General features: G+C 33.6%; 34 protein-coding genes and 1 long non-coding RNA gene across 50 annotated transcripts; 17 read left to right on the forward strand and 18 right to left on the reverse strand.

The window, feature by feature from the left end:
* Window positions 1-14,396: 14,396 nt before the first annotated feature.
* On the forward strand, window positions 14,397-41,342 carry LOC149902327 (bestrophin-4-like). Of its 2 annotated transcripts, none has more exons than XM_090109950.1 (13): window positions 14,397-14,742; window positions 24,164-24,274; window positions 24,524-24,695; window positions 26,099-26,301; window positions 26,516-26,684; window positions 27,168-27,416; window positions 27,541-27,801; window positions 30,829-31,051; window positions 31,734-31,881; window positions 38,536-38,624; window positions 39,859-40,041; window positions 40,546-40,667; window positions 41,075-41,342. In XM_090109950.1, the coding sequence occupies exons 1-13, from the start codon at window positions 14,672-14,674 to the stop codon at window positions 41,192-41,194; spliced, it is 2,121 nt and encodes a 706-aa protein (XP_089966076.1). In that variant the 5' UTR covers window positions 14,397-14,671; the 3' UTR covers window positions 41,195-41,342. The 2 variants fall into 2 exon arrangements, with proteins under 2 accessions (XP_089966076.1, XP_089966078.1); XM_090109952.1 differs by having other exon boundaries at window positions 27,541-27,774.
* An 848-nt stretch (window positions 41,343-42,190) lies between these two features.
* On the reverse strand, window positions 42,191-43,822 carry RpL39 (ribosomal protein L39). Its single transcript, XM_090110112.1, has 3 exons — window positions 43,713-43,822; window positions 43,504-43,607; window positions 42,191-42,286 (listed from the first exon to the last, which is right to left on the reverse strand). The coding sequence occupies exons 1-3, from the start codon at window positions 43,713-43,715 to the stop codon at window positions 42,238-42,240; spliced, it is 156 nt and encodes a 51-aa protein (XP_089966238.1). The 5' UTR covers window positions 43,716-43,822; the 3' UTR covers window positions 42,191-42,237.
* Window positions 43,823-45,350: 1,528 nt separating this feature from the next.
* mIF3 (mitochondrial translation initiation factor 3) lies at window positions 45,351-48,812 on the forward strand. Its single transcript, XM_090109788.1, has 3 exons — window positions 45,351-45,703; window positions 46,387-46,615; window positions 47,016-48,812. Exons 1-3 carry the CDS (start codon window positions 45,453-45,455, stop codon window positions 47,184-47,186), a joined length of 651 nt encoding a protein of 216 aa, XP_089965914.1. The 5' UTR covers window positions 45,351-45,452; the 3' UTR covers window positions 47,187-48,812.
* Window positions 48,813-48,816: 4 nt separating this feature from the next.
* On the reverse strand, window positions 48,817-61,284 carry LOC149902330 (uncharacterized). Of its 3 annotated transcripts, none has more exons than XM_090109785.1 (5): window positions 61,071-61,284; window positions 54,391-54,567; window positions 52,124-52,238; window positions 51,406-51,637; window positions 48,817-49,817 (listed from the first exon to the last, which is right to left on the reverse strand). In XM_090109785.1, exons 2-5 carry the CDS (start codon window positions 54,557-54,559, stop codon window positions 49,680-49,682), a joined length of 654 nt encoding a protein of 217 aa, XP_089965911.1. In that variant the 5' UTR covers window positions 54,560-54,567; window positions 61,071-61,284; the 3' UTR covers window positions 48,817-49,679. The 3 variants fall into 3 exon arrangements, with proteins under 3 accessions (XP_089965911.1, XP_089965912.1, XP_089965913.1); XM_090109786.1 differs by having other exon boundaries at window positions 51,414-51,637; window positions 61,071-61,278; XM_090109787.1 differs by having other exon boundaries at window positions 51,517-51,637; window positions 61,071-61,271.
* A 17,012-nt stretch (window positions 61,285-78,296) lies between these two features.
* LOC149902331 (ras-related and estrogen-regulated growth inhibitor) lies at window positions 78,297-90,282 on the reverse strand. Of its 2 annotated transcripts, none has more exons than XM_090110109.1 (7): window positions 90,123-90,267; window positions 87,576-87,714; window positions 87,357-87,493; window positions 86,931-87,089; window positions 85,137-85,289; window positions 80,286-80,445; window positions 78,297-78,907 (listed from the first exon to the last, which is right to left on the reverse strand). In XM_090110109.1, the coding sequence occupies exons 1-7, from the start codon at window positions 90,135-90,137 to the stop codon at window positions 78,672-78,674; spliced, it is 999 nt and encodes a 332-aa protein (XP_089966235.1). In that variant the 5' UTR covers window positions 90,138-90,267; the 3' UTR covers window positions 78,297-78,671. The 2 variants fall into 2 exon arrangements, with proteins under 2 accessions (XP_089966235.1, XP_089966236.1); XM_090110110.1 differs by having other exon boundaries at window positions 78,299-78,907; window positions 87,576-87,718; window positions 90,123-90,282.
* A 6,701-nt stretch (window positions 90,283-96,983) lies between these two features.
* Window positions 96,984-105,018, forward strand: GlnRS (Glutaminyl-tRNA synthetase). Its single transcript, XM_090110072.1, has 12 exons — window positions 96,984-97,211; window positions 97,296-97,694; window positions 97,797-97,914; window positions 98,016-98,381; window positions 98,764-98,951; window positions 99,191-99,417; window positions 99,682-99,818; window positions 100,483-100,654; window positions 101,528-101,765; window positions 102,424-102,569; window positions 103,588-103,777; window positions 104,893-105,018. Exons 1-12 carry the CDS (start codon window positions 97,095-97,097, stop codon window positions 104,938-104,940), a joined length of 2,346 nt encoding a protein of 781 aa, XP_089966198.1. The 5' UTR covers window positions 96,984-97,094; the 3' UTR covers window positions 104,941-105,018.
* Window positions 105,019-106,434: 1,416 nt separating this feature from the next.
* On the forward strand, window positions 106,435-137,400 carry Rab3-GEF (Rab3 GDP-GTP exchange factor). The gene is made up of 38 exons (XM_090110531.1): window positions 106,435-106,748; window positions 109,743-109,945; window positions 110,679-110,859; window positions 111,036-111,177; window positions 112,419-112,551; window positions 113,074-113,231; window positions 113,928-114,178; window positions 114,404-114,656; window positions 114,915-115,041; window positions 116,578-116,669; window positions 117,018-117,237; window positions 117,356-117,514; window positions 117,798-118,008; window positions 118,431-118,532; window positions 118,648-118,733; window positions 118,820-119,005; window positions 119,465-119,584; window positions 119,752-119,886; window positions 120,638-120,838; window positions 121,041-121,212; window positions 122,057-122,244; window positions 123,121-123,279; window positions 123,355-123,619; window positions 123,713-123,840; window positions 124,459-124,524; window positions 125,108-125,267; window positions 125,473-125,810; window positions 126,298-126,439; window positions 127,427-127,554; window positions 127,750-127,875; window positions 128,257-128,298; window positions 130,260-130,332; window positions 130,548-130,598; window positions 131,114-131,283; window positions 131,625-131,885; window positions 132,227-132,511; window positions 133,318-133,424; window positions 134,694-137,400. The coding sequence occupies exons 2-38, from the start codon at window positions 109,844-109,846 to the stop codon at window positions 134,824-134,826; spliced, it is 5,853 nt and encodes a 1,950-aa protein (XP_089966657.1). The 5' UTR covers window positions 106,435-106,748; window positions 109,743-109,843; the 3' UTR covers window positions 134,827-137,400.
* Window positions 137,401-138,679: 1,279 nt separating this feature from the next.
* ocm (over compensating males) lies at window positions 138,680-149,514 on the reverse strand. 3 transcript variants are annotated; one of them, XM_090109886.1, is made up of 7 exons: window positions 148,476-148,741; window positions 146,689-146,988; window positions 146,077-146,287; window positions 141,580-145,498; window positions 141,387-141,507; window positions 141,161-141,262; window positions 138,680-140,784 (listed from the first exon to the last, which is right to left on the reverse strand). In XM_090109886.1, exons 2-7 carry the CDS (start codon window positions 146,875-146,877, stop codon window positions 140,593-140,595), a joined length of 4,734 nt encoding a protein of 1,577 aa, XP_089966012.1. In that variant the 5' UTR covers window positions 146,878-146,988; window positions 148,476-148,741; the 3' UTR covers window positions 138,680-140,592. The 3 variants fall into 3 exon arrangements, with proteins under 3 accessions (XP_089966012.1, XP_089966015.1, XP_089966014.1); XM_090109889.1 differs by lacking the exons at window positions 146,077-146,287; window positions 146,689-146,988; window positions 148,476-148,741 and adding an exon at window positions 149,218-149,514; XM_090109888.1 differs by lacking the exons at window positions 146,077-146,287; window positions 146,689-146,988 and having other exon boundaries at window positions 141,580-145,494; window positions 148,472-148,741.
* A 2,334-nt stretch (window positions 149,515-151,848) lies between these two features.
* On the reverse strand, window positions 151,849-169,964 carry tho2 (THO complex subunit 2-like protein). Of its 3 annotated transcripts, XM_090110512.1 has the most exons (30): window positions 169,824-169,964; window positions 169,447-169,612; window positions 169,125-169,366; window positions 168,784-168,917; window positions 168,448-168,704; window positions 168,223-168,372; window positions 167,349-167,518; window positions 166,721-166,886; window positions 166,470-166,639; window positions 165,929-166,127; window positions 165,393-165,640; window positions 164,529-164,646; window positions 164,301-164,433; window positions 163,981-164,138; window positions 163,538-163,794; window positions 163,233-163,392; window positions 162,294-162,542; window positions 161,269-161,489; window positions 159,550-159,718; window positions 159,045-159,158; window positions 158,783-158,888; window positions 158,533-158,617; window positions 158,269-158,338; window positions 158,063-158,132; window positions 157,600-157,640; window positions 156,006-156,104; window positions 155,738-155,795; window positions 155,569-155,639; window positions 155,295-155,344; window positions 151,849-152,017 (listed from the first exon to the last, which is right to left on the reverse strand). In XM_090110512.1, the coding sequence occupies exons 1-30, from the start codon at window positions 169,889-169,891 to the stop codon at window positions 151,984-151,986; spliced, it is 4,233 nt and encodes a 1,410-aa protein (XP_089966638.1). In that variant the 5' UTR covers window positions 169,892-169,964; the 3' UTR covers window positions 151,849-151,983. The 3 variants fall into 3 exon arrangements, 1 of the variants encoding a protein (XP_089966638.1); XR_016457567.1 differs by lacking the exons at window positions 151,849-152,017; window positions 155,295-155,344; window positions 155,569-155,639; window positions 155,738-155,795 and having other exon boundaries at window positions 156,014-156,104; window positions 157,131-157,640; XR_016457566.1 differs by lacking the exons at window positions 151,849-152,017; window positions 155,295-155,344; window positions 155,569-155,639; window positions 155,738-155,795 and having other exon boundaries at window positions 156,014-156,104; window positions 157,102-157,640.
* Window positions 169,965-173,037: 3,073 nt separating this feature from the next.
* On the forward strand, window positions 173,038-173,703 carry mRpS6 (mitochondrial ribosomal protein S6). Its single transcript, XM_090110291.1, has one exon. The coding sequence runs from the start codon at window positions 173,159-173,161 to the stop codon at window positions 173,609-173,611; it is 453 nt and encodes a 150-aa protein (XP_089966417.1). The 5' UTR covers window positions 173,038-173,158; the 3' UTR covers window positions 173,612-173,703.
* A 163-nt stretch (window positions 173,704-173,866) lies between these two features.
* Window positions 173,867-178,053, reverse strand: LOC149902337 (BBSome complex member BBS7-like). Of its 4 annotated transcripts, none has more exons than XM_090110014.1 (15): window positions 177,945-178,053; window positions 177,316-177,439; window positions 177,110-177,224; window positions 176,894-177,023; window positions 176,622-176,815; window positions 176,348-176,528; window positions 176,081-176,262; window positions 175,811-175,928; window positions 175,568-175,708; window positions 175,254-175,483; window positions 174,952-175,110; window positions 174,767-174,876; window positions 174,442-174,544; window positions 174,230-174,351; window positions 173,867-174,058 (listed from the first exon to the last, which is right to left on the reverse strand). In XM_090110014.1, coding segments are annotated over exons 3-15 (1,824 nt in total). In that variant the 5' UTR covers window positions 177,112-177,224; window positions 177,316-177,439; window positions 177,945-178,053; the 3' UTR covers window positions 173,867-173,906. The 4 variants fall into 4 exon arrangements, 3 of the variants coding, with proteins under 3 accessions (XP_089966140.1, XP_089966139.1, XP_089966138.1); XM_090110013.1 differs by having other exon boundaries at window positions 177,860-178,021; XM_090110012.1 differs by lacking the exon at window positions 177,945-178,053 and adding an exon at window positions 177,531-177,777.
* A 297-nt stretch (window positions 178,054-178,350) lies between these two features.
* On the forward strand, window positions 178,351-182,477 carry eIF2Bepsilon (eukaryotic translation initiation factor 2B subunit epsilon). Its single transcript, XM_090110126.1, has 10 exons — window positions 178,351-178,563; window positions 178,639-178,763; window positions 178,847-179,038; window positions 179,235-179,418; window positions 179,511-179,755; window positions 180,476-180,595; window positions 180,690-181,000; window positions 181,081-181,263; window positions 181,625-181,905; window positions 182,154-182,477. Exons 1-10 carry the CDS (start codon window positions 178,465-178,467, stop codon window positions 182,361-182,363), a joined length of 1,950 nt encoding a protein of 649 aa, XP_089966252.1. The 5' UTR covers window positions 178,351-178,464; the 3' UTR covers window positions 182,364-182,477.
* Window positions 182,478-182,480: 3 nt separating this feature from the next.
* On the reverse strand, window positions 182,481-183,616 carry APC10 (anaphase-promoting complex subunit 10). Its single transcript, XM_090110127.1, has 3 exons — window positions 183,379-183,616; window positions 183,054-183,290; window positions 182,481-182,882 (listed from the first exon to the last, which is right to left on the reverse strand). The coding sequence occupies exons 1-3, from the start codon at window positions 183,473-183,475 to the stop codon at window positions 182,671-182,673; spliced, it is 546 nt and encodes a 181-aa protein (XP_089966253.1). The 5' UTR covers window positions 183,476-183,616; the 3' UTR covers window positions 182,481-182,670.
* Window positions 183,617-187,097: 3,481 nt separating this feature from the next.
* Window positions 187,098-197,977, forward strand: LOC149902340 (G1/S-specific cyclin-D2-like). The gene is made up of 4 exons (XM_090110177.1): window positions 187,098-187,484; window positions 188,914-189,129; window positions 191,070-191,226; window positions 195,917-197,977. Exons 1-4 carry the CDS (start codon window positions 187,185-187,187, stop codon window positions 196,198-196,200), a joined length of 957 nt encoding a protein of 318 aa, XP_089966303.1. The 5' UTR covers window positions 187,098-187,184; the 3' UTR covers window positions 196,201-197,977.
* Window positions 197,978-207,104: 9,127 nt separating this feature from the next.
* On the forward strand, window positions 207,105-242,904 carry LOC149902341 (uncharacterized). The gene is made up of 4 exons (XM_090110269.1): window positions 207,105-207,333; window positions 215,194-215,390; window positions 238,851-239,058; window positions 242,008-242,904. Exons 1-4 carry the CDS (start codon window positions 207,105-207,107, stop codon window positions 242,208-242,210), a joined length of 837 nt encoding a protein of 278 aa, XP_089966395.1. The 3' UTR covers window positions 242,211-242,904.
* Window positions 242,905-246,268: 3,364 nt separating this feature from the next.
* Window positions 246,269-248,328, forward strand: Mp20 (muscle-specific protein 20 transgelin). The gene is made up of 4 exons (XM_090110297.1): window positions 246,269-246,380; window positions 246,672-246,883; window positions 247,192-247,312; window positions 247,840-248,328. The coding sequence occupies exons 1-4, from the start codon at window positions 246,351-246,353 to the stop codon at window positions 248,029-248,031; spliced, it is 555 nt and encodes a 184-aa protein (XP_089966423.1). The 5' UTR covers window positions 246,269-246,350; the 3' UTR covers window positions 248,032-248,328.
* A 10,274-nt stretch (window positions 248,329-258,602) lies between these two features.
* Window positions 258,603-267,712, forward strand: LOC149902343 (muscle LIM protein 1-like). Of its 3 annotated transcripts, none has more exons than XM_090110397.1 (11): window positions 258,603-258,718; window positions 259,309-259,442; window positions 260,625-260,790; window positions 261,830-261,956; window positions 263,411-263,507; window positions 263,717-263,801; window positions 264,544-264,840; window positions 264,940-265,072; window positions 265,291-265,478; window positions 265,642-265,798; window positions 266,825-267,712. In XM_090110397.1, exons 2-11 carry the CDS (start codon window positions 259,328-259,330, stop codon window positions 266,945-266,947), a joined length of 1,488 nt encoding a protein of 495 aa, XP_089966523.1. In that variant the 5' UTR covers window positions 258,603-258,718; window positions 259,309-259,327; the 3' UTR covers window positions 266,948-267,712. The 3 variants fall into 3 exon arrangements, with proteins under 3 accessions (XP_089966523.1, XP_089966526.1, XP_089966524.1); XM_090110398.1 differs by lacking the exon at window positions 258,603-258,718 and adding an exon at window positions 258,854-258,969; XM_090110400.1 differs by lacking the exons at window positions 261,830-261,956; window positions 263,411-263,507; window positions 263,717-263,801; ... (3 more) ...; window positions 265,642-265,798; window positions 266,825-267,712 and having other exon boundaries at window positions 260,625-260,794.
* LOC149902344 (selenoprotein F) lies at window positions 265,983-266,626 on the reverse strand. Its single transcript, XM_090110401.1, has one exon. It carries the CDS (start codon window positions 266,519-266,521, stop codon window positions 266,012-266,014), a length of 510 nt encoding a protein of 169 aa, XP_089966527.1. The 5' UTR covers window positions 266,522-266,626; the 3' UTR covers window positions 265,983-266,011.
* Window positions 267,713-269,195: 1,483 nt separating the features above from the next.
* Window positions 269,196-277,617, reverse strand: Xpc (DNA repair protein complementing XP-C cells homolog). Its single transcript, XM_090110402.1, has 10 exons — window positions 277,037-277,617; window positions 276,424-276,542; window positions 275,224-275,491; window positions 273,596-275,125; window positions 273,060-273,334; window positions 272,543-272,784; window positions 271,156-271,381; window positions 270,609-270,777; window positions 270,146-270,300; window positions 269,196-269,791 (listed from the first exon to the last, which is right to left on the reverse strand). Exons 1-10 carry the CDS (start codon window positions 277,431-277,433, stop codon window positions 269,600-269,602), a joined length of 3,573 nt encoding a protein of 1,190 aa, XP_089966528.1. The 5' UTR covers window positions 277,434-277,617; the 3' UTR covers window positions 269,196-269,599.
* A 19,516-nt stretch (window positions 277,618-297,133) lies between these two features.
* Window positions 297,134-327,009, forward strand: LOC149902346 (LIM domain only protein 3-like). Its single transcript, XM_090110381.1, has 7 exons — window positions 297,134-297,467; window positions 318,327-318,413; window positions 324,051-324,288; window positions 324,564-324,689; window positions 324,789-324,930; window positions 326,383-326,562; window positions 326,791-327,009. Exons 2-6 carry the CDS (start codon window positions 318,368-318,370, stop codon window positions 326,530-326,532), a joined length of 702 nt encoding a protein of 233 aa, XP_089966507.1. The 5' UTR covers window positions 297,134-297,467; window positions 318,327-318,367; the 3' UTR covers window positions 326,533-326,562; window positions 326,791-327,009.
* Window positions 327,010-344,980: 17,971 nt separating this feature from the next.
* Gasz (ankyrin repeat, SAM and basic leucine zipper domain-containing protein 1) lies at window positions 344,981-367,813 on the forward strand. Of its 2 annotated transcripts, none has more exons than XM_090110189.1 (8): window positions 344,981-345,047; window positions 362,382-362,499; window positions 362,583-362,711; window positions 363,011-363,237; window positions 363,670-363,926; window positions 364,447-364,698; window positions 365,125-365,353; window positions 367,585-367,813. In XM_090110189.1, exons 3-8 carry the CDS (start codon window positions 362,633-362,635, stop codon window positions 367,738-367,740), a joined length of 1,200 nt encoding a protein of 399 aa, XP_089966315.1. In that variant the 5' UTR covers window positions 344,981-345,047; window positions 362,382-362,499; window positions 362,583-362,632; the 3' UTR covers window positions 367,741-367,813. The 2 variants fall into 2 exon arrangements, with proteins under 2 accessions (XP_089966315.1, XP_089966314.1); XM_090110188.1 differs by lacking the exon at window positions 344,981-345,047 and adding an exon at window positions 360,736-360,963.
* A 2,445-nt stretch (window positions 367,814-370,258) lies between these two features.
* LOC149902348 (heat shock protein beta-1) lies at window positions 370,259-377,739 on the reverse strand. Its single transcript, XM_090109797.1, has 3 exons — window positions 377,350-377,739; window positions 371,595-371,775; window positions 370,259-371,151 (listed from the first exon to the last, which is right to left on the reverse strand). The coding sequence occupies exons 1-3, from the start codon at window positions 377,535-377,537 to the stop codon at window positions 370,957-370,959; spliced, it is 564 nt and encodes a 187-aa protein (XP_089965923.1). The 5' UTR covers window positions 377,538-377,739; the 3' UTR covers window positions 370,259-370,956.
* A 7,900-nt stretch (window positions 377,740-385,639) lies between these two features.
* On the reverse strand, window positions 385,640-387,201 carry LOC149902349 (synaptobrevin-1-like). Its single transcript, XM_090109784.1, has one exon. The coding sequence runs from the start codon at window positions 387,007-387,009 to the stop codon at window positions 386,641-386,643; it is 369 nt and encodes a 122-aa protein (XP_089965910.1). The 5' UTR covers window positions 387,010-387,201; the 3' UTR covers window positions 385,640-386,640.
* A 533-nt stretch (window positions 387,202-387,734) lies between these two features.
* On the forward strand, window positions 387,735-399,587 carry CCT2 (chaperonin containing TCP1 subunit 2). The gene is made up of 10 exons (XM_090109783.1): window positions 387,735-387,874; window positions 388,019-388,192; window positions 388,277-388,412; window positions 388,553-388,772; window positions 388,922-389,060; window positions 389,144-389,352; window positions 390,002-390,176; window positions 391,308-391,485; window positions 397,796-397,999; window positions 399,015-399,587. The coding sequence occupies exons 1-10, from the start codon at window positions 387,872-387,874 to the stop codon at window positions 399,185-399,187; spliced, it is 1,611 nt and encodes a 536-aa protein (XP_089965909.1). The 5' UTR covers window positions 387,735-387,871; the 3' UTR covers window positions 399,188-399,587.
* A 55,964-nt stretch (window positions 399,588-455,551) lies between these two features.
* LOC149902351 (semaphorin-2A-like) lies at window positions 455,552-500,166 on the reverse strand. Of its 2 annotated transcripts, XM_090110380.1 has the most exons (15): window positions 499,943-500,166; window positions 499,652-499,830; window positions 464,521-464,608; window positions 464,226-464,277; window positions 463,714-463,884; window positions 463,083-463,353; window positions 462,639-462,869; window positions 462,145-462,290; window positions 461,333-461,448; window positions 460,240-460,394; window positions 459,639-459,819; window positions 459,167-459,442; window positions 458,774-458,908; window positions 458,326-458,434; window positions 455,552-457,880 (listed from the first exon to the last, which is right to left on the reverse strand). In XM_090110380.1, exons 2-15 carry the CDS (start codon window positions 499,788-499,790, stop codon window positions 457,806-457,808), a joined length of 2,145 nt encoding a protein of 714 aa, XP_089966506.1. In that variant the 5' UTR covers window positions 499,791-499,830; window positions 499,943-500,166; the 3' UTR covers window positions 455,552-457,805. The 2 variants fall into 2 exon arrangements, with proteins under 2 accessions (XP_089966506.1, XP_089966505.1); XM_090110379.1 differs by having other exon boundaries at window positions 499,652-500,166.
* Window positions 500,167-510,341: 10,175 nt separating this feature from the next.
* Window positions 510,342-513,128, forward strand: LOC149902352 (uncharacterized). The gene is made up of 10 exons (XM_090110201.1): window positions 510,342-510,436; window positions 510,537-510,630; window positions 510,716-510,775; window positions 510,865-510,996; window positions 511,118-511,262; window positions 511,333-511,482; window positions 511,562-511,790; window positions 512,037-512,225; window positions 512,304-512,393; window positions 512,981-513,128. The coding sequence occupies exons 1-10, from the start codon at window positions 510,342-510,344 to the stop codon at window positions 513,126-513,128; spliced, it is 1,332 nt and encodes a 443-aa protein (XP_089966327.1).
* Window positions 513,129-515,479: 2,351 nt separating this feature from the next.
* On the reverse strand, window positions 515,480-520,650 carry LOC149902353 (protein phosphatase 1 regulatory subunit 36-like). The gene is made up of 10 exons (XM_090110526.1): window positions 520,556-520,650; window positions 519,930-520,026; window positions 519,664-519,729; window positions 519,392-519,523; window positions 518,462-518,606; window positions 518,172-518,324; window positions 517,494-517,722; window positions 516,891-517,058; window positions 516,051-516,155; window positions 515,480-515,790 (listed from the first exon to the last, which is right to left on the reverse strand). The coding sequence occupies exons 1-10, from the start codon at window positions 520,648-520,650 to the stop codon at window positions 515,673-515,675; spliced, it is 1,308 nt and encodes a 435-aa protein (XP_089966652.1). The 3' UTR covers window positions 515,480-515,672.
* A 3,226-nt stretch (window positions 520,651-523,876) lies between these two features.
* Window positions 523,877-526,677, reverse strand: xit (ALG6/ALG8 family glucosyltransferase xit). The gene is made up of 8 exons (XM_090110038.1): window positions 526,457-526,677; window positions 526,109-526,381; window positions 525,883-526,030; window positions 525,562-525,804; window positions 525,385-525,490; window positions 524,963-525,161; window positions 524,626-524,712; window positions 523,877-524,467 (listed from the first exon to the last, which is right to left on the reverse strand). The coding sequence occupies exons 1-8, from the start codon at window positions 526,513-526,515 to the stop codon at window positions 523,993-523,995; spliced, it is 1,590 nt and encodes a 529-aa protein (XP_089966164.1). The 5' UTR covers window positions 526,516-526,677; the 3' UTR covers window positions 523,877-523,992.
* Window positions 526,678-527,386: 709 nt separating this feature from the next.
* Window positions 527,387-527,988, forward strand: LOC149902355 (transmembrane protein 60). Its single transcript, XM_090109980.1, has one exon. The coding sequence runs from the start codon at window positions 527,584-527,586 to the stop codon at window positions 527,986-527,988; it is 405 nt and encodes a 134-aa protein (XP_089966106.1). The 5' UTR covers window positions 527,387-527,583.
* Window positions 527,989-528,161: 173 nt separating this feature from the next.
* On the forward strand, window positions 528,162-529,811 carry LOC149902356 (uncharacterized). Its single transcript, XM_090109979.1, has 3 exons — window positions 528,162-528,377; window positions 528,669-528,903; window positions 529,241-529,811. Exons 1-3 carry the CDS (start codon window positions 528,162-528,164, stop codon window positions 529,435-529,437), a joined length of 648 nt encoding a protein of 215 aa, XP_089966105.1. The 3' UTR covers window positions 529,438-529,811.
* A 117-nt stretch (window positions 529,812-529,928) lies between these two features.
* APC4 (anaphase-promoting complex subunit 4) lies at window positions 529,929-533,738 on the reverse strand. The gene is made up of 6 exons (XM_090109978.1): window positions 533,327-533,738; window positions 533,020-533,123; window positions 532,314-532,502; window positions 531,687-532,233; window positions 531,344-531,543; window positions 529,929-531,211 (listed from the first exon to the last, which is right to left on the reverse strand). Exons 1-6 carry the CDS (start codon window positions 533,433-533,435, stop codon window positions 529,994-529,996), a joined length of 2,367 nt encoding a protein of 788 aa, XP_089966104.1. The 5' UTR covers window positions 533,436-533,738; the 3' UTR covers window positions 529,929-529,993.
* A 1,670-nt stretch (window positions 533,739-535,408) lies between these two features.
* On the reverse strand, window positions 535,409-536,114 carry LOC149902358 (uncharacterized). Its single transcript, XR_016457533.1, has 2 exons — window positions 535,887-536,114; window positions 535,409-535,593 (listed from the first exon to the last, which is right to left on the reverse strand). It is a non-coding gene; the product is annotated as an uncharacterized LOC149902358 (long non-coding RNA).
* A 7,690-nt stretch (window positions 536,115-543,804) lies between these two features.
* Window positions 543,805-545,151, reverse strand: LOC149902359 (RWD domain-containing protein 2B). Its single transcript, XM_090110090.1, has one exon. The coding sequence runs from the start codon at window positions 544,995-544,997 to the stop codon at window positions 544,125-544,127; it is 873 nt and encodes a 290-aa protein (XP_089966216.1). The 5' UTR covers window positions 544,998-545,151; the 3' UTR covers window positions 543,805-544,124.
* A 6,370-nt stretch (window positions 545,152-551,521) lies between these two features.
* Window positions 551,522-554,799, forward strand: CSN3 (COP9 signalosome subunit 3). The gene is made up of 9 exons (XM_090110104.1): window positions 551,522-551,784; window positions 551,872-552,026; window positions 552,121-552,217; window positions 552,300-552,517; window positions 552,657-552,854; window positions 553,179-553,331; window positions 553,856-553,987; window positions 554,240-554,422; window positions 554,664-554,799. The coding sequence occupies exons 1-9, from the start codon at window positions 551,667-551,669 to the stop codon at window positions 554,742-554,744; spliced, it is 1,335 nt and encodes a 444-aa protein (XP_089966230.1). The 5' UTR covers window positions 551,522-551,666; the 3' UTR covers window positions 554,745-554,799.
* Urod (uroporphyrinogen decarboxylase) lies at window positions 554,735-558,248 on the reverse strand. The gene is made up of 7 exons (XM_090110106.1): window positions 558,081-558,248; window positions 557,714-558,001; window positions 557,225-557,383; window positions 556,847-556,990; window positions 556,100-556,255; window positions 555,780-555,947; window positions 554,735-555,118 (listed from the first exon to the last, which is right to left on the reverse strand). Exons 1-7 carry the CDS (start codon window positions 558,096-558,098, stop codon window positions 554,975-554,977), a joined length of 1,077 nt encoding a protein of 358 aa, XP_089966232.1. The 5' UTR covers window positions 558,099-558,248; the 3' UTR covers window positions 554,735-554,974.
* Window positions 558,249-576,716: the final 18,468 nt, after the last annotated feature.

Raw genomic sequence — 576,716 nt, forward strand, 5'->3', positions numbered from 1 at the left:
TTCGCGAAAACAAGATGGCCGCCGTACTTTGCAAAAATCGCCGTTTATGAATCCTTACGTCTCAAATTTGGCACACGTGCTCTGTTCGAGCCGGCGAATCGATCGGTACCCCGTTCGAGTGGCTCCGGGCCCCCGTTTCCGACTTCCATACAACGTAAAATCCAACGGCCCGCGGAAACGGTGCGAGTTGGGGGGGGGGTCCGGGAGCTAAAAATGATCACCACCCTGGGACGCTACCAGGGAGCCATAGTGGGTCGCTCGATTTTGGAATTTTTCCATTTTTGGCGCAAACATAAAAAGGTGCCTATAGCCGAGGTGGTGCAATGGAGAAACACACCAATGACGCATTCATACTCGCCCAACTCCCAGGATATCCAGAAAAATATGAAACCCTGAACTTTCTCACAGCCCGCGAAGACGGTCAACGGCCCGCGCAAACGGTAGCAGCTACATCTGGGGTGCTCAAACTAAAGTTGGAGTAGACCTCGAGCAATTACCACAGATAGTGAAAAAAATTCAAAATGGCGGAAAAAATGGCCGCCGCCATACAAATGCTAAAACGGCCATCGCTGGTCCGATCGCGCTGAAACTTGGCACAGGGGCTTTAATCGAGCCGCACATTAAGTTGGCATACTCATCATCGAGTTTCCATCGCTGGTTTCCGAGTTTCATACAACGCGAAATTCGACGGCTCTCCGAAACGGCGCCAGATAGGTGGGGGGTGTAGAACTAAAAAATGATCAGGAAGATGGGGTGCTACCAGGGCAATTGAGAAATTTCAAATTGGACGGAATTTTTTTTTCAAAAATGGCCGATTTTTCGAGGCAAGATGGTGGCGCCGGTTACTTTACGATCGGTCTGAAAATTGACTTTTGTGCTCTGATCGGCCAGATTTACAAAACTGCATACTCAGAATTTCTCTCCGACCCCCGGTTTCCATTTTCCATACATCACATAATTCAACGGCTCTCTGAACCGGTGGCAGGTAGGTCGGGGTCACCAAAGTAAAAAATGCTTCAAAACCTGGTCCGCTTCCAGGCATATAAAAATTTTTGTTAAAAAGCGAAATTTTTTTTTCGAAAATTTTGTATGGAAATTTCCATAGTAGGAAGGGTAATAGGAATATAGCAACGGAAAAAGATGGCACCGCGGGCTGCTTGCTGCCCGCGCATCGCGCAACCTCAAAGGTCGACAGCCTCCCGGAGCAGAAAATATTTATTAACTTTTGAACTACCGCACGAGCCAAGCGAGCGAAGCGAGCGAATCACGGCAGCGGCCGGCGTAAATATTCAAAGAAGTAGCGAGGAGCGAAGCGACGAGCGAGTTAGGTTAACTTTTGAACTACTGCACTAGCCAAGCGAGCGAAGCGAGCAAGTCACGTCAGCGGCCGGCGTAAATATTCAAAGAAGTAGCGAGGAGCGAAGCGACGAGCGAGTTAGGTTAACTTTTGAACTACCGCACTAGACAAGCGAGCGAAGCGAGCAAGTCACGTCAGCGGCCTGTGTAAATATTCAAAGAAGTAGCGAGGAGCGAAGCGACGAGCGAGTTAGGTTACTTTTGAACTACCGCACTAGCCAAGCGAGCGAAGCGAGCAAGTCACGTCAGCGGCCGGCATAAATATTCAAAGAAGTAGCGAGGAGCGAAGCGACGAGCCAGTTAGGTTAACTTTTGAACTACTGCACTAGCCAAGCGAGCGAAGTGAGCAAGTTACGTCAGCGGCCGGCGTAAATACTCAAAGAAGTAGCGAGGAGCGAAGCGACGAGCCAGTTAGGTTACTTTTGAACTACCGCACTGGCCAAGCGAGCGAAGCGAGCAAGTCACGTCAGCGGCCGGCGTAAATATTCAAATAGGTAGCGAGGAGCGAAGCGACGAGCGTGTTAAGTAAACTCTTTAACAGTTTATTATGAAAAGTCACTGCCCGCTATCGATTAGACACCTCAAAATGATGAAATTCGGGGATCACGTTTCAAGAATTTAACAAATATTTGAATAAGTAATTTATAAACAGTTTCGACTGACTGTAGAATCGCTGTTAGCAGATGTAACAAATGGACAGGAAATTCAAATGCATTTTCAAATGACTGAAGATTTCTGCCCTGGGATGAGCCGCGAGCTGCTTGCAGCTCGCGCACCACGCACCCTCGAAGGTAGACAGCCCCCCGGAGTAGAAAATATTTGAATGGGAAATTTATAAGCACTTCCGATTGACTGTGGAATCGCTGTTAGCAGATATTAACAAATTGACGGGGAATTTTTATGCATATTCAACTGACTGAAGATTTCTGCCCTGGGATGCTTCGCGGGCTGCTTGCAGCCCGCGCACCACGTACCCTCGAAGGTGGGCAGCCTCCCGAAGTGGAAAATACTTGAATGGGGAATTTATACCTAAGCATTACTGACTGACTGTAGAATCGCTGTTAGCAGATGTAACAAATGGACAGGAAATTCGAATGCATTTTCAAATGACTGCCCTATTGCTTCAACCCAGAGGCAAAAGAGGCTCGCGGGCTGCTTGCAGCCCGCGCACCACGCACCCTCGAAGGTCGACAGCATTTCAAAATAGAAAATATTTGAATTGGGAATTTATAAGCACTTCCGATCGACTGTGGAATCGCTGTTGGCAAATAATAACAAATTGACGGGGCATTTTGATGCATTTTCAAATGACTGCCCTATTGCTTCAACCCAGGGGCAAAAGGGGCTCGCGGGCTGCTTGCAGCCCGCGCACAACGCACCAGCTAGTTATAATATATAAAGCTACACTACCACTGACTGACTGATTGACATCGGGTTTCTCGGAAACTACGGGGAAAGTTGGGGGGATTTCGACGTGGACGTGTAGAGGTGCTCCCAGTGACCACCGGAAAAATATTGACATCTCCAACACCCTGGACAAGAGAGTGGACCCCTGGAGGTGCGCGAAAACGGTGGTACCTGGAGGGGGGGTGTCTGAACAAAAAATGCTCGGAACTGGTGGCGATTACCAGGGGAGGTGGAAAAATGGGGATTTTCGCGAAAACAAGATGGCCGCCGTACTTTGCCAAAATCGCCGTTTATGAATCCTTACGTCTCAAATTTGGCACACGTGCTCTGTTCGAGCCGGCGAATCGATCGGTGCCCCATTCGAGTGGCTCCGGGCCCCAGTTTCCGACTTCCATACAACGTAAAATCCAACGGCCCGCGGAAACGGTGCGAGTTGGGTGGAGGGTCCCGGAACTAAAAATGATCACCACCCTGGGACGCTACCAGGGAGCTATAGTGGGTCGCTCGATTTTGGAATTTTTCCATTTTTGGCGCAAACATAAAAACGTAAATTTAGACGAGGTGGCGCAACGGAGAAATACACCAATGATGCATTCGTACTCGCCCAGCTCCCAGGATATCCAGAAAAATACGAAATCTTAAACTTTCCCTCATCTCTCGAAGACGGTCAACGGCCCGCGCAAACGGTAGCAGCTACATCTGGGGTGCTCGAACTAAACTTGTAGTAGACCTCGAGCAATTACCACAGATAGTGAAAAAAATTCAAAATGGCGGAAAAAATGGCCGCCGCCATACAAATGCTAAAACGGCCATCGCTGGTCCGATCACGCTGAAACTTGGCACAGGGGCTTTAATCGAGCCTCACATTATGTTGGCATACTCATCATCGAGTTTCCATCGCTGGTTTCCGAGTTTCATACAACGCGAAATTCGACGGCTCTCCGAAACGGCGCCAGATAGGTGGGGGGTGTAGAACTAAAAAATGATCAGGAAGATGGGGCGCTACCAGGGCAATGGAGAAATTTCAAATTGGACGCAATTTTTTTTTCAAAAATGGCCAATTTTTCAAAGCAAGATGGTGGCGCCGGTTACTTTACGATCGGTCTGAAAATTGACCTCTATGCTCTAATCGGCCAGATTTACAAAACTACATACTCAGAATTTCTTTCCGACCCCCGGTTTCCATTTTCCATACATCACGAAATTCAATGGTTCTCTGAATCGGCGACAGGTAGGTCGGGGTCGCCGAAGTAAAAAATACTTCAAAACTTGGTCCGCTTCCAGGCATATAAAATTTTTTGTTAAAAAGCGAAATTTTTTTTTTCGAAAATTTTGTATGGAAATTTTCATAGTAGGAAGGGTAATTGAATAGCAACGGCAAAAGACGGCGCCGCGGGCTGCTTGCTGCCCGCGCACCGCGCAACCTCGAAGGTTGACAGCCTCCCGGAGTAGAAAATATTTATTAACTTTTGAACTACCGCACGAGCCAAGCGAGCGAAGCGAGCGAATCACGGCAGCGGCTGGCGTAAATATTCAAATTGGTAGCGAGGAGCGAAGCGACGAGCGAGTTAGGTTAACTTTTGAACTACCGCACTAGCCAAGCGAGCGAAGCGAGCCAGTCACGTCAGCGGCTGGCGTAAATATTCAAAGAAGTAGCGAGGAGCGAAGCGACGAGCGAGTTAGGTTAACTTTTAAACTACTGCACTAGCCAAGCGAGCAAGTCACGTCCGCGGCCGGCGTAAATATTCAAAGAAGTAGCGAGGAGCGAAGCGACGAGCGAGTTAGGTTAACTTTTGAACTACCGCACTAGCCAAGCGAGCGAAGCGAGCCAGTCACGTCAGCGGCCGGCGTAAATATTCAAAGAAGTAGCGAGGAGCGAAGCGACGAGCGAGTTAGGTTACTTTTGAACTACCGCACTAGCCAAGCGAGCGAAGCGAGCAAGTCACGTCAGCGGCCGGCGTAAATATTCAAATAGGTAGCGAGGAGCGAAGCGACGAGCGTGTTAAGTAAACTCTTTAACAGTTTATTATGAAAAGTCACTGCCCGCTATCGATTAGACACCTCAAAATGATGAAATTCGGGGATCACGTTTCAAGAATTTTACCAATATTTGAATAAGTAAAATAAGTAATTTATAAACAGTTTCGACTGACTGTAGAATCGCTGTTAGCAGATGTAACAAATGGACAGGAAATTCAAATGCATTTTCAAATGACTGAAGATTTCTGCCCTGGGATGAGCCGCGAGCTGCTTGCAGCTCGCGCACCACGCACCCTCGAAGGTAGACAGCCCCCCGGAATAGAAAATATTTGAATGGGAAATTTATAAGCACTTCCGATTGACTGTGGAATCGCTGTTAGCAGATAATAACAAATTGACGGGGAATTTTTATGCATTTTCAACTGACTGAAGATTTCTGCCCTGGGATGCTTCGCGGGCTGCTTGCAGCCCGCGCACCACGCACCCTCGAAGGTGGGCAGCCTCTCGAAGTGGAAAATACTTGAATGGAGAATTTATAAGCATTACCGACTGACTGTAGAATCGCTGTTAGCAGATGTAACAAAAGGACAGGAAATTCGAATGCATTTTCAAATGACTGCCCTATTGCTTCAACCCAGAGGCAAAAGAGGCTCGCGGGCTGCTTGCAGCCCGCGCACCACGCACCCTCGAAGGTCGACAGCATTTCAAAATAGAAAATATTTGAATTGGGAATTTATAAGCACTTCCGATTGACTGTGGAATCGCTGTTGGCAAATAATAACAAATTGACAGGGGATTTTGATGCATTTTCAAATGACTGCCCTATTGCTTCAACCCAGGGGCAAAAGGGGCTCGCGGGCTGCTTGCAGCCCGCGCACAACGCACCAGCTAGTTATAATATATAAAGCTACACTACCACTCACTCACTGACATCGCTTTTCTCGGAAACTACGTGGAAAGTTGGGGGGATTTCGACGTGATCGTGTAGAGGTGCGCCGATCGACCAGAGGAAAAATATAGCGATCTCGATCACCTTCGAAAACCGAGTGGACCCCTGGAGGTGCGCAAAAACGGTGATACCTGGAGGGGGGGTGTCTGAACAAAAAATGCTCAGAACTGGTGGCGATTACCAGGGGTGGTGGAAAAATGGGGATTTTCGCGAAAACAAGATGGCCGCCGTACTTTGCCAAAATCGCCGTTTATGAATCCTTACGTCTCAAATTTGGCACACGTGCTCTGTTCGAGCCGGCGAATCGATCGGTGCCCGGTTCGAGTGGCTCCGGGCCCCCGTTTCCGACTTCCATACAACGTAAAATCCAACGGCCCGCGGAAACGGTGTGAGTTGGGTTGGGGGTGTCGGAACTAAAAATGATCACCACCCTGGGACGCTACCAGGGAGCCGTAGTGGGACGCTCGATTTTGGATTTTTTCCATTTTTGGCGCAATCATAAAAACGTAAATTTAGACGAGGTGGTGCATCGCGGAAACACAACAATAACGCATTCATACTTGCCCAGCTCCCAGGATATCCAGAAAAATCCGAAATCCTGAACTTTTTCACAGCCCGCGGAGACGGTCAACGGCCCGCGCAAACGGTAACAGCTACATCTGGGGTGCTCGAACTAAACTTGGAGTAGACCTCGAGCAATTACCACAGATAGTGAAAAAAATTCAAAATGGCGGAAAAAATGGCCGCCGCCATACAAATGCTAAAACGGCCATCGCTGGTCCGATCGCGCTGAAACTTGGCACAGGGGCTTTAATCGAGCCTCACATTACGTTAGAATACTCATCATCGAGTTTCCATCGCTGGTTTCCGAGTTTCATACAACGCGAAATTCGACGGCTCTCCGAAACGGCGCCAGATAGGTGGGGGGTGTAGAACTAAAAAATGATCAGGAAGATGGGGCGCTACCAGGGCAATGGAGAAATTTCAAATTGGACGCAATTTTTTTTTCAAAAATGGCCAATTTTTCAAAGCAAGATGGTGGCGCCGGTTACTTTACGATCGGTCTGAAAATTGACTTCTATGCTCTAATCGGCCAGATTTACAAAACTGCATACTCAGAATTTCTCTCCGGCCCTCGGTTTTCATTTTCCATACATCACGAAATTCAACGGCTCTCTGAACCGGTGGCAGGTAGGTCGGGGTCGCCGAAGCAAAAAATGCTTCAAAACCTGGTCCGCTTCCAGGCATATAAAAATTTTTGGTAAAAAGCGAAATTTTTTTTTTCGAAAATTTTGTATGGAAATTTCCATAGTAGGAAGGGTAATTGAATAGCAACGCCAAAAGACGGCGCCGCGGGCTGCTTGCTGCCCGCGCACCGCGCAACCTCGAAGGTCGACAGCCTCCCGGAGTAGAAAATATTTATTAACTTTTGAACTACCGCACGAGCCAAGCGAGCGAAGCGAGCGAATCACGGCAGCGGCTGGCGTAAATATTCAAAGAAGTAGCGAGGAGCGAAGCGACGAGCGAGTTAGGTTAACTTTTGAACTACCGCACTAGCCAAGCGAGCGAAGCGAGCAAGTCACGTCAGCGGCCGGCGTAAATATTCAAAGAAGTAGCGAGGAGCGAAGCGACGAGCCAGTTAGGTTAACTTTTGAACTACCGCACTAGCCAAGCGAGCGAAGCGAGCAAGTCACGTCAGCGGCCGGCGTAAATATTCAAAGAAGTAGCGAGGAGCGAAGCGACGAGCCAGTTAGGTTAACTTTTGAACTACCGCACTAGCCAAGCGAGCGAAGCGAGCAAGTCACGTCAGCGGCCGGCGTAAATACTCAAAGAAGTAGCGAGGAGCGAAGCGACGAGCGAGTTAGGTTACTTTTGAACTACCGCACTAGCCAAGCGAGCGAAGCGAGCAAGTCACGTCAGCGGCCGGCGTAAATATTCAAATAGGTAGCGAGGAGCGAAGCGACGAGCGTGTTAAGTAAACTCTTTAACAGTTTATTATGAAAAGTCACTGCCCACTATCGATTAGACACCTCAAAATGATAAAATTCGGGGATCACGTTTCAAGAATTTAACCAATATTTGAATAAGTAATTTATAAACAGTTTCGACTGACTGTAGAATCGCTGTTAGCAGATGTAAGTATCAAATGGACAGGAAATTCAAATGCATTTTCAAATGACTGAAGATTTCTGCCCTGGGATGAGCCGCGAGCTGCTTGCAGCTCGCGCACCACGCACCCTCGAAGGTAGACAGCCCCCCGGAGTAGAAAATATTTGAATGGGAAATTTATAAGCACTTCCGATTGACTGTGGAATCGCTGTTAGCAGATATTAACAAATTGACGGGGAATTTTTATGCATTTTCAACTGACTGAAGATTTCTGCCCTGGGATGAGCCGCGAGCTGCTTGCAGCTCGCGCACCACGCACCCTCGAAGGTGGGCAGCCTCTCGAAGTGGAAAATACTTGAATGGAGATTTTATAAGCATTACCGACTGACTGTAGAATCGCTGTTAGCAGATGTAACAAATTGACAGGAAATTCGAATGCATTTTCAAATGACTGCCCTATTGCTTCAACCCAGGGGCAAAAGAGGCTCGCGGGCTGCTTGCAGCCCGCGCTGCACGCACCCTCGAAGGTCGACAGCATTTCAGAATAGAAAATATTTGAATTGGGAATTTATAAGCACTTCCGATTGACTGTGGAATCGCTGTTGGCAAATAATAACAAATTGACGGGGGATTTTGATGCATTTTCAAATGACTGCCCTATTGCTTCAACCCAGGGGCAAAAGGGGCTCGCGGGCTGCTTGCAGCCCGCGCACAACGCACCAGCTAGTTATATATATATAAAGCTACACTACCACTGACTCACTGACATCGCTTTTCTCGGAAACTATGCGGAAAGTTGGGGGGATTTAGACGTGATCGTGTAGAGGTGCGCCGATCGACCAGAGGAAAAATATAGCGATCTCGGTCACCTTCGAAAACCAAGTGGACCCCTGGAGGTGCGCAAAAACGGTGGTACCTGGAGGGGGGGTGTCTGAACAAAAAATGCTCGGAACTGGTGGCGATTACCAGGGGTGGTGGAAAAATGGGGATTTTCTCGAAAACAAGATGGCCGCCGTACTTTGCCAAAATCGCCGTTTATGAATCCTTACGTCTCAAATTTGGCACACGTGCTCTGTTCGAGCCGGCGAATCGATCGGTGCCCCGTTCGAGTGGCTCCGGGCCCCGGTTTCCAACTTTCATACATTGGAAAATCCAACGGCCCGCGGAAACGGTGCGAGTTGGGTGGGGGGTGTCGGAACTAAAAATGATCACCACCCTGGGACGCTACCAGGGAGCCATAGTGGGTCGCTCGATTTTGGAATTTTTCCATTTTTGGCGCAAACATAAAAACGTAAATTTAGACGAGGTGGCGCAACGGAGAAACACACCAATGATGCATTCATACTCGCCCAGCTCCCAGGATATCCAGAAAAATCCGAAATTTTGAACTTTCTCACAGCCCGCGGAGACGGTCAACGGCCCGCGCAAACGGTAGCAGCTACATCTGGGGTGCTCAAACTAAATGTGTAGTAGACCTCGAGCAATTACCACAGATAGTGAAAAAAATTCAAAATGGCGGAAAAAATGGCCGCCGCCATACAAATGCTAAAACGGCCATCGCTGGTCCGATCGCGCTGAAACTTGGCACAGGGGCTTTAATCGAGCCGCACATTAAGTTGGCATACTCATCATCGAGTTTCCATCGCTGGTTTCCGAGTTTCATACAACGCGAAATTCGACGGCTCTCCGAAACGGCGCCAGATAGGTGGGGGGTGTAGAACTAAAAAATGATCAGGAAGATGGGGCGCTACCAGGGCAATGGAGAAATTTCAAATTGGACGCAATTTTTTTTTCAAAAATGGCCAATTTTTCAAAGCAAGATGGTGGCGCCGATTACTTTACGATCGGTCTGAAAATTGAATTATGTGCTCTAATCGGCCAGATTTACAAAACTGCATACTCAGAATCTCACTCCGACCCTCGGTTTCCATTTTCCATACATCACGAAATTCAACGGCTCTCTGAACCGGTGGCAGGTAGGTCGGGGTCGCCGAAGTAAAAAATGCTTCAAAACCTGGTCCGCTTCCAGGCATATAATTGTTTTTGTTAAAAAGCGAAATTTTTTTTTTCGAAAATTTTGTATGGAAATTTCCATAGTAGGAAGGGTAATTGAATAGCAACGGCAAAAGACGGCACCGCGGGCTGCTTGCTGCCCGCGCACCGCGCAACCTCGAAGGTCGACAGCCTCCCGGAGTAGAAAATATTTATTAACTTTTGAACTACCGCACGAGCCAAGCGAGCGAAGCGAGCGAATCACGGTAGCGGCTGGCGTAAATATTCAAATAGGTAGCGAGGAGCGAAGCGACGAGCGAGTTAGGTTAACTTTTGAACTACCACACTAGCCAAGCGAGCGAAGCGAGCCAGTCACGTCAGCGGCCGGCGTAAATATTCAAAGAAGTAGCGAGGAGCGAAGCGACGAGCGATTTAGGTTAACTTTTGAACTACCGCACTAGCCAAGCGAGCGAAGCGAGCAAGTCACGTCAGCGGCCGGCATAAATATCCAAATAGGTAGCGAGGAGCGAAGCGACGAGCGCGTTAAGTAAACTCTTGAACAAAAGCGACTTTAGGGCGATTCCCACTCAAACAAAAAAACTACGTAGGTTAGGTTAGGTTAGGTTAGGTTAGAAAAAAAACGACTTCAAAAACAGAAAAGTAAGTTCTTATTTTTAGTGCCGAAAGCATAATGAATTTGATTTTAAACGAAGCTACTAAAAAGACTGAAGTTTTCAATATGTAATAATATACACATCTTCACACATTTATTGAGTGAATGAGCCAATCCTTCACGCTTTATAATCGTAGGACTTACACCAAGAGTAGTGTAGATTTTGTATCGAAAATAGCCAATTTTTTGTATCGCGAATAATGTAATTGAATTGCAAGTAGGTAGTTCTTGTATCGAAATAATCTTAGTTCTTGTATCAAAAAATAGCGTAGTTTAATAAGTGTTTAGTGTTTGGCACCGACTTCAAACCTATACAGTGAATAATAACACAACTAAATAATATTTAGTAATTAATTATTTTTTACTTTTCCGTTTTTGAAGTCGGTTTTTTTTAAAGTAGTTATTTTAATAGTGTAACGATATCTTATTCGATACACCCTTTGACTGTATAGTCCTATGGCTTTCAGTTAGATATTTTTAGTGCCGAAAGCATAATGAATTGGATTTTAAACGAAGCTACTAAAAAGACTTGAAGTTTTCAATATGTTTTATACATCTTCACACATATTTTATTGTCTTGAACAGTTTATTATGAAAAGTCACCGCTATTGATTAGATACCTCAAATAAATAAAATTCGGGATCACGTTTCAAAAATTTAACCAATATTTGAATAAGTAATTTATAAGCAGTTTCGACTGACTGTAGAATCGCTGTTAGCAGATGTAACAAATGGACAGGAAATTCGAATGCATTTTCAAATGACTGAAGATTTCTGCCCTGGGATGAGCCGCGAGCTGCTTGCAGCTCGCGCACCACGCACCTTCGAAGGTGGACAGCCCCCCGGAATAGAAAATATTTGAATGGGAAATTTATAAGCACTTCCGATTGACTGTAGAATCACTGTTAGCAGATATTAACAAATTGACGGGGAATTTTAATGCATTTTCAAATGACTGAAGATTTCTGCCCTGGGATGCTTCCGCACCACGCTCCCTCGAAGGTCGACAGCATTCCAGAATAGAAAATTTATGAATTGGGAATTTATAAGCACTTCCGATTGACTGTGGAATCGCAGTTAGCAGAAAATTATAAATGGACTTGGAATTCTAACACATTTCCTAATGACTGCCCTATTGCTTCAACCCAGGGGCAAAAGGGGCTCGCGGGCTGCTTGCAGCCCGCGCACAACGCACCAGCTAGTAATTTATATAAAAGTTTATTGCACAGACAATATGCCAATGTAAACCATTATACATAGATATATTAGATTATATTAGATAATAATATGTTTGTGGTATATTAGTATAATTCTGTTAGGAACACACCGAACAGTAAAATAAACACGACCGATGTGTTACATATTTGTAAAAGATTAATAATTAAAGAAGATTATACATGTAAAGAAAAAGTTTACTGTAAAAGTCTACAAAAAATAAACAAAAATGTGAGGCCAAGAAAAGGGGGTTTATCTTACATACTTAATAGTATAGTATAGTAATCTATAGAAAGGCTCTACTACTCCATATTTTGCAAAATTTGGTTAATATGAAATAAACTATTTCTATTTATATTGAAGTGAAACTTCTTTATCGGGGTTGGAAAAAAATTTAGTGTAACATTTTTCCGTTACGCGCCATCTTGTTCTTATCGATCTATTCGACGTATTTCTGTAAAGTTGCATATATGGTAAATTATTTTTTGAAAATTAAGGTCATAAAGAAGTTTCACTTCTTACAACTATACGTGTATTCTATACGTGTGTACAATAGTACACGCACACATATTTTTATTAAATAGTTTTAATGGGCGGTTGCGACTGCTTAACACCCTGGCACATCTTTGCTCACTCTGCCATATTAATTAATAAATATCTAAGTAGGTAGTAATAGGAATGAACTTAGGTAATGATTATGAGACCATCATTCTATTGAGGAGTACAATCCTTTCTTTCTTGCGAAGATATTCCTTTCAAGAGGCAGCTTAATTCTATTGAGTGTTTAGTAGATATATTACGTTTAAAATAAGCGAGACTGAGAATATTTTCTTTAAATCTCAGTTTTATCAATTTGTTATCGATTTAAAAACTTCACTATTACCTCTCTGAAGGTGACCCGTGACAGTTGACATTGGAAAAAAATGTGTTTGTCCCTTGGTTTGTCCCTCACAAGAAGCTTATGTCTAATACACTGGAGATCCCTTTCACACCTAGGTAGTTAGTTAGGTGTGAAAGGGATAAAAAAAAAATACAGGCGTCATTCAAGGTCATATTTTCTTGTTACAAATTAATGTTCATACTGAAATCTCCAGTATATCACTACATAGTATAAAACAAAGTCGCTTTCTCTGTTCCTATGTCCCTTTGTATGCTTAAATCTTTAAAACTACGCAATGGATTTTGATGCGGTTTTTTTTAATAGATAGAGTGATTCAAGAGGAAGGTTTTAGTATATAATTTATTAGGTTTTAGACAAAGCGGGCGGAGCCGCGGGCGGTAAGCTAGTTAGATATAAGCTTCTTGGTCTCTCATTAGCGGTTTCTAATTGGTACGCTGCACAGACATGTATCAAGATAGACTAAGCGAGTGTATGTACTTCCCGTGTCCAAACTAAGTTTATGAAACTTACTTGACGCTGGCCTACACTCAGTCCGCGCTTGCAGTTCGCCAAGGAAAGACGTGAAGCTGAATATAGTAAAATGCCGAATTGCGCCGTTATAAACTGTAGAAACTCCACAGCTGTGATTGGCCGAGTTAGCAGAGATGTTTCCTTCCACCGGTAAGTAATTTTCTAATCAGAATATGCACTATTTATTTTAAAATCAAATAAAGAATATCTGTGGAAAACGATCGTGACAAACACGGATACCAAATCATACGAAATGATTCGGAATACCTTGCGGCTTTTACTTGGCACGGTAAAGATCGCGTCGTATGATAACAAGCAATGAATAGCGTCTTCTCATTTTTCAGTTCTCATTTTTCTGTCCAATTTTGTGGTTAGTGATGTTCATTTGATGCAACAGTTCTCGATTCTAATCGATTTTATAATCGAACAGAAAAATGATAATTTGAAGGAGCAATTTTTCAGAAAAAAAGGCATAGATTTTTTTTGTCATTTAATACGACTTGACCTAGAACTTTTAAGTATTTTAATACAAAGGTACTAAAAATAAATATTATGACATTAGTTAAAGTTAGTTAAAGTGTCATCTTGGGAGTTTTTTAAGAAAACTCCTTATTGCTTAGACTATGTTTGTTTTTTCAGTTTTCCAAGTAACCCGAACATAAAAGGAAAATGGATCAATGCAACGGGACATAAAGATTGATTGATTGACAGTTTCATTACTTTCTTTCGATGGCCTCTCTAGTACGTAGTACATGGTAACTCAATGGGCATATGTAAGAAAAAGCTAAAACACATTAGTTTACTTGTTAGAATATTAAAAGGTTTATAACTTTATTTTATCATCCCTCTGTCTATGGTAATTATCATTTTTCTGTCTTGAATCGATTTAGTAATCGATTACGATTCATTTATTTGACTACCTCTTAGACATAGATCTAGTTTGATCTGATTTCTTTCGATTTACTTCGATGGGATAGGACGATACTAGAATCGCCGCGCGAGTGGCGGCCTAATCGATTTAGCGTAAAATGAAATTAACATCACTAAAAAGCGCTCGTGACGTCATAACGCGTCAAGGTCAGTACAAAAAATATGACACGCTTGGTTTTCATACAGATCGCGGTACTTGCGTTGTCTACTTAAATATACATGTCTGTGGTACGCTGACTGACTGCCTACGCTGACTGCTCTTTCGCTTCACTCATTCCAGACCTCAGTTCCAGACTCATTCACACAATACGTCAGTTTGATTGTCATTGACAATTTGTCAACTTGTCAGTTTAGGTATTCAGTAAATACTTTGTATAGTTGTGTGTGCCTGTGTTGTTTATAGCTGCATTGCAGTATTTTTATAGTTGCGAATTTACTTAATTTTATATTATAAATAAAATAATAATTAATAATTTACTCAGTGGTCAATTTTTTAAATTTAATATTTAATTGTTTATATTTTCTTCAACGACGACAAAATGTGTTTGAAAGATTTTCCCCGTTGTGCTTGTGTAAATTAATGTTTAATAAAGATTTGTCTGTGATATTTATTTATACAGTGAAATAAATACGGCGAAAATATTTTAAAATGACTGTTACATATACGGGCGAAGTGGCAACATGTCGCGGATTTGGAACTTTTTTAAAAGTTTTATACAGGTAAGAATCGATTTAGGTACTTAGGTATATTTTTTTACAAAGAAAAAAAAAAATTACTTTAACCATTTTATTATTAATGTATCCTAGAAAAAATCCACGGGCAGAGGTTTATTTTTATTGTATGCCTTATGAATTTTGTGTTACATTTTTGATAAATTAGCTACCTATTTGATTGCAAACTTTATAAAAACTTTCGAGTTTCGTTATAGGCCAGTAGAAATCGACACTAAAAAACCCTAAATTCGCAAAGCACGATGTAGTTCTGAATTTTTGGTACGTTGTTTGGATCAGTTAGGGTGATGAAAATCCGAATTTGCAACTTCGAAAAAGTTGTGCTCGCTGCGCACCACGTGATAAACTGCGAAAATTTTGGACTTTTTTCACTTTTTGCTCTAAAATACATAAACTATGCGTTTCCGACAAGTATCATTCAGTACATAAATTAAGGTTATTAAATTTGCAACAATTTAAGCCTAATTAAAGCTCTCTAAACCTTATAACATGGACGTATAAAAAAAGACGGACGCCGTATTACGAACAAACAACGTGAAGCCACCATAGTAAGCTAGCGATCGTGTAAAGACAATAAACACGCACACACTCTCACCATAGTAAGCTAGTCGGCCACCATTACGTCGTGAACTACCGACTGATTAACTGCGTCACTGTTTCACAAAAAATATTTAAAATTCCGTCTTGCGTGGTTAAATGGTGTCGCAACAGTACAATTTTAAATAACAAAACACAAGGGATTACATTCCATAGGGAAGCAAGTTATTTCTTTTATGTTTTAATGACAAAATTATTACGGCAAAATTTATAGAAAAAAATACAGCCGCCATTGTCATCAGGACAGCTGTTGTCATGGCAACAGCTGTCAACACACATCATTGTGTGTGCCAACAACATCCATGTGTGTGTTGGCACACACACATGGATGTTTCGCCGCCATAACTAGACTTCACTCAATGTTTAGGCGATATACCGTCCGTCTTTTTTTATACGTCCATGCCTTATAACGACTAACTGTGGCCATTCGAAGATGGTTCATTTTTCCCGAAATATTGAAATTTTTAGTTTTGCTCCCGTTTGAAGCAAAATATTGGCAAAAACCGCTCGTTCTATGAGAAGTTCGTATAATAAAGTTGTAGTGCATTTAATTTTCTTTCATTAGAGCATAGAACAAAGTCTGTGAGACAAATAGTTCACTCACAATATCTGAAAAACAAAAAGAAGGTAGAAATAGATTTTTAAAGAATTGAAACTGAGGGCATATAAAATCATAAAAAGGATAATACTTTTTCATTTGCAGGATAGATAATTAACAAAATTACAAAGCTAATTAAATTTGCAACAATTTAAGCCTAACCGCAGCTCTTATCTAAAACTTTATTATACGAACTTCTCATAGAACGAGCGGTTTTTGCCAGTATTTTGCTTCAAACGAGACCAAAACTAAAAATTTCAATATTTCGGGAAAAATGAACCATCTTCGAATGGCCACAGTTTAGTCGTTATAAGGTTTAGAGAGCTGTAATTAGGCTAATAACCTTAATTTATGTACTGAATGATACTTGTCGGAAACGCATAGTTTATGACTTTTAGAGCAAAAAGTGAAAAAAGTCCAAAAATTTCGCAGTTTATCACGTGGTGCGCAGCGAGCACAACTTTTTCGAAGTTGCAAATTGGGATTTACATCACCCTAACTGATCCAAACAACATACCAAAAATTCAGAACTACATCGTGCTTTGCGAATTTAATGAATTTCCACTGGCCTATTAGTACTACCTAGTAAAACACTTTGCAGAGATATACAGTTACCTATACCTAGGTAAGTATGTTCGTATATTTAGTTATTAGGAATTATTATTATTCTAAACAAAAAAATAATCTGCCTTCGAAAAGTACCAAATAAAAACAGACGGGTTGCACTCCGGGAGTGCCGACTGCCGGCAGAAGTGAAAACTTGATTATTAACGTTGAGCATGTTTCATATTTTGGAATGGTATGCGTCTTACGCTTTTTCGATCAGGTCACGTGTCCTGACGCGAGTTTAAGATTTTATACCCATTACAGAAAAAGTGCTCAACGCCGCTAAAGAAGTTTTCACTCCAAAATTAAGTCGGAAGTCTGTGTCCTTTCTGTGTCCAATATACCTAGTTGGTACCTACCTAATAATTTAAACCACTAAATTACATTTTTTAAAGAATAATGATAACGTTTTTTATTTTAAGCTTAGTAATTAAGTACCTAGGTAGGTAACTACTCTACTACTTTACCTATTTCAGAGCGTTGCGTGGTTTTCTTAACAATGTCTCCTGTCCAACAAAAAAGAATTATCAAAATTCTGCTTAATCAAATTAAACGACGAAATTATTCGCGATTAGGTACCTAGTTACCTACCTACACGTAAAAAATATATGGTATATTTAGAAAGCTCTGCCTTTTTTTTAATTAAAAAGCATTAAAAAGCCAATGACGAATTAAAATTTTTTGACAACGTAGCAAATAGGTACCTACTTTGAAAATTTTAATTCGTCCAAAAGTCGCGTCAGCGCGAGCGTGAGCTTACCTCATGTAAAGCACTGTAAAGCGACAGAAGTACCTATTAAGTATTAGTAGACCGGGAGATACTGACACAAAATTTCGAGTCATTTGTAACAGGATGGCGGTTCTACAGGGGTCTTAGTACGCAATGACAAAAAGAAAAACGATGGCGTGAACGCTGGTACCGGCGGCTTAGTCGCATGGGCGTTAGTCGAACTCGTCGGAAAATAGCGAAAGTCAAACTATTTGTAACAGTATGGCACTTATTTTTCCTGTAAGTTTGAGGATCAACAAATATAAATACAAAATTTCAAAGATCTATGTGTTGGAAATCTTCACTTATATAAATTAATAATAAATTAAGTTTTCAAGTATGACAGCACTTTTTCCCCCTACTAGAAGTATGGCAAATATAATAATGGTCACATTTTATCAAATACTCTCCAAAAATCCAAATGCAATACTGGTACAAAAAGTTTGGCGAAATAAAAATTTTTTGCAGATTTTCGGCGGTATGGCGACCATTTGGAATCGTCCGAAAAGTATGGCATGGCGATTTTCGTAAATGGCTGCACGACGATAGTTACCTGTGCAAAAGTTAGCCTAGTACAAATGGTTGAATGATTGTTTTATTTAAATCAACACATTCGCATCGGTATGGCGGGCTGTAAGTCACACCGGAAAAGTATGGCATGACACTACCGCCTACTACTTTTTTATGGGCTATCGGTAAATTCTAAAATTTTTGTGTTACAAATCGTTTGACTTTCGCTATTTTTCCGACGAGTTCGACTAACGCCCACGCGACTAAGCCACCGGTGCCAGCGTTCACACCATCATTTTTCTTTTTGTCATTGCGTACTAAGACCCCTGTAGAACCGCCATCCTTGTTACAAATGACTCGAAATTTTGTGTCAGTATCTCCCGGTCTATAGGACACATAGGTATTACCTATTATTCATTATATTGATCATTTGATGAATGTTTAAGATTTTTAAATAAAAATTCAGCACCAAAACACAATCTCTGTAATTGTTTACAGTTTTCCGTAGGTACACGGTACACATAATCTACCATCTTACTTTTAAGTTTTAATTGTTATAATTATTATTTGTTTTATATGACTGATACTTTAATATACCTATTATGTTCTAAAATGACCAATTTATTTAAACGAATTTTAATTTTAATTTTGCTTTTCCTATACTTGTTCTGATGAGTTAAATACCCATAAAAAATTACTTATAAGCCATATGGACCAAGCATGGACCTAAATAAGCACAGTAAATAGATACAAATTCGATGTTTTACTGTGGTATTATTTAAATTGCTTTCAGTCAAAAGTGTACCTACGTCTCTCGCATTATTTTTTACTAGCTTTCCACCCGCCGGCTTCGCCCGCTTTCAATCAATCTCTATTATAAAAAACCGCAACAAAATTGGTTGCGTAGTTTTCAAGATTTAAGCATACATAGGGAGTAGGGACATAGGGACAGAGAAAGCGACTTTGTTTTATACTAGGTACATGTAGGTGATATTGAATATCTCGCTCGTTGTAGTTCAGCTAGTAAGTATTGTATTATCTGTGGTTCAGCACTAAAATTCTAGAGGACATCAACCCCACTTTCCTCCTGAATTTACTGAGTCGGCCACTGCTCGCAAAATGTAAAAATCGCACAATAAGTCAAAGTCAATAACATAAAATATGTATAAATATAAAGTGTTCGCATGGTCGCTATTTAACCCATTGACCACCGTAAGGCCCGATCGGGGCGCGACACAATAGATTTTCTATTGTGTCTGTGATTCCGAGGACTGATGGATTAAAGAACTAACAAATCAAAATAACTATTAGATCTAAGTAAATTTTTTTAATGGCAAAGTAAATTAATAAACAGAGACAACCAAAATTATTCACCCTCATATAACCGAAGTTGAACCGCAAAGTCCAAACAAAGCATTTCTATAATCATGTCTTCACTTCACTTTTTTTCAAATAAAATATTGCAAACAATGCAAAGGTATTTTAAATTTTTAATTAATAGCTTGTTACTAAACATATTATACCTACTTGATCTGTGTGTGCCATCATGCCATGGATATTGAAACAACCCTTGAGAGTAGTACCTACACCACTTTCAAGTTTTATTTTGAAGAAATATGGCCTATATTCTTCGCAGCCTTATTCGCAGCAGCCTATAGGTACCTACTAACCATCTACTAACCTATACCTATGTCGATACTTATTTTTTTTACAATTGCTTATTGAAAACCCAATAGCGGCTGTATTTTTATAATCATTATGTCAAGCCATGAAAATTTCCCATATTGCATTATTTTTAACACATTGATTTCTTTGTCTCCTTTAATTCAAGAAACAGTTAGTGTTCGAACGTTCTAAGTAGCCGACATGTCTACGTTACAAGCCGGGAAAAGCTTTGAAACTGCCAGGCAAGGGATATTTATTATTCAGATCACTGTCGTTAAAGTAGGGGATGAGACCTACTTAGAGTTCACCGCTTCATAAAACTTGTTGTTGTAGAATTACGGATATTGGACGTATTTTAACACGACTTCCACGAATACGTGGCGCAATTTATTTGTGAAAATATGAATTATCCTTCCGCATTTGTAGTACCTATATTGTTGAAATATTTCGTTTTATCTTCTTAAATTAGTTGTCTTCAAATTGAACTCAAATTATTCGACTCGATAGATAACAATTATTACAACAAACAGACTTTCCCCAGACAACTGTGAAATACCAATATCTAACTCATCATATTATTATATCTAACTCATACTAAATAGGTACCTATAAATTTAATTTTAAAGTCCGCACAATATTACTTAAAATCTATTTTTCCATTATCATATAAATAACCGGTTTATATATTATACATATTACATAAAACATAATTATTATTAAACTCGCTTTTAATAATATTTAAATGGAGGGATTCAAGAATCCGGGCTCTAAATTTTTATTTGACCGGTTTATGTATCTTGAATCGTAAATACAATGCAATTTATATCATAACATCTAATCATAAAATGATACCTCATAAATTATCTCAAAAACACAGTTACACGAATGCTTTACGACTGCTATATTAATTTGGGTTGTAGGTATGTGCACAGTTGTAATTTGTCCTGCATTTGTTATTTACACAATTTTTGTCATATAATATAATTAGAAAACGCACGAGCGATTAGTCACTCAAATAATCTAGTATGATGTATGTTTACTATTTGAATAACAATGCTGAAAATCGCATATTTATCTAAATCCAAGGCTGTTTAAAGAAGTATTGACATCTGAAACGGATTTTTTCCTATTAATAAAAAGAAATTCCTATTAAAGATAGTAAAAAACATCATTGGATTAACAGCTTTAGTAGAAAAAGTATTCTGAATTATAAGAACTTAATTAACATGTATTAATCACCAGAACCGCGCCTCGACGAGCGTGTTTCTAGATGACGTCACTTTCCGGCCGTGATTCCCATATTGGCGTTCAATTCATAGTCATGTCTGTAAAATCTATTACGTAAAATGTTAACGTGAAATTTCTGGTAAGAGAATGAAACAAGGCAAATACGCGACACATTACAATTATTTACAAATTACACCTCTTCCTGTCAAAAATACTAAATATAAGAGAACAAATAGTGGGTAGATGTTCGTACGTTAGGTAAATTAGGTATAAGAATTTTGATCATAATACCCAAGTACATATAGGTACATAAATTGCGTTAGCCTATGTACTATGGTTAACGCAATTTACTTAAATTATAATCAAATTCGGCGTAATGGAAATTAATGGTGCTTGTTTTATGAGATACTAGCGACCCGCCCCGGCTTCGCACGGGTGCAATGCTGATACTAAATACACTACAGAAAAATTGTGAACGTTGTATAGGTATAAAAATATAGCGGCCCGCTCCGGCCTCCGGCATCGCACGGGTATAAAATACATAGCCGGGCGGCCGCAAACGCTACGTCCTGCAATTTTTAAATCTGTAATATCTTCGAAAATATTCACTTAAATCATACGGTGTAAAGGGCCATATAGATCTATATTAAATGAACAATGTATCCGTGGTATTTAATTGGTTAAGGATTTATGCTGTATTGGTTAAAATCGCTTCGAAAATTAGCCATTATTTGTCGTAAAAAGTAAATGACAAAAAAAAGTTATTGTGGGTTATCCATAAGAGATAGACATATACCATCGCGGACTTTTCTGTAGACCTTTTCAATGTGTATAATACTTAGTACATTATTTTGATAAAACTCGTAGGGTTCAGCCTGCGTTTGCAATGTAAGCGGAATAAATGTAATTTTTTACGACATCACATTAGAAACCTCAAAAATAACAGTACTTCTCCACTACTTAATGGATCTTATTATACATATAAACCTTCCTCTTGAATCACTCTATCTATTAAAAAAAACCGCATCAAAATCCGTTGCGTAGTTTCAAAGATTTAAGCGTACAAAGGGACATAGGGACAGGGAAAGCGACTTTGTCTTATACTATGTAGTGAAGATTAAATTGTCATTTGACAATTTTATCAAAAACTTTTAGAAGACATCTAGGTATAGTACTCCAAAATTAATAATGCGCATGCAAACCTTATTTTTTATATAATATAAATTTTGTGTTATTTTAACCTTCTTTTCTTCCATCATTACACCAGCTTCATTTCCAAGTAAATCAATCCAACAAAGATATATTCGCAATCGTGGGGTTATCCTCGCTATTTATATACTTGCAACAAAATCGTTACTTACAAATAAATATTAATCTCTTTTAGCACAAAACACATAAGTACTTTGACTAAATTATGCATGAAGAAAGTGCATTTAACCACTCTATATACCTACATATCATCTTCGGACGCTCCGGGAATATGATATAAATACGATAATTCGAAATCGGCTGTCTAATTTTTATTAATAAAAGCGGAACCATTACAGAGAGCTGCACGTTTTTAAATTATGTAGTTATGTCAAATTAGTTTGTTTAAATTAATAAAAGTCCATTAAAAAAATGTAAAATACCAAATAAATAATTACAAGTAATACAGTAGGTACATATTAGACTATGGTGCTAATTTAATGTACCTACTTACATACATTCATTCGTGTTGTAAGCGTGAATCATTAACAGTACAAAAAGATTCGCAGAAAAGATATCATTCATAAGATAACCGATATGATGTAGTCATACGTCTGCCAATCGCTAACTAAATAATAAGATTGAAGGATGAGTTACATAATACATTGGCCAAAACTTGGTGATTTTATATGTTCAAATTCCTACAACTAGTGATTCTCATTGGAAAAATATTCGCCATTTGATCATCCGGTTCAATGATAATATGATGATATACCTACCTCTTGAATTTAAAATAGATAACATATAAGAAAACAAGAAATTAAACATTTAGTATCTAGGTTATAGTAGTATTTAATTCAAACAGGTAAAGTTCTTGACATCATTATTTGAAGTACATTAAGTATTGAACTGTTTCTAACAGGCAATTTAATGTCTGCTTTATAACTTACACGCGATTTCTTTATTCTTATGTGTTTAAAATCGACAATACAATATACATGTGCTTCGTGTATAAACAGTAAACTTTTTAGTCTTGTAAATACATATAAGTTTGACATGACCAATGGCATGTTAGAATTATTGAAGTCTAATTAAATATTTCATACAATGTTTATTTATAGCATTTATTTATACGTATCTTTTGACAATTAATTCAACCAGTTATTTAAAAATAATCTTGAACCGTAAAGTTTGCCTTCGCGGTCGCGGTAAATGCCGGGTGTGCCGTGTGAGTGAGACTATAGTGCCTAAGTTATTACGTAAGAATTAGATAATTACGGGCTTCAGAGTAAAAATAAAACATCGAAACAGGTGCAATGTTATTTGTTTTCAAGGTTACTTAAGATCTGTGTTGAATCTTCCCAACACATCTTAATTGTATATTCAAAAGAAAAATCTCTAAAGGAAACTCTCCGACTCCCTGTCTAACGATTTATAATATGTGTAATTGTTTATTGTTTAGGTAGGTAACTATATGTAATCTGTATACATATTATACAACGAGCCTTTTGCCAGATTGGTTATTGCAGTAATACATGAAATCAATTACTTAATTATCTTCTTCTTCTTTCTAATATATAAAATTCTCGTGTCCCAATGTTGTAAGTTACAAATTAATAAAATTAAAATTATTTATTACGGTTACAACTTGTAACCGTACTCCTCCAAAACGGCTGGACCGATTCTCATGAAATTTTCTGTGCATATTTGGTAGCTCTGAGAAACGGCCAACATCTATTTTTCATACCCCTAAGTGATAAGAGTAAGGCAGAACAACGTTTGCCGGGACAGCTAGTAATAATACAATATGTACATCCAAATTCTATTCATAATTCGATATTTCGATGGCGACTTCCGATGTGTTAGAAAAGTCCTTTTTTGCGAGACAAGTTCGGAGATTTAGACATACTTTTGCAATGTTCATACACAGCCAAAGATGTAGGTGTTATCAACATCAAAAGTATATGTAGGTGTAATGACATAATCTCGCAGAATCGACTGTCAAGATAAAATCTTTTTACTATCAAAACACATGTGAGTTGCACAAAGTGTATTTGAGGCTCTAGAGATTTATATTGCTCGTAGTTTACTTTATAAATAGATTTATAATGACCACATGGAGATATATCTATACAAGGTAGTAAGGCTAAATCCATAATCCACATTAACTCTACGTTGTCGTAGGTTTGCAGCATAACAAATGGTTGATAGCCATATTTTAATAATTTATATGTTTATTTTTGTTTTAGATGGCGAGGCAGCATTTACAAACTAATATGGCTGGATCTTATAGTTTTTTTACTTCTATATTATATATTAAATTTGACATATAGATTACTTTTGGGTGAAGATTCAAAACGGTAAGATAAAATTTAGTATCAAATATGTACTTCTTTTTCTTCTTCTCTTTGATAATGGCACCAGCTAATAATTATTAATGGTCTATCTACTACTACATTTCCTCAGACAAGGAGAGTATTGACTCAAATTTTAAATAGCAAGTCTTGTGTTATTCTTATTTTTGTTAAACATAATAATTATAGGTATTTAATTTGAGTTTGTGATTATAGTCATATGGTCATTACAAATTAATAGGTTTTTATTTTCAGAACGTTTGAAGGCGTCGTGAATTATTGCAGTTTTCATGGAAACGTCATTCCATTGTCTTTCGTGCTTGGTTTCTATGTTACTGTAGTAATGAATCGATGGTGGAATCAATACACTACCATACCGTGGCCTGACTCAATTGCCGTATTTGTATCTGCTTCCATTCACGGTCAGGTAAGCGATAAAACGTTAAATGTTAGTAACTCATTAGTTTATACTTCACATTATTGACTTCCTTTGCGTGTTTATGTAGGTAATTAAGTAGGTAAATGACTGTATTGTTATTTGTTTTCATCCGAACTATTGCTATAGTCACTCCTAAAGACGTACATTAATATTATGTACTAGTATTCCGTCCATGACTTTGCTTGCGTGCTTCATTGCATTGCATTCACATTCCATAAAACTGATCCTCCAATGTAAATCGAGAATTATTATCTTCTAAAAATTTCGTGCTTTTTTTTGGTATGAAAACGTAATAGACAGACAGGTTTACTTTCGTGTCATGTCGTGTTTTGTGTGAGATTTTTTAACAAGGCCTCAAGGCTGATGTCCAATGATAACGAAGTTTGATAGAATGCAAGTATACTATTTCCGTTAATCTTATCTTTACGCTAAGAGAGATAAGAATCATTCGCGCATTTTGACTGGATAAGTATGACGATGTTTTTATCTCTCACAATACAATCACCAGATGTTAATGGCTAAGATGTTAGATGATGACGTTATAAAGGTAGGACTAAACAATGGCACGATTTATAGTGGATAAACAGAAGCAAATTAAAATGATAACGTGTGACAAAAAGGTTATCTTATAAATGGAAATTTTTAAAAGGCCTTAAATATTACCTACTTGTTTAGGGAAAATCTAAGTGTTCAATTCAATTTCGAGATAATCATGATTATCAAGAAAATAATAAACATGTTTTATTAATTTATAGTTTTAAGCTACGTATAAGTGAAGATTGATCTTATCAATTATATTTCTGCAGATATCATTGATTAAAAATGTGTAACCTTGTGCATTGTAGGTATAGTTCTTATGAGTAATGATTTCGTCGCTTATATTTAAAATTTGCTTGCCCCGTGGTTTTACCCGCATTGATCCGCTCCTATTGGTATTAGCGTAACTAATAATGTATAGCCAGTACAGTGAAATAATTTTTCATATCGAATCCGTGGTTCCTGAGATTACCGCGTTCTAACAAACAAACAAACCTTTCAGCTATAATATTATATTCGAATAGATAAGCGGAATCCCCTGACTTTGTACGCATAATTATTTTAACTAAGCTATAACCTCTAACTTTTAATAGTAAATGTAATCGGTTCAAAGGAAACGTATAGAATAAAAGACATTCATGCTTATTTCACTTCATAGTGTCATTATCACTATAGATAATATGATATACGTATGTGTAATTGGTTTTAGAACTAACTTAGCATCTGTCTAATAACTGAACCAAAAAAATAATTGTTATTGATTTTATTCGGCAACCATTTGACCGTATATTGTTTAGTTCAAAATTAGGTTTCTGTTTACACTTGGAGTCTATTTATATTTATCGTTTTTCCAGGATGAACGGGGGCGCCTCATGCGTCGTACAATACTTCGATATGTGTGCCTTTGCCTCACAATGGTGCTAACTATGATCTCTCCAAGAGTTAAAAAGCGCTTCCCAACACTCGACAATCTGGTTGAAGCCGGTTTATTGTTAGACAATGAAAAATCTATTTTAGAAAACCTTAATCAAAAGTTTCCTAAACCATCTAAACATTGGTATGAAATGTTTTTAGTACCGTAAGTTATCATAAATGCTGAATATAGCCAAGTGTAAGTGTCAACGTCACTAACGAGTAAATGTGACCATGATGCTTGCGGCACCACGGTGGATAACAATACATTAACATTCAAAGTACGCACTAGCTTATTGCTTTGTCGTTGTGGGCTCCTGAATTCTCTACATTTAATCACTATAATTACAATATTAAAGGTTACCGATAGTTTGGGCAACGAGTATAGTGACAAGAGCCCGGAAAGAGGGCAGGATACGAGACGATTTCGCCGTGAAGACAATTATAGACGAATTGAACAAATTCAGGGGACAAGCCGGGTTGCTTTTGAGTTACGATACCATTAGTGTACCGCTTGTGTATACGCAGGTTAGAAAACATAGTGTGCTAAACTTCTAACTGCATATTTCAATAATATTCAGAGTATTAATTTTAAGAGGAGGAAATCATCATAATTCATACGATGAATAAACTCAATTTGCTGAATCACTGTTTCATTACTAATTTAAGCATTTTATTGTGCAGAGATATTCAGCTATAATTCAATACAATGACTTGGCTGAAAATATTGAATTATAATGGTCAATGGTCATGTTAAAATCACATTGTGTTATGAATTCTTCTCACGAATTAGTCCCATTATTGAGGGTAAAGCCCTAAAACCCAAAGAGATTTATTTCCTCATTATCGTTAATGAATGCACGCAATATTCAAAGGAAATAAGCGTGAGGCAAAATAAATAGTTAATTTTCTTGAAAGCGTTCATTTGTAAACATAACATTATAGATGCTATTGTTACATAATTGCCTTGTGGTTCACCGAGTTAATTAGATATGGGCTTGTTCTTTTCAGGTAGTTACTATTGCTGTTTACTCATATTTCATAACTTCCGCTTTGGGTAGTCAATGGGTTGACCACAAACTCCAATCTCATAGCGAATCAGTCTATATCAGTAATATAGACCTTTATTTTCCCATATTCACGACGTTAGAATTCTTCTTCTACATGGGATGGCTCAAAGTCGCCGAGTCTCTCATAAACCCCTTTGGTGAAGATGACGATGACTTTGAAGTAAACTGGCTTATTGACAGAAATTTACAGGTATATAATTATTTCAGTTAATGATGTACATACTTACATAATTTTTATGGCTCCATAAATGAATCTTTTCATAATAATTATGAATCATGAACCAAGTACCTATTAATAAAATCATTTATTTTAGGTATCATACATGATAGTAGACGAAATGCATCACGAGCACCCAGAATTGATAAGAGATCAATATTGGGACGAGGTGTTCCCATCAGAGTTACCATACACGATCGCCACAGAGAACCAACGCGAAGAGCATCCAGAACCTTCCACGGCTAGAGTGGCGGTGCCGGTGCGGCAACGCAGCATGGTCACTGTTAATCCCTCTAGCGTCAAGATAGATGAGATGATCCCCTCTAACACCGTGAGTTACAAGTTCGCCCCGCCAGAGGTTAGATTCGAAAAGTTTTTTGCATGCTGCACGCTCAAACTGTGGAGCTTAGCAGTGTGTCGGTGTGAAGGGTTGCCATTTATCTGATATTATTATGTTACTTTTCCGCAATGTTGGTGGAAGGATTTATGAGGTTGCGGCTACTTTAACAACCGGTACGGTAATATATACAGGGTGTAATCGTTAAGTGTGCACAAGCGATTATTCCGTAACTATTGCAGATATCAAAAAACTTTAAACTGATATCGAAAGTACTTAACCTAATGAGTAAAATGGCCATAATAAATTTTTAAAAATAAAACGAGAAATAACCAAAAATGTTACATTAAACGCTCCCATACAATTTATTTCCCATACATTTTGTATTCATAGTAGATTTTCGAAGTGACGTCCTTATTGTGCAATACAATGAGGAGGTCTATTTACAGTTTCTAAATGAACTTCCCTCCAAATTTGCGAAGTAATTAAAGCAGAAAACCAAAAAAAACAAAAAAAAAAAAGCTAAAATCTTTCATATTAAATGTATAGGTTGATCCAAAAGTAATGATAATTGGGTATTTCCTGTGCACATAAAAATATAAAATAAATGTTTTATGCTTGCTCATGTAATCACTACGTTATCACAAAAAGAATTATATCTACAGGCCACGTTTCCAAGTATTAACATTAATTTTAATGTGAACAGTGCGAGCCAGAATGTTTCCCGACGAAAAGAAGAAACAACGATTCGACATTTAGAGGGTGAATTTCTAAATTTTTAATGAGATCAGGATAATTTTTTGTCACGATTTGTGACCATGGGCGTTACCTGGGTTCACCATGTTTATGCTGAAACCAAGAAACAATCAATGGCCTGGATGCGAGCTTCCAAAGTGACGGTGAAGATTTTCAAAGTGAAAATTAGTGGGATAGATTAAAGCCGTAGTTTTTTGGGACGCTGAAGAAATGTGGAATATTTTAAGAAGGTAGCCACTACTACACAGGGCTCTTACTACACAGACCAAATTAAAAGATTGCGGGTAGGTTAGTAAGAAAAAGAGACATGGCAAACTTCGGTCTTGAATGTTGGTTCACCAAGACAACGCACCAGATCACAAAGCGTCAGTTGCGATGGCTGCCAATCAAAAATCGGCATTGAAAATGCTTGAACACCCACCCTGTTTGTAAGATCTAGCTCCTAGTTAATTCTATCTCTTACCTCGGCACAAGAAACACCGTCGATACAAGAAATTTTAAGACGACTGCGAAGTGATGGCCAATTTTGAGGGGTTTTTGTAGATGAAGTCAAAGTTTTTTTTTCTAAGTTAAGGAAAAAAAATATCGAAGTATATTATCTAGTTAGAAGACTATCTAGAGAAATACATAACTATTTTAACTGTAATGACCTTGTTTAATATTGATTATCATTACTTTTGGATCAACCCATGTACATGGGATATTCATATCTCATACTAAATGTATGGGAGGGTTTAAAGTTAATTTTTTAGATATTTCTCGTATTATTTTTAAAAAATTATTATGGCCATTTTACTCATTAGGCTTTCGATATCAGTTTAAAGTTTTTTGACATCTGTAATAGTTACGGAATAATCGCCTGTGCACACTTAACGATTACACCCTGTATACGGTACGGTAATAGCTGTTATTATCAAAATTTACAGGATCAGGTAACCACAATCAAGCCGGAATCAATGAGTATCGTAATTCCTATCATAAATATATATTATAGAAATATGATACGCATTCATATTATCAAAATTATTGGAAAATGACCAGTTAGTGTATTTGTACGAAGATTTTTAGAAACAGTTTTATAATCTTAATACTTATATGGTTAAACCACCTGATTACATTTTATACTCAGTAATTTAATACTAATTACCATTTATTGGCAGCCCTTATGATTAATGCATAATATAGTAAATACTAACAATAGGTAATGTAGTTATTTTACGTTAGTATTTTATATTTATAACTTTATAATGTTTATTAACAACTATAATATTAGTGGTTCAGATACCTAACAACATTAACGTATTTGTTTTTAGGGTTCCGTAGCCAAAATGGCAAAAACGGAACCCTTATAGTTTCGTCATGTCCGTCTGTCCGTCTGTCCGTCTGTCCGTCTGTCACAGCCGATTTACTCGGAAACTATAAGTACTACAGTGATGAAATTTGATGGGAATATGTGTTGTATGAACCGCTACAAAAATATGACACTAAATAGTAAAAAAAAGAATTGGGGGTGGGGCCCCCCATACATGTAACTGAGGGATGAAATTTTTTTTTTCGATGTACATACCCGTGTGGGGTATCAATGGAAAGGTCTTTTAAAATGATATAAAGTTTTCTAAAAAACATTTTTCTTAAAGTGAACGGTTTTTGAGATATCAGCTCTCAAAGTCGTAAAAAGTATGTCCCCCCCCCTCTATTTTTATAACTACGGGGTATAAAATTCTAAAAAAAATAGAGGTGATGCATGCTAATTAACTCTTTCAACGATTTTTGGTTTGATCAAAGTATCTCTTATAGTTTTTGAGATAGGTTGATTTAACTGTAATTTATTATATTTGCTGCTACGGAACCCTTTGTGCGCGAGCCCGACTCGCACTTGGCCGGTTTTATATATTCTATAAAGTAACACCGTGTTGGATATTTTCTTAAATGTTCCTTAGTGTGTTATCGTATTGTTTTCTTAATCTGTGATATACGTATATTTGTTGTAACCGCCTTTTACTATTCCTAATATGTATAACTATAACTAACCTTTGATATGTGTCGATATCTTGATTATTAACGTTTCCTTATTTTGATGTGACGCTAACGCATATATGTTGTTTTGATTTACTTTTTTTTGAGCTGTACAAATGCTCCGTTAATTAATTTAATTTTTATTATCTTTTCATTCGTTTCGATGTTATTTAAGTTCTCGTATTTGTAATTTGTAATGTTTTATAAATGTACTTATAACATTCAACTCGCAACACAATTTACGCTCAATTAACGTTGTTTTAAACATTCATTCAGCAATTGCAAATGAATGATGACGCACAATCTGGGATACATTTCATCGTGTCACGCGGGAGCAGGCGCGGGAAGAAAGAGGACAGGAACTCTATGGGGTCCAGTAATTCTATGGCGTCATTGCAACAGACGCCAATGACTAGAACCAATTCGGTGACGTCGATGTTGAAACGATTATTCTCGAAGGAAGATCAGCGGTCTAATGTGCCGTCGCAGACGGATGGCGGTAGGTTGATAAATTATTTGGTAAAAAAAAACTTCTAAAAATTTATATAATGAAGAGTGAAGACTATAATGTTATAAAAGTCTGAATGAAAAATTGAGTATGATGCAATAGTTTTCATTTCATCTTTTTATCACGCTTTTATGTGTATAAGGTAGTTAGGTAAATAATAAATATTAAATATGAAATCATGCTTTAGTTGATAAAGCAGTCATGATAAATGATATATAAATCTTAATAAATTCTTTCATAAATATAAAATAACTAGCAACCATTGAAATAATTAAATCATTAGTGTCCACAGCTGAATTAGTATGTCATGCAATCCGTATTTATAAATGTATCAAAGCGATCGAGTATGCAGTTGTTGCGTGCTACCTTCGTGCTACATAGAAAAATGTTTGTATTATTTCAATTAAGGAAGAAATTTCGCAGAATCACAATTTATCATGACTATTCGCAACTTATAATGTTCAATGGTAGAAAGTTTTATTTTTATCTAGCTATGATTTCATACGGAATAACTTTTGATTGAGGAAGATCACAAACCCCATCATGAAAACTTCTAGATCGTTAATTTTGATTTACACAGGAATTGCAATACACACACTTTCATGAGATCATATTTACTTCAATTACGTTTATTAGTACGGTTATATGTATTACTTAAAGACAATTTTTTTAGGTACCAGATTCATGGTATCGGCTAGCAATCCGACTCTGAACAAGCCAGCAGCAACCATGGGCGGCAGTATGAAGATCGCTAACGAAGTTATTGAAGAGGTAGACGAACAAGCTACGATCACTAGCATGGGAAAACGGCCAGAAAGCAGGTATATTAGAATTAAATAAAATTGCAATTTTAATTAGCTTATCATTGTCAGGAAAGTAAATAGATCCGAAAAAAATTTTTAATTTATAAATAGGAATAAGTACATACTTACAAATAATTATTTTTATTAAGTTATACTATACCTACATATATTATCATATAAATTACCTGAAAAATATGTCCGATAATGTGTTGTCTACATAAAACGTGAAGGAGTTTGGTACACAAGTATTGTAGAGGTTGATGCACAGGGCAACGTTCTTTAAAACGTTGGAATTGCAAAATATTGAGCGTGAGAATTTGAGAAATACGATTGTTTAAAAATATAGCAGTATTCTTATGGGTGTTGTACCCACCATGTATGGGTCTATAAGAAATTAAAAGTTAAACCATTATAATATTAGCTCAATGCAAATCTTTAACACCACTATAACTATATTGATTGTTTAATAATAGGTAATTAATAATTATTAAAACCAAAGATGTTATATACCTAAATACTAAATAGGAATAGGAAGAACACCGTTTTACGATTTCTGTACGTGTTTACGAAGTACAAAATCAAACATCAGTTGATTTTATCAGCAATCAAATATAATGTTCACATGACCACGATGATCTCACATGTAGCGGTCGCGTTTACAATTTCTGTAAATTACTTTCTGTATAAAATCTTACGTCTTCATGTACATACGTATATCATTAAGTATTGCATAAATGTATATCACGTAATGGAAAACAACGATACGAAGTTTATGTCTTTCTTCGTTAGGGTTGTCAACTTATAGTCACCACTCATTTAGGTTTTACTACAAATTATTTATTTTGGTGAGGGTCGTTCCTGAAAAATACTTGGACAAATGAAGTTTGTTATGAATGAAAGTTTCTCAATTTTTCATGTAGATCATATTATTTATCATTCTTGAGCATGCAGACCAACTGCAAGCTGCCAGTAAATACTTCAACGTACCTATACAAAGAAAAAATGTTGTGTGGTTTTATGAAACCACGGTAAAAATGAAACTGTTCGAACGGTTCCGAACACTGCTTTGTGTAGCGCATGTCGCGTGACGGTTGGCTGCCGAGTAGGTACTCGGCAGCCGCGATACACGCGACATGCGCTACAAAGACCAAAAAAAGTTTAAGACGATGTAATAAAAGTTTCACTTTAAAAATTATTGTCTCTTTCGTCTTAATAGCACAATGGTTATCGGGTGACGGTAATAAAAGAGACTTGGTTCGATTTGGCGATTTTTCTGTATAAAACAGATAGGTACTTAAATATTAATAATACATAAATAGATTTAGAGATTTAAGACCTATAAAGAAACTTGATCACCGTAACAAGTAACAACATTAACCAGTGAAACAGATGTTAAACGACTGGCCTAACCAAACAAGGGATTTTTTGTATTATTTTTTTGGCATATCAATACCAAAGCAAAGATTTAAAAATATAGTAGGTTTAATGAAAGTATTCGCATAAACTTATATATTATTATTATTAAGTGTAGTTTGCAACCCTATTACGGCATAGCATAGCGCGAGCGTTACAAATGGATTTTCGCGTTTTAATGAACATTTTTATGACCATCTTTATCGATTGGATTCTCAAATACTAATTCAAATAACGCGACAGTCATTATCATATAACAAATAAACAGTTATTGTTGATTAAATCACTATCACTACATAGTATAAAACAAAGTCGCTTTCCCTGTCCCTATGTCCCTATGTCCCTTTGTACGTACGCTTAAATCTTTGAAACTACGCAACGGATTTTGATGCGGTTTTTTTTAATAGATAGAGTGATTCAAGAGGAAGGTTTATATGTATGATAACATCCATTAAATAGTGGAGAAATACTGTTATTTTTGAGGTTTCTAATGTGATGTCGTAAAAAATTACATTTTTTCCGCTTAAATTGCAAACGCAGGCTGAACCCTACGAGTTTTATCAAAATAATGTACTAAGTATTATACACATTAAAAAGGTCTACAGAAAAGTCCGCGATGGTATATGTCTATCTTGGATAACCCACAATAACTTTTTTTTGTCATTTACTTTTTACGACAAATAATGGCTAATTTTCGATGCGATTTTAACCAATACAGCATTAATCCTTAACCAATTAAATACCTTGAATACATTGTTCATTTAATATCTAGATCTATGTGGCTCTACACCGTATGATTTAAGGCGCTACCCGGCAATTTCGACTATGTTCAACCTCTATAAAGTCTGGTACAACATAAAGCACAATACCGAAAAAAATATATAAGATAGGATGGTCTTTGATCTTTAATTGCTCGCGAGGATTTTTTTCCAAAGTTAATAGATTTATAGAAAAAAAATGTGCCGTGGTCATCGATTTTTCCGCAAATACTCTATAAACTTCGTAACCTGCTGACTTAGAGCTCTGAAAATTTTATGTTTAATAAATTATCAGTTACACAACATTCCCTGACGAGGATTTTTTTTTCACTGATTAGTATCTTTTTAAATACAAAATGCGAGGAAAAAAGAAGGTGCAGCGGGAGAGATTTGAGATCCGTTTAGTATGGTCAAGGTTATTAGCGCATGTATAAGCCTTAAGTGAATATTTTCGAAGATATTACAGATTTAAAAATTGCGGGACGTAGCGTTTGCAGCGCTACAGGCCGGCCGCCCGGCTATCTATTTTATACCCGTGCGAAGCCGGAGCGGGCGACGCGGCTATGTTTTTATATACAACGTTCACAGTTTTTCTGTAGTGTATTTAGTATCAGCATTGCACCCGTGCGAAGCCGGGGCGGGTCGCTAGTATGATATAAGCGTGAATATGTAATTTTGAAAATTTATTATTAAGTATCTACTTATTTTAGAACGCAACCCCGGGGTACAATTTCTTTCAAGTAGTTTCTATCAATCAACATTTTTACATTTTAGTTGGCCTTATGCTTTACACACGATATTTATACGCTTTAAACAGATTATTTCTCCGTAGTATACTTTATAGGGCGTAGTATTCTATATATCGATGGCGTTAAATAAAATGAAACATTTGTGAATACCTACTGAATATGTAAAGCTTAACAAATTCATACAAAATTAAAAAAAAATTGTTGCTATAAGTAGTTATATTTTATTAAGATAATACTTCAGAAAAATTAATATGTTTAATTACTTGAGTTACTTATACATTCAACAATTATCTTTTGGCATTTTTATGACTACCTTCCCGCAAATAACCTTGTAAGATATAGAGCTTATCTTTATATTATAGATGTTTCGTTACCGAGTTTCTCTTTTTTACATTTGTTTATAAAAATAAACCAATATACAGTTTGGTGTCTTAAGTATATTGGTCCATGATATAACTAACTAGTTACTTGTACAAAAAAAAAATTATAAACAAGTAAAATTTAATTGTTGTATTGGCACCAATCCTTGGTAAGTGCATACCTAGTATAAAGCAGTGTGCAAAGTTTGAATGAAATTGAAATATTAAATAAATAAATTTATTCTCTGCGTTTAGAGTGGGTCATATATCTATACAAATATTATAAAGAGGAAAGGTTTGATTTTTTGTTTGTTTGTTTGTATGAATTGAATAGGCTCCGAAACTACTTGGCAGATTTGAAAAATTCTTTCACTGTTGGAAAGCTACATCATTTCTGAGTGACATAGGCTAGGTTTTATCCCGGAAATCCCACGGGAACGGGAACTATGCGGGTTTTTTTTTTGAAAACGCGGGCGAAGCCGCAGGCGGAAAGCTAGTCTCATATAAACTCATAATCAAGTTTTAGGTTGGTTACATACTACGCTAATACATAATATTATAAGTGTGGTAATTAAACTATTTCTCTACCTCTATATTTTTAACAATACTTTTTATTCTGAATTTTGTTATATGAATATTTTGCTGTGTTAGTAGCTCTTTAATTTATTGTGCTAGTATTCGTAATACAAATAGTAAATTTGAGATAAAATCGAAGAGATAAATTTTATCTGGGAAAAGCCGAACAAACACAAATAATTTTGTTTATATTGTTATCCTTATGTACTTAATCATTAGTCATAATAATATTATATTAATAAACTAGCGGTCCGCCCCGGCTTCGCCCGTGGGCCGTGGTACATGTTTACGTTTTCTCTACATAAGAACCATCCTCGTACTTCAAGGAATATAATAAAAAAAGAATTATCGAAATCGGTTCTGCCGTTCTCGAGTTATGCGCTTACCAACACATTTTGCGATTCATTTTTATATATAAGAGAAGAAGATTCTTCCACGTCGCAACGATACGTCGAACTACTAGAGAGTATTTTTTTTGTGTGGTATCTCTCAATGTTAAGGGGGCGCATAAAGTAAAATAACCAATCTTCTATTAGATGATACGTGTAATATGCAAGACCAAATCTAAAAAATAAAATATATATCAAACTAGATGATATGTTAAACGATTCTGTTTAAGGGGGGTTAGGCGGTGAGCGAAAAATCAGCTATTCGGGCCTGAGGTAAGAGGTGAGGGGGTCCGCATTTAGTATGGAATCAACGTGCTCGAAACTAAAAATCGTAAGCGCCATTCACATTTTTATCAAAAAGTGAATGAAAATATCTAGTATTTTCTAAATCTAAAACAGTCACGAAATCGAGAAGGTAAATACCTATATATTTGTGATTTTATACGAATTATTATCGTAAAATACAGTTGTAATGAGCATTTATATGATACTTTAGAGGTAACTTCAGGATTTTTTTTTATCGAGCAAAATTTTTCCAATCGTGTTTTGGAAACAGTCATCCCATCACACATACGTTCTGTAATACATATTAGAAATTTCAGTGCGATAAAACTTCAATATTTTCAGTAATAGCTCATAGAAAACAGTCCATTTTTCCGTTTTCACCTACTAAGGGCCCTTAATCAAAAACATAAAATATTAAAATTTACTCGATAAAAAAAAATCACCAAGTTAGCTCTAATTTTCACACTTTTACGTTTTCTACTTGACATTACTAAACGCGACAAAAACGGCGGGCGGATACCGTACGTACTTACAAGATAAATTTTATAAAATTATGTGTTGAAATGTTATTGTTGATAAGTGGAACCAGCTTATTTTCGATTTGCCATCAATAAAACATAACGTGTGTTATCATTAATGTCACTATAGAGGTTTATAACGTAATTATTGTTCTATTTCTATATTGAATAATACATACTATATAGCATAGTATATTTACAAGGTTAAGGTCGTATTGTATTGTAACATACATAAATACGTAATAATGCAAGCGGAGGCGGAAATTATTTCATTAAGTATTTGCCATCATTAACGAGAAACAAGTTTTCCTTTAGTTTACAGAAAACCCCAAATGATGTTCGTTTATTAAAATTTTCTGTCATTATGTTGTACAATATAATATTAACTATGTATATCATTTCCTGGTGATAAAATATTATGTCCTCAATTTTTGCCTACTAGTTACGTGATTGCTCCCTATTCACAAAATTTTGATCCATTTATAAATAGGCGACAACGAGCAAACGACCGGGCTCAGTGGCGTGCCATGACTGAGGCCTATGTCCAGCAGTGGACAAGTGTAGGCTGAAAATGATGATGATGATAAATAGGCAAAGAAAGAAGGATATTCAGTATTCACCGAAGTGAGCTATAGTGCCTGTTTGTATAATTGTGTTCCTATTGTTATGATGCACGACACGATACTATTACCACAGACTAATAATAATATACTACGTATACAACTATTACACATTTAGAAATTCCACATAAATTAGATTTGTTTGAAGTGCTTTTAAATTATGAAATTTAAGTCTATATCCAAAGGTTGCCTGGCAGAGATCGCTTGAAAGCGATAAGGCCGCCTATTTAACATGTGTACCTATCTTATATGTTTTTCTCTTTTCTTTTTCTTATCTTCTGTACCTATGTGTGTGTTAAATAAAGTATTTTGTATTGTATTGTATTGTATAAATATACTTATTATACTGTTAGCACTTAGCAGTGAGACACACACAAATTATAAAGATTTGAACGACAAGGCGCTTTTAAACATCTACTTATGGTACCTATCTTTATTCACACAATAATTCCATTGGAAGTTATATCATATTATGTATAGTCAATAAAGTATATCTAACATAATATACAAACGTACTTTACCATACATAACTTGTTCCTTCTAATGAAACTAATTTTCAAGCGTGTGACAATTTTTAGCAGTGACTGACCTCGCGATTTTTTTTGATGCTTGTATAAAATTTAAACAAATCTTAGTAGTTATGCATTGTTAATTGTATAAATAGTTGTACTCGTAATACGATGCAATTCTGCAATATATATTTCTATCCAGAGCTCAATCCCATTAGAAAGTTGGCAGAATGACCACAACTCATTATAGTCGATGCTAATGAAGAACATCTACCTCACGGCTCACCCGGGTCAATCACTTTCGTGCAAACATTCGTATAATGTTTGAATGTTTCTGGAAAGCACATTAGCAAAAGCCGTACCACACTTGTGGTTTTGCGTATTCGTGCAAATGTGAGTGACAGTATCACACATAGACAAATTTTAACGATATACATTCAAAGTATGAGTATACATATACATGAAAATAACGACATAATAATGTTTCTTTTTTCAGGCCGACAGCAATGAGCTTGTTTGCACAAGGTCCACCAATACCTAGCGACCCCGTGAGCGTGCCGTCACGAAACTCGAACCACACCTCAAGTAAGTTTATTAGCTTTCTGCGAAATGTGTTAATTGAGCTGGTTCTGTGAATCTATGAAAAACTATATGTTGCAGTCGTTTTTCAAAGGGAGACAACACTTTGTAATTTGATATTGTAGGTACTATCTTTTCCGTGGCCCCTTGTGTAACTGCTAAATGAATTTTAATTACCCGCATTTGTTGCAAATATAAAAATTGGTACTTCCGAACCAATTTTTTTGGAATCTTGGTCCCAATTTTTCACTTTGTCCGAAGTGAAAAATTGGGACCAAAATTGAAATCGAAATTGTATGTCATAATTACCTAATTATACAACTGTAATTTTCAAATCATAGTAGGTAATTAGGATATAAGTAATTGTTGTTTAGGCACTTTATGTAGGTATGACTTATGACGCATTGTGTGCTTCCAAAACAAGACTTGAATTACCAGGACATGAAATTCTCACTTGATCCAGTACGTCGACCTCTGCGACATGTCTATTTTTATCGGCTATTATTTAAGCCAAAGTACTGCGTTTGAATGTAAATATTGCTACAGTGAAAGGTTTCTTTGTCTTGAAAATGCATTTCAATATCTTACAAAAATTTGGTGCATGACTCCAGACAGTGATTAATACATTTGTAATTGGATGAGGCGTGTCGAGTCGCAGCGCATCATATGCCAACTTTTTCGTATTCATTGTTGCCTAAATATACCATACCTACCTACCTGTATATTATTATTATATGTACATATTGTAAAAAAAAAACGTAGTTAACAGAACTTATTTTATATGAAGATTTTAACCATTAAAAATTCTGTCCATAAATAAATAGACTACTTTTTCTACTTGTACATTTTAATTTCGGCTAGTTATCTAATTTCTTACCGCTAGTTTTTTTTTTATGAATCTCACACGTCTTATTTACGAGATTGCTTCTAACGATAGCAGTATGAAACTAGCTAGTGTAGTAATAGCATAGAATAGGTACTCTAACAATAGGTATCTAAGTAATAGTATTCGTGTTGTCCTGATGTTAGAATCTTCATGTTACGACCATAATATCTAAAAATAAAAGTAGGTACGATCTTATGTCAAATTTTATGATTTGTTAGTGATACATGTGGAGAAAGGCAAGAAGGTACAATGAAACTCCAAGGATGATGATCAAATGCTCCTAGATGAAATCAAATTGAAGTTTGTATTTGCGTTTAAAAAAAAAATAAACCAATGCTTGTTTATTTATTCCAGAAGACACACGGCTCTCATCATCAGCGCCGTCCCAATGGGCGCGCGTGGAGCCCACAGAGCCTCCCAAGAGCCCGTCCGCCAAGAGCCTCACGATACGCGACTCGTTCCCTAACCTGACGGAGAGGCCAAGGCTGGATAGTGACGTGGGACCCTCACTCAGTGCAGCGGGGAGTCAGACTTTATGTAAGTTGATGTAGTCTTTCGTGTTTGTTTACGTAAGTTCTCTGTTTGAGCAGCGGGAAAACTTTGTAAGATTTACTGAAATAGTTTGTCCTGGTTATTGAAGTGAAACTTCTTTATTCGGGTTGGAAAAAAATTTAGTGTAACATTTTTTCGTTACGCGTGACATTTTTCCGTTACGCGCCATCTTATTTTTATCCCTACCACGCGTGATTGACGTATATCTGTAAAGTTGCATATATGTATGTAGTAAATTATTTTTTTGAAAAATAACGTCATAAAGAAGTTTCACTTCTTATGTGTGTACACTAGTACACGCACACATTTTTTTAATATATGTATGTGTATTATATCAGGTTATCATCATTGGTAGTTTATGGTGTCTAGCATATTGCATGCGTTTGGATTGTCGATATAGCTTTGCAAGATTAGCGTCGTTTACATGTATTGAGAACTGAATACCCTGTAATAAAAATAAATATTTTTATAGTCTTAATGTAATTACAGTGGATGAAGTAGACGGTGTAGAGGACGACGAAGACTTCAACAAATTGCGCAATGTGCGGGAACAACACCGCAGGGACAAGTACTTGCAGCGGCTCATGGCGAGATCCATTAGCGCGCAACAGGTAAATAAATTTATTTTAGTTGAACATTAATAATTTATTTTTCCAGTAGAAAGCTTTTCTGGTCTTGAGAGACAATTTAGATACATTCCATTTCTGTTTAGATGGTACATTTATAATATTTGAAAACATTTGTGACTTTAATTCTTAGTAATAAAACCTTGGGTTTGAATTTTGCCGCTATTTGTTTGGCAAGGTCATAAAATAGGCCTCGACTAGACTATCAACTGCCCTTCATCTAACATTTTGTATCTACTGTGTTATTAACGTACGTCCACGTCACTGATTAAATTGCAATAAATAGTTATACCTAGATAAAATTACATAACATCGTAAAAATTTTTTTTAAATATAATTTGTTTTTTCCAAAGAAGTATAGTAATTAATTATGAAATATTTTCCGATTACAGCAAACGGGAAGCGGCGAACTCTTAGATACAGATGTTTTATTAGAAGAACTTATGAAAATGCAAGCAAAGCTCACCCAAGAAGAAAACACTAGCAAGGAAAAGATATCTAGTGACACTTGACACAGTTTTATATTCTCTTGGGATTAACGCGTCTCTCGAGATCATTCCAGTATTAACGATTGTGATAATTTACACTATTTATTAAGTACAGCTTTTGAAATCATGTTATTGTCTATAATATGAATAAGAATAAAGTGCAAATAGACAATTTGTTGTTTCTTTATCGTCGTATAAATAATATTTCCATTCATCTACCCCGTCTTTATACGCTGAAATACCTAATCATAGTCCAGGATCCTTCGCCCATTTTTGCAAGTGATTACTATCAAGCTAATTTTCCGTGAGCAGCTTTATTTTGATGAGACTCCCAATAATTTCCCGTACGAAACTCTCGATTGTGGTAGCTAACAGAGGTAACAAGGATAAAACCTTAGATTACAAAATAAAAGGCAGATGGAGCATGTCAATCGTCCATCGCCCTTGTCAAAGAAAATACATACGTCTCATCAAAATAAAGCTACTCACGGAAAATTAGCTTGATAGTAATCACTTGCAAAAATGGGCGAAGGATCCTGAACTATCAACACAATATTATGTATCTGAAGTTGAAAGCAATCTGCCTGTTAGGTCTGTACTCTGTCAACAAACCAATACTAGTTTATTTCTTATCTTCATCAAAAACTAGCTTTCCGTCCGCGGTTTGAAAGAAAAACTCAACAAAGGAAAAACCTATCCTATATTACTCGTCGTTGATAATGTAGCTTTCGAATGGTGAAAGAATTTTTAAAATCGGTCCAGTATGTAGTTTATGAGCCTATGCATTACAATCAAACAAAGTTTTCCTCTTTATAATATAAGTGTAGATAAATTTGGGAGTCACATCTAAAGTTGGAAGAAGTCGGTTGTTTTTAACATAGGCAGTTATTTTTATTTTACTTGTAATAATTTCAGACTTATTGCACGACTCATGATGCGAAGCATCAGAGAGTGCTTTACGATCGAAAAATTTTTTTCGCCTCATTTTTTTAAGTATGGTAGGATGTAAAATAAAAGAAATTTTATATTTTTACAACTTTATTAACTTAACAGCTACAAGACACAGCTTACAGCTTGAGCTTTGTCCTCCTCCAGTGACGCCTCTTAGCGTTGTAACTGTAAAAAAAGGAGAAATACATTAATACTTTCTCAAATGATGATGCAAAATATTAGGTTTATTTAATATTGTTAAATTGTAAGAATCATCATAAAAAGTTGACCAATTAGCATTCTTTGTACACACTTTTCAGTTAAAGGGATATTATATTAACAGAAATACCTACAAATTTTCTAAAATTATTTTGTAATTTATCATACACCTAGGTTAGTTTTAGTGTGTGCCTATTTAACACCTTTGATGGGTATTTTCACATATTATTATATTTCATATTTACTGATAAATAAAAGAAATAAATTAATCAGGAAACTGAGAATCACTATAAGGCAGCCAACTTTCTAGACATTAGATGCAGGATTTTTTTGTATAAAGTCAGGGTTGTTGACTGACCATTCATAAAATAACTATTTCTGTAGGTGTATTTGTCATATTATAGCATAAAGTATGGTGTACTTATTGCTCAATGGCCAAGAAGTTTTTGTTTCCCACAAAATGTGGGCAGGCAAACATTTTGTGGGACTTGGACTTTTCTTACAAAGTGGGATTACACAATATGGGTTAGATAGCCACCTTATGTTATAATAATTAACAAAATAAAGAGTTGACACTGTACATAATATTATTATGTGGTAATTGGTAACATCTTAAGCTATCCAACATAATGTGTATTAAGTATAACAAATGCACAGAATTTGTATTAAATGTTATATTCAATACATTTTTTGATAATTCAATATACCCTATCATTAGTTAAAGATTTATACAAATAGTTCACAGAACATAAAAAAACAGATTGCAAAACATGATTTATTTTTTGGGCAATAAATGAACTCAAGAACTACTGACGTTATATTCATATTTATTTCATTACACTGGAAACAAGCAAGACTATTTATTTATTACTTATTAGTTATCATAAAAGGCAATGTTTTGTGTTATCCAGTGGAGAGATTGATGCCTTGTTGTACAAATTACTCCAAACATCAAATTACTATAGGACATAGTTAACATACTGTTGAGATTTGAAACATTTAAGTTTTAAAAAACAATGTTACCTAGCATTGCTACAGTACACAGCAAGATCGTCTTGTCAAACAATAAGTTTGCAAACATACAAATGAATTTTCATGGCAGCTTGTCACTTTGTAGCTTTAGAAAACGGAATAAGGCCAATTATTTTAACTCAGAAGATAATATTCAATATATAATTACTTACCGAATGGTGTTTCCAGTACGCATTCTTACCCATTGGGGAATGGGACGGTTTTGTTTAAGCTTTTTAGCGAGCTTCCGCTTAATAATAAATGTCTTGTGGGCCGACTGAAAAGATAAGAATTGGTTTTACAATATTACAGTTACAAAAGCTGAAAAGATTATTTAAATATATTAAGATAATTATATAAAAATCTTAAGACAAGAACCAACCATTTTGCCTCCACCGCTGTCAAAACAAGAAGAGTGAAACTGACATATGTCAATGGATTATTGATTTTTTTCTTCCAACAGATAAAAAATATCTATGGTCGTTATAATCTTTGTATTACCACAGATAATTTAATACTATACTAGTCGTATGAATTAACCTGTGGGTATATTACGATCACAGAACACAGATTGATTTAGGGTGCATTGGGGTAATTCCGGCCACGAGGTAAATACGTATAAGTTCAATTAATACGTAACTAGTGATAGATTAAGCAAATATTATGTATGCTAAGAATATCAAACCTATATAATATCTTTATGCCCTTCCTTCATGATACTTATGATAAAGCGATGGGGTAATTTCAGAAAATTGAGACCACTTCTGAAGTGGTCTCAATTTTCTGAAATTACCCCTCATCCGAAATTGTAACGTAAAATTTTATCTATTTTCTCTTTTCTACTAATTCTTTGTTATGAATTTAGTTTTAAAAATGTTTCTTTGCTAAAGTCCGGTCGCAGAGCAGGAAGAATTTCGTACATTAACCTGTTATTACCTGTCACTGTCACTTCCTTGTAAAAATAATGTGTCTTGCTCGCACAGGTGCAATGACCGCCGTCCTTAGGGATTGTAAACCTTTAACCTGAGAGCGTAAGGTTTGTGTTTGCTTGATTGGTGTCAGGTGTTCAATTATGATTTTGTGAATTCAAAATTTATAAGAATAAACCTCAAACTCTTTATGTCCAATCAAAATCCGCCTAAGTCGAAATCGCTTGTTAGACTTACATATTTCTGTAATATTGTACATAGTAAATTATTTTTTTAAAAATAAGGTCATAAAGAAGTTTCACTTCTTATGTGTGTACCACGCACACTTTTTTTTATATAATTTATCGTGGTTATTGAAAAAGTTAAAATGTAACTAACTAATACCTAAGTATTGTAAATGAATAAAGGACATTTATTTAATAAATTAGTAAAAAATATTTTCTCCTCCAAATATTTCATGTAAACTGCACTTCATCCAAAAATGTTTGTGACCACTGTCAGTAGGTAAAGAGGTCATTGTACGAAATTCTTTCTGCTCCGCGACCGGACTTTATCATAGATTTTTAAAATGGCTATTATAGGTAAACCCAAGGTAAACCAGAATCTGATGGCAATTAGGGAAATCAAAATTTTGAGTGTGCAACCCTAGGGAAAATGGACTGAACGATCTTGATACTTCTTATTTTTTATTTTGTCCTCAATATCATAAGTCACATTAGGCGCGGGACATATACAAGCGGCGCGGGCGATTTTTCTATTTTTAACGTGATAACGTTTTCTAATCGTTTTAGTCGGGTGACCTCACGAGCGCGATCGCAGGTATAACGAGAGAGAGACGGACCAATCTCCCGTCTCATCTCGAGCGCAGCCACTGCATTATGTTATCATGTAAACATCTCGATCGTAAACCTAATTTACAAACAACCAATTTTTTTTATTATTTTCAAGAGTCAAACACATGGTCAAACAAGCATGCACTTATACCGTAACTTCATAGCTGTTCAGAAAAAGTGAGATGTCTTTGGCAAATGTCTATTGTCAAATGTCATTTGTCAAATGTCATTTGTCAAATGTCAATTGTCATTTTTTATTTAATACCTACAATTCAAAAACATTAATACAAATTGAATTTGTAAATACATTTTCAAAGTGAAATTATATAACCTTATGTTAATAACTTTAAACGAAACAAAATGAATAAATTGTTTACATTAAGCCGTTTTAAACAAATCTTAGAATGTCGTTCTATCACCATGAAAATATCAGCTGATGGCAAGGACGTTCCTAAGAAGAAGTTTATTGAGAGCCGAATTACTTTAATTGGCTCAGATAATTCTATTTCAATCACTGATCTCAAAAGTGCACAAAGTTTATCAATGAGACGGGACTTAAAATTGGTAAAAATTCAGGATGAAGATTCAAAGACGCGACGACCGGTATACAAGTAGGTATCACCATCATCGTAATCATAATCATCATAAAGGTCTTCTATTAGGGTCTTTGCTTTAGTCCATCACATATTTAGCAAAGTGGACATTGATGTACATGCGTAGAAATTTTGATTCTGGCGACATGATCTGTCCAATTGCTTCAGAGATATGCATAATGTGAGGTTAATTGAAAAATTAAATTACGCATGGAGCAGTGAGCACATACGAAATAATTATTATATACCAAAGTAGTCATGAAGAAAAAAACCTTTATTACAAGTAGTTTATAGTGAGTTGGGGTAAGACCGGACGGATTTTAGACCTATTGAAATGGTCTAGCAAAAGCCCGATTTTCTCAGCACTAGTTCAAGATTTACTAAAATGATGTTTTGATGATTTTTTTTGAAATCCACTTAAAAGGCGCGCGGCTCGTTGGAGCGACGCGCAGGACCTGAAGGTCGATGCAAAACAAAATGATATTGCACAGAATTTTGCCACCGTAAATAAATACGTAATAATTTTCGATGTTTACGTTCTTACCCCATGTCCTGACTTACCCCAACTCACCTTTCTTAAAATTGTTAACTGTGTAATGCATATAAATAATCTGTGCAACCTAAATTGTTTTTCATAATTGTTTAATTGCGTACAGTTTCTTGGACACAATCAATTATTTGTATAATTATTTTAATTTTAGACTAATGACAAATGCAGAATATCACCAAGAAGAACTTTCTAGAAGGAAAGAAAAACAGGAAAAAAGAGAAAACAATTTTATAAAAGGACAAAAGCTCTTGACACTTTCCGCACGGATAGCTGAACATGATTTGATGACTAGAGTTAAGAAAATTGGCAAGTTACTTGAGAAACAGTATGAAGTGAAAGTTGTAGTATCTGGTGGTGAAAAAGAAGATGATGCTCATTATGTTAGTATTTATTTAACCTTATGTCTACACAGGGTAAAATACATGTTAAGGTGGAAATTCTTATATGTATACCTTTCCTGTTTGTTTTTTCTTCTTTCTTTCACATTGCAATGAAGCACTAATCATTTATGATTTTTGAGTCTGAATATAGGGGCTAGATACTACTTTATACCAAATAGATAGATAGCTACTTTTTACCAAAGTTAATCATCTCATTACCATGGGAATTTCTTTTGACTATGTGGACAAAGCAGCAAGCAGAATGCAAGTTTTATGTGTAATATCTAAAACATGTGGTTATTAGTAACAATGTAAATAGACTAATATAATTTCTCTAATTAAAATCCATAAATTTTTATAAGCAAGAAAATAAACATGAAAATTATATTACTTGTTACAGGAAAGGATTTATTCAATTATGGAGAAAAACCTGCAGTCCACCAGTAAGATTGTTCAAAAGAGAATTAAAGGCAACACCTTGAGGTTCCAGTTTCTGCCATTACGGCAAAGTTCTGATGAGGCAAATGACTCACAATCAAGTCAAAAGAATGAAAAAGATGGCCCCCTATGACTAGCCGTTATTATAGCATCTGTATTATTGACAAAGTATGTGATTCTAAGTAAATATATTTTTAAGTCGAAAAATACAGAAAAGAATATTGAAAAAATGAGTAATTCTAATGACTATGTTATAAAGAATTCAGAATTTGATAGTGAAGATTTAGTTTAAGTGCTTTATTATTTACTAATGTAGTGTTGTTTATTATTATTAAATAAAAAAATATTAAATTATTACATATAGTTTTTTACATTTTTTATTATGTACATAATATTTATATTTATGATTATTATGTAAGAAAAATAAATAATGTTAGTAAAGGGATGTGAATGCAAATATTAAAAACTAAAATTCACATCCATTTACATACTCAGCCTACAATGAACAAGCAACAAAATGTGAATAATATAATAGTGCAATAAATTATTCTATAGATATATCTACCTACTAAAAAGTAAAAATGTATAAACTTGCTATGAATAAAGTATGCAATTAATAAACATTAGTTTATTAAATTATTTTTGTCGTATAATAATTAACACAAATCAACTGACCAATACAATTCTTACTTTTAAAAAAATAAGTGCTTTGTGCCAAATGAAGACCACTTGAAGGAAGCAGTGAAAGATTGCTCAGCTAACCAGTAGAGGACACACCCAGTAATTTGGGGGGAGGAAGGGGTATCACTTAAAATAAAAATAAAAAGTATTGTACCATATATTTTGCACAATACACAATCGATCACATTATATTGCAAATCAAGGTTCCCATTGCAGGGCCGTCTATGAGAGTACAGGCCGTAATCCACCACCTAGTCCAAGTGCGGGTTGGCAAAGGTGCGGGTTCGCCATGCCAATTTCCTCGCGATGTTTTCCTTCACCGCTTCATATACTTAATATACACTCTATGCTCGTTTCGAGCGATGTAGTCTGAGATCGTAACCACTGAGCCACCAGTGCACGCTTAACGCTTTTATAAATTAGTATAGAATAAATATAAGGTTATAATTAGTTTTAAATATATAACTACGTACATATTTGATCAATTTCATTTTTTTATTATAATTTCATTTTATTCCCCATAGGTAATTGTAATAGTAACTTGACGTCATGCATTCATCGTTTCGAATGACCATAATTTATGCTCAAATATTACAGCTTTTGTATGATGTAATCTTGCTTTTTTCCTAGAAGACCGTAATTGAGACAGCTGAGCAGACGATAATACAAGAAATATTATAATTCTAATATCTATATAAGTATTACATTTGAATAGGCCATGGCCTACGGGCTACGGCTGTCAGGCTTCACCGTCACTCGTCAGGTAATAGAAGTAAAAAAAAGGTAAATACGCCCAATATTGTTAACCTATTAAAATCCTAACCGTATTTTTTAAAGTACATAATTACCTAATTAACAAGTATTTTTTCTGTAATTCAACCTTATTTTAACCAATCGAAAATGCTCTAGTTGATAGTAAATAATTTGCAATAGTGTACTTATTTTTTTTTTTAATTTCCGTGAAGGCCGCGCCCAATTGCCCATCGGGCTCTTAGACTATAACGCTTAGATATAAGAATTAATAAAATAATTATGTCAAAGTTTTAATTTTCAAGGATTATATTTAATAAGAAAACATATAATAAGTGTATATAGCATCCATTTAATCAGTCACTTCAGATAAACATACTTCTCAATTATAAATTCAATACAACCCAGACATGCTCAATACAAACACGACAAGGAAATACATTAATCTAAAAACATGATATTACTAAAAGTTCATAAGTTAATGAATTATTTTATCAATTGGATTATCACAGATGCTTAAGAGATCTTTAAATCTTATGTGGTAGATGTTAGTTACGTAGTTTTAGAGATTAAAATATATCTTTGTTCTAAGGCATTTACGTCGTATTTAGGGACTATTTATTATGAAACATTCGAAGATAACGTATTATTTACATTTAATATTAATGAATATTTATAAAATGGCTATGTATTTTAATGTATTGGTTCTTGAATAGACGAAGAGTAGGTACCTACACGAAAATTTATACTAGAACCATATTGGAATAGATTATAGCTAAGAACTTATCGAATTGCTTTTACACAATTTTTACAATTAGGTACTTATATGATTATTAATTACTATCGTCGTATATTATTATTAACACTAGGTAAAGGTTACAAAACTTTCGATGATTAATTAATACTTGAACACATTTCTAGGAAGGAACTTGTTTTCAAGCTATGATTATTTTTAAATCCTAGATAAATACGCGTCGTTTATACGTAACTAATCCTACATTTACTAATTCAATTTCTTCTAATTTAACCTAATTTGTTCTGTTTTTCTATTCAATTTACGTTGAAAGAATATAACAGCCAAAGTTGAATCGAAATTCCGTTGTTTACAAAATGTAGAAAAATGTCAATTCGTTCGGTCTACGGGAATTTTATTTGAAACAAGGCCGATGCACAACATTTTGCTACGAAAAAAGAATTACGAATATACAGCTACATATGCGTATCGATGCCGGTCTGCAGATGGTAAGTCAGTGTTGAGCGTCCGCCCCCACGTGAGCAGCGGGGACACGGTGCCTACCACGGGCGCAGCGCGCGCGGCATTTTTTACGAGATTCTGAAATAAACATACAAATTGTTTACTATATACGACATGCTTTTATCAAACCAGCAAAATGTTTTTAGAATTACACTCGGACCAGAGGTCGAGGTAAAATTTATCGGTGACCCGCTAAATTGATAATTTAAAAATAAATTTTTGTGCCACGACATCCATGACAATCACGAGTTTATTTATATTTGACTCGTGTAAATTTGAGAACGGATTTTATGAGGAAAATAATTTATATATTTTATTTGAATACAAAACATTTATAATTATTAACTTAATTGCACTATGCGATACCTACTGCGACTCGAACATTCGCCGTGAGTTATGAAAATAGTCTATAATCGAATTTAAAAAAATTGGGTTGCAGGAAATGTGCCCCATGCAAGATGATTCATTGTGTGAATGCAAAATATTTCTTACCTATATATCTATAATTTGTTAACATTCACATGCCCTCTATGAAACATGATAAAAGCATAGGTATTATTCCTTATTTCACACATGCAAATGATAAATATTTGTTAAGTGAATGTTAATATTCATGCTAAAGCGTTAGTATGAGTGTTAGTTCACCGCTTTCTTGTTCTCTTTTAATAATCTTATATATAAAAATGAATCGCAAAATATGTTGGTAAGCGCATAACTCGAGAACGGCTGAACCGATTTCGATAATTCTTTTTTTATTATATTCCTTGAAGTACGAGGATGGTTCTTATGTAGAGAAAACGTAAACATGTACCACGGGCGAAGCCGGGGCGGACCGCTAGTATTATATAAATCTATAAGACATCAATCGATACAAACAAAGTCGCTTTCTCTGTACCTATGTCCTTAATCTTTAAAACTACGCAACGGATTTTGATGTGGTTTTTTTTAATAGATAGAGTGATTCAAGAGGAAGGTTTTAGTATATATAATTTATTATTTTTTAGACAAAGCGGGCGAAGCCGCGGGCGGAAAGCTAGTGATTGATAAAAGCTACATTTGTATTTGTTTACACAATGTACAAAATTAATATTTTGCAATTAAGTATTATTTTGGTAAGATTAGGTACTTATCTAAGTTACAATCCCGCGTCCCCTGTTATTTAATAGGTAGGTATATATATCCCGTATATTACTTATATGAATTAACTTTATGTATTATCTTTATTTATATCTTAAATTTGTTTATTGTGATTTTTTTACATCGGTTGTTCCGCTACTTATATTAGGTACTCAGTTTCTTGCGTCAAAGGTTTATAAATTAAGTACTAGCTGTTTCGCCGAACCATTTTAGAGGAGTCAGGAGATTTGTAGTTATACAAACACCGCAACCAAAACACACTTTGGAAGATTAATTCACAAAATATAAGCTTAGTTGAGAATATCTGTTATAAAGTTATAAGTAAATATATTCATGCTAGTTATAGATTTGCGCTTAAATATTTTAATCAAATGTGTTCTTCACATATCCGATAACAAGGGTCTACGAATTACATACAACATAAAAAGATAAGAACAGTTACACAATTAGCTACAGACTACAGTTGACACGCCTAATGTTCGCAAATACAGACTAAAGAGAACAAGCGAGCGGCAAAGGTGAGACACACCATGTTACCCATGAGAGAGGTTCGCCGTCGGCCCGTGCGCCGCTTGCGCCGGCACCAACAACGGCGCCCTCGTGCCTTAGCCCCGTACCCGCGAAGTCGACCGCGTCCCACCTCGCGCCGAGCGCCCGTCGCGCGCTCCTCCGCCACCACGGCCGGCGACGACGCGGAGCTCGCCTCCGCCGACCGGTCCTCGATCATGTGCTCGTCCATCACTTCCAACGGTGACTCCAACCTAGTGCAACAGATACCTCTGTGAATACTCAGGCATACGGGCTTAGATGTTTATACGCGTTTGTAACTCGCTCTATCCCAAAAAAGAGAGCTAATCGCTCTCTTTTTTGAAATCAGTCAAGTCAGATACACTACAGCACGCGCAACACTCGTTTTGCCCGTTAGCTTATTTGGGTACCTACTTCTAGTTTCTATATAATATCATGGATGGGGATTGTGATTTGTGACAGATGGATTGTCCCAGACGGGGATCGTTTCTTGTGAGTGTTTCTTGTGTGAAAAGTTAGGCCCAGTATTTTTTTATTTTGTAAACGTAGCTTTCTACTGAATTCTTTGTCATTTGAAGAGTAGGTATTTTACACATAAAAAAACACTAACTTCAAATTTCATTTCAAATTAAAAGAAAAAGAAGCTAAAATGTAGGAAAATCTCAATGCACTTTTTATCAACAAATTTTAATACATTCTGATTTTAATTAAAAACTCACTTAATAACAGCGCAGTATTGTAGAAGTTCAGTCATATGGCAAGTTGAAATGCAACATTGATCGGCGATGCCCATTTGTCTTTTCCGCCTGACGATCCCTGCAGGCTGCTCAATAACTGTAACGCAAATTGCAGATCAAAAACACAACTTACTACGAAGTTACCTAAATTTAAGTTATCTAAATAACATTTTTTTTTATATATTCGACCAAGGCCCTGTAGAACCGCCATCCTGTTACAAATGACGCGAAATTTTGTGGGTCATTTGTAACAGGATGGCGGTTCTACAGGAGTCTTAGTACGCAATGACAAAAAGAAAAATGTTGGTCCGAACGCTGATACCGGATGCGTTAAGATGCTGTAATATAAAATATAACAGTATCTTAAGATAAAATATTATAGTATCTTCACCGTGTGTGACGCGCTTTAGAGTATTAGAGGCAGAGGTGTTTACATGTTTAGTGAGTAGAGGTCTTTATTGCAGTTTTAGGACTTCTGTTAGAATGTATGATTCTTTCAATGTACCTATAATGGAAATTACGTTGATTTTCCTTCACTGTTTTTAAGTTCTATTATCCATTGTAGTATATCTAATAAAAACACGTGTTGCAACTTTATTGATAGTGTTCTAGCGACTGCTTGATTTAGCATAGGATAATAACTTACAAAGTTACAATATAAGACACAATATGTTACCGTCTCGACAGACAAACTGGAAACGTTTAATGCATTTTTGTTGCATTTAGAGCATACAGAAAAGTTATCATATGTGAAACGTACGAAAACAATAAAATATTTAAATACAGTCTGTTTGTTGCGAATGGAAACTCCCACGAGATTGTGGTTCCGAGTCGTCCTTGGCCATATATAACACGAAATTGTTTCGTGACTGATTGACTGATAATAAATTAATAGAGTCGTTATAAAGCTGAATATGCCCGCTTGTTTTTCCTACGATTATTTCTTATTAGATGTAAACAATCAAGAGGTCGCACGGCAATGAGATAAAAACGAATATTAACCATTACATGATCGGTTACGCTCATAGTTTCGTAAGTATTACCCGCTGCTGTATTATTTTTTTAATTATAGATCCAACCTATTAGTCATTAAACATGAACGTATCTGACGGTAAATAAATAAATGCATTATTGTCTGTGACGGCTATTTATAGATTGTGTAAATTAATTATAAATGTGAACGTTATATTGAAGATATTAAGTTGATATTGCAGTTGACTGAGACTTGTTGTATGATTTACCTCATTACAGTCGTTTATTTTTAAAGGCCTTACAAATAAAACTTCTCACATTGTTTACAAACAAAAAAACTCAGATAACGAGACGTGTTCGAGACGCATGATTATATTTTATGCAAACTTGATACCTATTGTAAATAAAAGTAAGTAAATGTACTTAGAGAAACGGACCTTCCAGTATTGCATTCCTACAGATGTACAGGCAGACGAGACGAGTAGGTAATGGTTTGAAAATCGCATAATCAAATCATAATCGCAAAAGATTTGTAACTTTTCCCGTAGAAAGTAAAAACGGGTCGCTCATGTAGCCTTTATTCAAAAAACTTTTATGTTTCCTATCGATTTTGAAAAACAATGGTAAAATTTTTTTCGATATTTTTATCGTGTCAAGGATTCTCGCAACAATGGTAGGTAAAGCAGATACAAAAGAATAATACCTATACAATATTGTAAAGATATATTGTAGGTATAAAATGTGGGCTAATTGTTTATAAATTAAATTTTGATGATTGATTATTAAAATTATCATTTCCTTTATGTTTCTATCAAATATTTAATGTTATGTAGGTAGGTACCTACCTACTTATTCCGTAAAAAGAATTAAATAAAAGTTATTATTAGATATTGATGTGTTGACTGAAGCTTTTAAGGCCATTTTATATTTGTCCCATCAAAAAGATTTACTGAGATAAAGTTAAGATACGCATATCTTAACTTTATCTCAGTAAATCGAGTAGAAAGCTAGTACGCAATGAAATGATAACGACCTTCTCATTCGCGTATTGATAAGATTTGTTGCCAAGCGGATATTATTGTTACGGGTCATGAATAGGACTAAGTACATTTGACTTTATATATCTAAATCTGGATACATATATCATGCTCGTAAAAGAATTATCATGTATATAAATTGATGATTTAATGATAAGATGATTTTGTGTTAGTAAAGAAATTATCATCTTATGTTTTCATAATACAGATTATAATGAATAATTATATTATTGTACTAACCTGTAGGTACATCCCAGGGAGGACTATTGTACTCTTTGCACACTCTTTCCATGGCTTCCACGAGTTTTCTACCACATAATTTTAAGCTTGTAGTAGCGGCGTCTGTTCTTGAATCCCACATAAAAAACAATGTGATAACGGCGAAACAAACCGTATTTTTTACAAGCATATTGATATCTGTAACAAATATAATAATTTGTTTACAAACATTTGTTCAAGAGACATACCAATTTAATAGTTTTAGTTTTAGTCTTTATTGTAAAAAGCTCTAGAACTCTACTAAAATTAATTCACAAGAAATGGTACGATGAAAGGTAACTAGGTACTATTTTTTTCTTAATATTTTTTCTGCTTCTAAACAAAACCTTTTAAAAAACGTTGTAGGTATTCATTGCCAAGAAGAGTGTCTGTTTCTGTAACCCGAGCTCACAAGTGTGCGTAAAATGAGTAGTTTAAACGCTTTTATATAGAAGGGTAAGTGTAACGTGACACCGGCGCCACCCAGTATTCTAAAAGGGACATAATATAATATACGCATTTTTCATTTCCTTGATGCACCATTTTACTCTGTGATCATGGTTCTACATCAATGACGGTGATATTTTTTTATCAAATATTGACTTCCTGATTTGAACGTATTACTCGAGATTAGGAAGACCCCGTAATAGGACACCCTATAACTCTCCGATATTTTATTACGGGTTTATGATTGGAAGAGGATCAATGGCCCATACAAAGTGAGGGTTAAAAAGGGATTGTACATTGGACAAATTATAAGCATATTTGTAGGTATTGTAAATTATTCATATTGATAAATTAGTAGAAAAATGGTGTATATGCAAGTTACTGTATAATTTAAATGTTACTTTATGTTTTATGATTTGAAGCAATAATTCAAAATAACTAAGGTTTATTTTTTTTAATGGCATTACTTTTAAAACTAAAATAAAATAAGTATATATAATTAATAAGTTTGTTGCTAAAATTTAAGATAAAATGTTATGCTGAAATATATACTTATAAGTGATAACTATTATGAGTCATAATTTATGACAAAGCCAAATAAGGTAAGTTCTATATTAAGATCCCAAATAATGGTCGGATAATAAGGTAAAAGGTTGCTTCACCTTCATCATTCATAAAAATGCAAATCAGCCTCTTCCTTTCCTTAAGTGCCATTCTAAGAATAGGGTGCAGTGGGTGGGTACTGGGTGCAGCTTGGTATGATGTGTGCTCATAATGGTGCTTTACGATTATTGTTTTATTTAATGCTCTAGAAAGGTGAAATATCGATATTTCTTGTTATTGCTAAATTTTCCTTCTAGATAGGGCAATTGTTTGAAATGCAAAATAATTCTATAGCCGACGATGATGACGTTTGCACATACCCAATTCAAATTGCTAATAAAAGAACTTGACCAGAATTATTGGTATGGTCTTTTTTGTATTTTTTGGGGATATCTTACAAAACTATTAATTGTTTTTAGACAGATTACTCTATTATGTATTATTTTCCTGTAAATGCAAATAAGCTCTAGTAAAATGTACGTATAAGTTATAACGTACACTTATTCATTGCTAGAGGTACTGCAGTCATAACATGCCGACCCTTCGACATTGATTAGTCATTTAACGGTAAGGTTAGTATTATTTATAACCTTGTCAATAACGCTTATATGTAACATATCGTATTTTATCCTGCTCTTCAACCGAAAACTCTTTAAGGCAAATAAAGTTTAATATTATAATAAACCATAACTTCATTATTTTTATTAGGCACCTAATTAACTAAAGTTACAAGAAATCAACATAATCATTAAATATTTTAATTTATATTATTGATACCTTATAGAATTACTTTATTTATGTTGCTCTTGTTGCTTATCTGAGACGAGTTACCTAAGTAAAAACATTTTAATTAATAATTATATCAGCTGTCAGAGGTAGGCTACCTACTATAATTAATAAACAAAGGTAACCTCTTCGAGATACCGATGTTACATAGTTCAATTATAGTTGTTTACGGTAAATATGTGCTCTACCTACCTACAAACTTAATTTACCTACTTACTCCAATGGATGCGTCAAGTCTAATTGGGGTTGCATTTTTAAATTAAATCAAGCGTTCACTCAACTCTGTTTCAGTAGGGAACTGAAATAATAAATAATTTGTGTTGGCCACGAGGTAAACAAGGATAAATTTTACAGGAATACTTTGAAATTTATTTCATTACAAGGTTTTTGACATTAGGGGGAATCCGGGAGAGTTGAACCACTTTCAATAACTTTTTAAATTAGGTGCCAAATTACGCCAAGTGGCAAACAAATGAACGCGCGTTACCCGCCAATCACAAGCAACTCACAATTTTGAGTGATAACAGACGCGTTCGACCGTGAGTTCCGAAAAAGTGGTTTCATCGTCGCGGAGTGAATTTTTTTGGCTTTGTTGTTTTAATTGCTATGCACGCATTTATGAAGGTATATATCAAACACCTACGTTATTGCATTACTAGATTATCATATTTTGTCGTACGTTCAGTCTTGTTCTCCAGTTGATAGTGGATTTGTTGGAAAAAATCAAGATATGGCCTTGGGTCGGCTGCGGGAGAGTTGAATCAGTCTGCAGTCGGGAGACTTGAACAATGGTTTAACTCTCCCTTTGCAGTTTGTATACTAAATAAGTTAGCTTAAGTTTTGTTTTAGAAAGAAAATGCCATTTCAGAATAAGCCTGAGGAAGGTAGTCGTCGCAGGAAACCGTTTAGGTACTAAGTCTAAGATTGAAAGCGCAGTCAGAGAAATAAAGAGTGGCAAATCTATTCGTCAAATTTCAATCATGTATGGGATAGGCAAAACCACTTTACGGTATTACCTGTTAGGTGAACAAAAGTTAACACCTTTGCAAGACAAGGGGAGCCAATACAAATGCTCCCGGATTTTCAATGTAAATAAAGAGAAATTGCTCGTTCGTTACTTATTGACCTGCAGTAAAATGCACTATGGTTTAACCATAAAACAAGCAATGCATCTAGCATTCGACTACGCCAAATTCCTAAAAGTTAACATCCAAGAGGCAAATATTGAAGAAATAGGCAAATAGGCACATATTAATTAATACATAGTAAGAAATGTCTTTAAATTAGTTTTGTAGATTTATTTAGCAGTAGATACCTCAAAACGAGTATTTAATTAATAAAAAGAAGCGAATGTTATGTTTAGGAGTTGCTCTGAAAACATTTTTCACTAAATTGTTTAGAAGATGATTATGAATAATCTAGTTACCTAGGTACCTTACTCTAGGTATTGTTAAATGTGTCTAAATAATACATAACTAATGAATAATATGCTTTATTTGCGTCATTTCCCCTCTCTAAAAAGGTATGGGCAAGTGTCCCGCACCTGATGGGCAAGTGTCCCACCGGTTGGGGAGACTTGAATCAAAACTCATTTTTTATTACAACTTAGTTTACTATCTTCTCCTTGCAACTTTTATTTTCAGAATAGTATAAAATCTTAGCCAGATAATAAGGCTTCTATATGGTGTAGATCTTAAAGCTCTCCAGGTCACTGATCAGATTTTATAGAGTTTTTAGTAAAAAGCGGTTCAAGTCTCCCGGACTCCCCCTACATATTAAGGTACTTATCTCACATGGCTGCATCAATAATCTTTATATATTTGATAAGTACCTAACTCCGAAATTAAAATTGAATTTGTTGCTACAAATTTACAGTCGATTTTTTATTTGATTGAAAGCGATATTATTTTAACGCTTGGTAAGATTGTTTCATTTATATTAAACTAGCAGTCAGCCCCGGCTTCGCCCGTGGTACATGTTTACGTTTTCTCTACATAAGAACCATCCTCGTACTTCAAGGAATATAATAAAAAAGGAATTATCGAAATCGGTTCAGCCGTTCTCGAGTTATGCGCTTACCAACACATTTTGTGATTCATTTTTATATATAAGATGTATATCTATATATCTGTGTTGAAAGTTCAGCTGTTGTAGTTGTATCGTAGCTACTAACTATATGTAGAGTCATGTGTTACAAACAGTCAATCACTCCCATTCAAACGGCGAGTGCGTCTGCTCTTTAGTAGAGATCCTTTTGAACTAGCATAATCTTTAGTTATATAATTTATTTTATCTTTAGGTTCCATTAATGGTTAGAATACCTATGTTGTTGACGTTTAGAATTTGTAATCGTCCCTATAATTGAATTATGACTGGAGAAAAAATAAGAACGCGATTAAAAAGCACTTGTCTTTCTAAAGTCTTGGATAAATAGTCAAAGTCACACAAGATAAAAAATATACCTACATATGAGAGGGTTAGCAACAGGTACCTAACTACCATAATAAGTAACCAGTTGGTATAGTCATTGTTTCTTAATATTGGTTCTGATGGTTACAGAAATATTTAACATAATATTAGTTATGAAATTTAAAATGATTGTACCTACTCTGAGAACCCTAGTACACGTCACCTACCACAGCGCTCCGTGCTCGGTGCTCGTGCACTCGATTGGATAATTACATGAATCTTGGTCGGATCTGCAGACTTGCTATCAACTGGCTCGATACTTGTCGAGTTTCATATTGTAAGTAAGGAAATGAGTTCCAGTTACGACATCATACTATACAAGGAACAGAGATTAATGTTTGTTTACGTTTAGTTATCGGTTGCGGATCTTTTTAATTGGTAACTTAAAAGTGCAGGTAATTAAGAGAAAAATAATGCATTTCTATTCTTAGTACCCTTATTAATAAAGTAACCACATTTATGTTCGTAATGTTTACCACTTCGCTTAATCACCGGGTGGTATAAAATATGGGTGGTCGAACCATTCACAGCATTACAGTTATGGTTCACGTGAGACGAAGACTAGCAATCAACAAAGATTATGCGCTAGCTGCAGACAGCCGATAGCCGACTGCCGAGTACGGACATTGCAAACATTATTCTTCCTTATTCATTACACGTTGAACTAAGAAACTAAGAATATTATAATTTCAATAATTTGGAAACTACAAAGTAAAAATTATATTTTATAACGAGTGCGAGCGCGCTTTAAAATGGTATAATATCGAAACACAAGATTATTTATCTGCTATAATAACATTTCGCAAAGGAACGTAACACTAATTGTCGAACTGATTCGAACAGAGCATGGGAAATTTCATAGTAACAAAGGCTTAGTAATAACGAGACTAAACAGATTATAGCTCTCAAATTACGAAGCTAAGACGGAATCGGTAAACGGAGTGGGACTGCCATGTGCCATAGCAACGAGAGACGGTAACGCGAAAGGCAGACTATAGGTAACGACTCGGATCAATCAAGAGTTTGTGGGGGTCAAGTGTACTGTGTATCGTCGGCTATCCCAATTGACATTTTGCAGCATCGGTCAGTGGCTTCTGTAAATACTATTTGCAAATCTATTGCAAACGACGATCAAAACAGAGGGAACATATTTTGAGGATAACTATTTCCATTGTCTCACGGCTCTCGTGTTAGAATATTCTAAAACGTGATATTAGATTCTAGATGCGTTAGTTAACAATACAATCTTTATCAAATGATTTGCTTGAACAAAATTATTGAACGGTCTGGAGCATAATATAATTGTACCTACACATTCGTCTGGAAGGCAAGGTCACAGGTAGTCAAATATATGCCCGTTCGGCGAACGCTCCGACCCCAATTTAAGACTTGACCTCGCAAAGTTCATACATTTTATTTTTGCGGTTGTCTTGTTTATAAGTTAGCTTGATAGAGTTTGAACTACTATCAGCTGGCATTCATTAAATTTGTTTTTAGACCTCTCGTTTATCAATGTATTTTTTATGGATAATATAATATTTAAGCACATATTGTGTGTCCAATTTTAAGAATGAAACGTAGAATCGTGGCACACTTAGGTAGATATATTATTATTATTTTAAAGAAAATTTGTAAACAACAATTTTATAGAACACTGATTCCAATTTAGGTACAACTTAGCCTAAAAATACTTTCAAGCAATGATTTATTTGATTTTTTCTGCAAATTTGTTATTTTTGAACGTTTCGCAACTATTCCGACGTTTTTTAAAATATATACCTAGATACGTAAGTGAAGCTTACAAAGTAAGTAGAGCCGCTCTCCCATTGCATCAAAATCTCGTACCTATAAGTAGGTATTATTTAAAAGTAGAAGTGTTAGTGACCGAAGTAAATAGGAAATAGTGGTAAATAAATGGGTATATTTCGTCCTACATTTTGTAATGTATATGAATTTAGTTTATTTTAAAAGTAGTTTTTTAAATTAAATTTAACAGTTAATCGATAAAGTTAATTGTCTTAAGTTAACTGCAATTATAATAAAAAAGATTATTATTATTTTTGAACAAATAAATATTTTTGGGGGGAAAATATTTTATAAATATTATCTAATTAGTAATTAGGTAAGGGTAGTTACCTACTACAAAATTATTAAAATTTTTTAATAAGCAATGTTTTGTTCGTCATTCCACATTTAGTCTTGAAAATATTACTGTAAATAAAATGACATCCAGGATATTTTAATTTAAATTTATTTTCACAGCGAAACGGCATTTAATTCGATAAAACTGAAAACGGTTTGGCACTACATTTTTTGTTCTGCGAATGGATAAATCATGTAAAACAAGAGAAACTCACCCTGGGAACCAGTTGTAGGCGTTATTTGAGACACTTTCTTGTTTTGTCGCACGGGCGCTGGTTGGCGAGCGCAGTCGTCCTGTCGCAGTCGTGTCGCACCGTACACGCTCGAGCGTCGTTCAGTGGCGCTGCTCACGCTGTCAACGGCGCGGGCGCCGCACTCGCTTTTAAAAGACGATGGGCGGCGCGCGCACACCCGCCACGCCCCGCGCCGCGAACCGCCCGAATCACAACTAAAAATCCACCCGAAAGTTACAACTCTTTTTCTCACACTGGTACGTTATCACTCATACACCGTTTGGGAGTTGTGAATCGTAATATTTACCTTTGTTTATACTCTTATACGTTTTAATCGTTGAGCTATTGATCTCGATGCGATGTCGCGAATGACAGCGCATCTTGTATGTCGGGAAGATTATGACGCACGCTAGAATTACGCTATCGATATCATGTTGCACCTTCTATTTCTCACCTTTGATATAATCCTTTGACTTTCTTTATCTCACGGTCACCGCAACCGTTTTTCGTAGATGTATCTACTTAGTCACTAGATACATGCTATGGATAGATATGTAAATAAAGGTTTATCTATTTTTAATTTTAATAAATTAATTAGGTAACTAGCTATAGGTGGTGTTTATTTACAATGCAGAAAGGTATAATGTTTTAGCATTGCTAAAATCTAACCTCATATGTAGTTGAGTAGGTATACTGTTGTACCTAGGTACAATTATATATGTTTACAACAAGTTATATTTTAATATTTAATCATTCTTAACATTTTGGCACTCTGATAACAAAACAAGAATTCTTAACATGGATGACCTTTAAATGAGTCTTTTATTTGTCATTCTAATTAAACTGATAAACCATTGACCATAGCTTAACCAGTAACCACATTTAACTATCACTCAAGATTTAAATTAATGAATGAGATTTTAGTAAAAACAATAACATGACTAGAAAAAAAAAATGTGAGCCGTCATGGGACGCCTGGCAGATGTGAAACATCGTTCGGTTTACAAGTGAGCCTATAGATGTGTATAGCGTGGCGACCCGTCGCCATGGCAAGCGTCGCCACGTCAACAATTCGGTTTACAAGTGAGCCTATAGATGTTTCACATCAAAAATATGATTGACTCGATTGTTAATTATTATATCATTATTAGACTCATTGGCACATTTAATAGGCGGAATTTAATAGAGGGGTCCTGATTTCGATTCTGCAAGCAATTACTTACCCGAAAATTGCATACCATCTTCGTAACTATAATATAGTTAAAACTGTAAAGGCATGTTTTTGTTATTAAAGTTATAGTAAACTAGCATTCCGCCCGCGGCTTCGCCCGCGTTTTCAAAGAAAAACCCGTTCCCGTAGGATTTCCGGGATAAATCCTATCCTATGTCCTTTCTCGGGTATCAAAATATCTCTATACCAAATTTCATGCAAATTGGTTCAGTAGTTAAGGCGTGATTGAGTAACAGACAGACAGACAGAGTTACTTTCGTATTTATAATATTAGTATGGATGTAGGTACCTATTCACTATGCATAGGTATAGCATAAGTATTGAATCGAAGAGTGATTACAATTCGATCATTAATTTTATTAAATTAAATAAAATTACATTTAAATCCACCTTCAATTTATTATTTCAATATAAAAATTCATTTACCTAATTATTGTTATTGTAATCCATCATATTCTTAATTATAATCTACATCTTGATCTGAATTAATTTATTATAATTTATAATAAATAATAAATATTTCAAGACAATTTTCACACACGCACGATCTGATCCCATACTAAGCTTATAAAGAGTTATCTATAAATAAATACCTAAATAAATAAGCTTTCGCTTGTGTTATGGAAACCAGATGGCTGATAACATACATTATTTTTAAATAAATACTTATATAGATAATTAATACCTACCCAGACGCAGAGCAAACATCAGCTATGTTCATCACACAAATGTAATTGCCCCGGTGGGAATCGAACGGCGAACCCACGACCTCTGGCTTGGAAGGCAGGGCCACTACCAACCAAGCCAACCGGTCAGGCAATTCAAGTCAAAAGTCAAAAATTATTGATTTAAGCATGATTTAAGTAAGTAGATGAACATATAATATATAGGTATACCTCTGCGTACATAACATTTGAATATGTACGATAAGTTGGATCACCAAGACAGGCAATACTTAGTTGTTAACTTGTTAAAATTTTTTATCTTCTAAAGCTTTATTTGTACCTACTTACTTATCGTCTCTGAGGTTGAATGATAACAACAATATTTATATATTTTTACTTATCTTTTTATACTTCTTATTTTGTTTATACCTAATGTATGTAGACGCGTATACATGAAAACACTATTGGTCAAAGAGCTCTGTTTATGAATTTTATAGAAAGAATATAAACATATCTAATTATTTTAACACGTCTTCAAGATAGCTTATCTCTGATTGTAAAAACACTTAATTAAAAAATTAATAACATTTAATAATAGTGATAAAAGTCGAATGTATCATTGTTGTACGATTCTTATAACGAGGAAATGAGTGCAATCAATTAAGCATATTAGAGAAATTAGACTTTATTCCCACAGCCGACAAAGGTAGGTACGTATGCTTTTTATAATAAAAAATTATAATGATTTACTATCATTCTAAGAACACTAGCAAGATTGACGGTTAAGTTAAGTAATGATCAAATGATATGGGAAGACCAATAAAGTTTTTTGTCTCCTTTTTGCCTTTGCAGATCGATAGATACCTGTTCATTCTGTATTATGTGTTGCGTAAACAATGAGATGGAATATCCCGCTGCGAAAAAGCGAAGGTCAGTGACAGTCGCTGTCTACTAGACAGAGTACGAGTCACTGACTCCGGCTATAAATACCATATTCTTTGCAATCATTGTAGAGCTTAATATAGTTACGCTATTTACAAACACGGACCACGGTGACATTTTATTGACGGATGAAGTCCTTTACATGTTAATGAGAATTAATTGCTGTGTAAGTGTGTCGTCTGGCGCTGAACGTCAATTAAGTAGGTATGCAACAATTAATTCCCAACTAATTATTAGATCAATAATAATTAATGTAATCATTAACACTAGCGCCAATTGCGTTGAATTGTGCAAAAATTCCGGTATAATTCAAACATATTGCAAAGCTAAGTTGTGAGAGCGAGGTAATAAATTCTATGCAACTTTGTAATGTAATCGAACCAAGAAATCGTGTTCATGATCCACAGGATATAGGTAGGTAATATAATAATATGTAAACGAAAGTTTATCAGGTAGAATTTCCGTACTGATATTTTTAAATGCGTATTAGTTATTATCACAAAAAGAAGAAAATAATACAGAATACGTGTAAATTGTGCCAACTTGGCTATCTCGTCTGCGAACTCAACTCAATTCAATGATAAGCTCGTCACTGACAAGTTCTGGCGCCACCAGACGTATTTGGGAATTGCTTTAGAACATTTAGGTTATTACAAAATTAGCTTCCTATTATAAACGGTTGACATGACATGTTTTATCTGTTGTTTAAACTTGAACATATTTGTTCAACGATATCAATATGATAACTACAGAGGATGAGAAAATAGCAATGCTCCTTGCTATTTATAACAAAATCCTACTTGTAAGAAAAATTATTCAACACTAATTGCTACATCTTTTTTTAAAGTAACTGTCTGATAGGAACTTTTAAAACTACTTAAATATTTAGGCATATAGGTACATATATGTATTTCAATAGCAATTAAACCTCTCATAGGTATTCAGGTGGCTTTATTTTATATTTTAATACATTCATTATGTACCTATTTCAAAACCTTACATAATTCATAGAGTTACTTCTGTTATACCTTTAGAGGTTATTAAATCTTTGACTCTGTGTCATAGGACAAAAACCTTCACCTCTATATTATCCACTTTTTCATTTAGCTTCCTTCACCTTTTGATTACCTCTATAACGAGCGTAGTTTTATTTTCGGATTTCACTAGGTCAACGTAGAGTTATATTTAGTAACATGACCTTTTTAAAATTACAACTAGACATATCTTGTCTTATCTTAACGAACAATTGCCCTAATTTATTACCCCGAATAGAAACGTTAAGAATTTATTAACAGAAGTATATCTAAAATTGATTTGACTATGATAAAATGTTACGGGGTAGGTATGAGAAATACGAGGTTTTACATTTTTTGGTTACCTTACTCATTGTAATTAAAATAAAAACTATGAGAATAGCGTAACTTGGTGTTAACTAAGTATCTACTCTAGCCACCAGAAAAAGGTGAAACGTCAGATTTTACTGAGAGCAAAATTTCGAGTTAAATTAACCCCTTATGTAAGGATATGAATTAACTGGATATGAATAATTTTGGGGACCTGTAATTGTTGTTTGTGGTACAGGTAAATATTAAAACTATGCTTCAATAAATATGCATGATACTAGCAGTTCTATTTATTGAATTATTTTAGTATTCCACTGCAACAAAGTATATATTCTAGAATATGACAAGGCCAGATATCACATTTGTTTCGTGCATCAATTAATATCCAATAAACAAGGGCTTATTAAACGCTGCGTGAGTTATAGAAATAATTCTAATTAGCACGCTTTACAGAAGAGGCGTCAATATCAATGGGTAATTTCTCATCAAGCCATTGTAAAAGCTTTCGACAATTGATTTCAATAATGATTTTTATCATAGCAATTACTAAAATAGTTCTAGATTCTATAGTTTAGAAAATTCACATAGATCATAACATCTCGGATTTGACGTGCAATAAGATTTTTTTATTACCTACATTTAAAAGTAGATTTAATATTTTGAAAAAATAAAACATATGAAGTGAACATGCTTGTATGCTTGTAGCCTAGTTATTAAATTATGTCTGTAATCGATGAATTCAACGAAAGCTCTTACGAGCGAGCCTTTATAGCCAGTGCCGTCTTTAGGATCAACGAGGCTATGGGCCAAGGTACTGGCTGGGCCTATGTAAGGGATGGAAAATCCTTAAATTTTAACTTTATCATTTTTCAGTTTACAATAACGCAATAGGCTAAATCGTAACCCCGTCTCTTAACACCCCACATATGAGAGTTCAATAAATAAATCTTGTTTCTATTTTACCAAGTGTGTGATTTGATATTTTTCTTATTATGTTATAAAATTTTTTGTTGTATATCGAAAATTTTCAGAATTGTGGGGCCCCTGCCTACCTCGGGGCCTCGGGCCAGGGCCCTGCGGGCCCTGCCTTAAAGACGGCACTGTTTATAGCGTGCAACGTGCATCAGTCTAAACACCATTGTTTATGTTTTACATGAGAGAGAAATCTGTGAATAACTACAAACGATGAGTTCACCGTTTATGAGTTTCGTTCACGAACGTGTTTATTCCGAACCCTTTTAGGTCTAGGTATTAACGTGGAAATAAGTAGAAACGTCGAACTTCGAAGAGAAACGGTGGCTAAGAGTTGGGTTGTATCAAGTCATTTGAGTATTCTAGAGTGGACGTTGTATGTTTCCTTCGTTTATTTATGGGCGAGATGCATGTAGGTACATAAATTATTGAGTTTATAAGTTTCCTGACATAAGTCGCGATTCATTGCATGTCTTGCGTAGTTGCGATCTATTATGATATTACCATTCAGCGCATTTATATTTTTAGTTCATTGTTTTGTTTTTTATTATTGAGGTTACCTGATAATGATCCCCTTCATGTAAAAAATAAAATAGGTACCAAATTTATATGAAAGGATGTAGGAAGTAGGCGTACGTAGGTACTTACCTATAGCCTAGCGTAGAAATGCTGCCTGTAATAAAACAAGTTTTTATTAGATCCTATTTTTAACCCCGAGGTAAATGAGGGATGTTAATTTATATAATGACCTTTTGAATCGGGACCAGTTTCAAACGGATATGAGCCAATTTGAGTGTGACTTTAATCGAATGACTTATCCGTCGAGATAATTCCAATCTATGTTTGGTGTAAATTGAAGCTATCTCAATGGTAATCAGCTCTCGTTGGAATGAGCAGGTCCGGACGTTGGCGAAAAAAGAGGCTGATTTTAAAATTACGGAAGAAAGTGAGTTGTACAGAAAATGCTATTAAGGTTTTGGTATTACAATGAAATGTCGAAACTTTATTAATTTTATTAATAAATAAAATTCAAATCGACGATCATCTTTTCGACTTCACCCACGTCTTCAAAGGAAAACCCGTATAGTTTCCGCTCCCGCGGGATTTTCGTGATAAAAACTTTTCTATGTTCTTTCTCTGGTCTACTGTCTAGTTTTCATCCAAATCGTTTCAGTGGTTTTGGCGTGACGTAGAGACAGGCAGACGAAGTTACTTTCGTATTTAGTGCAAAAGACGGCTTGAATCCAATAAATCTATGCTTGAAAAACTAAACTAAGTAGTTAGATACTTAGATATTACCTACATGTTTTTTGTTTTTGCAAAATGATGAGGCTTTATTTGTGCAAGTCACTAAGGTTAACTACATATATAATTAAGTTTTTGTCTTCCTAAGGTCGAAAGAACAGCACTATATCTTGATCTTCAATATGCTTGCGATATTGTTTTATAAATTATAAAAGGTTTATGTAACTTGATTACATAAACAATCTTTAGTGGAAAGATTTTAAAAGTACCTAATTCATTATATATGTAATAGTTGTTTATTTATTTTAGACTCAGATCTGGGGAGAGTGGCACGAAGCCACTAGGCAAAATATCGTAAGAATCGCTAAAAGATATCGCCCCTTATTGTTTGATTGAACAATGCATTGAACCGTGCATTTTGTTCATAGAAAATCTTGTAAGTAAACAACAGAAAGTAATTGAAATCACTAAATACTAGGAATAAAGATTAAAAAAAGGTCTCGTTCAAATGGCGCCATTGAATTTCGGCTCTACCATCAAAGCGAGCTCTCCCTATTATAGTCCCTTACCTACCGCTCTTTTAATTTTGATATTTCTCTATATTTTATGAAATTGTTCTTCTTCTTGATTTTTCCCTACTTTTGTTTAAATCCCGAATACCAAGAGAAATTTTAAATAATAGGTATTTGGTTGTCTGTAAAGTCGGTTTACTGACGATAGTTGAACGTGACAATGTCCGATTATGCTTCTTTGTCGCTCGTTCCGCGCTCTCGCTTGCACTTCAGTCTTCAAGCCTTACATGGAACGCCTCAGAGCGAGGTAACGCGTGGTAACGCCGCATGAGTCATTTTTTTTCGTGCGTGCAGCCGGCTCTATCGAATTATAAGACGTTGTCACGTCAAAAATTGAGATTTTTGTCGTGTGGCAAACAATTTATGAGTAGGTACCAACTCATGGTAGGTAGTGAATGTAATGATGATTTGGAATAACAGTATTAATAAACAACTCGAAATAGCTTTATTTTTGCATGCTAAAGAATTATTATTTACAAATTTATATGGTAATAAAGAAATATAGGTGTCGACGACAAATATTCGAGCAGTTCAACTAAAATAGCTTCGTGTCAGTTATTGCGAGCGGGAGTGCAGCAAACTCGTGGGCTGCAGTCAGTACAAGTAGAGTACAAGTTTCAATAAAATATTCATTACTCATATGTCGTAGCGGCATCCTCTATAGTGGGAACGGTACGTTGTTCAAAACAATAAATGCATTGTTTTTGTGCCATTCTGTAACTATTGTTACATCACAGATTGGCGTCTATTCACAGTAAGGGAAAACCGCGCAAAAACAAATGTACATTGTTAACAAACTGCTAATTTATTTAAGACTTATTAATTGTTTGTAAGAGAAATAAGCATAGCTATATCCACACAATCATCATTGAGAAAAACATTTATGTTGGTAGCTAACACCTAATCCTATATATAAAATTCTCGTGTCACAATGTTAGTCTGCAATCTGCATACTCCTCCGACACGGGTGGACCGATTCTCATGAAATTTTCTGTGCATATCGGGTAAGTCTGAGAATCGGCCAACATCTATTTTTCATATGTACCACGGGCGAAGCCGGGGCGGACCGCTAGTAGTATATAAAATACTATTTTCTCAATATTTTCTGATAGTACCTACTACCTACCTAACATATTTCAACGAAGTATTCTAATACCTTTCCGCCACCTTTTTGCTGTCTTGCTCTACAAATGATCATACCAACAACTGTCATCCTTTTTCATCCTTTAGATTTTTTTTTCAGGATGTTATTATATACATTGTCTATTTCTTCTCCTAGATTTAATTCCAAAATTCAGGTAGATTATATTAAAAATAAATACTTAGATAAAAAAAATTTTTGTAAGAAATATCACGCGAGGTCGGGTTAAATATTAGTTTGAATGTAATAAGAATGTACTGCGATTCTACACAGTACACAGCTACCTAATTGATGTAGGTAGTTGATAACAAAACGCAGCTAGTCAACGACTATTAGTAAAGTGAGGGTAGTTGGGTCGAACGTCGTATAAACAGCGTCCGAGCCCCTAGGCACGATTCGTACGAATGCGCCACGAGACAAAGGAACGCGGCAATTTATAGTATTCGACAGCTAAACATGCTCGGACAGGAAACAGTGACAATTATTCATCCACAAAAATATTAAATCAAAAGTTACGTCTAACAATATATTGAACACCAAAATACAGCTATGAAAAAACATACTGTATAAAGTAGTACAATGCACATCGTACATGTGAAAGCATTATTGCTAGGACAGCGATCTCTTTTATATAGGGTGAGTCTTGTTAGTTTGGTTGCGTATTTCCAAACTATACATAGCCAGAACGCAACCATAGGAAACTGCTCGTGTATACTTTGTAATGCTGTTTTTAAGTTTGTTATTACAATATATACACGAATTTTGCACAGTATTACCATTATTTCCTACAGTAGTGCGACGAATGTACTTGTGCAGAGAAACGGAGGGGAACTGGCGGGGGTCGGGCGACGCGGGCCGCGTAAAGCAAACACGCTTAGTTCGCTTTACCTAGCGCGAAAGGATGACGCAGTCGTATTTTTTGTGTAATAATTTTATTATACATAGGTACTTACATATTCTATTATGGCGCGCACAAACTGTTCGGTTTACGGATGTAAATCTACATTGAAATCCCAGAAGGAAACAATATTTCAGAAAGATTGTATTAATTGTATCTGTTGAATTAAAATCAAAGCTATGTATATGTTGTCCTCATTATTTTCTAATCAGATTGTACATCCCAATGCGAATGCATTACTTAGTTAAATGTTATAATATACAATTAAGAACATCCAAAAATAAAGTGTCCACGTAAATAATATTTAGCAGTGCAATATCTGTAATTATATATTTATGAACAAATAATTACATCAGATTTAATAATCGCAATTATTTTGAATGTACATATGAATAAAGATTTCATCATAATATTAATAATCACAATTGTTTTATTTCCCATTTGTTGCAACCCTAGCGTATTTTCGTGTGGCAGCGTAAGTACCTACGCTGGCGGCGGCATCGCGCGACATCAAAGGCGATTCCTTACTGTAGGAAATAATGGTAATACTGTGAATTTTGCGTACTGATCGTGTATACTTTGTAACGCGGATGCTTACTTCTACGTTCCAAACTATACACGATCAGTACGCAAAATATGTATAACTAAATATAGCTACTACACCACTTACGCTTGAGCGAAATAATAAATATATAATTATATAGGCAATCAAAGACTTGTACAGCTATATCTATCTACTTTTATTCTTCTTGATTGATTCAATATGGAATAATATTAATATTATTAGGTAAAGCTTAGAAAAATAAATAGGTACTTAACAGATGTTACTTATGGGTTAGGTTAGGTTCGTGTTTTTTTTAACTACACAAAAATAGGAGCCCCGCGAAGCGGGGCTCCGTCGCCTCGCAACCGTCTTCTTCTGGACTTATTAGATCTTACATTTTAGCACTATTGTCAATTGTAAGTCGTGCAGTATCACAGTATTACAATATTTGCAGTATAATCGGGAACGAAGACACAAGCATCCTCGATACAAAAAATATACGATCAGTTGGCAACATTATATGTATACACAATACACATGCATTTTAATAATAGATTTCAAAACAGCAATACAATAATATAAACGCGAGCAATGGAAAGACGCCACGCTTACGTGCTGGTCACGGACAATTCGCTATAGCGAAAATTCGCGCGGCGCGACTGGCGGCGCGTCTTGCGAATGAATCAAATGTATGGAAATGTACTGGGCATGCCACGCGCAGCGGCGACCAGCGAGACGACCGGCGAATTTCCCCGAGCGAATCGCGCGGCACGACTAGCGATCGAAACAAATGTATGAGTTATTACGGCGCAGGCCACGGAGTCGAGCGGCAGACGCGGCGACTACTCCCGGAGCGAACTTAATTTAAAATAGTTTGTTTTTTTTTCGCGAAAATGGAGACGGAAGCTTTTATTGCAGAAATTCTAGCTAGACCAGCTATTTGGAAGTCTAGCCACCCGCAACATAATTTTTCATCATGCCTATATTTTTCATATTTTTGGTGGAATTCTCCGTCTGTAACACGATTTCTATTTAATTCGTGTACTCCACTATATCTTCCAAACATTAAATCTTGAGCAAAAAAGCTGCTACTCTCCAAACAACGTCGTGCTAACTTTGATAAAGCCATCTCGTCTCCTCGTCTACACTGGTCGCGGCGGCGAACGCAACTGCCCGTGGCATGCTTACCGCGCCGCGCGAATTGCCGCGCCGCCCGTCGCGCCGTCGGTCGCGCCGCCGGTGTCCGTGGCCAAGGTGTTACTCCGAAACATACACGATTAGTCCGCATGCGTACCTACTGGCGCTGTATATTTTGGAGCGCTATTCTTACTTACTTCACTACAAAGTATACGCGAGTATTTGCGTACTGCTGTTGTATAGATTGGAAGAACTTTGTAAAAAAGTTATTTCCAAACTATACGTGATTAGTTTCACACCGTTGCGTATTGGCCTTGTATAGTTTGGAAAGACGCAGTTTGGTTAGTGGTAAATGGTAATGGAGCAAAAATTATGCTAAAATACAAAATTGAACATAGTTTATTCTTAGTTATTATAGAATTTGTGAGGAAAAGAAAATTTTATGATGTGGTCAACTTAAAAATATATTTCTTTTAATTTTCAAAGAACGTACTTAAGTATATTTTATTGTTTATTTATTTTTTTTATTTATTTAATTTGTCACTGATTTTTTTCGTGTCGTGTTACTGTAAATGGAAGACACAGGCTCCTGAAAAACAGTTCTTACTATCTTAGGAGCCTGGGTCGCTCTAATTTGTTAAATGTTTTAAGTGAAATAAATGATTTATTATTTATTATTTATTTATTTATTGTTTAATTCAAGTCACTGCATATAATTTCGGGATTGATTGATTAAGCAGTTGAGTTGAAAAGAACCCCTGTTAAGATAAGGAAAATCTAATGGAAAAAGCCAAGGATGAGTAACGAATGTGACTCAGCGGATGTAAGTTATTTGTAGGTGAAAATTGTGCATCGGCGCACTTCCTTATGTTGCTAATGTTGTGAAATTTCGACCATAAACATGTCAATATAGAAAATTTGAACAAGATGAAAGAAGGAAATTAAACGTAAAGGTAAGAAAATATGGTGGCGCCTTTATTTGCATTGAGGCATTCCGAAGCATTGAAATTTGAAACTATTGAGGTTATTCTATTTATTTACAATGAAGGCGCTTTATAAACGCGATAAAACAATTGTAAATAGATATTAACTTAATTAGATATAAAACATATACAGGAAGGATAAATACAGGAAGAGACCATATGGTACCATACCTATCTTATAATATTATAAGATAGGTATTATGGTATATACGTATCTAATGGGATACTTTTATGGTGAACATAAATTAAGCTCAACATATTATAATATCTATAAATATCTACCTATTAATAGTAGGAATAAAGTTTTTATTAGGTATATCGATACAGTATTAAGTACTGTACGAGTTCCAGAAAATGATATAAACATTAGTAAGTTTGTATAATATCGAACATATAACATGTAGTAGCAGAAGGATTAGTATAGGAGTGTTCACAGGACAGTTCTTTGGCATATTACTATAATATATGATGTTACATATGTGATTTGTAAAATTGTAAAACTGACATGATTAAAAAGAGCAACTATGGAGTTTCTTGCCGATTCTTCTCCGTAGATACTGCTTTCCGAATCGGTGGTAAATGTTAAAAATATGTAGGTAGATACCTAATGACGTTTCAAAAGCGCTTCTAGAAGAAGTCTAATTGAATAAATAAATGTTTGAGTTTGAGTGCCATCCTTGTTCCATCAACTATTATACAACAGTACTGAAGTGTAGATAAACGCATTGCAAGAAATGAGTACATTGTGGTTGCGTATTATTGTCGACACTCGAATGCAATTGCACCAATGTACAAACGCGAAGTGCACCGTAACCGAATGCGATATAAATAGAATAGAGATGAACACGAGTAGCTGTCTGTGGGTTAGACGCTGCGACCCGGTTACGCTAATCCCCAGTAGTAACCAGCCTATAAATCCTCTGGTCATGCGCCAGTCACGTGGTCCTTGTAAACAAACAACATCAAGATGCAACACGGCCACAATGAGATGCATACGTAAGAAGACTATCTATTACAATCTACCATTTATCATACTTGAGACGGAATAAGCGCGTTGATCAAATTTTCAGTCCAGACGGATTAATACTTACATGAATAGGAGTTTGCTTACATTGCGTCTTTAAGCATTATCTAATTATTATTATTATTTATATAACATTAGATAAGTCACGATTAATAGGTTGGTTTTATATACAAGTCTACGATAAAGAATATTTAGATTTAATATGTAGTTCAACTTGCAATATTTTGCTAAAAATCATCCTTCTTTCTCTTCTGAGTGTATAATTAAAAATGAGAAAAAATATTTTAGAACGTTATCCTCTTATAAAATCTGTCTTATTACCATAAATAATAAGTATTCTATAAGAAGAGCAAAGAGTTTTTAAAAGCGATAGTAAAAAACTTTATGGCACTTTAATATCTACTACAAGGGTAATCATTTCATAAAGTTTACCAATAACTCTACATGTAAACATCAAAGTCTCGGTTAGCTTTCTCTATATATCCTACAATGTTGATCGCGAAGAGTGGACTTTGTATCTCAATGTAAGAAGATTGGGTGATTATTTATGACGGAGGGCGTTATGGGCTGCAGTCACTTAGGGCACAGTTGCAACAACTTTAAACACAAGGTTATACAATTTGATGAATATTGCCCTCGCTAACATTACAGACTTTGTTTCAGTTGTTACTTATTTATAAAGAATAATTGCCCTACCTTGCATGTTTGTAATACCTATGGTGAAATTTTTATTTTATTTAAATTTTAATAAATGTACGTACTTATGGTACCTATAACCTACAGATTACTAAATAGTTACTAGGTGCGTCTTATATTCAATAACTTTTTATACTAAGAAATTATCTATCACCTAATTACAATAAAGTCCTTTTTTGGATTTCGATGAGATAATTTTGTACTTTTACGAACGATAATATTTTACATAATTTTCTCTCTTTTGTTGCCTCGACCTTGAAATTTTCTAAATATAGTGTATCTAGGTTTATGATGTTCTACCATGTTTAATTTAGTTATCCAAGTGAAATTAAGTACTCGTGTCAGTCTGAACTGTGAGGTCAATTCAACATTATCTCAAAGTACCTAATCTTTTATATTAGGTTATGTTAACAATAGGGAGCTCTACACAATGGCTCTACATAATATATTCTGACAAATGACGTCAAAAAAGAATAGGTATATGATTAACCATGATAAAGCTGAACTTAAGTCATTTTAATAGCTGCTATTAGTAACCAGGGTCAAGAAGAATGAGCTTTCTTGTGAAAATAAATAAACAAAATACCACTAATAATTGTGATAACACTAATCTCTACACGTGGCGTCTCTGACCCTAGGATCTCCTAGTCAGTAGTTTTCCATCAGAATCACCAAGACTGTCGGTTGCCTACCTCCAGTGAAGCGGTTAAGTAACTATGTCAGGTCATATGTATATAAATAATATTACTGACCTCGGTATATACCACTCATATTTTGTAAGAACTACCTGTATTTCTGGGTATATTCTTGGCGTAGCGGTAAATATAATTATTTAAACACCCACAAAGAAATCGTGTATTTTACCAATTTATTTTTAACTAGATCTCCGCCCGCGGCTTCGCCCGCGTTTTCAAAGGAAAACCCGCATAGTTCCCGTTCCCGTGGGATTTCCGGGATAAAACTTATCCTATGTGTTATTCTGATGTATAAGCTATATTGTGGTAAAGTTTCATTCAAATCCATTCAGTAGTTTTTACGTGAAAGAGTAACAAACATCCATACATCCATACATTCATACTTACAAACTTTCGCTTTTATAATATTATGTATATTAAGATTATTGTTATTGAAGACCGTTGAATTAGTTGTGATTATACATATAGGTACTTTAAAAAATCTTTTGAAAAATAATCTATAGAAATATGATTCCCAAAAAATATGTTTACAACGCGGGCTCTTCTTAGCTAATCCGCTTACTCGTGAATTCGTGATCCTCAGAATTAGGAATATTTGAAGAATTAAGGTCGGATAAAGTACAAAGAAAACCTCTAGAATATAATATATGACCTTTGGATTCGCCTTAGGAAAGATTTGAGTACTTTCACTTTTACTACAACATTGTAGGTAGATTAATAATAATATATTTTCAATCCTCCTTATAATATAAGTACACCAACAAAATATTGTTATATATTTTGTTTTATCAACTTTGAGAATAATACGTAGATATCCATCGTAATAGTAGAGTCGAGGGGCTGGTTTGATTAAGCTGAAATTTTGTAATATCAAATCAGTCAAAAATTCAGTTATTTGAGAACCATCAAATCAAAACATTTTATCCTTGTTATCTCTATTAGCTACCACAATCGAGAGTTTCGTACAGGAAATTATTGGGCGTCTCATCAAAATAAAGCTACTCACGGAAAATTAGCTTGATTAGTAATTACGTGCAAAAATGGGCGAAGGATCCTGGACTATAAGATTTTTCCCCGATAATAATATATGAATTTTCGTCTTTATCGTGCATGGAATATAGCTAGTTCAATTATTCACATATAATTGTGTACTTCTTGTGCATTATAAATTATAATCTCTTTTTACTATTCGGTTTTGTCTATTCATATAATTCGATCAGAATAACGTTCATTTATTCAAAATAATTAGGTTATTGACTTCACAGGTAATTTGCTGTACCTATAAAATTCATAATATTTCTTATTAGATACTTGCCGGTTTTCTGTATTTTAGAAAACATGAAATTTTTGAAAAATGTATGTAATAGGGCTTAATTTTAATATCATTTTTATTGAATTCAAGTATTCCTATATTTAGTTGCAGTTTGTGAAGAATAGAAAAAAGGTATTTTTATTATTTCAATTCTATAAGAGTAATCTTTAGAAGTAGTACCGCAACAATAAACAACCTCCTTCATGGTACCTCAGAGACCTGCAATGTTCGCCCACGCTGTCCCTACCATAATAAATACAAAATTATGTATTTATTCCTACAGTGCTATTTATTTCCCGTATATTCTGTCTTAGCTCTATCATTTCGTAGCACGGTTAGTAAAAATAATTGATATCTACAAATCATTATGCAAATAAGTTTATTTTATGTGAGAATAATAGGAATCTCAAAACATTCTGGAATGTGATTTGGTAAATTATATTTTACTAGCTGTGCCGCGCGGTTTCACCCGCATTACTCCGCTCCTGTTGGTATTAGCATGATGATGTATAGCCTATATTACTCGTGGATAATGTAACTTTCGAATGGTGAAAGTATTTTTAAAATCGGTCCAGTAGTTTATGAGCCTATTCATTACAATCAAACAAACAAAGTTTTCCTCTTGATAATATTAGTGTAGATTTCATAAGTGCTCTCACTATGTGACGAATTTTGTATTGCAAAGTAATAAGAATTTCTGAGTAAATTTTTTTATACATAATGTTTCAATATTTAAAATATTTACAAAAATTTCACACAATAACCTCCTCCTTTTTTTTGAAGTCGGTTAAAAAGAGTAGTCGCTCCCTCAATGACAGTTTCGATATACTTCGATATACTTTCTATTATCTACATTGTATTTATTTCATATGTACAATGTACATATTACTGAATTTATCTTTAAAATAACCATTTAATCACATTATAATATTACAGAGTATTACGGTATTCACATACCTACTTACATGCCAATAAAATTGTTAGCATTAGTTGTTGAGTAATTATTACGTTCCTAGATTGTTGCTATGTTCGCTTTGATTTATAATTTATATCAAGATAATATTAATCAATTGAATTACGATGATATGTAACTCTCGCTATTTTTAAACCTATATCATAGTATCTGTGCCCCTAGGTTACCCGTGAACTAAACGACGGACAATAACTTTCGTTCCCTATTTCATCCCCTTCGAGTTCGATATTTGAAAAAATAAAACATAGGTAGTTACCTAGTCTTTGTTTGACCAGCAAATTTCATCAAAATCGGTGATTTTGTTTAGTCTTAAAAACAAGATAGACTTCCTCAATAACGAAAGTCGAAAGTTATCTTGAAACTAGTAGATTTTTTGAGAGACTTTATAAGAAGTAGCTTTCCGCCGGCAGGCTCCGCCGGCAGGCTCCGCCCGCGTAGTCAAAGGAAATTGCTATAGGAATAAAATGAAAACTAAAAACTATTTAGTTTTTTCATATTTTTAAACTAATAAACAAAGCCCCATAAAGCCAATACATACAAAACAAATACAAGACATGCATGCAATGTGGGGTATTATTTATGTTCACTGTTTTCTAGGAAAATGCAGGTTCATTTTAATTCTTCAGAGTTCACGTAAAAATGGGAGCTTTCTCGAAGATTAATCTGAACTGTTACCGCAGATTTCACAACAAAATAGAATTATTTTTGAAACAATGCTCGTTGTTTGCACAGAGTACCTAAATTAAATTAAATACAATGATTTGGTGTATAAAAACTCTACCTTAACATTGAACATAACTTTATTTTTTTAACGTCTTATTTAGTAATTTAAATGCATAATTTTTTGGGTTTTAACATAGTTTATCCTAGAAATAATACATATTCTTAAGACATAACGAGATGGCTCCAATCAAACGCTGTTTTTTTTGTTAGATGTAAATCATTACTATTGTATTTTATGTAAAAATATTTCACAACTATTTTGTAAAAAAATATTTCTGTGATTTATCGAGAATAAGATCATACATATAAATAGAGTACATATAAATAATTTCTCCCTTCATGGTAAATTACGAGTAAAAACTTTCTTTCAACATTTGAAAAAACATCAACAAGCCTGTTTGATCTTCTATTTTCTTTCCAAATTTTATCCAATTCGATGCTCTGGTTCAGACTTTTACTTTTATTATATTTGTAGGTATGAATATCTTCAGTATGTACTGGAACTGTTGCCCCTCATTGCTACGCTCATTCGTCTAACAGGAGTCGTTAGAGGTCTGGTGACTGGAGGATGTCGAGATCTAGTAGGTCGTGGTGGGAGTCTTGAATCCGTGCTAGCACGCGCGCGAAATTCGTCAATAGTCTCACTGGAGGAATTCGAATCGCTACGAATCACGCCCCGCTCTTTTTCTTCTTCCTCGAAATCAAATTCGGTCCAACGACGGCCTGAAACATATTAAAAATAATGCTACGATTACACAGTATTTATTTGTTTTTCGTTTTGCATTCGTTTTCTCATGTTTATATTCTGTGAAATTCTATTGTAGGTATTTTAATATTTCCAGTACTGAAGAAAATATATTAAGTATTTAAGTATGCATTCATTAATATTAGTCGAAACAGAAGTTTCAATGTTATCTAGTCTATATCGACTTATCGACGACATAATAATATCTATGTAAATAATATCTATATAATAATATAATAAATCTATCATATATAATAATATAATAATATCTATATATATATAGATATTATTATATTATTATATAATATATAATAATATAATAATATCTATGTAATTTCAATTTAGCCCTAAAAAACCCAGGTCTCAGTTATTTATTGGACCTTGTTCGTTATAATGAAATGACTTTGTTCTTATCGATAGGTTACCGTATGAGCTCTACTAACAATCTAAAGGTCGATTCTATTCATTTCAAGAAAATCCATCAGCGTTATAGACGTAGATACCATATTGTATTCCATTAGGTACATTGTTTTTCATTAGAGAGATATAATCTTTTTGTTTTCAATTTTATTAGCAATGCAGACTTATTAAATGTCATAGTAGATGATATTTAGATCTAGCGGTTGCTTTCTCTTCATAAAAACCATCATCGTACTTCACGGAATATTATAAAAATAATTTGGAAAATCCAAAAGTGCACGCCTCATAATTTTTTTTAAATAAATATTTATTAATTATTATTTTTGTTTATTTAATAACAATTAAACCACATCGAATCAGACCCTGAAAAATGAAAGGGTTCTATTCCTGAGCATACTCAAGCGTAAGAGAAAAAAAAAGACTCGATTAGTAAAGTATTTCGGTCGCTATCGTGTTAACAAGAAAAAGGATCCGCACATACAGACACACGGACGTCCAAGACAGAACTTTTTTAAACTGTTTTTTAACTAGTTTAAATAACATAAATGACATCAAAAATATCATGAACGTTAAAAATAGTGTTTTTTCTTAATATGTGTGTGTATGTATTATCTTACAAGTGCAATGTATGATACATAAAGACATTTTAAGTTTGAAAAATCAGATGTTTTGCGCGAAGTGACAGTAGTACCCACCTCAACGCTTCGCTTATGAGGCGTGCAAAATAATAATCAAAATCGGTCCACCAGTCACGCGTCTTTCAAGCGTGATGCCGCGGCCGTGACCAAGAGAAATAGGGATTCATTTTTATATATAGATAATAGAGATTGTTTTATCCTTCTGTATATTACTGAAGGTAAAAATTAGTGCCGTCTTTGGCTGTAATACAAGACAATGCAATTAGAATAAAATGAGATATAATATTAAACCACTCACAAAGAGACGTAGCCGAAACTGTTGTAGGCTCTGTAGTATCGGAGGCTGCTCTTGAGAGTGGTCTGCCCAATGAAGTCGGCAGGTCAGTATCGCTCCGGCCTCTGGACCATTTACTGCCAACCCTCCAGAAACGACGGGCATCTCTGAATACGCCATATACCTTTAATAATATATATGTATTCATTAGTAAATTTTATCAATATAAAGATTCTCGGAAACCCACATAATATTATTTGACTGAAAACAAAATTTCCTGAGCTATAAAGCATGAATTTCCTGAGAGGTCGAAAGGAATAAAAATTATGTATGTCAATTGAATCATAGATATATGTAATGAACCTTTTTCGAATAAATATAATTATTTGACAATAATATAGAAAATGCTCTACGCATGAAGCTACGCTCCTCTACGCTCTATATACCTAAAAGACAGTATACCGGAAAAAAACCCACTCTGTATCGGTTTGATTACGACCAAAATAATAAAACAAAGATTTCCTCGGAGCTCGATAGGACCCCAACAATTATGTGTGTTACACATCAATGGATATGTAAATAAGATACAAATAAATAAACAAAACATGTGAAGACGCTCTACCCTTGCTCTACGCGTAATAATTAAGATTTAAGAGCAAAATTTTCATAAATATTTTTAAAGCTAGTGCACACTTGAACAGCTTATGTGTACATATTACGGTATATGTTCTAATGTAGATAAACAACTTGAAATGCAGAATGTCCTTCCAAGACAAACGATCGAAATACAGAAGGATTAGGTAATTGTTATTCAACGTCGCAAACAAACTTTAACCCCTGTCAGGAATCGGACGTGTGAACGTGTCACGTGTTTCATCGGAAAGCAATTAGAATTTTTGTTGAATTTTGATGAGAAAACATCCCTGCCTTTAAATATACTTAGTTTATTTTGTGTGTGTTTTATGTACATTAGACTACAGATATAACTTAAAAGTTTTAAAACATGCTTACATATTCACTTTTCATGAAGCCCGTGTGTGGCGTGACAATATCAAAGCACAGTTAAAAGCTTTGGTCATAAGTTGTCATTTTATGTTCATCATGTTAATTGCTACAATTATGCCACAAAATATAGAGAGAGTAATCATAGGTTTAATAGTTGCTAGCGTAGCAAATAGCAATCATAATTATTCAGAATCTAAAACACTTCTGGCGTTAAAATATTTATAGATACCAGCAATTTTATTCCTTAATTATAGTAGGTAGATGATTTAATGGGTAATGTGTTTGTAGGAACTTTCTCTGTATTTAAATGAATGTCATTTTTCATTTTAAGCTACCACATAAATTAATTTGATATCTTTGAGTAAGGAATGGGATTAATTAATCAAAGGTATGACGAATTATGATTTATGAAAAATGGCACTATGTTGAATAAAACGCAACACGTAGGTATCTAAACTTTCAAGTGCGTAAGTAGCAAGAAGTCCAAGAACCTTATACATTTTTTGATTGACCACATAATATTGAAAAAACTTGGTAGAATGCACGTGTCGTTGCTTTGGTAAATACCCTTGTAATATAAACTAATTAATTTCCAACTTTTTAAAAGCCATTTTACGGTAAATTAATTATAATTACAATTTATGTCATCTTTACGTAGACCACGTTAACCTTTTAACCAAACTCTTTGATGTTGCTCGAAGTAATTATTTCTCTCTAAAACAAATTATGGTTACGCGGCAAGCTGCTAATTAAAATAAATAAAAGGGTATTTTTAACCAACTCTGTAAAGGAAACACAAAATAAGTACGAACATCATGAAAATAAGAGAAAGGACAAAGCTAGTCGTCCGCTAAACGGATGAATATAAAATAAATTAGTCGTCCGATTACCGGATGAATAAAATAATTTAATCGTCCGATAACATCTATTTATCTATATAGTTAGGTTATCGGGGTTTCTTTAGAGAACTGCCGCACGTATTATAGGTTTTTTGTGGGGGGAGGAGAGGGGAGGAGGGCACACGTAGGTATTTGATTTTTTTTTGCGCGTCGACGGAGCCCCGCTTCGCGTGGCTCCTATTTCTGTGTAGTTTTTTTTTTAAGAAACCTAACCTAACCTAACCTAACGGCTAACCTAACCTAAACTTGATTATTTTTTTGCGCGTCGACGGAGCCCCGCTTCGCGGGGCTCCTATTTCTGTGTAGTTTTTTTTTTAAGAAACCTAACCTAACCTAACCTAACGGCTAACCTAACCTAAACTTGATTTTTTTTTGCGCGTCGACGGAGCCCCGCTCCGCGGGGCTCCTATTTCTGTGTAGTTTTTTTTTAAGAAACCTAACCTAACCTAACCTAAACCTAACCTAACGAATTAAGGGCGAATATCTCGGCCATTTTTTATTTTAGAGAAAAGTTGTTCCTATAAAACATGCTTATATTAGCGTAATCTTTACGATAAAACAATAATAAATAGGTGTTATAATGACACCAACTCCATCAAAAATGTTCTGTCCTGCGCCCCCTTTGCTTTAGTCCAACCCAACTAGCTTTAGTGTTAAAAGGTTATCTATTAATCCGAATAATCGGACGATTAAATTATTTTATTCATCCGGTAATCGGACGATTAAATTATTTTATTCATCCGGTAATCGGACGACTAATTTATTTTATTCATCCGTTTAGCGGACGACTAGACACTTCGTAAGAGAAAATGAATTTTCTCTTTGAAATCACATAACGTACGGACGCTGTCACAAATCTGCGTTACTCAAATTTAGGTATCTAACGACGTAACTTTGTTCGCGGCAATATCACGCTCACGTAAACATAGCGCATTCCATTTTATAGACCATCTTCATACTTGATATTATATTTAATTTTTGATATTATGTATTTTTATTGAAATTGATTCCAGAAGATTACTAGGAACTTTAAAAATTCATTTTGTTACTTTTATTAGTAGGTACGATCCTAATAAGTATGTTAGTATATTCAAACAACTTAAAAAAGTGTGACTATTTTACATCATTATTTCATTGAATAATAATCTATGAATTGTATACAATATCAAAGCTTTTTAAGAAATGTAGAATTATTATCATACATATGATGTTACCGGCACTGTATTAAATCCGGCATTGTATACAATTCTTAGTATGTTACGTATACCCAAAAAACCCAGTGGTCGGCGATCCACTCTCTGTATACGTACGAATTATGTATGTTATTTATTTTGCTCTGCTACCATTATACACTAACAATAGTTGAATTCATCGTGAGTACATACCTGAAGTATCGTGCGCTGCGTAGAACATAAACTGCACATAATAGGTGGTGTGTCGGTCAGTCAATTAGTCAAAACATCTTTGTTATTTTATTTTAGTTTACTTCTTTATTATTAAGAAAATTACACCTATGACGAAAAGATGTCAAATTTTCGTCGGCGCCATCTTGGATTTTGGTTTTAACCTCATATTCGTTAATACTACCCCAAAAACCATGAAAATGACACCCATCACGAAAAAAGTCAAATTTTCGTCGGCGCCATCTTGGATTTTGGTTTTAACCTCATATTCGTTAATAGCTACCCCAAAAACCATGAAAATGACACCCATCACGAAAAAAGTCAAATTTTCGTCGGCGCCATCTTGGATTTTAGTTTTGACCTCATATTGGTTAATAGCTACCCCAATAACTATGAAAATGACACCCATGACGAAAAGATGTAAAATTTTCGTCGGCGCCATCTTGGATTTTAGTTTTGACCTCATATTAGTTAATAGCTACCCCAAAAACCATGAAAATGACACCCATGACGAAAAGATGTAAAATTTTCGTCGGCGCCATCTTGGATTTTTAGTTTTGACCTCATATTGGTTAATATCCACCCCAAAAACCATGAAAATGACACCCATCACGGAAAGATGTAAAATTTTCGTCGGCGCCATCTTGGATTTTATTTTTGACCTCATATTGGTTAATAGCTACCCCAAAAACCATGAAAATGACACCCATGACGAAAAGATGGCAAATTTTCGTCGGCGCCATTTTGGATTTAAGTTTTGTCAAATTGCTTTACCCCACCAATCCGTTCAACAACCCATAAAAAAAAGGATCTCAGTCAACATAATTTTTAAAACATAATTTTAAATTACAAATAATTGGAATATGAAACTTATACAGTTTACTCTTATAAAGTATCAAATATTTCAAATCACGAAAACGACAGTATACGCACAATAATCTTTTCCTAATTCGTTTTTATTTTTGGGACGAGGAGCGATACACCCGTCCTTCCAAGAGCGCTTCTGAGCGCGGTCTGACGACCCGCGAGAGCAAAATGTATGAAGAAATCGACAAGTATTTTTAATTTAGCTTATAATTGAAATAAAATTTTGATTTAGATACAAAAAAATTATCACAATCTATAAAGGACTATATATCCCTCAATAATTTATAGGTAAGAAGATAGATTAGGCTTTTAATTTTCTTAAAAGTGTACCGGTTTAGACCCCATTTTTTTGCATTTTATGCGATCATTGTGCTGGGAAAATCGTATTTCAGTGACAATTTTGTATGACGTCGTACAATTTTTATAAGATGATCGTAGAACTGAATATATTATCTTTAAATTAAGATATTACTTTGTTCTCACGTGTAAGTGATTTGAGTTAAAATTGTACCGTAAAATAGCGGTTTTTGTTAAAAATCTGTTATAGCACCCTTAATGTTTCATTTCAAAGTAAAGGCAATTATTCTATATAAATTATCACATCAATTATTTTACTAGAACAAGAGATGGTATTTACAACATTTTGTAACTACAATTATTGCTATTCTAAAATACAATTATCTCATATTCATAAAACGTACCTGATCAATACTTTCTCTGACAGATATTTCGTGGAAGCAAACGCAGCCTATTTCCTTACTTCGGCGTTGTCCTTCTTCTGTTGTCACCATACGATCGCCAACTTGATCTATCTTGTTGCCAACTAGGACTACCGGAGTTTCATGAATATTGTCCTAAAATTTTATATAGCTTTATTTAAATCCATACAAGTTACAACAGTGAACCAGTTGAGGCCACTGCTGTGAAAATGGACCAGTGGTGGAAAATTCAATAAAAAATTCGAGGGTTTGACAAACGTAAATAAATGATAATAAATTTCTAAATTTTATAAACATCCATCACCTTCTATGAAAACGACGCAAGTCGCGGCACCGAACATATGGTATACGGTCTATATAATATACTAGCAATGCCCTGCGGTTTCACCCGCATAGATAGCGATATCTTTACAGTGAAAAGTCTACTATAGGTCGGACATGAAAATCACCTTTACCCCGTCCCGCACTACGGCCTTTTTTTTTTTGTTTTAGTGGGGAAATCTTTCATAGATACCCACGGCCTCCAGGGGAGGGGCCGTGGGTTATGTCGGATTCCTACCGACCAAAACCCCACTGTGTTCCGTCAAGACGCATATTGGTAGAATTCCTCCGTGACCCCCGCACTACGGCCTGCTCGAACAGTATACCTACTATTTTCTGTAGATTGACACTTTTAAATTCGTTATATCTTTTGAATGGAATATCCAATTCTTTTCATTTAAAAAGTATTTTGCTGGTACCTATTGAAACAGTCTATAATAAAACATCATTTAATGGGATAAGGATTAATATATGTGTATGGATAACATGGTTTGATTACTGTCGGCACTTCTATTTACTTTGAAAACGTAAAAAAGTTGTTGTAGTAACATAACTACTGAAGATGGACATATGGTATCGCGGACTTTCTTGTAGATATTGATCCATTCTATAATACTGTAGAACATTTTTTTGTTCTATCTTCAATAGATTCCGCAGCGCACGCGATGACAGAAGTTTTATTGAGGATTTTTTTACACCTTGGGTTACATTATTGCATTTTTGGTAAGGATCTCTAATTTTTTTGAAAATGCAATATAGCCTATGTTGCTCAGTAAAGATGCAGCTTTCTAATGGTGAAAGAATTTTTGAAATCGGTCCAGTAGTTTTTGCGTGAAAACCATACATACATACATACATACTTACATACATACTTACAAACTTTTCCTCTTTATAATATTAGTATAGATGACAGAATATAATAATAGGTGGGTATCTGTGGTGGGTATTTTATAGCTCCTTCTTCCTTTCGGGTACAAAGTTACAACTTCATCAAAATATATAATTTAAACAGCTCAAATTTAAAATTCATTCATGCAAATTAATAATGCATTTGCCTTGTAAAATATAAATTTGAATGATTCACTCACACAGAAATGTAAAAACTTTTTAGTCCCATTGAATGTTCACGGGACGAAAAGTTTTCAATAATATCAGTATTCTGTTGTATTTATTCCTCACTTTCAAAATGTTTAGAATTGAGATATATCTTTAGGTTACGGTGAAGTTGAGAAACAATGGAAATACGAACCTTGTTATGAAAGTTCCACCAACAGTGAAGCAGATTTATTAATTCAAAGTAGATTTTTGCTAACGGATCAATTTGCATTTCAACTATAAAATTATGCGCTCAATGATATTTACAACTTTGGACACGTCCTTATGAAATAATTATAGATGGAATTAATAATAGAAATGAGGTCATACTAAGGGTAGTAAAATAGGGATTTTACTGACCTTTATAGACGAGGCGAGCCTACGTCGTCTCTTATTATAGTTAATTAAAAACTTCAACCGGTGGCATTCATCAAAAGAACATTTATCTGTTACAGAATATACTAAGATGAATGCCTCTGCCCATTTGATGTTACTCTCTATATTAGAGAATTCATTTTCCTGAAATAAATCACAATTGAAAAAAGGTTAGAATCTTGAATAATTATGACGCTACCTGTCGAATTGTATTGGATAGGTAGTTGATACTGTGGTTAATAGTAACGTTATCATTATATTACTTTCCTGTGCCAACTTTATGAGGTAAACTATTCAGATAACAATAGGTATGTACCTAATTAATCTAGCGGATAGATATCATAATCGACTTACAAATTTGTTTGATGCTTCTCATGAGATATAGGTATATTAGAACTCGAATCTACTCACGCGAGGTTCACCAGCTGAGTCGAGTATTTCAAAGTAAACCGCTTCGTTGTCAATTACTGTTTGGAATGCATATATCTTCTCTAAATTGGGATCGTATTCGCCGATAAAACGTCGAGTTATAAATCGTACGACCAACGCTATAAAAAGCATGTGGAAGAATTTATTTTAAAATATCCGTATTTAATAAAATGTTTTAATTGCAATGAACTTTATAATTACCAGACTTCCCAACACCCGATTGGCCCAACACCATAACTTTAAATGGTTTAGTTTTAGGAGACAGTACAAGCTTGGCGAGGGAAGACTTAGGGGATGCCATTGACGAACTGATTGTAACTAATGTAGCCATTTTTGAAAACTATCTGAAACAGAAATTACAATGAAAACGAATACAACGGATATCATTCATGTTGTTTTGGAAACATAAAAATAATATTTTGACTTAGCCACTTCTATGACTCAATATGTATTTATTCGGTACCCCCGTACCCACCAACATTCTACATCGGCGGTAGTTTAAAAAGTGACTACTTAGGATAATGTAAAAGCATAAGTTCAAGAAATTAATATTTGGTGTTATACAGTATAATATGTTATCAGATATTTTTTATAGAAGATTAAATAAAAATTTCTAAAAGTATATACATATATGTATTTAAAGTTAGTAAGTAGTTACGTAATATAATAAAAAATAGGTTTATTCGGCCAAGTGCGAGTAGGACTCGCACAATCGAGGGTGGTTGTACGAGTCCTACTCGCACTTGGCCGGTTTTTATTTTTAATATGAACAATTAAATACCAAATTGCTGCTTGTACTTCTATGCTTTACTTTGTTTCTTTACTTTAATTTCACATATAGCCTACTCACAATAATAAACATGAGGTCAATACATAGACAATAATGAATCTAATTTATATTTGAACAGTACAGAAAGTAATAAAGCCCATAATTTCAGGGCACCTGTAATTTAATACATTGATATAATCCATAGATAGGGTTTATTATATCAGTAATATATTATAATCTAATTGAAAATCATGAAAAAGAACTTATAAATGGGATACTTACTTTATATCCAGGAAAGCTTTAGAAATTCTCAACCCAACTTAAGTTTTAATTTACCGGTAACATCGGTATTACTTTGGCCCAAGGGGGTAACTTTGACCCATGACAATCAAAAAGTTTGAATCACGCGCCATTTTTTTTCCATAGCAAATGGCGCATTAACCTGCATTTTCTTGAAGCAGAGTTTTAAATATCTAATATCTATAGCAATCATTATTTGCAATTTTGTGTCCCAGACGACACAATATTTTTACGGTGTTGTTTATTTGTTTTAATGAGGGTTACCTATTATTATCGGAATGGGCCGTAGGAAAATTAATATTGAAATGGAAAACCGTGATGGGTTAAAAACTTTTCGCAGTTTATTTATGATTTTAATTTGCAATTGATTGTTGTGTTATGTTTTAAACATAACTTGTAATTTCTCAAATAGAAATGTAAATTCTCAAAAAGAATGTTTTGAATTGTGGGAATGAACGGCCGCGGCGCCCTGAATGGTACCTAGTTTTATTGAAAATCTGTGGTCTGTGTCTCAATAAAAATGCTCCGTACTATAAACGTATTCATATGTTTTATTATAAACATAAGACACTATCTGCTCTAGCATTCTTCCGTCATATCGGTATAAAAAATAATTTACTGCGTACAAAATACTCTCAGAACTACCGAATATGTAGAGGAAAAAATCATATTGTGGGTCAGCCCGTTTTAGAGTAGTTTACTTATATACAACAGCATTTTGTGATTTTCGGATAAAAGCAGGAAATTATATAAAAAAACATTTACCTATATTCTATATTTAATGAAAATCGAATAATATAGCTCTATCTAACACGTCATCATCTATTATTAGTATATTTAATAACGTTATTGTAAACATAAAACTTTCAGTGGTGTTTTCAAAACATTATTTTTATTATATACGATATGATAACTTGTAACATCTGCTGAATTATTCATGATACTACACTGGTTCTTAGTAATCAAACTATTTTTGACTGGACCACGCGACTGAAATCGTCGCGATCGTCTGATGCGTACAATTACCTTTCAAATACGCACATGTATGTAAATATTATATGTACATATATGGAAAACGATTATAAATAAAAAAATATGTAATAACGAACGTAATCAACGAGAATATAATATAAAATTACTAGATCTTTAAATTCCCGTTTAAACGTATAAAAGAAGATGCTAAGTATAACATTAAAATTTAAAATATACATTATAATTACCGACATATATCGTTTTGTATATTTTTTTGATGGATAGGAAATTAGGTTAAAACCGCGGGAATCTACAAGGTGGGAACGGTCATTTGTCCGTCCGGAGGATCAACAACAACAATTATACATATTTTTAAAAAATCTCTTTTGGGATAAAATGTAATCTAAAGAAAGTAAATAATACCTACATTATTCAAGTATGTATAGCAGTCCGTATTATATATCATACATGTTATACAACATGTAAATAAATAATTAATAACTTCCGATTATCGACATTTTATTCATTAATTATTCCTGAAACCAATGAGAGTGACTGAAAATTGAAATGGAAAAAAACAGGTAGGAATTTTTATTTTAAGATTTCATATGAATATTTCTATTGCATATGGAGTAGGTAAAGTAAAAACATAGGGTATTTTCAATGCTGAAAAGAATAAGTAGAAAAAAATATATTTATTCACTTACTAAAGTAGGGTCCATCGCTTCATTCACATTTTAAAGAAATCGAAGAGATAAATCTATGTTATATTCGATGGTAAATTTTCAAACAATATTTCAAGAGCAAACACACGAGTGAATCGCCGCAACCGCCGTAAGCTACTGCTTTTGGTTACTGCGGTGTACTGTGTAGTTTGGTCTTTATTACCTCTAGGCGCTAAGGGCTTCGTTCCTTTAGTAATAAATAAAATATTGACGTCACATAAATATATATGAGTTGATAGGGATAAGGGAACTATATGTATGCTAAAATCTGTTTACGATCTTACGTGATTTCCAATATTTTGAAAATCACATACCTACTTATTTAGAAGACAATATGGTTCAATATTTCAAGTAGGTACCTATGTATTTGGTTTCCTCATTAAAAAGTTAAGGATGAGATGACAATATAATATCTCAAACAATCTAAAATTAGAATTTATTCTGCGAAGCTTTTATAAGCTTGATAATATGGAGATATATTATTTTTGTAAAAAATATCTACGTATAACTCTTAGAACTTTTACTTTAAACTTTATTGTTGTATAATGTCATCATAGAGATCCCTATGTCCCTATATCCCTATGTCCCTTTGTACGCTTAAATCTTTGAAACTACGCAACGCATTTTGATGCGGTTTTTTTAATAGATAGAGTGATTCAAGAGGAAGGTTTATATGTATAATAACATCCATTAAATAGTTTAGAAGTACTGTTATTTTTGAGGTTTCTGATGTGATGTCGTAAATAATTACATTTTTTTCCGCTTATATTGCAAACGCAGGCTGAACCCTACGAGTTTTATCAAAATAATGTACTAAGTATTGTACACATTGAAAAGGTCTACAGAAAAGTCCGCGATGGTATATATGTCTATCTCTTATGGATAACCCACAATAACTTTTTTTTGTCATTTACTTTTTACGACAAATAATGGATAATTTTCGAAGCGATTTTTACCAATACAGCATTAATCCTTAACCAATTAAATACCTTGAATACATTGTTCATTTAATATAGATCTATATGGCCCTTTACACCGTATGATTTAAGTGAATATTTTCGAAGATATTACAGATTTAAAAATTGCGGAACGTAGCGTTTGTGGCGGTACCGGCCGGCCGCCATTGCACCCGTGCGAAGCCGGGGCGGGTCGCTAGTATATAATAAAATAAAAAAAAGATGTGTGGCACTCGGGGACTGCTGCGGTAAAGCTATTGCATGCTATGCCTTTAAGCCACACCTCCGAGCCCGTCGGAGTGGGGAGCGTGAGGTTTTTCGTTACGGAATTTCTCGATTCGGTCCCCGCGCTCAAGGCCCGCGATAGAAGCTATGCAATAGCTTAATAAATTATTAACTATAAACTAGTAGAATTTTTAAGGTGTATTGATAAGATGTGACTATGAAATAATCAACGATATTATTACTGTTATAAAAGTAATCTATACTAATAAGAATTTGTTCGAATGCGCTTATCTCAGGAACTACTGGTCCGATTTGAAAAATTCTTTCGGTGTTAGATAGCCCATTTATCGAGCTAGGAAATTATATAATATATAATAATTCATCACGCTAAAACAACAGGAGCGGACCAATGCGGGTAAATCAGGGTAATTCAAAATCGCATCTGTAGTAGGGTCTAGAAAGCATAACGGACAGAGTAATAATTTATTATCGCCTCCATAATTTAAGTAAGGACGAAGTATATCAAACAATGTAATATTGTTTCATATTGGACTGAAATATTTTTAAACATTTTCTACTTTTCGTATCGTGTGAACTAAATCTAAATTATCAGGTGTTTCAGTTCCACACCGCCACTCCTGATAACAATAAAACATGGTCGTACTTAATAATATTCTAATCAGGGCCGTAATAAAAGCTCAGTGAAAGCGTAAGGCTTCTACAATATGGAACTTTTTACAAACAAACAACAACAAATTATATTTATTCGAGCAAAATAAACATTTGATCGAAATAATAACTTACGTGGGTAGTACAAAGGTAGTACATACATTAAAGAAGCTCCATCCATGACAATGATGACAATTAGTTATTATATTTTTGTATATAAATGTTCCCACTTAAACTAACTATATTTAATAAAAAGCAACTTGTTCTTGAAATTTTTCACGGTTATTTATTTACTCTCTAGATTATCAACAATTCTGAAGATTGCGGTTCAAACTCTAGGTTTTTATTCTAAAAAAATCTCCTTGCTGTTAGATTTTTTTTAAACGAAAGCTCCTTTTATCGATCGTGATTATATGGATAATAGATATATCACCGGAATCCGTTAATTAGACATCCGTTACTTAATATAAAATTACCACTAGACGTCGCAAATTGATGTACCTATGCGAAAATGCGGTTTTTAAATTTCCTAGGAAATTAATAAATTTGCGGATCTTGTTATATTCCGGTGACAGATACATATCCATACTTAATACTTAATATACTTAATAATATTATAAATGCGAAAGTAACTCTGTCTGTCTGTCTGTTACTCAATCACGCCTAAACTACTCAACCAATTTGCATGGATATCCGAGAAAGGACATAGGCTACCTTTTATTGCGAAATATGTACCACGGGCGAAGCCGGAGCGGACCACTAGTTACATATATATATCCATACTAATATTATAAATGCGAAAGTAACTCTGTCTGTCTGTCTGTTACTCAATCACGCCTAAACTACTGAACCAATTTGCATGAAATTTGGTATGGAGATATTTTGATACCCGAGAAAGGACATAGGCTACCTTTTATTGCGAAATATGTACCACGGGCGAAGCCGGAGCGGACCACTAGTTACATATATATCCATACTAATATTATAAATGCGAAAGTAACTCTGTCTGTCTGTCTGTTACTCAATCACGCCTAAACCACTGAACCAATTTGCATGAAATTTGGTATGGAGATATTTTGATACCCGAGAAAGGACATAGGCTACCTTTTATTGCGAAATATGTACCACGGGCGAAGCCGGGGCGGACCTCTAGTTACTTATATATCGTATGAAAGTGATGATTAACTGGGCGCTATTTGATACATTGCTTATAAATAATTATAATATGGCGCCCACAACGAGAGGGAACTGGAAGGCGGTACTGCACCTAATCTATTGTAATTTTCAATGGTATTTATTTTCCTTTGAAATATACTGAAATGAAAAATAAACGAAATAACATTATCTTATAGCTATTTCTACCTACTTAGGTATACCTATTAAGTATTAACTTGCTTACATATTTCTATTTATACCTATCTTTAATCTTACGGATGAGTTTCTAAGATTTCTACATCGTTGAAGTGATCCGCTCTCAGAAAACTTTAGTAAGAAAATGTTACCTATACTGTACCTACACCGAATTCTTACGCTTCTTTTTAATTTTTTTATAACTTGTGTAACATAATATCAAAACTGAAAATGTAGTAGGTACCTACAGGGAAAAAGATTAAAGTAAAAAAAAGAGCGTGTGTGTAGAGCACACGTGTCAGAAGGGAAACTTCTTTGGCAATATTCAAAGATACCAATATATTCGCCTTACTCCATGACGTGACGGTATTACCATGACGCGACCTTGAAATTTTTTTCTCAAGTCTCAACGCGCCAAAGAAGTTTCAATTCAAAAATCTCGAGGACTGATCAACAGGTAGGTATATCATACTTTTTAGATTCTCTCGTATTAAAATATTATCATATCTATTTTTTAACTATTCCCTAATTATTTTACTCATAGTACGTTCGACGTAAGTTTCGATGATTATTTCAAATATCTCATAAACAAAGAAAGTTCTATAAATATGATGCGGACGGTATTAACTTATTTTTTTTTAATAACTGGACACTACGGAAATTGGTGCTTTAACTTGGCTTTAACCTTATTCGTAATGACATCCTAACGCAATTTGCATAATTTGCCGTCAACTCTCATCGCCTCTCGCTATATAGGTACCTAAATATTTAAATCAGTGTGACGATGGTATAGTAAAATTACGAAACACAATCTCTTCGCGGAAGGACTAGTTTACCTATCTTACTTTTGGCAATAGCTATCGTAACAAAATCACGTAAACTGGCCAAAAGGTGTCAGAACCGGCAAGCGGTTCTTAAGACTTGAAAGCTGCTTAAATGATAAAATGCTTTCAAATATACGGAAATAAGACATTTCATACCTAATTCTAATTTGACTGGTCAATCGCCGATTTAATAAAATTGTGTTTTGACGTTTGCGTGACCAGTTTGACGAAAATTGTTTAGTAAAAAGCCGAAAAATTACATTTACAAGCTTTGGCAAAGTCATTTTGTCAGACTGAGGATTGACCAGTCCAACCTACGAGTGCCCGAGATTCGGGGTTTGACTATAACAACGATACGCATACACGATACGGAATATCTTAAAAATGTGCCAGACCATTGTTGGTCTGGATTCTGGATTAATTGTTGGAGTATTACTATAATATAATCAGATTCAAAGGATAGGATAAGGATTTATATTATGAATTTATTATAGAAGTAGCATATCCATTGGTCCTCGAATTTCATTGTTCGTATCATCCTACTATCCTACAGCTACCATCTACATAATATTATTAACGCGAAAATATGTAAGAAAAATGTTGTGTGGTTTTATGAAACCACGGTAAAAGTGAAACTTAGGCACAAAATTATCGTATTTGTACGATAATTATCGTACGGTTCGACCGTCACGCGACATGCGCTACACAGACCAAAAAGTTTGAGACGATGTAATAAAAGTTTCACTGTAATAAATTTTTCTATGTATGTATGACAATTAAGGCATAATATGTAAAACATTTTCGTTTTCAAATGTCGTCGGCCTAAACTTGGGGGCTTTTTCGGACGGCGCGATGTTTGCTAAGGAATCTACCCACTTGTATGTGATATACTGATATGTACTTATAGACCGGGAGATACTGACACAAAATTTCGAGTCATTTGTAACAAGGATGGCGGTTCTACAGGGGTCTTAGTACGCAATGACAAAAAGAAAAATGATGGTGTGAACGCTGGTACCGGTGGCTTAGTCGCGTGGGCGTTTGTCGAACTCGTCGGAAAAATAGCGAAAGTCAAACGATTTGTAACACAAAAATTTTAGAATTTACCGATAGCCCATAAAAAAGTAGTAGGCGGTAGTGTCATGCCATACTTTTCCGGTGTGACTTACAGCCCGCCATACCGACGCGAATGTGTTGATTTAAATAAAACAATCATTCAACCATTTGTACCAGGCTAACTTTTGCACAGGTAACTATCGTCGTGCAGCCATTTACGAAAATCGCCATGCCATACTTTTCGGACGATTCCAAATGGTCGCCATACCGCCGAAAATCTGCAAAAAATTTTTATTTCGCCAAACTTTTTGTACCAGTATTGCATTTGGATTTTTGGAGAGTATTTGATAAAATGTGACCATTATTATATTTGCCATACTTCTAGTAGGGGGAAAAAGTGCTGTCATACTTGAAAACTTAATTTATTATTAATTTATATAAGTGAAGATTTCCAACACATAGATCTTTGAAATTTTGTATTTATATTTGTTGATCCTCAAACTTACAGGAAAAATAAGTGCCATACTGTTACAAATCGTTTGACTTTCGCTATTTTCCGACGAGTTCGACTAACGCCCACGCGACTAAGCCGCCGGTACCAGCGTTCACGCCATCGTTTTTCTTTTTGTCATTGCGTACTAAGACCCCTGTAGAACCGCCATCCTGTTACAAATGACTCGAAATTTTGTGTCAGTATCTCCCGGTCTATTACTTAAATAAAAAAAAACAGTAACATTACTGTTAAATAAAATAATTGCTATATTTTTTTCTGTATGGCTGTTTGTCGGTTTGTCTGTTTTTATGTGCGTCAATCACGTAAGAACTACTGGGCAGATTTTAACAAAATTTTTTTGGTGATAGACTAATATTAGGCCAACTAAATGGCTACATTTTATTTGAAAACAAAAAAATAGGCCTGGCCTGGCTTTTAATTCCTGTAACCGTGTAAATGTAAGAAAATTAATTTCATGAATAAATAATTTAATGAGTGCCATTAGAAAGGTACCAAGTACAATGTAGAGGTAACACTTCTGTAATCAGTAATGTGCAATATTTGAAAACTAATCAAACACTGGAATAAGTAGGTACTTTCTTGAAAGGAAATTAATGGATTTTTAGTATATTAAATAATCTATTTAATAGCTATAACTTTTCTCACAGCAAGAGCTTACATTACTTAACATAAATTACCATATTTTGTTAAATAGAGTCACGATACTGTCACGTCATAGAGTAAGGCGACGATTTTTGTATATTTGAATCTAGCCAAAGAAGATTCACTTCTGACACGTGTGCTCGGCACACACGCTCTTTTTTTCATGCTGTACAATAAATAATTAAGCCAATTATTTATCACAGTAAACGACTTTACCTAAAGGTCATTATTTGAGAGGTCTTTTATTTACCAGCGACAATGGGAGCACTGTTTTAAGTGGTACAAATAACAAAACTTTGTCATAATAATATATCAAGTGACATTAGTAGAGTACGTAAGTGATTCCTCCCGCCGCGCCGTCAGTTGTGTGATTTGTTAAAAAACAAAAAGTGTTATAGTGCGTTATACAAATATATAAAAAACACTGTTGGAACGATCTAAATAAAGGCAAAAGAAGGAAAAATAAAAAAATAAGACTTGGCTTAAAAGGCTTGCAGCCAGGCTATTATATCTTCAAAAAAAAAAATCAAGTGACATTGACAGTTTATCGTAGATTGTCAATTTAGACCTCTCACTCTGAATCTGTGATCTGTCTGTGGTTTGTCAATTGTCATTTGTCATTTGTTAATTCATCTCTGCAAAGTGCAAATCTTAACATATTGGGATTTTTATAAGTTTAATTAATGAAGTTAACATAAATAATTTATAATTATTTAAAATGACACCAGAGGAAACAATTGAAAACTTTAAAAAGATTGGTTTAAGTGAGCAGAAGGCAAAAGAAACATTAAAAAATGCAAACGTTACCAAGTTTTTACTACAGATTCTGAGTGAGGTTAGAAATGTACCGATATTTAAATTTAATACTATAATTGAGTGCAATTACCTTTGGTTTTAAACATCTGTTGTGTTTTTTAAGGTTCAACTAGACCAAATACCGTCTGGAGCAGGTTTACTCTTGTACCATCTGGCTACTAAAATTAAACCGCAAATTGCCAACAAGTTGTCTTTTATATGTAAGTACATAGCTGAGGGCAAATTAGATTCTACATTGCGAGTTGATGCCGCCTTAGACTATGCTCTCAGTCATGTAAGTGAAGAAAATATTAATAGTAAGGATTTCGAAAATGCGTGTGGTGTAGGAGTTGTAATAACACCTGAACAAGTAGAACAGGCTGTTGAGAAGCATATGGCAAAATATAAAGATGAATTACTTGAAAAAAGATACAGATTTAATTCTGGGATTGTAATGCAAGCTGTAAGAGCCGATTTAAAATGGGCTGATGGTAAAGCTATCAAGAATGAAGTTGATGTGCAGGTAAGGAATTTTTATTTTATTTTATAGAGTAATATCTAGAATTAGAAAGTAGTTAATTATTTTATATAATACTTCATTACTTCAGCAATTATTGTTTCACAGATACTAGATCTTTTGGGACCCAAAACCGAGGCAGATTTAGCTCCAATTCCTAAAGCTGATAAAAAAGCTAAATCTAGTAATGAAACCAATAAAAAACCTAAAAAAGAAGATGCTTCTGGTTAGTCAATTTTCTAAATTTTTAATATAAGTGATTAGTTAATATATTATGTAATAAAAAAAAGTATAAACATAACTCTCTCGTCTTGTGAAAAATTTCAGATGCAAAAGTTACTAAAACTGATGAAGCACAAGATGTGGGTGGAGCTGTCTCAATATCAGAATTGATGAAAAAGTTGCCATTCCATGTGCCCGGTGAAAATTTCAAAAGTGATGGCTATGTAGTTACCCCAAACACAAAGAAGTTACTGGAAGAACATCTCAAAATTACTGGTGGGAAGGTTCGCACAAGGTTTCCTCCTGAACCCAATGGTATTTTACATATTGGTCATGCTAAAGCAATCAATATTAACTTTGGATATGCTGCCGCTCATGATGGATTGTGTTTCTTAAGATATGATGACACTAATCCTGAAAAGGAGGAAGAGAAATTTTTTGTTGGCATCAAAGATATGGTAGAGTGGTTAGGTAAATAACAATTTTTATTAAATTGTTCATAAACATGTTGATTTTAATTAAAATGAAGTTAACATACGTTTGGATTGTGTAACCTGCATTTAATAATTGTAATTTAGATGGAGATATAACATTTAAATACTTACATAATATGTAAAAAATGTTGTGTGGTTTTATGAAACCACGGTAAAAGTGAAACTGTTCGAACGGTTCCGAACACTGCTTTGTGTAGCGCATGTCGCGTGACGGTCGGCTGCCGAGTAGGTATACCTACTCGGCAGCCGCGATACAAGCGACATGCGCCACACAGACCAAAAAGTTTGAGACGATGTAATAAAAATTTCACTTTAAAAATTGTAAATATAAATGATATTGTTCATATTTCCACTTTCAGGTTATACGCCATACAAAATCACTCATTCGTCTGATTACTTTGATCAGCTGTACGAATGGGCTGTGAAGTTAATAAAGAAAGACTTGGCATATGTGTGTCATCAAAAAGCTGAAGAAATTAAGGGCTTTAACCCTCCACCTTCACCTTGGCGTAACAGGCCCATTGAAGAAAGTTTGCAATTGTTTGAGGTAAGAATGGTTATAATTTAAATTTAATATGAACTTTTTAAACCACCACCTTGGTACAGTATGCTGTTTAATGTTTATAGTTTCTCTACATTGTAGGCATTTAATAGGTTTCCTTTAAAGCTTTTGCATGAACATTAATTTGAAATTTGCTTTTTGTATAGTAATTTTATTGAAATGTTTTGTCATATGTCAAACATCTTGTAATTTTGGGCTTAATTGAATGAAACATAATTTTTCAGGATATGAAAAATGGCAAAATAGATGAAGGAGAAGCTACTTTACGAATGAAAATTACTCTAGAAGAGGGTAAGCAAGACCCAGTAGCATACAGAATTAAGTTCAAACCCCATCATAGAACTGGCAATAAGTGGTGTATTTACCCTACTTATGATTACACACATTGCTTGTGTGATAGCATTGAACATATTACACATTCTTTGTGCACTAAGGAGTTTCAGTCTAGGAGGTTGGTTATAATTCTGATGTTTATATTTCTAAATGCCTGTTTTAAATATATTAGTGTGTAAATAATAAAAAGAATTATATTGAAATATAATGATAAAAAAATATAAATAACAGTTTATTTTACAGTTAATAAATGCATTACATACTTAATGTTAATTTTTAACACTGTGTCTGCATATCGTATTATTTTTATATTTAAAAATATATAAGTAAAGAATTTGTTTTTCTATAAATTTATAAAATAAGATTTTCAAAAAATATTTAGGTCATCATATTACTGGCTGTGTAATGCCTTAGATATCTACTGCCCTGTGCAGTGGGAGTATGGAAGACTCAATGTTAACTACACTGTTGTCTCCAAAAGGAAGATTGCAAAACTTATTGATGAAGGCATTGTAAATGGTATGTATATTCAATATGCATATTTAATAAAATGTGTCTCATTTAATCATTATCATCAGTTCTTTATTGTTGGCTTCTTCCTGTTTTCTAGGCTAGCATAATATATAATTTATCTTGTATATTAATGTGGATAGCCTCAATGCATTATTTTCTTTTCAAATGCGTTACAAACACTGTCTTTTGTCCTGTTACTTCGCTCGTGTATCTTCACTTTATTGTATAACGGCCCTTCGCATATATTGTCTTCTTTATTCATTTTGTGGCGAAACGCAAACAAAGCAATTTTCACATTATTAAATACAAAGTATGTCTAAGTATGATTAAAGTATTTTGGTTTAGTGGTTCAAACGTGAAAGCGTAATAGACAGAGTTCCTTTTATATATATTTACTAGCTTTCCGCCCGCAGCTTCGCCCGCGCATTCAAAAAAAAAACCCGCATAGTTCCCGTTCCCGTGGGATTTCCGGTATAAAACCTATCGTATTTCCCGGGGGCCGGGGTAAAAAGAAGCCTATGTCCTTTCTCGGGTATCAAAATATCTCTATACCAAATTTCATGCAAATTGGTTCAGTAGTTAAGGCGTGATTGAGTAACAGACAGACAGACAGAGTTACTTTCGCATTTATAATATTAGTATGGATTAATTGACTACTCCCTGTGTATAGACTGGGACGACCCGCGCCTGTTCACGCTGACGGCGCTGCGTCGCCGCGGCGTGCCGGCGGGCGCGGTGAACGCGTTCTGTGCGGCGCTCGGCGTGACCGGTGCGCTCGGGGCGGTCGATCCTGCGCTCTTGGATGCCGCTGTACGGGATCATCTCAATACTGCTGCACCTAGGTATTATACCTACACAAGTGGAAATAATTATGAAGAGACCATTTGATAAGTTTTTGAAACAACACATTGTATGAGTCGTTAAGTTTCTATATCTTATAGACTACAAGCCCGCATATGAAAAAAATATGGGTCAAATGAACCACCACGGGTCATATCTAGAACGAAAGAAGAGCAAAAAATAATAAGATTCATCACTATGCCGTCACTTGTAAGCTGTCCAACTGAGTGCAGATGAGAATTGAAAAGTACAGGTAGACTTGGTAAATTTTGGTCATATATTTTTGTACGGCATTCTTAACCATCGATAGATCCATTAAAAATAATAAGAAACCGCTCAGTGCCGTACAAAAATGTTGGTCCACCAAGTCGGAATTTTTATTTAATTTCCGAGAGTTACCGGTAAATTTGGTCATTTGACCATGCCGTACATGGTCTGTCTGTCATATGCGGGCTTGTAGTCTATTATACAAAGGGTATATTCGTGCTATTCTTATAAAAACAAGCAAAAATTATATATTGTTTTTTAAAGTGAAACTTTTATTACATCGTCTCAAACTTTTTGGTCTGTGTAGCGCATGTCGCGTGACGGTCGGCTGCCGAGTAGGTTTACCTACTCGGCAGCCGACCGTCACGCGACATGCGCTACACAAAGCAGTGTTCGGAACCGTTCGAACACTTTCACTTTTACCGTGGTTTCATAAAACCACACAACATTTTTTTATAAAATACAATTATTACTCAGTGTACTTAAGGTTTTTGAAGAATTCATGTTGTGTTCACATTTGAAAATGTTTTAGTTTTGGACATTTACACATTTTTATTTTGTTAAACCAGCCACACAGACAAATTTCTCATATCTCATATCTTTCACAGAGTAATGGTTGTCCTGGAGCCACTGAAGATCACAATCACCAATTTCCCAAGTGACAAGCCAATTTCGGTAACAGTGCCTGATTTCCCCAACGAACCTACCAAGAGCTCCCACCAAGTTGTATTGGATAGAACTTTGTATATTGAGGCCAGTGACTTCAAGGAACAACCGGAGAAGGGATACCGTAGACTCACGCCTAATCAAAGTGTGGGCTTGCGACATGCAGGATACATAATTAAGGTAAGGAGTTGATATTTTTAGTTAAAGATTATATAGCATACGCTTAACTTTAAGCACATATGTGAAATTGATAATTAAATTGTTTATTTATTTCCGCTTCATAAACGTTATAACTGCGATAATAGGTCTAGAGTATAAATGCGAAATTTCCTGCATATCTAAGAAATAAAAAGGTATTTGTGATTATGGCCCAGCGTAAAAAGTTTCTATTAAAAAATCAATATTTTTTTTTCTTTTTAAATCAATTTATAAAATGAAAATGCAAATAAGCCTTTTTTAAAAGCATTATCTTAACTTTGTTTTTATTCAATTTCATGCAAAATATTAGCTTAACATGCTGTAATCTACTTACTTTGTCATTAGTTTGAGTACTGTATTCCTTTTAAATTCACGCGATAATCTAGGCTTGACATACTTTTGAAGTATTCTGTGATGAAAACCATTGTGTGGCAATTTACAAAATACGCTTTGATGCTTCGAAATTAAGAGTTTACAACGATATGCTGTATATTTTTATTCTATATTTACTAAATAAAAACATACTTATTTCTGAAATAAGTACATACATAGTATCTGTAGATTTTAGAACAAGAAAAAGTATATTCAGAAAATGTTACAGAGTATTAAATTTAAACTTATCTTAATTTTTTTATCCCAGGTGTCGAAAATAATCAAAGACGACAGCGGCAAAGTAATCGAGGTTGAATGTACGGCGGAGTCGACTGAGTCAGCGGAGAAACCCAAAGCCTTTATACACTGGGTGTCTCAGCCAATCAGTGTTGAAGTGAGATTGTATGAACCTTTGTAAGTAAATCTATACTAATATTAGTATAAAGAAGAAAGGTTTGTAATTATGTATGTATGTATGTATGGTTTTCACGCATAAACTACTGGACCGATTTGGGCGAAGCCGGGGCGGACCGCTAGTTTAATATATATTTCTCTTTCAAAATGAATTTATGTAACTTCGTAAACTATTAAAAAGTATAAAGTCAACTTTATGCGTTACTTTTAGTTCCAATTTTACAGTATTGCACATGATAGTGTAAATGGCGGCTAACGTACTAGCCTCATTTAAAAATTAAAGACTTTTTTACGGATTTTAAACGCGATTTATTCATTAGTATATGACGGAAGAAGGGCCCCAAAGGCTATTTTTAAAAAGAGTGACGTCAGCAATTCTGACGTCACCATCATCAGAGCAGACGCTCATACTCGAAGTAGAACGCCTGTAGGTATTTTTACTGCCTTTTTAATCTACGTGGAAATTATAGAGAGAGCTCCGATCGCTCCGACGGCCGGCGAGTGAATGTGCTCTGTGCCGTCGGGCGATCGCATTTAAAGCAAACCATGACTCACAAGAGTGTTTCCACTCGAATTTTTACAATGAATTTTTATCATTTTTAACAAAGATTAATTATTTAGTTAATTTAATTATTTCATTAGTGGTTGATTAATGAATCAACCACTTATTTAAAAAGATCAAAGTAAACTTTAGCTAGTTATAATTATTTAGTAGATTGAGGGTAGTCGTTTATCGTCGTTGCGCCGACATATACAATCCGACATTTCGAACACTCCAGCCGATGTAATTAGGGGCCGGGAACTGAATTTTTATATAATCAAACACAAGAAAATTCTATTGATGTTTGTAAACATTGATTTGAAATATATGTTGTTTTTCCAACATTTATACTTCTACACAGACCACAAATTTTTTATGACATTTTAAATGGGTGACATATCTGTCGGTGTATATTGGTTCAGGACCAAATTTAAAAATGTTTTAAAGATAATTTGAATGTATGCTTTATTACCACAGATTCAAACACAAAAACCCCGAAGACCCCGCGGAAGTTCCGGGCGGTTTCCTCTCCGATTGCCGTAACGATACGTTGTCTGTGGTACGCGCGTTTTCTGACGCGTCACTCAAAGGTGCTAAAGTATACGATAAGTTCCAGTTTGAGAGGATTGGATACTTTTCCGTCGATCCCGATACTGATTCGTCTAATGTGAGTATTCTTTTGAAGTTGAAATGTTTTTTACATGTGATGTGGAGGTTATGGTCGCAATTGTCTATGATCATAGACATCTGTCAAATTTTTAAAGTTGTTGATGTTTTAATAAAGGTATTAAAAGATGAAATGAATGTCTTATATTTGCAAGTACTGTAAACTATAATTATTAATTTAAGATCTGAAAATAATGTTGAAATTTTTTTTAAATTGCTTTAGCTCCTCTAAAGTTACCTGCAATAAGTATAACAAAATCAAAAAATTCGCGATACTATAAACTCATATTTTACAAATATAGAAAGTTTTAATTTTAATTTCATGGACCTGAATAGATTTTGCGCTGCGTTAGCACTTAGCAGCTATTTCCCTCGCTTATATAACTATAATAAACGAAGCGTATTAAAACTGCAAAAGTGGTTATGTCATGCTTGGAAATAAACCTATTTCACCTTTGCCCTATTTATGTGAAAGTTAAATTCAGTGATTTAAGTTTGTGGAAGACATTTAGGGCGCGTTCCCACTATGTCGTAACGACTAATTTATCGTTCGACGACTGTCGTCTTTACCTGTTCCCATTATAACGATTGTTTGTCGTCAACATTTTTTATCGTTTAGCGACTGTCGTATCTAGCTGTTCCCATTGGATCGCGACGACATTTTATCGTTTCCTGGCAGTCGCTTTGTCGTTTACACATCATCAGCAAGCTACAAATCTAGTCGCCTCTGCGTTCGCTTGGTGATTACTAGTGCGTTTACTCTCCTGAGTTCAATGGACGTCATAGAGTTGCCGTCCACGATTTTTTATCGTTTTACGACTGTCGTGCTTGCCGTTCCCACTGTCACGACAAAGTGTCGTCACTGCAAAAACTGTCGTAGACGACAGTAAATTGTGTCGTTCTAAATGTGAACACCTCCATTTAAACATATAAGCCACGACACTTAAAACTACACGATTATCTGTCGTCACGACACGGTGGGAACGCGCCCTTAACTGAAAGAAATTAAGTCGTAGGTACAATATTTTATTTTTAACCTTCGGCTATCAAATAATTGTGTTCTTTTTTTATTAATTTTATAACTTTTAAATTATGATTTTTTTTTTGTATTTACAGATCGTTTTCAATAGGACGGTGTCACTGAAGGAAGACAGCGGGAAGTAATGTTTGTTGTTACTGTAATAATTGTCAATTTTATGTAACCGTTTTGTAATTTTTATGTGAAATAAATTATTTATAAAATTTTATGCATTTTATTTTACGTAATTTCATTCATGTGATTTGAAACATAAAATATTAATATGATTAGTATAGTATAACTCGTGGTATAACTAGTCTTTCTCCCGCAGAATAAATTCCTCTTTCATACGATTCTTAAATAAAAACGCCTGTCGTTGAATTATATTTTATTCAAGACACAGATAGCTGATGACCTAGATTTCCGTAAAAAATACGACAAAGTAAAAAAGAAAAACCATTTCACGTTTGTTTATTCCTTGAATATCTCCCGACACGAAATTGTATTCTATAAAGACAGATTTTTATTGTACTTATTATAAATATAATCATCACTGCATAGTTTATAATAAAGTCGTTTTATCAGTCCCTATTTATTCTTAAATATGTATTTAAAACTACGCAACGGATTTTGATGCGATTTTTTTAATAGATACGAGTGATTCAAGAGGTTTTAGTATATAATGAATCAGGTTTTAGACAAAGTGGGCGAAGAAAATAAGAGATATTTCATAAAATGATACGGCATATCGGCATATAATCAAAAGGATTAGCACTAAAAATTGTAATACTAACGACATCACTTGGGCTAAAATTTTCATAGATAATTGGGCCACAAGAACGGAATATACATACAAAAAAAAATCAATACGTTACATAAAGTGAAATATCGAATATCGTTCACGCCTATAGCAAGTTTATCCATGAACGCGACCTTGATCTAAAAATATAGCCTTTTGTTGCTCAAATATTTTTTGATTGTACATATAACCTACACTTTCAGCAGATATTACGGGATAAAAATATACATGGAAACTTTATTTACCCGTCTACATTAATATTATAAATACATTTTTTAAGTAGACATTTTTGACCGATTTTGTAAAATACAAATGCTTTCTTTATTTTCCCATCTGGAAAAGTTGTTGAACCGTATTGACGATGGTTGATAATGATGATCTTAAAATTTAGAACTAGGTAATATTAAGAGAAATTATGTTAATTATGTAATATTGTTAAACTTAATTGCGGTTTTGGCTTTCATTCAGTGTAACTACTTTACATACTATTAAAAACATGAACGGTTAATTAAATCTTCCATCTATTTATTGTAATTTCTTCTATATTATGTTAAGAAATATAGCTATTTAAATCTTAAGCAGATTACGTTGGAATGCCTTCACAATTGAAAAAATTAGGTTACCTAGAGCAAAAGCTCTATGATATTTTTTTTTAAGATTGGTTACGAGAGTAAGGCGTGTAGCATTGATTAAATTATATAAAGTGTTAAAAAAACTTATTTTTAAATAATTTCGCTTTCGTGTCCAAAAAATAAAAGCTTTCATTTTAATAATTTATTTTATGTTTTTGTCGGCGAAATATGTCGCTTTAATATAGTTAATAATACTATCTTTGCGTCTAATTATTTACGTAGACATCGTAACCGCAATCAATTATCGCCTGGGGTCGAGTGTAAAGTATGTGTGTATAGTCGTGAAGGGCGACTGTACGCAGGCCTCGGACTGATAGTGTTTGTGATACGTAGAGCGCAAGGGCGGGCGTTATCGAGCGTGGGCGGCCGCGCATGTCACTACACTCGCCTTCGAGCCGCGGCCTCGCGATATGCACTACGCGGCATATCCTACTAAAATACTAACCGCACGAATTACGCTCGCGTGCGACAAGCAAATAACGCGTAGAACAAACAATGCGAGCCGCTGCAATATAAGTTAGAGGTAAGTCCCACATGATTTGCACTCTACTATTCATAAATAGGGTTCAGAAATACTCTTTTAACTGCTTCTACGAAAAAGCTAAACGTTGAATGACGTAACTTTTTACATTATTCTGCTCTTAATCGTTTTAATTATATTTCACGTTCCTTTAAAAATATAAAGTGTAGTGCAGTAAAAGCCGAAGCTAGATACTTACCTAAACTTACCTACTCGATTTTTTTGCTTAAACCGGGGGATGGGTATTGGGTACGTAAATTTGTAACGCTAAATATATGTTAGTTTAGTAGTAAAAATATACTAATAGAACTAATTTTTATCCTTAAACATTATTACAAAATTAAACATATTCGCTGTTGATGTATGTATCTAGGATATATTATGCAGATGCTATACAAAACTTCTCTTACGTTCAGTTCAAGGTCAAGTGGTTCATTGTATGAGTATCCAAAGATCATATTTGGTTATAGAAATTAGAATAATCAATAACCGTCTGTAAACGACTATCCGAAAACGTCTGCTATTTATATTCGTATGACGAAGGCTTTTGGTATGAACTTAGTAATTATTTCTTTTTTTTCTATTGATCTTAAAGTGTGGTACTTACCTATAACTTATATTTACATAAAATATAGAGTATAACTTTTTACCTGCTTACAAATTTAACTTTACCAAAAAAGAACTGGAACGTTTGTTTTTACCTGAAATTAAAAAAAAAATCGTAATAAATTTTCCATAAAGTTGGATATCAATGATATCTAACGAATAAAACAGATTCAAATTCAGTATAATCCTACAAGGTAAAATTAAGCAATTTATGGACCCTGTTTCATGCTGAATAAGGGATCTTTTATGTCTTAAAATCCCAGCCCCTAAGGATTAGTAAATTGACGAATGAAATTACATTTTAATCTACGAATTAATGTCGAAGCATATCTGCGCAAAATCATGATAGCTGGTATATGGGATAAATCTAATTTTAATTTTTTTTCAACCAACTTAAAAAAAATACAACAGACAATAAAAATAAATACTAAAGACGAATTGAAAACCTCGTAGGCATTCAATTCGTCTGTATTTTTTTTTTGGTTATTTACCTCAGAACTTTCCTCTGGGTTAACAAAGGGTTAACCAAATCGGTTATGATTAAAAAAAACTGGTATCTTCCAGGTGATATAGTTATACCTAACTAGTAATTGTTTGGTGTAGTTCCGACCATTTGAAGGCAATTTACTTTTAAAGTGAAACTTTTATTACATCGTCTCAAACTTTTTGGTCTGTGTAGCGCATGTCGCGTGTATCGCGGCTGCCGAGTAGGTATACCTACTCGGCAGCCGACCGTCACGTGACATGCGCTACACAAAGCAGTGTTCGGAACCGTTCGAACAGTTTCACTTTTACCGTGGTTTCATAAAACCACACAACATTTTTTTTTTGTTAAAAATGATTATGTTATTATTTTTATTAAATAATATTAATTCATTATAAAAATTAAAAATCATGTCAACACTTAATTCAATGTATAGTTACATTTAAAAGGTCGTTGTGTTTATTAAAACTCCCTCCTGTTGTAAACTTTGATAACTTATATATATGCATTATCCGGTACATATTATCTGGTGTTATCAGCAACCATGGACTCAACGCCATAATGCTGGTGCGATTACTCAAGTGGGGCAAAATTTGCATATCGGCATTCGTAAATTGCGTATTTCCTTTTCTATTTATGTTAAAAAGTTTTCTATTTTTATTCACGAAATATTTTTAACGTTAAGTATTTAGTTTTTTTCAGTCTATTTTTACGTTGGCGTACACGTAGAGAGAAGTTGGTACTGGTCTTTTGGCCTAGATACATGGTGTTCCAGTGATCATTTAACAATACAATCTGCCAAAAAATGTAATAGTTTTTGCTTTGTAGGGAATCAAATCAAATATCTTTACATTTCACATTTATTTCATATTTTCGATATATTTCTCTATTAAAAGCTATAATGAAAAAAAACTATCTAGTATATATGACCTTTCCTGATTATTCTCCCAAGTATAGTTTTTTTTTGAAAAATACTAACTAATAATTAAAAATAATTTGAAAAATGTAAAGTTCACGACAACTATACCTACTATAACATATTATAATATGGCCTCTGAAAAGATCAATTGCTGGCTAATTCAAGCCTATTATAACCCTATAACCTCCACCTACGCCCGTCTAACATTACCATGGACGTCACCAATATGAAACAGCATGACTAATTGTATGGAAACAAAGCTTTCACTTATTATCTCTCTCACTTACAGAATGACGTATTTGAATATAGCGAAATGACGTCAATATATCAATAGGCAAAGGCGATTTCATCGCATTATTCTATTAATGAAATCAATAGAAACTTATTGCTATCACTTCTTTAAATCAGATCAGGATCTTTAGAGATGCATTCTTTTCATTGAGATTTAGTAAGTATCTTAGTATCTACCTCTCCATTTATATACAGCGAAGCCTTCATAATTTTTCTTTTAAAGTTATGAGATAGCGAAAACATAATATTAAAGGCGCCAAGATCAATATAACCTTACCCACGTTAAATATAAAAGGTATTGTTTATTGCATATTTTACTGCCCTTGATGAAACTTCTGATCGTAAAGCGGTGTTGAGAAAGGAAACCTATAAAACGAACTCAATTTAATACCCGCAACCTATAAACAGGACACAATAAAGAGGTATATTGAATTTACTGGTGATAGAACCTTCAGGTTGACATTAACTATTGCATTATTCAATTAATCCTCACTCTCGCCACACACCCTGCCACGGAAGTACTGAAGCGAAATTAGGTCAGGAAATACGGCCAAGGGCAGCGAGTTTCTGTAGTATTAAATATTGTATGTCCCATTTTAAATATTGATTTCTAAACCAAGTTTCTTAACTGCTATACTAATTATTCCACTCTTGACTCTTCAATGTCAGTGTGAAATTCGTCAATTCTTTGTTATAGATATTCAAGTGATAATGATGTCAAGCAATATTATAGTGAAGTATGAGTACAGTAGTTCTATTGTATAAATTCGGGCGACATAATACAAGCATATCACGAGCATGGATGTTCAAAAGCAGCAATTATGTCCGCGTCTGGTGGATTATCTAACTATAGTTGGGGCACGACCCTACACCACTGGAAAAGGATTAGCTCCTGTACAGGTAATTTTTGTTTTCTATAAAATGATTAATAGATGCAGATTATAAAAAATCTAGTCTATTAGTTCGTGATCTATGTGTGGGTAGAAAACTTCTTATTTCTGATAAGTTTCGTTCTAAATGTAGAATTAGAACTTATGCAAATTTATTCAAATTCAGCTCTGAAATATTTAAAGTAAATTGTGTTCTGCTATTCTTAGAATGTATTGATGTCTCTCCTGCACTATTATCTGTAACTGACGGGTTATTGTGCAAACCTGAAATATTTACATTCAATTTCAATGTTAAGTTTATTTTGATGTAATATTGTTTTCTCAGTGGGTGGCTTCTACGTAAATGAAGTAGGTACATATTATATCCTGAGGTTAACGTAATATTAAAATTTACATAAATGAAATAGAATAATCGATTTCATAGTACTTGAACGTCACTTTTATTAATTAATAACTATATAATAATAGAACTAACAAATAGGTTATAATAATTAGTTCTTCAACAACTTCGTCTGCTTTCATTTTTCGGGCTACCCGGATTTTCGCCTCGACGGAAAACTTTTTCCAAAATAAACATAGGCTTTCAGAAGCTAGTTACAGTAAAAGTATTGCTTTGTTATACATATAACATAATACTTACTTAAGTGCTATTATTTATGTTAAAATCACTTTAATATTATAGCCCAAATATGCCCACAAGCTTGGGAGTCTTAATGCATATTATTTGTTCTGGCTTATTTCAGGCACCAGAACTTCTCCGTCGGTATCCACTCACCAACCATGACGACTTTCCATTGCCACTCGACATGGTATATTTCTGTCAGCCTGAAGGATGTGTGTCGGTGGCACAAAGGCGACAGCTTGCGCATATTGCAGCTAGAGATACAACGTCTTTTGTTTTTACGCTCACGGATAAAGATTCGGGTAAGAAATTTACTACTTTACTTTTCTTTTAGTTAATCAAGTGTTCTTTCCTCATTAGGAAAATAATATGCTCTTAGGCTTGTTATATTCCTATGAAAATGGGTCAAATCCGATGTTATGTCATTCTTAGCTATCATTATTTAAAAAAAACTATAAGTTTAATTGCTATTTGTTAGGTAAAACCCGTTACGGGATTTGCGTGAACTTTTATCGTGCGGTGGAGCGCGCGCCGCCGCCGGGTCCCCGTGAGCGTGGAATATTGAGACGAGAGTCTTGGCGCAAATCTATGGAAAGAAGTTCTGACTCTGCATTCTCCAGGTGAACATTCTTTACGTCTACCTACAATACATTTAATAATATTCTCTTTTATTAATGTCCCTAATTGCCCTATTTTATTTAACTAATTCATTCTAATTTGTTTATTTCAATAATTGAAAGCATTAATAAGAAAAAACAGTTTTTGTTTTAAAGAAACGCCAATTTTCTGCAGCACTAAAAATAAGTGAGATTCTTCAAAATTTTCTGACCTTTAAAGCTGGCTTTCTTTTCATTCTATTATTACTCAAATTGGAATAAACACTATTTTGCACTATAACTTAATCATTGTATTTAACGATTATGTTTATTTCAATAGTAAAACATTTATAACAAATAGTTTTTACTTTAAATAAACATTCATTCGGCATCACTAAAATAAGTGAGATTGTTAAGCTGAGTATCGACTTCGCGCTCCAAGAGGTCGAACATTGGCGCGCGCTCCAGCCGCGTGAAATGGATACCAGTTTGGAACGCGCGCCAAAATGTTCGTTGGAGCGGTCGAACGCGGAGCGGTCCGTTCCGTCGGGTGTCGGTTTTTTACCGCGCATCAAACGTGGCGCGCGCGCCAATGGAGACGGGTTTGTCGTATTTTTTGTGTTTGTTGCGCTCCGAATAATAATTCTGGGACTATCCTTGATAATATAGACTGCTTTGAAACTCTGAACAGGTATTGCAAGCTTGTCTCTAGCCATTCAGTCACTGTAATAGCTTCGCGAAACTGGGTGTCCATTTTTTTCACCTTTGGCTCTATCAAGTTATGCAAGTAATAAAAATCTTCTGTAGACATTCTTTTGAAGTTTTTTATTGTGTCTTCTATCACTTCGAACAGCATGTCTCTTATAAGTGTCACTCCATACTGCATTTTTTTTCGGTACAGCTCTTTTATCCACCAACGCACTTGACGTTTCTGTTTTTTCTTTTTTATTATGCTGTGTATAATAATTACAATAGCTGCTGCTGCTCGTACACGACGCTTCCATGATGAACGGTCAAACACTGGAACAGTTGCCACGCGCGCCAGGCGCGCTTAGTTGATATACTTCAATTATTTGGAACGCGCTCCGCGGAGCGCACTCTCGGCGCGGTCATTCATGGCGCGCGCGCCAGGAGCGCGAAGTCGATACCCAGCTTTATAAATTTTTTTGGTATGCATTTAAAAGCTCGTTTCTCCCATTTCGAGGCAAAATTATAATCTATGTAGTAAAAATATAGTCAACAACTAAAGCGAGCATTCGTTCCAGTGACTATAGGAGCAGCAACTTAGCGCCGAGCGACTCGGAGCGCGAGTGCAGCGCGCCGCGGTTGGCGCCCGCACCTGATTCTGAAAGTGGCGGTGAACACTCGCCCAGTCCACGGGCGACTAGGAAACGCCAGGTTAGTTATTGAATGTAAATGAATGTTTTATTATTTGATTGCTTATCTGATAATCAGTTATCTGTAGATGTCATTTTACTGTTTTTCAATTAATATATTAATCTCTAGTCCTAATTTAGAATTTTTGGAATAGGTTAAAATATAATATTAAACATTTGAAACGGGTCATTTATCCAACGTGCATGTATGCTTGCTAAATTAAAAAAAAATATATTTTTTTTAACTTTAATCAGTTAATGCAAGTTCCACGGAAAGGAAAGAAGAATCAACGAATTTCTTCAATTTTTATAATTAACTATAATAGCATAAATTCGCAACCAAAGAGGTTAAATAAAATTCATATTCCATGAAAAAAAATATTAGTGGCCTGTCAGAAATTTGGCGCGCGAGCTTTAATAAAAAAAAACATAAGTATTTGAATTTATTCTATAGTTCGTTCTATAGTGAGTCTACGAAGTTAGTTAGTTAGTTCCTTTGTCTTCAAGGTTATATATTTGACAGCTATTTATTTTCTTGTTTCAGCGTATCCGTAATCATTCATTAACCTCCCTTTGTCTTTTATCTCATCATCCATTCTTCTCAACATTCCGAGAGTGCCTATTTATCCTTAAAAAGTTGATAGATGCCTGTAATGAGTCTTCCAGTCCGCGACGCGTTGGCGCGTCCAGACAAATATTTAGGTGAGTCACTTTTTCATGAGTTTCATATACAAATAATTCCTTAAAATTTTATCAAAGCTGAAAGTTTGTAAGAACGAATGAAATATTTTTTTGCCACCCCAGTCAACAAACAAAGAAACTCAATTAAAACCAGACAATATAATTAAAACAAAAGAATATAATTAAGACAGTTGTAACTAATACAATTAAAACAAAAATATTAAGAAAAAGAAAACATTTTAAACAAAAAGTGGAGTCAAATGAACCAAAGAAAAAAGAAACAAAAAATGTATGATTGAAACTGTTTCTTGCAAACCAACTGATTTGATTTATAAATATAAAATTGTTAGAAATATAGATTGTATACTGTGTATATATAGATAATAAAAAATGATATTTTTAATCTGTGTGCAGTAAACTAGTACGAATAAATTGAAAAATCAAGTTACTGTACTGACCTTTCCAAACTTATCTATACTAATATTATAAAGAAGAAAGGTCTGTATGTATGTGTGTATGTATGTATGTATGGTTTTCACGCATAAACTACTGGACCGATTTTGATGAAATTTGGCACAGATAATCTTTAGACCCTGAGAAAGAACATAGGCTACCTTTTATTGCGAAATATGTACCACGAGCGAAGCCGGGGCGGACCGCTAGTAAGTAATACTTTAAAAGTAACAAATATTAAGTATGTATTAATTTCGTTTACAGAGATACAGTATGGTCCGTATTAACCGGCCAAGCATACGACAATACTCCCACGATAGTGTTACACGACGTAAAGGAGATCGAGACATGGATACTGCGACTTCTTTCCGCGCCGGTCCCAGTGCCGGGGAAAACTCGCGTGGAGCTAGAAGTTCTGTCCAATACTGCACACGCGCCGCTTGTGTTTGCGCTGCCCGATCATACGCGGTTCACTCTTGTGGACTTCCCTTTGCACTTGCCTTTGGAATTGCTTGGTAAGTTAACGAAGATATAAGAATAGGAAATGCATGTTATATTAAAGTCACTGCCTGTAAAATAGAAATGAAATAAGAACTTACATTCTTGCTTAATAATATTGTGTTTTTCAGATCGTGTTTGGTGGAAGAGTTTCACATTGAACATGATAATTTTAAGTTATTGAAGCAAATATATCTACATACTCATTTATACTAAAAAAAATGTTGTTTTTTCCTTACCAGGTGTGGATACCTGCCTCAAAGTGCTCACTCTAATTCTCCTTGAGAACAAAGTAGTAGTACAATCGCGTGATTACAACGCCCTGTCGATGTCCGTAATGGCGCTGGTATCTATGCTGTACCCGTTAGAGTACATGTTCCCAGCGATACCATTGCTACCAAGTTGTATGAGCTGTGCAGAACAACTGCTATTGGCTCCTACACCATTCTTGATTGGAATCCCGGCTACTTTCCTTCAGTATAAGAAGAACTTTAAGTGAGTATTGGTTTTGATTGATGAATATAATACAGGTCTTCTATTAAACTTGTATAATTAATTATTTCTGAAACCTAATAATGACTTATGACATCGCCTCTAAATATCAAGAAGGTGAGTAAAGCTATCTCACTAATTGTTCATCTCAGAATCATTTCATTCTTAATGATAATATGCTATCCGTATCTTTTAAAATTTACTCTTATTTTAGTCTACATACATTTTACGTTATTAAATGATGTAACAATTTCCTTTTAGGTTACCAGATGACATATGGTTGGTGGATCTCGATGCAACCAAATTAACGTCTCCAACTGGAGCCGATCAAGATCTTCCGCCACTCCCGGAACCAGAAAGTTCAGTTTTAAAGAGTCATTTGAAACAGGTATGCGAATAATATGTGTAAAATGTATAATGTGTCTGTCTGTCACCTTATCTGTCCTGCACACGCTCAAGTGCAATATAAATGTGGCTGGGCCGTTTTCATTGAATGCATTTGTTTAATTAGAACATTTATTTATTTACAATAAACACTTTTATGTCGCACTTTCGATTGTTAAAAGAATATAAAGTACACATTGTTGTAATAAAAATATTTAAGTATTTTCTGAGTTGAAGTGAATTTAATGGTTGACTAACCTTTAACAATCGAATTTGGTCTATTAAAATACTTGTGTTTCTTTGACCTTAAACCTTAAATCTTTTCTCTGACCTTAAACCTAGAATCACTAACAAAACATTTCACTTTTCCCTGTCGCACTAGGCTATGCAACTCATGGGGGCAGCTGGAACTGGAGTAAATATCTGTACTCTTTTTACATGCACACTTTCACTTTATACTACTATACTACACTTTGCATTGGTTGAGTTTGTGCCAGACTCTTAGATAAAATACTTATAACAATATACCAATCCATATATAAACGCTGAATAAATTAAACGTCTGATTAAAGGTGCTTAGGTCTGAAATGTATTGTTTTGCCCTTATAGCTTGCTTGTCTCATTTCTATAGTATAACTTTTGGTTTCTATTGATGTAATCAAGCATATTAAGTTTGAAGATATCTCTGTTAGTAGATACCATTTATTGGCCTAATAAATAGATGTTGGATGATAAAATGGTTACCAAATACATATAATTTGCCAAAATTATACTATAAAAAGCAATTGTAATTTATAAAACGATTACCTTCGTTATATTTTGTTAAATAAAATAGCATGTTTAAAATAAACAAAGTATTTATCGTCTCCCACGTAAATATACACATTGGCATGACTGAAACTTTTATAAACATAGGTACATAAACATGATAAATTATGTATTGAGCTGAATTTCAACACATTCTATGGCGTGGGTGTCGGTATTTTTATTCTGTATGAATGTGTAGATAGATAAGTGCTCCTACTTGTATGACGTAGGTTATAAAGTAGTTTAAAGCATAGTAATAATTTATTCTACTTCTATTTCTAGATGGACTTACAAGCTATTTATTTACTCTTTTAATTTTATTGGATAAACATCAACCAATATTATTTGAAGTTAAATATTGTTATTTCTTTGGATTTTGTATTTATACTATACTGCTATTTGTTTTGCGTAGGACATTACAGATATTAAGATTTCGCTTGATTGATTTGATTGTAGTTTTTTAGCCAGGTGGGTATAGTTGGTATTCGAATTTTGATGGTCTTACGAATACCGAGTAGATAAATAATAGCAATCATCCATTAGATTGCATCGTAGGATTATTACATTTGCATCGGATGCCGTTTTTGGAAAAGGAAGGATATAATATAGACATAATATGAAGGTTCTACGACCTATGTATTTCCTCAGTTGAACGTGTATCTCAACCTTCTTCAATATGGGGTGATACAGAAATCTTATGACGTTGGGTCTATAATTTTGTTTGTTTTAATAGGCACTAAGCAGTCTCACAAACACGTCCGCTGAACAAGCAGCCGCGCCCCTTATGCCGTCTAGAAGAGATAGTGTCGGAGGAGCTACACTCAAGTAAGTTTCTTTTTCTCGTTTGACAATATGGAATAAGATTAGTCTAATGCCAAAAATTTTAATAAATTGAGCTTACTTCAACTATATTTGTTCGGGAATGGGTGCATAATTCAAACACGGTGAATTTTTTATGACCTGTCATAAAAAATTCACCAATGAGATTTATTTTTTTATTTTGTTAAATAAAAAAAAATGTTTGAGCTGTGCTACTAGTAATTATCAAGTGAAAAATACCTCTATAGTCAAATCGAGCACTTTTTAACCGACTTCAAAAAATAATTATGACTTAATTCGTTTGAATCAATTCAATCCAATTTTTGAGTACATTTACCATGCCTTGATTCACAGAGTCCAAAACCCAACGTTCAAAGACATCCAAGGCTCGCACAGTACGCCGGAAAGTCGGCGAGTATCTGTGGGTAGCGCAGTGCACTCGCAGCGGCACTCATTCGCGTCCGCGCACTCGCCGCAGTCGCACGCGTCGCCCCACTCCCCGCAGCAGCCCTTCAACCCGCTCATCTATGGGAACGATGTGGACTCCGTGGACGTGGCTACTAGAGTTGCAATGGTACAAAATAAATAAATAATTTTGCAATTATATGTTCAGTTAAATTCATTTGTAGTTAACTGACATAAGAAATTAGGCTCAAGATGTAGCAGTAACTAAATAATACCATTCTTTACAGGTCCGTTTCTTCAACTCTCAGAATGTGCTGGCTAACTTTATGGAGCACACTCGAACGTTGCGATTATATCCCAGACCAGTTGTTGCGTTTCAAATCAACAGCTTTCTTCGGTCACGTCCTAGAACATCTTCCTTTTTAAACAAATTTGCCAGGACACAGGTAAAAATCTCAAAGATAACATTGCAATTTTTATAAACCTAATCACATTTCTTTAAACGAGTAAAAAAATATCTCAAAGATAACAATGAAAAATCACAGAAAAGGACCAATAGCCACACCCTTTATCTCTAAACTTACACTCTTCAATTGTTAATAATATTTTAACAGTGAATGTGAACTTTAATTACAAACGACGCTCTCTTGGTAGACATGACAATACAGACATGTATTTTTACTTCATACTCTACAATATAACACTAACAATAAACCTATCCCGCCACAGGCAGTAGAGTTCCTAGCAGAATGGTCACTCACTCCCCATAACGTGGCATTCCTACGCGTGCAAACCGGCGTATTGGACCCTCGTCAGGTTGGCGATAAGCCCAAATGGTTCGCCGATACTTTACAGCCGGTTCGCTTCGCTGTATGGGATGACGGAAGTTCGCTTAATGGTGCCCTGAGACAACTGCAAAGACAGGAGAACCAGCCCACTGGTGAGCTTTTGATAGGCTTTGTTTCCCTTAACGCCATACAACGTGGCTTTCTTACGCGTACAAACGGGCGTATTAGACCCTCGGCAGGTTGGCGATAAGCCCAAATGGTTCGCCAATACTTTACGCTTCGTTGTATGGGATGACGGAAGTTCGCTTAATGGTGCCCTGAGACAGTTACAGAGGCAGGAGAATCAACCCACTGGTGAGAACTTACGAAATATAAAAAAGAGGAACATTAAAAGCCAATAAAAATTGTTTAGTGAGCTGATTTTATCGACTTAAATGGCGAAGCTATAACCCTATCTGACATTTGACCTAATAATTTTTAAAATAAAGGATTTAGTAAAGAGAAAATCATATTAACACAAATTTTAAAAATTTATGTAACTACGATTGTATTGATTCCATTTGATTACTTTCAGATGAAAGTGGTTCCGATTCAGATGGAGCAGAAAGCACGAGCTCTTCTTATTCATCTCTCAGTGATTTTGTTTCGGAAATGGCTTCTTCAGATCTATCTCCAGGTAAAAACTATATACATACTATGTTCTTAAATTTAATACCTTTAATTATTTATTAATTTTAATAACTCTACATTTCATATCTTTTTGGTTCTATTCAATATTTGAAAATTTTCAGGTGGTATGCAACACGTTGTCGGAGAAACTTATAACGCTGTTGTACAAGTTCCAATGACGCTTTCTTCGTCTCTCGATCCTAAAACAGTAAGCATAAAATTACCCATACATAATAAATTTTCTATAATTTGGTTATTGAATTTGATTGATTTTAAAAATACTCCTTGCACCAGGTGTATAGCCCACCATCGTCACTTATGTTTGGAGATGAAGAAGTCGAGGAACGCAAAGAACAAGGGCGGGAATCTACATCTCCTTCACCTTCCGGCTCTAGTTCTGAACACAGCGATTTGTCTGAGGATGAAGTTGTAGAAGGCAAAGATGATGCTGCTGATCATGCACCACCTGTTAAAAAGAGTGTAAGTTTTTATTCAATAAAAGCTTTCCGCTCTCGGCTTGTATAGGAAAGAAAAACCCGCATAGTTCCCGTGTCATTCTGTGTTCGTTCTTAGGTCTTTTTGTACCAAATTTCATCCAAATCGCTACATCGGTATGGACGTGAGGAAGAGAGATACAGTTGGACAGAGTTACTTTCACAGTTATAATATACTTAATCATCATCATCAGCCCATATATTATGTTCCCACTGCAGGAACACGAGCCTCCTATGAGGGTATTTATAAAAATAAGTAGGGATTAAAAAAGTACAGGTGACTAAAATTAACGGTGGAGTTCGATTGAATTTCAACATAATAGTATTATTGAAAAACTGCACCCCTGGTTGGTAACTTAAATGTACGGTTGATAATGATAAGAGCTGAAGCGAAATCGACTCGTTATTTTGAAAAGCATACATAACATATACATATATGTTATAGGACACGGACAGCGGTAGTTTCGGTCGGGAGTCTGACTCCAATTCTACCACCACACCGGCTACCGTTGTTAGAGCCGATCATACTCCCTCACATAGGACGCAATATGCTACAAGAACTAAGGTATTCTTGGCTTACTGATCCGTTTCGATGCATGACAAGTTAGACTATCCTTTTTCTATATTCGGATACCGTAGTGTCGTAGTCTTTTCTTTTAAAACACTTCTTTCCGATCTCAGAAAAAATAAAAAAACGCATTATTATTTTCTTAATTTTTCGTTTGTGTTTAGAGTTCTGGTAGTGGAGTATCACGACAAGCTTCGCAGACTTCGCTCTTGGAACAATTCGCAGCTCAGGCTAAAGAGTTAGTACGTGAAACCACTCGGCAGAGCAGTCAAGAAGGACTCCTGGCTCATATGGACAAGGTAATGTAGAACAATATTAATAATAATTAATGACATGAATTATTCATGTCTTGTACTAAGACAATTGCAAGATGGTTGATGTCGTAGATGTTTTATTTTACAAGACTTATTTTGATATAAAAAGCATTGTATGTATTTGTAACCGGCGGACAAAGGATTATGATGACAACAAATTTCGGTAACATATTTTTTTTTTTGGGAGGTTCATAAAAATATGTTGTTAAATTTGTAGAATACATATTTCTGTAAAAATGTATTTCTTAATTTTTGCTTTAACTTGAAGAAAGGACAAGTAGAGCAAGGAGAGGAAAAGAACATATTTGCTCCCTTCGATAAGGTATCCGTTAGGTGCTGCAGTTTTGTAGAATTTTGTAGAAAACATATAATGATGCGTAAATAATTCAACTACTTACATTACTCACATAGCTAACACATAATACTGTATAACATTTTCATTAACCATCTGATAGAATAGTGCAATGTAAAATATTTACTATTTTGGACTTGCATAAGGTATATTATATTATATTAGCACCGTTAAGGCTACATTAATTAATTATATATCTTCTGCTCATCTCATTGCTTAGAAGTATTGGAGTGGAATAATACATAGTAACATGCTAGAATATTCACCGAATATGCACTTTACTGAATGCGAATACACGTTTTCTTTATATTTTTAACATTTACAAACATTAAATTAAATAATATAAAACGTGTCGGTATATTACATGTTCAATATTGTTTTTAGCTAACATCTCACGCCAAAAAAGCAGCTGAAGAAGCATCTAAAAGTGTTCAAGAAGCCTCGAAGTCTGCTTTAGAAGCGAGCAAAACTGCAAGCGCAATGAGCAAGAATACTTTTGAAGATCTCACTTATGTTGGCAAGTCCACTTTGGGAGATCTCACTAAGAGTGCTAAAGAAGCCGCTACTAAAAAGGGATTGTTGAAGGTAAATATTTATTTTATTAAAGCCAGCTTCATAAAAACTAAGACTTTTAATGTGATAGTTTGTGGACATTTTAAAATAAAATGAAGTTGCTTTCCATTAAAAAAATTCTGTGACGTCAAAATTGTTGCCATTTATTTCTTATCTTATAGCATTCATTAATTTGTTTCTGTTTAATTTTAATTCTAACTTATATTTAATAAAGGGAGAGAGTCAAGAAGGTCCCGGACCAATGGGTCGCAGAGAGTCCGGCGCTCTACAAACGACAACGTTATTAGCCACAACGCATCGGGATTTCTTCTCTAACATCAGTTCTGATCTGAACGGTCTCGCTGCTTCCACTTCGAGCATGTTTAGCGATTTATTTGGTTCTAAAGGTGATTATTCTTTGATATGTTCAATTAGAATTCAGAATACATACTTACACGAAAGACTATAAGAGAACTTTTGGTGTTTCATTAGAGTAGTTAAAATTTGCTGCTTTGCATCGTTAGATGTGGTGAAATTTTGAAATTTTGTCGCTGCCGAAATATAGTTAGGATGCGTTTATCTAGAATTTTTTGCAGGTAAATGTTGTTTGATCCATTTCTTTAAATCTACGGATTGAGGTAACGAGTAGGCTTCTCGTACTTAATTAATATTTCCTCCTCGAAAAGTTTCGATATTATAAAACAGATTTAGCAAATTCATCTGAATAGGCAATACAATCGGTGGAACAGCTATCACGCCCAAAATTCCACCACCGAGCCGTCCCACTCTTATTTATCTATCAATTAAGCCAGCCAACTAATATACAGGGTGACTGGTAATTCCACGTGATCCTTCAAAGGGGTACTAGAGGTCATTTGCAACAAATTAAGTCCAGCTAACCAGGGGTCAAAAATGGATGGTTATTGAGCTATGACCCTTTTCTTTTTGAGGTGATGCAAGTTTTGGGCAAGTTTTTTTTTAAACTGATCGCTGATTCTTCGGCTTTCAAAAATCAATTTAATGTTAACAGTGTAATAGCTTTTTCATAATTAATTGTTTTTGGTAAAAAGGCAGAAAATTTTCATATCAAAATCCGTCATAGCTCAATAACCATCCATTTTTGACCCCTGGTTAACTGGACTTGCATATGACCTCTCGTATAACCCCTTTGAAGGATCACGTCGAATTACCAGTCACCTTGTATATCGATCTATTTATAGGCAAGGGAATCCAACTAACACTAACTTCCAGGCAAGCAGCCCAGACCAGCAGAGACCCCGACCTCCGCCCCGCTCTCCGCCACGTTCGGTCCGTTCTCGCAAGGCGCCCGCGGGCTGGTGCAGCGCTCGCCGCTCATCCGCCACGCCGCGCCCACGCCCACGCCCACACAGCAAGTACCGCGCTCGCCCAACACGGAGAACCAGGCGTTTCTTAATGATGTGAGTGTTATTATGGGGATAGGTCACCTTTAGTTACTGCCGGGGTCGTGGACGATTTCTAAGAGTACCCGCGGCCCCGGCTAACTGCGCGGCTCGACGGAACGCAGTGGGGTTTTAGTCGGTAAGAATCCGATCCCTTGGCTCCTTCCCCGGGGGCCCACATCTTTGGAAGATTTCCCCACTATAAAAAAAAAACCCTTAGTTCATTTCTTGAAACTATATAGAGCGTCAGCAAATGCCGCGCTCGCCGAATACTGAGAACCAGGCGTTTCTTAATGATGTGAGTGTTATTATGGGAATAGGTTACCTTTAGTTCATTTCTTGAAACGATATAGAGCGTCAGCAAATGCCGCGCTCGCCGAATACTGAGAACCAGGCGTTTCTTAATGATGTGAGTGTTATTATGGGAATAGGTTACCTTTAGTTCATTTCTTGAAACGATATAGAGCGGCAGCAAATGCCGCGCTCGCCGAATACGGAGAACCAGGCGTTTCTTAATGATGTCAGTATTTTTTAGACAATCTTTTCTTGTTTGTTACTTGGAGTTACAGGAGACCTACAACATTACACAAGCTGAGTACCCACATTCATCACCTCATAGTGTTAATATATACTTTTGATATATAATACACATGAAGTTGCACATTTCCCAGTCTACGCACGAGGGGCGGGAGGCGTGTCTGTGCGCATGCCACGTTAGATAGCAAAAAATGTCAAATACATTAAAATTAATTACTTTATAATGTTACTTTATGGACTGGTACTACATACATATAATTCTAAAATTTGAAACAATTGTGATTTCAATTAAATTTTCTTGAATAGAAATATACTACAAGTAAGTATTTTACAAAAATCGCTTTCATTATGTTGCAGCTCATTCAGCATGTTTTAGAAGGAGAAGGTGTGGGATGGCTGAAATTAAACCGTTTAAAGAAGTTAATGGAAGACGAGTCTTATAGAAATATGGTACTCAGTAAACTGAATAGAAATATAAACCGAAAAACTACACCGAATGATAAAGTAGAAGATGTGGTATGTGGATATTTCATAAATATCTATCAATAACGAAGAACATATTGTATGTATTTGATTCCCTTTTTCTTTCAGTTTGTAAGCAAACCTGTTTGGAAAGGGATGCTGAAAGTTCTTCAAGCAGTCGTCCATGGCTTAGAGCACACGTATTCCAATTTCGGTTTAGGAGGAATGGCATCAGTATTCCAACTAACTGAAATGGCGCACACTCACTATTGGAGTAAGGAAGTAGCTGGTTTGGAACAGGGAGGGATGGGAGGTTCCGCTTTATCGGAACAATATAGACAAGATATGGATACTCCTTCGTCTGCTCCGTCTTCGAGAAAAAGTTCACAGTCAGGTAAGTACACTGGAGGATATACTTTCTTAGAAATATTTAAAGCTCATATGTTCATTTAAATACCTTTATTTACTGAATTTTCTTGTTTTCTAGATATGCCAGTTTTAAACTACCCCGAAATGGAAGCCACCGAGGGTGCAACTACAACAGAAATATTCAAAGACATGTTGAACTCAAAACGTAACCTGTTATTCAGTAAACTAACTTCATTCGATTCTGACGTAAGTATCACACAAACGGCGAGGGGCCGCTCTTATCGCATGGGAATCTGTTAAATGTAGCCTTCTATGTATAAGAGTCTTAGCATGGCTTATGTCAATAACTCTCTAATAATACTTACATATCTATCCATACGAAACCCATATAATCTTTACGTCTAAATCATGATCCCAAATTAATTCCCAGAAATCCATAGGTATATTACGTATCCATAGGAAATTGTGGAATATAGTCCAAAATATATGTCCCCAAAAGAAATAATTATTGGTGTGAATAGTTAGCGGTAGTATAGCAATGTTAGGTTAGGTTTTTGGATCACAGACAGTCCGCTATGCAGAGCATGCATAGCGACCGAGGAAACGGCAGCCCACGTCATCATGGAATGTAAGGGGGTTGCGGAGTACAGGGCGAGACACCTGGGGTCTCCCGGGTCCCTCCCCGAAGCCTTTGGCCCTCACAAGCTGCTTGGCTTCATGGAGGAGCTCGGGGGGTTTCAGTTTTAGCTGGTTTCCCCCACCTCCCTCTCTCACGCAAAATAGGCGCTTGACGTCGAGTTGCGGAGAAATGCCCGTATTATTATTATTATTAGGAATGTTAGGTTGACGTGATGTGTTGCACAGGCGCGGGGTGCGGAGGGCGGCCCACCCAAGTCCCATACATCCGATACCGACGCAATGTTCCTCGATGTAAGTCGTAGACCTCGCTTCTTACCGCTCTCAGTGTTCGCACTTCTACGCCGGTGACTGACTTCACATCGAACTCATTTTTCGACACTGATACTTCGAAATCGTATCATTGTTTCATTCATGACTCTCGCTTATACTCGTAATGTGCTTGCTTCAGTATTTTGGCATACGCCCATATTTCCATTTTTCTATCTTCGATCTTTTTGTATTGATGTGTAATACTTTCGAATATGAACTTTGTTACAGCCTGGATTTTGTTTATGAATTGTGGAATGCAACGTAAAAAAATATAGATGTTTGATATCAATATATAAAATGTACAATAAAGCATGCATATTCGACTTATTTTGATGTTATCTCACTTTTAATTCTTTCTTATAAAATCTATGCTTATTTTTATCTCTACATTCTTTTCACTTTAATCAAAAAATGTTATGCAACTACTTCACTTCTAGCGTGTTGCTGAAAAAAAAAATTAAAAGAATTTTTAATAGATTTTAAATATCGCCTCACAACCTTTTTACAGTTCATTTTCTTATTAAATATTTTCCCAATATGATACGTGTCAATACAGAGAATAAAGTTTACCCAGGTTTGCCGCGGTAACCCAAACAAGCCTCGAACGGCGAGTGTATTCTCTTCCAAGTCTGCAACGAGCTACAAGCCGCAAGTTGGAATACCAACTACCTCACCTCTGACCTCTCCGGATACCGCTCGAACGTACTTGTACCAGGGACTGATAGGTAAATTAGTTATAAAATTATTTAAAAATATATTCTCCAAAATCTTCTTGGAAACGATAAATAAATAAATATAACTATTGAAATACTGAAATACACCTATATACGGGAAATGAGCTAAAAATCGAAGTCGTCTATTCGACATTATTTTACTAAATTTCCTACAGTTTTGTGACCATATAAAAACCAATTTCCATTTTCAAAATAGGTAAAGAAAGATCAAATTTATGGGATCAAATGCAGTTCTGGGAGGACGCGTTCCTCGATGCAGTCAGTCAAGAACGAGACATGATTGGAATGGATCAAGGAGCCAATGAAATGATGGAGCGGTATAAATGTCTCAGCGAAACTGAAAGGAAACGTCTAGAACACGAGGAAGATCGTTTATTATCAACATCTTTATACAACCTGACTGCAGCAATGGTTCTGTTTAACGTAGAAGCTGATATCGTTCGGAATAAAGTGAGACGATTGCTGGCTAAAAGTCATATTGGGCTAGTATACAGTCAGGAAGTGAATCACCTACTCGATGTTGTGCATTCTTTGGTAAGTTAGTTGATAACGTATATTTCGAATAATTTAAAGGATTAAGTATGTTTTGAAACATTGTAAGAAACCTTGCGAAACATCCGCGAAAATTTTAGATATTTCGGTATTAAAAATTATAAAACAAACTTCAATAATTGTGTAAATCACCTTACTAATTCTCCCAGATTGTAAAGAAATATGTTATTGAGAATGTAAAATTAGTTACTAATTATTATTTACTAGCTTACTGCCCGCGGCTTCGCCCGCTTTGTCTAAAACCTAATAAATTATATACTAAAACCTCTTGAATCACTCTATCTATTAAAAAAAACCGCATCAAAATCCGTTGCGTAGTTTTAAAGATTTAAGCATACAAAGGGATATAGGGACAGATAAAGCGAATTTGTTTTATACTATGTAGCGATTTAAGATTTTTGTTACTCTTGTCGAAGTTTTCGTTTGTTATTATTATTTCATTATCATCTTATTAACTGTCCAATTACAGCACGGCAACGACATAGAACTAAAAGCATTAGGATCTCGTCAAGCTCGTCGCGCGTCATTCACAGTGCACGAACGGGATGCGGGCGGTCCATTGCGCTTCATGGAAGTGCGTACTGATGGACTCGTGCTACGGTCTACGCAAGGTAAAAAGAGTACTTATTATATAACAATTGGAATATTTAACTCACAACAAGGGTAGTTACATAAATTTTGATCTTTGTGCTATAAGAATTGCAGGAAACTATGGGGAAGAAATTTATTGGTCTAGTGGACCAAGATTTCGCAGTTGTAAAGTAAATAAACATCATTCGTCTACTGATGTTTTTTATTCTATAAAAGCCTAAAAATTGTTGAATTTATATTTTTGGTTTTATGGCATTCAAATGCTTTATAAATATAAATTTATAAAGAATAGAAAAAATTCGATCACGAGGCGGGACTCGAACCCGCATCCTTCGCGCCATTCCGGGGCGGATGCCTCACCAACTCAGCCACTCGTGACCCGCCCGAGTGATCGAATTTATTCTATTCTTTCAGTTTTATGTGTCTGAAGGGACACACCGCGCGCCATCTATTGAGATGATTAACAACCATTTCAACCAATATGAAGCACTTTTCAGTGAATACAATATTGTAACGATGGAACACGACCTTTTTTTGTTGAATTTATATTTTTGGTTTTATGGCATTCAAATGCTTTATAAATATAAATTTATAAAGAATAGAAAAAATATAATAAAATATAAATTCAACAAAAAAAGGTCGTGTTCCATCGTTACAATATTGTATTCACTGAAAAGTGCTTCATATTGGTTGAAATGGTTGTTAATCATCTCAATAGATGGCGCGCGGTGTGTCCCTTCAGACACATAAAACTGAAAGAATAGAATAAATTCGATCACTCGGGCGGGTCACGAGTGGCTGAGTTGGTGAGGCATCCGCCCCGGAATGGCGCGAAGGATGCGGGTTCGAGTCCCGCCTCGTGATCGAATTTTTTCTATTCTTTATAAATTTATAGCCTAAAAATTGTCGTTCTCTTGGTTCCATTTGGAACCTCATCCTTGAAAAAACATTTTGATGATATACCTACAGAAGAGGTTATTTCTAAATAAAATCTATGTATGTTTCAGGAACAATCGTTGAAAGATGGTGGTACGAGAGACTAGTCAACATGACTTATAGCCCTAAAATACGAGTATTGTGCCTTTGGAGGAAGAACGGTGGTCAGACGCAATTACATAAATATTACACGAAGAAGGTATACACATGCTTGCTAATCATTCAAAGCTCGAAACTCCTTTTATTTACCTGGGTAAATTTTTACAAGTGTTTATGAATTATATTTTCTAAACTGATTACCACGACCTTCTGGTTGCTTCTACAGAAGAGAATCGGGAAAAAAGTAATTTCGACAAAATCAGATGAAATTAATAAAAACACCTATTTTTCATAGTGCAAGGCGTTATACTACAGCATCAAAGAAGCAATGGAGAAAAGCGGTCGACGTCAAGAAGCAGCGGAATTGGGAGGGGAATTCCCAGTACAAGATTGTGCTTCCGGTGAAGGAGGTCTTATACAGGTCTCGGTTTTTCAATTTTAATCTATGATTTAATAATTCTATTATTTTTCCTTTAAAAATGTATGATGATTATATAATGCTAGTAGCCATTTGATATTTAACCCATTGAGCCCCGAACGGCCCGATCGGTCCATGACACAATAGATTTTTTATTGTGTCTGTGATTCCGGGGCCTGAGTTATTAAAAGTTAAAAAAATATCACTACCAATTTAGAGCATTTAGGCTGTTAGAAATAGAAAACATTATCATGCACGTCGTATATTTCTATGTCGTTTATAGAAAGTGCTTAAATATAATTGATCAACTGCCTAGGCATTTTACAAAAAATTACTTATTAAATATTTTAGTGAGTGTCTAATCCTAAAATTGCTATATTAAAGGTTTGCATGGAAGGCGTCGGGCTCCTGTTCCACCACAGCAAGGTAGGTCACACAATTATCATATTATCAATCTTTCATTTATATCTGCTTTTGTATGTACGTAATTTTTTATATACCAAGGCAATGGCATAATTCAAATAATCGATTGTTTTGGTATAATGTTCATCTTTCGTAAGGTAAGGTATCGATCGGTGTTTTTGCTTAATATTGGGGATGTCTCAGTACTAATACGTTTTGTTTATAGAATGTCGTTCTAAGAAGAAACGATGTTCTATGCCAAGGGGCTTTGTCCCACGCTGGCCGCTTCATTGTTTCTATATTGTAATGGTGACGTTAGTGCATTGCAAATATATTGATAATATATTTCTATATCAATATCGCCAATAGGGAGGACAACTTTTCTATATAAATAATCTGTACAGCAATTAAAAGTATAAGTAGTACTTATTTAGTTGTTACCCCAGATAACTTCTGTATTAGAAAAATAGACCCATTGTTATCGATATTAAGACCATTCAAGGACCTCTCAAACTTTCCTATTTTTATTTCAGTTTAAATATTTATAGCATATCGTTTATTACCTCTTTGTTTATAATACAAAAAATATACTCAATACAGTATTCCTTTAAAATTATTTTAATCTATTTTAATTTCGTATATCTTATTAAGAAAAATGCAGCTTTTGCCGAAGAATTTTTATATTTTCTATTACTAATTCGATGTAATAGCTAGCCAATTTTTTTTTGTTATTTACATTTAAGGTTAAACGTTGTCCATCTGATTTACGTATCCATACTCGATATACAATGATTTGTGCATGTGCTATCTGTCTGCATCATCCGTCCCGCTGCGGCGCTCCGCTAGGAACTTTTGAGATGGTCCTTGACAAGCGCTCGGCCGCCTTCAACTAATATCATGTTTTTGTCTGTTCCCTCTCTCTCCGGACCCGCCGACCGCGCCGCTCCGCTGAAGGATTTCGAGGTATTCAGTGGTTCATAACCTAGTAATGGCTGGCCCTTACGATGATCGGCACCACCTTTGACCCCGTGGCCAACGTAGCGTGTGCATTAGCGATGATCGTTCGAGGTCGTAGGGCTTTACTTGTAGTTTGAGGCTTACCGATTGTTTTAGCCGTTATTAGCGTTGTTTTAGTTTTCCCGAGTGCGGCGAGCGCCCGGGCGCTGTCGTGCATGCACATAGACGCCCTTTGTTTATTATTTGTTCATAACCGCACCCGATATGGCTTGCATACGTTCACGGATCGTCCGGCGAGCGGCCTCAGATCCGTCGTCGGTTCGTTCGGCCGCGTTAGGTCCCTCCGGCCGGAGCTCAGCTGAGCGCACTAGCGACGAGGTCAGTCGTAGAGCATTCGCCATCTCACAAGTTCTGCCGGCCCTCCGCCCGCGCTCCCCGCACCCTCCCGCCTCCCGCCGCATCTGACCTCGCCTCCACCGCACGCCCACGCCCCCTACACACTCTATGTATCCAGTTTTTAGATGTTTGGCTGAACGCAGCAAATGTGTATCTAATCCTCCTGATTTTTTACAATCGATACACTAATGTCACTGATATTTTTTGTGATATTATGAATACTTTATGAATTGGAAAAACGTCATGTGAAATTAGTGAATCGAGTGCTGGTGTTTTGCTTTCTTATTGATTAGTGCCTGCATGTTTGCATGGGCTCTTTCAGACGCTATATTTATATGTACAAATGTTTAAAAAATATTCTTTTCATTTATAAATAATAATTACCGCATGTTTAAACTATTAGATGAAACGCAATTTAAAACGTATATCTGAAAAACATTGAAATAACATTATGATTTGCAGAGCCGTGTATTAAATTGTTTGTAATGAGAGTTTGTGTGTTAAAATGAAAAGATTTTGATTTGAAATGTGAAAAAAATACGCCAAGTGTGCACGCTAAAATTAAGCTATTCACGTAGAATCTTGTCACATTAATGAAAATCAAGTGTATCAGAATAACATTTATTTTTCAGTTCTTTGTGCGGCTCGATCATATTCGAAAGTGCTTCACGCAGAACGGCGGTATCTTCGTTTTAGAAGAATTCAGTAAGTATTGATTATTTATATAAAATATGATGATTCTAACTCTTATGACACTTCACTTGGTAGAATACGTAACACAACGTAACGTAGTCAAGTTCCTTGATATCTCATCCAGATCTATTTCTTCAAAATCAAATAGGCACAGAAATATTGTAGAGCCTATAAATGTTCACTCTGTTACCAAATTTTACGTAACACCTTCATTTCGATTTTTTCAGATCCCAAGACGAGACAAATTACTCAACGCAAGTACAAATCGGTCATGGCAAGTATTTTGAATGTATTTCTTGAATGCCTTATCCGTTTTGTGTTCGTTTCGCACTGACCGTGTCGTCTTATGTTGTAGGCAGAGAAAGTAGTGCTTGAACTCCATCGTTTCTTCTCCATATGGCTTTCTCGGTACTATCTATATGTTCAACTTGATGGAACCGATATGAGCTATGCACCTTATCTTTCATACCTCTGAAGTATGTACATGTGTTTTTTTCTTTTCTCTTCACGTATTTTCTCGCTTTCATCGCTTTAATTTTATTTTTACGTCTTCGCCTGTCCTTGTCCTTTTTCGACCATCATTTAATCATTCAGTTTCACTGTCTAATGCATATTCGCTTTACGTAACCGCTTTCATTCTTACGTCCTTGAGAATTTCATTTATTTTTATACCTACAGTAAAACCGTGTATCACCACTTTTATCTTAACAGCTTTGCGTTTCTTTTATCAAAATAATAGAAACCATGTAACCTAAGGTAAAGGTAAGTTTAATTTAATTCCGTTCTCAGGCAGATCAGATATGTTACGCGGTGCTGTGTGTGTTCTCGTACTTCGCGGCGGGTCAAGAGCAAAAGAAAGCTATACTGGAGCAAGCGGCTAGGATCCCACCGGTCATCCCGCAACCTAATGCTGACAATGCGAATGCCCAATCTCGTACGGCATCAGCTAGCCAAATACCTCAAGTATGTATTGACGAATGACCACTATTTTCATTATTGAATTATTAATCACAAATGAAAGAATTTGATACGCAAAATATTTGTTCTGTGTAGTAAGATTTTATTCAATTTGCAATTGCATCATGCAGTTTACGTATGTTAATTACGTATATTCTAATAAATACAAAAATATGTGAGGTATATGTTTTAAAACATTGCTTATTTTACCTATTGAAAATTAAAATGCGTCTTTGCATTGATATTCTAACACTGTTGTGAAGCATATATTATGTATAATTTATCCCTTTGGCTTTTGGTTCAGTGAGGGTATTTGTTAAAATATCTATCTTTCTTTCCAAAACAAGGAGAGAGCAGACGCCTCTCGCACAGAAGACGCATCAAGAATCGCGAAAGCACGTGTCCCGCCCGACCGGCAACCTCGCGCGCTGCCCGACCGCCCCGAGCGTGTGGAGCGTGTGGAGCGTTTGGAGCGTGTGGAGCGTGTGGAGCGTTTGGAGCGTGTGGAGCGTGTGGAGCGTGTGGAGCGTGTAGAGCGTGTCGAGCGTGTCGAGCGCCCCGACAGGCATCCGCCACGTTCTCTGCCTGAGCGGCCGGATGCGAGATCTGTTAGTACTTTATTGATATTTAGTTAAAAGAAAATTACAAGAATTATTATTACATAATTTCTTATATTTCATATACCAGTAAAGGGATGTGATGAAGAAACATGCTATGAATAAAGAAGTATTCATTTGGTTATACTTTTTTTAAAGTCTTGTGTAAAAAAATGTCACATAAAGATACTAGATGTCTGTTTTTGGTAACCTGTATTTTTCTTTTCGCCATGTACTCGTATTTTTAATTTTATGACTTTTTTTACACGAGAGAATATATTAGCAAGTCCTCTATATCAGTACTAAATGAAATTTCAAATTTTTGATAAATTATTTCAATCTCAACCTATCAGGATTACGTAAGTCAAGCGCAAAGGCGCGAAAGCATCGAAAGGCGGGACGAGAGCGGTGCAAGAGGGGATCGAGGCGAGAGAAGCGAGTTTGGGGATAGAGGGGAAAGAGGGGACCGGGGAGAAAGGGGAGAGAGCGGGGATCGGGATAGAGCAGAGAGAAGTGAGAGAGGTGTGAGTCGCACGGAGAGTCTGCCCCCGCGCAGACCGCCGCCGCCCGCGCCCGCGCTGCGTCTCGCTCGCACCATGTCGCACTGCTCGCCGCACAGGACTCCCGACCCGCCCACGGTTAGTTGGCAATTACTTTGGTTTTGTATGCGAATTACACAACACATGTTCTTTTATAGTCGAAAACAATTATATTGTTCGGATATTTTTTTTTGTGCGAATAAAACAAGTTATGTAATTATATTATATTTTTTGGGTTTTTTACATACATATTTTAATATCTATACACACATGGTATTTCTAGTACTTTAGTACCGTACCGTACTAAGGATATATTTATTTAAAGCAAAAGCGATGCTTAATCACACAACATCACTTTTTTGTGAAGTTAAGAAAAAATATCATTAAAAATAATTATACAGGATGTCCCACTATTGGTATATTAAGCGAAAGGACTGGTAGTTTTGTATATACTGATCACGTAAAAGAACAACAAAATTACATCAAAAATTTTTTGCTAAACTTTTTCTGAAAATCCATGTTTTCTTCTCTAACTTCACGCAGACGGCATATACCGCTTCGCTAATGTGAGCATTTTGTCTATGAAAACATAATCTTTAACGGTAGCTAACGTGCTGGTAGCAAAGCTGGGCGGGTTGCTTGTTATGGGTGTACACATAGAGTTTTAAGAATTCATCTATTTGAAAAATAGATGAATTCTGCGTCTGCGTCTGGAATTTTATTGTAAGTATTTTTATGTACTCAGCGCATGCAAAACTATAACCTCCTTTGAGCTTAGTATACCAACAGTGGGACACCCTGTATAACTAAGTATTTTTATATTTTTTTGACTTCAAATATATTCCAAAACGGTCACCACAAGTAACACCAATACCCGGATAGTCAAGTATCTCGGTGTTCACCAGATCCCCCCGCGTGTGGGCGCGGTCAGTGGCGAGAGTCCCCCACGTCCCGCCCCACCCGCCCTACCGCCGCGACAAATGTCCGCTGTCGAATTCAACACCTCGCCCAAGTAAAGCTATATAGCTCTGTGTTCGTAGCATGATTTTAGTGTAGTAGTATAAGGTGACGGTGAGCGAGGTGTATGTACCACCTAGAAAGATGCGAAGTTTTTGGTGTTGTGGCGTTTGCTTTATGGTAAATTTTTCAAAGGATAGCCAGACGAGTACGAGATGCTGTTATTTTATTCCAATGAATTTAGTAAAGTGCACTTTTATGCTTATGCGTTTTTAGTTGACACTTATGCGCTATTATAGGACTTATACGTATTTTTTAGTTTAATCCAAAGATGATATTTGATGTTATAATTTACGTACTGTATAAAACGAAGTTATAATTGATATAGATCTAATTTAGCGTTAAGGAATGTGATTTTGAATGCCATGACTAAAAAATATTGTGTAATGAACACCATATCTTTGGGGGCGTTCAAGAGGAGATCTCGTACAACCTTACGATGCGTAACTAGGGTACAACAAAAATGTTACAGTGCGTTACAAGGGGGTGGAGAGGTGGTCAAAAATCTTTAAAAAATCGTAACGTAATACTTGAACGCTCCCTTTTTAGTATCTGAATACTCATTTATAATATGTATGTATTATTATTTGTATTTTGTATTTTTGATTATGTTTCGTTTCAATGTATTAGTTGTTTCATTTATTGTACAAGCTTTGATGCATATCGTTTTGACTGTAATGTTGTAAATAAAAGTAGACGCATTTATCTAAATATGTACGCACATATTTGGACAAATGCGTATAGTGAAAAAAAAACTAATCAATTTTATATACCTTATAATATATTACCTACCTTTCTCGAGAACCACTCTTACTTGCATTTTATCTTCTTTCCATATTAAATACAATAACATGTTATATGGTAAATATATTATATTGTATTTCTTTATCTTTCTACATGTTATACATATATGCTACAGTCAAGACCCTGAACCAGTCGATATATATGATTTAAAGAGCAGACATTCAGTCAATATAGGTTTTAACCAACGAACTGAATAGATTTTAACACTTAAATCTTTCTGTAATGGGCAAGTAAATCAATAGCGAGTTTTACTTGCCTAAGGGTGTCGGTCAATAACCTTATTAACTGATTTTGTCAGATAAAATTAGTTAATAAGGATATTGACCGACGCCTTAATAACCGTCAATAAGGATATTGACTGGTTCAGGGTTTTGACTGTAACATATACAATAAATTAAATATAAATATTATAGGACATTATTATAGGAATTAAATGGTAATATGTTATATGACATACCAGATCGTCCCCCCAGCGCCGCGCCGCGCCCGCCCGGCAGACGTCAGCGGGCGCGGGGCTCGCGCACACCAACCCGTTCGTGAGCGCGCACCACGAGTTCGTCATACCGCGCCGACCTTCCACACAACGCGATTAGACTAACATTACATAGCCTAAAGTACATACGCCGACGATGTCAACTGCTGTATTGATTATGTACATAGTATAAAGAGAACAAGTAGGCCGACTCCCGGCGTTTAGGAACGCACGGTACCTAAACTCGCGAGGCGCAGGGTTGTCACTTGTCACGTTGATATTTTAAATAATTGTATAAACAAACACCGCTCTCAGTAAAGACACGGCCCTCATGAGAACGGTCTATGAGCATTGAGATATGTAATATTACTACGTATGGAGGAGACACCACGAACAAAATCTGTGCGCCATTTTTTTGCTCTAACTAAGTTTTAAAAATTATTATCTAGTTAGGTACTTACCGATGAAAAGTTATGTTAGTCACTTTTCCGTACTACCTATTTGTATTATTTGTGCAATATCATAACACACACGAAGGCATATTTGATGCGTTTCACTTTAAAACAAATAAAAAATGAGCGTGCAGTTAAGCCATATGGCTTATGTTGAGCGGAACATAAGTGATGTAGGCGGTGTCGTCTCCATATGTATATCTCAATGTCCATGAGAAGGAACCGAGCGGCGTTGTGTGCGTGCGTCAAGCTTGCGTACGTAGGTACATGAACGTGAAGCGAGGCCAAGCGCTCTGCGTACATACAAACTGCGCGATGTACCTTTGTTCGTAGATAACTTACTTGTTCTCTTTATACTATGTTATGTAAGCCATACACAATTTGTTGTTGTGATACGATTGTTTAGCTTCAATTTTGATAGTACGTCTATACCTATGCGATTCATAAAAAATACACAATAATGTTACGTAACAGAGCGTACTATAGAAATAGATTAAAATACTGAAATAATATAGCTCTCCTTCTGGCGCAGTCGGGTTAATACTGAAAAATAGTATTGTTTTGTAAATCAATATTGTTTATCGTTTTATAACCAATTGTTGAAGAATGCAGTGTATCTTTATTGTAACCAAGAATTATTTATCAGTTTAATTTGTAAAAAAAAACCAAGGGCAACATTAATTTCTTGTTTATTTATTATGATCATACCTGTTTCTTCATTTTTTAAACAGCGGAATAAATTATTAAAGTAAATTTCATGAAAAATGATCGTTACCAGAGATCTTTATTTCGTTGTTTTAAAAACAATCCTGAGCATTAATCTAAAATTTTTGTTTAAAGAATGTATAAAAAAAGATAAATCAACATTATCCGCAAAAGTACTTCTAGGTCTACATTTTTAATACCTTACACCTATGACTGACGTCAGCGTAAAAAAAATGCCTTATTTCTTTGAAGATCATTGTGTTCCATTTACATTGTCTTTTTATGAGATTGAAGATTTAAGACGTCATCTTCGAGCCCTACCTACTGATTATATTAAGTGTTTATGCTTAGAATAGTTAGATTATTTTAAATAACATCCGTTATGAACTTATGACCTTTGCCTTGTTTCCGCAAGATGTAATAAATATTATATTGTGTAACATTATTCTAGGAAATTCATGAAAACATTTTTGACAGGTCATACTCGAAATTAACTTTTATGTAAATTAACAATATAACTACTAAGTACTATTCGTTTGTATAAAATTTTCTCAGATTATTTCGTAATTGCAAATAGAGAATTTATGTACCTAAATATAAGTACTACACATTAAACGCATGTGCATAATGATATTGCAATTTTATCATGTGCACAAATAATAAATATGTTACCTATTTATGATATTTATGCATAGTCTAGTCACATATTATCAGTATCTAGGTACTGTATAAAATTTATTTTATGTTTATTTTAATCATATACTACAGCAGGAGTTGGCAATATGTAGTTCCTAACCGAGAGTATTTTTATAGAACAATTCAGATACATTATATTGTACACACTACACACGTCACACAAGCTTCGCGTTCACTTTACATTCATCACTTAAATATCCACATACATCATCATCGACAAAAAATAAAAAAAAATATGGTTTTATATTATCTGTGGTCAATACTGACGTATAAAATCTTATATTTATAATAAGTTAAGATAGATGATAATTTATAATCAATAATGGCAATGAAGTATATTTTCATAGTAAAAGAATGAAATGTGTGTACAAGCTAGCAAATTACTGTTACAGCCTTATAGAGAGTTATACTAGAAATGTGGGTACTTTGTGTATTTAGTAGTATGGTTAAATAAATGTTGCAATTCATATAGCAATACCTCGCTACAATTAATTTACTCGTTTTTAAAACGTCATTTTCGAATCTGTGAATAATAATTATATAATGTTATATTATATGTCCAAAACAAAGAAACGCCGAAACGTAAACGTTACTTTTTAACCTACTTCCAAAAAAACGAGGAGGTTATCAATTCGGCCGGTATAATTTTTTTTAACGTATTATAACTTTATTATAAACGTAAAATTCAATTCAAAATACTTATGTAGATATACATAAGAAGTTCATACCGATGTTCAAGTTTAAAGTTCAGCATTACGTCGAACTTTTGTTCAGGTTCAGGATAATAAAGAATTCAGGGTTTTATCATGTAGCGGTTTTTATTTAAATAAAATTTAAAAATATTCTGTGTCTTTTATTCATAACCCATTCTTTAGTGAAGTAAGCCAAAACAAGAACATCATACCACAAGAATAAATAAATGCTACAGAGACAAAGTTCCTATCAATGTGCAAAATTCATACCAATTTTGCTAGGGTTGTGAGTTTGTGACAAATGGAATATTAACTTACCCTATTGTAATCCTTTTTATAATTGAATTATGATACATGTAGGTACTTACTTTTTTTATAGTAGTATTCATGCACACAGTGCAATAAAGAACCGTTAAGAATAAAATACCACGTTTTATTTCTGTACGTGTACTATCTGCTCTAGCTTAGGTAGAATAATATTTATACTGGCATCACTCATACCTACTCAACATTTATAGGGCGGGGCGAAAGTAAAAAATGCTTTATATAAGGAAAAATGAATTGAAACTACTTAATTACCTCGAGCTTGCATCATATTCCTCAAAACAATGAATTTCTTGTCTGTTTGTTTGTGGTGGACGACACTCAGCTGAATAGTCAGATGAAAATTTTTAACAAACATGTTATTCTTGTAAATTACTAAGTATATTTGTTGCATCCCTGTATGTAGTTTTCTATCGGCTTGGAGGGAAAATACTAAGTACTAGAGAATTTCTGTTTATCTATATTCTATACGATCAATGACTAAGCAATAAAGAAGTAAGTTAGTCATTGTTTGAAAAATATTAATATTAGGTAGTTAATTAGGTAGGTATTATACAGCCAATAATTCTAAATTTAATAGATAATGACTTATTTTTAATCTCTTCCCCTTAAAATAGATATGGTAATGTATAGGCACCTACACAAAACTACGAAAATCAAACGTGGAAAGACTGAATTTCTTAAATATACTCCCTATATTTTATACGATCTTGCCAAATGTGGATGACAAAATCGTGAAACATTGACGATTTAACGATCTGGTCAAACTATGTTGGCCACATCATGAAATGCGAATCTATGCCACATATATAGGCCACGACATATAAGTAACTCGTATAATAATGTTTGTTAGTCGCTGTTCTTTTGATTTTTCATTACTCGTAGAAAATCGCTCACTTAAATAGTAGGTTAATTTTGAAACCCCAAATAGGTAAATATTTTTTGTCACCTAAAACTTTAAATAAATACTCGTTTAAATTAACCCCTTTTGAAATCTCAAGTATCATTAGGTTTAAATAACTTAGGTATATTAATTTAAAAAGTATTCTCAATAATATAACTAAGTAGTCTAACAGAGGTCCGTGAATAAAACAACCAATAATTTTAAAAACTTACTTTATTTATCACAGATGAGATTTGTTGGGCAGATAACAAAATTTAATAATTTGGAGATGTAACATTTATTCCTTGCACATTGTACACATAATTTCCTAACTTAAAATATGAATATATACATAATATAATGGCATAGTTAACAACATAAAGCTGGTATACGTTTAACTGGTGTTGACATGAATAGATACCCACTAATGATAAGGTAGGTACGAATAACATTACAAATGAAGGAAACTATTTATTATTTTATTAATTATAAATTGTGTTACACAAAGAAACATAAAAATGGTGCTACATAGTTATATTAAGTGTACACTGAACAAAATTTACAAAATAAACTTAAATGTCTCTCCTTTTATTAAATCATTAATTTAACTCAAGATACCTATAAAATAAACTTATTCTAACTTAAGTAAAGAATAACAACATAACGTTTACTTTTCAATACCATCTTCCAGGCTCCCTAAAAATGAAGACTTTTATACAAGGAATCACATCAGAAAAAGTTTCAAATCTTATAAAACTAGTAGGTATAATTGTACATATTGGAAGTTAGTCATATAAAAAAAATTGGTTGTTTGTAAAGTAGGTTTACGATCGAGATGTTTACGTGATAATGTCTAATTGGTGGCAGCGCTCGAGATGAGACGGGAGATCGGTCCGTCTCTCTCTCGTTATACCTGCGATCGCGCTCGTGAGGTTTTGGTGTGACACTAGTTTCTGAACATGTCACCCGACTAAAACGATTTTAAAAACGTTATCACGTTAAAAAAGGACTGTAACCTAAGTACGGTAGAGTTTATTATAGAGTCGAATAATCATAAAATCTTCTAGGTTATCAAAATTATACATGCTTTTTAGTTACTTCCTTACCTTGGTAAACCTTTATACCTCAAAACGTTTCAGAACAATTTATTGTATATACCACTAGGGTACACAATCATATCTTCAGGATACTGAAATATATTTTAAACTAACACAATATAAAAAAGCAATACCCACAAATTGCATTTTTAATTTTTTAGTTTAGTCATCGCGATACATAAAACTGATGATTAACATATTTGGTTTGAAATTGTTACAGGTTAAACTACATCAATAATGAAATCTACACACATGAATATGTATTGTATAACGCTCTACTACACACATGTTCATACTAGACTTACAAAGTATTCTAAAACCGAAACTTAGGTACATAGGTACATAATGCTTATTAGCACAGTTTATGTCATAAAGTATACAACTAAAAATTTAATAACTACATATTATAGAAAAATTCTACTACAAATAAACTAAACTTAATGTATTTTTATTACACGAGGAATTTTGATAGAAAGTCGAAAAAAAATCTAGTACCTAGGGTTTGAGGATCAATTATTATTATTACATAATACATATTACTAAATTCAAACTCACATTGAGATCATAGTGACATATTATACCTATTCGTTTAGTGTCAATTATTTTAAAAGGTTTGTACAACGATCCTTTTATTCCTATAAAAAATAATCTAATACTTTTGGAATTTACTTTTCAGAGTTTATGCTATTAGGGTTTCTTCTATAATACTATATTTGAGGCCTATTCAAACTACAGCTGTATCCGCTACCACCGTGGGTAGCGGTTTCCCGATGGCACGCGATTAAATCTCTTACGTAGTATATTATAGAGACTTATCCCGTACCGATGGTATACTATATATCGCAATAACACGGCGGTAGTGGATACCGCTCTAATCTGAATAGGCTGGCATTACGTTATTTGTACAAACGCAATGATTAAAAAATAAACAGTCTTAAAGAAAATCAGTCACAAGAAATTTACAGGTAGGTATTTGTATGAACATACATAGAAACAAATTTTACCACAGTTATATTGGCAATTATATCCCAGTAATGTTCAAGTTGAATCAGAATCAGATAAGAGCGAGTTAAGTTTCGCGGACATTTCCTCCCTCATGTGCTTGTTCGCATCTGATATAGTCTTAATCAAAACACCCTTATTGCTGATTGTTTTATTCAAAAGTTTCTTAGTATTATCTTCTAGCATTGCACTCGTAGCATCTTCTAGTTCCATCATTAATTTTCTCCTCTATATGAAAATAATTTTTATTTGTATTAACTACCATAAAGGTTGATAAATTATTAAGTAATAGGTAATAATTTATACAGAGCGCGCGTCAGTGTATTAAGCTCAAAGGTACTTGCATACGCTGAGTATATGAAATATTCATAAACAACTCTATAATTGTATAGTTACGAAGTCATTTTTTTTTTTACTGAATTTTTCTTATGATCTATCGGTATTTTACTATTGTCCACCAACTTAAAATCATAGAAAGAATATTTACAATATTTGTAAGTAACATTTAAGTAAATCCTTCAAACAAGTATAATTGTCTATTTTGATATTGAATTGTTAACTGTATTACATATTTGAATATTTTAAAGAAAAAATGCATACTCACTTTAATGAACTCTACCGCTTTGGGTTCCGTTTCTGATAACTTCTTATATTTAAGTATCTGCATCAACTCTTGTTTATGTCGTAAACCTCGTTTTGTCATTACCTATAAGAATTTAATTATGTACTCACTATAATATTTTATTAGTCTTAAGATCATCCAATTTAAAAGTTAAATTACTATAAAATCGTAGTCTGTAAAATAAAATAATAGTGTTAGAAAAACTTACAAGTTCTGGTCGCAAATCTTGTGATTGTAACTGTTTTTTAAATTTTAGATCTTTCTGATTTTCAACCACTTCCCACTGCAGTTGAAAATTTTTTGGTACATATACTTTTCTAGAAAATACCCTGAAATTTTTATTTTATTTTAGTTAACAGGTATAGTTAATAATACTTTGTGTTACAGATTATCTTACTTACAAATTCAACTTCCGAAATGCTTCCTCTTCCGGGTAGAAGTCGGTACACTTAAAGCCAGGAAATTCGAAGCATACATCATTGTTGATATTCCGTTTTGCAGAAATCCATCCTAGATTTTCAACATTTGTAGGCTGTATCCAAACATTTTTGATTGTATCATGTTGGTCGTCTTCGTCGTCAGAAATTATTAAAACATCAGAGTTCGAAATTTTGCAAACGCTGGAAGTTGCTAAAAAGTTTTCAATATCCATTTCCATAGACTCTTCAGTTTGTTCTGATTCACGAGTTTCAGCAGTTATTTGACCAAGCAGCGACCTCTTATTAATCTCTTCTGGCTTCAATATAAACATACTTGGTTCGAAAGTAGACGTTGATTCATTCCTAGGTTTTACAATCTTAACTTGAGGGGCAATTTCAGCAACTGGCTTATAATTTTTTTTAACTAAATCACTGTTTCCGACAGTATTATTTGAAATACTAGAGGCGGGTATTTTTTCTTGATTTGGACTTGTACCAGATTCAAGAAATTTAGGTTCTTGTGAGACAGATGGTTTTGAGCAAGTTTTTATAAAGTTAAATATGTTATTAGTTTTGTTTATTTTAATAGGCTTCACCAATTTAATGATCTTTTTGTCTTCTTTATTCTTATGGAGTAAATATTTTTCTGGTGTACTTGTAGTAGGTATGTGTTCTTTTTGCTTAGAGTTATTCTTTTCAGATACCATTTCGTTTTCTAATGAAATCATATCACTTTTGCCATACGTCGCTGGTAAAAAGGCTAGCGGTTGATCAATAATTCTTTCATTGTCCACTTTATTTACCATAATCCAAGTTCCTCTAGTTTGACTTTTATTATCTCTAGGTATATCAGTTTTTATGGTTTCTATACCAAGTGGTTCGTGTCGTTCGTATGGCCCAATGAACACATTAAGATCATTTTCATTGGGTATAGCATAAATTCCAAATTGTGGGCTTGTCTGAGGAGTGGCACATTTTTGTGAAGACAGTCTTACGGTTTTACATGACACACGAGACACATTTATAGCTTTGATTACACTATCATACTTGACAAAAAACCCTTTTTTGTAGAAATGTATTTCGTTAAAATCATTTTCAACTGTCATTACAAACCATTTTGATAAATCGGAGTCGTTTATGTTCTGTATTTCGTTTTGTTGTTCTTGTAAGCTTTTCGCATTTCCTGTTATACAATTTTCTTGAGAGTTTTCTTCCGCAAAACTAGAACTTAATGATTCCTTATCTGAATCATTAAGTTCTTCTTCACTATCACTATCACAATTGAATGTAGTTAATGCTTTCTCATTCTTCTTGGGTTCGCTTACTTTCGTTACGGACCCTATTAGTTCCCAGCATTGTGATAATCCACACAATATACAGAAATTGTCCTTCAAATCCGTTGCATTTGTTAGTAAATTTTTTACAGTTATTGGATATCTTTCTAGTTCCGTTAAAGCAATATCATTAATATTAATACAGCTTTCAAAAAATGTATTTTTTGTATTAACAGCCATAAGGATACGATACGGCTTTTGCTTTGTAATTAAAAACAAATTTTTTCGTTCGCGATATCGGCTTAGTATGAACTCCCAGGGATACAAGGCTACTTTCCCAATTTTAGGTGGATCTAGGGACGTTGTTACAATACCTTTGTCAGCGCGTTCTTTGTATTGTTTATAACTAGCTTCTAACCATGCAACTAACTTTGTTTTATTAGGCAAACGTTGCATAGCATTTTGTGACATTTGGAAAGAATCCGCAATTATCTCGGTGGATGTTGTTTCAATTTGATTCTGCACCACATTATTTAACAATTCTTTTAGACTGGATGGTGGCTGACCGACTTCTAGAGTATGCAAATTTTGAGAACATTCTTTTTCTTCGGTAGTGTAAATTGTAGTTAATAATTTTTTTAACAAACTTCGATCATTTTTCTCCATTTCCAAAATTTTTCTATTTGTTTCTGAATAATAACCATCAAGAAATTTCCTACCTTTGTAAGATTTTACTCTTGCGCACTTTTCAGTATTATAGGATATTTCAGGTACTTTCTCCTTCATAACTTCAACTTCTTCAGGTGGCTTTGATCGCACTCTTAATCTAGATTTTACATCAGATGAATCACTAGAACTAATGTTTGTTTTGTCAGGAATCAAATTTATTGGTTCGGCTTCTTTATTATCGGCATCCATTGTTTGGACCATAATTTCGGGTATAGCCTTTTCCGTAAATTTGCCTTTACAGAAACATTTATACAAATTGTGAACCATACACCAAGGCTCGATATTTTTGCAGTCAAGTTTTGGGGTTATAATGCGTAGCTCTTTCATAATCTTTCGTTCCACCTTTAAACACATTTTGCTATAGAAATCGGCATATTTTTTTGATGTTTTCCAATCTCTTTTTTGGGAATTAAAGACAATATTACCTTGTCCGGATAATACTACAGTTTGACGAAACTTTTGCTCTTCTTTTGCTAGTTTGGAATTACATATCTTACTATCCAAGTCGATTAATTCATGTAAAGATTGCAAATTATCACATGTTTTAGAAAAGGAACATACACACTTGAACATGCACTCTAAGCGACCACAGTGTGTTTTTAAGTTAAAAGGGAATTCTAAGGACTCACATATACAGCCTAACGTGCAATATAGTTTATTACATGTCTTCTGGCTATCATTATCAATTCCAGGTATTTTTATTATAGTTACATCAAGTCGGTCTAATTCACCATATTTTTTCTTACATTTATCTTTTAAAGAATTGTCGAGGCCCATTTTATCTCCGATATTGGATGAATTATTTGTAATCATATTTGTATCTGTTTTAACAAAATTGTCGTATTCTAAATTAAATTCTACATAATCTAGAATTTTGCTCATTACGTGTTTTACTTCTTTAGATACATCACTTTCTTCATTTAAAACTAAATCGACCGCATTCACTCTTTTATGAAATATTGAATTCCTCATCAGTATTCTATTTTGACAACATTGATATTGTAAATCAAAAGTTATATTGTTTTGATGGGTTTGTATCGGGCAACCATTTTTATTACTGCCCAATACGGAAACAGAAAAGTCAGCCCACTTTTCAGTAATTTCCCCATTCGAGTTTCTCATAAAAGTTTTATTTAGAAACGTGGTCATTTCTGGTCCTAATTGCCCTCCATAAGAAGGCTGGATGTCTAACGCTGGCTTTGGTAGGCTTACCAGGTTGACATTACCATATTGAAATTTTTGATAGGAAGAGTCCAGCAGTTTCTTTTTCGAAAGAGGGCCAGGTCTGAATTTAACAAATAGTGAGTTATGTAGAAGCTGTTTTCTATGAGAAATTACGTTTCGTTTAGTGGCGGATTTTTTTGCGTCTTGACTTTCTCCAAGATCATACTTATAAATAAATCTATTCCTTCCACCCTTACTGCCATTTAATTGAATATTTTTTCCATTCCATAGAATATATTGAGAAGAATGTGTGTGACCTTCAGGGTTTAGGTTAATCACCATATGCCAAATATCTTTAGATACCGGAACATCATTTGTTAATATAGTTTTAGCTATTTTTTTTGTGGCTTCTTCTCTAGCCGAACCAATTCTTATTTTTCGAAGTAATACATTTCGCTGTTTATCCAACTCAGCATTCAAATCACTATAGATATCGGTTTCAAACTGTACTCGTATATTACGAACAGTTTTAACTTTTTGGTTTATTTTTTTCTTTGATACATAGTATTTGTCACACTTTGGAATAAAATCACACGAAGGTGTTTTCGAAATATCAGCAGGTAGAGGCTTCGCTGGTACAATATGTATCAAGTCGTATAAATTGTTGTTTAACTTGTTATTAGCTCGCAAGATATCAGAGATGAAAACTTTTTTGTTGTCATCCATTATACTACCTGAAACAAATAACTAAAATAACGTAAAAGAAAAAAAAATAGTTTGGCGTTAATTTGTTTTGAATATATGGATGCAAAATTATAATTTATCCCTGAAGGCTTTTGAAGGCGAAGTGCCTTCAGATTCCATAGCGGTCACACCGTGATAGTGTTAAAGAAAATTGTAAAGCATCAATGATAGCGATAACGTTAAAATGTAATTTGGTCACATTTATTGGTCTCAACAATAGTCAAATTATATTAAGAAGTGTTGATATTGATATTTGAAACGCAATCACGCGAAATTGGGTTTTTGAAAAAAAAATATTTTTTTATGTATTTTATTATACAATAATATAAATATTTAAAACTTTATTATTAATAATATTGATATTTAATGCAAAAAACCTATTTTTTTTTTTTCAATTAATTATAACAATTGTAAATTAATTATAAAAAATTGTTGAAATTTAAATAAAGATCACGTGACTATAAACGCGCCATGATTGGTCCCCATAGTTGTTACGTCATAATGTTATAGCTATTAATTAATAACAGTACAGCGTTAACGGCATCAATGTTTGGTTCTGGAGGATTACCAATTTCCATATTTTCTGAAAATTCATTTAAAATTTCTTGTATGATTTGTTGTCTCCGTCGTTTTTCTGCAGCTGGTCTAAGAACCGTTTTTTTGCCTTGTCTTTTACAATTAGGTTGACAGTCAAACTTGTGTGGTATCACATCAAGTTTAATCTTTGCTTTACCTCCCATCATTGTATAATAAATATAATTTTCCATGTCATCTTTCAGCTGAAAAAAAAACAGAAATCTTATGAATTATTTATATGTTATTATAACAACAGAAAAACCACCATAAAATAAAATTTTAAGATAATAGTCAAATACATAACCACGAACGTTATAAAAATATAAATACATATATATATCAAATTGAATCCCATTCATTAGATTAAGATACATAATTTATTATTAATACATATATTTAAGCACTTTAAAATATCAATAAAAAAAATATGCTATGATTTTTAACTGGACTCCAAATCATAAATAAGGTTATGAATTGGAGTCCAGTAATATAAAAAAAATATATTTACTGAACTTTACATAAATATATATTAAGTATAATAATTATTTGATTTGTACACTTCGATAAAAAATAATTAATAATAATGGTATTAAGAAATACTTACATCGAAATGATCTTCACAACAAAAAAAATTCGATTTTGTTTGGGGATTATCACGGTGCACTGCTTGAAACCATTTATTTCGACGTTTGACATCTTGGGGAACATTTAAAAACATTTTTCCAGGAGTTGCCTTTGTAGTATTCGTACATAATGGTACAAAACAAGAACGATAACTTTTGAGGTTCGACATTTTTCAATCAAAACACTGTATTTTTTTTTTTCAACTGCCATGAGTGAAAACTAACATTTTGACGTCACACGCGTTCGGGTTTGTTCGGGAGTTGTCGGCGTGTCTTCGATACTGGATTCAAAAATTAATTTGTATTTAGAAATAGGTAACTGATATTGAAATTGAAATTTGAATTATAGCAAAAAAAGAGTTTTTTATAAAACTAACATAAGTATATATAATCTATCCATTTATCACAATTTTTTTTTCAAATACCCAAATGCACGTTATCAGACTCGCTATTAGCTAATAGACAGCTCGTATTGTAGATTTGTACCTGAATATAGACGCAAAAAAAGCGTGTGTACCAAGCACACGTGTCAGAACTCAGAAGTGAGACTTTTTTGGCAAGATTCAAAGATACCAAAATCGTCACCTTACTCCATGACGTCACACTATTGTCATGACTTGACCTTAAGATATTACTCTCAACGCGCCTTAAGAATTTTCAAGGCATTGAAGGTAGATAACAATAACTACCATTCGATAAATGGATAAGTGTATCCTTAGATTATAATAAAAAGGTACACGTGACGCGTTTGAGTAGGTATGTGGTACATCTTCCATTTTTTAGAATAAGAACTTTAAATATTTAAACGCACCAATGAAATTAACAAAAAAAAATCATATATTTACTATGCATTTATTGCAAGAAGCATGAAACATTATTAAAGTGCGTTTATCGCTTGATTATAATCAATTATCCATTTCTGATATAATGTAATATTGATATATGTATAATCAAGAAGTGTGTTGTATCTTTTAGACCCCACCTCTTCCCATAAATCTTCTGATAGGCCATTTTTAGCGTAAATTTACAATTCATCCCACATACACTCGCACCGCACTCACGCACACATAGGCACGCGCAGTAATATTTTCATGTCTTCACACACTGTCCGTGGACCAAAATGCCTGAGATAGGCGTGGTCATAGTCTAACATTACGTGGATAGAAGGATATTCAACCCCCTCTTAAGGTAAATATTTGAATTTGCTTATAATTTTTATTTTATTTTTACAACAAACACTTATTACATTGAGACATGATCAAGTGTGATCAAAATTAGGGTACCGTTTCGCATTAATAATGGCTTAAAAAATATAAACCATGTGACAAGATAGATCAGAAAATAATTAAAATAAATAAATGCTTTAAATTTAATAATTAAGCGAATCTATTTAAAAATATACTAATCATAATACGAGAAAAATTTTTTGTTAAGTACATCGACGACGAATGAAGTACGAATTTGCACGAAAATACGTAAATCATAATTTTCACAGAACTTCCTATTACATATACTTATTATTTATCTCACAAGCGTTAGTTGCTACGATAAATAAAAAAAGGTGGCAAGTGGCAACACTCATACAAAAATAATTAATTTATAACAAAAAAAAATCCGAAGGAAGAAGAAAATATAGAAGGTCGGTTTATGTTTTGGCATACTATTTACATAATATTACTAATAAATAATAAAACATAGTTTATAGAGAACTTAGACGTTCTTCCTATAATATACACATTACGCTTATAATTATATTTTATATACCTACCTCAGAGCTCAGAATACTAAAAAAATAAACTTATCCACGTCACAAACAGTAAACTTCAAACCACGTGACCAACAAAACAAAATGGCTGATAGCCATTTTCAAAATGTTGAATCACCACTAATATATCTCCATTAATCATAATTATTGCACAGTGAAATTCTAATTCTTTTAAGTTTCCACAAACTTATTGGTTATACACAATTAAATCAATATTTATTATTTTACTAGGCATTGAAATAATGAATATTGAGCGTTTGATAACAACACTGAATGACATACTGATTTATTGTCAATTCCACCGGGTACCATAGACAAACATTTTCTAGGGAATCCTGGGTGCGGAAAAGAAATTATTTTTTGTTTTATTGTTAATAGGAAGGGTAAATAATACACAAGGTTTCAGTTACTCTATCTAAAATACAAATTAAATTTTAATGAGAGTTCTTTAAATATCCAAAAAAATATAATTACAAGATTTACAAATTGAAACGTTTTTGGTGCAGGTGAACAATACACTGCACAAATTGTATCTATGGATTTCTTATTTGTTGTTATTTATTTGTTTATAAATATATTTTTGTATCGTGTATTGTGCAATTATTAAATGCTGTCATGTCTACGTACAGTTATTAAATTATCTGTTACTTACATCTAAATCTACTCTACTTGTGGCTTTGATGTGGATAATTAACAGCACCATGTTTTTAATTGTTTACTATAATTTTAAATAAAGAATGCGTACCTGTATGTATATCAAAAAATAAAACGGCTAACTCCACGTGGCGTTTGGTTATTTTTCGTTATAAACATTAGTGATCACGTGATAGTCTATACAAGATGGCAGAATGAACAGCTCGGAACTCGATGTGCCTAATGCGGTACCTAATCTATTTACATCATTTATTTAACATTATTAAAACGTTATTTGTATTCAAATAAATTTAATTTATAATCTGATTCACAATCTCAACTAGATATTTATTTGAAAATAAGGCGTTGGTTCCAATATAACCACTTCTTCACTTATATTTACGGACGCCTGGATGTGGATGACAGGCCAAATCATGTTCAGTTCAACGTCAAATTATTGACATCTGTCAGCATTATCACCTTATTAGAAGAAGCACAGATAAATTATTTTACGTAAAAAATATTAAATATCTTTAAATTGTTTTCTAAATTTCTAATTTCCTATGATTAAAGGCATAATGGAAAAATGTGATAACCTAAACCTATAAAATGCTCATTTGAATCTTCCTAATATTAGTTAGATTCTCACCTTTGTTTTAAAATTTCACGAAACAAAAGTAGGTACATATTCTTAAAATTCTTCGATAATGATAACAGCTGATTCATAATAATGAATCGATGACAAAATTGAAAGAACCCTTATTCATTATGGGTGCAGTAGCATACATCCAAGGCTTTAAAAAAGGGCAGTAGCATACATTACATCCAAGGCTTTAAAAAAAGGTTTGTACGTTATTTCAAAACTAGAATTTAATATATTTGAGTGTCTTTACGGTCTTTACAAAGGGTAAGGGATGAGTCACTTCAGACCTACGTACGAACCTACTGTATCTCTACATCTATAAATATTATTACTAGCTGCGCTCCGCGGTTTCACCCGCGTGGCTCCGCTCCAGTTGGTCTTAGCATGAATATATATTATAACCTATAGCCATCCTCGATAACTGGGCTATCTAACAATAAGAATTTTTCAGATTGGACCAGTAGTTCCTGAGATTAGCGCCTTCAAACAAACAAACTCTTCAGCTTTATAATACATATTTGTATGTGCTAGTTGCTACAGTCAAAACCCTGAATCAGTCAATATCCTTATTGACGGTTATTAAGGTTATTGACTAAGGGTGTCGGTTAATATCCTTATTGACTGATTTTATCTGAGAAAACCATGGAGGCGTTTAGGAAGAATTGAATTTTATTAGGGTAGTTACGATAATTGAACTTTTTATTTTATTTTTCTTCCAAAAAGCTCAAAAGTACAACTTGTGACCGGTACCGATAGATCATCATCATCATCATCATCATCATCATCATCATCGTCATTTCTTACAATCCACAACAAAAACGGAGAAAAAAACGGTCGTCTGCGGGCACCCTAAGTCGGTAAAATAAAGTTTTCGAATTTTTCACCTTTCATGGGATGTACCTAGCTCGAAAAGGGCTGCGAATAGAAAAATATGATTTAGTTCTGTACAACTTGTAGATAATTTTATGGCCTTTCAACGTTTCCTTGAAAGTTTTTCTCTAACATGTACCGTTTTTGAGATTTAAGCGAAAAATGAAAAAAATGGACCCTTTCCCCCTTCCCCCCACTCCGGGGCTCCTTCTAGTCTCCCGGGGTTTTAGTATATTTATTACCTAAGGACTCTTGACATGTTTCCGAAGAAACATCTTACGTTACTAATTCACGCACTCTTAGAGCTTTTAATTCAATGGACTAATATATTTTTAAAAATATATATATATGTTTAGCAGCCACTAGCTGTGCCCCGCGGTTTTACACGTATTGTTCGGTCTTCCTCGATAAATGGGGTATCTAACACTGGAAGAACTTTTCAAATCAGACCAGTATTTCCTGAGGTTAGCGCGTTCAAATAAGCAAACAAATTCTTCAGCTTTATAATAATAGAAGGTATAGATTTGATTTCCATAACACAAGTTGGGATCAGATCAGATCGTGCCGTGTGTAAAAAATGTCCTGAAATATTTATCAATAATTATTTATTTATTTATTTTATTTATAACACTTTATTGCACAAACAAAATTAGAATAAAAATAACATTAAAATACAAAAGGAAGGCATAGTTTGTACAAAAGGCGGCCTTATTGCTAAGCAGCAATCTCTACCAGGCAACCTGATGGGAAAGGAAATGTATGATGTTAATGGGATAGTGCAAAAAGAAGAAAAAAAATAATGATAATAATTATACCTAATAAATAAATAAAATTATTTAAGTATCAAATATACCTACTATATACATTAATGCCTTTTATGTGCCTTTATCATCGGAAGGTTTTCCAAACTGCGACGTCTCATTCATCTATAAGTACCAACTTTGAAATTTTTATGACTAGATTTTATTCGGTTATGGAAAAATGCATAATGTTTCCTTGCCTAATAAAAACAGTTTATAACCATACTACCTACATAATCTATTAATATACATGGACGTATAAAAATGTTAATATATTATACTTAAACTAGAATACAAGCTATATTTATTATGGCTTCTCAATTACGATACATGAATTTTATTCTTAGATTATTCAAAACCTTAATTTTTAAAAATGGTACTTAGAATGGTATAAATATAACTTTTACAAAAATTAAATAAAACTACTTAGTTTGTATTGTGGACATTTATTTTATTGCAGTATACTTCCATACTGTTTGTCAGTAGATTCTAGTACATTTTCTTATATCTAGTTCATATACTAGGTAAAGTCGTCACTGTCGTCATAAGATCTTGAAAACCAGCATTATCTTCTGATCTTCGACTCATTTGATCGTCTAGTGTTACTCAGTGAAGGAAATCAAGATACAATTACATACTTATATTTATCACATAAAATGACTAAAAAATAGCAATGAAATAGTAAGAAAAGGTAACTGACATAAAACTAAAAAAATGGGATATAGAGCAGGCTCCAAGGAGATGTTCGTTTGCAAAAATAGCGGACCTAAATCTGACTTCTGATATACAGGGTGTCCCACTATTGGTATACTAAGCGCGAAGGGACTTGTAGTTTTGCATACACTGATCACGTAAAAAATACTTAAACAACAAAATTACGTAAAAAAATTTTTGCTAAATTTTTCTTGAAAATCCATGTTTTCTTCTCTAGCATCGCGCAGCCGGCATATACCGCTTCTCTAATGTGAGCATTTTGTCTATGAAAACATAATCTTACACGATAGCTCACGTTCTGGTGGCAAAGTTGCGCGGGTTACTTGTTATGGGTGTACACATAGAGTTTTAAGAATTCATCTTATTTGAAAAAAAATATGCGTCTGGAATTTTATAAGTATTTTTTACGTACTCAGCGTGTGTAAAACTATAACCTCCTTTGAGCTTAGTATACCAACAGTGGGACACCCTGTATATTGTATAGATCCCAGACATCCTATAGACAGATGTTGCCAACCAGTTTTGTGGTCCCCCTCTCCCCACCCCGGTAATTAAATATGGCATACAAAGATAAAAATAAAAATTTCCAAAACATGCCGTGTGGGGTATCAAATGAAAGAGCTTATTGAGTAGATCACGAATATATAGTATACTATAACATTTCTAACACTTTCTCTAAGATTTTTTAGAAAATTTAGGAAAATGCTCCATTTTTGAGTTAACTTTAAACCACTTTAGATTGAAAACTCATGAATATATTTTTTAAATTATTATTTTAAATAATTAACAATAGTCCATTGTTTACGATTCGTAATATAATATAAGTGAGCTATATGTATGTGGTGGATTTGATGACCCCACAAAATGTTTTAAATTGCAAGGCGCAACTTTCACTGAATTCAAGCTGATTCAAGAATGTTCTGCCATATTTTTCATTCCGTCAAACACAACGACAGTGCAGGGATAATTATTCTAAGCCCTGACTTTATTTCTGACCTAAACCGGCCTAGACCGGCCTTTATTTCTGGCATAAACTTGAAAATATACTCGCCATATTTGAATGCTCCCCCATGCAACTATTTCACTGTACGAACTATTGAATCGTAAACAAGTGACTATTGTTAATTATTTAAAATAATAATTTAAAAAATATATTCATGAGTTTTCAATCTATAGTGGTTTAAAGTTAACTCAAAAATGGAGCATTTTCGTAAATTTTCTAAAAAATCTTAGAGAAAGTCTAAGAAATGTTATAGTATCCTATATATTCGTGATCTACTCAATAAGTTCTTTCATTTGATACCCCACACGGCATGTTTTGGAAATTTTTATTTTTATCTTTGTATGCCATATTTAATTACCGGGGTGGGGAGAGGGGGACCACAAAACTGGTTGGCAACATCTGTCTATAGGATGTCTGGGATCTATACAATATATATCAGAAGTCAGATTTAGGTCCGCTATTTTTGCAAACGAAACTCCACTGAGAGTCCGGTCTAATACGCTGTTGTCAACAAATAACGTAGAATAAAAGTTTTATTCAACAACTAATGGTAGGTCCCGGCTTTGTCTGTGGTTTGTGTGTTACGTTCTCTCTCCATAATAACCATCCTCGTACTTCAAGGAATATTATAAAAGAAGAATTAACGAAATCGATTCAGCCGTGGAGTTTTGCGCTTGGCAACACAATAATTGGGTATTCATTTTTATTATACAGGGTGTCCCACTATTGGTATACTAAGCGCGAAAGAACTTGTAGTTTTGCATACACTGATCACAAAAAAAATACTATAGAGGAGGCTCCCTAACATAATTTCTGGCACTGAGAGACCGGTTACGGTACTAGACGCTAACACAGCCGCAGTAATAAAGTTGAATATCGCGTGCGCTCTTTGATCGCGTTCGAGCTTGAAAAGTAAGTCTCAATTCTTATTTCGTTTATAACTAAAGTAATAATTGATCTAGAGAAAAATATCTTGGGATTCGATGGTAAACTCTATTTTCTTACTGTTAACATTTATTTTAGACATAAAGTCCAAGTAAATCTTTAAAAAAAATGTAATAATCCTTAAAAAAAGGCATAATTTTTGAATAAAAAATGAATCGAGCGAAAATGTTACAATTCCGTACCTTCTTGTACATCGAAAGAGAAAGACCCAATAAATCATATACTAAAGTTCCATTTTGATTGTATATGTGCCTGTTTCAGAATAATGCAAATTCACATAAAATTTAGGGAGTCTCCCTTTAAACAACAAAATTACGTCAAAATTTTTTTGCTACATTTTTCCTGAAAATCCATGTTTTCTTCTCTAGCTTCGCGCAGCCGACATATACCGCTTCCCTAATATGAGAATTTTGTCTATGAAAACATAATCTTAAACGTTTTAAGAATCCATCTATTAAAAAAAAATGCGTCTGGAATTTTATAAGTATTTTTTACGAACTCAGCGTATGCAAAGCTATAAACTCCTTTGAGCTTAGTATACCAACAGTGGGACACCCTGTATAGAAGAGAAGATTTCTTATTACAAACGATTGTTTGGTAGTTTACAAAAAATCATAAAGTCAGGGGAAAGGACCAGATAACACATAAAAAGCATTCTAGTTACCAAAATTGGACATTGGTAGTTACATAATACATATTAAGATTGGATATTATACAAGACTACAGCTACGGAATGGGAATTAGCTTGAGATTCCGTAGTATAGTTCTTTACATAAAAAAAAAACAGAAAAAAGGAACTGCCTGCAATACCTATGATTATTTTTCCGACCCAAATATCGAACAATAGAATTGCACCATTCGACGTCACGTGGTACAACCTACATGGTATTATACTGATAATTTTTTGAACATTTTCTCTGGTAGTTGACGTCAAACTGACGGGTTGAATTCAATTGTGAAATTATTGGCCGACATTTGAGACGGAAAAATTATTCCTCGAATACCACACGAGCTTCAAAATTATCTGACATTTCCCTCAAGGTTCCCTGCAAAAAAATAAAGTTTCCTGAAAAACTTGACTCCTTCATTTGTTTGCAACGAACCTATCGGAAAATACCCGATAATTTTGAAGCTCTTGTGGTATTATAAGTGACAATTGACAGACCTTAATAAAATTAAGTTTTAATATAAATTATTTTCTTTTAAAAGGATATTGTTTATCTCTGGGTTCTTCATGTGATCGATCCCGGAACGGTGATTTCTCCTGAAAATTAGGCAATAAATAACAATATACAAAACTGATGATGCTTTATTTTTATGGTTTTATCTTTAAAATAACTTAGACTTAACACTAGAGTTAATTGGGGAAAATTCTGTCTCTATCCTTAAATTTTATCCTTGAAAAAAGATCGTTAATTAAATTTAATTTATAATGGTTCTTTTATTCTTAATCTTAAAACTCAAATTGCTTCTTGGAATTTCACTCACCCTTTTATGATACTTCTCATAATGGTGATCTTCCTGCGATCCATTTTGGTGACTCGGCATTTTAATTACAACTGAAATACGGAACAGGTGTTTTTGTATCATTTCAAAATTATTTAAAACCATGTGGTGATACTTCACATAATATTTTGGTTACCATTATATTCCTTACCTTTTTGTTCATCGCGACGTCGTTTTTGTTCAAGAAGAGATGAGTCCTCGACCCTATCCTAATAATAAAAAAAGGAAAGTTAATAAAGTCAAAAACTTTAAGTTTCTTCAAGCAACTTATAACTTATTATGGAGGTCAAGTAAAAACGAATAGTATGGATCAGTGATGGAACTTGATACTTTGATACAGAATACTTATGAAGACGGAAAGCAATGTAAGTGAGCGGTCAATACAGACAGAAAGTGTAAGTTTAGTAAAGACTACTCACCCTTTTACGGCTTATCTTACGCTCTTTACGCTCATCGCCTCTAAGTTTAGTTTTCCGTTTCTCCTTTTCAGGTGATCGTTCCTCAATGTCTTTACTACCCTGCTTATAAAATAGTATATTAAAATGTATCTATAAAATAATTCATTGAAAAAATCATTCAAATTATAAGTTTTATACAAATATGAGTCAAAGGGATCAAAGAATTAAAATAAAGCTTCATAATTTTTTCTTTTCTTCTTCTATGTTTTCTATGTGTGAGTTTGCCGCCAAAACATATTAGAGAATTAAGAGCGGCAACTTGTTGTTTATGATGGTAATCAGGTACATCCGTTTTCTGCCGACTTCCTGAAGTTATCGTCTGACGATTATATATGGTAAATTTGAAGTAGACAAGGTTAAAGATTCGACTGGACGTAGTGTACTCTCCGCCTTCTTACTGGTTTTAGGTTTTATATATGCCTTATTTTATGATATAAATCATATTTGAAAATTTTCTTCGAATCATATAGATGTTTTCTCTTATGAAAATTTTTCAAGAATAGTTGAATGCAAGGAGGTCTCTTGGTTTACTTATTGCTTCTTTTCATTTGTTTTCATAATACCGCTGCTGGTCTTTTAATGTCTTCGCTTTCAACAGTTTTATGTTAGGTTAGTTGGTGGTGTTGTTCGATTTTTTTCAAGTTTATCGGATCGTATGATATTTGACAAAATTTTCATTTTATTTAGAAGTTGAGAAGTTTGTAGTTTTTACCGCTTGCGTTTCGGCGTTTCGTTTTGTTGGGCTTGTCCCTTTATTTTTGTCAGTTCTCACTCATCCATGATGATCTCCCTTAAATTTCCAAATATTTTCCATGATTTCTGATGCTCCATGTGATGATATATTTTATTACCCATTGATATATTAATACATTTCTTCCCAATTATTCACGTTAGTAGCAGAATGTTGACAACTTATATAGATTATGCGAAGTCCACCATTACACGTTATATTTTAAACATCTGAGTCGTATACGTTCTTCTATCTGTTTCTTGACACGTTTTCATTTTAATTCTATGAACCGTTTGACTCAATAACGTAATACACTAAAAACCTTACCACTGCTCGACTGGGCTGGGCTGACTTACGTATATCTTTGCGCCGTTGATATTTATACGAGTTGAATTTGAAAGATTGTTTTATTTTTATTTATGTTGCTTCTCGTTTTGAATTTTTTAATTAATTTTCAGGGGTTTTATTTTTTCGTTTCTGCACCTTGATCTCCATTTTCCATTTAACGAATATGTATCTTCTGTATCTTGATTTTTCATCGAAAATTCACATCTGCAACTCCATTTCATAATTTCCTTCCTTTTTCTTTATCCGCGCAGAGTTCTGCATTTCACTCCAACAGGAACAGTAGCAACATGGGGCGAATCTTCTTTAATATTTTTGGTTATATTTTACAATTTTTTGTTTTAATATATTTTACGTTTATCACTGATAGTCACTAAGTCTGATCACTGCACAGTTCGTAGCTTCCCCTGGTCCCGGTGACGTCGAGCCCAATCCTCAGTCCGGCGCGAGTCCGGGTCGGTTTATTACAACGATACTCACCTTGCCATTGCCGCTGCTCTCTACTTTACGACGTTTCACATCTGCGAATGTTAGAAACTGTATGTTAGAAAATGGGGCTAGATGTGCATTAATTAAATTCACATTAAGTATTATGGTAAAATATTCCAATCTGCAATTCTACCTGCCTTAGCCCAAATAAATTGAGGGAAATTGGGTCGAACATAGAATAAATAACTTCCTAAATAGTTTTAGGGCGCAATCGCAAATAATGTTAACGTTACAATAAACAAGGAATAAAAAAAAAATAGCTTTGACACTCGAGGACTGCCGCGGTAAAGCTATTGCATAGCATCGCATCGCTGTGCTTTTGGAGTGGGAGGTGTAAGGTTTTTTCAATAATATTTTTCTTGAACATAATATTCTATGTTATTATCAATCGTAGCTGAAACAATAAAACAATATAAATTTGTTTTACAAAAATAACGTAAACAGTAAGACTTACCACGATCTACGTCATCGGACGGATGACGGTGATCATGAGGTGGTGATATCGCTTCCAAATAGCGCTCCTCCTAAAAAATACAAAATTACCAATATTTTTGCTTTATCCCAATCCGAAAACAATATTTATGATCGCGTAAGGATCCGTGAATTGTTCACAAGTTCTCGCTACAATATTTTACTTTTATTTCAATGTATAATACTTACTCGATGTGATCGTTCTCTTGGAGATTTATCTTTACTTCTCAACTCTTCTTTGTTCCTTTCCTTCAATGACCTAGAAACAGGGATGAAATTCACTTATTTTAGAGAAACATTATTTTGTATTGAATAGGGCATTATTACTGGAAATCACTGTTAGCCAATATATTTTTTATACAGTGTTTTTTGGCATATATTAATAGAGTACACAATAAAATACAAAAATTACGACCTTTCATATGCTATTTAATATTGATTATTGATACTTACGATCTAGACTCGCGCTTAGTCTCCTTATCGCGATCTGATTCATCGCGTCGTCTATCACTGCTTTTCGATTCCTTTTTCTCTGAATCTACAACAATAAATAGTATCATACATCTACTATGATGTCGGAATAATTTTAAGTTAAATAATTTTAATTTATAAAATAGTCCGTCCAGTCGTTGTTTTAGTAAAAGAGTAACATACATAAAGTAATATGACCTCCTTTTTTAAGTTAGTTAAAAATATTTTTTACCTGTCGTTTGCACGGGCGAAACCACGGTTTCCTGTTGTTTGTTATTAGTTTCCTCTTTAACAGCCGTCACTTGAGCCACGCCGCTTGCTTTTTGCTGATCAACTACCTAGAACATTCAAACAATTGGACAAATGAAATTCGAAAGAAATTTAATTTATAGTGATGTATTGAATTAAATGCAATGCAATTCAGTAATAAACATAGACTTACCTTTTTTTTAGCCACAATAATAATTGATAATATTTTTAATAACATTACTCACTTGGTGGAAATCGCTTTCTTTCATCATGTTGGGAACTTTATTCCTCAACTGACCGCTGTACCCTGTCGCCAGAACGTACAAGTCTGGTCTTTGGTTCTTTTCCTCTTCTTTAACCTAAATTATGACAAAAAAAATATACTTGGTTAAGCATATTACAAATTACAATTTATTTTCCAAATAAAAATTTTACAATTTTATAGATATTTCTCAGATGTAGTTTTTGTAAAAGTTCTAAATCATGGTGCACAAGTTTTTGGCTTCAACATAATTATTTATTACTAGCGGTCCGCCCCGGCTTCGCCCGTGGTACATATTTCGCAATAAAAGGTAGCCTATGTTCTTTCTCAGGGTCTAAAGATTATCTGTGCCAAATTTCATCAAAATCGGTCCAGTAGTTTATGCTTGAAAACCATACATACATACATACAAACCTTTCTTCTTTATAATATTAGTATAGAATATAGATGTACCTAGTACCTACTACTATTTCTCCAATATTAATTACCTTCTCAATTTTCCTCTCGATAATTTGTGCCAATTTCGCGAGCACGGGGAAGTGCGGCAATATCTTGATGAGCACAATCAACGCGTTGCGGATCTGCACGTAGTCGCCAGAGTCCAGGCACACAACCATCGCTTTCGTGATCTTGTAGTGCCATTTGTGACACACGTGCCTGGCGAATAGATATTAATAATAGAAATATATTATAATATAATACAATATGTGTATAGATATATTGTGTATAGATATCGCCTAATTTATTATTAATTTCTGTGAATGTAGTGTTCATCTGTAATAGTTGTGCATAATAATGTGTAAAACCTATGTTACTGTTTTACGTGAATGATACATATGTAACAACTGGTGATGAACCTTTTTAATAAATAAAAATAAAATAAAATATTAATTTTATATTATTATAAGTAAAAACAAATATCAATATGCAAAATAATTGGATTTGTAATTTATATAATTAATGGGAACCGAATAAGTGAGTTTTATTCAGTTTTCCTATGACGGATTGAAGGATCCGGCTCGAAGGACCAATGCACGTGGTTTTAGTAATTTTATAGGGAACAAAGATAATGTTATTTGAACTCATATATTTAATATTTGGGATCTCGAAAAGGTAATAACGTAAAGTGATACAGATTATGTGCCAACAATAGTCAGAACATCATGGGATCTCCTTAATATTTTTTGTGCTTGAGTATACTTCTTGCTTGCTTCATATTGATTCTTAAATAAATAGACTAAACATGTAAATAAGGATTAAAAGCCTTTTGGTAAGATTGTTGTTTTATATGTTGTTTTTTTAGTAATAGAATATGCTATGTGGTCAATTTGATTTAAAACTTTTTTATATTTAAGGCACGCATGAGGCTGTTATGTTCTTTTATACAAAACCAGCTGTGCTCCGCGGTTTTATCCGCATTGTTCCGCTCGTGTTGGTCTTAGCGAGATGATAAATAGCCTATGCCTTCCTCGATGAATGGGCTATCTAACACTGAAATAATTTTTCAAATCGAACCAGTAGTACCCGAGATTAGCGCGTTCAAACAAGCTCTTCAGCTTTATTATATTAGCATAGACTATAGATAAAAAAAATTGGTTGTCTGTAAAGTCGGTTTACTGACGATAGTTGAACGTGACAACGTCCAATTGTGCTTCTCTGTCGCTCGTTCCGCGCTCTCGCTTGCACTTCAAGCCTTACATGGAACGCCTCAGAGCGAGGTAACGCCGCATGAGTCATGTTTTTTCGTGCGTGCAGCCGGCGCTATCGAATTATAAGACGTTGTCACGTCAAAAATTGGTTGTTTATTAAGTAGGATTACGATCGAGATGTTTACGTGATAACATTTGACAACAGTGGCAGCGCTCGAGATGAGACGGGAGATCGGTCCGTCTCTCTCTCGTTATACCTGCGGTCGCGCTCGTGAGGTTTTGGTGTGACACAAGTTTCTGAACATGACCGACTAAAACGATTTTAAAAACGTCATCACGTTAAAAAGACGGGTTGCACTCCGGGAGCGCCGGCAGAAGTGAAAACTTGATTATTAACGTTGAGCATGTTTGATATTTTGGAATGGTATCCGTCTTACGCTTTTTCGATCAGGTCACGTGTCCTGACGCGAGTTTAAGATTTTCTACCCATTACAGAAAAAGTGCTCAACGCCGCTAAATAAGTTTTCACTTCAAAAATATGGTCTCTTCTAATAATACCTGTAGTTCTCGTATCCGACGTGGTCGTTCGCCTCCGTGAACTGGTTGGACACGCGGTACTTGGTGACGAAGCCCGGGTAGTGCGCGCACTCCGCGTGGAAGGCCGCGCGGTCCGCGTGCCAGCGCATGGCCGTGCCCAGCACGCGGCACAGGAAGCGCCCGTAGCGCGCCGCCTCGCCCTCCGTGCACGACATCACCGAGTACGTTATGTCGCAGAACAGCTGCGATGGGCAAGTTGATTAAGGGTATGAAGGGAAAAGGATAACTATTTTGTCGTTTAAACAATATATCAGACTAGCTATACCCCGCGGTTTCATCCGCGTTGCTCTGCTCCTGTTGGTCTTAGGGTGATAATATATAGCCTATAACCTTCCTCGATAAATGGGCTATCTAACACCGAAAGAATTTTTCAAATCGATATTAGCACGTTCAAACAAACAAACTTCAACTTTATAATATTAGCATAGATAAAAAATACAAAAAAGCTAATTAACCGACTTCAAAAAAAAGGAGGAGGTTATCAATTCGGCCGGTATGTTTTTTTTTTTTATGTATGTACACCGATTACTCCGTGGTTTCTGAACCGATTTACGTGATTCTTTCTTTGTTCGATGCGGGATGGTGTCGAATTGGTCCCATAAAAATTTTATTCGGATAGGCCCAGTAGTTTTTATTTTATGAGCATTTTTGTCGGTATTTGGAAATGTTGCAAGTGCAAGTTTGAAGTCGGTTGTTTTTAACGCAGTTATTGACTTGTTTGAGTTTACAATCATTTTGAAACTAAAACATAAATAGAATTACATGGAATATTTGCTATAAAAAGCAAAAATCCAGAAGCAAGATTTCACCGCAGTAAAAAATATTTTTTTAGAAATTCTGTTACAGAACACGTGGCAGCGGAAAATTGATATAAGCCGATATTTTTGTGTAATAGTCAGAAAAATAATATTGAATAATAATATTTTTTAATTATTAGTATGTAAAGAACACACAACTACAAAACCAGCATAATTCAAAACACTCACCCGATCATAGCACAATAGCGTCGAAAAGTTGGGCGTCTTCAACGCGTGCACAGTATGCACGAACTGCGCGCAATACAACGCATCCGTTGCTGTGAACACACAACGCGGGAACAGGCAGAGCTGCATCAGGCGGGTGACCGTTTCGTTCTTGGCGGACTTGGCTGCGCGTGCGGGGAACCAGCCACTGCACTCGCGGGACAGGCGCCCGTGGACGCGAGACACGTGCTCCTCTTGACGGCGACGCTCCTCCTGATTGGTTTATTTAGGTTTATATTACTGACATGTTCTTTTGAAGTGAAAACTTCTTTAGCGGCGTTGAGCACTTTTTCTGTAATGGGTATAAAATCTTAAACTCGCGTCAGGACACGTGACCTGATCGAAAAAGCGTCAGACGGATACCATTCCAAAATATCAAACATGCTCAACGTTAATAATCAAGTTTTCACTTCTGCCGGTTTTTTTATTTGTAACAAAAATGTTTATATCCTATTAAAACCCTTATTGAAAAGCTTTATTTATATGCTTACGAAAGCTTTATTAGTTACTAGAGTATCACGCAAATTGCACGCAAGCAAGGCGTTTATGATTTGAAATAAATGAAAGTTTTTATCGACGTTTGAGATACATGAGAAACACCTATGTATGTCGATAAATCTATATCTGTTTCTGAGAAATAACGAAAAATGTTAAATTGATTCAGCTAAGGTTTCTTCACCATTTCATTTTACTATTATTTGTTAGTTTTTAATTATAATACGGAACCTGTAGTTTCTCAATTAGTGTATTAAATCTTTCTTGTTCTTTCTTCCCTATGTATGTCCATATATCTATCTCTGTTACTGAGAAATAATTATGAAAAATGTTAAATCGATTCAGCTAAGGTTTCTTCACCATTTCATTTTACTCAATTATTTGTTAGTTTTTAATTATAATACGAACCTGTAGTTTCTCAATTAGTGTATTAAATCTTTCTTGTTCTTTCTTCCCTTTTGTACCCTGTGAAGTATCTCTAGCGGCACTTGCAGCGGCCGTTTTTAATCTGTCTATTTCTCTTGCATAACTTTCTACTGGTACACGTAAGTCGTACATTGATAATGACCTGATAATGAGAAATAATTTTATTTTCTAACAACACAAAAAATACATAATCTGATTTTATATAAAAAAAAATCAAATAATGTTTATTATTACAGAGTAAAAATTATTTACGTTTTATATTTTATGTTTATTGAAAAGATGCTTACCAAAATGTCACATAAAATTCTGGTGAAATATCTTCCCAGACTCTGTTCGGTAACAATGGCGTGATAGATATTACAATAGGCTCTAGAGCGTCCTTAGACGCGACATTATAGCGTTCTATACTCTTCTCTTGAGAGTCCGATTTACTATCAGAGCTCTTTCGCAATGATTCAACTTTTGCAGCAATTTTTTGAGCCAATACTGGGCGGTGGAGAAAGAATGCCACATCGGCGTCCACGTGGTAATCACGAAGTAATTCCTATAAAATATTTTATTTATTAAAAGTTCCTTTTCAAATATTTACAAAATGCATTACAATTTAAAAAAAATGACGTACAATATACAACTCATAGTACGTCGCTGTTTAGTAATAACAAAAATAAACCAATAATTTTCATACAATCCATTCTTTCCGAAACGTGGCAACGTCGCTTTATAATCTTACCGGTAAAGGCGGCAACCTCGCAGCATACTCGTCGGGCGCGTGCGACGACGCGAGGAACGTTCCCAGTTGCACTAACGCATCTTGACACTGGTCCGCAAGTCGACCCACTACTTTCAACTGAGAACCACCCGCTTCGTTCGTATTTTCTTCACCTGAATCTAGAAAAACAAAATTATTTTGACAGTGGAAGAAAATATTATATTTTTTTCAAAAATATATTGCGTTTTTTTTTCATAAAAATTGAAGGTTATGAAACATTTCTGTCTATATTTTATTTTCAAAAGGTAAATTTTACATAATTTTGAATAAACACCACAAACCTTTCCACACACAGCAATGCCGTTGTTGTGCAGATAAAATACAAAGTGCTATATCTAGATTGTTGCCTACTACTGCATCTTTTAACCTCGCAGAGGAACGTCTTGTGTTTCGTACTTGTGAGAAGTATCCAGCCTAAAAATAAAAATAAAATTTGTATTCATTTTTCACAAAAAAAAAAAAAAAAAACAAGAACCATATTCTTCTATTTTAATTATTCTTAGACTTACTTCTCCTTTAAGTAATTCTCCTCCCGCCATAGCGTCTAATTGTTCTGGAGTCATTTCCTCAGCGGCTTCAATTCCAGCCATTTTTTGTACTATCTCTTTTAGAATCAGAAGATCTTGACTGCAAATTTTTATTATATTAATTTTTAACACCTTCAATAACTCATTGGCAAACAAATTGAAGCCACACCAATACGGAAAATATTTCTAATACACTATATTTTTTCCGCTTCTGTTTACAATTTTTGCAACTAAAGTCCGGTCGCGGAGCAGAAAGAATTTCGTACAATGACCTCTTTACCTACTGACAGTGGTCACAAACATTTTTGACTGAAGTGCAGTTTACATGAAATATTTGGAGGAGAAAATGTTTTTTACTAATTTATTAAATAAATGTCCTTTATTCATTTACAATACCTATTAGCTAGTTACATTTTAACTTTTTCAATAACAACGATATATTATATACAAAAAATTGTGCGTGTACACACATAAGAAGTGAAACTTCTTTATGACCTTATTTTTCAAAAAATAATTTACTATGTACAATATTACAGAAATACGTTAGTCTAACACACGATTTCGACTTAGGCGGATTTTGATTGGACATAAAGAGTTTGAGGTTTTCTCTTATAGGTTTTTAATTCACAAAATCATAATTGAACACCTGACACCAATCAAGCAAACAAAAACCTTACGCTCTCAGGTAAGGTTTACAATCCCTAAGGACGGCGGTCATTGCACCTGTGCGAGCAAGACACATTATTTTTACAAGGGAGTGACAGTGACAGGTAATAACAGGTTAATGTACGAAATTCTTCCTGCTCCGCGACCGGACTTTACCCTCAAATAATAATAAAAAATAACCTTTGCTGAGCCTTCAACCGATCCGCTACAAATTGCAACAAGCCAGTTAATTCAATATTATGCTTCTTATACGCAGCTCCGGCGAAAGCGGCTAACGCTTGTAACCATGGTGGGTGAGCTGCCCCAGTAGCTGACCCTTTACTTGATAATACTTCCACTAGACAGTACCCGAGAACATCTAGCGATAGTGATGTGAGGTATTTGAGCGATTCCACCACTGGTCCGATTAAATTGTCGTACGTTTGTATCTAGAAAATTATAAACATTGTAATTGCCAGTTAATCATTATCTGTTTTTTTTTTATATACTTTTATATTTTACAAAAGCGCGCACCGGGACGAAAGGATTTATTTAAAATTATCACTTAATTATACAAACCTTGTCTTGGCTTGGCTAGAAATAAAACAACCTTTCAATTTGGTGTAGTGGCTCGGAAGTTAGCCGCGAACACATATTACGGGATACGAAACACTTTTATTTATATAATATTTAAAAAATATACATTTTTTTAAGTTAAGAAAAAAATGTGAACTTACTTGTAAAAGCATATAATCAAAGAGAAAAGCAGGTGCAGCATGCGAAAGTTTTCCAATCAGGCGTCCTTGCGGTTTTATATTTTCCTTGGAGACTCTCTTCATGATATGTTTTATTCGCTGTAGTGAATTTCCGCGTACTCGCATCAGGGCTGGTATTTTTTCACCAGATTCATTTTTCCACCGAGCATACAAGCAATACCTAAATCATAATATAAATAGGATTGAAGCATGTCTGTTTATATTTAAAAAAGAAACAAAAACTTTTTTCAAGTAGTAATAGATACGTAAAAAGTTAAGTGACACAAACAAAATTCTACGAAACTTATCTGCCTACCTATTTTTTGTATCTTCGTATTTGTTTAGTTAACTGAATTACTGAAATACAGATGTTAAAAGCCAGTATATGGGTCTGGGATTACCGTTAGGCAATTATAAGGATTCACGCCGGAAAACCACATCTTATCGACTTCCACGCAATTTGCAGGCACAGACAAAAAAATGTACAAATAAAATAATAAATATATCTAGAATTGTATCTCACCTGCACTGATAGGAATACAATTTTAGTAAAGTGTACACTTCTTCGGCCATACAACAATTTCCTTCCATCAATGTGAGTGCAGGCAGAATTGCTGCATCCAATACTGTTAATGCTTCATGTTGTAGAGGATCTCCCTTCGCTGAACGCGACGTACGTAATATGCGTATTATCTACGAAATTAAAAATATATTTTTTTTAATTATGTATATTATAAAAAAATAGTATTCGAGATAAACCAGTTATATACTTACTTTATACATCAGAATAGGGTCATGATGAAGAGCTGGTCCTAACAAAATCAGGGCAGGAATAACCACTTCTTTCATATCTTCAAATGTCTTACAGTCTTTTGGAGCTAAATTTGACTTTAGTGGTGGTATTGGGGTGCCCATTATTTTTGGTGCTACTCGGCATTGTCTGTAAATATCATAATTTTTTTCTGGACTCAAAAAATAAAAATATATTTATTATAAGAAATAACACGCGAGGCCAGGTACAAATATTAGTTTGAATGTAATAAAAATGTACTGCGATTCTACACAGCTACCTAATTGATTAACAAATCGCAGCAAGTCAACGACTATTAGCAAAGTGAAGGTAATTGGGTCAAACGTCGTTTAAACAACGTCCGAGCCCCCAGGCACGATTCGTACGAATGTGCCACGAGACAAAGGAACGCGGCAATTTATAGTATGCGACAGCTAAGCATGTTCGGACAGGAAACGGTGACCAATATATTGACAACTACTCATCCACAAAAATATTAAATCAAAAGTTACGTCTAACATTATACTATATTATATACACAGTATCTCAAGGGTCTCACTTCAATAATTTAAAAAGAAGCATATAAATACACAAGAGAGAAAAAGTTCTTACGATCTATATAACGGTTCAACAACAGCATGTAGCATTTCACAAAGAGCTTTGGCTGGTCGAGCTGGCATGGCTGACACATGAAGGCGACTGAATAAAGCTGAGAACTCCCGCCATGCGCACACGCGGATAAGAGCTTCACTAAGCACCAATTTTTGATTAGCCCAGTATTCCTGTTTATCAAATGTAAAAAATATTTACTGAGTTAATTTTTATTATTGCACTTACTAAATAAAATCATGAATGCAACATTAAAAATTCATTTCCTATAATTTATAAATAATAGATTTTTCTCATAATTACTTTCATATTAGTCAGTTCAATAAAGAAACGAATCTTCAATGGCGGCCAAAGCTGACTTTGACAGATGGTAGGATCATCAAAAAAGAAAATAAAAATAACGTAAATTGATAATTATTTTATTAATTATTTCAAATTGTTTGTTGACAAACTTTTTTGTTATTGTATTTGTGTATTTATATGAATTATCATATTTACGTATACAGAATGTAATAAAATCCCCATAATACTTGTAATAAGCCCATAAAACTGAACAACTTTTCCCAAAGAACATATTTTGTCAAATTCCAATAAAACATTATTTACTTTCGCAAATGCATAATTGACATTGTAAATTTATGATAAAAACTATTATAGGGAAAATCAGATACATTTTAGTGATTTTATTTTTCCATTTTTTTTTTTGCATACCGTACGGCCGTGTGTGAGCGAGAGGGAATGATAAGCGCCGCCATTGAAGATTCGTTTCTTTAAAGAACTAATACAATAACTAATTATACATAGCTTAAAAACATCAACAATTCCTACTAAGATCAACAATTCTCAAATATATAATTCAAAAGAATTACGATTTTACCTGTGGATCTGCTTTGTCTTCAATAAAGTCATTGGCCCCATTAGCAGGTGGTCCTTTAGTAGAAACTATATTTAATTTACGAATATATTCTTGGACTAACTTCAATTCCTTATCTGCTTCTTTGGCCATTATTAAATCATCAGGACGTAGCTACAAATAAAGTAAATATTTTATGTAAAGTCAAATTTCATGTAAAATAAATAAACTTAATTAATGTTCACTTACCCATGGATAAATATCATCCAAAGCAATAACTTGATGTTGCAAAAGTAAAGCTATTATAGTTATTAAGTTCGGGGGCTCTTTATAAGTATCTAATACTTCCATGTTACTTAGTTTGAACCCTAACACCTCCGATATTACTTGAGGATCACACATGTAGTTCTTTATAAGAGTAATAAATAAGTTATCTAAATGTGGACGTGCTTCAAAGGATTCCAATATAATATCTAAAACCCTATTAGGATCCAAATTAAAACAACCTGAAAAATATTTAAGTATATAACCAAATACAAACAAATAAATAATAACAACAATAACTAATACTTTTTTATAAAATACCAATTAGTGATTGAATAATCTCCAAAATAGTTTTCCAGTCAGTATCTTCAGATATCTCTTGATTTAATTCTACGATGAGTTTTGCATATCCTTCACTCTCCTCACGGAACAAATTAAATTTACGTTGCTTATAGCTGAAAAATAATACATATAAAGATATAATTACATTTATATTCATTTGTCACCAAGGGATGCCAGTAGATTTTTTTTTATAATTTTGCGGCATACTAGACCACCCACAACTTCACTCTTATAGAAAGGAAATTCCCATGGTTTCAGATATTTCAGCACAGTCAAAAGTAGATTCCATATTTTTTATTGAACAATCATATTCTACTTACTATAGTTTAGTCTTAATCTTGATGAACTTAGTATAAAAAATTTTGTTCTTCAATGTTCCAACATCTTGAAGGGTTTCAATTTCTAATCTTTCTTTTAGCAATTTGTCAGACATGAAAGATTCCAATTCACGTACTAAATAGCAGAAAACAGATCTCTCTTCGCTCTGTACATTCAGAGATGTTTCTGCATCTATTACACATACAACATCCAGCAAAATTGAAGGCATATCAGCATGTAACATCTGTAATATTAAAATTTATTAGTATTTTGTAATGTATGTAATCATTTCAATTCATAAAAACAATGATCTTTATAACTTACAGCTATTTCACGAAGTACAGATATAACTGCATCTTTTTTGAGATACCCTTTCAAGGCACAAAGCAACAAATCGTATATACTCTGTGATAGACCCGAAAGTTTACCAGATTTCGTGAAAAGAGGACTTTTGCCTTCATCTTTAATGTATTGTGTAAGTAACTTAACACTGAAAAAAAAAACATCTCAGTAAAAAAATATTACATAGCTATACTAATACTCTCATATTATTTATATTATAATTTTGATTAGGGGCACTTCTTTTAAATAGTTCAATAAATGTATTGATTGCCCAAGGTATAATCAAAAGGTTATTCACTAAACAGATCAACATGTGGTTTTTATGATGAATTAGCTTAAACAAGTATAGTTTTTCTTACAAAGAGTCTCTGCCTGACTTTTCCCACGTCTTACAATAGTCCGATACAAATTTAGTTAGAGTAGTCATGATTAAATTTTAAGAAATAGCGGAATTTCACAACAAAGTCAAAAATACAACATACGCCGCAGCCATGACTGATTTAAATTATCCACTTCTATAGTCTATAGATTCTGTTATCTGTCATGGATTTATAGATAAAATAGAATTATACACATTATCACCGACCCTCATTCTAAAGCGTCTTATTTACGGTCCATCTTGACGTACGTCCCGCCAAGGTCATACACGATGCACGACGCAAAACGACAGTGAATAGCGTTGACGTACGTCAATAATTATTATTATTATCTTGCTGGATGTGCACGACCAACTTTTCATCCAGCAAGCACCCCCACCACCGCGAACGTCGTGCAGATGGACAGTGAATAGCGCGGACGTACAGCAGATTAGTGTTGCCAACAGAAATTAATGTAAATACTTGGAAACGTGGCCTATTGATATGATTTTTTTGTGATAACTTAGTGAGTACATGAGCAAGCAAGAAACGGTTATTTTTGATTTTTATGTACACAGGAAATCCCAATTATCATTACTTTTGGATCAACCTTGTACACATGGACAGTTTATATTCAGAAGTTATTATTTTAAAAGAACTCCAAGGCGAATTGTTGAATAACACAGATTTTATGCAAAAGTCCACTGCAGAAAAATGGCAATTTATTTAAAAAAAATATCTTGACGAATTTGTTTGTTTAAAAAAAATGATTAGCTATATACTCTCTGTTCCCGCCACTTTAGCATTTACTGAAAGAGTCTTTTCGGTCATGAATGTGAAGTGGCGGGAAGAGAGAAACCGAGCTTCATTAAAAACCGGCCAAGTGCGAGTCGGGCTCGCGCACAAAGGGTTCCGTAGCAGCAAATATAATAAATTACAGTTAAATCAACCTATCTCAAAAACTATAAGAGATACTTTGATCAAACCAAAAATCGTTGAAAGAGTTAATTAGCATGCATCACCTCTATTTTTTTTAGAATTTTATACCCCGTAGTTATAAAAATAGAGGGGGGGGGACATACTTTTTACGACTTTGAGAGCTGATATCTCAAAAACCGTTCACTTTAAGAAAAATGTTTTTTAGAAAACTTTATATCATTTTAAAAGACCTTTCCATTGATACCCCACACGGGTATGTACATCGAAAAAAAAAATTTCATCCCTCAGTTACATGTATGGGGGGCCCCACCCCCAATTCTTTTTTTTACTATTTAGTGTCATATTTTTGTAGCGGTTCATACAACACATATTCCCATCAAATTTCATCACTGTAGTACTTATAGTTTCCGAGTAAATCGGCTGTGACAGACGGACAGACGGACAGACGGACAGACGGACATGACGAAACTATAAGGGTTCCGTTTTTGCCATTTTGGCTACGGAACCCTAAAAATTAATTAAAAATGAGCTCTTGAAATATATAAATTTAGATTTGAAATGTTTGGATTCATATAATTCATTTAAAAATAATGAAAAATTCTTAGTTACTGCAAAAAGTACAAAAAAATACATTTTTTAAAATATTTATTTACTCTTTATTTACCTCCTTTAAAATCAGATATACTCTATTTCTTCAAATAAAAGTTGGCAACCCTAGCCATGCTTGATGCGCGCACGATCGTCAGTAGGATACATCCAGCACCGCGGCCTTGAGCCGACGTACGTCGGGGATTGACCGTGAATAAGACGCTTTAGTCCATAACATATAAATAAAATATTTACTCATCTATTCAAAAGATTATTTGGTAAAGTCCGGTCGCGGAGCAGGAAGAATTTCGTACATTAACCTGTTATTACCTGTCACTGTCACTCCCTTGTAAAAATAATGTGTCTTGCTCGCACAGGTGCAATGACCGCCGTCCTTAGGGATTGTAAACCTTTAACCTGAGAGCGTAAGGTTTGTGTTTGCTTAATTGGTGTCAGGTGTTCAATTATGATTTTGTGAATTCAAAATTTATAAGAATAAACCTCAAACTCTTTATGTCCAATCAAAATCCGCCTAAGTCGAAATCGCGTGTTAGACTAACGTATTTCTGTAATATTGTACATAGTAAATTATTTTTTGAAAAATAAGGTCATAAAGAAGTTTCACTTCTTATCACGTGTGTACACGCACACTTTTTTTATATATTATATCGTGGTTATTGAAAAAGTTTTAAATGTAACTAACTAATAAGTATTGTAAATATTCATTTACAATACATTATAGTTATTAGTTAGTTACAAAAAGTTAAAGGACATTTATTTAATAAATTAGTAAAAAACATTTTCTCCTCAAATATTTCATGTAAACTGCACTTCATTCAAAAATGTTTGTGACCACTGTCAGTAGGTAAAGAGGTCATTGTACGAAATTCTTTCTGCTCCGCGACCGGACTTTAGATTTAAGGCCTAATGCCTATTCAAACTAGAGCGGATACTGGCGGTACCGCCTGGCCGGTATCGCTATCATCGGTATCCCGATGGCATGCCCGATGTGGCCCGATGGGCACGATAAACTAAACAGTGCACCAAAAAATATTTTTCTTGATAAACAATGATCTATTGCCGTATGCTAAGAATAGCTTTTTCCGTATAAGCGGTAGCTTACCAAAAACGGTCCGAGTGAGAGGTTTACCATGTCCGAAAATTTTCTTACTATGTGATTTATACTTATACTAGCTGCTCCCCGCGGTTTCACCCCCGTGGCTCCGCTCCTGTTGGTCGTAGCGTGATGATATATAGCCTATAACCTTCCTCGATAAATGAGCTTTCTAACACTGAAAGAATTTTTTAAATCGGACCAATAGTTCCCGAGCTTAGCGCGTTCAAACAAACAAACAAACAAACTCATCAGCTTTATAATATTTGTATAGATAGCTGAAGAGTTTGTTTGTTTGTTTGAACGCGCTAATCTTAGGAACTTCTGGTCCGATTTGAAAAATTCTTTCGGTGTTCGATAGCCCATTTATCGAAGAAGGCTATAGGCTATAATATAAATCATCACGCTAAGACCAACAGGAGCGGAGTACTGTGGGTAAACCGGAGCACAGCGGGGCACAGCTATAATAGTTAATCTAACCAAATCGGAGCGTCTGTAGATACACTAATTTCCCATTTGTGACTTATGTCATAACCATAGGTTATACACATGTCACCTCACTTGACAGTTGACACTTCTGACTTATCACTTGACATATCAGTTGTATAGGTTTTTGTTTGTTAACCTCTAAAGTTAAATATCTACTTCAGTCTTCATTTCTTCAACTGTAATACTATTCTTAATTCTACCCTTTAAAATGCCAACTTACGAGTTAGCTATGGTGATTCGAGCGATGCCAAAAGTGGAGCTTAAAACTGCATTATTGAGAGTCTCCAATGCAATTTTTGATCGTGGCGGTATCATAAGAAATATCGAAAATTTGGGATTTCGCCCTATGCCATATAAATCTAGTGCTCATGGCATTGTACACAAGGAAGCGAACTATTTCGTATTCAAAATTGACACCGCTTCGAAAGTGGTGGCTGATTTAAAAGAAGAGTATAGAAGAGATGTAGACGTAATCAGACAACATGTATTTAAAGTAAATGAAGATTTAGACAACAAGTGCACTCTTGAAGAAGAATTACTGCCACCTGCTTATCGCAAAGAAGTTCAAAAAATGATTGAAATTGGAAAAACACAAGTTAATCGCTTTACACACAAATTCAAGTACAACTCCGGATTAGACTATTATCCTTTCCAAAAATAGTTATGTATTTTGTAAGTACTTACATTAATAATTTGGATGTAGTTTAATGTAGATATTATGGTTTAAGCAATAAATTAATTTAAAAACAACTACTTTTCATTGTTATAAATTACAATATTTTATGGCCATTTATAATTTCGGTTTATATTTTGACATAATTATAGATTTCCCTTTGTTGATGGTTTGCCGATGCAGTTGTAAGACACATTCATAATATTTACAGATTTAAATGATAAAGAAAACATCAAGGCATGTTCAACAATTTATTATTTCTATTTGTTTTTAGGATACAATTTTAAAGATCTTGATTTCTTATGGAAAATATTTCTTCAACAAAGTCTAACCTGCAGGTTTGCATAGCCTCTTCGAGTTGAATTAGGTCATGGTTGTTATATTTCTTTTGCATAGAAAGTTTACACCAGTCTTTGTACCAATCCTTAATGGCTGCTAAAAATAACAATAAATATTCTATTTTTTAATTTATTACAAACGTTCAAGTGTTTAATCATAACTTTATTTCATATTAAGCTGAAACTAATATTACTAAGTTGCAGCGAATTTTAGAAAATTTATAAAGGTATATACTTTGATATGTGTTATATATACATGTGTACCTACATGATATTTCTTCAAAACAACTTTCCGTTGAAGCTTCTGGTGATGTCAATATCCGTAGATAATCACTACAAAGTACTGATTTACCTTCAGTGCTGATTGTATTTGCATCTAGATCCAAAGAACTTAAACCACAAAAAAAATAGAGAATATTATTATTCAGAATATTTGGTACTGGACTTAGGTCAAAATAATACCTTATTTATACAATTTACCTCAAGGCTTCTTTTAATTTTAATTCTTGTGTTTTACCATGTTCAGCAATCAACAAATCTTTAATACTTCTAAACGCCATTATACAACAATACTCGGGTACATCTGAAAACCAGAAACTATTTTTTTTAATCATTAGGTATATTAGATTATAACTAGATGAATTATGTAACATGTCCGTTTTAAATGGGCATATATTTTAATGTTTTAATGAAGATGCAATAATGAAATAAGCAAATAATAAAGAAAACATAATTCATTTGATGCAAACAGGCATTTGATATTATTTCATATAATATTATAGATTTCTTAATGAAATATACATACCGCATGCAATATCCACTCGTAATCCCTTTTTCACAGTACAGTTTAAAATGATATCTCGTAATTGAACCAAAGTTGATACATTATCAGACCTAAAAGTTGCTGAGCTGCGCCTTAAAAATAAATCAGTGCAATTTTAATAACGTTAATAATTACGCCGTATGTCATTACGTAAGAAGTTTACTTACTGATATTGACAAATTAACAATGTTCCCAAAAGTGAATGAGCCCGAAAAAAAATTACATTATTAGCAGGTTTGGGCAGCGTATCTGGCAAAGCTTCGCTGAGCCACGACGTAACTTCAGCTACTGAGAAACTACCTCTCACTCGAATTTCGCTAAAACACCTGAAAGTTTAATTTAATTAAAATTTCAGGTTCATTGCAAGCTTTATGATTGGGTTTGTCGGATGATTTCGGTCGATAATATATATGTGAAGAAGTTGATATTATTGGATTGCACATTATTTGGTTAAGTTGCAAAGCTTTACCTTTTAGATTCTTCTAAATTTTCATCCGTATGCAGCGAATAGTGCGGCAATACGGGTAATTTTAATTTTACGAGTCTCGCAACTCGTGGTGCTCCCGCCGGCAAAACGTAAACGAAAACCGTTACACTTTCCGTAATTGAAATATCTTTAAAATATCGCATTTGTATCCATAAACGCCTCGTTCCAGCTTGGCATCTTATTGTTGCTAATAATTCCGAAGACCTTCGTTCCTAGAAGTTGTCGAAATCATTTTCATTTCTAAATTGTGGGTAGTTTTATTTCAAGAGAAATAAAATATTTAGATCGTTTATTACCTGAGATGGACAAATGCTAAGAACGGCTGCATTTTCTGTTTGTATTTCAAGTTTGTTATTGCAATATATGAATAACATATCAAGGGGTACTGCAGATATTATTCTAGCTTCTTGCCAACCGTTTTTGGAAGCTCCCGTTAACTAAAATATTAAGATGTGATTTTGTGCTGTGTAAATAATAAAGATTGATGAAGTCAATTAAAAGGATTTTCTAAGTGATCTAAATCTGAAGTTTTGTGTTACCTCATGTTGTATATCCAACAAGGGTGGCATAGATAGGCCGCTCTGTAGCGATCGTGTACTTTTCTGATACTTATCTCGTTCATTTCCAGTTTGCTTCTCCAAACGAGCCACTTCGTTTCTGTTTTATATAGACAGAATATTAATAAAGGCAGTATATATTTATGTACCTAGTTACGTACCTAAACGATACTACCTTTACATAAAGCAAGATGTTATAAAGATTTCTTATTGGTATATAAGTAAAGACTAATAGCAGTAAGAACATCTTACTCGAGTTTAAGTCTTCGTGATGCGAGAGCATCCGCGGGAATATTGTTAAGAACAGATGTAGATGAGAGAAGGCGACGAGGTCTAAGTCCAAAGACTCTACCAGAGAATGTAGCGGCCAATAATTCGGGTTCATCAGTACCAATGCATCCTCCAGAAATAGATGTAACTGGTTCTCCGCAAAACTATGGAGTTAAATTTTCAACTCTGATTTATTACAATAAATGTGTTATGGTTAACAGTAAATTACGTGCTATATTATTTACGTACATATGTAAACTTAAGTTGCAGTTTTTCGTCTAATTTCTCAGGATTTATTAGATAGAGTTGTATGGATCCATCGTGACGACCAACAGCGAGATGTGTTCCAACATGATTATAAAACCAACCAACACACATAACCGATCCCAGTCCTTGTCCTTCTTCCAAGCATTTACTTGTTAATTGTGACCTTTTTCGACAAATTAATGGCGTTAGTTTAATTAACCTTGCGATTTCTATACATACTTCTTATCACAATATAACAGACAAATTACCAACTTACTCGTTATATGAAATAATTCCAATAGATCCATCAGCGGCTCCATAAAGTGCACAAATATCAGTGGCACGTATTGACTGGGGTACTAAAAGGCGGGATGGCCCTGATTGAATGTAAATGCGAGTAATAACATGACCATTTTCTACAATCACTGCACCTTTATTGGCAATAAGCAGAAGTAATCGTATACGATTGCTCTGTAAGGTGGATAATACATTATTTTTCTAAATATGTCCAGTTTAAGAGTGACTATTAGGAGGTACTATATACTTTACATTTACAGCTTTGAATGCAGCAGCATCCAAAATTCTATCTTCACACATGAAAGTTGTAATTTCACGAAAATCTTTACAGAAAGTAATTGTACGTCCACTGCATAATATCAAATCGTTGCCGAGAACACACCTGTAAATACATATGCTTTTAACAAAAATTATGCGAATTTAATTAATAAGAAGACAAAGTTATAAAATATAAAACGGCACGTGTACATAGAGGTTATTGTTTCAGAAACTGGTGATTCAATAGTCAAAAACACTTTCCCTTTTCTTGTATAACCCTTCACCTCGTTCCCTGACGCTGCAAAAATTTTATCAACGTTTGAACCTGCAACAATAATTGTTTTTAAAACAACATTAGAAATATTTTTTTAATGGAGACTTGAGAATTTCATAAGTTGGTAGTCATTTTAAATCACCCGTAGAAATTGCTAATTGCACAGAAGTTATGGGTTTCCCCGGCAATGTCTTAAACTGAATGACTGGTTCTTCATCCTTTATCGCTAGACATTGAAGAACCCCGCTTTTATCACCAACTGCAAACTAAATACAAAGCAAAGATTTAATTGGAGATTACCAATACTATTATTAGTAGTTAATATGAGCATATATTGTAGAGAGGAAGAGTGCTAACTTTTTGTTGTAATTTATCACCTAAACTGGGTAGTATTTTTAAAGTTTCCGGATATGTAATTCCGCAGAGGATGTAATCAATCCGTGATAAATCGTACTCCATTATGGGTAGACTAAATTAAAAATGTTAAACAACAAGTTTCAAGAAAATATCAAAATCGATACTGTCTTGGTAACGCTGGAGTTTAAAGCAACAACATTGAAAACGATAAGTTTATGTTGTTATTAATCGCGTTGCCTACGTATGAATATTATATAGGTATACGGCAGAATATCAATATTATGTTAATAAAACAAGCATTATAGAGATATCTTAATAATAGAAAATACCTATCTATAATAAGTAGTTTCTGTAGTAGACCGGTATCTTATGGGCGAGAATATCTCATTTTGAATAGAGAAGAGAGAAAGTTACCCATTGTTATAAAAATAGAAATGTGCTTTTGCCTTTTACCGCTGGAATCGCAAAAGATAAATTATTAATTAACATGCATCATTTGAAAGAAAAAAAAATGATTTACGATAGGATAGGTCATAGGGTAATCTAAGGTCATAGGATAAGCATAGTTTAAAGATGTTTTACGTTGATGAATGTTATGATATTTTACGTTGCTACTTAAGGAAACTAATCGTCGAATATATAGATATAATTAAGAACAATTTAGTATTTTTTCGCCATATTTGGTAGATAAAGCATTGAGATCCACAGAAAGAGATCTATCCTATTAATTTTTGCCTGTTGGCAATTGCCAGGTGTCATTTTTTGACACATTAATATTGACATCACTGACAGTGACAAATGACAATTGAACAGAAATCAGAAGACAGAGTTTAGACATGGTCAAGACTCAAGACATAACCAAATAAAATAATAGCTAACATCATATCGTATTTTCTATTTATTTAGAGGATTGTTGAATAAAAAAGCATAAAAAATGGCTATGGAGGGCGACAAAGAAAATATTATTCAAGCCGTAGTAATTATGGATGAATTTAACAACAATTTCAATCCGATTACTAATGAAAAACCTTTGGTAAGTTGGCTACATCATTTACATTTTATAATAAATATGAGCTTGTTTTCCTTTGACCACTAAGTATTATTTCAGGGCTTGTTGCCTCTCGCCGGTGTGCCACTTGTAGATTATGTCTTGGAATCTCTTGCTGCTGGTGGAGTAGGTGAAGTCATATTATTTACTTGCCAAGAACCAGCCAAAATCAGAGACCATATAAAGTAGGTTTTTCTATATATATCGTAACTTTTTAAGGAAAATTTATATTGAAAGAAAAGTATTTCAATATTGTGCTTTTTTCTAGGAACTGTAAAAATGAAAAAGTCCCTTGGACATTTTCAATGGAAGTACAAATTTTATCATCTGAGACATGTCAAACAAGAGGTGATGTTATGCGAGAAATTGATGCTGCTGGCCTGATAAGAGGTTACTTCATCTTGTTAGGAGTCAACACTATCACAAATGTAAATTTTGCTGCTTTATTGGAGCAACATAAGTAAGTAATATTGGTAAATGAACTAAAAAATAATTTGCTATGATTTTTCTCATTGCTTAATATTTCAAAATATATTTCTTTTTGATAATGATGTTAACATTTTTGAAAGATTTGATGAAAGAAAATACATTTATTTGTACACATTAATACATATTACATACAAATAATAATAACATTTTAATTTTACATATTATAGACAAACATGTAAAAAGGACAAAGGGGCCGCAATGACCCTGGTTTATAAGGAGCTTGCATGGGACCATCCCCTTATTAGCAATGACAAGTCTATATTTGTAGCAGCTGATGGTAAATCTAAAAAGATCCTTTTGTATCAGAAGTACAAACCAAAATGCAAAGATTCAACAATTTCATTGCCATTGGTATGTATTGATTATTTTTTAATAAAATGTTTTTTTTTAGTCAAAATAATGTTATATTATAGAAAGAATAATTGAGGTTTTTAATGTTTCAGGATTGTGTTTTACAACATTCTGAGATAAAATTGCATCATAATTTACTTGATGCTAGTATTGCATTATGTTCACCATCTGTCCCCCCTCTATTCTCTGATAACTTTGATTTCCAAAATAGACATGATTTTATCAATGGTTTGCTCATCAATGAGGATATTTTGGCCAGCACTATGTATTACACTCTTTTAAAAGGCAATCAATATGCAGCTGCAGTGACTAATTGGAAAACATATCATATTATTTGGTAAGGATTTTCTTACATTATGTATACAGTTGGTACTGAAATTTATTATAAAGGTGAGTATCGACTTCGCGCTCCAAGAGAACGAACATTGGCGCGCGCTCCAGCCGCGTGAAATGGATACCAGTTTGGAACGCGCGCCAAAATGTTCGTTGGAGCGGTCGAACTCGGAGCGGTCCGTTCCGTCGGGTGTCGGTTTTTTACCGCGCATCAAACGTGGCGCGCGCGCCAATGGAGACGGGTTTGTCGTATTTTTTGTGTTTGTTGCGCTCCAAGTAATAATTATGGATAACCAAAGTTGCCGTAATTTAGATTTTTTATTTATTTAATTTTTTGCCGTCTATTCAGCTATATGGTACGAAAGAAGTTTTGTAGAACAGTAAAATTTCTTCGTATCATAATAAATCGCTTAGAGAAGATGCTTGGAGAGAAATCAGTAGTGAAATGGTAGTCCCTGTGCCGGAGTAAAAGAAAAAAATGCTGCTGCTGCTCGTACACGACTATCTTCCATGATGATCGGTCAAACACTGGAACAGTTGCCACGCGCGCCAGGTGCGCTTAGTTGATATACTTCAATTATTTGGAACGCGCTCCGCGGAACGCACTCTCGGCGCGGTCAATCATGGCGCGCGCGCCAGGAGCGCGAAGTCGATACCCAGCTTAACAATAACTGCATTATCTAACAGAAGATTAAAAATAATTCAATATTACATATTGTTTCAGTATGGATGTTATTCATCGTTGGGCACATCCTCTGTCAATTGAGACTGGATCTTTCTATCAAAACCAGTATGCCTTCATGGGCAAGCATAATTATATAAAGACTAATTGTGTCCTAAGCAGGTAATATACTTCCATTCACAATTTATTTAGACTGTATAGCAAACTTAATAATCTTATATCAATTTGATACTTATAATTTTTATATTCATTTCAGGTCTTGCACACTGGTAGAAGATGTGATAATTGGATCTGATACTCATACAAGTGACATGTCATCACTTTCCAAAACAGTAATTGGAGACAATAGTAACATAGGAAAGAATGTGACTATACACGGAAGTCACATTATGAATAATGTTGTTATTAAAGATAATTGTAAAATCATGAACAGTTTTATTGATGACAATTGTGTGATAGAAGAAAATAGCATCCTTGAAGGTGCTATCATTGCTTCAGGTGCAAAAGTTAATGCAGGCAGTAAATTGAAGGGTTCAATTATTGAGAAGTCGGATAAGGATAAGAATGGTATAATACAAATTACTTGCTAAAACAAAATGTGTAATGTAGAATATTCATATAATACAATTATTTTATGTACATTCCAGAAAAAATATTATCAAAATCAACCTCAGAAAGTGGTACAGAATGGGAGAATGAGTCTTCTGGTGATGGTGATGATGAACTAGTTGGGTTTGAGAAACAGTGGAGTGACAGTGAATCATGTTACTCGTCAGATTCTAGTGCACAATCATCATTGCCCAATTCACCTGTACCAGATGACACAAACAGTAAGTGTTGCCATGTGTTTTGATTAAAATCTATTTTTTCATGTGATTGTATATAAAACATGTATATAAAACTTATAAAAGACATAGTGATGCGATTTAATGTGTTCTATCACAAAAATAAATCTTATATATAAAAATGAATCGCAAAATGTGTTGGTAAGCGCATAACTCGAGAACGGCTGAACCGATTTCGATAATTCTTTTTTTATTATATTCCTTGAAGTACGAGGATGGTTTTTATGTAGAGAAAACGTAAATATGTACCACGGGCGAAGCCGGGGCGGATCGCTAGTAAAATATAAATCTGAATATTTTGTATCTTAACTTACTAACTAACTTAACTAATCTTGATTTTTTACAGTTTTCCTACAAGAAGTGGTTGACAGTCTTGCTAGAGGTTATGAAGAAAAACTTAAATGTGACTATCTAATTCTGGAGATCAATTCATCAAGATATGCTTATAATATCCAATTACATGAGGTCAACTTCTTTGTTGTAAGGGCATTACTGAGTTTGCCCATTTTAATAGAAAGCAAAAATGTCCTTGTAACAGTTAAGGATATACTGAAATTTTTCCATCCTGTGTTGGCCAATTATATCAAGACCAAGTCTGCTATTATGGATTGCTTGAAAGCTGTTGAGGTAAAAGCATTTTTATATATGTATTTTTACCTTTTAACCAGATAATTTGTTAATCAAATTAGCAGATTGTATATTTAATCGCATATTAGGAATTTCCGTGAAACAAATTTAGTAAAAATATGCATGAAAAATCAATAGACAGAAATTTTAATCTGTCTTTGAGTTTGATTTCTTCTATAAACTAATAATTTTATTTAATTATCCAATTTATAAATCAAAAAATTTCTAAATTAAACATTAATTTATAGGATAGCTGTATTAAAAATGAGTGGCTCAATGGTAAAGCAGGCCAGGTGTTACATCTACTGTATGATGCTGATGTAATTGATGAGGACTCTTTATTAGAGTGGTATGAAGATTTGAAGGAGGATGAAAGTGAAATTGTGAATCAGACGTCACTAATTAAGTTCTTTGAGTGGCTTCAAGAGGCCAGCGAGGAGAGTGATGAATCTGACTAAAATATATTCCAAGTACAATTTTTGTATGTAAATACAGTCAAAATGTAAATAAATACTTAAGCAATTAATATGTGTATTTTATTAAAGTGGAATTAAAATGACAGATTAATATAATCAAGTCTTTTATTGATTTTTTTAAGATCTCTTAAATAGTTAACATTATAATATGATAGGACTGTAAAACATATTTTATTATATAAAAGTAATCATTACAATCTAGAAACATATTTAATTACAATATTCACCTCAGATCATAGCATTTTAGTATTTCAATGCACATTTACATATGAATCAACTGTTTTTAAAATTATCTTATTGTAGCATATTGTTGAAATTGTACAGTTGAGAATTTCCTAAATTTATTAATATCAAAAGATGTTGGTTCACAAGGTGAATGAATTTTAATTTGTCTCATGTGTGTGTCTCTTCCATTTTGATGATTGCTGAGAACAGCTATTTGGATCATATAAGTTCTTATTGGTCTTTCATGGATGTCTTTAATAGGTATCATCTCCCAACCTGTAAAAATATGTGAAATAAGAATGAATAACCTTTAATATTGTTACTTAGCAAAGTATATTTTAGACACACCAAATCTAACAAATGTTGTTTGTATTAATATTTAATATATTTTATATTAAATTTCCTTCGTTTCATTAATTTAAATCAAAACATACAATTTCAACTTACCACTTGGTTCTATTAACTCAATGACTTCAATTTCTTGCAGATCATTAAAATGGGTTCCAGCCCTGATGGATATTCTACTGGGTGTGTAACTCTCGTCAAGTTTGTAGTCCGTGTAAATATAAATATGTGAAACCATCGTTTTTCTTTGGAACTGAATATTCACTAAGTGAGGTAATTGTCCATCTGACTGCCAGTATGTGTCCATACAATCATCTCTTAGTTGGTCTATACCAAATCCTAAAATTTAAACAAATGTTACAAAAATGTGGTTCAGATTACGCTTCATGAGTTTCAAAAGTTTTGTAAATATTTTGTTATTACCTACCTGGTTTACAAGATGATAGACTCCATATAGCATGGTTGCCTACCTCGCGTACTGTTCCTGATCTTTCACTCACCAATGGATCCTTTTCGGAAGTCATTACTCAAATAGATTTCACTTATTACTTTGCAAAACTGTCTAAAAATTATTTTCAAATAGGAGGTAAGAAGACAACAACCATTTTTTTAACATCAATACAAAGAGAATTTAAATCACTACCTACGTTTTACATCAATAGTCCACACTCCACACATGACACTTGATAGTTGACATTACTTGCTCTGTGATCAGTGTTGCCAACTTTTTTTTTTCGAACCCACATATTGGAGCATCTTGGCCCACCAGAAATCCACTAAAGTAATCGGTCTTTAAAACCACCAGAAAAAACACTAAAAAATATCCAGAGACATGTAAATATTGAGTGCCAGTTGGCGAATTTTTTGCGAGTTATTTGTAAATAACATCTATTTTGAACTAAGTAATTTTTATTTTTGTTACAATATATGTATTTAAAGATCATCTTCAGAAGAATCTGCTTCTTCTAGAGTTTCAGTATGTAAAGAATAAATTTCTGTGAAAGACATTTTTGTGTGGTTTGGGCATATTTAATGTAAAACCATATTACTTCACAAAATTAATTAAAATACGACAAGCTTGAAGCTACCGGCTGCGGCGTTACCAATACCGACTGACAATAATTATTATTGTTTTTGTACACAAATACAGAATAAACATAGTTATAACCTTTTGAATCAAATTATACTCTTTATATCAATAGTAATAAAGTCTTTAATCAAAAATATTCAAGCAATAGACAAACAACTTTCGGGGAATTCCCGAATGTTCGTTCTGTTACCAATATGCCACAAAATCATACCCTTGTTTCACATAGTTCAAGTCGTTCTTTTTGAGTATTTATGTAAATCTTTCTAGTGGTTGAATGTCGTACCTTACCACTAATTGAACTCATCTAAACCACTAGGAAAATCCACCAGCAACTAAAACCAATATTTGTCCGCTAAATGGGGGAGCTAAACCACCAGATGTAGTGGAAATTCCACTGAGTTGGCAATACTGTCTGTGATAGTTGACAGTGCATCTTGACAGATGACAGTTGACAAACGACAAACGGATTTGTTTACGACAGATGCGTCCTGTTGTACGCAAATATTGTAACCTAAGAAGAGATACTTTTTCATTGATTGGCACAACTTAAGGATAGGATAATAATTTTGTGATTATAATATTAAATAGCATATTATATCTATATTGAATATGCGCAGTAATTCCCTTCACATTTCGCTTAGTGCTACATTTACGTGCAACCACAGATCTGGTACTAGATCTGTGCGTGGAACCGAATTACAATACATTACACCACATTTAACACACTTTTGGAAGAAACTACTTAGTACATTTATAGTCTCTTTGAATACATTATTTAAATAGTTTAAATATGACCATTTTCATATTAAAATTTTTTGAGCTTTATTACAAAAAATAGGTACTCTCATTTTGTTCTAGTCTCTTAACTATTTGCTTCTTCCAAACATACACTGCATTTTTAGATAGTTATTGAGATTTATTGAATTACGAGTTACATACGTATTGTAGGTATATAAAAATAAAAAGTTTAAAAAGAAATGAAATCCAACTTGTACTCTAGCGCAGCGTTTAAAATTTTCCTACCACTTTTCTAGGGGGGCGGGTCGCTTTTGCGCCCGGTTTAGGTTCGAAATTTGAATTATATAACCTAAATCATTAGATAACAATAAAAAATAAAATAAAAATAATGTCCATAAGAACTTCTGAAATAGAATTTCTTTTTATTTTGTTTCTAAAATTTACTAGAATAAATTACATGAAAACGTACAAAATATTATCAGCTATTTACGGGTATATACGTAACCTAAATTCGTGTGGGAATGTCGGTCATCAGAATTTCACAATCGAGTTTATAGCTCTATTAAGAAAACTGTATGGGAAAGGGTTGACAAATTGATAACTTTATAATTAGTGGTTACAGTAAACAGTAATTGGTTGCGGGTTCTGATGATGCATGCGATCAAATAATTAGAACAGCAAATATATGAAACAAAATTGATACAGTGAAGATAAAGTGCAGGTATCGTACATATTACATATTTATTTATTTAAATACACATATTACACACTAACATTACAGTAACCCAATTCGATACTGCTTTATAAGTAGGTATATGTCGATTGTCGACTTATTTTAAATTTGGGTACCTACCTATCAAGTAAAATGAAGACGTAATCATCGATAAGGTCTCGCTTTTCCTCTGAAAAAGAAAAAAATGTACTTTTATATTGAGGTCCTTCATGTTTTCATATCTTTATAATTATATCTATGCAGTTATAGCAAAAAGGTAGAATTCAGTAATATGTAGGTGAGGTCTTTAATGTCACTAATAGAGAAAAAAGTTATGACAAGGACAGCGTAAATTCTTGTGAGATTACATGTTGTGTTACCTATTGAAATATTTTAAAGTAAACTTGGGCAAGGGATTGTACGCAAGTCATAATAGTATACTGTTTATATTTTTATTTTGGTTACTCACAAATGTTAGGAAAGAAGCAAATAGAACAACTTACCGCATTTGCTACGTCTCTAGCAACTTTCGGAGCAGCGGGTTTTATTGGAATGGTATTCCTGACCGATTGGAAGTGTATTTGTACCCACATACCTTTTTACAATGGAAAGTTTAAGAGCTAAATAATATGACATTAAAAGTTAAAACAATCTTTAGAAAAGTACAACTTTAATAAAAATAATAAGAATGCAGCTTACATGTTAATATTTATGATGTGGCACGTACATACATTTAAATACATTTTGGGAGGGCACGTGTACTACAACAAAGGAATTCTAAGAGTGAATGGAATTAAAATAATGACTACTTTCGAAGATCAGGTGTGTCAGGATTTGTTATAAAAATGTCAACCGGATCGCGAACACCCGGCGCACGCGCAGCTGTGCCCTCGGCCCTCCTCCGGCTGGCGCCCTCTGAATAAACAGGACCTCTGTTGTGTAATTGTTATGGGTTTTAATTTTTTTATAATAATATGTAGAAATAAATTTGACTGGTAATAAATTAATGTGAATTACTTGGACTTTTTATTGCTGATTTAAGATAATTACTTATTTTTATAAGTTTATAGATATACATTAACATATTATGTACCTACCATGTGGTTACCTGTATTTAATAATAATGATTTATTTATAAGTTCAACGTCTTCAATCATCTCGTTAATGGAAAACTGAATAAGTGAGAGTTTACTAGATATGTTCAGGAACCTTTACCGATTTATTTTCCTGACATTTTTTAACTATGCTTGAATGTCTAAATGGCTATTCCAAAAAAAGTATATTAATTTCATATTAACCATATAAGCACAAAAAAGCTAGCTAATGCAATACATATTATGTTATGTATGTCTACGTTTAAGTTGCAAATCATAGTAGTTATGGACTTTAAAAAATAATGTATCAACAATCAACATGAAACCTTAATTTTTGTCATACAAAGTGTAACTTTAAAAACCGTAAGTCTCGAGTATAATTAAGTGTATCTTGAATAGGGTCCGCAAGGGTCTTAGAACTTTTGAAAAGCACAAAGGAGGCATGGTGGGGTAGCGACTAGCGTAGCGTGCTCACTATTCACGCGCATTCCTTGACATTTCGAAACCGCACTCGTGTTTTTGGTCGCTCGGTGACCGGCTGTGCCGTTTGTGCCGGTGCCCTTACGAGTTACGTACTTTGCTACATTAATATCGTGCCTATGCCAACTACGAACTTCATCGTTAAACTTAAGGACATTGTGAAAAAAAGTGTTTTGGTGTGGAAAATGGATTTATCGTGCGGAGAGAATCTACAAAATTCTGGAAATAATAGCAACAGCAGTGGACGAGCAGATATGTGCATCGCAGGTCCAGATCGGGCCCTGGACCGGAATCCACACCTTCTCACCAACCTTCTGTCTCTGGAAAGATTTCACGCTTTGCACACGGACTACTTTCAAAATGTTCAAATAGATATACAACCATTTATGCGGAAGGTTGTGACTACATGGATGTTGGAGGTACGTGAGCTTTTTTATATTTTTATGTGAAGCATGCCTTTACAATGCTTATGTTAATCATGTCCCTTTGTAGAAACTTGAAACTATCGCCTACTGTTTCCGTCAACAGCTGATTAAGTTGACGTCAATGACCTTTAATTTGTAAGCGGCGTAAGGGCTTCCGAGCTTTCTAAGATAGAGCTTTCCAAACAAAAGTTTTACTATCATTATTTTTATAGATATTTAAGTAAGAAGAAAGCGTTGTTTCATAACTAATACATATTTGTCATGACAATAGTAGATTACTCATTAAAATTATGTAACTACCCTCATGTTTGTTATTTCTGAAAAGGTATTATTACATTTTTATTTAAAAAACTATACCTACATTTGCATATAGGCAATTGTTTTTATGTTAAATATTTAATATTTATGCCAAATTTTATATTAGTATTTTTTTAATAAGATTAATGTGAAGTATAATTATTTTATATCTAAAAATATATATAATTAAAATGTCGATAACAGATAATCGTATTCTAAATCAGTGATCTTATTAAAGCCTACGGATAATAATAATTAGTAAGTAATTCATATAAGAATAATATTTGAATATAAAAATTCTAATTATGTTTGATTTTAATTATAGCCTTGCCATATAACTAAAATATAAGTTTGGATGACTCATTTTTTTTCAATTGACTGTATTTTCAATACCTACACAACTAATCAATTAATTATGCAGGTGGTCATTAAGTGTGTGTGTGGAATTTATGTAACAATATTTACAACTAAATATACATACTTACATAATAAAATTTAGGGGGGATATCTATTGACAATTGACAAACAGATTATAGTGCTATGATAGTATTTTTTCCTAATAATGTTCCTCAACTAATAGTTTTTTTTTTACTTTTTACCTACGACTAGGTTAACGTATATACCTACAAGTAAAGTAAAGAATGGATTCTAGAACACGTGTGTATTTTATGAGGCTTTACAATTGCTGTTCGTTGAACGGAAGCTTTTTTACGTAATTTTTTTTAGTTAAATAAGTTCGGGTTGGATGAGCAAGGGAATCTTAATAGCTATAACCTAAGAAGGCTCTGGCATTAAATCCTAATATATTCTGTAACGTTCTTAACAGCCGTTCAGCGAGTGTAACCTATATAAACACTAGTTTCTTTTTATTTAGCTAAACATACTACGTGTGACACCATTCGATTCGAATTATCACGTAATATGTTATATATAGGGAAGAATGTTATACATATATAGCTTATAGGGAATACTTGTTATAAAATTAAGATAATGGAAAACATAAGAAATGTTTTTCAACCCAATCAAACACAAATTAAAAGTATCAGCCGCAATCGAATGACATTTTTAAGCAATTTTATGGATGATTACAGTTAAATCTATATTTAAAACAATTTTTGTGTCCCAGGTTTGCGAAGAGCAGCAATGTGAGGAGCAGGTGTTCCCGCTGGCCGTGAGCTACGTGGACAGGTTTTTGGCGCAGGTCGCCATCTCGCGCCAGCAGCTGCAGCTCCTCGCGGTCACTGCTCTGCTGGTAGCCTCCAAGTTCCGTCAATGCCATCCACTGTCCATCGACCTTCTATGTGCCTACACGGACAACTCGGTGTTCCCACATGAAGTTCGAGTAAGTTTCAGTTTCTATTTTATATTTAATTGCATAAGTATCATCTTTTGTATTGTCATCGGTTAATAATATGAGGCGAGCTTTTATTAGACATAAAGTTTTGTTAATCACGGCAAATGCAAATTGACGACCGTTTTAATATGTTTCAATTAGCAATTCAGTTTTATCCGGTATTTCTTGGGATTAAAAAGTAAATCCTGTGGTATATTGTAACTCTAAGCACAGAGCTTTTATAAATAAATATAGAAATATATTTCAGAACAAAATTGTATAGCCTTCTTATCTTGATAATTTATTTCCTAGCTCTAGCAAGTATTTAATTAGTTGGATCATTATCAAAAAAGGTCGATTTGAAAGTTAACGCGCCAAGACACAGGCACACACCTTACATCCTGCGACGACCGCAAGACGGTATACATTGTTTTGATTACACTGAGTGAACTCGATTAGCTGAGTCAAATGTCACTCTTTCACCCCTTGGGGGTCCGCCTTTATATTACCCGTTTCCTCAGTCTTCCTTATGAGTTTCCTGTTATTACTTCTTCCGCAATGCTTATTGTATGCGTTCTGGGGGACTACACTTATTATTTTCTTACGATCCTCCTGTAGCGTGTGACGAAAGCACTTAACAATTAGACACTGCTTCCGACGGAAATGTGGGAAGTGACATACCGATGTATCAACTGATAAGGATGTCTTTCTTCGGGTTTTATCAGTTTTACTCCTTCGTAGGTATGTTCATAATTTACTTCATGTAATCGCACAACAATGTAATCACAACCGCAAATTGCTATGTTGATAATTTGAATATGGTGTGCGGCAAAGCAGGTGTGATTCGACCAATTAGTTCGGTAACACCCGTGAGCTTTTGACTTGTCACATTATTCTCACGCTACTCGTACCCTCTGCAGTTTACCATTACGTGATAAATGCCTAAAAAATTGAATAAATATATTTTTCTCTGGGACTTTTTCAAGTCATTTTCGTTATAATTCTAGGGATAACAAAAAACAAGTTTTACGATACATTTTCATGTAAGTAATAAGTAAGTATCATATTATCATTAATCTAAGCATATCATAATATGAAAACGTCAAACTTGTATAAACACAAAGTAATCTAAAATATTCAAATTATGATATCTATTTATTGGCATTACTTAATTGGATGCCGTGAGAATGTGACCACTACTTGAAGGCATGTCGTGTACCGTATGGTATTGTGGGGGTACTCGTATTTCCTTGCAATTAATTCATACGATGATCCCATAGATAAGTTGTCGATATGCATGGTAATGAGATCGTTTAGTGGTATGTTCCCATGTCTTTGGCCACCTTTATGAACAGTTGGTGTTTCGATCCAAATTATAATAACTGCGTGGGAAGTTTTTAAAATGTATGGTCTTACAAGATGTTGTTGATAATAGTTTATGTATTTATTCATGCAACGAGAGTTTATCATCTAATATTATGTGCGATGTGGGTATTATTATTCTTTAAAATAGCTTACTGCTGAATTCTTTTAATTAGTCCTCGTTCATGCGAACATCCTTAAATGTGCAGATTTTATAAGGTTTCACACAGATTCTTACACACACAATTAGGCCACCCTTATTATTTTAAAGAGCTTCCCGACGAGAACCTCCCTATTCGATAGTTCTCTTGGTTTGCCCTATTCTTGTACTTTTGTTCGTGAATTCGCTATTTTTTGCGGTTTCCGCCTGTTCCATCGTGTATGACGGTGAAAATTCAACTGTGACGAAATTATATACATATCTTGTGTTTACTTTTATTAAGAATATTTTAAGGAGATTTAGTATTTTGATTCATACTAAATAAAAAGTCTTTTCTGTTATTTATGTTACGTAATGTAGAATTGAATTCAAATCGTATTATAAGTATACAAATTGAGCGGTATATAACACGGTATCTTTGTTACAGCAATGGGAAATGATGTTGGTGCAACGTATGAACTGGCAGCTATCAATCGCCACAGCATTTGACTTTGTAGAGCCAATGCTGGCCAGAGTGCCCTGGGGTCGAGGGAACCCTCTCATACGGACACACGCTCTTACACTCACTTCAGTATGTTATACAGGTAAGGCTCCAGAAATTATACTATTCTAATTAAGTTGTCGTTGTCATAAGATGCGGGTGGAAATTACGACGACTGCCCTTGAGCTCATGGTGATTATTGAAAATCGATAAACGCAATAGATGTGATAATACTCAACATTATAGGTTCGAAGGAATTTTATGGAGTATATTATGTAAGTAGTAATAAGAGGTCCTACTATAATCGCAATATATTTTCAAATACATACTTTGATGGTAGATATGCTAAAATCTTCATTTATACACAGAATTGAACTACTTTGTCTTCAAAAATTAATTCATATACCTACCTATCTAGTTACTAATTAATTATAAGGTATTCATATTTACCCCTTTTCAACATCAACGTATAAACTAAAGTCATTTTTACCTTCTTTTATATTATATAAATTTAATGTTAGAAAAAAAACTTCTAAAAAAGTACACCAAAAGAAAAAAATAGAGTCGAAATATTTTAGGATAGGCGTACAATTACATTGTTCGACATTTTTTACCGATTAACGGGGGTTGTGAATGATCGTACCTCCCTTTGTTGCGTAATGCGATTAAAGTGCGTGCAGTCGAGTGGTCATGTATGAGTATTTAGTGTTTAGGGCGGAGGGTCGGAGTATCGGAACGCACATGCCCGTGCCGTGATATCGCACACCTTGTGCCGACACCCCTCTGCCACTGACCCCTACGTTTGTCCACTTACATAGAAATTATTGCAATTTGTTTAAATTTACAGTTTGATTATATAGGCACACTGTATGATGATTATTCTGATAAATCAAGAGGTTAAATTTATATGTGGCAATACTTTCAATTTAATCACTTCATCATGACAGGATGATCGTGGTTATTTCGGAAGGAAAAACTTTACAACTACAACATATTGGAAAAAATATAATGCAGTAGAGTTCTTTACTCATGAGACTAGTTCACTAAAAATAGGCGCTTTTGAAACAAATAGTGAAATTTATATGATAAAAATATTAAAGGATATTTTGATAAACTGGTTAAACATAACCATAATGTTATCGAAGCAATCTGATTTATGACATACGAGTTACGATACCATGTGCCCGCCTGGGGATAAACACTCGTTCTCTCTTATTAGCTGTCGTTATTATTTTTAAATACACTGATCTGGTTTTGTTTACAGTGATAATTTAGTTTATTAACATATTATTCTGTAGACGAGCAAAGATAAATATGACTTTTGTGTATCTACTTTTAGCCATACAGCGTTAAATTCCACTTCACAAAATATTATGTTCCTTAAGAAGGCGTACAGTATTTAAATAGTCTCATAATAAGAAATAATAGATATTGATCCAAAAATGGATAGGAGGAATAAAATATCAAGGATCTTATGAACTGTTTTAAAAATAATGAAGATAACAATGGATAGGATATCTGACGACCGGTGCTTAACCCGAAGCGCCCCTATGGTCCGGAGAGTATTTAGATAATATTTTATTTATGGCTGGCATGTGTTGAGCTTCGGGTATTTTTTCAGCCTCTCTAATTTAAATGTCAACTATACTGATTAGTAGTAATTGAAACTCAACACTAATTTACACACTACATTTTTGTGGCATTCTTTGAAAGTAACTATATTAATTCTAGTATAAGTAAAATAACATTTTCATGTTATTTATTCAAATATGTATTGCAGTATAATACGTGATTATACTTGCATAATTTTTAATGAAATTCGAGTACAAAAAAAGGACATGTGCGTAACGTGCGCTATTGGTCAACGGAAGTAAAGTTGTATAAATAATTGCCGGTTGCTGTTTGGATAATATTGGAGGTGTGAACAGGTTAATAACATTTCTTAACCCTTAACCCCTATCCTAATGTAGGTTTTATAGCCCCCATAAATGTTAAATTTGAAACACGATCGCAAAGATAATAGAGCTACTATTATCTTAGCAGTTAGCACAATATCCATTTCATATTAATTCATTTTGTTTACAGCAACGCATAACTAATACAGCAAAGTTGATTATAGTGCATATCAAGTTTTAAATATTAACTAAGTAGTTTTATATTATTGATGCCGACAAACATATTATAGGTAGTGCTTAGTTATAGTGATATCATTTATAATTAACAAAATTGGACGATAGCGAGCGATATTAAACAAGTCGAATGCTTTTAAGTGGAAATAATTCAAGTAACCATGTCACGGTCGCTGTGACTTATGAGACTAGTTGTCGAGCGCAGGGGACCGCGCCAGCTGAGATGCCGACAATGCGCGAAGACGTCCCGCAGCCATTGTGTTTTTCAGTCGGCCTGTCCCGCTCTACGCGACAAAGGGCTCCCAAGTCCCAACAAAAACGTCGCCTGGCGCACCTGGCGTCCCAACCCTAAGCTATCTAACCCGAAATGAAGATAGTTTCTGATCTGAATACTTTAAGATTGTTGAACCAAATCTCTTTCCGTTTCTTCACTTCCGATCTATTCCATGACAAAAGCACAACCCGACGTTTTACGATACAAATTATAGTATCCTGAATATGTATGGGTAATTGCCTTCAATCGAACGAATGAAATAATTTAAACATGATTTCTAAGAACCCTCTTCGAGCAGTTAACGGCTTGCAAAAATAAGATATATGGTATTAGAACTAGTTTCACACAATTAGATAATGACATTTACTATTTGCAACCCCTGCACATTTGCTTTTGTTTGTAAAGGTGAAGAGTTGATGTTTCGCCCCATTCGATGTTAGGGCGAGACAGGTTTACGAAACGGAACTTAACGGTTCCTAAAGTCTGTTTGTGGAGGTTGATTACATTCGCTGGTGTAATTAGAAGGGTAAGACGGGGGTGTAGTCTTAGACGCGTGGCCCCTTAGCGCGTGCGTCACCAGATGGTGAGGCCAACTGACAGGCAACCTGTCGCGCAACGGATCGCCTCGGTCCGTTGACCGTGCTCGAGATCACGGCCTGATACGAGACTCGCTATCAGTTGGGATTTTATAATGCCCAAATCCGCTATTTCCCCACATAACATGCTTTTGATTTATTCACTGTAATTATAACCTTTGCAGCCTTTTTTGTTTTATGGCAACTGCTATTTGAATATGTTTGTTAAATTACCCGACCACGTGGTGAAGTTAAATCATAGCTTTATATAAGACGTACACAGTGTTTATATCATTCGACTTTAAGATGCAATGAAAATGCATCTTTCAGTTGAATGGGATATAAAATTAAACTTGATCAACGTAAAATTTTATCAGTTTTATTTTACAAATACATATGTGGTAACATTATCTAGTACAAGATACCAAACGAAAGTATTCAACTAAAAGCTAGATCAAATTTAATGTTCGTTATAATTATAAATAAGTATTGTAGGTATGTGATAAATTCATCTTTTTGTAAAGTCCGTTAAAATGTTACTTAATCAATAAATATATTAAAATCAGTTTCGTTAAGTTCAAACTGTTATTGACCCTAACGTATAACGAACTTGAGGTTACCATTTAATAGACACCTTTTTACGTTAAAATGGCGTGTTTTCATGTTTTTCTTTAACGAAAGTACCTATGCAGCGTAAAGAAGCGTATAAGGGCACGCTAGAGTAAAGAAGGGTGTAGGTGGGCAGTGACCCTGTAGCTACCTACTTGGAGGCAGCGAGCGGAAGGGTCGTGCCAGGTGCTATTACATCTGCCGTCTTGGCGTACCCTCAGTCCACAAGCTAACACCCAGTACTTCTTGTAAAATTGTACCACGTTGTTATGCTCCATCGCCCTGCCTTCACCGTTAGGAATATAGACGCATCTACCTTTATAGGTTCACTGACTTAATGTGGTTTAATCATGATGTGCCATGATAATGTGGTCAGTTTTGTATGATAAGATGGTTTTAAGATTTATAATGCTCAACGCTTAAGCCTATAATCTGCAGATTGACAGAAAAAGCTGAAACATGTAAAATCAACAAATTTTGTTATAGTTTAAATTGTTTATATTAAGGATACATTTAACATTACTGTTAACATTGACCCTAATAAATCGTTATTGATTATAAATATCGATCTCAAAACTCCTTTCATAACAATTGGTTCGTTTCTCCGTCCCTAGCAAAATTTGCAGCTGTGCCCTTGACTAGAAGACGTAAGATGTAAATTACTATTATATTCCCGCTATTGTGCCCAAAGCTACGCAACACAAAGATGCAGACGGGGACGCAATGCACAAATCTGGCAGCTGGCAGTTTTCCTTCCTTATTCTCAGACAACAATAGTAGCTAGTATTGTGCAAAATGTAACGCGATTTTTTGGGACCCCTTCGATATTGTACCGGCAAGATTGCGATTGACTCGGCCATTTTTGGTCATATCGGTCGATCGAAGCGAGATATTCACAGTACGATGAGTGTTTTACTGGACCTAAATAAAAACAAACGCAAGGACGCTAAGATGCAAGGTGCTCGTGCCACCTGTCTGTATCAAGTAATTATCTCACAACAGATGCGCTTTACCTGCGTCCGCGTACCTCGCTCGGCGTATCCTTGTATTAAAAGAATGCCATAAAAATAAAAATCGTAACTTTATGCATGTACCTTTATTAAGTGATTATTCCTGTGTTTTTAAATGTTATTACCCATTTAAAAAACATATTGAGTAGATTATACTAAATACTATTATACTAAATTCATTTTTCTTTGTTAACAGAAACTGAGCTTCTACTAGTACCACCGTCTCTGATTGCTGTGGCGTGCATCACAGCCGCTGCCCGAGGTCTTAGAGTACGTATGTCTGTGAGTGACCTGTGTTTACTCACGAGATCGCCGCCTGTTGCCGCAGAATTGGTGGCAAGACACGTGGAAAGAGTCCTTGCTAGGGAGACCCAAGCTCCAGAACCAAGGGCCAGACACGTTCAACCCGTGAAGCAAACGACATCAGACCAGACCCAACTCCCCGACACGCCTACAGATGTCCAAGATGTTCGTTTTTGACTTTATATTCAGGCTACAGTTTAATAAGTGTCTTTTTGCACCGTAATCATTGTCGTGAGGTAAAAAAGCTAATCAAATATGAATGAGGATTGATTATCGGATACGTATGCTTTAGTAAATTATTATTTTTGTTCTTATAATCTTGATTGATAATTGGCAATTACTCAAATCTCAAATTCAATATTTTCATTGCCTCTTCGGCATAGATATGAAACTATCACGCTTAGCTATCACGTATAAGTCAATTGATCTCATCGGCATTGATGAAATCAGTTTCTAAAGATTTCATTGTTACATTTTTTTCGTCTTGCACCTGGGCGTACAACAAAAGTTTTTGGTTGAAAAACAGTTTATTTATTTTGTTTTTCTCAATACTACGGACCTAACGTCGCAAAAACGTCCATTGATCTCAAATTATTATTTAAAAGCACTAGTGTAGATTTGTGTTATTTATTAATGGTATATTTGTTAATATTAGGTACATTATTTATTATAAATCAGTTTGACGGTGTTTCAAATAATGGAGTTGTAAGCTATATTAGGTATAAGGATGTTTTTTGTAAATTATGATCTCCGATTACTCCAAAAAATTATACATAGTAAGACTGTTTTCGTCTCAAGCATTTTCTAGCCAAATATTCGAAATGTACCTACGCGTCCATTTTTGGAGGACATATTATGACATTGTTATGTACGTAATATTTGTATAAATTTAATACATAAAAATAGTTTCAATGTATAAAAGACATTATTATGATGATTATTTTGTGTCATAGTAAATCATAATTTATTATTGAAATAGGATCTCAGTTAGCGAATTCCAAATAAACAATGAAATGTCTGTAAAGAATAACGTGTTTAGTTTTTAGTTTTACTGATTTGAGTGAAAATGTTAAAGTATGTAATGTTTATTTAGGTCGATGTTAAGTTTTAGTAAATTCTAGTCACATGTTTTACACATTCCTGTTATCGACCAAACTTATTCGTAGATTTAATTACTAATATAATACTTTATTTGTACTTAGATTTATAAGCCGCGACAATTTGCCTTTCACATTTAATTTGGACAGTAAAACCACTATTTTTTATTGCCTAAGAATATTTTTTTTCCCTTTAATAATGAAGTACACTTTGTACGTTGTATTGTTTCTAAAAATTAAACTAGGATGCAACCAAAATTGTACCCGCTCCCGTTTTAGTTGTTGAATGTTGATAAGTGTATGATATGTTATTTGTAATACTCATTATATATTATCTTCGAACCAGTGGAGGCAAATTGAAACCTTCATAAATAATTGATTTATATCATTCGTTAGTTTAATGTGTTGTGTAAAGTTTAACATTAAGTAGAGGGAATTGAAGCATCGAAGTGGCACGGCGTGTCTATTGTCTATCGTTACGCTGTCTTGATTAAGCTAATTAATACAACCGATGGTAAAGCTCTTGAAAATTTCCAAAAAAATATGAAAGTTCATGTTTAAAGGCTCTTCATTAACTCAAGATTCGTTCCTTGATTATTATATACGTGTTACCAAAACCCACTGAACTAGCAATGTTAGCGTATTTTACATTTACTAATATGTATATAATTATGAAACATTTAATTGAAGGGCTTTTTTAAAAAGGATTTTGTTTTTGGCACATAATATGTAAAAATAAAGCACAAATATTTTTTGTTTATATACGTTTATGTTAGTTGCTACAACTAAGTTAGGCTAACTTAAGGTGTACAGTTATGCTGAAAATGTTGTGAAGTTTCCTAAAAGAAATAAAATATAAAAACACGAATGAAGTATTTTTTTCATCCTATTTCAAGTCATCATATTTTATTTCGAAAACTTGATAAGGAGATATTGAATTTCCTCTATTATATCACTCAATAATTAGGTTTCTGATTCCATTTCATGGCCTAAATGGAGTAATCGTATAAACTGCCGTGCTTATTTACTTATTATATTTTTTCATTTCTTTTGTGACCAACTCCAATAATAAAACATTACAACTGTATTCTAATGGTAGCCCACATTTTACGAGGTTACTTTTTAAGTCGATATTTTAAACAAAAATGAAACAATAAAGAATCTTTTTTTTCTTATTTGAAAGTGATAGAGACAGTACTATAATTTCTATAACTCAAATTATATTTATCTAATTAAGGAGAATAATGTTCAGTTTTAAAAAACGTTTCAGTTATTACGATTTTATTTACCAACGATGTTATCGTTGGTAAATAAAATCAGCCGTTAAATTAAAACAAAGTTAATATAATAAAGACCTGAGAATAACTCTGTTTTGGAATAATTAGCGATTCACCACGTGGCAATGCGATGGACGAATTCACCTCGTGTTTATTTATTTTTTTCGAATAAGTACGTATTCATAAATTAAATTTAATTCTGTGAAAATAATAAAACAATAATTAATATTATTTCAAAATGAGCTGCGCCATGTCTGATCAGATCGTAAGCCATCAAAAAATATTATTTTCTAGATACCTATTACAAGCCTATTTAGACATTTAAAAATAGATGAAATAAAAAAAATATAAAAAATTGATATATGAACAGTGAAGTATGAATTACTAACGCAGTAGAAGATTAAACTTTCAAATCCCCGATCAAATTCTAACTACATACATACATACAGTATATAAGTACAACTTGTACATGTTTCATAAAGATTTTAGATAAATAAAACCGGAGTAACAGCTGGACCCTTTGTACCTATACGTGAATATATCAGTCTACGTATATTATAATATGTATTCGTATTTTGTTTTGTAAGACCCTAGAACCAGTCACCATTGGTAATAATAAGAAGGAAAAATAATAGCATAATGTATGTAGTTAATATTATTAAAGTATCTGTTAAGTTATTGGTTTAGTTACTTTATTGTGTCTTTAATTTTAATTTCAAAAATTGATTTAATTATGAAATTTATTATATGTAGTGAGTAAAAGTTCATTGGATGACGGATGATAGAGTTGAACCAAAAATATTTTTTTTTCTCTGTTTATGATAATATAAATGGAATTATTTGCAAAAAAAATCCAATCGATATCGATAGGCGACGTGATTACGCTCGCTGTAAAGTGCAGTGTTAAACGTCGGCTTACTAATATTATGAATAAATCGTGTTTTAAATCCGCTAAAGTCTTCAAGTTAAAATATTCAGGGTAGCTACCTGATAGATAGAGCCAGACGGAATTTTTTAAAAGTGATTTTATTTTGTTACGGGCCCTTGAAGTTGTGAACATACTGGGTAATTTTATCTTTCTTGGCATTAAATTATTTTTTATTCCATTCAAAAATCTAACGATAGACTAGACTAGATAACGACTAAATGTTACCATACTGAATTGGCTTATTTTTCAGCTTAGCACACAAAAAAAATCAAGCATTTTCTGTAAAAATCTCATAACGTTATAACTCCGAAAATACGAAAAATCGCATAACATACATGGGGGTTATTCGGATAGCCCTCTAGGTCTTCTACCTCCTAGCTTCAGTGTATCCATACTTTATGGGACACCCTGTATATTTTGCATTATTTATTTTATGAAATGTGTAAAGCGACATCTTGCAGAAATGAGTGTAAACTTTTTTAAAAGCTTCTGTAGATGTCGCTTTTTCGTTTATTGTAGGTAGTTATTTTTGGGGATGTAACCCTGTTTTCAGTACCATCGAGTTCCCTTCATATTGGACAGATGGCGCTATAATCATAGTATTTACACAGTAGGTACAGTGCAGTTACAATACTGTAGTCTGTATGGATCAGTATAGATATTAGCGGTATTCCAGTAATAGTGGCATACGTCCAAAATTGTCGTAAAGATAGATGAAATAAAAATAGATATAAATCACATTTAAATTCTTTATAAAAATGTGATTTATAACGATATCGGTCGTAAACACATTATTTTAAAGATATATTATAGTATTACAGAAAGCTTTAAATATATTAAATCTTTTTAAAATATTTATTTGGTATCTCAATCTCACTTTTTTGTTATGTACCTATACTTGAGCAGTCAACAGCAGCAGTTGTTTCTAAAATATTCAGCTTTCCTGAAAGTACTTTCAAAGTTCTATTGATAATGTAATATGTTCGGTGTTCAGTTTTATTTCCTATACTGGCTTATAGTGACTGAGTTTTTCCGGTAGGTATTTTATTATTAAAGTGAAACTTTTATTACATCGTCTCTAACTTTTTGGTCTGTGTAGCGCATGTCGCGTGACGGTCGGCTGCCGAGTAGGTATAAAGCAGTGTTCGGAGTCATTATCGTACAAATACGATAATTTTGTGCCTAAGTTTCACTTTTACCGTGGTTTCATAAAACCACTCATTTATTTTTGGAAATAATCATGTAACATGTTTATGTAAATATGTTGTTTGTATAGATCATTGTTTCAATTTGATCAGTGTAGATGGCGCTTTTATTCGTCCCTTATATTATGTATTTTGCTTTAGGTAACCTGCACCAGATTTATGCTTAATTGTTGAGAGCTTCGCAATTTTTTGTGTTTTACATGCTTTTTAACGTTTGAAAAATCAATCAGATTCATCAGAGAGAATCAGATGAGGTGCGAGCTTTCTGATTTATCTCAGCTCAAAATATTATACTTGTATACTTAGTATATTATTATTAGTCTGTGGTTATACTTATGTTGTTATACTTAAATCGTAAATTACGTTTTTAATGATAAAATTAAAATTAAAATAAGTAAGTAGGTGCATGACTATACAAATAGGTTTACGAAATGAAACGTGAATGCATTTAGCTATTACAATCGTGTGAAATAAAAAACGTTATCAATGTTTTTAATTTTTGTGGCTTTTCACGAAGGATATGGTATGAAATTTATTATTATCTACTGACATAATAAATCAATAAAATAAATTTTATCATGTCCATCTGGTTTAATTTGTCGCTAATTCCGAATGCACACTTATTTTGATCGGACTACAGCAAACAGATATCTTCAGGGGCTTCCAAAATTTCTGGCGATCGAAAAAGCTAAGCGAGGAACACTCGGGGCGTCGGGACAAACATACCGTCTCGGGGGAGCCGCTCATTAGTTGTTCAAACACGCCGTCGGCCACTTTGACAAGCAGCGTGTAGGACCTCGGTCCGCTGGAGGTGGAGACCCAGCTTCCCCTTCACTGATCTTAAGTTGGTTCTAGCTATCGAAATTCCACTTGGCAAATAGACGCGTTTGTTTGTTTACTGTTTGGCTACGGAAATTAATAGTGAAATTTTACGTTAGCATGTACAACTAACTATGTATTTGGTGTAGTATTTAGAAATTTCAAACATACCTACTTAATAGGATTTCCAGAAATAAAGACGATTAAAATTTTTAATTATAATGAGGTTTTATTCCTTCATAATGTGATTCAAATAAATCATGAAACCATTTCAGAATTATACAGAACAAAGCAATAGGCATAATATATTATATTTCCTAAAAAAATATTGTAAAACAAGTCGATATTTTGAGCTCTTTGCAGTGTAATAATTTTAATTAACTTTATTATTGTTGCGTAACATTCAAAAGCAGCTTAAAGCTTTGTAAGCTCGGTGCAGTAAATGACATAGAATGAATAGAAGAATTAAGATGAATATTGCAGTTTATATTATATGGTATGCTAGAAGGCAATGCCATCAAAAAATATTCAGTTACAAAATTATTTAGAAGTTCCATCTGTTTTGGTTTTCCTAAAACGCGTTAAACTAAAGTTTTCAGTGCGTACCCATTTTAGCTAATATTTTTTTATTGGTTTTTAGATAGTCATTGTGAGCACTTACTTCATAAAAGCACTTGAAACTGATTTATAAATAACAATCACTTAATGATCAACTATATTATAAACAAGATGTAAAACTGAATGATTAAGATGAAGCTGAAAACCAGCTAAGTTTTTCAGATTTTTTTTATTTACTAAGTATACTTGGACAAGAAATTGCATATTACTTTTTTATGTATTAATTTAATTAATTATTATATAAGTATTAGTTAAGTAGTTATCAATGGAACATTAAATTTGATATGACTTATCTCAGAACATTCACGAATGTTGTATGTACCTACTGAAAAATAAATAAATATATTACATATAAATTATGTCTTTTAATGTGTTTGTTCTGTAATAAATTAATTGATTTCTCTATACATTTTTACTGCACTCAACGATTGAAAATAAAGAACAGTGGTAGATATATTGATAAATATTTTCGTGTCTTTTTTTAAATTTTAAACGGGCACTGACGTTGACGCAGTTATTAGGTACATTTAATTTTTCATTATGTACTTTTTCCGACATTGACGAGAATACCATGTTGGCAGGGAGTTGGCAATCATGGCGATGGCGGAACTCATCAATCACTGGCTCAGGTGCTGTGCCATCGCACCCACATCGCGATTTTCCCCTCTACCCCCTCCTATTTTTCCACCATTACGCTTAGGCCATTTTGGAGCGGGGTCAGTTATTGATACTGGTAATCCTCTAAATATTATTTGAGTATTCATAATAATGGTTTAAAATTAATCGATCTTAATTGAAAATAATACAAAATAATCTGTGTTTTTTTCTTTATATTACCTACAAACGTTTTCGGAATTTATTTTGGATCCTAATGCAAGACACTTCTTAAATAGTCATCATATCATTGTTACAATTTTTAAGTTGGCATTTGAAAGCTCTAATAAGGATCGTGCCAACATAATCAAGTCACAATGTGCCAAGGAATTAAAATTTTTGTAGGTTTATTAATTAGTATTATAAATTATTAGTATTTTAGATGACATACTGAAAATTCTGTTCTTGACCTCAACAAAGCATTAATTTAATCAGAAATGACGGCGTTGTTTGCATCAATTTAATCACCATAAGAAATCATAAGTCGTTTACTCGTTCGTTAATTAAAAACAGTGAACGAGTATGGGGACACTTGCAACGCAGCATGTGGCTCAAGGGCGCAAATTGAATTAGGCGGGGAAGACGCACGCATCCCGGCCATAACCACCGCATTATCAGATTAGATCTCTGCTAGAAGATCACTGCAGGATCGGGTGCAGTCATTTTCACTATGATTTTTTATAAATACTATATTTTTTTTAAATGCTCGCTCCGGGTCTACATTATAAGACATTTTTTGTTTGTTTTTCATATATGTATCTATAAATACATTTCAGTTCATGAGTTATAAGTGGTATAACGAACAAGTAACACGAAGTTCTTATATTTCTAGAGATAAAGTAGGAACAAGCCCTCAATAGTGGTTATTGTCATTGTCGTAGATCAATACCTACTTGTATTAATTTGACGAATTAATTATGAAATGAGAGGACTATTTTCTTAGATATATTCGTATAAATATTTGTTTAAATAATATATTTGTTTAAAGCAATATTTTTTGAATAATTGTATTACAAAAAAAATAACGAGTCAAATTTCTCGCATGAAATATCTCTGAATGACTTTCTTCGTTTATTGACAATACCACATCCTAAGGGAACTATTGTGGATGCTGTTCTGTTTTCCAAAGAAGAAAGGTGAATGCCCTGAGCCTTTTCTCGATATCATAAACTTCACTTGTCAACAGCAGGAAGAATCTACAATCATTTTGTGTGTTATGAATTGAGGAGCTGGGGAACAAAAGCGGACTTGTCCACTGTACTCGAATTTTTTATTTTTATTTTTTTGCACTCTTTAAGCTCATATCTATCGAACCCCGGAGTATTGTGTATCAAAAGCGGTCCGATCTTAGAGAAAAAAATTGTTAAAAATGATGATTTCGTTCAAAAGCGGACTTGTCCTGTTAGAAATTTATTAAAATTCTAAGGGATTTTTTCTCCAATCAAAACCGGACAAAAACGTAAGGAGAATTGCCGTTAGTACGAAAAATGTCAAACAAAACCGGACAAGTCTAAAAAAAATCATTGTTTTTTTGTTATGATATCCCTAAATCAGTTGTGGCAACACTGCTAAATTAAAAAAAAGATAATCAGCTGTGTGACGGTCATTGCTTTCGTAATTTTGAGAAGAATTTTCCTAGAAAACCGACAAAATTATGGACGGAATCGAAGAAATAGTGGCCAATATAAATGACGGCTCACGTAAACGAAAAAAAACAGGACGGCAAGCGCAAAACAACAGGGAATCGAAGTGAGTGTAAAATTATACCTACCGGTGCGTGTTTGTTATTATTCTAACCTATGATGAATTTAAAATTGCTATTATTTTGTTTTAGGTACGCAGATAAAGACCCCCTTGCTTTGAATTTCGTGTCTGCGTGTGAACATAACAAGGGAAAATTTAAGTGCCAGACTTTGACATTAAACGAAATTGTTTACAACCGCAAACTACTATATGAAAAAATTGGCAAAAAATTACAGGATATTTACTTGTCACGGCTCATATCACCATGCCCCATAGAAAGAGCCTCCATACCTCACCAGTGGCAATTGCTGAAACAAGTCAAATAAATGACGAAGACGACGACCACAGTGACGATTGTGACTGTTGCGAACCAGATGTGGGAGAGTTCATATTATAATTTTTAAATAAAAAAATACAATAATAGAATCTAGTTTTCTTTCATAACCGGACATGTCCATAACTCTTTCAATCATAACCGGAGTTGTCCACCTTTTGTAATCAAAACCGGACTTGTCCATTACAAAAAAATAAAAAAAAAATAAAACGCATAGTTTTATGACCAACAAGCAGGCTATTAGTAATTATGTTGTATTAATACTAATTATACTGAAATGCACAAAATTACAGCCCATATGCATATACCTATTTCAGTTTTTTTGCTCTAGTGTAAAATTTGATTAATTGGACAAGTCCGCTTTTGTTCCCCAGCTCCTCAATTAAAATATGTAGGTATCTCCATACACAAAGAAAGACTAGTGTTTACTTTAGCCTATTTTATTCATTCAAATTTATTGTTCAAAATGTTACGTTAAAGTACGTATTATCCTTAACGGACCTAATAAAATTGCTAAATTTAATCGTATTTGAATAAATGAATTGAATAAAACATTTTTTAAAATTGATTTATACAAGTTTAAGTTATAATTAAAAAAAATGTTTTCAAAAGAGCACCTAACTAGTCAACAAAACATGAAAAAGTCGTCATCAAGGAAAGTGAAAAACTACACAGCAGTTGTTTGGATTGCAGGTCGCTAAGTGATCACATATTTTACCGAAGTCTTGTTTTCCGCTTTCTCAGGATTGCTGTATGTGTGCAATGTTTATATAAATGTCGCCGTACTTAACTAAAAAGATTTTCTTATTTGTTCAGAGTTTTATGTGATGAAAAGAATTTTTATACAATCTTTGAAGCTTATTTTTTTTAACTTTGAATTTTCCAACTAATTTAACAGTCTATTTGTGTGAAAATGTGTGTTTACGTGACGGCTATATTGGGATATTCGATTATGAAATAAAGCCTTGGTCTTAAATCAACCAAGAAATTTAATCTTAGATTTTTCACAGGTATACAAATATTGTGCCCGAGGTATAAATATTAAAGTAAAGCCAAACAAAAATAACGACAATATACAGACGATTCAAAAATGTTTAATATCACGAATCTGTCACTGCTTAACATTCTATCCAAAAGTGGCTCGTAAAAAAATTAAAAAAGAGAAATAAAACAAGGGAAGCGGCGTAGTAAAATTAATATAAATAATAAATAAAGTCGCGAACTCGCGGAGCGTGTGGCGAGGTCCCGGGAGGCCTCGTCACTCGCTCTAATATTGCGAATATTATACGCGTCATATTCTCACGCACCCTTTATCAGTGTTTAGTTGTTCAATCTGTTTACTCGTATACAAATCATTTTAGTTTCACTTTCTCAAAGGTTTTTTAATTTATATCTATGAAATAAGTTTATCATGATTAACTAACAGATTTATGATTAATTTTATAATACGAAATAAACTTTATAGTGGGTCAACAAATAAAACAAAAAAGGTTAGTACATAAAATAGTTTTAATGGTAAAGAAGTAAGGTTTGGTCATTATAGAGCTTAATTTAGTAGAACAAAAATACATATTAGATAATTAATAATCAAAGAAACAATACAAAACAGTAACAGCATAAAAGCTCTATTGTATATATAATCAATATGTAACGTGCATAATTAAATATGGATAAATTAAATCATAATTCTCAACTTTTTAATTAAAAGATCCTCGAAGATAGATTTATTTTTCGCACCACAATTTATTATATACCTAAACTTAAATTAAATTCTTGAAGTTTGCATGAACATTAAAAATACAATATTTGTTATTGATGGTCATCAACAAAGTTGAAGTTAATTCAAGTTCGTTTAAATAAAAAGTTATCGTTGCAAATCGAGTGCAAGAATAGATAATCTCAATTAAAGATCAACAGCCATTAATTAGCAACGTACCTGGATCGTTAATTACAACTTTTTTATTTTCCTCAATGACAAAGGAACTGTCGGCGAAAAGAAAAGTAGACAAGTGTCGTGACACGCACCCCCTGGCGGTGGGGTGGGGAGGGCCGGCGACCAATCGGGCGGCGGTGGCGAGCCGGCAGCCCCGGCCATTGGCCTGTCTAGGGGTGCGGCCCCGCCCCCTCCTCGAGGCTCGCCCTTATTGAATTAGGCTTATCATTCGATTTCGAGTGGGGCGAGCGCGCGGTCCTCCACGCTGGCAAAAACCTATCCTCGAGATCCGATACCATCTGTAATCGGCATAATTCGATATACTCGCTGCTCATCCAATTATGCGGTTGTGAGCCCTCGCGGCTTCCTACAAGAGTCGCACGCGCCCCGCGCGGCGCGCTGCATCTTCAGCGCTCAAATTCTTTTAATTGTCTCTTTTAATAGATGTTAGATAGTGTCTTATATCGCTGAAAATGGAGTACGGGTATCTGAGCGGTGCCGGCAGTGGATTCGAAGGTGGATGTCTCGGCTCGGGTGGCGGTGAACTGTCTTGGGGCGAGCTGGCTTCCTGCGGGCAGATGTCCCAGGCTGCTTACCGATACCAGGGTATGCGCTATCAGCCGCCGCCGCCACAATGTGCGCGACCACAAGACGCGGCTATGAGAAATCATCACATCTTCCCGCCAGCTATGAATTTACAACGTAAGTAGTTATACATTGAAATAAGTGTCAGTTTAAGATTTTATATTATAATTGTTATAAAGACAGTAAATTAGGCTAAATATTATCATTTTCATTGTGAAATCAGAAAGAAAGCTAGCTTAATTACATAATTCTTTTGCTACGACGTCTACGAGACTACTCGTAGCGCGTAGCAAGTTTGTTACGGCTTTGTAGCTTGTATTTTTTTTGTATTCATTTTAATTGTATTAAAAATAGTTAACAAACATTAAAACATAATATTTCGTTTGTGAAAATGGGTATTTAAGACAGATGCAAGAATTGATAGATTCGATGAAGTATTATTTTAAATATTTGAGTATTAATGCGATTCTCCTTGATATATATTTTGTTATAATGATCGTGTCTACGTTTTTATATGTTGAAAACATCGTTATCAATAGGTTAGGTAGGTAGGTTATACTTGGTTCTTGAATAGTAAATGAGTATTTCATTATCCATACTAATCCATACTTAATATTATAAATGTGAAAGTAACTCTGTCTGTCTGTCTGTTACTCAATCACGCCTAAACTACTGAACCAATTTGCATGTAATTTGGTATGGAGATATTTATTATTTTAATACCGGAGAAAGGACATAGGCTACCTTTTATTGCGAAATATGTACCACGGGCAAAGCCGGGGCGGACCTCTAGTATTATAAATGCGAAAGTAACTCTGTCTGTCTGTTACTCAATCACGCCTAAAGTACTGAACCAATTTGCATGAAATTTGGTATGGAGATATTTTGATACCCGAAAAAGGACATAGGCTACCTTTTATTGCGAAATATGTACCACGGGCGAAGCCGGGGCGGACCTCTAGTTTAAAATAATTCTGTTTTATGATCATTATTTAGGTATGTGTTTCAAATGATGATCATGAAACAGATAAAATATTTATTATTAGATTTGTAAAGAATGCAACTAATCAAATATTATAATTTATAAATCAGTGGTTATTTTTATTCAAATAGTATAATGTGGAATATTTATAATTTTTAACTCTTATAGCACTAAAAGTTATCTAGTAGGTATCTACAGTAATTAATTACTTCAATTAATGTAATCAACCTTTCTATAATAACTATGATTAACGTTTTTCTAATACAAGAATAATATAAATACTTTGTTATAAGATATTTTTATATTAAAAAAAAAAATATATGAACAGTAATCATTTTAGCATTGGGACTTTGTGAGAAAAGGACATAATGCTCTGAGATGAAAATATTTATTTTTATCCCTCCTCTGTTCTATTTTGGGTAAAAAAATCCTTAATAAATCCTTTTTATATCTGTTATTAAGTAGGTATAAATCCATACTAATATTATAAATGCGAAAGTAACTCTGTCTGTCTGTTACTCAATCACGCCTTAACTACTGAACTAATTTGCATGAAATTTGGTATAGAGATATTTTGATACCCGAGAAAGGACATAGGCTACTTTTTACCCCGGGACAAAGAATAGGTTTTATTCCGGAAATCCCACGGGAACGGGAACTATGCGGGTTTTTCTTTGACTGCGCGGGCGAAGCCGCGGGTGGAAAGCTAGTATAATATATTTCAGTTAAATCGATTAGAACTTTTTGTAAGAAAGTGTAACTAAATTATTCCAGTTCTAATTACAACTTTTTCTCATTTCTAATAAAAAAATAGATCTTTTTCCCAATCATTTCATAAGTAAAATCACGTATAAGTCATATTATACTTTCATACCTATTATTATTTTATAGGTACTTGTATTTTTTTTTCATCAGGCCCGGTTACTATACCTATGAAAAACCAACTTGAACTGAAGCAAAATTTAAGTAAAGGTTTTGTATTTATTTATAATTTAAGAATATTTATATGCTTTCACATCATTATTATTTAAAAACCGGCCAAATGCGAGTCGCGCACGAAGGGTTCCGTACTATGAGGACCCTTTATATTTACTTTTTTTTTTTAGTTTTGTTATAGCGGCAACGGAAGTACATAATTTGTGAAAATTTCAGCTTTTTCGCTATAACGGTTTATGAGATACAGCCTGGAGACAGACAGACAGCAGAGGCTTAGTAATTGGGTCCCGTTTTACCCCTTGGGTACGGAACTCTAAAAACTAAAAAGTATGCGTGTTTAGGTAAGTAAAAAATTTTAACAAAAAAAGTTTCGAAGGGCATTCATAAATAAATACATGTTTTGTTCATACATTGAATATTTATTATATTTATAGAATATGTATAGTTGTCGGTAAAGTGTTTTCTATATCTGCAGTTCCGACCAAAAAGTTCGACTGTTCTAAAGGTACTTTTATTTTTCAAATTAACTTAATAATTTTATCATGGAAGGGCCAAAGTAAATCAAATGGAATTTTTCTTTGTGTCGTATGAGTTAAATAAAATTTTATTAGAGTTTATAGAAAGGTAATAGATAGTTAAAATAACATTAACTGTGATTAAACATTTTTTATGGTGAATGATTGTAGTGGGACTTTAACTGGTCCTTTTCCAAAACCTTTTTTTATTGTCATCACATTTCACAAGAGATTTAGTCTGTACTGTCCGTACTAGTGTTAAAATTTTATTATAATCAGAATAGCAGACAAAACATGAAAGAAGAGGGTGCGGTTTGCCATATATATGTATTTAAATATTTATTGTAACGGTAAAAATGTTAAATGTTTGTAGGGAACTGATAAAATACGAACGATTTACCCTTTCAGCGCATAGATTCAAAATAATAAATTCCTTCTGCAGGAAGTACGGAGTATCATCTGTTTAGGTATAAACCGTATTATTATGTATAGCATAATATCTTAAATTAACAAATATAAAGTCAATATAACGACTAAATAACAATAAAATAAGGCTTCTGCAAATTATGATTGGATCAATGTTTTAATTTTAATCTATTAACACCTGATGATGTTTTCTTTTTACAATTCTATCATTACAGATATGTCTGATAAATGGAAAAACCTTTTGTTTTCTATTATCTGGATTATTTGGTTGTTAATTTAGAGATTATAATTATGTGGAAAACATATGACCGCTTTGTGGTAAACAGTCACCTACTAAATTGTATTAAAGTTATTTTAGATTACAAGGTAAACTATTGTATGTAGGTATATTTTAATTATATATAATTACAATTTTATAACCGAAAATAAAAATACTAATTAAGTTAGTTAGTAAGTATGTTTATAACACCGCGGATACAACGATATTCTATTAACTGTCACTTTAATATGTGTAGGTAGTGTTATATAATAATTTTTTATATGGCTTCAAAAATAAATATATATAAATAACTAGATTTCCGCCCGCGGCTACGCCCGCGTTTTCAAAGAAAACCCCGCATAGTTCCCGTTCCTGTGGGATTTCTGGGATAAAATATATATTGCCTATGTCCTATTCTGGGTCTTCAGCTACCTTCATACCAAATTTCATTGTAATCGGTTCAGTAATAATTGCGTGAAGGAGTAACAAATATCCATCCTCAAAAACTTTCGCATTTATTACATTAGTAGGATTGAACGGCGAGTTAGAGAAGTTTAAGTTCAATACTTAGAGAAACAATTTTTTTTTTCTAAATTAATAACAAGAGAAGATTGTATGAAGATTGTACTCTTAAAAGTGTGGCCCACTATTAATTTTAAAGAAGGTATCAGAATTTATTTCAATGCGATACTATCTATTGTAAAATGACGTAGGTATAATAATTTAGAGTAGTGTATGCATATTTAAATCATTCCTATAATAAAGAATCTTGTTATTACGAAAAATGTATTAAGTATGTGTTAATTATAATATTATAGATATGCACGCAGTGAACAATTTTAATTAGTCTTAATTCCATTAACAACAAAATCCAACTTTCCTGAAATGAATTTGTTGTAAAGTAAAATCGTTTTCATTCCGCGAACGAGTATGGAAGCGAAAGGTTGCGGCGACTGTAACAAAGAGTAGTTGCTTTGGGCGGGGCGGAGGGCAGCGGGGCGCCAAGTTCTTGCCGCGTGAGCGATTGCGCCCCTAATTGGCAGCGGCGTCCGCGAGAATCTTAAGGGGAGGACACCCAAGTATAAGAGAGCTTTCTCAAACAAAACCTTACATGGCAGTCAAAACTAAATGCTATTCGATGCATATAAAATCGAAAACATTATCACCAGTTTTTGTAAAGAACTTTGTCTCTTAAATTTCTCATATAATTCAGTTAAAGTTCATTGTTCGTTAATTTTCGCCGCTAGAAGGTCTCTCCTTAAGACCCAAACCCACGAAACACAATAATTCACCTCAGGCGTCCATGTAATCTTGAGTAAGCCAGGATTATTCCCGTTAATCATACAGAAATTAATTATAACTTGGCGTATTAATTGTCGTGCGTTAATAAGGTTTAGTGAGTATTTTGCTGTTAATTGTAATTTATTTAAGGAAAATAGAGAAATAAAAATAAAACTGTTAAAAAATGATTCAATTGGTAATTTTGAAATAAAAAATATGTTTTCATATAGGTAATTTTTAAGTTAGTGCTTTTTTTATATCTATAAATTATGAAACAAATTGCTCATAGTTTCAAATAAATAAACAAAAAATTACACATTTTGCATAATTCACTTAAATAGTGTTAATATCTACATAAAAGTGCCATTACACAATTCGGATTCAATGTTACATAGCCAGTAGATATTTATTCAATTTGATTTGATGTAAAGGGAAAACCGCGTATCCCGGCATCCATCCTAAACCAATATCGCAATTTCTATTCTCATGTCGCCTTCGCCTTTGCATGCAAGTGGACGGGTTAATTCGATTTGCTGCCAGGACCGAGAGCAATATTTTATCGCATCATGTGATCTATTCTGTCCCAGCAAAGTATACTATAGTTGAGTGGGCCATAAAAAAGGCAATATCTTACAGTTCAACTGCGTCGTACGTAAGCCGCGATCGTAACTTCTACAATGTTATGTTATTCTAGAGATTCTACACGGAAAGAAAACTTTTACAAATGTATTTGTGGCGCTCAAGTAAAAGCAAATGATCTCAACTTTTGCTTGTTCGTTTTGTATATTATATGATATGACATACAGTACCTATAAAATGATACATAATTATACATTTTATCTAATGCTAAAATTGTTATCAAATTATAAGATACATTTCAATACGAAAGCAGTTAAATATTATTCTTTATATTTATGAGCTCCGAACGCCACCACACTTCGTCTTCGAAAATATAAATTTTATAGCTACCATTACGTAAATTTACCCACATGTTTATTTGCAAATATAAAATAAATTGCTTTCGTGCATTACTTTTAGAAGTGTTTTATAGCCGTTTTACATCACAATATTTCAATTGATTATCTCGACAACATTAAAGTGATAGGATTAAAAAAATAAAGAAATATTGCTATACAGTAGTATAATTTTGGATATGTCTACGTTTGATGTCCATTAATCTGTAGTAACCCTTCCCGCGGCTTGAGCGCAATATGCCGCGATGACGCGTCGACGTAGGTTGCATTATGGATGTCTACAAACTTTCTGCGTGACGCGAGAAAAATGATGCCAAGCATTTCGGATAAATTGAGATAAAACAACTCCGATTCACTTAGAATATAGTGAACTATATTTTAATAAAACCCTTACTTTTTACTGTCAACAGAACATTGCACGAATTTTGATTATTCCTTCTTTAATATTCTAAAATATACATAATATTCGACTTTCTTCGTTTCTCCGCAGGCAGTTTCACCTCGCTGTAATTAGTTAAGGCTGTTGTTGGTTCGTGAGGAGGTGCTTAGGGGGTCGAATAAGTCACGGATCATATCACCTGGGAAGTAATCGCTCTCTGACGATTAATTAGTGCCACGTGCTCCCTTGTATCATCAGGAATGTTAGGAATACGTAACTGTTTGGATGTAAACATATAGGTAACATTAACACGATTATGTAATAGATCAAGTAAAAGACTTATCAGTGAAGATAGTTTAGAACAGAAATAGAAATCTAATAGATAAAGTGATCGTAGTATATATAATATTGAGTTATGTCGTTACGAATTATGTGCCTTCTTTTAATCTATTGTAAAAGAAATATACATAATAATCATTATGTAACATGCAAACGGATATTAGAAGTAGCAATAACAATGAGCGAGCCCTTCTGACCTACGAACTGGAAACTCAAATTAAAGATCATAAGAATGGAACATCTTGCGAAGATCCTCTTCATTAGGTTCCGCAAATTGCGAGCGGGCGGGGAGCAGAGACATAGCGCTGGTTCCCCTCCTTCCCCTGCACCCTCTATTAATAATGCAAATGAGACCGCAGCTCGGCCAAGAAGCGAGTCTCGATTAATTCCGGTTCATTTGAGGTAATTGTCGCTGTGCGCGTGCGGTCTGCGGTCTTCCGTTGCCCGCCGCATGTCCGCGTCTCTTATGTCTAATACGAGCCCATTATGCTTTGTACAACTCGCTAATTGAATATCAAAATGTTCAGAATTTTATACGTCATACATACATGGCACGGCCGTGACCAGTCAGGGCCGTGCCAGAATCCTCTTGGTTATGATAATATTGCTATTTTTTGTCAAAGCACAAAAGCATCTAAGAGAGTATTTACGACATGGACATCAAATAATTTACAATTAATTAGCATTATAAGAGTTTAAAGATTGCTACACGGATGGATTGTTAAATACAAATCGAGTCAACTAAATAACATAATAATTCAGAATTTCTTTCATTCCGTTAGATAATTATGTGCAGTTTTTCTTCAGTCGTAGCACCCTAGCGTAGCGTCGGCTACGAGTTACGATCAATACGGATGCCACGCGACATCCCTACCTTACAGTTTTTCTACTGAACTCAACATAATATAACCTTTGTAATCTAGAAATTCAGACAACCAATTTTTATGAACACTTAGTTCAATTTTAGATTGAAATTAGCCATCCCCGAAACTTTTTATAAATGTTATAGCATAATATTGAACCAAGACATAATACTAAAATCGGATGGTACTTAAACTGTAGTTATTCAATTTAATCAGACCGAAATCATAAAAATTTAAAAAATATGATAAAATTGCTGTAAATGTATAAAATAGAATATAATATGTAAATATACAATATTTATTTAAAAAAAGTTTTTTGTGCCATAAAATAACTAACCACGACTAATAAAAATGAGGCTATACTAATTTAAAATTTTGTATGCAAATTAAATAGCAAACCTTGTGTAACCTAAATGTAGGTATAAATACAAGGGTATATTGTTGAATTTGTAGGTACCTATACATTGGGTGAGGGCGCACTCTCGGAGGGGAGACAAAATGGCCGCTATAATACATCCTGCAGCTTTTCTTTCTTTTCATTTAGAATACTCACGCTATATTATATATAAATTTAGTATAATGAATCTAATTGAAGGTTAATTCATCATAATGTATTACATTAAGGGCCGATTTTTCAATGCTTGGATAAAACTTACCCGTCCAATAAAGTATTACACGATAATATTAAAATGCCACCTGTAAACTGTCAAATACGGGCAATTAGAATACGGTTTTAAAATGGTAGTTTTATACATTATTCGACGAATAAGTTTTATCCAAGCATTGAAAAATCGGCCCTAAACTAAATTACGTGTATTATCAATCGTATAATACACTAAACAGTTAGTACAAGTAGCTAAAGCAGGGTATAAATAGTTTTTCAATGGTAGAGTTAAAGTATTACAATATATTTCCTATTGTAATACTGTGGTAGTGCACTCTCTAATGCCTAGCATTATGAGTCGTGTAATACACCGATTTCTCAATGTTGGCTGTATGTCTAAATATGTTTTTTGTCAACAGCCGGCTTACCGTACAAAGTATATGGCGGCCACGAGGGATCCTTAACCGAAAAAAGGAAACAGCGTCGAATCAGGACAACGTTCACATCAGCACAACTAAAAGAACTAGAGAGAGCATTCCAAGAAACACACTATCCAGATATCTACACGAGAGAGGAGATTGCGATGAAAATAGACTTAACAGAAGCGAGAGTACAGGTAATAAAAAATATTTATATACATATATTAAGGAAGGGACTACTCTGTTTTTCTACAGTGATTGATTGGAGGAATGTATATTCAGGGGGTTCAATTTTTTTTAAGATTATATGACGATAATAGTTTAATATCTACGTTTTAAAAATGCATAAGTTGAAACATTCCACTTTAATAGTTTGTAACTGGAATTTATAAAAAAAAATGGCGCAAAGTATCCCAAAAATAGTAAAATAATATTATAAAAGCAACATAATATAATATAACGTCATAATATTTAACGTAAATCATCATTTGTTTTCTATTAATTGTATTATTGCGGGACAAGTCCCTTCATAGCTCTACAGTAGGCGTAAATGTGGCCATAATAATCAAACCACTTAGGATATATTCACGTTGAGCAATAAAAAAATATTGCTTTTCCGTCCGTCACTGCATTTCCACAGTCCAATTAGTGTCCGGTAATTCGGCCGCGGCTGACGGGAACGGTGGAAAAAAATGTAGCAGACATTCCGCGGCATTTGTTAATTTCATAATAGGCGCTCATTTTTATTTAAGGCGCTTCGACTGCGACGTGTTCTCCTTTTGAATATTTAAACGGATCCGGGTTACTTGCGCGCCTTCCTGTACAACTGATCACATAGATTTAGCTTGTGACTCGCCGATCCTAATCTTATATTTCTTTTGACGATGTCTACGGAAACTATTGCTGTACTGACGTAAATAAATAATTAGGATGGTATTTATTTTGCTTGCTAAACTGAAGAAATTATTTATACCTTTTGGTAATTTTCTTACAACTGAATTGTTAATGTTGCAATTAGAAGAACAAACGGCTATAATATCGCAGATGATAATATCTGTAACGAACTGCCGTATATTCAATATTCAGAAGCCCACGTAAAGCAAAGTAAACAAAAGTACCGCAAACACATAATACATAATGGAAAAACAATCGTAAAGCAATATACACGCGCCACCCGCACCCCCGTACAATGTTGCTAGCAACAAGCGCTCATTACGTTAAAAAGTGTATCGGAATGGTCGGGAGTTGCCATAAATATTGTGAGCGGTCGCGTAACTCAAGCGAGCGCGACTCCTGATAATTAAAACTCGCCTGCAAAATACGAATTCACATATTACAATTAAAATTGGGATGCGACCCGCGGTAAATACAGTATTCATTGTAGTGTACGATGGAAATATATTCGTAATAAAATAATTTTTATTTATTCGACAACCGTGAGCTGATTGTTGTTTGTGATTTTGTTTTTGGTTAAGTTTCAATGGAAATTATAATTTGTTTAATTTAAACAATTGGTCAATTTTATTTGGGTCTATGAATGCATGAGCAACTCTCGATGGAACATAAACTTAATTATAGTGGTTTTTCAATTGAACCATTAAAATACCTATATATTTAATATTTTTTGTGTACAGAATCGCATAGATTTCAATACTTAGTAAGTAGGAGCTCAAATATCCAACCTACCTATTTATCGTGATTTCATAAAATTCTGATATAAAAGTAGGTAGACAATAAAAGCAAGGCCACCTGTGAATGGAGAGCAAAAGGAATCACTTGAAAAATGACCAGATGGTATATAATACACGAGGTGTTTTTTCCGTGCCCACGTTGTCATAGGGACAGGGCAATTTAATCCATCACGATACGGTTCCGTCCGAGTCGATAAATATCTATGTGATTACAAATGTTTTGGTTTCATTGCTGCAGGTTAGATGGTTTTGTAGAACAGTAGTGACTATTATAATTTACTTTTGTAACGTAGTACTAAAACATTAACTTATTATGAACAATGTAATACAATGTTTTACTTTTAATTCATTCACTTCTACTGCTTTACACGTGTAATAATTTTCTCAGATACAAATTATTGTAATTGGGCAAAGATTTTAAATTAAAAGATTTGGTTATTGGAAACAATAAACTTTATATTATAGGTTCATACCCACTACTCGAAATATAAATTATAAATTCGCCTCAAAAACCAATTCGTGATTATTGCTCTATCCATATTCATTTTTACGATCGAGCAAAAATGTCTTGTTGTAATACGATTTCTCATCTTATAATCTCACTCGAGTTATAGGGGTTTGTCCCAATAGTCTGAGTGCTGGTCATCTACAATATGACACTTGACGGCGGCCTGTATGCCCCAGCTATGCAATAAAGATTGACACAGCCACCGGCGGGAATGCCAGCAAAATGTCAATCCAGCTCCATGTCTTAGATCTTACCTCAGGAACCCTGGGGACCGAAAGGCTGCTTGGAATAACGATGCACCTTTTGCAGTATTAGATTTGGTTGTTTCTTTGTTTTGTTTAGTAACATTGAATGTTATTTCATTAATATAAAATAATTAGATGAAACGCAATAAGTATTCTTCTTTCATGGAAGCTCAACTATGAAATTAAATGGCACAAAATTGCTTTCTTTTAATTGGATAATCTAGGAGATATCTAGATATATATTTTGATGACTCACTCTTTTAATAAAATTCTACTGGTTCTAAAATTCATTCTTATTTTTTGTATAAGTTGCAATTCAAAGAAATTATTACAATGAATTAGCTCTACATGGTGCCAACTCTTTTCAATAATATTTAATAAATTATATAAATTTTTAACATTATCTCCTCCGTGACATCAAACAGCATTTGATGTATTTGTAAATAGTCACATGACATGCGACAATGAATTCCCTCAGCCCTCAGCCGCGCAGGTGGCGCGCGCGCGTGCCTGCCACGCGGCCTCGAGAGCTTGCGCGTGCGATTCGACGCACTTGCCACAAATTATTTGTTATAACTTGCTTTAATGGGGTATGAAATTTTATTAATGCACTGCATTGTTTGTGATCTGATCGCACCGGATTAGTAGGATTACAAGCTTATATATGTTTTGTTAATACGTTTTGATTTTCTTATTTTATTGGTACAAACACAGGGTACAAACATCCATCTCTTTTATCTAGTTTTTACTTTTCACGATGTTTATAGTTTATTTTTATGTTTTTACATAAAAGTACAGCTCAAAATCTCATTACTTTCTCGTAAAAAGTGCAAAGCATAGTCGACTTTCAGAAACAATTAATTCCAAACTCACACATTATATTTCTTCATTTCGTATGTCATAAATGAGCACAATTTGCCCTAATTATTACACGAAGACTGTACCAAGTTCTACCAAAATGATTTGTGGTTTTATTTGAATGTTTGTCAAACGTAATGACCTCTAAATGAAACTAGGACCCGTAGTTAATAGCGTTGATTGCGGTTCGCGGCAGGCTTAGTAATCACTTAACGTTGGCTTGACGTTTTCATCCTATATGAGATATTATGTAGATTACATTTTGGGTGTTAGGGATTGAAATAAGTAGCAAAGAGACACTGTGAAATATATTCTTTACAATAAGCAGGCATATTCTAGGTTCCGTTGCTTGTTCAAAACGAAAAAAATATTGTTACTTACTTAAAATTCTAAAAAGCATTGCAGATATTATATTTCTTATCTATACTAATATTATAAAGCTGAAGAGTTTGTTTGTTTGTTTGTTTGAACGCGCTAATCTCGGGAACTACTGGTCCGATTTGAAAAATTCTTTCGGTGTTAGATAGCCCATTTATCGAGGAAGGTTATAGGCTATATATCATCACGCTACGACCAACAGGGGTGGAGCCACGGGGGTGAAACCGCGCGGAGCAGCTAGTAGGAGATATTATATAGAAGTCGATGACTAAAGTATGTAAAAATCCTAATTCTTTTATAAGCTTCGCTGTTGTCGGATAAAAATAGATCATATTGCCTATTGGTGAGAACTTAAGCACGTTTAATAATTTATCTCTTACCAATAATCAAATTTAACACAGTTCCTTATCTGCCCGGTACTATCGTGGAAAAAGCTTGTTGATAATGTAATGAGGATGTCAAAGCACGGCTCGGCACGGCACATGAAGGGCGTGACATTCGATACGGTAGCTCAGTATATCGTATCGTGGGAAGCTGCGATCGTACGCACGATTACGTCCTAGCCCGTGACCTGTGTCTCCCACGGGATGCGTGCGATCCTACATGACGTTTGTTGCAATATTATTCTGTTTATTCCGCTGTCACATTATTGACTTCGACGCTCCTTGTACTGGGAAGCTAAATAGTTAATGTCTGGTCAAGAATATGGAAGAAAATAATGAATTTATTTTAAGAATAAAGACAATATTTTTGCATGAATTAGTTAGTACCTATTATCACCGTACAAAGTATAGACCTCAATTGAAAGTTTTTTGAAGTGAAACTTCTTTATCGGGGGTGGACAAAAATTTTGTGAGACATTTTTTGCGTTACGCCGCGCGCGTTACATTTTTTGCGTTACGCCGCGCGCGTTACATTTTTGCGTTACGCCGTACTCGTGACATTTTTTTTCTTATCCCTACCACGCGTGATTCGACGTATACTTTCTCCAGCGGAGTAGGGATATCGTATCGTTTTAACGTACGTCCTACCACTTTACTTGACCGTTTTTCTATTGCACTCGTATTTATTTCCAACGCTCTATGGTGACGTGATAATATTATATTAAAGTGATCAGCACAATCAAAGTGTTTATTTTAATTATTCTAATTCCAGTGAATTTCTAAAAAAAGTAAATAAGTAATTATATCTATTTTTCTAATACTTAGGTGTAATAATGGTATTTATTTTTCTAAGTTATTTATGATTAACCTCACTTTTTGATTGTATTTTTCAATACACTAACACGTGGGTGGAATTATGGTATCAATTTTTTCTAATACTTGAATGTTGATTGTGGTATTTATTTTATTTTTCTAAAATTGTATTTAAAGTTAACCTCAGTTTTTGATTGAATTTTTTAAAACACCAACACGTGGGCGTGATCATGTTATTTATTTTTCAAGTTATTTAAGCTTAACCTCTGTCTTAATATGTATATATTATGTACTATGTGCGTCATTAATTTCTGACTGTTTCGAGATTTGGTGCAAAATAAAACAGTGTGTAAATAAAATTAAACAATTGAGTAAAAGTATAATTTCATAGATAACACGTTGAGAAGTTCCCTGTATAAATATATAATATACATATCTGGTATAAATACATACATAATATGCCTATAGATCTTTACTCAATTGTTTTATTTTATTGATTTTTTACAAATTTTATTTACACACTATTTTATTTTGCACCAAATTTCGAAACAGTCAGAAATTAATGACGCACATATTATATATACGTTTTAATATAGAATATTTTTTATTTTACAACCTTTACAACTTGATCATTAGGAATTTATTACCTCTATTGTTCGAACAAAAATAAGTTTTCGACTTTAAGAACGTGGCGACAATGTAAGTACACTATTGTTTCTTAGAAAACATTTTAGGAGTATACGATAATAAATCTATGACTCACGTAAACACGTGTTTGCTTGATTGGTGTCAGGTGTTCAATTATAATTTTATGAATTCAAAATTTATAAGAATAAACCTCAAACTCTCTGTCCAATCAAAATCCGCCTAAGTCGAAATCCTTTATAAGCTGAAAACGGCAGTGGCCGGCGTAAATATTCAAATAGGTAGCGAGGAGCGAAGCGACGAGCATCTTAGGTTAACTTTTGAACTACCGCACGAGCCGAGCGAGCGAAGCGAGCGAGTTGCAGCAGCGGCCGGTGTAAATATTTAAATAGGTAGCGAGGAGCGAAGCGACGAGCATCTTAGGTTAACTTTTGAACTACCGCACGAGCCGAGCGAGCGAAGCGAGCGAGTTGCAGCAGCGGCCGGTGTAAATATTTAAATAGGTAGCGAGGAGCGAAGCGACGAGCATCTTAGGTTAACTTTTGAACTACCGTACGAGCCAAGCGAGCGAAGCGAGCGAGTCGCGGCAGTGGCCGGCGTAAATATTCAAATAGGTAGCGAGGAGCGAAGCGACGAGCATCTTAGGTTAACTTTTGAACTACCGCACGAGCCGAGCGAGCGAAGCGAGCGAGTTGCAGCAGCAGCCGGTGTAAATATGTAAATAGGTAGCGAGGAGCGAAGCGACGAGCATCTTAGGTTAACTTTTGAACTACCGCACGAGCCGAGCGAGCGAAGCGAGCGAGTTGCAGCAGCGGTCGGTGTAAATATTTAAGTAGGTAGCGACGAGCGTGTGACTAACGTATTTCTTTAATATTGTATATAGTAAATTATTTTTTGAAAAATAAGGACATAAAGAAGTTTCACTTCTTACGTGTGTACTCTAGTACACGCACACATTTTTTATATAGTACTATCTCGTAGTAAAATGCCATAAATAATGTCAATAGCGGCCTTTACACGCAAACTCTATCGCGCGTTCTGTGGATCGTACAGGATTACGCGCGGGAAAGCCTGCACGTTCAATCGCTCGCGATTACCTTTGTATGTCTTAACTACGACACTTGTTCTTTCGCGCGCGATTATTCGTGTTTGCTTTCCTTAGCGGAATGAGCGGCCGTGTAAAGACTAATCGCCTGTGATAGACCGCGTGAAAGAGGCGCGTGTTGGAGTGTGTGCAATGCACACGGTTTTATCAAAAACCGCGCGTGATTGAAGTGAAAAATGGAGACAAGATATCGGGTGGCGCAAGTTATCATGGTTGCTGGTTTAATTGAACTCAAAAAACTTTGCATTTTTTTACAACTAAATCACGATTAGCGTCAATAAAACCTTTTTCTTTACAAAAGTCGATAAATTTTTTATATGCTTGGTCTTTTAAATTCTTGTTTTTGTACTCTTCCGATTTTCCAGAGACATGGGTAAGATCTGTATAAAGTAATAAGCTCCAATACTAATTCCTTGCTCCACGTGCGTATGTCCGCCATCTTATTCGTGCGCGAAAGAATTTATGTGTAAAGGCAACCTATGTACAATTGTGAGTGCGCGATTGCGCGCACGACTGATGAGCGCGGCATGTGGTCTATCCTTCCGTCCCCTGCACCCTTTATACGCACAATCTTTCACACACGATTGCTGTTTCATCCGCGATAGAGTTTGCGTGTAAAGGCCGCTAATGGCACATTTTTGTTTAAATCGTTAGAAAAGTATCCATAAATAAGCTCATTCGAATATAGAGCAGAGAGCACTTAAGGGCTTGGTCTAGTAGTGCAAACAAATGCATCCTGTCATCCTATATGTAAATAATACAAATGTACTAAGGGAAAGTTGCTCCACTTAATTTTTATAAATTAAATCATTCGTAAGCATAATTTAATATTCGTAATAAGTACCTAAAATGACAATTTGAAACAATTTTCGTGAAAATTACACCAGTTGATTCTTTTTATAAGTACACAAAATTTGCGAATACGTTCTATTGATATCTTCAACTTCATGTTTATATAACTGATCAAGTTTAACAAAGAAATTTGGACGAAATATAAAAAAAAAATAAGCTAATACAAAATGCATAACTCTCTACATTTTTTTAGACCTAATTTTCTTAGTGAAAGTTGTTCAGTTTCACTAATAAAACGGATAAACAAATTTTGTATATAATAAAAAAAATGTAATGTTTGTGTAAAAAATTATAAAATAGAAAAATGTGCAAATGAAAACAAAAGATATTTATTTCTGACTAGCTTCAGCCCGCGACTCCGTCCGCGCGGATGTCGGTCTTCGCGTGGATGGTTTATTTCTCCATTTTGAACTGGGAAGACGTTTCTCACTAAATTAATATTAGACGATCATGATTCACTCCAGTCCAAACAGCAAATAAGCAGACTTCTACTTCTGCAACGTTTAGTTGTCCCTGAATTTGGAAAAAATAGTCATGATTCTTATCTATGACAAAAGTGTTATTTTTTTGCATTGTATTTCAAATATAAATTTTTTTATTTTTAACCGCATCTTCCGCATTCATGTCTTTTGCCGGAATTAGACATTTAACTTCTACTAGTCCCATTTTCCCTTCTTGATATGGGAGTGTATAAAGTAAATTTTTTAGATATTTCTCGTTATACTTTTAAAAAGTTATTATTGTCATTTTGCTCATTAGGTAAAGTAATTTCGATATCAGTTTTAAGTTTTTTGATACCTGCAATAATAACGTCATAATCGCCTGCACATACTTATCGATTACACCCTGTATACAATCCACCATCCACATTCATAATGTTTTCCTGTCCTCCTCTCCTTTACGCTGTTCACGCATACATTTTAAATGAGTAAATCTGCTACCACTGAAGGATGTTTCATTGTGATCAGCAAATTTTCACCACTGTTGTCGATTATTTGTTTTTCATTTTTAATCAGCAATTGGGAATCATCAGTTTTGTTTTTTGCAGATTGGTGATGTACCCTAACAATACGTCGAAAAGGGAAAGCATTAACGAATTATCGTTTTCGTCCTCTTTTTTTATTCTGTGCGTCTCTGTTCTCTGAACTAAACAAACACAAGTAGTGTTTGTTTAGTTCTCAACACCCATTGAATTTTCTATGTTATTGTGATCTTCCATTACATCTGAGTTTTGATGATGTGATGATGATCCATTCATTTTAATATTGGTAAATAGAGTTGGTGGACCAAACTAGAAATGGTGGACTAAATTTGTCAGCGCGTCTGTAAGATCAGAATATAAAACCAACATCCTGTATTTAAGTTACAAAATTAATAATCAAACAACATGCCGCTACGTTTAAAATGACTAGAAGAAAAAATTGAAACACCTCGACATATTTGGAATTTTATTTATTTATTTACTTATTTCATTTATTTCAGATAAAGTATCCATATAATTGTTAGTAAAAGGGCCTTAAAAACTATGTTAGTATTACAATTCTATCTAATATTAAACAATTCTATCTAATTTTGGAGTAAACAAATCATTTTCCCCGTATGTCCCAAGTTCAAGTTCTCAATACAAGTTTATATTATATTTCGTATTTCTCAAACGAAAAATAAACATTTTTGGAACTTCAAAAAAAAATTATATTATTATAAGAAAATTTATGAGCTTACTTTAGTTTTAACTAGCGACCCGCCCATGCTTCGCATGGGTGCAATGGCGCGGCCGCGGCGGCCGGCCGGTACCGCCACAAACGCTACGTCCCGCAATTTTTAAATCTGTAATATTATCTTCGAAAATATTCACTTAAATCATACGGTGTAAAGGGCCATATAGATCTATATTAAATGAACAATGTATTCAAGGTATTTAATTGGTTAAGGATTAATGCTGTATTGGTTAAAATCGCTTCGAAAATTAGCCATTATTTGTCGTAAAAAGTAAATGACAAAAAAAGTTATTGTGGGTTATCCATAAAAGATAGACATATACCATCACGGACTTTTCTGTAGACCTTTTCAATGTGTACAATACTTAGTACATTATTTTGATAAAACTCGTAGGGTTCAGCCTGCGTTTGCAATGTAAGCGGAAAAAATGTAATTATTTACGACATCACATTAGAAACCTCAAAAATAACAGTACTTCTCCACTATTTAATGGATGTTATTATACATATAAACCTTCTTCTTGAATCACTCTATCTATTAAAAAAAACACATCAAAATCCGTTGCGTAGTTTCAAAGATTTAAGCGTACAAAGGGACATAGGGACAGAGAAAGCGACTTTGTTTTATACTATGTAGTGAAGAAACATACATCCCTTTACTGACACCCCGTAAAATAAAGAAATTGTTGCCAATCACCTTTGTAATCTATTTGGTTTCATTAACTTTATGTTCGAAGATAAATTTTTTTCTAGTAGTTACACGCATATTTTTTTCATTTATTTTCCATATCGAAATCAAATGTTTAAAAATATGAATATTTGCATAAAACTAAGATAAAAATAATCAATTAACAAAAATATTAAATTTAATGAAGTAGAACAACTTTCACTTCGGTATGAAGGAAAATCGAGCGTAGAGCACACGTCAGAACGCTCCGGCCCAAGGAGCGCGACTAAAGAAATTCGCTAGGATTTTTCCTAATTATTTTAAATATTTTTTTAATATTTAAAGAATTATCAAAATTCAAAAAAAAAACTTTTTAAAGGATTAATACTCATTGGTCTTCAACCAACTCGAATAAATTAATGGAAAAAATAACTTTTAGCAGTATTTATCAATAGATTTTGTAAGGCAAAAAATGGGAAATTTAATGAATTTATAACGTTCTAATTAAGAAAATCATAAGTTTTTCGGCAATTGTATTCAGCAGTTTTTAATAACGACTATATAAGGATAATAATGCGCTGATCAGATTGTGTAAATTGTAATCGGTTGCAACGTAGTGAGTGCACAAACTTAGCTCGAAATGTCTTTGGGGGAAAGAGACTTATCTTGAAGGCCTGATTAAGGTAACATAAAGTAACTTTATAAATGTGAAAAAATTCACGCGCATTGCGTATATAACACTAATTGATAAACAAGAAAAAAAAATTCAGTTTATCATTTCATTAGCCGGGAAAAAATTGTCAAATAACTTGTTGAAAACGCAATTTTGCTAGACTGCAGCCTTAAAATTATTAAAATGGAAATAGAGGGCTTGCTAATGCGGAGACGATACGAGGTGGCATTCCGCACTTCCCAATGCATTTATCATTAACTTATTATCTTAATACGATTCTACCCTCAAAAGTTATTACCCTCATCTTTTTACAGTTTGAATGAATATTCCGCGAAAGTAAAATAATCTATAATAGATGATAATCTATACATATAATAAAATCGTAGGAAAGTCAAAACTGTACATTGAATATTTTTTTAAAAGAATACATAATCCATGATCTATAATCGATATAGAAGCCAAAAACATAGTTTTTAGAATTTTTGTCTGTTTGTCTGTTTGTCGGTTTGTCTGTTTGTCTGTTTGTCTGTATGTTTGACCGGGCTAATCTAGAAAAGTACTGCATAGATTGACTTCAAATTTTGCATGAATATTACTAACAGGTCGGGTCAGGCTATAGGCTACATATTATCAAGCTATCACCTGCGGGGGAGGAGCTGTGAACCTTTATTCTTCTTACGTATTCTCTGTACTACGATAGCGTACAATCTAAAGACTCATGTTTAAATGTTGTTTTTGAATAAGCCATGCTATTGTCTACCTTTACACTATAAAAACTACGTCATTTAAGTAATTTTGGCAGAGAAACAGTATAATGAATCTTAGTAGTATAAAGACAAATTTAAAACAGCGCCATCTATGAGATTTCATTAAAATCAAATCAATTTACATAATATTAACGCTTCTTGGAAATTCATAATTTAAATATTATGATGTTGGTGAGGTTGTTTTTTTTTTAAAGTTAAATAAATAATTCATATCTTCCCAGAGTCCATTTCAGGTGCGCTTAAATTTCATGTGAATATTATATGTACCTACTAAATTTTTATAAGTGAGGGTAGATGTTTATTATTTGATGTCAAACAAGACACCATTACAGTTAATATAGGTAATAGTAGATAACAGTGATTGTGTTCATTCGTTACATTGTTATAAATCTTCGGCTTTTTTTTTAATTTTCGCCTTCTTGCGTTCCCACAAAAGGTAAGTTGTAGCTTTTGTATTTATTCTTTATAATTATAATTATATAGTTAGACTCATGTTTTGAATTAGTTAAAGTTAAGTATGACAAAATAAGAAAATGATGAAATTTTATTTTTATGTAGGTATAACTTTTACAAGACTATATTAAACGCCCAAAGAAGGTCACTTTAGTTCTTGATAAAACTTTATTTGTTAGTAGCTTTTTAATAAAATAAGGTACAGTTATCTTTTGATTTTTTTTTATTAACAGATTCAATGTTAATAAAAATTGACGATTTGCGTGAGGATGTAGTGGAAATTAGTAACCTTGCGCGTGGTCAATCATCAATCATCAATCATCAATACCTACATATAATAAAATGCTAGAAAAGTGATTTCTGTACAAAGAAAATATGTAAAAAAAATTAGCAGGGGTTAAATAATACATCGATCCCAAACCCAAAACTGTAGTTAAAAATTTAACTTAAGCTGAGGTAGTAGGGGGAGGGGTCAAATTAGAATTATGCTTACTTATAGGTAAATTTTCTACATAAAATGACCTTTAAATTATGTCGTATTATATTTTTAACCCCCGACGCAAAAAGATGGGTGATAAGTGTTTGACCGCTATGTGTGTGTGTGTGTTTGTGTGTGTAATCCGAATTAGATGCGGTTTTGATGTTAGGCAGCATATTTTCCGACGCTGGTTCTTAGATAAAGTGTATCAAAATCGGTTCATCCATTTATTATACCTTTATAGGGGTAGATATATCAATATACTCAAGCGGTAGATATATCAAAATATGAAAGAGCAACGTGTGAATTACAATTAATAATGTTTTATCGAAATCGGTTCATCCGTTTATTACATATAGGGCACTTTAGGGGTGACAGTGGTTAGATAAATAAACCAAATGGAGCATCAAACGACAGGATATCACGTGTACATATAGGTACAATTAGATAATATGGTTTACATCAAAATCGGTTATCCCATTTACTAGGGGTGGAAAGGGAATGGGTTGAAAGTCTATTAAAGAAGAGGGGGATATGGGAGCGAGAGGATAGCCACACACTGGAAATTTTGAACTCTACTCAAAGCCACATAGGCCTGGCCCTTGGCAATTTTTTTTCCTAAAGATACCACTTCTTTTGTCACTGTGGTCCATTACAATTTGTGCACGGTTACGGTGCCCGTAACCATGCACAAATTGAAAGATGTCAAGGAGCAACAAACTTATAGATATCAATATGATGTAGGAATGTAAAATGGAGGTAGGTCTCGCTTACTTGAAAATAAGAAACCGAACTTAAAACTTTAAAAATTAAAAAAAATGTTGTGTGGTTTTATGAAACCACGGTAAAAGTGAAACTGTTCGAACGGTTCCGAACACTGCTTTGTGTAGCGCATGTCGCGTGTCGGTCGGCTGCCGAGTAGGTATACCTACTCGGCAGCCGCGATACACGCGACATGCGCTACACAGACCAAAAAGTTTGAGACGATGTAATAAAAGTTTCACTTTAAAAAACCCAACGCAACGAATGTAAAGGAATAAATAATAATTTTACAAACTTCCCGACGGTCTTTAAAATTAAGTACCATTATAAAAAAAATATAATTATATGATGGTATGGCAGCTCCGACGACTTTGTTGTTTTATTTTTATAAATATTTAAAATGGTATTTATTAATTTTTATTGCACGGTCTAAACGGTTTAGTTACTACAGGCGTGAGACAGGAAAGATCTGCAGGCCGAGACGGCAGAGATTAGAATAAACGCTAAGGAATAGAAACTGCTATCGCTAATTATTATTGACATAAGCTCATCACATTTTAGTAATGGTTCGGTCACACTACCAAAATTACGACGACGACAACGACCAAAATTCTCATCCAGACCAAATTCGTTCAAAATAAAATATTAAAATTTCCCGTCATACTGGTACTCGGAAGAAAAAAATTTCGAGGTCAATTGATAAAAAATAGATTTTTTTCGATTTTCTAGGAGCTACCGTTTCTACGAAAAATCTATTTTTTCATTCATTGATCTCAAAAAAAAAAATTCCAAGCACCAGAACGACAGGAAATTTTAATATTTTATTCTAATTGTGTTTAGCACTATTTTGTTAAATTGCGACTGGATGAAAATTTTGTTCGTGGTCGTCGTCGTCGTTGGTAGGGTGAACAAATCCTTAGCAAAACATCATACGCTTATGTCAATTATTAGTATCGATAGCGGATTCTATTCCTTTGCGTTTTGACGTTTGTCTCGGCGCTCAGTTGCTTCACGATTTATTATCAAAAACATCCATACAAGGAAGGAAGAAAAATAAATTTGCTCCCTTCCCCTCTGGTGCCTAAAAATTTATTTTTACGTAGAAAATTAATTAGGTATTTATTTTTTTATTTTTTAGCTCAGTTTAGTAATAAATTTTACTAACAGTTCTTTGTATTATTTATGGTAGTACGTGTTTTTCCTTTCAATTCAATAAAAAAGACGGGTTGCACTCCGGGAGTGCCGGCAGAAGTGAATACTTGATTATTAACGTTGAGCATGTTTGATATTTTGGAATGGTATTCGTCTTACGCTTTTTCGATCAGGTCACGTGTCCTGACGCGAGTTTAAGATTTTATACCCATTACAGAAAAAGTGCTCAACGCCGCTAAAGAAGTTTTCACTTCAAAAATTAAGTAGTAACTACTATACAGTCACTATTCCACGCGGACGAAGTCGCGGGCACAGCTAGTACACAAATACGTAGCGAATTTAGTGCTTTTCATATTGCCGTTTAATTAGAATTAACACTCCTATTACTAAAAAAATAAAGACTTATAGGTACATAATATAAATATGCATATTTATAAAATAGAATTTAATAACATATTTCTATTTGGCTATCTATATTCTATACTATCAATTCAATACTAGGCAATACACAATACACGGTTAAATATAGGTAACATGATACATACTATTGTACAAAAAGCTTTACTTTATTCTACATTTCTTCATCGGTTTCATTATATTATAAAAACTGCAACATCAACAACAGTATTATTAGGGTAGATATCCTAGGTAGACATACTCTAGAGCATCTCATAGTCTCCTGTTGTAGCAGCATTAAAAATAAGCATATTTGTTATTTGTTAAAATTATCAAGATATAAAAAATGTAATTTATCTGATATTAAAAGTTTATTAAAATAAGTGTCAACCTTCTTCTAGGACTTATAGGTTATGTATATATTATTACGTTAAGTTACTAAATTATTATAAAGATAAAATGTATAAAATAAAAAAGGACTGTATCTGTTCGATCGATAATATCATTAATTTGTACTAGATTTCCGCACGCGACTTCACCCGCGTTTTAAATGAATAACTATAGTGGATAACAAGTAGCCTTAGATGTTTTATTTTGGGTCTTCAGATATCTACAAACCAAATTTTATTGTTATCGATTCAGTAGTTTTTACGTGACAGAATAATAATTCATCCCTCGATCCTCACAGACTTTCGCGTTTTCAATATTAGTAGGATATAAAACCACAGTATTATGTTTTGGTTTAACCCACAATAAAGTTATATTTATAGCCTTGTCATTAAACGTGAGAAAATCTTTTTATCAGTTATCATTATTTACAAGAGGGACATCAGACATGTTACATTCCCACAATTATTTTTCATTTAGCTCGCGATTTGCGCAGTCCCTGGAGACGCCATGGGATCAAGTGCATCCCTTATAAAATAAAACTACAATTTCAATGGAGAAAATTGTTATACGGCATGGAATTACTTTTGGAGTGTCAAGGGAGTTATAGTAATATTTATGCGTTACTTTCACACGTTATGAAAATTATTTATAGTTTGCGTTCATGGTAAAGTATTCAGTTATAGATAGAGGTGTTTTATATAGATATGATAATGATAAAAGGACCTTTAAATTAAAATGATATTATGTACTCTTGAATTTTGGAGTTAATTAAATTTATATTAATGTTAGTTGGTAACAAAGTGTACAATTAAGAAGTTTATAAAGATTTTATAGGTTTAAACTAATCAAATAGATATTCACTTGATTCCTTATTACTTCGGTCGGTATTATTACACGAAAACACTAAGATACACACAAATGTTTAAAAGATAAAATAGCAATGTCACATAACTTACCCAAATGGATAGGAGGGGAACATAGGCGAAATGTCAAAAACTATCGTACGATATGAATATATGGCTATTATGGCCGAATTGTTTTGCGGAAATCTTTAGGAGCTAGAAGGGTAAGGTACTGCGGTAGTTTCAACAGAAAATATTATCTAATACAAAGTATTCAAAACCACATGTACCTACATAAAAACAAATTTTACAATTGGCAACTGAGCTCTACAATTTTGCACTTTAATATATTATTGTAGTTAGTATACTATATCAAGAGTATTATAATATCACATTTATTAAAAAAATCGTAGTCGAATCGTTATTTAAAGTGATTCTGGCCCCTTTGTAACGATGACTTCGTTCACAAACCATTTAGTGCGAGGGACAAGTGCCGATATTGTCTGCGCATTAACAATACATTATTTCATTTTTCTTCCCCACGTAGTACATTAATCAACCAGTTCTCGAATCATTTAACGCTCACTCCGTTCATATAATAAACTGAGAGTCTATCAAAATATGAGATATCCATCTGTTGGTTGCTTAAGTACCTTCAAAAACATGAATTCAATTTTGAAAGCCGTGGATGATTGCATGGGTAATAAATACATGAGATTTTTTTATAATTTTTTTTTATATATAAACTACTTCAAGACTACAAATGAAACTCATTTATTAAAAAAAACAACAGTTTAAAATAGGTTCATGTATTTATGGTGAAATGTGTAAAGTGCTAAAAGCGTATGTTTTAAATTATTATATCATAAAAATAAAATACTATTTATATACAAAAAATTATATCTAGCCCTAAAAATGTAGAGCTACATTGTAACTCTGTACGAATTAAAAATCTATGAAGCCAGTTCATAATATCATCTAGTTAATAGAACAAATTTTGACCTTAATTTTAAGTGCGACGAGAAATTAGTACAAGGGTGAATTCAATGATTGTAGGTAACATCTGCCGATGTGTATCGCTTATTTGCCGTGTCACGTGCCGTTAGATCAACTGATTAGCGTATTGTCTCGGAAGCGTGCACGCATGATCACGGTGATCTGTCAATTTGATTCGAATCTGTACCATTTTTAATTTCAATGTCGAACATGGAAGTGCCGGGTTAATCAGCGAATGATTTATTGTTTTTGAAATTGGTGTAGGTTATAGATTTTTGTGGATAGAGCTTTATATGGATTATGGTTATCAGCTCTAGTTAGTTATCCCTTTAATTTCTAAAGAAGAGGCGTAGAAAAAATCTTTGCTTAGTTAGCTTAGTTTAAAATATCACATACATTTCACAAAATTGTACTATACAAATGCTAAGGACAAGTGAACAAGTAAACTTAATAAAGTTCAATCAATGCCCCAATGAAATGATGTTATTTCACATCAAGCGTAAAAAAATATTGGTGATAATAGAAGTGATAGTGCACATTTGAGTAACATAAATAAAAATGTTTATGAAAGGATCGGTCCACGGATACAGTTCTGTAGGTAATGGAGCGTGTTTCACGAGGGTCACATCTGTCGCGGGCTTACACTGGCCAACTATTTGCAACCAGGACATAGGAACATTAAAAATTCATTGACTTGTTACAAAAAAGGAGCTGCGTCACGTGATGTGATGAAATTAAATTTGAGAATGTTTTTTTAGGTGGAATTGTCTTTTGTAGCGACTCTACCTAACCAGTGTAGACTAACAGTCAGACTACTAGATAGTAATATATTTTCTGTGGTAGGTATGTGGTAAGACTAAAGCTTATCTTTATCAATTGATCAAATCTATAAATCAAATCTATAAGAGATCAAATTTGGTTTAAATATTTTTACACTTTTGATAAGAGCTTTTCGTACAGAAATTAATTTGAAATAATAATGTTTTTGATTATGATCATTTACCCTTGACGGAATATTGTCAGTTATTCTTTGTAAATATTAATTTGATGTTCTCTTCTCATTAGTGGCATTATTTTCAAACGAATGAGAATAGAGAAATTACTAGGTCCGTGATATCTAGAGTAAAGATGTAACTTTAGTTTTGATTTTTATTTATTTATTTAACACTGTATTTATTAATCGCACAGACCTGTTCACTAAATACTGTTGAATAGCATCGACATACGGACTAAGTAAACTACGTATTCATCTCTTTATTATGATGTGTTAATCTTGGATTATAAGCAAATGTTAACACATGTTACCGGTTAGTAAAAAAAACTTACGATCATAGAATGACTTAACAAGTTACATTTGCGCAAGCTAAAATGTAGGTTATAATGATGGTGATAGAGATTATTTTGGCAGTCAAAATTATGATGTTGGAGTTGGATGGATTATTGAGGGTAGCTAATATTATTCCGGGGCGTTCGATGTTGCCTTTTCATCCGCTAAGTATAAACAGGAGGGTGTGTTTGGTGTTTGATCGCTCGGCCGCTCTGCTGACGACTGATTAACTTTTTGCTATCTTTTATTGGATAAATAGTTTATTAAATTGTACTTTGTTACTGGTTTTTAATCTTTACCGACATTGCTTGTAAATTACTATATTTTTACTTCACATTCTTAGATCTTATTGATATATGCTACATTTTAGTTATTTATATGTTTCTGATTTTTCAACTAGGTAATAGTTAGTACCTAGTTGAAAAATCAATATATTCTTAAAGATGAATATATTGTGATGAAAAATCGTAACAATTAGTTAAAGTATAAATAGCAATAATTACTTAGAGAAAATTATAACGTTTCCAGACGAATAAATGAAAAAGTCAACGAGAAACGAACACGCTGTTCCTTAAACCGCACATAAAATAAAGATTTAAAAGCACCTTCCTAGAGTTTAATCTAGAGAGTTCTACAGATATAGATGAAAGGCGTTGGTTCAGGGCGGAGTGCGGAGAGCCCCAGGCGAGTCTATGCCGGCTTCAGCCAATATTTGCGCGCCCGGTCCCGGCTAATGAATACAATTAGATCATTCCGCGCGGCCTCTCGTTTTTCATACGCCTCGATGGTTACAACGTGTCAAATAAAGACGCTCGACCCGACCTCTATGTACAGATAGACTGTGCAAACGTTTTCACAGTTGCGGTTCTGTAACTTAACGTAACCTTGTTATGTGTTTAAAATTGTATTAAAGTATATTTTTAGTACTATAGTTAAATATTATTTTTTAAATTTATTCATGTCTTGCAACTAGAAAAACGGTGAGAGTATTCACTACTTTTACGGATTATTTTGTAATCGTGCCTATATTTTACTATTAAGCAAATACTTATCCCATTTTGTATTGAGCAAATGCTTCCTTAAATGATAAAGCTGTATTTCTTGGATAGAAATGGAGCTTATTGAATAGAAAATTACGTTTTTGGTACTTGTATTTCGGGTATGTCAGTAGCATTTGAAACATTTATGATATTCAGATAAAGCGGTACGTTCAACTGTTAACAGGCTTGAGTTTCGGCGAGGACTGGTGAAGTTTGGCAGCAAGGTTCCGTTGAATACATTAGCCGCTGTTTACAGTTCGCCCGTCAGAGCGCACATGGCGATGCGAAACTCTGTTTATTTTAATACTAAACCGTTGTTCGCCATTGTTTGCACAAACTACCCTCGCGGTTTGTGTTAGGTGTCCACGGTTGAACTGTCAACACACGTTGTTTCTCTGACAATACATTTTGTTTGCGGGAAATAAGTCATATACGAGAAATAAGTGTGTTTAATCAATGGGTTTTTCTGTAAATGAAATGAAGTGCCATTGAAAAAACGTTTTTAAACACGGTTTATAAGTCCTACTTGCAAAAGCCTACTACGTGCATTTAATCAACATAACATCATCTGTTTCTCTTTCTTTTGAATTAAACATTAGATATACTGTTAATTATTCTCTCTCCTTATTTTTATCTGTTAAAACAAAATCTAGATGAATTGTTTTTTTTCATGTTTATTTTTGTTTGTTTCTTGGTTACCTCTAGTTTAGTCTACCCAATAACATTCTAAAATAATAGAACGCAACACTAATCAATTTCATTTCATTAATGATGATACAATCGCTTATCAGCATCGCATCTGGCACAGATCGGAGGCTGCATCTGAGCGCGTGCATCTCGTGTTTAATTACATTTCACTGGCCCGCACCGCCCCCGCCCTATTTGGTTCATTTGCAAAGTGCATTTCGATGCCCAGCCGATTGTTCTGACCCCGAGCTTAATTGCCCATTGCCATTATTTATTATTGGCATTTGTTGGAATATAGTTTGCGTTAAAGGACGTTTGATTGAGATAATATTATGTGTAGTTTATCTTGTGTATTGGTTAGCATTATTAATTAACTATTATGAATCAGATATGTGGGTTTAAGCTACATCGTAGGATCATAACATTTTGTTCTTAAAATGTCAGCTTTGTTTGATAAAATGATTGGAAATAATACCAGTAAATTGTAACGCAATATTTACATTAGAGGCACGCATCTCATTCGATAAACATCGCAACAAATTTCTACAAACACATCGGCGGACGTTTATTTGCGTCGAGCCCACGCTCGGATCCACAGCGACTTCGCATTCCGCTCGCCGTATATCGTATCGCTACTCATTTGTATTGGCGGTGGTTTTGTATTATTTGTTTGTTTGCGGATGCCGCATACGTTGGAGCTTTGATTTTTTCCAATTCGGAAATAATGCGGAAGGCGTGGTGCTCTGGGCGATCGCTCCGTGAGTCCGTGACCCGCGAGCTCCAATCAAGCGAGGCGCGTTCGTTAGTCGATGCCGGCGAGCCTTCCCGCTTGGTTAACCTGGGCACGTACGTGGGACCTTTACACTTGGAAGAACTGATTTTCTCTTAGATTTCAGGGAAATGATCAACTTTAGAAATCTTTTATTTCGTGATCGAATCAACCATGAGCTCAATTTGATCCGGTACAGGTGGGAGAATTGTTGCTATCTTTCTTCAATATTTTAAATAATAGAAGTAATTGAAGAAACAAGCCTGTAATGTCACATTATTTAATCTTTATAATCTACAAGATTTAGATGGGGCTTCACCCGCGTAGTCAAATTAAATACCACATATCTCTCTTTTCCATGCGATTTCCGTTCAAACTATTTTTATACCAAATTTCATGGAAATCAGTTCAGCAATTTCGGCGTAAAGAAGAGATACATAGAGTTATTTATAATATTATATTAATAGATAAGGAATATTAGGGATATCAGGATTTCCGATAATTTATTACAAAAACTGACTAGCTGTTTAGAGTTCTTACAGACGAACGGCAAGCAACGGCCTCTGCCGTTCACAACTTGCCGTTCGTATGTTAGAACGCTAGGTATCATAATATGTGCAAAAAACAAAAAGTGGATCAACGAATCCATTCTTTATAAATATTTTTAACAAAACCTTAACTGACTTCAAATTGTAGGAATCACGGAAGGCAAACAGCTTGCAAATAAAGAAAGAATCATCAACATCGTTTCAAAACATTTTTGAAGTCGGTTGAAAATATTCAAAGCATAAATAACTTGTGTTATACATATATATTTAGGAGATTACATATTGTGTTCCTTAATCTCAATAAAACTAGTAAAACAATTACCCCAAAAATGCCATGTGTACTTGTGTAATAAAATACGCTAATAAATCCGTTGAATACATCAGTTATGCTTCATACTGAATCTAAATAATAAATTAAACCTATCCATCGATACTTTAACTCATTTGCCAGCTAAAACACATAATAACACATTTTTTCGTGAACAAAGCTTGAGTTGATCAGTGAACAGTGAACTACACTGTTATGATAATGATTAATGAGTTTATTTTCTTTTGTGAAATTTTTGTATAATTTTCAGCTAAAGGCTTGTCATTCACGTTAACACATTGTAATAATCATCTTGTTGTTCGCGTAGCATTTAAAAAAATACATATATTTAATACTAAATTTTGTAAATACAACAGAACGGATCAAAATACTGAGAGAAATAATTGTAGTAGTGATTGTGAACTATGTAGTATACAGGTTATACCTACCAATGAAAGTCAACTAAATTAACTGAACCATAAATTTCAATATTTTGTATGTTTATTTTCTGCTGCTTACAAATTTAACAATCCCAGAACAATTTCCAGCTATATTGTTGTGTTCTAATGCATAATATTATATGGGTTTGTGAGACACGAGCCAACTGCCAAGTATTCGCATCATAATTGTGATTGCCATATGTCATAGTGCATGATGTAGTGCGGATGCACCTTCACAAGATGCATAGCAGGTGCCGGTCGCTGTGACACAAGACAAACTATACCCTTCGTTTTACCTACTGCTACCGATATATTTCGATTCCAATGTCAAACGTCTCATAAAGTGTCCGTTATGGATATTGAAATGGCTGCAAGTTTCCTTGTAATTAGGAAATATTGTGTTACTCATTACTGCTAATTTTGTTACATATTATATTTTATGTATTGCTGCTACTAAAATGAACAAATTGAACAAAATGATGTACCAGTATTGAAAAATTTGGTGTAGTCAAAAATAAGTCATAAAATAGATGAGATAGTCTAAATACAATTGTTTAGTCATTTGATGAACTTGTATTGGATAACTAATAGTTATAAGACTAACACGAGTTTTGAAGACGTCTGATGAAAGGTATTCATGATGTATGGCCAAATGTTGGATATGACGAATTGAAATAATAATGAAGTATTTATTCGGCTTCTAGAACAGTAAAGTTCATTAACGTCGGTCAATATCACTGCCAAGAATTACGCAGATTGTACGTATGCGTCACGTGTATTAACGTTAAACGTGTTTAAGAATATCTATTATCTAATTTTTCATATATTTTGTATTAAAATGTATCATTACTTTAGTAAGGGAGACGAATAAATTAAATAAAGTAAAAAAACATAAAAGCGAGCAAACATCATCAGAGAGGACGTGGATGAACAAACAGTGCGTGCGTATGATTGTCGACAGTGGGATACTCGTGACGAGGCGTTTTTTACTCGAACATTGCCCAATCAGCGCCAGTGGCAGTTGCAATTATCTCTCGCATGAAATTGAATTACGATCAATTCGGATTTGCGCGCATTGGAACGAATATAAAACGGTTTGCATTAAAATTCGTGCTATGAGGATGCGTTTCTGCAAGCCCGTTCGGATTCAAGTTTTTATAGCTGTATGTTTCGAGATTTTGTATGTAAATCTTACTTCAACTGTTTTGATTTTTTTGTAGTATGTGTTATGTATACCACATAAAATTACGTTGGTTAATTTAAGCATGCACTAATTGACATACCTTTGAATTTAACGGACTATTCAATGTTAATGTACCAAATCTCATTTAATAGTCTGTGCACGGTTAGATAATTACTTCGGTTGCTTTGTAAATCAGAAGATATTCATAGCCAAAATGTTTACGAGGATATTCTGAATTCTAACAGTGTGACGCGCTAACTGCCCAGTTATGATAAATATCTCTCATAGTTCTATTGAATGCTTGTTTACTGAAAAAATTTAGGTAGGTACTCCAAATACTCAGAGGAAAAAAAATAGATGAAACAATGAGATCGTTTAATATAGGCGAAAACGTATTATTAGTAATTTCATCAACTTTTAATCATTATCATAATTCATAATATTATGCACATTCGGAAAATGGCCTATCTAATATGGCCTATATTGGGCCAGGCATATCGTTTATCCATTTCCCGAATATTCGGGATATCGATATGCCCCAAAAGAACGAGAATTTATTAACCTCAAACATATCTATTTTTCAGGTATGGTTTCAAAACCGGCGCGCAAAGTTCCGCAAGCAAGAGCGTCTGGCGCAGCAGAAAGCTGGAGAGACGCCAGTGAAGGCGGAGGGGAAAAGGGATAAGCCGGGATCACCAGCATCGTCTCCGCATCCTCCACCACCCTCGCAAACAACTCACCACTCATTACCACACCTCTCACCGCCAGATCTGAAGCCTATTACTTCTGCAGGTAATTTTCACAGATTCTTGACCTTATGCATTTATTTTTTTCATGCAGGAACAATAAGTATTTCACCCGCGTAAAAAAGCACAGGAAAATAGTGCATCCCCAATTTTATAATATCAAATAAGTTGCATGAAGTCGTAGCTCGTAGCATTCAATCAAAATAATGATATTGGAATTGTTTCGGAATTAAAAAAAAATACACTCAAACGTAGACTTATAACTTTGTTTAAGAACAAGAGGACAGTTCATAGTATGTGAATTAATGTTGTTACATGTTGCATTGTATTTAAAGGAGCAATGTTTAAGAAGATCGTGCAAGAAACGTTGTAGAGCTACAGCTTTTTGTAGCAATTGCTTTCCGAACGAGTTGTAAATAATTATTATTCGGTTTTTTGGCGTTTTGAAAGAAAGAAGGAAAAAAAAACATTTTATTTTGTTTTGAAAACAGTGAATGTACTTTTTTATTAAATTTAATTTAAAAATTTGATTTCGATTGATTTTATTATCTCAACCGCGGCCTCGGGTTGGAAACCATTACATTATACTTAGAGTTCCAAATTTGTCTCAATTATAAGCTCACATTTATTAAAAATACTCATTATTAACATACGTACCTACTAATAAAATCAACGCATTCCGTGAGTATAGAATGTACAATGAACCATTAATTGTGATTAACTTTCTATCTCTTGTCTTGCGCTAACATTTTCATGAACGGTCATTTATAACGTTGGACAATTAAAATGTTGCTGATGAATTTCGTGGAAATCCTCGCTATTCGGTGTTCTTGAGAAATATTATTTTCTCAAGCTAAAAATATAAAAAGTATGTGAGTTGAGCTGAATTCTCTTCGTTTCTGTCATGTATAAATTGCGATGAGTTTATAATATGTAAGAGTTAAATGACCTTTGCGGTTTGTGTTCATCATCATCATCATTACCCGCTTCTATTTTTAGTGGAAAATATAGGTATAAATATAGGTAAATATAGGTATAATAAAAAAACTAACATAAAACTTCTTAAACCTATCAAGGTTTAAGAAGTTTTATGTTTGTTTTTTTGGTCAAATAAAAATCGTAACATTTTTTTTTCATTTCCGAATTTTAATTTCAAATCATTGACTAATGTTAGTGTCTAATATTAAATTCGAAATAAAAATTGATACTTATTCTATATTTTCTATTCTTTAGCGATTTACATCGTCAGCGTAACAGCGTTAAACATTACAGAATTATAATAAGTTATTAGAGCATAATTCACAAATTTAATGGGAATTATATTAGCGAACAGTTCAGTTAAACACTCTATAATAGTGTGAGATATTTTGAGCAGCGATTTTTACGTCTTTATAAACATTGATTGTTGAAATTATAGACGGATGAATCACGCATACATTTGAATGTACTCAACCAATAGCGACGTTGAACACAAGACTCGCGTGGGAGAAAATAACAAGGCTGATTACAACGATATAAATATATGTCCTCAAAATAGATTTTAAATTTAGACGATGCATTGAAAAGGCGACTTCTTCAATGATAATGGTATCACAATTTGTGAAAATAGAACAAAGGAATCTGGGTCAAGTTCGATTGCCATTTGACGCAGCGACGGTATTTTAATCATTGTTGAAACATTTTAATTGTAGATCGATGCGTAAATTTAATTAGAAACAATGAGCGTTCATTGAGCGATTAGTTGAATTACATGTGAATGTACGAAGTAGATATCTTATTAATGAATGTATTGAAATTTCAGTTTACTTATACATAAAAGTTTTTATTTTACATTCATATCTTCACGAAATTCATACCTATAACGTTATTTTAATGATCATGATAACATCTTAACTTACACGAAGCTTTCTACAAATTCTAAAAGACAATGTGGCAACACTCTTAACCATTTTAATTCTGCATCCAAGTAAGGCAATGTACCTGAGTTTTGCAGCATGATAGTACCGAGTGTTATTTTGTATTAGAGCGGTAGGCAGCGGGCTAGAGTAGAGAGTTTGCGGCGTATAATGGCGGACTTGTGGCATTAATCACATTACCACCCCGCCACGCCACCACCCGCGCCAGATTTTCACTTCGGCTCATTTGCGCTAATTGTTCGCGCGATTGTCACTCAGGCTTGAATAAACAACGGAGCCGCATAGCAAGGATTAGGTGATTAGAGCCTAATTGTGTTAACACGATTATTTCGTGTTTACCACTCCGACTGCAACCTGATTTCATATTCGGACAGATTGAATGCATCTGTTTTATTTGCGTAGCACTATTCTGATTTATAGTACACACTAGTTAACTAATAGATTATGCCTCTAACCTCTACATATAAAATCACTAACGATTAGTTGTGTCTGGGTCTAATTTATATTAACATTAAATAGCATAAATATTACCTTAGCATATATTATTATAAGTAAATAATAATTCATTTCTATATTTCTTTAAATAAGATTTCTTATTGTATATATCCTTACAAATTTTCTGCAAAATTTGTAAATACATGAACTAGCGAGATATTTCTTGCACTTTTAAGCAAATAATATTGCAGAAATATTCTAAACTTTTAGTTATAAATAATTGTTTAAAAACATAGTTTACAGGTTCACCCAAATGAAACCTCAACTAACAGTAGGTATATTGAAACTACACGAACATATTATTTTCTGTCGTATTCGTCGTCTTTAATTAATAAGGTTCCATGTTTTTTACATTTAATGGATTATACTTTCAACTGCATACTGCAAAAATTATTTGTTAATATTTTCATGATTCTTGCAAAGACTAGAAATATACTTACTTCCAACATATATGATTATTTTTAAATGTCGAACATGTATTTGTTATTATTTTCATGATTCTTATTTCTTGCAACGACTAGAAATAAACTTACTTCCAGCATGTAGGACTATTTTTAAATATAAAATCTGTGATTTTGTTTCAGCAAACAAGTTATGTGAGGAACTGAATGGCGTAGGCGGTGGCGCCGAGCCGCCGGTAAGCGGCGTGGGCGGCAGTAAGTGGGCTGGAGGCTGCGGCCTCCTCCGGCAGCCTTCGGGCTTCCCGCTCCTAGGAGTCGCACCACCCAACTATCTACTCTCGGACCACCTCGGGACATTGGCCAAATCTAACAACCATCTTTTCTAATCCGCGTTTTACTTCTAAATGAATGCATCACGATGCCACGAACAATATAATTCATGAACGAAGACTCTCACAAATGTGGTAAAAACTAAAAGTAACGTGAATTTTAAAGTGAATTTCGAAAAGACTGCGAATTGAATGAAAATATTGAAGTGCCAAACATTCGTGTCCATTAAATTGTAGTTAATTAAAATTATTTAATTTGTAGTATAAGTTAACGTGAGATAAATCGATTCCAAGTACGTAAAGGTTTTGATTGAAGTGCAGTTCTCTAGGATCACATACTTACATATATTTAAGTAGTTTAGTTATCTCTTTACATCGTCTTTTCGAAATATAAATCATGTTAAATGAAATAAATCTCTCTATTGTAGTTTTTATGAAAGACGGTGTTAGGGATGATATAAGGAATTCGAATTTTGTGTGATAAGTAGATGTAAATATTATATTGAATTGCATTGTATACGCTCTTGTATACTTCTAAACTAAAGCGAAATCATTCCAAATAAATTATATGTGATAAGTTAAAGTATTTAAACAATACTCTAGTCATTTTAATTATAATCAAATTAGTCAATCTTTGTAGAGGCTTTCGTTATTGCATAACTATTTATTTATCAGAGATTTATTTATAAATGCCAAACTCTTTTGAAATTTTATTAACCTACTACTACTTATAGATGTTCACAGAAATTGTGTAAAAATGTGAACTTATAATAAACAATGTTGTAAATATTGTGTATATTAAGTCATTGTATATAAGTACTTGTGCATATTAGTACATAGAATTGTACTATGAGTGTAACGTTAACAAGAAAATTGTGGAGGGTGTTTTAATAAAGAAATTAATAAAATGTCTTTGAATTTAATTTAATTTACATTTTATATGTTTTGTTATACCAACTCGATTTCCTTCGGTATGTCTAAAGAATCACATTCCGACGCTGTTTCTTATACATATTATTAGAGATTACTGTTTTAATTAACATTCCAAGCATATAGTATGATTTGTAGTTTTATTTCATAAAACGATACATGCGATGTACATGCGATGTCAGATTATATTCTACACACATTAATTTATTACACATTTAATTTTCACATTACTGTAGATTAAAAACATTGGTTGTCACATATTCTGATTCAAACATTGTAGAGTTCAAACTTGATTTCAATAGGATTATAATGTTTTAAGTATTTAGTTAGTATTCAACACTAAAATAGATTAAATGTAGCTGTTTTCTAACATTTTTTTTATATAAATTGAATACAAATACTGCGCTTAAATATTTTTAACATGTTTTTTTTGCAATCATGATTATCAAGTACTTAGGTATTTAAATGAAAGTCCGAAATAAGAAATAACATACAAGCTTTTCAAATTAGGACTAAAAACCTGTAAAACTAAATTTAATTTAATAAATAAATTAAATTTGTTATCATGAACCCAATGTCAAGAATACTATAATGGCTGATTGTGGAGAAAAACCATGTGACATGATTGATATCGGTGTGATTAGAACCGTGTGCATAAAGCCGTCCCGTATAGCGCGTGGGTTCGGGCGACAATGATAAGTCAACGACTACTGAAAAAAGCTGCTGTGGGCGGCGACTGGCGTTTGGCATTCTTCAGTAACGCGTGCCGGGGCGCACCAACATTATTATGACCTTCTAAAAATAGCCCTTATTTACCGAATATGTAACACTTTGTAATGCTTATGGTTTTCAGTTCTGAGCAATCTTTCACGATGTTGCGTGAAAATTGTTAATTTATCAATATTACCTAAGTTTTACAGAAACTTCATACTGAGAGAGATAGATGGAATATATTAATTATTTGTTTTGCTTGCGTAGGATCGGAAAGAAAAAAGTAAATAATAAAAGATAAAGAAATTATTTTTATGGATCGAAAGGTCACTGGTTATCGTATTATATTAAGTGCTGAATACAGAAAAAAGCAAGTACATAATGGCTCGTCATGGAATGAATATTATAAAGTGAAGGATGCGATATAAGCAATTACATATTAGGAATAGTTTAATCTCGTATTGCCATCAAATAGTACGATAAGAATTATTATTAGTGTTAGATTTTAAAATAATTCCACAGATTGCATTGCTTCGTAACCAAGAAATTATTTTTAAACTCTTTGTTTACATCGACGAACATTATCGAACACAGATACCTAGGTATAAACATTTATCTATTTTAGCGCCATGGCGTAATTTCTTTAAAATATATAAACAATTTAACAGCTACAGGAAAATGGTTATTGCTTATTAGATTATTCTGCTATATGTTTATAGCAGTACTATAATATGTTTGATTTCTAGCTGCGTAGTTCACGTTTACCAAATTTCATCATGGATGAAATTTGTAATGAAAATGTGCTTTGGTTCAGGCGTAAAAGCTGACAAACATACAATAGAGTAAGGTAGTAGGGTATAGCAACTAGCAACACCACGCAACACTTATACTTTTAAGTTTACCTTTATTTACCATTAAACCTACCTTTAAACCTACCTACCTACGTACCTTTAAATATAATTTCTTTTTTTGTACTAGCCTCATGCTATTATAGCCAGATATCTTCATATTTCGTGACATGCGATCAGTGATGATGTTTTTTTGCAATGTCTATTATCTAAGTAGCTACTTGGAATTCATTATAAAGTATCCCAAACATATTAAAAATAAGGAGAGAGCTTTCATTATAAAAAATATAAAAAATTGGTGATGAAAATTAGGATGAAATACATAGGCACATATTTCAAGACTCCCTTGCAATTTCATGTTCCCCTGACGTTAATGTATGAAGACATACATATAAGCATTTTGTCGTAACAAATATATGTAAATCTTAAAACATGTGGATATGACAACGTGACAAATGCTAACAGTGGCGATCTAATTAAATTATGGCAGTAAATAAACGCGTAGGAGGTTGGGCACAAAAGGTACATTCCTTTATTTACAGGTGTTGTCGAATATATATACGCTTATATATATTATACCTACTATATTATATTACTATTGTAGATATTGTTTGTAAGTTATTTGATGAATAAGCAAAAGTGGAAGAATATAATCGAATATAGATTTATATATGTATTTCCAAAACAAGGAATAGAATGATTGTTTTTTATAGTAAAAATTGGTCAGTTACTCTAAAACTTAATAATATGTCGGTGGGTCATATAAATTCTCGTAACGCTTTAAATTTTAGTCATCAGTGTTTCTATAAAAAATCTTTTAAACAAATATTTTTTCAAGAGCTTCTGCTTTAACCATAGTTACATTGTCTATTGCGGTTAAAGATATTGTTGAAGCTGTAGGTATATCATTATGGCTATAGCTTTATCATAGAAATGATGGAAGATACCGGCACCTTTTAAAATTTTAATAATAACATAGAAATATTTATTAAAATAAAAATAATAATAGGTATATAGATCATTGGCCGTTGTTAAGTTTGCCTACCCATAGGTATCTATGAAAGTTACTTATCTATACACATAACGAATTGTGTTACACTGATAAGACATTGCGTCTATTTCCAATATAAAATTAAAATAAATTAAAAATATACCTTTAAAATGATCGATAGAAGAATCTACGAAAATAGTGAAAACTTGTAAGTTGGAACAGTAGATATACCTGTTGGAGAATTCTGCAGTGTCTCGAATAAGTTAACAGTTAATTTCGGTCTTTAAGCGTGTTATGTATACCTACCTAGGAACTGAGTTAACAATAATGGAATATCACTCCAAATAAAAACATTATGATAATCATTTTTGATGAAAAATAAAAAAATTCAAAATTTTGATTACATTTTAAAACTTTTTACTCGTAGGTCTTCAACTCTTTATTCCAAGTAGGTATCATAAATATGTTGATTGTGAATATTGGAACTATTTTCATAAGATAATTCATGTGTAACGCCTTCAGCTAGAGGCTGTTGAGTCAGAATCATATTTGTAGCGGATTCGACATCGGATGGCGTAAAGTATTCATAAGAGTTTTCCAGAAGGGCGCAGCCTCACGCTCTATAAATACGTGGCATTAGCTTTCAGGAGTTCAGTCTATCGGTGCTTTTTGCGGCGAACTAACACATTTAGAAGCCAAGCAACAACAAACCAGAAAATGTCTCTCGAACGTCAAGTACGCGCTAAGGTGAGAAAATTTTTTAGAAAACTACAATAATTTATTTTAATAATTCGCCTTGACATCTTTACGATCTTTACGCTCATGTATTGTTATTTACTACAATTTTTTAACCGCATATACCATGCCAAGTGCCAGCGTTTGTAATAATTTAGAGAAAATTATTTCTTTGTTCCGAAGTCATTATAATCAGTAAATAATAAAAGGAACCTAAGTAATACAAATGCAGTTAGTTACAAATTAGTTTAAAAATTCTTTAATTAATAATTTACAAGCTTAATAACACTGGAAATTTTACAGCTCGCTTCCAAGCGCAGCCCTGAACAAGAGAAAGAATGCCAGGAGTGGATCGAAACCATTCTTGGTGCTAAATTCCCCCCTGGCGAGGCGTTCGAAGATGTCCTTAAGGACGGAACTGTCCTCTGCCAGCTTATCAACAAGATCAAGCCTGGATCCGTCAACAAAATCAACACCTCTGGTGGACAATTCAAAATGATGGAGAACATCACCAAGTAAGTTAATAAGATTGTCCTCAAGACTAGCCAGAAATAAAAACCTCACCTCAAACGCAACCTCATAAAAAAAAATTCAAATTCCACCAAAAATTATTTCAATGCCGACATTACTATTGTGCTCTACTATCTTTATATGATGTAGTACTAAATATTGCAAAAAGAAAAACTCATACGAGAATGGAATAGGCATAACTTTTCCTTTTATTTTTTTTTTCTTATGAAAGTAAAGTTTTAGTAGTTTTTACTACAGCCTAAAAATAGAGATTAATGAAGCAGAAATTTCATATTTTTTTCTTATATTTCAGCTTCCAAGCCGCAATCAAAGCCTACGGCGTCGCTGACATAGACGTCTTCCAAACTGTGGACCTTTGGGAGAAGAAGGACATCGCTCAAGTAGTCAGCACACTCTTCGCTTTGGGCCGTGAGGTAAATATGGATTTATTTTTTTATTTAAAATTATTTAACAAATACGGCAAGATAAATGGTAATGAATTAGTATTTGGCAAATAAAACCCTTCAATAGGAAAAATAAAATAGTTAATAATATTGCATTATGGTAAAGTTATGTAATCGTGAAAGATATCAAGAAGAGGTCACATAAGTGCAAAGTGCAAAGCATCACAATATCATAGGAAGTATAAAAGACCGAGTCAGTTATTTCAGTACGATGATGTTAATGTAAATATTTAAACTACTGAATTCATATCCTGCCATAAACCCGCATTAGTATGTTGAATCATAATACTCAAACGACGCGTTTACAAAATGTTTTCTTTCAAGACATGTTTAGAATTTGAGAAGTTGAATCGTTGCCAACAACCGAGATTTACGACCTTTTTGCAACATTACCTCACTTTTCACAAATATCCAAGGTCACGTGTGTGAACCGAGGTTGATCGAGGTTATTACATAAATATTATTGGAACTTTCCTTTAACGTGATTTTTTTTGTAGACTTACAGACACCCTGAGTTCACCGGTCCTTCCCTAGGCCCCAAGCCCTCTGACGAGTGCAAGCGTGACTTCTCTGAAGAAGTGCTTAGGGCTGGTCAGACCGTGATCGGTCTCCAGGCTGGAAGCAACAAGGGCGCCACCCAGGCCGGCCAGAACCTTGGCGCTGGCCGCAAGATCCTCCTCGGCAAGTGAACATTGCGCGGGGACACAGTGATACTAGTTTTAAGAAAATTTTACAACATTGTGTGAACGTGGACGCTATGATAAGACTGTTGGATCATGTATCTAAATACTAGTCAAGCGTGATGTGTAAGATTGTGAGTTCTCTTGTTTGTGGACAAGATGACCTGAATATTACCAAAATTACCTGGTAATTACGTCTTATACTTCCATATTGCGCAAAATTGGTTTCGTATTTAGAATTAAGAAATTATATGATTTCCATTATAATAATATAATATCATTTTTTAATAAAACACTATTTATTTACTTTGACTTTTTATTGAATATACAAATTATACCAAAATAATTATTTGGCTGTATAGTAAAAAAAAAAATTACAAATACAATTTAAAATACAACATTACATTATACAATGCTCTTGCTTATAGTAATGAATCTATTTTATGAAAACGGAAAAACATGAACAACAAAGTGAATTTAGATACCTATATTATAATTACGTATACATTGACAAAAAATATAATGACGAAAAATAAATTCAATTATATAATACAAGAACCTAAACAAGAATATACATAGAGTAAATGCAGACTAGACTACAATAAAATAAATGTGGGTATAACATAATACATCGAGATTGCTTTATTGTTTTAATCTTTATAACTATATGATCTAGCTAAGTAGCTAGTAGACAAAAGACATCCATAATTTTAAAAGTATTTCTATAAAATAAGTACGTAGTTAGTAGTTACAATATATTATGTTATTTACAAACCACTCGGACTGTCTCCGCCTGGACTGATAACAATAAAATAAAATATAGCCTATTAAATAAGGCTTTCTGCTGGTGAAAGAATTTTTCAAAACGGTCTAGTAGTGTTTGTCTAGTAGTTTGTGTTGATACATTACAAATATACATAAATAAACACAAATGTTCCTTCTATATATGTATAAGTTTATATTTGGTTAGCAATTATTGCTGAAACTTTGATGTCTAAAATCAAGTCACACTTAAGAAAAATAAAAGCAGAGTATTCCAAACAATTACTGTTATTTCTTTATAAGTTCTTCGTATTATATTCGTAATAGATTCTCCTATCAAACAGGCTGTAAAGATCTTAAAAAAAGAAAAAGTACTTTCCGTACACAATGTTTATTTATTTATTAACAATTATTTATTGTAATGTAATGATGTCCCGCTGAATTCATTCATTTTTATCATTATTTAACAAATATCGTAAGATAAATGGTAATGAATTAGTTTTGGCAAATAAAACCCTTCAATAGGAGAAATAAAATAGTTAATAATATTGCATTATGGTACTTAAAGCTATGTAATCGTGAAAGATATCAAGAAGAGGTCACATAAGATACCTACTGTGTTATACTCGAAAATAATAAGACTCTACATTCTACAATTATGTTAATGCTGAGTAGATTAGTCAAACATGGCTCTTTATCTCTTTTTTAAAGCAAATCAAAGATATCTGAAAATTATAAGCACATTATTATACTGATTTATCAATTATTTTAATTTTTGTCCTATCTACATTCTACACCATACGACCTATGCATACGACCATACTAATTAATTAGGCAAGATGTTGTTTTAATACATCTACTAGAGGGCGCCTTCCTAAATCACTGCACGCGCTGTGTTTAAAACTCTAATATATTTTACAAATTGGCACTAATTTGAAGTATTTAAAATAGTTGCAAGTAATAAATGTTCTAAAGTGACAGGTTAAAAAATATATATATGCATCTTTCTTATATATAAAATTCTCGTGTCACAATGTTAGTCTGCATACTCCTCCGAAACGGGTGGACCAATTCTCATGAAATTTTCTGTGCATATCGGGTAAGTCTGAGAATCGGCCAACATCTATTTTTCATATGTACCACGGGCGAAGCCGGGGCGGACCGCTAGTATGCATATAAAAGTTACACCTTAGAAAAGAGTAAAGTTGGAAAATAAATTTTAACGTTAATTGATAGTTTACATAGGTAAATAAATATTATAAATACCGATAATGCTGACGTGGTGTTTGTATGTCGTGTATAATAAACTGCGAACATGTACAATATTATTAGAGTCATAAATATAAAGTGTTGTAGAGTTGTCATAACAGCTAATAGGTAGAATTATCGTAGACGTGTTTTAGCTAGTAAATTTGAATTGAACATAACATTAATTTTACATATAAAAAGTGTAATAATATTAAAAACACAATGTAACACAGCAAATCTATTGGTTGCTCTTTTAAAATCACGTCAATGAAACCTTTTAATTTTAGATAATATGCAGATATATATGGCGACAACTCTCCATGGATTTTCATCTTCCATATAGGCTCTCTGAACTAATACTTTTTTGGTACATAGGTACGTCTTCACTTCTATCCTACAATATGTTATATTTTTTATACAATGAAAGGCCGCGCTTCAACAATAAAGTACCTAGTGAACTCATTTTTCCACCACAGTTTAAACAATAACATTATTTTCATCAACTATATTTCAATTTTGTGATCATAAAATATTTTATTTTGACCTTTAAAATACCTATTATTAAAATTTTATTTAATTCAACTTACTTACCTATCTGTAAAAAAAACAAATGAAATGTTGGTATGATAAGAACTAATCTTGTGAATAATAAAACTCTACATGTTAAAATTGGTGTTTAAATATGTTAGGAATGTGATGCTTGTTTTAAAAATGTTTTATAAATATTTCTCATTTCTATCTCTCTATTAAAAAGGAAATTTCGGAAATAGTAAAAAATATATTTAGGAAACCAATTAGCTTTTGGCGACAAAGTGGCATGTCGATATTTACTTAAATTATAACTATCTAGTGCCAGAAAACGATGAAAAATCATTGCCAAGCAATTATTATAATAGACACATTAATATTTCAAAAAGTCCAGAGAGCTATTCGTTCTGGAAAAACTAAATTTGTTGAACAAGTAAACACCGCTTGGCTAATATTAGCCCGCCATCTGGTGCCGAAATCAAACAACGTGCTCTATATCTCGAAATAACGACGAGCGTCGTTACGACGTAAATCGTTAAGAATCTAGTACAACGATCCCGTTACTCTCGTTATAGCGCTCCGAAACCTGAAAATAGGATTGAGCCTGCCGTTCTCGATTTCAGCGTGGGAAGGTATTAATAGAAACGGCGATGTTGAAGCCTGCCAGTCGGGTGCCAGCCGCGGAGCCTTTCGCACTGATCACTCTGCTCACAGATGGCGCATGGGTTCGTCCAAGAGTATTTAATTCTCTTGGCTGCCGTGAGATGGAGTTGTGCAAGGGCTGGCCCTACTAGACTGTAAATAGTTTTAGTGTTAGAAACGAGATGGAGACACAAGTAAGTATTTTGGAAAATGTGTATGTCTTTTGTTTTGTTACCTGTCAAATTATTTTTGTTTACCGGCAAAATATAGAGCGGTATATAATGCCAAATTCAGTATCTAGATGACTTTGTGAACGTTGTTTTGCTATACTATGTTTATATTTTTTTGAGATGGGTTATATTATTTACCACTTAGGAGTATATAAAGAAGTTACCAACAGATTATTCCAACCGAATATACAAAAAAAAATCCTTTTAAGTAGAATTTTGGTTACAAGAAGAGAAAAATATATATTATTCTTTTAGTTTAGGTTTACAAAAAAAAACTCTATTAAGATGTACCTAATAGCCTATGGGCGAAGAGGTAAAATAATTTGTATACATTAAAAACGTTTTGCAAATAGAGTTTGATCGTTTGAACATAAACTTAGTACTTATAATATTATTTTTTTAATAATGCAATTAGACATTTTCATATTGTTCCCTCTATAATATCAACTAAGGACGTTTAATATCTACTTCTTTTCTCGAGAAAAGAAGTTTTAGACTAGAAAGAAGCGTTAGACTTGTTAATCTTAACCATTCTCGATCCAATTGATGAAAAGTTCATTGAAATCGGTCCAGTCGTTTAGGAAGAGTTTCTAAAACACTAGTACATACCAACAGTGAACACACCGAATTTTCACGTTAAAGTATTTTTGACCCATGCATTTCATTTAACAAAAGAAATCTAAATTTTCTTTTTTCCATTGTCTACACAACTAAAATATGGAAACTCAATACGATTACATATGTTGCATCTATTTTAAGGAATTCATAAGAAAACTAAATTGATGCGTGTCAGCGTGTTGGTTGTCCGTAGTAGGAACACATGCGGGTTAATTATAGCTCCGATTGCGGAAAGATGGACATTATACCTACCGTTACTAGCAACTCGCTGCCACTTTTCATTCTTGATAAATAAGATTCAACTTTTGTAATACATATATTAAAAATATGGAAAAAAATAACTTTGTTTTAACAAAATATTTTCCTCTGACATATAATGCGCTCAATTTGTATATTTTATATACTTCCTTGTTAAATTATAGAGTGAGTGGACAACCAGCCCCCCTGGATTGAGATTGACGTAATCAATCGTCGTCGTCGTCGTAATCAAACGTCAATCTCATACATTCATAATCTATTCTATTGAACTTTACGCTAATAGAAAGCCACTTGTCTAGGGGGGCAGGATGTTTTCGAACTAAAATATACATTTTTAATTTTGTACAAATGAAATAAAAGTATGTAAACGTTGATCATTATTTTGCCTCTTCTACTTTTCTTCAAGTCATCCTACTAAATAAAAAATAAGAAATTCCCAGATACACACTCAGCTCCTTGGTTTCATAATCTAGTTGCTCTGCCCTAGATGTTTTCAAGGGATACATTCACAAAATATATAGATAGAAAAGACGTTGCGCTTCATTACATGTTTAGCTATTTAGCTATCAACCACTTGATTAATCGACCATTACTACACACTATATATTATATGAAAGTAAGTTTATAAATAGATTAATGAGCACCATTTTATCTTGCTTGACATGACTGACTAATAATAGCAGACATTAGTAAATAGTCATGTAATCATTATCCAAAATAACGAGAAGATCTTGACGACATCTTCGATTTTATAATATGTGAAGGTATATTTATAATCCTCTGCTGAAAATAGAACAAACTTCAGACGACGTCGACGTCGATTTTTCTTAAAAATAATGAACATTGGATTTCATTAGGCAATTTTATGGCGCAACGGTTTCAATAAACATCGAAAGCTCATTTTATAATTATTAGTACCTTAACCTAAGGTATACATCCGTTATTTAATTCTTAAGAACTAAATGACGCATTGACTGTTGAAAAATGCGTAATAACATAATCGAAAAATAAGGATTTCCTGTGAAAAAGTTATTGATTACATATTTCAAAGGATACCTAGTAATTTTCTTAAACAGGTTAAGACAGTACCTACATTGTTTTCATTTTCTATATCTACGTTCTATGTGAAGAACTTTAATTATTATTAATCGCCAAGCGATATACTGGGATCCTTTACTCGTTTTTGCAATGTAAAAGTTACTTTGTAATTTGTATAGGTATAGTATGAAACTTCTTCTAACTGAATTAAAGCCGACTCCAGATATAATTAAGTGCGTTTTCATTTAAGCTTTTAAGCTATTTATTAAGCTTACTAGGAAACGAAACTTTTAGAAATGTTCATAGATTTCAAAAAAAATATAGCAATTTCGTCTTCAAAGAACAATTTCATTTTGGCATCTAAATTTACATAAAGATATAAATGCCTCAACTCCAGGCGTCATGTTACAATGACTCAGGCACTTATCGCTGAGAAAAAGCAAGCAGTAATAATATTATTATTTGCAACTGGTTTTTATACCTACGCTTGCGTTGATAGATTTCCATACCCTAAACGTAGACATCGTACTAGCTATAAATTTTTGGCATACTCCAAAGTATTCTTTGAGCCGTAATTTGAATTTTAAATATGACGCACGCGCTGAGCGTGTCAGCGAGTTCAAGCCAGGTAAAATTCCATCAGCTTTTTCCAAGGCAGATTTGTCTCGTGGAATTTTAATTCTCCTTGGATCTATTATAGGAAAATAAAACCAAAGATTCAAAAATACGATCCAGATATTATCACACGTATCAAACCTATATACTATATCTTTATATCTTTGGTAGATAGATAGAGTTACTAAATCGTTAAAAAGCAGATATTTTGTATACTAGTGTAAACAAGAGAAATTATAGAACTGTGTTTTGGTTAATAGATAGCTACGCTACGATATAGATAATAATAGATAGATACGTATTTTTTATTATTAAAAACTTACAAGAATATATAAGAGATTTGTTTTATTTTTCGGTAGAAAAAATCTAAATCCGTCAAACAGATGTAGGTAAGTATAATTTTATACGCGCTTGCATTGAAAACAACAAGAGGTGCCAGCGCAAAATAATAAATTTTCGATGCTTGTTTTTAATGTTGTCGAGTAACGATATGTATCTTTGATTGAAATGATCATAGTATTAAAGTAAATAGTAAATACATACGTTATAAAGGAAGATATTTAATAATAATTTAAAATTTCTCAGTTATATTTTAAATGTTTGTAATTTTAAAATAGGTATACAATTGCTAAAAAAACTAATGTTGTTTTGGTGATTTAATATAAATTTTTTATCCAGTGCTATACTGGACTACACATGACCTACACGAATATATTTTTGACAACACCATAAATTTTAAAATATATTATCCACAATAAACTTCCACAGAATCAGCCGTCATTGTAATTAAAATGTTATTTTACTGCTGTAATCACCTTAAACTTCACGCATTAAATAGTAGAGTCTGAAAGCAGTGTCTGTAATTTTGATACAGCGTAGGTGTGACTCTACCTACGAAGTATGAGTAATACTCTGAAGAGTTTCAGTGTACGTTGAGTAACAGAGGGTTCCCATGTTATTTTTGCTCCTGCCCACACGCTTTTGCACAGAGATCCACCACACCTGCGAAGTGAGCCGTAAACACCTGAATGTTATTTAATCTCGATTCTACAACATTCCTCGCGTAGAGGCGTAATCGATTATTACGGTACGGTTATTTGAGCAGAAATCCATCGACAATCATTCAATCATTGAAGCTGGTTTGTGCTATGCAACAATATAAGAACATATTTTTTTATTAAATTCATATAAAAAAATGTTCAACCGGGATAATACGTATGACTATCTAAGTATGTACCTACTTCTACTTACCTACTGATTAAATTTTGCAAGAAGTAACAATAATAAATAACCATATAGGATTATAGTTATAAATTTAACATGCGTGTTTCATCACACTCTAAAATAAATCACAATTTGTATGTTTATGTGATCCGATGAAATTATTTAAACGCCAATTTACAAAGGATACGATCGTGACTGACAACTTGAATTTGTGCCAAATATAAAATTTTTCATATATTTTGGTCAAATTAAAATATGTTAATTGATAGTAAGTAGGTATATTTCACAAAATATTTTTTCATCAAGATAATTTAAAAAAATATATCGCTGGAAAAAATTACAAAGTTTAAATACGAAAGGGCTAAATAGTACCACAAAATTATACAGTAGTAATACTGGCCCGTTCAGTACTGAACTCCGAAGTAAACTAAATAGATTGTTTCGAAATACTAATAACTAAGATTTCCTGCTTCTAGCTACGGTTTTTAAAGTGAATCCTCATTCGCTACGGGGACAAATGGGCAAATAAGTAGTAAGATTTGAGCGCAGTCCTGTGACTCCTGTCTCTTACAAGTTTTACTGACCGATTTTTTAAGGACAAAAATATTTTCAGCCTACTATGTCGTGAAAGACATATAGGTATATTTTATAATGTCGGAATGCAGTTCCCGATGACTCCTTGATGGTACGCTTATGCGTTAACTCCAGTAACAAGGAGCCGGCAATCAATCCGGTAAAATAACAAGAAAAATCGATAGTTTCTATATATTATGTATATCATATAATCATCTATTCATAGGTATATTAATTGCCTTTTGCTATGTCTTGCAAGTTGCCACTCCATGGCGGATTATAATTAATTTAATTTTATGGACATTTTTAGTCGTTCTGATCTAAGGTCTTGCCTGGTCAACTGGTCAATGGTCTGGTCAACTAACTGAAGATTATAGTTACTTGTAGATTCCTACAGCAAGATGAAAATATATAATGTTGTATGCATTTGAAATTATTATAATGATTTCTTATTTGATAATGATTTATTATTCTTGATTATAATGATTTCTTAGTTAAAACACAACAGAACTATGGCCGAAAGTTCTGCTGCCTGTTGTGATTTAAGGAATTTTAAACGAATGAATGATGCACTTATATGAAGTAACAGCTGTTCATGCCATGTGACAATACCTTATAACCTACCTATTGAACAAATATGGTCACAGATTGTGCCGGCTACGTACATATAAGGAATTGCACCATGACACGACTGTGACTGTAGGTACTTACGTAATAACTTGACTAGTAAATTTGGATTCTATTTGATTTTTCTTAGAATAAATAGTATTATCACAGATAATATAACACTATACCTAGTGTTGTTTCAGATGAGTAATATATTTCGTAGGCATTTCCCTAAATCGTTTATAAATTTATAGATAATATTTATGAAGAAATCCTTAAATAAACAATAAGTAATCGGTTCGGGGATCATACCTCAGTTAGAAATAGTAAGTATTTGGTTAATGATATTAATATATAATAAGTATTTATACGATCTACCTTAAATTTACAATGTATCTGCAAAATGCACGTAAGAAGTTATTTTTGTTTAAAAAATATTAATAGTAAGGCAGGTGTGCTGAAGTTGGCAGGGGCATTATAAGATGTGACATAGCACTGGACTAATTGTGTGCGTAATAAAGAGTATATTTTGTTGTTTATTTCTGTCGTGATGAGTGCAAGTTCTAGGCATCACCACGATGACTGCACTGTGATAATATCGTTTTGTCTGATCGAAAAATGACAATGTTTATTGTGACAATTGCTCACTGTTGATTTGTGTATGATATGTCTTGCCAAAATTATGACTCAAACACTAATAGATTGTATATTTATTTTCGTAACATGTAACTGTTTTAGGCATCTGAGTCATCAATATTTTGTATATCTTATTTTATCCATTGAATAACCAATTAATTTATGACCTTATATAGACAAAAATGAAAGATCTCATAAATGTCCCGAAAGACACTGGAATTAACGGAATTAATATGAATACTAATCAAATTGGTGTGTAGGTAACCTATAATACATAAGATACAAGTATTGGTACTGCTACCTGCGTCTTCAAACTAGATTAAATATTACCTATGTAGCTTATTAATAAAAATTGAATCAAATACATGCAATTCTAATGCGTCGTAGAGATTTTTTTAGTCTTTGCTTTTAATTATTTTAATTATAATTAAGACAAGCGTTAACATAACATATCATCTACCTTTTGTTTCCTTAGGTAGGTTAGGTAGCTAATCAAAATATGAAATTTATTTTAAAGTTTTGAAAAATACAGATGCTGAATCACGAAGTCTGGGCGGATCGTTAATTATAACTTATATTACAAAGCTTTATAAAGATTTAATCAACATATAAATAATATAAATACAATCAAATCATTGTGTTAAAAATTTCAGTCAATAAATATCGGTTTCAATAAATATGTAACAAATTACGTGATAAATATAAGTGGGCACTGGGCTGACTTAGATTTTCAGCAATGTGAAGCGCATATTCTTGCTAACTCGACTACCACAGTTTGCTTTATTTCACTGACCTATATTGAAGTAAATTATGCAAGTGATTGAATCAGAAGTATAAAACGTGGGATTACTAAAACTCTTTCTTACATATCTTCATTATTAAGTGAGTAATGACGATGAAGTCTATAAAAATCTGTTTATAATAGAATGGCCATTTTACTGTAAATATTAGATTAGAGATTAAAATCTTCCTCCATTTAAGCACAAACTCAATATTTTACAATATTTATGTACAATGTTCATAAAAGGGTTGTATTAAATCTCAAAACTGTATTTGGTCAAGTATAGTATAATAATCTCTCCATGATTACATTATACCATCACACCACACTACCATACCGTACTGCATGCACTAGCGGTGCCATCCTTGGAACTTGGATGATGGATCTTGTTTATGTTTATTTGTATGTTTGGCTAGACATCTTATAGTTAATTGAATCAATTCAATATAATGACTAACTAAACGTATTATGAATACTCAATTGTTGTTGAAGATTGTTGATCTTGCGTTATTTTTACGGATCCCAATAAATTTTCATCTTACAACTTATACGACTTACTTATTCTCTTTCGAACATATTTCGCGATATCGATTGACTAAGATAATTTTCATCTGAAAAGGAAGTAACTAACTACTTACTTGTCTATTTACTTCCATAAAAGAGAATTATATGAAAGATGACTTCTTGAATATTCGTTTGAGATAGTATGAAGTATCCTCTGGATGCTTAGTGTTAGGGTGGGTGTGAGGGTGGTGATGACTGTTTGTGAGGGCGGTGCGCTTCCCCACCACTGGGGCCGTGTGCAACCCGCGCATAGACTACGGTGGAGCTCTGCCCTCGCGCATCATTCGACCTCCGCGCACAACAGTCTAGGCAACAACGCCCTGCACTGTACACGCGTTCGGGAGCTCGACTCTCGTAGCGACACGACGAACAGGTCCGTGATTCGTGAAAGTGATATCAAAACCTAATCATAACATAGCATTATCGCGAGTGACTTTGCTTCTTCCTAATGCGGTCTATTAATAACGATGCATTGCCGCTCCAGTGGCGTAACTTTACCTGGACGGCCCAAATTAGGAGCGTTGTAACCGCAGCCCACGCGCCGCCCGCCTTACGTTTCACGTGTTCTTTACGTAAAATATTAGTAGCATTCTAAGGGGGCCCGTGGAGCTAGCATATCGTTCGGTACATGTGCTTGTTGAGCAATAGTGTCAGTTTGGATACGATGGATGTGGTGCAGGCGACTTGGAGATAAGCAAACGAACATTGCATTATTCGGAATGGATTTTGTCATCTGTTCAATGATGCCTACGATCATTCCTATTGCCACTGAAATACTTTGACACACATAGCATTCGAAATAAAAATATAAAGTATTGCATTTAAACCAACGTAAACAATTCGATCAATATCGCCTGTACTACTTCAATCTTAACTGAAAACTAAAAGCTCGCCATCCTTAAACGCAAGGCTATAAAATCAAAAGCACAAGGCAAATCGCTAATAATGTACTTTGTTTTCCAGGATAAGTTAAGCGAGCACAATGCCTTTCAAACCAGCAGATAACCCCAAGTGTCCGAAATGCGGCAAGTCCGTATACGCGGCGGAAGAGCGCGTCGCCGGTGGCCTCAAGTGGCACAAAATGTGCTTCAAATGCGGTATGACTACTTTCATTACTTTAATTTTCTTTAATTCAAAAGAAAAATGGACAAAAAATAAAAATCAGATCGAAGTTTACGATGGTTGAATTACGAAAACTATTAAGCACACAAAGTATCAAAATAAATGTAGTAAGTACCTATATGAAGAAATAGAATGAAAGTATAATATAATATGGTACATAGCACACATAAAGCACACAGGATTTTAGACATTTATTGAGTCCCAAGATCCCAAGATTTTAATGATCACAGAAAGTTGAAAGAGACATTTGAAACAGATATTACCTAAATTACCTAAATTAATCATTTTAAAAAGACAATGAGAAAAAAATCTTATCTTAGATACGAAACCTACATGTCATTTCTGTAAATAAAAGAAGGATAGTCTTTATACCTAATATCCTGTGTTGCGAAATATGCATCGAATGGTTACATAAAATTTCGCTAAAACGTAGTTTTAGTTAGAGATGTTGATATTAAAATTGCAAACAATTTGAAAAAAAAAATGTCCATAGCAGCTACAATGTAATTTTATGAAATAGTAATATATTTCATCTCAACTCACGATCTCAGATTTCCGTTCCGTAATACTTTAACCGCAATAATAGTAAAGCTTATTGGCACTCTATCTAGAGTCAACTAGAGTCACTCTATTAGGTCCCTAATTATCCAACATTCTAAGAAAGTACCAACATTTCTTTTCATTAACGTTAATAACTACAATATTTTATATTAGCAATTATATATTATACCTATCATTCTTGCTGTCCCGGCAAACGTTGTTCTGCCTTTCTCTTATTACTCAGGGGTATGAAAAACACCTAGATGTTGTTCGATTCTTAGACCTTAGACCCGATATGCACAGAATTTAATGAATTACGGAGGACTTTAACTTCTAACACCGCAAAATAAAAATGATATAATATATTGATTATAATTATTTTCATTAATTCATTCATTGTATTAGAAGATATTATACCTATTGCATCGCACTAGGCTGTATAGTAATTGTGTTAATTGTTTTACTGACGTCACCAGCAGCAAGATAAAGTTTCAAATCCCAATACTACCTAACATTTTCATTTTTTTTTTTCGAAATTCCCACATGAGTGATTGACCATGACCCATGCTATTTATTCTATAATAGATAATAACAAGGTGTCTATTGTTTACAATTAGGTCTCTGCCAGAAGTTGTTGGACTCCACAAACTGTACAGAACACGAAGGTGAACTTTTCTGCAAAGTTTGCCATGCGCGCAAATTCGGACCAAAAGGATACGGCTTCGGTGGTGGCGCTGGCTGCCTGTCCATGGACAGCGGAGACCACCTGAAGGGCGAGAACGCGTGAGTAATAATTTTATTCACACTCCCGCCGCCCGCGCCACTGAGGGTCTTTCCTTATCTATGGTCGCTAGACGACCGGCCTATAGGCCCGTACGTAACAACATTAACAGCGTGTACATAAACTCATAAAAGTAGAAAGCGCGCGCTCGGCTGTAAATTTTGCGCTGCCTTACACGTGCATGATCAGTCTCCGTTTATGTCGCAACAGGAATTGATCGTGAGCAGTCGTCCAGCAGTGCTAGCGGATCGCCGACACACATCTCGGCCCACCAGCGGCACCTTGTCACCGTCATTCTTAATATAAATTAGTTAGGATTATTTATTCGCCTTCGCTTAATTTATTTTGTTAATCGGTATATTTTAATTTATAAGAGAAAAAAAATAAAAGAGTCGACTACCAACTCTGTGTATTGCTTGAAATTTTGAAATGAGTGGGAGTACGGCCGTGCCTGGCGTCGGTCCTAACCGACCCTTGGAGGGCTCCCGCCAGCACGAGCGCATTCCTATTCGAAACCTTCCCTCCCTTACAATCGGGGTGACCCCGACACAGTGGAGCAACGGTGAGAATACCAATATGTAACGCCTCAGCACGACATCGAAACGCTCGTTACGCACCAATAGAGCATGTTAGAAAGTCACACTATCTCTTCTTATTAACCTTTTGCTACAAATTGACACTTATTAATAATTGCTAACGCTTACTATGTTCTTAAACTGATCAATGTATGTGATGGGATAAGGAAAGCGCCCTCTAAATCGTTAAGCATAGCTGTTGTTGTACGGAGTGGCCGAATTAAATGGGCCGATGCGGAGCGGGTGGCCGGGAGCCCTTACCTTCTCCCATTACGGCGGAGGTGCGCCGCCGAATTCATCTGCTTCGCCGTCATTCGTTTGATGAATTTAAAAAATGAATTTATATGTAGGGGCTACTGGAGAGCTCTGGAGCCCGTTAGCCTTTTAACATCTCTTCCGTCATAATTGCTCAATCTCCACTTTTGCCAATTGTGAACACATAATAACTCTAAAACAATATATACAGAGGGGGCGTAAGAACCAATGGAGCGTGCTTAGAATCACGCGTTATTGCCAAAGCTCCACCTGGTGAAGGATGCCCAAGATGTGGCGGCTGTGTATATGCTGCAGAACAGATGTTGGCTCGCGGAAAGGTAAGATATAATATTTACTTATTAATTTTAAATATTATTTAATTATTTCTACTTGCTAATGTGATGTTGCGTCTACTCATTTCAACTAGGGTAAAAGTGGGATAGATGCCCCACTTTTTGAAATAGCCTCATAATTTAAAAAACATGAATCTTATACGAACACTTTGTATGAATATAGCTAGGTTAATTATCTGTTTTGAATTACTATATATATTTTTAATCCTATCATTTATAGATAATGTGTAATAAATATTTTTGTAGAACACCTTTTTTGAGGATAGATGCCTACCTAGTTGGATAGTTGCCCCACCATGAAAATACTAAGGAGGATAGATGCCTGCAGAGTGGGATAGATGCCTGACATACTCTATAAACGCGAAATCTAATAAAATTAATATGATAAACCAGCAAATGTCAAGTTCACATAGTTGTTCTGTTGTCCAAGAATATACTTGCGCTCGCACTCCTTCTTTTCTTTTGTATTTTCGTGGCGTAGTTCTCCTACAATCAGTATAAGGGCAGATCATTAATAAGTAAGTAAACATAACAAAAAAAAAGCAAATTAAACGAGTAAAATCGGTTAACATAGAGAAAACCTTTGACGCAATCAGGTAAAAATATAAACAGTACCTGTGATTATCGATACTAACATGTACATATGTATTGAGGGATAGAGGCCCCTAAGGGCATCTATCCCTCGAAAAAAAAGGGGCAACTATCCTTTTTGATAAGGATAGCTGCCCCAGTAGTTTTTTTATTAAATAAAAACAAAAGAGCCACTATTTTCACTTAGATTTGTACTTAATGAACCAGTGTATAGACATAATAAGAAATATAGTGAAATTTATTAATACTTATAAAGTTATGCAAAGGCAAATATCAACCTTTTTAAATTTTAACGTGTTCGTGAAGTTCGCCGCCGATATTATAACACGCACTAGCGAAACACGTCTTCACCAAACAACAGCTCATGCGTACACGAGGTGCGGGGTGATAGGAGCTCCTATTTAAATCATTAATTCGTAGTCAGGACTCTGGGAAGTGAGGTTTTTTGAAAATGGGGCATCTATCCTAGTGCGGCATCTATCCCACTTTTACCCTACATACCTAAGTTGTTTAAAATTAATTCTTCTTTTTATAAACGAGTCACAATATTTGAACCATACCTAATAATTGAGTTGTGAGTTCATCTAAAATAGAACATTTCGTCGTAGGCTTATCACAAAAAATGCTTCAAATGCGTAACTTGCCACAAACAACTTGATTCAATGATCCATTGTGACGGGCCAGATAAAGAGATATATTGTCGAGGTATTTCATGATTTTGACACCTGGATATGGTTTACCCAAGCGATGTAATAATAACCGCAAGCGTATTTTTTATATGTAACTTGCCCGCATGTTCCTTGTGATGATGCCCCTGTTTACTCCTTTTGTCTTCACTGTTTGTCCAGGCGTGGCACAGGGAGTGTTTCAAGTGTGCCGATTGCTTGAAGCGGCTGGACTCCACGAACTGTTGCGAGGGTCCTGATAAAGACATTTACTGCAAAGGTTTGTTCCTTCATTGACTTATCTACTAACTACCCTAATTATTTAAAAATAACGTCTTTCTGAGCGTCGATAATATTTCATGAATATGTTTTATTTTAAGTTCAATTTCATAACAGAATCAATGTTACAAGGTTACATGATTGTCAATGTTTGTAATGATAAAGATAAAGTTTTTCAAGATAAATATATAAGAATATTTTTCTTTGCAGTGTGCTACGGAAAGAAGTTCGGTCCTAAGGGATACGGCTATGGTAAAGGTGCCGGTGTTCTTCAGAGCGACCCTTACGCTAATGGGTAAGGATTTTTTTTAGAATAGATAATAATAAAATGACTCATAAGGTTAATCAACTTTCTTTACAATTGAGTTTATTTGACAATTAGATTATGAAAAGGTAAACTGGGGTTTTAAATTCACAGTTGCTTAAGATTGCTCAAATACATACTGTATTTTTCCTGAAAAATATTGTAAAATAAGGAGTTTATTTATAGATTGTTTGAATGGCAACAAGACTGTAGGTACCTAAGAATTCTCAGGTTACAGACAGGTTTAGGATATTTCCATCGCATAGTCACTTTCATAAAAACAGCTTATAATACAAACAAGAGATGGCAACGTGCCAATATTAAAATAGAACACCCTGTCCGTTCTCGAACCGACTAATTTTAATATGGACGACTTGCCACGCGCTTACAACATATTTAATCCGATGCAGATTCCACCGATTTATTTTCTTTATTATTAGGTCACACACGACCTTTGTTTCCATTGCATACTTATTTACGTAATATACGCAGAGCGGTCATTCAGTAATCGTACAAAATTATTTTTAGGATTGGAACTAGCGATTTAATTGTAATTACATATATTAAACATTACATAGTGATTAGACAATATGAATTATGCATACGGGGCCATACATACTTACTTAGTTTTATTTAAGTAGATAAAGTTAATAATTACTTCAAAATTAAAATTTTGTTTTTGTTGCCTAAAATAAAGAAATAAAAAATACTAACAAGTTTGTTTTATTTATAGCGATCACGCACCCAAGACAACGGTGATTGATACTGCCGCTATCCAGGCACCACCAGGCAAGGGTTGCCCGCGATGTGGTGGCGTGGTCTACGCAGCAGAACAAGTTCTGGCCAAGGGACGTGAATGGCATCGCAAATGTTTCAAGTGTCACGATTGTATGAAGACACTAGACTCGATTATCGCTTGCGATGGACCAGACTCAGACGTTTACTGCAAGACCTGCTACGGAAAGCGTTGGGGACCTCACGGATATGGATTTGCTTGCGGATCTGGCTTCCTTCAAACTGACGGACTATCGTAAGTCTTGAAAGTTTTAAGCACAACTATAACTTAACTTTTATGCTCTTAAAGTGTACCTACCTATGAAATATTTACTAAAATTAAACAATTTTATAGTGAGGAAGAGATTTCGTCCAACCGCCCGTTCTACAATCCTGACACAACATCAATCAAAGCCCCCAAGGGACAAGGATGCCCACGTTGCGGTGGAATGGTATTTGCCGCTGAACAACAATTGGCCAAGGGCACTGTAAGTATTAATACATATGTAGTATGATAAAGTGGATTTACAATTATAATACATCATTGAGATATTTTAAGCTTACGAAACTTTAGTCTTATTCAAGTGTCATTGAACTTTATCCTTATAAATTTAATTTCAACTTTAAAGGATTATCATTTCTTTACATTACATAATATTAAAAAATGCTTTTGAATGAAAAGATTCAACACTTTTTATTTTTACAGATGTGGCACAAGAAATGCTTCAACTGTGCTGAGTGCCACCGTCCATTGGATTCCATGCTAGCTTGTGACGGTCCTGACAAAGAAATCCACTGTCGGTCTTGCTACGCTAAACTCTTTGGACCTAAAGGATTTGGCTACGGCCATGCCCCTACTCTTGTATCAACTGACTCTGAACCCACCACTACATAGTAAGTAACTACTTTGAAAATTTTAAAGATTTGTATAAGAATATTGAATGTTGTTTTATGTATGTATTTATGAATTTAGTTTGGATATGTTTGTTAGAAGATAACACAAGTTTTTAATATTATTAACTATGGGTAGGTACTAAATGTAATATTCATTTTATAGCACTGAGCAACTCCCATTCACTGGAGCTAAAGCAGTTAAAGGACAGACAGGCTGCGCTCGCTGTGGATTCCCAGTGTATGCTGCTGAACAAATGAACTCCAAGAATGGCACATGGCACAAACGGTGCTTCTCATGTGCAGACTGCCACAGATCTCTTGTAAGTGTTCTCAGAATAAAAGAACTATTTACAACATTTTAGAAAAAAGTATTAGGACTTTGATTAGGACAACAACTTTGAACCATAAAATATTAAAAATATATTTTTTAATCTTATCATAGACTAAATTTTAATACATTTAAGTACCTAATACCTAAATAGCTGGCAGGGAATAATAAGACAATTCAAGTTATATAAAGTTGTATATTGATATTAAATTAAATTTGTTTTTAAGTAACCCTTATCCTCATCTTCTTCTTTGACTAAATGAGTATTTAAGAATTCTTCAACTGAGTCAGTGTTCCACTTTTCAATTGCTACTGTGTCCTTAACAATACCATCTTTATCAAGCAGTTTAATAATTGGATCTAGCCCTCGTACATATTTTATTTGAAGGTTAGGGAACTTCGCTGGTCTGTCACTTTTTACGAATGCTTGAATTTGTGGATAAGCCGGGAATTTACATGTACACACCTCGAGAATAGCTCGTGCGTATTTCTTTTCTTTAGGTGCAGATTCATCATTGTGACAACATTGCTTGCAGTGTTCTACTAATTGCTCTAAGCTAAAATCTTTTAACTGATCACAAGATGAACATAAAAGATTTGATTTAATAAAACCAAGTGATGCACAATCTTCAGTAGAAAACTCTGCAATTCCACTTTGAACGACACTTAACACAGTGGCTGTGAATATAAAGTATTTAAAAGCACTCGGTATCATTTTTATAATTTAGAACTAAAAAGTTTAGTAAAAATAATCACACGATAACAATATTGAACAATATCAATAATTTACATTCATGAATCAAACATCAAGTTAAAAACCACGACCATGACCACGACCAACATTTGTGACAGTGACAGATGACAAATACAGATACATTATTGCTAAAATCTACAATAATCGTATTATTTAGGTTCAAAAAATAAAACATTGAATCGAAAAGTATTAAACACCTCATTCATTTTAGAATGAAGATTAAAATATTATTCATTAATATAACCATCTTTTTTTTCTTTTTAGGATTCGACGAATTTGAATGATGGGCCCAATGGTGAAATTTACTGCCGCGGATGCTACGGTCGGAACTTCGGACCTAAGGGTGTAGGTTTCGGTCTGGGCGCAGGCACATTAACCATGGCCTAAATAAACTATGAAGCTGGACTTTATAGGATTTAAGTGTGAACGGTATAGGTAGCATGAAAGGAATATAATCTGGGTCATGTGGCTACCTTTTCATCATACCATGTATTAAACTGGTTTTAATAATGGTTGATAAAACAATATGAGACTATTTTAATAAATAGATATAATTATGTATTTTATTATGTAAGACCAAATATTTTATGGAAAGAAAATATAAATTAAAGGTTACATTCCTTTCCTAATGTACAAACTGGGATGAATGTGTCTGGGCCCTTAGTTTATAAATTCGTCATAAAATATTTTAGACTATATAAAATGCATAGGTATTTAAGTATTTAATAAGTAACTAAGGTTATTATAAATAATAATATACTATTATTAAAAAAATATATAAAAAATAAAAAAATAAATTAGTTGATGGCATTGTGATTGTACCTTATTATCGCTTTTGATATGAGGTGAACTATCCTGTATACGCGGATAAGATTGCACTGTGCAATCGTTTCGACCGACCAGATCTCACTGTGAAGATCTGAAGTGACACATCATCATTAGTATATTATACCAAAGATTTGTACATACTATCGTCTTTCATTACTTTATTGTTATACAGCAATAAGCTGTGCTATATCTAATAACAACTGCTTGACGCTTTTGCACATTACAATAATGTAAAATAAAGTTAAGACAGCTTATTGCAATTATTAAGCGGCTATAAAACATAATTGTATCATTTTTTATTAAATAAACTCGCTTAAAAAACAAGTCTTTTATTTATTTGACACCTTTTGGAACTGAATGTGTGTTCCTTGTTTTATACATCTTGGATTATTATTTATTTTTCACGCCACTGATAAAATGTATGTATTACCAGTGACAATAAATTCTTCAAGTACCATGCAAACATTTATTTTTATTCAATATAACGTTGTTTGAAAATACATTAAGATAAATCATTTACAATTTTTTTTCACAACAATTCAATTATTTCAATAATCCAACATAGACATTTAAAATTAAAGTTAAAATAAAATACAATAAAAAAAAGATTCAATATTATAGTAAAAATAAATCTCCACTTCTTCGACTTATCACACGAAAGATTGTACTGGTTTTATATTTTTGAAATAACCAATAGTTTCAAAAACAAATATTTAGGCGGTTTAATATTACGATATAGAATACTGTTGGGGGTCATAGGTACTACCGTTTATTCAGTTTCAATATTCTTGATATTTACCCGTAATTACAATGAGCCATTTATGTGTCTATAAATATTATACTTATAGACCGGGAGATACTGACACAAAATTTCGAGTCATTTGTTACAGGATGGCGGTTCTACAGGGGTCTTAGTACGCAATGACAAAAAGAAAAAAAACGATGGTGTGAACGCTGGTACCGGCGGCTTAGTCGCGTGGGCGTTAGTCGAACTCGTCGGAAAAATAGCGAAGTCAAACGATTTGTAACACAAAAATTTTAGAATTTACCGATAGCCCATAAAAAAGAAGTAGGCGGTAGTGTCATGCCATACTTTTCCGGTGTGACTTACAGCCCGCCATACCGACGCGAATGTGTTGATTTAAAAAAAACAATTCAACCATTTGTACCAGGTTAACTTTTGCACAGGTAACCATCGTCGTGCAGCCATTTACGAAAATCGCCATGCCATACTTTTCGGACGATTCCAAATGGTCGCCATACCGCCGAAAATCTGCAAATTTTTTTTTCGCCAAACTTTTTGTACCAGTATTGCATTTGGATTTTTGGAGAGTATTTGATAAAATGTGACCATTATTATATTTGCCATACTTCATATTCACATGGTATGGCTGTTCACATAACAACGAAAATACAATAATAGCGTTAGCGCGATAATTTATAACAAAAAATTTAAAGCCACTTTATAATTTTAAAAACACTAAAAATTATACAGTACAGTCTATTTCAAAACCAATTCCATGATTATTATCTTGCATTATTAATTTGCATTCACGCGCGTATTCAGTGTTTGTTTATATAGGAGTGGCAACGTCGCGCGCAATTGCTGCTGTAATGCGATGCGGTTGCGATAACGCGCAACGTCGCGTGAGAGCGCAGCTCCGAATATAGCTATTTTTTCTCTTAAAAGCATTATTTCAGTTGATGATAAAAAATAACATACGAATACGATTCTACACATTTTTCGACTTCCTCAGCAACATGAAATAAAATGCATGCAGTTATAGTTTTTTATAGACTATATTATTATTATGATTGTGTTAAACTAAATAAACGATAGTATGCAAACCTCATTATAATCTAAGCTTAAAATATGGCCATATATCTAACTACGATCGACTTATTTTAAATCTAAATACTTAAAATTATGCACAGCATTACAAAACAGGTCTATTTTATGAGGAATCACAGATATAAATTGCTTCAAGGATAAAATATTTTGGACATAATTATCAAAATATCACCAGAAGAATTTAGGTTAAAAAAAACAATAACAAATCTTGGACATTTAAAAAATGTGATTTTATCACATTTATCACTAGTACTAAAATAAAGTTTTAAAGCGAAAAGATCTAGAAAGTATGTGATGTTAAGAATAAAACATGTAAATCCATATTAAAAAAAATATCGTGAAAACTTTTGTACTTTTACTTAAATCCCTTTCTTGATCACGAAACGCGGTCCTTTAGATTTCTTTTTAACTTGTGATGTGCTGGGATCTTCAAATCCATACTTAGCCTTAAGTCTTTCCCGTATGAACAATCCTTTTATAAGGCGTCTCCAATTGCCGTACACCCTCGCCTCCATTCTTTCCTGTTCTCTTCTTTCTGTCTCTTCCTGGTCCTAGGATTACAAACAGATAGATTTATAGATCTTTTATTATTATTGAATTAAATCAATTAGCCATATAGCACGGTCATTTATTTGTTTATTTATTTTTATTTATAACACTTCATTGTACAAAACAATGTAGGAAATGTGGTACAAATTAATGAGATACAAAAATTTTGCACAATAGGCGGCCTTATTGCTACACAGCAATCTCTGCCAGGCAACCTGGTAGGAAAGGAAATGTGAGAAGAATAAGGATAGCGCAAAAAAAGAGTAAAAATAGTGGTAGATAGCCAAATTTTGGTGAAGAGCTGGAATTTACCATAACCAAACCAAATAAAAAATATTAAAGTTTAGTGATCATACCTTTATCCAGGCTTCAGTTATAATCTCTTCAAACTCTTTGCACACAACAAAACCATCATACACTGGATGTGAATATCCGCCATTAAAATCGAAGCCAGTCATGGCGGGAGCACAGTCAATGTTCAATTTTTTCGCCACTTTATTCAGCCCAGGCACTAAAATTCGAACAAAAATAATTAATATAAATATAACTAAGGATAAAATTAAGCAAGAAACATTCTGTCATTATTAATTAATAATTAAAATATATATATTTGAACTTGTAAGTTGTGATAAGAAACTTAACTTGCCTGCAAAACTAACAAAAGATGTGTTAATCGTAAAATATAGATAAAATAATAAAACTGTGCTGAAGACCTATTGGAAATTAATTAGATTGGACATCTTTCGGACTTCCTGCTGTGTAAATATTTATTAAGAGGTGTATGTAGGTGTGAATGAAATAATATTAATTCATGCTTACATTTAATGTGAACTGTCCCTTTAGGTAACATGCACGTTTTGAAAAGCTCCACATTTCCATATGGATTTCTTGGTACTATTCCATTTTCAGCCGTAGGTGGTTCATAGTCCTGCACTTGCCAAGGTCCAAATATCTCAAGTGGTTTATCAGTTATCATTTTATTGGAAAGCTGGAAAAGTATGATACATTAAACACATATTTGCCCATGATAGCCCCTTAAAAATAAAGATTATTTAAGTAACAAGATTATAACAATTTGTATATATTACAACAATTTATAAGTTTACGTAATAACTCAGGCCCTGGAATCACAGACACAATAGAAAATCTATTGTGTCGTGGACCGATCGGGCCGTTCGGGGCTCAATGGGCTCAAAGTAGTTATAAATTATTATATTAATTTTATGATAAGATAATACAATAATTATGTAGGAACCAATCTTCTAAATTCTGTAAGTACATAATATAAAAGTCAGCTCAATATGCTTCACTATCTATCTATCAGCTGATACATCCCTTTTTTTAATAAATATTATTTACTCATTACCTTATCCCACTTAGGCCTAGCCTTAACAACTTTGTACGGCTTCTCTCCCAAGCGTACAACTTTCGCCTCCTTCACCCACGTGTCCCTCGACCGGCACACATACACACACTCGCGCGCATACACCGGCTCGCTACGTACGAAACCTAATACGGCCGCATCGGGCGGGTAGATCGCTTCAAACTTAAGTAGATGTCGCTTGAGCGCGTATAGTGGATGGTTTTTGTACCTGTAATATTTTTTATACGTAAATAAGTAAATTAAACAGAGATAAACTCATGATTAATAAGAAGATTAACAGAACAAAAATAACAAAGTCATATTATGTTGTTAAGCTTCAGAGAGACAGTATGGAAAAAAAAGAAGAGAGAAGGAAGTATGGAATTCCCTGAAAAACTCTAATGACAAATATTTGCCATCTTCTAGAATGTAAACTTTATGCTATTTGTTATTATTATACACCTACTTAAAAAAAAAGTGTGTGCCGAGCACACGTGTCAGAAGTGAAACTTCTTTGGCAAGATTGATAGATATCAAAATCGCCGCCTTCATGGTGTGATGGTATTGCCATAACGCGACCATTACTCTCAACATGCCTTAAGTTTCACTTCAAAAAAAATGTATGCATGTACTAGAGTATAGTCCGGGATACATCGCCCATTTTTGCAAGTGATTACTATCAAGCTAATTTTTCGTGAGTAGCTTTATTTTGATGAGATGCCCAATAATTTCATGTACGAAACTCTCGATTGTGGTAGCTACCAGAGGAAACAAGGATAAGATATTTTGATTTGATGGTTCTCAAATATTAATTACTAACTGAATGTTTTTTTTTTGTTCAATCTCAAGATAATTATCTAAATTATTCGAAAAAATATTTGTCCTACAAAATCTATGGTTTGATCAAAGAGTCCTCCTTTCCAATGTGTATCGATAACGAAGTCATCATAAATGATTACTAACCAGCTGATTTTTTTATTTTCACTTATTTAATACTTATATAATTCAACAAACATATTGTCCTACAAATTGCGTAATAAATATTTGAGAACCGTCAAATCAAAAATTTTTATCCTTGTTACCTCTGTAAGCTACCACAATCGAGAGTTTCGTACATGAAATTATTGGGCATCTCATCAAAATAAAGCTACTCACGAAAAATTAGCTTGATAGTAATCACTTGCAAAAATGGGCGATGTATCCCGGACTAGTACACACGTAACAAGTGAAACTTCTTTATGACCTTAAAAATGTCACGAGTATGGCGTAACGCAAAAATGTCACGCGTACGGCGTAACGCAAAAATGTCACGCGTACGGCGTAACGCAAAAATGTTACATTGGATTTTTTTCCAACCCCGATAAAGAAGTTTCACTTCAACAATACATACTCTGCTATACTCTTCGGCAACGGTGCTTCTAGCTGCATTCTATCTAGTCTCTCGTCTTCTTCCCTATCCCGAGCAGATTTCGGCCCCAGCCATGGTTTAACAGCAGTATTCCACCAATCTGCTTCGACGCGCTGTTTCCGCGTCACCGTGTTCCAGTGCGGTACATATCTTCGCGTTAAATCTTTGAGATAATTATTATTGTCCCAACCAACAACATAGTTCACTGGGTGTGTGGCTTTGCTCTGTAATTTAAAATAAGTCATTACTCTTGTTCTGTTTTCCTCTTGCAGGTACACCATACTCTCCTGAAGGATGATATGCCATAAACCTGCACGCTAAGCAAATGCAGTTTAACAGATGTCACAAATCATGAAGGGAGTGAATAATGTGAATATTTATTAAAGTAATTTTATATCTCCTACATGAAATAATAGCAAACTTAGAAGAGACATGTGAATTGTAATTGCATGTTTTTAGTTATGACATACTTAATTAGGCACATATATTTAGTACTTACGTAAATTTCATTGGTACAATGAACTTTGCCGCGAACAACATCAACAGCGATCCACTCTTCTAATTCTTCTACAAATACTTCACACCAGACATCTATACGGTGTGCGGGTAATTCGTCATCGGTTGATACAATACGACGATCAATTTTACGACTACTACTTGGTTTTGGACTTATTTTAGTTGGTTTGAAATCTTCATCACTGTCACACTCTTTTTTATTTGGTGACTCAACTGGTAAGTAATCACTGTCTTCATCTGATTCCTGCTTTATTTTTCCTGAAATAATGATATAAATGGATTTTAAGGATACTTAAATAGAAACAGTTCTCACATCAAATAAAGATAAGATATTTTGATTGATACAACATTGACATAAATTATTATTAGTAATACTGAAACTATAAAATAGATTTTTTAAAGCACTAAATGCAATAGAAATTTTACGAATATTAATTTAATAAAGAAAAGTATGTCGGTATTCAATACATAATTCAATCACATATTTTTAAATGAATGGTAAATTATGCTAAACAGTACCTTTGACTTTTCCTATTTTGGATTCTTCCTTTACTGCTCTGACCCTTTTTTTGATAATATTGACCAAATCTTTAGTAACATCATTTTTAGGGTTTGGTTTTTCTTGTTTGATATCTCTATGGCTAATCCTTTGACAGTCTTCTAATAATTCTGCCGATTTTTTATTTCGGCCTACTGTGGTCTTTTTCTGTTCCTTAGGTGAACCAGTTGTATCAAAATATTTACTTTTAATTGTAGATCCTGGAGCACTTTTTGTTCTTGTTTTGGCTTTCTCAATCTCATTTTTATTGGTGGGCGGATCTAACGTTTTATTTCTTTTTCTCTTTTGCAATGTTTCTTTTGATGTTGTGTCACTATTTTCAAAATATTTGCTGGATACAGTTTCGTTTTTTTCATTTGTAACAACAATTTTTGGAGGATCTACAGAATTACCATTTTCTGTTGACACGGGCGCTTTTTTAGTATTTCTAGTAGTTCGACTTGGTTTTTTGGTGGTATTGCTTTCCTCAATATTGTCACAATCCTGTTTTTGGCGATTAAGACTTAATGACTTTCTTGGCTTTACTGGATTGCTACTGGCACTAGTATTTGCTTCTGGTTTTTGCTCTTTTAATCTTGTATTAGACCTTTGTGGTTCTGTGCTGTGTGGAGTGTCAATAGTGTTGGGTTCAACTTTATTTGTATTTTTTGTATTTGTTCTCTTGGATCTTTTAGGAGGCGAGACATCCTTATTTTCTTCATTATCCTCAATAGTATGTTTATTATTATTTTTTGCAACATTTTTTGTTCTTCTAGTTCTACTTGATGGCAAATCATCATTACCATCCACTTGCATAATATCTTCCATTTCAATATCACTGTCACTACTATCATAGGTACCATCCAATTGAGGTATATTTTTCTTTCCTGTTTTCTTAGACTTTGTCACTTTATTTTGTGGCTCTTTTTCTTTATCTTTTGTCTCTGGTGCATCTTTAGTTTTCAATGATAATGAACATAATTCAGAATTGGGAGGCCTAATGGGCAATGTAACGAAATTAAAAATAACTCGACACTGTAACCCAAGTGATCTGAGCATGGCTACAAAAACAAAAACCATATATTTCTTTGTAGTGAATACTCTCTTTTTAATTTGTTCTAATAAAATTTTAATCAATGCGGGGGCTTTCGGACGGAATTTGTTTTCATGCTTGTCTTGATTTATTGTGACTTTGTCATGATACCATGATGTTATTTGTTCAACATATTTCATATCAACTCTTTCACCAGGATAGCATTCCTTTGAAGGTACAAAAGATAAGGCAGCTGCCAACATTGACTGATCATTTAATACTTTGCTAACATAATTTCCATGTCCAAGCCAGCACAACACATGTACTTTGTGCATAAAAACTTGTTGTTCTTTTTTTACTCTATTTATTTTTCTTTTCATCATCATTTCTACATCAACCTTTTTTGACTTCCTACATACTAAATCTGGTATATCTACTACAAGTTGTAATCCTTGTTGTGGTATTGTAGATTTGCTTTCTGAAAAATTTTGACAGGTTTTTAATAGTAAAATAATAAATACATGACCACATATATAAAAAAAAGGTTTGCATCAGTATTAAGAACAAAATTTTTACCTTTTACTTCTTCCCAATCCTCCATTTCTGACTCACTGTCATCTAACACTTTCTTTGTTTTTTTCTTAGATTTTACTGCTTTTCCTGGCAGAACTTCCTCTCCGAGAGCCAGAAGATCCTTAACATTTGATTCATTCTTGTCTTGTTTCATAGTATAATTTTCAATTGACATCTTAGTTTCCTCAATTTTATTTTTATGTTTCTCCAGTTCTAAAAATGTCTTTTTAGCAATATCTTCACTTTCTTGCTTTTCATTATTTGACCACACCTAAAACAATCATAAACTCAACTATATCAAAATTTCATAAAAACCTGATAGCTATAAATTTTCATTAGATTAAGTTTAAAATTCAGTCAAAAAACTTTACTATCTTGATGAAATGAGCTATTTGTTAATTATCATTGATATTTTATTTTACAGAAAGTCATTACGGACAAAACTCACAGGAACTATAATCTATTGCATATAATATAATTGATTGCATATAAACAATAGAATATAGTTCCAGTGAGTGGCCGCTTTACAAACAGACTGAGTACTCTAATATTCAGATAGATGTAATGTTGATGTCGAGCTATATGCTTATTTTGAAGTATAAATTTAACTTACTACCACAGACTTGCAAATAATGATATCCTATAGCTTTACAATCTTCATTGCACATACTGCATACTTGTGTGAAGAATACTTCAGGTCATTTTTGACTGACCAGTTGGCTTGGTTGGTAGTGGCCCTGCCTTCCAAGCCAGAGGTCGTGGATTCCCACCCGGGGCAAATATTTGTGTGATGAACATAGATGTTTGCTCTGTGTCTGGGTGTTAATTATCTATATAAGTATTTATTTAAAAATTATATATATGTATGTTTATCAGCCATCTGGTTTCCATAACACAAGCGAAAGCTTAGTATGGGATCAGATTGTGCCGTGTGTGAAAATTGTCCTGAAATATTTATTATTTATTTATTAGTCTATACTAATATTATAAAGTTGAACAGTTTGTTTGTTTGTTTAAATGCGCTAATCTCAGGAACCACTGGTCCGATTTGAAAAATTATTTCGGTGTTAGATAGCCCAGTTATCAAGGAAGGCAAGGCAAGGCAGGCAAGAAATTATCATCATGGATATATAAGACCAACAGGTGCAGAGCAATGCAGGTGAAACCATGGAGCACAGCTAGTTATAAATAAATTATACTAACATCTTTATATTCCACATTTGAATTTATGTCATCATCTGAATCTTCATTTTCTTTGGTAAATATTGTTTTTGGAATGTTCTTTTGTATGCGTTTTTTGGGTTCATCATCATCGCTGCTATCTGAAAGTCATAATAATAGACTTTGTTTTAATTATTTACATATTAAAATGAAACATACTCAAATGTACACAAAGCTACCAGATTTCTCCTCTTGTCGCACCCTTTATTGTCAGAATTTTTGTTATACAGGGTTGCAATTATTGTAAGTTTCGGTTCAATACAATCATTGAAAATAAATAAGGGGTTTAAATGATAATTCTAATCCTGTTAGTATAGTTGGATCCAATTAAAAAAATACCTTCACATTGTTTTTTTTGCTAATTATAACTGTAAAAACATTTAAAATCTACCTACTTATCAGTGATTGATTACTTTTCAAAATAACCTATTACTTATTTAGTTTTAACTTATAAATCAATAAAGTGGTTTTATTAGTATAAAAATGTTTAGATTTTGAGATCTTGAAAACTTCAGTAGCTTAGTGTTAGTTAGGTATACATACTATGCTACTGTAGTTTACTTTAATAATTTCATATAAAGATTAAAATGCATACCACTTTCAGAGAGATTGAGAACTGAAGGTAGCAGTTTATCAGCATCAGTTAAATCTTTTACCGTAAATGTTGGAATATCACTCATATCCGTCTCCGTGTTATTTTCAGTTTGTTTTTCAATAGCATTGAGAAGCGATTTTGTAAACTTAAGTTTATTGGGTTTTTTGGACATTTTATTTGAACATGAACGAACATTATTCGTTTTTCTCTTATTATTTTTAAATTCATCCGCGGATTCTGAAGCATTATGGTAGTCCTCTTCTTCTTCTTCGTCCGAGCTTGAATGTTCTGAAATAATGGCTTCGGAACCAGAGTCACTAAAATCTCCCGCGTCTGCGTCACTATCATCTTCGTCTTTGTATACAGTTTTTATAACTTTTTTCCTTGTTGAAGGCATTTCAACAATGGTATTTTAATTAAATTAGAGGGAAGTACAATATTTTTAATTTTCAGAACTGATCGAATTTAAATATTGTTGTGAAATATTGTACAATGTGAGCTTAAACCTTCAGCCAATAGCATTTCTGTTGATAAAATTATATAAAATTTGATTGGAGCAAAACGTTATGGAACTTGTTATATTTTTGACATATTATGACATTAACGCAATAGTGTTACTACCTACGAAATAACAGAATTCTTGTTTTATCTTCCTATGTTAATACAGATAACCAAAGACGTGTCAATGTAAATGTCAATGTACATTTTTAGACTACTCGGCACCTATAATGGAGAATGTTCACTAATTTTGATTATTAGCCCTCCATATTCTCTGTCAAAAATAAAAAATACTAGTGAAAAAATTACTTCGATACGTCAATTAGTTTCCGATTGAAGTAAAACAAGTTGTAAACGCCCGGTGATGGTGTGACGTCACACCACAACACGCTCAATCTGGCTCACTCAGTCCGCTAGCGATCGCGCGCCCGTGCCGTCGAATATTATAATTAAATACTTTTAAAAATGTCCAATCCAAATACCAGAAAATCATGTGTTGTTCCTAAATGTAAAAATACAACAAGTTGTTTTTTATAGTTGCAAAGGACGTAAACAAAAAATGGTCAGAGGTGCAAAACCTTTGGTGTCAGAATTTTCCGTGTTCTTACATAGTACTACATATTATAATATTTTGAGAACATTGCAGCTGTTTTGCGTTATCCTTTGTTTTCTATACAAGATTTAATCTATACTAGACTGTGCTTCTGCTCTGCTCGTATGGGCTAAGTATAGGTAGATGGCTAGTAAGATTTTTTCTTGTTTTAAGTTGAGAATGATATGGAGAACTATACTAAAATATAAGTTGGTCGGGGGAAGGACCGGGTATAGTTCCACACAAATTCAAATGTCAGCAGGAAAATGAAGATAAACCTCAGAGATCAGCAGTGCAAAAACGCAATCGTATAGAATATTTTGAGAAACTATTAAATAAAGATGAAACTTTGGCATGACTGTTATTTTATTAAACGAAGAATAATTACAATTATTGGACTATTAACGAAATTCGCGGACGAAAACCCATCAAAATACTGCGCAAGCTATAACACCTACTACAGCGCTGCCGACTTGATACTAAGCGCGGAGGTGCGGCCGCGCGGCGCGTTGTGACGTGACGTCACAAGCGGTCACGTGACTATTAGCGGGACTAGGGAATGCAATCCCGATCCCGCGGGATCCCGATCTCGCGAGATCTCGTGTAATTTTTCGGGATCAATCCCGACGCATTATATGACGAGATCCCGTTCGAGATTGACGGGATTGGGTGGCAGTGGTCAGCGACGCAACACACAACCACTCGGGGCGCAAGCGGCTTCTAAAAGTCCTTTTGCACGTATATCCACGTCCACGAGCTTAGACAAATTAGAACCTACCATTAAAAAAGAAATGGATTTGTTTGAGTGTGGAGGAACAAGGGGGCGATTTTTGCAGTTTGCATACAGGGTGTAATCGTTAAGTGTGCACAGGCGATTATTCCATAACTATTATAGATATCAAAAAACTTTAAACTGATATTGAAAGTACTATACCTAATGAGTAAAATGACAATAAGAACTTTTTGAAAGTAAAACGAGAAATATCCAAAAATGTTACCTGAAACGCTCCCATACATTTGATTTCCCATACATGTTGTATTCAAAGCAAATGTTCGAAATGGCATCCTCGATATGGAATACAATTGTATTCCACATCGAGCTCTATTAACAGTTTCTGAATGAACTTTCATTAAAATTAGCGAAGTAATTAAAGCACAAAATCAAATAAAAAAGCAAAACCTTTCATATTAAATGTATGAAATAGTCATATTTCATACTAAATATATGGGAGCGTTTCAAGTGACATTTTTGGATATTTCTCGTTTTATTTATAAAAAGTTAATAATGTCATTTTACTCGTTAGGTAAAGGGCTTTCGATATCAGTTTAAAGTTTTTTGAAATCTGCAATGGTTACGGAATAATCGCCTGTGCACACTTAATGATTACACCCTGTATAATTGCTTCGCCAGTGGCGAATCGCCACGCTATTGCCAACCAGCGTTGAGTCGGAGAGGGCATTCTCAGCAGCGGGGTACATTGCAACGGACATTAGATGCCGTTTAGCAGATGAAACTATTAATACCCTTTGTTTTTTAAGGAGTCATTTAACATTTTCAAAAACACTTTTTTTCCTAATTTCCTTGAAATAAGCTTATTGTTTTGATTACCTAATTTATCTTCGTTATTTTCTTTACAACCTGATTATTATTTATGTAGTTGGTAAGATTAAAGAATAAAGGTTTTTATTTTCTTTCGAGTAATATGTTATTTGAGTTAACCTTACAAATCACAAACAAGCAGTTATTAGCTTTTTCAGTCATCTGAACTCAACATTTTTTTTAAATTAGACGGGATCCCGAAAATTCCGGGATCCCGCGGGATTGATATTTCTAATCCCGCGGGATCCCGAATTTGCAATCTCGAGTCGGGATTGCATTCCCTAAGCGGGACTCGATATTTTTCGAAACTTTGAATGCGTATAAAATCAAAACTACTTGGTATTTTTGACTACGACAAAAACTAGTGTATTTGTATACATACAGGCTTTACTGAGACACAATTTCAAGGGATTTGGCATACCTAGTAACATTCTTCATTGCTACCTACTATAATACCTACCTCGTACCTACAGTCTATGACGAGCATCCTTGTTAGTTGTTGCTGAAGTCTACTTTACATATTTTAATATTATAGGTATTATGAACAGTTAATATTAATTAATATAATAACGGGATCGAATGCAGTATCCCTATCACTTAAACTTAAATTTTATTAATTTAACACGAGAATTCCACCCACGGCTTTGTTCACGTGGACTACAAAATGTTTAACTCCGTAGGGCGTAGATTTTTGTAGAAGAGAAAAGATAGTATCTTGTCTTAAGAGCAAACAAAAGAGCCGTTTTTCCACATTGAGGTACTATGTACTACGTACTAGAGAGGGCATCGCTACTACACTATTTCTAACACGAGTTAGAGTCAATCGTCTCAAACCATATTTTTTTGTTACATTGTTTGGTTTTAATTGATAATTTTATACATATTTTTTTAATAAGATAAACAATATTTATTTGTTACATTGATTGGTTTTAATTTATAAGTAATAAGAGGCAGAATATCTACAAAGTGTATGACTCACTAGCCGGCCCGCGCCGCCGCGCTTATTACACAGATTTTGTTCGTGGTGTCCTCTCTATAATAATACCTCAATGTTTTTCCATGTAATAAATTACAAACGTAGTCCCCTGTTTCCTCCCTGGATTATGCCACTAGAGCAATATATTTTTTACTATTAATCTTTGGTAACTTTAGGTATCCTTGTTCCTACGTTTTCCTTTTTGTCATATGTTAATTATTAAAAAAGATATGAATCTTTCAAAACGTAAGAAATAGGACAAATTTTCCGTCCGTCCGTTATGTTCCGTCTACCATAAAACTAATTTTTGAACATTATATAAAAAAAGCAAAACGTAGGAACATAGACTATCATACTTTTCTCTACTAAATTATAAAAAAAATAATTAAATTGGTCCAGTATTGGAGGAGGAAACAGGGGACTACGGAACGTCGAATTTGCGGCTTGAGGCATAGCGCGACAGCATTAGATAATAGGAAGACCTAATTTTGAATTCTCTCACTCGTTTTGTTGGCTTGCAGTAGGTACCTACCTATCACCAATATTATAAAAAGGAAAGATGCTATCTATCTAAGAGTAATAGAGGTTATTTCATTTTTAAAGACTGACTGTCGAATTTATTTGTTTCCCTTTATGAATATTAAATAAACATCCCTATTATTTTTTTTGAATAAATCTAGCTTAATGTTAAACCCAATGTCCTGATAATAATGAGTACTATGGTCACTTCAACATGCCGGTTTCCTCACGTCTCACGATGTTTTCCTTCACCGATTATAGCAATTATTACTCTTTAAAATCCCTGTTTTAATCAATCAAGATATTGTAGAAATTTTTGGTAACGATTCCGATTATTTATTACGATGATATATCTTATTTTTGGTCATGTTAAGCTAATGTTGAGCATGTCAAAAATTTAAATTCAGGTAACAAAATTGGACGATATCCACCTGCAAGTAGACTTGCAAGCTGCTGTCAGACAGACTGTCGGACATTTCTTGCGCAAATTTTCTTGCAGATGGAAAGGCAGCCTAACAAAATATATTCCTACTAGCTTTCCGCCCGCGGCTTCGCCCGCGTTTTCAAAGAAAAACCCGCATAGTTCCCGTTCCCGTAGGATTTCCGGGATAAAACCTATCCTATGTGTTAATCCAAGTTACCCTCTATATGTGTGCTAAATTTCATTGTAATCGGTTCAGTAGTATTTGCGTGAAAGAGTAACAAACATCCATACAAACTTTCGCCTTTATAATAGTAATAGGATGGGTTTTTTTTTTTTTTTTTTTTTTTTTTTATAGTAACCCTAGCAATAGGGCAGGCGACTCACTTGGTGGTAGGTGATAGACGCCGCCCATGACGATCACAGCGTTGGGAACACTGCGATCGTATTGCCGGTTTTAAGGTGGAAGTTGGTTTTTCAGGAAGGTGTAGGCTCTTTGCTTGAAGGTTCCCATGTCGTATTGGTTGGGGAACACGGAAGGTGGTAAATTGTTCCACAAGAGTGTAGCACGGGGTAGGAAATGACGTGCGAAACGCACGGTTGTCGAGCGCCATGCATCCAGGTGGTGTGGATGATATTTTTGCTTGTGCCGGGCAGTGCGGTGGTGGAATTGTGCAGGTGGTATTAAGGCAAATAATATTATCACAACTCACACATAAGAGAGTTCTCACATAATTTACTCATTATCAGGTCTTATTATAATTGCCTAAGATAATTGCAATCTAAAGGCCGAAACTTTGTGATGGAGCTTTAGAACTTTTCTATGTAAATTAATAAAAAAATATATCTAAATTTCACTAATGGAAAACTGTTTTGTGTTTGTTTGAAGAATAGTAAATTGTCTGAATCAATTCCGTTAAGTGCTTTTCAACGGAGCTTTATAGCTTGTATATCTTGCAATGTTGAGTGGATGAATTAGATGAATAGATAGAAGTTACCTATATATAAAAGACAGAAGCGGTAGGTTCTTTTTCTAATAAGTAGTGATAATATTATGTGTCCATAATTAAACTTTTCACTAAGAATATATGGAAGCCTCTTCAGAATCTTCCTTGATTCCTAACAAATACTATAAATGCGAAAGTAAGTAGGTATGTTTGTTTGTATGAATTTCATTCACGGCGCGGGCGCAACGCAGCGATTTTGTTATATGATTTTAGTTTCTATTAGGAAGATAGAAAATGGCATAAGCTCCTTAATATCCCAGTAAAATATATCATTTGACCACAGGAAGATAATATTTGAATCGATCCGAAACTTATCAATTCCAATAGATAGGCGCTATTAAAAAATGTGACATAATATTAAGTTTAAGTATATGACAGTAGGTAATTATAACTGTTAACAACAACTGTTTTTTTGAGACCACGTGAGTGGGCCTAAAATTAGTAATTTTATAGGTAAATATAAATCAATAGTAGATATTATTTGTATCTATGAGCAACCGAGCTAGGAAATAAATATATTTTTTTATATTGATAATACTAAGATACCCACCAAATTTGAATTTTTGCAATTAGCACTACATACCTACTACCTACATATTTGGCAAGGTGGCAGTCGAAAAATAATTCTTATATTTGAGCACTTTAGGTCGCTTTTCAAACCGTTCTGAAAGTAGTATCCAACATAAAGCATAAACTAACATAAATAACTTCAATTGTTTGCTGCCTTATTGTTAACTTTAATTACATTTTGAATTAATTTTGTAATTAAAACGGAAGCTAGAGCGCGGCGCGTGAAGTTTAAGTGGCTGGAAACGGATCGACCCCGCACTGGGGTGAGGTGGGGTAGAGAAGGCTTTTAGATGCAATCTCTTAGTGGATTAATTAATTCTGAGGTGCCAGTTATCTCCTGTTATCATTTATTAAAGTTCTGTAAGGACGAATAAATATCTGCGGGGCATACTGTCTTCGGATATCAAGGCCGTATTGTGGAGTTATTGATATGTCGTTAAATGTTACATGAGATGCGTGAACATCACCTGGCGTGATGAAAATAACGAATTCACTATGCTTCAAAACAACACTCTGTTGGTGCTACATTATGCATGAAGCACTCCATTTGCTGATCCGCTCAGGAGTCCTGCTCGCGGCCCGTTAAGCGCCTACATTACTTACATTTTCGTATTGATTTTCAACAGTAATTTATTGGAAAAACGCAAAGCAGTTATAAAACAAAGAGATTCCAAACTTAATAACGTTTTCTATTTGCCGTCTTCGTGTAAAGTAAGTATGAATTATAAATATTTGAAAATGAATGTTCTGCTACATCTTTACTAAGTGACAAATAACATTTTTGCAAATATTTTTTTCTATCATTTACAACGAAAATGGCCTTATTCAATAATATTATATATTTTTGCAGGCAATGGACACTATTGATTTCAAATATATGAGACAAGGGGAGTTAGAAATGCAATATTAATGCACTGCTGAGTGCATTTACTTAATGGTTTGCAGGCAAAATGTTTACTTTGTCGACAACAGGAAAAAAGTCGCTTAAAGTTGCCTTTTTATTAGAAGTCATTATCAAATATATATACATCATTGTATGTATCTATACGTATACCCAAAAATGTAGGCAACTCATTGAAATAAAAAGTATTTCTGTCAACCCTACGGTAGGAGAGTAGGATACATTACCGGAGTGGAAAAGTTAAAAAGCTTAAATGTATCTCAGCATGGCTAAAAGTGTCTGACAAAAGTTCGAGTTCAATTTTAAAAAGCTCCATTACAAAACATCGAGATTCGCTTCCGCCACACCGACGTCGCTAACATACCTAACGTTTTAACGGTGTGATCTGAATTAGGCCCGGACTTTATATTTCTCGTTAAAACCACAATTCGAAAACAACCTGTATTTATATGTAGGCATAAATGTTCAAAGAGAGTTTGATATTATGACTTAACATTCATATCTTTTGTACGTGACAAATAAAATTAGTTTGTTATTAGATAATATCTAAATTTATGTTAATTTCTCATTTTAGACAAAAAAAGGAAAGAGAATATATTGTTCTGTAAATGATATAAATATCTGTAAGTATAAGCCAGTCGGCTAGAGCCATTTTTGAATTTGCGTACAATGCCACGTGATTTTGCCATATAGTCAACTCATCTAATTCTGTGACAAAACAGAATATGAAAAAAAAAACAGGTTAAACTTTATAAATTTTATTTTTATTTTTAATAGGAACATTAATCAATCTTCTATTTATCAAATGGAGCAAGTGTAATCTTAACACATATGAATTAACTCAGCGTAAAATGAGCTTAATCAAACCGCGATGACTTGTCTAATTCTGTGACAATCACCATAATTCGGTGATAGTACTTCTCTAATTCTGTTATAACCGAATTAAGTGAGTATTTATTATTTTTTAACACAAAAGTAAAAAAAAAATACAATTAATAAAAATATAAACATATTGAAAGTAATAATTATGTATTTATTTATCAATGAGAAATTATCAAAAGAGGGGAACCATAAAAAATTAATATTGGACATTATAATTGTTTGTGTGAACAGTGTACAGACTCATTTTTGACTGCAGAATATTTTGAATTGCGGATGTCAGCGTTGTTTCATTATATTTTCTATTTTTATTTTTGTCTTCCTCCATGCTGTCTAAAATAAAAAAAAATAACTCACTTAAATATGTGATAAAAAAAATAACGGACTTTTTTAAAATGCTTGAAAGCGATCCTACTTTTAAACCTGAGTAAAAATAAATATTTTCTGACTTAAACGACTAACGTATACGTACTAAAAACAATTATTTATACACGAATTGAAAATAATAAAAATTTGCTTGGTTAATTCGGTGACACTGTTTTGAGTTGCAATCTTGAAAATCGTTAACTTTTTGAACCCAGGAAATAAGGTATTATGCAAAAACAAATGAAAAATTACTAAAACCTTTATCGGTATCAACAAGAATATGTTTTTAACAATTAATTGTCAAAGTATCATGAACTTACACTCACCTTTTCTATTTAAAATTAATTAAATAATGACAGCACAGTTGCACGCTACCGGTGAAACGTCAAACATGGCGGGCGCAGTGACAAATCTCGTGATTCTTACTATCTCACCCGCACGATTTTAACAAAAGTTTGTACACGAAAAGAAGCTTTATTACCATACCATAGGGTTAATTTTAATGTATTGGATTTTACTCCTATAACGCTATAAAAGAGTCCAAACGTTGTATCTCCGAATTAAGTGAGTCACATAATTAGGTGAGTTTACCCTACATAAATTTCCAAGATTGATCCAAAGGTCAAGTTGGTGGTGTAGGATTCATCATTAGTTATGATACTTACCTACGTCTTATTGGTTACTTATGTGACCACGTTCAAAGTTTTCGTCGATATTGCTTTGCCGGTTATTTTCATCCAAACGTGATTTTCAAAGCGAGAATTTATTGAAAATCATGATAAATACTCAATTACCTACCTAATCACCCTACACATGAAATAATCAATAATCAAATGAAATTATCATGACACTATTAATTATCATATTCTAATTGCATCCAACATCGTGCTAAGATTTGAGTGATTTAAATCGGGCCACCACTCGCCCCAGTGAAAACCTCTGCCACCGTGTGGGACGCTAAACTTGAATTCGTTATGTGAATTCATATGTACTGCGAACGAAGTGTTTTAATCGAAGTATTCCAGACCATTAATACATCCTTATCACTTTATACAATACTAATAAAAAGAGGCTGATAGATTATAAGCACAATATAAAAATAATATAATTTTTAATTAGAAAAGGTACCTACATTTCAATTAATATAGTTTTTATTTTAATATAACAGTAACCAATCTTTCATTCATTTCTACTGCGGATTTTTTTTTATTGTTTTATCTAGTAGCAGTAATAAAATAATAATTTCAAACAGATCCTTATAAATTATCCGAATAATTAAAGAGTTTAATATAATAACAATAAAATATTATATTCATGTAAGATTATTCTACACTAACAAACAACTATCAAAAAGTGTCGAACGATGTATATTAGCGTTAGCACAAGCACCTTCACATAGAGCAAAGTAAGTTGAATTTGAGAAGAGTTGTAAGGCTTTGGCTCCGAGATAGTGCTTTTAGGCCCTAACCCCGGGTGTGATGCAGTGGGTCCGTGGAGCTTCTTAAAATGTTTTCACTTATGTATATGTGGGAATACATTACCCTGCCTCCGGGTTACTTGAGGAGCGCACACTTATTTTTAACACAAAATTGAAGTGACATAAAGCTTTCAGTTTAGACTGGGTCTCTGGTGTATTCAATTACGTTTTCTTCGATTCTGAAAGAACCCTAATTTATAAATTTTTATTTATATGGCTACTAAAGTGTAATACTTAGTTTCTAACATACTGTATACTTAATATTATTTTTGTACACATTATAATCACTTCCTAATGTATTATTTTATAAGCTTAATGTAGGGATTATTTTATATGTAATAGCTTTTTTCATCTTCAACCGAAAACCTTAAATAGAATCAAAAAGTCAAAACATGTTTGTTAGTTTTGTGTACATAATTATTTATGTTATAATTATTGTATCCCTGTATATTAAGGTTCATTTCCCATAGCTTTTGATTTTGTTTTCATAACCTTGATTTTATTTATTTTATGATTGCGCCTTCGCGTTTAACCAGCATCGTACATGTCCTTTATTAATATGGTTGCCTGGAAGAGATTGCTTTAAGCAATAAGGCCGCCTTTTGTGCACTTACCGTATTCATGTTTTCTTGTTAAATTATGTTTTTATTACTGGTACTTGTACAATAAAGTGTCATAAATAAATAAAAAAAAATGTTTATTTAAGTAAACATTTTCAACTGCAACTGTGCAAATAATTAATTTAAAGAAAATGAACTAGGTACTGTTAATTATTATCAGCCATTTGCTAAATTAAAAATTTATTATTCCATTTTCTATGATATTATGTGAATAATTAAGTTGGGCTAACCCGCAAATGCATCGTAACATTTTATTTAATATGCATTTGTTCGTATAATGTTCCATTATATTCGTTACAATAATCACTTAGCTTAATTACTGGCTTTAATTACCGTCGATCTCGCCGGTTCAAATTACGTACTCTAAAACGCATTAGCCCCTGACAGCTGGAGATTATCCGTCTAAGCGCCGACGGGCCGGCCGCGCTCTGCGGGACCATTGCTATAATGAAATTTAATGAGCCTTAATCACCAAAGACTTAATGAAGAGACTCCAGAGATAAGTGCCCATACCCATCTATGAGCGACAAAAAACAAATAAAGCACGATGCTAAAGTAACTCCATTCACTTTTGGAATCGTAAAGCATTTCGTATGTGAGCATCTAATAGGATTACGGTGCTAAAAGGTTTTGTTATTCTAATGCGTTCAAATGTAGAAACCTCACTTTACCATTTATTGACATATACGTTTTAAAAGCAATGATCTTATGTTGTTTGTTCATCAGTTGCATTAACCATATGTCACGTAAAGCTCGTAAGCTTACATAATGGATTATGTAAATATGCCCTAATTCACGACCAATTGAAGTAATTGGCAAAATCGTATATTCTATATTAAATGCAGTCTTAGGAATAACAATAGCATGTAGTGGGTATCTTGTTAACTGATTAGAGGCAGCCGAGTGGTGTCATCTCAGAACGTTCCAATTACCGGCAACGGGCGAGGACGGGTGCGGGGACACAAGGGGGTGCGAATGATCCATTTCGAAAACTAATTTAGAGTTGGCAACTAAACAAAGAGCACTTCTCGCAGATAATAATTAACGCTTGCGGTAAAGTTCCACTAAGTCTGTACTGGCTAAACCTCACCACGCCATCGAAAGAGTTAATTAAATATTTTTTCCGGTTCGTGATTATTAAATAGACAATGAATTTCCGAATCAGTATTAATTATATGTTTGTTGATAAATTTAAATAACCTTCAAGTTTTAATTAAAAACTCCGAATATGACTGTCATGTTAATTAAAGCCATTTCATTAATGTAATAAGAAACCCAAATATGAAACCAGTCCTAAAAATAAAAATAAAAACTGTTAATAATTATTTAAATAATTCTATAAACAAAAATATAAATTGTAGTTCATAATATTCTATACAAGATGAACGATGAATGTCCACAAGCAAAAATAACTTTATAATAAAAATTTAAACATCGTCCTTAAAAGGTACGAATGATTTCAATGTTGAATCAGGCACTTTTTCTCAATACGCAAGAGAGTGGAGGCACGTGGAGGGATCGCGTTATGTTAAAGTGAATGTCTCTGTTTTTGAGTGTTTGCGTTACCGCGCGGCCCTTGTCCAGATAAAAGCTTCTCCATTGCACGAAAAAGCACTCACTCCAAATATTGATTTGTTACTTCGCCGCTACTAAAACGGGATACATAATATGCTGGTTTGTTGCTTTTTACCAAGCCTTACGCGGGTGATGGTTAAGTTTGTAACTAACATTTTATGGAATTGTTATTCCTTTTAGCCGTTTCATGATATGATGGTACTAACCGTTTTATTATGTAGGTACTTATTATTTTTATTGTAAGTTTTGTTGATACTATTTTTTTTATCCAATACTCACATTTTGACGTTGTATTTATTGGGTAGCAACAAGCAAAGACTGGATTAGATTAGTTAAGCCTTTTTTTCACGTTTGGTTTAAAAGTAGTCTTAAAATTGTACGATTCTATTGGTAATAATGTTTATCATCATTAAATAGTCTCTTGTCTAATTGAATTTCAAGATTTTATCAAGAAACTGAGTTATCAGTGTATCTTATCAAAAAGTAACAGCAGTGCCGGGCGCGGCACGCGGCGGGCCGGCTAACTTAAATCCTAATTAACTACTTGATTAGAAACGAAATAAAAACCTCGTAATCTTAATTAGTATTTTTAATCAAACTTGAACGCTGCCAGACAAAATTATTTTATAGATTTATTATTTATGACTATTATTTGCGTATGTAATTCAAAAGTAGGTAATGACCTAAGAGACAAAATAGTAAAAAAAAATCCCTATATAGTATTTTCTTGTGTTTGATTTATTCTACTTATCTCTTATATTAACTAACAAAAACTTGACATTAGTTAAAATATATGTAGGATTGCAAGAATTATAAACGTTACAGCAATTATATATACTGATCACTGATGAACGCAAATGAGTAATTAACCAATTCGCACTCGATTCATTAACGGCTTATTCAATCGGACTTGTCATTAAATATAAATATCGCACCTACATCAATTAGTAAAGTGTTATGCTCTTAATGTTAAGTTGCGCTAATGATTTCTCGTTGGTTCAAACACGTTGAGAATTTTCTTATTAAAAGAAGAATTAAGGGATTTCTTTATTAATACTACGGAGCACTAATTGCAGGGTAGGTAACCTTCATTTAGTCGTGACGCCCCCGCTGGAGGCCGGCCAGGGCCGTATGTAGCCCCCGTAATAATGTACCAACAATGTAATTAAGAACACTCATAAATTACAGCAGAAACTTAACCACAAATATACGATCTACTTATTAAGCGATCTAACGTACCTATATGTAGATATGTTTATTACCTATGAGCCCGGTCTGATCAGAAGGTAGTCATGGTAGAGTTAACATTTACTCTAAGGTTATTTGTGATAAATTTTTCTTAATGAACGCTTAAATATATGTATAATTTTACATAAAACAATTAATTGAAACACTTCAAAATATATAGAGCTAAATATGTATGACTATTTCAAATAAATTGTTATACAGATAGCATGAGCTATTTATTGCATCGAAAAATATCATTAATGCTTTTATAATCACATATAAAATACGGGCCTGGCAAGCAATTACAGTACCAATTACTTATTAACTTTCAACCGCCCTTAATGGTTTCCGTATTAAAGCAAAAGTTGAATGTTGCTCTAGAATCATGCAATAATCCTGTTTACGCTTAATGAAATTACCATTTATAATATTAAATGTGTTATTTCGGTCTGATTATTAAAACGAAAAACATTTCTTTTCCTTCAAGTCAGAACCAGTTGTCAAGCTAATTAATAAAATGTCAGTTTTTTTCCTTTCAAATTGAGAGTAATAGACTACAAGCCCGCATAGGACAAAAATATGGGTCAAATGAACCACCAGGGGACATATCTAGAACGATAGCAGAGCAAAAAATAATAAGATTCATCACTATGCCGTCACTTGTAAGCTGTCCAACTGAGTGCAGATGAGAATTGAAAAGTACAGGTAGACTCGGTAAATTTTGGTCATATATTTTTGTACGGCATTCTTAACCATCGATAGATCCATTAAAAATAATAAGAAACCGCTCAGTGCCGTACAAAAATGGTGGTCCACCAAGTCGGAATTTTTATTTAATTTCCGAGAGTTACCGGGGGTAAATTTGGTCATTTGACCATGTACGGCATCTGTGTCATACTATTGCTATACTGCTTTTAATCCATTATTCCGCAACGCCGTACAAAAATCATGGGGACAAGGGGAAAAAATCGAGAGTTGCAATCCCCTCTCTTTCCCCACTCCACGGGGTCATTTGACTAAGTACGGCTTCGGTTCCAAAACATTATCTAGCACTCAAAAGTACTATTAAAAGCAATGCCGTCAAAAAATAATTGTTCTTTTAAATGTATACCAATAATCATCTTAATTTCATCGAATTCTTGATATAAAGAGCTGTAAGGTCATTTGACCCTGTACGGGAACTTTTTTTTTAACATGATATTGTAAAATTCAATTGTTGTATAGTATTGCCGTTCAAAAGAAACCGTTCTAAAAAAAGTTATAGAGAAATGCAAAACCAGAAATTTTGTTAAAGTTTAAACATCGTAGATTAATGAAATATAATAGTTTTCTACACTTTATCCGTTGTTTTAAATAGTATTAACATAGATAAATTAGGAAAAAACGATGCCGTACATTTTTGTGCAGACCACATCTTTTAGGCTGATGAAAGCGACGAAAGCTACAATTTTAAGGGTGCTTTATGGCCATTTGATACAGTACGGCATTAACATATTTTTACCCAACTACGGCAAAGCAAAAGGAGGGTTATGGTTGTTTACAGGTCATGTATGTATGTTCATCTATTCCCTCGTAACTTCTAAACTACTTATCAGAATTCGACAAATGACATATCATTAGAAGCGTCTGAATTGTTCACTGGATAACCAGCGACCAGCTAGCTAAAGGCCATATGGGGTTTCACAAAATCTAATGTGGCGCCCTCTAGCGGACAAAACATACAGAGTAAAAAAATAAAGTTAAGATAAATATGCAGTATTTTGTATCATTTGAAAGCGCTTTACTTGTACATTTTGAATATGTATATATTACTAGCATTTGCTTGTGACTTTACCTGTATTCATGGACTGATTGCATATAATTCACATCTTTTCGTTCATAGCTTTTTTATTAGTTCATCAATTTACCGGAGTCCATTCCACCTGACTCCGACTTTCCAAGGTGATAATTAACCACCTCGAGCTTCTTAATATTAATGTATATTTATATTTTATTATAAAAATATAAAGCAAACATTTCGTTATATGGATTTTTTTCTTTTTCAGATTTTTCCCCTTTGAACCAACGAAAATGTACGGCACATGAAAAAATATTATCTATGCATAAAATACTTTAAAAATAAATTTATTTCGTGTTGTGTCAAATGACCCCGTGGAGTGGGGAAAGAGAGGGGATTGCAACTCTCGATTTTTTCCCCTTGTCCCCATGATTTTTGTACGGCGTTGCGGAATAATGGATTAAAAGCAGTATAGTAATAGTATGACACAGATGCCGTACATGGTCAAATGACCAAATTTACCCCCGGTAACTCTCGGAAATTAAATAAAAATTCCGACTTGGTGGACCACCATTTTTGTACGGCACTGAGCGGTTTCTTATTATTTTTAATGGATCTATCGATGGTTAAGAATGCCGTACAAAAATATATGACCAAAATTTACCGAGTCTACCTGTACTTTTCAATTCTCATCTGCACTCAGTTGGACAGCTTACAAGTGACGGCATAGTGATGAATCTTATTATTTTTTGCTCTGCTATCGTTCTAGATATGTCCCCTGGTGGTTCATTTGACCCATATTTTTGTCCTATGCGGGCTTGTAGTCTATAACTGTTATCTTAATATGTAATCTGTTTTCAGTTTATGATAACCAAGGCCACTTCCTTTTACAAAACTTAATTATAAATCTATTTTATATAATAATTTGCCAGTTAAAATTAATTCAACTGTATGGAACAGTGTATATCAATTATCAAGTTCTTCGGAACCTCACTCATAATGTTCAAATATTCTTTACGCTAAATTTAATTACTTTAAATAGATACAAAGCATTATGAATACAACAAAAGCTTCTCTCTTCCATGTATACTTAACTACCGTAAACGTCAATTACACGCGTTAATATGAATGTAAAAGAGTAAAATGATGTCATAATTTACTTAAATGAATTAAGGCACATCGAATAGTAGCGCGTTACTCGTAAGTGGCTACAATAAAGGCTTCGCTACATTAAGCTTCCGCTATTGCGCCGTTAGCGAGATAACGAGACCGAATGCCCGCACCGCACATAATTTATACCGTCCGTGCTCGTTAAAAACTTATAAAGACGCACATTGTTAGTGGACCCAATATTCGCGGCTCCCCGAAGAGAGCTATCGATGGAAAACCCAAACTCCTCGCAAGGATCATGTATTATAAACAATCAACTTATCCATCAATATTATAGTCATGATTTGAATAAATTACGAATTAATTTGTAAAGAATATGAAAGGAATACATAAAATTGTGATTAATTTAATTGAAATGAACACAATATTAATTACTATCAAAAATCTAAACAATGAAAGGTAATCAATACCACACCACGTATCCTATGTTTCATTGGCTATTTATTCATTTAACAGCCTAGCAGCTATAATTATTTCCAGAGTCTAGTATTCAGGGCAACTAAATAAGGTAATATAATTTCTAAAGCTTATAAAGAACGTAATGGAAAACTCGTGTGCTGATCCAATCTGCCGCGAAGCTTTTAGGCCGACTAGCTGAGTGTTTCGTTTTACACTTGGTTCATACACGAACAATTACTGACCCCGCATGCAACGCCCTCACAATAACGCTCTTTAGCATTTCATTTTTAACACCGTTTTCCATTAGAAACAGTGTTTATGCATTCATTATTTTAATGCGTCAGTTGAAACGCTCTTTTATTAAAGTGAAATTAGCCGGTACGGAAAATAATTAGAGAAGTTTTTAATCATATTAATTTTTAATGTAATTTAAAAACTTTACAATGTACAATTATTACCTATAACTTAATAGTTAAAACAAATAACAAAAATATTTAGGTTCGAATGTGGGATAATTTTGTTCGATTACTACTTTTTTGTCCTGCCATCTACCAATTGAATAGGTAGAGATAAAAAAATCCGTAAAGAATATCGATGAAGATGTACAGTATGAAGCTGGAGCCGGGCGTGGTCCGAGCGGATCACGAAGTCTATACACAAATCAACACCGATTCTCCATTTGTTAGACACGGGAATGTAATTATGGCCGGAACACTTCGCGGGGCGGGGGTTGCACCGGGCGCACGTCATTCAGGCTTTTAGTTTGCTCGACAACGATTGTTACTTTAGACTCATAATGTATTTTAGGATGTGACTTTTGATTTGATATTTAGAGCGATACTATTTTAGTTTATAAATCGATCGTTTATCATTCAGGCTTTATGTTTACAGTCAATGATAAAGACAATTCAAACCATTGAATAAAAGTTTCAGAAATTATACAATATGAGCACATTCGAAAACTATTCCAAATTTGAAATCTGTTTTTTATTACAGTATTTATAATATGAATCCGTACATTCATCCGCATTTATGATTTTAGTTCGTTAATAGTAAACAAATATTAAACAAAGATTTAATAAATAATAAAACAACAATATTCGTTTCTTTTTGCACTTTATTACAAGCCAGATTTAAATAAGCGAAAAGGGATATAGCGTGCGCTGCAGGCCAGGAGTGTTGGAGCGGTGCCGTGACACGAGTTAAACTAAATTAATAAACTTGCACCAGTCTCTGGCTTTATTAAAAAACACTCATTAAAGCAGAGAAAAAGTAGGTAAAGTCGCCGGCGGGGACAGCGCTGCTAATTGCGCCGCCTTTATTGCTTAAATAAAGTTTTAGTGGGGGAACACAAGTTTTAATTAAAAATGTGAGAATAGTTTTTAATAAAGGACGGGCTCAGAGCGCGTATATTGCGAAACTTTAAGCGATACGCTTAGCTTACAGGAAGTCCGGTGATATTGCGTCTTGGGCTCGGACCTACGCTTGAGCTTCGCTTGCAATCTTGCTCTACATTTTAATATGAAAATAATTACTGCGATTTTCTTTTCATATCACGCGCATGACAATTTTTGTGATATTTTAATATGAAACCCACAGTTTTATTTATGTTATGTCACGTCTGATGCATCAATAAAATGACAAATGGCGCGGGCAACAGGAGAAACTAATAATGGCCGTGATTTACGTCCGCCCTTGTTATTACGACTCATGTGAAATGTAATTTCGGCATACTGCGTATAGTGTACGCACACAAGAAGCGAACGAGTGTGCAATTCGTTTAATAAAGGAGGGACACGAAGTAAATCCTTCAATTTCGCCGGCACACAGCGGCGTATTCTCGTTAACCGTGGCAATAAGTTAAACTGGCGGCCCGGTACCCGCGCGGCCGCCGCGCCCGCATTCGCGTTTCAGGAAATTAAAAAAGGTCTTGAGGCACTATGTCGAACCGCCAGTTTCGACGTCACGTATTCTACATTAAATTCGAGACACTAATTACCCCGCATGTAACGTTGAAATGGAATAACGACTCTCGGTATCGCGCGCTCTATTCGCTGTTACAACCGCATCGAATCCCTGTAGATTTTAATGGAAGGCGACGTTTTTATTGGAATAATTCAATTTAATTTTATGACTTGCAAAAAAACGTACTTGTTATTTTTCTCCTTCTTGGTAATAAGCTGGATTTCAAATATTAGATTTATTGTTAGGATAAACAGTAGATAGCTCTACATTGCACGAGGAATGTAAATTGACATTCTCTTAACAAAACCGGTTAATATAAAATACTATCTGAATTATAATCGCTATTGTTCGTGGAATTCACTAATTACGGAGACTAAGGGACTAGGAAGGACATTATGAACCATTTCTTATTTTATTAAGTTCATAATTGCTTTTCTCATCGAAAATAAGACGTGCATTTTTATAACGTACAATTAATAATGTAACGAATTATGAATGATAATATGTATTTTAATAAGCACATTCTTAGTTTTTTTCATTATTAGTAAGGGCAAGAAACGTTGAGAGAGTTCTATAAAAACATTTGAAAGTGCCGTTGTACATGGCTTAAACTTTATTGCTTATGAGTAAATCGTTAAGATTGATTAAGATTGCACGCAACAGTATATAACTAACTAATATGTGAAGTCCGACAATTTTAATCAACAGACGTAGTTTAAAGTCAGCAATAAAAGCTTAATTCAGCAATCTTCGCCTGAACCGATGTAATAGCCGCAGTGTAATATCTTTCGAACAAAGAATACACACGTACCCTTCCCGACCAGACTGCACTCCCAATTAGATGTTCGATGAAACTGTAATCAGACGATGGTCGGATCCGGGACGTAATTAAACGGCGCAAGCGAAGAGTGATTTATTAATAGAAAAGCTCGAGCCATAATGAAATACTGAGCGGACAATGGCGGTGAGGGCGGCCCACCCGTGGAAATTAAATTCTCAACGACGGTGAACGAACATTCTGACGTTCGCTCGTCTTAAGAATCCTGCTGACCACCGGTTGCTTAAAAATTTACACGGATCACAGTATCGAATCCATTTCTCTAGAGGTGTACGACGGGGGGACATATGAACCAGCATAAATTTGTAGACGGTAAAGTAAAGAAGATTGCTTTTCCACAAGGGGTATGAAGAAAAAGGTGGAATTGAATTTAGATAGCAATTCTTAGAATTCTGTTATATCTGGCTTGTTTATTTGACAACATAAACAACTTCGTCGGCTATTGTTATATTTATAATATAAACGAGTTAGGTACGTTATTATTCTACAGCTTTATAGATAATATAAATTCAACGGTCAATATTTATTCGAGTATCACGTTACGGATCTGTAATAAAAGCATAATATAAAGCACTTGAAAGACATTGTTAGTGTACTTTTCAAATTAAAGCATTAAAGTGTTTCGACCCCATCATTAGATTAGAGTGTTGTTCCATTCCACCCCGCGTTCGGTCGCCCGCCCTCCGGCCCACACCACGGCGCTCTGGGCGCCTGCATTCGCCAGTCGACGGCGACTCCGGCCGACATTCCGCTGCTAGTCGTTGATCAGTGAGCACGTGTGTTTCGCTCATTTCGGTCCGCAAACTTTCATCGTTCGCTCAGTTCGCTGTAAACATTTTCCACGCTTCACGAAAGCATTTACAAACTATTTTAACTCTTTGGGACTGTTAATATTTGCCGTGTAGAGCGTGAGCCCTACGTGACTCTACTGATAACTGATTGATAAATAAAAAGTTTTGTGTATTTGTATTTCGTGATTGTTTGGTGTTAAAGACAGATTGGATTTTTTATTACCTTACTTGTGGGTTAATAACGCAAGACAGAATTATTAGAGGTATGTATGTTTTTAATTATATGTTATAATATTTTTATCTGATTTAATATTACGAAAAAATTATCGTTATATTTAGTTAGTTGTTATAAGTACATAACTGATTTTTTTAATGTAACCTGAATATGTACTGAAAAAAATCTTCATAGTTTTAAAAGTACTTAAAACTTTTCGAAAGAATTGAAATTTAATATTTTGTGATATTTTATGTACTTTATGGATGGATTGCCAATTTCCTATATTCGATCACCCATAGGTGAGGACCTGAAAAAAAATGTTAAGTAATTAAAACATTTTATATTGTTATGAATGTATTGATGAATATGAGGAATATTTAAGAAGCTTTAAAATCATAAATTAATACGTAGAAACTTCACAAAAAAATGTAAAACATACCTACTTTATGTGATGTGTATGCCGTATGCGTCACATTTAAATGCTTGTGTAAAGAAGCTGTCACCTTGAGTGCCACTTGCTTAATTTTTTATAGCCACCATTAAATGGTTAAATCACATCACTATGGGAGCGCTAATAAATTGAACTCGCGTAAAATTACTCTGTTCGTCATAGAGAACGAGAGCCGAATACTTTTCGCTTCGTTTCTTAAAAGCTCCTTAGCAGTTAGCCTGATGCTTAAAATAAGTTATCACTTATCAGGTATCACATACATTCTCTATTTTTCGCTATTTATCAGCATTTCAAATAATAATATTTTATATGATATTCCATATAAATTAAAATATGTATATTCAAAGAAAGCTCTATTTTTATTCATTCAACTTTAAATGCTGTTTTAAATATTGATGTAAAAAGAAATTAATTAAAATTCACCCGTAAATATTATAACGAAGATATATAAAACATTCATTATATCCAACCTTTATCCAACTCATCATATCTGCAGATAATTTATGAATTTAATGGCCAAAATTATAATTTACTGATGGCATAAAAACTGTTATTTTCTCAAAGATTATTATGTTTTATATACATACATACCTACATAGAATTTGCATGTCCTTCAAATTTACACATGATTATTTGAATTTTATTAAGGAATATCTCAAAATATCACAAATGTGATTATAATTTTCAAAAGCTTTAATCCTATAACAATTCCATAAAAACCAATTACATAGTCAAGATTGACATCTTTGCTGTACCAAAACAACAGCCCTTGTTAGTAAAAACAAAAAAAAATACTGTTCGCATGTACACGGTACTGTAGGGGATTAGCGAGGTGTCGTATGCGATCCCATGTCACTGTATAATGATGCACCGCCACGTCTGCCTCTTGTTATGTTACTTATTGTACCTTAATTAAAGCCAGGGTTTACTAGCTATCGTACAGGTGCAGACGAGAATACTTTTAATGAGAACAAAATACAGCAAAAGCAACCGGGATGAACATAACATCGGACAAATAATTGCTCACGCGCAGAAAGGTCATTAAAATAATTTTAATTCGCTTTGTTTTTACAACAATGTTTTGTACGTAGTTATAACGAGTATCTATTAATTGAAAACAAGTCCGTAAATCTTATAGAGGATGACAAAACAATAAAAAATTATCATTCTTGAAATATTTAAATGTCATACAAGTAACAATGATCAAATTTATCAATTTAATGATATTACGTCATTAAGCAGCGACATAATGATACCTTCCAATTAACCAGTACGATGGTTACTTTTTTAAATTAATTGACAGCGCATTAATTAAAGGTAGTCCCATATTGAGTATCACATTTAAGCGAGGTCTCAAAGTAATTTGGGTTATTTTAAGAAAACAATTAAAAAATAAAGATTAACAATTTGGATTTTATACACTATGTATATACTTAATTTTCAATAAAAGTATATTTTTTAAGTTATTGATTTCATTTTTAGGGTTCCGTACCTCAAAAGGAAAAAACGGAACCCTTATAGGATCACTTTGTTGTCCGTCTGTCCGTCCGTCCGTCCGTCCGTCTGTCAAGACCCTTTTTCTCAGGAACGCGTGGAGGTATGAAGCTGAAATTTATATCAATTACTCAAGTCTACTGTCCCTTGAAGCTGTGAAAAAATCAAACTTCTAAGCCAACGCAATCAAAAGATACAGCCGTTTATGTCGCAAATTTTCGACACTTGCAAGGGAATCAAAACCTACAGGGTGCTTCCCGTGAACTCAGAATCTTGAAATTTGGTACGAAGCAACGTCTTATAGCATAGATAAAGGAAAAATTACGAAAACCATAAATTTTTAGTTACATCACATAATATATATTTTTTTAATAATTTTAAACTTATTTGTACGGAACCCTCGGTGCGCGAGTCCGACTCGCACTTGGCCGGTTTTTTATAATGAATCTAAGGCTAAAGAGTACCTACCCATTTGTTTGTTTTACACATACATATTTATTTACCGATGTTAGTCGTATCAGTATTTAATATCTATCAATAGAAACATATTAAATAAAGCAGCACATTAAAGGTCTTAAAAGTAACAAAGATTAACATGAAACTGAGTGTAATTGGCTTCATTAAATAAGCTTCAAATATAATTGAAAGTAGACTGTTTCTATACAATAGAGGATAAGGTAATTACAAGATCCAATTTAGAATTGCCAACTCTACACTTTGCTGTTAGTTTGAAACAAAAGCTTAATTAATTAAGTCGAGAACAATTAAGTTCAGTGCCGTAATATTCTCAGCAATTACGTGGAATTCGATGTATTTTGTAGTCGTCGGTAATTGCCGACGAGTCTCGAATCAGATTGTATCCGACACTAATACAGCACACATCCATTAATTAAACAGTGAACGCAAACAACGGGCTAATTGGAAAATGTAATAATTAATTAAGAAGCCTGATACAGAAGTCGATTAATGTTTATCTCATGTAATAAATATATTCTTGAGTAATCATAAACAATTCTTGTGTACAATATGGAAAATAATTTACATGCTAATTAAAGATGCGCAAGATCATTACACAACTTTGCATTTATAAAACTTATTAATAAACTGGAAAGGTACATACAATACCTGATTTCAGTTTTTATTTTTTATTTAATTATATACTTACGATTTTGACAGTAAAAAATAAAAATCTTAATTTGCCTGTCCCATAAGGACTAAAGAGAAGCCTAAAAAGTTTTTCCTACATTACAAATTGTATGTCCTCAGCAAATATTCCTCAGCGTAATTCTTGACTCAATTAATGTGTAATTAATGATCATTGAGTGTAAGTAAATACTCCTAAAAATAAAAGTTAAAATAAGACTAACATTTTTTAAGGCTATTTGTAAAATAGGACTCCTAAAATAAACATATCAAAATTATCCATTTCACTTCTTGGTAAGAAATAAAGAATAAATCTTTCTTGTCGATTAAGAATATTCAAATCCATACGATGGCAAAAATTGTAGATTTTACACTTTCATGGTAGAGAATACCTACATTTTTTTTTTAATTTTAGGCTTTATACTTAGTATATATTATACACCTATTCTACATTATGATGAAAATATTAATTGAGAAGTTAATAAGTTTCAAGTTAGGAAATGGGTGAGTACTTCGCTTATTTCATTGAGTTTGATGCAATATCAGGTCAAGGATAGCAGATTCATGTAGCGTTCATTAGTCTTATGCTGCTAATACCGCGGACCCGATTTCAAACCGATCGGAAAATTATTATTTTTAGGGTTCCGTACCTCAAAAGGAAAAAACGGAACCCTTATAGGATCACTTTGTTGTCCGTCTGTCCGTCCGTCCGTCCGTCCGTCTGTCAAGACCCTTTTTCTCAGGAACGCGTGGAGGTATGAAGCTGAAATTTATATCGATTACTCAGGTCTACTGTCCCTTGAAGCTGTGAAAAAATAAAACTTCTAAGCCAACGCAATCAAAAGATACAGCCGTTTATGCCGCAAATTTTCGACACTTGCAAGGGAATCAAAACCTACAGGGTGCTTCCCGTGAACTCAGAATCTTGAAATTTGGTACGAAGCAACGTCTTATAGCATAGATAAAGGAAAAATTACGAAAACCATAAATTTTTAGTTACATCACATAATATATATTTTTTTAATAATTTTAAACTTATTTCTACGGAACCCTCGGTGCGCGAGTCCGACTCGCACTTGGCCGGTTTTTTCCTTGTACCTATTGTGTGTAATAACATTCGGTATTAAAGTAGCATTCATATTCCTAATTAGCAGTTTCTATGAATCTGTATCTTATGTTCAAATTATTATAAAATATCTGATCGTCGTTTATAACAATGAAGACGTCAAGGGCATATTGATGAAAGGAATATAGGTGAGTCGCAGCTATATACTGCGCGATAAATCAGAGGTGTGATGTCAGCGGGAGCCGGGAAGGCGCATGTAACGAGCGCAATTCCGGCAATACTCCCAATGTGCGCCCAATTATGGCGAATGTCGTCCGCGGCCCGCGCAGGATGCCCTCGGAGGAACCTGGACACTCCGCTCGACCAAGCTCGTTACTCTCCCGCTCGTTAAGAATTGTTTGTCCGCCTATGTAAAATGTGTTTATTTGCACGTACGCTCCCGGCTAAAAAATATATGAAAAGACCCTTTTAAGACTTTTAATGATTTCCCGGCAAAGGGAAATTGGGTTAGTTATTTTCCCCGGGGTTGCCCCTCGTTAAGTTTTAATGGGGTAGCTAGCTACGACGTAATCAAACGTGCTTATTTAAGTTAACGACGTTTACAGGTTTGTGTACTTTGTTGTCAATAGAAGTTATGTCTTTGTCGTCGCTAACTAGATACTTCATTAAAAACGAAGAAAGAAGTCTTCGTATACATAGTATGGGAATATTAATTGTTACGAGACGAGCTCACGCCATTAAAGGGGTATGTAAATAAGTAATGAGTTAGAAACACATGAGTTTCCGTCGCGGGCAGTACCGGGTCCCCGTATAGGCAGAACGCCTAATTAATCTTCAGTAAAATGTCGACACCGCTTGTTTTTGCCAGGAACCCGGCTCATTAGAGCGACGAGGCATGTTGATTACATTTTGCAGCGCTTATTAGCGCAAACTCTCATTAGAGGCCACTATTGTTGTAATTAAACAACAACTAAGTGCGGTACGGATCGGAGCGCTCTTATCGACGCGAAATCACCTCTATCCAGTCGCAATAGCGCTTTGTTAATTTTGTATCGTGACTGGCGATAAAATTGCTCGAATTTAATTAACAAGTCAATGATTACACTGAGTATAGACCCAACGAAGGGGGTAAGAGTTCCGGTGGCTTCTGACATGAATCCATTGTTATGGTGCGTTGTAAAAACTGAAGGTTTGTTTGAAGTGGTTTACACAATTACGCGAAGGTACTCCGTTTTGTACGACGCTGGCGCTATGGCGGGCGTGAGTTTAATTGGACGACCGAGAAGCGAGTGGCGCAGGCTCCGGTGTTCGTCCCTAACACTTCTAATTGGCTCGCCAACACTAACAAGAGTGCTTTTCTCTAAAATGTTTACTCATCGTCATTACTTATAATAGGGATCCAATTCTCAACGACGCGACACCTGCTCGCCGTTTAATTTGTTTTAGATTTAGGGACTATATTATAGGCACGAGTATTATGAGTATGAAGGATCTATAATTCTATAGATATTGTTTTCAACTACATGTAATAAAATTAAATTTATAGAGACAAATATTTCATTAATCGTAAAATATTTAAATATTAATTATAGAAAAACGTTTTAAACTTTTTATTAACTAGGTAGTTTTCATTAATATAATTCACATTTAAAAAATATGTAACAGACCTGAGAAAGTTATGTGGTTATTAACTTAAATAACTACTTAAAAAATAGAACAAAACAATGTAAGGGTATTTAAAAATGCAAATATTGTAAGTAATTGTAACACTAATGAGCAATTATTCAAATTAAAACAGTAATGAACACGTATTACCTGATTCGTTATCGTTATTTATATTCGTTGAACGTGCTTTTAATATTTATATAGTTGTCTGTTAAACGATTTTGTAAGAAAAAAACATGTAAAACAATGATCAATAATTTATCTGCTTCAAAAATTTAAAATTAACAATTTAAAAACTTTTCAAGGAATTTTCTCGTGTATCAGGAAGTTTCATAAGAAACAATAAGAATAATTATTATTTTAAATGTAATGGATTTTGGAAGGATGATTTTGAACTTGTAAGGACAACTTGTAAAGGCATTATAAAATATTTTAAATGTAGGTAATTTAAAATAATTTGGAAAATCCAAAAGTGCACGCCTCATAATTTTTTTTTAATAAATATTTATTAATTATTATTTTTGTTTATTTAATAACAATTAAACCACATCGAATCAGACCCTGAAAAATGAAAGGGTTCTATTCCTGAGCATACTCAAGCGTAAGAGAAAAAAAAAGACTCGATTAGTAAAGTATTTCGGTCGCTATCGTGTTAACAAGAAAAAGGATCCGCACATACAGACACACGGACGTCCAAGACAGAACTTTTTTAAACTGTTTTTTAACTAGTTTAAATAACAAAAATGACATCAAAAATATCATGAACGTTAAAAATAGTGTTTTTTCTTAATATGTGTTTGTATGTATTATCTTACAAGTGCAATGTATGATACATAAAGACATTTTAAGTTTGAAAAATCAGATGTTTTGCGCGAAGTGACAGTAGTACCCACCTCAACGCTTCGCTTATGAGGCGTGCATTATAATATTTTACGATGATTAATTTCCGCTTCTACCAGCTTCGTTTGTGTAGAGTCGCTATAAAAATATTGCCTGTTTGGTTTTCTTAGAGTACCTTCTCTAAGATTTAACAAAAGGAAAGTTATCTTTTTATTTATAGTGTATACACTATAAATAAAAAGATAACTTTCCTTTTTATAACATATTTTCTTATGGATTAAAATTATTGAATAATATATTGCTTAATTTAAAACTGCATAATGAACAACAAACACATTTCTCTTGATCAGTAACTCAGCCAGCACTCGGGAGTTACGCGTCAGAACACTTCACAAGGCGGATATGAGCGGCTATTTAATTTCCGCGCCTTCAATGATCGTTTTATATTCATCTGTGCAGCTACTTATTTTAATAATATCTCATTAAAAAATTTTAATCTTTCTTTTATTACTTATTCGATAAATTTTAATTTTAATTTCTATTAAGTATTTATTAGATAAATCTTTCACTATGCAAAATTGTCCATATTAAAAAAATAATAAGGTTTTCTTAATAATGCAAATAACATAACAAATAATAAATATATTGATACTACATTGAACGAAAATTATAATGATCCAACACTTCCGAGCTACAAAGTTCGACTCGTTCCAATTCCCTAGAGAAACCAGTGTGAACCGGGCCTTAGAGCTATAATGCTACAGAAAAACTTCCTCAATTTAAACGTAGCATGCTATTCAATACCAGTATCTCTAATTCTCAGTTCGATACACAATACTTTCTTGCAAAAGTTAAAGGTAGTCTTATGTTTTGAGTGACAAATCCAATTTTATTCTCCACTGCCCCGCCTGCCCGCCCCCCGCGGACCGATCAGACCTTATCCAAATTGGATCTTGAATAATAAAGAATCGGGGCGATTGGATTTTATTCCTTAAATTCAATTAGCACACGAGGGTCGTGTGTGACTGCAGAAGCAAGATAGAGGCACATTATCGTATTAAAAGGGATCCGTGGGTTTTATTTTGTTAAAGGGATATAACCCTTCGTAATCATAACTCCAAGTTATTGTACTCTACTAGCTCGTAAGTCGTAGGATTTATAATCAGCCAGAATTCATTCAAATGAGAAAATCCCTCAACATATACTTACTTATTAATTATTACTTACCCTGCTTTTGTTACGTTGAAATTATAAATAGATATACTTTTAGTTTCTATAAAATGTAGATTTTTATAGGTCCATATTAAACCTATGTAAACTTGATTTCTCTGTTCTAAAGATACAAATAATAACAATGTACTCGATGCTAGTTTGTAATTGTATGATCACAATTTAAATATGCAATAAAAAAGAAACATTATTACTTTAAATTAATTACCATAAGCAGTAAAGATATGCAGGATAATATTGCAGAAATGTTGCTTTAATTTTAATCGAATTGCAAAATTAATATTAATGAAGAATTTAAATTGAAATGCAGTTAACTTGGAATACATTAATGTTGTTAGTCTATAATTTGATATTAAAGTTGTCCTTATAATCTTGACAAGGAAATGGACTTATAATGAAACATTTATTGATGCGCTGTTTTTAAGATAGAAGAGATACATGTAAAGTTAATTAGATTTCGAATACGTGGGAAGTAACATGGGAAGTAACATGACAATCGCTGCTTGACTGAGCATAAATTAATGATTTTCTGCTTTCATTAGAACCCACAGGCCACAATGTGGTATTTAATTCATGTGAAGGCGGCTTCATAAAGCGATTATTTTATTGTTTGTTTTTTACTCTTTATTTAAAGTAAACTTTTTTATGGAAAATTTAATAAGTATCTTTTTTTAAGCTCAACATAAGTAGGTGCTGTATGTTATAACTATAATTTTATGATCATAAAATAAACAACATAGGGGAAATAATAATTAGGGTTTGGATCAATTTTACAGTTACAATGGAGATAAATTTAATTAGGCAATAACTATTACATTTAGAAGCGCTGATGTTTTCAAATCGTTAAAATTTAATTAAATTTACTGTAAACATCGAACAATCAACATTATTAATGGCTTCAATATCAAAATTATCACGGCAATAATGGACGCATAAAAAGCTCTATCTTTATTAATTTTACTCGACGCATCGTCGACCTACGCCCATTAGTTTAATGTATAAATATAATAAATTGCCATATTATCGCTTCTGCGTTTGACATAAACATCGAAATCTACTTTAAGTAATGGAAACGATTTAATGTATGTACCGGCGGGCAGAATCAGGCCGACAACGATAAGACGAGTTTGTAGACTACGTTTCCAGCTAATATTTTGTTATTAGCCAGCAAATAAAAAACGTTTAAGCGATGTATTTAAATATTTAAGTATCACTAATTGCTACCGTTTATTAGTAGATACTAAACAATCAATAATTACATTTATATTAAAGGAAGTACACACAACAAAGTTTATAATAAATGTGAGACATAATAATTAAATTCATCGAAACGTATTAAAGAAAAAATAACTTTCGTAGAACCAGTTATATCGAGACCAATTACTATCAAATTAACAGTTGCGCAATTACCTACTTTCAGATTTCTTTCAAGTTCCCTTGATAATAAAGTCGCTGTAAAAATAGTTGAATGCCACTAATTAAAACCGTATGCTTAATGCGAGTATAAAATGTTTTTGCTCATTAATATTACATTCACGACACAAAAAAACATATGGGCAACACCAGTAACAGAAAAACATTGAACATGTTGCTTACATTAATGGTTTATGTTTATTTTGTTAATGAATATAGGGATCCGAGAAAAATAAACATACTTTACACGTTATTTTCTTGTTATTGTAATAACTCGACAACAGCCTTTTTGAAATCATTCCATTAACATAATATGCCGCAGTATATCTTCACAAACGATCCATTATATTTAATTAAAGATCAATGGAAATAAAATAATGCCAAAGAATCTCATCATTATCACTTTAACAACAAACGAAATTCTGTTTCTTGTTCATTAAAAATTACTATCTAAGATAAATATACATACTTTAGTAAGATTATGTTAGGTAAATTAATCTTATTAATGATTCTTTTAGGTAATGAAATAAGTATAAATAAAAATCGATATTAACTCCATGTTTTTAAAATAATGTTAGTAAAAGCGTTGGGTTGAAGCTGAAATTTAAGTGCGCATGTCATCGCTTGGTGTTCCATTTTAAATTGACTGTCCATCAAAGCGTGTTTCCATATGATTTCATTTCCAGCGTAACCACTGAGTGAGAGAGAATAAAGTGGATGTGTAACATACATTGATGATTGTGAGTGCTTTATTTCGGTTACTACATAAATGCATTCGATGTATTTTTCCAATTTATAATCAATATTGATCTGTTTAGCTATTCATGATTTATTCTTTTTATACGAAGTGGGGATACAAAATTAATGTTTATGGATATTATCTGTTTTATTGCTATTATAAAGCTATAAACGCCAACGCAAATTACATTTCAAAATGGTTAGGGTAGAGAACATTAATTTTTGTAATAACTCTCGCGTTAAACTGTTCTATAAAATGTTGTTCATTCATTTATTTAATCACCGTAACCAATAACAATAAGACGATACGGAGTAAGATCTCGTTCTGTAGATTACACGATTTCTTATTCAATTACCTACACACATTGACTTACATTCATACTTCTAGGGATACTGAATAATAATGATATGTGGCAGGATTGTTTCTTATAAGCATTTCGAATAAATAAAGAAACGCTTGCTTCTATTCGTGGATAGAGTGCGTTTTCCCTAACGGGAGTGCGAATAGTGTAATATCGTGGGGTGCTGCTCTGAGGATAGCGATTTGCAAAGCTCTGGCGTGCAGCGCAACCTTAAAAGCAATATCCGGCAAAGCGCGCGGCGTCCGGAAATGAAGCGGAAACAGCGGTGTATTAAGCCGCAGGTAGCAGCCCTTCAATTTATAAACACTCGCAGCGCTACTGTTGCTGAGCTGCTCCTGCCGATATCCGGCAAAGTTAATTTGTAACCTACACCTAACCGAGCCGTCTACGACGAAAGCGTGCACGTCTTGGAGTCCGCTGGCGAGCCGAAAGGACGATCTAAAATTACATTCTCTAGCCTGAACTAACAGCGAAATGAAATAAAGTCCGCAAACAAAAGTTTGCAAATCCAATATGATTTGGCGCGTCGGTAAACATCGGCGGCATCCCGGTGATATCGCAAACGAATAACATTAAACTTTGTATGGATTGAATGTAGAAAACCAATTTCGGTGCTCGGCGAATGCGAGCCAATAGGATGAGGGTGTCAGAACGCTTTGACAGCTCTCTGATTGAAAAATACGGAAGGCTGTTTATGGAGCAAGAGAGCTTTCGGTGCGCACCTAAACTCCAAGCATGTGTCTAATTATTTCGACATAATATGAATTTGTTTTAACTCTTTTATTTTTATTTTAAAGTTAGAAATGCCATTGTAATATTAAAGTCAACACTGGTAAGAAATATATTTTGATTGAATGCACTGTAACTCACAAGATCTTAGTAAAAGCTCATTTAGTTAAATAGGTAGTGCAAGGTTATTTTAAGAACTGATAGTATATTATGATGTTGTTATTGGTAAATTGCTTCTAGCATTTCTGATGAAACCGTCAAGAGTCAACTACCACGACCGGCGTTTAAAATTCATTAGCGACATCTCAAAATTTTGTACGAGTCATTAGCATTTACACGATAATTGCTTTTCTTAACTGTGTGAATTGGATACAAATTATATTCTTCGAGCCTTTGAAACATTTAATGGACTCTGCATTTGGTTCATGTTAAATGGTGACAATCAGTGTGTTAAAATATATTGTTATTGAATGAACAAAAGTATTGGGACTTGTGAAAAGTATGTTCTTGACAAGTTTTTACCGTTATATTACATCACTAAATCTACTATTTTTATTCAAACGTTTAATATTTTCTGCTTAGCCTTCTTCGACGATTGCTTCACATACCTATCATTATTAGTTTATTTCGACTTGGTCATATGAAGTGAAAAGATTTTTTAGATAGTTTTCAATGCAATTGGAAAATTCGTTTATGTTACCATGTGTCGCAGTTAAACGTTTCTATACGATTTCGAATAAATGATGTATGACTAAGGAATTATATGTACGTTATGAAATATCTCATAAACAACGGCGCGCAAGATACGGCCCTCGTATCGATATATCACAAATTTGGACATCAGCATTCTGCTATTGGAATTCTGCAGATGACTTTCCTTCAGAATTTATACGAACTGCGAAACGAGCCAATCGTGGCAAGGATTTCGGACGGGATATGAGCTCAGCGATTCATTTAAAACGCTGAAATTAAATGTCTAGGAGATTACAGCGAGACCGTACTGGGATTACTTACAGATAACCAAGACGTATATTGAACATGCCTTGGCGAACTTCTATTAAACGCATATCAGCGCTATGACTATTAATCATATTTGAATCTCTTTATTTCTTATCTTTTCCATTATAAAATACATTGTTTTGGTATACCTGAATGTACAATGTTTATTTTATTATTGGTCTGTTTGCTAGAGTCTCAAATTTGGTTTTCTAGTCTGGGCCATGACATATTTTCAGTGACAAATCCATACTTAATATTATAAATGCGAAAGTAACTCTGTCTGTCTGTTACTCAATCACGCCTTAACTACTGAACCAATTTGCATGAAATTTGGTATATATTTTATACCCGAGAAAGGACATAGGCTACTTTTTACCCCGGGACATAGACCTACGGGAACTATGCGGGTTTTTCTTTGACTGCGCGGGCGATGCCGCGGGTGGAAAGCTAGTGCCTAGTACTACTATAATTATAATTAACATAATGTGTACCTATGTGTTAACTTACTATTTAAAAAGTATAGGTAAAATTATAGGTAATATATTGATTTATGAAAAACTATAACACCGAAGTTTAAATGGCATTCGCATATTCATAATTACATTAATTAAGTAATCTTCTCACCATAACTTATGACCAGCATCTACGTTGATATTTTATGCAATGGATACGTGGTGTTGTTTGATGTACATACATAAAAAAAATGTTATTCTACAATAATTGACACTTGGGTAGCGACTGAGGGTATGCTTTGTTATGGGATTAACAAAACGCGGAAACCGAGAGGCGCTACAATAGCGATGAAAGTGAACTCATGAAACCACTTCGTATTGCAGTCGACATGAATATAAGGAGCTTATACAAAACGGAGACATTCACACTTTATGAACGCTACTTTATCTTTGAAATAAGTTATTTAACATCATATACTTTAATTAACTCATGAGTTATGTTTCAAAACATTCACAGATCTTGGAATATACCGCCATAAATAATATATTTGAATCATATTAATTGCCAGCTTATTCATAAATGCGGATAACGACTTCCGTGATTATCACTAAGTATTGGCTATTATAAGCTTGACAAAATTGATAGACCGTATTTTCATGAATTAAAAAGTCATTAATAAAATCGTTTTTTAGTAAGTAGTAGGTATAATATAATTTTAATAGTAATCACAAAATTTATATCCCGTTGTATAAACGAATTTGTACATAAATTACAGAGGGCGTAAGTCGCCTTGAATTTCTTTCGAAAGTTAGTCACGAACCTCCATTGAGTCCAATTGAATCACGTCTTAATTACAAAACGGGTGAATATTTAATTAAAAACTTTCCGCACGCGAGTAATTCCTTATTCTACGTATACGAGATTGAGTCAGCGTCGATTCCATTTCTGTGTGAAGTCGACATTTAACAAAGCTTTTTAATTGAACGACAACCGGCCCTTTGTAGCACTAAGTCGTTAAGTGATTCTGATTCGACGCTCGTTTTTCGTTCAGCAACCAAGGAAGTAAATTTTTAATTAACTGTCCGATAACTCGATTAGCAGCTTATCACATCAATTAACGGTGCATATAGATACTTTGCAATTATTTTTATTTTGATATTTAAGAAAATCGTTCCTACTTAAGCTTATTTTGTCACGTGTACAATATGGCTACTGTTTATTTCACACGGGCCGCGATTGTGAAAACGGCGAGTGTGTCGTCGGCTGATGACGTGATATTGTGCCATGAATTAGCATTGTAAATGCAATCACAGGTGTCAGCCGACCACTAGCGCGCGGAATTTATGCGCCCTCCGCATTGACCACTCCGAAAACAACAAATTACTGTCTATAAATAACAACTAATAGCCTATTCACCTCATCGAACCAAGCCATTAAAATTTTTTCGCTACTACGCAAGTGGAATTAATGTAATATTTACATACCTACCGATTTCGTTGCCAAACACATCATGAATTAAAACCCTATTGGCTATTCCATTAGTGCTAGCTAATAAGGAACCATAAACGTATAATAATATTTATCATAATGAGCAAAACACTTATGGGCAAAGACAACGCGACACGTTTCACATCAATCAGAATTAACGTTATAGAAACCGGACTTTTTATTCTATAAATGTTCAGCATTAATCGGATTAAACATACAGGAAACCAATTAAGGCTTTAAGTGCCGACAATGTTACACTACAGCAAGGGAATGTTAGCTTTAAGCCCACACTATTAAATCTCATTAAAATACTTAACTGGTAATGGTCACGCATGCTCATTTATGTAACCCTACTTGACTTATTGTGGTCCATACCATATCAATGTATTAAGAATAGCACTGCAATCAACGCGCGCTGTGGCTGCACCATAATTAAATTGCTTTAGAGCCCATTTGAATTTAATTGCAGAAACTAATGTTATGCGCAGCTTTTTGGTAGTTCGTAGAATCAACTTCGGTAGCAAAACAAGTAATTATAAAGATTGACCACAAATTTTCAAATTTTAATTTAAAAAGCATATGGACTACTTCCGTGTTATGTATAATTTGTGATTCATTGCATGCAAGTTATTAATAGGGCTTCACCGCCGTTGTAGTCATTATTTTAAATGATTGGCTTGTTTACACGCTACCTTTATTTGGTATCCGCAACGAAATAATCGAATTTTTATCTCGGCGCATAAATATTCATTTTCGGGACTGCACGTTGATGAAGCTATTTGTTCAATAACCTTCTTCGGCTGCGTGAAAAGCCGTGCGAATATAAAATATAATTTTATGCGATTTACAGAATGTTTCTTAAATCTTTTATATATATAATATATATTAGGCAATTTCATGCAGATTTCCATTTATTTAATTAAATGTTACATACCATGTTCTTACAATAATAATGGCAAATTTGTTAATGAATAAATATGAGGCTAGATAATAAATATTGTATTAATACAATACCAATCACACCTGCGTAATTAATAACACAGCGGTACAATCATACCTATTCATAGTGACAGGTCTATGCGATAAATTGTGCTTATTGTAGAGTTCAATTATCCGTAAATTGCACTCAAATTGTTGAGAAAAGCATTGCGATATCGTTGTAGTTTCAACCTTATGGCAGACTCTTGAGTCGGTAACCTACATAAATTATGTATCGTATAATTGGGAAAATATTAAAATAAATAGGTTTTTTTATTACATTAATATAAAAATAATACTTTATAGTTTAGTTTTCCATTTTTAATACAGCATGGATATAATATTAACACAAAATATATCTATCTAAATAATCTTAAATCTAAATGTTATGCTTATGTATTTAAAGCAAAGTAAAAAAGCAAAGTAAAAGTTTTGTTTATAAGAATTTGATGTCGAATCTAGTACCTATGTAAATCAAGCCGTAAAAATAGGAAATATGTTCCAGTGTCTTCATAGAGGATAATAAAAAGATTGAATAATGATTGTCTTGCGTTGGATTATACGAGAACATTGAATAATACGCGAACGATTGTAGATAAGATCAATCCGGGCACGCGACCTCGCGAGGCAATAAAGGTAATGTAGGCAAGGTATTTGCCAATATCGTCGTGGAGTGGTCCTCCCAAATATCTCGAGATTGTGTTCCCCCTACATAAAAATTGTTCCCGGATAGAGATACTACCCGGATAAATATTCAATTTCGGTACGGACGAAAAAGATTTGAAACCGTTGGTACCTGCTAGCGTTATTGGATGATAGCCTTTGGAATGGTATGGATAATCATATTCATAGTTTCGCGACTTGACAACGAGTATTTTTGCACTCCATTCGATCGAATTTGTCGTCGTTGTATCACGTTATATTATATAGGAAATACGTTTATATATTTCAATAACACATTTTTTATCAGTTATATGGCAATATGTAGACTATAAAAGTTATATGTTATTTAGTTTTAAATAAAGTTTCTTTAGTCATCATTAAAACAGTTCAAAGCAATGTTTAAAAACAAATGTTCAGTCTTAATTATTCGCGTTAATCCAATTTACCTTTGGCATTACTTTTGTTAATTACTATAACTTCATTTGTATATAGGTATTCGTTGGTCTTAATTAAATTTAAATTAGATTTGCAGGCTAGAAACGATTGTTAATAAATTATTTTTTAATTAAAACTTCATAAATGTAGTCTTGACTAGTGTGATGACTTTTATATTGGAATAAATATAAGCACTTAAGTCAATATAAAATGATACCTAGGTACTAGCACCGTATCACATGCCGGTGATTGTCTTGACGGTTACAAAACGATATGTAGATGAAAAGGGCAGCTGAATGTAATACAATCGAGGAAAGCGATACTACCGACCGTAACAGAATAGCAACGAGGGTTGTCAAAAGCTGACTTTCATTGTACTTTCCGTTTTCATATTGGCAGCGTTATTGAACAATCACTAAGTAAACGTCTATCTTTAATTAATTTTTAGTTCTTGTTAATTATTGATGATGGCATTTCAAGTAAAATAATAATGTAAAAAACGTACATACGTTTGCATAGCGTCATGTTTTGTATTATTGTTTTTAATATTAAGGAATATAAATTACGATTTATAAAAGTTTTCTCTCTAGCTTTTTATATTCATATCTCAACTGTATAAAGATCTTATAACACTGAGGTTCAAAAATAATAAACATTGAATACCGGTAAGCTTATAAGCTATTCCGCGGCATAATAACATGTTTATAAAACTTGTTAACGAGAAATGTGAAGTTTTATAGCGTTTCGTGATACGTCGCACACAAAGTATCGCATTGTTAGTAACCCTAATAGCATTGGGTGCGAGGCGAGGGGAGGGAGGCCGGGTATTGAATGAGATTGCTTCTTACTTCGGCAAATGGATCACGTAGTGGATGAGATGTCACAGTGTTTTAAGATCCGACAAAATCGGTGGAGCCGCATGCTAGTCCCTTTACAAACACATCAATATAACATATTTTATGGCAATATTATTATTTACGCTGTTGTTCTATTTAATAATATCGGTTATATCGAAAATTAATTAAATACACAATAAATTTCCATAAAATGATTTTGTTTGTAAACAATATGAGTTTGAATACAGAGATCCATCAAATTAGCGAAACTCATTTTACGTAATAGATAAACGCATAACCTACATAATGAAGTAAATACATTTACACTGTGTAATTGGGAAATTCTCGAGGCGGGAGCCATAGACGCGTCGGCGGTGGGCGGGCGCTGAAAAACAATTTCACGCCAAATCTTGGCTTGTGTTTTCCTATTTCCTTTTTATTTATCTTTTCGTCTTTTCTTTCGTCGAGAATCAATTTCACGGATGAGCGTCGCGATGATCTCAGTTCAAAAAGCGCGAGGGTTTAAATGTGTTCGTGTGCAGTCCAAGGAGGGTCAAGATTCAACACTCGGGAGCAACTATCGTTCATTATAAGATGAGCGTGTTATGGAAACTAAATATATAGCTCGATGTTTTGATCTTTTTTATAGAGATCACCTATCCTTATATAATATGAACCTTTATCAAAGCTCTATCGGAAAATATTATATCAACGATATAGTGTTAAGTTACTTAACGTAATTGTTTTTTAAGTAGGTAGATGTTTTCTCAAATCTATAAATCGCGCGTAAATATAGATAAACTACTTTTTTACTAGGGTGTTTTAAACGTTTCACTAAGTGTTCAGAAACAAGTAATAGCTAGGACAATTCGACCCAAGCACTAAATATTGTTTGAGTGTAAATTAAGAGCCAACATCTAAAATTGGAGTACAAAGCGCTTACAATATAATAAAAGGAAATAAAAAAGAAATATCAAAGTGTTATTATACCGTATTGTGCATAGTGTACAACTAAGTACTGAATAACAGTGATTGTTTTGGCGCCCACCCAGATGGCATTGCGTATTTTGCTGACACGCGATTGTTTTGTTTTATAAAGAGCACGATTTAAGCGTTCATTTGAGTTCGGATATACCATTGTAAAATTAACCAACACACCCAACTTAACAACCACCCAACTTAAAATTAACCAACATACTTATTTTATACTGCAAGCAGTATAAAATAAGTAGCATGCAATGCTTTAAGGACTAATAATAATTGTTAATACGACACTTCGTGCTAACGTATAATAATATCCATATAAATGATCATGAGTTACATGAAGCTAAACTATTCAAAACTGTCTAAACCAAGCGCTGAAACTCCTGAAATTGACAATTTTACGGACGGTTTATTTCCGGACACCGAACTTCCTTGCTTGGTTTGACCCATACAACCTCCCCATCTGCAACCCTTTTCGTAATTTTATACTCAAATATCTTTCGCTTTTATAGAATTCATTTCTATTAACATTTACATTATTAATAACAAAACTAGGCTTGCAAATGTTTGTAAGAACAACACATTCGATATTATAACACAAGCTATTTCAAATCAATGCTACACATTTACGAAGTGGTACATAAAATTTACATTGTATGTAAGTATCTTAAGCGAAAGCTTCCCACTTAAAAGCTCTACAAATGCACTGAAAGCTCTTTCGCGCACTAATCCCAAACCTTTTAGCTGCAATCAAAAGCCCGGAGCGCTCAACGCGACGCGAGCCGACGTGATGCTTGTGGAAGCGTCTAGGAATTTAATTTACATTTTTAATTACGTTAAATTTTGTTCGAAAAGCTTTCACGGAATGGGAGTTTTCTTGATTAGAGTTCAGCTCTCGCTGAAGTTTGAGATTGATTAGTGGAGGTTTAATTGCTCGCTACCGTTGAATAATGAATTCGATCAGTGGAAAGTCAGAAGGGAGCGCCTAACAAATTAGTTTTTCATTATCAGGCGAAAGTATTCGATTTCATGTAAATAAACACGTTACTGGTAATTAAATATTTAAAATTTAAATATGATTTTCTGCAACGGTAATGTCCATTATATGCCACGCGATGAGCGACCACGTAATTGATGGCTGGGGTGAATTTTAACGTAATGTTGCTTAATTGATCACGTTGATAACGCGGTTGCTGAATGTACCTAGGTGTAGATAGTCGCCACAGGCCCCTCCGTAATGACTAAATGGGCTTCTACCGCACTCCCCAAATTGCATGTGTTTTTTTGTATACATTCCGGTTAATTTAATTAATTAGGTAGGATTATTAAGCACACGTTGCGATATATTTTGCATAAGTTCCAACTTCTATAAACTACATTGATATTTAAAGATCACGGCATTCTGGTGAACTCTATGGCCTCATGTATTTAAACTAAATAGTATTATCATAAAATGCCTTAATGGATGTTGATAAATCGAAAGGGCACAAAAGAACCGTGTTGTATCTGACATAAAAGCGAATAAATAAGAGACTTCCGCGAAGCACTCTCGGTGAGAACAAGTCGAGAGCCGGTGATGTACGATTTGACATAGAATATTTTATTCGGGCTTGGGACGCTGCCATCCATTCCACTTATCCTGGCGCTCTGTTGAATTTTTGACACGTCGACGAAAAGCTGTCCTTTTTTAACCCCTGGTTTAGTGTGACAGTTGCCTTTAAATTCGTATTATGGATTAAAGGGGACTGTGTCTTGAAAAGAACTTGTCACTCGCACAGGAATTATATCTTTTTCTACTTGATGAAATGTATATCTACGTGAAAACTCAGGACGTTTCTACAATTTATCAATAAAATATTTTTTTATTATTCTATTATATTGCTACAATATAATTAATAATAAAAGTGTTAAGTAATCATAAAATAATAAAATTTACTTGGCACTCTGGCACACGGCGCAGCTGGTTATATCTTCGCCCACCAATCGGACAGAATCCGGCGCACAGCAATCCATATTAGATTTGCTCGCTCTCTCATATCCATTCTGAGATGTTCATATTTTATTGAGGCCAATAAAACGGATTCATGAATATGAGAAATGCATAACGAATACCATATTTATGGATTGAGGCGCGCTCGCTTCGCCGCGGATATGTCGCGAGTAATTTGATAGCTGCCTTTGTAACAGGTGCTGATGGGATTTTCGATTTGGCAATAAACTTCATTATATTTGACATATACCCTTTGAAAAGCTGTTACGTGATAATTTTACTTCCATGATTCATATATAACAGTAATCTCGACATGGTATTTATTATTCATTGTTTTAATATAAGCAGCATTATTAAAAGCACGTATCCGTCATCATAAAATACAAGGAACAATAAGTGGGATAGATAACCTCACTAGATAGCAGCTGAACTATCAACTCACAAGAGTTATTAGTGCCTCCTTCGAGTTTCAATTTACAGCTTGCATGGACGTTTCAACCTTTAAGGGAGTTACTTCTAGCTCTTGCTTGTTATTTACATATCATTTGAAAATGGACCTTGTATCCTTGATATACAGAACAATGAATCTGCATATCGGCTTATTCGTGACTGTTTTATTTAAAAGAAACCTTGATGTTAGTACAGAGAATTCAATTTTGAATGATTTTCTGCGACCACTGTTGCCGTTTGACGGCATTTTGTCGGAGTAATAAGGTCTCGCATGGAGTGGACGTAAGGAGAGGATATCGTTTATTCTAATGAGGTTTCACTGCGAGACGCGTGCTCGCCGTGTCCGTCGCTCGTTGCTGTTGTACTTGTATAGGGCTCAAATTCTCTTTTAAGAATTACGATCACATGACTTTGTCAATTATATTATATGTTATGTTGTTAAAAGTAGTTTTGATTATTAAGATTTATTATTTCTAAAGAAATAATCTATTGTTTCAGAACAAAATTCGTCTGTGTAATGTCCGAGTGACGGTTCCATCATGATTCGTGATCCGCCTGCCATGCATAAACCTGATAATTCCACAAGTAAGTAAATTAAATGTACCACAAACGAAAAGAAATAAAACATATTTTTTTACATTTTCGAATTCGTTCCAACGACTATCTACATCGATAGTATGAAGTATCGTATAATAATTGAACTTACTTTCGTCTAAACCAAACGTTTTAATTTGCACATAAATAAATAATAATAAAATTATAAACCAAGCAATCTTGCATTCTGTTTTACATTTTATGTGAATGACAATTGCGAAATTCAAATAACAAGAAACAACTTTTCCAATTTCGCTGACGTAATTTTTTTTATAATATTAGGACAAACAGGTCGTGAATAAAACGGGAAGGGTTGTGCCATAAACCGCCCAGGAACGTCCGTCGCGATATTAAAAAGGGGACGAACGATATTGCAATATCACATTTATGCGAAATGTCCGACACCCAGATCGTATTGATAAAAATAAGCGAAATTTTATTGTGGTCCACGACGTACCCCCAGCTAATTTATCATAACTTTTCTTGTTCCTTAAAATATGTCTTATGGAATAACTCGAATAAATACGGAATTAATTTCCCAATTCCTATGCATTTTAAAATATGATTTACGTATTAAAAAGCTCCGCGATTCAAATCCGCCGCACTTTATGACGGCCTTATCGTAATCAAAATCGTGTTTTGCGTTACTACAGCTATTAAGCTATTCGTCGAGATGGAAAATCGAATATCTTAGCGAAGCATTATATTTTCTGGATATCAACTTCTGAATAATATAGCCAATTTTATACATCAAGATAATATAAAATGTTTTTAGGTAACGGAAGTTGTAGTAGTTTGTTTTGGGGATGGAAATATATGCCCAAGAGAAAGAGTCCAATTTGTTCGCAATAATAATGCATCGAGTTCACATGAGCGCCGGATGCAGAAGCAATAGCGGAAAATTGCGGAGACATCGGTACGAGAATAAGCAGAGCGGGCATGATGCGGAGCGCAAACGTGGCGCCCGCGGCTCTGGCCTGCCCTGATAAAATTTATGGCCACTTCCCCTTTAAAACAATATTGAGGGCTCAGTTGGGATTTATGTCTCGCCGCTGCTGCAGCGACTCAATTTATTCTTCAATTTTTCATACAATAACTCACATACGTATTACGAGTGATGGATGAAAAGGACTAACTTTCGGGCTTTAATAAGAGCCTCCAGATGCGAATCTCCAAATTGGCTGAAGTTTATTGCCCACTTATGTCAGGCTTAAGTTGCGCTCGGAGCTTTTTCTCTCGGAAAATAATATATGACGTTGATTGTTTTGACTTACTCAACGTTTGATTGAGCTCACCTTCAATAACGTATGCGTTCCAACGCTGAAATAAAATCGGTAAAACTTCAACTGATTTACCAAATTAAGTGAAGTTACTGTAAGCTTTTTTTATGTTGAAACATAAAAAACTCACTGAAATATTTGAATACAACCATTATTATTTACAAATGTAATCAAAAGCAATTCTAAGAGTTTTGCGTGGTTAGAAAATTAAAAATTTAATTGCTCAAACATAATACTCTTTCCTTAGAAATCATTTACCATTGCTATTAGGCTTAATTCAAAAATTAATTTAAACTTTCACAAGGTTGAACCGGGAAGCGAGCTTGGCGTAAAGGCAATATCAATTTCATAATTTTAATTAAAAAAAACTTCTCTGATGACAGTCTCGTACTTTTTAATGACAAAAAATATTACCAACGGGGAATCGGGGTAGATTGGAATATACAAGAGAAAACAGAATTAAGTTTATTATTTGGTAAAAAAATTATTATTATTGACTGTGATTTTTCTTTGTCACAATCAACATATTTATGTCAATAAATCAGCATGTATCTAAGGGATCTTTTAAAAACTTTATAAAGGGTTTAATCTATAAATTTACCTATTTAAATTTATTTCGCTTATCAATAAACAATTATTAATAATAATATAGATAGTTACTAAGAGTTAACTTATCTTTGATGGAAACTCATTCATAGAAGTATCCGTTCCTTCTTTGTAGAAAGTGTAATATTATTCAGAACGAGCATCGTGTTATGTTTTTACGTTCAACTCATTATAAAGGCAAAACCCGCATTTGGTTAAATCTAATTACAGCCCGCATAATGGATATCGCAACAACGCAATCAACTCCATTGTTTAATGAGTGACCGACAAGTGAAACTAAATATACCATGAACGCATTTGATATTAAACTCTGACCGCATAATTATTGTAATGCCGTTATTATATTAGTTTGTTTTAGATAATTGTATGTGACAGCTCTTAATTGTGTTTGGTTAACTAATAGTATTTATGCTTGTCAAGGACTTTGCTTATATTTACTTATTTATTTATTTGTATCTGCTGATATTATATTTGGAAAATTGTAGTTAATACTCAAGTAATTTAATCATCATCATCATCAGCGCATATACGTTCCCACTGCTGGGACACGGGCCTCCTATGAGGGTACAGGCCATAATCCACCACGCTGGCCAAGTGCGTGTTGGCGGATGACACATGTCGTCGAACTTTTTTTTTTAATTCTTCGACATGTCGGTTTGCTCACGATGTTTTTCTTCACCGTTCGAGCAGTGGTGATGTTACAACATGCGCAGATAAATTGAAAAATCAATTTATTTCCTGCGCGCTCGCCCGGTCTCTAACCCCGGACTTATCGATTCGAAGTCCGAGGTCTCACCACTGAGCCACCACTGCTCGTAGTAATTGCAAGTAATTAAATAAGATTCTTAAAACGTTAACAGACATAACTAATTTAGCTATAAATAATTGAAATAGAATAATGAACGTTAATGTTCCTAGAACAAAAGAAATAGTCAATTAAAAATAATCATTAAGTAAATAATAAATGTAACGCAGGATAAAAAATGTGTAAGCGCACACAATTAATAACAATGGATAAGTACTGTAAGAGTGTAACTTTGTAACATAATAGAATTACGAACGATGAAAAAAATTAATTAGTTTCAAGAAATGCATGGTTGTGTTCTTGCAGTGCGCATTGTCCGATATGCATTATCATAGTGTAAATATTTCCCATAGATGCCTTTTGTGGTTTAAACACATTTCATACCATACATGCGTAGAAAATATCTCCGTTATAAACGTACATTGACTATTCATCACATACGTGCCAGTATGGGAAGGCGAAGTTAATTGCGAAACGCAATAAACGATTGTAAATTGCACGGAATGATTGTGGAGTGGTCGTGATGCGGGTTCATTACAATAACCTGGCATTTAATTGAATCCAAGGAATGTTACCCACTGTGGAGACACGCATGTATTGCCATTTCGATACATCACTGTTGCTAATATTCACAGGTGCATAGCTATTGTAATTTATTTTATTACGTCTTTCCCATTGAAAGAGCTTTAGATGTACTTTTATTATATAACTAGCGATCCGCCCCGGCTTCGCCCGTGGTACATAATATTTACGTTTTCTCTAAAAACCATCTCTAAAAACCATCCTCGTACTTCAAGGAATATAATAAAAAAAGAATTATCGAAATCGGTTCAGCCGTTCTCGAATTATGCGCTTACCAACACATTTTGCGATTCATTTTTATATATAAGAAGATTAATGGTGACGAAACGGAGACTTAATACAACGATTACTTTTTTGTTTTTTAAAATATGGTACCTATATAACTTCTTTCAGTAATTGATACTCATATAAGTGATATATATGTATCACGTAATATCTATAAATTTACAATCATTTTTTCCAATGCATTATATAAGCTACTTTTTTTTATTAAATAGTTTCGCATTCCTTCAGTAAACAAGATGAATAAAAAGTAGCACGAGTATAACGACAACATTCAGAAACATCTTTAATGTGATAAACATAATTGGTATGAATAGGTACCACTAACTCTTAACATAATATAATTCCTACTATCGATATGTACCACAACTTCTAAGCATCAACGAGTTTGTGCAGCGCCATTACTGATGTAGTCATTAGAATAACGTGCCGATCCATAATTACAGAATTAACAACATGCGTGGCCCGAAATGGACATAACACGCCAACAAGTGCATCAAACGGAGCCAACCCCGGCATTCCTTCGATACGGATTCCAACACTGTCGTGAAAAAATTACCCGTTTAAATCCAAGCAATCTCGCGGTATTAACACATTTCCGAGAACGAAATGTTAATACGACTCATTTATTATCTACATAAACTATTTAATAATAATTACTTTTCTTCCAAGTACGTGCGCATAATCTCACTGCGAATAAGCTAAAAACATGATTTCATACATAATTAATTTAAAGAGAAAGATATATGGTGTACAACGTAATTTTTTGTAAGATATTCTTTGTTTACGTTCGCTAATTAAAGAGATATAAATTAAAACGGCTACAAAATAAGCCAGTGCTAGCGTGTGGGCGGTCGTTCGTTCGCTCCCCGCGGCTTACTAATTGCGAGTTGCGACACCCAAAGGCTGTAAGTCATCTTTATTATTTTATTACATATTAACGATCCGTCATTAATATACTCCAATTAACTTTATTGTCACGACGTCGGCTCAAATAAACGCGATGTATCGGCGGTGGACGATGCGCAAGTGATCGATTGCGATGAGTTATGTCCACTTAGTTACCCTTTCAATTGGATCCTTGATTGGTTTGACGTGCACACCATTATTATGAGGACGGTGCGTCGATAAATTGGAAATGATTGTTTACTAACGGCGTATTTATTTTGTACATTATTTGTATTCAGCACTACTAGCACGGCGGCACGTATTCCTTCGTAATTTCAATAAACATACGCAAGATACACGCTAATGGAAAAGAAAGTTCAGTCGCTATTTGCAATCAAATTATATTGATTTTAATAATCTCCGTGTAATAATATACCTACGTCGTGTTATATTTATACCAACAGATGCCATTTAAACACTTTAATGGCTTTGATTAGCATTGAAATGTTCATTTACATTGTCGTTTCCATTACTAAATGTTAATGATATCATATTAATTTGCAGATATAGGTCGGTATTACAATCATTGGTGTAGTGAAGTTGCTGAAGTAATTATAGCTCTGACTAATAATAGTTGCCATTCAAGGTAAATTTGAGGCCGCTTTCTGTTCAGACTATATAGTTAAGCGTATTTCAGTCTTACAACTTTTTCTTGCATGAGAAAAATATGCATCTAAATGACGTCAACAACTACTAACAACGTCACGCCGTGCGCGTCTGCTCGAATTAATTGACGCAATTACGTAGCATAAAACGTTTGTGCTCACATAAATGCAATAATGAGCCGCGTATTATGAACAATTATTATATCCCAGTTGGTAGCGAAACAGAATGCATTAGATACCTCCTCGACCTCTTAGACATCTAAATTAATGAGTTACTGCTTTGCGAATCTTAGCTATGATGTTGCAATTAGATAAGAATTATGACCTAAAGTTAATTTATTTCCTCATTGCTACAGTAATTAAAATGTTCATACGCCCACGACTATGTTTATTTATTACAAAATAGAGTAGGTATCCATTTCATTTTTTTCCTTAAAATATAAGTTCTGAAACTCGGTAGGGCACACGAATCGCAAGTAAAATTTTAGTTTGAAAACAACTGATTGGCATTTTTTAATAGGTCAGCAAGAAGAAAACAAATATGGACTCAACAGCAGCGTCACGGGGAGCACTGGCGGGGCGAGATTGTGCGCGCAGTGCGGCAAAGTCATCACCGAGAGGTTCCTCCTGAAGGCGATGGAACGGTTCTGGCACGAAGACTGTCTCAAATGCGGCTGCTGCGACTGTCGCCTCGGCGAAGTTGGCTCCAAATTGTACTATAAAGCCGATCTCATGCTCTGCAAAAGAGATTATCTTAGGTAAATTTTTAAACTATTATTAATTACTCTTGTCCCTAATTATAAAAATCATTCTGATGCTTTTTTTAAATACATACATTAAAAAATATATAAAATTTAAATTAATAACTGTAAAAGATCCAGTCCATTTCTCTGATATAAAAAACCTGTAAACTTTTATAAAATTGTCCCCAATCTCTAAATGTTCATCTTATCTTCTCCTGCCATCAAGATTCGCCCACAACCCGCATACTCGCTAAAGTTTCTTAATACTAAAATAATTATATTTGATTCAGGTTATTCGGTGCTACTGGCAATTGTGTGGCGTGCAATAAAGTAATTCCCGCCTTTGAAATGGTTATGCGAGCGAAGAGTTTTGTTTACCATTTAGAGTGTTTCGCTTGTCAACAATGCAATCACAGGTAATTGGCCATATATCTTACTAAAATTTATAACTGCAATTTATTATGAATTGACAATTTTAAAAATTTCGCGTGGACTAACGTTGAATATTTTTACAGGTTCTGCGTTGGCGACAGATTTTATCTATGTGACAACAAAATACTTTGCGAATATGATTATGAAGAGAGGCTAGTTTTTGCCAGCATGGCCGCTAATCCTAGCGGCTTAGCTCACATCCGGCGACAAGTCAGCGGACTCCAGGTGATTACACAAACAAACATTATTTATCCTCTTCCATAAATTAAGAGACTAGAGGCGAACATCATCGCTATCGGTTGTTCGCTTATAATAAGATTAAATTCATAGATTATGTAAGGAATTGCGACAGGTGCCTACTAACTTATATTATTTATTATGTGATAGTTTTAAATAGTTACCTCTGCTACTTTACACGGCTACGTTTTAAAATAAACAATTATGATGTATGTTTTCAAGGAAAAAATAATTGCACCTTTATTACTTTTATAGCCTGTAGCAACTTGGAGTAGACAAATAAATATATAAATGATACACAGACAATATCATGCTGTCAATTCTCACGAATCGACCACCCGCTGGGGTCCGAGCAATTATTAGTGCTTTAGCGCTTACGTGGAACAATATTGTTTGTGAGACTCGAAACAGCCGGAGCCTATTGGCGTAAGATTAATATTGTGAATTTAATAGTCGATAACCAACGTTATTATCTCTGGAACGGAACATTCGACAATTAACGTTATTATATGCATATTTATCGATTTAATACGCATTCAGTTATTACGCGGTTTGCAATTTACGAGCATCACAGATTACACCATGTTGTTTATTTGAACGAGCTAAATGTAATCGAAGAAGTTATATGTTTTGACGCATAAAACGTCTCATACTGAATAAAGGGCACGTGAAAAAATAGGCCCGTGAAGTAAATAACTCCCGCAAGGACACTGTTAGTGGGAGATTCTATCTCCACTTTATTATGTTTCTTTTGTGATCATTAATCTTTCTCGTACGAACGCTTGTCGGAATGCGAATGTGGGGGAATCTATTTCATTTTATGAGCCGCGTGAGTGGAGGGGGACCCATTCAGCCGCACGACATTTCTAATCGACTTTTTGATTGCGCTCACCATACTTAGAACTTGGATGTAATAGAGTAGTATTCTGTTTTCATAAGTATTTTATCGTTACTAATATTCTTTGAGATACGCTTTTTGTAGGAAACTGCAAAAGTTTCGAATACAATATTTGACGAAACATTGTATCGATGTAGAGCTTTACTAAGCAAGATACACCGGGACTCGGGAGGATCTATAAATAATAAAAGGAATCGTTTTGTAATAATGCTTAATAAAGATAGTGGTCCGCTTGATGTGGCAAGCATCGACAAAGGAGTTGCCTATTATGCCTTTACCAGCAAATAGCGTGTCTGTTTAATAAATTCCGCAATTCCTTATGGGATAAGAAAATGACTAATTCTAAAGGAATTGTTCTCTAAGTTTAAGAAGTCGATGTAAAATACATAAAATTTGTTATTTTTTAGCATTTTTTGTTTGGATTGCGCTTTAGATACCTATTATTGAAGCCGGAATAAATTACTCAATTTAGATTATTTACACTTCATGCCATAAAAATGTCAAAATTTTTTCAGGAGAAAATAACGCAATATCTTTTTCAGTCACCGAGCGGTGGTTACGTAGGAGGCGCCGCGTGCGCGGGCAACGTGGCGATAGTCGAGAAGGACAACGGCGGGTGCGCGGGCGCGGACGACGCGTCCAGCGGCTACGGCAGCCCGCCCGACCCCGACGTGTGCGACGCGGCGCGATGACCGACGATGCCGCGCCGACATCTTGCCTCGGTTGGTTGTTGCACCTGCACTTACTGATAACAATTGGGATGGATGTTAATTAAATGTTAAAGATTTATCCAAAATATTTATGGGGAATTAACACAATGTTAAGTAAGAAGAATTTTCAGTTTTGCTATAAATATAGCTAGGTGTCTCATTTTTGTAACTAGTAGGTACTTTTAATAAATAAATCGCTCAGGTGGTTTTAATTTTCAAATGCGTAACTTTTTTCAACAGGTGAAACCGCACTGAGAGATTGGGACGGCGCACTGCTGTACGAATTCCGCAATACAATCACATCATCAGCCAATTGAAGAAATTTGTTGCAATTTTATTACATTAAAATAGTAACAACCCCAACATGTAATTAAACCCATACATCACGTTTATTTTCAATTATTCAGCTTCGTTCCTTCAATAACTGCATTTCGTATTAAAGACAAATGATAAACTTTAGATGTAAAACCGGCTAAGTGCAAAATTACATCATAGTATTTCGACGAACATGCTTTAAAAGCACCGCAGGAGTACATTAGGCTAGAGTCGGGCCATGGATCCGGCCACTTTAGAAAATGTCCGGGATGAGTCGCGATAACGTTGTCAGAACACGATATTTCCATTATGTATACGATTTGAGTCTACATGTTAAGATAGCTTCGCGTGGGTAGGACGCGAACTCTTGCTTGTATGGTATTGTAACATAATACGTCTCGCGCTTAGCCTCTTATCCACTCTGAGTATTTATGTATTATAATACAGAAATAATTAGATGCATATATTTTTATGGTTTAAGTTAAGATACCTTATCTTCATAATAGTGAACTTTCATACAACGAGTCTGGTCCACAAAATGTAATTAATTGATGAAATCGATCTCATTGTTATGAAATTTATGTACACTAGTGTACCTAATGTTGTTATCATACAAGGTATGAACTTTTATTGTGGATATAATTTACTTTTATTTCATTATAAATTGGTTACGTAGATATTATGTTAATGTTATTTTTGCCAAAGATAATTTGTCCTTGCAAGGATTTATATCTTCACCTGTAAGATATTTTATTTGTTTATTAGATAATACCTGTAATGGTACTCTGAAGTGGTGCAATGGTATGTAGATAAGTATAATTGTATAAATATTATAATTAGAAATAATAGGTCGACTATAATTTCCGTTTCTTGCGCCGTCGCTTTATAAATGTTAAGAATGTTAATAAACAGAAATGACATTTGCTGTCGTAAATGTAAATACATAAACATTTGTTTTTCGAATCTGCGTGTTTCAATGTGAGCAAGCGGATGCAGTTGAAAATATTGAAATGCTATACATATAATATTAACTTACTTTATATCATTTGATTTATAGAAAGTATTTCAGATCAAAATAATTATTTAAATGACAAATAAATAAAAAAGCCAAACAATTAAATCGCAGATGTTTGCTCATATAAGTTGAGAATCAGTACGTAATAACTCTACATTGTAAAGTATGCTTCAATTTCTTTTCAGACGATAGAGATTGATGGAAGTTAAAATTTCTACAATGAATGATGTAATTTATGTAAAAATAGAGCTGTCGTTATTTAGATGTAATAATTAGGTTAAAACGTTTTGTCTATCACTTAACAAAATAGAGAGTAAATTATATATAAAAACTTTCTCAAACATCGACCGATACAATTTCATTTCGCCGTTATTCTGTAAATAAATATATTTATTTAAAGTAAAATGTGTTTTTATTTGATTTTTATACGGCTTTAATTAAAATATTTAAAAATAATACTTTGTTCTTATTTAATAAGTGCCAGGATAATTGGAAATTATGTTCAAGGTAATGAAGCCATGTAGCAAATGGCTTGTTTGCGGAAAAAAGTCTGAGTAAAAAAGCTCTTAACAGTAAATTACCTATCAAATAAAGAATCTCACTTAATTCTTTAACAGAAACTCTCACGTACACTTAAGTTATTTGGGGTTTGAAAAGTTAAACGGACTTTGGGCTTTGCGCACTGTGCTAATTGGCTAAAATGTTCGAAGAGTCTGACAACAATAATCTTTTAAAACACTTAAAAATACATCAAGTTGTTAAACAAACGCGTTTTAACCCACCTAAAGAAACATATTGACATGACACAGAAAATAATATATGTATTTATCAGTTTATAATTGGTTCCGCTTTTTTGTCGTTTTGACGACTCTCTCGTCCAAAAATAACATGATTAAAACACATAAACCGTTGGAGTGTTTATAAATATGGTAGAAGTATGTTATAAAAAACATAATTTAAAGTTTTAAAATGCTTCATTCGATGCAAAAAGTTTATTCGATATGTACCTACAACAATTTCCACTAAATTAATGTACCACGGATTTCAAGAAGCCTTAATTTCATTTAAATACAAAGGAATGAAGAATGCTAGGGATGTTTAAACGGCCTGATGTTTGGAATACATTTGAGGACACAAATTCAAACATGTGTGTTTTATTCTTCATAATTAGGTCGCTAACGTGTTTTTATTGCTTACCGCGCTCGTTGGGAATGTCCATAAAATTCCCAACAACGAGACGCATTAACGAGCGTCGTTTAGTTGTTTGCTGTTTAAATAAGAGCAGTAATGTAATTTTAATGAGCTCACAAAAATGTGTGCGTATTTCTGTGTAACAAGCGACGCCGGCGCACACCATAATGACGCCAGTCGTCCATATTTTTTATTTGCTTTATTTTAAACAGAGCATATATTTAATAATACTATGTATGAAATAAGAAGTGTAAAAATAAATAAATTCCAACTCCATTCCTTCTCTTTACAGTATATTTAGATGTGATAGAGCTGTATTTTTGCATATACTATTTTAAAAATGATAATAAGGGTCGTGAGAATTAAATTGTATAATATAGATCATGAGAGATCCAAAAAAATATTGCCGCGTAAAAATAATAGAATTCGCTTGAGTTATTATAACACGAGAAGCACGCCCGCCCGTGAAAACTCACTTAAACTTTTTAATTAAATTTCAGATTTTTCTCTGCGCTGTAAAGAATCTTATCCCGAGGCTTTATTGAAAACGTTGTATTAATTAGTCCGTGTGCTGACAGCTAATGACCGGTGTAATCGACTTTCGCGCTACGACACCGAACTAAACCACTCCTGACTCCACTGTATACTCATACATATAATTTAAATTCAAAAGAATATTAGCAGGATATTAATAGAAAGTTGAAACTTAATTTGCACATCCAATTACATACGAATATTATTCGCACGGCTTTATGATGCAACGAAATTGATGACCACGTCAAAGAAGTCCATAATTTAAAAATTTTACATAATTTATGCGTGTTTACAACGTTGTTCTAAATACTTAGCAGATGATGCAAATGAAGATAATAAAATCTTAATTTATTTAAATTTGTGTTCGTAGATTAGTAGATCGCTTCATTCAATAGCATGGAAACATAAATAAACTAATAAAATAAGTTACCTATTTTAATAAATGCCATCTAGAATTTTACTAAAACATATACAATAAATTGAAAAAAAAAATCGTTTATAAGATTAGGTCATTCTACCATTTGAGTATGTTGGCGAATATGTATGTTTGTAGCAATATACCTTCGTTACATTTTTTTTTTGTATAATATAAGATTTCTAATGTAAAGGTTTTCAATATCTTGTTTGTTTTTTCACCATATGGAGTTTTAAGAAAATAAAGAGAAAAATTAAAATATTCTTTCATCAAATTTTACATATTTAAAAGTTGAATGAAAATGTCCTTATTAAAACAAAATATCATAATAAGTATGTATTTGAGAAATAAAGTTTCTCATTACGGTCCTACCTATAGGTTATATATACCGTTATCCATACTTATATTATAAATGCGAAAGTAACTCTGTCTGTCTGTCTGTTACTCAATCACGCCTTAACTACTGAACCAATTTGCATGAAACTTGGTATAGAGATATTTTGATACCCGAGAAAGGACATAGGATAGGTTTTATCCCGGAAATCCCACGGGAACGGGAAATGTGCGGGTTTTTCTTTGGCTGCGCGGGCGAAGCCGCGTGTGGAAAGCTAGTATATACATATACATATATATATATATATATATATATATATACCGTTATAGTGGGTAGAGTCCTGTGGTAGAGTCCTTTAGTCAACAACTGAAACAAATACATATTGTGTTTAATACTAATAGTCATAAACCCAAATCTAATACATATTATAAAGGCGAAAGTTTGTAAGGATGTATGGATGTATAGATGTATGGATGTATGGATGTATGGATGTTTGTTACTCTTTCACGTAAAAACTACTGAACCGATTACAATGAAATTTAGCACACATATAGAGGGTAACTTGGATTAACACATAGGATAGTTTTTATCCCGGAAATCCCACGGGAGCGGGAACTGTGCGGGTTTTCCTTTGCAAACGCGGGCGAAGCCGCGGGCGGAAATCTAGTTGATAATAAAGACATAATAGATATTTAAAATATTCAAAAATATATACCAATAGATGGATGGACGGACGTAACTGACAAATAAACCTAGAATACCATTTAAAATTATTATAAATCAAATTATAATTTATAAGTCTTGGAATTTTATTAATATAAGTCGAATGCAAGTTTTGTATAAATCGCCAAACAAATGTGAAAACAACAACATTTTTTTAATTAACATAATATGTATTCGATAACAATTTACATAAATTTCGTGTTGGATTATAACAGGAATGATATAGAGATAGTTGTAAATAAAATTAACGTAAACGTAATATTATATTTTATTATTCCTTCACAAAGACGACGCATTGATTTTGTAAAATACAGTGACGTAAGCATAATGAGACGACACTCCGTTCTTCACATAAGACGCTACGTTAAGGGTGTATTATAAAGTTGCAAAGAACTTTTCGTCTAATCATTTAAATAAACGAAGTCGCATCATTATGTCAGATCTAAGGTTCGAACAAATTGCCAATTAGAGGCGCGTTGGCTGGCCTTCGAGCTCTGAGTCGATGGTGGATGTAAGAATTGTTGAGATGACGTATCTACCTTTAGTGAACCTTTCTTCTTACAATGACGCCGGTACTTATGATCATACGTTTGTTATTTGTGTTGGCTTATTTAGACAAATATAACATATAAAATATGATATATATGTTTATTTTGGTATTGTTTGAAACAGTTGTTTTATAAAAACAAATCCAAATGATAGCTTTTGAAGAGTAGATTAGATATTAGAGTTTTCGTAACTGACAAATAAACATAATCTAATTTATTCTAAACATAATAAGAGGAAGCTATGAAACAGGTGGGAAGAAAATATTATTTTCTATCGATATTTGAGATTATGTAGAGCTTATAAGCTGAACTCTTAAGTGTAAAATAAGTGGCGTTTTTATTTGGTATAATCTTTTTTTTTGCATATGTAATATTATGTATATTATATATTAAATTAAAATAGGTATGATTATTTAAAAAAAATGAAAATACCTACAAATAGAAAACAAAACTGTAGACTAACACTAATGTTACACTATTATTGTCAGTGATTTTAATCTTTACGCTAAGCTCTTCGAACCCACTTCCCTTCCTAAAGCATACAATCGGTATCGTTACTATTAATGCTTTAATTTTCTTAAAAGCTGTTTCAAAAGAGTTTCCTATTCTAAAACTTCTACATGGAATATTGTGACAATGGACAGCTAAATCTGTAGAGTCAACTTGAGCTCAAATTTTATTATATGTTTATTCAATATATTTTTATTACCTTGCGCTGTTCATTAATGAACTATTTCACCGAATTATTATTTAAATAACCCTTAATTCATAAAATTAATAAAGTACAAGCAAAGCAATAATAATCACATAAGAAAAAATCAACGACAGAGTTGGTAAAACATGAAGATTAAGTGTCTACTTTGTTAAATAAAAATATGTATATATAGATATTTAAAATCATAAATAACCTCCACTGCAATCCTTGTGCTGCCCCCGCATGGGAGGGAAACGTCCAAGCTCTCAGTATTCAGAGTATCGCAAATGTAACTTTCGGTTCTTTTCATGGCTAAAGTATGTTGGCGGCAATCCATAATGGGATCGCCATTATTCTTGCCATTAATTCGCATAGCCCGGCTTCCGTGCATTAGTGGGCAAGGAGACTGCCAATCCATGAGGGGTCACGAACAATATTGCCCACTCCGTGCAATTAGCAACATAAACAACACATTTTATCTTACATATTATCGATGTTATGCACATTATACATTAGTTCATATAGTACCTACTAGAATGCCAATAACAGTCGATTAAACCCTTTTCAGACTTTGCAAAATTAATTAACATTGTATGAGTTGCAGTAAATAAATCCTTCATTTTTCTGCGCAGATTGCATAAAAATAATCAAATAAGTGGCATGGACATTACTCAAAGCACAACGCACGTGTGAAAACGAGAGATTGAATCCTTTGTCTCGTTCCCACACCAGCACCTCCACTCTCACCCTCTCTGAAAGAAAAACTCTCGAAAAACTAATTACAAGTTGTAATTGAAATTTTGCGTGTTATATAATCGGATACTTGAGCCGTGAGTAATGTATAAATGCGTCGGGGAGATGAATGGACGACATTGTGGGTGGACGTACAGATATAAAATGGCAATTTTTTCGATTACGGAAACTTAAATAAAATATTTAATCTCTACCGCCCAAGTCAGTTTTAAGTTAACTTAAGGGACAAGTTAAGAAAGCTTAAGTAAAGATTTAATAGATATATTATCTCTTAGTAGGTATCCACTTTAGCCTCGCGATTTATCACTTACTTTCAAGTATTATTTTTATTCCTAGCCTACTATTACTTCATAAAAAATGCAAATCATCCTTCTATAAATGGATGACAGACGCAGGGCAGAAAAATCGCGGGGATCCACTTACTCGTTTAAGCAAAAATTTTTAATTAAAGCTCCCTTCAGAACCATGCGATCAAAAAAACGTTATCACAATAGCAACAATCTAGGAAGCGATCTAACTGTATAAACACGCGAATAATGCGCAATCAAAAGGGCAGCGGCCAACCGCTCTGGGGCGATGCAGTGGGGACCGGACCCCACCACCCCATTTCGAATATTAGTTTTAATTACTTTTTAAATAACAACTGCTTATTTTCCATTTTGCGTCCATTTTAATCATCTTTTTGCTTTGAGCTTACAAAGTCAATTTGTTCCTTTATTGTAATTTACATTTAGTGAATCTGTTGTTTCGCACTGTAATTGTGTGAAAACTGTGAATTGTAATTAGCACCTTTATGAAATAATGAAATAAAATTTTAATTGCTACCAACTCATTCCATTTCAGTTTACGGATAAAATATATCAACAATAAGATAATATCAACGGATAAGAGTTTATAATATGGCTTTGATAACTACCTACCTTATTCTTTTCTAGGTTAGCTCAAAACGCATTTCGTAATAACACACTAGGTTTTTTTTTATTGTACAATAGAAAAAACCTATTTTTACTGTTTTTACCTTCAAGTATTAGAATTATAATCTGGAATCTATATAGAAGAAAATCAATCTTATTTATACAGAAAACTATTTCTGAATAAACCGGTTACGGTAATATCTTTTTATGGCTCTTATCTACTTCCTCCGTTAATGATAATTGCTATTAAATCGTTACTTAACCACAGATAATATAAAGAATACTAGTCTTTAACCATTCATTTTTAAAGTTTTGATTCTACTAAATAATTGACACCATAATCCATATTGTTATTTTAAAGCATGCTTATTTTAATATTATTTCCGTTTAGAATTCTGTGATCGTGTGTGCAGTGTGTGATGCAGAATTCTGTGAAATAAATGTATTATTATGCAATAAAAATAGTTAATAATCTGAGCATTGCTCTACATTTATTTATTTGATTTAATTAGAAGCAGTAATCGTTAAAATTATAGATTACTATTTTTTCCAAAGAAAATATTTATAAATACATTAATTGTCTCAGGTGCGCATAAAAACTTTATTAAAAAAAGCGTGTTAAAACAAACTCCTTTTATCTTTCGTATCACCATAACATACTTAATTTTTTATATCACTTAAAATATAGGTATTTGGTATCGGTCACCCTGAACGTTGAGCGGGAACAAGATATGATGGGAAAATGGAAAATACATTAACAGATATGTCAGTTGCGCATCAGCTCTAAGTGCTTCATTTTCTAAGTTGAATAAATATGTATCTTCCTAATACTGTCTGACTAAATATATTTTCCCCTCTGCAGTGGGAAGTGGTTTCTATCTCTGCACAAAAATTAATAGACTTGATAAATAGAAGACAAAAAACTATTACGGCGCCTTTATAATCAATTTTGATAAAATTACTTTTTAGTAAATTGGTGAATATATTGGTGAATATATACTAATATATTAAAATCTGAAGAGTTTGTTTGTTTGGATAATCGCGCTAATCTCAGGAACTAAGTATAAAGTAATGTAACAAGGCATACTTTTATTTTATGAAATAATATAAAATGCTTACATAGGTATTCATACAATTTCAAAAAGGAAAACAAATAAGTTAATATTATTTTTATGGTGCGTGGATAAGAAAATTATGCAATATTCTCTCACAGATCGGCCTCTATTAAAATTGAAATGATCGTTTCGTATAATTTCATGTTTTCGAAGTAATACCAAAGAACCTGATATTTGGCAGTTAGGTAGTATTTTATTATTATACGATAATAAATTCAATTAAACAAGCCATACACATAATACCTGGCTTTTTCACAAGCAAGTTTCGTTGATGGTTTTGTCATAAAATTTTATGCGCTCGTGCATTTTTATCGCATATTACAATATTAAAGCTAACATGTATCATATTTCCTGTTCAATGCAATGGATATAAAAATGTATTAATATCTTGTTCTGATACATTATCATATTTTCGATGCGGGCCATAAATAAAGATTATTATATAGAAAATTGGTCACGTTAATATTAATAATATTTAAATGTTATACCTTCAGGCTACTTCGTCGGTTTCACTTGCTATCGTGTTATGATTTATCACTGAACTCTTTTCTCTTGCTAGTCTGTATTTATAAGTTCGCAATTTTTAATGGATATTGGATAGGTATATTTTCAAACACATACTTTACATATTTTTATCTATACACAACACTATGCATAATTTATTAAATATTCATTTTAGCTAAAACTAAATATTATAATTTTTAAGATCATTACAGAAATGAAGAACCTTATGCAAGCGCAGGCGCAAGCTCGTCGGCTCTATTAAAACTTTTCTTAAAACTCTAATGAGTAACTTGCTTCTTATTACTAAGCACGTTTCGCCTCTCCAAGCCTCATCCGTAGCGTGTTATGAGAATGTACCATAAAATCACGTTACACGTATAATTTGTTATTTTTTTGCACACATGTACGTTGCAATATGTAAATTGCTCTTTTTATAAGACAAACAGACAAGCTCACATAAATTCATGTATGCTTCCATCTAATCTTTTACTTTTTATATATACGCAATGCATTTCCAAATCATTTTCTTTCGTAGAGAGCAATCTGCTGATCTGAGCAGTGCTCATTTTTTATTAGTTGTCCATCATGTCCCATATTTTTTGTGTATTTTTTATTTAAAACAATCTATGTACAGCTGCTAATGAGCCTTAATAAAATACTGACTATGTAAGCCTAGTATTACCTATTGTTACCTAGATATCTTGTTATTAATATATTTCCTTAACACCTATATATAAAGTGTTATTTTACGAGTTTCAATTTAGTTTATATAATTGAAATAATTATTTTATAGTCAGAACAAATTAATTAAGGTACGTATTGTAAAATGCTAAATGAAATTGTATAACTCAGTAATGAAGTGAAATCTGCTATAAAATTGCTGATTACAAAATACGTAATGGGCACTTTATTTCCTTTCCGATTTACTTGTGGTTCAAGTCACATAGGCTGGATAAGGTAAAGTGACATTTAATTCTTATTCCGAGAGGTTTGTAATAAACGTAATACGTAAAAGGTATAAAAGTAATTAATACAAGTTTTAACGGTTTATATATAGAGTTAGTGATCAGTCGTATCATAAGAACTGAACTTCTCCTGATTCGTAGCCCAGAACCAATTTAATTTACAAAGTTGTCGGTCAAGTACGGTTAATCCGCACTTTAGCTTAGCTCCGGTCGCGTTTAATGATGACGCATTTGGACAAGTAACTGCGAGTTTCACTAATTAGTTTTTACATCGTGTAGTTTAGTTTAAAACGACGATCTTGTATTTTTACAGTTGAATTTAATATTAGCGACACCTACAGGATAGAATGGCTATTTTTATTTTATTAGAAACATATTACATAGGTACATAGGTATCTTTAGAATGATTTGAAAAAGTAGTAAAACAACCAATATTAATAATTACATTTTAATATAAAAAAAAATATTATATTCTTTTTATTTGTGTTTCTTTTGTAAATAACTTTTATAAATTTTTAATTTAATTGACATTATTTAAAAAAAATACCTACATTGATATCGTGTAAAACAAATTCAAGAACACAAGCTATAGGTATTACACAATAAAACAGAATAATAATTAAGTAATATTCACCAGAAATAAGGAAGAAATACTCCAAAACATATTCTCGTATTTTATAAAGGGAGAAGTACAAGAGAGACGTAGCATACGTTGCAATGTTTCGAATATCAGAGCAACTAGCCTGGAGTTTACGCGAGCTACTCATGGGTAGTGCTCACTACCCGGTACCCACACACAAATTAATTAACAACAGCCTCTGTATCATAATTAAACGCGAGAAATAATGAATAAAGCCATTAGCTTTCAACAAAAGGAAATCACTAGAGCTCTAATTAATTATTGTTTCCCTCGCGATTGTCAGCGAAAATTAGGTGGTGAGCCTATTAGCAATAACAAACATAATCCACTAATTGAACAAAAGGGATATAAAGTTTCAATTTAATACACGTAATTAGCTTTGTTTATAAATAATACATTGTTGGTAAATATGGACTGGACGGGACAATTTTCTTGCTTATTAATATGAGCAGATAACGACGGTGTAGGGTTGTTCATGTTCGTTTTTCTGATGAGAACCCGATCCTGTTATTCGGCTAACGAAGGTGAGGGTATCCCTTGATTATTAAAATGAACTTGGAACCACCCACAACCACCCGGGTGTTAATTGGGCCCCCGTAGACAATACTAATAAGGCCCGTCCGCGCTTCTATCTGTCTAATTAAACGCGAAACTTGAGAGTAGCACCCTCAGCGACGAGGGCCTGTTTGCCGAGCCTCCTGAATACACTGTAATAATAGCGGCTAAGCGTGTTTGAGTGGCTCTTTTTCGGATCTCTGTAAACCCGCGTTTAATTAGCAGTATTATGCGTCTGAGTGTCGACTCCTGGCTTGTTTAATTAAGCTAAGTCAGTACTAACAATCATTAAGGCTATTCTTGTCGATGTTTGTAAATAGCTTCGACTATTCTTGAGTATCGAATGTCTGCTTATTTCATTTCATTATCTAATTAATGATCATTCATATAATAATTTTAAGTAGGTATTTTCAGAATCCCTTAAAAATTTTAGAGTGGAAAAGAATTGCATTAATAAATAAATAATAAATCAATTACAGACAATATTCAATGACATTTACACCAATATAAATGCATATCTATGCATTTATATTGGTGGTTATTTATGTAGAGCTATCTAGCTCTAAATAATTTTCTTTTAACTACCTACATAAAGAAAAGCTATTAATATTTCTAATAATACGCACCGCTCAAATTATAATTAAACATCAAGTAAATTTCCAAATTAACATTCACACGAACTTTAAAAGTAAATAGCTATATATATACGAGCACACATTGTAACGAATCAGAATAGGCGAAATAAATCAATCTGACAAAGATTGTATCAATTAAGTTTGTTAGCTTCTTTGTTAATAAGCCAATAGCTGTCAACGCTTAGGCCGCCTACACGACAGCAAAGTGATTTCAGTATAGAGTCGGACGCAATCCCACGATTGATTCTAATTAACGATAGCAGTATTTATTGGAGCAGTTCGCAAACGAACCTAATTGATTTCGCTGCGCTGACTTCTACGTAGACGGGATGCGATGAATGTTTACTGTCCCTCAATCATTATTCAATTACACTGTTATTGTTTTAGCCGTTGTGTTCGTTATATTTATGTACAATAACGCTTATAAAATTATAATTGAAAATATTATTTTATTTTGATAACTGGAAACAGTACTGTAGAGTGTACAGTAGGTAATTTTAATAAAGGTTTACTTTTTGCTTTAAATTACAAGATTTTTTTTTAAATACATGTATAGATATTTATTTTTAAATAATACATAAATAGACTTTTAAGAAGTATCAATAATGTGCAAGAACTTACAGTACCCATTCGGAAGACGATAGAGAATCGCATTTTTATAAATAAATATTGTCATTAAAATAATGTGGGCATGTGATGAAAAACACTTTAATATGAATGTATAATAATAGTGACTTAACGTTCCCCATTTCTAATATTAAAACGATACACACGCGCGTTAGTTTGCACAGCAGCGAGTGTAGCGAGGTATATCCTTCCCTTTAATTAGCCCACGTTTCATCTACCCTGTAATCCACCTGTCTGCTAATTAATACAGCTGAATAAACAAGCACCGGCTCCGGCTTGCTAATTCCGCGTACTGTGTTATTCAACTATATTTCATACAATGCAGTTTCTCTAACGTTTCATCAACACAAGTGTGAATTAGTGAATTATGTTCTTAGTAACAAAGCTTTATTTAACATTTGTTTAAAGAAATTTATCATTAAACTTTCTTATTGCAGCTCTATATAATTACATTAATAATATTATAGTGTTAAAGGTTTTCTAATATGTACAAATAATTGCTCTACACGTAAAACCTTTTAATTATACGAATTTGAAACGCAGATACATAAATGGGCGATAAAAATGAGATTATAAAGAATCAAATAATAGGTAAGTACAGAGAGTTCGTTCGTGCGGGTAATTAAAGGCAAGCGTAACATAATGAGAAGCCGTTGTGCACACTAATTAGGCACCAGTGCTCCAGAAACTATACACACACCTAACTCTTCCAATTAACAATAGTTATATATGAATACCTACGCTGTGTACTCTTTTCACAACGTACAATTTTGATCGTTCGTATTTTAGTATTCGCAGTTTATACTTTGAATGAAAAAATATGCTACGAATATCTCTATATCTCTATTTGCTACGAATGTGTTATGTGTACACACAGCATTAAGTTTAAAAATGATATTATACAAAAATATTATAATAATATAAAAAATAGAAATAATTATCATCACAATATCTCAGCTACTTATTATATTTATTTTTAACAACATAAATCCCAGCGGGAATAAGAATGGTCTGCAATTGCAAGCCATAATTCACCCCTCAACCGAAAACCACAGTCTTGTAGTTCATTACATAAAATGTACTTCGCCAAAGTAGCATTCAATGAAATTAGTTTTCGTAACCATACCTCCCCCATAAATATAATTGCCATCCACTTATTGCCCATAAAAGGAAGGAAACGTGCGAACGGCACCGTTGCAAAATTGTACAAAAGGAAAGTAATATTAGGTGGAAGTAGACGCAGTGCTACCCCGGGCATGTTTCGGTGACTGGAGTGGGCTTTCAGATAAATTATTTATCAACTGTATAGCAATTTTCTTTATGACTCCTCCGACGGAACAGAGCAATTTACTTGTGAAAGAGATGCGTAAACTTGCAAGGACGCTCAAATTGAGAATGGAACCTTTAAAGATTTCACGAACCGTCTTTATGTTAAGTTAACTTTGAAAGGCACGTACCTAATCAGTCAATCAAATATAATAATTGTAAATATAATATGAGGGATTAGTTAACTGTTCCACATGCGTCTCATTAGTATAACTTTTGAAATGGAAACCTAGTCACACAAGAACTTAATTGACGTCGATTCAACGAAGCGTTACGCGAGCTTAATTAAAATTGTGTTCATGTTGTCATATCTTTTTTAATACCCGAGGAAGTTGTCATATAATACTTTGTTAAAAAATATCGATACCTTTAAGTATCTGTTTCTATAACAAAATATTTGCTATTTTACCTGCAACAATAAATCGATATTAAGTATGCTACACTGTGCTCAATTAAAAATAATGATTTATAAAAGTGTGGCAAATTTAAAAGGATACTCTGACCTACCTTTTGCTATAAAACAACTTTATCGTAATTGATGAAAGGTTTATTTAATTCAAATGGTGCGTTGCTAACAGCAGAATTTTTAATAATTGTTCTACCGCGTGCCCCGTCTAGAACAATGAACAATCAAATGAGAACAATGCCAATAAAGCCGTCCGAAACATGTACAATAAATCGTTTTATAAGCAAAAGTCGCCGTCGTGCGAAAACGGCCAACTAAATAAAAAGCTGCGGTGGTCGTAAGGTAATTGATGGCGAGCGGCAATCAAATTAGGCTTCGCGTCGCGGGTAATCGGCTGAAAGCTGCCCGACAGAGAGCTTTTGTGGGTCGGCGGGGCGCCGGGACATCGGCACAGCGCTGCCGTTGACTTGTTATACAATTTCGTAAAATATTTAATTTATACCAAACATTTTTTTGCGTCGTGGCTATATGAAAAAATATTGCTGTGTATGAAGACATTATCATTACCTCCTAAAATATTTTATTTCATTAATAACATCGCATCGCAACAATTTTTCCATTTTTAATGCTATAAAATACAAAAACATAGATTCTTCTGCTTAATGATCATCATTGCTAAACGTGACAAATTAGAAAACTGTTAAACTGCATTACCTATATCTAATAATGTGTTCAATTATCAGCTAGTTAAATCGTTAACTTTTATTGTATTAAATAACGCATGGCAATTTAAATCACATCCATTGGAGCACTTGTAACATTTAAGTTAAAAAGCAATTAGAGGCATGACGATTGAACAAGCCCGCGGAGAGTCGGCGGCCGCGGGGCCGTCATTAGCGTCGGAGCCGATACGAGCACGGATACGCAGCATCCAACGTCCGCTTAGCTTTTATCATAATTCAAGTTTTCCATTAGCCGTAATTGACGCGAACATCGTTCCTCGCTTACGGCCACTCGGAATCGCTGCTACGATTGTTATTTTTGGATAGATAAATATTTCCTATTTTCGAACGATCTCCTAAACCTTATATACCCTTAATTGACAATCCTATTAATAATTAATAAGAATTATGGCACATTGCTTTTATCTTAATGTGGCTTTTAACGTGCATTTGTATTCGAGAGACCATTTCGATATAATTTTCAACGGCCCGACTGTCTGCCTAATGGAGAAATATCATGTAATTAACTAGACATATGAATAATTCAGCTGATACCGTTACTTACTAAGCTACTTAGCATAGATTATGAAAACGATTTAATATAGGTAATTATGAAATTGATTCCATTAGCGAGAGTGTTCGCTCCGATCTCACGAGACCGGGGAGATATCAAAGAAGCGCCCGGCAACGAGTTGCGATACAGTCGTCGCACTCAAGTTCCTCGGGATCTCACTAAAACGACTATAACTACACAATACAAATTATTAAGAGTGCTCGGCATCACGGGAACGCTTTCAGAAGTAATGAATTAGAAAAGTTGCGCAGCACTCACGCGGATTGAGCCGCTCGGCGTCGGCGCGCCACTCGCTACAACATTACTTTAATTAAATCTATTTGAACAACAAACTTTAATTAAATTTCATCCAGCAGTTAGGCGTCGCGGAGGAATAATCGCGCAATTAGAGCGGCCGTGAGCGTCGCCTTACACGCTCCCAGTTAATTAACTCACTTGGTCGACCTATCCGAGACGACGTATTAACGCATAGCGGTAAAGCGATACCTCACCACACATACGATATAAATCATTCTCATATCTTTCTTTTTTACAAAACGACCCAGTGCATTGTAGGACATATTATATTTCCATCATTTCAAATTACGGTTTTAAATTACAATTAATCTCTAAACTGGTCAATAAGTACGAGCTGCCTTTATAGACTACACGAATACGATATGGACGATTTAAGAAAAAAGTTCCGTTATAGTAATATTCTTCAATGATAGTACCTTACTTAAAACTAAATATGTACATATATTTTAACTAAAAAAATGTGCCTATTTAGGGACAAACAGTGTAGTTACACTGTTTGTATAATATGATCATATATAGTTTATGATGAATACAACGATCATGATTGAAATTGACTTACGAATGACTATGTCATGTCTCACTATCACCACATCATTCGAAAAAAATTAATACACATTCATAAACAAAATGTTGAATTTTTATTTATAGAGCTGCAAAGCGAGAGCAAATATAATTTAACTTGTACTCTTTAAACGTTACAGCTCACCGCAGGAATTAATAAAGTATTTCGATTTGTATTTAAAAATATGAAACCTTCAAATTACAGTTTTGAATTAAACTCAAAAGCTTACAACTTCGAACCCTGCTACTCGTCTGCAAACACATCTAGTCCGAGTTATTCGATTAATACACAACAATACAGTGGCTTGGCGCTTAACACACTATCAACTATGTAACATTTGCATCGTGAAACTTTAAGTGAGAATCAAACTATTAATTAAAATTAAAATAAGACATTGTCTCCAAATATAGACTTGTTTAAAGAAACACAAACAAGCATACATGATACGTATTACGTGTTTATCTTTTTTCGTTGTGGTTTGTTCAGAAATTGATACGGCTCATTTCTTCTTCGATTCCTTTTTGTGACCACCAACAGACTACATCTACTAAATAATTGCCATTAGTGCTTATTCAGTTGAATTAATAAAATTGTTAAAATGAGACTTATTATCTTACATATAAAAATCTATTAAAATGTATTTTATCATCAATTAAATTGTTGTCGTAATGTGCACAGAAGTGCACATGAAATCATAAAATTCAGTAAGAACGAGTTCTCAAAATGTCCCATATCTTTTTACTGTACTAAAATTTATTAGTCGTAAAAGCTGTAGTTGTATACATTTTTAATGACGCCATCGAACCCACTTTGCAATTGCTTTTATTTGTACAATCACTATAACAATAAAACCGAAATATTATATGGGTGGAAGGTTTTTTGTCAATAATTTTAGCATTAAGAGTTTCCATTAATAATAAAATATGTGACTCAATTAGGTATATGTATTATTTAGAAAATATGCAAAAATCCCATAACGAAAAACCACCGAAAATTCCACACTTCATGTTATAAAATCTGATGGAGTTCCTATCAAAAATTACTGATTTTATGCTCAGATTATATTGAACGAACATCAATAGGTCTTGTCCACACAAAAATTTCCGCTAATATAATGTTAACTAAAATATTACATGAAAAAAGCACTTAAACAGAAAATCATAAAAAGGCAACACTCGCGTGATAAAGGTGATAAGAATTTATTACAACTCGGCTCATTATAAGAGAAAGAATCTGTGTGCGACAGTAACTGCAATTTTTATCACATCATTACATTACGAAGTAAAGTGCGTAATGTACTTCATCCGGCAGCTGCAGTCTGCACCAGGAAATCGTTTGGATGCTGGCGAACTAGAGTATGTGATTTAAAAGCTCATAAGTCTAGGTGTGCGTCCACACTGAATGCGCGGTGGCGGCGGCCTAGGCGGGCGCGACGAGCGGGCGCTCGCGGTGGCCACACCGACGCGCGAGCTCAAGTAGCGGTTCGACGTTTTTCGGGTGTTGCAAACTTTGGACGATTTGCTATTTTTACTGGACAGTCCGATTTTGAGATGAGATCATTATAGAAGTTGTACACGAAATAAATAAAACAGAGGAATAACGGGTGAATCTTATATGAAGAATTGAGATTATACCCTACAAAATTACTGTGGTGTATATAAGTGTTTTAGATTGAATCGCACTTATAAATAAAGAAGTTTCACTTCAACAATTAAGTATTTACCGCTATTTTACGAAAAACAATAAAGGATATAATATAAGAAGTCGAGCGACAAGACCGAACTGGTTTGATACCCCCGCCGTCCGCGCATTGGGTCGCTTGCTGACTAGGCCCGTAGTGTGGCCAGAACGCGCGGATAGGAGAGTTTGAAAACTACGCGCCCTGGCTCGCTCATTACCGTCGCACTAGGCTTCCGCCTTAGTCATTTCAATGTGGACGCAAAGGCGCGTTTCATACGTTTGATATTTCGCGCCCGCCGTCGCAACCGCGCTAGGCTCGCAGTGTGGACCTGCACTAGTATGTAGCCGATAAGCGGTCAAGATGTGGCAGGCAATACAACTATTTTAATAGCCCACTCCGACATAATTAATCTACCAGTTAAGTGCAGCGCAACAAAACAAGCAAATTAAAAAGTGAGTAATTCTTTTAATGACATAAGTGCAAGTTAATAGTTTGGTAGAAAAATATTTAAAAGACGGCAAATTATAACTAAGAGCAACTCGTATCTTTTTATGACTCCAGCAAATATGTAGCATTTTTTGTCATTGTAAATATTTTAATTTAGAGTAATTAAAAATGTGAATAAATAAATTAATACAGCGTAATTTATCTCAATTAAGAGCATTATTAAAAACTACTCATTAAGGATTAACAGTAAGTTTATAAAAACATCTTAATTAAATAAGATTAAAAAGAGTTAAGTACCACATATTCTATTCCGAATACGGCTCAGAACCCGTTGTACAGCTGCGCAGACGCTCTAAACGGATATAGATCTATAAAAAGTAGAGTCAACAATAAGTGGGCTCTTCAATAAAATAAACTGTTCCTAATCAGGGCCGTGGGGATCTAGCAGCGCCTAGCTGATAACATCCTTGAGTGGAACTTAAAAACTGTTTAATGCAGTACCTATCCAATAAAGCAGTAGGTAATGTACATTTAAAACATGTAGAAAAACTTATAATTATTTGAACTTTAAAAACAAATGTCAGTCCGTTTTCATGCTAATAAATGTTTCAATATTATAATCATATCAGTGGAAATGTAATATGGCCACTGGCAATCGCACATGCACAATAGCATTGTTTCATTCGTCATTGTTTCTTTATTTAATTCTTTGAAACCCTTTGATCAAAGGCGATTGGTTATTTTAGTGTCATTAGATGGTACGTCGTGCAAAAAGCTCGGAATCTGTGGCGCGCGACATTCGTGTGCATACGTGCGCGCGTTTTCTAATGAATTTAGATCAAACGTAAAAAAATACTGCAACATGCTGGAGCGAGCTATCGTCTTTCTTACGATACATAATTGTATTAATGGGTGCGGTCTCAAGTAGCAATTGATTTCTGAATCTTTTTGTCATTGATCAATCGAATTCCAATATATATAATTTCCGCTTAACGCTGTTATAATACGATTCCTGTGCGTGTAGAACCTTTTCTAGGGAAAATATTTTTTTAGATTTTCCGTTTCGTGGTTGTTTCAAGGCATCAGTGCGAGATATAAAAAAATTATAACCATTTCTTTCTAACTGAAAATCATCAACATTTAATGTAAAGTAGGTTTATTAAAAATAAGTAAATTTGGCAGGAAATGCGTAATTATAAAATTTGAACGGCCTAAATCCAGGAAAAAAACAATAGCTGCATCAATAGTCTAATAATTGAAGGAGTTAGAGAAAGATACGCAATACGCATAAAAATCGCAGAAAACAGTTACTAATTGTCAATACAATACTCCATTAGTAACGGTCACATAGCCTGATGCATATGAAAGAAGCAATAAGCGAAAATTGCGCATGATTAGCGGCGGTTGTCGCGGCGTACGGTCGTCTGATTGCTACGAAGCCCAATTGGGTCTTATCCGCCCGCACATGGGAAATATTTTTAATCAACACCTCCATTGAACTTACGAGCGGTCGTACGTGAGCTTGGCGAACAGGGGCGTACTTTATTAATACAACAAGACATATGTTATACTAAAATACACAATAATATTGGAATAGATGTAATTCAATAATTCAAAACGTAAACAAATACGGAAAATTAAAGTATGAATTCAATATACGAAATTTACTAAAAAAAACTATTTCTTTAATCTTGTGACAGCTAGTTTAGATAATATAGAGTCCATTTTATTTTGAAACTAGAATTAATTTGATAAAATTTAAACATTAAATAATAATACCTATGTGTTTATAAATATAATTCTGATTTGGACGTAGTCGCGGACTTTCGCATGCTTTTAGTATTTAATTAGAGTAAAATAAGATTTTTATGATTTATTATTTGAATTTGTGATGGGTTGTATAAAAAAGTAAAAGTGCTATGAAATTAAATGTAGCAAATCACTTAAAATAGTTTGAAGGAGAAGATTAAACAGAAGAGAGTCCTTTTTCTAACTTTAATATAATGATCACGTATTGATATCACGGGAGTATAATACGAAATATTGCAATAACATAGTACGGCTCTGTTTAGGGTGGATATACACAAAGCGGGTGGCGTTGGGTCGGTGCTTGATTGGCCTTATGAATGTGAGTAGATTGCATCGCTCCGCTCCCGGCTTTGTGTGGAAACCGCTTCCGCTTATGAATTAGCATTCAGAGAAATAACTATATTTTACTTATCATTTTTATTTTACAAGGGCTTGTCTGAGACAAACGGGCTCTATAAAATAAAACGATATTTTATAAACATTTTAATTATTAATTTTATCACTTCCAAAATACAAACTATGTATATCATATGACACCTAATTACATAAATGCGTGGAAAACAAATCTACGATAAAATGTAGATTATTTTATTATACAAATATTTGATGTTTATTTTAGTACGAATAAAACTAGAATCTCATATCTACCTATGAAAATTCGCTCCATATGACCCATATAAATGTAAGTCACGTTTTCAATAACCCTCAGTTTTAGCTTCATAATTTTAACTCGTGCTGATATGAGACTCCATTTTGTTATGAAATTCGCTACCGAAACATACTCGGCTAACAATATAACTGCTCGTGACTCGTGAGCCAGCTTTATATGAAATCGCTCCACGCCACTGCTATGATTAAATTGTAAATTGAATTATATCACAATCGATTTAAAAGGCAGTTCATAAAGGGCACTTAGAGGTATAAAAGCTCGACGTGGTCCCTTCGTGTAATATTTGACAAGCAGCAGTGCTCTTCGGGTTCGACTCTGCTATTATTAACGACGTGTATTGTAATCACGCGGCGGGCGATCGCCTCCGCTGAAGGTAGGGCGGTATTAAATTCCGACAGCTACGTGATAAATCGAAATTGGAAAAGTTTAATAATGTTCGGTTGCTCCGAAAGCAATAAAACCGTTTATAAACGGGCACAAGCGAACTAGACGGGCAACAGAGACGCTCGCCTTCGAGCTTTTTAGGGACTCTTAGATGCGTTCGATTTGCCTTAGAAACTGATTTAAAGGCACAAATAAACTTCTAATGCGAAGCACTGTACTTATACAGTATTTACGTGATTTACACCCTGTATACAGATGTTAATAACCTACGTGTACTAATTTTTTAATTTGCTATTTTATCAAAGGAAATCAATTCATAGAAACATATTAAACTTGAGAAGGACTACTTAATGCAAACATTTTACTCCTTGAGCGCAAAATGTTCACCCAATGTTAATTCGATTCATAGATTAATTGAACTAAGTGTTCATCCATCGGTTTATCATTATTTGAACAGCTAATGGAATAATTACCTCCACAGCCGAGACTCGAGAGGAAGATAATTGCGAGAGCGGCAAATGCTGCGCTTCACACTCCGTAATGAATCCCAAATTGTTTTCCCAAGTTTTTTTCTTATCATACTAATTCCTTACAAATTTAATCAATGTAATCATGAGGTTTAATAAAAATATTTTCATAAATTATTTAAGCATGTTATGTCGTAAATAATTCAAGACAAAATATAAATTTTCTTTCGCGCCAAGAAATCTGAGAAGACGGCAAATTAGATTTTTGTCATAATAAGCAATACGCTGAATACTTTTATTTACATATTCAAATTACGTCTATACAAAACTCCTGTTTTTAATTATAAACTTAATTTGGTTATGATAAATCTATGGAAATTTTTACCTCGAGCTCCAACCCTCTGCAGCGGTAAGGGTAGAGTAATTACTTCTTTTCTTTGTAATAAAAACGGATTAAACTTTACTTAGGGCGGCCTATTCATTTTGTTTACTATTCAAAACGGCTAGCGTCTAAAAAATTATTTTATCTCTCTTAGTACATAGACCCTTTATAAAGATACCGGATCTTCAAGATTCTAATTAATTCAGAAAAAAACAGAATAATATAATATTTATTATGATGCTATTACATTAATATACAACGCTTTGACAGCTACATAATTACAAAAATACATTTCGTGTAAAAATATCTTGTTTAGTGAAACACTGTACTGAATCTAGAATGAATAAAGTACAAGGAAATTGATGATAAAACTCTCTATTATTAGATTAATAATTGTCATGAAAGAATAACAATCCGATTTTATTAAGAAACCGCTGCTACCCTAGCAAACACCTCAAAAGAATATTGAAAATGGCAACAAAGAAATAGACAAATGAATAGTACATTTAATTTGTCGCCAGTGTACGTGCAACATTGATATCAATTACCGGGGAGCTAAGACCGGCGTTCGCGAATTGTTCCATAAAGTCGCTAATCCCGCCCCGGCTAGCTACAATTTGTCCAAACGGTTATGTTATTGCGGTCTGTAAGCTGCCCCGCAAATGCGCTACAACCCTGATTTCATAACAAATTGTATTACTATTTTATTAGTTAAGATTTAATTATTAATTTCATTTCATGTGATGTTTATCGGTTATGCTTCGATGCTATGTGATAACTTATTGAAAACGAAATCGGATTATTATTATACTTACTCGTATTAACAAGTTAAAAAATCTGAATATTTATTTAAACATAACGATTTTTTTTTCAGATTTTGTAATTTTCATTTCAATTATTTTACATCCATAGGGCGTTTGTCCACTACAAGGAATTTTACGGTCCGGCATTCCGATTTTTTACGGTCCGGTATGGCACGCAATTAATCTAAATACTAGCTTGTCCACTATACGTAATTTTACTGTCCGACATTTTACTTTTCCCTATTCCGGATGGTTTTTTGAGTTTACGAGTCGCTGTAGGTATAATTATTGTTTTCGAGTGCCCACTTTCTTGGATTTTACTCTTTTTTATTGCATATGCCAATTGAAAGCAAGCTCTTGTTTTACTTTCTTTTAGCTGGCAATGAGATTTGAGAAGTCGGTATTGTTATTTTATATACATTGACCAAGCATTGACCTATAATTATTATCTAAGTAAGTGTTAGTAAGTTAAAATTCAAGTGGGAATAGCTTTAGCTCCTCGTCACCGATTAAAATAAATAAGTGAAACACGCATTTTAAATCTCTTACGGAACTTTACTTTTTATTATATAACGAAATAATATAATATTTCACCTTCTATATTTTTACTCGTTTCTTGTAAAATGCAAAAACAATCATTTATGATAGCATTATACCGCCATACTTCCTTGAACTGTACCGCACCGATCCGAGTAAAGACGGACAGGTGCACAAGCAATTCATCGGTTTTTTCATGCCACACCGGACCGTAAAAAATCGGAATGCCGGACAGTAAAATTCCTTGTAGTGCACAAGCGCCCTTAGGGCGTTTGTCCACTACAAGGAATTTTACGGTCCGGCATTCCGATTTTTTACGGTCCGGTATGGCACGCCATTAATCTAAATACTAGCTTGTGCACCTACGTAATTTTACTGTCCGACATTTTACTTTTCCCTATTCCGGATGGTTTTTTGAGTTTACAAGTCGCTGTAGGTATAATTATTGTTTTCGAGTGCCCACTTGCTTGGATTTTACTCTTTTTATTGCATATGCCAATTGAAAGCAAGCTCTTGTTTTACTTTCTTTTAGCTGGCAATGAGATTTGAGAAGTCGGTATTGTTATTTTATATACATTGACCAAGCATTGACCTATAATTATTATCTAAGTAAGTGTTGGTAAGTTAAAGTTCAAGTGGGAATAGATTTAGCTCCTCGTCACCGATTAAAATAAATAAGTGAAACACGCATTTTAAATCTCTTACAGAACTTTACTTTTTATTATAACGAAGTAATATAATATTTCACCTTCTTTATTTTTACTCGTTTCTTGTAAAATGCGAAAACAATCATTTATGATAGCATTATACCGCCATACTTCCTTGAACTGTACCGCACTGATCCGAGTAAAGACGGACAGGTGCACAAGCAATTCATCGGTGTTTTCATGCCACACCGGACCGTAAAAAATCGGAATGCCGGACAGTAAAATTCCTTGTAGTGAACAAGCGCCCTTACGGTTGAAATTGTAATATGGAACGTATTTGAACCAACACTAAACAATTAATTAAGCGTACGAATATCTCTTCATCTTTTCCGGTTTAGCTGGAACGGGACCGAGTCAATTTGTTGAAATGGTTATTGTATGGGTCGAACAAGCTTCGCTATTAGTATTGTTCTACATCGCCCATAACAGTTCGTCCTTTATCGAAAAATATGGACGTATTAAGTTACGTAATTATATGGCATGATGGAACTTAATGGATCGTAACAATACCTATCACGATTTGATTGAAAATTGAAAACAAAAATATCTACGGTACGATAATAAGTACCTACAAGTAAAAATCTATAATGAACTAAAAAAAGCTACAGCGATCTTGAGTAAACAAGATCAGTTATTAAATATCGGTATTTGAAAGATCGTAGCTTGTGTGAGGGATTGAAGGACAAAGAAAATGTGGTATGAGACATAGGGAGGTCGGTCAGCCCACGCACCACGTCCGCGCCGTAATGAGTTGAAAGCGGATACTTGTAGCGCACTCAGAGCGAGCGTGTCCGGTTACCCGCCTAATGTTGCCCGGATAAACAATGACGTCCAGCCTTTTAGCGACATTTGTGAACCCACTCAACACTAGACATAAGCCTAAAAGATCCCGCGTTTTACCATTTGTGATTCTTGGGACCCATATCAAAGGGACATCTTATATATACCAGTACTATAATATCCTCTTTAGGTATACGTCATCCGAAATGTAATGGAGTATTGCATCGTGTGTCCATAGTTATAGAGTTAGGTGTACATAAAGCACTTAGCCAGATATTGTCCCTGTATAAAGTCCATTTAGGTACACTACTATTTCACATTGACAGATTGCTATAGCATGTAAGCTCACAGGCATTACGTAAGTGCCGATGTGAAAGCCGCCTAGTCAAATGTAGAGTGACGGACCATCAACGCTAGTCCATTAAGGTAACTCTCATTGACAGGATACGATTACGATCCGATTACATTGTTGCACACACTCGTTGGGTGTAAAGAAAGTTCTAGAAGTTAAGTTCTTCTTAAATAATTATATAAAAAAAAAAAAAACATAATCGAATCAAAAACAAACTGTTTTATTTTTTGAGACCTAACACGTCGTATCGGTTTTTGATAATATGTTCGAATTAAAACATAAAACTTTAAAACACACAATATGTATGCTTATTAATCGATAAGGATCTAGAATAATAAATTAGCGAAGCAAAGCTTTTGCTCTACACTGATAAAAAGCTTTCACATACTATAAATATAATTAGGTATATTCTTAATTATTTCGTTACAAATACTTCATGGCATGTGAGTTTTTAGGGCAATAAACGTAAAATTATTATTATTCTGTCGTGTTCTGTAAACGTAATCTTCCCAAAAGCGCAATAGTCGCGAGAGCAGGCGATGGGCGGGCTGAAATGGGAGGTTTGATACGCCATTAGTTCATTAGCAGTCTTATGTGCCTGTCATAAGCCGATTATGGACTCACAAGTTACGCCGCCGGGACAAATTGACTATGGATGTCGATTACCTTACCCGTATTTACCGTGCGCCTTGCCTTTATTTGTTTTTATTTACCTAATTCTGTCCTTTATGGGAAAATCCCGTTTTGTAAATCAATAATAAAGTACCTAACATGATAAAATGTAAGAGCCTTTCTAGAGAATGCAATATGTATTGTCAATGTTTCTATTTAATTAAGAAAATTAAGTATCTATTACCTTGTGAAAGTATAGTGTTCAATTTACTAAAGTATGAAAAAATATAAATTACGTATGTACCTACTTTTAAACACACACACAGTGAACATAGCAATCAGTAGTGGAAAGCCCAACACTAAATAACAAACGATATCTATGAATACATTTGTATGATTACCAGCGTAAAATATTTACGTTTCGCAACGGATAACTCTTCAATTTAACAACAACTTGCATCGCAGTAAATTCCAAAGCGAGCGCTATCCGAGGCGGGAATAGGGTGGTGCGGTCCATTATCCTTAGGCGAGGGCTCCGCAGCAAAGACGTTAGTCCGGCAGCTCTGTGCATCGGCGACTTTATGACGTTATCTCTAACAGGTTCTCGGGATGGGGTTGCCTGTGGTAATGGCACGGGATCTGCCGTTGTGCCTGATAATTGCCACTAATGGAAAAGTCTGGTCACCGCGAAGTGCATTCCAAGTTTTCGTCGTCAGTTATAAGTTTAGGATATACTTAGGCGATAAAGTTATAGACGGATTAGTAGGTATGAATTGAAATATGGTTGTGGCATTTACGGGTTGTAAATGTTAGGGTCGATATTTATTTTTAACCGACTTCTTATTGTTTTATTTTCTATCGATGAATATCATATTATAATTATTAATAATTATTGATCGATGTTTTTAATTTTAGGTTTTTAATTTTTTTATTTTTAAAATGAAATTAAAGTAGGATTATTATGCGAGCTTTCTTTTGTTCTTCCTAGAACTTTAAAAATTCAGAGAAAGAGTTGTATTCAATACCTTTGTCCCAAATCGTCGTTTAAATTTAGGTAATTTATAATAGAATTTATCTTAAAAAAGAAAACATAATATACTATATCAATTCCTATGTCAATTCCTATGATGTGGAAATATTAAATCAAATACGTGCTCGAGGCGCTTTTTAACATATCCATACATATCGGGATGAAATGAAAAAGCAGGCAAAATCTAATACACTTACGAGCATCTAACAGCGCATACATATTTAACACGCATATTTACCGATTGGCGTGGATCAGGGGGGCGAGGTGGAAGGGAGGTCGGTCATTCAATGAGATTGCTTCTTGCCGCCACTCTGAAGTAATGGATCTGCCCAAATAGACTGTATTGAGGAAACTGGCTGGCTATTGCGTTAGTTTACGTTCGCCGCGGTATCGAAATAACATCCCTAATTGAAATCTTCTATATTTGAACAATAACGACCATTTTAGTAGAGCATATTACAAGATTGCCTTACAGATTTGGTAAGGGAGTAAAAGCAATTACATCAACGGAAAGTTTTAAGATTATTGCCCTACCAACATATTACAATTCGGCAAAATTATTTTAGCAAAACCTACCAGAAATAAAAATTAAATCACGATATGAAGGCTTTATTAAATTTATCGAATAATTTAGACATGAATTTTATTATTTCGCATTTTGTTTGCTTTGTTTTCCTATTATTATGCTTTAGATAAATATACCTACTTAATATTTTTAATTAATGAGGTAACTCAAGGCAAGTATTTTCTAAAAAACAATCGTATAAAATAAAAATTCTTGTGTAATATTTAAATAAAGAATTATCTCCCACGATACAACAAAAATTAATAGCGCCTAGCCTATTCACAAACGCAAAGTATGCGATCGTGTTAAGAAACATGAAAAATCCGAAATAGAGTACACCCGCAGCCCAAAGTAAGTTACGAGACAATCGCAACGTAATGGATATAGTATGGATTGAATTATGGAAGAGGCGAAACTGGGCCGGTGTAAGGACGAGGGGGGAAATGGAAAATGTGTGTCGACAAGTTGCGGGCCTAACAGCGCCTGGACAAAGTACGGGTACTGGTAATGGATTGATCAGATACCACTCAAGTATATACAATGCTATTGGGGAACATTGCGAGCAAATAGAAACTCTTCCGCTCCATTCCGACGAATTTACGGTGGAATTGTGAAATGTGTTATGAATGTTTTATGTACGAAATGAAGGTAGTTTTAAATGTTATTAAAAAGGTATAATTGGTGATAGTTAATTCTATTTTTTATCACTGTATTGAATTACTTCGAACATTAAAAAAAAAACTTTTTTAGTACTCTATTAAATATATTAATAGATAATGATCGCTGGCTCTATAATGTTTTAAATGAGGAATCATAATTTATAATCTATCATACTAGTGTTCGACAAGGAACACAAGGGTCTTCTGTTATTGAGCTAAGTAACAAACTCATGTCAAAACATCCAAAGAATAATGGTATATTTTTCTACTTTAATCGAGTTGCCAAAAATATACAAAAATACTTCTTTAATATAATAATCTCGACTACGAAACTTAGTTAAATATTGGCTTCACATATCTAATGCCGGTACAATAAATAGAACTGAGGCTACGGAGTCGCTAGTTCATTATCCAAATGGACTACAGCTATTTGATCCACTTATGTGATTGCCTGCAGGCATTATCTCTCTTCCACTGAATGGAAGCCATAAGTCTACCTCGTAACTCTCTAGCTTCTTACAATATTATTTTATACTTGAATTAATATCTTATAAATATGAATGTATGCCAATTTCCAACATAAACTATATACTACATATATGAAAACAATAAAATAGAGTAGGTACTATTACAATATTAATTAATTAAATTTTGCAAGGTATAATAATCTGGCCGCTTGTCCGGACTAGGGCATGCACCCGGGTTTACCCGGTTCCGAAAAACCCGGGTAAACCCGGGTTTTTTGATGATCTTGAGAACCGGGTCTGAAAAGTATGAAACCCGGTTCTCCCGGTTCCGACAAAAATATTAAAATATTAAGTATTATTTATATTTTGCTGCATTATTTTAACAAATTTATTGTATCTGGCAACGTCAGACTCACGTGCATCGCGAATTTTCGTGCCACGCCTCAAGCGTGGCTCTGATTGGTTGTCTAATAGGCCGGGAGATACAGACACAAAATTTCGGGTCATTTGTAACAGGATGGCGGTTCTACAGGGGTCTTAGTATGCCATGACAAAAACAAAAATGATGGTCAGAACGCTGGTACCGGCGGACTAGTCGCGTGGGCGTTAGTAGAACTCGTCGGATAAATAGCGAAAATCAAACGATTTGTAACACAAAAATTTTAGAATTTACCGATAGCCCATAAAAAAGATGTAGGCAGTAGTGTCATGCCATACTTTTCCGTTGTGACTTACAGCCCGGCATACTGACGTGAATGCGTTAATTTAAAAAAAACAATTCAACCATTTGTACCAGGCTAACTTTTGCACAGGTAACCATCGTCGTGCAGCCATTTACGAAAATCGTCATGTCATACTTTTCGGACGATTCCAAATTGTCGCCATACCGCCGAAAATCTGCAATTTTTTTTTCTCACCAAATAATGTTTTTGTTTTTGGTATCAAGCTGAAATTTATATCGAATACTCAAGTCTTCGGTCCCTTTTATGTGAAGAAGTCAAACTCACAAGCCAACGAATCACAAGATACAGCCGTAAATGCTGAAAATTTTCGCGAATTTCGACATTCGCATGGGACTCAAAACCACAGCTGGGTACTTTTCATGAACACAGAACCTTTAAATTAGGTAAAAGTAACGTCTTATAACACAGATAAAGGAAAAATTGCTAGAAACGTAAATTTTAAAGTTACAACATTATAAAAAATAGGTTTGTTCGGAGCCCTCGGAGCGCGAGTCCGACTCGCACTTTGCCGGTTTTTTGCTTTACAGTTTGCAGTTAATGAATAAGGTTTAAGTTTATAATATGTGATATATTATGATAACAAGGTACTTTTATAAGACTGATAAATAAAGAGAAGTATTGAAATTTTGTTTCTTTATTAATTTAATAAAATAATACACAAGCCGCGTAAAATAAAAAGCCCATTAGGTGCTTTTACAGTTACTTTTGTTTAATTTCGTATTTTTTTCCGAAGTATTATAAAAGAACCGGGTAACCCGGTTCTACCCGGTTCTGAGCTCGATTTGGAACCGGGTTTCAGAAACTTGGAACCGGACTCGGTTCTGCATGCCCTAGTCCGGACATCACCCGGGTTGGAACATGAAAAAAATTAAATAAAGATTATATAATAAAGTAGATACATACCTAAATAAAGTTAAAAAAAAATTGTTCGTCTTTGAATGTACCTACGCCATTAAAGGCGAATGTGTTATTGTTAACCAATACAAAAATATCATAATATTAATACAAATTCATGATACACTTGAGAATGTCTTTTCCGTTTAAAATATGTAGCTAAACATAAGACAAACACGGCCCATTTACATTCATTGCTTTCAGAAATTCGAGAAGCTTGGAGACTTCGCAGAAATCAGCAGATACAAGATAATGGTCCCATCCAATCACTTAGCTTTGCGAGCCTTCGATAATTTATTTCACAATATATGTATTTCTATACTTTATTTCACTATCATATACCTACTACAGTAAATGTACAGAATATTTTTAAAATATTCTTCCATGATTATTTTACTTTGAATAAAAAACGTAGTTTAAGGTAAGTAGGTAATTGATTTGCATTCTTACGGCGGTTAGATATAAGATTCCACTAATTGATGTATGTACTTAGGTACTCGAAATTATGACAAAACAGCTTTTTGTTTATTATATAATAGATTTACTCTTATAAAAATTTCCAGGTCCGGCTCATGGAGAGTAAAGTAGGTAATTACTAATTAACTCTATCAGAGCGCAATCCTCAACATAGTAATTACTTACCTACTATATTAAGTAAAGATAAGTATATAAATAAACGAATGGACTACTTAAATATACTACCTATGTCTTAATGAACGATTAAGTGTGAATATATTTATAAATATAAAAAGAAACATATTAAGTAGGTACAAGAAATTGGAATAGAACGTAGTTACAATAAGCGTCGAAGTATTAAAAATATTATTGAGATAGCTTGGCTAAGCTAACATGTATGTGTACAAGTTATTAAATATAGCGAGGATGTTCGTAAAGAATTTAAAACGAAACTTATAGCTTTTAATAACTCTATCCTATGCTGCACACGGTTATAGGGTTCCGACGGCTATTACTTACAACGCAATATCAAATTGCTTTCAATTTATTTCGCAATTGCCGTCTTTGAGTTTCGCTTTGTAGAGGCTTCTGACGTCGGACCGAGGCAACAATAAAATGTATTCGTCTCCGGAATGTTTAATATGGGGAAAAGTTTAATAACGCGTCCGGCGGGCGACCGGCCGGGCGGCGGTCAGCGCGCCTAGCTGGCCCACTGCGATAAATCAAATCTCATACCTACCTTCACTGCCACAGAAAAATCCTTATTACATTAGGAAATATTATTCCTGACTTGCTTGAAAACGTTTACATAACCAGCCGACAACAAATGCAAGGAGATTAATACAGACGTTATTGGATGAGATTTCGAGGGTTAGGTATTGTTAATGTAATAAAATTAATATTCATTCATCTTTTGCGGGATCACTAAATTTTTGAAGACGACTTATTAAATAAAAAATTATAATAATGGTTATGTAATTACGTTCTGTACCGCTTTGTAACAATAACTTAGGTACATGGTTGCTGTCTTAAAAGCACGCCAAAATACAAACCAATAAGCTTCTTTTTATTTTTAAAATTGTTTTCACCATTAAATCATTATAATATCTACGTAGCTTCATTTCTTTGTTATTCTATGTACCTACTTATAAGTATACTTCACTTTTGCATGAGTGTCACCAAATGCATTTATTTTATATAGTACCTAGGTCGGTACTTGAGTTGAAAAATCATAAAATGAATAAAATTCCAAGCCTTTAAAGAAAAGGATACTTATATACAAGTTCCAATGAGAGTCCCTCACGTCAACTCCGATGCCCTGAGGCATCACATCATTAGCAAGCGGCACCTGTGCGGAGTGCGGGTGAGTATGGCGGGCTTTTATCCACGTCTCGCACTGAAATTCTCCTCCTAGTCCTAGTCTGACTTTGTAGGATCCAAGAGAAGAAACGGCAAACAAAACCAGCAATGAACAACTTGCTATGCGATTCCTTACAACGCTAACAAAAGATTCAACGGCAGTTCGAAACGGTATGACTTGTGGGTTCATCAAGACGCAACAGACGAAGCTCGGCAACCCTGGAGCCCGACGCCGACACAATAGCTCCCTGACGTTAATTAAATGTTAACAAACGCCCTCGTCGTCGCTTAATTGGAACTGTTGCCTATTATCCTTACCTTCCGACGCAAAGAATGACTTCCAAGCTTAAGAACCACACTTGAAAGATTTTTTCCAAGTTCATTATGAATGAATATTTAAAAACATAATATGACAATTTTTTTGTCAAGTAAATATGCTTACATAACAATAAAAATAATAATATTATTAAAGACTGCCTTATTTTATTTGCTTGTCAAGATAATAATACATAATTACATAATATAGATATATGTACGCGTTACAAGTGCCCTTTGTACAGAGAAAGGATAGTAAGGAAATAATTACATATTATGTATGTTCAATGTAATTATCATTAATAAATTTTAATAGATATGACTTAAAACATTCCCAAAAGCGAAGAGTTTTCTCAATTTCCAACGTGTTTTTAATTTATCAAATACCTAATAGGTATATAAATATACTTAGCACGCATTTGCTCCGCTATGTTTAAATTTTATTTTCTAAACCCAACTTAGGTAAGCACCACTAGCAAAACATTTTAAAATCTCTCTATCTCTTTTCAGCCTATTTTCGTGTACTTGATATACGTTTGAGGCTTTTGTTGATGTCGTGGCCATATCGTAGATTTGCTCATTTCATGAAATGGTCGCATTTTATGATGTGGCCAACATAGTTTGACCAAATGACCAGATCGTTAAATCGTCAATGTTTCACAATTTTGTCATCCACATTTGGCCAGATCGTATAAAATATAGGGAGTTCATATAATATTTAAAAAAATTCAGAATATTTTAAGAACTTGTTTATTGTCATTTAAGTTAGTGCCGTGGCAGTGGCCGGCGAGTGCCAGAAGCGAATCGTTTTTGTAATAGGAAACAGTTATGTTAGGATAAGTTAGACGCTAAAAAATATATAATCGATAAAGCCACTCTTTGTACATCTCTATTATAAGCTATCTTAACTATGTAACAAAATTTATTACTGTGTATGTATAAAGATTATTTCATTTATTTATTCATTAGACTTTGATAAACAACGCACGAGCGAGCAAAGCGAGCGTGCCGCGTCAGCGGCCGGCGAGTGCCAGTAGCGAATCGCTTTTTATAAAAGAAACAATTATAATAATATCTATAGTAGGATATATAAATATAGTTATAGGATTTTAGACGCATTCTTTATTGAATATAAGATATCCGCAGTTTCCATAGTACTCGAACCTCTTCGTCGTAAATTCGTTGCTATCGAATAATAAAATTTACGCCAGCGGCCGCCATCTTCACACATAAACACAGCGCTTGCAGCGCTTCTACCAATAATTAATGTAACTACTTTATGATTTGATCATTTCATGAAAAGACCGCGCATTTAGTTGCTCTTATCGAGAAACGATTTCTTATCATTGATCTGCTCAAACCACATCATAATTTGGCCTATAGACATTCAACCATTTCATGCAATAGTCAATACGACCATTTCATGAAATGAGCAAATCTACGATATGGCCACGACATTGACATATTTTATTTTTCAATGTCCGATAATAATATCAAATATTATAATTTAGGATTATAATTCATAATTGCACATTAAACATTTGCACCAAAGACATTTTTTTCCAAAGAAAAGCGAATAAATAAATTTTTACAAGCGATTTATGTAACAATATCCACAGTAGTCAAAATTTTAAGAATTCGACCTCGAAAACCGTGAAGTTTAATAAACATGACGGTTGACACAATACGTCAGTGCCACCTGTCAATGTTTCGTGTTTTTGTACTTTACTTCAAATTTTGCGAAATACATATATTTTTAAATTTGATTCGTTATGTGTACCATTAATTCATAATTAGTAATATTCTAGTTCATAATTTACAATAAACAGTTTTACGACTAAACATCTATAACACAAATATGTTTCGACCAGCGGGTCTCTCTGATGAAGAATCAAACAGTGATGATGAGTATGGATTTTATGAAACGCCGGTAATTTGTTTTATTTGCTTAAAATAAAAAACGGGTTGACTTTAGAAACGTGCGGCACGAATTTCGGCGCGATTTTAATTTTTATCGATCGATAATGATGCCCCGAAACATACATTAGCGGCTTTTCGTGCGGAAACGTGTAATTACAGAGAAATCTTTTTTTTAATTTTTGAGATTATGTTCAAAATTGTTTGAGTTACATTGACAAAACTACAAGAATTGTGTTTGAAAGAGATAACAAATGTCTTAATGTACATATTAAAAACCATAGTTCATTCAAAAGCATGTTGCTGAGGGGACAACAATTCATACGGGTTATTGGCGAGCATATGATTGTTTGGGGCAATATGGGTATGTTCATAAAAAAGTTAATCACTCAGACCCAGACAACCCATTTGTTGCCTCTGACCCATTTGAGTCCCAGTGGCATGTTGTAAAAAGATTTTTTAAAAAAGATAACTATAACCACCCAGCAAACTTCGGTGATAATATTATAGAATATGTGGAGACGATGGGTGGAAAAAAATAAAATGGATCCATTCATTGCCATTGTAAATTGTATCAAATATGTATACAAGATTTGAAAAATAATTATTTAAAAAAAAAATGTATTATTGTATGTAAGTATATTGCACACAAATTGTTAATCACAGAACCGAATCTGTCCACCCCGATTCCACGTGGTACTTGTCTGTCATACACTAGAGTGTATTTAAAAAGTCGGAGGCGCGGAGGAGCGTGGCGCCCGCGTGTGCTGAGGAGCAGGCAGAGTCAAGCGAGCCGGAGTGGCTGAGGCTGGTCGCCAAAGGCGACCAAAAAGCCGAAGCTACGAAGGCGAGTGAAGACTCCTGCCTGCAACGAGGTACACGGGGGCAAGCGCCACGTTCTGCAGCGCCGGAGCAGTCAAGAAAGCCCATAATCTTCGTTATATTTCTAACTACATCACTACATAGTATAAAACAAAGTCACTTTCTCTATCCCTATGTCCCTTTGTATGCTTAAATCTTTCAAACTACGCAACGGATTTTGATGCGGTTTTTTTTAATAGATAGAGTGATTCAAGAGGAAGGTTTTAGTATATACTTTATTAGGTTTAAGTCAAAGCGGGCGAAGCCGCGGGCGGTAAGCTAGTATAAATATAATCTCAAAAAAAATTAAAAAAAAAAATAGAAGGGGGGGTTTCCTCACCCCCCCACTTTATAGGGGGTCTCCCCTTACCTCCCCCCTCCCTTTCCCTCCCCTCCCCCCCCTTAATTCGTGCCGCAAATTTCTAAAGAAATACCTAAAAAACAAATAAAGTCCTTTTTTGTGAAATTTGTACAATAGCTTGCGACACGTTATCCTATTAAGCATTTATATATTTGGCTTCTGGATTTTTATTACTTACTTACTTATCTAGTAAAATTATAATCTTACAGAGAAAAAAGTATACGTTTTCTAATAATTATGAAAATTCTCGGAAGAAGGTTGAAAATCGATTACAAGATGCTGTTATAAATGGAAATCTCAAGGAGATAGAAAAAATTGTTGCTCTAGGTAAGTGTTTTTGAAGTAAAGACTTTTAATTTCAGTGATTTTATTTATATTTTCAAGCCTAATATTAACATAACCAATTTCAGATCTGAATAATGATGCAAATTTTAAGCTTGAAAGTGGGTGGACTGCTCTTATGCACGCCTGTTTTCATGCTCAAAAAAAGATAGTGGAGTTTCTCTTGGAAAAGGGAGCAGATCCCAATTTACATGCAGGTAAGAAGAATTGTTACTACGTACATAGTATAAAACTAAGTTGCTGTATCTGTCTGTCTGTCCCTGTGTATAAAGTGGGCAATGCTACGCACAGAAAGCTAGCGGCAGATAAAACTACCAATGTAGATTAACATTTTTTTTAATTCTCACATTTAAAAATAAAAGGCTTAAATTTTACATTAATGCAACGGCAACAAGTTTCTAAATATAATCAAGATCATTTATTATGAAGTTTATCTTTTTTCCCCTACAGGAATTTATCTATATTTTTATGAACTGTTAAAAATTTGACTTCACAGACTCAATGACACCAGTGATGGCAGCTTGTTCAAATAACAGCGGCAGTGATGATATAATACATGACATAGTTAGTAGTCTCTCGGACCATGACTGTCTCCTGAACATTGGCGATAAGTATGGACAAACACCACTCATGAGGGCTGTTAGCAGCGGCCGTGCATCTGTTGTGGAACTGATATTGAGCAAAAATGTTAACATTGAAATGAGGGATAGACAAGGGTGGACTGTAAGTTAATTATATTTTAAAAGTTTTTATGAACAATTTCAAAATGAACTCGTAAAAGTAATTATTATTGCCTTTGCAACTGCTATTTTAGAACTGCTATTGAAAAACAGAGCTTAAGCACAGATTAGAAAAGAATACAAATGTAATTAAGACTTAATATCATTTTTTGTGTGTCAAATTAATAATCCTTTTAAAATACAACTAGCAATAGATGTATTACACATACATATTTTAAAAATAAAATTTGTTTAATTTTGTTTAAAATTGGTCTAGATTACAATATAAATATGTATACTCGTAGTGTTGTGTGGACAGACGACAGTAGAATTGAGTACCATTTCTCTATTTTTGATTTCTTTTAAATTCCCACATTGTGACTGTGCATTTGTGTTACACATTTATATAAGAAATTTCATATTTTCAAATTTTCAGGCATTATTTTGGGCTGTGCATCATAATCAACCAAAGATTTTGGAAATTCTCATATCAAAAGGGGCAAGATTAACAGAAGTAGACATGCAAGGTAGAACTGTATTGGACATAGCACAATCTCATGAATATCCACAGATTATAGAAATACTCAATCAGCATTTGAAACTTGATAATACTGATGAAGATTTGTTGGGTACTGAGGTATCAGATTTGGCCACATGGCAGGATTATTATCCAGGCTTAATAAGTGATGATAGGTAATCATTTCCTTTTATCTATACTAATATTATAAAGAGGAAAGGTTTGTATGTATGTATGTATGGTGTTCATGCATAAACTACTGGATCGATTTTGATGAAATTTGGCACAGATAATCTAGACCCTGAGAAAGAACAAGGGCTACCTTTTATTGTGAAATATATGTACCACGGGCAAAGCCGACCGCTAGTTTATCATAAAATCGAAAATGTTAACATTTTCATAATAATTTCAAATTTGTAATGAAGAAAATATTGAATAAGAAATGAGAAATGAAATGAAAGATAGAAATACATAACTTTTACGATTTTAGAATGAGGTCTCTGAACTTAATGTTTTAATCAACCTGTTTTTGATTTAAATTTAGAAAATATGAAATTGTTTTACTTTTATTTTGCTTAATGCATACAATTAATTTAATTTGCTTAATTGCGTTAAGCATTACAATATTTTTAATTATTTATTTTAATGTAAATGTAAATCAGTATACTTATTAACTAATATGTTTGATTCTTTCAGACCAAAGTACACCAGTGAAATAAGGCATCTATTATATGGAATGAATTGTGAAAGATTACACAGTTTAATGTTGCAAAATAATGTGGATTTAAAGACCTTCCTTCTACTAGAAGAAAATGATATGATCAAATTAGGGATAGAAATGCCTTTTGAAAGACAAAGGCTCAAACATGGTATTCGCTCATTTCATGTGAAAGGATGGAAGTTGAATACAGTAGCAGGACTACATATTCAAAAAAGTGACAACTACAGGTATTTATCAAACTTACTCAATTTTTTAATTTTTTGTATAGTATGAATATTTTAAACTGAATTGTTATTGCAAAAATATTAATTTCATTTTGTTAACATTTTTTTGAAGAACAAAAATGTAATTTACTGATTAATGAAAAATGCATGTATTCAAAATATGAAGTTTTAGTAATAGGATAACTAATTGATGAACAATGATAGTAAACTGGACCATTAGTCTTAATAAATCTTGTGTCACAATGTTTGTCCTCAATGGACTCCTAAACTACTTAACCGATTATAATAAAATTCGCACACCATGTGCAGTTCTTTCCAACTTGAGAGATAGGATAGTTTAAACATGTAGGTACCACGGGCGAAGCCGCGGCGGACCACTAGTATCATCATAAATATTTTGTTTATATTTATATAAATTTATCTTCTCAGCCTCCAAGATTGTCTGGCAACTTTAGGAAGTCATTTGCAACAATTATACATATTGGAATCAAGTATACAATATCTTATGAGAGACTATTGTAAAATACACAGTCAAATAAAGTTTGAGCCACCAGATTCACCAATTATAAACAAAATGCAGACTGCCGCTAAGAAGCTGTTGGCCAACATTAATAGTATTAGAAGGGAAATTAATTTTATGAAAAGCATTCACACTAAGGTAAGACAATCAAAATTATATCATACTAGCTGCACTGACAGACATAGTTCTGCCCTATTGCCACTTTTACGTTTTTTATCGTCTTGAGAATCATCCTTGTGCCGTAAACAAAAATGTAAAAAAATACCCTAATTGGTCAAGCTGTTCTCGACTTTTCGAATTATTTTTATTTATATAGATCTAGTTATCTAGTACTTATTTGAGAGCTGTTCAATATTTATTGTTTATCTATTATTTCCCACATCCCACACATCTCAATTTGGTTGATAAATATGTTGTGCTAGATTACTATAATGAATGAATGAATGAATGAAACTACTATACTCACTACTATGAGACTACTATAGATTCTTATTATCATCAATATCGTCATCATCGCTTAGGAAAGCGAAACTTACTAAAACTAGTTACTGAAACATTTGCAAGAAGATAAATGATTTGGAAAAATATTAATTTCCTTATTTATCTTTGAAGAAATTGACTCGAGTTACCTATACAACAATTTCTGCATTGACTGAATATACAGAAATTAAGATGCATACAAGTTTCACAATATAATTAGCGGTAAAACTAGTATGGGTCAAAGAAGATCAACTGGCACTGTGATGCTTCAATAGGCATGTTAGGACAAATTAGTAACGATTATAATATGATACGCATAATATACAATTAATCAACGAGATTGGCGTATAAAAGGAATGATGCATGTTATCATATTTATCACAGTCAAAAGATGTGCACCATTATACAAAGTGCCATAACAATAGATTTTTATGCTTGTCATGTTTGCATATGAAAATGAAAATTCTTTTTATTATTCTTTTTATTAGCATGATTAAAATTACTTACAGTAGTGTATTACATAGAAAAATTGCTTTATCGTATGTTGTAACTATATTCTTATTTTATTGTTATTGTATTTTATATTGTCATTGTAGACCAATATACCAATATATTCTACGACTAGGTATTGTTTAAATTAATTTTACGATACAAATAGAAAACAAGGGTTGCGTAGGTTTCGATTTTTGCGTTTTGTTAAAATTATGATAACAGATTGATAAGTATACTTTAAGTATTTAATATTTAACATTTTTGTTATTAACATTTCAAACAAATATTACTTAGCAATTATTTTTGTTAACTTTATGTTCGTATTCGACTAAGCTTATTTAATCTTTATAAGATTATTTGATCTTCTCAATAGCGCCATAAATAGAAGCTGATTCAATTACGCAGGAACTATTAGTGCGTTTAACTAAACGCAAAAATCGAAACCTACTCAACCCTTGTTTTCTATTTGTATAGTAAAATTAATGCCCTATTAGTTTAAAGAGTGGACTGGTAACAAATTAGGATTATAATGATTAATGTGTTTACAATATTTAAGACATCCATTTAGTTGGATAATGATCATGTATTTAGATTACCATCACTTATTGGTAATTTCTCGTGAACGAATGCTAACATCCTCATAACCCAGTGGCTTGTTCTTTACGTCATAATTACATAGCATCGTAATTCACAAATTATAGAGCGGATAATATAAAATGCTTAAAATCGCCCACGTCGTGGTCAATGGGCGGTCAGCCTACATTATCCGATGTGTAATTTGGCAAACAAATTGGCATCAATACAAGTTGAACGAATCAATGATTTAGAATTTACACTGGTGCCAACAACTTATTAATGCATTGCGTAGGGACATCCCAACTATTATGCCAAATATAAAATGAAAACATTGTTTAAATACAAATAGGAATCCGAATATAAGAACCGTTAAACATTACGTAAAATATTTAGTAGCTAACATAGTTTATTTATATGTAATCCAAAATATATTTAAATACTGTAAATTTTATTAATAAAATTACATTCTTATAATTCTAGAAGCATTCAAAATTAAACATTTGTCCTTGTCAATACGTTGTTATATAGGAAATTTTAATTAATTTATGACGTCATTATTGAATGCAGTAATAGCAAGTTCAATTGAAATTTACATTTGACCATGGCTTTTCTCCTTATGAGTTATGATCATTTAAGTGGAATGTTATAATATGTAATGCTTAGGCTATGAATTACAGGTAAATCTATTTAGAATTATATTTATCTTTGACAGTTTCACAAATTTATTTCAATTATCTTTGGACTACCGTAATTTATACCTACCACTAAGTATAATATGAATTTCATATATTTTTTTAATGATGACGATATTTCTTTCACAGATAAGCAAAAACAATCCGAAACCCGCCGACCTAATAAAAGAAAAGTCAACCAAAGAATTGGCTATGGGATACCTGACTGATGCTGTTGTTATCTGCTCATTGGGTTTCCTCGCATATCATGCGAGAACCTATGTTACCAGTTTTTTAAGGAAATAAGTATTTGTATGTTGTATATTATATTGTTTTTAACACGTAACGGTTAATACACATTTAACGATTTCAAAGATTATTTACGTCTTTAATTTAAAATATTGCACAATCAAACAGCGTTTATGTCCCCTTACTAGGAACATAAGTAGGTATAACGTATAAATACCATAATGTATAATAAAAGCGAACGTAGGAAGCATAAAAATGTTAACTGCTCGTTCTCTTGCATACAGTTTCGTATGAATGAGTCTCATCTATTTTCGTCAATTGCCTAAATAACCGACTTATTCAGGGCGACGGCAAAGCGATGCATCACGATGATGTAAGCAATACTAACCTACTTCGCAACATTGGAAATTATGACCTGAAAATTTCATAACCACTGGCCTTAACATATATGAGTATATATGTAGAGTTGAAACCCATTTGGCAGCGAAGAGAATGCACCGCAAGTGTAATTAATAGGAAGCCATAGTTCGCAATTTGTTGCAAACAGTCATAAAGCTCAAGTGGGCTGACTGCTTTATGTGACAAATAGATTTAAGATTTTGTAAATTATTATGAACGGTATTTATGACGCGTGACTAATGGACTATTATTATTTATTAGTTGTTTTATTCGACTTACTTCATTATCGCGTCTGGAACTCCGGCTCAAAATTTATAATTTACTGTATGTACTATCAAAAATCGCTGTCTGGTAATGTGGCGTACTATGTTGTAAATTTTTATAACTGTTAAATTCCGTGATAATACCAAAATTTAAGGTGATTTAGGTATTATTTGACCATAAATAGATTTTGTCAATTGATGATAAATGATTCTTGCATTGTTTAACCTATACAAATACTTTTTTTTTTAACACAAATGAATATGTGTCTATTCTACAAATACAACCAAAACAATCTAATTCGAATGCTATTTAATATTTATATAAGAATAATAAAACTGACTCATTTTTGTCAAAATACACAAAAATAAACATAAATTTCCTACTATGTTTGTGCTCCGTTTTATATGGTTCGGAAATCCGACGCTTTGTAAGTGCTCTGTTCCATTTTATGAAATCAGCACTTTATTATAATCACGTAGCAGATGCTCATACGCCGGATATTTATAGCCTTATGAAAACATCTGCATTTTTTGTCTTCTCAAATTTAAAAAATAAATAATTGACCAAAACTAACACTATTATGTAACCCAATGCAAATTAGTGTTTGAATTAAAATATTTTTATCTGAATTAACTAATTTATCTTAGACTCAAACCAATTAGCGACAATGGAGTTTAAAGTATAACAGCTGACGTAATTAATTGATGACACTTAGAATGGTTTGGCATTTACCAAAGCTGATTCATAACTCTGAGTCAAATCCTAATTAACAGACATGAGTAGTGAGCAACAAAAATAATAAAAGTAACCGAATGTTTTAATAATTTAAAAGTATAACACCAAAAAAGTGGACAACGAAATCTTTGTCAAATTATTTTCACAGTACGGTCATACCTATTAGCTTCCGCTATACTTTACATAATATATACATATTACATAAGTCTATAAACACATACATGCCCGTATACCACCTTCATAACCTTGGAACAGTTGAAGCAGCGTATACACAATACATTTCAATTAAATAAACAAGTAACAACCATACCTGCCGATTAATTATTCATTACTTCTATGTAGGTACTTCAGTTTTTATTGCTCTACACCACGGGCACAATACTATCAATTACGTAAAATAAACAATATTATTGTAACATGTTCTCTGTTAACGTAGTAAAGTACCAATAGCACTACAGAGGTCATTTATTTCACATTTAACTAAATAAAATCTACAATAGGTAGTTAAAATTTCAAATCGTAGATTTTCAAGAAAAAATCCTCAAATAATATCCTCCTGTTTTCCATGTCTATTGTTCCAAACAAACAATACCTCTGTTTTATGTCAACTTCATACTTAGCTTTGCATATGTAGAAATAATTTTAACAATAGGATTTGGTCTTGTCTTGATCTTGATATTTAAGTAGGTAAATATTTTCCATCTAGCAACAAGTGCTAATATTTTTTTGCCTTATCAACTCATTTTATAAAATTACATTGTTCTAGATTATTGCACTCTGAATCACCTTGTACCGACAAGAATGTTGTTGATATAAACAATATTAATGAACGAAAAATCCAATATAATGGTAATGTGATTGACATTTTTTATATGAACTATATTATACAGGCTACTTGAACATGTAGAAAAAATAAAAAAATATTGCGTAGGAAATGCGTAGAAGAAGTTTGGTGGGATGATATATTTTTTTTTTTTAGATATAGACCTATTTCGGCATGAATAGAGCATTATAATTGGAATTTCCTTTTCTTATTGCCCAACGTAACAATGGAATATCCACCTATCGAGTCACTCATTTCCTGAGGCGGAAGTCCGACCTATTTATGACATCTTTGAGTTTGCGAAGACCAATATCTAATGTTCAATAATTTTTGGGAAATAATACACAAACTATATTTCGTTTATTATTTTATTGACATCTAAAATTTCTGTAACAATTTTGTACTAAAATATAAATGTGTTCAGTAAAAAGCTATGTATTGCAAAATGGTACATTATAACATTACACTTGCCTATATTAAGACTAATGTTAAAGTGAATGGACTTTTGTAAGTAGCGTTAAAGGCATTTTAGTAATTTACCTATTTTAATACATTTATGTCCATGAAAACATTGAACACGTTTATAAGCTCCGTGCCAAGCGGTCTTAGGCCGTAATTTGCTCTTATTAATTTGATGCGTTTCATAAATAATGGGTTTCCGCTCAACAACAATTCATCAAATAATAAGTGCATTTTATTCATTCATACCACTGAAACATCTAATAGAGTGAGAGAAATGCATGACAATATGCACAAATTTCTAACAATCACAGTGAAAGCTTCGACTCAAGTAAATATTAATATCAACAGTGCAAATAACAACTGTTCTCCTCTGCCACAGAATTCAGTATGTACTATAATATTAAAAAAACATTGAATAAAATTTATTAGTACATACTCGTTAATAAACTTTGAGATTCATTATGATTAAAATTCAAAAATAAATATCTCAAGGTCTTCAATACTCCTAACGTAAACGTAAAGAATTATAATAAATAATTAATTAACAGTAGTATGGAATAGCTGCTGTCTAGTAGACCGCTATGAGATTCTCAGTGCTTCTGGATAGGGATATTCCTGTCGGTGATAGCGAGCTGCGGCAGAGGCGCCTCCACGGTCAGCACACCATCGCGAGAAAGGGAGGACTTGATGGCCTCGGGGTTTGTGCCCTTTGGCAGTAGGAACTCTCTGTTGTACTCCCTGTATACTGATTTGTTTTCTGATTTCTCTTCGTGCTTGGCGTGGACCTGGAAAGATGGAATATCATCTAACATAATTTGTTCCTAAAACATGTTTATTTTATTTAATTAATGCGCATTTCTAAACTTCGTCAGAATGACCTTTTAAAATCATTTTCCGCTTCGTTACTTTATTGGGCTGTTAAGTACGATAAAATATTTATTGAGATAGCTACTTAAAACAGTTCAGAGAACTTTATCACCAAAACTTTATTACTCTTTACGAAAAAGCTATTAGGTACGTTACTAATACACAGGAGCCATCATGTTGCGGATCTTTGGCATTCTGCCTGCGTTCGAAATAATACTGAGGCATTGTTTGCACCTTGAATATGTAGTAAAAAAAAACAAATATCAACAGAAATTTAGGGACAATGTAATGGATTGCCAGCCTTGAATGATGAATAAATTTAAATGGTTTATTATTGACCGATTTCCAAGCGAGCACTTACCAATAATTTGTTATCGACGGTTTTCACGACAATTTCTTCTGGGGTGTATTGGCTTACGTCGAAACGGAGTTTCAGAGTTTTGCCATCACCTTCGTCTTGGATTAAGGGAGAGTTCAAGCTGTCCCAATGACTGGGTTCTGCTAACTGTCTGCCGTCACTGTGCTGTGAAGATGTGGTAGAGCTGGTGAAAGGAAAATAAAACTCATATGAATAAATATTTATAAAGCATTTTAGCTATACATGTTTCCATGTAAAATTTGTGCTTTGTTGCGCTTATTATAATTACTACTATCAACTATGTAGGTACTACACGATAGCAATGAGACTACAATATCAACACCGCATTTGGGTATTTTATTCGTTTACTTAAATTGATAAAATACTAAATGAGTGAAAGTGACCTTATGTAAATGATAAGTGGAAGGTGATAACCTTCGTTTACCAAATATAAGACATAGTAATCTACTTCATGTGATATATACAGTAGAACCTCGATAAGTTAAAGTCCAAGGGAAACACAAAATATTTTAAGTTATAGAGGTTTTAAGTTATCAAGGGTCTATCCATTTTTCACTGCTTCTATAGCTTTTAATTTATCAGCGTAGGTGAGGGTTGTTAGTTTTCTTTTTGGACTAATTTTAAGCCAGTTTTTTCACACAGTAAGTAAAGTGATGTTTCCAGGACAACGATCAAAAACTTATGATGCAAGGAAGTCGTTGTCATAAAGCTAACCGCCGCAAAGATTTGAAGAATTTCGATAAAGCAAACAATAGGTAATGTATTGTTTACGTTAACAATACATAGTTACCACGTGCAAGCAATAAATACCGAAACTTTTTGTTTTGACACTCTTTCAAAATGACTCATTGACAAAAAATTTTATGTAATAGAGGTTGTGGAAACATTTCTTTAAGTTATTGAGGGCCAATACAGAGATTATTTATTTAAGTTATAGAGGTTGCGTATTTTAAGTTAAAGAGGTTTTGGGCTCTGATGGGAAGGGAACATATTATTTTGTGAAGTTATAGAGGTTTTTATGTTATCGAGGTTTAAGTTATCGAGGTTCAACTGTATTCAACTTTTATTTGAATTCCCTTTAATTAAAGGGAATATTTGAATTCCCTTTAACGACTGTCCTTTGTACCAATTAATTTTAATTCTTTTTTTATTTATATTCGCATGTCGCCAGGGCAATGCTCCGTAGGTATTTTATTCGTAAAAGTTTTTATTCAGACCTATTTGCATTTGCAACAATCTGATAAGAAAGAAATTCAAATCATAAATGCATTGCGACATGCAACATTTTGGGAAAAGGCAGACATTTAATAACACTACAACATGAACTGTGTACTGATTGTTGTGTACAAATATGTGTTTATTTATAACGAACTGCCCACGCTTTTTAATCGCATAAATCACCTTAAATTATATGTTTTAGACCGGGAGATACTGACACAAAATTTCGAGTCATTTGTAACAGGATGGCGGTTCTACAGGGGTCTTAGTACGCAATGACAAAAAGAAAAACGATGGCGTGAACGCTGGTACCGGCGGCTTAGTCGCGTGGGCGTTGGTCGAACTCGTCGGAAAATAGCGAAAGTCAAACGATTTGTAACAGTATGGCACTTATTTTTCCTGTAAGTTTGAGGATCAACGAATATAAATACAAAATTTCAAAGATCTAGGTGTTGGAAATCTTCACTTATATAAATTAATACTAAATTAATTTTTCAAGTATGACAGCACTTTTTCCCCCTACTAGAAGTATGGCAAATATAATAATGGTCACATTTTATCAAATACTCTCCAAAAATCCAAATGCAATACTGGTACAAAAAGTTTGGCGAAATAAAAATTTTTTGCAGATTTTCGGCGGTATGGCGACCATTTGGAATCGACCGAAAAGTATGGCATGGCGATTTTCGTAAATGGCTGCACGACGATAGTTACCTGTGCAAAAGTTAGCCTGGTACAAATGGTTGAATGATTGTTTTATTTAAATCAACACATTCGCGTCGGTATGGCGGGCTGTAAGTCACACCGGAAAAGTATGGCATGACACTACCGCCTACTACTTTTTTATGGGCTATCGGTAAGTTCTAAAATTTTTGTGTTACAAATCGTTTGACTTTCGCTATTTTTCCGACGAGTTCGACAAACGCCCACGCGACTAAGCCACCGGTACCAGCGTTCGGACCATCATTTTTCTTTTTGTCATTGCGTACTAAGACCCCTGTAGAACCGCCATCCTTGTTACAAATGACTCGAAATTTTGTGTCAGTATCTCCCGGTCTATTTGTACTGTAACATCACGCGTATTGATTACGAACGTTTTTTTTTTTTATATAAAAATATCAATTTTGCTGGCACCGGGAAATAGCAATGAACTGTAATAACTTTGGGTTTATGGGAATATTAAAAAAAACTTACAAGTACGAATATGAATAATGCAAAATCATACTTATTAAAATAAATATTTTAAGGGTAACTACGTGTAATATAAACATGATAAATGTGTAATGTATATATTTTTAATTAAAGTTACGTACGTAACTATATATTTCTACTTTTTAGTTAATTATTTTATGTAAAATGTTGGAAAAACTCAAACGGAATATACTTAAGTAGGCAACTGAAGTTTCCGTATTATTTTTCGTGCAGGTTTTTTTTTGACATTGGATTGTTATAACTTTTTTTTAGGTAATAACGTCTTTACCTAAATTAAATGGTTAATGTAAGTAAAATATTTTCATCATGTAGGTAGATAACGTTATAAATTATAATGCACCTAACTACTAAGTGCTTGATATTTTTTTTTACCAAACCATAATATACAGTTCAAAGAATACAATCTTCGATAAGTCAGGTAACTAAGTACCTAGGTATGGTAGAAATATTAATATAATAATCATTATTAAGCCTATTTAAAAATATTGCTCCAAAATTATTTATTTTAGTGATGTATAAGTTATTATAGGTAGGTACTCAATTATTTATTCGGTTCGTAGCTGTAGGTGTCATCAAAAACCGATTAATGTTGAAGGTTTCGCAAACGTCAGAATATCAATACTTCACAGAGATCTGTGAAGCTAAGCTATGTGGTCACAGTATGTGGTATATTATCTAAGTGATAATTTTTCCGTGTTTATAATTGATCATGACAACACACAAGGCAACTGATGTCACGCCCGCGAGTGCACATACAAGGTTATTGTCAACAACATGATCTCACCAATATAATCCCAATATATCGATGTCGATCACGGTCAATTATCTACTTAAGATATGAGTTTTTACAACATTTTTGATACACTGTATTATAATTTTATGTGGGTTTATTATCATGTTTATAGCATAGCTAATACATACGATAGGCCAGTGTTTCTTATACGACTTAAATAAGTGCAGGTAGGTAACTCGTAGGTATAATCTGTGCTATGGCGTGTAATTACTAATTATTGCTAATACCAATATAGATACAAATCCCTTCACGTTAGTATAGTGCAAAGGTGTTTTATAATACGTACATATACAATACATACAACCCAGCATTTTACCTCTCTGAAGACTTCGTTACTCCTCCGGAGGAAACAGATTCGAAATTGTAAGACATGCAAAAGGCAATATTTTCTGTTAGTTTTTTTGAAACCATAACAATTGAAAGTACCTAAATAAAATATTATAAAAGCGCGAAGATTTCAGGATGGTATTACATAAATTTAAAAGGGATACGGCATATTATTAAGCATATAAAGCATAGAAATAGATCACCAATATTTAAACCTATTGGACTAGCATGACAGTTAAAAGGTTTCACTACACACAGACACAGTAACTCCTGGTTTTTAGAATAGGTTAATATCGTTGATAATTGTGTGAATATACCATAGAAATCTAAATAACAAGACACTAGAAGTCGTAAGCGTGCGTGACCTTGTCGCCACTCAGGTGATTTGCACATCACCAGTGCATTCGTCACTGTTCAGTTGCTCTGGAGACGTATGAGTGTATACATGGTGTGTTTCAGCAATTCCCATTGCGGAAATTCTTCCACAAGTTGTAATTATACTTATAAAGGAATAATATTTCATCGGAAAATATTTTTTTTTTTGAAATAATGCCGTTTTTCCTTAAAATTATAGAATATTTACAAGTATTACGAGTGTCACCATAGTAATCGAAATAACAATGAATGACACAGTCGACCATTCTTATTATCACGTTTGTTCGTATTGGAGCAAAAAGTCTCATATACTTAGGGATGTTATTCTAAAATAAACCGTAAATTCGTGCGTTAGGATACATATTCAAAAGCTTAATTTAATAGATAAGTTAGTTTTCACTAAAATCAAGCTGTCCAATAAAAGGCATAGTTTACTTGTGTGTACTGTTTAGCTTTCGGTTTGAATGTGTTGATTTTGGCGACAGCGGTTTTCATACGAATTATGACATTGTAGCACTTCTATGTGTCTTGTTATTTAGATTTCTATGGAATATACTTATTTGTGATAAGATAATACAAGGTTAATATATTTATTGAATGCATTGTGAATTTATACCAGATAAAAACTTCAATTAAGCTTTTGATCGTAACAGATTTGATGAATTTTAGAAACAATTTCAGAAATATTTTCTGTTTAGCCTTCGGGCGCGACCTGCCAACAACCTCATTTTTACATGACGCCTGAATGTTACATAATATACACAGAAGTCAACAACTGCCTGAACGCATTAATTTCAACTAGGTCGTATGGAATAAACATCATTTCAGCGGCAACATAAAGTTACGTAGGTACCTAGTCGGTTTCGCGCAGTATGGATAACTATAATAAAAATTGTCGTAAAACTAGTTATTTTATGATACCTGCAATTTGTTTACATAATACTGTTAGGTAACAGGTACGGGTACCTATGATATACAAATCATTATTCAGTCACCCAATGTGTTGTTATTTAGTTGGTCCGCTTGTTTCCATAGTACCCTGTAGGTACCACAGTCCTAAAATCGATATAATATAATATGGCTTTGATGATAATATTTGATTGTCTAATATATTATATTAAGCCATTTTAGTCGTGGATGCTTACCATTTTATTAAGTAGGTTTTATAATGAAAAACCTTTTGACATTTTTTGTATAGGTATAATACTTGGTATAATATCATTGATTTTCGATCTCATCGTGTGCCAATTTCATTTTATTACCGTGTGAAAACTGCTTCATTACGCATACAGTTTACATTCCTATTCTTTATAAACAATTTGCTCACGTTCGGAACCGCCGGCCGGCGCTATTTCTATTTATGACATCATCTCGGGTCGGGCTTACGTATCGCTGCACGCTTTAAATGGAGCCGACTGAGATGTCTGCAGTTGATGCCGTTCCGCGGAATGATCCCGAATAATGCCTTTTGAATAACAACTTTCGTGGAACCGTCGTCGAGGTCGTCCCAAGTGGGCGACTCTTGCGAAACCCTATCTCATTAATTCAAGATTCCCTTTTAGGAAACTTGAGCAGCAATGTTACTATTGCAGAATAATAATGTAACTGGAAGCTTAAGAATGAACTCGCCCACTTATGAAGTATCCAATATTCGTGGAATTGCGTAACGAATTCAAGATAATCGAGTTAACTGCTTTAAGTATAACACATGTTCATCCATATATGCGAAGTCAATTATTGAGAAATGAAATTACCGTCGAATGATTAATTTATTGGTTAGTAAGTTGAAATAAAATTAAATAGCGTAAATACCTTGTGGTGCTCTTAAAGAAGTTGTTGCTCTCTCTGTTCATCAATTCTGATCTGAACTTGCTCATTTCTTCTTCCATTTTGCGCATTTCGGCGTCAAATCTCTCCCTAATGCTTGAGAACTCTGTGTCGATAACTGAAAAATCTCCTAGCTTAATTGGAATATTCCTCTTGAGACCACTGTCAGCCATTTTCACGATTGTGTAGTGTGGAAACTGTTGAAACTAAACAAACACTGACGAAAATTGAAAAACGTCCTTGTGTAAACACAATTCACGATGTCGCTTTGCACTCGTTGGTAGACAAGGCAGGACTGATCATTAGTTGTCGACTCGGCGCCAGGGGGCTTGCGCACAGTTTTAAATAGCCTCACGTTCGAACGTCGCTACAAAGTCGCTCGGCGTCATTCGGCCCACACTATATTTCTCGCTCATTCCACATCTACTACTCACAACTCCACAAGTCACTCATCTTGAGCTCATGGTGTTAGAAACAAAGCGAGGAGGTGGTATCACCACGTTATTTAATCGTGATTCATAGTATCTGGATCGGTCTTTGCTGTATATGGCATTCATCTTCGATACAACACATTTTGTTATTCATTAAGATATTTATATCTGTGAATAGCAAGTTCTGTCGTTGGTATTATTTCTTAGAAAAATAAATGCCCACGTTCATCGTTGTGCCAATACTACGAAACAAACCTTATATGTCCCTAAATCCCTCGAATTTACACAATGACGTGTTTACTAATAACTTGTTTGTAGTTAGATATTTTATAAAACAAGAATCTTATTTTAAATATCTCAAACTTTCATGGTCTCTGACTCTACTCTGATTTCAAAATCGACAAAAAATATTTGGGAACTTCAAAATTAAATAAATATATACTTAAATCATAGTCGTTAAAATTTAATAAGTACCCCATGTAGCTAGTCAAAGTAAAACAAGCATTTCATGGAATTTCAAGTATTCTATGATGATAATGACGTCGCAGTTAGTTACGTCATTTTATCATATTTTACTGCTAATAGTAACGAAGGCGTTTGAAGGTTGTCTGACGAACGACCAAACGTCGTAACCTTCTTCTACAACCTACATATTGTGATGTTTTTTTTTAATAATGTGTTATTCTTATATAGGGATATTTCAAATTAATTATCTATCTTTTCCTTGTGGGTGTTCATTAACATTAATATGCCAACTTTACACAAATCTTTTTAAATATTTAACAGTATGTATACCCCTAGAATCTACTTTTAGATTTCCATTATCAAGCACTTTACCTTTTCCACCATAGAATTTGTATTAAACCTATGCAATATTTCGTAACATGGTATTTTATTAAAAAAAATGAACTTCTTAGTGATTCCATTGTAGTTCTCAATAGTAATACCTACCTTCTTGTTTTTAGCTCCAATTTAGTTTCAACTAACCACTTCCTAATTTTGTGTCGCTTACTGAAAAATGTTAAAAGTCTTAGAATTCACTACCCACATTATTTTGATAATTCTTTAATGCAAATGCGAAAGTTGCAATATTTATTGGACTAATTGTGCTTCATAATTCATAATTTAAAGTTCCAAATGATGAGTGTGAATTGAGACCCCTTATTAAGCTTTCCTAATACTTAATTTACATAAATAAGTGGTGACCACTGATAAACCCAGAAATTTAATCTATACCGCACCTACGCTACCACTAATAGAAGAACACAATAAAGTAAACAATGTCTTTACGACTGAAAGCTTTTACACCAGTTTTCTTTATCTGTTACGTAAAACATTTAGCTTTCAGCGTATATTAGAAACTATTTTAAATTTTTATTTCAAGTGTCTATAAAAGGAGAATTCTTGGCTTTCTTGGAATATTTACCGGAATAACGCATCCTACTTTCTATCCTACTTCCTACTAATATTATAAATGCGAAAGTTTGAGAGGATGTGTGTGTGTTTGTTACTCTTTCACGCAAATTCTACTGAACCGATTACAATGAAATTTAGCACACATATAGAGGACAACTTGGATTAACACATAGGATAAGTTTTATCCCGGAAATCCCACAGGAATGGAAACTATGCAGATTTTTTCTTGAAAAACGCGGGCGAGGCCGCGTTTGGAAAGCTTGTAAGCTATACTTGCTTCTGCTTGCGGATTCGACCAAGGCTAAAACCACACGGCACAGCTAGTTAAAAAAAAAATAACTAAGAGGAATTAATTACCTTTACAAACATATTGTAAATGTCGTAGTTGACTGTGTCGAAATCAAAGAATTGAATTAAATTTGACTAATTATTTTGACGAATGACTGGTTTAAATATCTACTTATGAGATAAACACAAACAGTATACCTAAACATCAGCAAGTTGGTAAGTAGGTGATCCTACTGAAAACTTGGGTATTATGTGAGTGTACCCTGAACCCTCTTAGTAGTTATATTATTATGTAGGTCTATGATGAGTAGATAATATACTTATAATGTAATTTTGTTTTACAAGCAAAATAAATGAGAGTAAACAAAGTAACTACTGGGTACATAATTACACATACCTAAACAAAAAATATTTTTCTGTGAAAGAAAGAAAAGAGTCACTGAATTCAGCAGAACATTATTTTCAAAACTCTAAAGTTGTATGAAATCACGAAATTAGTCACGACACTGTAATAGTTGATGTAGTAAATATATGCTTGAGAATGTTTTGTGGGCGGTTCATTCAGGAGATTCATTCTTGGATATTACGTAAAAAATTATAAGCATAGTAAAAACGGCGTAGACAAAAAGGATCAAATTTGTATATTGCATCAACCAGTCACAATAAAAAAATATTAATTCAATAATGATCCAAGTTTTTAGAGATTGGATAGGACTACTAATCTTAATTAATAAGGTATCTAATTATCTACCTAGTACCTTTGCATTATATTAACTACTAGATTACCGCCCACGGCTTCGCCCGCTTTGTCTAAAACCTAATCTATACCATCTATACTAATATTATAAAGCTGAAGAGTTTGTTTGTTTGTTTGTTTGAACGCGCTAATCTCGGGAACTACTGGTCCGATTTAAAAAATTCTTTCAGTGTTAGATAGCTCATTTATCGAGGAAGGCTATAGGCTATAAATCATCACGCTACGACCAACAGGAGAGGAGACACGGGGGTGAAACCGCGCGGAGCGGCTAGTAAATTATATATCTACTAAAACCTTCCTCTTGAATCACTCTATCTCTTAAAAAAACCGCATCAAAATCCGTTGCGTAGTTTTAAAGATTCAAGCATACAAATGGACATAGGGAAATAGGGACAGAGAAAGCGACTATGTTTTATAAATACTAGGTATGTAGTGATAGTGAAGTGTCATATTAATATGGTTCTGAAATTGTATCAAAAAAATTAGTTCAATGAATAGTGGCATGTTTTTACAAAATACCTAATGGTAATTCTATGTTTATTCAAAAGTTGTTGCTCTCAATAATATAGGACGGAGCACTTTAAGGGTTTCTTTACCTACAAACGTTATAAAAAAGTAGGTACCAACATAACATTCTCGCACATAAGGTTTCACCCGGATACAAACATCATTTGTTTTTAATTTAACTCCAATAATCATACCAAAAATGTATGTAACACCTATGACCATTTCTAGAACGATGATTTCTCCGTAGGTTTTCATCGCCTGGTAAATAGGATGTTACCTAGTGCGTTATCTATCTTTATTCTGCCGTTTTTTTGTTAAAATGCAATCATATCAAAATGAGACTGAACTCATTATCTTTCTAAATATGTATATGTATATAAAAAATAACAAGGCAAACCTACAATATGCATAGCATTTATAGTTTATACCTAGTATATTATTATTTATTATATATTATCTGTGTTTAAAGTTTTAAAATATATGTTCTCTTTATTTTTTAGGCAGGAGTTTAAAATCTAGGTCCTAGGTATATAGGTATTATTATGCGACTACATATATTTCCATTTTAGACTACCTACTTGCAAAATTTAAACTCTACCACAGTTAATATCATACTTTACTAGACTTTCTACAGTTGGTATCAATTTTATCAAAAAAGTTTGTCCCTAATATTTAAAAGAGACTGAATAAATTGATGACTGGGTAGGTACTGCATTCCGTATGCGATGACCTTGATAAGTTCGTAAATCGTAACAATATGTAGGCACTTACATGCACTTACGATACATCCTACGTGTAAGCATTGTGGGTTTACATGTCTAGATAACCTAGATTGACGTACGTAGCCACATACATACCTTACCATGCATAACGACGCACCTCATGCAGTTTCGAGTTAAGAATTTCAACTACAAATTGCTAAGGAAAATTCTTAGGCATTCTTCCACTTGATAATTGATATTCTTATATATAAAATTCTCGTGTCACAATGTTAGTCTGCATACTCCTCCGAAACGGGTGGACCGATTCTCATGAAATTTTCTGTGCATATCGGGTAAGTCTGAGAATCGGCCAACATCTATTTTTCATATGTACCACGGGCGGACCGCTAGTACCTATAATATAATCATATATAACAGTTAGAGGTAAGATATTCAAAGATAGCAGTGTTAAAAAAAAATGTTTTCCGAAATCAAATAACCTAAATTACCTTTTTTATTATTAAAATTATCAACAAATAACAATCACATGAAATGTACATACAACAAAAAAACTGAATTGAGTAGGTATATGTATTGAAATAACCGATTTTCTTTAATTTTTCAGAAGTTATATCGAATTGCCTCTTTGATGTTGTGTCTTTGGAGTTTCAAGTTGTAGTGGACTGTGGATGCACTTTCAAAATACCCATATAGATGTATAATATTAAATATAGCTACCTATATAAATAAGTAAAGGTTTTGACGAAAATCACATTCACATTCACATTCACATTGTTCGTTGTTCGTTGTTCGATGTTCGATGTTCGTTGTTCGTGTTTGTGTTTGTGTTTGTGTTTGTGTTTGTGTATGTTCACATTCACATTCACATTCACATTCACATTCACATTGTTCGTTGTTCGTTGTTCGTTGTTCGTTGTTCGATGTTCGTTGTTCGTTGTTTGTGTTTGTGTTTGTGTATGTTCACATTCACATTCACATTTTATTGTTGCTATTTGGATACCGAAGTTTTCAATTTATGGGTACAAATTCTATTATAAATTTAGTAATTTTCGTTTTACATTTTTCCTGTCCTGTAAAGGCGTTAGACATGACGTCATTGTATTATTATGTTAGCTACATTGTTATTTAAATATAACCAAGGAAAACTGCTCTACAACGGTTTTAATTGTAGATATCACGAATACGAAATTAGCATAGCGCCCAACGTAGGTATGTTTGTTTAAAAACCATGATCTAAGTCAGGCATTTCATGAAAGCGATAAACATTAAGGTCATTCACACTCTCGCACCATCAAGCAGGATGCTTGATCATACGAAATCGCACATCTGCTGTCCTCTTTCCAGTTTATAAATAAACTTGAACTTTCATTCCTTTAATAAAAGCTGCATGCTGTAATATTTCAATAACGTGCAGTTTTTAAAATTAAAATTAATAATAATCGACTAGAACGTCCCGGAAATTTTGTAATCAATAATGCATGTCTAATATCATTCGCATTCGTCTGAGTCACGAAACCGGTTATAGATTAAAAATCTATTGGTGCTCGCAAAACGTGGTTTGACTTGTAATAACAATGAGAGCAGGTGAATGACACCTCAAATTAGGAGCAGGCTGTAATCGTCGACGCAATATCGATAACAGCCTTTATTAGGAATGCTGACTTAACACCCAGTCACCCACCACTTACTTACCTTTATATTTTACCTTCCTAGTCAATTGATCGAGGTGACCACACTAGATACACAAAGAAAACCAATGAACAACATTAATAATTTATTTATGGTGAATATTCATTCACTATCTTTTGTAAATAATAAATCTACTGATATGCGAAATAAAGAAATTATACGGTAGTTAACTAGTTACTGTGCAACCAATTGGAAGGTTAAGTTTTTAGAGTACATAATATTATAATTTAAATATGTAGTTATGTATATATTTTTGTATCACATGCCCTAATAGGTACCTAAAGCCTACGACTCACCAGTCACCAGCTACCATGGTGAACTCTGAAAAAAAAATCTCCATTCACTTTTCTCCATTCCCCCAAATGCACTATATAATAACTATACTTAGGTAGTTACCTAGTTTATGAGCACATGTGTGCTGCGTTACCAAAACAATAATTACCACGTATAAATTGAATTAAGGTCGTTTATTACACTGATCTCTATAGATAATGAAGCGTAACGATGCTCCGACCAAGGTCATCCAAGTCAGTCTATGTGATGACCTGTCTCTATTGCCTACTGAGTTACTGACCAAACAGACCAGAACAAGAAATCTTTTCCGTACCCACAAATCTTAAGTTTCATTAAAAATATTCTCACGATCGTTATAAAATTCAATTGGTGTGAAGTGTGAACTGTGAACGCAATACCTGCCTATTAGATAGTGGTCAATATTTTTTATAACATGATGATTTCAAGAATGAAATAATATTACTAATAATTTTAATAAGTCGTCTTCATTTCACGCTCTAAAGCAAATTATTACCTGAACTTACGAAGTAACTATTCTCTAATCTGTGCCTGAACCTTCACTATTCTATAGTTATAAATTATAATATAAAACCGGGAAATCGAATTTGAAAAAAACCGGTCAAATGCGAGTCTGACTCGCGCACGTAAGGCATTATTTCCCTTAAATATCTATCAAGTTTTTAGTATTCATATTTCATTGTAAATTGTGATGTTATTAAAAAAAATCACATCAAAACCTTCATGCAATTTTTAATTTTAGAGCTGTTCCGGTTCATGCTACAGCCTGACAAGACAGAAGCAGACGGAACGCGTTTTAATACCTAATAGGATTGTGACTTAGATTACAAAAGGATTGTGATTTTCCCTACCATTTGAATATGAAACCCTAAACCGTCCGAAGGGTAACAAGGAACTCATGGTACTGTTACATAAGTCATAACCTACCTGCCTAACTAACTAATTAAACAAAATTAAAAGACTAAGAAGGACCTACACGCTAGACTAGTTATAGATAGTTATTCATAAAAAGGCGGACTTTATTAAAATGGTAGGAGATATCAGATATATTACTTATTATTTCATCATTTTTCCTTATTTGTACATAGTCATAGCTAAGTATGTATACGTATTGTAGGTGTATCAGCGAAGTGTACGGAAGCGGAATGCGTCTAACCTGAAGTAGGCGTAAAATGATTATTCTACAATCTACAAGTTTCGTAGCTAACTTGTATATTTATTGGAATATTATAATTATACCTATTTCAAAGCTAGCTTAGCCTACCTTTCAAATGATTTTTTAATGCGAGTAAAAAGTTAATTTCTCTTAAAAAATGGGGTCACAAATTTTTTTGACATTGTAGTTCAGAATATTGAAGTAGGTTCATCTTTAGAATAGGAACTTAATTTGAAGATGTTTAACGTACTTCATCGCAAGTGCAGAATTTAGCCAATGCAAACTTATATATTAAAAAAGATAACTACAATAAAGGAAGTACTTATATAGGAAGGAGCGATCAGCTCAAATAAAGACAAAATTTCAACTTGTAATAGTTACCTACCTACCAGAAATTTTATTTTTACTAGAAAAATTTTCGCATTTAGAAAGTATTTGAATGCAATAAAACATTCAAATATAACATTCAATCTAATATAGTCATTTGGAGACTAATCCTTGTCACCAAAACAACATATTTTAAAGAATTATTATAAAAAACATTTAATTTGTAATAAAAACATAGTACAAAGAGTCTAAGATACTACAGATCAACATAGAACTTCCTCCTTTTTTTGAAGTCAGCTATAAAGGTATAAATTACTGCATTTAGACATGATAATTTAACCTGAGCGGGTAACAAACTATATTATAAATAAAAACTTATTGTTGGTTTACAATTAACCATGTGCCCTAAGTAGTCAACATTGTTGTATTTCCTCCCACATAACTATTGGAAATCTTAAAAACAAAAATTATGACATAATATAGAAGGGATACAATTGTATTGCCAATGCAAATGCTAATAGAATATTTATTCCACTTTTTTACTCTCTGGTGTAACAACATAATAATATTATATTGAGTATAACATTTATACTTCCTTATCAAAAATTGCAACTAAACAATCTTATCTTATCAGAATAGTCAGGGAAAAGATAAAGACATAAGACAATACTTGAATAATACATACATTTATTCCACCTTTTACAATATAAACAACAATATTACAATATAAAGAGATGATTATTTCTTGGATTAGGTTTACAACATCAACTTGTGGTCAGGAGACATTGAAAAACTGTTTGGATCCAAATCCTTACAAATAAATGTTGGTCCCTTACAACAAACTGTATGAAAAAGCTTAGAAAATTAAACAAGAGTGTATATAGTACATATAATATTTTTAATTTTTATCTTTAAAGGCAAACTTTTGCTTGGCATTAGTTTGGATGTTATAGTTTTTACTTGCCCTATTTGAAAACTTGGCGCATGTTTTAGCAAATATATATTATGTCCAAAAAGACTGCAATCTATTCAACCCTGTTTTATTCTTGAAAGTTTAAAACCCATAGAAATATTTTAAAACTCTTTAAAAATTTGTGCTAGTAATACAATACATTTTGTGCTCATAACATAGTTTAAATTTTTAGTAACCGTCAATAACAACATGTAAAGCAACAATTTTGTATCAAACATCAAAATTTATATTTGTTTTAGCTTACAAAAATCGCATTCGCCTTTTTGCTTTCCCTAACCTATTATTTACTTAAAAAAATAACAATATTACAGATTGGCTTATTTAGCAAGTGTACAGCTACACCATTCAACATTAAGGGTGGATTGCACCGTATTTGGTGCAACACACCCTTATTATATCAATTTAAATTTTAAAGCAACATTAAATCAATACTTAATTATGTAATATATAGTATTAGTCTTTATGATATAACAATATTAACACTGGTCATTCCATACACATAAAATTTTATGAAGTAGATGCTTTATCAAAAGTTGCTATGTAAAAATTGTAAGAAATATTTGTATATAATATGTGCAGGCTTTTGGTTATGAAGAGTAAATTGTTAAAAAATAGTTTTATTTCGTCAGTCAAGGTACTATTGAAAAAACCTTTGTGATAGCCTTTTTCAAGATAGTTCATGGGAACTGTGTTGTTATTTATCGTCCTGCAGGTGCTTCAGGAGCTGGGGTAACCGCTGGAGCATTTGATGATGAACTCGAACCAGATGTAGCCCATACAATAATAATGATCAGAAGGATTGCGCCTATAGCACCAATAATCAACATCATCTTTAAATTTTGCCACCAGTATTTTCTTTTAAGCTTACCAGCTTGCTGTTCGAACTGTGCAGCCCCATGTTGAAGAGCATCTGCACGATTGTCCAATTCAGACAACTTTTGATCCCTTTCCAATACTTTTTCAACATTAACACGCATAATACCAACGACTTCATCTACCTTAGCTTGTGTTTGTGCTAATCGTTTATCACTTACTCTAGGTCCAGAAGTTCCACCTTGGTTTTCCATTTTTAATACTTATTAATCTCAATAGCAAGGTATTATATTTGGTATTTTTTTGTCGTGTCACAAATAAAAATTATACACAAAAATATGGCGTTCTAGAACAGAAAATGATACCATAGATAATCAAATAATGACACATTTCCTAAATGTGACTCAGTAGTCAGTCAAATGAAAATAATGTAATGTTTCCATGATATAAAAAATATAAACAAAACACCCACCACCACACAAAACACATTCTATCAATTTTTCTACCCTAAATTCAACCAATAATTCATGGTTACTTAATTTGTTTTATTTTTATTAGGTAGCTTTCTTCCTCTTCTATTTCGTGTACTTTGCGCGTAACTAGATTTATGAGACAGCATACACAAAAATTAAGGTGAGATCATTTTTTAACACTTATAATTTAACTAGCTGCTCGCCGCGATTACACGCTCGTGGCTCAACTCCTGTTGGTCGTAGCGTGATGATAGCCTATAGACTTCCTCGATAAATGGGTTATCTAACACCGAAAGAATTTTTGAAATCGAACCAGTAGTTGCTGAGATTAGCGCGTTCAAACAAACAAACTCTTCAGCGTTATAATATTAGTATAGAATATGTTAATTAAAAATTAAGTATAAAATATATTTTTTTGTCATATTGTGATGTTTCAGAGTTAAGAACAAAAAGGCTCGTATTTGTAATTTTTCTTTGTCTATGTCTAGTATCCAGACAAAGAAGTTTAAAATTGTAGTTCAATAAAAAAAAAGTTAAGAAGAGTTTCTCGCATGTTTCTCGTGATAGCGGTGCGTTGTTGGTTATTAATTATTTTTCAATATTATAATTTTTACAGAAATTAGTGACAGAAAAGCATTTAAAAATGGTGAGTTTATTTTTGATTAAATTTTCTCAATTTCATAATATTCTCTATATTGAGGAGATCAAGATATTTTCCGTAATAACCATCACTTACGGGTTCAGCTGCACATGTTTACTAAATTGTGATTTTTGTCAAAATTATTTGTAGGTATCACTAAATCCTATCAGAATATTGAAGAATGAGGCTGAAGAAGAAAAAGCCGAGGTTGCCCGTATGTCCAGCTTCATCGGGGCAATCGCTATTGGAGACTTAGTCAAAAGCACCCTTGGTCCGAAAGGAATGGACAAAATTTTAGTATCTTATGGGCGAAACGCTGGACAGGTAAAACATATAAATGTATTATTAACAAATGTTACAATATACATTTGACTTCAGATATATTTTATTCCTTACATTTTATGTCAGGTTGAAGTAACAAATGATGGTGCTACTATTTTGAAGTCTGTGGGCGTAGACAATCCCGCAGCTAAAATTTTAGTGGATATGTCGAAGGTTCAAGATGATGAAGTAGGAGATGGAACCACATCAGTTACGGTTTTGGGTAATGATAATTTCAATTTGTTGTTTCTAGTAACATATACTTTATATACAATACTAGATATAATAAATAATAAAAATATCAATAGCTGGTTTTATTAATATTCTAAAATAATATAAAAACTTACGAAACAAATTTTATAGCTGCTGAACTTCTACGCGAGGCAGAAAAATTGATAGAGCAAAAGCTACATCCTCAAACAATAATTGCTGGATGGCGCATAGCTGTTGAAGCCGCTAAGCAAGCCTTGGCTGATGCTAGCTTTGATCACCAGAAGAATTTCAATGAAGCAGCACTCAGGGCAGACTTGGAAAATATTGCTCGCACAACTTTAAGTTCCAAAATTCTGTCCAACCACAAAGAGTGAGTCATTTTATATTTTCTATAATAACCATTAAACCGTTCAAATTATTCATATTTATAGCATACAATTTCAATTCATATTTTTAACACAGTAAAATTGAAACATCAACTGATTCAAATAAACTATAATTTTAATTTAAAATTTACAGACATTTCACAAAATTAGCTGTAGATGCAGTTCTCAGGCTCAAAGGTTCAGGCAATTTGAAGGCTATCCAAATTATCAAGATATCAGGTGGTGTTCTCGAAGAATCATTTTTGGACGAAGGGTTCCTTTTAAATAAAAAGGTATAAAATACTTTTGCATAAAAAAATATTAGCGTTGATTTTTGTGTCTTTCTGCTATACACCATGTTATACTTTGATTAAAGGTGGGAGTACATCAACCCAAACGGATTGAAAATGCTAACATTCTGATTGCAAACACACCCATGGACACTGACAAAATTAAAGTTTTTGGTTCAACAATCAAAGTGGACTCAATGGCCAAAATTGCAGAACTTGAAGTAGCCGAGAAAGAGAAAATGAAGGACAAAGTCAACAAAATTTTAGCTCACAAGTGCAATGTGTTCATTAACAGGTTTGTTCATATTTCCTTCAAATATTATAAAGGTTACCTATTGTGTAGTTTATTAATATTAACAGAAAAACACTAAAAATAACATTTTATGGATTTATAGGTATAGTAAGGAGTTTTAATCCTCTATAATTAATTATTAGGTCTCTTCTCAGTAGTAAATTTATCTTTAATCTATGGAACATCTGATGATGTTTATAATTAACTAGCTCTGCCCTGCGGTTTTACCTGCAGTGGTCCACACCTGTTGGTCTTAGCGTGATGATATATAGCCTTCCTTGATAAATGGGCTTTCTATCACCGAAATAATTTTTATAATCGGACCAGTAGTTCCTGAGATTAGCCCGTTCAAACAAACAAACTCTTCAGCTTTATAATATTAGTATAGATGCCAATTACTTAAATACCAATAGTTAGAATTTTATTATCATTTTGAAGATTTCAAACAGTGCAAGTGTGTCTACCTATTGTTATATTTTTAAAGTGAAACTTTTATTACATTGTCTCAAACTTTTTGGTCTGTGTAGCGCATGTCGCGTGACGGTCGAACCGTACGATTATAGTTATCGTACAAATACGATAATTTTGTGCCTAAGTTTCACTTTTACCGTGGTTTCATAAAAACACACAACATTTTTGTATTTTATTTCAGACAACTTATCTACAACTACCCAGAACAATTATTTGCCGATGCTGGTGTTATGGCTATCGAACACGCAGACTTTGACGGCATTGAACGTTTGGCTCTTGTAACTGGAGGAGAAATTGTATCTACATTTGATTCACCCGACAAAGTCAAGCTGGGACACTGCAAAGTTATTGAACAGGTACTTTTTGTTTTAATCAAGAAATTGAAATGTCCTTGTGTTCATTTATTCTTAGATTGTAAACTAAGATGGTAATCAATATTATAAAAAGCAAAAATTGTAAGAATGTATGAATGTGTCATTGTTATGCATAAAGAGCTGATTGGCAATATGTATGTAATTTGGTATTAAATAAATATGTAGATATAGGATCTGGATTAGCACAAAAGCTTTTTACTGGGGTACTATGCGAGTTGAGTCGTTGTGATGCCAGGTAGCATTCAATTATTTTCATTCATCAAACCAACACATAATCTCAATTTATTAAGAAAATATTACCATACATATTTGATCAGCAGATAGAAAACAAGTGGAAAGAGTTGGATGAGGTCTTACTGAAGTCGGAGACATTTTATAGTGTAGTTTATTAAGTTTTGATGCGACATCAGGTGCATACGAAAGAAAGAGATGCAATTATAATCGACGCGCTTTGTTAATTGACCAGTACCAGCGTAAAAAGAACTCCGATAAAATATTGTACATAATCATATTTAAATTATACGCAAACAAACTACTTAAATATGAAAAGTAATCCCTTCTGCAAACTTGAGGTCTTACTCGTTTTACCACACCAATTAATACTACAAGGAGCCATTATTTCTTTTTTTTTTAATATTTTATTCGGACGTGTTAACAGATCACGGAACTGGCCGAAACTGATAGTTGCGTTTCGTATGGCAGCGACACATGCGTTGACAGAAACAGTTCGTCTGTTATTAGGCGTCTAGTTGGTTGTGTTGTCGATGCTTTATTCTTATCCTACTACTATTATAAAGGCGACAGTTTGTAAGTATGGATGTATGGATGTTTGTTACTCTTTCACGCAATAGTTGGTTGTGTTGTCGATGCTTTATTCTTATCCTACTACTATTATAAAGGCGACAGTTTGTAAGTATGGATGTATGGATGTTTGTTACTCTTTCACGCAAATACTACTGAACCGATTACAATGAAATTTAGCACACATATAGAGGGCAGCGTGGATTAACACATAGGATAGGTTTTATCCCGGAAATCCCACGGGAACGGGATCTATGCGGGTTTTTCTTTGAAAACGCGGACGGAAAGCTAGTTATTTATAATATTATACAGGTGCTGATCGGAGACGAGTGCCTCATCCGTTTCTCGGGCGTGGAGCTGGGCGCGGCGTGCACGATCGTGATCCGCGGCGCCACGCAGCAGGTCATCGACGAGGCAGAGCGCTCGCTGCACGACGCGCTGTGCGTACTCGCTGCCACTGTCAAGGAGCCGAAAGTTATCTTTGGAGGAGGTATGTTGTTAAGTATGTTTGTGTGTGTGTGTGTGTGTGTGTGTTAATAACTCAGGCCCTGGAATCACAGACACAATAGAAAATCTATTGTGTCGTGGACCGATCGGGCCGTTTGGGGCTCAATGGGTTAAGGACGCGTTTACGAATCTGACAAAAATACGCAGTTTTTCGGTGCATTTTGCGGCGAAATAGTACAAAACCAAATTTAACTAATAATTACCATAAATAGATTACTCCTTAATCTTTAAAAGGTACTATATTTTAAGTCGAAAATTTTGGTTTATAATATTGAAAAAAATAATTTCCGTTGCCTCTTCACCCAAAATTGACAATATCGTGCTGAATAAACGAACATTTTTCTTGTATTTAATAAAACAAATTGATTTATTTAAAAATATTTTAAGTAATTAGACATGTCTAACTCAAAAAGGTACTAGATAAAACTATCAAAATGTTACAAATAGGCTGAGAAAAAAATTAAAATCAAATCTTATTTTTTCACATATTTAGCTGTAACGCGTGATACTTATTGCATTGAAATAAGGGTTATTTTATTTGTTACTACCTTGAATTATTGCAAAACAATTTGTAATGAAATATTTTAGTAATTTAGTCTGCGCTCAGCCGCCGTTGTGAGTAGACACTGTGACGCTTGTAAGCAGCTCCTCGTTTACGAAAAGATCACTGTACGAATACAAAATATTTCACCTAATAAACTTGATCCTTCACGCATTTTTTTTATTTATAGATTTTATACTTATGGGATTATAAATTTCATATTTAGTTTCTGACTTGATGGAGTGACCTGAACGTGTACTTCGAAGACTGCTACTGGAACTAATAAACGATTAGAGCTAGGTATGCCGAGTTTGGGCTCGTTTTGTTAGTTATGTTGAGAGTTGAGACCTTACCTCCGGACTTGATGGAGTAACCTGAAGGTGTACTTCGAAGACGGCTACTGGAACTAATAGACGAGTAGAGCTAGGTATGCCGAGTTTGGGCTCGTTTTGTTAGTTATGTTGAGACCTTACCTCCGGACTTGATGGAGTGACCTGAAGGTGTACTTCGAAGACGGCTACTGGAACTAATAAACGATTAGAGCTAGGTATGCCGAGTTTGGGCTCGTTTTGTTAGTTATGTTGAGACCTTACCTCCGGACTTGATGGAGTGACCTGAAGGTGTACTTCGAAGACGGCTACTGGAACTAATAGACGAGTAGAGCTAGGTATGCCGAGTTTGGGCTCGTTTTGTTAGTTATGTTGAGACCTTACCTCCGGACTTGATGGAGTGACCTGAAGGTGTACTTCGAAGACGGCTACTGGAACTAATAGACGAGTAGAGCTAGGTATGCCGAGTTTGGGCTCGTTTTGTTAGTTACGTTGAGACCTTACCTCCGGACTTGATGGAGTGACCTGAAGGTGTACTTCGAAGACGGCTACTGGAACTAATAGACGAGTAGAGCTAGGTATGCCGAGTTTGGGCTCGTTTTGTTAGTTACGTTGAGACCTTACCTCCGGACTTGATGGAGTGACCTGAAGGTGTACTTCGAAGACGGCTACTGGAACTAATAGACGAGTAGAGCTAAGTATGCCGAGTTTGGGCTCGTTTTGTTAGTTACGTTGAGACCTTACCTCCGGACTTGATGGAGTGACCTGAAGGTGTACTTCGAAGACGGCTACTGAAACTAATAGACGAGTAGAGCTAGGTATGCCGAGTTTAGGCTCATTTTGTTAGTTATGTTGAGACCTTACCTCCAGACTTGATGGAGTGACCTGCAGGTGTACTTCGAAGACGGCTACTGGAACTAATAGACGAGTAGAGCTAGGTATGCCGAGTTTGGGCTCGTTTTGTTAGTTACGTTGAGACCTTACCTCCGGACTTGATGGAGTGACCTGAAGGTGTACTTCGAAGACGGCTACTGGGACTAATAGACGAGTAGAGCTAGGTATGCCGAGTTTGGGCTCGTTTTGTTAGTTACGTTGAGAGTTGAGACCTTACCTCCGGACTTGATGGAGTGACCTGAAGGTGTACTTCGAAGACGGCTACTGGGACTAATAGACGATTAGAGCTACGTGAAGGTAGTCGTGATGATACACCCGAAGGGCAACCGGAAAGATATGACGATCAATTTTTGAAGGAGAACATGAAGACACATTTAATTCGATTTTATAAGAACAGCCTCCTTCCAGAATTGACCGATCCAAGATTCAAAAGAAATATGGAACTACAGGAACATTCATCAAATTGCCATAGTAATATAATGAAAACTAAGAATTAATTAAAAAGAATTGTTTTTCTTGAGTTTTATCCATTTTTTTATCTTTTACCCTACATAACCCTACCCTATCTATCCTACCCTACACTACTCTACTCTACACTACTTTACCCTATTCTACCATACTATACACTACTCTACCTTACCAAACTTCACATAAACCATGTACTTAATAGTCTGAAAAAAGCCTAAACATTTTGTTTGGATAGGTGAGCCTGTTCTTGAGTTATAAAATTACAACGCAAAGTGGCATCATCACTACATAGTATAAAACAAAGTCGCTTTCCCTGTCCCTATGTCCCTATGTCCCTATGTCCCTTTGTACGCTTAAATCTTTGAAACTACGCAACGGATTTTGATGCGGTTTTTTTTAATAGATAGAGTGATTCAAGAGGAAGGTTTATATGTATAATAATATCCATTAAGTAGTGGAGAAGTACTGTTATTTTTGAGGTTTCTAATGTGATGTCGTAAAAAATTACATTTATTCCGCTTACATTGCAAACGCAGGCTGAACCCTACGAGTTTTATCAAAATAATGTACTAAGTATTATACACATTGAAAAGGTCTACAGAAAAGTCCGCGATGGTATATGTCTATCTCTTATGGATAACCCACAATAACTTTTTTTTGTCATTTACTTTTTACGACAAATAATGGCTAATTTTCGAAGCGATTTTAACCAATACAGCATTAATCCTTAAGCAATTAAATACCATGGATACATTGTTCATTTAATATAGATCTATATGGCCCTTTACACCGCATGATTTACGTGAATATTTTCGAAGATATTACAGATTTAAAAATTGCGGGACGTAGCGTTTGCGGCCGCCCGGCTATGTATTTTATACCCGTGCGAATTGCGATGCCGGAGCGGGCCGCTATATTTTTATACCTATACAACGTTCACAATTTTTCTGTAGTGTATTTAGTATCAGCATTGCACCCGTGCGAAGCCGGGGCGGGTCGCTAGTATTATTATAAAGAGGAAAGGTTTGTATGTATGTATGGTTTTCACGCATAAACTACTGGATCGATTTTGATGAAATTTGGCACAGATAATCTTTAGACCCTGAGAAAGAACATAGGCTATGTTTTATATTTATTGCGAAATATGTACCACGGGCGAAGCCGGGGTGGACCGCTAGTTGATTATAAATAGATAGATACATTATATTATCACTATCATCACTACATAGTACATATAAAACAAAGTCGCTTTCTCTGTCCCTATGTCCCTTTGTACGCTTAAATATTTGAAACTACGCAACGGATTTTGATGTGGTTTTTTTTTAATAGATAGAGTGATTCAAGAGGAAGGTTTATATGTATAATAACATCCATTAAATAGTGGAAAAGTACTGTTATTTTTGAGGTTTCTAATGTGATGTCGTAAATAATAACATTTATTCCGCTTACATTGCAAACGCAGGCTGAACCCTACGAGTTCTATCAAAATAATGTACTAAGTATTGTACACATTGAAAAAGTCTACGGAAAAGTCCGCGATGGTATATGTCTATCTCTTATGGATAACCCACAATTACTTTTTTTTGTCATTTACTTTTTACGACAAATAATGGCTAATTTTCGAAGCGATTTTAACCAATACAGCATTAATTCTTAACCAATTAAATACCTTAAATACATTGTTCATTTAATATAGATCTATATGGCCCTTTACACCGTATGATTTAAGTGAATATTTTCGAAGATATTACAGATTTAAAAATTGCGGGACGTAGCGTTTGCGCTAGTTAGATATAAATAAAGATACATGTTATATACGTATGATATAAGATTTTTGATAGATTTTATTAAAGTGAAACTTTTATTACATCGTCTCAAACTTTTTGGTCTGTGTAGCGCATGTCGCGTGTATCGCGGCTGCCGAGTAGGTATACCTACTCGGCACGCGACATGCGCTACACAAAGCAGTGTTCGGAACCGTTCGAACAGTTTCACTTTTACCGTGGTTTCATAAAACCACACAACATTTTATTTATAGTAATGTTTCAGTATATTGGAACTTAAAAAGTATTTGCAAGTACCTATCAGTAGTATATGTATGTGCCAAATAAAAGTATTTTCTTTCTAGTTTTCGAAAACCCACTTGCATTTGATACCACAACAAAATTATATACTAAAAAAACGAGCCCAAACTCGGCACACCTAGCTCAGCTCGTATATTAGTTCCAGTAGCAGTCTTCGAAGTATACCTTCAGGTCACTCCATCAAGTTCGGAGGTAAGGTCTCGACATAACTAACAAAACGAGCCCAAACTCGGCACACCTAGCTCTACTCGTCTGTTAGTTCCAGTTGCCGTCTTCGAAGTACACCTGCAGGTCACTTTATCAATTGCGGAGGTAAGGTCTCAATATAACTAACAAAATGAGCCCAAACTCGGCACACCTAGCTCAAATCGTCTAGTAGTTCCAGTAGCCGTCTTCGAAGTACACCTGCAGGTCACTCCATCAAGTCTGGAGGTAAGGTCTCAACATAACTAACAAAATGAGCCTAAACTCGGCATACCTAGCTCTACTCGTCTATTAGTTCCAGTAGCCGTCTTCGAAGTACACCTTCAGGTCACTCCATCAAGTCCGGAGGTAAGGTCTCAACGTAACTAACAAAACGAGCCCAAACTCGGCATACCTAGCTCTACTCGTCTATTAGTTCCAGTAGCCGTCTTTGAAGTACACCTTCAGGTCACTCCATCAAGTCCGGAGGTAAGGTCTCAACATAACTAACAAAATGAGCCCAAACTCGGCATACCTAGCTCTACTCGTCTATTAGTTCCAGTAGCCGTCTTCGAAGTACACCTTCAGGTCACTCCATCAAGTCCGGAGGTAAGGTCTCAACGTAACTAACAAAACGAGCCCAAACTCGGCATACCTAGCTCTACTCGTCTATTAGTTCCAGTAGCCGTCTTCGAAGTACACCTTCAGGTCACTCCATCAAGTCCGGAGGTAAGGTCTCAACATAACTAACAAAATGAGCCCAAACTTGGTACACGTAGCTCTAATCATCTATTAGTTCCAGTAGCCGTCTTCGAAGTACACTTTGGCAAGTACTTGTTTACCAATCAATCACTGTCCAATGAAATTAGGTAAATGGTATCTACTTTTGTGACCATTCAACGTTACAAACAAATCAAAGTAAATTAAAAAAAAAAACATGGCAATAAAAATAAGTTCAATTATCAAGTCGTGTCAGTTTAGTCATAATTTCGTCGTTTCTCGCATTTCGCTGTGTGTGTGAGCCGTGCACGTGTAGTAGTAAGACTCAAAACGTAAAATTGATGCGCGTCAATTTGTATATGCGTCCTTAAAGGTAAAAAATGAAAACGATAAGCTAATGTGAACTTAATAATGTGTTAATATTTATACTTTTTAAGTTTTTTTTTTGTTATTTCAGCCAAAGTATTATTCTGTTTAATATAATATTAATTATTACTGGATTACTTAATAAAGCGCGTCACACACGGTGAAGATACTATAATATTTTAAGTTAAGATTCTCTGATATAAAATATTACAGTATCTTAAGGTATCCGGTATCAGCGTTCTGACCATCATTTTTCTTTTTGTCATTGCGTACTAAGACCCTGTAGAACCGACATCCTGTTACAAATGACCCGAAATTTTGCGTCAGTGTTTCGGGTCATTTGTAACAGGATGGCGGTTCCACAAGAATTCCAACAAATACCCGCGGCCCTATCATTAAAGCGGCTCGACGGAACACAGTGGGGTTTTAGTCGGTAAGAATCCGACATAACCCACGGCTCCTTCCCCGGGGGCCGTGGGTATCTTTGGAAGATTTCCCCACTATAAAAAAAAGGGGTCTTAGTACGCAATGACAAAAAGAAAAATGATCGTCAGAACGCTTTAAGGATTGGTTTCTAATTTCTATTACGCCAGAACAGGGGCTTTTCAAATTCCCATACAAATACATGAAATTGTCTTCTACACTGTGCTAATTGAGGTATAACACATAAAATTAATAAGATATAAACAATATAATTGTTTGCAACAGGTTCCAGCGAGATGTTAATGGCTGAAGCGGTATCGCGCGCAGCGACCCGCACGGCCGGCAAGGAGTCGGCCGCCGCTGAGGCGTTCGCGGTCGCCCTCCGCCGCCTGCCCGCCGCCGTCGCTGACAACGCGGGCTACGACAGCGCCGACCTCATCGCCAGGCTGCGTGCGAACCACGCGCAGGGCGAGAACACTATGGGACTTGGTGAGTGGGAATTTTTGCTAAAGTCCGGACGCGAACTAGGAAGAATTTCGTACATTAACCTGTTATTACCTGTCACTGTCACTCCCGCGTAAAAATAATGTGTCTTGCTCGCACAGGTGCAATGACCGCCGTTCTCAGGGATTTTAAACCTTAAACCTGAGAGCGTAAGGTTTGTTCTTGATTACATGTGGTTTTTTATTGACCTTGAGTCACGACAAAACGTATCGTATAATATATCGTGTTTATTGAAAAAATTAAAAATAACTAATAAGGTATTGTAAATGAATAAAGCACATTTATTTAATAAGTTAGTAAAAACATTTTCTCCTCCAAACATTACATGTAAACTGCACTTCATTCAAAAATGTTTGTGACCACTGTCAGTAGGTAAAGAGGTCATTGTACGAAATTCTTCCTGCTCCGCGACTGGATTTTAGTACATAATACAAATATCTCCGCTTTTGTTAGGTACTTGCGCGCTAAGTACCTACCGCTAGCTCGGCCGCGGGCGGCCATGACTGCGATGGCTTACCGACAGTCTATTACGTGGCATGCGTTCGAATATTTATATTCTCTATATTGTACAAAAGTATTATGCTAAAAGGAATTTTTAGTAATAACTGCATAAAAGGGGTCATCCATAAATTACGTCACACAAATTTCAGAAATTTTATACCCCTCCCCCCGTCCTTGTCACATTTTTAAGAACCCCCTCCCCCTTATGTGACGTCACACAAACAGTTGTAGTTCAATTTTTTTTTCACATATAAATTTCACATGTGACGTCACAAAGCTTTTGAGCCCCCTGCCCCTAGTCACACTAGGTCACACCCTGACGATACCCTCCCCCCTACTAACGTGTGACATAATTTATGGATGGCCCCAAAAAATAAATGACACATTTTAATGTGTCATTGTATGGGTTATGATTGTACACTGTGTTTTGAAACAAATAAACGATTTTTATTATAAACGATTTTTATTTTATTTTTTTAATGTTCAACTTTACTTGCAGACATGGAGAACGGCCGTGTAGGTGACATGAAGAAACTCGGTATCACAGAGTCCTATGTGGTCAAGCGTCAAGTATTACTATCAGCGGCTGAAGCGGCCGAAGTTATTCTTCGCGTGGACAACATCTTAAAAGCAGCGCCTCGTCGTCGGGGCCCTGATCGTCGTCCTTGCTAAATATTTTAATATTTTTGTAAGAGAACCGTAATAAAATTGTGATGATCTTGTAACATTATGTGAAAGTATTTGGTGCGAAAGTATAGGAGAATATAATATGTCACGGATGGTTCTCAAAGTTTTAATATACTAATTTCGTTTGTCACCTATTATTAATTGAACTGTACAGTGTTCTCTTACATTTTTACTACTGCAAATGTTGCTTATATGTCTCTCGTTTAAAATGTATTAATTAAAGGTATAATTCTGTTTTATACTGTAACAATGATAGGTTTCCTTCTAGTGAAGCTGGCTGGCATTTTAAGTTAGAAGATAATATTTTATTTCACAATTAATTTAGCTTCTATTTTTGGCTGATGTTGCCTTATGTATTTACTTAATAATAAAAAATTCACAAACATGCTTTCGTTTTTTTTCACCTTTCCCTCTTTATCTGCATTGACTGACAAGTGACAGCTGACGTAATGCGCACTAAGGCTGCTTTATAAAGTTTAGTTTTGAATAATCTTTAAGTATTACTAGCGTTTAGCTACTACTATTATGTATTCTGTGGTATTACTAAAAAAATATTTAATTACTGTTGTAGTTCTTATATCAAAGTAATGGATACTTTGCTATAAGAAAGGCAGTCGATATTTTGTATTTATATCATCCTTGTATCCTACAAAATAATATAAATGCGCAAATTTATGAGACGGATGTATGTCTATTTCTCTTTCACGGGAAAATCACTGAACGGATTTTGATATTACTCGGCGGTGATGTAGCTTATGTAGTATAAGCTATAGAAATATGTATTTGCGTTTGCCCACGGGTTCGGCCGCTGGTGAAACCGCGCAGAGCAACATGTATTATGTAAAATGTTAAAGCGTAGGTACCTAGTAGGTACAGCGGGTAAAACACCAACGCATATTATAATGTATCTATTTATAGAAAACTGAATATGTTAAAGTGTTTCATCCAAAACAAGATTCCATTTTATTTGATAAATTTAGCAATTTCAATCTCAGATAATATAATTTACCTTTATTATTTGATTTGTCCCTCGCACTGTTTTACGTCCTTACAATAAAAGCTTTAACCTTATCTGAACCTTTTCATATTTAAACGACCGTTTTTCCACGTCCATATTTACAAATACTCTCGTATTTGCTTATTTTTTGTGAAAAGATCTTTAATATTTACTGAAAAAAGAAGGGTATTGTACAGACATAACAATACAATTATCCCGTGATACATAATAAATACATAGGGTCAACCGGGGCAAATGCAACTAAAAAATAACAAGTCTCAAGTTTGATCGGTTGCAGTTATCTCCTTTTATATTTGGTCATTTATTTGACCCATTTATTGTTTTTTGTATTTATTCAAGATTATTTTAAACCAATCAAGCAATACAGTAGTCTTATAAATAACTGGTAGTGAGAATATTTCCTAAAATTGGTAGAAAAAGTTACATTAACCCCTAGTCGGGGGTAAATGCAACTAACTGCCATAGCTCTTCTTCTATTTCATATAAAACAACGAATATGAATATATTTATGAGATTTCATGTTATTCATAGGATTTTGAACTGGATTACCGTGTAGCAAGGACGAGTTTTCAGGAAAAATATTATTTTTCTAAATGTGGGGCAAATGCAACTATTTGTTAGAGAATTAGTGTGGGGAATGCAAAAAACTTATTCATCGATATATTTTTATTATTCTATATATATATATATATATATATATATATATGTCGTGGCCATATCGTAGATTTGCTCATTTCATGAAATGGCCAATTTAGTTTGGCCAGATCGTTAAATCGTCAACGTTTCACGATTTGGTCATCGACATTTGGCCAGATCGTCGATCTGGCCAAACGTGGGTGGCCATTTCACGAAATGCGACCATTTTTGTTTCTTTTTTAAAAAGCGATGCGCTTCTGGCACTCGCCGGCCGCTGCCGCGGCACGCTCGCTTTGCTCGCTCGGCTCGTGCGTTGTTTATTAAAGTCTAACCTAACCTAACCTAACTGTTTTCTATTGAAAAAACCATTCATACAATAAACAAGTTCTTAAAATATTCTGAATTTTTTAATGTTTTATGGACTCTCTAAGATATTTTATACGATCTGGCCAAATGTCGATGACCAAATCGTGAAACGTTGACGATTTAACGATCTGGCCAAACTAAATTGGCCATTTCATGAAATGAGCAAATCTACGATATGGCCACGACATATATATATATATATATATATATATATATATACAATAACGTTATCTATACAATAACGTTGCGATCGTAGATGGCGCCGCATTATTTAGAGGAAAATCTCATGTACCTACTTTGATTTACCACTTTAAATCGCAACAAAAAAAAATACAGTGTACTACCTACTAAGTCAATTTTAGTTTTTGGTCAGAACAAATAATATTCTTTGTGTTAAATATTGTTAAAAACGTAAACCAAACAAAATACGTTTATTAGTTAATCAACCGTTAACTAAAAATTACTTGAACAATCACAGAACTATCCTACCTATCGTTTTTAGTTACTTATAGTCTTTAACCACGCTTTATCTAATTATAATTTTACTTATGAACCCGTCTCTGGGTATAATATCGAAGAAGAATCGATGGTTCTTCTTTAATTAATCATAAAAAAAGTATATTTTGACTACCAAGAAGGATACATAATAAAAATATCGACACTGTCACATCACTAGTGTTTTTAGTTTCATACAAAAATATAAGGGGCTATTGTAACTAACCTCACAGTTGCAATAACCCCACAGTGAAATTTTCATGAGGCAATTGTAACTGCATCAATAACACAAAATAGAGTCAACTAACGCATTAAAAATATAAATGAAATATGCTTAACGGCTTGTGATAATCGTGTCCAATCAAAAACACCTGCAAAAAATCACTCCTAAACAATTTTTTTGTCTGTAAAACTCGACACCTGTTTTTACGCACACCAACTTCAAAATAGCGGTTTGACACAATGGCCTATCAATCAAATAGTTTTCATCGTAGTGGTACCATCTATTACTTGTAAGATTTATTAGTCGTTGAGTTATTGAATCATAGGTGGCGATATATTACAACAACTCTAATAAATTAGTTATGATAACTAGTTGCCATAGCCCCATAGTTGCATTTGCCCCGGTTGACCCTATAAGATTATCATTTCATGACAGCTTCCTATATGGAGTATTCAGATCCCAGCGTCAAGGTAAATATTATTTATGTTGCTAATAAAAAAAGGAATTGGATTTTAAATACTTCTATGAGCTTTTATGCCTATTTACGTTACATAAGTACCCACGCACAATAAAGGGACGGATTTGTGAAACCAATTTTATTGTTATCCTACTTCATAAGATATAAGTTAGTCTGTGATATAAGTAATTTATAATAGATAATACCTACTCTTCTATTTTTATATCTTTACAAATATTTTTGAGAGTACAGTGATTTTTCGATATTTTATATAAAATCAAAAGGGCGATTTGTACATATTTACGTTTTCTCTACATATGAACCATAATAAAAAAAGAATTATCGACACATCACGCGTGCAAGGGTGGACCGATTTTGATAAAGTTTTTTTTATAATATTACTTGATGTATGAGGATGGTTCTTATGGAGAGAAAACGTAAACGTGTACCACGGGCGAAGCCGGGGCGGACCGCTAGTAAGATAATAAATCTCATTTCAAATCGACTCCAAATTCTCCAGATTTATACGGAAGAATAAAATTATAAGTTGTAACGACATGTACCTATACAAGTAACAAGAAAGAGAAGAACAACAAAGGGAAACAAATAAGTATAAATTAAGCCATAAAAGTAATTTTTTTTTTTCAAAGGGAACCCCAACTAGAAGATTGTGTTACGTGAGTTGCTCGAACAAACCTTTTTACATATTGCCTTACATTCTCTTAAGGCGAATCGGTGTTAGCACGACACGAAACTGACAGTTCGTTCATTTTTAACACGCACCCTTTCTACCACGTCGGGGACAACAATTTGGATAAATGGTTCATTCTCTGGCAACTCACTAAATTATTCAAACTCATCTCTTCCATCGTTTCTTAACATGACAAGGAGAGGATTGGACGATAAAGTGGAATATTTAGAGAGTAATCACGTACGCAACATACAAACGAGTTATTGTGCATTACGGCACTTCGTATTTTTACATTTGTCTTTCATGTCTTAATATTCTGAAACACATAGGTATCGGCATATATAGCTGTGATTCTCTTAATGATATTTTTTTTACATTTAGTTGCTTTTACAATATCTTAACAGCTGTAGCTTTAGAAACTGAAGCTAACTATGTATTATATGTATATTTATTTATTAACTAGCTGTTTTACCCGAAATTTTGTGTCAGTGTTTCGGGTCATTTGTAACAGGATGGCGGTTCTACAGGGGTCTTAGTACCTACGCAATGACAAAAAGAAAAATGATGGTCAGAACGCTGATACCGGATACCGTAATATTTTATATTAGAGAATCTTTACACGGATAGTTTTTTTTTGGGTTCCGAACCACAAAAACGAAAACGTAGTTTTGTATTCACTTGTGCCATGGTCACCGAGCTGCCTCGCGAGGCTGTTGTCGGTGGTCTGTGTAAGGACCTCCTTTTAACTTCCTTATTTTTTGAAATGAAAAATGTATTATAAAAAGTTTATACTTATCGTAAATAATTTCAAATTATAGACAGATTCCCAACCTTGGTTGATGCCTACATGATACACATGTAAACACTAAACCTACATATTATGACATGTATGCGGCTTGCCTTCAACGAGGTGGACAGACGATCTGATCAAAGTGGCGGGGAGCCGCTGGAGTCAGGCCGCTGGTGATCGTTCGTTATGAAAATCTTTGGGGGAGGTCTATGTCCTGCAGACTGCAGTGGACGTCCTGAAAGGCTGGAATGTTGATGCGGCTTGCACTGTAACTTTCTCCTACATAAAAATTAACTCAGTTGCTAATATTATTATTTCAAGCCTCAAGGGAATGATACCTATTTACTCTCAAAGCATCGCTTAATAAAACAATAGCTACTTAAGTGGGTGCTTTTAGTTAAAAGCATTTCATTAAAAAGCAGACGCTGAAAAACTAGGCATTCGAGTGAATAATGTTAACTAATGACGAATGTTTGTAGTTGTTGAAATGTTCCTGAATGCCACACAGGTCGTTCCGCAAAAAGTACCTGCAACGTAATTGCGAGTCGGAATGAAGTTATAAGCCTCTTCGTTCATTATAGAATCCGTGCGCTGTTCGACGATATTATTATGTGGTCATTAAATGTACTAGATAGGTACATAGTTATAAATAAATTTTATACATATTTAAGGAGATATAAATAATTTTTGGTATTTTACTTTGTGCCATATATTCAACGTTCATCCTTTTTTTTGTGATGATGAGATGTTTGTTAGATCTGTCACGCAAAGAAAAATTGAACTTGGATAAAAAAAGGATAGAATAATGATGGACGTATAGAAGGACGTATAGATTTGAGTCTAGTAGGTATACGTGCTAAGAACATATTATAAGCACATAGGCCACCTTTTATTCGGTTATCTAAACAAAGTTCGCCTCAGATACTTACTATTTGAATATTCGCAAAGAAATGATTACAATGTCTTTAATGATGCTACAAATCTCGATCCTTTACCGCTGAATAAGTGGTAATTATGAAGCCATTGTAATCCAAGTAAGTTAAGAGTTTCGTCGAAATAGTTTCTTTTCTTCTCGTTTATCTTTCTTAAACAGTGGAATTGGCTCGGGATTTAGGGAGATAATTACTTTGTTAGGTTGCCGCTATTATAGCTAAATAAACACACTGTGTTTCCTGTAAACTTCCACACATATGTGTACAAACTTAATTATTGTACCTACCAAGTGATAAATAAGTACTACAACAATATTAGTTGATATATTTAGGTACTAATTTATATTTTATGTATTGAGTTTTTTTATATTTGGTTGATGGGTATAATTATTCATTCTAAGTTCATTAATACTGATCATATCGGTTTTTAATTAATTGCGCTCGCACAAATGTTGTCACACCGTCAATAGTTATTGATATGATATTTTATATGGATACATCGATATTCAGATTACTGTATGTAAGCTCTAATTGGCCCAGTTTGGTTGGACAGAGATCGCACCACTAAATAGAGATTTGCGCGGGACTAATCCATGTTGATCCGGTATATCCCAGCGGCATACCTTTATAGACCGGGAGATACTGACACAAAATTTCGAGTCATTTGTAACAGGATGGCGGTTCTACAGGGGTCTAAGTACGCAATGACAAAAAGAAAAATGATGGTGTGAACGCTGGTACCGGTGGGTTAGTCGCGTGGGCGTTAGTCGAACTCGTCGGAAAAATAGCGAAAGTCAAACGATTTGTAACACAAAAATTTTAGAATTTACCGATAGCCCATAAAAAAGAAGTAGGCGGTAGTGTCATGCCATACTTTTCCGGTATGACTTACAGCCCGCCATACCGACGCGAATGTGTTGATTTAAAAAAAACAATTATTCAACCATTTGTACCAAGCTAACTTTTGCACAGGTAACCATCGTCGTGCAGCCATTTACGAAAATCGCCATGCCATACTTTTCGGACGATTCCAAATGGTCGCCATACCGCCGAAAATCTGCAAATTTTTTTTAATTCGCCTATCTTTTTGTACCAGTATTGCATTTGGCTTTTTGGAGAGTATTTGATAAAATGTGACCATTATTATATTTGCCATACTTCTAGTAGGGGGAAAAAGTGCTGTCATACTTGAAAAATAAATTTATTATTAATTTATATAAGTGAAGATTTCCAACACCTAGATCTTTGAAATTTTGTATTTATATTCGTTGATCCTCAAACTTACAGGAAAAATAAGTGCCATACTGTTACAAATCGTTTGACTTTCGCTATTTTCCGACGAGTTTGACTAACGCCCACGCGACTAAGCCGCTGGTACCAGCGTTCACACCATCATTTTTCTTTTTGTCATTGCGTACTAAGAACCCCGTAGAACCGCCATCCTGTTACAAATGACTCGAAATTTTGTGTCAGTATCTCCCGGTCTATTACATAAATGACCCAATATCGTTACTCTTTGAGAAATTTAGCTTCAGCCCTTGACCTTATTTGTAAAAAGAAAGGACTTTTTCGTAAAATTGACAACGAATTTTGTGAATCTCTATGTTCTATATAACTAGTGGGTACTTAATGTAACTATACCTACATATAAAGTTAAATTAATATTTAGATAATAAATGAATATAGGGACTAAATGAAACAAAAAACTACTTCATTATGTCACCATAAAACAATTCAATAATAATATACTGCCACAGACAAAGTTGGATCCATGTTGGATCATATAATTTCAGATTCTATGCCTACAATATAATGAATAGATGACTGACTAGGTACATCTGTTTTACGAGATAACATACATTTGAGATTGTGAGCTCATCCTTCAAATTATTCAGTTATAGAGTTCGCGACAAGGCGGGAACTTATTTATACTAAGCGCGGCAGTATAAGTTTCCTAAGTACCTGATATTGTTTTAGTTGGTAAGTCGCACTACTGGGACCCTGGCAGACAGTTTTGGCAGCTGCTCGGTACATGATGTATGCGAGTGTCACGTAAGAGATTATTTCTTGGCACTAAGACATGGCGCCCGCTTATACAATTGTTTGCTTAGCTGCTTTACGTAAATGTGACTTGATATGTGCTTATCTGTGGTGTAGGATTATAAAGTGTTTCCTTGGGTGTCAATTTTTCAAATTTTTATATTTTTTTAGACAGCTTCTACGCTTTCACACGAGAGAGACGGTTTTATGTAATAGAAACTTTTTATGCAAGAGCGGTATTTTAATCCACCATTTTAATTATTCATAGACAATTGTTCTTATTTTGGTTAGGAATAACAATAACCTACTTCTAGGATATGTTAATTCTATAACTTAGTTAAGTATTCATTAGTTGAAATCTAGCAATCAATGTAGTCTACTTGGCACGTATAGGTTTTAGAAGCTCATGTTCATGCAGAACGTCACACAGGCTCCGTCCGTGAAATTGAATTAGCAACTCATTAGTGACGCCAATAAAACAACACAAGCCTACCCGCCCACTCTACGCACAATGTAGTAACAACCTAACAACAACCTAAGTGAAATATATCGTGTTTGCTTTGATATTCCCTACATCAGTATATATTTCCTTTATGACTCACTGGTATATAGTGCTTAGGTTACTTCAGGTTTATAAATAGAGCCCTCAACTTCAAAATCCGAGAAGAAAAATAGTCCTTAACTTATGTTCACAATTTTCAACTATGGTACGAAATTTCCGTTAAACACACCCTGCTGCAGTTTTACAAACTGGAGAACAGTCATATAGTCATGTTGTACCTATAGCACACCCCGGACACTCCATACAAAATGATCGTTTTGACAGTCACACTGTAGAGACTGCAAATGTGTGTGTTAACGCTTTATGGTTGGCACATTTGTGACTAGCGTAAAAAAAATTCGCGTTTTTCTGATGAAATACATCCGTAAACAGCACAATATCTAACCATTTTCTACGAAAAACGATAATCACAAATCCAAAATAATAAAATTACTTTAAGTCAATTTGATTAATGTTGTCAATCTTCGTTGCGTATCGTCCTTGCAGAAAAATATGGCCCATTTTATGTCTGATCGCGCGGGGGTGAGGTAAGTTTAATTTTGGCGGGAGGCGGAGAGTGTCCGTTCTGTAGCGTTTAGCTACTATTATGTATTCTGTGCCTATAGTAACATAGCTAGGTGATAGCTAAAACTAAATTTATAGCGGCCCTTAAGTTTGCTCACTTGAGAGTTTGTACTTGGAAACTGAAATAACTCCTGCGCAATTCAATTAGTGTTCCCGGAGATCGAGTTGCCCCATTCCATTATAATATGAACGTACATAATATGTGAAGAAATATAAGCCATACATTTTTTTTTGGTGTTTTGTTGCTACATAGAAATTACCTAATTTATACCTGTACTAGCTGTCCCGGCGAACTTTGTACCGCCCTGTCAATGAATGTTGTGTTACCTTTTAGCTGAACTAATAGGCTTTGATGAACGTAATACAATGATACAAAATAAATATTTATATGGATTGATATGTAATAGTATTTTATTTTATTACTTCAAACACGTCTCAGAGAAAAATGACTGAATTTTAATAATTTGTGCAGCATATGGATTAACTCTTTTCATTATTTAACTGTTATCGACCACGCCATCGTTTCGTTTCACTTTAGTTGTGATAATAATTTTACCATTATCATTGGGCGATCGACGCTGATACAGTGGGTAACCATCGTTGCCTGTGAATTGTGATGGTCTCTGCCATCAATTTTCGTGGATACCTTTTGGTACACTCACTGTCAACCATGCATGGTGATTGGTGGTTGATGGTGTCACACGGTCCATGAATCATATTCGTGATAACAACGTTATGTCGGTCTAGATCGGTTTCAGGATTAGCAATCCCCGCACACTCATATATTTTATCTGCCCTAATCCTTTCGACTAACCAAATTAAAATGTGTGCATGCTGCAAGCCAGATTGTTGTCATTCGATTGAATACATCCATCATTGAATAATCCCAAAGATGTGTTCCAATGTAACTCATCAGTGATCGGATTTTTTGCTTGAAAACACGTGTGCTGATGTCGTGCCGATCACTTGATATTTGTCCGGGAAGCAGCAGTTGAATAATTTCCATCCATTTCGGATTACATATAAATGTAATGAATAAATCTGGCCGACCATAATGACGAACATATTATTATGTCATTGCATCTTGCGCATATTCACTTGGGCTACCTGTGTATGTCGCCGGTAAAATAATCAATAGACCAACATTTTCTGCACCTTCTTCTGTGCTAATTGCATCGCATAAATGGATGTAATCTTCAAAACGCAATTTAGCTTGTTTATAGCAATTTGATAGCAATATTGTTGACGCAGTCGACGAAATCGCAACAAATAATTGTCAGAATTTTTACATTTTTATAGAATTTTTTTAATAATAAATCGAACTAAACTTCTTGGTTAGTTTCCCCACCAAAAATACCTTATTAATTTCTGAAAACACGCGTAAACACAAACATTTGAGGAATTTTTATGTATCTGCTTTTATTGCACTTTTTAATAATTGATTTTAAAATAAATACAAACAATATTTATTCACCCTTTTTAATTTTTTATTATTTTACACATAATACATTTTTGAACGCATGAATGTCAAACATTATTTTCCGTATTTGACAGGATTGACAACTAATGATTGACATGTACGAAAATCAAAATTTTGGGAAAATATTTATTCGTCTAGTTTTTGTTGTTTTTATGATTTATTCTTCTATTCTGGACGGAGACAAATCCAACGAATCTAAAACCATGAAAATTGGTTCAGTAGAACTCGAGTTATAAGTGTTGGAACATACAGACTTTCTTTTATATATATAGATACTTACCTGAAATAAACCTAAGTAAAACATTATACGCATGATAAATAATACTACAAAAAATTTTCTTCGAATTTATTTAGTTCTGTAGTATACGTAACCAGTCATTAAAATCTATAGCGATCATAATTTACGAATGAAAGTTTGTGTATGTCACAATATTTCAAACCGGCGAAGCGCGATTCCCCAGAGCGGGCGAGGGTAAACTCTTGCGAATTATAGGCACTTAGTTTAAGCGATGGCCCGTAGGGATTCTATTTGTTTCGTTACACTGACTAAACATCAAACGTACGAAAAATATACATTTAATTCCTTCATTTAGCCGCTGTATGTGTTAATTAGATACTTCTCACGTAATCAGTCCAATCAAGACATTTTGCTTCTGGAGCGCGAGTGAGCACAAACGTTAATTTACCTAATGTATCTCGTTTAAATTGAAACGGCACTCTGAGCAGCTCGTGAATAATTTAAGCATTACATCTAAAGGTGATTGCTTTCGTGTTTATTTGTTATTAATATAATACGATTTGATGCCATATACCGTTCAGGGGAGATGTTCGTAATGACTTCTCTTAATATAAATTAAAGCAATTAACACTGCTCGGCTGGAAATGTACATTTTAATAAATATAGGTACCTAAGATTTTATGTATGTTGTATGGTAAATTTGAGGTTTTATAAATTCGAAATTAAATCATTCATTAACATTTTGATACATACTTAAACATATTTAATTAAATCAACAATACAGTTATTTCATATAGGTATATAGGAAGGTATACAGTTAGTTATCTAACTAGCTTTTCATTGAGGGATAAAAAAGGTTGCAAAACTGTTTAGAATTGCATAATAATATTTATTCATTAAGTATGTTTTTGTCAGTTGTATGGAATGAAAGTAAATAACCGGCCAAGTGCGAGTCGGGCTCGCGCACAAAGGGTTCCGTAGCAGCAAATATAATAAATTACAGTTAAATCAACCTATCTCAAAAACTATAAGAGATACTTTGATCAAACCAAAAATCGTTGAAAGAGTTAATTAGCATGCATCACCTCTATTTTTTTTAGAATTTTATACCCCGTAGTTATAAAAATAGAGGGGGGGGGACATACTTTTTACGACTTTGAGAGCTGATATCTCAAAAACCGTTCACTTTAAGAAAAATGTTTTTTAGAAAACTTTATATCATTTTAAAAGACCTTTCCATTGATACCCCACACGGGTATGTACATCGAAAAAAAAAATTTCATCCCTCAGTTACATGTATGGGGGGCCCCACCCCCAATTCTTTTTTTTACTATTTAGTGTCATATTTTTGTAGCGGTTCATACAACACATATTCCCATCAAATTTCATCACTGTAGTACTTATAGTTTCCGAGTAAATCGGCTGTGACAGACGGACAGACGGACAGACGGACAGACGGACATGACGAAACTATAAGGGTTCCGTTTTTGCCATTTTGGCTACGGAACCCTAAAAAGGACCATCCTTTTGAATACTTACCCTAGATATAAATAAAAAAAGATAATATAAAACTAAAAAAATTAATTATCTATTATGTATTAGATAAGAAAAGAAATGAAATGCGTTTTAAAAATAAATATTATAAACGTTAGAATGAAGCTATTATGTAATTTTAAAACCTCTATTTAAGATTTTACTTTGATTTTATGAAAGCAACCAACATCGTACATTTTGCCGTATTGTCTCTAAATTCTAAATACTTTAAGGGTTAGTGCAATGTCGCTTATTGCAATGAAACAAAATGCTGGAAGAGGTTTATAATTTAAACAAGTTTTGAAATGACTGTGTTGAAACTTGAAAGTTATGGAATAAAAGTTGTATTTTAAAATACCGTGAAAAGTGATAGGCTTCAATTTCTCGAAATACTGAAGCATATGAAAAAAATCGATAAATAAATTATTTCGCTAGTTATTAATTATTATCATAATAGTATCGCTTACGAAAGCACACGGACGTCCAACATAAAACTTTTATAAGCAGGTATTTAAATATTTTAAATAACTTAATAATATTATGGCTTTAAAATAAGGTTATTTTTTCGCTATGTAGGTTTGTGTTTATATTTGTTTATAGGTGCAACATACGAATAAAAAGGCAGACATCAATTAAAATTAAAAAATCACATTTTTTTCGTAGAGCAAGTAGACTAGGTCATAGATCCGCGCTCTTCGCTCATGAGACGTATAAAATACATTACAACTACTGAGAACTACATTTTTATTAATGTTACGCACAAACAACAACAAATTGTAATTTATGAAAAACAACAGAAAAAATATTAAATGTCGAGAAATATTAAAGTAATAAAATGTCACTTTACGTACAAGAGTTATTTAGATCTGTGGTGGTCCTGTCGCGACAGTGTTCCAAGTTAATGTTGCGTGTAAAGTTATGGCCCAGTTTCAGAACTGCATGCTCTAACTTCGCGGGGGCTACATGAGTTCCTAGAGAAATTCATGTCACGCACTGTTAATTTCAACATAGCTGCTAAATTTTATAACTCATTTTTTTAGGGTTCCGTAGCCAAAATGGCAAAAACGGAACCCTTATAGTTTCGTCATGTCCGTCTGTCCGTCTGTCCGTCTGTCCGTCTGTCACAGCCGATTTACTCGGAAACTATAAGTACTACAGTGATGAAATTTGATGGGAATATGTGTTGTATGAACCGCTACAAAAATATGACACTAAATAGTAAAAAAAAGAATTGGGGGTGGGGCCCCCCATACATGTAACTGAGGGATGAAATTTTTTTTTTCGATGTACATACCCGTGTGGGGTATCAATGGAAAGGTCTTTTAAAATGATATAAAGTTTTCTAAAAAACATTTTTCTTAAAGTGAACGGTTTTTGAGATATCAGCTCTCAAAGTCGTAAAAAGTATGTCCCCCCCCCTCTATTTTTATAACTACGGGGTATAAAATTCTAAAAAAAATAGAGGTGATGCATGCTAATTAACTCTTTCAACGATTTTTGGTTTGATCAAAGTATCTCTTATAGTTTTTGAGATAGGTTGATTTAACTGTAATTTATTATATTTGCTGCTACGGAACCCTTTGTGCGCGAGCCCGACTCGCACTTGGCCGGTTTTATTATTTGATAAAATCTCGTTTATTAAACAATGTTGATAATAAATTTTAAACAAATTTTATGTTAAAACAGCTGTTAGCTTGTACGCTTTCTTTAGAGAAAATCAAGACTGGTATCTATTATTCAATTTTTAATTGCATGCTGAATTCAAGCTTGACCTCTTTTAATTCTTTAGTCTCTCTTTACTTTTTCAAGCACCATTTGCATTCTAGAACAAAGTGTAACTAGTTATTTTGAATACCTAAATAAAAATCTGAAGTCTCCTTTTATTTTGTGGTGATATGTTCATTGATAATGTTTTATGTACACAAATTCTTTGACGGTCGATCTGATAGTTTTAATAAGATCAAGATTGTTTGCTGTTCTATCAATAAGAATGTACATATTTAAAATATGAAAATTCGACATATGTTTTAGTTTACTTCATAGTAGCACTTTGCCCTCATATATGTATCTATTATGATGTTACGTAAAAAACACACCATTTTTTATTTTTTATCAGTCCCACACGTATAATGAGAGAGAACTCTACAAGTGTGAAAAAATGGATAAGATCTGAGAAGCTCAGGTTTTTTCTGTTCACTTCTTTTTGAGGTTAGAGTACAATCCTTCAGCTTAGTAGACGTTAATTGCTTCGTGAGAACTCTTACACCTGTGCCTAATGGGTAAACGTAATAAACAAAACAATTGACTTAAATTTAAGTGGAATATAATGTATACATTGTTATTTTGTTTATCTTTAAAAATAAAACCTAATTTGGTTTTTTTTTAACATAATCTACTTGTTATTCTAGAGAGCTGGGAGGCCAATTTAAAATGACACGGGTCTTAGTTTACAAGTCTGTAGATGTGAGTGGGATGTTTATTGGCTCAGGTATTTTCTTCTAGAGCCTTTCAGTGTACATTTCGTTCATGTAAATATACGTACCTAAAACAATAAAACTATCGATTGTGTGAATATACGAAGGTAACTAGAACTTTACGATCGACGATAATATAATTTACTATTGTATTTTAATTTTACAAATTAAAATAAACTTGATACGGAGACAGTTTGAGTAATGATAAAGAACATAGGATAGCAGATAGGTTTATCCTCGAAATCCCACGGATACGGGTTGTACTGGATGTAGGTACCTATGCGTGTTTTTCTATGAATACTGCACTGGTGAAGCAGCAGGCGGAAAGCTTTCATTGACAAATAAGATAAGATATACTTAATGTTTCTATTTTATGGAATTCATGGACAGGAGTGTTTTAAAAAAGGCATTTTAGTTCGAGAAAAAGGGAAAAACAGTACTAAATAGTAGTATCTTTTATGATAACAAAAGATGCAATATATATTTTGTAGCTTATATCGCTACAATATTTAAAATTGGTATCGTTTCATCCATTGGTATGGATGTTATTGCATTACAAAATGCCGCCTCGGGGACGCGTTAAGTAAAATATTAAAGTAGATGACAATATTTTAAGAAGAATAGCTTTATTTTAAAAGAGCACTACCATAAATTCCACCCCACTGCAATAACGCAGGACGTTGTATATGTGATCTGAATTCAAAAGGAATCTCATTTGTGTTATGAATGTTTTATTAATTCTATTGCGTATGCAAAGGTTACTATATAAAATAGAAATTGTGTAAATAATTAGGTGCATCTAAATTGCTAAAAATGCTTTTTTGTAAAAAATTAAAACAGTTTGTAAGTATGCTGCAGGTGAAATTCAAAACTGTTCCAATAAGAGTCAAAGTAGAGTTTAGTTAATTTATTTAAAATATAAGTACTATCTAACCATCAACCATAACCATGTATCAAAAACATAATATATATGCAGACGAAGCTAATAAAATCTCTTAATTTTAATTGGCCAAATAATAATTTATTTCACGACTGCTTACAAAAATATTATACCTAAGAAAATTAAAGAAAACTTCCTCGGTAAAAAGTTGAGACTCAGGGCGTTTTAACTTGTGGGCTGTGGCCAAGTAGTCGTATTAAATTCCAATTCAAAGATTTTTTGTGCAAATTCTAATCATTTTTCAAGTAATCCAAAAAATACTTTAAGTTTGCATTGTCGAAAAGATGGCATAAGAAATTTTTTTTATTTAAATTTTTGAAATCTAAGAATCTTCCTACCATTCTAGCTTTAATGTTTTTCAAATTATAAATTAACAATATTGAAAAAAACGTTGTATACCTAAAGCTGAGGCATAAAAATGTAAAAAACTACTTAAAGCATATTATTTAAATTGCCGAAAAAGCATTGAAGAAAAAGCTATAAAACTACGAATTCGATTTAATCCCAAATCGGTGGACGATTTGACATTATTGTCACAGAATTAGTTCTGAAATGCGGCTGAACAAACGTTCAGCATGGTACACCAACAGCAACCTGTTTTGAAGTTAAATTACTAAAGTTTGACAAGTAGTTCGACTCACTGAACTACACTAGCAATAATTGTACCTACCATGACGAGACGAGAGAAACATGGTATTATATCGGGAAAGAAAAGTGTACCTACTACGTATTTATATTTAGCTAATTAACTAATAAATAAATAAAATGCACAAATTAAACATAGCTAGGCTATTGAAAAGGATACGCTTGTCATAGATAATTCTTTTAAAAAAGTAGTTCCCAGAAGACGAAAGTTTTAAGTAAAGTTGAATATGGACCTGTGGAAAGAAAAACATTCCTACGTCTACAGGTAGTCATTTAACATTGATATTAAATAGAAAGTTTACTCTAACACTAAGTGCTCATTAATTTAGTGCAATAGATACCTCTAGTTGTAAGGTCCAATAAAATATTTTTCCCAAGAGGCCCCCACGTCGTTCTGAAATTGAAACCGGAGATAATCTCTTTCGAGCGATTTCATCCATTTTATACTTTTCATTAAATTCAACTGAAGTCGTCGCAGATGGTCTTCGTAATTCTAAATTAATCCGAGACTTATTACATTGTAATTAACGTTTTTGACCAAAATAGACTTTGTCTCACGAATTAAGATGAGAACGCGAATTGTCATAATTTTGCTGTAATGAAACAGCCTCATATGTTCCTCAATTTCATCAAAATATGAATGAGAGTTTCTATGTTTCAGATTGCTCCAGTTGAATAACATAAATCGTCTCTATTAAATACGGTTGCAGGTAACTATCAAAACGAAACTAGGTATATCAACGCAGTAGATTTTAATGAAACAATAATTTCCATTGCAGCAGAGCAATAAATTGGCGATGCGTTTTTTCTATATAATATACTTGTGAATGGAGGCCGTGGACCGACCCGTATGATATTAATTTCTACGAAGTTTCCAGGCACCAACAGGCTTATAAGATTAGAATAATTTTCTCGTTCCGAGGACTTCCCGCGAACGCAACCAGCAGTTTAATTAAAACTAACAGTTGTCTCACACAGTCTTATCCGGCAATTTGCGAGGTATTACAGGCCGAACTTTCTCCACAAATTATCTTGACTCCATTTAACAAAGCGGTTATGTTAATACCGTCTCATCAGATTCACTAAGAGATCTTTTTTCTTGCGAGCGGTGTGTGTCCAATGACGTTGTTAAGGTAAAATATTGAGTTTAATTTAAAATTTCTAACATACCTATTATGGTACAATATGTTGGTAATGAGTTTGTTAAGCATATGGGCAGATCTAAGTGGACAACAGACATATAAAGCTGATTTACAATTTTGTATAATAACACAAATGTTAACAAATGAATCAAAATATATCCGACGTGGCGTCATCTCTCCCCTCTTATCTGTGTGTGCTTTTATCTCTAGGTATAAAAATAAAGGAAGAAATATCGTATTCTTAGCAATACCCTTTGCGTATGAATGCTATGAAATATGAATTCAATCTCACAAAACATATTATTCCGTTATTACCAAACGTTTTGTTACCTCTTAAGTGATACGACTACGAATGCATTATTTATTAAACCATGTTTATTGTTGTATGAAAATGTAAAATGGATATGAAGTATAATTGTATTTACAAACGTATAATAGTTATTATTTTTTTTATTCAAACAACTTTTATCTAGGTTAATCACACACGCCATCTACCCACACATACTCCTAATTATCGTAAATACAGTAAACAGGAAAAGTGTAATAACAAAGTCAATATTTACTACCGTTATAAAAGGCTCCGGAAGGGAAGACGCAAGCAAATAATTTTCTCGTAAACTCTCACACGTGTCTTGCGTCTAGCGCAAATTTGTGACGGAGACGCTGATCCTCTGCAATCTGTCCCGAACAATAAGTCGGTCTCTAACAAAAGCCGGCCATTTGAACAAGTCGGAAACTTTTGTAAGTTGCGCTCTAACTCTGCGGCTCTTGGCAACAGTCGCGGATCGCACAATGGCAGGAATAATCGTTAAGATCATAAGAAAGAGCATTACAAAAACAACGACGCACTTCTTCCAGTATTACTTAACATTATGCCAGTGCCAACTAATTTCTTTAATTTAATTTGATAAGTTTCAAACAAGATTGCATAAAATTATTACTTTGGGTTGCGACTCCCTTTACAAATTACACTAAAAATAATTTAAGTTATGCTTTAATGTGAGTGTTACAAAGACACCTTAAATAGGTTTATAAGTAAATAAATGTGAGCTTATGTAATTTTAATAGTTTTTGACTTTGTAAAATTATCTCTAACAAACATCTCTAAAGCCTACAGTATAGTTTTAAAAACTTTTCCAAATTAGTGTTAATACAGAAAAAGATTTTCACCTGCAAAACACTACATTTTTATTACTTATAATAATTTATAGGTACCTATACCATATCAACCGTGTTGCCAGGCTTTAAATTAATAAATAAGACATTAAAACATTACAACCTTTAAGATATTAAAAGAACAAAAGTAAACAATTTTTATTGTTAGAAAGTGACGTCATAAATTATTTTATAGATCTTATATGACGCCAATTTCTGAATTGTGCGTGGTCTTCCACAGTATAAAAGGCTTCAGAGTGATATTACAGAGACAAGATGAGGGCAACACTATCCAGTGTCACTTCCGGCATCCGTCACGTGGGAACGACTTCCGGTGAGGCGCCAGTCAGCTCCACACTTACAATCACTTATTTTTCCTTATGTCACAAAATTTGTTTAGGGGATATTTGGTGTTAATTATCTAATGCAATGAAGTTCAGATTTTTTTTATTTGTTTGTATACGTATGTATAATAAGTGAACTAGATAAGAGTGGCGGGTTAATCCGATTTATAATTTTTTCCAAGAATTAAAAAATTCAAACACTTAAATATTATTAATAGAATTATTTATTAATATCAAAAAATGTTGTGTGGTTTTATGAAACCACGGTAAAAGTGAAACTGTTCGAACCAATGACTCTATTATACTAGCAGACGCGGCATACGCCAACATCATTGCACTAAAAAACAGCGTAATTAATACATACCTACTTACTAACGCATTATTACCAATACAGTTGTTCTCTCTTTCACTCTCACGCACGAGACATAATACATGCACAGACTAATAATAATATACTACGTATACAAATACATGTCTCACTCATGTACTTCGTAATAACAACTGCCGATTAAAATATAAAAAGAACGTCCAGCCACGACGCTGAATGGTGCGTGACTAAGTGAAACTCGGGCACTTAGCTGAGTTTTTTCTTGCCAAAATAGAGAGCGGGTAACGTATACTCGGCAGCCGCGATACACGCGACATGCGCTACACAGACCAAAAAGTTTGAGACGATGTAATAAAAGTTTCACTTTAAAATTAATATCAAACAAACTTAGAGCCAGAGCTAGAGCAAGAGCATTCTTTCGTTATCTTTTACTGTAAAATCGTATTCAGTATTAGAACATTGCAAATAATATTTTCGAATGCAATAAGAACAAATGAAGAATGCTCTACGCCCGTTGACACTAAAAGAATTTGTCAGATTAGAATGAGCATTCGCTCGTTTGATGTAAATGCACCGTTATTTGATGCAAAGCATTTTTTTTTATATTTTAACACCACATCCTGACGATCTTATTTAATTAATTAAATTATTAATTAATTATTAATCTCATTTTTTAATTTTAGCCAATAAAAAAGAAATTAAACTCCAAAATATTGTAGCGTCAAATACAAGGTAAGAAGTTCAACAAAAGCACACGAATTTGTCAAACACGAAAAGATTTGGCAAAATATTTGTATTCGAAACAAGCGAGAGTTATTAGCAGTTTAGCTGTGTTTACTACGTTTTCCCGTATAATTTGTTAGCCGAGCTAAGACAGCATCGGGTTGGCAATCCCCCGAGAGTAGCTCGTTCCGCTGCTTAACGTCAATACGTGGCCTTCGTTAATCCTCCGACACCGGAGCAAAAGAGGCTTAAAGTAGATGAAATAACAGGAAACGACGAAATCACTAAATCGATTTTCTTATTAATTTTAAAATAAAAAGAAAATTCCGGAGTGTAAGTTTAAGTCAAATGTGTTGATCAGAAATATTTTATTAGGCACAAACAGACAGATAAACTAATTAAATGTATAAGGTAAGTACATATTATAGTAGGAATTATCTCCAAAACCTGAACTCTAAATTATATGCTATTCAAAAAATATATAAGACAATGGAATACCTGTATAGAGCTATTTAAGCTGAAAATTTAATATAAAGCTTTAATTTCCGCAGAATTTTTGTAACACCAAATTCATTTTTAATAAAAGCCCGTCACGTACTCTGTCATCGTATGTAATTTCCTCTTAAAATATCTTTACATAGCAGCAGTGACACAGGGCTTTAACGTTTCTAAATTTTCTAATTGAACTTCGTTGAGTTTATACAGGGTGTAATCGTTAAGTGTGCACAGGCGATTTTTCCGTAAGTATTACAGATAACAAAAAACTTTAAACTGATATCGAAAGTACTTAACCTAATGAGTAAAATGGCCGTAATAAATTTTTAAAAATAAATCGAGAAATATCAAAAAAATTATCTTTAAACCCTCCCATACATTAAGTATGAAATATGAATATCCCATATACGTTATGTAATTTTAATATGAAAGATTTTAGCTTTCTTTTTCTTTTTTGGTTTTCTGCTTTAAATTTGAAGTGGCATTTTCCACGCTTTTTCCGGACATTTTCACGCATTTTCCGGATTTTTTCCGGGGATTTTCCGAGAATTTTCCGGGCATTTTCCACGCATTTTCCGTATATTTTCCAGACATTTTCCAGACATTTTCCCGGGCATTTTCCGGTTATTTTCCGGGATTTTCCAGGAATTTACCGGGAATTTCCCAGGCATTTTCCGGGTATTTTTCGAGCATTTCCCAGGGATTTTCCGGTTATTTTCCGGGATTTTCCAGGAATTTTCCGGGGATTTTCCGGGCATTTTCCAGGCATTTTCCACGCTTTTTCCGGACATTTCCACGCATTTTCCGGATATTTTCCACACATTTTCCTGGCATTTTCCGGTTATTCTCCGGGATTTTCCAGGAATTTTCCGGGAATTTCCCAAGCATTTTCCGGGGATTTTCCGAGCATTTCCCGGGGATTTTCCGAAAGTTTCCCAGACATTTTCCGGACAATTCTCAGGCATTTTCCGGGGATTTTCCAGGCATTTTCCGGATATTTCCCAGACATTTTCCGGACATTTCCCTGGCATTTTCCGGGGATTTTCCACGCATTTCCCAGACATTTTCCGGGGATTTTCCAGACATTTTCCGGATATTTTCCGGACATTTTCACGCATTTTCCGGATATTTTCCAGGCATTTCCCAGGCATTTTCCTGTTATTTTCCGGGATTTTCCCAGTATTTTCCACGCTTTTTCCGGACATTTCCACGCATTTTCCGGATATTTTCCACACATTTTCGTGGCATTTTCCGGTTATTTTCCGGGATTTTCCAGGAATTTTCCGGGAATTTCCCAGGCATTTTCCTGGGATTTTCCGGGCATTTTCCAGGCATTTTCCACGCATTTTCCGGATATTTTCCACACATTTTCCTGGCATTTTCTGGTTATTTTCCGGGATTCTCCAGGAATTTCCCGGGAATTTCCCAGGCATTTTCCGGGGATTTTCCGAGCATTTCCCGGTTATTTTCCGAAAGTTTTCCAGACATTTTCCGGACATTTTTCTCAGGCATTTTCCGGGGATTTTCCAGGCATTTTCCGGACATTTTCCGGACATTTTCCGGACATTTTGCCGGAAATTTCCACGCATTTTCCGAGCATTTCCCAGGCATTTTCCGGTTATTTTCCGGGAATTTCCCAGGCTTTTTCCGGGGATATTCCGAGCATTTCCCGGGGATTTTCCGGATGTTTTACAGACATATTCCGGGGATTTTCCAGACATTTTCCGGGGATTTTCCGAGCATTTCCCGGGGATTTTCCAGACATTTACAAACTATGTCAGGGAAATATCCGGAAAATGCCTGGAAAATTCCCTGAAAATATCCGGAAAATGCGTGAAAATGTCCGGAAAAACGTGGAAAATTTCACTTCAAATTTGCGAAGTAATTAAAGCAGAAAACCAAAAAAAGAAAAAGAAAGCTAAAATCTTTCATATTAAATATGGGATATTCATATTAATTCATACTTAATGTATGGGAGGGTTTAAAGATAATTTTTTTGATATTTCTCGATTTATTTTTAAAAATTTATTACCGCCATTTTACTCATTGGGTTAAGTACTTTCGATATCAGTTTAAAGTTTTTTGTTATCTGTAATACTTACGGAAAAATCGCCTGTGCACACTTAACGATTACACCCTGTATATTATTCTAAAGATAATATTGTAGAATTAATTAAAATATCTAAATAATGAAATATCAACACAATAATTCGCGATAATATCTGTCAAAAAACACGTAATGCTTATTTATCAGACTGGTTTTATTAAATATCGTCAATCATATTTTTATTAGTTTTGTTTTGACAGGTTTTTAGGATTCCGTTTATATTGAAACGTTTAAAATCCACTCTTACAAACTTGGATTTAATATCTGCCTGTTTATGAGATTCTATGCGTGTTAGCTACATAGCATATTTTTCAACATGAAAGGTCGAAATGCAATTTCTGCAACATATACATTATACACTATGAACATATTATTTAGATAAAATTTACTTTTACATCTTACACATTGAAAATCATACAACAACAACATAAATCATAAATAACAACACAAATATAAGAATATTAATGGGCTTAAATTATTCACACTGGGTTGACGTTTTCAATTAAGTAAAGTTTTTTTCTATATTAAACAAATTAAATTATAAAATTAATTTATAGGTAGTAACTATAAATAAACCATTTAATTGACTGAGTTTATTAGGTTGCTACAATCGGGTTACCTAATTGTAAAATACCTCAACAAGAAATTAAGCAAACGAAAAAGTATGCAGCCCATTAAATAAACTAAATATTAAATACTTTCTTTATTTGTGTATTTATGTAATTGATGTCTAAATCGGAGGTTTTGTATGCGTGTTGTTCAAGTTGACTGCCCCAGAGCACGCCACATTGCCTGTCACACTATCGACTTACACCCTGTTAAATCTGGCTCAATATTTGTAAAACCTATTCATTACATTTGTAAACTTTTTATTTTATCGTTTCCTCTTGTTGTATCGCTGTTATTTTTAGGGCTATAAACAATTTAAGTTCATTGTTGTCTATTGAACGATTTCACATTTTTGAACCTATACCTACCTATATTCAATTTTGATATGGATTTTTCAATATAAAACGACGTCGAAAATCAATCTAGATTTCAGAACTCGACAACATGGATTGACACATAGTGTAAGGCGTGAAATCTGTGAATAGTGTTCGGAATTGAAAGAAAATCTAATTTGGATTTGAGGGATTACACCGGGACTTGTTTCAGTCTGCAGTACATTGTAGGGCTATTGGTGTTAAACATCTTGTTTCAATTGAATTTCTTGAAAATAAGAACATAGTTATCTTTTATATTATGTATATGTATAATGGCTACAAATATAAGAGTCTCGTTTATAAAGATATTTCATAATAACTATCTATGGGACATTATGATCAGAAATATCCCATGTAATATGGTAACTGGTAAGATATGAAATGAATAACATTTGCCAACTGCCAAAGTCCGAACAAAGTTAACTGCATATTTCATATTGGTCGTGGGAGACCTTTTATTTTTGTCTGGACAGTGACATGTGGCCCTCGAATGTTTTACAGCTTTATTGAAATCGTAAGAATTTTCTCCTTTCCCGCTGAAATAATAATTAGAATATAACTTATTTGCGAAATGGAAGGTTATAATGTTATACCTATTACAATTTTTTAGAGCTTTGAAATTTACGTTTGTATAGATAATATTTAATAGCTTTGAATTCGCTCTTGTTTTTAGTTTTCGCACTTAAAAGCTGTTGTTATTGAAACGATACGCATTACATTTGTGTACACAAATGTGTAAACATTTCAACTGCAACACTTATTTTTTACTGACCCCACCACAGAATTACTTCTTAAAGTATATATTTAAAAATACTCAGCATTAATACGATGCTTTTGCTTAGCATATTTCCTATTAGTCGATCGTACGTAGTTAAAAGAGAACATGCTATTATGGCATAAAGTAAAGACGTATAATGAAAAAGAAAATGAGTAGAAAAACGCCAACATCATTTATCTCATAATTCTATCAGAAAGCATACTGTGCTAGCGAGATGACGAGGGGAGCATAGATTGAATTAGCTTATCGAAGGAAACGAAACGACCCACCTTGCTTTATTTATGTGAGGAAGAAACGTAATCTTCCCATTATTATCAGAGAACTATTAATGAAAGCAATAATTAAAGCTGACCTGAGTTATATCTTAATGATAATTGTTGGCACCGAATATCTTATGCGAACGTTATTTATATTTCTTGTAATGTATTAGAGGTACTTTAGTCTTTATGTTGGTTAAAATAAGACCAACTACAATATCTATTTTTAACATTATCTGTTTTAAATGCATATTAAGCTTATCCTACATAATAGTCCTTTAAGCTGACTCCAATTACTGCTAATCGAAAATTAATGTGAGCAGCAATTTGCGAAATGTCACCCTTGATATAATATCAGCTCGCGACATTTCGGTTCATTTTTATCGCTTTCCAAACCGACGCTTAACCTACAAGATAACACTAAACAACCGACGGCCGTGCTCGTAAATTAGAATTGAGTCAATTAGTAAGTCACGTAGAAAAACTACGGCTGGATAAAAGAACGAAATTAGAAAAGCTGCCACTGTACCATTCAACATCTTATCCCGTGTAATACATTTTCGTACACATGTTCGCCTTCCGGGCCCGCCGACTACTGAGATAGATAACTTCCCGATGATTTAGTTTTATTGTTATCCACGATCGAACTGTCGCTTCGCTTCGGTTCCTCTTTATGTACGCCAATTTGGATACTTGCTTTTGGACTTAACTGGGAACTTCACTTGCAAACAAATACAATATTCGGTTAAATATTTTTACATAGTAGTAGGTATGTAAGAAAAAAAACTTTTATTTTCATATTTTTGAACTATCGGTTTGCAACAATTATCATTATTAATTCATAAATATGAAAGCATTTATATTTAACACATCGTTTGAGCACATCAATTATTTCCAAAAAAAGCTTTCTAAGCTTCACCTGCATATTTGTATATATAACCTGCATATAAGCTTCAGACTTGGTTTTGACCCATTTTATATGGACACAATACAATAGTTTCGTGAGCCTGAGCGTGTTTTGGTTTTTAAACTATTATTGTTATTAAAAGTAAAATAAGGTAAGAATACCTAATAAAAAAAAAAATGGAGGCAGTGTTTTTTTTGCGCCAGAAGCAATACAAACGTATAATTGTAAAAGTTCACAAAAAAAGCTTCAAACTCACCAAACAGTAAATAGTTGATTTTTTAAAGAAAGTTTTTAAATATAGGTATGATAGAAATACATCACTCAGCATAATGACTTGAAGGGGAAGAAAAACATTTAGCAATATCATAATGAACAAAGTTGTAAACCTTTGCTGTCACGATGACTTTAACTGTGGCCATGATTTGGAAGCTTTATCCTCCTAAGACCGCAATAAGACTGTTTATTTATATTCTGTGTACTTTATTTGCTTTGAAAATAGGAAATAAACGTCACGTTCAGCGATTTTCGTAGCATCGGACAGCAGAAAACGTTACGAAAAGATTTTATGGGCACGTTCGGTCACGTCCGAGCAAAGATCGTCTCCTTGAGCGAAGTGAGGCAGTTTCATGCGATATGGGTTAATAGCGACGATTCATTGCCGGAACAGATCGTTTTATGATTTCAGCGGAACAATTTTTATGACGGTCCAATACAGGATCACAGTTTGCGTAGCGTGGTATGAGAATCATTTTAGTTGCAGTTGGTACTTACAAAATGTTCACCGCATACTAATTTTTATTTTATTTTATTTTTCTTCAATTAAATTATACAGAAAGCTCTCTCTATCTATCTCTCTATCTATATCTCTCTACATATCTCTACATCTCTCTATCTATCGTGCGGAAATATTTCCGCTCTATAGTTCACTATTTTTAAAGGATACGAGATGTCCCATTCTCTATTTGCACAGAATGCACTTAAGAGTATGGTAATATCGTTTAAGCGAAAATAAATCTATTGAAATATTTATTAATCTATTGATATATTATTCCATTTTTGAATATATTCGTTAATTATTGTGTATTGCAACATTCCCTTCATTAAATTGAGTATTTCTGGAGAGCCTAGAGACAAAATTGTTAGACACTTGACCTTATTTGCAGTTCTTGATGTTCGAATGCAGCTTGTTAATGAAATCGGGGTTAAGTATTAATTTACTATTGCAAAAAGAAATTCTTATAATTGCTACAAATAAAAATAAATATTTTTTTTCCTATTTAATTTAAAATTTACTGATTTTCTCAATTTATTTTTAACTCAAAGGCACGGATCACCTAAAAGGTCAATAAGCTCTGGTTATCGTTTTTCTGAATTAATTATTTCACATTTTCAATAGAGTTAGATACTTTTATCACCTTTTTGTTTTTGTTGGTGCAAGAGATTTATTGAATAGGCTTTTCCTTATCAAATTTCATATCGCAGCAGTGAAACGGCTATTTTACTTATTTGAATATTGTCGAGCACTGTAAATAGAGGGTGCATGACAATAAAACTAAATCACTGAGCCTCATTGTGCCTCACCGGCGCCGGCGGAAAGCGAGCATATGTGGGGACAACTTGATTCCACGGAAATAAAATAAAATACCATACAAATATATGTATATTTGAACCTTTATTAACTGCCAAAATAACAGTGTGTAGTAGATAAAGAATATATTTTAATTTATTTGAATGTTGTTATTTCAATCTGTGTTTGATGCTACTTTTAAGAGAAAGAAACATAATCAAACAATGATTGATAATCAAATAAGGAGCACGAAAACTCTTGGAGTGTGTAATGTCAATCGATTGTTATTCAAACAAAAAATAAAATAAATAACGAAAAAGTTCCAAATCTCAGTCGTTTGTGAGCAGAATATAGAAACAATCAATGGAGTTTGTCGCAGGACAGCTAAATTGAATAGTCAGGAGCCGGCGGAAACCGGACGTTCCCTTTTGCGACAAGAGCCCGATCTCTACATTACAGCTTAACACCTTACCTAGTTTTGTACCTACTTTAACTTTTATTATTTCTATTGTACGAAAAAAACGCTAAGCTTGTCTTGCAGTGCGCTTATTTACAAAGTTCAAAAACTATTCATATCTACACTTCCTTGAAATTATGTTAAATATATAGAACAGGAACACGGGGATAGCAAGAAACTAGAGATTAAAAGATACCTTCACAGTGTAAAGTTTTAAAACAAGTAGAACTATAGCCATCAAACGTCTAAACTAGTTTACGTAGCTCGAAGGTTAGTAACTAACGTCAGAAGTAGTTAGTCATAACTTCTAGTGCACTCTATACAAGCGCCGTGATCATAACATACTTATACCTTAGATATACGAAAGCTCTGTCGCACTAACTTTCTAACCGATTAAAGTTTACCACATGAATTGCATTTTGGTATTATCTATATCGATTTTATATGATCGTGACCAATTTATTCAAATAAATAGAATCCTGAAGAACTTTTGAATAAGGTAAAGGTAAGGAATTGATTTATCCTTACTCCGAGAATACATCGGGAATTCTGGGTTGTTTATTCGTTTTAGATGCTTATTTAAAGTCTTGTCGAGATAGTATCATGGAACGTTTATAGTATTGTATAACTTTGCTATAAAATATTAATATTTAATTTTAAAACAAATGAAATATAATTGCGGTTTCTATGAGGCAATATAATAAAAAATAATTCACAGTGTAATGCTCAACTTATTCCGCTATATAAGTTCAACATTACGATGTAAATTTAATGGACTCTTAGAAAGATATTCCACAAAGTTAATAGCAGTAATATTACTTTTACTACACGAGATTCAACTATTAAAACAGTAAATAGACTCAAAATGAAGGTTCCAACTGATATCTATCCTTTGGGTGCCGTTTCCTCAATAGTGTAATAGTTCCGGAATATATACCTATTATTATTTTACTACTAATGTGTTTTGGTGTTTTTATTGTAATTTTAAGAACGTCCTCAAAATTTCAGGTGGTAAAAATAAAGTTCTTTTATTGTTGTTAAAGATAAATGCTCTATAATCAATAATTATAAGTTGTCTCTTGATAATAATTGTGTCTCTCTAGTTTTGATATTATTTACGTTTAATATTAAATTAGTTTAAATGTAGGTATGTAATATTATATCCATGTGACTCAGACGGATTTGTTCTTGTAAAAATGTAGTCAAAATAACGAACACGTAGAGAAAGAAAAGCTTTTTAAATTGTATTTCAAAAATAAACTGTAATCAGCTTAGTTTTCCAAGCTTAAGTCAAAGGCAGTAACAAGCATTCATATATTCTGAGTGAAATAAATTAACACCCAAGTTGCCTTCAGTGCTTATTTTCGAGGTTTTCTTCGTTAATTGACATTGACGAAGGTTCCTCGGAAGGTTTTTCAATCCGGTTTCTTACCTCTGAATAGAACATTGACTATCTATATACAGATTTATTAAAACAAAACAGTAAAATCTCGTAATGTCTGTGTAGATAAATAATTTAAGTGCTTAACTTTCTTTGATACGATCATAATTTATGCACACCTTTGACTTCCTAATTTTAAGCGATATAGGAGTACTATAAACAATTTACGACCGCCATCAAGGGGTTAAGACGGGGGACTCTGAAGCCTTAATGACAGCGGCCAAAAATAAAGTCTCTTTATTGCACACGCATGCTTTTGTGTGGGATCATCATTATTTGGCGGCTTTTATTATTTCGCTTATGTATTTCATTTGCTTAATACCATTTTTGTACCAGCATTTTACTAATTTATATTTTATTGGTCTGAGAAAACTTTTCATTGTCTTTTATCTTTTTACTTAGATTCTTAACAAGTACCTATCCCACAGCCTAAGAAAAAAAATGTAATATCTGATATTGTACTAAAAAGCAAACATTCTATAACCGACGTATGTTAGTAGCTATACATGAAAAATATATTTGCGGATTAATCCCCAAGCATATCCTACAAAATTAATGCAATTAGTTGAATATCCATAATTTAGTGCGATTTAATTGTCGGGAGTCGACAGAGGCGGGTGGCATAAGTCGTCTAGTAGGATTTATTGCTTCAATTATACGTGGTCTGCGCGACTACACCTGGAACTATCTTCATAACTGGATTACTCACAAAGAACTTTACAAGTTAATATGATTGAATAGTTACACTAACTTATGTGAGGGATTTATCATTTCATTGCTTTATTTCGTAAGAACAAGTGGTTTTTAATTAAATCGACGTGTAGTTTAATATAGAATTTAGTAAGACAGACCATCTTTAAAATAATTAATCTTAATTTTGAAAGAGAATGCCAACCTAAGGTATTTTAAGAGTTTATCATAATATATTATGTTGGAAAAATAGTTACTCTGCAGTCTATTTTTGCAATCCACTTTTTTAAATAAACTCCTACTGTCTTTAAAATTGTAGTGTAAAATAAAACAGGATTTGTCATGTCACATGAACTAGCTTAGTGTCACTTTACTTACAATAGAGCCATATAAAATGCGTCTCCGATGTCTTGAATATCGCGGATCTGAGTGGGTGCCAAGATATAATCTGTTATGGTGACATTATCTGAAACAGGCACACCCCCTGCCAACTCTGGGTCCGGCCAAGAATCGCTGCTCGACTCCGTCCTACTTTTAACGGCTTGTCTTTATCATCTTAGTTACATGGAATCAATTTTAACCATATGTATCACCATAACAATTGCTAGTATTAGTACTTAATACATATTCACGATATTACAAAAAGTTTTAATTAAAGTTCCAAACAAAATAATATATCCAATGTACATGCAGTAGTACTTCAAAGTTTAATTTGGTTTGAATAATTATTACTCACCGGGTCCTATTTTCCCAATAATGTTTATACTTTTTCAGCTGATTAAAATATAAACATAAGGGCTGTTAACGCAAGCCGACCCGCGTGATCCTGACAGGTTTGAGTTACAGACCTTGTCCGGGAACGGGCCCCTCGACCACAAACCCGCTATTTACTTTAATACCACGAAGGACAGCTCTGGTAATAACGTTAACTTGTTTCGATATGTGTAGAAAAAATCTAAAAATTAATAAATATACTTATACGTTTTGAAAATGTACCTACACCAAGTGTAGAAAAAGAATTTATTGCTTATTAAAAAATAATATACTTTTTTGTGCGTGTACTTACTTATTATATAAATAAAAACATCATACTGTCTATTTTAAATAATTTAAGATACTGAACGTTTAAATTATTCAAACGCTATTCTTAGTAAATCTAACTGAATAAAAATAAACTTTAAAAATCTTATAAGCATTGCAAGATAAAAAATGTTCCCCATTTATTCATATGAGAGTATAAGAGTCACATATATTCCTAGCTACTATAATAACTTGTCACGCGAATTACCTTTGTGATTTTTTTTTATTAAAGCACGCACGTGGCGCCCTATAAATCTACAGTTGGCACTCCCACTTTACTACTTTGTCAATTTGGGATTATATGAGTTTTATGTTTTTGTCTTTGTTTACATTTTCTGTAATTTAATTCTAAAACTGCCACAGTGGTTTGTTTGTGAAGTATTATTTATTTGGTAAAACGAATTAACAAAATAAGCTTTCGCACATATAACACATATTCTTGTTCTACGTTTTATTCGTTTTATTTATACAATTCAATGCTGGAATACTGAAATAATATTCTTTAGTTGTCCTATTTCTAGCTGAATTTAAGGACAGAATGGAGCATTTTAAAATGTTATTTTATTCTAGGAATAAAAAGAAAAAACTGTGAGAGGTATCATATAGCGAGTGTGCAATAAAGCTGAAAGCAGCATTAGCACAGCGCCTCATATCTAATGCTAATTTTTCCCGGGAACTATTTTCTCGCCCGAGCCAGTGACGCCTTCCCACCGTCGCAACTTGGACAGACTCCATTATTTAGAAATTTTATCCCGAAGTAGACAAGTCGGTACACACAAAGATGCTCTTACACGTGATGCCTTGTAGAATATTTCAAGTAAAATATTTTCATCTTGCGTTCATCGTCACTTATATTATACGAAGGAATTCACAGATAAATCGCTCCCTTTTAAATTAAATACGGAAAATATGTATGTTTTTATTGAAACACAATATTATTTAGTAACCCAATTCCAATATAAGTAACTGAAGAGTTAATCAACTGAACATGTGAGTCTTGAAATATTAAAATTTAAAATAGTAGGTACCTACACCTAATTAATAAAATTATACTTTTAAACTAGGTACTCTAAAAATCGGGATATTACTTCTGTTTTATTACATTAACCAGCCAAAATAGTTGCGAGAACTGTGCAAACCGAGCGTTCGTTAAAAGGCCATTTGTTTTGTGTTTAATCAAGGCTCATTCGGGCAGAAGGAAGGCTTCTGTGGCAACTTTTCACACTGACCCTTTCTTTATATACGACATCAAAATTCAATTAAGTAAATGTTCCGAACTAGCATTGATTGAGATGTCTGCTTATTTATTTATTTAGCCCCGAATAATTCGATTACACCACGATTACACATTCACTTGTGCTTTTGTTTTGGTTTGGTGTACGTTTCTTAATATGAATGTGCTTGGGTTGTCATTTATTAATTTTGTATATATCGCAAATACGTAAATCCTTTATTTATAGAAAAAAAATCTATTAAAAGTACATATTGTTTCCATTTAATACTTAGGTAGCTAGGTATTTGCTATCTACTCCAACTCAGAGAACCAACAAATAAAAATAACTTCACTTCTATGAAATATGAGTATTTTATCCCATGACTACTGTATAAAACATCAGTTTTAGATCGTTCTATCTCCGCAACGAGCACACATTCAATTAACACTTTTTCGTGGCGGAAGCGTTCGGGCGCCGGAAATTAAAAGTGTCTACTATAGCGAACTCCATAGCCTTACACGCACGCATATTTTACAAAGCCAATTTTACTATAACGGAAATCGGAGTATCCACTATATTTCATATTATTCAAACATTGTTTCTGTTTAATCTTTTTAAGGTCTGGAGAACAATCTGGCTTTGGTTGTATCATCATGAATTTATCTGTTTAATTTGTTCAGAGTTCAGACAGAGTTCAGACATATTATATAATATAATTATTATTAGATCTTTCCTATATAAGTAAAATAACTCTACTACAAAATGTCGCATAAAAGTTAGAGGAGGAGGCTTTTTGTTGATTTTTTAAACGTATTAGTTACTAGCTTTCCGCCCGCGGCTTCGCCCGCGTTTTCAAAGAAAAACCCGTTCCCGTAGGATTTCCGGGATAAAACCTATCCTATGTCCTTTCTCGGGTATCAAAATATCTCTATACCAAATTTCATGCAAATTGGTTCAGTAGTTAAGGCGTGATTGAGTAACAGACAGACAGACAGAGTTACTTTCGCATTTATAATATTAGTATGAAAGTATGGATTCACACCTCGGCCTATCATCTGTTTTGTGCACTGTCAACAAGTATGCTTGTACTACAGTTCAAGCATACGTGCTTCTTTAGCAAAATCTGTTTACGTTCCAAAGCAGAACGTCTATTAAGATTTGTAAGCAAAGCCGATATGAAACAGACGGCCACGTTATTTGTTATCACCTGAAATAAGGTACGTATAGTTAATATGATTCGTGTAACATTGTTACCCAGGAGATTAGATAGGCGTGATGATTGCTAAAGTTTGATTGAGCCGTGGTACCCTTTCGCGAGTCTTCATTACATGATGTGAAATTGGTTTTTGCGGATTGGTTTTACTTTCTGTGAGAAATCTTTAATGTAACACGAAACAGACGAATTGTTTCTTCAATCAAATCAATTTAATTTAATACGAATTAATTTACGTGGAACAATAAGTATCGTGAGTATCATTGGTTGTTGGTGTTTGAACAATATTAAAAAATAATTTTCAACTTATACGAATTTTAAAAGCTTAATTATTTTCTATCATCTGGTACGGTATGCACAAACTTATTCGTTGTTACCATTGCAATGTTATTTTCTAAGAAATATACATATTTTTTATAAAACAAATACGAAAACACAATAATAGAACAAGCATAACACATAAACTGATAAACATACAATGAAATAAACATCCGCGGCTCCTTACACCTCGTGTGTTGTCGTTATATTTGCAAATGCCCCGTATTCTCTGAATTGAAATTACTTTGTTTTGTCGACTTGGAATACAAAAGGTTATGGCTTGTTATAGTAAGTATGATTCGCAATTTGAGATTCCCAAAATGGATTGTATAATAATTATTGTAATGCAATTCAAAGAGTTAAGGAACAAAAGATTTCACACGATATAAATTGCGAAAAAAACTATCTGATCATACCTACTATTCTATCAGTACGAAAATAAAAGCATCAATTCATATTGGTTCATATTTCTGAATTTGACCTTTATTTCATCAACAATGTCTCTCTCAGGAAATGCATATGGCAATATTAAATATTTTATTCTAAGTATTTCATTATTCATCATTGTTACACATATTCATTCGCTAATCACCAACATGCACATATTATTACAAAACAGCTTAAGGCAGTTAGCCACGAGTCGATTCACTATGAAACCTAATACAGGAGAAATTTGAATAATTATTCAGTCGAAAGCATGGCCGGGTTCCTCGTATGAATTAGCATTTGTGACGGACTAAGTCCACGCTGCCCGGAGCGATGACAGCTGCATCAGTCACTGGGGCTTGCTAGCTCACTTGTAATCACTACTGCGTCTCTCAAATGTTCATGTAACCTATACTTGTCTTGTGGTGTTTCAACAATTTGGTTGACTTTGTTATTGTTAACCCATGTTTAAACTGTGCTGTTTCTTTCCGGATAAGGTTAAATAGGTAATTGTTGACAAAGGATTGAAAATTATTAATCGTTAAATTAATCAATATAGCTATAGTATTATTAGGTATTAACATAAGCATTTTATCTCGAAGTGAAGAAGTTCTTAGAAAATTCACTCATTAGACAATTATATATAACGGAAGAAAGAGCCCAAAGGGCTATTTTTAAAAAGAGTGACGTCAGCAATTCTGACGTCACCATCATCAGAGCAGACGCTCATACTCGAAGTATAACGCCCGCGGGTATTTTACTGCCTTTTTAATCCACGTGGAAATTATAGAGAGAGCTCCGAACGCTCCGACGGCCGGCGAGTGAATGTGTTCTCATGTTCTGTGCCGTCGGGCGATCGCATTTAAAGCAAACCATGACTCACAAGAATTAGTTTGAGTGTTGCCACTCGAATTTTTACTATGAATTTTTATCATTTTTAAACAAACATTAATTATTTCGTTAATTTAATTATTTCATTAGTGGTTGATTAATTAATCAACCACTTATTTAAAAAGATCAAAGTAAACTTTAGCTAGTTATAATTATTTAGTAGTTTGAGGGTAGTCGTTTATCGTCGTTGCGCCGACACGGCCATACTGACAGGCGGTGCGCGCTCTGCACCAGCCTCGTTGTAAATGTCTCGTTATAAAAGCAGGTCACTAATGCGCTGGACTGACCAAGTGAAATCTGCTATAGGAATTTGTGTATTAGACTGCACCAGACAGTCTAGTAACAGGAAGACATGGCGGGAGATCGTGCGGAAAGCTGTGTCCGCCTCCACTACCAATGTGGATGTCTCAACGTGACCACGACCACTCTGCCAAGAGTGAATCGACAAAGAAGAAGAGAAAGATTCTCGGCGTATTTTGTGTCGGTTCTCGGAGAGTCTCGAAGGTTCTCGTAGATTTCTCGGAGGGTCTCGTAGTTTCTCGGAGGTTCTCGAAGGTTCTCGTAGATTTTAAGTGTAACACGGCCATACTGACAATCGTACGTCCTCGTACGCCTTTTCTCGTATTACAACACTACGGTAGTTCATCTCGGGATTTCAAAAACACACTGCCTCGGCCACACTGACCTTTCAGAATACTGAACACTCCACATGACAGACACAGTCCGTTCGCGTATCATGTGATCAACACCTACTCATTTGTGATATAGGCAGATTCTCGAAGGTTCTCGTAGATTTCTCGGAGGTTCTCGTAGATTTATGCTTATCACAAAGAGAGGCGCAGCTCAGATAACACACACAATTCCTTCGATGAACTACACTCCCGTTACAATAATCCACGTAACAAACTTTTACTTTAAATAACGCACGAAAAAACACAAACGCCAGTATGCCGTTACAAAACTACGTAAACGTTTAACATTTAAAAAGAGTGAGCTTGAATTCTATCCCACTTCTGATAACGGAAGAAAGGGGCCAAAGGGCTATTTTTAAAAAGAGTGACGTCAGCAATTCTGACGTCACCATCATCAGAGCAGACGCTCATACTCGAAGTATAACGCCCGCGGGTATTTTACTGCCTTTTTAATCCACGTGGAAATTATAGAGAGAGCTCCGAACGCTCCGACGGCCGGCGAGTGAATGTGTTCTCATGTTCTGTGCCGTCGGGCGATCGCATTTAAAGCAAACCATGACTCACAAGAATTAGTTTGAGTGTTGCCACTCGAATTTTTACTATGAATTTTTATCATTTTTAAACAAACATTAATTATTTCGTTAATTTAATTATTTCATTAGTGGTTGATTAATTAATCAACCACTTATTTAAAAAGATCAAAGTAAACTTTAGCTAGTTATAATTATTTAGTAGTTTGAGGGTAGTCGTTTATCGTCGTTGCGCCGACATATATTATGTGCTATCCTATCCTATCCTTCCTACTAATATTATAAATGCGAAAGTTTGTGAGGATGTGTGTATGTTTTCTTTCACACATATAGAGGGTAACTTAGATTAACACATAGGATAGGTTTTATCCCGAAAATCCCACGGGAACGGGAAATATTTTTTTGACAAACGCGGGCGAAGCCGCGGGCGGAAAGCTAGTAATATTCTAAGTGTGAAATTACGTCCAAATTTATACAGGCTTTTATTTTAACAAATTAACACTTTATACACCATTATATGCCTAGTTCTTAATCAGGTATCACTTTATAACGTCGCCAATTTAACTTTTATTACAACGTTAAATGCGACAACTCATATTGAAAGAAATCACATTAACTTAGAAATATTGGATCTAGAATTATTATGTAATAAAAAAGTATTGAACTTGAAAGCCAATAAAACTTTGAAGGACATTGCACGATCGACTCCAAAAACAAAGCAAGAAAGTTCTAATCTCGGCGCGGAGACAAAGCTATGGGGGCGTAACGCCGCGTAACGTTCACAATACAAGAGCCAAATGCAAAGCTTTATTTAGTTTAAGGCACCATTACACGGGTCATATAAACTGTCAAAGTTCGAATCGGCGTCTCGGTGCCGCGCGCGATCTCGATCCTCCTCTTAACTTTACACGATTCAATAGATTCCTTTTTACTCAATTTTATAGTAGGATCAATGTGGAAACTCTGTGAGGATTCGTTCCGTTTTGTGGATGGATTGAATACCAGGATCCACAATTATACGTCATAGATACACACTTGATAGAGCACTTGACACCTTAAAATTAGGTAAATGTTAAACAAAGGAAATCCAAATATATTTTTTATCTCATTAATATAATATCATCATTTCATTTTAATGTAATATTGATTAAGTAAACAATCTCATGTATAAAATATATGTTTTGTAGTATTCAATTCTCTTTACAATAATTATGTTCATGCTACAAACCAGGAAACGGCAAATAGTGTTATGAGATAATAGATATTATGATAATATCCTGATTCCGTTTCTTCTTTTTATTAGAACGTATACTTACAGTTACATATACAACTGTGATCAGTCAAATGAAAAATTTAATAACACGGTGAAAATGTATGACGGAACTGCGAGGACAGAAACAATTTCTCGGCTACAAATCTCAGATGATATATATTTCGTAGAGGCATCTTCGATATCGCGCTATTTGTTCCCAGATAAATATTTTCGTCTTTTACTTTCATCTCAGTCTCTGGTTGTGGCATCAATTATATTTATTGCTGTTGTTATTGTTCTATATATGCGGAAAACAAAAATCCCGCTTGTAGACCCCTATTTTGCCGGATCTAATATTTACCGCAAGTAAAGATGTTCGTGAAAAATAGTCATGTCATATTTGTATTTTGCCAGGATCCCGCCCGAGACACGATATGAATAAAATTTAGCGCAAAGATAGGTCAGAGCCTAGACGAGACAAGGCTAACATTATATCTCCAACGCGAAAGTGGGATTGCTGGTAATATTAAGCATTACTTGATTCTCTCCGAATAGCTTACATGTTTTGTCGTGAAATGAAAATCTTGGATTTATTGAAATATGTTTTCATATCTGCGACTGAAAACAATCAAGTATTTGCGTTTAGGGCGAGGGCAGGGACCGGTTAGTCGGTTGTCACACTGGGGTGAATAACAATAAGATGCTTTAGTTCCGGATCGCCTCCAATGTATTCAATCTGCACGAGATCAAGTCGCTGAATAAACTTGCGACGACCGAACTTTTACTAAAGGATTCTTTCCCCTTTTCCGTTAATGGAATGTGAACCTAAACTTTCTTGTTTCGGTCTGAACAATGTGGCCATTGTTGGTGTATAATTCATTGACATTCCTTAATGAAAATCCTTTATCCAAAACTATTTCTATAGTTTGGGAAGAGTACACTTTATCATAACTACAGCAATAGGTATTTTAAAACTACCTGAATGGCATAGTGGATTGTTGAACCTGATTTGTTTACATAATGTTATATTTTTATACAAATTAATATTCGTATAGTTTCTGTGATCTGTGGTATTTAACTATGTGTTATTATAAAATAAATAGAAATAAAAAGTATTAAGTAGAATGCAGGCAATACTAATAGCAGCTAGAGCCCAGTATTGAGCACATACAGTTAATTAGCAGTTATCAAACGAAGACCACATCCATTTAAAAATGATTGGCATCGACGAGATTGATCCAAATGGGCGGCTTAAACACTCATTTGATATTCACATTTGCGTCGCAATGGCCGATACTGTGCGACACAAATTACCACTCATTTGTCCACGTTCACGTGCACGGTCTATCGGCTTTAATACTTATACTCAAATTATTTTCATTTATGGACCAAGAATGACAAATTGCTCCAAGTTCCGCATTTCCGTTTGTTTTATTTTAACAAATAGGCATGTATAATGTCATATAATGCGAGTGACCTAATTTCAAAGGTAACTCACCAAATAACATCAGTGCAAAAGTTGCGTATACCTCCATAATTTTATTTTGATTGGATTGAATACAAGTTGGTTGGTTGAATTTGATTCAAAACGAACAATTAATCGTGGACTTCATTAGCATTTGGTGCACACTTGCTCCGCTAAATATCAACCTTTTATAACAAGTCCGTTTTCGGTCTTATCTTAAAACGTACTTGTCACTTTACCCATATTTGTAATGCAACTAATAAATTGAACTAACACACCAATGCGGCATTTTTATTACAAGTCAGAAATAGCTTTCATAATTCCAGTTATCTACTACAACGTCTTTATATTAAATCAAATGCATTCACGATATTTTCTATTCGCTAAAGTTTGCAGAAGTTATGCAACTTTATAAAATACCGAGCAGTGTACCTGTGATGTATTGGTTTCAAACTTTGTGACCTATTTTTCAATGTTGGGAAGGTACATTTTATTTCTTAAAAAATATTCAGCATGAGAATGTTTCATTCATCTTCATTATGCACATTGTGCATAGCAAATAAATAATTAAATAAAATCACTCCGTAATCCTAGGCTACCATCTTAAACTTTTTAATCAAAAGTCGTTAAAGCTTAATTTCAACATTGTTGGTAATTAAGAAGATTCATGATCTACGGAACGTTATTATCTTCACCAAGTACTTTGCAAATTATTAAGACGGAAAGTGCGGGTAATAAAGCGAATAGGAAAAGTTAAGGTCTCAATGAAACAATTGTTTACAAATATTTTCAATCTATTGTCGAGAGATTTTTGTTAGCATCCCAATGACTGAATAGGTAACCTTTCAACATTTTGAAACGAAACTAAGAAAGATGAGCTCCAGACGATAGACGGTCAAGTTGAAAGAGAGGCATTGCGTGAATATTTTTTCATCAAATTTGACAGACATCGGTTACAAACACAGGTTACAAACTTCATTAATCTCCTCTCTATTCGACACTCAGAAACTCGACATCGATTTATGCAAATCGAGAAATTTGGATCCTTCTAATTAGTAATAAAAACTTTTAACTATTCCAATGAGTGCTGTGCACGATACACAACTATAAGAGATTTAATTAGTACAAAGTTGATCACATGAAAATGTAAATCTATGTATCCTGCATATTATAGATATTAAACATAACTTGTTTTTTTTTATAGCAGGGAACAATTAGATTAATTTTCAGCTATAAAGGCTTATTGAATATTGTCTTGCAACATGGAGGGATATTCTGCTAAAGCGGCGTTATAATATTTTATCTAGTTAACTAGGTACCTTTAATAAATCTAGTAAACATTAAAATAAATTCTCCACGTTTTAATTTATGAAATTAATTTATTTCAATAATTTGCATTACATTTATTGATTTAGCATTATACAAAATCATTTTTAATCAATTAAAAAAAATCGTTGGCTTTAATATTAATGAAAAACTTAACTTTTAATTTCTACACGATAACCTTTTATCTAGTAAGTAAATTTTCATGTTTTTACTTATTTTGTACGTGTCGTGGTACTATACCAATAATTCGTTGAATTTTGAATTTTGACTTTTTGAAAAAAAAGCACTTATTTTTAAAACTGAAAAATATTTTTTTTTTGTCTTGTTGCATATAATTTAATATTTTATACTTAGTCGATATTTTTTTTGCAACTATTTTACGTTTAAATAATTATTTCCACTTTAATATAATATCTTCTTAGTAGGGAATAACCCAGCGGGTCTCTCACAGGATCACTTCTAATTACCTACATGTCAGGGACACACCAGTGATTGATTGTATCGCTAATATCAGACAATATCTCTATGATATCATTACCATCTGTATACCACCCTATATTTGTTTGTCATCGTAATTTATGGAATACAACATACAATATTACAAATACTTCTACCCTTTTAAATTGACATGTTGAGTAATAATTCTTTCATAATTCTGGTTTAAATTGTTATAGGAATTACGTTACTTACATAATACTAGCTTTCCGCCCGCGGCTTCGCCCGCGCAGTCAAAGAAAAACCCGCATAGTTCCCGTTCCCGTGGGATTTCCGGGATAAAACCTATCCTATGTCCCGGGGTAGCCTATGTCCTTTCTCGGGTATCAAAATATCTCTATACCAAATTTCATGCAAATTGGTTCAGTAGTTAAGGCGTGATTGAGTAACAGACAGACAGAGTTACTTTTGCATTTATTATATTAGTATGGAACATCATCATTTTTATAAGCAGGGTCTTAATATGGATGGGAATGAGATATATTTTTGAATTATTATTTGCATCTTGCGATACTATTTCTCATTGAATTAATCAGAAAGAACAGATTGAGTGTAGAGACACTAAACGTTGCGTATCTTTGTGATTTTACGCCCAGCTATGCCAGCACGTTACTTTAAAGAATTTTCATGTGCCATAGTAGACATACTGTTTTCAGAAGTATAATGTGAACTACGTGAGGTACGTGAACATCGGCATGCGGGATTCAATTCGTGCATCTTCTATTTGCCACGAGCCGAGAGATGAATGATCAATGTATCGGCAATAAATAGCGCCCCGCCTAACATTTTTCAACGAAATCAATATTTTAGCCAGGTAGAGACGGCGTAGAATAAGTGTGCTTAGCTTTAAAACAATTTTAAATTTTGTGTAGAAGCTCTTCTGCGATAAATAAGAGCTCAAAACATTATTGGTATACTTACTACACACACTAACATAAAAGGCTCTATGTGATTAAATATTTTAATGCTATTCAGGCAAGGATTTTAATTACTAGTATACAAATAGCTTTAACATAAGTATGAAGTCAATTAATTCAAAGCTTAATTAGCTAAAATAACAAAAACTGTACTCTGTCACGCGTTCATTTAACGACAAAACACGCTACAGTATTGTAAACGATCGTGTACGAGATTTCAATGGCATGACAGAACGAGTGGCGGACTCGTAGCTGGTAGGATGCGTAACACAATGCTATTAATTTTCGTCGGACGAGCCATGGACGAGCCGGGGCAAACCGCAGCCGGGCGGTTTGACGTATTATCGTCGCGCCACACCACTTAGCGAGCCCTCTGCCGCGCGGACCTCTCTCGGACCGCACGCTCCTGCATAATAAATCTTTGTCCCTTAGCTTTTCATTACGCTCTCTGTTAAACGCTCCAAAAAAGGTATTAAAATATTTACGTGCGTACGTCTACCTGAGCTGGTTTTATATTCATTATAATTGGGTATTATTGCATTCATGAATGAGATAATTATTTTGGGCGGTCAGATTTTACTGCTTAAAGCACTCTTGCGTCATTAATGCGCAGAAATATCAATTGTGCATGTCGTTTTAATTTTACAAAAATTTTAAATTTATGAAGAATTTTTGTAAAGTTTTTAATTTGATTAGTTATTCCGAGATTTTATATCCTCTTATTTATGAATTTGTGACTTAACTTTATTTTATGATTTCACTGAAGAAGCTTTTGAAAACTTTAGAAAAATTTTCATAAATTTATGAATCTTCATCCAGTGCTATAAGTAGGTATTTTAATTATGTCATAAAAAGATTTTAAAATACTTACATATCAAAGGTATAACACCATATATTCAAATTAGCAGCATTAAATTGAAACTAAAATTAAACGTGTTTCATAATAATTAATTATTATTAATAACATTTCATTCAAGAGCCAACACAATTAAATGGAAGATAGCAGCAATTATAATTAATTAAATTGAATGGGACGTTTTATATTTGAACAAGAGATGTAGAGAAAAATTACAAGGACAAAAGTTATAAGACTAAAAAATGGCATGTTATTCAACGAATGCTTTGTTACCGCTGTTTAAAAAAATGTTTCGTGATATTTTTTGAATAAATATGTACGAGACTATACTATATTTAAATTAAGTATGTAAATTCTTCACATTGTAAAACTGAACTAAGTATACACCAAAAAAAGAGTAAAACTAAAATTATCAATTCTGTAATATTGCCATTATAATACTTATGTTATTTTGGTAAGATTTTGGTATACATATAATTTTATTTTATGCAATTTAAAATTCCCAATCTATGTTGTTTTTATATAAACATGCCTTTAAAATAAATGCGTTGCTATTATTTAAATAATATTTCAATTGTAGTGTAACTGAAGAAAATAAAAAATATGAATTATTTAAAAAAAAACTCCGTAATTAAAAATCTTAATAATCTCAGAATATTCGATTGGGATTGAGTTTTAAACCGCCTTTGTTCATCATGCACATTTTTAATTGCCAATAAATATAAAGTGTGAACTCCTTGGAGGTTGTGAAATTTTTCAGTCTCGCGGCGAGTGCAATCATAAAATTTTATCTTATTGCAGTTCATAAAAGTTGTTAATGACGTTGTGGAGGTGTAGTTATATTTATTATGTAATTTATATTGTGTTAAGTAGTGATGCGTTTAGCTCTGAAGCGCCAACCCACAAATTTGAAATTTGGCCAAGTTGTATCAGCCGGGGAATATGTGGTTGCCATTGTGTGCTATCCGCTCTGCTTCTCGATAGATATTAATACTTTTATATGCCCATATGCCATATAAAATGTACTTGAATCTTTTTATTAAAATTTCGGTATAAGATCAACAAGTTCACACAATAATTTATAATTATCCGCTCGCAATCTCTTGTGATATATTGTTGATTTATTGCTTATCAAAATTATTTATTTTTCGATATAAATTAATGATTGCATTACCATTTTAAAGTCTGACTAATAAAACAATATCCCATTAACGAATCCAATAATTAACGATAAAAAGTTGATTAATAATATACATTGTTATTGCCCAAAATCATTAAAATTTTATATAAAATACCAATAACAGTCGTATCGAATTCACAAAGAACCACAGTCATCCTGACAGTTTAATTTATGGATTTATGGTTACAAATTACAATAAAATGTTTAATTTTATAAAATATAACTATACCTACTAGGACAAAGTGAATGGTAAACCACTAGCTAGGTTCGGTAAAAATTAATACAAGAATAAAAGTGATTTTGTATTTAACCAAAACACATTTTGAAATCACTTCAAAATATTATATTATGACAAAATAAACATCCACAGACGCTGTCTGTCTGTTCGTGATATAATAAAAACCACTGGACACATTTTCATTATGTTTTCTACAATAAGGTATCTAAATGGAGTGATTCCCGAGGCAAGTGATATACGAATATAAATTATACCTATCAATATTTAGTTTTCGAATTTCGCTTTGAAAGTTTGAACTATAATCATAATCATAAAAAACAGTAAGTATACTGTTTTAGTTTATTTTATAGTCCTTAAATAAAGCAGGTTTGCATCTTGTGAAGACTTTACTTGTGACTTTACGCCCATTATAGCTTCTAAAAATTGTTTATGTACAAAGCAATAGTTGAAAAGCTTGTTGGCAAATTATATTGCCGATACCTTTAAGAATTTCTAATTATTATAATATTTTTATTTTACATCAATATCATTAAAAGTTCTCGCACTCTCTCGTTCATTTGTGACGAAAATAAACTCCATGCTAGCGTTCTCAAACCTAGGCGACACCAGTCAGACTGCAAGATTCAGAAGAGCCTCGTTTGATTTGCTTTATAATTAAACCAAGATATTTAAACGGCACAAAGTATAAATTGATCAATGACATTTTTTTTTATATGTCTATTAAAAATACATAATATAACAAGGAATAAGTTAACACATATGAAGGCAATATGAAAACGCTTGCAACCTGTGTAAAATTTACTTGTTGGCGTCTGCGTTCGAGTAAGCAGAGTGGCTCGGAACAGGGCCAGGGTAATTGAACTAATAAATCTAGCCATGTAACGGCGCTCCAGACTCAGGATCAAGGCGAAACCATTAAACCCTTACTCAGATTCTCGGGAGTCTACTAACTAGTTAGATGAAATGTTACTGTTCAATTTTTACCCTAAATATCGATACGGTTGTATGAAGAGACTTGACTCAGGCGACTCAGCAAATTTACAAACACTTATTGAATCGAAAAAATCATAGAAAATTTATAAGATATAATATGAAGGAAAAATGAGAATACTCGTTTTGCCATAAAATATTATCGTAAATCGCAATAATGTTATATATTTTTTACAGAAACCTAATTATTTTTGTAATGCTCTACTTTTCATTCAAAGTTTGCTCATTACTTCTTCCTTCAGCACTGTACAATATTCGTTTATGTTGAATTCAAGTTCAAATTCAAATTCAAATTCAAATTATATTTATTTGCAAGAATGTAGTTACAAATTATAGATGTTTTTAATTACAATATTATGTGGCTAATACATTCTACCCATTCGTAATATAATACATTTTTATTGGGAATGTTATTAGCACTGGACGCTTTTAGGCGTTCTCAGAAGCGGTGCTTGTGTACTTCAAGCTTTGCAATTACTAATAGAGCTGAATTCAAGCAAAATTTCAACATTAAAGTGATGTTTATAACTATATTAACTATGTAACTATATATTTACGTTCATATAATCTAATCAATGATGATGAATTGCATGAATTGATTCTGATAAAATATTTCATTTCAAACTGTAATAAACTATTAGACTTAATTTGTGATTTTCTCTTCATAAATTTTAAAGTAACTTAAATTAAAATTTCTTGCCTAACTAGATTTATTACCGTAGCTTATTTTCCAAGAAAAGAAGGCTTTTCAGATTTCTTGGAAACTATCATCTCAAGATTTAATTGAAAAAAGTGAAAGAAAACTATGTAAATCTCATTAGCCGAGAAATCTCATTGTCAAGGAAGAAGCTCTTTCACTTAGTAGCACTCTCAAATACGAGAACAGGCACTTAGTGTAAAATTAAATAATATACGTTGAAATCTGTTGAAAAATCCAATATCTTTCAAATCAATTTCTTAATGACCGATTGTTCGTGCCGCGCTTTCGAAAAATAATTGTCTCTGTATTGTGTATGAAAGACAAAACAGGGAAAATTGTGACTCGATTTTTATTGAATTTTACAAGAGATATAAGAATAGGTAGAGTTGATATTTCAAGATACATAAATATTATACTTAACCTGATATTAAAATAAATGGATTTGGTATTTTGAGTAAATCTTCATAAAATATCCTTAAGATAGGGGCTCATTGGCAGCTGTTCAACGGCGTGGAGCGAAAGGTACTCGCGGGGACGACTCTATCTGCTGTAAGTGCTATCCATCAGGAATACAGCGGGTCTCACTGAAGCATACCATTTTTAATGCAGCTCTCGGGACTAATTGTCAGAATTGCTGGCGAAAATTAACAGCATCGGCTTAAATGCACACTTGATTATATAATTGGAGTATTACGATGTAATTTTATTTTTAAACGGAAAGATTGTGAGTTTGAATAATATATCTTTTGAAACATTTGAAATGTGAACTTGTAAGTACACTTTTTCTATGTATAAATTAAAAGCATAGATAATTATTTAAAGAATGAATGTTCCTTTTTTCGAATGAAAAAATAAATATAACAAGTACTAGATAGTACGTAGGCACGCACCTACGTTTTTGCAAGGTAGGTCCGTGAATTTATTAGATGTAGAGTTTTTTTAGATATTCGGAAACTGATCCAAATTTTATTTGATTTATTGGATAGAGCCCAAAAATCTAACAAGCAAATCTCGGTAGCATATCTTATATTAAGATACAATAAAATATTATATAGGTATATATTTAGATGCCTTTTATCATTAAAATGCATTTATATTTGTCATTTCTCTAAAGATATTAATTTTAAAATAATAACCCTCATTTCGGTGATTTAACACAACATAAACATGTCACATCATAAATTTCAAAACAACCAATATTTTAATTAAATCCAGAATGTTGTTTTGGTAATGTCATCTCACAGAACATTACATGCACAAGTTTGCCCACAAATTATGTTTACACCATTCAAATAGACTTTCTTGTATAAATGCTTCTTCAAGTTAGTCCATTAAAGGAACTCTTCAAAAGTAATTACCATAATACAGACGGGATTGTTTAATGTTTTGCACCGATGAGAGGAATACTATTGTTCTGTCGTCATATTAACAAAATCATTGTTGAATTTTTATTCCTTGGATATTTAAAGTCAAGCAAGGCATTTGAACAATAAAATGACAATTTATGTAATAAATGCTTAGGGAGTATCATTTACGATACAGTTGCGTGATGACCGAGAGGGCATCGTAAAATCTATCATAAACCCAAACCCATAAAATTTCCAAAATCGGGGAGTCAGAAAATCGAATCGAAATAGTACGCTTAAAATAAAAAGCCAAAGCCAAGTAGCTATATGAATGAATCACGGACATGTAATAGAACTAAAGAAAACAATAAGGCAACTCTCGTCAGTAATAATGATCTAAGGAAACGTTGGCAGTGTGCCGGCCATGTAATAAGTTAAATCTCAGCGGGCAAGAGCAATACGAGAAATAGCGCAAATTTTTGTGACGCTTTGCCAAACATGCATGTGTCGACTGGGGAGCGAAAACTACGATGACCTATACGAAATAAACAGCATCTACATATAAAATAATCAAACACAAAATTCACCATTCCCAGCAACAGTCAAACAAATCATCCCTATGGCCTTTACAGATAAATGGATAGAGAATGAAATATCTGATCCCTCCTGGTAGCAGTCGCGCACACTTTGTTCCAATCGCATTTCCCTTTGGAACGATCTCACGGCGGAAATTAATCCATCCGGCAAATGAATGGACTGCACTTGTGCGTGAGGGTGTGATCAACATGTCACTGATGATTTTTGACTCCAATCAATTTTAAAATAGATTTTATCTCTTTTCTCTTAATTTGGTCCTTTTAAACAAATAAAATAGATACATATTAAATAAAGAAACAGAACAAGCAACATATCCAACCATACATATTGTTTAAACAATACACGTAATAAAATGTTTATTGCTGGCAACATAATTTGATTCGGAGGTAGGTACGGCGCACTAACATTATATTAGAATTTAACTATTCAAGCAGTGCAAAATAGTTTAACAAAATGGTTTTACTGCAACTCGGCTGGAGTGGTTGAAACTTACGATATTTGTCCGGTGCATTAGCGGAAATAGCAATCTCATATCCGTGGAACTAATACATATTTCTGGTGGTTCACTAGCCGGGTATTAATCAGTTTGAGCAGCGAGTACTTGCCAAATTAACTTATACTCACTGATATTCTCCTCGGCTTTTATCCTCATGTTACCGTATGATTAGCTAACATAACTAACAAAGACTTATAATTAATTTATCGTATTTAATTAAAATTATAAGATGTTTTATGATACTTACTATAATACCAACACCATATTTAGAGGTATAATGTATCAAAATTAAAACAAACAAGTAGCCGGGAAATACAGATAAATCGAATTTAAAAATGTGAAATATGAAGCACGAAGAGCATAAAATCCGAGCGTATCAAATAAATTGATCGATCCCACGGGTTAAGCTCCAGTTGCCGTCGTAATTTGGATAAGCAAATGACTATTAATAGGGGTAATGAGTTTACTATTAAAAATAAATCATGAATAACATTTTATCATGGTGTTATCACGGTCAATTATCTTCTTGTCTTCTTATATATATATAAAAATGAATCGCAAAATGTGTTGGTAAGCGCATAACTCGAGAACGGCTGAACCGATTTCGATAATTATTTTTTTATTACATTCCTTGAAGTACGAGGATGGTTCTTATGTAGAGAAAACGTAAACATGTACCACGGGCGAAGCCGGGGCGGACCGCTAGTCTTATATATAAAAATGAATCCCAAAATGTGTTGGTAAGCGCATAACTTGAGAACGACTGAACCGATTTCGATAATTCTTTTTTTATTATATTCCTTGAAGTACGAGGATGGTTCGTGGTTGATGGTTGAGAGAAAACGTAAATATGTACCACGGGCGTAGCCGGGGCGGACCGCTAGTTGTTAATAAAATTCATGACAAGTTTTAAAACGGCTACAATGCATATTGCAAAAAAATGTCAGCCAATAAATACTTTAAATACTAAAAAAATCAACGTCTTTAGGTGTTCCAAATTATAAAATAACACTTAAGATACATATGTATATGGAATTATTTCTCTGTAATTCAGAATCATATTAAACTATCGCTAACTTCATTATTAATTTTCGCGCTTTCAAAACATTTGCGCAATTAACGTCATAAAGCTTAATTCCGTGCGCAAACAAATTTATTGATCATGACGTAAACAAGATTCGGCTTGATCTCGTATTCAGATGCGATATATCGGACACTAAATCATGAACTCATTTGTTTCCATTCACTTAACGAACATTGTGCGTCGATGGCCAGTCGTGTGTTCGATGAAATCAAATAATTGCTTGCGGGGATTTCATTTTGGCTAGCTATTGTATTCTATTGTTTTAGAGCGGACCCGTAGTTACGTTGCGTAAATGAGTAGATACAATTTACAAAAAAAATGTCATAAATTAAGCTAATAGGTACCATTCATAAAGAACAATTTGTTAAAATAAACAAAAGCCTGAGCTTGTCACAGGGACATCAACGCATAATCACGTTAATTAAATAACACAATATTACCAAATTATGTTAACGAAACAGCCTTTTACTTCCGTATTTTGTAAAATCTTCAAATCACCAGTAAAGTCCAACTGTAATCCCCAAGTTTCCAATTATTTCTGTCGAGGGCAGTAATTAAGCAGTATAAAGTGGTTGGCAACCGTAATCCAACCACTTTTGTGATATTTAAACGAGTTTCATTACGCTTCGGTTATAAAAGCAGAGCTATTACGAGAAATGGACTGGAAACATCACGCTCGACTTCGAATGACCGTAATTGTCGACGCTCAAAATAAATATGACCGTCGCGACTCTTTGATTTTTCCAAATATAACGTACCTAATCACTAATCACCCATACTAGCAGGGCACAAATCTATTTGAGCACATCAAAGAAATATTGATGTTTATGTTACGGCTAAAGGTAGGTGAGAACATAAACTTAAGATTAGCCGGCTAAACTTAGGTTTATTTTCGACGAGGTGTTAATGTTAGTTTGTTCTATCTTTAGCCGGCTAAACTTAAGTGTAACCGCAGGCCCGTGGCTAAAAATGTCGGGGTGGGTAGATTTGGTTACTATAATACATGTAAGGAACAGGGCGAGTGTTTTCTGGCACTTCGCCGGCTGCTGCCGCAGCACGCTCGCTGCGCTCGCTCGGCTCGTGCGGGTCTTAAGAGTTCTAACCTAACCTAACCTAGCCACCAGCTTTCTGCCCTGAGTCGGGGTGGGTAGATTTGGTTACTATAATACATGTAAGGAACAGGGCGAGTGTTTTCTGGCACTGTGCGGGCCCCTCAAGCCCTCCACTGGCCCGGCGCTAACCAAATCTACCCACCCCGACATTTTTAGCCACGGGCCTGCGGTTACACTTAAGTTTAGCCGGCTAAAGATAGAACAAACTAACATTAACACCTCGTCGAAAATAAACCTAAGTTTAGCCGGCTAATCTTAAGTTTATGTTCTCACCTACCTTTAGCCGTAACATTTATATAAATATAAAAGCTCTATTGAGTATGATCATTTCATTTTATGTTCTAGCTTTTTAAAAATAATGATCTGGTCATTCCGATAATTATAATTTTGTTACATTTTATAATCAATCAAGGTATATCTGCTTTTTGTATCACAACAATATTTTAAATAAAATGAAAACATACTTAAGCAATAAAAGCATTTAGCAGGTGACCCACAATTACCTCGCACTACGGTGTGGTCACATTGAGGCATTAGCAGCAACAATAAACATAAATATTTTTGCCCCGTTATGGCGCTGTTGGGCCAGTAATTAAATTCCATTGAATCGCACAAATCTTCACCCTATGACCGCCACGTTCACAGTTTTCGCATCCCTTGAATAGCAATTATAGCTAACTTGAATTTTTAAAGGGTGCCATTCTAATGCGTAATAAAAAATATATCATTCGTCATTATTTTATGTTCTAAGTTATGTAAAATGAAAGGGCTGAAATGAATAATAACAATCAATTTGTTTCAAAATCATAAAATAATCGATTTTATTATTTTATATTTACTAAAAAAAAAATTATAATTAATCAATAGAAAACTTAAAAAAAAGTGGAACACTACCAACAAACGTATTGCTTATTATGTAAAACGTAATATTTTAAAGGTTTCGATTAGCTATTAAGATGTTTCATGTTTGTCATCATTATGTACAGAACTCATTTTCCAAGCCCACAATATTTGCAGGAGGTTTTCTTTCCCGAAAGTTATCATCCCCACTCGTTAGCGTCGCCTCCTTATTATTTTCAGCTACTCCAAATGACTTGTTCTTTTTCTTATGTGTAATTGAAATATATTGCCGTAATATCCGTCGGACCGGAACTCCACCTCTCGAGCACATCAGCTTGAGTTTTCATTACTTGGAGAAGTGATTTTTTTCATGAGACAGAATAATTATTCATTTTCGTACCCCTAGCCGAGTGGAGGTTCTTCAAAAGTTCTCTCGAGTGCCGTGACCCCAAATATTGAATTTTAAATTGAAGCCGCAGTACACTTTTCTATGTAAATAAAAGAAATGTGATAGGCATACCTTCCCGTTTTATTTTCGTAACTTTGACTTTCAAAATTTCATTGAAAGTAGGGTCAGATTTATGGGTGAATTTGTAAAAGAAATCCGTGTACGTATTTTTTTATAAAATTCTATGACGTTGGCAAGGAAACATCTAACAAAGCGACCACGCGAACGTGCAGGCCACATCCTATTTTCAAGCTCAATCTGATTTATTGTGAAACGAGATATCGACTTATTTGAAAATTCCTCTCTAAAGTTGTTTGAAAACGAAAAGATATATAAAACAGATATTTTAAGAGATCTTACGTCGCATAACAATAGAATCAGCAAATCACTATTAATGTAAGAAATCTGCATAGGTACTATCAGCAAAATTACTGTAAATATGTCGTGTTTGAAGCTTTCGTGAGTTCAATCGTAAAAGTAATTACAGTAAAAGGGGTTGTTTAAAATAAATGCGAGACCAGCGCTTGACGCAGTTGGTGGTAGACGTGGGTTCGCCTAATGCTAGGGTAAAACATTCTAGTATGCTAGTTATTGGCAGTTATCCATAACTCACGGAACATCTCGTGACCATACACAGAACAACTCCAAGCCGTAATAAATTTGATATATTTTTTACGTTTGCATAACTTTAATGTAGTGAATGATTTTTATAACTGTAATTACCTACAGCTTAATTTTATTTATGTTTGTATCAAATTGAAATGGATTGAGCAATACACCTGGAGAAAAGAAATTACGTTAGATAATACATTCACAAATTATTATGTATACACTACATTTATTTATTATGTACCTATCTTTATATAGTATATTATATCATTAGATATCATCTTTCATCAATATGATCGCTATTGAGTTATCAAATTAATGCAAAGACAAAGGTGAGTTTTATAATCAATTTTCTATAAGCGTGAGATGAAAGCAGTCGTTTTTATTGGTATACGTCACCGGGAAGGGGTAGACCTCGGATTGATGGATGAGTTCAGCGGTGACAGCAGCAAACCCGCCGTGACAAGCATCCTTAATGCTGACGTAAACATATAGCTTATCATTATCCACCAATCTGTTCGAAGTATGATCTCGTTTAATCGCTTTTAATTCTGTAATTTCATTTTGACTATAACAGATTTACACCGCGCGTGTTTTATAAGATTTATAAAAGTTTTTCGCCAGCAGACCATTTGACTTGTAAAATAAGTCTTCATTACATAAAACAAAATAAAGCTTCACGAAAGGAAAAGGCTGGCCAAGTTTTATTGTCTTCACAACTCGAAAAGTAAATTACCCGTACAAATTCGCTCAGCGCTAAATCTGGGGCTTATCAGAGGGCTTGGCTGAGATCCTTAAATTGAGAAAGAGCTATCGCGACGATTCCGAGGCCTCGGGGCGTCGACACCTTGCTACGACTGCTCAGATTAAAAAAGTTTAATTACTACTTATCTATTAGGAAACGGCCACTTCTTATATTCAAAGAGCGCAGCTGATATTCCTCGGAAATAGGCCAAAGTATTAACTGAGTTCTATAAATCCAATGAGAAAACTGAGAAATAATATCTCGTAGAATTTAACTGAGCTTGTAAAATATACTTCAAATACAAAAGCACAATATCGAAGCTAAATCATGTTAGTGGAAGTTTTTTTATGAAGTAAAAGTATCTATTTATCAGTATCAGTATTTATCAGTTATCTAACGCCGTGCATGTTCCATTCTCGAAAAAATCGAAAAAGTAATATAAAGATATTAATAAAGTTCTCTAAATAGGAACACCCATTACCACCTAACTTTACTTTTTAATTTATTCCATTCCGTAAATCAACACTCGGAACTAAGAAAATTGCAAAAATTGTTCGAACGCACTATATTTCCTAGTTAGAATTCGTTATATACGAATACATATAAACAAATCACTCAAATGGGGAATTTGGGCATACACAATGGAAATCAATAACAACAAGTAAGAAGTGTACTTAATAGGATTATAACCCCAAGCCTCTTAACATCTCGTAATTTACACCTTAATAAGTTTTCCGATTAAGCCCGTAGATGTTTATAATGAAATGCCTTTAACTTCAAGAGAAATGTTTGTTATTCCACATTATATTGACTTTAAGAAAATATACAACTCATACATATTATACTAATCCGTTTATAAAATATTTACGATGTAAAGTAGGTTATTTGAAATTAAAGAATGTAGGTAGATAAAGATAGAATAAATTTTAGTATGTATAAGTGAAGGTACCTATTTTTATATGACTCACAGCCAATGTGAGTGACCTTTAAATGATGTAAACGTATTTTTATATGGAAGCTTTTCAGTGACATAATATATAATTAATGAACCAAAAAAAATCTTCCACCTTTGTTCATGATAACTAATTGAGAATAAGTAACCAATTTTCATTTATTTTCAACAAATACAATCATATTCTCATAGCCAAAATATTAAAAGTCGATTACAATCCTCGTTAACATAACATTATAATGATTAGTCATGGATAACGAAAATGTAATTATAACTCCATAACCAGTGCGATTAGTAGTGTGTGATCGAATGACGGGCGGCGCATTTACTCGTCGGATTATTAACAGTTATCGGGCTCAATAAGATTAATCATTAAATCTGTGTAATTTGCATTTTACTATGATGACACGGCCCTTGAGCCGTAACTGATAATACGGATTTATCAAAGATTAAGTTACAATTCTGAATAGCCTTAAACCCTTAATCGCTTGTCGTTCCCTCGCATTGTAAAGGAATTTTGATTATATACGACCGTCATTTAAATTACAACAACGGAATTAAAACGGTTCGTTTCTTAGATATTTTTATATGTGATATTTTATTTGTGAATCCGAATATAAATTATTGCAAAAAAATACAATACAAAATAAAATACAATACAAGTGATGAATGAATAGATATCAATACATAATTTGTTTGTCCTACCTCCTCAGAAAAACGTCAAGTTAAAAGAATTAATTTAAAACAAATGTTTAGAAATGTTTTAAATATTTATTTAAGAAACAGTCCTATAAAAATCTTAGTTGTTATTTGGACAAGCACTTCATTAAGAAGATCAAATAAAGAAAGCGAACTAAACATTAATACTCACCAATACGAACGCAATAAATCAAATGAAGTTAATTTATTACGCTTTAACCAGACCGTGTGATGATTCGTCTCACATTCTCTCAATTTACGGCTTGTCATTTGCTTGAACGGTCATCATCCTCAGTGCTTTATGGGGTTTTGCTTTATCTGGTTACACTGCACCAATTGGATTTAACATGACACCTAAATAATTTAAGTATAGATGAAAATTTAAATCTAAAATATTTAATTATATATTTCTTTATTTGAATTAAAAAAAAAACATATTATAACCGTAAGTAACGGTCAAATATAGTGTTTATTATTTATTCAGTAGGTGAATAGTGATTAAATAGTTACCTATGAAATGTTCGCAAATATGTACTATACAAATTAACATGCCGAATGACAGGCGAATCTATCTATGCGATATACACTGGAAATGCTCTACCCTCAGCTCTACCTTACTAAAATTTAGTATTGCCGTAATTTCTTCAATGAAAAATAAAAAAATATTTCCAAATTCGTATGACAGAAAATGTTCGTCATGATAGTATCATAATTGAATCGAGTGCATGAGCTCACGCTAGCAAAGTTGCGTGGAACAGCCCGTGCACCAACTTTATAAGAACTAAATTTTAGGAAAACTATAGTTATGAGTTTAAGAATTAATTATACTACATTATACAGCAAAAGTTCAAATGAGTTTCAGATGCTTCTAAACGAAACGTTTTCATTTCATATAAATATGTATAATTAATTGAATAAAGTTATTGCACTTATTTTTTATAATACATATTAGGTAAATGTGTTTCTTTAAAAAGTAAAGAACTTATGAAAATTCATTAAGTTGTTGGTCATAACTAAATCAATACTTAATTATTACAAATATTAATATTGTTTAGGTTCAATGTTCTTTGTAGTTTACTAAACGAATATATTAAATTAAATATTTATACATCTTTATTTGATTGAATAGAATATCTAGGTCTAGAATCTAGATAATTCGGTGAACTAGAAGCTAGAGCGCTGAAGACAAATTGAATTATAAATTCACGAGGTTGTGACCAAATATAACATTTACACATACGAGTCTTCTCGAAGGTACCTAGGAGAAACGCCTAATTGGGATAAATATTTGTCAATAACGTTTGATATATATTCAAGGGACGACCATCTCAATTATAAAGTGAGCATTGGAAATTGAATATTAGGTCAGTAATTAATAATAAAATGAGGTTCTGCAGAGCCTGAAATCTATTAATTTGGCCGTAAAGCTTGGCCATTACAGGCGAGTCGCCAATTATTCCAGTCTCCCTCGGTAATTAAATTCTATGATGTTCGCCAATCTAAGACAGACGCCGTTTACGATACTCAAATTACAGTTTCATTACCCGTAAAAGATATAAGTGAATAAAAACTCGGTTACGATTATTTAACTCCGAGAGAATTCATTACGGACGCTTTTTAAGTGTTTTAATAAAATAAAGTTTATGGGGTTCAAATTGCCATAGACACAATTCATTGTTTTATGAGTTAATTTGTAAACTAGAATTCAGTTTGGTATAAACACCTCGATAGATTTTCTTCTAAGATTTGCGTAAAAAATACCAATCTATTTGTTTTGTATCTTGCTGAACCATTATGAGTAAGATCATAGAGTCCTTGATTGGATCCCTTTTTTAAATATTAAAAAATGTGACGGTTTGACATGACATCAACCCTTCTTATTCGTTAAAAAATCGATCAATGAAACATATGCAAAATGCATCCATCCTGACATCATGTCAGTGACATGGAACTGTGTATGACTGTATGGAATAAGACAATTCGACTTACTTTTATAGTTTACTGTAATTTAATATCAAATAACTCCCTCATTAAAAATAAATGTAACTATAAATAAATCAAATCAAAGAAGTACAGGTTGCTTGTAAAGGTTCGAATTATATCCTACTCAAAACCACACACTTATGATTCGAATCGATTATTTAAAAAGGGCTAATTTGTGTATAATAAAAAAGACAGGGTAATTCTAAAATAATTTATTTAGTTTTGCGCTCTTTTATAAAACAATAGCTTATAATCTATCTTAACAAAGTTTATACAATAAACATTGGTATTTAACTACGTTTAGCGATTTCTATACGGCATATTTACAATTTACAATACTTTTAATTTTATATGCAAATAATTTATATAAATTATCTGCAAACAAATAGGGTCACGTTATATAATACACGTTTAGGTTTTGTATAAGTTTTCTTCTATTTCACAACGCACACAATGTTTACATGGGTATCAGTTCGTGATTAATGACCATCAACGTTAATAATTAATTAATGTATGTTTATTAAAGAATTCTTGGTAAAATATACATACATGGTCGTACTACATGTGTAAATAAGTAACGTTAATACTTCTCAAATATAAATGCCTTTCATGTCTTACAATAAATGTACATACCAAATAAATCATAAAATACATATTTCATTGATAAATCATATTTAGTATTGCTTCTTATAAATAATTAGAAATTGGTCATACACCCAACATTGTTTAAGAAAATTAATAAACTTGCACCTATATATATTTCAAACGTGTTTCTCTTAGAATAAATGATTTAAGTATAATTCCTATTTCTATACAATTAACATTTATTGCATAATAGTATAATGGCATGGTTTGCTATTCTATTCGATATAATTTTTATAATTGAAGCATATTTTAATATTAACAATTAACATATTATAATTTTACAATGAAACCAATGTTTAATACTGTTAAATTTTCTATTCACTGTATTTTATTGCTTTATTTTCGACTTATTATATATCCTTATATTATACACCAACTCCTCATAGCATACACAAAATACTATATCAACTTTGATGATCCTATTAAGCATGCTTCACAAGGCACTATTCTAGCGAGATTATCAATAAAACTTAACCGAAAACAATGGGAACAACTATTAAATTCGGATTAAATCTTCGAACTGGGCCTAAAATTAAATTTTACGGCGATTCAATCAATAACATGGAGATAGTAAAACAAATAAAACTTAATTTAAAACGTTACTAGATAAATCGAAAGTGGAAACAAATGTATCACACACAAAAATTTTAAGTAATTACTTTATGTTTAGAACTACTTTTATAGTAAATGCTGCTGCAGTCCAAGCAGATGCTTGGAAAATAAGCTTTAAACAGATTATATCTTAAAGCTAAATTGGCGTTCATATTGCTCTCTCCTTAATCAGAATTTCGGACGCAACACACGACTTTCTATAGGCTCGTCTAAGTAATTGCTTACGTAGGTACTTGTAATGAAAAGGTACTCGTGTTGGTCTTTTGTACATATTCATCCATAATATATTATTAATTATATTTTTAAGGAATAAATTGTTACGTGAATACGAATACGCGAACTGATATCACAGCATTTTTAGTGATTATCACCGTAATAATTGTTTACAAATATTTACAATTTATCGTTTCAACATAAATTTTAAATTTAATAGTTTTTAATTTTAGGAATAAACCATTTGTGGGAACTATTAAATGCTTGTTATATCTCAAACAGATTTGAAAACATTCCGGAGCAATTATTTATCTATAGGTAACAAATATTTTTTTAATAATTGAAATATATACATACTTATATGTATTAAGGCTTCCAAACAAAGATAAATATTTTCACTGTAATAATAACATATAAATTTAAAATACAAAAAGTAATGATATTAGAAAGGATATAGATCATCGATAACTCTACAAATTGGAATACGATCGTATTTCTGTTGTAACAGAAGTCAAACAAATATCAGTGATCCATCATCAAACGCAGTCAGCGGAACGACCGACAAATGTATTTTAACTGATCATTCCCTTACCAAATTATGCTTCCCCCTGGTAATTTCACAAGCATAAGCTAATAAAATGTTCGAGTCATTCCATCCAAAACATATTTATTTCTGTCAATTACCATATTTCGATTCGGGAGAAATGAGATCGGTTTCCTTAAGCAAACTTTGTTGTCTGATCATTATTCAAAATAAAAATATGTAACTGTAATCTGTAAGTACGAGAACATAAAAAATACCTATATATAACTGCAACACAATTGCATTGGAAAATAATCCGTGATGAAACATTAAAAATTAAATACTACATAATATGTGTTCTTTCAATCAAGCAATTTATTAACCCCCACGTATATTCGTTTATAGTCTGTATATAATGCGAATACTTTGATTGTAGGCAATAAAAACAATGACTCCTATCACCGCAGCGAAGCTACAATCTCGTTGCTCATAGTATTCTGTTGACTTGATGAGTTCATATTTTTAGAACATTGCTGAAACCATAAAATTGATTAAATACATTTTTAATAACAATTAACAAGTTGGTAATTAAAGCAAAAGTAAATGTAACTGACGATTACAGAAGCTCACAACCATTCCAAGTATTGTTTAGGAGTAAAAGAGCTTTTAATTAATACAACGATACTATAACAAGTTTCTGTGTTTCGACTCAAAGTTTCTAACAATAACGTCATACCGAAAATACTGTTATATCAATTACACACTTTTGGTTAATTTCATCCGGGTTTAGCCTTGAATGATAAATAAAAGAAATTTAACTTTGAGAAATTAATACCTTGATACTTGAAAATGATACCTACTTTTTGATTAGCTTTTATACTTTGTATTAATGTAATATTTTCTAAAGATCACAAAATGGCCCACATATTTGCGCATTACTAAGAGCAGTTGCGAACAAAATGCGTATGAAATACTCACCATTTGCCGCGACTCCCAAGCTTTCATCGCACTCTTATACTTCTCAAACTCGTGACACCAATCAGAGTACACTTGTCTGTACTCCTGTGATTTATTTGGCTGCGTACATCTGAGCAGACAACATGTAACTTTTAATTAACAAAATTTACTTTATCCTACTCGAGACTTGGGAAAGATTTTAAATTAACGGACAATTTTTTACGCAAGAAGGAAGGAATTTCGTAAGTGCACATGGTTTATTAACATCGACTGTAAATAGCATTTCTCAAAGGTATTTCTGTAGCGTTAATTTCAAAATGTTAGTATGAATGTAATTTTATTATATAAATTGCTAAGCAGAATTATTATTTTTGAACAGGTATAACCGGTAAATAAATATGTAATTTATATATACTTTGAACTTTTGGGCAAGACTTAAATGGAGTTTGATAGTGTTCGAAGAAATTACCTGTGAATATCTATATCTAAATTATAGGAGGCAACGAGCGTCGGGCCGAAGTAGCATTCATATCGGCCTCTATCAGAATCAGTCACGGAAAGCAACACCAAGCCGCGCTCAGAAGTTAGCAGAACTCGCTCCCAACTGAAACGATTTGAGCGCTTTAGATGTTGTTACAAGCTAATTTTGTTTTGAACGCTCCACAATTTTGGTGCAAGTTGTGCACGTTAAATTTGCTGAATTTATGGCTGTAAGGTAACATGTTTTGTAGATTAATTAACATTGTATGTCAGCTGATGCATCTAATTAAATCTTACTTTGTCTTTGAAGGTACTTTGTAATAAGTTGCTAAATAAACACTAAATGTACTCATTAATCACACACATATTTAAATGCACATACTTGTAAATTATTTTGTATCTTCCTCTTTCCCGTGAATGGTGATACCACGCCACATTCTGATCTCGCAGAGCTTCAGGCGTCTTCCCAAATGCGGCTAGATGCACACTTTGTCCATAACCAGCCCTTACAGTTTTCAACGGGGCGCTTGCCTCGCATATTGATGGAGTAGAATTAGTAGCATCATGTAGAAGGCCCAGGGTGTAAGGCCGGCATGCTCCTACTTCCTTATCCCATCCACAATAAGGATCCAATACGCAACGCACGCAACTGTCATACCTGTTTTCAATTTAGTTTTAATTGATTTAATCAACAGCAATTATGAGATAAAAGGCTGTTCTATATATTTTTATAATTCCAAAAATTAATATAGAATTATAAGGAGTCTAACAATAAATCACACAATACAATTGCTTCCAATCTTGTTAATTATTACACTAAATTTGAAACTATAGTACATAGTTAAAAAATATACCTGTGGGCACAGGCACGTAGAGGCAGTTGCCTCAGTCTGTTGTCTGTGGCCAGATAAAGCGCATGAGCTTGCCTGGAGAGCGCGAGCGCCCGCACGGGCTCGTCGCCCGCCGCACGCCATATATCTACAACGCGCGATCCGCCGCCGGCCCACTGAACTATTTTGTAAACTTCGCCCGCACCTTACAAGAAAAGATATTTTTCTATAAAATCTCAAGTTGTTTATTTTGTTTTAATAAATATGCTAGCTAGACGTTACACTTGTACACTGTTTACAATAATGAGATGAACTTAATGTTTTAGATTTCAAAAGTTGGTTTAGGAATATAGGTCATGTCCTTTTTCGTCATGTTTGTTTCATCCACCACACCAAACTTTTCTGCATAAACGAAATTCCTAAGATGAGGGAGATAAGTAAATTTATATTTACTTAAAAGGTAGGTGTGGTTAAATAAAGTGAAATCTATTTCTATTTGCTTCTATTATTCAGCTAAGTTCAGAAAATAAAACTATTTCATTTAATATAACTAAATGGTGCATAAGTAACAAGGATTTATGTTCAGATGTTCGCTAATGTTTTTACCCCAAATCGATTAACTCACTAGTGCCAGCGTAGAACACGGTGTACGTGATATCATCAGCCAGCATATCAACAGTCTGTCTGTCGACGACCAGCGTCGTGAGCACCAGGTCACGTTTGTAGAAGGCGGGCGAGTCGCCATCATGTCGTACCGCCGCGTCCATTAGCGGATGTGACCTGCGAGAGAATCGGCGAGGTCATCTTTGTCTTTGGAATAAAATCTTCTTACTACCATTAAATTGCCTTCAAACGAAATAGTTTCAAACTTAAAGTTCTGTTTTTGTATTTCGTTCCACAACAACTGACCTATCTTGATTTTCAAGACATTAAAGTCGGTTAGTTACCTTGTAAATTTAAACGCTCTAGCCAGCTTCGTTCTACTTTGATCCTTATCATTAAGTCAATATTAGTAGTTGACGTCTTGCATACATGGTTGAGTGCACATTATAACCTCATTTTCAACATAATTTAGGTACATTTTCGTACGACATTTCCACGTCACGTCAACACCATTCGCCATTAATCCATTACAAAAGTAATAATTTATTTGAACTAATTTAGTGGCACGCCGTCAATTAAGACGTGGGTAGGCGTGTGACTCGATGTGACCCAATTAAGGAACACACGCGGCAAAACTAATGTCAGGTATAAAACCTTGTTGAGATTAGTCTTGTGGGGATAAAGCTAAATGCTCCGTTTTTTTCATTAAGCATGTTTCAAGGGAAATTTAATCTCATAAACAATATAGCATCGCTAATATTTTATTTAGTATTACCGCAGAGAACATACTTAATATTATACTGTTTTACGTTCGCCATTCTTTACATTTAGCTCCTGATATAAACTGCTTTATAAAATAAAATAAATCGTTATGAATGTTTGCGCAAATACATTTATAACTAGTCTTACCTATACACAGAATACTGAAAAAAATAACTTTGTATTAAGTAAATAACATAGAGATACAAAACTTAATTAAATTTTTAAAACCTTAAGGAGATAATTGCCCAATCTATTCTCATTTGGTTGATTAAAATAATCAAAGTCGACATCTTATCTTAAAACCCCTAATAAAAATACAGGTTCCCAATAGCAGCATTTCTCAAAAGACGTACCTGATAAAATTCAGGACGTTATCTGGTAAGGCCTCAGTGTTGTTGACACAAGTGCCGGGTCGGGGCTCCGGCACCCTCGCGCGGAGGACTGGCAGCCATGCCGAACTAGATGTTGCCTGATAACAAAATTTAAAAACTATTAATAAGATAGTTCCATATGATATGGCGATATCATAATAAAAATTACCTTCCTACATTTTTTAAACAACCTTTACTACTTTTTATTTTAACAGAATATCTGAAGACTAAATAAGTAAACGTGGAAATGGTTTTACCGCATTGAAATGCAATGTTAAACATAATGATTCAAGTAAAATGTTTGCATGAGTAATGTAACGGTAATCTTAGTCATTAACATTTGCACAAATATGAATACTTTGTTCAAACAACTCCGTGGTAATGCAAAAACCGGTCCTTCCTCGTAAGTTGAAATTATAAGCCATAATAAAAATTCTTGCTTTACACTAAAGCCTACTAAAATACTTATATATTATTTTATAACAGAAATATATGTAGATCAATTATTTTTACCGGAAATTAATCTATAGGCTCGGCGGCATCCTTTACATATCATGGCTCTATTTTTATAATATAGGAGAACAAAATAGGAACAGATTGCGTCATATGTTCAAAAATCGTAAGTATAAGGGCTCATTTATGTATTAGGTTTAAAAATTTGGCAGCAAACATTTTTCATTTCAAAAGTTATGAAATATAAAATGCCGATTTTTGTTGCCACTGGTGTGATGAATAAACTGTGTGAACCTTATAACATCTATTATAGCGACGGTATGCTTCATATAATAACTCACTTGTTCTTTAAATCTTCCTGCAAATGCTTCTTGAATATTTTCCATGGTGTAGGTACAGATTGCGGACCCGACGAGTCCATCACTGGCGCCCGTTGTAAAGGTCGCATAGAATTTTGTCGGATCACCCGGCATTTGGTACACACTTTCTATACAAAATATAAATAAAATTTGTATTGAAGTGTGTTTAAGAAATCGAGGTAATACAATGTATTTCTATGTGATTCTAATAATATCTTAACTGTAATATCATGTCAAAACAAACAAATACGTTCACTGAAGCAAAAGTTCAAAATCAGATTTTAAGGAAATAAATTCCTAAATGTCTTTTATACTAAAAGATCTATACATAGTCTGCTCCAGTTTACTCTTTATGACGGTGTAAGAAAATTCAATTTAAACAATGTAGCTTTCTTAGTTCAGCGAAAGAGCTATAAACTGAGTTTACGTTAACTTGAACTTATATTATTTTTGTACTTTTAAACTGAATAACTTACGTATTTCATCAAAGTAGAATGGAAACTCTCCAGGTATGCTACAGTTGAGCCTGGCTTTTAAATAAGTGGCCCAATTTTGGCTCAATATGTGCTTGCCACCAGTGTCTTGTTTGCATACTCTTGCCACGCGGGAGTAAACAGCTTTACCACAGTTCATGAACTCTACGGCAGTTTCCCGAAAAAAGAACAAAACATAGTCCCCGACATCAAACGATCCCACAAAATTGGTTTCTGAAATAAATGGAAATTTAGATAGGCAATCACGTTTAAATGTCTTTGCAGATCATGAATTCACAAAGCACTTTGTGGGTTAATTACGAAACATGTGAGTTACGATTGCAGTTCTCACTACATCGACATCTTTTACGCTCGCAACACAATTGATGACTCGCTCAGTATGAGCGCAATAATGAAAGCAATGAAAAAGCTTAAAGCCATACTCACTGTCCAACCATTTCGAGTCATACTTCAATGTTCTCTTAAAATTGAATCGCTTTTGACCCGTTCGAAAATCGAAGAGGTCGTTTCTGAAAATGACTGGATCCGCTTTCGTGAACTCGGCGTTAGTGCCCGCGTAGAGCGCTGGCAGGCCGCCGGGGTTGCCCTTCGTGACCCACACTGCAGTGCTGTTGTCAGCCGGGTCATAGGGGCACTTGGCCACGCCGAGCCCTACTCCTGGCACGTACTCGTGGCGCGGGAGGTGTGTTAGGTTTAACTGTGCGGAACAAAATCGTCATATGGCAGCCGTTTATTTGTCACGAGTTAATAACCGAAACGAAACAATTTGGCACTTGTATTTTTTACAATTTTAACTGATAGACGAGCTTGTATGTAGGTTAGGGTTTCGGTTATTAAACTTTTATTGTAGTTTGTAGCCTCAATAAAACTATACTGTTAAAAAACAAATATGAGAGATGCGCGATTGGACATATATTTGTGCCTTAAAAGTTATGTATGAACAACGAGTATCATTTACGCTTAAGAAATTAAACCACAACTAAACATGCCGCAACCTCGATATTTTATACCAAGCACGTTACAAAATGTGTAGTAATATTAGAAGCAATTTACTCACATAGACCACCCAGTCTTTGGGACTATGAGCGTTTGTACCGCACACGTACAACCGCTCTCCGTCGCCGAGAGGCTGTAGCACTCGTATGTGGTTTCTACATTCAAATGGCTCTGATTTGCCTTTGCTCACACACCTCGCTACATTACTTGCTTCTAATAATAATGCATCTCTCTGAAACCAAATTACACATTAGAAAAGTTTATCTCGAGTATATTCATCTTCCTTATGAAAAGTCAGCTAACACATTATGTGAGTACATGAATCCGGCATATTGGGAGTTGAATATTTCATAAAAATTTTGTTTATATCTGTTGGAAAGCCGACTCAAAGTTTCAAACAAAATTTCCCTTGTAAATCCGCTGGTAACATTTCAGTATAAATGGACGAGCATAAATCCTCACAGTAAAAGAGAGCCCTCTTAAACTTAGATATCATAAGCGTGTGTTTTTCCCCTTTTGCGAGTCGTTTACTTTATGAATTCAAGTTCTAGAGAAGTTGTAAAACATACTAACCTCACAATGTGACTGACTAATATCTGTCATATTAAGCCTAAATATTCGGTCCCTGAAAACAAAAAATATACTCAGATGAATATTCATATTCTGTAAGTATCAGTTTGTGTTTTGTTTTCTTCATAATGTATGTTGTTATGAAAACAAGAAATATAACATTCTATAAATGTTACAATAATAAAGAACACATTTTTCTTTCTAATATATTTTATTGTATGTTCCACTCTTCCTGAAGCCTGAGCTAAAGTATTTACTTAGTTATTTCAATTAAATTACATTATTTATATTTACTCACATAGCACCGACGTATAATGTGTTTCTCTCTTCATTTATATATAAAGTGCGATAAAAAAGGTTACCGCAGGCAAATTCTCTAATGTGATCTGAAAACAATGAAAAAATATTATGAGTCAAAGTTAAATTTTCACGTACCTAAATAAATAAATATTTTAATTTTAATAAACTTTCTAAAGGTAATAAATCTATTCAAAATGTCAAACGCTTGTTTGTGCTTACGATTACCCACAGCTACGAAAAATACATGACGTTAGGTACTTTATAATTACTGAAAATGATAGTTCTGTAACGTATTATTATTTTCTGTCAATAACGATCACACGTTCTTTTTAAAACTTTTAAATGTAAAGCAATCAAAGTAAAATGCCCCGTGCACGTATGAAATAATAAGTCTGGTTGCAATTTCAATGAGTATCTAATTACGAACGGTTGCAATAGCCAGTGATTATTGGCAGGAGCGAACACGCGAGCTCTCGTGACCGGCTCGTAGCTACAACGACCACTACTTAAACATATTAAACTTCACCAAACCGATATTCTTTAAAAGTTAACACTATCATTTCGATTATCTAAAGGGTCCATTATTCAAATTATACCTTATTAGGTGCCGTGTTGTCTCTCTTCCATTTAGGACATTTTATGTAATTTGATAAGTTACGCGGTACATAATAAATTTGTGATATAATTGAAATAATTCTTGATAAAGTTTCAAGTAGATAATTATTGGTTTGAACGGCACTTCATAAGTCTCAATTTTGTGCTTCTTGTTATTGTTTTCACATTTATTTTCACTAAGAGTTCTTTACAAAACAAGTAAAACAACACCTTTTGGATCAAGATATAAAAAAAATAAAAAAAAAAATAAAATAAATCTTTATTTCACCTTTAGATTATACAAAATTGAATATGAGGCTCTGGTTCTCTTGCCTAGATGCTATAAAATAATCTGAGATAATATTTTTGTGTGGAGTATGAAATCGGAAAATTATTTTATAATATTACACATACTCTTTGAAATTTAATTATAAATTGTCAAGCGACCCTAAATATAGATACCCATTGAAAATTTCGTCATACATCAGTAATTAACAGTAAAAAATTTTACAGCACCAAGTATTGTCTACGTATATTGAACTCCTACCAATTTATTTAAATAAATAGAGCTATAACAACAGTAAGTAAAATACGACAGATTGATGAGTGTTAAAACCAATAAGAGTGGCTAAATACAATGGCGATTACAGAGCTAATGAAGCCTTTGTTTGAAAATCTAACGAACTGTATAAAGTCATTTATTTGAACGAACATGGCGCGACCGATACAAGCGATATATTTATTTGCGGGTCATTATAGCGTAAATAATATTATAAAAGATACATTTTCTCGCCAGACTATTCATTTACTTTTATTCATAAAACGATGAAGGTCTTCATTTCGCAGATGTCGATGTCGATTGAACACATGTATATATATAGGCAGGTATACAATTTGTTCATATTTATTGTGCGACATTTATCACAATAATAGAGTCATTATTTCTTTTCTCATCTCCTCCCCTTTATTCTGAAATTTAAATAAATCTATCCTGTATATAAATCTATTACATAAAAACAGTATACCCATGATTAAAGCAAACAAATTATTATTTAAATTTTCACATTGATCAGTTTTATTTTCCATAAATTCAATGACTGCAAATTGCGTAGTAAATTAATTTACAGCAAACAAGCGGTATTATGGCGTTGGTTAAAATGTAAATCCATAGTAATGAGGTGAAGTATCGCGCGACGCTGGCACTGACGGCCGCATTATGTAGATAACATCGGACGCTAAATACCGCAACAAGTAAACTGTCGAAGCCGACTGCCGACTGTTTGCACGGAACTGCCATGCTTACCGCTCGTTTAAAATTATTTCCGAAATGGTTTTATTAAAAATTCTGGAGAGACCGAATGTTAAAATAATGATAATTTCCGTAGCTATCATTTTAAATAGCTGGGGCTTATGGTATTTGAGCAGTCTACTGGGATGTTATATCTTTTTATATTTTACTGCAATGTTAAAATTTGTCGAAAAATTCAATGAATTTATATTATCTTTACTTTTTTACTTTGGGTTTTGATTGAAATAATCACTATAGCCACACTAATTTTGTAAATGAGAGTTAGTTTGTATTTAAGATTTATTGAAGGATTTAATATTTAATTATAATAGCATAATATTTTTTTTTATAAGAACTGGTTTCGTTAAATTTGAAAATGATAAAATATTCGTATTCTTTTTGGATCAAAATTGGAACAGTGCATAATAAGAATTGGACGCAGAATTCCGATCACATTTTCTTATACACAATGGTCCCTTGATTGTTTCGAATCTAGTCGCGATTCGTTGCAATGCGCCGCCGGTCCACAATAGCAGTAAACTGTCCCGAGCACTTGCCAGCTCGGCTCGAATACTCGGCTCCAAAAGGACTACAAATGTTAGTCAACATTATACTTGCACATGCTGCAGCTGTTTTAAAACTATCTTATTTGTTTTGCAACTCGCATCCACTCGGTATGCCTCGCCACAATTGGTATTACAAGCCCTGCAATTAAAATGTCCCAGTTTATACTGTATTGTGTATTCTTAGTTTGCTATTTTATGTCGCTATTTCCTTCATGAAGCGACTCTCATTTAAAGTTATCGCCGTATTCAAAGCTTTGATTCTATGAATTGCAACATGAATTTGTTACGAAATTTTCGTTAATTTTTACAATGTAATGTTAATTTTAATTAATAATCTTTCTTATATATAAAAATGAATCGCAAAATGTGTTGGTAAGCGCATAACTCGAGAACGGCTCAACCGATTTCGATAATTCTTTTTTTATTATATTCCTTGAAGTACGAGGATGGTTCTTATGTAGAGAAAACGTAAACATGTACCACGGGCGAAGCCGGGGCGGACCGCTAGTCTTATATATATAAAAATGAATCGCAAAATGTGTTGGTAAGCGCATAACTCGAGAACGGCTGAACCGATTTCGATAATTCTTTTTTTATTATATTCCTTGAAGTACGAGGATGGTTTTTATGTAGAGAAAACGTAAATATGTACCACGGGCGAAGCCGGGGCGGACCGCTAGTATATAATAAAAATAATATTCTACATTCATTAAATTTATTGCATAATATTAATGGATTATCGGTTAATAATATTAAATAGAAACTTACTATGTGATTCATTTTTTGAATTGTAAAGACTTAAGTCCATGCTTAAAAACTTATGAGCTTACTACGACAGAGCTGTACGTTTGTCTTTGATCTTAGAGAAAGTTAAAATATTGTGACCGTATTTGCAGAGCTCACAGAGTCGGCAACTTACACAGTGGAATCCCACTGTACACTCAAAAGAGCAGCGAGCAAACGTTTGAATAGAGATCGGACAAAAATGTCCAGTAGATGACTATTTTCCTGACCATAAATCTGTTCTGGAATGAAAATAATTGTCTTAATCAAAGTGGTACATTGTTAGCGTCTGCTAATAATTAATTCATTGTTCTAATATTATTATTCGGTAAATTCATAAAATAAAAGCATGATAAACTCATCACAAATTTTTGGTGCTGATTTAGTTGATTTGTGTAAATATTTTACCGCCTTCAACAAAATTGAATTCGTTTTAAAATAAACAAAAGTTAATAACGATGAAAGTGAAACATGCTAAATCAACTACAGAGTGATCTGCACCAATTCTTTAAATGAAATCGTATACTTTTTTTAAATAATTTCTATTAATTTTAATTGATTTATTGGCAATCTAATAATGCCTATGACATAGAATTGTTTTAATTGCTCTCCTGGTGCATTGCAAATATTTTTAAATTAATATGAATATAGATTGTGTTGATGATGATGTTACCTATATTGAAACCAATCAGGAAATATATAAATACAGAAAACATATAAAAATAACTAATTAAAAACACTTTACGAAAAAGGAATCAGTGCAATAGATTTTCATAAAACGAACGTGGTTTCAAATGAAAATACATTGCAACCTCTGATAAGAATAAATTTAGTTTGGGTGAGTTAGGTCATGTTGGTCTTGTTTGCACGTGCACCCGAGATGCGGTGGCAAAGATATCCTGACCGTCTTCGCGTAAATCTGCCTTGTACACTGGCTGCACAGATAATATGTGGTACGGAAACACTATGTGGTTACTTTCGTTTTGCACTCCCAGCTTTTCCACATTGATTTATTGTAACCACAGACATTTGCGCGCCTTTTTAGCGACGCTTTTGTTCTGTAGTTTTATTTTTAAAGTATAATGAATGTTCTACACGTAGTCGCAAGTTGGTTTTATTGTAACTGAATGCAACGTAAAGTGGTCTGCGAATTATCGATTTATTTTTAGAATTTATTTGGTACAGAGGAAGTGTAATAGATAAAGCGCGCTTATATAGAAAGACGAAGAGTAAGGCAAACTACACGACGCTACATTATTATTGCCAATAAATTTATGCGACGTCATGTTTATGCGAATAAATTATTCCAAAGTTGAGTAATGTATAATAATTTCTTATACGTGACAACATACTCATAGAAGATGATTAGAGATATGCACTTTATCTATTAAGGAGAATCCTGTGCCTCCCAACTAATAGAATTTTTAATCAAGTTGCTTGCGGCGGCGCCACCACGCCACGAGCACGCCAGATTAATGTAATTGGACGACGCCGTCACAAAGGCAAATTGTAATCCCCCTCTTTCATTATATATGTCCGTAACAAGGCACCCAGACAATGTGTCGTATTTTTTCATTCTCATCTACATTTCCGTAAAGCGCGTTTCACCTATCAACAAAAATAAATCTTCCTCTCGGAATAATGTAATTCAGCGGCGACCATTGAGTATTCATTCACTTGTTATGGATATTTGACCAAATGGTGCTTGAATGCTGTCACAGTGACAACTTTCCGAGCTTCCCCTTAAATCGGCCGATTGCGGCATGGTCGTTAGGAGCTCGAAGTGTCGGGACAATTAAGTTGAAGCGGCGATTGTGAGCGGTGCCAAAGCGGATGTAGGTCAGTAAAGCGAAGTGGACCTGCACCGTGCACTGTTGAGAATCCGAAATAGTACTGTCAGCCTCCGCTGTCCGTCCATCGTTCTCGTTGGCTCGCGTAATCGTGTTCCTAAGAACTCACTGCGTCAACTTCTAGTAATGACTCGCAATTTTGGAGATTGCCTTAATTTGTTTCTTTAGGATGATAATTTAAACTGTGAATATTTTTATCTAAATACATAAACTTCCACTTTTTTACCTACGTAAATTTATACGTTAAAAATCAGGGGGCGCATAAAGCAAAATAACCAATCTTCTATTAGATGATACGTGTAATATGCAAGACCAAATCTAAAAAATAAAATATATATCAAACTAGATGATATGTTCAACGATTCTGTTTAATCAAAAACATAAAATATTAAAATTTACTCGATACAAAAAAATCACCAAGTTAGCTCTAATTTTCACACTTTTACGTTTTCTACTTGACATGGTAATACTTATTATGATTTTTTTTTCATAAACAATTATATTAAAACATTTGCAAGATATTTGTCAGAGCATTTTGTGTAATTACTTTTAGTTTTGGTTTAATCTGCGATAAACCACTTTTGGCGCTCTTTTTTTCTCGAGAGAAACGTTTGATTTTGTCACGATAAAAGTGGTTATCGCAGATAAAACCAAAACTAAAAGTAATTACACAAAATGCTCTGACAAATATCTTGCAAATGTTTTAATATAATTGTTTATGAAAAAAAAATCATAATAAGTATTACCATGTCAAGTAAAAAACGTAAAAGTGTGAAAATTAGAGCTAACTTGGTGATTTTTTTTTATCGAGTAAATTTTAATATTTTATGTTTTTGATTACAGAATCGTTGAACATATCATCTAGTTTAATATATATATTATATTTTTTAGATTTGGTCTTGCATATTACACGTATCATCTAATAGAAGATTGGTTATTTTGCTTTATGCGCCCCCTTAAAGAGTTATGCAATAAAATGTGGACATTAATATATTCATTCAGCCAAATGTCTTTTTAACACGTAATTTTCGCCGTAGAGACATAGTCATATAACTTTTATAATGTAAATAACGAGTCATTCTTTGTTCTTGCTCACGTGCATACATAATAGCGAAACTAGTTTTAGCGAAGTATCTCTTGCAGAGCATATAAGCTCAGGTAAATTGTGCTCTAACACCCTGCTATAAAGAGTATTTATGCTAAACGAGACTATAAAGTTGCTACTTGCCAGTAAGAATATTTTGGACGCTGTAAAATATGAGTGCGGATGCCGTGAAATGAGCTTTCAGTTTGAGTATCACACATAAGCGGTCCTGCTTTCTTCTGTAATTACCTCATGCATGTTGTATGTTATAATGTTTCTTGTCGTAAGTTATTATAATAGTTAGATGAAACCAGATTCTTCAGGATTTTCAACGGTAGTTATATCGTCCGTTCTGTATCGTCATTCTACGTCGCTCAGTTGAAGTTTGTTCAACACTCTGAATATACAGGCTTCCAAGAACATCCACTGGGGCTAACAGCCAGTCAAGCAGTCGAGTCGAGGTGCCTTCCTTTGCATTGGAGAAATATTATCTTCCTTTTCAGAACACTAAATATTGTCAGTTAAAACATTTTGAATTTATGCCTTAAATTTTGCACACCAACAAGCACATGATCTTTTTTTCTTAAAGAAAGAAGACAAATTTATGAAATTCGACGAATGATATTTTCTACAAACTTTTGAAATGCTTATTAATAAGCAATACCAATGTCTTTGTATATTTTATACAAATCCTATCCGACTTAACGAATGTTATAACATTTTTTAATAGGGATTGTGCGTTCTTACATGTCAAAGATGTCTAATAATCCCTTTATCAAAGAATATGTTAAAGCCGGTCATTATGCGTCGGAGACATGGGAATTTATCGGTAGCAAACACTTCGACTGATATTTACTTTAAAACCAGTCGTGAGTAAAGAAGAGCACTTAACGATAACGCCGATAAAGAATTAATATCTTTATTATTATTCGACAGCTCTCACTGTTATAGGAGGGTGTATTTTTTTTATTTAAGATACATAATAATTTATGTTATTCCCTATATTTTTCTTATATCGAAATTTGCCCACACTATATAAATTATGTACCTACTAACCTACCTAGAAAAGTGCTTCTGTTGATGACAATTTAATAATAATCTAAAAAATAATTTGGAAAATCCAAAAGTGCACGCCTCATAATTTTTTTTTAATAAATATTTATTAATTATTATTTTTGTTTATTTAATAACAATTAAACCACATCGAATCAGACCCTGAAAAATGAAAGGGTTCTATTCCTGAGCATACTCAAGCGTAAGAGAAAAAAAAAGACTCGATTAGTAAAGTATTTCGGTCGCTATCGTGTTAACAAGAAAAAGGATCCGCACATACAGACACACGGACGTCCAAGACAGAACTTTTTTAAACTGTTTTTTAACTAGTTTATATAACAAAAATGACATCAAAAATATCATGAACGTTAAAAATAGTGTTTTTTCTTAATATGTGTGTGTATGTATTATCTTACAAGTGCAATGTATGATACATAAAGGCATTTTAAGTTTGAAAAATCAGATGTTTTGCGCGAAGTGACAGTAGTACCCACCTCAACGCTTCGCTTATGAGGCGTGCAATATAAAAATATTTTTTATAGTAAATGATACTCTAATATTAGGAAATATAATAAATCTAATCAGTAAAAAAATATTTTATTGACAATTTCACATTTTCTAGGAATTCAAGCCAACTTTATAACAATGTGTTAGAGCAGCGTCTGAATAGCAATGTTCGCTCAATGTATTTTTGAGCATTACTATCTTGACGGATACTTTTTTAATTTAATATTTCCACTAGCTGCAAACATGATAAAATAGTGAATACGGGCGCCGCGCCGCTCCCACGTGGGCAGCCAACCGTGGCACTGATACCCCCAACGTGCCACCGACTCTCAAATAATAACTCTACCCACATTACCTGCCTTCTGTACTAAAGGAATCGTAGACCGTACAACACACACACAATCAAACCGTAATGAACATGTTTACATGCGGGCGCCACACGTTTATTTCAGCCAGCTTTTCCTCCGTCGTGAAATGTAATGCAATAAACATCCTCTACACAAAAGGTTTAATTCGATGTACTTACACTTTTTGCAAAAATAACTGTCTCGACTGAAATTTAAACATTTTGCTATTTCCAACGTTAAATCTGGTTCAACCCGAGATGTAATGTATTGAAACAAAGTTTCAAGTCACGTTTTTCGATATTCAGCGTAAGACGTATCCATTTTCGTACATGTTTGTAAGAGCAGTGAATTTATTAGAGCTATTTTGTTTTAAGACAAAAAGTAGAATGCGTATGACCACAATATAAGTTCTAGCTTTTCTTTGTTTACTTTTTAAAAGTTCCGATACAAACAATTATGAAGTATGGAATAAATAATTTTATTGATACTTAATCATGATAACAATAAAGCCTAGCCACTCACACTCAGCAAATTTTATATGAGTTCTGTTGTGTGGGTGTCTGTTACATAATATATTTCAATAGATACCTTTATTGAAACACAATTGTTCTATGTACTCATGTCTCATTACAATTGGCATGCAAACCAATAAAAACTTATTCGTGCTCGCTAATGAACTGATTGTACTTATTTAGCTTAATTTTGCAACAGATATTTAATAATATTAATATAAAGGATAGATTATAGAAAAATATACTCAACATGAAAAACTTTTAGTAGAAATTATAGGTGTCACAGAAATAAATAACTAGGCAGAATATTTGAACTTGGCAGCTCTAAGTATTAGGTAGATACCTACATTTCGTAATTACCCTTGCGTACCGTCTACAGACTCACATTTCACATTTCCATTGAATTATCCCGTGGGAAATTGAATAAAATTAGATGGTTTACGTTTATTTGAGGTATGATAAGATATTAATTAAAGGAATTGCATTTGAGCACAAGTAGTTACACTCAGTTGACTACCTACCTGATAAAATAGCTCACCAATATGACATATATTTGAATCATAATAAAGTTGTTTCTATTGATACGTCATTGATAACAATAGTTACGAAGTAACTATTCTCTAATCTGTGACAATAGTATCAAATAATTATCCCTTCTATACAGATTCTTCTTCTATACTTCTATTCTTCTATGTGTTCCTCATTTTTAACTCAATTATTTGGAGATATAATATATTTCTTTTGTATCTCGTTAAAATTCCACTCGTTAACGGTTTTAAAATAAATGGTGATGAAGATACGTTTCCGGGGATGCAAAGTAACATAAATTACATCAATAAGCACGCATGATGTAAGACGGGGGATGCCCGCGAAATGGCGGAATTCCATCCACCGTAGATACGCTACTGAATACAAAATTCACATGTACTCCAATTATAGGAAAACGATTTGGTACGAATATTCTTGGCAGACTTGCAAATTTCGGCTCGAATCAGCAAAACATATTTATTTAGTTAAGTATTGGGAAGTCCCGGAACACTATTTCTATCAACTTCCGCTTGAAGCCAAACGGATAGAATAGAATTTATTGCTATATATGTATTTGCCAATAATTTACTCAAACCCTTTTTTCTGAAATGAGCTAAGAAATAGCTCATTTCAGAAAAATTCATAGAGATAAAATTATTTAACAAAAGTATTTAATAAAAATAAAAGAAATGGTTTAGGTATATGAATTAAATAGAAATAAGAGTTATGTAATCAAGCATTATATTGGAGTATAGCTGATGATTATGAGTAATTTTAAAGTTAGTTTCAACGGACGTCACGCACATGAAACACACATGATGGGCCTGTCCATGTATTTAAAGCGAGTTGTAATTTTAATTAAAATGCCATAACTTTTCCCAGCCAGTTTGTTTTGTTTACGAGGTCATTTTGCACTCCTCAGCGATCACAAACGAGAATTAAAAATTACAAGCCCTTTTGCTACAAAGTTATTATAAAATATATTGGTACTTTGTTGATCGACGCATTTCAGCAGCGTGCCTAAAGTGGTATCTATGTCTATACAAATATTATAAAGTGGAAAAGTTCACGAGTTTGTGACGTTGTAGGTCACATCTTTGGATCTACGGATATGATTTTAAAAATTATTTTTCCAATACAATGCCACGCTATACTTTGTGTGGCTACATTTACACTGTTTTTATTCCTGTTCTACCGATCATGAAATATTTTACTATGTGTATCCTAAATTCTACACGGATCTAGCCAGGGCTAGCAGAAAAATAAATTAAAAAAACATTTAAGTACATATATAAAATTGCATAGTAGGTATAACAGTTTCGACATGTCAGTTTTGATCCGAAGCTTTGATATCTAAGTTTGATATTAAGTAATAGTTAAAAATTATATTTGGAATCAACATTTAAAATTTTAATTTGAATACAATTATATATTTTCCTTTTTTTTCTAGCGCAGAATAAATAAGTTAAACAAACAATTCCCGTCGTAATTGCTGTTCGAGTGTCCAGATTTTTCGGAGCATTAAGTCGCTGGTTTAGCTCGCAATAAAATTTACTGCGTTCGTAATCCAACAGTATAAGCTTTTAAAAATGGCTACAGTCGAGTTCCGAGTACTTTTGAATTAAAATAACCCACTGGGCTATGAGAGAAATGCCAGGACACTGTTTATCAAAACTGAAAAACTAACATACCAAGTGCTAATGCAATCCAATTGTAAACTTTTCTAAATACAAGTTCGTTGAGTAGTATTTATTTAAATTTGAAGTAGGGGTCGTAACAAATTCTCAAAGACCTTTAAACGACGAACTGCATTTGTCAACAGTGGATTGAAAAAGGGGAGCTCGAGGCTAAGTTGAAATACACGCCCTCGCCTTTCTGCTTTTTAATTAGCTTCAAATATATTTTTTAACCCTGAGAGAGGATCAAAATACTATGTTTATTAAAATACTAATAATTAAAATAATGACTATTTTGGCTTCAATCAACAGCAGCAAATAAAACATCATTTAAATGTTTCGTTCTGTTCTGTGTGGCGTCTCGTTTGATATATCATAGGAGAAAATATTTAAATCATCTATCTTTCTAATTTAAAAATTTACATTTAAATTAAATTAGACGTACTTATCGCTACTACTGACACCTGTTTGTAATTAAAAATTAATGAATAAGTATTATCGTATGTATACAATATAAAAAAAGTAAAAGTAAAAAGTAAAAAAAATATTTATTCTTTAAGACACATACATCAGTCATAATACATACATTATTACATAGTGCTTAATACAGTTTCTTAAAGAAAAACGTTAAAATACAGGAAATAGAATCATTGGTTCCCGCACTAGGCAATGCCTGTCCTGCGGGACCGTGAAATGTTTAACATTAGAATTTTATAAACAGAGCGGCGATTATGTTATGATAAATATTTAAAATTCAGATTTAAATTTAATACAAAAACATACTGCAGATTAAAAATTAAATTAGATTAAAAATTCATACAAACAATAATTAAATAAAAGTAAAAATAATATTAAGAATAAAAGGAAGGTCATAATATAAAAAAAAAAAATTGATATGATTTCATAGCAATAGTCAATAATTAGGCCTGTTTCATACCGATTACAATCACACTGGCTTAAACAAATGCCACAAGAAATATTCAAAAAAGTTGAAGACGAACAAATTGCTCAGTCTTAGCATAGTCCCAGGAAAGAAGCAATTTTGTTAGCATGTCTTTAGTTATGCAAGTATTTTTAGATAGGTTCAAGTGTCTGATTATTTTATTATGTAAGAGTGGCCACATATAATTAGGTGCACGTTTTGCAAAAGAGGTTTTTAATTTGGGAAGTGGTAAGTAATTTCGTCTGTTATGGGAGTCTTGTGTAGATGCAGTTGCTTTATTAATCCTGAGGACTGAATTTAAAATGAAAAGGCGTCTAACACTAAGAACTTTACATTCAGAATAGAGGGTCGACGTCGGGTAAATAAATGGTCTCTTTAACATGACTTTAAGAACAGATCTCTGAGCTCTTTCGAGTGTTATAAGAGCAGAGGATGGAGCAGAACCCCAGATCGATATGCAGTAAGTAATAATAGGTTGACATAATACTTTATAAATCCTCATAAGAATATTAAGACTTACTTTATTTCGCAGGTTCTTCATTATATATATTAATTTCCTAGAACGTTTAGCAGTAGCGTTGATGTGAGGTCGAAAGGAGAATCGTTCATCAATGATGACACCCAGGTATTTAGTTTCATGAGATACTTCGATAGAGACACAACTACAACATCCCGTGACATCAGCAGAGCTACTTATTGCACAAGTGTGTATGAAGAGAGGAGTGTTGTCTTTAGGCGCTGACCTAACAGTTTTATGAAATCTCAAAAATTTAGTTTTCTGTGTATTTAAGGTGAGGAGGTTATTATTTAGCCATGTTGCTACTTTTGCCAGGCCACGCTCAGCGGCCGTTATACAATTCTTCCACGTGGAACCATGGAAAACCAAGGCTGTGTCGTCTGCGTAACATATCATATCACCCTGATCAATGGATAATGAAAGCAAGTCATTGATGTATGCGAGAAAAAGAGTAGGACCCAGGATACTACCTTGCGGGACCCCGAAAGACACGTGTTCAGACCTACTCAGAAAGGAATCTATTTTAAGTTGTTGGGTCCTGTTTGTTAGGTAACTTTGGAACCAATCTAATGCACAGCCTCTAATTCCCATACATTCGAGCTTACGTAGCAAAATTGGTGTGGATACAGTATCGAAAGCCTTTTTAAGATCAAGGAAAACCCCTATGCAAGCCTTTCCTTTATCTAGGTGAGAAGAAACTAAGTTTGTTAAGTGGCTAACGGCATCTTCCGTTGACTTAGCTTTACGGAAGCCAAACTGGGTGTCAGCCAAGAGCTTGTTAGACTCTAAGTATTTGATCAGCCTTTTACTTACACAACGTTCCAGTATTTTAGAGAAGGTTGAGAGCAGAGATATAGGTCTATAATTACATGGGTCACTACGACTACCTTCTTTATGAATGGGTGTGATTATAGCGTTTTTCCATGGTTCTGGGAATACTCCCTTTGCCATACTTAAGTTAATTATAGCTGTGTGAGGCTCGAGGATGTAAGGTGCAATTGCTTTAATAAGACTGTTATTTAAGCCATCATAACCTGGACTGCTACTATTACTAAGGATATAGATTTGTGGAACGTATTTTTCATTCGTTATTAAAATATTCAATATTTTTGCTGGGTACAGAAACATTCAGGTTCACCTTTTAAATATACTTACATATTGATATCAAAAATCAAAACTTGTTTTAATTAATAATTATATATTAACTTTTGTTTAAATATATTTAGAAGCGTGCTGTTCTCATTCGGTCATCTGAATTTCGTAATAAATTAGTATGGTTGGGTTAGCAGCCGTGTTGTGTATGAATCATTGATTTATAGCTTTAACTGGTGTGGAGATAAGAACATTCTTAGTACCAACGCTTCAGAAGATAGATAATTCAATATTCAAAGATACTCCAATTCACTGAATAAATATTTTAAGGCGGAAGTATTATGTGGGTAAATCTTGTGCGGTTTTAGTATTATAGATATATGCACAGAATATCACCGAACTTTAAATACATTGCAAAGTCTGGTCACGTACCTACAAAATCCGACACTTGGCACAGTTCACATTCCCGCCACACTCCAACGCGCTTTTCTTATAATAGAACTTAAAACTTTTAATTACACTTATTCCTCGTTAAGCACATAAATTCTGTAATTTATATGTAATTTCATTGTTTCAATTGTTTGGCGACTTTAAATATTTGATTGCTTCAAGAAAAATCTGTTATTAATTAATATTTTATTCAATGAATTCTATCTACCTATTGCTAAAAAAGGGAGGCATAAAAATATTTAGAAAGTAAGATCTAAAATTAAATATTAAAGTTCTTAAATATTTTATATTTAGCTAGAAAAAATCATTTGATATATTATTAAAATGAACCTACGCACTATTATAATTTTTTTATGATTATTATAAAAGACCAGTTCAGTTGTGAAAAGAAAAATATACTTTACCGATGTTATTAAACGGGCGAACAAATGAATGAATTAGCATTTACAAATTCATCCAATTAGTAAAAACAGGCAAAAAAATCTCCTTCTATTTGACTAAATTTTAACAGAAGCAATAAGAACAAAACTGACAAATTTAAATGAAACTGAGTCGAGGTCCAAGTGGGACAATTTCTAAAGCGATAAAACGGGAAAGAAGCAGTATTTAAATTGAATACGCCGTAAATAAATGCCAAATGAGACAAAGAACTTTGAGGGAATTTGCAATCCAAATAAGAATAAAAAAGAGAGACGTATCTGAAATTAATTATATACGGATAAACTAGGCGACCCGTGTATTAAATAAGTGGATGAGTTTATGGGTTAACGTTAAAAAAATAAAATTAATGTAGCAATTTGTATGGCAATTATGATATTTCATTTCAATGTAATTCAATGAATGCACTAAAGTTGCGTCATTTTTGTTAACAACGATCGTTTATAATGCATCTCATTCTCCAGAGGTTATTACAATGAATAAAGCCATAACTTTATTATACAGCTAAACGTGGATAATAATTTATTATTCATTGTAATCTGATATATTTATCACCCATCATCTGACATCCGACGATGAACTCAATTCATTCGGGAAAAACAACAAAAAGCTTTTATAACTTCATTTCAAGTACATTAACTGAACTAACTTTTGTAATATTATTATTTCTATTTTTGATGCATAGTTAAATTAATCATTTTATTACTTTTGGTAATATAAAAATACATACAGTAACTCTTCCAAAACCAAATAGATTTCATTTTATTATTATTTATTTATTATTCATTTGCATGCATCATTTTTTTAATAGGCACTTTAGTTGATGGAATGCTTTAATATTTTTTCTTATTCTAAACAAAGTATAATAAATTTGGCCATTAAAAGGACCGAAATCAATAGATCAATACATGCTTGCAGGTCGGAATACATTTTATGGGAGTATTTATTACGGTCACTTTTACAGAAGTGTTTCGATCCTATAAGAAACGTGTTGTACGAGACGCAGAGGTAAATTTATAGTCTGTCCCATCACGACAGCACTGCGGCGAGTTTTAGCCAGGACGGAATGCTGACCGCTGGGAGTTGGGACTCCGAAATTGTTCGAAACTTTTGACGAGCCACTCGTTTTTGAAATGCTCCGTATTTTTCTTGAATTTCAAGTAAAACATACAATTATATAGCTATATGCTTTTTGTTGTTTTTTCAACATTGTTTTTTACCATAATATATTAAGCTATATGCAAAAATCGAAATAAAAATTTGTAGGTACATAAATGTTTTCCTTGTTAAAGCAAAACGTACAAACAAAATCAAAACATAAAAGTTGGACATTTTAAGCGCTCTTGTTCATATGGCGGTAAAGTGGAAGTAGTGTTTAAAACCAATATTATTTCAACACACAAAATGCAGCCAAAGTTTAGAAGGTTTTCACTGGGACTGGACGTTTAGCAAAGTTTAAGCAGAAGCAGCGGAGGCCATGTATATTCCACTATTCGAGCTTTGCATGTTTAATCCCTCTAAATAAATAAACAACAACCGTTCCGCGTATCGTTGGAAAATCCTGAAAGCAAATGTTAAATATATTTCGCCGCATAGTGTCAGCTTGTAAGCCAAATATTCATAATGTGTCTGCCTCTGAAATTGCACGTTTTAGTCTTATTAGTACGAGACTTATTAAAACGGGAGATTAAACGGGGTGATAAATAATATCCAACCTTTCATAAATATTAGTGGACAAGTATATTTACAATGAACGGAATTGGAACAGGGCGAAATATAGTATGAGATCATTGCTCATTGCATTGCAACTGGGTGATGCAAGAAACATATGTCGTGCTCTATTGATTAAGCCATTGTAGTCTTTGAAAACTGAACCATATTTATAAAAGCAATGTATAATGCGTTTGCATTCAGTTAATTGAACATTAATAGTTTCAATATGCCACACTCTTTGGTTGAAACATCGAAGATTTGCTACCAAAAATGTTTTATGAAAAAAAGTTATTTAAAAAATTAGATACCCCATATAACTATCAATAAACGTTAAAATTAAATGTTTAACGATAAATGAAAATAGGCGTAGCTCTTACATTTAAATGAGGCAACGTACCAAGCTGTGATTGATTTGGCCTGACGGAAATAATTTCGAGCTGTTTGAGATTCACGAGGGATCGCACTCTTGCCATTTACCTTTTCCGCGTCAACGTTTACTTTTACAGTTCTTGAAGCTATCCCGATGGCTTTTAACGGCATGAATTTGCCTTGATTTTATCGATATCGGAACTTTTTGCGTTTTATAATTATTTATTAATTTACTTAGTTAAATATTATATTCAAATTATCACATTCAGTTATCTTTCTCTACAAATACTTGACAAGTTAATTTAACAAGAATTTTTCTTAAAAGTCTACAAATTAATTTTACTAACTATGCATTATTGCACCCAACAAAGTAAAAATTTTATGACGGCCATTGTCCATAAAAGTATTAAATTGTTGTAATTCAGCAAATGCTTTATAAATTGAATGCGTTATTAATGAGAAGCAGTTGCAAGCTAGATGTTTATGATTGTGGTGGGATGAATGTAATTCCCTGGTGTGTTTCAATTAGGAGGACTCGACGCAGGCGCCGTCGGGACATCCACAAATGAGTCAAGATACTAACGTGGGACGTTAGACAATACTCCATATTTAGCTAATATGAAGCAGAGGGGCATTTGAATAAATATAGAGCAAAATATAAGATTTATCGCGTGGAATACATAAATTTACTATTGAAATTTAATTGTTCATCAGTTGGTGAACAAGTGAAATTAAACTAGTTTTATAAAAAAACGTGAGATACTATTACACATATTTATGAAATTATTATAATATACTGTATGTATGTACATTGCACCTTTAAAATGTAGGTACTAGGTATAACTAAGCTTTATGAAAATCTTACATTATCTACATATACAATTTATTATTCCGCATAATTAGCAAAGGTAGGGTGAGGAAACCTTTCCCTTCATCTATAGAATTTACACAATGCCAAAATTTGACCTTCTTTGTCACAAGGTAAGATGAATGCGCGTGTATCTCTTATAATGTGATTGCAATCAGAGCATACCTCAATAAATCTTATGATAGTAAACTCCAAGCGTTATTTAGAAAGTCAGGACCCGGTTTCCTTTCGGTGAGTATCGTAAGGCATGGATGGACAATTTATGGGGACATCGCCGTAACCCATTCGGTCTCAGCAGATTTACGATGTCAGTCCCTCACGAATACAATCACAGCCGCAGCAAACACGAACAAACAAGTGACTGTAATATATGTTTACTTTCAAAGAAAGTATTGACAAGATGGACCTTTGTATGTCCATGTTAATCGATTGTATTATAATACATTAATAAAATTTAGATTATATTTAATTTAGATTCCGATAGTCTAGCGTTGGAGTCCTCAGTCCAGTTTTAAATTTTACACTAATTATATACACATATTATATACATCATCATAATGTAAAGCTTATTTGATCACTGTAAATCTCATTTCGCGATACGCTTTATATATTAATTTATACAGTTAAGCATACTATGAAAAAATATTCTAAAGATATATTTGAGTCTACCAAAAACATCTAAGAAAATACTGCGAGAAAGAACCTTAGCAATTTAGACGGCAGGCGAATTTGCCACGTCACTCTAAAGGAAGGTGACTGACATAGAGTGAAGCTTACATACAATTTATTTAGACCTATGCCTAAAATATATTTTCAACTTCTTGATTTAGAATACAAAAACCCTTTCGAGATATCATCAAGAACATTAAAGAAACGCATTTCTTCTATACAATCGAGCTTATTAAGCTCAATTAATTATATTGGCATCTATATATCAATAAATAAATTAAATTAACAAGATGATTTAAAGGCGTGTCGCACATGCTATAAATGAGGCCACCTAATGCAAGTTAAATACAGGAGTCTGACGGCATGCTGGCCGCGGTTACCCGAACCCATTCGCTCAAAAGCAATTTCCCAACTCATTGTTCTAAAATTGACTCGCACTCTATTCCGCATCCAATTTTTACATGTCTATTTGACGATTTGTTTCAAAGATAGTATGACCAAAAATAATGTTTGAATTTAAAGGGACATACAAGTACAATATAAAACAAAAACGTGTTTCAATTTATTTATTAAAAGTCACAAAAAGCGCACAATAAATGGTAAAGTGTACGATTATTTAATCTGTCGTCTGCCTATTATTCGAAATAAACTAATCACCCGTAACAAAAAAGCTTTGAAACGTTCTCGTTACAAATTAAATAATTTAATTCAGAAGCAAACAATAGATTCGTTAAGTGTCAAGATTATCTGAAGATTGTATTTGATAGCTTTGTTCGTGAATATCCAATCAATTTTGCAGATAAATTCAGTCTGTGTTCTACGGGCCGACAACTTTGTTGTATAGGTGCGCTACAAGCTGATCGCTAGAAATACCTTAGTATAAACTATAAACCGTATTCACTCTCCGGCAGATGCCTTAAATTAATTTTGCACTGTGATCGGTGAGCCGAGAGATGAGCGATATCATTCAAATCTTGAGCCCATCTACGTGCTTTATGACGTGCCTGGAGTCCCAACTTCCAAGATCAATTTATATGATAGATAGGTACATCGAAGACCTTCTAAATGTCAATTAGATTAGAAAATATGAAATATCCAGATTACTATTGAAATATCACCTATCGCCATGTAATAGCTATTTTTAGTTTTTACCTAAGTAATATAGTAGTATACCTACTACGTAAAGAGAAAAATAATGTCAAGATCGAAAATTAATAAAATCTTTAATAGTATTTATTATTCAGTGTCAAAAGTCACAAAATCATTCGAATTGAACGCAACAATACTGAACAAAAGTAAAATCAATCACTCAATCGAAATATTACAACAATAAAATATTATGAAAAAATGTTCAGGATACATAGATTAATTCAGTTACGTGATAAACGATGCCGCTTAATCGTTCTTTGTTTATTTTATCAAAAACAATCAGAAATAAGCCGTTGTTCCGGCGCGGAGCGACGCAAACGCCCGACGACGGAAGCTCGACCAACACTGATTAATGAGCTCACTTCACCGACTTGAAAATGAACCTATTACTTAACGGACTTATCGTCGGAGAAAAGAAACTTCCCTAATTGTCGACTTTTAGCCCGGGAAGGTTCTTATACAAGTGCGTATAAAAAAGACAACATAAATTTACGAGCACGTAACTAACTTTATTTTATCTGCAGATATCTACCGACTGCTAGTCGAAGCTTAATATCTAAGCCTTCGTTCAAGCAAATATTTGTAGAATTTAGACAAACGGGCTGCCATATCAAGACTGATAGCTGTGATTGTTCCGTTCTATGGATAGATGTATAGGTATAGGCAGCCGATCCTATCGACAATGACCTGACAATTCATTATGCAAGAGTCAAGCTCAGAACGTTCTCAGTATCAATTAGACATCAGCAATTTACATTGTATTTATTTTAATTAAGCTTCGCTCGAGTGCCTAATGTTGCAGTAATCGCTTCATTGAGTTCATTTGCATAGATCGCTAGTTATTATTGGGCGAGGCATTCTATTCTTATTGACCGTAGCGCAATAATGTTTGCCCTTAATGGACAATAAAGTGTTTGGATAAAATCAAATATATGTATATACAAATTACATACCTTGCTATGTCGTTAAAATAAAAAATCAGAAGATTAAAGATCTTAACTAAATACACAAGTTATTTTATTAGATAACTAGTGGTCCGCCCCGGCTTTGCCCGTGGTACATATTTTGCAATAAAAGGTAACCTATGTCCTTTCTCGGGTATCAAAATATCTCCATACCAAATTTCATGCAAATTGGTTCAGTAGTTAAGGCGTGATTGAGTAACAGACAGACAGACAGAGTTACTTTCGCATTTATAATATTAGTATGGATTATTTCTGTTTAATAATCCTGTACAAAATTAGAAAATTAAAAATCATTTTTTTGTTTAATTTAATTGCGATAGTAAAAACCTTTTTAAAACACTAGAATACACAAAGCAAAACGCACAAACATATCAAAGAATAGAAACATGTAGGCAGGATGCAATCAAAGTTGCAAGTTTGAAACGGATTTTTATGAACAATTATTATTTTCAAAGCGCTAGAGGTGAAAGGCTGTGGTGCATCATGCAGTTGGCTTGCTACCAAAATGTATCAAAGCCAGATTTATGCAGAGTGGCGACGAAGGCTGTGATGCTATCGCCGACCATTGCTTTCTCACTGTATTGTATTAATGTTATTTCCAGGGAATCGACTATTTACATCATTATCATTATTGTTTTAGTTTTACCATGGCATTTAAAATCTTCATATAATCATAAGGTGAGTTTTTAGGGAAGAAATATATATAAGCACATAGGTACCTATATTTAAAATAGGAAATCTCATATACTTAACAAAGTGTCGAAAAATAAATACAAAATGCCAGTAAACAGTTAAACTATTATACACACAAATGACACAATAAAACACTTTTATCTTATTAAAAACTAGCTGTTGCCCGCGACTTCGTCCGCGATTCGGTCGTTTTTCGTCATTCGTCATAAAAAAAATACGTGACACTTTATTTTTGAATGTTCTTAATTGTCTCTTATAAAATTTAACTACATTAAAATTGAATACTCTGATAAGAAAATCTTAAAATCATCGAAAATCATAGACATCGAATATCTGAGGAAAACATGAATGAATGTGATTTAAATTCTACATTTCTTAGTAATTAAAATAATAATCTAAATTAAATGTAGATTAACAGTTTGAGCGCACCATTATAGAATATGTACCTAAGTAATAAATTACGTTAGTTTACATAGTAACTTTACTAAAAACACGATGACTTTCTTTCGCGCTCGGTACCACAAACTAAGCATGTTTGTGGTACGTGGCCCGCGTCACTTTACCCCCCACGAGTTCCCCTCCGTTGCTATGCGAAAATACATTCGTCGCCCTACTGTAGGAAAAATTGTAATACTGTGGCCTGGGCGTTATAACACGCTCAGGGAATTCCTGAGTGCTGATAGACTTCCGTCTATCGGCATTTATACCAATTTTATATTAATATCACCATCTTGAGGAAAAGCTTCTAATGTCGATTTAAAACGCATATATACGGATTAACCTGATGAATTAACATGTTCTAAAATTGTGAAATGAGTTCAGTTTTAAATTCGAGAAATATTGATTTCTTGTATTCGATTATTCGTCGTAGTCGAATACAAAATATATTTAAAGAAACTTAGGTTGGCCTTCAGGCAAAAGGGATCCTATCAAATGATAAACTTGACCTTGTATCTTAAAAGTAAGAATGAAAGGAGCATCTGATAATTGTTGAGCACCAAAGGATCATTTAAAACGCAATACTATAAGAGCTAATATTGTCTAAGAACTGTTTAGATTGCACATGTTCCTCTAAAACTTAAAAGTAGTGATTTCAAAGGTTCCGGCGTATCTTCAAACGAAAGCCGACTCCTTACTCCACTTTAAAGCATTACAAAAAGAACATACTACGTTAATATCGCCTATACAGAAGATGATCTGTAGGTAATCAATTGTGAGGTTATAAGCAAACCCACTTTTATATTTGTCGGACCACACCACCGAATTTGTAGATTGATCTTCTATGTTTACCTCTAAGTCATTAAGACTATGTCGAAATCTGTCTGCAGTAAGACGGGCCTCTCGCTATTCGTCCGTTTCAAGAGACCAATAGTTTCAATTCTTAATCTTTCATTAAACAAACTTATTAATCGTTCTTGTCTCAAATAATGGTAATATTCGCGTCCCTACTCTAGTCATTGCTTATGCTCATGTTCATCTTCGAGAGATCGAATAATATTATGGTGCACCCTATTATTTGTCAAACGGTCTTCATATTGAGTAAAAGTTTCAGATTCTCGAGATAAAATATGACGATCGTGATCAGCTGTGAGACGTAATTCCCTCTCAGTGAGGGTTTCGGTCTCACGGGATAGTACAATATGCCATTTGCGATCAGCTGTGAGACGTTATACCCTCTCAGTGAAGGTTTCGGTCTCACAGGATAGTACATGCCGTTCGCGGTCAGCTGTGAGCCGCAATTCTCGTTGTGAAGCGGTTTCAGGTTCGGCATAACACATGTTGTTTTCGGTCAATAGTAAGCCTCTTATCTCTAACGATCCTTGAGAACTCTTATTTCTCATTTTCTTAACTTTGCTCGAATTTCGATATAAAGATTTTTTAGGTGGCACTGATGCGGGTGAATAAAAATTAAGTTAAAGCCTGATTCCCACGACATGTTTGCTTCACAAATCAGTAGCAGTTTCAGTAGAAAAAAATTAGCAGGTGTTATTATTATCGAGAAATCGAGAGAAACCATTTTTTTCTCTTAAAAGCTCCCCCCCCTCCCACTTCCCGAACTCCGATTGACCGTAATTTATTTTTCCTTACATTTTTATCATATCCTTTTCTAATGGGTTTCATCCTACTGCGATTTTTTTTTGTTTCAAAAATTATCTACCCTGGTGTATAGGTAAATTTTCCACATAAAATGTCCTTTAAATTATGTCGTATTATATTTTTAACCCCCGACGCAAAAAGACTGGTGTTATGTGTTTACCGCTATGTATTTCTGTGTGTGTGTGTGTCTGTCTATGGCACCGTAGCTGGCTAACAGGTAAACCGAATTAGATGCGGTTTTTTTGTTAGGCAGAATATTTTCCGACGCTGGTTCTTAGATAAAGTGTATCAAAATTGGTTCATCCACTTATTATACCTACATAGGGGTAAAAGTGGGAATGAAAAAAATGAAAGTTATAATTTATTTTTAAAGATCGTCGGGAAGTTTATGAAATTATTTATTCCTTTTTCTATACACTTTTCTTCGTCTAAACGGTTTAGTTACGTGCTCTCTCTCTCTTCAGCCTTTAGTTACGTGCGTGAGACAGGAATCTAATTTGGATTTGTTGCTGGATTTGATTAAGCTGATCAGTGGCTACACCATAGATTATTAAAAACACCCGTTTAAGAAAGGAAGGAAATAGAATTTGCTCCTCTCCCCCCCCCTGGTTCCTAAAAAACATTATGACATAATTTAAAAGAAATTTTACGTAGAATTAGTTAGGCATTTCTTTTTCGATTTTCGATATTATATACTAATCATAATTTTTAATTACATTATGTAGTAACTATTTGGTATAGGTTAGGCATTTCATTTCTTGATTTTCTTTAATAATTTGGTACGTAAGTTTTTTAGCTCAGTTTAGTAAGAAATTTTAATTACAATTCTTTTAATTATTTATGGTAAAGTCCGGTCGCGGAGCAGGAAGAATTTCGTACATTTACCTGTTATTACCTGTTACTGTCACTCCCTTGTAAAAATAATGTGTCTTGCTCGCACAGGTGCAATGACCGCCGTCCTTAGGGATTGTAAACCTTTAACCTGAGAGCGTAAGGTTTGTGTTTGCTTGATTGGTGTCAGGTGTTCAATTATGATTTTGTGAATTCAAAATTTATAAGAATAAACCTCAAACTCTTTATGTCCAATCAAAATCCGCCTAAGTCGAAATCGCGTGTTAGAATAACGTATTTCTGTAATATTGTATGTACCTACATAGTAAATTATTTTTTGAAAAATAAGGTCATAACGAAGTTTCACTTCTTATGTGTGTACACGCACACTTTTTTTTATATAATATATCGTTGTTATTGAAAAAGTTAAAATGTAACTAACTAATAAGTATTGTAAATGAATAGAGGACGTAAAAAACATTTTCTCCTCCAAATATTTCATGTAAACTGCACTTCATTCAAAAATGTTTGTGACCACTGTCAGTAGGTAAAGAGGTCATTGTACGAAATTCTTTCTGCTTCGCGACCGGACTTTAGTACGTATTTACTCAATAATTGTATCTTAAGTAGTAATTCATCATGGGCGTAGCCACGGTGGGGCTGGGTGGGGCGCTTACCCTGGCTTTGATCTGGTAGGTACTAATTGTGAAGGGGAGTGGGCGTGGGCGTGGGATTGGGACTGAACGTGGCATATGGCGTGGGAGTGCGAGTGGGCGCGGGAGTGGGAGCATGAAAATAAAAATGATTTTTTATTGTTGCCCCACCCTGAGCCCATGGTCATAGGTCCCATAGTCACTATTCCACGCGAAAGAAGTCGCGGGGACAGCAAGTAGACAAATATAATCAGGAAGCTTTGAACTCCTAAGCTCAACCATAAAAGATAGACATTTATGATGTCGGGAGATATTTTTTATATAATATGGAGAACATTTCTTTCATACTTGATTTCTGTGTAGCTTTAACCATTAAGATACACGCATTAAGAACGCACACGCGACGAAAGCTTAAAAATGGAGTTGCTGCTCTGCTCACGAATATGAAAAATAATAGTTATTTAGGAAATATATTTCATGTGCAGAATTGACCTCTACAGATTTAATATAAGTAGGTATACATATATTTAGATTCCAATTTCCATGTAACGTTAAATTCGACTATACAATAACTAACAGACAACGCAGGTTACTCTCGTTTCCGTAAGTTGAGGCGGCTACATATTCGGTCCTAATAACATGACTTTTTGTGAACGAAACGACAGCGCGGTTTAATTCGATGGCAACACCATCAGAAAAAAGGAAATATTTTTAACTTTGAAAAAATATTATGATTTACACTATTATTAATACTATTTTAACATTAACACAAAATATAAGACTGTGAGTGTGTAAAAATAAATCCAGCTAGTTTCACATCACACTTATGTTTATAATTAGGTATACGACATGAAAATATATTAATTACCAAGCAATAATCATACAGATAAATACTGAACAAAAGTATTAACAGTCAAAGTATATTATTACTAACAACATGTAAATGATGAAGGAATAATAATTATCAACGAACTAACCTTTTTGTATTAGAGTCCCGCCTCGTGATCGAATTATTAAAACACGAAGATTGTTAAAAATGTAACCAATGAACACAATCAATATTAGATTAACTGTAATGGTGTCAAGTTTGACTTAAAATAATATACATCTACCCTCACTTTTAAAAATGTAGTATATTCACACGAATTATAAGCGCACCTTATAGGGAAGGGAAGATTTATTATGGGTTAAAGAGTTAAATAAATAAATAACATAATTATATTTAAATTATTAATTTTTAACATTGTGTTCAGTAGTGTTAACATGTAAATTGATTTGATTTTTACGAAATCTCATAGATGGCGCTGAATCAAATTTGTCTTTATAGTACTAAGATTCATTAAACAGTTTCTCTGCCCAAATTACGTAAATGACGTAGTTTTTATAGTGTAAAGCTAGATAATAGCATGGCTTACTCAAAAACAACATTTAAACATGAGTCTTTAGATTGTACGCTGTCGTAGTACACGGAATACGTAAGAAAAGTAAAGGTTCACAGCTCCTCCCCCGGAGGTGATAGCATGATAATATGTTTAAAAAAACCTCACTCGACCTGTTAGTAATATTTATGCAAAATTTGAAGTCAATCTATGCAGTACTTTTCGAGATTAGCTCGGACAAACATACAGACAAACAGACAAACAGACAAACAGACAAAAATTCTAAAAACTATATTTTTGGCTTCTATATCGATTATAGATCATGGAATATGTATTCTTTTAAAAAAATATTCAATGTACAGTTTTGACTTTCCTACGATTTTATTATATGTATAGATGAGAGCCTGTGATAAATTATCTTTTTTCATCAGATGTTTAAATTATGCGTTTATCATTTAGGTACGTTTACAGAGTCCCATGGGATTAAATTGAAACGACTGGAGCGGTGCCAGCTCAGAGCAAACACGCGGTGAACTTTCGTCTATTTCTATAAAGACATAAAATTAGCAGCTATAAAGGCAAAACATTTGACTTTATAGCTGCTTTTTATATAAAAGATTTTGCTGTTATCATATTTGGTTTGGCAGATTTTATTCGAGAGGTTAAAATTATGTTACCTACTGCTTATTTTATTTTATGAATTTAATATTTATCTACCATATTTTCCGGTGCCATGTAGAGCACTCTCAGTTATTATTACTTAGTAATTGCAGCTGGTAATAAATATTTCTTAATACAAATATTTACAACTCTTTTGTATTGCACTGAAATCTCTGAGATTTGTATCTTTTGTCTTTTGATAAATACCGTAATAACTAATATCGTGCAGCTTCCACATGACAAATGTTTCTCTAGATATTGTTACCAATTAGGAATTGCACCATGAATTGCACTCTTCGCAACAACTCGCGTAACAATTAAAAATGGGCGAGATTTTAAATTTCTCTCAAATTACATAACTAATCCAAACCTCTATAATTTTTAATCATAAAAGAATATGAAAATAAAACGGCTGAATTAATTAGATAGGTACCTATCTATATCTATACTAATATTATAAAGAGGAAAAGTTTGTAAGTATGTATGTAAGTATGTATGTATGTATGTATGGTTTTCACGCAAAAACTACTGGACCGATTTCAAAAATTCTTTCACCATTAGAAAGCTGCATCTTTACTGAGCAACATAGGCTATATTGCATTTTCAAAAAAATTAGAGATCCTTACCAAAAATGCAATAATGTAACCCAAGGTGTAAAAAAATCCTCAATAAAACTTCTGTCATCGCGTGCGCTGCGGAATCTATTGAAGATAGAACAAAAAAATGTTCTACAGTATTATAGAATGGATCAATATCTACAAGAAAGTCCGCGATACCATATGTCCATCTTCAGTAGTTATGTTACTACAACAACTTTTTTACGTTTTCAAAGTAAATAGAAGTGCCGACAGTAATCAAACCATGTTATCCATACACATAATATATTAATCCTTATCCCATTAAATGATGTTTTATTATAGACTGTTTCAATACCAGCAAAATACTTTTTAAATGAAAAGAATTGGATATTCCATTCAAAAGACAGAAAATAGTAGGTATACTGTTCGAGCAGGCCGTAGTGCGGGGGTCACGGAGGAATTCTACCAATATGCGTCTTGACGGAACACAGTGGGGTTTTGGTCGGTAGGAATCCGACATAACCCACGGCCCCTCCCCTGGAGGCCGTGGGTATCTATGAAAGATTTCCCCACTAAAACAAAAAAAAAAAGGCCGTAGTGCGGGACGGGCTAAAGGTGATTTTCATGTCCGACCTATAGTAGACTTTTCACTGTAAAGATATCGCTATCTATGCGGGTGAAACCGCAGGGCATTGCTAGTAACCTATATGACAGAAACAATAGTAATTAAATGCGTGTAAAATTTTAATGACATCAATATCAATATCTAGATTTTAATTATAACTTTATGAATACCTAGACAGTAAATTAAAACTATATTATCATTACAGTGATGTGAAAATCTACACTCTTTGACACAATATATTCAAAGATACTATAAATTAATCAGCTTATACGGTATTAAAACATTTATTAAGCAGAAAAATAAAATAATCCATAGTGATTACTGATTGTGATTGCCATTGATCTCTATTCGTGTTTAAAAGAACCCTTCATAAGTAGAAACAGAGTAAATTATTTTTCAATAGGTAGGTACTTACCACTACAATTTGTAAATTCGTTGGTACAATAATGTTGAAAAAGAATTTAAAAGTGTTTTTTTTTATAATATTATTTACGTTCGTGATATTGACTAATGCTCTATGATTTTTGTTTATAAACACTCAATTTTTTTTTCTTAAACTTATTTCCCAAAGATCCATCTTTCGAAAAATATCTGATAATATCTATAATAAAGTACAATAAAGACTATTTCAGTAATCATTAAAAAAAAATTTGTTGATTTCACCGACACCAACAGTCACATAACATACAACAAGCTAAAGCTAAGCTCATTCAATATCGAAGACATTGTAATCTTCAGACATTGCCTAATAAATGTCTCGGTTGAATGAATTTACATTGAATAGAAGAAATATGCGTTCTCAGATTTACGAAGAAACAACTATCTTACATGTCGCACTAGATCCCCTTATCACTTCCGACAGATTACCGAGATTTTGTTCAATAGAAATAAAATATCCACAAATGCGGTACAATAGCATTTTGGTATCTCACTTTTTGTTATGTAACAATACAATAACACTATATATTTTACGTTGTATAAAAAATTTAAGTCCTCGGTAATGTTGGAATTCAATGAAGTTTAAACACCGTAATAACTTTGATACCTATATATATTGATCATAACCTGATCTAAGCTTTATTTAAATGTTCAGGTATAAAGCGATTACGACAAAATATTTAGGTACCATGATAATTTCAGTGTTGTATTACTGAAGATATATTAGTATTTATTATATATTTATAATTTTATGTCATTGTTGGCATTTTCTTGGAATTAAGAGGTTGGTATTGTATCTCATTAGAAGTTAAATATCGATAGGTGCAACTTGCAAGGAATTAAAAAAGCCTTTAATTTAATTGTCCGTCTCTAACATCGGAAGAAACTTAATTGAAAATCAATCCACAATCAATCTGTAAAAAAATCTTATAACAAATGTAGGTATCGAAAAGAAAATCTGCGTAATGAACCCTATTCTTTATTTGATTCAGAATCCGTGGCTCCTCTCCAAAGTCCAATAAAATAATTTGATTTCCTCTTCAGTGAAGCCTAGTAGATTCACTCATTTGACTTTATTTGTTCCGTTTGTTTCTCATGTACTGGTTGGAGCCCGTCCAACAGTTTTACACAATCATTCCACTCAACTAAGCGTCGCCATAAACACAAGCCGGCAGGTATGAATTGCACAAAAAATTGGAAATAATTGCCGCTCTGACGTTTGCCGCGTTGATGGTCGTATCAATTTTTAATTTCTCGCGCCTATTAGTTTCGTTTTTTTTTACTGTATTGTTAAATTTGATATTAAAATATCTCAAAAATAATAAAGCTTTGGTGTTTACAAATTAAATACGTCACAAGTTTTTTGTTTTCTAAAGATAGTCACCAAAAGTTAAATAAGAATAGAAAAATATATTTTTGTTTGGAGTAGTTTTAAAGGGGAATAATTGTTCTTTAAATGAGTAGAAGTTCACTATAAAACAATAAACCTAAGATTAAACAATGAGTTATATGCTGGTAACGGGTTATATTAGTAGTAGGTACGTATGAGAGACAGAATTTAACGACTTGTTGTTAAGTTTGTATTGCAGTTAAATATACCTTCGCGTCTCTATATATATTTCGCGTATTACTTCTTAACAACCTGTCAAAGACAAGACAATCGAAACCACAAAAGGTGTCTGAAGATAACGAAGCATTCACAAACGACAAGCTATTCATTTGTTAAAGTAAGCCACGTGTGAATAACATTCATTATAGTTTATAAAATTACAATGTACTGAGGAACATAAGTCTCTCATAATTCCTCTCTAAGAGGTGTCAGATAAGCCTAGTCAACCCGTACCTAGTGCCTCTTCAATGAGTGTCATGTCGTCTGTCTTATTTGTAGACACAGAATGATGTTTGAATACATTTTACAATATACAAGCTGTCATGTTCAGTACATATACTTTAATTATGCCTGTGATGCCTACAATAATTACATGATTGTCTATTTTAAATGTAATTTACCTACTTTGTAATTTACCTACGAAAATTCGTGTTTCCACAACTATAACGATTTCTAAAAACTGAGTTAAACTTTAGCACTTTCGCATGAAATATTTAATGAAAATGTTAACATCAAGGGATATTTCTCCCTTTGAAACCCGAGTACTGTGTAATTCTATTAGAGTGCGAGCTCAGTGATTTATTTAGATAGAAGGTTGAAGCCGCGTCAGTCAACTGCTGCATGTCAGTTCAATTTACTAACCTCGGCGCGACTGCTTGCGACGCCACACGCCCAATAAAGCCCGTTTAGCACGGCACAGGAAATCCCTTAACGATTCCGTGCAATATTGGTTCAACTTTACTTGGATTTCACTGTAAACATTCACCAAGGACGCTTTCAATTAGAGCCGAGCTGTACTGAGATTAAATAAATGTGAATTTGCATTTACTTCAAGAAACTCTCGAGTTAAATGTGAATACGTAAAGAATCGCTTAAAATTTATCATGCAGATTAATATCGTCTTAGATAAATGGCCCCCATTAACACGGTATGATCTTTTACAGGCGCAAGTATTCTAATACTGTATGCGAATATTCTTTATAAGCAGGACGTTATTATCGCTGCTAGCGCGAGTATATGTTAAGGGTGATTTATAGCAAATTTTCTCGAGAAGCTACAATTTTACTACGTGAAAATGTGAAAATTCAAAAGCTTCTTTAAAATTATTGCGGCTAACAATAAACTTGATTTATGACAACTATCTCGTGTAAGTATGACCTGTTTCTTCATAATTACGTTCTTAAAGGACCGTATATTACACGTAAATTTTGGTATATATAAAATGTTTTAAGATTGGTTTCGAATATGGCGTGCTTTTTAAATCGAATGGAGTTAATAGTTTGATTATTTGGCAATAGACAAAGTCTGTACAACTGAATAGTGATCAGTGATCACCATTCAACCGTTAAACTTCATACAATACACGTTTAATGTACCATAGCATAGTAGGTAGTTTTTGTGTCCGATCAGATATAAATACAGCCAGCCGCCCACGGATAGCGGTACAGAATATCGAATGGAGGCTTGCAGTAAATACATTCAAATTAAAGAGAGATAAGATCGAGTGAACTGTCAGAACGATTGCTTTACACGATCAACGACCACACGCTAAGATGTATAGTTGTGTTTTATGATACCGGTATAATGTAAGTGCTATTGAAACATAACAATGAAGCCCACTAAATAATGTGAGAAGTAATTTGTAATATCTATTTGTTACGTTCATAAAGTTACAAACATTGAGATTATGAGATATATGTTTTTGTATTTAGGAAATTTTTAAAGTAGTCCGCACGGTATATTATGCGCTATGACAAAAGCGTTTACCAAAGCAAAGAATAGAGGCAGATCGCGTGTATTACCTATTAATTAACAACACCCCCATTACTGTTTTGCTTACAAAATGTATCATGTTATTACTTAATTGTAGTGTATGATTAATTAGCCGCACAATTTCATTTTCTAAATTCGTTACATATAACCGGTGACGATTAACCCGTCAGCCGTTGGTGACATGCGCTAATCAACCACATTTCCCGCCCTGAGCCCTGACACACGAGGACCCACTCCGCCCTACGTGAGATTAGATTAAACAATTAGATTTATAGCTTTTGGTCTCTGCTCGTTTCATTACAATGACCGTGAATTGACAGGTATCTCCATTTATATTAGGCAACCGACAGCTGCGAGACCAAGCATTAATAAAGCTGAGTTAGAGCAACAAATAATTATATGAACAAATCTTAGAAATTAATATAATAATCAATCAAACAAACAACTCTATGAATATCAATTACCTATACTCATTACAAATTCTATAAATAAAATAACAATAAATAAAAAAATAATAGATACCCGTCATATGCAAATAAGCGGCGTTAAGTTCCAAGACCATTATGGAAATTCCGATGAAATGATGTAGCACCGACATTATAATAAAACTGTGAAACTTGTTTAATAGTTCGATTAAAGTTACTCGTTTATGGCTCAATTTAGTTGAGTCGCGCGCGGGAGAGTCGATTACCTGCGCGAACGCAGGCGCGCGGCGAGCCGGTTTGCAGTGATGCCTGCCCCCTGCCTCTCCGCAGCGGGCAGACAACTGGAACCGATCGCACACACAACCCTTTTTTTTTAAGGCTAGTGACGCACGACCGACTCGAATCGCCTGCCAGCCGTCTTAATCTTTTATAGGTAGTTATTCAAAATCAACTCTACATATCCTGATTTAAAAGACGTTAACGTTTTATGGTCTGTTTTCACACTGAATACAGATAAATTACAGATTTCAGACGACTTCTGACATAAGCTTCTTATACATAAATATTAACTGCAACAAAGGTTTTGTAAAGGTAGCAAAGACTAGATAGCTATTAATAATACAAATCTATTTAATGAAAACCTACATAATAATACGTACCTATATAAGTTCTTAAAAATCTTTATTAGCTTGGATAGTCTATGTCATGCCTAAAATGGCTTCTCACGATTCATCTCCTTAACGAATCTGTTATAAAAAGTAGTTAAGCGACAAAGAGATCTCACACAATCTATGAATTACATATTATTTTGCTTCTAAAATTGTTTTATTGGAGGTGCGAAATTTAATATTTTAACAAAAAATAGGACTATTATAAATGAGCTTTTTCTTCTAAACGTTGCATTTTATTAAAAGTCGTGCTAAATAAGGAAAGAACATTCACCATTACGTTTAACGTAAAGACATGAATAATCGTAATTTGAAAATTCTCCCGTATCTAAAAGCGTATTTTTACGTAGACGTGTCAATGTCAGGAATGCTTGTTAACTCGCTAATGATGGCAAATTGTCCTCATCTCGCCTATAGATGTCCAAGAAGAATTCGGCTTTTGGTATTCACTGCCTTAAATTAAATATTATATAGGCATGGGAAATGGGAATACATTTAATTCAAATATGCGAGCTTTGCCGAAAATGGAGAGTCCGATTAAATTTTGGTATGTACTACCTAATGCATTTTTATATTAGTCATAATAAAGATCTATATCATAATATTGACTTAAGTATTGACTTATCATCGCTATATTATCTTTTGTATTTATACTAGTATGAGCTTAATGCGGAGTGCAAAATAAAAATGTCTCCAGAGATATGTAACAAGAGAATCATAGCAAAGGTTTAAAAAACAATTCATAACATATTAAATTGATGTAAGTACAATGACCACGTAATAATCAATTCCTTTATCCCACGAAAAGCCACCAATGAAAAGAAATCGCAAAATTATTGCTTCCACCGAGACCCTCATACATTGAAATTGCTTATTCAGACTTACGTTGCAAATGTTTTCTCAAAACAATCTACTTGTGCCGTATTTGCTGTTACAACGGTACTCAGAAATATTGAAACAATGCCTCTGATTGGAACTCGCGTTGGGTGGTCGATACACATTAAATATTACTTGTACATAAATATCTGTGATCGGTTTGATTTCGATATAGAAAAGCTCTTCAATAATTTTTGAATTTAAAAGAGTCAATTACTTATGCCAAAGATTCGCATAGCTTGTGTTCAAACGTTATGTTTTACAAATATTGTCTTAATTTGATATTGTTTAATAAGAAAAAAAAATATGTATAAATATAGAAAGTAGGTATAGGTATGTAGAGCGAACATATTCCCAAACTTGCCGTGCTTGGGCTTGCTTGCAGCTTGGTACTTGTAAGATATTCTTACAATTGTAAGAACAGTGTAAATGAAAAGCTGTATTTGTTTTATTTTATTCATCTCACGCGAATTTTGAAAAACACATTTCAATTTAGTGTTATAATAGTCTTTTGTTCTACAAAAAAATGTTTAAATAACATAAGTTGCATCGATTGAAAGCATACTGTAATCTATAAAAAACATAGGAGTAAAATATGTTCATAAGTAAATTTCAAGGATTACTTTTTCACTGTGAAGCGTATTTCTAAGCTTAACCGTCACATAAGTGCTGTAGGTGTAACTTACTGATAAGAACATGAACCATAGAGCATGGTACTAGAATGTGACGATAAAGGCTAACCAAGCCGTGTTCTATCGTAGGATTTGTAGTTAATAGGTTAGAAATTGTTCTCAATGCGGTCATGTGGTATCCCACTCATAGCTGTGTATGACAACGGATTGGCCGGAATAAACGCAAGTTTGCGTGTGTCATAGTGTTTGTTCCCTTCCCCTTATGTTAACTTTTTAAGATTATAAATCACTTGTTATGGTTACTTTTTCATTAGTGTAATTGGAATTTCATATTGTCTATGTTTAAATTTTTTTTAAATACTTTTAGAAAACTTTCAAATAGGTATCCTATCTGTTTTTTAAAGGCGGCGCATGAGCATCGCATTTTAAAATTAACGCTTATAGAATGAAAAGGCTATGAAGAAAGTTAAAATCTTAATAAATAAAAATTAAGTTTTGTTTGTTGGATTATTAAATTATTATTGAAAAAATTACAAAAATACGAGAATCGCGTTCGCGGCGAGAAGCTTATTATTATTAAGATTTTAAAGAACGTATGTTTAACTAAAATATTTTCTGTAACCACAGAAAAATATACCTGATGCAACTAACCGTAAAAACATTATTGATTGAGTTAGGTTGTTTGTTAATTAGGTATTGATTTCAAATGAATGATTTCGGTTTTAAAAAATATTTTTTATCACATAGGTATATAATTAATAAAACTAAACGTTATATTTAATATTTATACTTACACTTATAGATGTTAGGTACTCACATGCTATGCGTTAGATAATAATAAATCGGTTAAGAAAGTATTTTTGTACTTTTAAATAAACATATTGTATCGTTTAGGTACTATGTCAAATATTGTAAATTTGTAACCAAACTTACAAAATAATATGTAGGTATAATAGGTACTTAATTGAAAAATTAGCTGTTCAGGTAAATACATGAGTCATGAAACCCACTTTAATAATGTTGTCGTTAAATATATAGATAGCGTTATCTCCTAATTAAACATTAGATAAAAACCATTAATACCTACTGTTTCATAAACGCGCGAATGCATTATTAATATTTTAGACAGTTCAACAAACTTTAAGGTAGGTATGATCTAACTACAAACCACTGATAGCAGTTATTTTGGTATGAAATAGAGCATTACTCATAATGTTTTTTAACGAGTTACCTCTATGATGCCGGACTCGATGATGAGACACAGGACGACAGCATGGCTGTTCCTGGTAGGTGGTCCAAGAATCGGCCAACACTGATCCCAACACGGCCCACACCAGTCCTGCAATCCACTGCCTCTGACCTCCAGCCATCCCGCCGTTACCCGCCGGGGCACATTCACTCGATTAAGCACTATGAACCAAATCCAACAACTGTATATTCAATACGACTGCGTATTGTATGCGTTAAATCAACAAACTATTCCGGAAATCTTTAACAATGTTTGTCTATTTACATTACGCACCTAAATCGAGTCCCGGTAAGATTACGCTTCCGTTCGAATTGAACTGCGTTTAATCGGCAGCAGCGCCCAGTCTTACATTCTCATAGTGGGATACGATCGCTCCATGAGCGTCGAGTTTGTTAACATCGACTGATTTATTTGTTTGGAGAGTTGTGTCGCGATCGCGGTAGCGTACTCTCGCAGAGGTGGCGGAGAAGCGACGTGCGCCGCCGACATCGCGATACCGTGAACTGAAACTCGCTCGCTTTCAAACTGAGTGCCTCGTTACTACGCTCAACTCGTCGAGAGACAACGGCTCTACCGAACTTAGCTTTTGCCTTCAGTGAATCCTTCGAGCTAGACAAGGAAAGAGCGAATCAAAAGCTCACCGCGAAGCTTTAGCGAATGGGAAGTCTCGCTCGCTTCACACGCTCATGGAAAAGTTGTAAGTTAAAAACTTTTGATAATTTCGCCGATTCAATACCATTTCGAAGACCTAGGGGAGATTTGTCTACGCAGTGACCCCTCTGTGTCGTTACGAACATATTGTAATGAAGGGGATGTTCTTTATAAAAACGAAGTAAATTTACCTAATTTATGTGCTCGTAAGGATACACACGAAAAAGTTTTATGTTTGTAAGCACGCGAAAGGAAGTAAGCGTTTTATATTTTGATACACATGTATATTTATCGGAGATGTATGAGTCACGTCAGATTGGACGTGAGCGCGCCGTAAATTACACAGGAATTCTAAACAAGTTGTTATTACGTCATTGTGAAATATCACAGTTTCAGGAAATTATTATCATTATTTTTATTGCATGGGTCAGAATAAAGTGATAACCATTTATTTGTGAAGGCAGCTTTTTTCGAAATCTATTTTCGAAGAAAAAGTATTACAAAAATAACTAACAGACAGCGCTTAGTGAATAGTGATTAATGAATACAAACATACTATTGGCGTTTTCATTGAAAGGCGCAGAAAATGTTCACACAATATGATATAAAAACCGGCCAAGTGCGAGTCGGGCTCGCGCACAAAGGGTTCCGTAGCAGCAAATATAATAAATTACAGTTAAATCAACCTATCTCAAAAACTATAAGAGATACTTTGATCAAACCAAAAATCGTTGAAAGAGTTAATTAGCATGCATCACCTCTATTTTTTTTAGAATTTTATACCCCGTAGTTATAAAAATAGAGGGGGGGGGACATACTTTTTACGACTTTGAGAGCTGATATCTCAAAAACCGTTCACTTTAAGAAAAATGTTTTTTAGAAAACTTTATATCATTTTAAAAGACCTTTCCATTGATACCCCACACGGGTATGTACATCGAAAAAAAAAATTTCATCCCTCAGTTACATGTATGGGGGGCCCCACCCCCAATTCTTTTTTTTACTATTTAGTGTCATATTTTTGTAGCGGTTCATACAACACATATTCCCATCAAATTTCATCACTGTAGTACTTATAGTTTCCGAGTAAATCGGCTGTGACAGACGGACAGACGGACAGACGGACAGACGGACATGACGAAACTATAAGGGTTCCGTTTTTGCCATTTTGGCTACGGAACCCTAAAAAGGTTTAACTCTGTCTGACCGTGATTAGGTAAAATTAGAGCTCCCTTTATCAATTACTCATTTGGTCCATTCCCAGGAGCGGTCCCGTACCTTAGCACATTACATTTACGATCTCCATTTCTCTCCTCTTTAATCTTAAATAACTTAATTATGACACGACGATCCCTCTTACATAATTAGACAGCCGAGCTTGAATAAGCTTTTAAAAATGATAATGAAGTGTTATAAATTATAATTGCACGATGAATATGAACGACATTATTAGTATGAATTTAATAAATACGTAAACATACAATACTAAACATACAATAAGTTTATAATATAATTATATCATAGCCGCTTAATGTTTCTGTAAGCTCTGATAAAAATAAGTGAATATAAACGTTGTGACGAATACTTCAAAAAATAAGTTATGTTGAAAAAGCTTTCAATGGTGTTTCTTATTGTATTTGTTAAATAAACAAAATAATAATATAATATATCTTCTACTCTGGTGAAGGGTGATTTCAGAAAAGTAATTCAACTTTCTAAAAATAATCCTATATTTGAAAGTTGATGTCGTTTAGGCGAACGGCCTTTAACATCTCCGTCCATTTTCATCAGCATTTTAAGTTTTTCAATAAAAACTTCGCGGCGCTGTGAAGATTCTTAGATTTATACACTTATTTTTAGCAAATGAAACCTATTTTTACATTTAAAATTTCAATATATTTTAAGTTTTTATTTTTTTATTATAAACTGAAAGTATTGAATTAAAATGATTATTGATACTGATTTAAATTATATACCTACATTCTACAATATAAAGTAGGTAGGTACATATTTAAAAGTTACAATATTATTAAAATTTTAAATTGCCATTAAAAATAAAAAATAAAAAGATATGGAATGCAGCAGACACAACTTTCAATTATTATTTGTTCACTGTGTGACTGATCTTGACCCATTATCATTGGTCTTGTAGCAATTACTATTAAAGTTCTTCCATAACTAATCAAAAATGCTTCGTGAAGATGTAAAATCAATTTCTCCAGTATTCATCACTCTTCTTGGAGAAATTTATAAAATTGTATTACATTTATAATTTTTTATGCAAATATGAAATAATACCTACATACTCTAGGATTCATATCTTGCTTAGCGTTAATGCTTATATAAATAAATAAAAATATTATGTTACTATCTTACTTTAATTTACTAGTTAATTTACTAGTGAAGCGATTTAATAACTAGTATAAAGTGTGTATTTTTTAAATATAAAATTTCGAATGTTTTTAAACTCAAACTCAAACATTCATTTATTCAATTAGACTACTATTTAGTAGCACTTTCGAATAGTCATTACATAGTATTTTTAACATTTACCACTTTAGACTCCTATATCTAAAAGAAATACGTAACTTACGCCCTTAAAATCTAACATTTTCCATTTCAATATTGGATACTATTAAGTATTATAGTATTTTTATAGACTAACCTCTGATTAAATAACTTATCGTCGCATATATATATCAGAAAAGTCACGGTACTTTTGGTGACGAAATAATAAGTATGTATATTAAAATAATCTTACCTCCGCGCCGCCCAAACCCGCCTAGAACCTAGAAAATAAGCATTGGTAACATAATTACAGGACCCGAACGGACAAGCTATTAGCAAGCTGTCCACGGCTTAAAAGTAAATATATATAATATTAATGTTGCCTGATAGAGCGAGATAAATTAAACACACTCGAATAACATGATTTCTTATCCACTCTTACTGACGTCATAATATTAGTGTCCATATACAGGGTGTAATCGTTTAGTGTGCATACAGGCGATTATTCCGTATCTAACTATTACAGATATAAAACAACTTTTAACTGATATTGAAAGTACTATACCTAATGAGTTAAATGCATTAATAACTTTTTAAAAATAAAACGAGAAATATTAGTTTAAAGTTTTTTGATATCTGTTATAGTTACGTCACAATCGCCTGCACACACTTAACGATTACACCCTGTATTTATTATGTTGCATTATGTATTTATTATCTGTAGTGTTAAGTCCAACACCCAGACTGAATAATGTAAGAGCATTTTATTTTTACGTCCGCTTTCCGTACACGTCCCAACATACTTATTCGTAGCTTGCACATCAACCGTAATTCTGTTTCGCTGTTGCAGTCCCGTATTCGGTTTAGTGCTAGCGGAGCACAATAATTTCTACATAAAACAAAATAACACGCACATTGTGTCGTAAAGTTTGCAGTATAAACAGAGTATAAAGTTGGGTCGGACATTTAATACCTATATTCAATTTGTTTCCGCGGTGCTGCCGGGCCGTCGCCCATCTCGCTATGATTGTATCACTATAAACAATGCAGCAATCATTCCCGATGCATTGACATTTGCAGTAACTATGTCATGAGCTTATTGTAGAATATAATATTTACTCGTATGTCATGTTTGGATTGTGCATTTTGCATTGGACGCAATGTGTTCTGTTTGAGAACATAGAAAATATACTGTGTTTAATTAGCGCTTCACTCTATCAACAATAAAGTCTAGTCTAATAACTAAGGCGTATTAAATGTTAAATCTAAGCTCAATGTCCGATATTTTTTTGGCCTCTGTACACTAAAGCATAGTATCGTTGAAGGTACATTAATCATTTGTAACATGCAAGGTTTTGAAACAGATGTGAGGAGGCGTGTCTTTAGTTCAGTGCAAGAAGTCGACTGCCTCGGTGAGGATGGGAGGAGCGCTGTAGATAATTGATGATGTCAACGTGAGGCACCCTGCTAACGTACCTATGGCAATCACAGTTTTCGATTTTGATGCTAACAATCGATAACAAAATAATAGAAAATATATTAAACTGCTCATTATCTATGGATTTAAAAGACTAGGTACTTAAGGTATTAGCCCAAGGATTATATCGATCGCCGTAGCTGCCCGAATAACTTAGAAAAAATTAAAGTTGAAACAAAGTTCAAGAAATATAGATTACGACTGTTCATACATAAAACGGACAGTAAAATGCAGCATCCTCATTACTTAACTCATTAAGATACAAAGGCTCATTATTAAGCCAAATGCTAACAATTCACTCTCAAACACGGAAGTCGACGATCTGCCATCATTTAGGCTCCATTGTGCAAACTTCTAATAATGCCTTCAATTTTCGCCCTCATTGCTCTAAAATGGCTAATGCAGCAAAACTGTAAAATGCTAATTTATTACAAAAAGATTTTCAACGAAAGTATTTTGCGTTGCATGATAAGCGAAACCGTTTAGTGACAATGGTTGAGCTTAAACTACGATTAAAACTTTAAAAACCAATACTATTTCAAAATATAGGTACCGGCATAAAATAAAATTACCGACAAACAACAGGATAGTAGAAAAATTTGACCTTATTCAAGAGGGTTTTTCCGAGGGACAGTTCGTTAAACGATATTTACATGACTAATGGCCCTCAATTTGAAATAAAAGTGCAAAAGCAAGTGAACTTAGGCACAGCAGTGAAGTGGTCCAATTTGCATGTTTTATGCAAGCGGGGCGACCGCGGACAGTGCACGCGCACATATAGGCTCTTTGAAATTTTTATACGCTATTCCCACAAATCGGGCATCGCTGCATTTTATAAAGCCTCTACTCTGCATTGTCCTATTTTGTAGGACCGTTTTATAGCGCTGATTTAATAAATTAAAGAACATGCACGTTGTCTATAAACTCTACACTTTATTTACCCTATAAACAAAGATATTATGGTATTCACGTTATACATTTTTTTTTATTATTCTGCAACAATACTTAGTTTTAAATGCAGACGATAACTTCAGATGATATAAATGAAGCCACTTGCAAAACACTTGTTACGGAGGTTACGCTACGCTGGAAGTAGAGATTCGCGAATCATATCTATATACTTCAACAGTACAGTCCATTTTGTATCTTCATTCCTTAAATACTGTTAGATCAAGAACCATTTGCTACGTATGCTAACGTAATTTGCCGTCCATTTATCACTCAACATGATAGCTGCGGCGTCCATAACCCGGTGGAGTTTTATGTTTGTTTGTAATAAACAGCAATGGACATTCGAAGCAAATTTTAGTGAGGAACCATCGGTTGAATACAGTGCTAGCAAAATTGCATTGTTCGTTTTATTGCAAGTACGGATGGTAGAGCTCGTAGCAGAATTATTTACTACAGTAACACCACATGCACTTTATTTTTTGCAGTTTTAACAAACGAAACCATTTCATCTCGTGCCTGATCCGGCTTATCGTGTATCGTTTACATGATTGATGGAATTTTATTATTCCTAATATTAAATATTTTTTCGACCTATGATAATAATGAATAATTTATTGCATTTTTTTAATTAATTTATTTATTTTATTTATTAGAAAACAAAAATTCACATTTATTTAAAACAATTTTGCGATGCGAAACCTTACGAGGTTTGTAGCAACGCTCACAGTCGCATAAACACCGTTTGTTATTCGCAAGGAAGACAAAAGATGTGACTACATAAACCGGTTCCTTATCTATTCATGACATACAAATACAGGGTGTTCATTACAATGTTGTTTTTTATGTTTATTTTATTGTTTTAATTAATTCGAGAAAATATCTTTTGTATATTATTTTGTAGTTTTTAATATTAACATCCTTCTTGACTTTTTGTGGCATAGAATTAAGTATAGTGGGTAATAAGAAATTAGCCGTACGCTTCCCATAAAGATTGTGTACTTGAGGAATAATTAATTTATTATTAGTTATTTGTCTGGTAGCAAACTGATGCGAAATGGGATTTTGAAAGTTTATGTTATGAAATTGTTCTATGAGAAAAATCTTTTGAAACATTTGTCTTATTGGCAGTACATTACAATAGCTAAATAGTTCGAGAGGTTTATCTTTAAACTTGTTTTTAATATTAATAGGTACAATTTTTTTTATTAGTCTTAGTTGTAAATTTGTGATTCTGTCAATGTAAGTATTAAATGTACGTCCATAACTTGTGATACCGTATTGTATTATTGATTCTGCCAATGATCTATAGATACCGAGAAGAATTTTGTATGGTACCTTATTTCTGATGATATATAATTTTGAGAGTATGGCCCTAAGTTTATCACACAGATAGTCTATATGATGGTTCCAATTAAATCTGTTATCAACAATCAGTCCTAAGTAAGTATAATAAGGCACTTGGTCCACACATTCACACGAGCAGTCCGGGTTATAATATGTACCTTTGTGAAGACATACGTGATTGTGTGCCGTGATTTTAAAATTATTAAAGTTTTTCAAATGACTCGAGTGTACATGTACTATTTTTGTTTTCTTAACATTTATGACAAGACCCGCATCGTGCGACCACATTAGGATACGCGTAAAATCTTCCTGTAACTGTTGAGCTGCAGTATTAATATTTTTGTCTGAGGCTATTAGACAGGTGTCATCAGCATATTGATAGATAGAACAGTGGTTGATGACATGTTCCATATCATTTACATACGCCAAGTACAATAAAGGTCCTAACACCGAGCCCTGCAATCAAATTGTATTTCGAAATGTGAAAGTAATAAAATAAGAATCCTGTTTCGCGGCGTAACGATATAATATTTTGTGTTGTAACGATAAATTTTAAAACTTTACCGTTCTAAATACTGACTAAAAACGACCGCACAATCAGTCCATTTAAATATAGAAATACTTCCCTATTCATCTAAAACCGTATAAGGATTTTAAAATCATACACATTGGAAATAATTGCCATTTCAATTTAGCTGCAAAGAACATGATATAATGGCCACGCCATGCATTTTGCTTAGTTCCATTTTCTTTGTATCGAATATTTGGGGACAATGGTCCGTCGATTGCATCGTTTTGCAATTGTATTTTATTGTAACCATTACGCCATTTCTTTCTTGCTATTGTTTTGATTAGACCTTTAAGTATTTTTTGCAATAGGTTACTTTAGGTTAATTAATGCATTATTTCTGGGAAGGTGTCTATATTTGGCAAGCACCGCGCTGACCAGGTGCACGATATCACATTTCATCAAGCTTTTTGGTTCTACGACATGCCAGTTTCCTCAGTATGTGTTCCTTGACCGATTGGAATAATGAACGTACTAATTCAATTAATTTCAATAATGTTTACAGGTTTCTAAGCTCCCATTCTCTCAATCTTTAACTTGCACTAATAAAGTGTAAATTCCTTTGTTTTAACTAGAAAACCGCAAAATATTAAGAGCTACAGCGTGCATGAAGCAGTAACCCCATACGTATTCGTCAAGATTACTTTGATAGGTTTTGAAGAATAGCAGCAGCCAGATGTAATTTCCTGTGTCAGTAACACCCGAGCCACGAGCGACGCGTGCTAGCAGACTCTACGTCAATATAAGTAACGTATCGACTGTGCGTTTGAACTAATATATTAAATATACAACGTCCCCTTATATTAATTTTCCGACGATTTGTTTGATAATTAAATGTCCGTAATCATCATCACTTTCCACTTCTATTTCCACTAATATTTAACTTATTATATTGGATGTCTCATTTTAGGAAGAATTTTTCGAAATTCACCCATTTAAAATTTGTTATAATCAATGCGGACGTAACCACGAGCGGAAAACTAGCTTTCAATAAACTTCTTCACTATTACCTTTAGCGCCTCTCTACAGACCACACAATAGACGATCAAGAATCTAGAGTCTAGTCTCTAGAGTTACTAAAAATCATATTATACCTTACTAAAACATTTTCAAAGATAAGTAGTTTTCATAATGCTGCACAACTGAATATTGAATCGCATTAAGGTGACATAGAAATGATTTCAATCGGGCCGCCACCTCAGCATAATCGGAGAAAATACGCCTCCAATTGACATCTTTCCATTTTAAAGCCGCTTGAAAATCTTATTGATCTTAATTCTCCAGCGTGCATTATTCGTAGAAACCGTAAAAACTCAACGTTTTTTATTATTCCTGTTTCAAATGTGTGATAGATTTGTAACTATATGGTGTAAATTTGTAATTTCATGGCATTTAGACTCACTACTTTACAAATTCATTCGTAATAAGACTTAATAAAAATAAAACGTCGAGGGGCTTACTAGTCACATAGGATGCATAGGTACATAATAAGTAAGGAATAAGTATTATAGAAATGGAATTTCTCAACTTGTCATATTAAATCTCGGTACGTAAGCCGGGTGTCAAACGTAATGTCGTTGCTCTGAGTCCATGGACTTGCAAGTTTGATTAGACTCCCCTTGAATAGCGCTAGGAGTCTGTATGTCTCGTAAATGTTTACGGCGGGCTTAAACCGTGCAATCTGCCACGTCTAGAAAATTTACTTGCTAATTCCTCTATCACTGTTATGACCATGCTGCGTAAGGAGTTAAGAGACCCATATCATATTTAAGCTATTATTTTTGTTATGATACATTATATTATATCTTATCTTTTTAATTAATCGAAAAAGTTTAATTTGTAACTTTGCAAGAAATTTTGACTTAACGATGTTTTTACGACAAATTAAGGAAAAAAAACAATATCTTCGGAATCACGAGAAAAGATTTTCCATTAATACTTTCACAGTATTAAAAATAAAAAAATAAAAAAGGGATTTAAACACGGAACAAGTGACCTGTTTGGAAATTTATCAGGGAAAGCTTTTGTGGGTTTTGAAGTTATGTTACAGGTGCACGGATGGCTGGCCCTGCCCCGGGGTCGAACCCAGTGAACAGTGTACCGATAGCCGACGTCGTGTACTACCCACATACTTTCAACTAAATATTGTCGAAATGTGTACTAAATTTGGTTCATTATAGACCATATGCCATAATGTATAAGAATCCAATTTTCAAATCGTAAAAATATGAGATTATTTTATGATGATTGTTGTCATGACAAGTAAAAATAAAAAGCATCCCATTTTATCAGCAATTTCTTCGGCTCAGAAGATGCTCACGTTCCACGGAGTAGGTAATATTTACTAATTTACTGCATATTATATTTCAACAAAAAAAGTTTGGCATTCTAAACGATGCAAACTGCTATGCAGCTACCAGGCCTCCTCCAACGAGCGTAGATAGCAATTTTTTGTGTCAATTACCAATTAATTATCAATCTACACATTGGGGAAAGAAATTGTAAATAATATGAGCAGATAATGTTTACGTCCTTGCCCGAGTTTCCAACAGATCGGCGACGGATGAACTCGTTACGAACTCATCGACGGATGAGCGGACACCGCTCACGGTCCACCAGGCGCTTTCAAAGAGCCCTCGATTAATAATTATAGATAACATTTGTAAGACTATTATAGAAATAATTAAAACAAAATCGTCACATCATTATGTTTATTTTTATTCAAAAAGAAATTAAAAGGCTTGCTTAAAAAAATTTTAATACAAGGATTCTAAAGAATAATATTCTGGATCCTATTTGTGTATCAAAGTTTCAGGACCCGGGCATGGTAGATTAATGAGTAATTAGGTATAAATAGTATAATAAAAAATAGTATTTTATACAAGCCTACAGTTAAATTTTATATTTTTAAAACATTGTTCGTATTATAGATAACTCTAATCAAAACTAGTTATAGTTAACTAATTGAAACTTTGTTCTACGCCCTTGCCCCTGGACAGTGTCATGCAAGTTTCAAAAAATCTATGTAGCTCTGTAGCTAGATTATGTCAATATTTGATTGACAGTAGTACCTATTGTCAACAATTTGTATTTTATATAATATTTATACACACTAATTTTTATACTTTAATATTTTTTATATTTTATTTTATTTGAAAATAATAATCTCGAAAATGTTTGAAGACGAAGACGAAGATGCTTTTGAAAGTTTATATGAAAATGGACACTGGATTTGGAACGAAGAAGTAGAAAAATTACAATTTATAAGGTTGTTTCAAGTCTATAATAGGATTTTATTTCACTTTAAGAACTCTAATTCCCTAGAATAATTCTAAAAATAATAAGAAACTCTAAATAATATTTTGTAGCGATTTGCCAGTTATGATAGAAGATGACTACGAATTACCATCAACTGCTTTAACCAATGTAGAGTTTAAAGATGATGTTGATTTATTAGAGCAGGTACGTTAACAGGTAATTATTATCGACATCGATAATAAATACGCCTATATAATATTGAAGTAATTCAACTATATAACATTTACAGCAACGATTTCGAAAATACCTGCAAAGAAAAACCGAAGATGATGACGTTGTAACGCTTCAAGTACTGTTTATTTATGTGACATATATAATGTACAAAATTATTAATCTCTATTAATTATTAAGCTCTAATCGCATTTGTTCGTTTGAAAGGACTTGAAAGATGTCGTGTTGTTCACCGCGCCAACATCGATACTGTCTCCTGCTTTGATAAACTTGTTACACTTGTCTACCACCGAACGTTTCCTGCGGGCTTTAATATTGTACGTTCAATACTTCTTACAGGTAACATAACGTATTATTATTTTATGTATCTACATAAACTTTTTATTTTTAAAATTCATAACATATTAAATAGTAGTTACACAGGCGATCACATGTCAATTTTGTTAACTAACTTTACTAGATCTCAGATGAAATGAGCCATCGCACCCTAGAATTAGAAACGAAAATCCGGACCCAGAATAGTGATAAAATCGAATTGAAATACCAAGAAGATCTGGAAGATTTACGACTTCTTGTCGCTAAAGAATATTGCATCATTATTTTAGGTAGACGCAAATTTTATATTCCGGAAGTTATCGCAATGACTAAAAATTTGTAGTTCAACACATTTTTCAGGAAAGGATGCGCTAGCACCATATCATCATATGGGTGTGGATAAAAGACAATCATTATCAAAAAAGGACTCTATTCTATATGAAACTCTCTTACGAATATCGATTCAAATTGTATGGATAGCACTCGGTAGAAAGTGCTATAATTATATAGGTATAAATTATGCTATCAATCATTTGGATTTACATTATTTAACCATAATAAAATAATAAATCATAATAGTAAATTTTAGAGCTGGAAATCAACAGAATTCTAAAAACAGAGATATTTAATACAGCTGAGCACAAACTGAAAACAAATTACTTTAATAACATAATTCCAAGAGAACGACGCGTGCTTCTCGGACACTGTTTGAATCAAGGACAAAAATTAAACACTACATCGCCATTAATTAATGAAGTATTTTGCAATCGTCAGATGGACTTTCGTCACTTGGGACTTGGTGTTGTAAAATATTCAGGGTACATAATTCATCACAATTCACATGGGTGTCTGATTTTAATAAGTCATAATTACTTAAATGGTCTGACGTCGCTCGCCGTGTCAGTGGAATTTAATCGAGTTTCACTGTTCTGATTGAAAGTGGGACTGCATTTGCATGGAAGCCTTTATAAATGGACAGTTTTTAATCATTCATCTTTTCGTGCCTGCGCCATTTTCCATTACAATGTACCACTGGATTCTTTTTAAAAGATTTATATTTACAGATTAAGTCAACGACTTATAATCTTGGAATTATTCTTATGTGCACCAGAGACGAAATTCAAGAAATTAGATCTCTCTCTAGGTATACTAGGCATTCTTCGTTCACGCTTTGATATAATGTTACATGAATTTAAAGCTGCTCCAACTAATGCAAGCTCATCTTTTAGTACTTCCAGAAGCACTGCACATAGGTGAGACTCCCAAATATAACCAGGTCTAATCGTATCATATTAAATATTTATCTTATTGCTTTTATTATTATATTTTAGGGCATCTCGAAGCTCTAGAAAAAGTACTGTATCAGCTGCTCCAGAAAAACTTATTCCAGATCTATACATTCCTGAGAAAACGGAAACTCAGTAAGTAATGAAAAGATAAATCAATGGCAACAGAAGAAAGTTCATATCTTTTCATCCTATCTTAGGCCTCTTAAATATCTTTTTATTAATCACTTGAACAATATCTATCATTGCTCATACATATTAAAAAGAACAATAATTATAACATAAACAAAAGCTTTTCATTATAAAATGTCTTTTCAAACTCAAACAACTGATGCCGATTATATTCAACATACTGAAACTATTACGCGATGAATTACAAGGTACTTTGACGCACACAATATGGAAACACCGGCAATAATTTTCTCTCTACATGCATAAGCTTGGAAAGCGTTTGCGAATGGTTTGCGGTGCCTTCATACATTTCCATCCTAATAGTCTTTAAACGTATTTAGTGTAGATGATTCCTAATGAAAGTACCTCTATTATGAGTTTAGGATAATGTGAGTGTCCTAATTTTGAAATAATTATAATCTTTAATGTAATCTGAGATTTTTTTTTAATTTACGTATCTACTTAGATACATTTGATGTTAAGATGTTTGTATAAGATAACATTATAGATCTTGTAACAGAAGAGATATAATTTTAATTATCTATTGACAGGCAATATATTTATGACTCGTTTCCTGCACAAGGAAAAGCTCAACTTGTATGCAGCAATAAACAGCGGTTGAAGTGGTTAAAATATATCGCTAGTCGAAGGAAAAATAAACTAGCTTCAAAAAATATTGTACAGAACAAGTACAAATAAAGCTTTTATGAGTATTGTTTTCTTTTATTATTTAAATCATTAATTATAGTAAACGCTCATTCATATCTTAAAAAAAAACCCACTGAAATTAGAAACAATTCATCGACTAGTTTTATGTCCTCTTTTTAAATATAGTATATACCTACCAATACAGTTAGATACTAAGTAGGCATAGAGATCAAATACATTTATTTTTTTATCGTCTAAACCATTCTTATAATAACAAACGTAAGGTTGTTAATTTGTTATAAACATTTCCATTTATATGTCTTCATTTATCCTCAATCACTAGTGTGCTTTTAGTCAAGTCGTAAGAAAGTTAGCGTGTTACATGGTTTCGATAACAACACTCACGTCTTATTAACTAACCACTTATCATGTCAAACTACTGCCGAGTCGGTACTTAAACGTTAGCATTTAAAAGGCAATGATTTCATAGAAACACGAGTAGGTAAGTATGATATAATATGTATTTGTGAAGGCAGACACGTACTTGTAGTAGAAATGTCTCATTATTTCAGCTACATATTGAAAATATTCTTCCTGTATGAATAGTATTTTAAAAGCTACTGCAGGAACTAATTATTATTAGGTATCTGCGATTGCAGTTAGCGACAGCGATAAAGCGTCGATTTCGATGTCGATAGTAGAATTCAATTCAATTTGTAGTATCTATTTCAACCCTTAGATACTTTTTATAGTTTAACTAGCCAAGCACTGCATTTAATCGTTCCTATTTTGTAACAATAACATTTTTATTATGTTCCAGTTGGTTGGGAGTTGGTACTTGTTATGTGAAAAGCATCATCTTTTAATCGGCGTACCTAATATAAAACAGGCGAGACTGAAAATAAAACCATTTTTTTTTTTCAGAATAAGCATAAAATATAATTACCTATTCATTAATATTGATGTAAAGATACGGCATACATATCAAAATAAGCATCAATGCCTCAAAAAAAAAACAACAAAAACCAGAGCCTTTAAATTATAGTAGATAATAGTTCCAAAATTAAAAAGACTCTCGCCAAGCCTTTGGCAAATGAATGGCAGCAAACTTTAGAATACTTACTAATTAGTATTGTTATAGTATACAGGGTGTCCCACTATTGGTATACTAAGCGCGAAGGAACTTGTAGTTTTGCATACACTGATCACGTAAAAAATACTTTAAAAAAAAATTACTTCCAAAATTTTTTGCTAAATTTTTCCTGAAAATCCATGTTTTCTTCTCTAGCTTCGCGTAGCCGGCATATATAGGTCTACCAGAATCTGATGGCATATTTATATTTAAGAAATAAAAGATTTTCATGTGGCAACTTTATTTGACAACTATCAATTGGTTGTCAAATTATTTGTCTTCTTTGCAATTGATGAATAATTTTGAGGATTTTGTCTAAAAAAACCTTCGAAAATGTCGTAAAAGCCGCTGCGATCACAAGCAAGAGGTGTTGTTTATAATGTGTATAGAAAAACATTAGATGAAGAAGGCTCAAATACATCACAATTTTCAATTTTGAATATTTTATTGGTAAATTGGACTTACCCGTTTTGATACTTTAAATTAAAAATATTATAAGTAGGTAAAATATTATAATGATATTGTTTGTAATACAATATAATTTTATGAAAACTTATTACAGGAGTTTCCAATACGGCTAGGTATTCGTCAAGTCCAAGCTGTCCAAGTCAATTTTATAATGTGTGTATCTGTTAATAAATACTAACGAAAATAAACATAGTTTTATTTTATTTTTATTTTATTTTATAAAAAATTATAAGCAATCTAGTTTTGATCTGCATTATCATTACATCCAAATTTTCACATGGCATAATGATAATGAATATACAAATATAGGTATGTGTAAATAATAATATGTATTACCTACCTATATAAAAGTAATATGTATACAATTATACATGTAAGTATGTACCTACATTATATTAAGTGGATATCTCATTAGTATTGTCCACTTATGTAATGTGACTAATGATATTGAGGACAAAATGAAAAATAAGCAGTATCAAGATCGTTCAGTTCATTTTCCTTAGGGTTGTACACTCAAAATTTTGATTTCCCTAATTGCCATCAGATTCTGGTTTACCTATACCGCTTCTCTAATATGAGCATTTTATCTATGAAAACATAATCTTAAACGATAGCTCACGTGCTGGTGGCAAAGTTGGGCGGGTTGCTTGTTATGGGTGTACACATAGAGTTTTAAGAATTCATCTATTTGAAAAAAAATGCGTCTGGAATTTTTTAATTATTTTTTACGTACTCAGCGTATGCAAAACTATAACCTCCTTTGAGCTTAGTATACCAACAGTGGGACACCCTGTATATCAGTTGTTTCAATATTAGATAAAGTATTGTTTCACGAAACAATATGCCACTAAACTAGGTTCGTAACCATTAGTAGGTACCTAGCAGAGTCGTGATGGAGGTTCGATTAGTTCGAGGTTTTATTAATATAATAGTACCTACAAATGAGATAAGTAGGCACAATACAAAGTACATTTCATTAATGACTCAAAAATCATTCAACGACCATAAGGATGCAATAACTTCATAAGTCTATTTTGCCAGCGCCGTCGTTGCGTCTCACTGCATGGCCTTATGTCCTCTGGATCATCAGGAAAAGATGATGGGAATGATATTCTGAAAAAAAAACTGGTATCTATAGTTGATCACCAACTTTTACCTATTTAGGTACCTATGCCTAAATATGTTTTGATAATGTTTACAGCGCTACAATTTTACAATACGATAGAAAACGAATAAAAGGTTTATAGACTGCTTGTAATCAAACATAAATTTTACACATTTATAAAAATCGATGTCCATTAAACTTCTCATTGATAATTAATTGATATTCAGCAATTTCAAATAATTTGTGTATTCACATTTGTTATACTTACATTCGAGACTCCTTTCGTGGCAGTACAATATCAGGGTACACTTTCTGGGTTGCGATTTGACTTTTTCTACTTACACTGGACTTTGAGGCATAACTTGCGGATGACCTAAAATTATATAAGATTATAATAATAATTATTATTGGTAAAAAGATAAATGAACAAAAGATTTGATCGATCTTTCTTTTGTTAAATTTAGATAGGTATAAGTACCTAATATGTAACAGTCTATATTTTTGCGTATGTCAAATTGAGTAGAATGATAATCATATCATTATAATATCACTTAAATAAACTTAATTTATTTTAAATCTTTTATTGAAAGGTTGGCTCAAAAAAATCCTTGTAACATACCTACCTACCTTATATGTGTGACAAATGGTGTAAAGCAATTAGTTCAACGAACGCCATACCAATATATCATATTTATGTAGAAAAGCATCTTACAACACAGCTCAAGACTTCATCATAAAATTTCAATTTGCACAATATACTTGGCAATCTACACAATTTATGGTACTACTTCGTTCATATAAATAAAAATATGTATATAACGATTAACGTACATCATATTAAAAGGGAGGAAAAGCTTTGAATTTAAGCAGCAGTTTTCATGTAGGATTTATGAACTCTATTATGTAACGGTAATATGCTATAAATACTTTAAGTTTAAACGAAGTGATATCACGCCAGTATATTCCAGTTATGGATTTTATCGAATTAACCTTTCCCATGTAGGTACATAATACACTCAACTAGGCTAATTGCAGGGCTCTTAATTCTTATTGGAATTTAAAGGCGAACAAAGTGGTATACCTAAGTATATTTTTATATCGTACTAACACAGAAGCTTTCGATTTTCCAATTTCGGTAGATGTGGGCAACGGCTTTAACATTGTATCGAAAGCTGATCGATGCATCCCAATAATACCAAGAACAATTCCAAGTTCTACAAGGCGTTCTTCGGGACCCGCTACAGCCTCCTTCATGTACATAATTCGAGGCGAAATTCTACATAATTAATCACAGTGTTAATAATAGGACTAATAGGAATGTACATGGTAGCTAATTTATTTATTCAATTAGAGCCTTTCACACAAATGATTATTATATATTTTAAATCATGTGCTGTTTTACAAAATGTTTTAACTTCCCCAAACAGAAGAACATATTTATAATCCATTTATTTATATTTAAAAGGTTAATGTTTGTTTTGTCGCATTATTTGCATCTAATTTGTACACAAACAAAATACTTACGTACTTACATACCAAAATAATTTACTATTTTTTTTTTTCTTTTATCCTCCTTCACTGTTTCTTCTATGCACATTCATCAGTTAAACAGTTACAGATTGCTCCTCTTATCCATCTACCTATACTTACCATACTATACCATGTCTGCTTTCATGATTACAACCTTCATATAATAATCATGTGATCTTACTGGTGGCATTTAATGACGCCAGCTCCCATGAGACGATAGTCGATCTCTCGGTGGCAAAACACTTCATTCATTAGCGGTGATCGGGTATTGAGCTTCTTGTCGTGGCGCAGACATCGTCCTAGTAGAACTGCACGCTCTTCCTTTGTCATTTTATTTATATAGCCAGTATTCAAATTGTGTTCCACCGCGTTGAATATTTCAGACTTAAACAAACGGTTGACCTCCAATTCTAGACCATAAATCATTAATTTTAACAATTATTCATATAAAATTACCGTGTTCATATTGTGTATTCAACAAACGAAACCTTTTAAAATTGTCCCAAATCTAATTATTCCACCTGCCTCTAACTTTATCAAATTTTAAGGGGACTTCAGAGTTCAGTCGTTTAAACTATTTTATTCTGCATCAATATGTGAGTAGGTACCTACCCACCAACCTATCTGGCTCAGCTTAATGTTTTATAATCTAAACGAAGTGTTTTAAGCTTTCAATAAATAAGCAGCATAAACATGTATAATTTATAAACATAGATAACAAACTAACAAAATAGGTAGGACATGTCTCACTCAAAGCACATAATATATTTGACCACACGTGATGATCAAACAAATAAAACGTACTTCTGGATTTATAACAAGACAGTAAGCAAGATAAAGTAATCGATCATTTATATACCTATCTGATTGAAGGCCTTGCGACCGAGGGCCAACCACACGATTTGAACGCACATACGCAACAAAGTTTCGAAAAGTCGTGCATCTTTGTCTGATAAGGATCGACGTTTCTTCTGAGGCCCCATATGATGGAATTTTTTCGTGTCTCCGCCACCTTACAAGCAATATAAATATAGATGTTGTGTAAAATTTGAATTCAAGATATTTATGTTTATATTAATAAAAGCACTGACTAAATTCAATTCAAAATATAATTAGATAATATGATTATAGGTACAATAACAAACAAACCAATCAACATTGTGCTATATTCTTTTGCCACCAGTAACCTCAAATCAGATAAATTGTCACGAAACTCGCTCTCTAGAACTTCACACTGCGGAGTACGTACTTTTGTTTCTAATTCAATTATTCGATTTGCCATTTCGTCTGCAATCTTGAAATAAAGGCAACGTTTAATGGGCTTCTAAGACGATTACACGATTCAAGTAATATACGTTGATATTTTTACTTTTTAGACAACTTGGTGAGCTCGTCTCTTAGCTTTCATTAAATGATTTTTTAGATCTTAGAATAGTGTATATGTTACGGCTAAAGGTAGGTGAGAACATAAACTTAAGATTAGCCGGCTAAACTTAGGTTTATTTTCGACGAGGTGTTAATGTTAGTTTGTTCTATCTTTAGCCGGCTAAACTTAAGTGTAACCGCAGGCCCGTGGCTAAAAATGTCGGGGTGGGTAGATTTGGTTACTATAATACATGTAAGGAACAGGGCGAGTGTTTTCTGGCACTTCGCCGGCTGCTGCCGCAGCACGCTCGCTGCGCTCGCTCGGCTCGTGCGGGTCTTAAGAGTTCTAACCTAACCTAACCTAGCCACCAGCTTTCTGCCCTGAGTCGGGGTGGGTAGATTTGGTTACTATAATACATGTAAGGAACAGGGCGAGTGTTTTCTGGCACTGTGCGGGCCCCTCAAGCCCTCCACCGGCCCGGCGCTAACCAAATCTACCCACCCCGACATTTTTAGCCACGGGCCTGCGGTTACACTTAAGTTTAGCCGGCTAAAGATAGAACAAACTAACACTAACACCTCGTCGAAAATAAACCTAAGTTTAGCCGGCTAATCTTAAGTTTATGTTCTCACCTACCTTTAGCCGTGACATATATATATATATATATATGTTACCTCATAACTCATAAGTAGAGAATTTTATATTTTACTCGCCTGCAAATAATACTGACAACACAGAACAAGCGCTCTAATGAAACGTTCCGTTGTAGGCAGGTGCAACATATTTATTAGCATGGGGCTTAGAATATTTACTGGAGCAGTAAATAATGCAATATCTTTAACGTCCTGTACAGAAAAAAAATATCAATAAATTAAGAGTTTCGTATTTACTACAAATGGAGAAGTTAATCTATCAACCTAGTTTGTTTACTAAGAAAGCTTTATTTATTAAGAATGTTAAATGAAACTTTGTAGAGGTAACTTACCTGGACCGTAATAATGTCCGGCTGCCCTGGTTTAAGTTTTCTCTGGTAACGCCTTCTGAATCGAATCTAATAGAGATAAGTGGGTGGTGATATTAATATTAAGGACTTAAAAAAAATCATGGATGGAACGACCGACTCATACCAATAGTATACCTACATTTGTTACATAACTGGTTTAAAGTAATAATAATCATAAAATCAATAATAATATCTAGCAGCCTAAGGTAATTTAGCTATAAATTGTTCACATTTACAGCATACTATACCTGTTCAATTAAGTCTACATCGTCTCTGAATTCGACGGTACCTGTCGGCGCTTTAATGGGTATATGTATTGCTTCAACTGGCTTTGGCGGGAGATCGCTGAAATAGTTTAATATTGTTGAAATTCGATAACAAGTAAACGATTTCAAGTTTACAGATCAAGCTTTAAGCGCGTCACACACGGTGAAGATACTATAATATTTTATCTTAAGATACTGTAATATTTTATATTACAGTATCTTAAGGTATCCGGTATCAGCGTTCTGACCATCATTTTTCTTTTTGTCCTTGCGTACTAAGACCCCTGTAGAACCGCCATCCTGTTACAAATGACTCACAAAATTTCGGGTCATTTGTACGCAATGACAAAAAGAAAAATGGTCAGAACGCTGATACCGGATACCTTAAGATACTGTAATATAAAATATTACAGTATCTTAAGATAAAATATTATAGTATCTTCACCGTGTGTGACGCGCTTTACTGAGCGATGCGAATCAAACAACTTTGATAAAACTTTAGTTAAAAATACACTACAGCTACCTACGACTTGAATAGGTACCTACCTCAGTCTTTTGGGAATATCGGTATTAAAGCATATTAAGCAATTGTTTAATATCAGATATACCTTACAAAAACTAAGGCCTCTGTAGCTTCATCCCACACCCAATGACCATCTTCATATAATCCACCGAAACCGCCTTCATCTTCATCATCAGCCATTACCTATTTCTTTGAAAGCACGAAGAGAATATGGTGATGTATTTATTGTGACAACTAGTCTAAGATACGCTCCAAATTCCCCCGTTTATAGGATAAAGCAAAAGACTTGCAAAAGGCTTAAAAATAAACGTCAATACGTTTACGGTATATTTATTTAAATACGATTATGACTTTAGTGACAGAGTTGACTTGAAAACATTCCAATAGTTGCAGTGGTTACAAAGGCAAGAAATCTTTGTTTATAATAAGTAGGTTTCCAATTTTCATTTTAATCCAAAAATCCATCTATAAAAATGTTTTACGACAAATCTTTATTTATTAAAAAATATATTCACCTAATTTAAAAACAATAGATAGTTATACCACTGATATATACACATATTTTGATGCGGTTTTTGCACGGTTTTTGCTATGTGTGTAAAAAAATAAGAACGTCGAAATTCAAAGTCAGATAAAATAAAACCTATTCATTAAGGGCCGATTTTTCAATACTTGGATAAAACTTATCCGTCCAATAAAGTACTTAATACACGATAATATTAATATGTCACGTAAACTGTCAAATACGGGCGATTAGAATACGTTTTTAAAATGGTACTTTTATACATTATTCGACGAATAAATTTTAACCAAGGATTGAAAAATTAGCCCTTAATCATAACACGAAGCCTCTACCGCCTCAATACATCAAGGAACAATCGTATAAAGCAGCCTAACCAACGACGTTATAACCTAAAGCCTAACCTTTTCCTATAACCTATCTCCCTTCTTTTCTCCTATCTTCTTTCTTTTATATATAAAAATGAATCGCAAAATGTGTTGGTAAGCGCATAACTCGAGAACAGCTGAACCGATTTCGATAATTCTTTTTTTATTATATTCCTGGAAGTACGAGGATGGTTCTTATGTAGAGAAAACGTAAATATTATGTAGGTACCACGGGCGAAGCCGGGGCGGACCGCTAGTCTTCTTCTTATATATAAAAATGAATCGCAAAATGTGTTGGTAAGCGCATAACTCGAGAACGGCTGAACCGATTTCGATAATTCTTTTTTTATTATATTCCTTGAAGAACGAGGATGGTTTTTATGTAGAGAAAACGTAAATATGTACCACGGGCGAAGCCGGGGCGGACCGCTAGTCTTATATATAAAAATGAATCGCAAAATGTGTTGGTAAGCGCATAACTCGAGAACGGCTGAACCGATTTCGATAATTCTTTTTTTATTATATTCCTTGAAGTACGAGGATGGTTTTCATGTAGAGAAAACGTAAACATGTACCACGGGCGAAGCCGGGGCGGACCGCTAGTCTTCTTATATATAAAAATGAATCGCAAAATGTGTTGGTAAGCGCATAACTCGAGAACGGCTGAACCGATTTCGATAATTCTTTTTTTATTATATTCCTTGAAGTACGAGGATGGTTCTTATGTAGAGAAAACGTAAACATGTACCACGGGCGAAGCCGGGGCGGACCGCTAGTTAAAAATATAAATAAGCAACCTAAGTAAGCAACGTAGACTTATTTACTTAAAAATATCTCCTACTTATCATAACTAGCAAATTTATGATTCCATTCATTTTATTCCTTCCGCACAAAGTTCAAACAAACTCCTATTTTCTTAAAAATATCGTAATGCAATTCATAGCTAGCAATAACTTGTGATTCGAATTTTCATCGCCATGTTTGTAACTTTGGCAAAATTTACGGCGTCACAGTAAGTTGCGACGACACTGCATATAAATTTATGTTAATATATCCGTGCAGCTAACTCGAAACCGTTAAAATCCTAAAGAATATATACTTACAAAGCTAAGATACAAAGCACTAACTTTTTCTTATTTCTTACCTAATGATAACCTATGGGCTATGCCACACTTGGTTTTCTAAATTCACATCCGTAACAAAGTGTTTTGATACAGCGGCGGGAGCGCTTAGAATTAAATCCCTAATATAAGGCAGTGATTTGTGTAGGTGAAACAGAACATTAACTGAAATAGGATTATACCGCAAAGGGACAAGTGTGTCAGGTGTGTTAATTCATTGAATTCGAATACACAGTCGATTGCACATAAGGCTACGAAAGGCGCCGAAGCGCTTTGATCATGTTCGTTCTGCCATGCCATTAAATAGGTCTTTACTTAGCGCATCGTTCTGGCAAATTTTCTTTTGGTACTTAGGCAATTCATAAATTCAATATTGGGACCATGAAAATCATTTTATTATTAAATTATATACTTATATGCGAACGGAGAACACTTCTACATCTGCGGAATTGTATGGCTCTATGTATCTCACTACAGGGAATCCCCAAATTTTGTAATTTTGTATGTGCGAGTAAATGATTAAGTACCTAAGTAGTTACTACTTAAAATAATTAAATGCGCTTATGAAAAATATTTGTGAGATATTTTAAGTATTTCGTTTTTTTGTGCGAGTATTGAAGATGTTTTCAGCTGTTATGTCCCATATCTCTACTTTTGGTTACCCGATACTGTTAACTTTGCTTTCTGCGATTGAGTCGAAAATATATATTAATATTATATCAAATTGTTAGAGAAATTTTCTCTTTCTCCTCATAGGTAAGTACCTCTTATTCATCTATATAATTATTTAATTATTTATACGTACTAGATTTCCGCCCGCGGCTTCGCCCGCGTTTTCAAAGGAAAACCCGCATAGTTCCCGTTCCCGTGGGATTTCCGGGATAAAACCTATATCCTATGTGTTAATCCAAGTTACCCTCTATATATGTGTGCTAAATTTCATTGTAATCGGTTCAGTAGTTTTTACGTGAAAGAGTAACAAACATCCATAGGTACAAACTTTCGCCTTTATAATAGTATTAAGATATATTTTAATAAAAAATAAGTTCAGCCATTCATGAGCAGCTATTCTTACGTTAAGCATACCTAACCTAAGCTCATGAGCGGCTGAACGATTTGAAATATGTAGTTTGTTTTGTTGGGTATTTTGCCTTCTGGAATAGGATGGAAGTACTTATAATCAACTATTTGTTCTATTGCTGATGGAAAGACGTTAGCCATATTTAGTTATTTAGGTGTTTCGCCATTAAAGATTAAACAATCACCACCGCCTTAAAACATCCACAGAAGTAAAGCCTCTGCAAATGCGTTGCCGCCTTTTAAGAGGGATATGGAAAAGAATTGACGATAGGAAAAGAAGAACGAACCAGAGCTTTTTTTAAATAAAACATATAAAACAGTATTTCTAAAACGATTTAATTATTTCACTTATATAAACTACTCGTTTAAACATTCAAATACCTAATGACATTTTTAGAATTGGGTAGAAGCCATGTAGAAGCAGTTACTATTATTATTTCGTTTTCTGGTGATACTCTAATGTTCTTGGAGTAAGTAATGTAGAAACTCTACTAAGATTAAAGGTTAGAAAATAATAATAATATGATAACCAAAAATAAAATACACCAATAGAACAATACACTGAGGTCATCAACAATGGCAGAAATGGTAAAGTCTTATTAAAACCTAAAAAGGAATGTAACATATTTTCATAAATATACAATAAAATTAATCCAAACAAGTAGAATATTTCCATCCAATTCAACAGAGGTAGAATGAAAAATGCACGCTTTTTGTTCTTTTTACATTTTGGATCTTCATATAAACTCGGAATGTTAACAAAACCCATAGCACAATGAGTTAATAAGAGAAATAATTTTATTGATGCTAGATTTTTGGGATACAGCAGAGGGAAAAGTGAATAATGTCCAACTGTTGATAACAGCAAATAATATTTTCCGTCATCTTCACCCAAAACGGAAAGGAAACTGAAATATACATAAATAAAAATCAATAAATGGCATTAATAATTTGCAGACTCACATACTTTTCCATACTTGTAATATCTATTGCAAAAAAATACCATAAATTTTGTAACTGGCAATTGTCATTATTTACCTATTTTTTATTTCAAAATTAAACTTACCTCAATGGAATTAAAATCATCAGAATTGCTTTCTCATGGACATGCCATCCAAACATAAATGAGCATGTGGCACATATAACAATACACCTAAAATATATAAAGTATTTTACACAGGCAAAATGTGATGCAATTTCATAGACCTATCAATACCTTTTAAAATTAAGATATTCTTTCAAAAGGACATTGATATCCAGATTTATATTATTATGCTTAATCTCACCGTTATATTATAATTTCAATAATTCATTAATTCAAACAGTTCTTTAGTAGATTAATAGAAATGAAATGAAAATATAAATAAATTTATACTTAGTTAAAAATAATGCATTATTATTACCTTATAAAGCTCATGCTTCTATATCTTCTGTCGGCTCCAAGATGCCACAATTTAATAAGAGCTGGTAACATTGACAAAATGGTCAAAACAAATGTAATGTTTGGTCTTATAGATGGCAATACTGAATGGTCAAACTCCTGTACAAGTCCACCAGTCATTGATGCAACATTGTTGGATGTTGGTAAACCAAACCTTTTATCTGCAATAGTATACACACTTTTCACATTTTGAAAACTTGTAAATAAGGCTATGAAGATACTTTAGAATTATCTTCATCAAATTTTTATAGAATAGCAGATAAAATGATTAAATATGTATTTCGGAAATTCATTCTGATGTGTCTGATACAAATGAAAAAGAATTAAGTATATTATATTATTTATATTCAAACATAATAAATGATTAAATAAATTCAAACTCACATAAAACATGAAGGACTTTATCTCCAAAATTATATAAAGCCCAAAAGTTTGGAGCCCAATAGGCATGACAAAGTCCTCTTTTGAATGGAAACAACCTTGAAAATAACTATAGAGTAAATTAATAAAAATAATTTGATACAGTTCAAATAATAACAAAGTAGAACTATAATAATATACCTGTGGTAGTTGATGTATGAAAGGTCCAAAAGATAAAGCAAATACTGAAATAACTATAAATGCCAGTTTGCTCAAATTAACAAATGAAAATGAATACCATGGCGTGTGGACTCCATCATTGGAAGAAACTGTAAAACAGTACGACCTCAATAGAAAAACAACATACACTGGCGCAATGTATATAAAAATATGCTTAAAATTTATTAAAATTGCAAACCATAATGCCGCTTGGATAAAATTTCCCTGAAAAAATAAAAAAAATATGGCATTCAATACAATAGCAATCATAATTACTTTATCAAAACAGCTAGTTATACTTACTTTTATCATATGTGCTATAGAGAAAAGCAAAAATCCATATAAAAATCCGTTATATTGAAAGTGAATATGATCAACCATTAATAAACCAGGATTAGATACCAGCAGTATAAAAACAAGAAGTTTCCCATTGTCCAATAAGTCTGAACACCTGTAAGTTTATTTAAACTATAATATTAATACTTATTAAGTTCAAATTAATGATGGAGTGCATATGAGAGATACCAACTTTTTTACACTATAAACATAAATAAAATCCAATGCAATCACTGAAAATCGCTGAAACATCACTGTTACATCAGAAGCATAATTTAGGTTTTCTATTTTGACCATTTCTGGATCAAGCTGTTTAGCTATTAATGATAAACCATACTCCATCCAAGCAAAAAAAGGAGGATAGTCTAGGGTCCATTCTGAAGTAGACTCAAAATACCATTGATCAATAGATTTGTTATGGGTAATAGCCAACCAGTTTCTATGAACTTCAAAATCTGTTGAACGGCTAGAAAACAAAGAATTTATAATTTATACAGATTTGCAAAATCATTATTTGATATTTATTAAAGTAAAAGCTTACTAGAGCGGCATGAACAAAAATTTAACCGCGGTTACAATTATAGTAACTTGTGTTATCATTTTTAATAATCACTACGTTCCCAATTGTATATTAAAAACGGGGTAATACAAAATTGTTAATAAAACATTCATTCGTTTTCATTAAAATAATAAATTTTATTGTTCACAAAAGTAAATACACAACCCGCACCCGGCACCATGTTTTTTTGACATTGCGTGACATTGCCATTACGATTTGGCAATTTGGTTGGGCATTAACAACAGAACAACTAGAAGCTTGACAGCTCGGATTGACAGTGATGACCTCGGAGCAATTATCTCCGAGGTGATGACATTTAGATTTTTCTCTATGCCAGTCGCAGATTTGCAAACCCAGTGTCAACGACATTTCCCACATTCCAAATTTTGTGATCCAAATTAATAAATTTTGTGTGAGTACATGATAAAATATTTTAGAAAGCGAAATGATCAGAAATAACAATATCTATGAACCTGGCAAAAAGTCTTCGCTCATATTATATAGCCATAGAACAGTAAGGGCGTATTCAGAAAGAAAGCTTGAAACTTATAAGCGCTTATCGGCACTTGTCAACGCTGGTTCGTTCTACACAAAGGAAGCAGGTTGAAGCAGACCAAAACAAATTTTATATGGCAGCGCCCAGCGCTGACCCGTGCTTGTTGAAGCTTGTCGGAACTTGTCGGCGCCGATCAGCGCTTATCGGCGCATGTTCATATATTTTCCTGTGCGGGTTACCAGCGCTGATAAGCGCCGATAAGCGCTTATAAGTTTCAAGCTTTCTTTCTGAATACGCCCTTACATTTGTTTTACTATTCTGCTCGTAGCCATAGTCGAAGAAAAAAAAGTAATGGATTTTGGCAGATGACTGATGACAGTGACTGTCAATGATATTTTAGACGTCTGCGATCTGACGTTTGTATTTTGACGTCGTCAAAGGAACAAAAATATATTTTGTTTACATTAAAAACATTTACTTTATCGAATACCCTTGATTTTAAATGTTGAGCCATGTTTTGAAATCGAAAAAATATGCTCTGGAAGCCATAGCAAAATTTGGGATACTATTCATGAACATTGAGATTTTGAAGAATCAACACTAAGCACTGATCATGGCTATTCTTCATAGAGCGCTATTTACATGGTTCATATTTTTAGTATTTCTTATACTACTTTGTCTACGTCTCGAATCAAGAACACACTGGAATTGGTTCATTGTTTTTATTCCTATGTGGGTGTATGATAGCATTCTATTGATATATGTTATATTCCACATGGTTTCCCACTGCAGAAACGGACTAGAAAGGTTTCGCGGGACTATAAACAAGAATGTATGGTATATTGCTGCTATAGGACTGAAAATGGCAGCTCAAATTATAATTTGTATTAAATTAGAATACACTAAAGTAAACCTCCCAATTTATGTTGTTATGACTCCAATTTGGATGTTACTGCCAGTTTTGTGTGTGGAAGTTTTTATGCACCTAATAAAAAATTCGAGCAGAAGTAGATATTGAATATTTGTCTAGTTATACGATAAAATGCATTTTATTATAAATGACCATGTGACTTTGAGATAAATTTAAACTTGGCACTCATCCATTGACATCAGTGATGTGTTTGCACAGTAATGACAAAATTTTGGTTGTACAGTGATATAACATAACCCCATAAGTGACAACTTTATATAATGCCATCAATAATGAGTAATATACCTGACGTAAAATCAACAATAGTGAAGGAAGTGCCTATGGGATCAACTGCCGTTTTGAACTGTATCAGTAATGACTTTAATCACAATTTCATGTTTTGGCTTTTTGACAAAAACAAAGTTATTGGTCCAGGAAACTTGTATGATGAAAGGAAATACAAGTATGAAGTTTTATCCGGAAGACTCCATATTGATGTAAGATTGTTTTCCAATGATATTTTAATTTTGTACTATAATTTTCTAATTGTAATCAAAATTATATAAGGCCAGAATGTATACCAGAAGTTTCTTTGAACATATTATACTATGCATACTATAAAATTAAAATAGCACTGTTTTAATAAAACAATATAAGTACTGATTATTTCAATATAATTTATTATATGGAATAAAAATATTTTAGTAACCTTTTTGTTGCTACAATATTCAGGCGATATCAATATCTTTTTTATTAAATATGAATGAATTTCTATTCCTCTCTTTTAGAATGTATCCCCAACAGAATCTGGCTATTACAAATGTGTTTCAAAGAACCTCGATGGTTCAGGGATAGCTGTTGGTGAAGTGGAGATGATAGTTAAGGGATCAGTATTCACTGCAGCAGATGCTGTGAAGCTGGTTGCCATTGTTCTCTCTATCCTTGTGATCATCGCTTGTGCTGTGATTTACTTCAGGCTTAGGAAACAGTGGAAAAAGTATGACGGGAGAACTGTTGTTCCAGGTAATACTTTGTTAATTATGATATGTCCATACATTCCAACAAAGATTAAGACACTTAATATTAATAACTATTCAAATTATAATGTCTGTTGGCTTGGTTGGTGGTGTAGCCAGAGGTGGTGGGTTTAATTCCCACCCAGGGCAAATATTTTAGTAATGAACATGTTTGCTCTGTGTCTGGGTGTTAATTATCTATAACGGTATTTATTTAAAGTTAAATATGTATGTTTATCAGCCATTTGATTTCCATAACAGCGAAAGCTTAGTACAGGATCAGATTGTGCTGTGTGTGAAAAATGTCCTGAAATATTTATATATTTATAATGTTTTCTTTTCAGTTGATGATGAAGATGAGGAAGGTGATGAAATATATAACCGCACAACAACTTCTATAACAGAACCTGTACCTGGCCCTAGTAGGAACCCATCCTCAGAGCATTTGATATATGGTATAGACAATCAAGGCCTGGACACTGATTTTAATTCTGTGTTTGAAAACATACAAATAAAATCTCCACAGGCTAGCTTGATATAATTTATTAATACATTGTAGACTATAGTACATTTGATGAAACTTAAGTGACATGGTACTTAAAGAATATAATATCATTATTTAAGTATATCACTTAGGGCCGATTTTTCAATGCTTGGATAAAAGTTATTCGTCGAATAATGTATAAAACTACCATTTTAAAAAAGTATTCTAATTGTCCGTTTTTGACAGTTTACGTGACATTTTAATATTATCGTGTAATACTTTATTGGACGGATAAGTTTTAACCGAGCATTGAAAAATCGGCCCTTAATTAATAAAATACATTTTTATTTTGTATTAGTCACGATATAAATATGCCATAAGGTGAAAAGTGTACATTTTTATGTAGGTTTCAGTAATTTTTAGCAACCAATATTGTTGTATTGATACAATAAATAGCTTTGTATTATATAGTGTAATTTCTGTGAATTATTTTTTTAATTTCATTCTTGTTATTGAACAATAGTAGGTATAAATCATTAACATGTAGATATTGTGAATAATTTACTAAGATAAAATATATTTCTTTTTTTGGTGTATTCTCTTTTTATTTACATTAAAATGAGATATTTCCTGCAGTTGCATTACTAGTACTTGCAATAGTTTCACTGTTATTAGTTAAATTTGATTGTGGAGTTGTGTCCAATGTATCATCATCTTCATCCTCACCATTTATTTCCATTTCAAAAACTCTTACTCTCCTTTGTATATTCGAAAGCACAACTGCAACCTTTCGCGCCCCTGACACTGCTATTTTAGTACCATTCAATTTTTCTAAAACTTTAAATACACTGGGATCTAATAATGGAGAAAGATCTATTTTTTCCATGTCTTCATTGAAAATGATATTCCTACATTTCATATTAAACTCCTGTGAATTCTCTAAAGCAATTTTTAGAGGCAGTTGTACAAATATAGTGCTGTCTTCCATGTATGGATGCTTCAATAGTAAAGACAGATATTCAGGTGAATAGAATTGTATGTCTAATATTTCTAAGTTTTCATCTGATGTAGGTTTGTTGTCCTTAAGTAAACTTGGGGAAAAGAAATATTCACATGTTGTAGCTGAGCATAACCTTTCCTTGACACTTACGGACATAAAATAAAGTCCCTGCTGTGGTATTTTTGTATTGACTATGGCCATCATGAATCTTTGCTGCTTGGGATCAAATATTTGAGAAATTCTTACATTTTCACTTACATTCAAATCTTCGTCACCATCATAGCATTTTATATTATACAAAACAGAAAAGTTCTTTGCTATATCTTTATGATGAATATCAAAAACCTCCTCAACTTCACGGTTTAAGTGTTTCTGTTGTTGTACCAGTGAAAATTTCTTAAATTCAGATGTTAAATAAATTGTATCATCGTCTTTCAAAAGGCATGAGTTTTCTTTAAGAATTTTATGCCAAGGATTGTCCTCATCATCTGGTAAAATTGTTAATTCGTTATCTTGTAAATATTGACCCAATCTTTCTAAATTAAATTTCATAGGCTTTTCTTCAGTTTCCTCTTCATTTTCCACTTGTACATTGTCAAAGTTGTATAAGAAATCAGCAATATGTGTTAACTCCTGCTGAGTTATTTTTACTATTTCACTAGGTGTGTGCTCATCCAATAATCGAACTATTGCCACAAATAACCAACGGAAGAAAGCTTTGTAATTTCGCATTGACACATCTATCACTTGCTGCAATTCTAGACATTTGTTTAAAAATGCAAAGCTTGCTCTTATTGCAGATGTCACCTTAGCTTCATCAAGACCTAATACCTGAAAAATAAAATTAAATAAGAACAATTACAATTTTATTATGCATACCCATTCTAAATTCTATTTCAAATTGTATAGTGAAAAGTGTGGGTGAAATCTGGTACGTCTGTAATCAATGAAGTTGATGAATACCTTATATCGATCTGGTATTTTAGCAAGGCCTCTCAGTTCAGACAAGTGATATACAAGATTTTGTCCAACAATATTCAATTGCTTCAAAACCAATTTCTGTATAGTTGAATAACTTAATTCAACTGAGCTACCAAATTTCTTCAGACCTTTTGCTGTAAGCTCTCTTAACAAAAACACTTCCAATTCATCAGAAGGTACACCTGTAAGCAAAATTGAATAGTAAAAACAGAGGTATTGAAATACAATATAATACACTCATGAATAAAACATACAAATAAATTTATGGTAAAGAGGAATAGCTAAAGAAAAATGAAAATTATAGAAATGCAAGAACAGTAGGTACCTAACATCAGTAGCTCCAATAAATCTGCAGAAACACCACCCTCTGGCACAGTTGATGCATAATATGCCATTTTTGTATCCATTTCTAATAAAATATGTTCCCATGCTTCATTAATGGCCTTCATAGTTTTATCAAGATGTGAAATCATTTGTACTATATGTACATGTTTATTGGCCACAATAGAAAGTTCTTCAGAGTAAGCAGATAAAACACTTGTATTTGTAACAGAGACAATTATTCTGTTTGTGTTTCTTTCAACATACAGCACCTGCATCACACTAAAATCATCTGACATTTGTATGTCTAGAATTTCATAATCTCCATATTCATCTTTAGTAAATTGAGACATATGAACACTTCTATAGGGATATCTACCAAACACACTCATAAAGATATTTCCAGTACCATATGCAATCATCAACAAATTGAGCTGGTTAAATTGATCTAAATGATCTCCACAACCTTTTTCTTTTTCATCAGTATTTCCACTTTTATATGGAAAACCTATAGTTGCTGGTGGCGTTTGTAAGAATATAGAGCAATCATCCTGTAAATTATTAAGATAATAAATTATAAAGAGCACATTCAGAAAATTAAGTTCATAAAAAATTTGAAAATTATATTTACATATAAATTATATTCTGTTGCACTTTCCAAAGTACCAGCTTTAACAGCCCACCGAATACAGGGAATGCCATAGTTTTTATACTCTGACTCTTCTACAACTTCTTGAACAAAGTCATATTTATCAATAATTGCTCTATCCTCTATATCCACAATATAAACACTTCCATTATTGTAACCAATTGCTATAGCCTGAAAAAATATAGTAAATATTCTAGTAAAGTGCTTCACTGAACTTAGTCATCTAAATTCAATTCTTACTGAAGTCAGCCAATAGTTATTGGTTATCACATTCAGCGAGCTAGCATTTTAAATTCAGAAGAAAGGATGGTTTCTTACTGGTTGAATCATTTAGAAGTCAAATAAGAATCCCGTCGAGGAGGCTTGTAATGTAATTGCATATATATGTAGATACTTAAAACTGAACCAACATGTTGCAGGCATATTTTTTTTCAGCAAGAGGTGGGAGAATAAAGTATTAACTTTAAATTGTGATATGATTTACCAGATATGCTATATCATACAATCTTGAATCAATTTATAGATAATTTCAGAAGTCTGCTGGTTCTAAAAAATCCAGGGGTACATTATCTGATTTAGTATCTAAATAATTTTGGACAGTGTGATCACATCTACTTATTTCTTAAGTCACTTCTGAATTTATAATAACTGCTTAAGTTTAATACTTGAAATATAATCTAATACATACTTTACCATCTGGTCTCCAAGCCATTGAATCCACAAGAACTTCTTCCGATGGTGGAGGTAAACACCAAACTTTTTGCCAATGAAGTCTGTGAACTTGTACTTCTCCTATAATCATACAATAGTTCATTTATATTAATTAAAAACATTTCTAACTCATCAACTTGGGATTTAAATACAAAATTTAGATGAATCACTTAGTGTTAATAAAACTTATAAATTATTTACTTATTATAACTTTATTTTTCATTATAAATTTATATTTATAATAAAAATAAAAAAAATGCAATAAATTATAAAGATTTATTCACCTTTGTTATTGCTGAGAGCCAGTAAATCAAGCCGATGACTCCAAATCATAATTTCTACTTGATTGGCAACATGCCTCTCTTCCACTTTTCTCATACCACAATGATACATTTTGCTTTTCTTTTTAATATTTCGTATTATACAATGTTATAAGTTCTGCAGCCCGTTTTAAATTGAAGTGAATAACGATATTCCGTACTCAATGCAATTTTACTACATTACACTACAAGAAACTGTATCGATATTATTAGCTCGTAAGCGTAAGCTTTTGGCGTAAGCGCACCGTATTTATTGGTGATATTATTTCACAATTCTCTAGAAATAACAATTATTTATATACGATAGGTACTACCGATAAACAATAGGTATAGAAGCCAAAACAATTTAAATAAAATCAGTGTGACCATAATAATATGTCCGTCCTGTTACAGATCTGACAGCAGTGTTGCCATCTTGATTTACTAAAAACGTAGACAGAGAAATGCAGAGAAACCTCCTGAGAGAGAAACCAACTTTCAACAAGGTTTCTCTGTCTACGTTTAAAAAGGTCAAGTCGGCGCGGCGCTCTGAAAAGGGTTAGCAAAGGCTAAAAATTAATCAAAGCCACGTGTGTAATCACAACAAGCGATCGTGATTACACATGAATATTTTAGTCGCGAGTAGGTACCGCCAGAACGCTTTAATGTGATATGTTTTTGCGTTGAGTTTGCGGTAAATTCGAAGCGGAATTTTTTTTCGCAGAGTAATAAATGTTCAGCTGCTGAACACTTATAAAATTATAAGCTTTTTTAATTTTCTAGCTTATGAGATGACCCTTCCTATTTTAATAGGCAATATGCGAATAAATGTTCCTTTTTTATATTATATCATATTATTATATCCCCCTGTGATGGCTCATGGCGGGTAGGTAAAGGAAACCAGTAGTTTTCGAGACATTTACCATTGAAGTTTTCGTGAAGTTTTCTATATAGATGTTCTGAATGAATGAATGACAAATTCTTTAGTGCACACAAAAATACAAGATTAGAAAATAAGAGTGATACAAGCAGAGGCGTGGCTACCGCCGTATCTGCCGTATCAATTATACGGGGCCCCCAACGTGCGTAAGCAAAAATTACTAAAAACTTCCCAATATTTTTTTGCACAAAATGAACAAAGTAAAGAAAAGCAATTTTCTGGCCTCCTGTGTGTATATTTAATTTAAATTGTTTGTAAAAAAATTGGAATAAGTAACAGTTATGTAGATATTTCTTAAAATATTTCTTTTAATTTTATGCAAACATTTTTTTTTCTTTTGTGAGAAATCTTTACCCTTCCTAAGTTTTTCCTAAGGGCCCCCAAACACAGAACAGTAAAAACATATAGAAGTGCGATAATGTCATAATTAGTTTGAAAACCAGTGTCGCCAAACCCATACATTTAAACCGATAGTTATACAGTACACTACAAGTAAACTATGCCTTTGATTGGACAGCTTAATTTGAGTAAAAACTGACTTAGGTTATAAATTCAGCATTTCAATATGTACCCTAACGCACCATGTTACGGTTTATTTTAGTATTACATCCCTAGGTATATTAGCTGTTTTGTTTCTCATTGCACAGAAATTCCAAATTCGAAAACATTCAGCTACTCCACAACAGAGGGCGTTAGTTTTCGATAAATATAACTTTGAACCTCAACACATAGAGATAAGGTCGAAATTTGTGTCACTCAACATTAATGACATTAACTTGATATTTATCTGATGCTATGCCCTGAGGGATGTCAGCCTTGTTATCGATAATTCATAAATAAATATTTTTTGTGTATTTTTTTTTCTTTCTTTTATATGAGTATAGTATAATGTGTCACATTTTGGAGTATGTTTTTTACTACTAAGTACGTCTTTTTATATTATTACTAGCGGTCCGCCCCGGCTTCGCCCGTGGTACATATGAAAAATAGATGTTGGCCGATTCTCAGACTTACCCGATATGTACAGAAAATTTCATGAGAATCGGTCCACCCGTTTCGGAGGAGTATGCAGACTAACATTGTGACACGAGAATTTTATATATAAGATTATTAAATAAAAAACGGAATAGAATAGTATTAATCTATATTTACAAAATACAAACAGAAAATATGCATTATTTTAAATCTTGGAACTGCCGTAGGTTTGCTGTATCGGTGGCCTTTGTTAGACCGCTTAGTGCTGTTCGGCATCCAGTTAACTCGTCACGTTGCATTTATCCATTTCTCTTTTAAATTAGCCTCTTTGGGAAATCTATAAATAAATTGGACAAATGAAAGCTAAGGAAAAATAAAATAAAATTTAATATTTATAATGTTTGTCTTTTCTAAAGTATCGATAGTGTCGATATGCGCCACAAGCATCACTAAAGCGACATTCGTTTGTTTATTGCAATAATATTCCAGAAAGTCTTGTTTGCTGTTCAATCTATAATAGTACTAATTTCTTACGGATTAAGGTTCATTTTGACTAGATATTTGTATACAATTTTGACAAATTACGACAAGCGAAGTTATAACATAAAATATAATAAAAATAAGACTTACCGATGGTATGAAATGCCTCCATTGCTGATATTATTTCGTCTGCTATCATTTTTGCACTCTAATACCGAACAACACGTCCTAATTAATGAATAAATATGGAAAAAAGGTTTGACAGCTGACAACCGACTCGAATATTTTTCTGCGCACAACTGAGAGCAAGTTAGGTGATCTTACCTTACTAGTGACACGTGGGCCACGCCCACATCACACTTCTATCTACTTTACTGTTCTGTGCCCCCAAACAATTAATTTTTATACGGGGCCCCGCCAAGGAACGCTACGCTTCTGGATACAAGCACAGACCAATAATAATATACTACGTATACAAATACAAGTTAAAATATGTACTGATTGTACAGAGAGTGCGGCGGTCTTATCGCTGTAAGCGATTTCTGCCAGACAGAACTGTTGGATTTTTACGAGTGGGGCAGGAAATCATCATCCGTTTCGTAATCTAACATAAGTAGTTACTGTTTATATTTTAAGTTCATATATTTTAATATTTATATGGATATCGTCTGTTGGTGCCAGCAACTTGTCGAGAAGCTGAGCCTACTTCCGTCATTTTAAAAAAAGCCTACCTAATCTAACCCACTGTTTATCTTTCTGGTTTGAGTTACTATGTACTATGTAGTACAGAGTAACTCAATGGTTTAGACTGATTTCTTTTTGGAGCGAAGTTCCGTATCGTACTGTACGCTGCAGCTGGCTAATGCCGGGTCTAGACTGGTGAAACGTAACATGCAATGTAACATTCTGCCTTTCATTGCATGTTCGCTGCTGGTGTGGACGCATAGCGCGCTCATAACGCGCATTCACTACGAACATCCCGCGTTCGTCTGTTTCCGCCATTCTGCCGCGAACACGGCCCTTCGATACACGTTTTTTTCGTGCGCGTCAAACCGGTAGATCACACGAAGCATGGAGTCCGAAGACCACGTTCTTGCTATGACGATTATCAGTACTTCATTATTAATAATACATCAACTCATGAAAACACGCCGAAGACCCTTTCTTTTGCTCATTCCACGCAGTCTCGTCCTCCATGTTCGTTGCGTTCTCAAACGACCGTCCACATTGGCTGCTCCGCGCACACTACGCGCCCCTTTGTGTTCGTCGAAAAACCGACAAATTTCGGATCGCTCCGCGCGCGGCTTGTAAAGTTATAAACAGACGTTCGAATTTGGTACGGACCGCACCGTGACCTTGGTGCGCTCCGGACCATATTCGATCATGTGTACAGTGGTCCGCCGGACATAATTATTATTATTGACGGTACGGTTGGTTCGATGGTTTTTTCATCCGAACTTGGTGCGGACCGTACCAAATTCGCGCGTGTGGACGGGCGATCGCACCGGACAGCGCATTAGTCATAGACTATATACTTATTACAGCTTTAGTCATAGTTCTACCGCCAAACAAAACGGACGTCGGTCGATCGTTATCAATGGCGATGGCGTCGGATGACGTGGCTAATACTGAAAAAAGATTAATAATATAAATTTTAGAACTCTACAAAGATTTATGATATGACTGCATATGTCTGAATGAATCCCTGTCTTTTAAATATTATTTTGCCCATTCTTTTCTCTTCGTTTTCTTCTTTTCAATGGTTGTAACTTGTACTTGTACTTGTACCAAAAGAAGCCTTGAACTGAGGTCTACATGTGAAAAAAATACAACATTCTAACCACGAATTTATTACGAGAAATAGATTTTCAAGGAATTCGGTTTGACTTTTATAGTGGAGCCAATTTAATAGGCAACATTTGACGTCTATCAATTTTATCTTCATAGGGTGGTAACCTGCATAAAAACATCGATTAAAGTGAATTAATCGATACGGACTTGAAACATTTGTCAATCGAACTTGAAACACATGTCAATAATTTATGATAATTTTTATTCCCAAGTAATCAATGCATTCGATTCTAGATGTCTGATTTCGATTTTTAGAGTAACGTCTCTGGTATTTAAAAAGAAAAAAGGTTTATTGACACAAAATTGTAGCGACGTCAGCAAGGGCGGATCCAGCCTTAGTGCCAGGGGGGGGTCACATAGACGTGGGCAATTTTCAAAAGCTATATTTTGGTAATTTAATTGATACGTAGATTTAAAAAAAATTGGTCAAGTGCGAGTCGGATTCGCGAACCAAGAGTTCCGTACAAACATTTTTATATGTTTTAATATTAAATTTATGCTCTTTGCAATTTTTTCTTTATCTGTGCAATAAGACGTAAGTTTCTATTAAATAAAGATTCTGTGTTCACGGGAAGTACCCTCTAGGTTTTGATTCCTGGCAACACTTGCGAATGTTGATAAGCATGAAATGTATGTTTTAGCAATTTTTCCTCCATCTGTGCTGACATTGCTTTTAACCAAATTTCAGAACTCTGTGTTCACGGGAAGTAGTACAATACCTATAGATTTTGATTTCCTTGCGATAATGTCGAAATTTGCGATAATTTACAGCATAAACGTCTGTATCTTTTGATTGCGTTGGCTTATAAGTTTGATTTTTTCACAGCTTTAATGTTTTCCTGTGGGCGAAGCCGCGGGTGGTAAGCTAGTCTGCGTTATAAGACGTTTGATTGTACTAAATTTCATGACTCTGTGTACTCGGGAACTACCCTGTAGGTTTTAATTCTTAGGGAGTGTCGAATTTTGCGAAAAATTTCAACATTTACAGCTGCATCTTTTGATTGCGTTGGCTAAAACGTTTGAATTTTTCACAGCATCAAGGGACCGTAGACCGTAGGATTTCGACATTAGCAAGGGAATCAATACCTGCAGAGAGCACCCTGTCCCGTAAACACAGTCTTGAAATTGAGTAAAAAGTAACGTGTTATAGCACAGATGTTGTAATAACTGCGAAAATCCTAATTATTTAATTAAATTAAATAAAAATATACATGTATTTAATTGATATTCACATCAGAACTCAGGTCTATAATAACTTAGATCTGTTATTTAATTCAAATTCTAAGTCAACGCAATCTGAAGAAAAAGCAATTAGAGCCGCATATTCTGTAATTTGCAACTATACTTGCAAGGGAATCATCAATCAAAACCTACAAGGTACCTATACTTCCCGTGAACACAGTCTTGAAATTTGGTTAAAAGCAACGACTTAAGCACTTACAAGCACAGATAAAGAAAAAAATCCTTTAAACAAAATTGTAAGATACAACATAATGAAAAAATATGTTTGCTCGGAGTCCTCGGTGCGCGAGTCCGACGCGCATTTGGCCGATTTTTTGTTGTAATTTGACTGTATTTTCTGTTGTTCATTAAAAAAAAAATTTGCTATTTTATGTCTTATCCACGAACTGGGATGTTTTGATATTTGAGGTTTTGTGTGAAAAGTGTAACAGCAAAAGTTGTAGAAAAAAAATTAATTACATAGTTACAACTTTACCATTACACTTTAATCCGCAGATATACATTTTAAAAAAAATCGAAAAACCTGTTTTTTGTCCTTTAATTACGACCACAGGTCGATCCTAATAAACTTTTTCTATAATTTTTGTTATATTCTCTTCCGTTACCGTTTGTAATTGATTTCATTGTTCTATATTACTTTTATGTCTCAAAATTCAATAAAAACATCATGTTGAACAGTTTTAATTTGTTAATTTAAAAAAGTTAATATTAAATTAGTGGTCCACTTAGGTCGTGGACCTAGCCCAGGGGGGGATCATGACCCCGTGACCCCCCCCCTGGATCCGCGCTTGGACGTCAGTTCTTTAAATCAGAAATTGTTTATTATGTTTAGAATGGTTTATCAGTAAAATCAAATCCTAAAATTACTTATATCGGTCATTATTATAATAAATATGTAATCGTAATTGAAAAAAGTTAAGCAAATGTGCAGTTCTAACAAAACGAAATATCATGTTATTCTATGTTGTCGTTACTAGGTATACGTTGTTGAATTTTGTTGAACTGTCAAATGTTGCCTATTAAAATGGCTCTACTATAATGAGATTACTATGATCAATGCTCGAAATATTCACAAAAAAAGGAGATTAATTTATATTAATTTGATATTATTGAATTGTCTTATAAATCTAAGATATTTTTTTGTTCAGTTAATTTATTACATATAAAGATTATGTACCTACATATAATAATATATTGAAATATCGACTATAACTTACGACTAAAACATAAACAAAAACTTGGTAATAGATAGATGATATATACAATTTTGTATACTAGGGACAACCCTGACATTCTTTGAAAATCTATATCTCGTAATAACTTCGTGGCTAGAATGTGGTATTTTTGTCACATGAAGAACTCAGTTCAAGGTTTCTTTTGGTACTAAACAGAGCTTCTACTAACGCCTGCATATAATATAAAAAAATAAAAACGAAAATCAGTAAAAATTACAATACTTTCGCCTCTATCGACAATATCGAAAATTTCAAAAAGGGATAATTTGCGCCTTTAATCACTTCATATATTAGCAACGTAATAAATTATCTAGTCACTAGTGTATCTATTTTTTTATACGAATTTATTTAGCTCAGTCGGCCGCGAAAATTCCAATATTTTAAATGTTTTTTTAAAAATCGTAAATTTAATCATAATTTTTAAACAAAGAATATTTTCTTTGTGCGGCAATGCCTGAACGGATAGCCGAAACCAATTGAATATTGAAACTGTAAAGGCGAAGCTGCAAATTAATTAAATGTAATTTTAAATTATCGTGCAAAGATTTTTATACATTCGCTTTAGAAAATGAAGAGCTATTAAAAGCTGTTTCTTCCAACAGCAAATATAAATGCCAAAATAAATTTTCTCTATTTAACATTGCTGTTTTAACCCTTAGCAGGTATCGTGGGTCAAATTTGACCCAGGAGCGAACATTTTCGGTTATAATTCTTTTAATATTTATGCAACGACTGTGCGCTTCTACGTATTCTCAGTACGTCGCTAGCTGCGGCGGGGGGTGGAAGTGCAGCGCTGGGACTATCTTAGGAGTGGAGGTAAGTAGCTGTCTGGGTCACGTTTGACCCACGACACCAAATAAGTAACTTTTTTCACTGAGTGTAATTACGTACTTTTTTTGTTTTAGTGTTTATTTGTACTATAATGGAGGCTTTTTGAACGACAGACAATCCGAAGAGTTGATATAGACGACTTAAGTGATGATTTGGAATCAGAAAATGAAAGGACACCAAATATAACCCAACTTTGTGACGACGAAATCATCGACGACGATCGAGACAGTCCCTAACCTGTTAGTTGCTCAGAAGACTGTATTTTGACTTGTATTTTGGAGTAAGTTCTGACGACAATGAAAACGAAGAGGAGAATACGAGAATAAGAGAAAATACGAGAGATGAGAGCGAAGAAGATGAGGATGATGGTTGATGGTAGAAGTCATTTTGGTTTTGGTTGTCATTTTTTTTATTTTATGCTGATCTCAGAAGTAATTTATTTTTTTGTTATTATAAAGATATGGGAAGTGCCATAAATATCTTTTACTTAAATTTTTTCTTACATTTCTATTTTTTTTATGTTTTAAGTTCACACTAACCAAAAAGTGCCAAAAAATAAGGTTATTTACAAATGCGTGTAAAACATGATATTTTTTTTATATTCTAAAATTAAATAAAGTTAATTTTGTAAAAAAATATTTGTTTATTTCATAACTAACCATATTTTATACAAATTATAAAAAATCAACGTTCTACAAGAGATTGTTTGGTATGGGTAAAATTTGACCCACGATACCGGTAGTGTTGCCAAAAAAGGCGATACCAGCTAAGGGTTAATTATCTCCCGTAAAAAATAACTAAAACTCGTATTTTTGATGCTGTTAACCCTTAAATCAAATACTGGCAACCCTAGGTGCGGTGCGGTCGTGTGGCGAGTCGATCGCACCGCACGAGTACGGTGGTCCGGTCGCACCAGTGGGTCGACACTTAGAACATCGTTTTGGTTAGGCTTCCATTATCAAGCAATTTTAAACTTCATTCAATTGACATAGAGTTCAAATTATTTTGTACTTTTCCAAGACCTAAGGTCAAGTCTGGCTTGCCAACATTTAGAAAAAATAAAAATATTTCTAATGTTGGCCTCTCCGATGTAATCATGTAATAAAAGATTTAATATTTTAGTTTTAATTATTTATTATTATTTCTTCTTTTTTTTTAAACCTTATTTTTGTACATTTTAATTTTAAGCTAGTACATTAATAAATTATTTCTTTCTTTCTTCAATTTCTTGTCAATGGTTAAGACTTAAGCATAGACAACGTCTTGATGTTGATTTGTTGTTTGAAATTTGAATTCAAAATGGCGTTTTATTTTATTGTTTTGGTGGATGTTAAACAAAGTTTGTTCTTCGTATATCGTAAATTTTGTTATTTACCTACTCAGTTAATGTACAATACATTTTTTAATTTGTAATATTTCTGCCAAAAGTGAAAAAAGAAGAAAAAGTGTTATATTGTGTAAACAATGTTAAAATCTTTGTGTGTAAGTAATAATTATTGTGATTTGTGACTAAATATTTGCAATATGTACCCAATGACTGTTCTCTAAGGAAGATAAAACATAATAATTACATAACAATTTATGAGTATAAGGTCTCTAACACGTCATGTTCTGGCTGTAGAATCAATTGGAGGAGATATTATTATGTCCAAAGAAAACAACGGCTTCTTCATATACAATTCCAATATGGCGATCCGACCGGCAACGATAATATATTGGTAATTGGTATCGAAATTTAGAACGAGATTTAATAGAAATCCCGCAAAATATTTCAAGGAAAAGTATAAAATGTGAATCAAGTTGTATTCACATAATATTTCAGCCGAATTCAGTTCTACATGCCTAAATAAAGATATTCAGTAATATTCAAATGGAATTATCCATTTTTGCTGATAATAGTGTTTTAATATTATATAAAAATGTTATTATATAATTAATATTATAATAAACTTATTGATATACATGGTTGTTTTATTTTTAATTTCCTATAAATTTGAATATATGGATGAGAATTAGTAGTGTTGTTACCCAGCATCGATAATTTTATCGATATCGATATGAAGTTTTATCGATACTAGCACTCACAGAGACATCACTAGCAACGTCTACTTTTTAAATGTTGGCAGCAATGTGGGTCATGTTTGACGTAAACTTTTCATAGGTTGGTATATAAGATTTGACCTAAGTAATACATGCATATGTGTGCGTGAGCTCGAAATCGAAGTACTGAGTGCCGTCTCTTACTATATTACTTGCTCTGTGGGTCGCACCAGTTCGAACGTCTGTTTATAATTTTATGCTCGTAGCATGCGCGTGTAATGCACAATTCGCGCGCGCAAGATGTCCAAACTATGAGAAATTGTTACAAAGTGTGTTACCTTTCATGATACATTGCAGCAATGTGGACGGTGAATTCTTTCATTGCATGTTACATTGCATGTTACGTTTCACCAGTCTGGACCCGGCATAAAAGGGCCAGGCGAGCATCGTCGTTGTCGAACGAAAAATCCTCATGACACTTGTGTGTTAGTGTATTAGCATTCATTCACTTAAGTATTCAATTTATTTTCACACACCTAAATAATTAAATATTGTTAAAATATTTAATTATACCTACCTCTTTTATGATGATACCTGTGATGATACTTATTTTTAAACGAAAAGAACTTCCTTCCAGTTGGGTGTCCCACAGTAATAAGTACCTATGCGTTCCAAAATATTAAATGCAGTAACTTTATAATTTTCTGATTTTAAAAATCCACACCTAAAATTACTAGCCCTATAATAAGTGATATTTCAGATATTTTATGTTCCATATTAAGCTTACCACAAAAAACCACACTTCTCAGCTTGACACCCTTTATTTGTACAGTTTATCACATTTTCGGTTAAAAAACAAAAAAAAGAAGTAACTTTTAATAAATTCTTATAAAAATAAAATACCTAATTACATTAAAAAAATATATATGACTATATAGGTATATTTGTGAAAATTGTATAATCTTGCACCAGCACACATTATTTTTTTTCTAAATAGAAACCAGATTGATATACATATATCATAAGTATCACTCCATCAACAGAATGGCAATTATTATAATCTATGAACATTGCCTATCCACTTCTTGGGTAAGGTATGGGCAACATCAGATTAAGTTCATTGTAATTGCCATAGTTTGGACAATATGATGTTGTGACAATGTGTTAAGAATTGAATAGCGGAGTAATGTCAAGTATTATTGGAAAAGCCAAAAAAGTCATTGAATGCTTCTGTTAAGTTATATTCCTCTATATATTTGGAGAAGCCACTCATATCAGCATGTTTATTATTACGACTAGATGAATTTTGAAATGCAATTTCTTCAAATTTTGAAAATCGTTGTTCATTTGTTTGTTGGGATATATCAAATAATTCTATTTTTCTAACTACAATTTTTTTCCAATTCATAGATTTTATCACTTTCCACCATTCTTTACAGTCATTTTCATTTCCTTCAATACATATAATTCCAGGCTTCCCACTTAAACAAAATCCAGTTAATTTCAGCTCTCTAGCCAGCTTCACAATTTCTTCTCGTTTTTTCTTATTATAAATATGATGTGAAAATATCCAATATCTGGCAAACTTTACCTCTTCTGTATATTTTATATGGTCATCTTTTAATTCTTGAGTGCTTTCTTCTACTTCACTTATCTCTTCTACATTATCTTGTATCCATGCTACAATTGAATAAATGCAAGGTTCATTGTTATGATTAGATTTTAGAAAATCTACAGCCCCTCTATTCAATCTTGATTCTTGTTGTCGATTCATTTGATTACATCTTATGTAAATGTCTGGTTCATCTTCAGGGTAGAAGGTAGGTAAATTGATTGAAATCTCCAATTTCATATTTTGTAAAAAAAGATATAATATGAAGTCTATGTGTCTTGGTGTGTAATCAGTTTTATTATCTAGAAAATCTTTAACTTCTTCTAAAATAGAGGCATCTGTAAAAATTAATTCATCCTTGTTTGGATACATTGAATTTAATAACTCGATTTCACTCATTTGTTGAGATAAGCAGGAAAACAGTTTTTCCTTCATATCGTCACTTTCCATTGTAATATTATCAAGGAAATTAAATGGTTCACTAGCATAGAAGTTGTAGTTATTTTCACAATTCAAAATTTAATACAGTATTATTCATGTTTAATAACTATAAAGTAAAACAAATTTAAATATTTTATATTAGTGTGTGAATAATGTCATCCGATTGCCGATTGCCGATTGCCGTCATCTTGTAAAACGTTAAACGTCATTTAATGACAGTTCGTATAAGTGTTTCTTGTGCGGTTTATGCTTCGAGTATAGTATACAAGAGTATACATCAAGAAGGTGTCAAGAAGCATATATCATAAACACTGGAGATTTCGGTATGAACATGGGGTATGAACATTGACGGACGTGTAACAAGAAAATTGTTGTGTTTTATCACTTTCACACCTAACTTGGTATTGCCACTGTTAATACGAAGTTTTCCCAAGGCTACTATGTATAGGTCTATCAGAATCTGATCATCACTGATGGCATAGTTATATTTACGAAATAAAAGATTTTCAAATGGCAATTTTATTTGACAACTATCAAATTGGTTGTCAAATTATTTGTCTTCTTTGCAATTGATGAATAATTTTTAGGATTTTGTCTAAAAAATCTTCGAAAATGTCGAAAAAGCCGCTGCGATCACAAGCAAGAGGTGTTGTTTATAATGTGTATAGAAAAACATTCGATGAAGAAGGGTCAAACACATCATAATTTTCAATTTTGAATATTTTATTGTTAAGTTGGACTTACCCGTTTTGATACTTAAAATAAAAAAATATTATATGTAGGTAACTATAATATTGTTTGTTGATTACTTACAATATAATTTTATGAAAACTTATTACAGGAGTTTCCAATACGGCTATTCGTCAAGTCCAAGCTGTCCAAGTCAATTTTATAATGTGTGTATCTTTAATACTTACGAAAATAAACATAGTTTTATTTTATTTTTATTTTATTTTATAAAAAATTATAAGCAATCTAGTTTTGATCTAACTGCATTATCATTACATCCATATTTTTACATGGCATAATGATAATGAATATACAAATATAAGTATGTGTTAATAATAGTATGTATTACATAGATAAAAGTAATATGGATATTATACATGTAAGTATGTACCTACATAATATTAAGTGGATATCTCATTATTAAGTACAGTATTGTTCACTTATGTAATATGACTAATGATGTTGAGGACAAAATAAAAAATAAGCAGTATCAAGATCGTTCAGTCCATTTTCCCTAGGGTTGCACACTCAAAATTTTGATTTCCCAATTTGCCATCAGATTCTGGTATACCTATATGCTGTAATATTCTGTGCAAAAGGTTAGTTTTTGTACATGAGTTTGTTGATAAATTGCCAACAACGTCATTCAGAAGCATTGTTGGATGAGACAATTATTATTTATGCTAAATAAAATAAGTATCTGAACCAATTAGGTATTAAAAAGCGATACTCCCTGATTATGGGTAGTTACCATAATAAAATTGTAGCAACTCTCACTTTGACAATATGGCATAAGTGTCAAAAAAATTGCGTCGCTTCGAATATTTAAGTTAATATTGTTGCGTATTTAATAAATATTTTCCGAATATAAATAATGTATTGCATTGTGAAAAATTCCAGAAGTTTTTGGACACCAAATTCTGGCATAAAATTTCACAGGCAAGTATATATATTTACGCTATTTACAATATTCCTCAATACTCATGCATTTACCTGTTTAGAATCATTTTCATGGCAAAAATCGTCAATTTTATCATCATTTTAGTAATCAATCATGCTAAATATCTTCTATCTATCTTCTTTTCCTAATAATTTCAACATTTTTCAATAAACCAATTTAACAAGTAAGGTAACCATGATGACGAGTTTTTACGGATAGCGAAGAGAAAATATTGTAATAGTTAACAAAATTATGATGAACATTTAGAACACCATTTCAAAGATTTTTATACTAGTAATGAAACAACGCACGACATCGATATTGCACTCACATGTGGTTTTATGTTTGTTCTTCTTTAAGATAGAAATTAATAGTTCTTTTAACTTACCAAATTTTTTTTGTTTTACTTATTTCAGCTTTCCAAAAAGAAATAAATGGCTGTCCATAGTGCCTATCAAGGGTAAAATTTATCAACATGCCAGAATATGCAGTTTGCATTTTAAGCCTGAGGATTACGGTCCAGAAAAAAAATACCTTTTGAAAAGTGCTATACCTTTTTATTTACCACATTCTTGTTACTGCGTCTCAACTGTGGATAAAGTAATTTTAATTATATTATAATTAACCACCATGAAACCATTAGTAACCGTAAGTACAGCTCCTGAAAGACATACGAATTTCTGAGAACTGTAATATCGTTACCACACATCAACACTAGCGATGCAACTCTCCCTTTGGAATATTGAAAAGTTTTAGACTGAAGCTTGAGTAACCAAAACGATGTTTTAATGTATGTAGCACTCATTTTAATTAAAAAATCGTAGTATGAGATCAAAAGTTATCAAGCGTTATTTAAAACTATCATTCTCTACCAATTAAAATGGTATGTACCTATAAAGATGATAATTATTCATGTAAGTTGACCAGTAATATTAAAATATAAATACTGTTAAAAATATATGTCGTTATTATTTATAGACCATGATTTTTAGTTTTTTTATTTCGAAAAATCCTGAATATAGAGTCTGTCAAGCGAGTCTAGTCCCATGAAAAAGGCGGCAAATTCAAAAATATTTTAGGTGTCAACACTGATATAGCACGCTGAAAACTTATTGATACTTGAATTTTTGATATAAAAAAAAGCATTTCAATGTAAGTATTTATTTGTCACAATCAGAACTAAAATCAGATACAAGAAATTCAATGCCTTCATATGAAAAATCACTGTCAGTATCATCATTACGCACAGAAATGATGAAAGTAATTAAGTAACCTGTCATAGCAGCAATTTTTGTCAGATAGTCTGTTTCAGATTTCATTTTTTTATTGTCTTCTACGGCTATGACTTGCTTAACTAAATTATGAATTGTGCTTATTATTAATTCATCATCCAAGGTGGCTGAAAAAAAATACAACCATTTTTATAGCAGTTTTCACTTAAAGATGCCCCAGTAAGTTTCAAGGTCATGAACACGACGTCTGGATCTAAACCAAAACGGAAATCGTGATCACATCACAGTAAAATAAAAAAGTTATACAATTGTGCTAAAAGTATCAACACGTTGTTGCCAACCTACCTGATGTTGAAACGATTTCATCCAAAAGTGTCGTTTTTGCGATAACACGTTGTCAGATTCACTCTGTACATGATTATATTTATTTATCATTGTAAAAAACAAGCTCCTGACACTACTTTTAATAGGTTTCGGCATTATAACATTAAAAAACTCAACAAAAACCGGATTATTACGAGGTTACAACAGAATTTGTGACAATCTGTTTGACAGATCATAGTATTGCCATTATAAGAAATCAGTAAAAGGGTTGTGGACTCGACTCGCTTGACAGACTCTACAAACCAGTGTGGTCACCCACAGAAAGTGACAAAAAACAACACTGACGTCATTCAAGGTTATATTTTCTTGTGACAAGTTAATGGTCATAGTGCAATCTCCAGTGTATCACTATCACTACATAGTATAAAACAAAGTCGCTTTCCCTGTCCCTATGTCCCTATGTCCCTTTGTACGCTTAAATCTTTAAAACTACGCAACGGATTTTGATGCGGTTTTTTTTAATAGATAGAGTGATTCAAGAGGAAGGTTTATATGTATAATAACATCCATTAAATAGTAGAGAAGTACTGTTATTTTTGAGGTTTCTAATGTGATGTCGTAAAAAATTACATTGTTTCCGCTTATATTGCAAACGCAGGCTGAACCCTACGAGTTTTATCAAAATAATGTACTAAGTATTATACACATTGAAAAGGTCTACAGAAAAGTCCGCGATGGTATATGTCTATCTCTTATGGATAACCCACAATAACATTTTTTTGTCATTTACTTTTTACGACAAATAATAGCTAATTTTCGAAGCGATTTTCACCAATACAGCATTAATCCTTAACCAATTAAATACCTTGAATACATTGTTCATTTAATATAGATCTATATGGCACTTTACACCGTATGATTTAAGTGATTATTTTCGAAGTTATTACAGATTTAAAAATTGCGGGACGTAGCGTTTGCGGCGGTACCGGCCGGCCGGGCCGCTATGTTTTTATATACAACGTTCACAGTTTTTCTGTAGTGTATTTAGTATCAGCATTGCACCCGTGCGAAGCCGGGGTGGGTCGCTAGTTAGATAATATAAGCTTCTTGATATACATATTACAATCATTACAATAGCGCGTGTATTGCACAAATTGCTTAGTGCGCATCGTAGGCAGATGAGCTATAGATACTATATAGATGTGTGTGTGACAAATAGGGATGGGTAGGTATCAATTGCGTGTTGAACTATCGATAAGTTATGTAAATCTATATATATATATATAACTCAAAGGTGACTGGTATAGTGATCTATCAACGCACAGCCCAAACCACTGGACGTATCGGGCTGAAATTTGGCATGCAGGTAGATGTTAGGACGTAGGCATCCGCTAAGAAAGGATTTCCCGAAATTCTTGCGGGAACGGGGAAAAACGGGGATGCACGTACAAAGTCGTGGGCGGAAGCTAGTTATAAATATGTATCATAAGTAAATTTTATGTTCCATAAGTTATTAAAGGAAAAATATATGAATCTTCTTATAAATATATAAAAATGAATCGCAAAATGTGTTGGTAAGCGCGTAACTCGAGAACGGCTGAACCGATTTCGATAATTCTTTTTTTATTATATTCCTTGAAGTACGAGGATGGTTTTTATGTAGAGAAAACGTAAACATGTACCACGGGCGAAGCCGGGGCGGACCGCTAGTAAAGTATAAATATGTAATTTTAAATTTGTTTACCAACTGAATTAAGTTTGTTTATTCCATTTGAATATTTCTTGTATTAATTATAAGTACTGTAAAAAATATGTTTAATTGGAATATCAGAAAAACGTGAGTACTTTTTAAATAATAATGTTAATAAAATAAAAGATCGGGTTTAGTGCTATTTCTTTAATAATAAATCAAACAATAAAAATAATGTTTTAAAAATGTTAAATAACAATAAGAAATAATTAATAGTTTTTTAATTTTTTTATTTAATTTTATCCATTCTTATATCAAAATCTTCAAAATCAACTTAGCGGTTCAGAAAATATATCGTAACATTACATACTTTACATTTACACGATAATACATTCGCATTCATAATATGAGAAAGTGTATCATACAAAACACACCACAAATTTATTTATAATACATTTTTAAAAGAGTTTTAATTTTAAAGTTAAATAAATAATTAGTTCTTCTAGTAAACTTTATATCGAGTACAGCGTTGGTCAGGTCACATCACTACGATCACGTGGCGGCAGTGAGACGCGCGAGCGAGCCTGCGCGTGACCACCTTCCACCTCCCCTTCACCCCCGCGATGCTAGATTTATTTTCATAAAAATCAGTATAACAATCGACTTACTGATGAAATGTGATACTGGATTTCAATTTTGTGCATTTTCTAGTATCGTTTTTGCAAGATAGAACTGCACATTTCACCATGTTTATTCGTAAATATGAAAATATTCCAGAGCAACGCACTTCGACACCGCCGCACACCGCCGACACCGCCGCGAGCGCTCGGCGCTCGCGGCGGGAACGTCGTGTTGTTCCCGCCTGTGCCTACTGTTCCCACTTGGTTGTTATCACTCTATAGGGCGTATTCAGAAAGAAAGCTTGAAACTTATAAGCGCTTATCGGCGCTTGTCATGTTCATATATTTTCCTGCGCGGGTTACCAGCACTGACAGGAAAATATATGAACATGACAAGCGCCGATAAGCGCTTATAAGTTTCAAGCTTTCTTTCTGAATACGCCCATAGATAGTATATAATAGGGGTTTAGGTATGGTAGTTTCCACAGTAGTTTCCCAATTACAGAGCATAATGCGACTCAGTGGCGCACAATGCCGAATTATGCTGATGCTTAATTGGAACGTGAATTAGTTTTCAAATGCACCAAGTATATTATAATAAAATGCAAGCATATTCCTGTAAACAAATTTGTTTGTAGATTCGAATTCTAAAATGAAATAATTGTATTCACATTTTAAATGTGAAATATAAAAAAAAAGTCAATGTTTGTACCTTCATCCATACTTATATTTATTTCTTTAACACAATTTGAATTAACTTTGATTATTTCGAAAAAACTACAATGAAACGAAAGCTTTAATTTTTTTTCCAACAATTAATATACTAACGATAAATCGATTGCACGCATCAATTCACGCGCATTACTTTTATGAGTGCTCGATTGTGCGAAGCGTTGCTGTAGTTGGAACATTCAACGTTAAGCATTATGCCGCATAATGCGCTCTAGTGCTGTAATTGGAAAACACAGTGCAGAGTTTGACGTCTTTGAAAAAAATGACAGGAGACTTCAAATAATTCAATCAGAAAAAAGAATTCTCCACCTGACTGAGTTGAGTTTATATTTTGATAACCGCTAGCAAAGCTTGTTTGTCGCTACGATAAAAATACACATTATTTGAATACGTTACACATTATAGGTATCTATGATATTGCCCTTTTCGGCAAATCCTTACACTACCTTCAATAACTGTGAACTCCTACATAAAATGGCTTCGCCATTGGAACAATTTGTAAACAATGTACGAACAATATCAGCTTCAGGTATGTTTTTCTGTGTTTTTTATTATGAGAATTATGTTTAATTTCCACATAATAAAATTATTTAATCTTATTAAATTCCAATTTCAGGAAACTTTCGTGACCTCTGCGACATTATATCGAAATCGGATGAAGTGTTGCAGAGAAATAGTGCTCATTTAAATACAGTGCTTGAAACTCTTGATATACAACAACATTCTCTAGGGGTCTTGGCAGTACTGGTAGCTAAGTTTTCATTGCCTCAGGTTAGTATAGAATAATAGTTTGGAGGAAAAACATACCAAAAATGTTTAGTAGGTACCTATTTTTGCCTAAACCAAACATTTTAAATTTTTACAGGGTTCCAGCGATTTAGATAAATCAACTATGTTTCAACAAATATGTGATTTTATAAGTAATTGTAATGGAGAACAAGTCAGATTCTGTCCTGAGTTATGTATGTATTGTAATTAATAAGTTTATTCAAAACATATTTATCTATATTCATGACGATTTTATATTTAAGTGTTTGTTTTTAGATGCAGAATTGTGTCATTTGCTTACCGACCACCTTGTTGAGATTAAACAACCAATTAAAGGCATTGAGATATTGAAAAAAGCCATAAGAAAAATTCAGTTGTTTGATTCTCAACTAACATCAATTCATGCTGATTTGTGCCAATTGTGTCTACTATCGAAATGTATGAAACCAGCCCTCGAATTTCTAGATACAGATGTTACGGGAATAGGATCAGAGGTACAGTAGAGGTTTTTATTATACATCATTATCTAAATTATATTTAAATTTTATGTGAATAAGTGTAACTAGGTAACTACACATAAATTTACCCTTTTTTTAAATATTGGTTGATTTTTATACAATTGAAATTTTTCAGCTTGGAGGAAATAATGACTCAAAACATTTTTTACTGTATTATTATTACGGAGGAATGATATATGCTGCACTTAAAAATTATGAAAGAGCTCTATATTTCTTTGAAGTGGTTGTAACCGTCCCAGCGATGGTAGTATCTCATATAATGCTTGAAGCTTACAAGAAATATATTTTAATTTCTCTTATTTTACATGGAAAGGTAAGGCAAGATCTAAATTTTATGTTTTATCTGCATAGGTAGTTACTATTTTTGTTTAAAAATGTAAATATTATTTCCTTTTTGAGTTTTCATAAAAATAATTTGCCAATATCATAAATGTGAAAGTAATGCCCGTCTGTCTCTTCTTGACAATACTTTCTACACAATTATACTATGAAACAATGAACCTATATAGATGAAATTTGGTAAATACATGTACCCTTTTATCCCAAAAATCCCACAGGAATGGAATCTGTGTGTTTCTTTCCTAAGCTGCGGCAGAGTACTAGTAAATAAATAAAACAATGGACATGTTAATTACAGATACTACAAATGCCCAAATACACTTCCCAAGTTGTGAGCCGTTTCTTAAAGCCTCTGTCAGTTGCTTATCATGATTTGGCTGCATCACAACATGCTGCTGTTAAACACAGAGAAACATTTGTCCGTGACAAAAATATGGGATTGGTCAATCAGGTAATCTCAAGAATCTTATATCTAATACACTGGAGATTGCACTATGAACATTAACTTGTAACAAGAAAATATGACGTTTAATGAAGCCTGTATGTTTTTTTATCCCTTTCACACCTAACTTGGGTAATCTTTTTAAGTCATGGTTGAATATTCATATATTCGCTTTATTTATTTATTTATTCGCGGGTAATAGGGACCATAAATCTGACAGGAATATGGAATGGTAATTTGTATTGGGTTATACATTCATATGTGACGAAATAAAGAAGCAAATACACAAGGAAATCAGTTTAATTCAAGTTTTTGACCTTACATATCTATTAATTACCATTTAATTAGGTATTATCTTCAGGTTTAGGCAATAGCCTGGCATTTTTTTAAAGTAAAAAAGTAATCAAATAATAATAATCCATCAGGCCCCGGAATCACAGATACAATAGAAAATCTATTGTGTCGCGGTCGGATCTGGCCGCTCGGTGGTTGAGAGGTTAAAATATATTTTCACTCAACATTTTAATTTTCAGGTGCTCAGTTCAATGTACAAAAAGAATATACAACGTCTTACCAAAACATTTTTGACCCTATCTTTAAGTGATGTAGCATCACGGGTTCAGTTATCTGGGCCTGCTCAAGCTGAATCATATATATTAAATATGGTGAATATTTATTTTATTTTTAAATGCCTATTAAAAAGTAGATAATATTGTTATTTATATGAATTTTATAACTTGTATAAACTATTCTAGCTTTGATTGTTTAAAGGAACTGATTTCATGGCAAAATTGATAGACTGTTATGTTATCTTTAAAAGGTATCCATTTAACAGTGATAAAATTTCAAATTTTAAATTCCCTATTACTAATTTAAATTGTTACAAATCTTTCTTTTCTTTGTATTATTCAATATAGATTGAGGAAGGTGAAATATATGCCATGATAAATCAGAAAGATGGTATGGTGGTATTCCTGGATAGTCCTGAGAAATATGCCTCCCCAGAGACTTTGTGCGTTTTGGAGCAACAAATGGCTGCTTGCACTAAACTTCACCAGTACATACAAGAAATGGATGAACAAATTCAAGTGAACCCACAGGTATATGAATATGTTTGTGAAAGCAAACTATTTCACATAAAGTGCCTTAAATTAGTTATAAAAAGCCACATTGCATGAAAACAGTTAAAATGGGCATTTCATATTACTACAAAAAAATTTGAAAAAGAATATGACGTAATAGTATATTATCAGTGTATGTTTTTAGTATTTAAGTAGAGAATTTAGATTTTTGTACATGAAATATGTAATGTATGTAATTATCTTATTTGTATTTTTTCAGTATGTCAAAAAATCTGTTGGATGCCACGATGAAGATATGCCAGCAACAAGTCAAAACTCAAAAACAACATATTCTATGTGAAGATTTTATTTGTAACATAACAATATTATGTAAGCCTTTAGTGATTAAATGTATGAACTTACATACAAGTATCACTTACCCCATTATTAAAAAAAGATTACAAATATAAAAAAATGTGTTTGTTTAAACTATATAATATAAAACAAATTAAACAATATAATAATATTATACTATTCATTATTATAAAAAAAAATAATTTGTTCATAGATGTTGCTGATAGAATGAGCAATTTATAATGCTTCATGGACTGCCTCTGTAAAAGCAGTCATGCTTTCAAGCGGTGTCTGCGGTGTAATACCGTGACCCAAGTTAGCAATATATCTGTGTTTACCAAACTTTTTGACCATATCCACTGTTAGTTTTCTTATTTCATCCTGAAAGAAATACATTTGGATATTAATTATAGCCGCTGTTTTAATGAGTGGTATGATATATATTGTATTACTAGCGGTCCGCCCCGGCTTCGCCCGTGGTACATATTTACGTTTTCTCTACATAAGAACCATCCTCGTACTTCAAGGAATATAATAGAAAAGAATAATCGAAATCGGTTCAGCCATTCACACGTGATGCCGTGACAACGCGAAACGGGTGCAGACCCGCCGCCTTTTTAATTTTTATAGCTCCCGCCGCGCAGCGCGTCGAACGCGGCAACTGATACACAAAAATAATCCCTATGGCATGATTCTGTATTCACGCGCGATGACTTATAACGTATTTCATGTATAACTTTGGTGTTTCTACACTGATTTACATGATTCTTTTACTATAACCTGCCCAGGAGTATGAAGAATAATTGTGCCGAATTTCGTTAAAATCCGTCGGGTAGTTTTTGTTTCTATAACGAATATACAGACAGACAGACAGACAGACAGACAGACAAAAATTTTACTGATTGCATTTTTGGCATTAGTAGCGATCCCTTATCAGTTATCACCCCTTCATAGTTTTTTTTTAAATATATTTCATGTACAGAATTGGCCTCTCTACAGATTTTATTATAAGTATAGATAAAAATTTATTATTTCAACATACTGGTGTTTTATATAGGTCTTGTGGATCCAAATTTCCCTGTAAAGTAATATTTTCACCAACAACTTTTCTTGCTTCAACAGGATCTACTGTCCAATCCAGACCAATTGTTTCGTAGCCCATTTTTGCTTGGACATCTAAAGAATGACCTCCTCCTTTTGCAAAAACGGTCTGTAAGAGATTTGTGTGTTAAAAAAACTGCAATATATTTGTTATTTTATTTTTAACAGATTATTATTATTTTTTCTATTTCTATATTCTGCATCTTTCTAATTTCATATGACAGTTTCAATAATTAAATTATTTATACAAGTAATACTTACCATTGGAACCTGTTCAAGATTTTTCTCTCGAAGTTTCTTTTCTACTCCAGATCTAATGTCCTTTAAATATGGTGCTGATATTTCAGCAAATTGCTCCCTTGTGAGATGATCAGCACTAGATTCAAAAACTTGCAATAGTTGAGCACCACTTTCAACCTACAATCATCATAAATAACTTGTAATTAAGAACTGTAAATCAACACTATTTGATTTTCTAGTGTTATAACTTTTGTCTAACGGTTTTGTTAGAAACAAATAATCATTAATAGGATAATAGTATGTATTAATAGATAATAGTATGAAATGTTATATGGGTTCATAGCTATGATTAGTCTGATACATTACAAATAAAATAGCACTCTTTGGCGAGAAAATAAAGTAAACACTTTATACAGGATAAGGCAACCAATGCTTTATGCTTATAAAATTAGGTTTGTCCCTGTCCTAGTAAAAATTTTGTTAGTAGAATAAATTGATCAACATGAAATATTTCAGGGTGTTATAGTTCAATTCAAACTTAATGGCGGTTCGGAAGTTAGGTGCACAGGTCACTTAATGTCCGGCTAATATCTAAAATTGTTTTCTGCGCATTGGATTGTACAATGTTATGAGCTGCCATTAAGTTTGATTCATACTGTATGTAAGGTGTTAATTATAGTTTTTGAGATATTGATATTCCCTGGCTTAATATAAATATGTATATGAAATAAACATAATAAATAACAAATCACAATCAATATAACATACCTGCATTACAAGATAATCAATTATAACTCTTGTGAGTAGACTTAGAAGTCTGTGGACATCCTTAGGATATTTTTCTAACCATTCCTTTGTTTTAGACATAGTTTGGCTTCCACCACCTTCTATCATATATCCCATCAGGGTGAACTAAAAAAAAAAGTACAATAATTATTATACAATATGAGGTCAATCATCTCATTATATTTCAAGGTATCAATAAAACTAGGCATCAGTAATTCTTGATATCCTGCAAACAAGGTTACTCAATAATTACTATTGTTTTTTAATGCATGATAACATTGTAAAGGCATTATAAATTAATTTATGTATATAAGAAATACTTATGTTTATTTGGAATAATAATAAATATATAGTACTCACAGGTGCACCTGTGAATCCAATTAATGGCACTTTTCCTTCAATTTTGTGCCTGGTCAGAGTAATAGCTTGACCAACATAAGTAAGTCTAGAAACAGCACCCTCTTCTTGAAGTTGGTCTATTTCAGAGGGATCAACTAGTGGCTTTGGAAAGACAGGCCCCTGAAATTATACATGTTTATAGTAATAAAATAAAACATATTTCAAGTCACATAGCATTATAGAATGAATAAAAAATTCTATATTGAAAATTCAAAATTTACTAACTATAAATATGTTACATAACAATTATTTATACAAGGCAGCTCAAAGTTCTAAATCCTTCAGTTGCAAGGGCCGATCTTTATTGAATACATGATTGTTTTGCAGATATATATATATATAATTACCAAATTCAAATAGATTCTAGAGAATCAAGATGTGCTTTGGTAGAATTGGGATAACAGAATTGAAACAAGGGGTTAAACATTGTAAAAGAAATTCTCAGAATACCTTTCCAGGATGCATCTCCACTATCATTCCAAGAGCTTGCGGAATAACAAGAATATCACTGAATATGATAGATGCATCTAAATGATCGTATCGCCTTAACGGCTGCAAGGTCACTTCACAAGCTAGCTCCGGTGTACGACATACTGTAAAAAAATCGTGTTTTGCGCGAACTTCTTGAAATTCTGGTAAATATCTCCCTGCCTGACGCATAACCCATACCGGCACTTTATCCACTTCTCTACCCAATGCGGCATCCAGCAGTCTCGTATTTTTTAGTATCGGAAAGTTCTGAAATATTTGCAATTATTTAAATTAGTAGGTTTACAAGTATGCTAATTAAAAACGTTGAAATAAAAAAAATAATAACCTTATTTGTGTACTCCATTTTATATAGTAGCTTATCGCTTCTGATTTATCTCTTAGAAATAGAACTGATGTTTTTTTGGGAGCTAAGTCTTATCAATTTAATAAAAAGTAAATATCATCTATCGCAAAAGTTTGAAAAACTTGCTGCTAATGTGTCAGTTCAACAGTTGCCAATGGAATGACATTGACATCTATTTATCTGTCACTGTCAAATGTCAACTTTCGAACAACAGATACATTATTTTACAATTTTTAATAGATAATCATGTTGTGCTTTTTACTACCACAAACTTAATAGACCTTATATTTTAAAATACCTAGTAAAGTTTAAAGCATAATGAAGATCTATAAGTAAGATTTATCCAAAAATACTTTCTTCACATGAACTATGACCATCTCTATTTGCACAAATGTAAAAAACAAATGGTTGTCTGTAAAGTCGGTTTACTGACGATAGTTGAACGTGACAACGGCCGATTGTGCTTCTATGTCGCTCGTTCCGCGCTCTCGCTTGCACGGAACGCCTCAGAGCGAGGTAACGCCGCATGAGTCATGTTTTTTCGTGCGTGCAGCCGGCTCTATCGAATTATAAGACGTCACGTCAAAAATTCAATATATTTACGCCAAGGTTTACCAGTGCCGTCTTTAGGATCAACGAGGCTATGGGCCAAGGTACTGGCTGGGGCCTATGTAAGGGATGGAAAATCCTTAAATTTTAACTTTATCATTTTTCAGTTTACAATAACGCAATAGGCTAAATCGTAACCCCGTCTCTTAACACCCCATCATCTTGTTTCTATTTTACCAAGTGTGTGATTTGATATTTTTCTTATTATGTTATAAAATTTGTTGTTGTATATCGAAAATTTTCAGAATTGTGGGGCCCCTGCCTACCTCGGGGCCTCGGGCCAGGGCCCTGCGGGCCCTGCCTTAAAGACGGCACTGAGGTTTACGCAATTTATGAATGTTTTTGCTTATAATTTATGTCTTGCCGATTACTTTATTAAAATAAACTTACAATTTTTCAATTTTAAAGTCTATGATAGACGTTTTATCAATTATTAAAATGTTTAAAATTAGTTAGGTATCTTGCTTCTTCTTTTTTATGAAACCAACATTTTATGTATATTTATAATTAGGAGAATTTATACCGACTAGGTTGCCAGTCAAAATTTGGCCGGAAGCATGTTTAATTAAAATCATTCACTTCGATTTTTTGGAAAAAAATTCCGTTCACTGGTTTTCACATTTAAAGTCTACATATCACGGCAAATTACATAAAGATTCTAAAAAACCACGGTTGCCGTTTTTCGTCTGGCCGCAACCCCTTCGCAGCCTGGTGCAAACAGGTATGATTTCAATCCATTTATACGTTACACGTTCATAACGCACATTTATGAATCATTAAATCATATATCAAATTAAAGCTATTTATTTTCTTTTAATTATCAAATATGGTTGCCTAATTAAATCGAGCCGCAAATGAGGGTTGCTGGCTGTTAAAGATGATGAATATTTATACCATGCGATATGGTAGGTAGGTACTATCGCATGCACATGCACACATGCAGCATTTTTTAAACATCGCAGCATGTTTGAAAAATGCTGCATTTTCAATTTTATTTCAAGAACATTTGCAAAGTCAATGTTGTCTCTCTAGGATAAGTATAATGTTATTGAATTGGTTTGATGAAAGTGTCGTTAAACTATTGAACGGTTAATGCACCTAATACCTACCTATCCAATACGAATCCAATAAATGGAGTCGAATGTAATGTTGTTAGTATAAACAAAGTTTGCAAGAGAGCTTGCCTACCTGCTATCTTTCGATCAAAATGAAAAAACACAAATGAGAGGGGTCGCCGTAGTTTTTGTTGCCATCCAAGCGACATAGCGACCTATCAGTAAGAATTTTTTATACCAAACCTTTATCCCAATAAACTTTATTCGGTTTATTGGAACAGAGTTGTAACTCGGTCAACTTAATTTGTATATCCATTTTATTTATCCTTGTATGTAAGCATGATGCGGTTACACCTTGGTACCTTACATTCAACTTACAAGGATAAAAATGCAACAATGGAGATATCTCAACAATATCAGTAGGTACGAAATAATTAGAGGATAGCTAGTGTAATTAAATATACAAACCTACCAACCATTTTCACTTGCAAATTTATTTGATCATCTAAAAAGAAAAGAATTGTCAAAAAAAAAAGAAAAAAATTCATCATGATTATCTATTATTTTAGGAAAGTGAATGTTTTAAATAATTTGATGTATGTAGTATTAACAAATAACAAGTTATATTATTATGGTTCTAAGTCAAATATTGCAGTAATACAAGTAAGTGAGTGTGGGTCGAATACACAGGTGCCGGTGTGACTTGTGCATTCTTTGTGTCGCAGCCTCGCAGGGGGGAGCAGCCGCAAAAAATATCATTTGAATATTATACGCATACTTTAATTTTAATAAAAATATATCATCCCTCAACGACTTTTTCCCTGTATATTCTGTAGGTTCTCCACTGTAGGTTCTCCCTGAAAACATCGCTCTCCATTGCATTGGATTATCGTATAGGTAAGACTTTAAGTTACTACAGTGGACCTGTAGATCAAATGAGATTAAAAAATTTATTAAATTACTTTTAGTAATCATAAAAACAAAGCGTTTTTTATGTCAGCGAACTTTTGAATAATAATCTTCACAGGAGTTCGCATAAATAATCTGCGATTAGTTTTTTCAAAATAACGTTCGTTGGGCTCAGTTGGGGTTGCTCTGAGAAAATACGATTAACTTTTTTATTGTGATTTTAGCAAATCATCATACAGGTAGATAAACTTTATTCGATATCTATCATTTCTATATCTACAATCTATGCAGATTGCAGTGTAGGTATATGAATTGTTTTCTACTATTAATCGAGTACTTGTTAAGGAACAAAATTAAAACAACGTTGTGCAAAAACTAAATTTCTCGACTCATTGACCTTTGGATCCGTTCGTGAGATAATTTGGTCTGGAACCCGCGAACTATGGCTTATGAGTGGGCCTTATCAGCTAGAGCACGAACGTTTGGCTAAGTTTTATTTATATTACTGGAATTTGCTTGTTTGTCCTTAATTTTGATGTTTGTTTGAACAATGATTTACTTTATGACACTTTAATAATAAATTCTCAAGAAAATGCATTCATGCAATAGCGAACAATTGTCACTAATATACGGCTCAATTTATTTACGAGGAGTTGGCTAGGGGCGCACAAGAACACAGTTTTCAGTGTTAATAGAATAGTTCATTGAATAATATTTTATTTACATTTGATATTTGAGTAAATATTTAGCATAGAACGTGTTCTGTACAGAGAAATTACTTTGGGGGCAGGATTACCTTTTGTATAAATGTATCAATTTATTTCTTTTATTTTTGCGAGCAATGTATTTACAATCAATTAACATACCTACGAGACTACAATTTACATATGGATATTTTTTATTTAGTTATGTTTAGTTAAAATAAAAAAGGTATGAGAATTGTGTACAAAAAATTATGTATTTACATTCTGCCAAATTAGCATCTCAAAACAATGGACACTTATTAAACGTAGGTACGTGATTAATAACGATCGAGTGCACATCACCCTGAAGGGATTTTATGAAGGTTTAAATGGAAACGGAAGATGTAATAAGGTGCTACTCCAAGGTTTTCCCTGTCGCCGATCATGAGGAGGCCGTTGACTCAAGTATTGTAAACAGTTCCTTATCTAAGCTGTGCGTCGTTGCTGACTTGATGACTCGCTCGCAGCTTTTATCTAATAGACGAAATAATGTTGCGAGCGCTCCTGCTGTTCTTATACGAGCATTCTTTCGATAACATTGAAAATATAGTTTGCTTCTTACATACGCTACATATACAGCTATACTGCGTAGCTCTGAAAATACCTATTACTATTAAAGTATCAACTATAAAATAAGAATGCTAAAATAAGGTAGGTATATGAAGTATTTTTGCTATGAGCATATTTATTTCCGTTTCACTGTACTAATATGAGTTCATAAAATAATCGTTAAAAAGTATTGTAGTTTGTAGAGTAAAAACTGTAAAAAGTACCTAGTTACTACTTAAATTTTTTTATTAAGTATACCTACCTGAAAAATTAAAATATTCAATATATTATGTTACTTAAGTATACGTATTTTCAAAAGATAACAGTTCGCTGTATAAGATATAATATATTTTTGCATGTTACATATTATATAAATTTATAATATATTATATATTCTAAATAAAAATATTTTTTTATAATTTTTACTCATCAATCTTTGTCATGCGAATCCAAAAATTATACTTAATTCATTATCATGAGTTTGGAATTATCAGGAATAACTTTTTAAATATAAAAAGTTAAAAACATCTCATAAACCAAGGGGGGGGGGGGGGAGGAGAAATTGTAGAGTGCGACTGCGTAGGCGCGAAGCAAGGAGGTGCGCGGGCGCGGTGCATTGCTTCTTTTTTACCTTTTTTGCTGCTCTACCCTTGCTTCGCTTGCTATGTGTATAGCGATCGTCTTATTTTGTTCTTGTTTTCGTAGCTCCGAACGATAGCAGGTAAATAATGATGCTACTTTTTCTTATTGGTTTCGCTACGCCTGAAACTATGTTTTTTCTACAGGAATACTTGTGCGTTTTATTCATGAATTCAAATGCAATTGAAGATAATTTTACGGTAAGGACATTTATTATTTTATTATATTATATTAAAGCTTGTTTGGATGTTTAAATTATACAGACAGTAATAAGCCACAAATTAATAATAATTTTAATATAGGCTATTTGCCTAACATTAGTAGAAAATAACTATGCTAAAGGAAAGGTCCGTAACGAGTAACGACACAGCAGGATTAACTTTAAATTTTGTCCATTGTTCTTAAGTATAAAAAGGAACGAAACTTTTTAAAATCACAGCAAGTTTCGGCGTTGATTCTTGTGCATACAAAGCGCACTAAACACACGACTCGTCTAAAAAACAACAATCAAATATCCTTTGCCTGACGTGGATCGCGTAAAATAAAGCGTCGTGCCACACGAGGCGTTTTTACGAATGCAACAAGAATTCTTATAAGAAATTGAGCTGCATCGCTAGAAAACCGGCGGTGTACGCTAGATCCCGGAATTTGGGTTCGGGGTGAATACCCTCGTGTCAGTAAAAACTATTTTCAAGGTTAGCACGGCGCAAGGAGGGGAGCGTCGCGGGTGCAGGGCGAATTCGGCGCGGGACGAAGGAGGGGACCCGCGGACGCGCCGAAATGCTGATAGCCCTCCGCCCCTGGGCCCGCTCCCCGCCCTGCCGGCACTCCATCGGCTTCATGCAAGTCTGTCTATGCCACAGATACGATTCGCTTTGCTAACACTTTGAAATGCATTATCTGTGACTTTGTAGCACATTATTAATTAGGTACGTAATGGAAGATTTTAAGTAGGTAACTACATAACCGAATGCCAGATTTACTATGATTGTAATAGTAATTGTTTATATGTAAGTAATGGTACGTTTTTTGGTCAGGATAAATTCATATTTGAATCAAATTGGATTGTTACTTATTTAGATTTGGTTTAAGATTGTGTAAAGATAAAAATCGGAAGGATACCTAATTAATTATAGAGCCGCGTTGATGACTCTATAATAAATTAAAATGTTTGTTGTTTACTTATTTAATAATTTTGATTATTACAAGGTTGAAGTTTTAAAAGTCAATATTTGCGTAAATAATATAGGTATTGTAAGTGAGTATACGGTACAATTATGGGAGTCAAGATGCATTAGGTAAAATAAATGCCTTTTTATTAAGCTGTACACAATGTACAGAGGTCCCCTTCGTGTAATTTGCTATTAATTCAACGCTTGCTCTTGGCTTTTTACCTTAATGAGCTTTTGCTATTGCTTCCTCGTGCTGCGCTCACGTAAACAAAAATCACCTTTACGGGTAATGAATCAGTGATAAAAAACTATAATATACTTATTTGATTATTTTTTAAATATATGATAATAAACAGTAGAAAAAAAGTTTTTTCATAGATACGTAGATTATCGTAGAAATTCAAAAAATATCTCGTTTTATGAAATTTAGGAAGATCGTGAGGGCGAGGATCTATTTCACATCCTTGGTACTTGATATGCGTATTTCGTATAAGTTACCTACATACGTAATGTGAAAATGTTTTATTATAATCAGAAATTTGAAAAGAACACCCTTCATGATGCTCGCATTTGGAGAATAATTATCCAGAGTTTACTTTTAATTTCGGCACGGCCATGTACCTATTTGAACTGCGGCCGCGGTACACAACAATTAAGTGGCCAGCGCGTAGGATAGTGCGTGCAGTGGGTGCGTGCGATAGCGATCTCCGCGGGCCCATTCCCCTCTCTCTCCACCAAAACAACATTCTAAGTATTTGTGAGCAGGAGGGTTTTTTGCGCGAAGCCCAGGGGTGGCGGAGCGCAATCGCCCGTCACGGCACAAAAAATACTATTAAATAACTCAAGAGAACCGCGGGGCGGATTGTGCGTGATCGTGATCCAGTCGAATTAACGCCAGCGACAATGGTTCGGCTAGTTAAACTCGAATATTTTCGACGGAGCTAGCGTGAGTCGAGACGGAATAATCCATAATAAGATTACATATTTAACGCAAACCGCATAAAAAGTGTTAACCTGTGGGGATTTAAATGGGTTCTAATGATAATATTTTCAGCAACGAAGTAGCTAGACCATTTTTTTAACTTAGAGAATTATGTAGTTATAATTAATCCCTCATTAAAAATGAACAAAGATACAATGAATAATCGCAAGTCACAAGTCACCATACTCTACATTTAAGACATAACGCCGCAAACAAATGTGTTGTTTTGCCTGCATTTTTCTCCTATTAGAATATTTTCAAATCTTAATTGAATTTAACCAACACTGTCAACAATAAGGTCTTCTTCTTCTTCTTTTATACCTTAATTCATAGACCATAGTCGGGATAGGCCACCTCATGTCTTTTCCATTCTTTGCGGTATTTGGCAATAACAATAAGAAGTAATTCGTTACTCCTCCTTAATAAAACTAACTTAAAGTCTTCGGGTAAGTAAAGAAATAATTATGACGTGTTTCTTTACTGTCAAAATAAAAATATAATAAAACTAGCGGTTCGCCCCGGCTTCGCCCGTGGTACCTACATGTTTAAACTATCCTATCTCTCAAGTTGGATCAAACTGCACATGGTGTGCAAATTTTATTATAATCGGTTAAGTGGTTTAGGAGTCCATTGAGGACAAACATTGTGACACGAGATTTATATAGAATATATATTATGCAGTATTTAGAAAACTCTATCTTTAATAAATTAGGTATACTTAACTACCTGCACAAAATAATAACAATTAAATTGAACACGTAACAAGAGGCAATTTGATTGAACAAAGCTAAAAAGTTTGTCTATTCATATGTATTTTTACTTAATAAAAAATTAATTGAGACCACATGGCTCTGGATTCCGCGTTAATGTTTGACAATGTTTGCTCAGCAGTGGCATTATGATAATGTGTTAAGATCTACAAAGTATGAGTTCAATCCTTTAGAATACGCTTACATATTAGGAATAAGGATATCTTATTGACAAGAAAATACTAACTAACTAATAGGTAGAGATTGTCTAATCTAAAAATGAACGCCCCTCCACTGTGTTTACGCTCACATTCAAAGTACGTGTATAGACGCAATACACACAAATTGGTCTGCCTCATTGGTCGTTCAGTCCTCCAGTCCTGTCCATGCCCGAACGACAGGACCAGTTGGCCAACTAGTGCATAAATGACGCGATGCACGACAGAACGGACGTGTCATTCCGTACATAGCGCACTCTCCCCGCCATACAATGCTAGGCACCTGAACTGATCGCCCGATTAGTTGACAAATCAGTGCGCGAAAGTCAAAGTTTGCAGTAGAATCGCCGCGCGCACACATATAAAAGTGGTTCAATAATTATTTGTCCTCACACATTGAAACAATTAAGTTTAGTGGAAGGGCGTTCATTTTTAGATTAGACAATCTCTACTACATTCTTAAAATCATCCTACTATTTCGAGTGAAGGCGACTAATAATTTTCAACGCTTTTTTGTGGTAGGTAGGTAATTTATAAAATATTCTGTTCTAAGTTTTCTAATAAAGTTTTATCTCTAGAAATCTAATCAATCAGTCTTATAAAGGCTTATCTAACATTAAAAAAAACATTAAAGAAACATTTAACATTACATTAAACATTTTGTACATTGTAAAAGCGGTGCACTTCTAGGTGTCATGAATTTAAATTACGGTAATTGAAAACTTAATAGCCACTTTTAGCATAAGGCAGCGACGATCATTAAGAAACATAAACAACATCATTAGCAGATAAGACGAGTCGATCATCGATTGCCAAAGAAATGGCAGTGACCCAGAACACATGTTGAAAATCCAGGATTCTTTCATCACTTAGGAAACAAGCCGTGTCAAACGTAATGGACATATCTTCATAAATCACTCAATTATACTTCTTTCGGTCTCAAAATAGCATCTAGCAAATTTAAGTTTAGGACCATTAATCACAATTTAACATCTCGACGATTAAAATACCTATAGAATTCATCTCATTTTCGTTTTATTTTTTCTTCCAAAATCCGTCAATTGCAGGTCCAAAAATAAACAAACGTACCTACCTAAACATAGGTTTTTGTACAATCAACTTTAATACCTAGTAAAGTTATCGCTGTTTATTGTTTTCATTTTTGAATAAATTACTATACTTAATTGTTAAAATCCAGCAATCTCACGTGCACGTTTATTTCGGCGTTCATTTGCAAAGTGCCTTTTCGTGTGGTCAAGCGAGTGAATCGCGCGAATATATCGATTATTCTTATCTAATCAGTATCGCTGGCGTGTCGCGCTGTTACTCGCATAAAATGGAAATCAAACACACGCATACTTGCCAGCGAAAAAATGATAATTTCTCAAGAATAAAGCGCATGCGTCTCGTAGGAGGAATTATTGGTTATCGAGTGTCGCGAACTCCGCCTCCACATAGCTGGGCTCCTTTAATTTTTAATCATTACTTTGCAAGTAACGCTCGTGAATCCACTTATCCTTAACATTTATAAATCGATTCTTGAATTACTGCTCACTTATACGAGTTAACCTTTATCGAATGTTCTAGAAGTCAAATTACAAGATATTCTTTGTTTTTAGTAGGGCATCACCATATTTAACTCAAGCGACACTAGTTATGTTGCATCTTATGCATTTTGTAGCGCATAAGTTTATCAAGATCATTAAATATTTTTGGATACTACTGAAGATACTTTATTACCCACCCTACACTACAGGTACATGTAAGAAAACTACACACAATTAATATACTTAAAAGTTATCTTACTACGTCTTCGAAAGAGTTGCGGCAATATCAATATTTGAAAATAATTAAAACTATTTCGCGCTATAAAGTAGATACTATTATACATAGTTTCCTGATTTGGAAGTTGGATCGAAGTAAAGGTTTTTTTTTGTTTTGATTATTGAGCGACCACTGGAGTCAATAGAGTTCCAATAGAAAATTCAAAAGATTAGAATTTTCCAATATGCTACACTTTAGTAGCTTTCAAATAACTCTTTTAAGAGCGAGAACTGTTTCCTTTTACATTTTTAATTCCACTAGCCAAAAGGTTAAATAGCAATGCATTAATAAGAAGCGTTTCATTAATTGCATAGAGTTTTAACTCTACATAGTATCTGTAATGCTTCTATTGTTATAAAATATTTTGTTTGAATAATCTCGTAAAACAAATTCGCTAATCTCTAAATATAGCACAAAAATCTCCAAGTGAAAGAGCGTTAATGCTAATTAAAGAGCACGAATCCGAGAAAAGATCTTGATAGGCTTCATTATAATATCGCTTATATATTCATAAGTATGTGAAAGCATTTATTTAAACTAGTTTGTGGCACATTCCACCTGCTATATAATCCGCGCTGTTTCGCAACTGTACCTAGCAGTATCTATGTCACAATGAGGGACCGTGACAGACGTAGCGAGGAGCCGGAGGAGAGAGAGGGACGCATCGCACAAATCAGACTCGCTTCGAGAGGACGGAGGGGCACATATTTCTGTACCTACTTCGTTATCTGTTCGCGAATATTCTTGCGCAACGTACAACAGGGAAAATAGGTTTCTATTAACATCGAAAACATGCACGAGATTGCAACACACATGACCTCATTCACAACCAATATCCTTTACAAAATAGCGCTTATCAGTTTAACCTAACCGACAGTTATTGATTCGAATTCGGCACTCGTAGTTTGCGATTAATAATTAAATCGCTCACTTGATAGGTTGACTGTAAGCGGCGGAACAAATATCGACTTTTCTTTGTTTTTAAGTGAAAAATATGTTTTTTTTAATGTTCTAATTTTTATTTGGGTGACAAGACACGTTGTTAATATACTAATGATAATATTTTAAGTCTCTAAATGGATAATGGAAATACCTAACGCAAAATAGGTATATAAGTGTTATGGAAAATTTAGTAGGTATATAATAGAAGCCATTAGGTATAACTCGGCTATATACAAGAGGTTAGAGACAATATAGTAACTTTTATAGGCGAATAAGTTTCTTCTGGACATAGGATTACCCACTCTTTGTTTTTTTGGTCATTTAATTTATAAAACAATAGGTTAATTGTGTAGGTATTACCATTATATTAGAAAAAAATGTAAGTTTTATCTGCGTACCTACAATGACGTAATCTATGGATATTTAAGTAATCCTGCAAAACGTGACATGCTGCATCTAGAACGGTTGGACTCTTTTTAACGATGGTGGCCCAGCTACATTTTACAGTTAATTAAAATAACTTCAAGTTAGATGTGATCGTTTTACATCGATTTGCAACCTGTTATCGATAGTCCGTTAGTCGCTGGCTGGGTCGCCATTGGCGACGGCTAGCTTGGCAAACATGTTGGTTACGAAAGCGCTGTACAGAAGCCGCTAGATTCGCGCTCCACTACCGCGCCCGCGCAGCGCCGTCAACATGGCGGCCACGCACGTCCACCGTGTCAATGGCCTCCACTATGCGCTTGCGCAACCACACGCGCGAATCTCAACAGCAAAACAAAGTCTTCGCTGTCCATGTGTGTGTGTACACCTACAACTAGCCGTGAACACATTTGTCGATGTTGTTCGTTGCGTTTCTGCGCTAGTTTGTTTTGCGTCTGTAGTAGTGAAGGGCTCATACTGGAAGTGGTCGACCTGCAATGTTTAATTTTAATGTAAAAGACCTCTTTGAATAAATCGAAGGTTTTATTTATACTTGCATAAATAAGGTTAGACGTATCAAGGAAAATACAGTCTCTACCTACTTTTAAGTAAAGGTCTTATCTACTTAATTGTACTTTTTAGGCTTCCTTATAGGAAAATAAAATTACACATTTCTAATTTACTAGGTATTGTTATAGGTATTACCTACTATAGTTACCACCTACAAGTTAATACCTAGGTACTTAACGCGGAAGTGTTCTTAACTGGGTTCGATCCTATGTGGGGACATACAAAAAGTATTCATTTGTAAGGGCCTAGATGGATAACCTAGTTGTTTAAAGAAAATGGATCATTGAAAGAGATCTTAAATGCATCTGAACGATTGGGGCGCAAGGGGTCACGGGAAGTAACCTTCTTTTACATCAATGATAAACCATTCTGTCACTTAATACACTATTAAAGAAATATTAAATTAACGATTCTTTCAATGAAACAGCTAGAAAACATTTGTACTACATAGTCGTGTTAGAGAATTCTTTATTAGTAGGTCAGACAATGTATGCCATCATTCGGCGATAGCATTGCAATAAAGATGTCAACCGAACCGGCGAACTCGTTAAAACTGGCAAACTTGTTGAGCTGGCAACAAAAATTTAGTTATTTCTTATTGGCATAGCTGGTTATACATCTAAAATTGATAAAATAAGTAGATGAAGAAAGATTATTTTTACATATTGAAATATTATAGGAGGATGTAGGACAATGATACTTGCGTTGTTTGATATGCCCATTAGAAATCCAGAATTTTCATCGCGTTTAGAACGGCTGTGGTACAAGAATATTATACCTAATGCTACCTTGAAGATATCTACTCGTATATAATTATGTAAATTGTTATTTAAAAATTATGTTCTTTTAGTATAAAAATAATGTATAATGCAAAAAAGCGGTATGCATTAGAAACTTTAAAGTTATTGTTCAATTTTCACATGGATGAAAGTCAATATTAAACTATGGTTAGTTTTATATTTTTTCTAAATTTTGACCCAGTGAAGTACAAACTACCTGAGATTTATGTTTATATGTGCTCGTTAAAGTTACAATTATGGATATGCCTAAATATGGCGAGCTACGAATATGTAAGTCTACGAAAACACTGTTTTTAGGTCACCGCATGTTAGTTGTGTGCACATTTCTTTGTACACTTGCAACTGAAGTAGAGTAATAAAAACCAAACACATTTTTCTGTGAAAAACTAAAATTTATTATTTTATTGTATTTTTCTAACTTTTTACAACCTAGCTCTATAATTCAATGTTTTTCTAAAGCACAAAAAGCTTGCAAGCTGTCCTTGTCAAGCAGCATAGGTGAAATATTGTTGTAAATAAAATTCAATGTTCATTTCCGTATATACGTCATGGTAACCTTTCAAATGCCCAGAAGTTGTTGTTGCATGCGAATCGGAAGTGTTCCGAAAAGGCCGTGGCGAGCGACACGTGTAAGGCTTGCGCAAGCCAACCTTGCGCGAATATGGCCGATACCAAGAAAATAAAGATAATATACTTAGCTGTGATCTGATATAATATACGTTACATTCACGTGATGGTTAAAGTTGTAATGACGAGGAAAGCTGTGTATGTTGAAGGGCATGTCTCTACATTTTACGTAGAGCTTCCGTTCATGCTTTGATCATACCTAACTATTATACATTGAAGGGCCTTTAAAAACAATTTTTAAAGATGCTTTAAATTTATGTACAATTCATGTTTCTTAATTTATCAGCATCAATTATAAAACAATGCCAAATGACTGAAGTGCGTATTAAATTAATTTTTTACAGTAATTAATTGCTGCCAATGTTTTTGAGTAGCGAATCAAAGGGCCTCGTCGTCAGCCATGGAAGGTCGGTGAGACCTTCTGCCACACATTACCTACTGTCGTTAACATTGATAACAACACTTATGCAAATTGTTTTCCATCTTAAATTTTAGTTAATTGCGTAATAACCAATGTTTGACTGAAGAAACTCGAGTATTGCACGTTTCTAGAACTTTAATACATATTATAATTTTATTTTATTTTTAGTTTGCAATATTAAGGTGATCAATATATATTATGTTCATCAATGTATAACATATAATACATATATCTTTTACTACCTATGAATAGAAAATACAAAAAATAGGCATTGTACTAATTTTTAAAAGCCAAAACGTAGACTACGTTCACCTATTTAACACGCAGTTGCTGTTATTTGATAACAACTCATTATGAGTCTATGTCGCTTGCATTGCCTTGAAATTAGATTATTTGTTCTTATCTATTTATGTTTTCATGCTTCTATTTAAAAATAAGTGTGTTTATTTGCACAAATTGTTTTCTGAGTTTTCTTTCAATATTCTCAAAATTCGACGTAGGTAAATTAATATCTACTTGAGAGAGTCTCAGCATTGTTTGCAAAATATCAAAACGATAATTGAGTCCTTTCGAATAAGAATAAATAAGTTACATTTAATTATTTATTTTCTTGTGTAGCATTGAAATTGGTATTATGTACCACTTTTAATTCAAGATGATATAACGTAGACATATAATTTTTTTAATGTTTTTAAATCTTCTAATATATAGAAAACAATTCAAATTTTAGCCGAGCAACGCAGTACTCGTGCTTCCAGATCAGTTCAAGGAGAGCCCTGCGAACGTAAAGGGCCGCGTCAGCGTCACGCTCTGCCATTGACCCACTTACGTATACCTAACCGGCGTGCGCGCAAGTATACTCGCTACTGAAAGCCCTTTACGATGTCACGTATGCGCATAAACACATCCGAAGTTTTTACAGCTATTTTATATACAGTAGCACCTCTATAAGTCGAACATCAAGGGAGACGACAAAAAATTCGAGTTATAGAGTTTTCAACTTATGGAGGATTTCGACTTAGGCGGATTTTGATTCGACATAAAGAGTTTAAGGTTTATTCTTTTAGTTAGAGAGGTAAAGTACATTAAAATTCAACTTGCAGAGGTGACAAACATGTTTTTATTTATTATAAATCAACATTACATATTTCAAATCATTTTAAATTAAAAAATTTGCTATTCACGTCTTCTATGTCATCTGAATCATTAGTATCGGTTTTCTGAGCTACTGAATCAATAATTTCGTCACCAGATACTTAATGCAAACACGTGTTTACGTGAGTCATAAATTTATTATCGTATACTCCTAAAATGTTTTCTAAGAAACAATAGTGTACTTGCACTGTCGGCAAATTGTTAAAGTCGGTAACTTATTTTTGTTCGAACAATAGATGTAATAAATTCCAAATGATCAAGTTATAAAGGTTGTAAAATAAAACGCTATGTTCGAGATACAGAGGTCAAATTTAATTTTTCGAGTTATAGAGTGAAAATATGTACCAAAATGGCTTGGAGGGACTGGGTGATAATTTCGACCTACAGAGGGTCAAGATTTCAAGTAATGGAGGTTTTCGGGTTTGAAGGGAAGGGAACAAAACATTTTTTCGAGATTTGGAGGTTTTCGACTTATCGAGGTTCGACTTAACGAGGTGCTACTGTATTGTGTATTTATATGTCGTACCAATATAGAATGTTATGGCAAGTTTTGCACTGAAATACGATTTAAACCTTAGATAAGTACTTAATTTCAAAATCGTTTCAAAACAGATAAGTTCGAATATTAAGTAGTAGGTATTTAAGGTTATATACTGCAAAATGACCCAGTAATTATCATTCTGTTACTCTTATCCGTGCGATTTGGCCACTAGAACAAACATTCTATACAAGACAACGTATGAACTGAATTCCATACGGAATTCGATTCATACGTTCGGCGATTCATGTAAAATACAAAGACACTTTTGAACGCGAGTGTTCAATTTCAGCGGCGCGGGCGCCCGTTCGCCAGTTGTTTGTGGCGCTTCTCAAGGCGACGCGACGGTGGCTCTGCCGCAAATAATTCTGCTATTGTGAAACAACTGTCTTATCACCCGCCCAGGACCTTGGTCGGATCACATGAATTACGGTCAAGTTGACGATTTCAAGATTACACTTTTATATGATAATAAAATATCCGTAGCTATTTCAATGCTATCCTCTACGCAAATAGTTGACTTTTCATTAAACATCCGATTGAGTTTTCTATCTTTTCTCTAGGACTCTAGCTTATTTCTTATTTCAAGGTTACAAAATTCTAGCTCTTCTAACGATAATGTTAATCTTAAGGGTAGCCGGTAGGGTTGTTGTCCTTCTCCAAAAACTTTATTATATTCACATTTAGTTAAACGATCCGTCGAAAATCGTATAATGTCCTGTAGACGAATAAGATAATGCACTATGTAAAGGCTTTGAAGTCACTGACATTTAAATTGGATGAATATTAGGTATTGCATCGTCTGCTGAATAAAACACAAAGGGGGATGAACTTTGAAATAATTCGTCTATCTCAGACATGGAAACAGATGCGTTATTCATCATACGAGTATACTCATTATCTCAAGGGGCATACCAGCGATAAATGCGCCGGAGTTGGCGTCAATGCACTCCACAGCATGCTAGGTCAGTTCCCTGTGAGTCAGTCCCTAATGCACCGTTACGTACATAACGCATCGTGATCTTTACTTTCATTATGATAAGATGCAATGTTCGAAGCTTCTTACAGTTTCCATTCCATAGACGTCCCTCGAACATTCCGGATGCAGCGATCGAAAACATTCTGTTATGAATAACGCAATGTATGTTTATCATACAAGATGTGGATGATAAACAGATAGCTCGGTAAAGAAATTCAATAGAAATAACTAGCTCGTTGCCGATGCTCAACAGACAATTATCATTACCCAGTGATCTAGTGACTTTACAGAAACGCGTATATAACTACTGACGTTTGTACTTTCGTTTTCAATTTTTATTATGCGTTTAATTGTTTGCTTCGTTATCTTAATTTTATAAGTTGAATCAAGTAATGGTTAATATTTAACTTCCGTCTTTAGCAAGGAGACATTTCAATTACAAATATGTACAAATAAGCTTACGTAGTTAGATACGTACTTAACGATATATTAGAACAAGCGATCATATAAGAAACATTATTATTTACAAATGCCATTAAGATTGGTGAACTTATTTGAATAATTGTTGATTAAGTAATCGAAGCCCTGACCATCTGCTTGTTTGCGTGTCCCTCAATGCCCTGAGCCCTCCCTAGTGGAGACAAGTAACCCTTCCTGGTCACCGGTCACCCTTCGGACATAGATTTTTTACAACCGCAAACAAAGTTAATGAGAAATATTGGTAACGGAAATACTTCAACGAACATATCAGATTATTCAATATTTATATGCATTAACTTTTTTAATATGAATGTATTGTATGTCATTGTGATTGCTACCTGTTTGTAGATGACTATGTATGAAGTCCATCCATCCTCAGAAACTGGAGCATTTATTATTGCAAGAATCGTGTACCTTATTATATAATTAGTGCGCAAAAATAGAAAAGTTATTAGTATTTCTGTATATCAAGCGAATATCTTTTAAAATATCAGAATAGTTAAATATTGAATTTGTTCTCATTAGTATAAGTAGATTGTATTAAAACAAAAAATATAATTATTCTATTGTTTTTCTAGCATCTAACACATAGAATAGAATAGCAACAGGCATCCTATAATTTTTAAACAAGCTTTATTTTAACAGCAAACCGATATTTTCGAACGGTTTACATTGCATTGATAATTGCAGGGTCATAAGTTAAAACAGGGTGTGTAAGGGCAGATGTAAAAACCACTAGCTAAAGAAATAAGCATGATATCAGGCATGATCTGCAACCGTGTGCATTGGTGCAGCTTTAACTGAGTGACCAATAGCGAGCCGGTATTATAGCGCATTAAATTATTCACCATGGGGTAAAAGAAAGCCCTCTTGAAGATAAAAATGCGATTCATACATTATAGTCGTTTAGATATAGATAGAGTTTAGCCACCGAAATCATTTTTTCATTTAATTGGATAGTCTTATAAGATTAGAATATAATATAAGAATTTAACTAGGATTTCTTTGTATATCAATTATGTAATTAAGGAAATTCAAGTAGAAAAGCTAGTTTTTACTACCTAATTAGGTACACAGTACCTACGTTTTTGCATCAACTACATAATATTAGGTATGTGTATGATGCGTTGGTATGATGTGAATAAGTCTGCCTTTTATAATTGGAATTTGGAAATATATAAACTAAATATGGCATTTGTTATTATGTGAATGAAAAATAAACAAAAAAATATTTCTAACACATTTTACAAGGTATTCAATAACTATATTAGACTTATAATTAAGCACCGTCTTTCGCGTGAGTCTCAACAGTTATTTAAACACGAAAAGACAACAAATTATTTAATATTTTTTATGCAAATTTTGTATTTAGTAAATGTACAAAATAATGGCGGTCCTTCATCAAGAGTGGAGCGGAAACATTTTGGTAGGGTTGCGATTTATTGCGGACAGCTACGGACCGAAACGGCCAACAGGCGGTGACCCTTTTGCTTTAATTGGATACAAAACACTTTTTGTTGTAAAAAAGTCTAAATTAAGACTAGGTTGTCTCTATAACACATTCATTTAAGATGTATTTAGAATGCAGTGTATGGATCCAACTCCTGAAAATAACGTTAGCGCTTTATAGAGCAATCTCGTGTCAATTTTTTGTGTACCTAATTAGACTTTTACTTATTGCAATTTATTTTATAGAAGGTAGATAAATAAATAAAATAAATAAATAGAATTATGAATCTAATTAAATAATAATAATTAGATGTAAGTAGTTACAGTAAGTACAATTTGTACAAACATTATGTCCCATATTAAAAAATATAAAATATACGAAACTGAAACATGTGACTTAGAAGTTCAAGTTGTGTTTCAAGTAGGTAACAAGTTTTTACATTATTGCAATAATAGGTATTTAAGTATCATATGTTTAATGAAAAATAAATGTTTGACTCTAGATATCTACCAATAAGTAATGTGCAAAGTTTCGGAATGCGTTATGAAAAATGTCCATTAACCAAATTTTTATTTTATAGGTATACTATAACTATATATTTATAATTTATTGAACCATAAAGGTATTATGATTACCTAATTCTTATGAATACATTAATTTGTTGTATCACACATATTAAATTAAAACTTTATAATTTGTAATAACATTTTATGTAATAAATTATATTTATCATCAAAAAGAAGAAAGTATTGCATATTTTTGAATAACAAAATGCAAGAGGTCG

This window comes from Colias eurytheme, chromosome 15 (assembly GCF_061535395.1).
Source record: "Colias eurytheme isolate Ceu_HAF_F1 chromosome 15, ilColEury1 Martin Lab GWU primary, whole genome shotgun sequence".
Taxonomy (NCBI): Eukaryota; Metazoa; Arthropoda; class Insecta; order Lepidoptera; family Pieridae; genus Colias; species Colias eurytheme.

What these genes read in the sequence shown, in the direction of transcription:
- LOC149902327 (XM_090109950.1), top strand. Translation starts at nt 14,672, where the DNA reads ATGACTGTTACATATACGGGCGAAGTGGCAACATGTCGCGGATTTGGA. An exon ending in TTTTTAAAAGTTTTATACAG is followed by an intron (nt 14,743 to 24,163) that starts GTAAGAATCGAT and finishes TTTTTGTTTTAG; the next exon opens with ATGGCGAGGCAGCATTTACA. An exon ending in CTGCTTCCATTCACGGTCAG is followed by an intron (nt 24,696 to 26,098) that starts GTAAGCGATAAA and finishes TCGTTTTTCCAG; the next exon opens with GATGAACGGGGGCGCCTCAT.
- RpL39 (XM_090110112.1), bottom strand. An exon ending in CGTACTGGAAACACCATTCG is followed by an intron (nt 42,287 to 43,503) that starts GTAAGTAATTAT and finishes CTTTTTTTACAG; the next exon opens with TTACAACGCTAAGAGGCGTC.
- mIF3 (XM_090109788.1), top strand. Translation starts at nt 45,453, where the DNA reads ATGAATAAATTGTTTACATTAAGCCGTTTTAAACAAATCTTAGAATGT. An exon ending in ACGCGACGACCGGTATACAA is followed by an intron (nt 45,704 to 46,386) that starts GTAGGTATCACC and finishes TTTTAATTTTAG; the next exon opens with ACTAATGACAAATGCAGAAT. An exon ending in AAGAAGATGATGCTCATTAT is followed by an intron (nt 46,616 to 47,015) that starts GTTAGTATTTAT and finishes TACTTGTTACAG; the next exon opens with GAAAGGATTTATTCAATTAT.
- LOC149902330 (XM_090109785.1), bottom strand. Translation starts at nt 54,559, where the DNA reads ATGCTTGTAAAAAATACGGTTTGTTTCGCCGTTATCACATTGTTTTTT. An exon ending in TCCCTGGGATGTACCTACAG is followed by an intron (nt 52,239 to 54,390) that starts GTTAGTACAATA and finishes TTTGCGTTACAG; the next exon opens with TTATTGAGCAGCCTGCAGGG. An exon ending in CAATACTGCGCTGTTATTAA is followed by an intron (nt 51,638 to 52,123) that starts GTGAGTTTTTAA and finishes CTGTTGCACTAG; the next exon opens with GTTGGAGTCACCGTTGGAAG.
- LOC149902331 (XM_090110109.1), bottom strand. An exon ending in ATCGGGTGTTGGGAAGTCTG is followed by an intron (nt 87,494 to 87,575) that starts GTAATTATAAAG and finishes TGCTTTTTATAG; the next exon opens with CGTTGGTCGTACGATTTATA. An exon ending in TCAGAGAAAGTATTGATCAG is followed by an intron (nt 80,446 to 85,136) that starts GTACGTTTTATG and finishes ATATTATTAAAG; the next exon opens with GTATATGGCGTATTCAGAGA.
- GlnRS (XM_090110072.1), top strand. Translation starts at nt 97,095, where the DNA reads ATGACACCAGAGGAAACAATTGAAAACTTTAAAAAGATTGGTTTAAGT. An exon ending in AGATATGGTAGAGTGGTTAG is followed by an intron (nt 98,382 to 98,763) that starts GTAAATAACAAT and finishes TTCCACTTTCAG; the next exon opens with GTTATACGCCATACAAAATC. An exon ending in TGATGAAGGCATTGTAAATG is followed by an intron (nt 99,819 to 100,482) that starts GTATGTATATTC and finishes CCCTGTGTATAG; the next exon opens with ACTGGGACGACCCGCGCCTG.
- Rab3-GEF (XM_090110531.1), top strand. Translation starts at nt 109,844, where the DNA reads ATGGATGTTCAAAAGCAGCAATTATGTCCGCGTCTGGTGGATTATCTA. An exon ending in AAGGATTAGCTCCTGTACAG is followed by an intron (nt 109,946 to 110,678) that starts GTAATTTTTGTT and finishes GGCTTATTTCAG; the next exon opens with GCACCAGAACTTCTCCGTCG. An exon ending in ACAGGAGAACCAGCCCACTG is followed by an intron (nt 118,009 to 118,430) that starts GTGAGCTTTTGA and finishes GATTACTTTCAG; the next exon opens with ATGAAAGTGGTTCCGATTCA.
- ocm (XM_090109886.1), bottom strand. Translation starts at nt 146,877, where the DNA reads ATGTCGAACCTCAAAAGTTATCGTTCTTGTTTTGTACCATTATGTACG. An exon ending in TTCAGAAAATATGGAAATTG is followed by an intron (nt 145,499 to 146,076) that starts GTAATCCTCCAG and finishes TATTTGTTTCAG; the next exon opens with GTAGTATAATGGATGACAAC. An exon ending in GCATTTCGGAAGTTGAATTT is followed by an intron (nt 141,508 to 141,579) that starts GTAAGTAAGATA and finishes TAAAAATTTCAG; the next exon opens with GGTATTTTCTAGAAAAGTAT.
- tho2 (XM_090110512.1), bottom strand. Translation starts at nt 169,891, where the DNA reads ATGACTACTCTAACTAAATTTGTATCGGACTATTGTAAGACGTGGGAA. An exon ending in GTTGAACCGTTATATAGATC is followed by an intron (nt 166,887 to 167,348) that starts GTAAGAACTTTT and finishes TGATATTTACAG; the next exon opens with ACAATGCCGAGTAGCACCAA. An exon ending in ACTAAGCGCGAGTCTAGATC is followed by an intron (nt 158,339 to 158,532) that starts GTAAGTATCAAT and finishes CCCTGTTTCTAG; the next exon opens with GTCATTGAAGGAAAGGAACA.
- mRpS6 (XM_090110291.1), top strand. Translation starts at nt 173,159, where the DNA reads ATGCCAACTTACGAGTTAGCTATGGTGATTCGAGCGATGCCAAAAGTG.
- LOC149902337 (XM_090110012.1), bottom strand. Translation starts at nt 177,632, where the DNA reads ATGGAGTACGATTTATCACGGATTGATTACATCCTCTGCGGAATTACA. An exon ending in TCTGAAACAATAACCTCTAT is followed by an intron (nt 177,024 to 177,109) that starts GTACACGTGCCG and finishes ATGTATTTACAG; the next exon opens with GTGTGTTCTCGGCAACGATT. An exon ending in CTGCATTCAAAGCTGTAAAT is followed by an intron (nt 176,816 to 176,893) that starts GTAAAGTATATA and finishes TCCACCTTACAG; the next exon opens with AGCAATCGTATACGATTACT.
- eIF2Bepsilon (XM_090110126.1), top strand. Translation starts at nt 178,465, where the DNA reads ATGGCTATGGAGGGCGACAAAGAAAATATTATTCAAGCCGTAGTAATT. An exon ending in GCTTTATTGGAGCAACATAA is followed by an intron (nt 179,039 to 179,234) that starts GTAAGTAATATT and finishes TACATATTATAG; the next exon opens with ACAAACATGTAAAAAGGACA. An exon ending in ATTGCTTGAAAGCTGTTGAG is followed by an intron (nt 181,906 to 182,153) that starts GTAAAAGCATTT and finishes ATTAATTTATAG; the next exon opens with GATAGCTGTATTAAAAATGA.
- APC10 (XM_090110127.1), bottom strand. Translation starts at nt 183,475, where the DNA reads ATGACTTCCGAAAAGGATCCATTGGTGAGTGAAAGATCAGGAACAGTA. An exon ending in TCTATCATCTTGTAAACCAG is followed by an intron (nt 183,291 to 183,378) that starts GTAGGTAATAAC and finishes TTTAAATTTTAG; the next exon opens with GATTTGGTATAGACCAACTA. An exon ending in TGAGTTAATAGAACCAAGTG is followed by an intron (nt 182,883 to 183,053) that starts GTAAGTTGAAAT and finishes ATATTTTTACAG; the next exon opens with GTTGGGAGATGATACCTATT.
- LOC149902340 (XM_090110177.1), top strand. Translation starts at nt 187,185, where the DNA reads ATGCCAACTACGAACTTCATCGTTAAACTTAAGGACATTGTGAAAAAA. An exon ending in TGACTACATGGATGTTGGAG is followed by an intron (nt 187,485 to 188,913) that starts GTACGTGAGCTT and finishes TTTGTGTCCCAG; the next exon opens with GTTTGCGAAGAGCAGCAATG. An exon ending in TGTTCCCACATGAAGTTCGA is followed by an intron (nt 189,130 to 191,069) that starts GTAAGTTTCAGT and finishes TCTTTGTTACAG; the next exon opens with CAATGGGAAATGATGTTGGT.
- LOC149902341 (XM_090110269.1), top strand. Translation starts at nt 207,105, where the DNA reads ATGGAGTACGGGTATCTGAGCGGTGCCGGCAGTGGATTCGAAGGTGGA. An exon ending in GCCAGCTATGAATTTACAAC is followed by an intron (nt 207,334 to 215,193) that starts GTAAGTAGTTAT and finishes TTTTGTCAACAG; the next exon opens with CCGGCTTACCGTACAAAGTA. An exon ending in GAAGCCTATTACTTCTGCAG is followed by an intron (nt 239,059 to 242,007) that starts GTAATTTTCACA and finishes ATTTTGTTTCAG; the next exon opens with CAAACAAGTTATGTGAGGAA.
- Mp20 (XM_090110297.1), top strand. Translation starts at nt 246,351, where the DNA reads ATGTCTCTCGAACGTCAAGTACGCGCTAAG. An exon ending in AACGTCAAGTACGCGCTAAG is followed by an intron (nt 246,381 to 246,671) that starts GTGAGAAAATTT and finishes GAAATTTTACAG; the next exon opens with CTCGCTTCCAAGCGCAGCCC. An exon ending in ATGATGGAGAACATCACCAA is followed by an intron (nt 246,884 to 247,191) that starts GTAAGTTAATAA and finishes CTTATATTTCAG; the next exon opens with CTTCCAAGCCGCAATCAAAG.
- LOC149902343 (XM_090110397.1), top strand. Translation starts at nt 259,328, where the DNA reads ATGCCTTTCAAACCAGCAGATAACCCCAAGTGTCCGAAATGCGGCAAG. An exon ending in AGATGTTGGCTCGCGGAAAG is followed by an intron (nt 261,957 to 263,410) that starts GTAAGATATAAT and finishes CTGTTTGTCCAG; the next exon opens with GCGTGGCACAGGGAGTGTTT. An exon ending in TCTGAACCCACCACTACATA is followed by an intron (nt 265,479 to 265,641) that starts GTAAGTAACTAC and finishes TTCATTTTATAG; the next exon opens with CACTGAGCAACTCCCATTCA.
- LOC149902344 (XM_090110401.1), bottom strand. Translation starts at nt 266,521, where the DNA reads ATGATACCGAGTGCTTTTAAATACTTTATATTCACAGCCACTGTGTTA.
- Xpc (XM_090110402.1), bottom strand. Translation starts at nt 277,433, where the DNA reads ATGCCTTCAACAAGGAAAAAAGTTATAAAAACTGTATACAAAGACGAA. An exon ending in TTGCCGAAGAGTATAGCAGA is followed by an intron (nt 271,382 to 272,542) that starts GTATGTATTGTT and finishes AAAATATTACAG; the next exon opens with GTACAAAAACCATCCACTAT. An exon ending in AGGGACAGTTCACATTAAAT is followed by an intron (nt 270,301 to 270,608) that starts GTAAGCATGAAT and finishes TTCGAATTTTAG; the next exon opens with TGCCTGGGCTGAATAAAGTG.
- LOC149902346 (XM_090110381.1), top strand. Translation starts at nt 318,368, where the DNA reads ATGATTCGTGATCCGCCTGCCATGCATAAACCTGATAATTCCACAA. An exon ending in TAAACCTGATAATTCCACAA is followed by an intron (nt 318,414 to 324,050) that starts GTAAGTAAATTA and finishes ATTTTTTAATAG; the next exon opens with GTCAGCAAGAAGAAAACAAA. An exon ending in GACAAGTCAGCGGACTCCAG is followed by an intron (nt 324,931 to 326,382) that starts GTGATTACACAA and finishes TATCTTTTTCAG; the next exon opens with TCACCGAGCGGTGGTTACGT.
- Gasz (XM_090110188.1), top strand. Translation starts at nt 360,892, where the DNA reads ATGTTTCGACCAGCGGGTCTCTCTGATGAAGAATCAAACAGTGATGAT. An exon ending in AGAAAAAATTGTTGCTCTAG is followed by an intron (nt 362,500 to 362,582) that starts GTAAGTGTTTTT and finishes AACCAATTTCAG; the next exon opens with ATCTGAATAATGATGCAAAT. An exon ending in GGGATAGACAAGGGTGGACT is followed by an intron (nt 363,238 to 363,669) that starts GTAAGTTAATTA and finishes TCAAATTTTCAG; the next exon opens with GCATTATTTTGGGCTGTGCA.
- LOC149902348 (XM_090109797.1), bottom strand. Translation starts at nt 377,537, where the DNA reads ATGGCTGACAGTGGTCTCAAGAGGAATATTCCAATTAAGCTAGGAGAT. An exon ending in TTCTTTAAGAGCACCACAAG is followed by an intron (nt 371,776 to 377,349) that starts GTATTTACGCTA and finishes TCCTTTCACCAG; the next exon opens with CTCTACCACATCTTCACAGC. An exon ending in CCGTCGATAACAAATTATTG is followed by an intron (nt 371,152 to 371,594) that starts GTAAGTGCTCGC and finishes CCATCTTTCCAG; the next exon opens with GTCCACGCCAAGCACGAAGA.
- LOC149902349 (XM_090109784.1), bottom strand. Translation starts at nt 387,009, where the DNA reads ATGGAAAACCAAGGTGGAACTTCTGGACCTAGAGTAAGTGATAAACGA.
- CCT2 (XM_090109783.1), top strand. An exon ending in ATGGGCGAAACGCTGGACAG is followed by an intron (nt 388,193 to 388,276) that starts GTAAAACATATA and finishes ATTTTATGTCAG; the next exon opens with GTTGAAGTAACAAATGATGG. An exon ending in TGCAATGTGTTCATTAACAG is followed by an intron (nt 389,353 to 390,001) that starts GTTTGTTCATAT and finishes ATTTTATTTCAG; the next exon opens with ACAACTTATCTACAACTACC.
- LOC149902351 (XM_090110380.1), bottom strand. Translation starts at nt 499,790, where the DNA reads ATGGCTGGAGGTCAGAGGCAGTGGATTGCAGGACTGGTGTGGGCCGTG. An exon ending in ATTCTACTTTGATGAAATAC is followed by an intron (nt 462,291 to 462,638) that starts GTAAGTTATTCA and finishes TATTTTGTATAG; the next exon opens with AAAGTGTGTACCAAATGCCG. An exon ending in CAGGAAGATTTAAAGAACAA is followed by an intron (nt 461,449 to 462,144) that starts GTGAGTTATTAT and finishes TTTTGTTATCAG; the next exon opens with GCAACATCTAGTTCGGCATG.
- LOC149902352 (XM_090110201.1), top strand. Translation starts at nt 510,342, where the DNA reads ATGTTTGAAGACGAAGACGAAGATGCTTTTGAAAGTTTATATGAAAAT. An exon ending in ATGTTGATTTATTAGAGCAG is followed by an intron (nt 510,631 to 510,715) that starts GTACGTTAACAG and finishes TAACATTTACAG; the next exon opens with CAACGATTTCGAAAATACCT. An exon ending in TCCAGAAGCACTGCACATAG is followed by an intron (nt 512,226 to 512,303) that starts GTGAGACTCCCA and finishes ATTATATTTTAG; the next exon opens with GGCATCTCGAAGCTCTAGAA.
- LOC149902353 (XM_090110526.1), bottom strand. Translation starts at nt 520,650, where the DNA reads ATGGCTGATGATGAAGATGAAGGCGGTTTCGGTGGATTATATGAAGAT. An exon ending in GAGGCCTTAGTTTTTGTAAG is followed by an intron (nt 520,027 to 520,555) that starts GTATATCTGATA and finishes AAACTATTTCAG; the next exon opens with CGATCTCCCGCCAAAGCCAG. An exon ending in ATATAGCACAATGTTGATTG is followed by an intron (nt 518,325 to 518,461) that starts GTTTGTTTGTTA and finishes ATTGCTTGTAAG; the next exon opens with GTGGCGGAGACACGAAAAAA.
- xit (XM_090110038.1), bottom strand. Translation starts at nt 526,515, where the DNA reads ATGATAACACAAGTTACTATAATTGTAACCGCGGTTAAATTTTTGTTC. An exon ending in CTATAGCACATATGATAAAA is followed by an intron (nt 525,805 to 525,882) that starts GTAAGTATAACT and finishes TTATTTTTTCAG; the next exon opens with GGAAATTTTATCCAAGCGGC. An exon ending in AGAAGCATGAGCTTTATAAG is followed by an intron (nt 524,713 to 524,962) that starts GTAATAATAATG and finishes TATATATTTTAG; the next exon opens with GTGTATTGTTATATGTGCCA.
- LOC149902355 (XM_090109980.1), top strand. Translation starts at nt 527,584, where the DNA reads ATGGCTATTCTTCATAGAGCGCTATTTACATGGTTCATATTTTTAGTA.
- LOC149902356 (XM_090109979.1), top strand. Translation starts at nt 528,162, where the DNA reads ATGCCATCAATAATGAGTAATATACCTGACGTAAAATCAACAATAGTG. An exon ending in CCGGAAGACTCCATATTGAT is followed by an intron (nt 528,378 to 528,668) that starts GTAAGATTGTTT and finishes CCTCTCTTTTAG; the next exon opens with AATGTATCCCCAACAGAATC. An exon ending in CGGGAGAACTGTTGTTCCAG is followed by an intron (nt 528,904 to 529,240) that starts GTAATACTTTGT and finishes TTTTCTTTTCAG; the next exon opens with TTGATGATGAAGATGAGGAA.
- APC4 (XM_090109978.1), bottom strand. Translation starts at nt 533,435, where the DNA reads ATGTATCATTGTGGTATGAGAAAAGTGGAAGAGAGGCATGTTGCCAAT. An exon ending in GGCTCTCAGCAATAACAAAG is followed by an intron (nt 533,124 to 533,326) that starts GTGAATAAATCT and finishes GTATGATTATAG; the next exon opens with GAGAAGTACAAGTTCACAGA. An exon ending in CTTGGAGACCAGATGGTAAA is followed by an intron (nt 532,503 to 533,019) that starts GTATGTATTAGA and finishes ATATTTTTTCAG; the next exon opens with GCTATAGCAATTGGTTACAA.
- LOC149902359 (XM_090110090.1), bottom strand. Translation starts at nt 544,997, where the DNA reads ATGGAAAGTGACGATATGAAGGAAAAACTGTTTTCCTGCTTATCTCAA.
- CSN3 (XM_090110104.1), top strand. Translation starts at nt 551,667, where the DNA reads ATGATATTGCCCTTTTCGGCAAATCCTTACACTACCTTCAATAACTGT. An exon ending in ACGAACAATATCAGCTTCAG is followed by an intron (nt 551,785 to 551,871) that starts GTATGTTTTTCT and finishes TTCCAATTTCAG; the next exon opens with GAAACTTTCGTGACCTCTGC. An exon ending in CTCTTATTTTACATGGAAAG is followed by an intron (nt 552,855 to 553,178) that starts GTAAGGCAAGAT and finishes TGTTAATTACAG; the next exon opens with ATACTACAAATGCCCAAATA.
- Urod (XM_090110106.1), bottom strand. An exon ending in TTGATTATCTTGTAATGCAG is followed by an intron (nt 556,256 to 556,846) that starts GTATGTTATATT and finishes TGATGATTGTAG; the next exon opens with GTTGAAAGTGGTGCTCAACT. An exon ending in AAGACCTATATAAAACACCA is followed by an intron (nt 555,119 to 555,779) that starts GTATGTTGAAAT and finishes TATTTCTTTCAG; the next exon opens with GATGAAATAAGAAAACTAAC.